This window comes from Sus scrofa, chromosome 3, assembly GCF_000003025.6.
Source record: "Sus scrofa isolate TJ Tabasco breed Duroc chromosome 3, Sscrofa11.1, whole genome shotgun sequence".
Lineage (NCBI taxonomy): Eukaryota > Metazoa > Chordata > Mammalia > Artiodactyla > Suidae > Sus > Sus scrofa.
This window is the reverse complement of record NC_010445.4, coordinates 103,249,491-103,826,206: the sequence shown is the minus strand read 5'-3', so window position 1 is coordinate 103,826,206 and position 576,716 is coordinate 103,249,491. Positions and strand designations below refer to the sequence as shown.

General features: G+C 41.4%; 4 protein-coding genes and 2 long non-coding RNA genes across 18 annotated transcripts; 2 read left to right on the top strand and 4 right to left on the bottom strand.

Annotated features, from left to right (window-relative positions):
* Positions 10,714 to 213,976, top strand: CRIM1 (cysteine rich transmembrane BMP regulator 1). Of its 4 annotated transcripts, XM_021087640.1 has the most exons (17): positions 10,714 to 11,162; positions 53,080 to 53,253; positions 98,729 to 98,971; positions 99,981 to 100,101; positions 121,767 to 121,888; positions 132,678 to 132,860; positions 135,710 to 135,907; positions 156,506 to 156,634; positions 166,824 to 166,980; positions 169,917 to 170,038; positions 171,121 to 171,330; positions 175,112 to 175,327; positions 181,114 to 181,335; positions 198,427 to 198,621; positions 205,766 to 205,888; positions 209,530 to 209,720; positions 211,086 to 213,550. In XM_021087640.1, exons 1-17 carry the CDS (start codon positions 10,850 to 10,852, stop codon positions 211,260 to 211,262), a joined length of 3,096 nt encoding a protein of 1,031 aa, XP_020943299.1. In that variant the 5' UTR covers positions 10,714 to 10,849; the 3' UTR covers positions 211,263 to 213,550. The 4 variants fall into 4 exon arrangements, with proteins under 4 accessions (XP_020943299.1, XP_020943297.1, XP_020943298.1 ...); XM_021087638.1 differs by lacking the exon at positions 135,710 to 135,907 and having other exon boundaries at positions 10,751 to 11,162; positions 211,086 to 213,976; XM_021087639.1 differs by lacking the exon at positions 175,112 to 175,327 and having other exon boundaries at positions 10,751 to 11,162; positions 211,086 to 213,976.
* On the bottom strand, positions 213,352 to 259,993 carry FEZ2 (fasciculation and elongation protein zeta 2). 5 transcript variants are annotated; one of them, XM_003125247.6, is made up of 9 exons: positions 259,696 to 259,987; positions 255,597 to 255,705; positions 247,702 to 247,818; positions 243,554 to 243,695; positions 241,909 to 242,177; positions 223,635 to 223,715; positions 221,317 to 221,392; positions 217,595 to 217,660; positions 213,962 to 214,898 (listed from the first exon to the last, which is right to left on the bottom strand). In XM_003125247.6, the coding sequence occupies exons 1-9, from the start codon at positions 259,947 to 259,949 to the stop codon at positions 214,882 to 214,884; spliced, it is 1,131 nt and encodes a 376-aa protein (XP_003125295.4). In that variant the 5' UTR covers positions 259,950 to 259,987; the 3' UTR covers positions 213,962 to 214,881. The 5 variants fall into 5 exon arrangements, 4 of the variants coding, with proteins under 4 accessions (XP_003481295.2, XP_003125295.4, XP_020943302.1 ...); XM_003481247.4 differs by lacking the exon at positions 223,635 to 223,715 and having other exon boundaries at positions 213,352 to 214,898; positions 259,696 to 259,993; XR_002342783.1 differs by lacking the exons at positions 213,962 to 214,898; positions 217,595 to 217,660; positions 221,317 to 221,392; positions 223,635 to 223,715 and adding exons at positions 235,387 to 235,528; positions 237,831 to 237,946; positions 238,150 to 238,208.
* Positions 260,066 to 263,238, bottom strand: LOC110260145. The gene is made up of 3 exons (XR_002342996.1): positions 262,401 to 263,238; positions 260,362 to 260,440; positions 260,066 to 260,234 (listed from the first exon to the last, which is right to left on the bottom strand). It is a non-coding gene; the product is annotated as an uncharacterized LOC110260145 (long non-coding RNA).
* On the bottom strand, positions 318,220 to 379,511 carry LOC110260034. Its single transcript, XR_002342782.1, has 3 exons — positions 379,091 to 379,511; positions 319,419 to 319,543; positions 318,220 to 318,383 (listed from the first exon to the last, which is right to left on the bottom strand). It is a non-coding gene; the product is annotated as an uncharacterized LOC110260034 (long non-coding RNA).
* Positions 333,218 to 447,080, top strand: VIT (vitrin). Of its 5 annotated transcripts, XM_021087634.1 has the most exons (15): positions 333,219 to 333,481; positions 339,145 to 339,203; positions 357,300 to 357,369; positions 364,018 to 364,083; positions 379,520 to 379,676; positions 386,389 to 386,522; positions 391,426 to 391,503; positions 399,745 to 399,936; positions 412,015 to 412,062; positions 413,531 to 413,593; positions 419,040 to 419,187; positions 433,151 to 433,254; positions 438,939 to 439,165; positions 441,605 to 442,118; positions 446,476 to 447,080. In XM_021087634.1, the coding sequence occupies exons 3-15, from the start codon at positions 357,318 to 357,320 to the stop codon at positions 446,652 to 446,654; spliced, it is 1,962 nt and encodes a 653-aa protein (XP_020943293.1). In that variant the 5' UTR covers positions 333,219 to 333,481; positions 339,145 to 339,203; positions 357,300 to 357,317; the 3' UTR covers positions 446,655 to 447,080. The 5 variants fall into 5 exon arrangements, with proteins under 5 accessions (XP_020943294.1, XP_020943293.1, XP_013851673.2 ...); XM_013996219.2 differs by lacking the exon at positions 339,145 to 339,203; XM_021087635.1 differs by lacking the exons at positions 339,145 to 339,203; positions 391,426 to 391,503 and having other exon boundaries at positions 333,218 to 333,481.
* On the bottom strand, positions 461,457 to 576,381 carry STRN (striatin). Of its 2 annotated transcripts, XM_013996218.2 has the most exons (19): positions 576,004 to 576,381; positions 537,658 to 537,761; positions 529,565 to 529,638; positions 523,258 to 523,336; positions 520,951 to 521,118; positions 519,084 to 519,219; positions 515,504 to 515,639; positions 510,885 to 510,995; positions 508,641 to 508,727; positions 508,052 to 508,195; positions 501,605 to 501,741; positions 495,134 to 495,309; positions 492,734 to 492,781; positions 491,820 to 491,941; positions 488,172 to 488,339; positions 485,853 to 485,993; positions 477,714 to 477,821; positions 476,581 to 476,667; positions 461,457 to 476,494 (listed from the first exon to the last, which is right to left on the bottom strand). In XM_013996218.2, the coding sequence occupies exons 1-19, from the start codon at positions 576,235 to 576,237 to the stop codon at positions 476,325 to 476,327; spliced, it is 2,430 nt and encodes an 809-aa protein (XP_013851672.1). In that variant the 5' UTR covers positions 576,238 to 576,381; the 3' UTR covers positions 461,457 to 476,324. The 2 variants fall into 2 exon arrangements, with proteins under 2 accessions (XP_013851672.1, XP_003125288.1); XM_003125240.6 differs by lacking the exon at positions 508,641 to 508,727.

Here is a 576,716-nt window from a genome sequence, read left to right as displayed (position 1 = left end):
ATTATTAAAAATACTAGAAGACTTATTAAGTCTTATATTCTCTGAATCCTGCAGGTGCTAATTTCCTAAGTGACTGATGAGAAACATGAAACTCTTACTAAATAACATATTCAAAGTCACACAGTAATGAATACAGAATTTGATCTCAGGTCAGTCTGATTCCCAAGATCATGTTCTTTACATTAGAGGACTTTATGGCACAATACCTCATCATCATTGAAGACATTCCTAATTTAGCTGATAATTTGTCAAGGAAAAAAAAATGGATAGTCTTCTTCTTCAAGCACCTGTGATTGGCATTGATGGGTAGCTCTTCTTCCTGGCAAATCTTATAGGAAACATGACAGAGTTTTTGGTAATTATCAATTGATGATGAAGATACTCATGGTCCCTCTTTCCTATATTTTCTTCCTGCATGGTTTCATGCTTTATGATCTTAATCTTCCTTTTTTTTTTTTTTTGCTAATCTCAGACCAGTAGTCACTTACACAGTCACAGCCAACTGGCAGCTAGCATTTGCTCAATGAACTTGGTTTGTTGTATGAACTTTAGTTTGAGCTTCAAAAATCTAGGGAAGAACAACCAATGTAAGATGATCAAGATATATTAAGCTATCAAAGATAATTCATGATAGAGAATCTGGACATGATAGCAAAACATCAATACATTCAAAATCAAATCAAAATATTAAGGAGTTCCCTGGAGGCCTAGCAGTTAAGGATCTGGCATTGTCACTGCTATGGCACAGGTTCAATCCCTGGCCTGGGAACTTTGGCATGCCAAGGGTGCAACCAAAAAAAAAAAGTCAATATATTAAAATATTCTCTGAGTTCAAATGAGAAATTGAAGAATGTGCCAATTTAAAGTGCATGATAAAGCTAGGGATGTTGATGCAATGAGGGTTATACTAATGGGGAAGCCTTCAAAGTGAAGCATACATGAGCAGCTTTGCAAAAGAAGCTTGGAAATGAAGTTATATGTTCTGAAAAACTTGGAAAAAAGGGAGGAGGAAATGAGGGTTTGAAGAGCTTCATTCTTTTTTGCCTTGTGTGAGACCTTGGTGACCTTCCATAAAGTCATGGGCAGAGATGATCTGAGACTGGGGAAGCTCAGGAAATAAAACTCACTGTTTAACATAATATAGATGACCACTCTTTCATTTGAGTAGGTGGAAAGTTTTGATATTACTTATTTTATTGCCGCTAATCAGTACTAACAAAATGCCAAGTTCTTCTTGGAATATTATAATATTGAAAATACTTTAGATGCCAAGATTGGTAACCTAATCATCATACATTCATTACATAGTCTGCAAACAAATGCAAGTTGGTTATAAGTGCATGTCAAAATTGCATCTTGTCTGAGAACATGTAATAATAGCTAAGGTCAGAATAAATGGTTAATGTTATTTCTGTTTAAGCTAAAATAGTATGTTAGGATAGGCTAACTGTTGCAACAAGTAAGCCCCAAATCTCAGTGACTTAATCACAGTAAAGATTCATTTCACACTGAAATCATGTTCCCCTGAGATTCCATGAAGTAGACGTATGTGAGTGTGCCTGTACATAGGAGGTCTGCTTCATGCAGTGATTTGGGGATCCAAGATCTATCTATGTAGTGGTTCCAAATTCTTCTAGGGTTTCAGAGTCCCCTGTATATGCTCTGCAGCCAGCCATCTGAGAGAGAACAAAAAATGCATAGAATTAGAGATGCCCATTACTTCCATCCATTATTCTGTGGCCCCATCTAACTGAAAGGAAGGTGGTAAGTTTTTTCTAGTTGTGTGTCGAGGATGAAAGAAGGAATATAGATACTGGTAAGCACTACCATTTCCCCTAGAAAATAGGTAATAAATTCTCATTTCAATGACAAAACAGCTGTATGAGATATAGGCTGTGATTATAAAAAATCAGTATTCTGATGAACATTATCACGTCAGAATTTACATTCAAATGAGTAATGTCTCTTTGTCAGCAGTTACTTGGAAAAGCTATATTCTTGTTCCATGAAAACCACTGATGCCTATCATTTTTTTCATTGAGATGCAATTGACATATAACATGATACTAGTTTCAGGTTTACAACATAATGATTCAATATTTGTATTTATTGTGAAATGATCACCATTTTTAAAGCTCTTCTTATTTTTTAATTTAATTTTATTTTTTGGATGCACCTGTGGTATGCAGAAGTTCCTGGGCCAGGGATAAAACTCACACCACAGTAATTTAAGAGGTCTTTTAAAGAATATATATATGTGTATATATATATATATATATATATATATATATGTGTGTGTGTGTGTGTATATATACACACACACACATGTGTATGTCTTTTTAGGGCCATACCCATGATATATGGAGGTTCCCAGGCTAGGGGTCTAATTTGAGCTGCAGCTGCCGGTCTATACCATAGCCACAGCAACATGGGATCTGAGCCAAATCTATGAACTATACCACAGCTCATGGCAATGCCAGATCCTCAACCCACTAAGCAAGGCCAGGGATTGATTCCGTGTCCCCATGGATACCAGTCAGATTCGTTATCACTGAGCCATCACAGGAACTCCCTATATATATATATAAATTCACAACAAGTCTGCATCCTTTGGGAATGGATTTGGTAGAGATGGTAAAAATAAGTCAGAACTAAGTCTGGTGAATGAAGAAGATAATCATTGAGTTATAATAAGTTGGGTTGGCTATGACGATTAAACAATGATCTCTATTTTCTCATAAGACTACACAGGCAATTTCAAAATAAATGTTTTAAGAATGGGAGTTCTCTTGTATCACAGTGGGTTAGGGATCCGGCATTGTCACAGTGGGTTAAGGATCCGGCAGCTTGGGTTGCTCCAGTGGTGGGGGTTCAATCCCTGGCCCAGGAACTTCCATATACAGCGGGTGCAGCCAAAAAAATAAATAAATAAAAGAAGAATGTATCATGGACTTGGAGAATAGACTTGTGGTTGCCAAGGGGGAGAGGGAGGGAGTATGAGCTTGGATGCCAACTATTGCCTTTGGAATGGATTAGCAATGAGATCCTGCTGTGTAGCACTGGGAACTATGTCTTGTCACTTATGATGGAGCTTGATAATGTGAGAAAAATGAATATGTACATGTATGTGTAACTGGGTCACCATGCTGTACAGAATAAAAAAATGTATTGGGGAAATAATTTAAAAAGAAAAAAAAAAAGAATGTATTGAATAATGACATCACTGTTAAAAAATGTAATTGTACTTCTTAACATAGATGCCATTTAGATTTGGGGGAAAGTGCAATTTGGCTCTGCGAATCTTCAGGCTATTGAAACCAGAGTAGAATAGGCAGCTGGGTAGACAGAGAAGATAGAGAGGTGGGTAGCACTGCAGTAGGTAGAAATCCCTCCTCCTCACTATGGTGCAGGTCTAGGTCCTCTCTTGATTTTCTTCTTCTTGTTTTTTACAGCTCTTGCAAATGCCCACAAGCACAGGATATCAATAAAAATATCCTCACCTTTTGGAGGGGTCTCAATCATTTAGTCCCTTTCACTAGTTCAGTTTTATAAAATCATTCCTTCCTTGGATGAACTTTTAAGGATAGAACACTTTCCCTTAAAATCACACTGTATACAATTACATGACTTGGTAATTTGTAAGGTTAAAATCATTGTTGATTCATAGTTAAAACCCCCGGATATTCAAATGTTGGTCATTTTAAAGGATCCAAAAAAAAATTAAAAAATAAAGGACCCAATAAAATAATGAATGCAAAAGACATCTTTTAAGTCAAACAAAAACAAAACAAAACAAAACAAAAAAAAGCTTTGCAGTGTCTTGTGCTTTCCAAGTAATAGGAAAAGGTTTCTAAACCAAGGCCCTGGATACTGGGGAGATGAGCACTCTCACTAAGTGTCAGAGGGAATGTGTGCTGATAAGAGTTTGTAGAAGGCAATCTAGCATTGCATGTGAAAAAAGAGCATATTTTTGAACCCATAATTAACAATTCCACTTTAGGAAATGACTAAAGAAAATCACTAAATAATTTGAAAATGTGGCTAAATGGGAATCCATTGCAGCTTTGTTTATAACAGTGAAAATATAAAATAAACAAAAACCCCGAAAAGTATATTAATATGTCATGATTAAATATAATATGGTTTACTTATTCAGTGAAATGATACTCAGTGGTAAAAAGAATGCAGTTGTTGATCTTAAAAATCAACATGCTGGAGTTCCCGTCGTGGCGCAGTGGTTAACGAATCCGACTAGGAACCATGAGGTTGCAGGTTCGGTCCCTGCCCTTGCTCAGTGGGTTAAGGATCCGGCGTTGCCGTGAGCTGTGGTGTAGGTTGCAGACACGGCTCGGATCCTGAGTTGCTGTGGCTTTGGCGTAGGCCAGCGGCTACAGCTCCGATTCGACCCCTAGCCTTGGAACCTCTTTGGAGCGGCCCAAAGAAATAGCAACAAGACCGAAAAAAAAAAAAAAAAATCAATATGCTGTGTATACAGATAAGTGAAAAACAATTTAGGATGAGTATCCCATCTTTTAGTTTATACTTTATAGGGGGAAAAAGCCTTCAAGAGGTATAAAAATATTATTAGAGTAATTAATATCTCAACAGTGGGTTATGGTGTTTCTTTTCCTTAAAAAAAAAAAAAACAAACAAAAAAAAGTGCTTAGGAGTTCCCATCGTGGCTCAGAGGTTAACAAGCCCAACTAGTATCCATGAGGATGTGGGTTGATCCTGTGTTGCTGTGGTTACGGTGTAGGCCAACAGCTACAGCTCCGATTCTACCCCTAGCCTGGGAACGTCCATATGCTGCGGGTGCGTCCCTAAAATGACAAAAAATAAAATGAAATAAAATAAAATAACGTGCTTATATTTTTCTCAACCTCTCCCACCCCCATCAATGATCAGGCATTTGTAAAGAATATATATTAGGAGCAGTACTGCATAATGTGGATTCTAGAGTCATATTGCCTGGTTTTGAATTCCAATTTTTCCTTTTAAATAAGTACAACATTGGGTATATTATTTAGTCTTTCTGCATCTCTGGTTCCTCATCTGCAAAATACAAGTAATTCTGTACCTACATCATCAGACTGGAGTGAGGATTAGAAGTTGTAATATACTCAGGGAATTAGTCAATATACACAAAGTAACACTACATAAATACTTGTTACTCAGTTATTAGGAAAACCATGGAGCTACTTCCATTTCGAGAAAAACACAATTTTAACTTTTCATATGTAAATTAAGAAGGCAAGATGCCATCATAGATATTAACAATTTTAAAGTAGGTCCACAAAAAACAATGAAATTGAAAAGGAAAGCAACTTACCCATCTCCAACTCACTGCAAATGGCAGTTAAATACACTGGGTTCCAATCTGGCAAGCCACCCAATAGCTCTGAGACCTTGCAAATCACACAACCTCCTGTGCCTCTGATTCTTCAACTAACACGTGGAGACAACATAAGGTGTTGGAGATACTACACAGCATTGCCTTATAGGCTATACTGTAGATTACTTAAAATAAGCCATGTGAAGGGCTTATTAGCAAGCGCTCTATAAAGGTTAGCTATTATTATCATCATTATTAATGACTGCTCTTGAAAATAAATCTTAGACTGGAATGGGTCCGAGAAAATATCACAAACACTACAACCCCAAGATTAGACAGCCTGCCAAAGTGGGACCAACTGAACAATCAGAAGAAGAAAAAAGGCAAATAGCTGGTCAGGCAGACGCAGAATAGAAATAGGTGCCAAGATATCACAGAGCAGGGATCCCAGCTTAAGCATAAAACCTGAGGCGGGCACTCAACGAGAAGAACTCAAAAACCTAACAGCAAAGAAAAGCCATTTCATCCGCACGATACCCTATGTGGCTGGTTCTCTGCATTCTGGCCTCCATTTTACAGAGGAGGAAGCAGATTCAGAAAAGGATGACCACTTTGTTCAAAAGCGTGTGTAAATAGCAAGGAGGGTGGTGGCAGGAGCCAGAATCTTAGGCCAAACCTTCAAGAGAATCTGTGTTCTGTGCACATCCGTGCCAGCACTGAACAGCTATACCTGGCATGTCAGATAAGACAGGAATGCCCCTTACTAAAAATGAGGCCAAGTACCAGATCCACAGCCCAAGATCAGATGTCTTAAACGCCCCCAAACTAAAGACCCCTCTCTGACACAGAGATGGCCTAAGCCTAGATAAGTGAGAACCTGTGTCGGTGATCCCAGATGAGGGGGAGCAGAGAGATGGGGGAAAGGGGTGAAAGGAGACAGATGTCTGGTCCTGATTTCTTCATAGATGTGTCTGGTATGTATGCAACATCTTTATAAAACAATGAGACTTTTTTTGCAACTCCATTCTAAGTCTGTATTTCTGACTCAAAAGGTAACTTCTCCATTCCTTATTTTCGTTTCAGGAAGAGAAAACGCGAAGAGCATGCACCCCCCAGAGTGAGTGTCTCTAGGGAGTGACTGTCTCTGATACTAGCAGTTCCTCTGCTGCCCTCTGTTTCCACTTTCTCCTAGGCCCCCAACTGGGCACTTTGATTTTCAGACATTTTCAACAATTTAGCAAACCCCTCCCATCCAAGGGCCCCATGGCCAATAGAGGGCAGACTGTCTCTTCTTCCAGAACTCCACCAGCTGGATATTCTGATTTCTTTTCCTTTCAGACCTGTCAGGTTTTGTTTTTGTTTTTTCCCAGTTTGGAAGACTTCCTCCTGCCCCAACCAGCCCTTTCTAGTGTGTTTTTTTTTTTCTTTTTTCTGGAGGCACTTACTAAAACAGGAATTTTCAATCTTTTTGTGTGTAATCTTCCATTCTTCCTTTTGTCAACTCCCTCCTCCATGCATGCATTCTTTTTGTTGTTTTTTTATTTTGATTTTTAGGCCACACCCGCTGCATATGGAAGTTCCCAGGCTAGGCGTCAAATTGGAGCTACAACAACTCAGGATCCACAGCTCACAGCAACACTGGATCCCTGACCCACTGAGCAAGGCTAAGGATTGAACCCTCATCCTCACGGAAACTAATTGGATTCGTTTCCACTGTGCCACAAGGGAACTCCCATGCATGCATTTTTATAAGTCCTGGCCCCTCCAATGAGCGGACAATCTAATGGGATCAATCTGAGCTATTTAAAAAAAGGTTTATAATACAACATATTTATTTATATATTTTATATATATATATATACATAACATTTGTAATATAACATAAATATAACATAAATAACATAACATAAATGCTATAAGCAGAGGTACTTACCAAATGCCATAGAATGGCTAAGGGAATAAGCTGGAGACACTTCTCAGAAGAGGAGGCATTAAATCATATTCCATGTATGACACTAAGTTTTACACTTGTATGTGCCTTTCAGGGTCTATGTAATCGCTCTCAGTCCCCTTTCTCCCTTAAACCCTAGTTGTCACCATGTGGGGTCCACCCAACCTCTTTTTTGTATCTTTAGCCTATGACTGAAGATGAGGAAATCCTTCTGTGTTTGAACCCCAATCTCATGGCCTTGGCTTCTGGCCACCTTATGGCACATCCTGGAGCAGAGAGAGTAAACAACTCTTTCATAAGTAACCTCCTACTTCACACACTGGTTTCAGATAAGCTGCCAGGCCCTTGGAGGTTTCTTATTTGCCACTAGTTATAGGCTTCAAGGAACTATTCTTGTTTTTTCTTTTGTTTCTCAGTTAATTCTATGGCAAAGAATCACATGTAGCTTGAATTTTCTCAGGTGTTACACTCAACCTAGGTCTAAGTTTGACTTGAATTCCCATGAGAAGTCAGACTTTATCACCTTGTGTCTATCTATCTTCTAGGAGGTTCTACCTCTGGAATCCCAGGAACATGGATTCTCCGCATTGACCCTTGATTATGTTCAATCTTTGGTTTTCCCTAATCTTTAATATATTGCCTTTAAAAATAAACAAAAAAGCAAGATCTTGGCAATGATTATTACTCTCTTTTCAACCTACAGTGGCTTTTTCACATCTGTATTTTTTTCTAGCACCTGACCTTGGCTTTTCCCCCTGAATCCTACAGTGTTATCTGCTACATTTTAATAATGTCTTTATACTTGCATTTGAACAGAAATATAGATAACCTCCTCTGCAAGAGTGGAAAGGGCCTTTTAACACAGCTCAATGATGACAGTTTGTTGGCAGACCCCACAGGGAAGTGCTGGTGCCTTGTTGGGGTGCAAGAAACAATTATGTGTAACGATGTTGTGTGTTTTATTTTTCTTGAATTTTGCTAATAGAATATCTAGCATATTTTAAATGATTTTACTACTTAATACTTATAGAACCTTAGGGTATGAGGTCCCTTGGATATCGTCTAACCTTACTTCCTACACAACCACAAGTATAGTGTCTACAACATTCCTAGAAACTAGTCATCTCAACAGCTCCTTAAATGCTTCCAGAATGAGTGCCCGTTGTGGCACAACGGAAACAAATATGACTAGTATCCATGAAGATGCAGGTTTGATCCCTGGCCTCACTCAGTGGACCAGGGATCTGGCGTTGCCTTAAGCTGTGGTATAGGTTGCAGATGCGTCTGGGATCCCCAGTTGCTATGGCTGTGGTGTGGGCCAGCAGCTGTAGCGCCAATTAGACCCCTGGCCTGGGAACGCTCATAAGCCACAGGAGTGGCCCCAAAAAGCAAAATGCCTCCAGAAAATGGGACCACTCACTCCCCCTTTCCACTGTTGATCGTTTTCTCCATCACCCTCTGATAATCAGCTATAATTAATGAGCCTCTTCCCCTCTACAAGACAAAGAAATATGACTGTAGAAATGTTGTTTAGTTTTCTGATGCCAGTGACTGGGGAATATTCCACTGGTAACTTTGGTTTTTCCGTTCAGGATTAGAGTGGTTAAACCAAAATATTTATAATAAGTATAAATTTGTTCCGCAAACAGAGGATTTCAAAGGCACCTTTGTTTCCTTTCTCCTTACACTGCCCTGCTATTAACTTTGGGTTCATTAGTCACGATTTTCAGATCCATTTGGCAGAGCCACCTTCCTGAAACCAGACCATCTTGGATCAAAAGGTCAGCTGGCCATTCCCATCTCACACCTGCCACAAGATCTGGTTTTATTTTTCACACTGACCCAAATCACTTTTTATTAATTCACTAATTTTATTGACCATGTAACACATCCTGTAATGGTGGGCCATTACAGAGCCAATCATTTTGAGAACCTTTTCTGACAGCTACATAAAAGAAACAAGGATGCATGACTTCAGCTGTTTCTTTACCTGGTTTAACACAAAGAATATTTACCCCAGATCTTCTTTATTAGTAGGTTCACAATAAATGAAAAATTGAAAACCCACCACATCTGTCCACGAGCTTGGGAAAGGGGCAATGTGAGATGACATTAATGATGCATAAAATACGCAGGTCCAATCATGTCAAGACTTGTCGTAATCCAGTGTTCAGCCTTACTCAAGGGAGAAAAATTCACCTCCACTTTCCACTCGCCCCCTCCGATAATGTAGTACCTCGGCACAGACGGCAGAGCGACGAAACAGACAAGATGTAGGCAGTTAAAATGCAACTCAAGCTACGGAGGCCCCCAACAGTCGTCCCCCCGCCCCGGAATATTTACCTAGACGATTTAAAGCACTTAATTAATTCACCAGCAGCTTCGCTGGAGGCGTCTCGAGCTTCCCGAGACTCCATTACATAAGATCTTTTACAAAGTCTATTCCCAGCTCCAGTGGAAGATGGATTCTCGTCCAGTTTTGCGGAGGTTCCATGCATTTGCTTCCCTTTCCCGGGGTTCGATCCGGCGGGTACTCCAGCCAAGGGCTGCAGCAATTCTCCCCCACCCCGCCCCGAGCTCCGGGGTCCCCAGCCATTCTCGGAACTCAAAGCCGGCACCGGAGGTGCAGCCGTCTCGCCCTCAGGACTCCCAGGCCAGCCACGGTGGACCTGGGGCCGGCGGGCGCTCGGGACGCCGCGACTCTGGTAGCTCGCCGGATGCGCCTCGCTCCCCGAGCCGCAGCGAGCGGGCGACGCCAGAACGGGCGAGGCGCGCGAAGACCCCGCTGCAGGGCCGGCTCGGTGCGCCGGGCTCCGGAGGCACAGGAGGAGCGTGGGGGGGGTGGGGGGAGGCGTGCGAGGGAGGAAGGGCCCGGCCGCCGGGTAGGGAGGGCGGAGGAGGGGGAGGGAGCCGGCCGGGCCGGGAGGGGTGGGGGGCAGCCAATGAGCGGCGCGCGGCGCGGGCTGGGGGATGAGGTAGGATGGGGGAGGGCGCAGCCGGAGCGGCAGAGGCTCGAGCCATAAACAAGCGCCCGGAGGAGCGGCGCAGGAGTGAGGCGAACCAGGCGCGCGGAGCGGACGCCGCGGACCTTCTGCTGCGCCACCGCGCCCACTCGGCTGCTCGGGAGGCGGGGACCGGCCCGGAGGCTGCGCCGCCACCGCAACCGCCACTGCCGCGGGGCCGGCCGACGCGGAGGAGGAGAGGGAGGAGGCGCCGCCAGCCGGAGCTGGAGCCGGGCGCAGCCGCTGCCGCCGCCGCCAGAAGTTTGGGTTGAACCGGAGCTGCCGGGAGGAAACTTTTTTTCTTTTTTCCCCCTCCCTCCCGGGAGGAGGAGGAAGAGGGGAGGCCCCCGCTGGCGCCAACGCTAGTGGGCTCGGGGTCGGCGCGGCCCGCAGAGGGGGCGGGGGCCTCGCCCCGCCAGGGGAGGCGCGCCCCGGGGGCCCCGAGGGGGGCGGCGAGGACCGCGGGCTGCGGGTGCGGCGGCGGCGGCGCGTGTGCCCCGCACAGGGGAGGGCGCCCGCCCCGCTCCCGGCCCGACTGCGAGGAGGAGGCGGCGGCGCAGGAGGATGTACTTGGTGGCGGGGGGCAGGGGGCTGGCCGGCTCGCTGCTGGGGCTCTTGCTGCTGCTGGCGCGCTCTGGCACCCGGGCGCTGGTCTGCCTGCCCTGCGACGAGTCCAAGTGCGAAGAGCCCAGGAGCTGCCCCGGGAGCATCGTGCAGGGCGTCTGCGGCTGCTGCTACATGTGCGCCCGCCAGAGGAACGAGAGCTGCGGCGGCGCCTACGGGCTCCACGGAGCCTGCGACCGGGGGCTGCGCTGTGTCATCCGCCCCCCGCTCAATGGCGACTCCATCACCGAGTACGAAGTGGGCGTCTGCGAAGGTACGGCCGCCCGCCGCGTGCCCCCTCCCACCTGGCCCGCGCCGCCCCCTCTGCGCTGGCTGCGCGGAACAAAGTTTGGCTGAGACTTTCCCGAGGAGAGAGGGCTCCGCGGGAGGAGGGATGCCCCCGCCCCCGGCAGAGAGCCCCGCGTCCCTGGGTTCCCGCTCGCTGTTCCCCCTGATGCCTGGCAGGCCGCGGTTGAGGTTGGATTTCGTGGGTGGAGGCTAGAGAGAGGGGAGTCGCCCCCGGCCGCGTACAGAAGCTCACACGTGTGGCCTATCGGGCTGCGGCTGGGTGGGGTGTCCCGGCTGTGCTCCCCGACGTGGGGGCGCCACGGGCAGGGGGCACTGCAGAGGCTGTCGCGAGCCCCTCGGGGAGTCCAGCCCCTGCCGCCCTCCCCGCACTAGCGCAGTGTGGAACCAAGTGCTTCACCGTGTCCGCAAAAGTCCATTTTCTGCTGGCGGAGACGTGTCTCCAGCTCACACTCCCTGTGTGACTCTTTTATTATTTTTTCCTTGCTCTTTTCCGTCACCCCCTTCCTCCTCCTGCGCATATAAATCAATTTCAGCTCCGGAATATGTCAGCCCAAGGGAAGTTACATACGGTGGTTACTCATTTATTTGCCTATTGAAAATGGTCAGAGGCTTTCTCTCCTGAATGAAGGGGCGGAGAGCGGGGGGCTTGGACCTAGGGGTGAAAAGTTGTTTCTATTAGAGGCTGCTTTTTAAGATCAGATATCCACGTGTTTCTAATCGTGTTGCCAGTTACTTCTATTTGTGTGTTTAATGGCGAGGATTGTTCTGCTGGTTTTTCCACTAAGTATTGTGCACCGCGGTGTCTGATGGAGGGAGAGTGATTAGATTCGTGGAGCCTTCCTCCGTGGGAGAAGCACTGTTGGGGGTGTAAACCTTAAGCCCTGGCCACCAGCCTCGGGGGGCCTGGTCCGATTTAGGGGTCTTAAGAGAAACACTGAGTTCTTTTTATTTGGTTACTGGGAGGACTCAAGGAGCATCAGTTAAAAGTGAGATCCCTCCTTGGGCTGACGTTGACGTTGATGCTGTTTGGAGGTATCCGGGTGTTTGAGCGGAGAGCTGCATCTGGAGGAACTGAGAGGAGGAGGGACAGGCGCCCTCTGCCCTGCCCCTTCCTTAATACTTAGAGCCAGCATGCATGAGACCAGAGAGGGATTTATTCGGAAGCATCCTTCTGTGTATGTGTTTATTTATTATGATGAGATACTGAGAAAGGAAGTGGCAGTCTTAAGGATAAATGGGTCTCATCCTGTGGTTTTCTTAATATATTTCATATTCATCGGTACCTGCAGTTTTTAAACTTGGGACAGTTCTGGAAAATTGAGAAGGCCTTTCTGGTTTGGAAGCTAGTGGGCAGTAATGAGTGAAGGGAACTCTCACAGGGAAGTGCTCTGCTGCACCCTTAGGACACTGGGTTAGAGGAGGAGTTTGTTTGCCTCAGGTTACAAAAACCTCTCACCTGGTATAAAGTCCCATTTTGTAGCATGTTTTCATTTGTCTCAAAAAGAAGAATGGCCAGGAGATTAACTTCTGAGACAATTTTATGTTTGGCTTTGGGAATTCTGAATGAGTTGGACCAAAAGATGCATCTTTGAACCCTGCCACTTGGAGTGTATAATTTACTTAAGCCAGCCTCCCATAAATCTAAAAAGAACAAGCAACCTGAAACAAGGTTAAATGTGGTGGAAACTGCTATGCTCTGAGAAGGATTTGGGAAGGTTCTAAAGACTCTAACCCTTGTTTTGTTTCTTTGTGATAGATTTCTGGTGAAGGAAATGTGGAGCTCAGGGAACATTCACGGTAATCAAGTGTTTTGGCAACATCATCCCGGTGTCATAATATGGAGTTATTTTGGCAGTTTGTTGGTGAGCCTTTCATTCCTCTGAAATGATGCGATCCCTCATAGCTTCCTTTCTTCTGGGTAACACCCCATGTGCTTGGTATTAGCCTTGAAAATGCTTGCAAGTATTTATTGCCGTATCTCATTTAGTGTTCTTTAGCAACACTTCCAGTCTATCCGGCCTGTTTTCAACTACCAAAGTTGTGTACTCAGGCGCACTTTTTATTTTATTTTGTTTTTTAGAACTCTAAAAGCAGCAGTTAAGTTGCATTCTAAATCCAGGAACTCAGAGTAAGAAGGGCAGTGTTACCTGGAATGATAAAATGGTTGGTTTTAGACAGATGTTTCAGTAGGGTATCTACAACTTAAAGCATTTCACTTTACCACAGATTTATGGAAAACAAAGGATAAGTGAGTAGCCTTCTTCCTTCTTTTTAAGAATTATAGGAGTCATTCCATAGCAGTAATTCTGTAGAAAGTACTGACTTCGCTCATTTTTGTTATGTGGCAAGAAATTTCTCAGTGACCAGTATTTCCCTCAATTCCCATTTTTATTCAGATATTCACATGTGATTATCATAAGAGGAATAGGAATCGATGTTATTCATGTTGAAATCTCTTTTGCTGCAATTTTTGCAGGAAAATGACCCCTACTGGTTGTATCTGTTAATGAAAACTCCTTTGAAAACTTCTTATTTGACTACCCTGAGAAAACGTATTGCGTAGTATAGAAATATTATCATGACTAATCTACCTCTTCAATGACATAATTTAATACAAATTACATTGCTGTTTGCCAACTTGCAGTAATTTTTATTTGTATCACCCGTATTGGCTTTGTGAGAAAATTATGTTTTTAACTGCAGTTCACAAAGTGAGTTAGATAAATCAAGGACTGAAATGGACCCCTTCCAAATTATGGCTCCCTGCCTTAGGTTTTTAAGGCACACTACTGGCTCCTAGTAGGCTCTCAATGAATGTGCATTTAATACATGGATGAACAGGCTTCTCTGTAGAAAGACCATTGAAGAAAAAATATTTTTTGAAAGGTTAAATGCTGTGAGAAGTTGGATCTTAGTGAATCATGTGACACACTTGGAATTATTTTCGGCATCATTTAGATTGTTATTAAGTGAATCCTGATTTAATTCCTTAAAAAATTATTTTTGCCTACATGCATTTAAAATTGAGCTAGTTGATTGAATTTTCTCTGCTCTGTCTACCGAGTGCTTTTAGGCCTCCAGGAGGATACAGGTCCCCTTCCCTGTGTCCAATGATGAGTCTTCCTGTTGCCTGTGGCAGCCTCCTAAGGGGCTGCTCTTTGACTAGGCCGCCTGCCTCTAGGTAAACCACCTAGAAGTCAGAGAAATAAGTTTGAATTCTGAACTTCTGAAGGAGACTGGATGGGAGACCTCTTGGGGAAATCAGAGTTTTGAAAAACCTGCTCAAGTGGGATTTTCTAGGAAGACTTTTTTGATTAGACAGGATTGTATTTGGAGACAAGGGCTGAGGACCTCTTTTCTGTCCTCTGTGGAATAGTACAGTAAGGGATGAGGGGGGTGGGGGTGGGGAGCATGACCAGCCCCCTCTAGGTAAACTCAGTCATTATGGCTTGAGTTTGACAGTTCATGAGCACAGAGTGATTTGGAACCTAGTGGACACTAGTGAGTGTTTTGCTCTGAGAACTTTGTTGAATTAGAGCCAGATAAGCACCAGCTTTTATTTTTTTCCCCTCTGGCGATGCTTCATGTTTACAGAACTGAACCGTCTGTGTTTTCACCACTGCCATCTGAAAATTCTCCCTTTCAAAACCCAATCCGCCTTTGATTTCCCCCAGGTGTTTCAACTTTTCCTCTCACCCGCTTTTCATAGGGCAGTAAGTAGAACCAAGGGTATGTGGTAGATGCTTAACAGCAAAGAACAGAATGTTGTTTTCTGAAACTGTCGGCTTTAGAAGGTTGTTGTTTCTCTTCTGATCACCAGAGGACGGTCAGTGGAGGGAATGATTCCTTGGAAGATTGTAGAGGATCTGAGGTGAGACCCCAGAGAGCAGGTCTAGGAGGCCAGGGAATGCGCCAAACCATTTGGTTGTGCACAGCCGCAGATGCCCCTTAGCTCGATGCAAGACAGGACTTGGAGTTAAGAGCCATGCATTTCCATTTTTACTAATTAAATAAAAGCAGATGGATTAATACTCCTGTACTGGCGTTAGAAAAATTAAAAATCCCAGGGATCCTTTAAAAAAATCTTTTTTATTAAAATATAGTTGACAATGTTATGCTCATTTCTGCTGTACAGCAAAGTGACTCAGCTATATATATACACATATATATATATTTCTTTTTTATATATTATCTTCCATCATGGTCTGTCCCAGGAGTTTGAATATGGCTCCCTAAGCTATACAGTAGGACCTCATTGCCTATCCATTCTAAATGTAATAGTTTGCTGGAATTCAAACTGCCCCATTGTGGTGCAGTGGAAACGAATCTGACTGGTGTCCATGAGGATTGGATTTGATCCCTGGCCTGGCTCAGTGGGTTCAGGATCCTCCATTGCTGTGAGCTGTAGCTCCGATTTGATTTCTGACCTGGGAACTTCCATATGCCTCAGGTGCAGCCCTTATAAAAAAAAAAAAAAAGCCACCCCCCCCAAAAAAAAACCTAAATGTAACAGTTTGCGTCTACTAAGCCCAAACTCCCAGTCCATCCCACTCCTACCCCTTCCCCCTTGACAACCACACGTCTGTTCTCCATGTCTCTTGAGTCCGTTTTGAAGATAGGTTCATTTGTGTGAGGGCTTCTTTTTTTCCGAGGAAGGTGTTTCATTTTCCATCTCTAAAGGCTTTAGGTGGAATGAGCTCTTAGATGCCAGAGACAGAAGCAAGCAGAGGGCCTATAAAATCACGTTAAAATAGCATGGGAAGAGGAACCAAAGTAAGTAAACAAGGAAATAATTAGTTCTTCCCCAAAGTAAATATTGACAAAACATGGAGAGACTATTCACTGCATATATACAAATGATGAGACTTCATGACCTTTACTTTGACTATCAAGTTTACAGAATCCTCACTGTCATTGAGGAGTCCAGTCACATAAAACACTTGAAAAGGGCAGATAAATCGTATAGCACCAGAAGGGCGAAAATAGCAAGGCTAGAAATTTTGCTGCCATTAACACATATTCAGCAGTGACCAGAGATTCTACAAGTAATATGTTGGCAGTATGGTGGTGAGCATACAGGTTAATTTATTGCCATAAATAATAGTATTTATTACTAACTTATGAAGAAAACCATCTGAATAATCCTTAGACTTTGGGCTTTACAGCCAGTGGTAGGAGGTATTAGTGATACGGTGCAGATTTCTGTGATTGTGGCTTGATTAAAATGTGATAATCTGGGTGTTCCTTTCATGGCTCAGCAGTTAACAAACCCACCTTCAGGATCCATGGTGATGCGGGTTTGATCCCTGGCCTCGCTCAGTGGGTTAAGGATCCGGTGTTGCTATGAGCTGTGGTGTAGGTAGCAGATACGGCTCGGATCCCGAGTTGCTGTGGCTGTGGTGTAGGCCAGCAGCTGTAGCTCCAATTGGACCCCTAGCCTGGGAACTTCCATATGCTGCAGGAGTGGCCCTAAAAACAACAACAACAAAAAAAAAACATAAAACAACAACAACAAAAATTTGATGATCTGCATGAACAAGGGAACAATTTGAAGATGCAAGGAACAGGAATTGTGAGGTTGGGGGAAATAAAAGAGATGAGCCTAAAAAGATAATGGAGTGGGAGGACTAAAGAATGACAAATGGGAGAAGAGAAAAATATTGAATTCATCTTAGGGCAACTATGTCATCCTTTGAAGAATAATCCAAAACACATTCCAGACATTAATTGTGAAATTCCTGAAAAATGTGGGTGTGTTTAACATCTTTCAGGCTATGGCACTGACATGAGAGACGGCAGTGCTGCTTGAGCGTGTAAATGCCTTTGAATAGGAGATGGCGAAATGAGTGTAAGAGAAATGCTTTTGGTGAAGCAGGCTCCTGTAACACCATGTTCCACATGGCACATGCAGTACCAGGGTTTTGGAGACACCCCAGTTAACTACTTGAGGAAGAAACAGCAGACTAGCCAAGCCTGCATGAATAACAAGCTGAAAGCCTAAAGCTTTCCTTCTCAGAGGTCGAATTCTCCAAAGCTGAATTTTTAAAGCTCTGACTTGTCTCTGCATAAAAATCAATCACTCATTTATTGATCATCTTCTCTGGACAAGGCCTTCTGCTGGGGCAGAGGAGGAGCTGGGAGGCCTGGAGACCTCCCAGACCTGTGCCCTACTCCAAACAGTCTTTTAATCAACATCAAGAATGAGGCAGCAAGACCTTCAGAAGTCTACACAATACTGTAAGTTCAAGCCAAGTAGAAGTGATTTCTCAGGTCTATGTATGATTAGTTAGCAAGTGGGATAATGTGGTTAAAATTTGTTCTAGGAATCATAGGATCTTAGATCATCTTTTCAGGCTCTGGTGGCAGAGCTAAGGAGAATTCAAATTCCAGCTAGGTTTAAAAGTCTGGGTAAGAGCTCCCTTTTGGTGGGGGGAAGGGATCCTACCCATCCTTAGTGTTGTGCGATGCATATCAGAGTGTTTCCCAACATCTAAGAATGAGCCTGCATTCTTAATGCTCTACCAGCTGTGGTTCAGAATGGCAAGTTTCCTTTGGAAAGTGATTTTCTCTTTGTTTGAGCTTGTTCTCCTCAAGGGGTGAGTGTGGGCAGTGCACTGAGAGGTGTCCCTTTATCAGCAGCTCCCGATTTCACCCACTCTCTGCTACTTGCCCTGGCCAGTTTGCCTGATCACATCAGGGAACACCTCTGTGTTTGGACAAGACCTCAGCAGTCTTAGGGACAGAGGAGTGGTTGAAAATGCTTAAGCTTAAGAATGCCCTCAAGGAGTTCCCACTGTAGCACAACAGGATTGGTGGTGTCTTGGGAGCATCGGGAGGCAGGTTCCATCCCTGAACTGCCACAGTGGGTTAAGGATCGGGCAGTGCCGTAGGTGTGGCTTAGGTCGAGACTTCAGCTCGAATCTGATCCCTGTATGCCCCGCAGCCAAAAAATGAATGAAGGATAAAAGAATGCCTTCAAGGGGAGTTCCCTGGTAGGGTAGTGGGTTAAGGATCGGCATTGTCACTGCTGTGATTTGGGTCACTGCTATGACTCAGGTTTGATCCCTGGCCTGGGAACTTCCACATGCATGGCCAAAAAGAAAAAAAAAAGAAAAGGAATGCCCTCAAGGTAAAGGCTGGTAAGTGTTCATTTGGGGCTTGCATGAGAAAAAAAATTCAAGATCTTTTTTTCTTCTGCAGTTCCTAACCGAAGAAGGTTCAATTCTTTACCTTCCTACCCCAGCCCCAGTTAATTCCCTTTGTGAAGTACTCATACCTGGACCCAAAAGTGTCAGTGGTTGAAATGGTTGGAAACTTGGTTTCTGGCGTCAGATCTGCACTCTGCTTCTGTGCATTTCAGTTTTCTCTTTTGTTTAGTGGGGTTAATATAGGGTTGGTACAAGGACTCAGAATGAATCCCCGTGAAGCACTTAGAAGAGTGACTAGCATGTGGTAAACACTTAACAACAAAGCTGCTAATCAGTATAAGTAAAACAACTTGATGTGGGTGCCTCCTCTTGTTCTGTTTAATCCTCATCCACCTGAGTAATTGATCTAGTAGTTAGGGAGCTTGGGCTCATAAAAGGGAGTGAATTATTACTGAGTTTAAGTCCCCTCCCTTCCTACCCCAGCACCATAAATGCATTGAGTTAAACAACTTATTTAAAGACCTTTAAAGCTGCTTGTTACCTTTCCTCTAGGTACCCATTTGTTATACTTGGTTCTACATAATTTCTACCAAACGTGTTTATCTTGGTAAAAGTAAAGAGGGAGAACTGAAGTTTTTTGCTTTAAGTTGTAGGAATTGTCAATGTAACCATTTATCCGGAGGCTAAATTTCATTTGGGGAAGGGGGAGCATCTAAACTCACGCTTAAAACCAGCAATGTTATGTTTTCCTTCACATTAATATTCTGGAAGAAGATTTTGCTCCTACTCCTGAAGTGTCCACACTGGTGGTCAGCACAGGGTTTAGCCTGGCTTGGGCTGAGGAAACAGCTTGTATTGCTGCAGCCCACTTGTGTCAGGACCCCAGTCTCACCTATCCTGGCCCTTGGTGCAAACCAGACAAAACCAGAGGTGAGACATTTGACCAGGCCTTTCCTCTATTCTTTCCAGCCCTGCCTGTTTCCCTGCCATCCTTCTCCCACGAGTATTTACTAAGCAGCTATTGTGGCTCTGGTCTTTGTCCTGTACTTTAGTCACCTTCTCTAGGCCTCAGTTTCCCTAGCTGTTAATTGCAATAGGGGCCACCTATGTTTGTTGCAAGGATGAATGAGATAAAACCGTGCTTTTGAAGTGTTAACGTGCATACAAATCACCTGCAGATTCTCATGCGGTAGGTGAGGTTGGAGCTTGAGATTCTGTACCTCTGGTCGACTCCCAGGTGATGCCGATGATGCTGCTGGTCCCAGGACCACACTTGCAGGAGCAAAAAGTTAGTGCACATAAAGCATGTAGCGTAAGTATGGGGTTTGGTAATGCTACTTGCTAGGCTAATAATTATTTTTCAAAGTAAGAAAGATGTGGGTCCTGCTTTCACAGAGGCCATGGTCTGAAGGTAGAAGTAAAAACTGGGACAATTCATTCTAGCCCAGAACAGTTCCTTTAAGCTGGTTAGCCCTGGGGTAGGAAGTGCTGGGCATCTCAGGAGCAGCTAAGAGGGGCCCTAACTCCGACTCTGATACCAGGAAGGATGTGGAACTGGTGAGAGGGGTGGCAGCAAGCCTGGCCTGGGGGTCTCTTTTCCTCCCTCCTTCCCACTGCTTTGTGCAGGATGTTGTAGGAAAGAGAAAATATGGCATTGGGACCAGACAAACCTATGTTCAAATCTCAGCTCTGTTGTTTTTCAGCTGTGAGTAACCAGTTTGTTTAATTGTTTTGGGCTTCAGTTTCCTTGTCTGCAAAAATACAAAGTAATAGCTTTAATCAAATATTTATAGTGAGGATTGGAGGGAATTATTAAATGTGTACATGATTACATGTATGTTTGTTATGTATGTGTGTATACATGTACATATGCACAAAAATATGTGTATATGGTTAGTAGAGTTACTGGTGCCAAATTGATTTTTTTTTTAATTTTGATTATTTATTTGTTTTTTGGCCTCGCCCACAGTAGGTGGAAGTTCCTAGGTCAGGGATCCAACCCCCGCCGCAGCAGTGACCCATGCCAGTGCAGTGACAACGCTGGATCCTTAACCTGCAGCTCCATAAGGGAACTCCACCACATAGATTTTTTTAAAAGCTAGTTAATATTCTAATTTTCATTCTTTTTCTGTCCTTTCTCATTTTTTTCTTTGTTAGCTTTCTGTTTATATTAAGTTTTTAAAAATCTCCTTTGTGGACCTACTCATGCCTTGACCACACTTAACTATATCTCTTCAACAGGGGATTCCAAAGATGTATATCAGAAAGAGACTGTGAGGGACTGAATACGTGAGTCCAGGGCCTCTGGACCAAAACTTCATTGGTTGGATCCAGTGTGACCGTAATTCCCAGTCTCAGTGTTTCAGGAGAATGTGGACATCTGCCCTATTTTGTGGTTTGAATCCTTGTTTCTAGAGAGCTGTATCAAATGAATAGTTTCTAGAAGGTGCCATATCTTAATAGGGATGGCATCTGGTTTCCTGAAAAATGCATTAAATTTCCTTTTATTGTAAAAATGTCTTCTGTGGGTTTCCAGACATGGCTGAAAACAGCAGAGACCCCTGAGCATCACCAGGCAACTTGGGATCACTGGGGTTCCAGAAGGAAGCAGCAGTGGACCTGCCAGATCTAAGACCAGGGTGGGCTTGGAGGGAACAGGAGATGGTGTGCCGCCCAGAGTACATCTGCATTGTGTTCCATCCATCTTTCACATGGACTAATACTGCAGCTTTACTGTGGATTTGCACTGTAGTTTCTCCGGAGATTCTGTGTGCTTCAGTGGAAAGCTAGAAAAGAAAGCCTAGAATTAAAACACCTGACTTCTTACCTCTTTGATTCCTAGTGTAGGTGTGGTCCCACCTTAGGAACACAGAACTCCCTTTCCTTCATGCCTGGTACTGCATATCATTTTCATCTAGTAAATATGGGCTCAGCACTCATAAGGCAAATGCCTTATATTGGCTATTATGGAAGTAGGGGAAAGAACATAGAGATGATACAGTCCTTAGAATCAGTAGTTGACAATTCTTTTTTAATGTTCTTCTTGACAATGAAGCCTTATTATCACATAGTAGAAATTGAATTCTTTTTTCGTTTTTTTTTCCCCCAGAAACTCTATTTAGTACTTATCATTGTAGTGTCTCTTTATCAAGAGTGCTGATATTCAAACATGTAAGCCACAGCAAGATGAGGTAAATTTCCAAATTTCAGGATTTCGTTCAAGTATATGTTTTTCAAATCCAAAAAGAATACCTTTATTTTGAAATATCCTAAAAACCTTTGTCTTGTGAACATTTAAAGAAAATTAAGTGTTCATTGTATTTCAAGGTGTTGTCATTTTACACCTCTAGTTCCTGAGGAGAATTTAGAGTCTCCTCTTTGGAAATTTTAACTAAGTCCTTAGCAACCAGGCACTCTGGCTATGGCAGTGGGGGGGGGGGGGGGAGGAAGTATAGGCTGTAACTAGAGACTGTGCCCGTCTTATTTAGCATTTCAAAACAAAAACCATAAACAAACATCTCAGATTCAAAACAGAAAGGAATTTCTGGCAGGGCACCATGAAACCTGAGCCTGCAAAGTCCTGGTCTACAAGAGGTAACTTATTTAGCATCTTATCCAAAGGCCACAAGCAAAACGGTTCACAGCTGTGATAAGACAAAAGGCATCTCAGTATTGGAGACTTGTGATACCTTTTTTTTTTTTTTTTTAAAGACTCCCAAAGACTTGCCAAATTAAGGCAAAACGGTCTTGAGAAGGAGTGGCCTGAACTGACTCTGATATTAAGAATTAGTTGGACTACTTCAGACCTACAAGGTATGAGGAATCATGCCTACAGGATGTGTGGGCTTGGGCCCCTTGGAGTGTGTGTTTATAATTCTGCAGAGGCAGAACATTCCATCATCTTGTCAAATGCAGATCTTGAAAAATCTTGCCTCACTTTCCGTCGTTGGGAGCTTTGCCTTTTTGAGGATATGGCCATTTACATTCTGAGGGAGGAAAAAGGGATAGATTTTAGACAGTTTTATCTCTGAAAGCCAAAGTCTTTGAAGGATTTTTAAATGGCTTAGAATGTGTGGGTATGCTGTGTGTTGTTCAGAACCACTGAGTTCTTAGGTTTCAAACAAATTCTAGGAAAATTTATTACTGCTGTCTGTGACATTAAAATGAAAGGCCAAATAAATTTCTATATTTTAGTCAAAAGAATGAATGGATTTGTGTAGATCCTCGCTCATTGCAGGAAGGATTTAAGGCTGCTCAGAAAAGTAAACTTGACAAAATTCTTGTACATGAGAATAGTATGATTAAGGAGGGGAAAAAAAAGTCTCACTTCCACACTTCATCCCTTAATAGCCTCAGTAACGGAAATAAAACCTCCTCAACCTCTCTGACCCGACTTTGCCATAATTTGGCAAAAGAACAGGGAAACTGAACCAGATGATATCTTAAGGCCCTTCTGGTCATAAGATCAATGTTTTTATGACCTAAAAGTGCTGGGCAGCAGTCAAATATTACCTTGTGTTTGCAAAGCCAGGGAAGGAAAAAATGGGAGTGAGTACATGACTCTGCCAAATGCCATAGACAGAAGGGCTTGGAGGAAAAGATCAAGAGTTCTCCCATAGTTATGTTTATTGTGAGGCAACAGAGTAGCAAAGCATAGTTATTGGGAAGTTAGTGAAATCTTTGCAATAATGGCAATGTTTAAGAAGTATTAACTGTGGCCTAGTCTGGATTCAAGGTAGAATTTATATTGCTCTTTTGTGTGTGTGCTTGCTTGCTGCCTTCATTCTTTCTCTGTTTTCTCATTTACTTCATTAATTATTAGGACTGTGGGGTAGGTAGGTGACAGATACTGCAAAAGGAGAAGCTTTGAGCAAAGACAGGCCAATACTTGCCTAAATTCACATGCTTATTTCTGCCTCTGACACTAGGAGAGAGTTGAGTAATTGCTGTTCTTCCTAATACTGCAGGCAGCAGCCAAATTCTCAGCATTCTTTTACCTTTGCTGCTGTTTTCACTTGCCAGGGAGTTTCCTCAAGGAGCAGACTGCATTTAAAGAAACATAGCAGTAACCGTGCATAAAAGGAGGGAGCGCTGGTCCACACTGGCACCTGGGTGCCTTCTTGAGGAGGATGAGATGAATCAGGCTCTGCAGAGAGACCTGCTTGGACCACAGCTCCCTCCCCTCTGTGTGTCCTTGATCCACAGGACCAGGAAGCTGTCTGTGTATATCTTCACTCTAAGTATGTTTCAAGTCCAGGCCAACTGTGAAGCTTGGAAAGTTGTCTCTTGAGGTCTAGAAACTTCACCCTTCCTTTGCATGCTGTCCAGCTGCAGAGTTAGGTGCTGTGGACCTGTGGCTCTGAGATTTGATGTAATATGTATGATTCTAAAGAATGCAATGTTCAGCCCAGCCCACAGTGTACACCAGCAATCAACTTGCTGTGCCTTGTGGATATTACTTTTTTGCCAAGAGCAGCCTTCCAGAATGAGGTGCTAGTTAATTCCAGTCGTGCACTTATTCATTAATAAGTCTGCTGAATGCTAAATACTCCATTTGGGAGTATTCGACAGGAGAAAACTCAGCAGCTAATTATTATGTAGATCTCTTCCATGATTCTCACTTTCAATTCAATTACCTAAGCCACCAGTCCCTAGCAATATGAACTAACTTAATTTTTAGTGTTCTATGATACTTTGCTCTCGAAGTTTTTTTTTTTTTTTTTTTTTGCTCCAATCTACAACACTTCTACAAGATTAGTAATAACTGGGTAGACGTTTTATATTGTTAATACTTCTAGTGGAGGACTGTGGCTTGGTCTGTCTTTCCTCCTCCTTTTCTTTCTTTTTTTCTTTTTTTTTTTTAGGGCTGTACCTGCAACCTATGGAAGTTCCCAGGCTAGGGGTCAAATTGGAGTTGCAGCTGCCAGCCTACACCACAGCCACAGCAATGCCAGATCCAAGCCATGTCTGGGACCTGCACCACAGCTCACAGCAGCGCCAGATCTTTGACCCACTGAGCAAGGCCAGGGATTGAACCTGATGGATACTAGTCAGGTTCGTTACTGCTGAGCCACAATGGGAACTCCTCTTTTTGATTTTAAAGATAATATCAAAAGTTAAATCCTTGTTCCCGATATTATCCTCTGTCTTCCCGGGTAGATTTCTGCATAGCTAGTGGTGGTAGTATCTGAAATAGCCATTGAGAGGTAGATGGTGTTCATTTACTAACCAGAGCTTTTGCCTAAAAAGGTTCTGCTTTACTCTTTGCTGTATCAATAGGTTTTTATTTGGTTTCCTTCCTGCTTGGTTGGTGCATATTAGCTTAAGAGCTTTTAAATTGTGGGGCAGTAAGGAAAGTCTGAATGCCAGGGCCCCAACACTGCTCTTCTGGAAGCAGCTAGAGGGTTCACTGTGCGTTTGCTGCCATGAGGGTCTTCTAGAATGTCCATTTGGTACCTCTCATGCCCACATCTTTGTACTGTGGTTTGGCCCCCTTTTTCTGGTGAATCCCTGCCATGACCGCTGAGGCTGGATCTCATGTGCCCTGAAAGCTGTTGGAAGGGCAGATGGAAGGGCATACCCTCATTGTCCTCCACATCCTCACCAGCATGGTTGCGTGCAGCCCTCTGGCTGTAGGTCACCCAACTATTTTTTTAAAAATTCTTTTTATTGAGGTATAGTTGATTTACATGTCTCAGGTGTACAGCCAGGGATTCAGTTATACATATATGTTTTATGTATATATATGTGTGTGTGTGTGTATTCTTTTTCAGATTCTTCTCTTTATGGGTTATTACAAATAATGAATATAGTTTCCTGTGCTATACAGTAGGTCCTTGTTTATTTTATTTTATATATATGTTAATACCCAATTCCAAATTTATCCCTCCCCTCCTTCCCCCTTTGGTAACCATAGATTCATCTTCTGTGTCCGTGAGTCTATTTCTGTTTTATAAATAAGTTCATGTGTATCATTTTTTGAGATTCCACATATAATTGGCATCATATGATATTTGTCTTTCTTCTGCCTGACTTGACTTAGTAGGATAATCTCTAGGTCTATCCATATTGCTGCAAATGGCATTATGGCATTATTGTATTCTTTTTTATGGCTGATTAGTATTTGATTCTGTGTATGTATATATATTTGTGTGTGTGTGTCTATATATATATGTATGTACGTATTTCATATATCCTTTATCCATTCATTTGTTATCCGTGGTCATTTAGATTGTTTCCATATCTTGGCTATTATATATAGTACTACTGTGAACATTAGAGTGCATATATCTTTTCAAGTTAGAGTTTCTCTGGATACGCCCAGGGGTGGGATAGCTGGATCATACTGGATCATATGATAGTTCTATTTTTCTTTTTTTAAAGGACCTCTATGCTGTTCTCTATCGTGGCTACACCAGTTTACATTCCCACCAACAGTGTAGGAGTGTTCTCTTTCTCCACACCCTCTCTAGCATTTATGACTTGTAAACTTTTTTGATGGCCTCTTTTTTTCTTTCTGTATTTCTTTTTTTTTTTTTTTTTTTGGCTTATAGGGCCACTCCTGTGGCATATGGAGGTTCCCGGGCTAGGGATTGAATTGGAGCTGCAGTTGCAGGCCTACATCACAGCAACAGCAATGTGGGATCCGAGCCGCATCCGTACATACACCACAGCTCATGGCAAAACCGGATCCTTAGCCCACTGAGCCAGGCCAGGGATTGAACTTGCATCCTCATGGATACCAGTTGGGATCGTAACCCGCCAAGCCACAGTGGGAGCTCTGATGATGGCCATTTTGACCTGTGTCATGATGTATACGTCATTGTAGTTTTCATTTGCTTTTCTCTAATAATTAGTGATGTTGGGTATCTTTTCATGTGGGCCATCTGACTTTATGTCTTCTTTGGAGAAACAGTCTGTTTAGGTCTTCTGCCCATTTTTTGTTTGTAACCCAGCTATTCAGGTGAGTTGGTGCCGAGCATCACATCCTCAGTGAGGACCCCTTCCAGTAATGGTGTCTGCATTACAGCTGGTAGAAGAGTTCCCTAGAAATGTCTGTAGGGGGTGTAGTGTCTGCAGTACATAAAACTCACTTGACTCTGCAGAATATGATAGTAAGATCCAAGGTGATAAAACTTCATAAGACAAGGCTCTTTACAAAGTTGTGGTGAACTTGCCCCCTAAAAAGTTGTGCCCAGGATAGTCAAATATGTCTGTAGCATCAGTAGCTGGCCCTTGCACAGTTACAGATGGGACTTTGAGAGACAGGAAGCTGTGGTAATTCCTTCTTTCAAGATGTAGGTAACTGTGCCTTTGGTTGTAGAGGGAGTGAAGGAGCGTGTGTATGCGCACACATGTGGTGTACGTATGAGAATACCTTGCATTGTATTAGGGATGTGTTAAGAACAAGTTGCATGCTTGAAGCAAATTACTCCCCACTCTGTAGATCAGCAAACTGAAAATGACTTCTTAATAAATAAAGATGGTGCATTGTTTCATTACATTTCAAAAAACAATTCTCACTAAAGTGCTTTAGCTTTTAAACTGCCTGGTTAATTGGGATAGCTATATGTGGCGCTCAGGAAAACAACTGACTGACTGAATTTCTTGGCGATTGGGACAAAAGTTTTACTGTCCTTAAGGCAATGTGGGAGTGATTTATAGTAGGATATCACTATACATAAGTTTTTGGCCTTACATGGGAATTTTAGATATGATAGCAGACAAGAAAAGCAGAAATTTAGGGTGAGAAGTGGAATACCTCTGTAAGGGGAAAGAGGTGAGATAATAGAAGCTAGACGTGTGTTTCCTTAGAAGGAGAGGAAGTTACTTTCAAAGACTATGTTGGGAAAAGGTGAGCCCTCAGCAACCAAGTTTTTTGACTCTATTCAGGAAATTGTATTTGATGCTCTGGAAAGAGAAAGGAAGAGGACGCTGCCGACAGAGTTCTGGAAAACTTGAGGGAGAGAAAGTATTTACATGCTTTAATAACATAAAACATGTCCAAAAGAAATATATAATTGCAGCTGCATTTGGCACTGAAAATAGTCCATGTATTATATTTTTTAAACTGTGTGTGAATATGTGAGCATGAGCACTTGCGTCAGAAATGCCCGGGTGATACTATTTCTTGAGAGAATGGAAAAGTAGAAGGTATCAGGAGCTGCCAAAAGAGAAAACACAAAGGATGACTACCAGGAAGGAAGGAACAGAGAGCCTTTTTTCTTGTCATATATATGATGGTCTCCACTTTTCTTTTTTAGTAATCTTAGTATAATCGTTTAACTGCCAGTAATGCCTTAGTAATTCACATGTTATTATTAAAAACCCACTGGTAAAGGAAAATTAGACTCCTAAACTCAGTACCTGACTAGTTTATTTCAAGTTTATCTTGAACAAAGACCCTTTCAGAACTCAGAAAAATGAGGAGGTAGAGTGGACAGATACTTCCTAACATCTGTGGCCACCAAAGGTGTGGGGGGCAAAGCCAGCCACTGGAAAATCAGTGTGGTGTCAGCTTTCAGATTCCCTAAAGTTATCTGAACATCCTTCAAAATGTGTTTTCATTCTCAGACGCTACCATTTTATGCTGCTTCCTTTTGTGAAGCCTTCTGCCCTGCCCAGGAAAAAATAATGCCAGCCTCTTCCCCCCGACCCCCTGCCCAGAGCCCATAAATAGCACTTTCTCCTTCCCTCGTTATAGCACTTTTCACACTGTGTTAGAGTTCACATTTCTGTCTCGGGGCCTCATTGTGATCCACTCGAGTGCCAGGATTGTGTGTTATTCTAGAGCTTGGCACACAGGAAGAACTCAATGAGCATTTGTTGACTAAATCTAGACTCAAGGTCATCCAAGATATTATACAAAAACTTTCCATCTGAAATGTTTGGTCTATATTGTGGAAACTGAAACAGATGACACCTGTAAAGAGAAGCCCAGGGAGAAGTCGTGTTATTGGCAGAAGGCAGCTCCGAACTATCCCAAGTCTTTTGCTTCCCTTCTTTCTCTGGAATCATTCTTAGAATTTATTTTTTAAAGTTTTCCTGCAATGGGTTAGTTTTAGCTGTTTTTGTTGTAGTAAATATTTGAAGGTTATTTTTATTTGTGGGGATTTTCTTCTTGCCAGTTTGTCATAAGGTGTTGTCTTTCATTTGCCAAGCCTTCATCTGCTTGTAAGAATTTTCCTCGTGGGTGGCTGCTTATAACCCCTTTATCACCAGGGATCTTGTGCATGGAATGGTTGAGATGATGTGGTGATCAGCTGCTTGGAAACAGCTGATAAACAACTGTGAATTACTTTATAGAGACACACTTCAGGTGACCATGTGAATAACTGATGATGATAAAACAGCCTTCTGGATTCTCAGGAAATCCAGGATTTGGGTCTTAAACATGAATGTTGATTAATGAGGAGGGAGTTAACTTTAACAAACATGTCTTGAACTCTTAGCCTGTGAGCACGACCGGTGAATGACACAGCCTGTTTACTGCTCCAGGTGATCTGCACATGTCCGCAGGAATTTAACTGTACAGCTTCTTCAGGGAAGGAAATCCTAAGCCAACAACATGAGGGTGGAAGTGTGTGACTGTGAATAATAAAAATGCCTCACAATGGTTTGCACAGGAAGTCCATAGGAATGCAGTATAAGGAATTTAAAAAAGCAAAATCCCATTTGGATTTACTCCAAACCCTATGACTTCAGGGACTGAGGAATTCTTGATGACTAATGGCTGGAGTCCCAACGTGTTATTCAGAAGAGTGGGGCTGTTTTCCCTTCAACGCTGGTCATGAACTCATTATTTGTTTGTTTATTTTTCTGAAGGCCTTAAAGTGGTTTGTAAATTCGGACAGAAGGATGGAGATACTTAAGGATACAACAGCAAATTACAACCTTTGGGTGATACATTGGGCACTAAGCTTTTCAACGGCGAAAGAAGAGAGGTTCGGCCAAGATAAAGCGTACAAGGTCCCAGACAACGTAGACAAAATTATCCTGGGTGTAAGCTCGGGCATCCAGACCCTTTTATCACTTTAGTGAATGCACCCAGAGAGCCCTGTTCTTTTAGGGCAGGTTTAATTTCCATGTCTCTGTGGCTCTGTGTCCCTTTCCCGCCTTTGAGATGCTCATCTCACAACCTGATGGTAATTGCTCATCCTGGGGGTGTCATGAATTGGTGCCTTTCCAGTAGCTCACTTTAGAGCCTTATTCTTTACACTGGCTGTTATACAAGTTTTGGGGAGGGGGAGGAGGGCAAGCTGGAACCAATTGCTCAGTAAGGTTATAATGCTTAGTTGGCAATGAAAAGTGAAGATTCTTGCAAGGTAATTATTTGATTTTTCTCTGACTCCTTACAACTATTATTGTTAACTTTCCTGTGGCTTCATTACTGCTGAAATTTAAAAGTCAGCTTCCAGACCCTGGGTGCAAGTATGTTATTCTTGAGTGTTGCTTTCTTTCTGACTTTATCAGCAGGGGAATATTTGACTTAATAGTAGACACAACTGAAATCAGAGATGTGTGCCCCTCAAAACCGTGGTTCCTTAGTAAATTCGAGGTGGTGGGTGAAGAACCTAGAGCTATTCTTGCTGCTGGAGTAGCACACTTACCCTCAGTCTTTAATAAGTGAATGAAAGCAGAGGACTGGGAAACACTCCTGAAAGAGGGGAGTGCCCCTCAGCTCATAAGCCAAGGTAAACAGTTCTTATAACTGAAAAGTAGACTTTCTGGAAGGCAAGAACCAGAGAAGAGGGTGTGAAGTGCAAGTAGTAAGTACCATTTTCAGCTGTATAGATAGCTGTGTTGCTCTGAGGCCTGGAAAGAACCTCACAGAGCTACTGGGGGAAAATCGGTTCTTGAACCAGACCCTCATGGGCTGTCATGCTTACACCTGGACCCAGAATTGGTACTTGGGGAGAAAAGGTCACATTTTGCTAGAGGAAGCGAGCAGATAGGGCTTTCTGAGGGATAGAGACCAAGTCATCAGTGATCTAGGGGAGCCTTGTGGGGGAGCCAGTGGACTGGCAGTGTGCAGTGGGCATGCTTTCTTGAGTCTGCAAGTAGGCATGTGTGTAATTTAGAGATGATTGAAACATAGACTCTGCCTTCAGTTACAGTGGAAAACTGTCCTTGCGGTGCACAGGTGTGCATGTTTGCCAAATGTATGTACATATACATCCATATACGTAAAGCCCCTAATGTCAAAAAGTTCCTCATGGAGTTGTTGGCATTCTTGTCCTAAGAGTCTGTCTCTTTATGTCCATTACTCTATGATGATAGCATTTTCTCTACTTGAAACTGTTAGGTTCTGTTAATGGCCTAAGTTTTTTTTCTGTTAAAATGACTTATTAATTTATGTAAATAAGTACACATAGATTGACTCCCAGGCAACTTGAGTAAAGCTATAAGGCGTCTCACTCCTGTGTCTTCTCTTCTTCAGTTGATAAGGTTCTCATCAGGTTTATAAGAGCTCATCTTCTGCCCTTGCCGTATGTCGTAAAGGGTTAGACCATCAAAAGGACTGATAGAGAAATTCTCTAGAATTTTTCATACTCAGAGATTCTTGGAGCTTAGTTATATGTGGGAAGAGGCCTTGCCTTGTAAAAGGGAACGCAGATCCCTTTGATGGTCACTCCGAGGTGTTACCTAAATTCCCTCTCTGTGGTTTTATTTCGTGAACATCTTATTTCCCATATCTAAGCTGTGTGTGTCTGGGGCCAAATATTAGGTCTTCTGCCTTCTTTTTTTAAGAAAACTGTTTACAAAGGTAACATAACTTTACTAGACATTTTGGGAAACAGAGAGGAGAAACAGTGAACCCCAGATGTGCTTGTTCCAAATACAAGAAGTCTTTTCTGGGTTTTTATATCTTCACTCTGTCTAGTCTTCCTCTCTCACTCCCTCTCTCTATTTTATATGTGTGTATATATAGATATACATAATACATATTTAATTACACGTCTTGTATCTTCTTTCCACTTAAAATTGTACCAAATGCATCTTCCTGTGTTATTCCGTAGTCTCTGTTATTACGATGTCAACCAACCGATTAATCCAAGTGTCCTGACTGTAGCATTCTATTTCATTTCCTACCGCCCTCCCCCCCTTTTTTCCAGGTCTCTATGAAAGGCAAGAAGGGGGAAAGATCATGCAAGGTAAATTTAAGAGAAAGTTCTTTGGGGTCTTAATTTGTTTTCATAAGTGCCTAGGCTCTCCAAGCAGATGTCTGTGGTTATCTCCTGTCCCTTTACTAAGCATCTGACCACTTGCTACCTGTGCACCTGGCCCTTTGTGCCTAAGACTTGTGGCATGAGGACCATGGCCCTTCTTTGTTCTGTCTTAGATCCTTGCTACCACCAGGACTGTGCTGACTCCAAGGACCCTGAAGCTCTGTAACGTTTAATAGCAACTTGTGGGTTTTGTGCAAATAGCCAGCCCACTGGGTAGAGACATTTTAATTCTGTTGGTTTTTTGGTAGTGCATTATTGGATTGCAAGTGTTTATTTAGTATGAAAAATGGATATAATTAAGTGTGTACTAAATAAGGACTAGATATTTACTCCAAGATGAATTCGCAACCTCTGCTCTACATGCTTGTGGCATATGCTCTTTAGCAGTGATTTTGTTTGAGGATTTAAAATAGTTTCCCACTTTCACCAGAGCCCTAGAAGTTATCTTAGCAAGGCACAAATGTAACATTTCAAAAAAACTTGGGTCTTTTTTGGAATTTAGTTTGTTGAAGTTTGGAAACAGACTGTTTTCCTTGTGTTATTGATGATATTAATAATTTTTACAGCTCAGATACTAGTTTCATATTCAAAGGTATAGATACTACTGTTTTAATATTTCTGATTCATTTCTATGATTTTTTAAATTTAAAAGTGTAAATTCTCAGGTGCAGTGTACAGAATCAATCACCAGGCTTCAGATAGATTTTTATATAAACTTAAAGTGCTTTTGGGATTATCAGAAGGAAGAAAGAAATTGTATCACCTCTTTAATGATTACAGTTTCTGAATTATTATAAATCATGCATGATTATACCAGTCAACATATTCAATCCAGAAAACCCTGGACATTTACTGACTGCCTCTGAGTTGGAGAGGGTACCTATTCAGTGCTCTTTCAGCCACAGCATATAGCAAAGCACTGCATGTGCACAACCAGAAGTACTTTTTTGGATAGGCATATTGATTTAAAATAAAAGAGTACCCTTTGTATTGAAAAAGTGATTTGAAAGTGAAATCACATCAAATTTAATAGTTTAACCATGAATATTTGTGTAATTTTAGTTATATCGTGGGAAAATAACATTAGCTCTTAAGTCAGCAATTTTTTGTAAAAAATTAAAGCACAGAGTTTAATAGATACTTACATACGATAGTCAAGTATTTTCTATCCCCCTACCATCACCAAAATATGTATGCTGAAGTCGTGTCTTCAGGATGGATATAAAAAGGTATGGGAAAGCCGACCATTCAGAAGTTTTGGGACAGGGGAGGGGGCCTGTAATTTTTTTGTAACCAGTTTGTGAAACTCGATTTAAAGGTGGCAATCGATAGATGGTTTCCAACACTAAACGGTTAATCGTTAATCAGTTGATCGTTATTATCAACCCAAACCGCTTGTGTTTTCTTTTCCTAGTAATGTGATTACAAATGTTGAAATCAGATGGGTAATGACATTGACTTGTGTGTTCCTTGTCCTGTGGGAGAGAGTAAGCCTCTGCGTCCAGAGGAATGTTCCAGCAGTGGGTGAGTGCTTGCACACTCCCTGGGCTCTGTCTCCTTGCTCACTGAGTCCTGGAGCTTGGCCAGCTGGGATGAGTGGGAGGAGGAAAGGTTTGGGTTTGAGTGCCCTGGGTTTATTTCTGGCTGGTGAGATGTGAGACTGTGGGAGCAGTCATAAATAGAGTTTGAGGGAGGTCGTAGACTCGGAGGTTCTCTGGGGGTAAACGCCGAATGGATTTGTTTGCAGATGGGTCTGTTTATAGCTGCTTCACGCCTTTACCTCTCAGAATCGCTGCTTCTAAGGGGAGAAGCTCAGTGTCTGGATCTCGTTGGGTGGGTTTCTCTCCAAAATTCCCCCAGTGCAGCAATTGTGGCCACTCTGTTCCCTTTCTTCCTGCATCTGTAGTGAAATAGCTAACTTCCTGACCTGTGTGAGAGTTGATTTTTTTTTTTTTAAAGTAATGAACCCTAAGTGTCTTGGGGAAAGACAGTTGTGTAAATAGTAGAAGCATATAGCATTAGGGGCAAGGGTTAAGAGATGTGGGGGTTTGTGGCTCTGTGAATCTCTGTGTATATATTGCCATCTCCAGTACCCCCAGAGAGCAAGGGCAGCAGCTGCCAGGCCCCCAGCTCCCGCTGAGTCTTGTCTCTTAGTGGACTGGTCCCTGACTGATTACTTCTGTGCAGCTTCTGAATCCTTTGCCCTTGCATCCACCCACGTGGGTTCAGGAAAGCTCACATCCAGCTGCTGCCCTGAGTCCATCCCCAGCCTCGCACGCAGGTGCTCTCTGCTGTCAGGAATATAGACACTGCCCAGCCAGCCGGGCTGACCACAGCCCTCTGCATCCTGGGGCAACTTTCCCGCCTTCATTGGTGGCACTGGCCTCCCTCATAGTGCTGGCCTTGCCTCCTCGGCCCTGTTACTTCCTCACCAGACCGTGAATCACCCTAGACTTGGGGCATTATACCTGCCTGAAGGGCTAGCAATGCATTACTCCTATATGCCAGCGAACTTTAGGGATGCTGTCTCAAAAACCACCTGGAGGAAATGACTTCCATAGGAGTAATTTAGATGACAAGTTCCTGAAGGAGAAACCACGTTTTATTAATGAGAGGCAATATTGTATACTAGAGAGAGCTCTGGCCCTGAGTTCAGCTCATTTTCCAGCCTAGAGACTTGCCTGCCACATTCCCCTGGCCAAGCTGCTTGACCTCTGTGTGCAGGTTCCACCTGTCAAATAGGACTTATGAGGAATCCATAGGGTTGTTAGGAGGAATGACGGAGTTGACTCCTTTGTGTAAAGCACTTGAAGAGTCGCTTGTGCATAGCAAGCAGGTACTAAATGTTAGTTGTCAATGTATCATCAGCATTGAACACTGTCATTTATATAAAAAAGATACTTATTAACTCCTTTGTTGAATAAGTGTAACATTCAGAAGGTGGAGGAATGATTGCCTCCTCTCTTAACATAAAATGGAAGTAGTGGTATTTTGTTGCAACAAAGGAGACATTTATCCTTTGGTTGGGGATGGGGTATTTGAATGTTCCAGATTCATTATCAATAACTGGGTGCCTACGAGTTGTTCATAAGACCTAACTATACTCAGTATGTCAAAAGTTTGATTCATGTTTACTGACTCCCAAGGTGATTTTGAAAGGATAGAACAGCTTAATCAGGTGGTTTATTTCCAGTAAGCATTCTTACTGGAACGTTTCAGACTCCAGCATATTGGATGGCTATATTAAAACAAGGCTCTGCCCTTTCTTTATGAGTTCACTCTGCGTTCTAACTTATGTTTGCTTTTAAGGTGGAGATGGGTAGCAAGGTGCTCTTTAATTGAAAAGGTTCTTCTTTGTAACCCACTCAGTGCCTACCATGGGGCCATGCAAGTGACACTTAATAAATAATGTTTTGAGTTAATAAGTAAATCAGGGGACATTTTTCTCCATATTACGTCACACCGATACCTGGAAGGTGCTTTTAAAGAGGTTTGGTTTATGATTTTCCCCCTAGGCAGTTGCCGCCTAATATGATTGTTTCTGTCTTGCTGTTGGGGTATTGAATTTAAGGGCTGCCCTCCGAGTCACTGCTCATCTACTATGAGAGGAACAAATGGTCCCCAAATGGTCTTGATGAGATGGTGGGGGAAAGGGCACTGCCACTCATCTTTGATTAGATGTCTGGGCCATACTCAGGATGAAGACCAAAGTTCTAACAGAAAAGAGGTGAGTTATTGTTTTTTAAGTTAAGAAAGTTGGTTTTAAAAGTTTATGCTGATAATGTTTCCTCTGTAGAGGACTAAAGAATATATATCCTTGTGTTCTTTTGGTAGGGACGGTGATCCCAAGTACAAGAGTTTTTGACCCAAGACCTGGAGATTACAGTTTGGAAAGGATGGTTTTAAAAAAAGTGGTCATATCCACAAAAGGTGACAAGAACATCCTTCTGAAGTCCTTTGTCAGTGGTTTGTAAGTGCTTCTTTTTGTTCTAAAAATATTTATTGATTCAAAAAAAATGACTTATATAAGAGGATTGCAACGATCCTTTTTCTTTATGGAGAAATTGGAAGAGCTTTAAACATACACATGTACTCATTCAAACCAGACAGCTTGCCCTCCCTTTTAAAATGTCATTTCTGTTGTCGTCATTTTGATAACATCCCCTGCCCCTTTTTTAATGTCTCATGTATTCCAGAATTTTTTTTAAAACTGTTAAACCCTTCCCTGTTACCCAACTTAAAAAAAAATAAATAAATGTATTTCAGTGCAAACATGAGCATTGTGGTTCTTGTGTGTTCAGTCATCTCACAGGGGGATAGATCATCTGGATTCATGGTTTTGTAAAAAGAATAGAGGAGTGTTAAGATTGCTTTCCTTCTTTCTCACCCACGTTGAAGTAGACTCATCTTTTTTTCTTCACAGCTGTACCTGCGGCAAACGAAGTTCCCAGGCCAGGAGTGGAATTGGCGCTGCAGCTGTCAACCTACACTACAGCCATGACAACACTGGAACCTTAACCCACTGAGTGAGCCCAGGGTCAAACCCACATCCTCACAAAGACGACATCGGGTCCTTAACCTGCTGAACCACGACAGGAACTCCTGAAGTGGCCCATCTAAAACTGGAGCTTCCTAAAAGGAGGAGCCATTCTGGGCATACTCCCTGGGCCGTCTGCATATGGCTGCTGCAGTTCTGCCCTGTGCTCCTGTGCAGGACAGGAGGGGGCAGTGACATGCAGATTGTACCGAGAAGAACTTGGAGCAATTTGTCTGTGAAAGGTAGTGTGTACATGGGGGAAAAAGTCCAAATTCTAGTTAGTTCCAAATGGTTGACTGCACAGAATGCATATTCTCTCACTGGTGTTCAGATCTTAGTGAATAGAGGGAGTGTTCTCTGCTGAATCCTGGCTTGATGAGAAGGAGGTGATCACTGATTAGGGGTTCTGCGTTTTTTCACCTGAAAGTGATGGCTCAGACTGAGATGACGCTACAGCAGGGTGCCTTTTCATAGAATGGTTTTTATCATTGTATCCACAGACTTAGTCTTTGCTGTCAGGCTTTACTCATAGGGATTTATTAGAAGCAATGGTTGGTTTCAAAAAAGGGGGAAAGATCAACTTTTAGTTCAAGTACAGTTGGTGGATTTTGACCACAAGGATGCATTTTTTTTTTTTTCCATAAAGCACATTATAGAGGCAGAACCTGGCTAACAAATGCTGTTTATGACTTTGTCTCTCACGTGAGTGGCAGCTCTAAGTGGGCTCCTCTTCATTTATTTCCCCTGCCCAATCTCCTCAGCACCATATCCTTTTTTTTGCTTCCCTCCTGAATTCAGTTCCATCAATCAGGTAGCTGATGAGTGGGCTGGTTCCTCTCCCAACAGGCCTAATGCCAGGCCTTCTCCCCCATTCTCAAAGACAGGAAGTCCCCCTGACTATCTTGGGAAGGAGTTAGGAGGTCAGATTGAAGTCAGTTTATTTCATCTGTTCATACAGTGGTTGCTTTGGGCTCCCACCTCCTCATTCCTCCACAGCTTCTGATAGAAGTGGACCAGGCCTTCTGTGTTTGAGGGACTCGGCTCAGGGCACCATGCCAGTGTCCCTCTTGGGTCATTGGTGGTGGGGGGCGGGGTCTGAGTTGTTGAGTCCCACCATGCTGTGGCCCTTAGATCCAGAGGGCAACCTTGACGGGATGCAAGCAGGGGGAGGTGGAGGCCTTTGTGTAGCCAGGACTTGAAGGTTTAAGGCCAGACTTTACAGAGTTAAAACCTGAAGGGACACAGCGATCACAGCAAAGACACCAATAACTTCTGGGAGACACGGAGTTGGAGGCAGGGGAATCCAATATTGCAAGAGGAGCGTTTTGCTTTGGGAAGTGGAAGAGGTTTGGCTGCCTTTGGAGTGAGAATGGCCTTCTCTTAGCCCAAATCTTGAAAATGTCTGAGGCCAGAGAAATACTGCTGTTCCAAGAATCAGAGAATTAGGGAGTTGGAAGGGCCCTTAAGTGTCTCTAAACCAGCCCCTCATTTTACCAATGAAGGAAGTGACGCCCATGATGCCATAACAGTTCTGTTCTCTTATGCTTTTTACAGTTTCAAATGCACCTGCAGTGACAGACTCTCCCTTCAAGACCCAAGGAGGTTGAGAGGCTTCCTGTTGCCCACTCTGGAGGGAGCTCTTGGTGTCAGAGTAGTGGCCACAGCAGCTGAGTTGGCCTCTGCTGAACTTCTCCCTCCCTGCCTGCCTCCCTGCCCCACCCCTACCCCCCATGCAGGAATCCAGAGCCCTCCCCATGGGGGTGTGAAGCCACTGGAATGTGGCACTCTGACCCCTGGCAGTTGAGTGTCCTGGATGGACCTGGCCTGGGAAACAGGAAGGACTCAGAGGAGGGGGAGGAATGTCCCTTGGCCCTGGGGTGGAACTGAGGGAAAGGAAGTGCCTCTCCAAGTAGGCCTGCCTGACTCCCACAGCATGACCCCCACAACAGGGGGCGCAAGACTGAATGGGCAGGTTTCCTCAGGCCAGGCCCACAGCTGAGGGACTCTGGCCATGCTGGGCCTTAGGGGATGTGCTGCCACAGCACTTGGGGTGAAGAGAAAAGGGTTTGAGGGGGAGAAGGGAGGAGCAGACCACAGTGCAGAGGAAACTGTTGTAGGTGATGAACATGAAGCTGGTGGATGGAGAGAAGAGTACCGGCCATGGTACAGATGGACACATTCTCACTTTGGAGACCAAGTATCTTAGAAGGTGGGAAAGACCCTCGTAGAGAAGCTTCCATCCCATTTGGAGACCCCAGAGCTTTTGAACATGCTCACTCTTCTTCAGACGGAGTTGGCGAAGTGGATGGTGTGAGGCCAATTAGCACTTAGCCGTCCCTCTGTTTTCAGGCAGTGACTGGTTCCTGAGCGCACGCTCTAGCCAGATAACTCCCTTGAAGAGATTTTCAGAAACTTAGGTCCAGCCTCAGGGTGAAGATTCCATACTAGCTCCTTGTCCCGCTCCAGGATAAGGGTACCTCGCTCCCCAGCTCTCCCCTGCCCCCCCACCCCCATTCAAAGCATTTTGCAGGATGCAGAGCAAGGGCTTGCAGCTGCCTCGTGCAGACCTTAGTACAGCCGTGAGCACCGCACTGTTGCCAAACTGCACGTGAGGTCTGCCAGGATGACAAACCAGCTTTCCGTGGGGGCGTTTGCAGTTAAATTCCATGCCGGTGGGAAAGGAGTAGAAACAATAGGCAGCAGAGTGTCTCAACCTGTTTTAAAGGAGAGACCTCCTAACTGCCGCCATACCTGAAGGGGTTGGGTTTCCTCTACAGCTGGAATCTTTCCTGGCTGAGTCACTTCATTCTTCCCAGGCCCTGGGCTGCCTTGAGTGTAATTAGTGTTCCGTGGTCATGCCACATCCTGTTGAAGTGAGGCCACTCTTCTTTTCTCCTCTGGCACCTGACGTTGTGCAGAGCCCTAAGAGTGCAGAGTGGAGACGTCTTGGTTATCAAACCAGGGTATGTGTCACCCATCCTCTACCTAATTGATACCCAAGATGACTGTGTGAGGCCATCATGGGGATTCTTGAGGCAGTGCAGCCAGTAAGCAGGCCAGTGTCTCAAGGTGTACATCTTAGGATGGCCCTCGGGACCTACCAGTCATCTGTGAACTTGGATGTTTAAAACAACAATTATTAAAGAACATGTTAAGTGCTTATATGTAAGTTAAAGCTATGTATCTGTATATCCTAATCCTTTCAAAGTTGGTGATCCTTGTTAGTTAAATAGGATGTGGATTTAAGCAGAACATCCTTTGGGAATGGTCTATAGTTGGTATTTCTTTTTATATCTTAAGAACCATTCATTCTTGAAACACATATTGAACCTAATAACCTTTCAGGAAGGAGTTAAGGTAGATGTATTTGCTCAAGTTGTTCAATTTATCATATGAACAATTTTCTAATGACTTTTTCGGTGCTATAAAGACCAACTATGCACAGAATAATATTGCAAAGTCACTGTCTTGCAAAATCCACCTGCCTCACTGCATGCGGAAATACATAGTGTTGTAGCATGTGGAAAAGGTCCAGGTGGGTCACATGGGTTTTATTTACGTTTCCTTTTGAAAGCAAATTAATTATTATCTATATATGTATGTTTCTGCATATATGCATTCCCGTTTGAAATATAGAAATGTGTCTTTTTTCTTTAACTTCAACACTGCAGTGTTTGAAAATACTCAAAAGTACTTGCTTCCTAAGCTCCTGGTAGGCATGAATTACTATAAAGTTTAATTTTTTGCAGAAAGATACCAGGTTGAGTATTAAAGAATATGGGCAAACCTAAATCTTAGATACCCACAGAATATCTTTAAAGCTGTTGCTTTTTTCCCTGCATAATATTATTAATAAATTAGTCCCCTAGTGTAGTTTACCATTCATTTTCCTTGTTCAACAAGTGGGGGTTGGGACCCTATTCAGTGTAACATGATATGGCTGTAGAAATGAGAAAGACAGAGTCCCCAAGCAGCTCAGAATTCAGCTGCAAACAAACAATGCAGTGCCTTGGGGTACGTAAAATGTTGTGGGTGGAGAAACCAAGTGACTTTGAGAAAACATTTAAACCTGGCGCCTTAAGATGGTAGTAGGTTTCAAGTCAGAAGAATCTCTTGCCTCACAGAGGAAATGGAATCAGTAAAGCACTTAGAGAATTGATTCCATAAATATTTACGGGGGACCTACTGTACGCTCAGCCTTTTTCTAGGTACAGCAGATAGAGCTGTGAACAAGACACACAAATGCCTATCAACCTGGAGCTTTCTGGTAGAGACAAAATGAGCTCAATGAGTAATAGAATGTGTACCACGTCAAAGAGATACACAGCCCGTGCAGAAGAATAAAGCAGAGAGAGGGACAGAGTTGTGCAGTGGTGTGTGGTTTGAGTGATCACGGAACGTCTTGCTGAGGTTGAGTTTGATCAGAGACCTGAAGGGTTGCGGCGGGGTGCTGGGGGGGGGGCGAGTGAATCGGCACAGGGTGGTGGAGGATGGTCTCCAGACCCTGAGGCTTCAGTGCTGGAGAGGAAGAAGAGGTGCTGGCTGTGTCATGGGGGTACCTGGGGGTTAGCTGGGGCTGAACACAGGCCTCATTTGTCCCTGTGAGGGGTTGGATTTGACTGGGGAGGCAGGTTGGAGCCATTGCGGATTATTGGGTAGTACTGATGTCGTTGCCCAGACCCCTTTACTGAGTATCTGGTGTTTCAGAGCTTGGCGTCCGTTAGATGTAGAGGCTCATTTACTACACAAAGGCAACTCCAGTGTTGAGGGTGATATGCAGATGTATTTTTTAAATATGTTCTTACATAGAGTTCCCAGGCCAGAGATCAGATCTGAGCCACAGCTGCAGAAACATGAGATCATTTAACCCACTGTGCCAGGCCAGGGATCGAACCTCCATCCTGGCCCTGCAGAGATGCCACCGATCCCATTGTGCCACAGAGGGAACTCCTCAAACATATTCTTAACATTACTTAATCTTGCTATGGTCTCGTATATTTGCACGTATGATCTGTTTCACGTGAATCTCAGGGATTAAATTTTTGCTGTGTAAGTCATAGTCCTCCCAAGGGATTAATACTCATTTCTCAATGTACCCTAAGGCAAGAGTGCTGCTTGTCTTGGTCCTCTCATTTGTTTCCAGGAGAAGAATTCCAGGATGAATTTCAAGGACTTGATGCCTTTAAAAATCAATGTATCAGACAGGCCCTGTGCTGCATAAGGTTACTTAACAGGCCACAGTTGTGTCTCTAATTCTCATTTCTAATTTATAACATTCCTTCCCACATAAACATAATGGCAATGTGTATTTTAATGTTGTTTTAAGAAAAAAAATAACAGGATGTATAAAACTTTCACTTACCGTGAAACGGGGCACATTAAAAAAAGAATTCAGTAGTAAGAAATATTGCCAGCAAATTGTGCTTTTTGCTGCTAGCAGATAGCAGGAGAGCCATGGAGTGTGTAGGAATAAATAAGATCACATACAGAGGTTTGCTTCATAGAAAAATGTAAAGGTGTGAAACTGGGACATGATATTTAGGGATGAACTTTCTTTGCAGAAGAGTCTTGGAGGTGGAGGTAAGATTCAGTTAGAAATATCGTTGGAATTAAACTTGGTCATTCTTCACTTCTTATCTCTTCTACTTGGTTTACTTTGAAGAATTCAAATAAATAACTAAGGTGAGGTTCAAAGCAGTGCCCAAATTGATTTGTAAAGACAGTGCTTTCAAAACAATTGCTAACTGATTTCACGAATTCATGATCCTGAGAAGATTCCTTCATGCTACTTACAGATCATTATACCTTTTAGAAATCATTACACTTGCCCCAGGAGTATTGCTTTATGTGGAGGCATTGTTGCTTTCACAAGGAAACCCTTATTTCCTGGATGATAGAGGAGTCGAGATCCCATTTATGTTGTTGGGTTTTCTGTTCCCTGGACGTTTCCCAAGGTGCTCCTATAGCTCCATCTGTCTTGGGTGAGAAGGTGTCAGAGAGAAGCTCTGCCTGCCCTGTGGTGATGACAGTCAGCCATGGGGATCTAGGCCATAGATGGGTCTTCTGCCTGAGATGAAGAAATAGCAGTGTTCCTTTCTCTTCTCCGGCGCTCAAGTTCTCTGGACTCACTTGAACTTGAAATTTTGGCCAACTGTTTGACCACCTCACTCCACTGTTTCTTCATTTTCTCCTGTTGTCTGCCTGGTAATATAGTCTGTGTAGAATTCAGACTTGTTGCTCAGCTTTCTCTTCAGCTCAATGTGTAAGTCTATGGAAAGCACCTAGTATTGTCCCTGGCTCAGGAAATGTTAACGGTTATCAGAGGATTCGACTGGGGTGTGTGCATGAAATGTGCTTCGTTATCCGTGCTAACTGTTCATGTAGTATAATGAAAGATTTATATCCTTCAAAGTGCTTATTTTCAGAATACCATGCTCATTTTGCTGTTCTTGTGGTTTGAAATTCTGGTCACATTTCTTCTTTGCCCTGTCATGGTTTACACTTTTGGATGAGTACAGTCAGGAAAAAAGGCATTCTCGTACCTAGTCTTCTGTTTGACTCTTGGTCACTTGACTAACAGATTTTAGGTTAGAGCATATGTTAATATTTATAACATGGTACTGTGCATTATTCGTATCCACAATACCTTTCTAGCAAGAAGCATTCGTTTGTGCCACATTATCTAATTGTGGTCATGCTAAGACAAAACGGTAGGAGGGGAGTTAATAGAGTTTATTGTTGAAGTTATTATTTATCCAGCATGGTTGAGGAATATTACATTTATTTGCTGGTTCAACACGTCATAAATATTTATTGCTCTATGGAAGTGTTGGTAAGGTTAAAAGAAAACTTGAGTTAGTAATAATATCTCACAAGTAGGAAGACCAAGATGGAAAGATATTTCTCAGTTGTTTCTGAATAATGACTTTCTTCCCCTACTACCAAATTTACTTTCCAGAGAGAGTTTGGCACTTAAAGATTCAGATTTCTTTGCTTAAAATCAAGTGCTCCTGTCCTCTAACTCCCTGCTCCTATTTATTCCTTCTTCAGATGCTTATTTTGCTCAGCTATAATTTGCAAGCCCTCTGATAGCCCAGTGATAAAAAGAATCCACTTTCTGGTAGAGATTAGATGAGCAATTTTGTTATCCTACCATAAGCAAAATAATTGTAATGGGTATATAATAAAAGTTCTACAAAGGAGATAATTCTTGATTCAGTTCCTATAGAGCAGATGAAACCTGGAGAAAGTATTAAAGACTAAATAGAAGCTTTCAAAACAGAGAAAGAGACGCAGCATTCTAGCCAGAGAGAACAGCTGGAGCGAAGCCAGGGAGTCATGAACAGTATGGGCCATTTAGGGAGCACATCTTTATGAAGTATTGCTGGCATAAGTGGGGAGGAGTGGAGGAGATGCGAATGAAGACGTGGACTGGGATCAAATCTAAACAGGCTTGTGTTCCGTGTCAGAGACTTGAATGGCCAGATGTTGAACTTTTTTTGAAGACTGTTGCTTCCCAACATCATATCCTTAGGGAGTTTGACAGGGCTGTTCTTCTTAACACCCTTCACTGGGTGGTAATTACACTAAAGCACCTCTGTAGGAGAATAAAACACTGTGAGGCAGTACCTAAAGGAGGGCCAGTCTCCTGGCTTCATTCAGGAATGGCTTTTAGAGGATCTAGATGAGGTACTTCTCCAAGATAATTTTTCCCTCAACTGAGATGTATTAAATTTTAAGTAGCAGTACATTTGATAACTGAAAACCAATATTTTTTGAAGCTGGTTAAACAAGGAGTTATGTTTTAATGGACATTCACGCTCAGGGAAAACTGTGCAGCTTAAAATGACATGTGCTTGCCTGGAAGGCCAGTCTAGCATGGCACAAACCTTGGTCAAGGGAGAAGGCCTGAGATTTTTCCTTTAAAAGTTTGGGAATTCATTCTCAAAGTAGAGGAAATGTAAGGGGCTTGAGTTCTATAACATTGGATTCAATCAAACTGTGAGTAGCCAGGGAAGAATTTCCATGAGCAATCAACTATCTTGTTTTGATTATTTAAAAAAAAAAGTCAGAAATGTAACCATTTAATGTCTGACTTTGCATAATTTCCTGGTCAAACCAAGAAAGAGAAACTGAAAACATATATTTATATGTCCAAGTACCTGGATGAGTTGCCATGCTGTATGAAACTGTTAATAATAAGCCATTTATGAGATGCATTAATAATCATTTTAAAGAATCAGTTTTTATTATGTTAATCACCTCTGTTGCCTTTATCTCTATTACATTGATTTTCTCCATACTATTTTTTATCTCCATCTTTCTTGTTTCTTTGGGCTTGCTTTGTTGGTCATTTTCTAATTTCAGTTGAATGCTTATTAGCTCATTTTTTTTTAATCTTTCTTATTTCCTGTGAAATTTCCCTTTAAACACTGCCTTAACTGTGTCTCATCAGTGGTGACATGTGACAGTTCTATTGTTTTCACTTTTAAGTATTTGGTTAATTTTCCTATAGTCTTCTCCCACTGGGAAAAAAAAAAAAAAAAAAAACTTTTTGTCATAGAAATGTCCAAATATATTCAGAAGTAGAGGCAATTGTGTAGTGACACAGTGCTTCAACAGTTACAAATTCATGGCCAATCCTGTTTTAATCTGTTGAGACCTCAGCCGTTAAGTCCTCTAGGATTGGAGGTGCTAGAAAGATCCTGCAAAGTGATATTTGTTACATAAAAAGCACCCTGGACTTGCCTTACTATGCACAGTGACTGTTTTCCAAACCTCAGACCAGCCTGATGAATGGGAAATTATTTTAAATGTAAATTATGACCATCCTAAGCATGTGATTCTCTGACCCTGTGCCCAGTAAATTGTTAACGTTATACAATTTCAGCAGAGATGCCAGAATCATGGAAACACGAGGATGAAGTCTAAAGGGACCTCATGAATTATCCTTTCCACCTCCATTTTAGCAGTGAAACAAATTGGAGCCAAGAGGACTAAATGCCTTGCTCAAGGTCGCTGTCATGACAAAGCTGAGGTGGTCTCCTGGGCGGAGCCTGTCTGTGAGGGGAACAGAGCTCTGGGCTGTCTGCTTTGCTGTGTGCAGTAGAGGATAGACAGTTCCTAATTTAGGCAGAATTGTGAAATAGCAGAGTTGTGCCCTGTAGTCCCATCTTTCCTCATCTTTCATGAGCTCCTTGCTTCTAGAGACACTGCTTGTCTTCTCTTAAACTCCTTTCTGTCCCCACCAGCTTCCTGTTATCAAAAAGGAAATCATCCTTCCCCTACTTAATCTTTTCTTCTGTTTCAGGATTCCTAGGAACATTTTATTCACAATTTGGTTTGATTTCAGTTAGAGTGGTGAGAAATTATACTGTAAACTCCTCTTTTCTAGTGTTCTAAGTCCTTAGCACCTTGCTCAGTTGTTGGTGTATAGTGGACGCCAATATCATCAATTTCAGAGTCTTCAAAAAAATTTTTATGCCTATTTCAGTGTTTCCTTTGTTTTAGATTCAGGCTTTGTCCACTCTGGTACATGTCTACCTATGCCTAATATCATTTCACAAAGTGAAATACCTATAAAATTTTTATAACATGAATCATTTCTATTGATAACCATAGCTTTTGCCCTTCCTGCTTTGCACTGATTATAGCACAAGGAAGAGAGGGAGAGGGAACATCCGCCTTAAGCTGGAAGCAGAGAGAATGAAAACTCACTGTATTAGTTTCCTCCTTGAGCAGAACTGAATGCCTGATAACAGCCAGCCAGGAGCTGGGGGAGTTAAGAGCAGCAGTTTTACATTACACCGGAGTTTCTAGGCTGGCATGGAAAAAGATGCCAGTATTAGCTATTTGCATCTTACTGTAGCCACAGGGATATGTGAACAGCTGGAGAATTAATTTGATATATATTCCCAGCAGCCTCTCTTCTGCCAACAGAATTCCATTACTGTGAGCTTCTGAGAGTGTACCATGAATTTGTGTCTTGCTTTTTAATATCTGCTGTAACATATTTCTGGTAAGTGGAATGCCACATAGTGGGGTACAGCCATGTCTTAGTTTGAAGTAAACTCTATTACCTTAAGCTGATACAAGGTAAGAAAGGCTCTGAGTCTACAAATGCCTTCTGCCTTCAGGAAGTTGGGCATCTCAGACGAATGCACAGTACTTTGTCCAATAAGTGCAGTCATACCTGAAACATTTTATTCTGTGTTAGTGGAATCAGACACCAGTAAGCAGATGGAAAGATATTTTGAGGAGTAGAGAGGTGGAATCTAAGACCACTTAGGCCCAGGCAGCCGGGGCTGGTTCCTCAAACTCCTGAGCACAGAGCAGGTGTAGCCTCCATAGCTGCTGCTTCCTAGATCTGGAGATGGATGTACCTCCCTGCATCTTCCAAGACTCCTCTCTTTTCACATCCTTTTCCCCCGAGGCCCCTCTCCTACCCTCAGAATCACAACTCCTTTCTCACTAGCCTTTGCACTTAGAATCTGTTACAGTAACTGTGGAAAGAAGGAATTTCAGGCATCATCAAGAATATTGGAAGGTAGTCTGTGAAGCAGAAAGATCAAGTCCAAAATAAGACTGAAGGTGGCGTTGGAAGTTCAGGTGTTTCAGGTGGTTTTGCTTTGGCACCACATGTGCATTCTTAAAAACATTCTGCAAAATCATTCACTACACTAAAAATAGGAGAGCTATTGGGAAAAACAGGGACGGAGCAGGTCACTCAAAACCAATGGAACTGTGAACACAGGATAAATATAAACAGTAGGAACCCAAATAAATTCTGACTAAGGTAATTTGCCCTTAACCTTTGCATCTACAGTGCAGGCAGCCCATCCTTTGCAGCCTCACAAACTGAGCTCAGGCTTCTTCCTTCAGGGCATGGCGCCTCGAAGACATTTACTCTGAACGCAGACTAGTTTCATCAGAATTAAGTATAAGATCCAGGGGTAGTTTCTTCATCATGATTTTTAAACATGGGAGAATATATCTCTTGCTTTTTATTTGTACATTCAACTTCCCCAGACAGTTACATGTAGTGGAGAGTTCAGCCACTAGAGCAGCCATTCCTTGCACTGAAGGAAGGAATTTAAGCAAGATTATAAGCCTTAAGGTATTCATGTAATTGCAAAGACTTTTTTTTTTTTTTTTTCATTGTGAGAAAACTTGCTCCTGATCTTTTTATAGTATCAGTGTGCTGGGAAAAATCACGTATTTTTGCACTATACTGACTTTATTTTAGGAAAAAAAAAAAAGTGATGTGTTTTTATGGTTCCATGGTGACTGTTAGGAGAAGAGGTACCCAATGCCCTTTTGTTACTTCTTAAACCTGGGCCCTGTGATGTCCTGGTCCAGGTATACCAGCAAGACATACCCTTTAGAATAGCAGGTGTCAAAGTGAGGACCACAGACCCCCGGGGGATCCCCAAGAGACCTTTTCAGGTAGTACATGAGGTCAAAGTTACTTTCACAGTAATATTAACATGTTATTTGCTTGGATTCTGTGGGTCTACATTTGCGCTAGGAGGTGCAAGAGCAGTGCTGATAAACTGTTGGTCTCTCAGCATGAGCAGGGACTGTGGCCCCAGACTGTGCTGTCCCTACACTCTACTTGGTGTAGAGTAAATACTAATAACCAATTCACAAACCACATGAAAAAGTCAGTTTCTCTTAAGAATGTCCTTTATGGAAGCAGTACAAGTTATCGGTTTGCTTAAATTTGAACCCTTGAATCTACATCTTAAGAAAATTCTGGAGTTCCCGTCGTGGCGCAGTGGTTAACGAATCTGACTAGGAACCATGAGGTTGCGGGTTCGGTCCCTGCCCTTGCTCAGTGGGTTAACGATCCGGCGTTGCCGTGAGCTGTGGTGTAGGTTGCAGACGCGGCTCGGATCCCGCGTTGCTGTGGCTCTGGCGTAGGCCGGTGGCTCCAGCTCCGATTCAACCCCTAGCCTGGGAACCTCCATATGCCGCGGGAGCGGCCCAAGAAATAGCAACAACAACAACAACAAAAGACAAAAAGACAAAAAAAAAAAAAAAAAAGAAAATTCTGTGGGATGAAATGGGGAGTAGGCTAAGCCCCCTGCCTACTGAAATCCCGCAGTTGTCTCAAGGTAAAGCATCACATTTCCAGATGTCTTCTAAACATCCAAGTGGAGGTGTCCAGTGAGCAGTTAGTTATAACTGACTATTCACCAGAGTACTTACATGTTTCACTGTCTTTGAACAGGCCTGTATTTCAGTTCATACTTGAAATTATTAAATTTCTCTCATTTTATATACTTAGAGAAAATAACATTCAGCTTTGGTATATTGCAGAAGTTACAACCTTACAAAGACATTTGCAGAGGAATCTCTTTTATCTTGACCTTTTCATCTTGTCACATGGAGAGCACCAGGGGAAAAAACTTGATATAAATAGTTAAAGGGCAGTACTCTTGTTTTTTAACTCCCCCTCTTTTTTTTTTTTTTTTTTAACTTTTTTGAACCCCCTGACCAGTCCAAAAGGAAATCAGGAGCCACATCAGAATCACAACTTGATCCTTAATGTTCTATATGTGGATTCACTTAGCGATTTGAAGCTGAATTTGCCTAGTGCTGTCAGCAGCACTTTTGGGCTCACATTTGATTTCTATATAATCAAACCTCACTAAATTTTTACTTTAAATCCCTATTGGTTGGCTGTTAAATTATTTTAAAGTGTAATGTTCTGTAATAGAGAGACATGAAAGCATTTGTTTCAGAAACATGTTGAACTTGATCCTATGAAGCAGTGGTTGCTAAGGGAACTGTTTGCCAAGAAGAAAAACAAGGTATTGATTAGGTTGGGGGCATAGAATTGAAAGGGTTTCTTCTCAGAAAAGAAAAGTATATAAGGTATCTTTGGCTTCAGAGTCAGATGCCTCCTGACTGGACACAGTGACTGTGACATTTGCTGGCGGTATGGTTAGGCTTACCTGTGTGTTGTCAGGTGCAGCCTGTTGCTGTTGCCAAGAGGCTTCTGCTGAGAACAGTAAGGAGCTGAGGGAGCATTCAGGGCAGTTGCCTTTTAATTCTGATTCCACAGTCAGGAAAAATGGTCTTCCTGTGGGAGGCCAAGAAAAGCATCTGGCAGTGAAAACAAATTGGCTCTGAGATGGACTCCTTAGAAGGGCTGTTGACGCCAGCCAGGTGATAAGAGGCTGAAGTCTAGAGCTGGGCTTGGAAAGAAAGTAATGACAGATGATGCTCGGAGGGAAAGGTGCCAAAGTATGTCTGAGAATTTCATCAGAAGGCGTGTCTCTTTTTTATTTTTTATTTAGTTTTTTTTTTTTTTTGGTCTTTTGAGGGCCACACCCGAGGCATATGGAATTCCCCGAGTAGGGGTCCAATGGGTGCTGAAGCCACCAGCCTAACCCACAGCCACAGCAACGCCAGATACAAGCCATGTCTGTGACCTACACCACAGCTCACAGCAATGTGGGATCCTTAACCCACTGAGCGAGGCCGGGGATTGAACCCGCATCCTCATGGATGCTAGTTAGGTTCACTAACGGCTGAGCCATGACAGGAACTCCAAAATGTGCGCCTCATTAATGCTTTACCTACACATGTTTGTGTAAACATGTTCATTATATTGGAATATACTTTTCCGTATGGTGTTTTACATGTATGTGTGTGTGTATAAATACACACACACACGCTTTCTGCCTTTTTTTTTTTCTTCTTCTTTTTTTGGGCTGCTCCCTCGGCATATGGAGATTCCCAGGCTAGGGGTCTAATTAGAGCTACACCTGCTGGCCATAACCACAGCCACACCAGATCCAAGCCTCGTCTGTGACCTACACCACAGCTCACAGCAACATGAGATCCTTAACCCACTGAGCCAGGCCAGGGATCGAACCGCAACCTCATGGTTCCTAGTTGGATCCGTTTCCCCTGCACCACAACGGGAACTCCACAAGACACTTTCTATAAAAAATAAAAAAATAAAAAATAACAGCATTGACTGTACCAGTGACATGAAAAAAATCAATATAGGTATTGAACACTCAGTCCTGGGTTAGGGAGGTTCAGAGTTGGGTAAGAGTTGGCTCCTGCCCTTGAGGACTCCCTGCCTAATGGGGAAATTTGACGTATGTGACTTAGATAAAACCATTACTAGAAAGGACTAGAGGTGTGTACAGGTGTTTGTAGGAGCATGGAGGGTAGAGAGCTCAGAGTTGGCGAACATTTTTCAAAGAGGTAGCACTTGACTTGGGTCTTGAGGGATGTATAAGAGTTATCAGAGAGGAGTTCCCGTCGTGGCGCAGTGGTTAACGAATCCGACTAAGAACCATGAGGTTGCGGGTTCGATCCCTGCCCTTGCTCAGTGGGTTAACGATCCGGCGTTGCCGTGAGCTGTGGTGTAGGTTGCAGACGCGGCTCGGATCCCGTGTTGCTGTGGCTCTGGCGTAGGCCGGGGGGCTATAGCTCCGATTCAACCCCTAGCCTGGGAACCTCCATATGCCGCGGGAGCGGCCCAAGAAATAGCAACAATAACAACAACAACAACAATAAAAAAAGACAAAAGACAAAAAAAAAAAAAAAAAAGTTATCAGAGAGAGGGAGAGAAGGAGCTGTTCTGGTCAGATGATGCTCTGGGAGCAAAGACCCAGGAGCATTTATTGAGTGTTTGTATTGAGCATCTCAGTGTGCTTATTGGAGGATTAGGATGTGTGAGGGATTGGTGCACAATGAGCCGTATCATGAAGGTCCTTATATGCTATAATAAGTTTGGGCTTTTTCTTATTGGCAAGAGAGAACCAATGAGCAGGTTTGTTTTTTGAGGAAGATGACTGACTGGGAAGTGGGGCAGTGTGAGGAGGCAGGTTATAGGATGCTGCAGTGGTTCAGGAATAATGGCTTCAGGGAGTTCCTGTTATAAAGAAGAGAAGGGGTGTTTATTATGGGAAAAAAATCTGCGTTAGAATCCACTCGGTTTGGTGTTACATTAACTGCACATATTAACGAAGATAGTGATAAAGACTCCTTGGAATATGGGATGGGAAAGAGGTTTTTCACTGGTTTAAATGTTACTGAGTTTCCTACTAGTTTTTAAGTTCCTAGGGTTGAGCTAACTTTGAATTACAAATTTGAATATACAGTCAAAAAATTCCTTCATGGCAGATTTCACTGAACTGGATTAGACTGATGGTACTAGTAGGATGTCAGCTCTTAAATACAGAGATGAGAAATTATTTACAAGCACTGCTTTGTCATGGGTTATAACGGAAGACTAAATTATCACTTACTTTACAGTGTTGAATTGTTTTGATGTATTTTCTCGTTTTCCTTTCAAAGTAATTTAGTAATTTCACCATCACCTTGCAGAGAGGAATGTCCCTTTATGTGTGTATGTGTTACTTCTAAAGACCAAATACAGGCTAAATAGGGAATCACATTTTAAAACAAATAACTTGTGTTTTTGCTTAAACTTCTAAAATCATTTTACTGAGAGCTACAGCTTTAATCAAATATGAGAGCCTGATCTTCTGAAATCAAAACACAGGAGGTTTTTTAGTCTCCCTTTTCAAAGAATCACCCTGAAGCTCTTTGATTTATAAGTGACATCCTCCTAAAGACCCCCTTGACAAGAAAATTATTTATTTCTGTGAGGAAGAACAGTCTTTCCTGACTTAGGCAGTAAGTCAGCGATGTCACCAGAAGGAAAAGTGAGCCTTATAAAAATCTAGCCATTTGTTTGCACAGCCTTCTGTGAAAATTCATTCTTAAGATGGCTTTATACTCACCTTACTTTGAGCAACAGGTTTAAGTGTCTTAAATTCAAGCACTTAAAAAAAATCTCTCCAGATATGGTTATCAGAAACATGTTTACTATTTAATAGTCAGTACCCAGTTAAGGTGTGATGAAGTATCTGTTAAAGATAATGTGAAGAGGGGAAAAAGCTCAGATAACATCCCAGAGACTTGGAGAAACTGTTTGGTTCCCTCCACAAGGTGTTTCAGCTACAAGGAATATTATTAGGGATTGAGTCTGCCTATGGTTTTGTCATGTTTGTTCCATTTTTCTGAACTGGGTCCTGCGAAAAGTTGACTTTAAAATCTATTTTTTCCTTACAGTCAATTCCATCCTATGACCCAGGACACTGCTTTGGTCTCAGCTTCATAATTGGACAATCTCAGTGTCTCCCTAGGCTGTAGCCCCTTAGTTTCTCTTTTTTTCTTTTTGTCTTTTTAGGGCTGCATCCCCAGCGTATGGAGGTCCCAGTCTCGGGGTCTAGTTGGAGCTGCAGCTGACGGCTTACACCACAGTAACATGAGTTCTGAGCCACATCTGTGACCTACATCACAGCTCATGGCAAGGCCAGATCCTTAACCCACTGAGCAAGGCTAGGGATCAAACCCCCGTCGTCATGGATACTAGCCAGGTTCATTAGGAACTGAGCCACGACAGGAACTTCCCATTCCTGATTCTCTGGGTGGTGTCTCTTTACACTGATCAGCACTACCTTGATGTTTGAAGTGATAGAGCTGTTTTAAACCTGAAGCTGGTCTCTACCAGATGGAGTAAAAAAAAAAAAAAAAAAAAAAGTGGATTTTTTTTGGATTAATTTTGTAGATTGGCAGATGCAACACCTCTAGTTTTATTGCACATGGGAAAATCCTGGAATCTGTTTAAAATGAAAAAAATTTTAAAGAATCTCAGTTGTTCCTATAATAACACATCAGGGGAGTAGTGGGTTTTGAGCACAAATGTTGCTTTGTAGAGCTATTTCATGTTGATGTGTATGGCCATTTTTCAGTCTCCTCATTGATTAGGAGGTTGGGTTTCATTCACTTGTAAAATTTCTGCCAAACTGCCTTTCCTGAATTGAGGTGTCAAAACTGGATGTTAATCTTGACGTCCTCACACCTTTTTGCTTTCAGACAGGCCTCGGAATGAAGCTACAAGCAAACATTATGTGGTTGTTAATTGTTTTACAGATGAGAACTGGGATGATGACCAACTGCTTGGTTTTGAACCATGCAATGAAAACCTTGTCTCTGGCTGCAATATAATCAATGGGAAATGTGAGTGTGACACCATTCGAACCTGTAACAATCCCTTTGAGTTTCCAAGGAAGGATATGTGCCTTTCAGCTTTAAAGAGGATTGAAGGTGAGTACTCATTTTCGGTCATCAGCCTTAGCATTGTATAACTCTGAGCAGTGATGGTATTTGAGCTTGAAAAGACAAAGAAAAGCTTATAGAGATGGGTAGCTTTGTTCATCCCAGGTAAGATGCAGAGAGCTGACCAGGAGCAGATGTGATGGTGTGTGCATGTGCATCTACACACGTGTGTGCTTCCTGAAAGCCGTGGAATGATAATGCTGCGGTGGTAAGTGGCAGGGTAGTTTGTGCCAGCTTGCCTAGGTCACCTTTGCATAATGGATGATTTCACACGTGGCGTGCTTGAGATCCGCATCTGCTGTCACCATGTCCATTCCGCTTGATTTACCATAGGATGGTGCTCCATGAGGAGCGCAGTAATTAGAAATGCAGCTCATCTGGCAAGAACGTGCATCTAGGAGAGGTGGGAGAGTCGTGCAGTGGTGATCAAAGGCGGAGGTTGGTTTTGCCGTGGGGCAAAATCTCACAGGTGTGGATGGGTCATTGGGCACTTTCCCTCTGGAATGAAGTCAGGAATCACATTAAAATAACAAGAAAATTAGATCAGTGTGGCCCATAACTATTGTACACTCATGCATAAAGCCTAGAAAAGAGACTGAGGACTTGAAAATATGCTTATTGACTACAGTAATCATGAGTGACAGACCCAGCCCTGGGTGCTGTGCCTAACACCCAGAATTCACAGAGGATGAGGCCTGGGCTGGGATCTCAGCCCTGCCCTTGATTAGCACTAAACTCTCTCTTAGCCCCAGGTTCTGCTCAGGGAGTGGGGGTGAATCGGGGAAAGAGGGGTAAATGAGACATTCTTTCTTATATATACCTTTTATCTCTGCAGTGATACTGTTCTAAGATGGAGGAGTTAGCGATACAGTTTGGGATACCCAGGATTTTCCAAGTCCGAAATCAAGCTTATAGGGGCAATAGAGCAGGACTTAACTTTTTGAATGGTATTAGGTTTCCAAGACATTGAATGGTAGTAAAGAATAAGAGGTGAGCAGTAGCTCCTAAAAGAGCATTTCTCTTGGCTTACCAGTGCTGAGAAAGCATTAAAAGAGTATGGTAGAAAACAGCAGAAATAAAAATTTTGAGTACAGAGTCTTAGGTCCTTGGGATTTGAAAATTGAAAAACCACGGTCCACATGGTGGATGACCCACAAGCCCAGTTCTAACCATGTAAAGTCTTTTTTGAAATCCCATCATGCCTTAGACAACACAGTTACTGAACTCATTTTTACTGTCTTGTGACAATTTGCTCATCCCTGTCCCCATCCCCACTGCCTGCAAAAAGTAGTATTTTTTCCATGTATGTATAGACTTCCAGAGATATAGGTGAAAGGGGTCACATGTCTGTTTAATTAATGTAATTATTCATATGTATTTTAGGTCAGTCATATAACACAGCCGTTTAGATGAGTACTTTATGCCTTTCTTACATTTCATGAAACTTTTATTCACATTTCAAATGCATCACCATCATTATCACTGCCTATGGGAGAGCTGCCTTCTGTGTCATTGGACACCCTTTCTGAGCACATCCTCTCCACTGCTATCTAAGAGGTTAGAGATGCAGCAGATTTTGAGTCCAAGTTATCACAAGAAGTTTTCTTCCAAAACATAGTGTTTCTTCACCTAAAACTAGAACGGTTGGATTTTTAAGTGGTGAGATGTGTATTTATGATCTGTACGATGTGGAGATTCATCGCATTGATTTTTAAAGTGTTTTTAAACAAGTGGCTTACGAGGTCCAGCATTCCCAATTTTGAGATCATTCCCTCAGGAATAATTAACTGTAGCTGATTCACTTCTTTACCCCTGCCCCTTTTTAACAGGTTCTGTCAGATGGCCTCTGTAGACTCCAAAAGTAAGATTGGTTGAGGGCACTTAAGGTTAATGTGTCTTCCACAAATAGTAGTTTGTTGTTGAAAATAAAGAACCCTGCAATATTTTCGGTCTTGGAAGAAGTCGGTATGGAGAATTTCCCTTTTCTGAGAAATAATTTTGAAGAAAATGCTCTCCTGATATTCAAATATGTATTGCAAATGAAAGCACTGGTGATGTTTTATCACTGTATGTAATTATATCATTACTAGCAGTAAAGACTTGGAATGCTGATAAGGTATCATGGAGGAGGTGGAGTCTGAACAATTGAGAATTTAGATGGCAATGGATTCCAGGAAGAAGAATGATGAGGACAAAAGAATAAGATGTGGAAGTGTGATTTGCATGACATATATATGTAAGGCACTTGGGAAATGATTCTAAAAGAGTAAGTTTTTGTGTTGATAGGTAACAGAAAATAAAGATGGGAGGCAAGATAGGACTAGATGATGAAATGTCTTCAGCATCATGCAGGGAGCTTGGGCCTGGTGATAGGAGCTTTCAGAAAGCATTGTAGGCTTATGAGCAGAGAGCAGCAGAACATGGCGAAGTCAGTGTTAGGCAGACTGGGGTTGTGGGGAGGGGGTGTCTGGAATGCATGAGCAGGGGGAGATTCTGCAGTCCAGAGGTTGGAGAGCTGTTTCTGTTATTTAGATGTGGTGCCGCAAGAGACCGCCTTGGGAGTGGCAGGGAAAAGGCAAAGGAACAGATGGATGCTCACCATTTTGATGAAGAACATGCAGTATCTTCTGACAGATAAGGGACGGATAAAAACACTTAAAGATGATTCTGTGGTTCCTAACCTGCAGTCGCAGAAGAATGATTCAAGTGGCAGAGGGAAAACTCTTTTGAGATGACCATAAGGTGGGACTGAGAAATGAGGTGGTTATTTTAAAGGGATCTAGGGTCAAGAGGGATTTTAAAAATATAGGAGCTATTAGAGCATGTTTGAACAATGACAAGAATGATCAAGTGAGGAGGGAGAAACCAATAATGTAAGAAAGGTGACGGTGGCAGGAGTGGAGTTTTGAGGAGGGACAGGAGCAAAGCTCTGATTTTGCAGAGGTGTAAAACAAGGTGGTCAGCTGGCATTGAGGTGGAAGGAAAGGGGCAAGAAAATGAGGAGGGAGAGAAAATGGAAAGTGGACCTCTCAGGGGGAAAGTGAAATAAGTAGGGAAATGTATAAGGGTTGCCTGCTAGTGCTGACAGCTTACTTGAGGTTAGTGGTTAGAAAATTGAAGGGAGGAGTTCCCGTCGTGGCTCAGTGGTAATGAACCCGACTGTATCCATGTGGGTTGGATCCCAGGCCTCACTCAGTGGGCTAAGGATCTGGTGTTGCCATGAGCTGTGGTGTGAGTCGCAGACACGGCTTGGATCTGGTGTTGCTATGGCTGTGGCCAGCCACTGCAGCTCCAGCTTGAACCCTAGCCTGGGAACTTCCGTATGCCGTGGGTGTGGGCTTAAAAAGACAAAAAAGAAAAAGAAAAAAAAAAGAAAGAAAGAAAAAGAAACAAACAAAAAGAAAAGAAATTTGAAGGGAAACCAGCCAGCATAACCAGGTGCTTTTCCCCAGCTCTGGTATAGACGCAGTGGAGGTGGAGCGGTGGACTTAACCAGGGTTAGGGTTTTTCCTGATGAGTCTGATAGAAAGAGAAGGGCACTGAGATTGAGGTTTGTGCAGGAGAGTACTTACGGTGATTGGCCATGCTATCTCTGCCAGAAAGGAAGCAGCAGCCACGAACAGGGAAGGAACAGAGGCAGAAGTTCTGTAGATAAATGCAGCACCTACATGTAACTGATGCATCATCTGATTGCATGTGCTTCATGCCAAAAAGATGTTATTTTTTTAAAGGGAAAAGGAAGAATGATCTGAAAGTGGCTGTGAGAACAAAGAGGACACTTCCCCCACCCCCAGGATTTAGGATGTGTGGGAGATGAAGCCATCCACTCAGGGGAAGGGAGCATTGAGGGAGTACCCAGATTTCTGTTAGAGCGCAGAGATGAAGGGGACATCTGGAGGGGAGAATGACAGCAAAGGGGATTTTGGTGATGATGGTCCAGGAGTTCTTGAAGACACAGTGGAAGGATCTGAGAGGAAGAGTTGTGCAGAACATGGGTGATTTTGCAGAGCCAGGTGAGCTCAAGTCTAGAGATGATGGATGCCTGGGTAGTTTTAGCCTTGGGTCTTGAAGTTTCTTAGGGGAGGGTGAAATAGGTAGTTACTAGTTAAAGCCTTCTTTTGAAGACTGTTCTCTGGGGTGTTTTATAACGTTAAGGTGTGTATGCAGTTGGGGATAGGGCAGGAGGAAGTGTTCTTGCCAGTGCATAATGAGAAAACATGGGTCCCCATTTCTATGTTTTGTGAGTGAGTTCTGAACATGAATTTTAAGCATAGTTACAACATAGTTAAAAAATGTGTGCGAGTTCCCATTGTGGCTCAGAGGAAATGAATCCGACTAGTATCCATGAGGATGTGGGTTCGATCTCTGGCCTCACTCAGTGAGCCGGGAATCTGGCATTGCCATGACCTGTGGTGTAGGTCACAGACATGGTTCGGATCCCTCGTTGCTGCGGCTGTTGTATAGGCGGGCAGCTCCAGCTCCAATTTGACCCCTAGCCTGGGAACTTCCATATACCACAGGTATGGCTATAAAAAGAAAAAAAAAAAAAAAAAAAAAAAAGGACAGAAGTCATTGCAGGGCATTTCATTATCGTATTTATAGATTTATGGGGAATAATGGCAATTCCAGGGGATTTTTAAAAAGTTCCTATGTATTACTTACATTTGTTTAAAAGGTAGGGCATTGGCCCTGGCTTTTTATGAACACATCCTTATAAAATAAGCTTGTCACAAATTTCGAGGAAATAGGATACTGGATAATAGCAGGCCATGCCTTCATATAGAATGGTTCACCAGGATCTTCTGTGTTTCTCTGAGGAAGAAGAGAAAGGCTGATAAAGGGAAAGATCTGCAAGTCATCTGACCTGAATCCTAGCAAAGCTTACAGTGTGATGCGGTGCTACCTATTTATCGTTGGTTTGGTATATGCTGTACCAAGCTTCACAAAAGTTAAATTGATACACCATCAGAAGAGGGGACCAAATGAACAAAATTAGTACCAGCCTCTGTGGCTGCTGCAAGGGTTTTCTGGAGGGGCCTCTCTGAGCTTGGTAATTGTAGTTAAATTTGATACAGAAGACTTGTGAATAGGTTACACTTTTAAATTTGCCTATGGCTCTAGGATGGGGAAGTAACTTTTATTTACTAAAAAAAATTACTGTAATTCAGAGTGGTTATAATACATTCAAGAAGTAATCAGAAATATGAAACCATGTCAAGGTCAGAGAAGGATGTAAAACAACCCTAGAAAACGTTCGTTTATCGATCCCGCCAGCAAATACTCATTGAGTACAAATATGTACAGTCACATTTTGAGTTGCTGCGGAGACAGCTCTTACAGAGCTTACCTTCAGAAGTGAAGGCTGAGGGTAAACAACACAAGTGAGCAAGACAGTATCCTGCAGTGTAATCAGAGCTGTGAAGTGTAATCATCAGGACAGTATGATGGAGAATTACTGGGCTGACTAGGGAAGTTGTTTTAGATAAGATGTCAGGGAGGTTTCCCATGAAGGAAGGGCATTTGACCTGAAATCTGACTGTGAGGAAGGGTCAAAGTTGTGATGATCTGAGAAGAGAAGGAGTCCATGCAGAGCACACTCCCTGCAAGTACAGAAGCTCTAAGTGAGAATGAACTTGGTGTGTTGAAAGAGTGTCAAGAAAATGCAAGGAGGTCCATATAGTAAGGCAGGGAAAGAGAGGAGAAAGGGCTAGATCATGCCCTGCCTTGTAGATGACGCTAAGATGTGTGGATTTTATGATGACTGTGTGGGAAAGCTGTCAGAGGATTGTGAACAAGGGTGTGATGTAATTTGATATGTATTCTAAAAAATGAATATAGTGGAGAAGAGACTTGTGAGTAAGCTGGAAAGATGCGAGAGTGGGAAAAAGTCCCCAGGTAGTAAGAGATAATGGGAATTTAAGCCTGAGTGCTGGAGATGGAGAGAGAGGTGGACTTGAGGTGATTTGGACTTGTTGATGTGGAGACATGAGCGGGTAGGAGAAAGAAGAATCAAGGAGAACTCTTAGATTTGGGGTTTAAGTAAATTGTAGTGCTCTTTACAGGAGCAAGAGCAGATTTAAGGAGGACTCAAGAGTTTTGTTTTGGATAAATTAAATTGGACACCAAAGTAGAGCTATTTGTCATTTAAGTAATTTTTGATGTCATTAACTCATTACATAGCATTCATACATGCATAGCTTCTTAGTATACTGAGGGCTGCAAAGACAAACAGACATCCTTGAGGAAAAGGCAGCCATCTCCACAAGAAAGTGTAACCTTTTGGGGAGATTGTAGAGGAAAATAAAATTAACCCAGTTTATACTAGTCTATCATCAGGCAGATAGCTCAACATAAGGGAAAGGAGAATTTAAGAACAGCCTTGGAGATAGAAAAGAGAGGATGGGAGTTCCCTTGTGGCACAGCAGGTTAAGGACGTGGCATTGTCACACTACGGCAGCTCTGTTCACTGCTACAGTGCAGGTTCCATCCCTGGCCCAGGAACTTCCACGTGCCTTGGATACAGCATGTGGGGGGAAAAAAAAGAGAGAGAGAGAGGAAATACAGAGGAGTTCACATGGGAGGGATAAAGGTGGCAATTCACTGGGCTTTAGTGACGGACTGACTTTGGAAGATGAGGAAGGTGAAGACTCCCAGATTTGAGGAAGAGGGGTGATTGTCAAGATAGATGCTTGGGGGTGGGGGGCGTGATGGTCAGGCTGCCCAGTGGTTATCATGTACTGAACGTGGAGTACAAGGAGTACAGCTTTATGGGAGTCAGGGTAAGGTGGGTTGTGAGTTTGTTTTGTTCAAGGTGTTCTATGGAGAGTCAAAGGAAAGATGGGACTTAGGAGCCTGGAACTCAGAGAGCTGGGCTGCAGCTAAGGATTTCTGAGTCATCCTCCAGGGGAGTATGGTGCTGTAAATGACCATGGAGTCCATCAGTGAGGATGTACATGTACAGAGAGGAGGAAGAAGAGTGACTGGCAGCATTGACACACCAAAAGCGAGCTGAAATGACCTGTGTAGGAATGGTAGTGCAAGAAGCATTGAACTTCCACTTCCTATAGTGGAAGAAAGCCCCCGGAGTGTTAGTGCCAGCTGACTGAAAGTTAGCCTAAAATGTCGCTGTTGGTACCCATGATAGTGGAATATATAAAACAACCTATGTCATTTTATTTAATTGATTTGACTTACCTGTACTCCCTGTTCAAAAAAAGCCTTTACATGTGTGTGAGTATAGGAGAGCTGGTCAGACCCACCTGAGGTGTGTGCCATTCAGGGCGGGAGCACAAACATTGAATAATTGAACAGGAAAGTAAAGAGGGAACATTACAGTTGTAGACTCTTTTGAGTCCAGAAGGATCCTCCCTCTGGCTTTCTCTACAAGTACCTTCCAACTTTCACTTTAGAGCTGCTTTGATTCTTTATGCATTCATTCGTTCACTCAGCACATGCTGTGTGTCGCTGTACCCAGATTCCACCAATTTTGACTTTGCTTTGCCTTTAACTGAGGGACCATCTTAAAAATGGCCTGAAAGGTAGTGCAGGTGCGTAAATTGACCCATGTTTTAGATCTACGATGGCAGTTGGCTTTTGATTTTTTTTGTAAGACAGTTTATGAATGTCTTAAATGATTTTAAGTATTTATCTTGTTTAGAAGCTTACACTGCATGATACACACACACACACATAGTTAGGCGGAAATCAAAGATGAGAAAATATATTTATATGGGCTTTCATATCTTTTTTTTTTCCAGCTATTTAAAACAAAAGTGATTTTTCCATTGTAAGGCCGTATTTTTTTGAAGCTAAACTAATTTTGACCCAGAGACAAATGGCTTCTGTTTAATAGACTTTTCTTTCAGTTTTAAAAAATCCAAATAGCAGTTACTTCAGAGCCTCAAGTTTTATTAATTATTCTCTGCTCTAAATTTACTGTTTCATTCCTACCTAAGGAAATGTTAATATATGAGCTTCTTAACTCCATTTTCAGTTTTCTACGTTGCACTTATTTTTTTTTCACACAGCTAAAGAGTCAGTGCTAAATGTTATTCTTGGTTGCTATCTTTCTCTTGGTCTGTAGCCTGCAGTACAACCTGTGCTGTGTGTGGCCTAATCAGATATTCTAGCTCTTGATGTCATCTGTAATGTTTGTCTGTAGACACACATTTAATTAGTATTTAGAAAGAATGATGGGAGTTCCCGTCGTGGCGCAGTGGTTAACGAATCCGACTAGGAACCATGAGGTTGCGGGTTCGGTCCCTGGGCTTGCTCAGTGGGTTAATGATCTGGCGTTGCCATGAGCTGTGGTGTAGGTTGCAGACGCAGCTCGGATCCCGCGTTGCTGTGGCTCTGGCGTAGGGCAGTGGCTACAGCTCTGATTCGACCCCTAGCCTGGGAACCTCCATATGCCACGGGAACGGCCCAAGAAATAGCAAAAAAAGACAAAAAAAAAAAAAAAAAAGAAAGAATGATGATACTATTTACTTTTATCCACAGAACTTTTTTACTCAAAAGTTTTTTGGTTTTGGGGGGGGTGGGGTGCTCAAAAAAGCACCCCAAGAAATGTGATCAGACAGAGCTGGGCATATAATTTAATATCCATCCCATCTTTGACATAGTGTAGCAGAATTCCCTCTGGACCCTCTTGCCATCAACCTGTGCTAGATGGAGACACTTTTATCTGTATCAGGAATCTGTTGTCATCCTTACGTACTGAGATGGCAGATGCCCCCAGCTGCCTGAGCCCAAGTTCTCACGCGGCACTGGAGGTCCATGGTGAGGCCTGGGTATCATGCACGGGAGATCTCATGGGTTTTATAAACTGGAGAGAGCTTGATGGTCACGCAGAGATTTTGATGTACCTGGACTGGACTAGGGCCAAGAGGATCTGCATTTCCAACCAACCCTCAGTTTGCCTCCCTGGGTTTGCTGTGCCAAGGTGAGCGAACATCTTAAGTGATCATTGGACTTTATTTATTTATTTATTTATTTATTTTTATTTATTTATTTATTTATTTTTTTTGGTCTTTTTGTCTTTGTTGTTGTTGTTGCTGTTGCTATTTCTTGGGCCGCTCCCTCGGCATATGGAGGTTCCCAGGCTAGGGGTCGAATCGGAGCTGTAGCCACTGGCCTACGCCAGAGCCACAGCAACGCGGGATCCGAGCCACGTCTGCAACCTACACCACAGCTCACGGCAACGCCGGATCCTTGACCCACTGAGCAAGGGCAGGGATTGAACCCGCAACCTCATGGTTCCTAGTCGGATTCGTTAACCACTGCGCCACAACAGGAACTCCCTATTTTTTAAAATTTTATTGAAGTATAGTTGATTTACAGTGTTGAGTTAGTTTCTGGTATAGAGCAAAGTGATGCAGTTATACATATATATATATTTTTTTTTTAGATTCTTTTTTCATTATAGGTTATTACAGGATATTGAATATAGTTCTCTGTGCTGTGCAGTAGGCCCTTGGGGTTTATCTGTTTTCTATATAGTAGTGTATATCTGCTAATCCCAAACTCCTATTTTAATCCCTCTCCTCCTTTCCCCTTTGGTCACCAGTAAGTTTATTTTCCATGTCTGTGAGTCTAATTCTGTTTTGTAAATAAGTTCATTGTATCATATTTTATATTCCACATGTAAGTGATATTGTATGATATTTGTCTTTCTCTGTCTCAGTTCACTCAGTATCATAATCTCTAGGTCCACCCACGTTGCTACAAATGGCATTATTTCATTCTTTTTTATGGCTGAACAATATTCCATTGGGTCTATGTACCACATCTTCTTTATCCATATGTCTGTTGATGGATGTTTAGGCTTCTTCCATGTCTTGTCTGTTGTAAATAGTGCTGCAGTGAACACAGGGGTACATGTATCTTTTCAAATTACAGTTTTCTCCAGGTATATACCAAGGAGTAGGGTTGCTGGATCATACAGTAACTCTATCTTTGGTTTTTTAAGGAATCTTCATACTGTTTTTCCATAGTGGCTGCCCCGATTTCATTGGACCTAGAAATTCTAATACTTAAAAAAAAAAAAAAAAAAAAGAAAGTCAGATCCTCTGTATAAATTGCCAGACTTCAAATATTAATATATAGTGATGGTTTCATTTTATAATTAAATGAATTATAACTATTTTGCAAGTAAATATGAAAAGAAATTAAAACCCCACTGAGGCATGTTATAGTGCATGTATAGGATCACATGGTGAGAAACAAATACCAAAACTTAGGTGCTGAGGAAATTGTTTTCAGTAGAGATGATCCTTTATATAACTTAACCATTTGATCTTCGCTAAACTTTAGAACTATATCTAAGACCTTATGTCTGTGGGTTTTTTTTACAGTTATGTTGATCTGCATGATATCAAATATCATTCCTGCCAAATCTTTCAGAGTAGAGTATTGACTATAGTAAAAATGACCCAGTATAATAATAAGGTCACAGACTCAGACATACTGAGAGTCAAATTCTATGTTCTCCTGAAATACAACAGTGTACTGTAAGATTATGAGTAGCAGCATTAAGTTTATAAGGTCCTTAACAACTTATCATAACTGTAACTTTTCTGTGGGAAGGAGGATAGAAATGGGGGTATTTATTATACATTTTATGAAGTTTATGAAGTTTAGAGAAGAAACATCTTTGAGAGGCACTTGGCCTTTTAAAACTGCTCTTCTATAACCCATGATAATAAAATACATGTACTGAACTACCAAAACAAAAAAACACCAAAAGAGAGAACCTCTTAAACTTTGGTTCTCAACTTATTCTGAAGCCATAGGGACTGTACTTTCTCTGTGTCCAGACCTTCCTGTGCACTAATTCACAATTTTTAAATGTACTTCATTAAAATTACTCATTACAGATCCTATTTCTCTTAGGCTAGGTACATCTGAAATCAGTATTATGCTTGTGAATATATTGTTTTAGCTCATCTACATTGTTTTAAAAAAATAAAATGCCTTTTCTAGGGCTACTCCCTCGGCATATGGAGGTTCCCAGGCTAGGGGTTGAATCGGAGCTGTAGCCACCAGCCTATGCCAGAGCCACAGCAACGCGGGATCCGAGCCGGGTCTGCGACCTACACCACAGCTCACGGGCAACACTGAATCCTTAACCCACTGAGCAAGCGCAGGGACCGAACCCGCAACCTCATGGTTCCTAGTCGGATTCGTTAACCACTGCGCCACAACGGACACTCCTAAAAATATATTTTTGAGGAATTTGGTAATACTGCTTACCGCATTTGGAGATAACGACTATTCCCTTGACCAAATTTAAAAAAAAAAGCACTTTTAACCTTACCTTCCAGGTGGATAAGGGACCTCATTACCATCAAGGTCTCAGCTTTTGATTTTTCCTTTAGCTGCCCAAGTGCCATTAAGTACATTTGTTTAATTAAGGCAGTAAGGCTTTTATGCAACTTTAAATGCTTTGCTATTGCCCTCTCTGTAACAACCATCACAAAATGATAATGTGATATATCACTCCTTTTTGATGCACATACATATAATGATTTTGAAATTTAAATAGACTTTTACTTTAAATTCCAACAATTTCTTGGGGAAAGGAAGAGTAGACAAAATTATTTATTTTCATAGTGGTAGACTTTTTATTTAGGTTGACAGCTAAATATTTTAGAATTTTGGGTACAATTGTTGTTTTGATGTCTTGATAACTAGTTTAAGGGGGAAAAAATGACTACGAAGAGGCGGAAACCAGTTTTGAATATCTGGGAAGTCAAAACAGGAAACTCAGGGAACTTGGCCTAAGACCAGTTGGAGAGGACAGTTGGTTGAATAATTATACCTGCATTTTAACCGTTGGAAGTCATACAGTGACCTTCTGGTTGTGGTTTCTTGTGCCCAGCAGAAAAAAAGAAAAGCCATGATTAAATATTTTGTATCCTTGTGCTAAGAAGGGAGTGTGTGTGTGTGTGTGTGTGTGTGTGTGTGTGTGTGTGTGTATAGAGGGGCATTTCATTCAGCCACATCGGGGCTACACTGAATGGTATAGAAATGTTTTTCAGTCTGAGCCTTAGCAGGATGCTTGCTGCACAGTCACAGGTAAATTAGTCCTAGTGCTTTGTACCATGTATTAATGTCCTTCCCCTTTGTTCTAGCTTTTCATCTGTACTTTCAACCTGTCTCTTCTGTACCAAGCCATCTGTCTGTCCTCTTCCTATGCTTTTTCCTAGGTTAGTGACAGGAGTACCAGAAGTTGTAGGTGAACAGTTTTTGCTGCAAGTGTATGCTTGTTTTGAAATTAAATACCATGTGCTTGGTGATCCTGTTTTTAAAAAGACACACTCAATATTAAAAGGACAAAAAATAACCTGACACCATCAGCCAGAGAAGGTATTCTTTGGAGGCCGGTCTGAAAACTGTATTTCCACCAACCAGGGATGCTTAAACGTGGGTCCAACACTGGCCTTGAGCAGGTTAACATTTTAGCTTCTGGGTAGCACTGAGCAACCCCTTGTAGATTTGTGGTTTCCGACTTGGCTGTAGGTGACCTCTCAGTTATTTCCAGGCTTGGCGTGTGCTCTATCGCACAGAGCTGCTGAGTTGCTGCTTTGCCCAGCTGTGTCCGTCTAAACGCTGGCCCCCACAACGGCTTTTCCTGACACCGGCAAAAGGCCTGGAATCCCGCCCCACGAGGCCATCTGAGCTGCCGCCTCTGTGGGAGCGGGTGGGGACCACTCCCCAGAGCAGGGACCTCCCTCTGCGAGGAGTTGGAGCTGCCCCTTCTGTGTCCTCCCGCCCCAAGCCAGCTGCCTCCCTCAGCCACGCCAAGGGTGTGGACCGTCAGGAGTTGTCATCCCCAAGCTCAAGCCATTACAACCTCATTAATTGGTGTAATCAGTATTCCCCAACCGTAATCTGGGGTTTTGGACACAACTCAGGCAGGCTTGGCGGTTTTGTATTTGTTCTGCTTATGGGGAGGGGAAAAGTCTGTGAAAAGGGAAGTTCAAGAAGCAGTTTGGGAGCATAATCACTTTAACAGGAATTTACATTCCATCAGAAAGGGATCATTTCAAATGCTCTTATAATTTTATCAATATGGTTAAGGATTCTCTGGTAGATAGTGTGTTCTTTCCATTTTCCAGCCTTGCTAGTATTTACCTAGTACCTTGATGAAGAGATCCTTCAGGAAAAACAATAACAGCAAAACCCTTTTTGAATAAAGAAGATTTTAGTTTTTTAAAGAGCAAGGAAATCTTTATTAGTGGAAAGAGACACCCATGAATGTATACAAGCGCACAGAAAGATACCCCTCTAGGAAAGCTCCAGTTTCTTGCACTTGTTGCTGAAGGTTAGCAGAGCTGCTGCGTAGGGGAACATGGTGAAGATGGCAAGTGTCTTTTTTCCCAGGGCCACCTCATCCTGTCCTGTGAGGTTTTTCCTCCCTCAAAAGCCCAGCATCCTCTTTCTCTTTACCAGCACCAGTAATCTAGGCAAAATCTTACATACTTAACCTCATAACACTCTAGAGTATTTCCTCATCCAGCAGCCACATGTTAATCCTTTCCAACGGTGACATTCCTATTAAAGGGGTTCAGCCCAGAAGGGGGCAACCTCTTTAGGATGGAACAAGGATCCCTGAAGTTAATCCCGCTCCTTCCTATGTCCTGCACACCTGGGGCCACCCCCACTGTTGAGTTGACACAGAAGGGGCATCACCTCCAGTGGGAGAGATGAGACGGCCACACGGGCAGCTGTGATAAGGGCAGAGTAGCCATTCCCAGCCTGAGTACTGTTGTGCATGGTGACATTCTAGAAGACACTGATAAAGAACAAATAAACCAAAGCTCATTTTAATCCGTTTACAGAGCTGTTTTGTGATGAATAGACAAGCTATGTTTACTTCTAGAGCTGGTGGTAATCTTTGTGAAATGTGTAACTTTCTCAAGAAAGGTATTTAAAAGCACTACATTTCAAAATTGGGGTTTTTTTTTTTTCTTTTTAACATAGAAATGCTCTAGTAAGGGTAAAACTTGACTCATTCTCTAGTTCGTAGTGGTCACTAAGATATTGTTCTGAGCATTGGAATATATTTTGAAACCTAGGCCTTTCTTCTAATGGTGCATAGTTTCTAAGATAGTGGATCCACATTGGTTATTGGAATATGTAAAGCTGGAGATATACCCTGTCAATAGGGTGCCTGCCTGCTTTTGATTTGCAGTCCCTGTTGCTAAGTGTTCTTTGCATCAGAAAGAAGTAACAGCTGTAAGTAGTGCCTGGAAAGGTGGAAGGGGGAAGGCGTTAATATGCGATGGATTAATATTTGTCTGAGTTTTTAAGAGCCTGGAATGTTCCTTTAAATTGTGGATGTGTTTTTCTTTTCTGGCTGACAACTTCCCGGTTTTCCTACACTTCATTATTCTTTTCTCTGTCGCTGGGATTTTTTTTTTTTTTTTTTTTTTAATTTCCCGAAAAGCAAGTAAAGTGCTCTCTCCTTATCAGTAGCTTTTCTTTTCCTGTTGTAATAACAAAAGAACAATACAAGAATTTAATAATGTTTAAAAATTGATACTCCTTTTTCTGAATATTCCATGTATTTGTAGATAAAATCAAAGTTTTATAGACCTAAAGAAAAGCTATGTGTCAGTAAACGAGCTCATATTTTATCGTGTACTTCTTAATTTTTTTTTTTCCTTTTACTTGGCTTGGAAAATGAAATAAGGGCTTTTGCTTCCTCCTCAAAATCTGTTCCTTTGGTCTGTTGTTAAGAGTCAAAAGTCCTGAAAACTAGAAAGCTAGGTAAGACCACTTGTCCCCTCAATAGAAGGACATTTCAAAGGTGGCTCGAATACATTCCAATCTTGCTTGTATAGCATATAAAAGATTGTTGTTTACTGTCCCTGATGCTTTGGCAAAAATAAAGTCCAATCTGTTTCACATAGCTTTTATAAATATCAGGGGTGTGTTTTTGCAACAGTGGGCATGAAAGGACCCTTGTTTCAGTGTTTTGATGCAGTTTGAGTCCATAGCAGAGGTGCATTTAAAGTGGCTTCCCCAAGTATCCTTGAAACCAGCTTGAGCAAGAGCACTGGTGACCTGTCCCACGGTTGTCCTGCTGTGGCCTCAGAACTCCTGGCTTGCTTACCTTCTAAGGAATGAAACAAAAATCTCATAATCTCAGTTGTGTCTGACTCAGATCTGGGCAATTAGTGAGGTTTTGAAACTTTCTGAATATTTTGCCTATAATGTTTAAAGTGATATTTGTCTCTATGGTGGTAAAAGGAAAATATCCCATGTGTATGTTCCTGGCACCCTTTGGCATTCAGATTGCTAATCACAGTGGAACCTTCTGAATGTTTTCTGATTGAGAGTCAACTTGTTTCTGTTCCCTCAGGAATTTTTCAGACAAATAGACTGTGGTGTCACACCTCATTGCGACCTGAAACTCCCAAAAATGTTACCTATGTGTTCTTTCATGCCTCCTGTCCTGACTTTGTGTTGCCTAAATTCAAGCCTTATTATTGTGTTCTCTTTGAAGGAGTTCTGGGTATATCAGTAACGAAGCAAACATCTTTCATCCAGAGCGTGTATCCCATGTGGACTCTGTAATAAAGTGTGCTCATGTGCATAGGAAACATGGTTTTTTTCTTAAAAAAGTATAGAGTCACACATTCATTTGTGTATTTTTCTGTGCAAGAAAATGTGATCAATACACATGTCCCATGTGTATGCACACATGTGTAGCTAGATGTATGTAAGCACACGTACAGACATGGTGACATAATGGTTAATACATGCAAGTAAATGCAATCAGAGGATTGTATTTTTACCTTACCTGATGTCTACATTTACCTATATGTTATTAAATATGACTATGCTGAAAAGGGTATTATATTCTCTCATTAAGACTTTTCTGAAAATTTTGCTCATCTTTGATGGTAGAAATTCATCATAGAAGCTAAGCCCCAGCTATACATTGCAACAGATGTTTTTAAGAAGGTATAATATTATGCACTTTGCGAATAGCTTTTGGAGGACAGGGTGAGACTCTTCAAATAAATATTATTCGAACTCCTTCCACTTTCATTTCCCTTATCACTATAACAACCACACCCAACTTTGCTATTAAACGGTGTTTTCTATCTGCTTCCCACACGCTAGTGAAGCTGACCCTTTGAGCAGCAAAGGAAATATGAGCGATAACATGGAAAACTGTCTTCCTTTTGTTGACATTTCTAGAGCAACAAGTCAGAAAGCTTGTCTCCCTCTGGGTAGACAAGAGGCTATGGGTCACGATTAGATGGTATGTCCATTAGTGACCATGATGACTCCCAACAGAAGTATTTAAAACATTCCAGTGAATAACTCAGAAATCTGGTAAACAAATGGGGAGTGGTTGTTAACTTGCAAACTATTTCAATTTTCTATATATGGGAGGGAAACTCCTAGGGAAGAAGGTAAGGAACAACTGAAAATAGAGGTCCTACACATTTCTGAGGTTAGGTCATTCTGAATTGCCCCAAGTGCAGTAGTGTTTTTCAGGAGCCTCCATATATGGCCATCCAGTGGGAGTTCTTTGCTGTGTTTCACTGCTCTGTTGTTGGATGTGAGATCTTTATGCCATCTTTGCCACATCTTATAGTCATATCATTGCTCAGTTCAGAGAGATTTTAATTAAATCACATACTGAGATAATGCTTCATGGTTTGGGGTCGTTCGTCTGTTCTTCAGTCATATTAACCTTTCCATCAAGATTTTTGTCAACTCTGGAAAGAATTCCTTTGTTTCAGATATGTTTTGGAGACTTTGAATAGAAGTCACATCACCAAATGGGATGGCTTCTTTGATATACGTTTTCTGAACATAATGAAACATGGTTGATTTTGTTACATTTCCCATGGCTGAGGTACTGTTTTATATTACCAGAAAACACATTTGAAGTCTTTATAAAATCTGATGTCAAGCACCTCCTAAGAAGAGAAATATAATGGTTATATCTCACATTTTTTACTCTTATCTGTAGCACCAAAAATAAATGAATGTCTCCAGAAAAAAAGGTTATGAAATTACAGCACATAGGAGGTAGTAAATGTGAAATGGGCTTGAGAATGACTTTATTCACTTACTGGCATTTTGGAAAAACTTGGGCTGTCAGGGAAGTGAACCAATCTGTATTAATATAAAGCATTAGAAATTTAAATAAATCCTGTTTGAAAGCAGTACCAGGATTTCCCTTGAATGCTGCTGAATAAATTCCGCTTGTTAAATGTCAGTTAAGTGTGTGTCACTGGCATGCAGAAGCTGAGAGAGCCACAAAAATATCCACTTCGGGCTTTAAAATATTGAAGTCTTTTAATGTTCTTTTGACCTTCAGTTAAAGGACATAGTCACATAGCAAAGGAAATGCCTCAAATTCTAGCATCTGGGTTTGTTTCTTTATACTTTTTTGGCACAGTTACAACAGTAGGGCTTTTCTTTCCTTCGATTTTTTTCACAGTACAGTCAACACAGACTTCTCACACAAGCGGGAAAGGACAGTTGTGAGGCCAAAAGCAATATGTTTCTGCTCTGCGCTCCGTGGCTGGGCCTAATTGAATGGCCTGTTGTTTCAGAAGGAGCCCAGAACCAAAAAACAAACAGAATCCCACACAAATACAAATTTAGCATAAAATTAGGTACCTACACATGTGCCTGTAAACATGCGTGTACTCAAAACAGTATTAGCAGGCAATGTCCTTTTTTGGGGTGGGGGGGAGTTCTTGAGTCTTTGCTGTCTATTCAGGTTATTTCATCTGTATAGGGTTTGGGGATCTTCATCTGGATTTTCAGCTGCTTGAAGCTGTTTCTTCAAAAGCTTCTTCTCTAGCCTGAGAGGAGAACCTAGTTTCGTGAAAGTGCTAGTGAAGTATAGCTGTTTTGACATGGCTACTTGATGTCAGTTCTGTTAGTTACTTCAACTGTGTTTGTCATTTAGCGCTAATGAAAAGTCACTTAAAACTTTAGGGAATGAAGCAGTGGCAGCTGATTTCCCATTAATTTATAAATACTCATATCAAACCAATAAACTGGGACATCTTCGTATTTTCGTGTTTTCTCAGCTTTATATCCAGTAAGTTTCTGTGTGTGTGAGCTTTTCTTGAGATCTTGAATAGTATGAAAATGGATCCCATAGGCGCTCTTTTTTCCCTAGGAGTTGAGTTTGGTAACGTATGTCTTTCTTCACAGTGGTCACCTTAGCCACTCGCCACTGAAGACCATTAGGTGTTGTGGGCCACTGGTGTAGTTCTGAGACGGAAAAGTTAGGAAGCAGTGCTGTTGTGCAGAGGTGTTAACAGACTTAAAATTTGTAGCCTTAAAAGTAGTTTTCCAAAGCCATCTGACTCACAAAAGCTTGTTTTGTTTGATGTTTATGTATTGAATGTATTTATCCTATAAACTTAAGCTAAATAAAGGAAATAGTCATCTGCCCTTAGCAGATGGCTCTGTAGCTTCCCCGAATTTATTCATTCGTGCATTCACTTTACAAGTATTTATGGAGCACTCGACCGCTCGCAGACACAGAGTGAACAAGACGGACAATGTCCCAGTCACCCAAGTTCCAGTCTTATGGGGGAAGTTAGTAAAAGCCATGTATAAAAAAGCATATTAAGCATGGTTAGATCACAGAACCCTGAGTCTGAGAGATGATGGCTTGAGAAAACCTCTGTAGGAAGAGATGGCGTTTCAGTGGTACTGAAAGTTAAGAAGGAAGTAACAGTGCAAGGATCCTGAGGGAGAACATCCTAGGCAGAGTGATCCCATGTTCAGCAACCCCAGTGAAGGGATAAGCTTTGTGAGCTGGGGCATAAAATGTTGAGGGGCTGCAGTGTGTAGCAAGTGAGGGGTGGGAAGGGGCAGCAGGAGAGGAAGTGGGAGAGGGACTGAATCACAAAGACTCAGGTAAGGAGTTTGGATTTTACTTTGAGTGTAATTGGAAGCCATTAAAGGGTTCTGAGCTTCAGGTGAAGATAATAGGCTGCCCTTTTTAAGATGATAGATTTGGCCACCCTGAGCAAAGTGTCTTATAGCAGGAGGTAGAGTGGAACCAGGAGACTGGAAAGTGTTGCGTGGCCAGGTGGGGAGTTGGCAGAAGAGCTGGAAAGAAGGGAGTGGATTCTGTGTGTCATTTGGAGGTAGGAGGTGGGCTCCAGACTGAGGCCACCCACACTGCTGGCTTGGACAGTTCCTGCTGTTTCCTGAGATGGGGAAGACTGAGCAACACCTGGGTAGAGGCAGAATCACCCTTGGAAGTGCAGCAAGTATACCAAGGTGGAGGTGGTCTTGGGTCCTTCTCTTCACTTAGCAATGATGTTTGGCAATTAAGTCATTAACGTCTGTCACTGTAACGCAAGAACAACAGTCTAGAAGACTCCGTCATGGTTACAGATCCTCAGCTTGGTCCTCCGCTGACTCTCTATTTCTCTGCTTCTTCCTCTGATCTTTTGGTGCGTCTGTTTCTTCCCTAGCGGTGTCAACAAAGCCCACACCCTGGTTTGCTTAGCTTCCCTTTAAAATTGTTCACAGATTCTTTCTGTAAGTTTCTGAAAACACACATTTCCTGTCTCAGGCATGATTTATCTCACACTAGAATCCCAGGGAGAACCAAGGCCCCTGAGAGAAATGGAGGTGCACCTCTGTCCCCTGTCATGCTCACTCCTGAATGGACAAGGAGGCCCCATGCTGTTTGTATCATTCTTCCAACCCCTAACTGGGGACCTGTGTTTGAATGTGTTTGAATTCTGAAGCTGTGTACTTATACCACATTTTGCTCTCCTATATGTCTCCCCATAACCCCTGAAGCCAGAGACACAGTGCTTGGCACCTAGGGTGTAATTAATTAATGTCTGATGATTTTGAAGAACTCATGGATTAAAACTAAATCATAAAGGATCATTTATGTACTTAAAAAACTTGGACTTTATCTTGTAACCATTGCGGGTCCATTGCAGGCTTACAAGGAGAGGGATTAAGACTAGAAAGTTAATAAAGAGATAGTATAGGGAGTTCCTGGTAGTTCAGTGGGTTAAGGATCTGGTGTTGTTACTGCTGTGGCACTGGTCACTGCTATGGCATAGGTTCACTCCCTGGCCCAGAAACTTCACATGCCATGGGTGTGGCCAAAAAACGAGAAGATAGTACAAAGAGATTGGTTGTCAGAAAGTATCCTCAAGTGTAAAACATATTCAGAATTTGGAAAAATTCTGGTCATGATCATGAATATTAACTATCTTTGACGTGGTAAGGAAAGAAGTGTGTAATTTTTGGAGATTTCCAGGTGATAGAAAACAGGAAACTGACTCATACTGTAACACTATTTGTCCTCTGAAAGGAAGAGACATGAGAGATTTAGTATTTTTTTTTTGACCTGTCACTTGATTTTACTTATGCTAAATTTCATTTAAGCTTACCCTTTTGGCCCCAGTCACATTTCTTTTTGGTATTATTGCTGCCAGTTTTTTCAAATAAAAAGGCAAAATCATAACTTGCTCTATGCAGTCGGAAGAAATCCTGGCACAGATCCTCCAGAAACCAAAGAGAGAAATTATTAGCAATATCCAGACCAGTAGCTGACTGGCTCAGATTCTTCCTCCCATGACCATTGCTGATTAATGGGAGAATCTGTTCTGTAGTTGAAAAGCCTCTTTCCTGAGCCCAGTCTGTCCTGGCTTCAGAGCATGGCCAGCTGCACAGCAAAAGCCATTGCCAGGGCTCTGTTTCTGATTCCATCCTCTGCATGTCAGACGTTGTGGCGGGCGGGGGAGCAAAGAGGTGGGACGAGCATCCAAACCAGTGTAGATGGCTCAGCTGATAACAAAGACACAGCGCCCTCTAAGCAGAATCCCTTCCCTCACGTTGGACACTGTGTCCCCTTCGGAAGTATGTCGTTCTCTCTCCATGTAAATGCTATAATTCTTCCTTTATTCCTTTGTTCTTGACTCCTGTCCAGACCACTTCGCTACTGTGTCTGCCGTGATTAATTTGCTCTGTAACTTTTCCTGACATCCTTTTCCTCACCCTCTTCTTTCTTCCCTCATCATCTCTTCCTTCACCTCTTCCAACTTGTTTCCCTTCCATCCTTCTCTGATACTACACTTCCCTTATGACACTGAAATAGCCTTGCATAGTGGCCTATTTCCAGCAATATCAACACTCCTCATTTTTCTCACCAACCTAAAATGTTTACCCATTTAACAAAATTGATGCAGTTTATGGCAGCATTGGTAGCCTGCAATAATAAAATTCTGTTAAAGCAGATCCTATATTTTGTTTACCCTTCTCTCTTGTTTTCCTTATTCTGAATTCCATCTATTTTCTTTCCGGGGCCTATTATTCGGGTGGTTGGAGTTTGGGATCCTTTTAGGTCTTCAAAGGTAAACAGTCTCCATTGTATCTTTGGTAAACAGTAATAGGAAGATCCAAAATAAATTTGTCACCATTAAATTCTTACCAAAAGGTTTTTATTGCAGTAAACATTAACCTATACAGCAATAAATCACACGTGGCCCTGGCTCAGGAAGCTTCCAGTTTTCTTGGGGAAGCAGGCATGAAAATAATTCACTAGGATAGCAAGTAGAATGAAGTAAGTCCTTTCATAATTTAGAGGGACAGAGAAAAAAAGTCTGCAAAGGTGCTGAGAAAAGAGTGATACTCTTACTGGGAAAGTCAGGAGTAATATTGCTTCTCGGAGAAGGTAGCATTTCATTTGCGCCTTGAAGGGTGGATGGGATTTCAGGAGATGAAGAAGGACCAAAGGCCCTCCCGACCTAGGAGGTGGGGTGGGGGTGAAGCACCCACTCGTGCAGGAGGAGTGCGAGTCTTCCCGTGGGCACACAGTGGCTGGCATACTGATGTTAAGTGAGTACAGACTCCACTTTCTAAAAGGTTGTGGTGGGAGGAAGAGGAGGAGGTTCCTCGCAGTAATAGATTTGTAGCCTCTCAGTAATAAAAGATCTAAAAGAAGAGTGTTTTTTACTTCCTAAATTTTAGAAATTTAAGCATGCTTATAAACAAAGAAAAGCACCACAGAGCGGGAGAAATTGAGGGCGCAAAACAAGAGTACAAGGCCCCAGATGGCATGGCAGACTCCCCCTTAAGTCCTGATTTTTAGACTTTCCGTGCCTAGGCCCTTTTTCCCCGTGTCAAGGTTCCCTTTACTTTGCAAAGGTAATGAAGCTGCTAAAGCAAGGAGTTAGCCCCCTAAACAAGGCAAATAGGACGTCACCTCTACACCTCTCTTTAGGTAGGTTGGCAGGATTCAGAGGTCTTAGGCATGGTTGTCTTGATTGACAGTTTTGTTTCTGTTGGGTCTCAGTCCTGAAGTCCTCATGGATTTGTGACCTAGAGTAAGTCATTTAACCTCTGGGAGCCTTCCTTGCCTTTATGTGTTAAAACAAGATAGTGATCCTGGACCTGTGTCCTAGGCCACCATGCCACCACTGTTGGAAGTTGAATACGGGACTTCCCATTGTGGCTCAGTGGTTAACGAACCCAAGTAGTATCCATGAGGATGTGGGTTGGAATCTGGCCTTGGGCCTTGTTCAGTGGGTTAAGGATACGGTGTTGCTATCAGCTGTGATGTAGGTTACAGATGTGGCTTGGATCCGATGTTACTGTGGCTGTGGCGTAGGCCAACACCTACAGCTCTGATTAGACCTCTAGCCTGGGAATCTCCATATGCCTTGGGTGCAGCCCTAAAAAAAAAAAAAAATAAAGTTGGATAGAAATCCAGGCTCTACCCTTTCTCTCTTGTCTCTCCTCCTCACTTCTCTTCCTCTCTCCTGCTGTAGTTATTAACCTGGCTTCATCTGACTTTGTCCCTGTGATAAGTATCAGTGGATATTGCTAATTCAGCACTAATGTATCTAAAGGAATTTTCTCTCAATTCAGTAAGGTGTTTTATAGGATTCCTATCTAATAAGGGATCCCTAAAGTTTGAAACTAAAGTTCTGGTCGTACATACAGCTCTTTATTATTAGGACGACACGGTAACTTTGTTGAGAGAGGACCTATTGACTCTTTGCAACATTAAAGCCTACATATCTTCTAGTTGGATTCATTAATTGCCTTGCCCTTTTGTTTTACCTCTAGTGCCTGTTTGGGAAGTTGAGATTGATGTTGGGATGACCACATGGTTCCGTAAAAACTACAGCTCCTTGAAGTACTTAGCTTAATATTAGAGTCCCCTACCTGCATTATTAACAAGATTGCATTTTATTGCCACTTGAAATAGCTTCATTGGTATCCCAAAAAAGATAGTTTTGATATTGGCAACTTGTCAAAGCTGCACCCAGGCCATTGACATTCCATGTTCTTTGTATTGCGTCAAGTTCTTGGACACATACCTTAATTATCGTGTGGAAGAGACTCAATGCACTGATGTTAAGAAGGAGGTCTCAGGCCAGGGGAACTAGCTATTTTAATATTACTTTTCTCATTCCTGAAGCTTAGGTTAGAATCTAAGCATAAGGTTTCATTTTATTTTCTCTGGAGCCAATTTATTTAAAGATGAGAAATGCATGGATAAATAAATCAAAAATGTTTTGGAAATGTTCTGACATGGATGCTCTGCGCAGCCCATCTGAAATACCTGGGATGTAGTCATACGCAGTGGTGGTGAGATTCAGAAATGATGGCAGCTCATAAATAATTTAAATTCATACCAAATTGATAGCGTTAAAGGCTAATGAGGTGATTGTTTTCTTTGTTCTGCTGACCCTGCCACTTTAAAAGCCTGTCCTATTCTCTGCTCGTTTTAAACATTCATCACTTATTTCTGATTCTTATTTCCGCTTAGTGTTATTGTTTCCTGTCTTTGTATTTAAGCCCTCAACTCAGACATATTTATTTCTCTCCCCAGCTCCCTGGCCTCTTTCTTCTTATAGCTCATCTTTCAGATCTACCATGCTTACTAGCAAACTGTATTAGTTTACATTCATTTGTTTAAAAATAAGTTTCTCATTTCAGAGAATGGAACTGTGACGTAATAAGAACCAACATTTCTGGCATGTTTACCAGGTACCAGATGTCACCAGGCACTTTGTATGGCTTGTTTTATTTAACACACGGGAGAAGCCCTTGAAATAAGTTAAAGGGGTGAAGTAACTTGCCCACTTCACACAGTCAGGTAGATGCAGATCTAAGATTAGAACCTAGTGGGATCATGCTGGATCCCGTGTTCTTGATCAGCTGTAACTTTGTTGTCTCACCTGTTGGATCAGTCCAAATCGAATGATCACCACTGATGTCGCTGCACCACGCTAGACTCACAGATGTCAGGACTGTAGTGAAGACCCCTTCCTCTTGCACTGCTGGGTCCTGAGTGTCCTTAGAGATGCAGGTGCGGGGACTTCCCATTGCACCTGTGCATGTCAGCATCTGACTCTTTTCCAAAATCAGGGAAGCCTTCACCTGGTGGAGCTGAAGTTTGGAGGATACGTAAGAGTTGCCAGCTCAGAAGGAAGCCATAAAGATGAGATATGAGAGAGTATGGGGGCAGTTGAGGAAGAAGTGCCTCTCATTATAAGTGGAACATGTCTGGGTCCTAGAAGAGTGGGGAAAAGGGGTGGCTGATGTCAGTGAGTCATGGGATTGGTCAGGCCTGATGCCTGGGGCTTTGAGTGCTATGGTAAAGGGCTTGGACTCCTCTTCAATTGCTGGGAAGCTGGTGTGCCCGTGCTGTGTTTCCCTTCTCACATCCCTCTTACCTGTGTTGCCTCATTCCATGGAAGCCTCTAGAAAGCCTGAGAGCTCTGCTGTGGTTAATGTCAGTAGCTAAGAGCACTGAGTGAAGAAGTTAGAGGAAATTTTATTGCCGTAGCATTGTAAAAATTAGTGTTTCATACAAGCTTTTGAGCTTCAGTCCTATGCAACTAGAAATTAAATTCAGAACTATCAATAGTTTAATTTCAGCACTTATTTTCTTATCTGGTAAGATTAATACAGAGATAGTTTCCAAAGAAGTTTTTATGGAAGCTTAAATGTATGGCTTTTATGCAATTGTGTTTTGTTTTTCCTAATTAAAAATTTTGGGGAGAAATTGCGCATTTAAGTGATGCTGTGAAGAAGCATTTGGATATTGTTGAAGAGCTGTAATCCATGCTGTTTAAAATGCTTATTTACTTCTGTTAAGTACTGTTTAAAATTAACCTTCATAAAGCAGACGACGTATTTCTTGATGGCTTATCTTTTTTTCAAAAGGCATTTTTCTTAGTCATTTTTCTGGTCTTAACAAGATGACCAGATACAGACCCAGTTGCTTTCTTTTTTTTTCCCCCCATTTTAAATCCCTTCTTTTCTGTCTACTTTTGGTTGGAAAACTAGTGAGACAGTATTAACATTTCAATCAGGGTTGCAAAAGTATTGCCTTAGCTTACTGGGAAAAGGGAATTATTACCCACTGGCAAAAAGAATAGAGTAAAATGTGGTAAAGTTTACCTTACATTAAGATTCTTAGATGGGGACTGAACCAAATTCCAAACATATTTTAAAATCTAGAAGATGTTCAGAGTCGTTACCTTAGAAGCCCATATGTTGTTTTCAGGAGACTGTCCTTGGACAAGGGTGAATGTTTCCTCCCTTCCTTTCTCTCTCCTTCCTTCCTTTTTTTGGGGGGGGGGGGTTAGTTGCCTTCCATGTTTGGAGCACTTTTCTTTTCTTTTGAATGCCTCTTGGTAATGAAAAACTTTCATTCTTTATAAGTTGAATTTTATTTGGGGAAATAGCCAAAAGGCCTATGGAGTCAAACCTGATTAATAAAAATAGGTGAGCACTTTGGGAAATTCTATTTTTGTTAAAATATGCAGTAGAACTATTAGGCAATGAGGCTGATTTTGTTGTAAATCTCAGGAATTGCCTTTAAAGAAAATGTCAAAAGGAACATTACAGAAAAAATATTGAGAAATGGCAGAATTGGAATAGCTATATGACTTCCTGAAGGTGACTTTGCAGAATAACATGATTTAAATGTGAAGTCCTTTTATTTGTTTCTTTTTTGGGTGGTGTCCCTTTTTTGCTGCCATATCTCATACATTAAATATAATTAATATATTTTAATTCAAAAATAACATTAATGGAGGTGTTCCCATCGTGCCTCAGCGGAAACAAATTTGACTAGCATCCGTGAGGACGCAGGTTCTATCCCTGGCCTCGCTCAGTGGGCTCAGGGTCTGGCGTTGCCGGGAGCTATGGTGTAGGTTGCAGACCCAGCTCGGATCCTGCATTGCTGTGATTGTGGTATAGGCTGGCAGCTACAGCTCCAACTTGACCTCTAGCCTGGGAGCCTCCATATGCCACATGTGCGGCCCTAAAAAGACAAATAATAATAATAACATTAGTTAGTATATCAGTGTATATGTGGGGATATACCTGTATCAGTTCATCAAAGTTCCAGCAGCTAGAACAACAGAATGTGGTAAGGCAAACCCTTTTTCCCTGGTGTAATTGGTTGTGCCATTTGAAATTCCAAATATTCAAAATATTGTTTCTGAGAATCTGAGAAGCTTTGTGCTCAGTAAGTGCCAGGGCTTACTCTGTATAAATTATTTCACTATTCATCCTCCCTCCCATTAACTGTTAATTTAGGTTGTAATTTCCCCACCCGGAAAGGGTAAGCTCTACACCTAAAGCTGTTATTATGATAGTAAAAGTTTGGTTGGTCAGTGACTATGACGTGAGACCTGTGGTAAAAATATGTTTTAAATAACGTGGTATAAGTCAGCTTCTTGATTTAAATTATGTTACCCTTCCCTTCTTACCCTCCCCCAATTTAATGATGCTGGTTTTATCCCTGTGATGCTCTCATTGCAACTCCCTAGATGTTCCATTTAATCCTTTAGAAATGCTTGTTCTCACCAGTCTGTCATCTTACTGCTGAGTCAGTGACGGGTCTGGGACTAAAGTTTGTTCTCTTGATTCATGTCCATTGTATCATTGTATCTCCTTGTCCTATTTCTCAGCTGTTTTAAGTATGTCAGACTCAAGGACCAGTTACAGAAATACCCCAATGCGGTATCCAGTCTAAGCCTTTTTTCTTCAAATGAGCTTTCAAGCATAAAATAAATAGCATATATAATAGAAGCAATATTTAGAGTGCTGGGTGAGAAAGGAATTGCTTCCTTGCTAGAGTAGTTTACAACTCTGACTGTGGAATCTCTTAATTGTCTAAATCAGAGATACTTCAGTACTTTAGAATTCATCTTAATGTACTATAGCCCTTTAAAAATTAAAAATTAAATTTAAAAATTAAAAACAAATTTAGGTAGTTTATTTTCAGAGCTGATTTTGAGAATTTCATTGTACTTCTTAGGGTAATTAGTGTCATACCAGGGGCCTAAGCCAGAGTCAGCCAGAACTCCTTGAATTGAAGGCCCATTTGAGGTTTTTGATAGAGCATATTTTTAACTCTTTAAAACAGTTATCGGGTTGTATCTAGAGACCTTTGAAAAGTCCATAAAGTTAATTATACCTTGAGACACACACTCTGCTCAATCGCTTAAGCGCTGTATCAATTTTACAGGGTTCCTTTGTTAACAAAATCAATGTAGCCGAAGTACAGTCTTTTAGGAATATGCAGTTCATTGTACGCAGACATTTCTGAAGGAAGATAATGGTAATAATTATGCAGTTATTCAAGAGTCTGGGCCTTTTGCTATTGTGTGGCTAAGATTGGGAGGCTTATGCTTTGGGGTGGTGCCTCTGACTGTTGTGCAGAATTACCTGTCCTTTACCTTTGCATCATTTGATGCTTTGACTCTATGTTGTTAATTTGGTTCTATGACTTGTAAAAGACCCCAGAACATTTTGTAACTGTTTTAAGGTCAACGGCTAATGATACTCAGAGCTAACAAAAGAGTGCTTACCTGGTGCCAGATATTAGTGTAAGCTCTTGTCATGTGTTACTTCAACCTCTCAACAAACCAATGAGGTAGAAACTTCTATTTTCCTTATTCTACAGATGAGGAAACCAAGGTTAAGAGAGGTTACCCAGGGTCATACACTACAAGTAAGTAGTAGAACTTGATAGGTCGGTAGGTAGGCAGGCAAGTAGATAGTTGGGAAGAAGAGACAATAGTGGTAGGCAGTATTAGTGAGACATGCAATAGTTAATTGGCTGCCTGCTATGGTCTAGGCATTATTTTGGGCAGTAGGGCAACAAAGAAGTACAAGACTCAAGTCCAGCCCTCATGGAAATCACATTTGGTCATAGAATGCCAGAGTATAAATATAAATAATTAATGATGCAATGAAACATTTTATAAAATTGATATATGTACAGAGTGAATATATGTGAAAAATAGAGGAAGGAATCAGACTTGTGGGGAAACAGAGAGAAAGGGATATTTCATAGAACCTGTGCTTGAAAATGACCAGGATGCTCTATGCTCTGAGACTAGGGACCATTATTTACAGCTCTGTGACTCCAGATCCCTAGCGATGTACCCAGGATGTAATGAGTACTCAGTAAATGTTGGGTGGGTAGGTGGCGGCAGTCTGGCTAGCCAGTGAATGTGGGGAAAGAGCCTTGCAGAGGTGCCCACCCCAAGTGAGAGCCCAGAGGCCAGCCTTGGCATGGGGCTCTTCAGCATTGGGGCTGTGGGTGTGTCATTGGGAAGGGGAGCAGAAGGAAGTGTGACTGGCCTGCTACATCGTACATCACTCTCCTTTCACCCAGATCACATCCCAGGCTAGCTGTGGTCCCTGTGCCCAGCCTCCCCATGACACCTGCCTTACATCGTATCCATATTTGAAGGCCTTGATAAAGATGACGCTTCCTCTGGGAAGCTTTCCCAGTAACTGCTGGAACAGCACTCTCTCTGGTCTCAAAAGTTGGAGTCCTTTTGTCTCTAGCATTCCTTTGACACTTAATGGCATACTGCCTTGGGTCACCTCTTTAATTACTGTTTTGAGTTTTTGCTTAATAGAGGATAGAGGATCATTCCTCCTCTAATGATAGAGGAGGAAAGGGGAAGCTCAGAGAGATGCAAAGAACTCTACAAGGTCCCATAAGCACTTAGTGACAGGCCAGAGCCCGATCTGTGCTCACTGGTGCTCTGTTCTTTTCCCCAAACCCCATCATGAGTTGTGGAGGTGAGGAACCATTTGTCACATTTACTCTGGATCACTTAGTTGCCCCAAAAATATTTGTAAGTGAATTAATGAGTACCACTTTGGTGCTCTGGTTAGTGGAAAATGGTGTGGTTCTCAGCTTAAAAAATGGCCGTCTAGGAGTTCTCATCATGGTTCAGTAGAAACAAGTCTGACTAGTATCCATGAGGACACAGGTTTGATCCCTGTCCTTGCTCATCCGGCACTTTCCTGAGCTGTGGTGTAGGTCGCAGACACTACTTGGATCGCATGTGGCTGTGGCTGTGGTGTAGACCGCAGCTGTAGCTCTGATTCGACCCCTAGCCTGGGAACCTCCATATGCCATGGGTGCAGCCCTAAGAGACCAAAAAAAAAAAAAAAAAAAGGCCACCTAAGGGATTAAACATACAGAGAATAAGAACGCAACCTAGGATATGTTCATGCAGCATTAGGTTCAGAAGAGCAACTACTGGGGGGGGGATCCTCTTAATTTCACCAGAAATATTGTTGAAAGTGGCTTTTGGATTCATGACTTAAAATTCACTTGAATGATTCAGTCAGCTTTATATGTTTCTGGCAGTTTAAACTTAGGTTGCTTATGTTTAAGTTGTGATTGTAAGTTATTTTCCAGTATTAAAAATAAAAGTCACTTTCTTAATTTCTTAATATTTGCTTCCTATTGACATAATTAAGGATGGCAATTAGACCTCACAGTGCCCTTGGAATTGCTAAGTGAGAAATTCTTCTCCAATTCAAAAGGAGGCTTATTGGCAACAAACTCCGTTGTCCCCAACATTTTCATTAGAGCCTCAGATGAAGAGGAGTCTTCTAAGTGAGTTCTTAAGGGGGCATTGAGGAGGAGGAAAGTGAGGTACAAGGTTATTCCTAAGTAGGAACAGCCATGACTTATGCAAGATTCATTACACAGGAAACAACACAGCAGACCCTTGCGATTCATTGATTTAACATTCACGAATTCAATTATTCATGAAACAATGACCCAGAAGATCCATGACATGTAGTAATTTGTAATTTGAATCAGGTGTGCTTGAAATACCTATGCCGGAGCAGATCACTTAGCTGGTGACAAGCCAACTGCCCAATGTTTTTAGCTCATTATCACATATGAAGGAAGCCATGAACTGGTGAAAATTTTTTTCTTTGTAAAAGAAAATCGGCTGCTAGGGCTAGTGATAAGGACAGATAAAGCATAAAGAGGCCCTAGAAGTAACAGTTTGATTTTTTTTTCCCCAAAAAGTGGATATTTGGGACAAATTTAAAAGCTAGCATGCTGTATTTGGCAATAGATTGAATCTCTGAAATGCATAGTTCAGAAACAAGAGCAATTCCTAGAAATAACTCAGTGTATACACTGGCCAATTTGTAAAACTGCATTTTCTGAGGCACCTGTAATCTGAGGCATCATGTACCAATTAGAGTGTTTGTGAAGATCTTGGGAATTCTCTAGTGGAAAACAAGTTCAATCCCTGGCCTCGCCCAGTGCGTTAAAAGATCTGGCATTGCCATGAGCTGTGGCTTAGGTCACAGACGTGGCTCAGATCTAATGTTGCTGTGGCTCTGGTGTAGGCTGGTGTATCAGGACTGAGACTGAATATCATGAGTTGTGCCTGTCAGTAGGATTTCACTGGGTGCAAATGTCCAGATAAGTCTGATTCACCAAGGAGCAGAACAAGAGCAGAGTAGCACTACTGAAAATGTAAGGAAGCCATGGCATCCTAAAGGGATTTTACAGACAGAAAAGCTTTCAGAGGTGGAAGCTATACCAAGCCAGGCCTTGGAAGCAGATGGCTAGCCTCCACGTGAGGCTTTCTACTATCTTTAATGCTGAAAGACCCTGTCTGATGTTGCCAGCTCCTATAGTCTTAGAGTTTTTTTTCTGGCTGGGCTTCATCTTCTGAAATGAGCTGGGGGAAACTGCCAGAGGTCTAAGTTTCCTGGGGAGTAGATTGTTACAGAGAGGTCCCTATGGTATGGAGCTTGGGTGTTCCTCATGGGAGCTACCTCCCCCCAGGCCCAGGCCCGAGGCCTTTATAGGACAGTAGCTGTGACAGGATGTAGGTCAGGCCTGCCACCCCTCTGATTCCTAGCATATTTGTCCTCCGTTTCTCAGAGGGTGAGGCTCTGCTTGTGTAGGAGTGAAACCTGTCAGCACCTGGGTGGTGGACAGCACCCCAGCCACCCTGAGACCAGAGGTTGCTCTTCTGACCTTTCTTAGCCATTCCACTTATATAGGGTTACTTTGGTTTGGCTTGATTTGTATATTTAGCTGACTTCATGATAAAGGTTTGTGATCAGATTTTTAAGCTAGACTCTAAGCAGTTTTAAGTATTATGGAAGAGATGAATACCAGACTGCAGACCAAAAGATGAGGAAATTAGGGTGATGACTGTGTGTCTTGATGGAGCTGGTATGGGATTCCCCAGGAGACCTGGCTTCTGACCCTGCCGGCCGAGAGACCTGGGCATGGCATTTGGCTCCTTTAGGCCTGTGTTTCTCTGCTTACACATAAGAATTTCAGATGAAGAAAACTTTTCTTCTCCTTTGGCAAGTACGTTCTATGGATAGAACCATCCTTATGCTTTTATGCAAGAGCATATTAATTCCTCTACTCTCTTGCAATTAAACCTTCAATCTCCAACCCATCTTTTTTTCATATCTTATTTGTAGAAAGGATTAGATCTATTTGTTTAAAATTCTGAGTTATAGAACATTTCAAAATAAGCTCAGGCTTTCTGCTTAAAGTTTGTGTGTATGGAAAATCTCTGCTCATTGATAGTTATTTATATCTCCTTGCTTGTATTAAAATATACAAGGTGTCTTGTTCATGATAGTTGATTATTAAATGTTTGTGGAGTTGCTGAATGAGTAAGAATCTTTCTGGTACTTTTAATACCTGGATGTGGATCTTTGGTAAGAGGCACGTGTATTGCATATTTGAGTGTTCCCCAAGTGATTTTTCATAATTTTTTTTTCACTTCATTCTTCAAAGGGCAAGATACTTCCCTTGTTTATACATTTTCCTTTCAAAGGAAACTTATTATAGAGGTTTCTCGTTGTCCTCATGTCCCTATGTCCATTCCCCCTGTTCTTCCATGGATACACAATTTTCACTGCAGATATGGCCACCCAGAATAAAGCCTACATTTCCCAACTCCCTTGCAAGTGGTCCTGGCCAAGCGACTAAGTCCTGGCCGGGTGAAGGGAGCAGAAGCAGCAGTGTAACTTGTCACTCTACGCCCTTGCGAGTTGTGCCTTCCTTCCACTCTTCTCTTTCCCTAGTGCTGGACAAGGGCCAGCACAGCAGGTATTGAAATAGAAGGAACTTAGGTCCTGAGCAACTTTGTGAAGCCCACGCCCATAATACATGTAAGGTTGTTTGCATGGCGATATTTCTTCTACTTAGTGGAGTGTGAACTTGGGAGGGTTGCTCCATCATGAACTGCCATGTTTCCTTTCATTCATTCTGCTTAGACTTATTTATGGGATCCCTGTGTCCTTTGTTGTATCTGAAAATATTTGAAAAGAAGCCATGCCCTTGAAATGTGGGAGCAGCCACAGCCCTCAGCACTATATGCACTTTGGCAGCAGCCCTAACTTCTCTTGCCATCCAGCATGCAGGCCCAGACGTTGTGCCTGCTCCTTCCATGAGCTGCTCTCTGAACTTGACCTCAGGCCTGAGATGGTAGCTCCATGCAGGTTGCCATTTAATAAGGAAGAGGGTGAGATGGTCTGGGACCTCTGTTCTTCAGATCCATCAAGTTCATTCAATAGTATCTCTATCCTCATGTACCTAGAGCCAGCTCTACCACATATCTATGTAGAGACAGAGACAAAGGTAGAGAAGCAGGTTTGCCTAGGGGTGGGGGAGAGGGCGGCTGAGCTTTCAGGAGACTAAAATTTCCAGATAGGTATGGGCTAACGCAGAGGTTCTCAAAGCTTGATCACCTGGACAGCAGTATCAGTAACCTGTGAAATTTGTTAGAAATGCACATTCTCAGGCCTCAACCCAGCTGAACTATGTCAGCAGCCCTGGGGGTGAGGTTCAGTGTTCATGCTCTAAAAAAGCCCTCTCGCATGGTCCAGTGGGAACCAGGTGTCTAAAGGGGGTTGAAAAGCTGAGAGGGGTGGTTACGATGGGCTGTATCCTGTTGAAAGTACTGGTCCAGAGGAAAAGGCCCAGGCGGGCCATGAGGTGAGGAAGCATTCTCTTCAGAGAGAGGAGTAAAAATAATGATGCTCCTGAGAAGAGTCAAAATACTGTAGCTCCTGAATTTGGTACCAGGAGCCCATATGGCCTCCTGCTTCTGGTTCAGGCATATTGTCAGCCAGATGTACAGAAGTGCCTTTGTCTCACCCCATGTACAAAACTCTGCTTCTTAAATCTCCGGTATTTTTGAAGTGAAAAAAGGTGCTGCAAACCCCTGCTGACTGTGATAAATAAGGAAGGCTCTCCAGCCACTTACCTCTCAAACAGGCAGGCTGGGCCCCACCTCACCCTGGAAGAAGGTTTTAAGCCAGGAGCCAAGCCCTTTAATGGTTATGAGGGGTAAAAAAAAAAAAAAAAAGGTAGAATTTCCATGTAAGGGCTACCAAGAATATAAGTGCCTATTTAATAAATTATTTTTTGAAATGCCTTTTCCATTTTGGTAATTGAAGTTTAAAAAATGTTTGGAGTACTATAATTATCATTTCTGGGAAAAAATACACATAGCAGTATTTTTGTTTTTGCTGCAGGTCAAGTTCTAGTTCAGGATGGAAAGTAAACACGTCCCTTTGCTCAGCTGCAGCTCACATATTTGTAGTCTCCGGGTGCCCTCCGGGCGGTCGCAGTGGACGAGGGTTTACGCTGTGGGTACACAAAGAATACAAAGACGGCATAGAAACGTGGGGCCCTTTCAGGGGCTCAGCCCAGAGAATATCTGATTAGAAAGTCGGTGCTGGAGCCGAAGGAATGGTCAGAAAGGCGGAGGAGCCTCCAGAGAAAGTCGTGGGAAGGGAGTGTGGCTGTTCTGAGAGGTGCTGACCACCGGGGTGGTCGGCAGGAAAGAGGCCCCTTCTGACCAGGGAGGGCCTGCAGGCACAGGGGAGGATGTCAGGAGGCCTTGGTTGGGGAGGTACTCACCTTGTCATTCTGGTCACTTTATGAGCAGGGCCCACGACACAACCTGAACACACAGCTAGCAGGGGAAAACTCTCCAGGTAAAACTACCTGCAAGGCAGCTTTCTTCCTTCTCTCCAGAACTAAGACCTGTCTCTCAAAATGTCTTTTTAAAGAAGGAATTCATGAAGGAATGGAGGCTGATGGAGAAACAGCACATGAGCACAGCTTTTAGCATAATAAGATGATGATATGTGTTGAGTCTGCTAAGATACATATGCATGGGGAGATTTATGTCGTATTTGTGTGTTTCCTTTTTTGTTTGTTTGTTTTGTTTTTTTAGGACTGTATCCATAGTACATAGAAGTTCCCAGGCTAGGGGTCCAGTCAGAGCTGCAGCTGCCGGCCTACACCACAGCCACAGCAATGCCAGATCCCCAACCCACTGAGTGAGGCCAGGGATCAAACCAGCACCCTCATGGATACCAGCCGAGTTCGCCACCACTGAGCCACAGCAGGAACTCTATGTTTGTGTGTGTTTCACAGTCATTTTTATTCTTGTCAATAATAACAAACATTTAATGATCACATCTGTGTTACTGTGCCCAGGCTTCATGTTTGACATTAGGTTCAAAGCAAATTGAGAGGGAAAGTGAGCTAATAAGAGTGCTTACGAGTGTCCTGTGTGTGTGTGTACACATACATGTGAGTTTGTGTATTGTATGTTTATACACATACATATAATATGAATTTTTACATTTATGTAATTTATATATAAAATGATATGTCTGTTCTTTTAGTTTACAGACAGTCATGTTGAATAAGGATTTTTATGCCCTGTTTATTAACACATGGGTATACTGAGTATTCTGAGGTCTGACCCCAAACCTAGGCTTTCTAATAATTAATGATATTGATGATAAGGATTGCTATCATTTGGGCATAGCATAGGGATACTTGCAATATTTATTATCTCCTTTGACGCTTGTACCAACCCTGAGGAAACTGACCCAGAGAGGTCAAAAAACTTGCCTGAGATCACACAGCTAGTTGTAGAAGAGCCAAGATTTGAGCATAATTGTTTCTGGCTCTCAGATCTTTGTGGTAAACCGGTAGCTGTACTAACTCCTGCAGAAGAAAGATAAAAAGTAACCTCTGTTAAATGACAAGTGCTTGGTACAAACAAGTAGTTTATCTTCAGTAAAACAGAAATTTAAAAGAAGAGAGGAAGGGGAAGAAAAAAATAAAAGGCCAAACTATTTTTTCAAAGATCTATTTCTGTGTTTTTAGCTGCATGGTTTTTTGTTTCCCCCAGAATGTGCAAACCCTCATGAGAACTACCAGTTGAACAGTAAGAGAGCCTGCTGTTCTTTCTTTGCTCTGCCGTCGTCAGCGGAGACCAGGCAGCCATGTCCTACAGTCCTCTACCTGTGCTTTATTCATCTGTTCTTTATTTTTGGCTGCACCTGCAGTATGGGGCAGTTCACAGGCCAGGGATTGAACCCACATCGCAGTTTGGGGCAGTGCCAAAGCCTTAACACACTGCTGTACTTCCTATCTGCTCTTTATTCTTGATGTGTCACTTTAAGGAACCTCTGAAGACATTAGGTCAGCACAAAATATTTGGAGTCCTTTTGAAGACTTTTGAAATCCATATACCCCTCTGGGACTCAGGAATCCTGTTATTGACAACATCACTGACAGAGCCCTTGGTTTACTGTCCTTGGCTTTTTAAAATCACATAAGGTCACTTTTCCTCCCAGACTGAAGGAAAAAGACAGGCCCCTCCTTTAATCCAACCATCATTTGTTGGTCTTCCTTAAACAAGCAGAGGCCAAGTGCCCGTGGAACCTGATTGCATAGGAAGAGCTAGCTCACTGGCTGGAGTGTGTTCCTAGGAGACACCGTCAGGACCAGATCAGGAACACCAGACCCTTCACTTCACCTCTCTAACATCTGACATGGAGTATATTGCCTCAAATCCCTGTCATGGTTCCACAGAGTAACAGCCAAGGAGCAGTATCCCTTCCTCTGTGGAGGAAGACTAGAAATAAGGAAATCGACCCCCCCCAAAGTCACAGAATCCTTCAGCACAATAGAGGCTTTGTTTGTATTCTATAATGGAAGTTCCCTTCTGTTGACACGCCACCCTGGGGAGTTCTTCGTTTCTAATGTTTATGCCTCTCTGACATTTTCAGGCTGTTATGAAGATTCCCCTTAAGATGTTGCTGAACTGACTGTACAAATTTAGTTCATTTGCATTTTCCTCCTTAGTCATTTTGTCCCATTCTTTAATAATTTTTATTCCTTTTTTGTGGGCTTGTGTTTATGGCAAAAGGGGGCCACAAGGGATTCAGAGAAAGCTATATTTATTAGGTAAAATTAATCTTTCCGAAACCAATCTTCAGTTCTTTGAGCATTTATCCAAACTGTCTTTAGGCCTTATTTTATTAGCAGATTAAAAAAAGTAAGTTCTTTGTTATATTGTGAAAACTTGTTACCAAGTATGAATATATACATGTAATTATTTGACTGGCAAATCCTTCTGGAAGTAAATTGAATATGTGTTCCTAGTGTGGATTAACAGATGATGAAATGTCTGTGGACTCAAAATTCTAATAAACTTTCATAAGCTCTGATTTAAAAACCCCAGAGGATGCTGGAGTTCCCATTGTGGCTCAGTGGCTTAAGAACTGAACAGCATGTCTGTGAGGATGCGGATTTGATCCCTGGCCAAGCTCAAGTGGGTTATGCATCTGGCATTTCTGCAAGCTATGGTGTAGGTTGCAGATGTGGCTTAGATCTGATGTTGCCATGGCTGTGGTGTAGGCCAGCAGCTGTAGCTCCGATTTGACCCCTAGCTGGGGAACTTCCATATGCCACAAGTACAGCCGTAAAAATAAGCTGAAATCCCAGAAGATGCGTAAAGCCATGTTTGGGGTAAGTCTTCCTGCTCCTTACTCCCTCTACCCCAGCACCCACCACTAGATCCTAGAAACCCCCCTCAGCTTTTTTCAGTCCTTCCAGGAAGCTCTGACCTCTTTCAAGAAGATTCTTACCTGGAGGGTTTGTTCAGACACAGACTACCAAGCCCCACCCCCAGAGTTTCTGATTCTGAAGGTCTGATGTGTGCCTTAGAATTGCATCTCTAGTAAGTTCCCAGGAAAAGCTGATATGCTTGATCCATGGACCACTGTTTGAGAACCACCACTCTCAGGCAGTTTGTCTCATCTGAGGAATCTTGCTAAAATGCCGATTCTGATTCAGTAGGCCTGGCCCGGGGGGTCAGTGCTTCTGCAGCTGTAACAGTCTCCCAGCTGACATGCTGATGCTGCTGGTCTAGGGGCCACACTTTGTGTAGCAAGACTAATCAAAAGCATCATTTTCACCCCAATTCAGTAACATCCTGCCTAGAAAATATGTGTGGTCTGGGAGATTCCTAGAGGTACTGTGGGTTCAGCATACCATTTGGACCACTTATGGCAGGCAGAGATCTGGAGGGCTTAATGCTCCTTTGGCGTTTGGCCAGTTGCCGTTTTACCAGGATGTTTGAACATGCCCTTGGTGAAGCTCTCTTGTCAACAGAAAACTTCATTGTAAAGATTCCCATTTTGCTTGGAGGAGTAACACAGTGGTTCTCAGCCCTAATCACACAATAGAATCACCCAGGGAGCTATGGAAACAAACATTAATTTCCAGTCTCCTCCCCCAGAAATTCTGTGGTAAATGATTTGAGGTGGGATCCAGACAGTGGCATTCCTAAAAGCTTTGTAAGTGATCCTAATGCACAGCCAGGATTGAGAACTACCAAGTTCAGAAATCGAAAGTTGCGGTCTTACAGATCATTTAATTATTTTTCTTTACATTGGGCTAATTTATATTCCACTCTGGTGGAAACTAAATTTATTAGGTATTTGAAAACAATTTAATACGGCATGTTTAACAAACCACCGAGGAAAGGCTCTATGTAAATTCCATCGCTGTTAAATCCTAAATTCAGAGTAAAAGAAAGTACTGGGAAAGTACAGCTGGTGTTTCCGAATGAGCTGAAATATGAAATATTTCTGGGACTGTATCAACAAGCCTAATTTTTTCCCCTCGGGGTTATGGTTGTGCGGAACAAGTCTTCATTGCAAAGCTTGCCAAAAAAGGGTATGATAAAATCATGGAATGTGAATGAAAAGAATTCACAGTGTAACTTTAAAGAAGTCAGTCTCTAAATTTAAAAACATAGGGATGACATGTGTCTTGTATTTGTTATAGAAGTCTTCGGAACAAAATAATGCTGGATATAAAAAAGCTCTTTTATGTCTGTACGTCCAAGGAGCAAATGAGATGGGGAGGATAGCCAACCAGAGAGTGACGAGGACACACCCGAAGACCCTGAACCTCTTTATCTTTGTAGATGACCTTTACCCTCTGTATTTGAGCAAAAATGTAGCCATTGACTACATATACAAATACCAGGAAAGCCAAAGTTTCTTTGCCTTCAGCATTGTGGACTAGTATGAAGATTGTGCGTTGGAGGCTCTGCTCTTCCTCTGTGACCTTGGCCAAGTTTCTTAGTTTCTCTGTGCCTACTTGTCTGCTAAGAAGTGTTGCCGATGTCTTTCACATGGGCACGTGAAAGGGTCTAAGCACAGGGTGAGGTATGCTTCTCACATGCAGAAGTTCCCCGGTTGCTTTTGCTGCTCTAGCGTGATCATGAGACGCACATCCTTAATAAGAAACATCATCCATCAAAATATTTTTCTTGTAAGTCTTTACTGGTATTTTCTACCTGCAAATTATGCTAATTCAGATTTCTTCTTAATAATCATGAGAAATATTTTCTACGTGGAGAGTAGGCTTGTTCTTGCCTTGGAACCTTTATTCTTGCTATTCCCTGCATATGGGGACACTCCCCATATGCCCTATGACCTGTCTGCCTTCCTCCTCCTTTCATTCAGGTTTCTACGCAGGTGCCACATCCTCAAGAAAGACCAGCCCTCACCCACCTGGCCCCTGCACTATACCCACAGTGCTGATTCTGCTTCAGAGAATTTATCACCACCTGGCATTACGCTGCCGAGTTCTTTGTTTATTGTGTAACTCCTCTGGAAATGGTAAATCCAGGAAAGCAAGCACGGGCTTTGTTTTATTCCCTGCTCTAAGCCCTGTGCCTTAGAACCCCTGGCATGTGGAAGTCATTCAGTAAATATTTGTTGAATGAATGGGTGAAAGAAGGATTCATGGATTGCATCTCAGCTGATACCATGAGGAGGTCTGTCCCCCAGTACCACGGAGTGGCCCCTGTGATACCCTAGGCTGATGCCATAGCTACCCTGGGACTTTGGATTATAAAGGAGGAAGCCTGTAAGGGGGGGAGATTATCAGAGTGAGGTGTGGGAAAAACAGTGACTGCAGATTCTTCCCTTCTTCATGTTCTGCCCACTAAATTCTGTGATATTAGGTCTAATCTAAATTTAGGGTCCCTTGAAATAGCTCCGTAGTTAGAACTACCACGGATTCTCTCGGAGTCTTGATGGGCTGCTTGTGCGTGTATGTTGTATACATGAGACTTAGGAGAGATTTCAGGAAAGTGCAAGAGTTTCAGCAGCATCGACTTTGTGGTTGCCTACCTAATTTTACTAGTCCACTTTATGCTGCCTCTTTTCCATTAATAAGTGTGCAGCGTACCTGCTGTTATTTTTAAGTGACCATTTTTAGAGATTTTGAAGGAGGAGGAAGGCTTCAGTGTCAGATGTATGAGACGCTACAAAAATTAAATAGATAGAATGAGAATCTGGCAATGTAATTTTTTCTTTCTTTTTTTTTTTCTTGTCCCATTTAGTAGTTTTTCATTTGGCTTTGGTTTTATTTAAATCTGAGTTTAAACAGAAAACCTTTGAATGCATTTGCTACTCACAGATCATGATTGTACTTTTCCTGTTGACATACAGATGTGGAGAAAGTCTGCAACTGGCCAAGATGCAGGTGCACAGGTTAAAGTGACTAAGACTGATACAGACTTGCTGTTGTTACTGTAAAGTCAGTTTAATACCGGGTGTCCCTGTCAATATTTTAAGGGCTGACCTCTTAAAGGGAGATTATTAATATGATGAAACCAGTGTATTTCCCTTAATTACCTCTGTTACACGTGATACTGTCCGTTTAGTCTTTCTATATCTGGGGCAGCTTTTTTTTTTTTTTTTTAAAGATGCCAGTTGCAAAGTGTTGCCAGGGCAACCAGACTGAAAAGCTTGTTAATTAAGTTAAATATGATATATAGATTTGTTAGACACCATAGGGAAAGTGTCAGGAGAGGCTTCTTGTCAAATAGATAAAATTTAAACTTCAGAGGTAATGTCAGAAAATCCTTCTAAATGATAGAAAATACATGGTCTGTAGTTTTCTCTTTATTTTCTCCATAGAAAAGAGAGTAGAAACATAGGTGAACAAATGAAATCTACTGCAAGAATTATTTAAAAACAGGCTGAGAAAGAAGGTATTAGAACAACAATTCCTGATGCTATGGTAACCATAGTTGGGTTTAAGTGACAGGCTGATGACTGGTTGGGGGAAGGGAAGGATGCTGGCTGGGTAAGGGTTCTAGATAATCTATTGAAAGGTGAATAGAGGGTAGAAAGATGAGAAGAATAAAGCTAAGAAGGTTAACAATTACTAAATAAAGATTTAGATCTTAGAAATATAAATTCTTTGAAAGCCTCATTTTACAGTTTGCCAAGTCAGTATAACAGGCTTGAATCTTATACCTGCTAGTCATGAAGTTAATGACACAGCCTTGAAAAATAAAGTTAAAAACTGTTAGAAATACAAGGAGATGTTACTGGTTCATAGTAGGAGACTTTTATATATCCTTCTTGGAAATCAGATAAAAGGTGTAAGGTGTGGGTGAGCTGAATGTCATAAATAAGAACCTTGATTTAATAGATTTGCAAGTTTGTATCCAATAAACAGAAAATACATTTTATTTTCAAATACCCATGTATTTTAAAGTTGGCCATAGGCTGCATATGCATACATGCATGCCAGCAAAACAAAACATAAATTCAAGAAATTAACAGAAGTAGAAAATTACACAGTCTACATTCTCTGGCAGCAAGGCAGGGAAACTATAAATTAAACACAAAAGCAGAGCCAAAAAAAAAAATTTACCTGTACAGAAATTTAGTAGCACTCTTCTAAAAAGTCTTTAGCTAAAGAGATCAAAATTGCATTAGAAATGAGTTACACTGAGAGCAGTACATATCAAAAATTGGGAGTGGGAGGGATCGGGAGCTTGGGCTTACCAGACACAACCTAGAATAGATTTATAAGGAGATCCTGCTGAATAGCATTGAGACCTATGTCTAGATACTCATGTCGCAACAGAAGAAAGGGTGGGGGAAAAAACTGTAACTGCAATGTATACATCTAAGGATGACCTGACCCCCTTGCTGTACAGTGGGAAAATAATAATAAAAAAAAAAAAAAGGGATTTCCCCCCACCCAAAAAAAAGAAAAAAAAATTAGAATATAACCACAGCAGTATTTTATTAAACTATTAAAATCATAAGTAAAATTTTTTGCATTTCTGAGAAATAGTGAAATCAGAGTGAACTAAGCGTTAATCTTAAAACACTAAAGAAAAGCTAGTTAAACAGGAGTTCCCGTTATGGCTCAGTGGTAACGAACGCAACAAGTATCCATGAGGATGCAGGTTCAATCCCTGGCCTTGCTCGGTGGGTTAAGGATCTGGCGTTGCCATGAGCTGTGGTGTAGTTCACAGATGTGGCTTGGATCCCGTGTTGCTGTGGCGTAGGCCGGCAGCTGCAATTTCAGTTTGACCCCTAGCCTGAGAACCTCCATATGCCACAGGTGCAGCCCTAAAAAAAAAGCCAGTTAAACAATCTGAAAGATAAAGAAGGAAGAAATTCAAAAACTTGCAAGAACCCATGAAAACGTAAACCACAAAAAAGAAGGTTTGATCCTTAAAGCCTGAAATGAATTTGAAAATCCAGATAAACTGATGTTTCTTAACTAATATATATTAGTACAGATAATTCTAAAAGAGTAGAATACCTGAATAATCCAGTAACCAAAGAGGAAATCTGTCCTGTTCTCCTTTTAAAAAAAACATACCAAGTTGAGGTAGTTTCATAAGTGGGTTGTATGAAAACATCAAAGAATAGGTAATTCTTGTGTTACTTTAACTGCGTTATAGCAGAGAAAGAGGTAGAATGATAAACAGCTCATTGAAAAAGTTAGTGTAACTCTAAAACTGCATGAGGCCAGCACACACATGCACAAAAAAAGAGAGCTACAGGCTAATATTACTCAAGCCTATCAATTTAATACTCTTAAAATGTTAGAAAGTCAAATCCAGCTGGATCTTTAGAAACAGGGTTTACTCTAAGGACACGAAAATGGTTTAAAAAGTACTAATTGATTATAATAGTAAATTGAAAAGCCAGTATGAATCTTCAGAAAAGCTGAAAAAAAACACTTAATAACGTCTAATCCTCATTTTTTTTTTTTGTCTTTTGTTGTTGTTATTGTTGTTGCTATTTCTTGGGCCGCTCCCGCGGCATATGGAGGTTCCCAGGCTAGGGGTGCAATCGGAGCTGTAGCCACTGGCCTACGCCAGAGCCACAGCAACACGGGATCCGAGCCGCGTCTGCAACCTACACCACAGCTCACGGCAACGCTGGATCGTTAACCCACTGAGCAAGGGCAGGGATCGAACCCGCAACCTCATGGTTCCTAGTCGGATTCGTTAACCACTGCGCCACGACGGGAACTCCTAATCCTCATTTTTAACATTTCTTAAATAACTTCAGACTATGGTTCACACAAAGTCTGGTAACCTATGTGTATTACTAATGCAAGCCTTAAGAAATAAATCTCTCAAGGCTTGAGCTGCAGAGTACACATCAGTAGGTCATAGTGTTGGGACTGTTAAAAGAAAATTGAAGGGCAGAATAACTAGGAAGATCTACTAAGTTAAGTTTGAATGAAAACATGTTTTATTGAAACATATATTTGAAAAGTATGACTACATATACCACGTATCTTGCAGAATAAGAATGTAATAGAATATGATAAAATAATTATAGTACATTAGCAAGAGTAGAAATTAAGTGCTATTTGAAATTAAAGTCATAACACTCTTATTATGAGACCATTTGTTTGTGTTTGCCAGTTAAGTCATCTCCTATGTCCCCATACAGCCAAGATTCACATTCTCCTCTTTGGATCTTTTGATTAGTTCTGCCCACATTGATGGGGATCCAGGAGTATAATTCCTCTTCACCTAAATTATGTTCTCTTCTTTTTTTTTTTTTTTTTTTTTTTTTTTTTTTTTTTTTGTCTTTTTGCCTTTTCTTGGGCCGCTCCAGTGGCATGTGGAGTTTCCCAGGCTAGGGGTCGAATCGGAGCTGTAGCCACTGGCCTACGCCAGAGCCACAGCAACACAGGATCCGAGCCGTGCCTGCAACCTACGCCACAGCTCATGGCAACGCCGTGAACTCCTATGTTCTCTTCTTGAAAGGCAGTTGCTTGGGGTTGTAATATGAAAATTGGGGGTGTGCATCCTCTGTACATCCTGCTGCAACCACACTGGCCTCTTGCTCTTCTTAGGACCCGTGCAGGAGTGCTGTTCCCTCTGCTGGGGTGCTCTTTCTCAGACATCTCCATGGCGCACCCCCACCCCTTCACATCTGTGCAGACGTCAGCTTCCCAGTGATGCCTGTTTCAACCAAATTGTAACTGCTCCCCCGCCCCCTTCTTCCATGCACTCTAATTCCCCCGGCTCTGTCCCCCCCCCACCACAGGACTTATTGCCCTCTCCTACTATATATAGTTTGCTTATTTATGATGTCTGTTGTTTATTTTATGTCCCCCTCCATTGCATTGTAAACTGTATGAGGGCAGGGATCTATGTTTTCCTTGTGGTATATTCAAAGCTGTTGGAACAGCGGGTGCTCAATAAATATTTTTGAATAGATTTACTTGAACTACAAGTATGAAGGCCCTTCTCTATCTTTTGATTAAATAAGAAATAGACAAAGAAGATGGGCAGTGAAGTGAAAGATAGAACAGTTAAGGTAGAAAATGACCCAGGTACACTTTGTTTTGGAAGTAGATCTTCTTTTGTGATATAAAAGAACTGGAAGTGAGAAGGTCTGGATTCTCACTTCAGTTTTACCACTGAGTTTAGATCACTTGAATTCTTGGGCTTCAGGTTCTTTATCTACAAAACAAATTAAAGTTTTTAGTTTAGAAGGCTAAAGTAGCAGACTGCTTACATCTAACCCTGCTTTGTGATTCTTTGTGGGTTTTTCTTTAGGAAAAAGCAGAGCTTACCCTAGTACGACATGACATTATTTTCACCCAACGCTTTCTGAACTCTTTCCTCCCCAGAAGGTCATAGGACGATGATGATGAGCTTTTGGTTTACTTCAGGCATTTCTTCAGGGGCCTGATGTTGCTGTAGGTTTCTTAAAAGCTTAAACCAAGAAACCGAGCTGTGGGCTGGGACTCCAAAAGCTAGGGCTTTGCTTGATTTATTTTGCTTATCTCGAAAACGGAAGTGCAGCAATAGGTCAGTGACATAATTTTGGAGAAAGGAGAATGAGGTACATTTGATGGATCTCTGCTAGGGATAGAAACACACCAGATGTCAGTTAGGGAAATCACATGAGGATTTGGCTTCTTATCCATCATGCTAAGCTTCCACATCATAGAATTAATATCATCTTAAGACATTCATCTCAAAATTCAGAGCTTGGAGGTCAAGGTCCTCCTTGTTGATTGTCATGCACCTGTCTCCAGTCTTCGAAGTAGCCGTTAGTTCTTGATGGATCTGTTTTGGTGTTACGCTGTTTTCAAAGAATAGTCCTTAGAACTCCTTTTAACCTTAAAGATCTTTCCATTGGTCAGTGACTCCGTTCCGTTTTCGGGTTCTCCACGTCACATAGGCATCTTCCCTTCGCCTTTCTTCATCGGTCCATGTACTGGACATGGACTGTTCAACACAGGCGAGGGGACGGGACGATGGAGGCAAAGGCAGTTTCCACCTCTTGTTCAGGCATCAGGACAGGTCTCTGGAGCAATTTCCAAGGGAGCCTCGGCTGAGTTTGCGGGTCTCGGCAGATTCCTCTCCTCTCCTCTCTCGTTGGTCAGTACTTCCTCAGGACCACCGAGCTTCTGAGGAAGCGGCCCCATGATGCCCCTGGGCCTGTGCTAAACTCTTTCTCTCCCATTTAGAAGAGAAGCCAGACTGCTCCAAGGCCCGCTGTGAAGTCCAGTTCTCTCCACGTTGTCCTGAAGACTCCGTTCTGATCGAGGGCTACGCTCCCCCCGGGGAGTGCTGCCCCCTCCCCAGCCGCTGCGTGTGTGACCCCGCGGGCTGTCTGCGGAAAGTCTGCCAGCCGGGATACCTGAACATACTTGTGTCCAAAGCCTCAGGGAAGCCGGGAGAGTGTTGTGACCTCTATGAGTGCAAACCAGGTATGCAGGGGCGTGGTCCCGGCAGCCTTGCTGCCCTGCATCAGAGGGTAGCTGCCCCCCCATCCCACCCCCACCATGTGGGCCACTGCAAGCCTTCTCCTTTGGGCTAATGGCAGCCTGACTTCTGCCTTCCAGTCAGAGTACCAGATAATCTGCTGGTACATAAACACCTTCAGACAGAGACCCTGTCTTCTCTTCTCTTCATCTTTTTTTCTTTCAAAGTATGTGTGATGGGGGACAGTAGGGTTAAAATTTATGGCACTGTGGCTGCCTGCGTCATCCCCTTAGAGAAGGCCATTGCCCTCGTTTGCAGATATATTTGTCACTTTAAAGTATTACATTTAAAAACAATCATCATACATAAAGCAGAAAGTTATTTTTAGAGAAATATATGCATCAAAATGCCAGACATTTAATAATGAAATAGCCTCAATCTTTCTCCTTATCAGCTCCCCACCATCCGTCCTTTGACTTTAGAGCATGTGCTAAGTCATCTTTGACTATTTGCCACATTTGTTTTTTTGTCATATCCCAGCTGTCTCTTGCTTTAGATTATTTCTAACATCCTTGTTCTTGTGACTGCATTTCTAATGTGGTCTGTGAGTAGGTCTGGACTATAGTGACTTCCTCTTTGAGAGTTTCTAAACATTGGTCAGATTTTTTTTTTTTAACTGCTACATGAACGCTCAAACCAAGCAGTCCCTTGTTCATTTCTTGAACTGTTCTATCAGAATTGCTTCTGGCTGACTGTCTCCATCTACAGAACCACCATCGGTTTAACTCTCTCTGCATCTTTATCATAACTCTTTGGTGTCTCGTACCTTGCTTTTCTTGCATAGAAGTTTTGGGTCATAAAGTTCTCTAATGTTGACTGAAATGAAAATGCTAGTGCTAAGACAGGGTTCCAGGAAGCAAGGAAAATGCAAGTATTTAAAAAGCCAGTGTTTCATTTGGGAACTCAAAGTGCAAGTAAATGTAACAGTGAGTGGTGCCTGTGTTTGCCCCTCAGTTTTCAGCGTGGACTGCAGCACTGTGGAGTGCCCCTCCGTTCAACAGGCCGTGTGCCCCCTGGATAGCTACGAAACTCAAGTCAGACTCACAGCGGATGGTTGCTGCACCCTGCCAACAAGGTCGGTCTATCATCTGTTGATTATCAAGTTTTCCTCCTCTGTCTTGTGTGTTAGCATCACCAAAGGCACAGTTGCAAGCAGGCAGTCTCTTTTCCCCACATGCCAGGGAACCCTCCCATCCTCCTCTTTCTGTGGAGGAATCACTGAGCTGTTGCTGTAACTTGATATTTCCATGTATCGTTCCTAGGGTCAGGGCCAGGTATCCTTCGGTTAGGGTGCCTGAGCACCTTTGCAGGCTGGCAACTAAACAGGCAGCTCGCCCCTGCCCCCCTCCCACCACATGTAGCCAGGGAGGCAGCAGGCAGTGAGGTATCGATCCCCAATGGGTATGTCATCTGCTCCTCCACAGTGAGTCTTACAGGTGCTTAACCATTGAGTCCGGTGGGGTGAAACACTGCCTGAGCCATGGCATTTTTTGTTGTTGTTGTCTTTTTAGGGCCACACCTGCGGCATATGGAGGTTCCCAGGCTAGGGGTCGAGTCGGAGCTGTAGCTGCTGGCCTGTGCCACAGCAACAAGGGATCTGAGCCACATCTTCGACCTACACCACTGAACGAGGTCAGGGATCGAACCTGTGTCCTCATGGATGCTAGTCAGATTCGTTTTCGCTGAGTCCACAACAGGAACTCCCTTGGTGTTTGCAATCACATATCTACCCAGACCTATCACTTGCCAAGGCAACAAGGAGTTTAAATTCCTGTATAGCTTTCTGGAGTAAGGAACACCTCTTTGGCTTGGTGGGGAGAAAGCTGCTGTCATTTTAGTCAGAGTAGCAGGACATCCCCTTAATCCTACAGGACCAGGCTTGCTCCCGCACTCAAGGGTCTCCAGGCCTTGTCCCAGATAGTCTTCAGAGCAGCACCACGGAGCTGGCACTTTGTGCTTTGCTTTGAGGAAAGCCCATGCTTGGACACACGGGGTTTACCTTGTTTCCCTGGCTGAGGTGCCCTCCCTCCTCCCTGTCAGGTCCTCTCCTCCATCTTTCCCAAGTCATGATTTTGACTAAGTCATCTCATTTCTTTCAACTTTTGCTACCCAGAGTTAACATGGTGCCTTGCTTAACTCCATACATATCTAACCTCCATCTCCCTCAGTACCAGTGCCCGGCATTGAGCATCTGTGTTTGTTGCATGAGTAATTGTGATCATAAAAATGATTTGCTAAGATAGGAATATAGATGGTCTGTAGTTAAGGTATCAGTTATTTATCCATTATTGGAGTAGACATCCAGAGTTTGTTCCAATAATTACTTTTTTCATCTTTCTTCTCTTAAAATACATTAATTCTGTGGCGTTTCCTGGCCTTTGTCCTGTCAGAAGCTGTCGGATTCTCTCAGACATATTTTGCATAACTTGCCCTGTCCTTTATGCTATATCATAAACAGATGTGAAGATTTTTGTGAAGGTAACATACAGTGGCGCAGCACTTTCTTATGACATTACGGTGTGATAATTTATGTAAAGATTCTTGCAAGGGTTGAAGTATTGTGCAAACATAAGGTATTTCTCATCAGTGAAGGGGGAAAATGGAGCATTACTAACAGTGACAGATGTCCCTTCAAGGCCTTCATGAAAAGGAAGGTGGCACATGATTTGAGAGTACCTAATTAATCAACACTAAACCAGTTGTCAATTCACAAGACCTTTAGAGAGGAAAAGGGGTAATTCTCAATTCACTGTTAAAAGTGTAATGCCCCGCCCTCTGCATGTAGGAGGCACCGTAGGCTATTTTTTCAGTCACTCTAGAGGACTGAAATGGATAGAAGCCACAGGAAGACATATTGAATGTCAGTTTAAGAGAAAAAAATCCTCACAACTAATGATGTTCAGTCTTGAACTGAGCTGTTTCCTAAGATAAACAGAGCTCCCTGGGGCTAGAGAGACTTCTTTCTGTCTGGATGGCCACCTTCCAGGAATGCTTAGAAGCATTGCCTTGGGAAGGAGGTTCAAGTAGATGCCTTCCGTTTTATCCCCAAACTTCTGTGAGTCTTGTAAACATAAACCTTAGGGTGGTTATTATGGCATTGACCTAATTTTGACTTTGACCTTCAGAACCAAGGAATGGTCAGTTAAGGGTTCCTCTAACAAACACGTTGGAAACATGGAGAAGCAAGCCATTCAGAATCCCATGGTAAATTATTTGCAGGGAAGGGATACGTTCTCACAGCTCTTTGGTTTCCTGTATTTTAAATAGTCAGTGACCCTTCCTCTCCTGCTGCCCCTTCTCCATATACATCCTGTGTTCCCACCTGAACTAGCCGCATACCCCCACCTCCCAAGCTCTCTCAGGCTTTGGGCCTTTGCATTTGTGGTGGGCCCTTCCCTTCTACTAGCTTCTCCTCTTTCAAGACGACATTTCCTTCTCTTTGAAGTGCTTTTCAGTCTTCAGCCTCTAAAGATGCCGTAGGTGTCTCTCTGCTCCCTTGTAATTTAATTCCCATGTATCACTTTATCATAGCACTTTTCACAATGCATTGGAATCATTGTGGTTTTTTTTTTGGGGGGGGGGCAATCTTCTCTACCCTGTGTGCTTCTCAAGGAAAGGAAGTATTTTATAGCCTCCAGTGCATTGAACTGAACTTGATGTAAAATGTCAACCTATGTGTATTGATGAATGAATGAACGAACAGGCCCACTATTGGCCATGATGTTGTATATGTTGAAGAAGAGAAAAATTATCTTCCTGCCATTGTGTGGTAATACTATTCCTTGTCTCACTATAAAACCCTTGCAATTTTCCCCTCAACCCCCTTCTCTTTGGCCAATTGCAGAAACCCTGCCCTCCAAGCATAGGTTCACCTCTCCAAGCATGAGATGCCTTTATCTCTCCATTCTACTTTCATTTTATAGTATTATTCATCCTGCAGTACCCCCAATTAAATTCCACTTTATCCACAAGGTCTTTGTTCTTCAACCAACACCCATCTCGCTCCCTAGGTACTTCCAATATATCCTGTCCATGTTGCCAACTAATCATATACTTCCTTGCATTGTTTTATAACTGTTAACGTGGGTAAAGTCTTGTCTCAACTAAAGGACGTTGCTACAGGTCAGGAATTGTGCCTTCTTTCTTTTCCTCTTGCTATGCATCAGTTCTGAATGCATCAGGAAATGCAGGATATATTCAGACTATGACTTAACCTAGTTGAGCATATGAAATGGGTTCCCACTTATTAAAGAGGATGACAGGTCATACTTTGACAAAAGAATAAAAACCCAGTCATGTGAAAGCCGAAATAAAACGAGACCCTAACATGTAGTAATAGTGGCAAAATGTTAAAAAGAAAAACTGTATAATTTTATCTCCTTGTGTGTGATCCATGTCAGAGGTTTTCTCTCTGAGACCATGATTGGGTATAAAGAAGAGCATTTTAGGATGTGCAGAACCCTGTTATGATTGCGTGTCCTTTTCTAGCATATTTATAAAGAGCAGTGTTAACTTAGAGCTATTTGAAATCAAAACTGATTATGTGGAGAATTCAGGGGGCAAAGGGTAAAGCATCAGAAACTTTAGAAGTAAAGGTTTACTTTAGGATTAGGTGGAGGTCACAGCCCCTTTCTTTGTAAGGATTTATTATACCTGCATAAACTAAAAAAGGAGTTTGTGGACATTTTGCCCTTCATCTTAAAGAATTAAATTCTTCCCTACTTGTTTCCATCCATTGGAATTGCCATTTGCAGCGAGACTGTGTCACCCATCGAGGCCCCTAACTGCCCTATTTCAGAGTGAGCACCTGCTCACTTTGTGAATTTTCTTTTGGGTTGCCTGTTTTCAGTCCATTTATTCATTCAGTTATTCATTCGTCGAACATGAGCTGAGCTCTTCCACGTGAGAGACACTTCCCTCTAGATGACCTTGTCATGCATGGGTCTTTCTTTCCACTTCCATCCACCCACCTCTGCCCTTTCCGAGTATAGATTGGTCCTTTGCTCCTCGCTGCATCTCTGCTTTTCCTTAATGGCCCATCCTTCATTGTCCCCTCTTTTCTCTTGAACTTCATCCTGTTTAGACAGCCTTCTTCTGTGTGATATAATTAACTTGTCACCATGTTTAATTCTTTCTTCCCTCAGCTTGCTTTAGGTTTCCAAGCACCCTGCCGTTTCTCTTCATCCTTTTCTCTTCTGTTGGTGCTAGACTATGCTGTGAGGTATATGGCAGCTCATCACACCTATCAGGAGGTAGTAAAAAGGAGTGAGACTTAGTAGCTCTGGGCTTTAAACTGGGGCTGCACCCTGCATGATGCCAAAAAGGAAAAATGGGACTCTCCATGGGGCTCAGGACACCTTATGGTCTTTGTAAGACCTTTCGTGAATGTGTGCATACCAGTGCCTCCATGCAAAAGGAAAGTAACCAAGAGAAAGTTATGTCCAATGCCTTGATCCCAATGATGTATTTGCAGGAAGGAAAACCAAAGTCTTTAAGTAACATGTAGGTGGCAGTAACAAAGACATTTTAACTTGTAATGTGCCTTGCTGTTTACAAAGCTTTTTTTTCACTTTGGCTGCTCTTATTTGTCATCTTTGTGACTCCAGGAGGAATTTATAGCTAAGAAAACAGGTAGAGAGTAAGTGACTTGTGCAGAATCACAAATGTTCTTTGGTACAAGAGACAGAGCAGGTCCAGGTCTTCCACCCAGGTTCTTTACTTCAAAGCCCTGTATGTTCCACTACATTTTTAAAGCAGTGTTTTATTGGTGTTTTTAATTCCAAGAAATAAATCAATGAATATGAATGTATATCTCACCATCACCTTTGTTTGTATCAGCATATTAACACAATATACGAATGTTTCAGTTACTCATTGCTGTGTATAAGCCACCCCCAAAAGTAGTTGCTTAAGACAACAAAGATGTATTATCTCTCATGCCTCAGCGTGTTAACCGGCTGATTCTTCACTTGTCTGCTGGCGGGTCCCCTGGGGCCAGATGGTCTAAGGTGGCATCACTCACATGTCTGGGAACTTGGCTGGAAGGGCCTGTTGCCCTCTGTGTGGTCCTTCACCTTGGCTGCTCCATAGTTGGTAGAAGCGAGGGAAGAAGCAGCAGAGCCTTCAAAGAGACCGAGAACTTGGAAGTCACACAGCATGACCTCCATCACGTTCTGTTGGTCAGAGCCATTCACAGTGGGGCCGGGGATTCCACCTCTTGCTGGGAGAAACTGCAGAGAGTCTTGTGAGCGTTTTTAATCCATCATAACATACATGTCACCAAAATAAGTGCCCTTAGGTTTCATTTCCTGAGTGTAGAAAGTTGGCGGAGTGCTTCAGCTCTGTGACCTTTTTTGCAAAGACTGATGTCCTTCTGGCCCTGGAGCTCTTTTCCTGCTTCTCCTTTTACTTGCCAGAGAGACATTCACCTGGGAGTGGATACATGATTTAGGAGCCTCTGAGCACCACCCCAGCCTTAAGCATCATTTAGTAGACCATTTTTTTTTAACTCCTTATGGAATGTTATGCCTACCTAGTTAAACTTGGCTTTTCTCTCATCACACAATAGGGAATGCTATTTTTGGATGCCACAAGATCTGCCTGCTAAAACCAGGTTAATTTAAAAAACAAAAACAAACAAACAAAAAAACTTTCAAAGATATGCATAATAATTCCCCTCTGGAGTTCCCACTGTGCTTAAAGTAGGTTAAGGATCAGGCATTGTCTCTGCAGTGGCATGGGTTTGATCCCTAGCCCGGTGCACTGGGTTAAGGATCCAGCATTGCAGCAGCTGTGGCCATAGGTTCACAGCTGTGGCTGGAATTCTTTCCCTGGCGCAGGAACTTCCATATGCCACAGGTGAGGACAGAAAAAGAGCATAATAATCATAATTTCTCTCTGTAATGGCTGGTCATGCTGTGGTCATCTGAGAGAAATGGAGCCACCAGACGTGGTCGGAGGGCAAATCCTGCCTCTGTGCATCCCAGCCCTGTGTTGGCCCCCTGGCTGTTTCTCAGGAAGAGAGTTCCCTGATGACACATGTTTTTTCTCTACACGCCTCACTCTCTGCTGTCCCCAATGTATGTGCCTCATTTTACAGTTTTCTCTTTGCTTCTGTAATGTTTCACCAGTCTTTTTATTTTTTAAAGTTTAAAATTTTTTTTCTGTTATAGTTGATTTACAGTGTTCTGTTGATTTCTACTCTACAGCAAATGACCCAGTCATACACACACACACACACACACACACACACACACACACACACACACACACACACACTTTTTCTCACATTATCACCAGTCTTTTTAGATACAAGTGTACAGGAGAGGGATTAACTAATGAAAATTCTAAAATGTAGTACCTCTACTGTATTCCCTTTCACTGTTAAGTCAAACAAGCTTTTCAGTACCCTTATGCCTTTTGATTTATTATGTAGCTATTCTTATATTTTTATTGAGAAGATGAACCGTTGCTCATTCTAAATTTATTTTTTAATGAGTTTTGTTCCAAACTTTTTGTTCTGAAACATTCTGATCGATTTCTGTCTCTAAATATGCATGTCTTAATAGTTACTGAGAAAAATCAAATGCAGTTATTTTGAGGTGGAAATAAATTAAGTCATTGTTTATAATGTTCAAAAACTTAAAATAGGGCTTCTCCTGGGTTGTGTGCAGTGTATCAAGCCAGGTTCCCAAGCTCCCTCCTGGCTCCAGCCTCACTCTGACTAAAGGGTCTGATTCTTTTCCAGAACCTATATCCGGAACATTTATATCTCTTGCTTTCTGAGACTCTTTACCAAAAATCCTCATTTATTTTTAAATCAAGGTTTGAAGCATTTTCAACTTTTTTTCTTCGTCCAAAGTAATTAAAAATTTTAGATTATCTGTTAGCTCAAATGTTGACTAATATATGGTTTTGGTTTTCACTAAAAGGTTTAGTAGAACGTCTTGAGCCAGTTAGATTCTGAGTAGAGTTCACTGAAAATGTGGCTGAGCCTGAATCCCAGCGCTCCCACCCGCAGGAGGCAGGTTGTGTGGCTCTCCCATTTCAGGAAGGGTCCTGCCTGCTGAGCGGCAGAGCCACTCCTTGTGAACACAGATCACCAGATAGCACCATCCTGTGGCCTGAGCTCACTCTCCACCGGCCCCTCTCCTGCCCCACCACGCAGGAGACCTAACATTCTACATCCTATACTTTTTGTGTTATAGTCTGTGAGCAAATGTGTATGTGTGAGTAGACCCTTCAGCCGCTAAAGAGTATTCCTCCACCCATCACCTGGTGCCATGCAGAGGGGGCTGGATGCTCAGTGCTAGCATCCAGGTCCACTTCCGCATGAATCTGGACAAGCCTCTCACATCAGCCAGGTCTGTTTTCTTACCTGTGAGAGAAGGAGGGGAGGAAGGATTTGATGATCTCAAAAGTAACTTCCGCCTTTAAATTCTGTGACTTTAAAAATTCCCAAACTCTTTGAAAGGGGAAAAATGCCCCAATCTGCTGGTGATTAAGAGACTCCTGGGAAAGAAAGAAGGAAATTTTTAGAAAATCCCAGGACTCAGAATAGGAGAGATATATATGGTTTACATCCTGATAGGAAGGGGATAAAGTCCAAAGAAAGTCACAAAAGAAGTACAAATACTCTCTTAAAAAAAAAAGGCAAAATGAAATGAATTTTTAGTCTAATAATTTTATTAGAGTAACAGTTTAAACCAGGATAATCAGAACTGGTTGAACTGTGAAAGCTGAGTGATAATCCAACAAAATAGATGCCTCTTGGTTAATGGCTAGTTGAATATTGCTCGTTCCTTTTTTTTCTTTTTTTTTTTTTAACATCTATAAATAGATAGTCCCTTATATAGCAGGAGCAGAGACTGTCTGGTCAAAGGCTGAATCCATAAGATAAGGATTTACTCTATTAAACTGCTTTCTAATAGGATGTGGCTATCTCTGCCTGTCAGCCTGCCTTGATGGGAGTGTCGTGGGGAGGGGTGATGCGTACCCCGGTACTCGCTGGCATGCACTCCATCGGCCTGTGCACGGCTGCCGGCTGGCTCCCACACCATACTTGTACCTCTTTGTCCTCAGTGACTGCTACCTTACTTTCCTTAAGGTGAAATCTTTGTCTTCCCCGTCACTCCTCTTTATCCAGCTTCTCCATATTTTTCTTTATTTCACACTAACTTGTATACACACACAGACACGAAGCATTATGTTTGTGGAAGACTTTTAGATTTTCTATTCCTTATTTTATGATTGGACGATTTCTTTCTAAGTTTCAAAAAAAAACCCGAAGTCTACTGAGTTCAATTCCTTTTCCCTTCTGTGAGCCTCAGTTTTATTTCTGTCGTGTAAGACATTGACCTTAGACGACAATTTGCCATGCATACCTTGTCATATCATAACAGCTCCCAAAACTGTAATTCTAGGAAGGGAAATAAGGTAAAAGTAAGGATGCCCGATCTTCGCTGTATCAGTAAGATGCATCGGATATGCAGCCCATGACCAGAACAACGGCCATGAATTCACTTTTCTTTTACCACAACACCTAGAGAGTCATACTCTGAGGTTGAAAACTCAGGATGCTTAGTTCTCATTCCTCCCGATTCCTTTGTGCTCTCAAGAAAATTTGTCTTGTTGGTATATGTTATATTGTGACAGTGGAGTCCTAGCCAAGTGCTCCACTAAATTCTTATGACTAAATGTAGATATTTTAAAAAGAAGCTCTCCAGGGTTTCAGAATTTACCGCCCTAAATTGACTCATCCTGGATGAAGCCAGCAGAATGGAATCTTTGGCAGGTTGTCCATTCCCTTCAAAAGCACTTGAGTTGAGTCAAAATTAATCTAACCACAAAGCTCCAGTGAGTGAAAGCAAGGTGCAGATTTGAAAATGCTCAGTTAAATAGCAAAGACTCATTGAGGACCTCGTGGAAGACAGCGAACGCTGGGCTTGGTGTGAGGTTTGGTGATGAAGAAGATAAGGCACCCAACACCTTACAGATGCCATTTCTGCCAGTCCCAGAAAACTTTCAGACCTTTGGAAGGTAATAAGGAAATACACACGCGCAGAGTAATCTGCCTTCCAGAAAGGAAGCGATTAATAGACTGGCTTTCTACCAAATAATGAAAACTGTGTTTAAGAAAAAGTGATGAAGTAACAGGCAAGCTTTAAATCCACACTGAGAAATCGAAGACCTCAAAAAGCACACACCCATATAGAATCACTGATGATCATTTTTCATATCCCTCCGTGTCTGCCTGTGGCTTCAAAGCGTGGTATCTGCAGGTCCCATCTTACAGAGAATTCCCATCTTACTCCTCTGCTCTGTTAATGTCTGCTTCTGAGTAGCAGTTTTGGAGGACAGTGTTGAGCCCTTTAACTGTCCCTTCGGTGTTACACTTCGATGTGGGTGGTTAAGCTTTCCAGAGTTCCCTGATCAAGTCTGGTGTCCAGAGCCTCTGCCTGTCGTTCTGCTGGTTGACGCCTTTAGGAGGGTGATAGGGGGCAGGAGTGGTAGGCTGGAGGATTGCACGAGAGTCAGGAACACGCAGGACAGAGCTGTCATCACAGGCACACCAGCACAGACAGACATGGAGGTCAAACCCCAGACTTCCTGCAGGTGGCTTGGAAATGGCAGGTTTCTTCTCAAAGCTCAGGGAGCCCTCTGTAGTTGTTCTTTGAGACAATGTTAAGTTCTTTACATCATCAAATAACATTTATTGTAGATCCTTATGCTTTTAAGACTGTGCTAGGTAATTAAGTTGCTTGTATCATGCTTACTCAACCAGTGAAAATTGTCCCTGAATAGTCATTTTCAAAAGGACTTTATCGAATTAAGAGCCTTGTAATTAATTATCATGTCCATCTGTTCCCAAGACATTGTCTTGAAGAAGATGGCACTTACTAACTAACAGTTTGGGTGTTTTTTAAAAAGATTAATCTATTAGTAAACAAATTTCTCTACTTCAGCTTACTCTTTGGTGGTTGCCTTTAATTTGAATAATTTATCCAGCTGTTTTCGGGGAATAAGTAAAATTAAGTTATACACTGTAAAATATGCATTAGCATAACACAGATTTAAAACATTCCTGACTCTTGACATGCTATCATGGTAGCATTCTCTTTGTTTTTAAACACATGCAGAAAAATTTGGAAATATATTTGAAGCCTGCCTTTCTCAACTAAGAAAAGAACTTCTATTCTGTTGCCCTCTGTCACAGTAATTTTTGGCCCAAAAGAGCAAGTCAACTCATAACTAAAAAAGCCAGAGTCTATATTAAACTCCAATGTTTTTAAAACAAAATAATTGTAGGAATTCCATGTTATTATTGGACTTATCCCCAGAATGAAGAAAATATGCTTTCCTAGAAGTAAAGCCCTTGCCCATTGGAGATGAACTATCTCCCTCGTAGAGTTTAATTTGTCAGTAATTCACTTCAGATGTGTAAGCCCTGCACTTCCTATACCAGGGCCTAATGCCTTTTGTGTTTCGCCATGCATTTGACCAGTGTCTAATCTTACTTTATATTTTTTTCCAGTCCTGAGCCAGAGCTCAGGGCTCTCGCTCAGAGGCTTTTCGTTTGATCTGAGTAGGCCTGGCCATCACCAGGCAATGGATACACGGCCCTCTGACTTCCATGGAAAGCCATAACTCAGCTGAATTCCATAAGACTTTCAATTGTGTCGGAAAGCAGAATCCACAGCCTTGATAACATGGAACCTCAGAGGGCTTTCCCCCCCAACCCTCACTTGATACCTCATCAGGACCCAGAAGAACAGCTCCAGGCAGTTCTGCAAAAACATTTTGTGAAGTTATTTATGTAACTAATAAGCAAACATAACATGTTAAAATCCTGCCTCTTGTGGAAATGCCAAAAGCAGCCCCAGATTTTGTGGACTCTTGTTTTACTCTTCATTTGCACCTTTACATTGGATGTAGGTGACATGACCCTTCATCACTGTGTAGACACAGTTCGCAGAGGGTTCAGGGTTATGTGTGCCCAGCAAACATTTAACGGCTTGACTACAGCCCGAAGACGGAGACACCTGGTTTCTCTTGGACTTCATGCGCAGTCTATTCTGAGTGTATCACACAGACAGGTGCATTTTAAATGACCTTTTCCTGATTTTTCTTTGCTTGTATGTCACAGCTGTAGTGATAGGATGGTAGAGTACTTCAGTCTCCACAGCTAGGTCATGGATTCTTGAAGACTCTTAGGACACTTCCTAAGACATTAGATTGTGTACTTCATAAGCCCCCATCTCATCAGTGCCAGGCACAGGTAAATATTCAGTGTATGCTTTTAGTTAAATATATAGATAATCTGGCAAGTCCTAACATAGAATCCCATAGTGGTTTTGGTTTGTTGAGAGGACAAATATTTGAGTGTTTATCACATGTTCAGTGTTATGCTAGCCTTGTAGAAATAAAACATACTTATGTCAAGGAGTTTACAGTCTAAAGGGAAAGCACACATGTAGATATCAGTGCAGTTTGAAGTGCTGTGTGCTTTAGACATAGAAGTGTGCAAAAAGCAGTGAGCCTTGCAGGGCAAAGAGATACTGATTGATTCCAAACTGTTGGATTTGACTTTTGAGCTGAGTCTTTAAGAATGAGTCAGAGTTCACCAGATGGAGAGAGAGGAAAGGGCATTCTAGGCTATTGCAGTGATTGATTTTTAAACTTTTAATGTCTTGCAACTTAAAACATGAGCACTAATCCCATCTATATAATCCAAGAAAAAAGATGGAATTCATGGCAATAGTGGGTTTTTGTCCTCAGATATAACCACCCCTTTGTAAGACTATGTCATTGGTTGAAGATATTTAGTACTTTCCTCTTGCTTTCAATAACAGATATTTATTGATATAGTACACAAGGCCTGTTAGCACTCAACCCCAGCCTATCTCACTAGCTGTTTTTCCTGCATGTCTACCTACAGTGTCCCCTAGTCCCCATCCCAACTCATAATATGCTCCTGGTGGCTGAACTGTTTTCTCCCACCTAAACACACTGTATTCTTTCTTGCCTCCATAAATGTTGAGTCAGTTCTTCCCACTTCCTGGAATGTCCTTCCCTCCACCCTCTCGTCCCATGTTTGGTGGACACATCACACATGTGCCCAGTCACACTCTCCTAGTCTAACACATACACACACACAGTATCAGCTCTTTGTGCCTCTAGTTGGAAGCATGACCCTTGGGGTTGAGTGGAGGTCTTGAGACACACGAGGGATCCAGTATTGAAGGTATAGAATAGCTACTGCCAGGAGTATGCTTCCCCCCACCCCCTCCACCCATCAATAGCTTGGGTATCATTGCTGCACACCTGAAACGAACAACACATGGTAAACCAACTATACTTAATAAATAAAGTGGAAACAAAATAGTTTGGGTATCAGCATTGAGGAAGTCATTGATTTGAATCACAATTTGCAGTTGCCAGCCTGGGGGCTAAATTTACCCCCAGACATGTTTTCTTTGATTTGCCTTTTTTTGGCCATCTTTAAATTGGCCATCAACATTTAGAAACTGGGACACTTCCCATTGAAAATCTGGCTTCTCTTGAGCACTTGGAAGGGATAGCAGCAAGAACTGTATGTTTCTGGGTAGAGCGAGTGGTAAAGACCCCTCAGAGAGCCCAGACCCTATTGAGTTGTCTGCACCATCTCTTTACCCTGTGAATGAAGAAGTCAACTTTGCCATCTCTGGGTTTAACTGATTTGGGGTTGAGGTTCAGAGACAAGGTATGGGTGGGTGGTAAAGGAGGGAGAATTTAAAAGTATCATGAAGATGGTGGCTCAGGTAAAACATCATGGGTGGGGGCTGTATCATTAAGTGGGTACTATCAGGATGTGGCCCAGGGTGAGAAAAGGCAAAGATTTAGGAGATGACTCAGGGAGGTTGAAGAGTCCGTGCAGTGGTAGCCTGGGCCTGAGAGACCTGGAAGGAGGGATGAATCCTTGTGCTCAGCGAGTAGAGTGTCTGACTTGAAATTTGAGCAAGCTGTGGCTGGTGGAGTAAGTGGCTGAAGTGGAAGGGGCAGCGAGGTTCCCTGGATTCCAAAAGATCAAGTGAGGTCAGGATGTTGAAAATGCTTCCTCCACGTAGACACGGAAGCCTTGCAGATTATAAAGATATAAAATGTCTAACAGGTGTTCAGTGCTTCTGTGTTCCAGGGACTATTCTGGGTACTTTTTAGTGTATCAGTTTATATAATCTACATAGCAGTCCTATGAGATGTGGATACTTAAATCATCCCATCCTACACGTGGTACAAATGAGGTTTAGAGAGACCAGGTGACACCCAAGGTCATAAAGCGCCTAACTCGAACCTAAGACTGCTGGGTGTCAGAGTATGTTCTCTGAAGCTCCATCCCTGTAGGAAATGGGCAGGAGACAACGCGACAGAGAGGGAGGGCTTGCGTGAGAGAGGAAAGCAGTGGCACGGGGCTAGCCTGTGGTCAGCTTGGAGAACATCAGCCTTCCTTCCAGCCCAGGTGAAGCGTCTGTGAGAGATTCATGGTTTCAGTGTAAGGAAATCGCATTTTCTGGAGAGCCAGGTAAGGGTTAGAACAGATCTGAGCAGCAACCCCTGGGATGATGAGCAGGCAGACGCTGGGCGCTGAGCGAGGAAAGGGTGGGCGTGGCAGGATGGGTCCCTGGGAAGCAGAGTGGTTCTCTGTGGGATGTGCATTCCTTTCAGGACAGGAGACCAGAGGGCCCTGCACTTTGCCCTGATGACCAGGATGAGAGGCCTGGGAGCTCACAGGGATCCAATAGATGCATGCTCACAGTCAGCTGTTTCAGCGCCCACTCGGGCCACAGGCGGCCTGCATGAGCATTAGGAGGATTTGTCCAGATTTTAAAATAGGTTCAGTCCTGATGTCGTTGGTGTTTGTTTTTCACGTACTCCCGGGAAGAGACAAAATAGCCTATGTCCCATTGTGTGCTGGCTTGTGATGGTATAAACCCGACACCTCCCTAAACTGTACTTCCTACACGGAGGGCCTGGACCCCTGTTACCCAGCCCCACCCAGCTGAGTACCTGCTGCACACACACACTCAGCAGAGGGTTATGGGATCACTGCCTGGGGACCACAGGCCAACGCCATGGTTCCAAAGCATCCTGAAATGTGTTGCTGGTATTGCTCTGTTAAAACATACTCTCCCCACCAGACCCTCTCCTCCTCCTTCCTGTGCCCAGTGCTGCTGCCCCCCACCCCGCCGCCCCCACTGCTGTCCTGCCTTTCCTGCCCAGTCTCCATGGGACACTCGCTCCTGTTCTCTACACCATCCTGCCCACCATGGAACAGGTGCCAGTGTCTTCCCCCCAGACCTGGGGAAGTGAAGGCACAGAGCTTCCTGTCCTGGGATGGGGTTGGTATCAGGTTAGGGCTCAATGAGAGCCTGTCGGATCCAGTTCTCCATTGACAGGGCAGGGCCCTGGGGTACCTTTCACCTATGTTCTGTGCCCTGGTTTCCCTGCTTCCAGGAGGGAGTCTTGGGGACATCACCAGCTCACTGCTCTAAGCAGCCGAGTGGGGGAGATACCCTGCATCAAGTGCCCTGGCCTCCTGACCTCACCTGCTCACTGTAGGGCATCCTTTGGAAGGTCATCTGTAGATCTTGTGGGAGCCCAGAGCTCCTCTGGTCCTGTGATTTACACCACCTTTCTCTCAAACTGTGCACCTAAAGATACGTTTCCTGAGCCACAGGCCAGCCTTGAGGCTCCAGCCGTAATCATCCGGCCCTTGAGAAAGCTGGGCGGAGCGGAGCAGTAAGGACTGCGTCATTAAGGGCTTACAGTGGCCTTTATGAGTTTTACTGATACCGAGTAGTCGAAAGGGCAGAGGAACCTTCTCCCTCCCCACCCTCTGTTGATTCTGTCCCTGTACTGAAGCGTATCCTTTAGCGGCTCCCCTCAAAAGGCAAAGCATGACCGCCACCAAAAACAAAGTGATTTTACTGTTGCCTCTGAAAAGAAAGTGGAAAAGTGCAAGTTTCTGGCTTTCTGGGTGAAAAGAGGTGTTGAGAGGCTTCTGGAAGGGTGCCTGTGATCCTCAGAGCTTGGCCGGGTGCTTGCTGCTGCAGCTAAGGTGTGTTTGACCACTGGGTGGTGGAAATGCAAGAGGTTATTGAATAGCGAGCTTGAGAAAGGTGAAGGATGGAAGGTTTGTATCTTGGTGAGTAGAAAATCTTAGGGCAAGGTGGGAAAAACATGGTCATCCTGAGAAGCTTCCATAGGCAGGAGAGCAGTTTTCCATCAGGATAGTTGGACCCTCAGGTGGGAAGCCATTTCTTTTTGGATGTTTTATTTGCAGTCTTTTTTATTTTTCCTCGAATGTATACATTCCTAGAAAGAGATCAGAAATTTAATCAGTAGAAAGATAGTACATCAGATTTAATTAAAATTGAAACTACTTTTTATAGAATAGAATATGTTTTATGTGTCATTATAACTTCCACTGCTGACAGTTATTTCATTATTACACTGTGGAACCCTAGTAGTACACATGCTTTGCCCTTTTAATTAGTTCCACATTTATTCCGGCTTCCCGTCTAGAGGGAGCACTCCCTCCCACCTCAGTCTAGTAGTTTTTGATTTACCGACAGTGATTCTCCCCTTTTGAAGGGCTCAGTGCTCAGGTTGGATGTGGAATAAATCCAGGGAGACATGTTTGCAGGGGCCTCACTGCATTGTTTTCCCTCCAAGTTAGGGCTGGGGATAAAGATCTGCCCGGGGAAGGTGAGGAGCCTGATATTTTGCTGCTTTGGTGCATCGTGGCGGGTGTGGCAAAGAGGGCTCCTCTCCCCGAGTGTATCTTCTGACACCCTATAATTTAGCATCCTTTATAGTTTCTCCGGTCGTTCTGGTGAAACAAACCATTGATTCTTCAACTTAGTTATGAAGATCTGCCTGGTGATATGGAGATGCTAGTGTTGGGTATATTATTTCTTCTACATTCACCTACAAAAGAAAAGGAGAGAGACAAGGCTCGCCTTGAGCTGGCCCTGAAGGTTGAGGTGCTTGGTGAGGAGGAGGCGAGTGTGGGAGGGCGGGGATGTGATGTGCTGTGAGGACAGGGTGCAGACGAAGAGCATCCTGAGGAAGGGCTGAGCTGGGATCAGACAGTTGCAGTGATGGGAATGGGGATGACAGTAATGGAATCATGGGGTTTTATAGATAGAAGAAAGCTCGTTAAGGCCCAACCATCTCATTTTATGGACCGGAAAACTGAGCATCCCAGCGTTTGTGGCTTGTTAGCAGTCATCCACGTTCTGGTGGGTGATGGTCTTGGATAGTAAGTAAAGTTATTATTTCTTCACTCCACCTGTCTCTCACTCATTGGCAGCTGTATTCAGACACGTGCTACTAATCAAAGTGTGTCACTAATTAAAATGACGAAACTAGTTGTACGTAGTTCTTTTCCAGTGGGAAGTGCAAATTAAACTATCATGACTGGGACTACACACTTGTAGGAGCCAGTTGTTCAGAAAGTGGGTCCCAGATTCCCTTCAGTGGAGTCTCTTGGAGAATTTGCTATTGTTATTATACAGGCAGATTCTGGGGCTGCGCCCCAGACTCCCAGAGAAACAGTCCTTGACTATGACACCCTGGAATCTGCCCTCTCAATAGATTCCATAGTCTACCTCTATAGGCTAATTTTGAAAAGCACCCACACTGATTAGCTCCAAGTCTAGAATTTGTTTAAAAAAAAAAAAAAAAAAAAAAACGAGACCAAAAAACCTATGAAAACAATGCATGGTCTGACCTCTAATAGCCATGAAAAAAAAAAAGTTTGTTCCAGATTGTTGTCTGGATGTCTGTGTATCATTCATTGTTTCACTCACAGGACAAATAAGACATGCCCTCCCCCCACCCCGCCCATGGGAGAATTCACAGGAAAAACACTAGGATTTTTTGCTTTCCTAGGGTGAGCAGGTCTGCTCCAAGAGTTTGATATTCCCGTGTACTATCCGAAAGTCAGGGGAGACAAAATGAATCCTGGTGGCTTTTTTGGTCAGAGGAGGCCTTGTAGGATGGATGGCCTTAAAGGGAGGCAGGGATTTGAGGTGGCTTGGACAGCCGAGCTGTGGCACTGATAGGGCTGGGGTAGGGAAGGGGGGTCAGGAATGGCAGATTGCCATTGTTATTCAGGTATGCAGAGCCTGTGGAGGACACAGTAGAACATGGAAGCTGAAAGATAAGAGGAGGCTAGACTTGGGAGCACCTTGTAAGCTGTGCTAGGACTCTGGCTGGCCTGGGACTGCCTGCATAGACCAGGAAGCAAAGGACAGGAAGGGAAAGCATGAGCACGCAACTGCCTTTCAGACCACAGAAGTAGCCAGCGTGCGCCTCCTAAGGAGGGGAGTGCCCTCTAGGGGCTTAGTTGATTTTTCTGACTGCTGTTCATCTTTGTACTCTGGTGCACGCATGCCCCCTAAGCTGAATCTGTTACCTACTGGAGAGAGAAGAAAGATGGCTTAACCAGCCTACCTGGCTGCAGCTGTGATTACATTATGCAAAAATTTATTAATGTGGTACCTTGATTGATCATTATCTTAATACTGAGGATAACATCAAAGGCCGGATTTTTTTTTTCCCCAGGCAGATTGCAAATACAAGTTGCTTCTTGTTTGAGGTTAAAAAGCCTTTGGCCCATGATACTCTTTATGTGAACTGACCAAAATAGGTAGACCCGTAGAGATAGAACATAGATTGCTGGCTACCAGAGGCTGAGGGAGGAAAAATGGGGAATACAGGCTTTCTTCTTGAGTGATGAAAATGTTCTAAAATTAGGTAATGGTGATGATGGCACAACCCTGTGATGATACAAGCCATTGAATTGTATGCTTTAAAAGGGTCAATTTCACAGTATAGGCATTGTATCTCGATAAAGCTGTTAATTTGTTTGTTTCCTTTAAAAAGCCCTTTGCACTTGGCTGCAGGTATCCTGAGAGAAGTATGGTATTTGGGGTTTCAAAGAAGAGCTCTAAGTGGAGGTTGGCCTGGAAAGACCGATGGTTATCTAGACAGACAGCTGGAGAGGAAGAGCAGATGAGGAATGTTCAGGAGGGAGCAGGGTGAGCAGCACAGAGGGAGGGCTTGTCTGGAGAATAGAGGCGATTGTCTCATTAGGAGAATGAAGAGAAATCCCGTGAGCTTGAATTCAGATGAAGCCGTATGGACTTGGGAGTGTTGAGTGCTAGGCTGAGAAAGTGGTCCTTTAAATGAGGAATAATTGGAGGGTTTTGACTACACAGTGCAGGAACTGAGCCATAGGATGGGTGTGGGCTGGATTGGGAGAAGGAGAGACAGGTGAGGGGAGACCAGGTTAGAACTGGGAAATGGGAGAAGAGAGGGGAAAGTGTGCACCTTAGTTGACTCATAGGTGAGTCTCTTTCCTCAGCCCCTCATCCACATGCTTTCTCCATTCCATTGCTTGCTCTTTACCCAGGCATTCAGGGTAAAAGGTAAGAGGAAGATTGGAAGGAGGGACCAAAACAAGAACAAGAATGAAGAGAAAAGGTGGCGAGGACAAGATTCAGTGTTCATGCTTACTTCGTTCTGTAATTCAGCATTTCCTCTTCATGACTCAGTACAAGAGACTCTTGTCCCTTCTAGGGGAAAATACAGGACAGGAAACCTTACTTGATTTCAACTCAGTTGATTAGTTATGCCTCACTCGTCCCATCCGTAAAAGGGAAGAATACTTGCCTCCAGTGCAGGCAAACCAAGAAACCTCGAATAATCTTATGAAAGAATTTTTTTTTTTTTGTCTTTTTGTCTTTTTTTAGGGCCGCAACTGCGGCATATGGAGGTACCCAGGCTAGGGGTCTAATCAGAGCTGTTGCTGCCAGCCTACGCCAGAGCCACAGCAACGCCAGATCCAAGCCACGTCTGTGACCTACACCACAGCTCATGGCAATGCCAGATCCTTAACCCACTGGGCGAGGCCAGGGATCAAACCTGCAACCTCATGGTTCCTAGTTGGATTCGTTTCTGCTGCGCCACAATGGGAACTCTTGAAAGAATTTTTCAAAGCTGCATTGGACCCAACATACTTTATAGACATAATAATGTTCCTCGGCAAATAAGGGTCCTAAGGAGGCCCTCTTTTGTTCCCTGAGAGAGGTGTAGACCTTTCTGTCGAAAGGTAACTCTCCAGAGTTGTATTATGTTGAGCTCTATGAAATAGCTATTTGACTGTTCTTGATCTGCGAAAAAAAATGGCAGTTTTGTAGTCTCCCTCTACTAGATACTTGCTGGGTAGCTATCGTATGTGAGCCCAGATGTTCACATTTTCTATTTCCTTAAGTTCCTTCTTTGTTGAGGTGTTCATGGTCTTTAACATCCTCTAGTCTCAGGTTCTGGGAAGTTGTGAGAAGTCAAAAGGCAGCAGTAAGAAGGAAGGGCTCGCCCAAGGGGTTGGTAGAGAAGGGTAAAGGGGCTGGGGCCCAACCCGGGGCGTCTGAATCTTCATATCTTTACTATGCAGTCTTTCTGGGTTTAGAAATAAAAATTCAACATAAAGGGTTTTCCTTTCCTAAGTGGGTCATTAGGTAGGTTTGTGCAATTTCAGATCTTCTGCAACATGCTGGAGACAACCTATACGGGGCTCTAGGGAAACAAGAGAGGTATTTAAATGTTGGGAAATAGATCAAACGTAAAAGAGGGGAAAAAGACTTAGGGCAAGCTTAGTTATGGTTTTCAGGTTGGCGTGATTTCTGACAGCCTAGCAGAAAGCCTGGCATGCAAGCGCACATACGTGTTCAGTAAAAGTCTCTGAAAGGTTGAAGGGCTTCAGATGAGGTAATTACGGGTTGATTATATGTTCCCTGGTGTTTAGAAGGAATTCCTAGAACACTTCAGTGGGAGAAAAGGTGAATCTCTAAAGATGTGAAAGAAAGATTAGCCAGCTCTTCTTGGAGGATGCCTTCATCGTAAATACATCCAGATACTGGAATCAGGACGGGGCCTCTCAATCTTCTACCCCCATTAATCTAGAAACCCTAAGGAGTTTACGTTGTACGGAGTATCAAGTGCAGTAACTGTAAGCGATGTATGGTCACTGCAGAGTCACTGGGATGTGATCCTCCGCCTTAAACCACAGCAGCCAGGCACATGAAAATGAAAGACTGTGGAGTACCCTTACCAGGCACTAAAAGCTCAGTTCACGTTTTCACTCAGCCGTAGAAGGTGGTTGCCCTGTAGGAATACAAATGAGGAATCAAGAGCCCCTAGCTTTGCTCACATAAAACAACCAAACCTTCGCCATTGCAGCAAAACCTTAATTACCTAACACCCTCTTCTCCGACTAATCTACATACGTAACTGTTTCCCCTCATGGAAGAAGCCTGAGAGGTGTCAGCCACACCTTTCCAGTGGCTTTAATGGTCTTTGGTGCAAATTTTAACTTAATGTGTTTCCTTTTTAGTTCTACCATTAACTATAAATGTAATTAAACCTCTAGGCCCAATTATTGAAGCACTTGTGGACTGCAGGCATATTTTAATTTATGAAAGATCCGAAGAACAATGGGAGAATAAAACAAATGAGAGGCTGGGGGTTGGGCGGGGGGAAGACCCTGATTTAATGGGTTACTAATTCTCCCCTGCTGGAAAGGTTACCCTCGCCTGGTCTTGACCCCTCAGGTACATAAATACCCACATAGTTCCGGCAAGGATGTCTCTTTTTAGGATCTCTTCCTTTCACTCCTGTCAACCTGGGAGCTCCCTGAGTCATCCTCTCTGCCCTCTGACCCACACTTCCATCCCCAGGGGAGTCCCAGGACAGAATCTGGCTGCTCCTTCCTTGTATTACATTTACATCCTGACACCCTGCTCCCCTGTGCTGCTCGTTTCCTGCCTCCTATTTCATTGTAACACATCAGCGTCAGGCAGTTGACAACATTTTTCCTCCTGTTATTTTCCCCTACCTCTTATTTTCCTGTGGTCAGGCAAGCTTTGCAGTGGAGTCGAAGTTAGAGCTAACTTGCACTCACACATGTAGAAAGAAATGCATATAAGCAGCTTAAAAGATCCCAAGCGTTAAGGCTTTCGGCTTCCAAATAGCTGTCACAAAGCCCACTTGCTAAAGCTTACGCCCTTTATGTTTAAGGAGCTCCTCGGTCTTCAGTCCATCCATTTCTTTTATCATACATAATTATAAGTTAATTAATGTAGCTCCAGAGGAGGATGCTACTAGACAATCACACTGATTTAAAAAAAAGATGAAAAACTAATAACCTGTTAGTTGAAAGAAGTCAGGAAAAGTGCTGAAAAATACCAAAAGATCAACGGCAACAAAGCAGCAACCTAGGATCCTTTCATGCAGGAGCAGCATTCTGTGTCAGCCTGTGCAAGCATCAGTGATGTCCAGAGAAACATGAGATAATGTACGCATGTAAAGATGGCCCCGAGTCATCAAGAAAATGTTTGTTATACTCAATACTGGTCTGGTTAAGTAAGAAATGAAGTAATGCATTTTAGGAATATTTCTGTCAAAATGGTTAACGTTAAAAGTCTGGGCGTACACTAAGGAGATGAGCCTTAGTTGTTTGGAATGCCAGTTATGTTAGAACCCGCTCCCCATCCCCCAGCAACACCAGATAAACAGGACAATCTCCAGATTGTCATGGAGAGAGGTTAGTAGTTTGCCACAGCCACTTTGTTTGTGGTCTCCCGACTTCTATGTTGTTGTTTATTCATGGGGTTTTCCTTCCCTTTTCTTTGGTTTCAGATGCGAGTGTCTCTCTGGCTTATGTGGTTTCCCCGTGTGTGAGGTGGGATCCACTCCCCGCATAGTCTCTCGTGGAGATGGGACACCTGGAAAGTGCTGTGATGTCTTTGAATGTGTTAATGGTACGTGGGGTTTCTCTTGTTCTCAGAGAGTGTACATTTGTGCAGGAGGAGGCGGAGGGAGGGTTCAATCTAGTCACTTCTGTCTTTAAAAAGGCAGAAAGTATACTCAGGGACTTGGTGAAACTCAGAATATTTGCCTAAGATCCCGCCATGCAGTAGAGAAAGTTAGGAAGGGGAATCATCATTCTATCCATTAGAAAGAGCATTTTGGAAATGTAATTGCAGACTGCATGTAGTCGTCATATTCTGCTGTGTTTCAGTAGGTGAGGAGTTTCAGGATTTCAAGAAAAGGATTGTAGAAGATGTAGCCCTAGTCCTCCTATGATCCAGGACCTCATCCCATTGCTGGCGGAGGTAATCAGTGTCACTCACGCCACCTCGGTTTGAAACAGAAAAGACACTGTTCCTTTAGTTAAGTGTTTTCCACCTTAGAACACTGCTTGTCAATGCTTGGTCAATAGTATTGGCCTGGCTGGAGCTAGAACCTTGTGGACCAGAAAAATGACTGATTCCTTCGGATAGAATCCATCTCTCTCCATTTCACCTTTCAGGAGAGAGTTTGGTTGTGCTGTTTATTAAATGTAAGTGCTAAAAAGGAGAAGAACCTAAAACATGTTCCTCCATCAGAATTTTCAGAAGAAAAGCAAAGAATAAACTAAGCACATGATATGTCAGTCATTTTAGAGAACTTTACTTAGTCAATACTTGGACACACAAAGAAAATTAATATGGATTTGGACAAAAACAACAAAATTACACCTATAGGAACGTTTGTCATAACTACTGCCTAGTAGAAGATTTTCTGTCCTCCTCCTAAGCTGCCCCTCCCCTACAAGAAAAGGTTATAGGAAACCCCAGTCCTGTGTCACTGAGTCCCACAGTTTTTAGTCCAGTGGCTCTATGTTTTGTTTTGTTCTGCTTTGAAGAAACACTTGCAGTATGACTTTGCGGTTAAGTGAGAACACAGACTAGAACAAAATGACTGCAATTTGACAATTGGTTCCTCCACTTGGTAGCTGTGTAACATTGGGCATCTCTTGTCTTCCTGGGCCTCCGTTGCCACATCTGTCAAATGGAGTAACAGTAAATGAAATGAGGTTTTGTATGTGAAGCATTTGAACTTGTGCCCCAAGAGCAAATCGTCTTTATAACTTTGTGTGCCTCCCTCCTGTTCACATCTAGAGACACTGTTCTGGACATTGCAGGGGGATAGAGAAGGCGAGGGGAGCTTTCTGACGTACAGACCTCTGCAAATACAGGCACGCAGGGCGAGGGGCAGGGAAGGTTCCATATGCATCACTCTTCTCAGTGCATCTCCCCACCCGTATTCCCATCCAGCCGGTAGAAATGTGTGTTAACACCTGCAAATGGCCAAGCAGATCTTTCCCCCCGGCACTGCTGTGGTTTAATTGATTGTAGGTGATAGTCTGTAAATATTTAACTTGGACCATTTGAGACAGAAAGAGTTGCTCCTTATCCCTGCATCTCGAGGTGCTTCCTTCCCATATCCATCCATCGCATGTCTGTCCCTCATGCCGGAATCTGAACTGCCAGAGAACAGGGCATCCATTCTTGCGTCTGTGATATTAGCAGTTGTCTGCCTTCCAGAGGGGAGGTGGGTTCTGATGGGGCACCGAGTAGGGGAGCGGATGATCTGAGTCCTATCATCTTAAGTTCCGTCTAGAGTGGCGCCTAATTATCAGCCCATGAGGGGTTACTGTGTAGGAATTCACCGTCTTTTACTGCCCCACCCTTTAATCCTAAATCTCTTGCTCCCTCTAGTCATACAAGTTGCCTTCCTCTGGGTGGAGGAAGAGGGGTGCCTTCTCGTTCATTGCTTCTTGCTTAGAGAAAGCCGGGAGTCATGACTTTCTCATCAGAACATGAACTTTACATCTCGCCCCAGGGCGATGCGCTTTGGACCGCTGGTAACTGCCCCCACCTCAGTGGCCTTGAATGAATCTCCAGGGCCTGCCCCCATTGATAGAGCCCTGACTTTAGCAACAGCCCTGCCATCTGCTGTGAGAAGATGTTGAGACGACAAATAAGTCACAGGATTTCTGGTGTTTGCCTCTTTCTTGCTACCATAAATTTGTTGGGTGATCTTTGCTTTATTTCTTGTCCTGCTATAGAGTCTCAATTACTGAATTAGTCCTTCAGTTGTAGATGAGACTAGAAAGTATAAGACTATAAAGATTCAAAATCCCACAGAATAGTATTTATGGGCATTCTGTCTCAAAGCCTTCATTTTACATCCTTGGGCATATAAGTACACACACACACACACACACACACTCTCTCTCTCTCTCATATTTTGTGTGTGTGTGTGTGTGTTTATTTGGCATCCAGTACTCTGGGAAAGTCTTACTGTTGTCGTAAGGTCACCATTAGAGGATATTACATGTCAAAGATTCATTGTCACAGAGGTCTGTTAAACACACACACAGCCTTGCTTATCGGCAAATAGTTTGAGACACTTTTACGTTGAGAACAAATATAATAACATAGTGGTAAAATATTAATGAGAAAAGAGAAATCGAACCATAGAGCTATATGTAAAAGTTGGAAATGAAAAGCAAGAAGAAAGTTCTCACAGGTGTGCAGGCCATGGCATTCATCTGTGTAATTGCTGGAGTTAAATGTCACATTAGGCCCCAGCGTCCTGGCCATCCAAGTGAAGAGGAAGATAGAATCAGACCCATGGTTCTTACTTTTAGAGATAAGAAGCCTGCGAGACAGGGCCACACTCTCCTCATCTGGAAACTTGAAAAGAGAGCCCTGGGTGACACAGTCGGTCATGTCCGCAGTTGCTTTAATCACTCAAATACAGAGACAGGTTTCCTCTGGCTGCTCTTCGCCATAAAAAGCAAAACCATCATATTGACATGCACCTCGGTGAAAGCAGTTCTCAGAGGTGAGTTTGCCACCCAGCTGGAACCTTGATGCCTGGAAGATTGTATCTCTATTTGGAGAACCTTTCAACATGTAGGAACACGTAGGACTAGATCCAGGAGCCCCAGTGCAGGAGATAGAAGGTTGCATGTTAACTGATAACCCCACAGGCAGATACGGAGGTTGCCTGCCCAGGCTCAGTCCCTAAGGTGCCATCCGGATGATCCATAGGCTTATTTATTTATTTTTTTTTAAGAAAAGCCTTACAGTGAAAACACAAGATTAATAAATATTCAGAGATGTCAAGCACTCCTAAGTTTTGAAAACATTACCCTAGATGAATAGATGGAAAGAACATTCTATATAAATATTCTCTTCTCTGTTGGGTTTAGTTTTTTGTTTGTTTGTTTGTTTGTTTGTTTGTTTGTTTTTGGTGGCGGGGGGAGGATGGGAGAGCCGCACACTAAATTGTGATGGTCAGGACTGAATTCTCTGAGGGCCCAAAGGAGGACTTATGAGGTATTGGTTGAGTGAGAATCCTGTTCAAACACCAAAGAAACAGGTGGTATGCTTGAGCTCCTTTTATGTAAACTTAGGAGGAGTAATATCATCACCTAAAAGTATGCCTTCCACAGAAGAGGTTGAATAATCCCTGATTACCTTTGAGAAACAGATTTGTGTCTCTCTGGCCATTAAATAAAAGGTTTGTCATTGGTCAGCTGGAGCTGAGTGATGGCCTCTACTTTTAGATGGACGCGTGTTCTCCATATTGTCACAGTATACCCCATTGCCTTACACTGGCCCAGCTTGCTCATTCCAAGAGGCATTTGGGTTTGAACGTGGAAGTCATCCATGCATAGAAAACAGAGGCGATTATTTGGTTGCTTAGACATAATCACCTTGTCCAACATACATGCACAAAAATCCAAACCAGAACGTCTTGGTTTGCGTGTCATAGTTCCTAACTAACTCTTCCAGCCTCACATGTTAACAAGTAAAAATCAGTCAATCACAGGAGAGCCACACCCAAAGTCAGCCTTCTTCTCATGTAAAATTTTCGCCTAATAAAGTGAGACCTGCCGTTTGTTAATAAGAAAATTGGCGCACAAACATCTACTGAGAACCCATTATCTATATAGCAGTAATGATCAGTAGTGTTTCTAGGGATATAGTGTCCGCTTCTACAGTAATGGAGAGAACATGGCACTTGGAAGGAAATGCTCCACTCAGTATGCATTTATTGAGCATCTGTTGTGTTCCTGGGGCCTTATCAAGCTAATTTTGCCTGTGTGACACACAGGACTTCTTTTGCAGTCCTGTTGTGTAAGTATTGTTCCCTATCCCTTATCTTGAAATAGTATCTGCTTGGTCTGTTCCAGCACACACACCCCACTTTCCCAAATGGAAAAGGGGTTTTTCCCCTTGAGGTATCTGGAAGCTCATGTGCTATCTGGAATCAGATCAGTTTGTTGTTAATTTATGGAGAAATGTTCAGACATTCCTCATCTGTCATACGGTTGTCTCTCTCTCTGTTGTTTTTTTGTTTTGTTTTGTTTTTGTTTTTGTTTTTGTTTTGCTTTTTAGGGCTGCACCAGCAGCATGTGGAAGTTCCCAGGCTAGGGGTCTAATCAGAGCTGTAGTCACCAGTCTCCACCTCAGACACAACAACTTGGCATCCGAGCTGCGTCTGCAACCTACACCACAGCTCACTGCATCGCCAGATCCCCAACCCACGGAGCGAAGCCAGGAATCGAACCCATATCCTCATGGACATTAGTCAGATTCGTTTCCGCTGTGCCACAACTGAAACTCCCCACTTGTCTCTCTTTTGACTTATTACATTTGAGTCTGCCCACTTGTTTTCTATACAAGAAAGAAAGGTCCCCAGTGAAAGGGGACCAGAGGTATGATAGTAGCCATTTCCTACTGCGATATTAAAGAGACAAAGCAACAGAAGTGTACCTATTTGGATTTTTTTCTCCATGTTCACATTTGATGTGAAGTTCTACATTTTAGCCCTTCCTTTTGCCAAAATAATACACCTATAACTATCTGCCAATCCATGTAATTTGGCAGGCAGTAGAGGTTATTAACAGTTTATACTATAAGGATCTTTTTCAAGAGTTCTGGAATATATTAAAAAGGGAAGGGAAGACTGTAGAACTTAGAAACATCAAGTTTAATTGGGCAGACACAAAAAACACACAGGGAAATCTACTAAATAGTCTGTAATAACTTATATGGGAAAAAAATAGAGTCTAATTGACATATATATATAAAGCTGATTTACTTTGCTGTATAACTGAAACTAATACAACATTGTAATAAGTCAGTTATCCTCCAGTAAATTTTTTTTTTAATTAAAAGAAACAAAATCCCTAAAAGGACACATTTATGCACTTTGATGGATGTGCACTTTGTGCATGGAGAAGTACAAATTACAGAGTAAGTTATTTTATTTGTAGCATTTTTTTTTCCCCACCCACTGAAAATGTCCTTTTTAGAGGTGGTGGTAAACACCATCCTGTGCTGAGATTCATGTCTGTCCCCAGCAGATGGAGAAGTCATTGGTCACTGCTCGTCAGAGACCACTGCCAGCCTATTTTACCATTCACTTTTCTGAAGCACTTCTATAAATTTGTCTCAGCATCAATCAGGGGGTTTCATTATGTCATGTGATTTTTTTTTTTTTTTTTTTGATCTTAAAGAATTGGTTGTGTTTTCAAGGCTGTGTTCTCCAGGACTCTCCATCTCTGTGAGTTACACTCCCTCACTCTCTGTGCCTTCGTTGGTGAACTGTCAATCCCATCCCCTCCTGCTTACGCTTCTGCACACCCCACCATAAAGCAGTGTCATCTGGAGCCACTTTATTCATAACCCCCGTCTTCCCTCCCCACTTCTTCAGATCTCGCACCAAGATTTGTGGCTTTACCCAGATGGTATAGCTGTGGTGGATTAACACAAATAAGTCATTAATATTGATTGGTTTCCTAAAAATTTTTTGTCTTCTGTTTGAATGGAAGCTCAGTGTTTTGTTAGAGTGCAGCGTTTTGCCTCCTTCCACAGCACGCAAATGTGAGTGGTAAAAGCGCTCTGTTTCCCACCCTTGGACCTTGGGGTCCACCTGCCCAGCTCCTTCCAATCCCGGCTCAGTATGTTAGCTCAGTATGTTAGAATTCTGTGTAGAAGAATTCTCGGCTGTAAGAAAGATGACTCTCTTTAACATAGCATGAGTTTTTCGTTTATTGCTTGTATAAACATGGACACACAGCTCATCTCACTAGTTATGTGGCTTTAGGCAAGTTAGCTAATCTCTTTAAATTTTATTTTCCTCATTGAAGAAGCAGATATTAATACTTGCTCTGTCGTCTTGACAGGATCGTTAGAAAAATGAAAATGTCCTTGTCCTTCATGGAGAACAGACTTGTGGTTGCCAAGGGGAGGGGGAGGTAGTGGGATGGACTGGGAGTTTGAGGTTAATAGATGCAAACTATTGCATTTAGAATAGACAATAAGGCCCTACTCTATAGCACAGGGACCTGGATCCAATTTTCTGGGGTAGACCCTGATGGAAAATTATATTTTAAAAAGAATGTATATATGTGTATGACTGAGTCACTTTGCTGTACAGCAGTAATTGTCACAACATTACAAATCAGCTATATTTTAATTTTAAAATTTTTAAAAAATTAAAAGAAAGTCATTGTCCTTAAGTACAAAACAAATGTAAATATACGCAAATTAAAATGCAGTGAAAGCCTCTTAGGTATTTCAGACTTGGAAGGTGACACATGGAGAAACGATGTTGAAACAAAGTGGCCCATGAATGTGTATCATTATCCAAGTTTTTCCCCCTTACTAAACAGGGTGCCTTTAGCTCGGAGAAATTTTTTTTAGCTTGGGAGTGCTTTTATTTTACCAGCTTTACAGAGACACATACCATGCAGTTCACCAAGTAAAGTTGCACAGGCCAGTGGTTTTTAATGTATTCGCAGTTGTGTGATCATTAGCACAGTCAGTCTTAGAACCCTTTCATCAGTCCCCCCAAAATTCTTGATTGTGGCTTTGATTTGTATTTCATTAACAGTCATTCCATCCAACCCCCACCCCAGAACCAGGCAACCACTCATCCACTTTCTATGTCTATAAATGTCCCTGTTGTGGGCATTTCATATGCATAGAATCATATACAATATGTGGTATATTACTCTTTGCTGCTTTTGCATAGCACAATGTTATCAAGGTTCACTCATGTCCGAGCATGTAATAGTACTTCATTGCTTTTTATGGCCAAGAAATATTTCATTACATGGATATACCACATTTTTAAAATTCATACATCAGTTGATAGATATTTAGCTTGTTTCCATTTTTTGGCAATTGTTAAAAACGTTGCTGTAAACATTTGTGTACAAAGTTTTTATGTGGGTATATGTTTTCTTTTCTCTTGGGTATATATCTAAGAATAGAATTGCTAGATCCTTTGTTAACTATGCTTAATATTTTAGGAAACTGCTAAACTCATTTCCAAAGCAGCTATACTTGGGAATTTCCGTTCTGGCTCAGCGGAAATGAACAGAACCAGTATCCATGAGGATGTGGGTTCAATCCCTGGCCTTGCTCAGTGGGTTAAGGTTCCGGTGTTGGCATGAGCTGTGGTATAGGTCGCAGATGCGGCTCAGATCTGGCATTGCTGTGCCTGTGGCATAGGCCAGCAGCTGCAGTTCCAATTCTATCCCTAGCCTGGGAACTTCCATGTGCAGCAGGTGCAGCCCAGAAAAGAAAAAAAAAAAAAAAGGCAGCTGCACTTTTACATTCTCACTGGCTATGTATGAGAGTTCCGATTTCTCCACATCCTCATCCACACTTGTTTTTCTCTATATCTTTTTCATTTTGTTCATCCTAGGGTATGATGTAGTGTCTCATTGTGGCTTTGGTTTGTATTTCCTTAACAAACAATGATGTTGAGTTTTTTTCATGTGCTTATTTGTCATTTGTATATCTTATTTGGAGAAATTTCTGTTCACATGTTTGCTCATCTTTCAGTTGGGTTTTTTTTTTTTTTTATTGTAGTTCTTTATATATTCTGGGTACAAGCCTTTTATCCAGATACATGATTTGCAAATACTGTTTCCCTGTGGGTTATCTTGTTCTTTCTTCGTGGAGTTCTTTGAGGCACAAAAGTAGATGAAATCTAGTTTAACTATTTTTTTCTTTTGTTGCTTGGTGTCATATCTAAGAAACCATTGCCTAGTCACTAAAGTCTCAAAGATTTATTCCTTTATCCTCCAAGAGCTCTTTAGTTGTAGGCATTTAGATCCCAGCTCTGTAATTTGCTTTGAGTTATTTTTTGTATCTGGTATGGTAGTGATCCATTCTTGTTCTTTTGCATTTGGATGTCCAGTTGCCCCAGCACTGTTTATTGAAAAGACCATTCTTTCCCTCAGTGAATTGTCCTGGCATCCTTTTTAAAAGTCCATAAATGTGAGAGTTTACTTCTGAATTCCCAGTCAGTTCCATTGAACTGTATATTTATCCTCATGCCAGTATTACATAGTCTTTATTACTGTAGCCTTGTAGTATGTCTTGTAATCAGAAAGTGGGAGTCCTCTAGCTTTGTTCTTTTCAAGATTATTTTGGCATTTCTGGGTTCCTTGCATTTCCACGAGTTTTGGGATTGGTTTGTCGGTTTTTACAAAAGACACAACTAGGACTGTGATAGCGATTCCAATGGATATATAGAACAATTTGGGGAATATTTTCCTCTCAACAGTATTACCTTTCAATCCATGAACACGGAATGTATTTTCATTTATTTAAGCATCGTTACTTTCTTTGAACAATGTTTTGTAGTTGTCAAAGGTCAAGTTTTTGGAGTTCCCTGGTGGCCTGGCCATTAAGGATTTGGTGTTGTCACTGCTGTGGCTCAGACTTGATCCCTGGCCCAGGAACTTTCACATGCCATGAGCACAGCCTAAAAAGGGGGGGGGCAGGAATCAAAGTACAAGTGTTATGCTTTGTTTATTGAATTCATTACTGGATATTTTATTCTTTTTGATGTGAGTGAAATTGTTTTCTTAGCTTCGTTTTCAGATTGTTCATTGCTAGTGTATAGATATGTCATCTGTTTGAGTTGCATTTGTATCCTAGGATCTTGGCAAACTTTTTGTTTTTATTTTTTTAAGTAGATCCTTTAGAATATTTTTATTTTTATTTTTTGTCTTTTTGCCATTTCTAGGGCCGCTCCCACGGCATATGGAGGTCCCCAGGCTAGGGGTTGAATCGGGGCTGTAGCCGCCAGCGTACGCCAGAGCCACAGCAATGCGGGATCCAAGCCACTTCTGCGACCTACACCACAGCTCATGGCAACACTGGATCCTTAATCCACTGAGCAAGGCCAGGGATCGAACCCGCACCCTCCTGGTTCCGAGTCAGATTCATTAACCACTGAGCCACGACGGGAACTTCCTAGAATGTTTTTAAATTCAAGATCATGTTGTCTGCAACTGGAGAGAGTTTTACTGCTTTCTTTCTAATCGGGGTGCTTTTTTGTATCTTTTCTTGCCTAATTGCTCTGACTAGAACCTCCTAAACAAGGTTGAATCGAAGTAGTAAGAGTGGACATCATTGTTTCATTCCTGATCTTCCCTTTAGGGAAGAGCATTCAGCCTTTCACTATTATGATGTTTGCTGTGGGTTTTTCATGGATGACATTCATCGAGTTGCTATTTAACAACTTCTGTTCCTAGATTATTGAGCATTTCTATCATGAAAAGTTGTTGGCTTCTATAATTTTTTCCTGTATCCAGATGATCCTGTGGTTTTTGTCCTTTATTCTATAGATATGCCACATTACATTAATTGATTTTTGCATATTAAACCACCCTTACATTCTTGGAATTAATCCTACTTTGTATATAATCTTTTTTATATGTTGCTGGGTTCCGTCTATTTTGTTTCGTTTTGTTTTTTTGAGGATTTTTATGCCTGTGTTTTTAAGAGATACTGATTTGTAGTTTTCATTTTCTTGCGCTATCTTTGGTGGGAGTTCTTTTAAGTCAACCAAAATTAGAGCTAAGGAGTAGATTTAGGAAGAATGTTTTAGAACAGAGAAAAAAATTTAAATCATTGGTATCATTATGAGAGTTAAAAGTGCAAGGCTTTGAGTCCTTAGCAGAACAGAGCCTTGACACATAGTGGAAAGAGTACAAGTTTTAGTTGAAGAGCTACTGGTTTTCCTTCTATCATTTGCTAAATGTGTGGCTTTGAGCAAATCACATGATGTTTCCTTACTTCTACCCTCAGGAGAAGTATATCTGCATGAGACCTTTGTTATTAGGATTATGTGAGGTTATGCATGTAGCAAGTGTTTTGTTAAAGGCTAAGCACTGGTAAAATTCTAGATTATTCAACAAGATGGAGAGAAAAAAGAACGTAGAAGAAAACACTGGAGGAACAGAAGAACATAACCTCCTAAAAGGCCTCAAAAAATTTTTCGAGGCAGAACAAAACGTAACGCGGAGGCAGGATCATTTACGCGAGGTAGAGGATGATTTAACAAAACAAAATCTCTTTCAGGCACATAGCAGAAATGTGAGTTTCATGGCACATGGTTGTTTTTACTAGGGGTAAAGGGAAGCTGGTATAGATTTTACAGGGGGGAATTTCAATTCCTTGGTATAATGAGGATAGTAATATGTTTGGTTTATTTTATTTTACTTTACTTTGCATTGCTTTATTGCTTCTGTTGTAAAAAATTATATGGCGTTTAGTAAATTTCCATCAAATTTGAACCTTCTGCTACCAGACAGAATTTTCTAGAGGCTGTTTGACAAACATAAAAGGACACCACTCAAAAATGACTTTGAATATGCCTTGTTTGTTCTGACTCCTTTAGAAACAAAGCCAGCCTGTGTGTTCAACAATGTGGAATACAGTGATGGAGATATGTTTCGAATGGACAACTGTCGGTTCTGTCGATGCCAAGGCGGTGTTTCCATCTGCTTCACTGCCCAGTGTGGTGAGCTGAACTGCGAGAGGTACTATGTGCCTGAAGGGGAGTGCTGCCCCGTGTGTGAAGGTAAGGAAAGGCGCTGGTTAAAGAGTAACAAGGATAGGTGTTCCTATTATGGCTTAGTGGGTTAAGAACCCAACATAGTGTCTGTGAGGATGCAGGTTCGATCCCTGGCCTGCCTCAGTGGGTTAAGGATCCAGTGTTGCCGCAGACTCTGATCCTGCATTGCCATGACTGTGGCTGTGGTGCAGGCCTGCAGCTGCAGCTACAAATCAACCCCTAGCCCCAGAACGTCCATATGCCACAGGTGTGGCCATAACAAGGAAAAAAAAAGATTAACAAGAATAGACATGGTTTAAAGTTTTACTATCAAAATTAACCTAATTCAGTCTCACTCCAAAATAGAGGAAGATTGAAGAAGTCCCCTTTCTTCTGTCATTGTGGTCTCCTTTTAGGACTTTGATAACACCGGGTGGAAATACTTCCCCCAGGGTAGTTAGACAGTGGTCACCTATTCCCACAGGTCAACATGAAATTTCCTGGAAGTGCTTTCTGTTCTTCCTCTGCAGTCCCAGCAGTTCCTCAGCAAATCCTGGGAACGTTCTTTTCACCCTGACATTAGAATTCCCACCCACCCTGCCCTCCTCAGGTTGCTCAGCAAGGACAGGACAGCCCTGGTCTCTGACAGCCTCAGCCAGTCTGCTCAGAGGGGAACTGAGCCTGCACCTTCCAATACTCATGCCCATCAGGGTGAGAGCAGGGCTCCCTGTCCTTTAAAATATGTGGTGGTCAGAGTGGGGTCATGGTATGGTGTGCTGGAGACACCAGACAGGTATCAGGGACGGCCTTGGGCAGAAGGCTCTCCAGGGCCAGCTTTCTTTTTCTCCCCCTTTCCCTTCTAAGAAATAATAACTCCATATTCCTCCAGTGGGCTTGATTCTCCTGTCTCTGATATTCAGAAATACTAAATACTTCAGAATGATAACAACATCTCATACTACAACCCACACATTTTAAGAATTAGGATAGTCAGAAAAGTAGTCACTTGTCTGTGTTTCCAGAAAAGCCAAGGAACAGTGAGTGCTTGGTCTAACTTTCTGCGCTCTTTCCCCAGGAAGAAGGTCGTGTGAGCATTCTTGTTCACAGGCCTTCAGCCTGGAGTCAGACATACCTGTCTCGTGTCTGCTGTCCACCCTGTCCTTACCTCCATGTGTGAGATGGGCAGGTGGAGTTCCTTACTGTATCCATGTCTTTTTCTATTTTCTAAAATCTGTTTCTTTTCAATATTTGAGCTTTATTTACCACATAATCCTGGAGATCTGAAATGGTTTAAGACAAATTACATTTGTAACATTGAACAAGCCCTCTCCCGTTAGAAATTCTTTTTGCAGAGTTCTCATTGTCACTCAGCGGGGTAAGGACTTGATGTTATCTCTGTGAGGATGCAGGTTGAATCCCTAGCCTCGCTCAGGGTTAAGGATCCGACTTTGCCACAAGCTGCAGCATAGGTCACAGATGCAACTCAGATCAGGTGTTGCCACTGCTGTGACGTAGGCCTCAGCTGCAGCTCCAATTCAGCCCCTTAGCCTGAATCCATATGCCACAGATGCAGCCATGAAAAGAAAAAAAAAATGCTTTTGCTAATGTGGGGGAAAAGTGGCTCACTTTTTAGATGTTGTCAGGAATTTAAGAAAATCGTCCAACTTTTAACCTTTCCAGTTGATTGGTTCCCGAGCTATGCACCGCCCCCCCAGCCCCCTGGTGGGTAATAGTCTCTGAAACTGTGTAGCAGGTGGTGGTGTAAAAACATAGATGTGAACCTCTGTGTAATAATCATAATGAGTTGTCTGGGCACAGATCCGGTTATGTCTCCCTTTTTGGAATTCAGATCCAGGCTCAATGTAAAAATGAAGTATGCAGTGTAGTATTTTTTTAAGAAGTTTTATAAAGTCTTATCTAATGCAAGTCTTCTTGGCTGCTTCCATCTCTGGCAGACTGCTTTCTGAAGCTGTGACTGCATGGCTTTCAGTTTTGGCCTTCTAACTCTCTTGTAACGTCCGACTACCTCTTTGAAACAAAGAGGACCAGACTCAAAACTGCCTGGACTTTGCTCCCAGCCCAGCAGCCCTTGCTTCTGGAGCCAGGTTTTATGTTTCTGAAAAAGAACATGAAGTGATTTATCTAGTTGCTTTCATTTATAAGGATGTTTGGGGATTTTTGTATTTATGGGCTTTCAGTAACCTCAGAAAACTTTTTTACAATAGCTTTGGCCACCTACATCCCACTCCACCTCAGTTGCTGCTTGACCGCTCAGCTTGGGGAGGAAAATAGCGAAGCTTCACAGCTTTCCCTCGAGGGTGCAGATGTGGCAGCCTTGTCATGAATAAGACCACCGTGGGGGCCTGCACATGCCTCACTGTTAACTCTTAGACCTCCAGGCACCCTGAGATAAACTTCAGTTAGTCCTGGAAGGAACAGGCTTACTCTGTGTTCGATGGGGGCATTATTCTTTCCATTCTGCAGAGGGTGAAATTGAGGTGTAACAAACATTTAAATTGACAACTCAGAAGGTGTTGTCAGAGCCTAAAATGGATCCGCTTTTTCTTATTGCCAACCCACAAATCCAGCCATGGTGTTTTTGCAACTTTATGGAATGCTAACACCTACACACCAGTTTTTATGCCGCAGATCCGCTGCCCTGTCTGCTGTGTCAGGATGGGTGGACATAAATTCAGTACGACAGCTGCTTTTGCATGTCCCCCTGGAGACACCTCATGCTGCCCTGAGCTTCTGCTGAGCACAGCTGGAAAAGAACTGCTGATGACGGGAACCTGGGAGAAAAATGTCTCTAGGCACAGGCAGAGATAAGATTTAGAATGCCCTCAGTCTTACTCTGAACTCACATTTTAATTTAGATCCCGTGTATCCTTTTAATAATCCCGCTGGCTGCTATGCCAATGGTCAGATCCGCGCCCACGGGGACCGGTGGCGGGAGGACGACTGCACGTTCTGCCAGTGCATCAACGGAGAGCCCCACTGCGTCGCCACGGCCTGTGGACAGAGCTGCATGAACCCTGTCAAGGTGCCTGGGGAGTGTTGCCCTGTGTGCGAAGGTAAACTGAGCAGATTCTAATGAGCCCCTGGCGAATATCTTGTGTTGGATGAGCTTCTACCAGTATGTGCTTGTGTGTTATTTCCTCAGGCACAGTGTCTGCTTCATGCCGTTACCAGTTGCAGATGAATGTGTTGTGCAGCCCAAACTAATCATTTGTGGGAAATGTTGCACATTTACAGTGAGAGGAGTGTGGTCTTTATTTTACCACTGCAGATATGCTTATCTGAATACTTTCAGAGCCAAAGAATATGTACATTTTTAACTCAGTTCCCTGCAAGCCTAATTAACAGCCAAAGGTCAACACAGTGAATAAAATTGAAATTAAGACCCATGACTCAAAGCTTAGCTTGTTCAACTTGAATGCTTCCATGGGCCTGAGTGTCCTGGCAGACAGAAGGAAAACCTGGAACCATCTAAGGCAATTTTCCCTGCCTCAACTCCTCACTGTGAGCATCCATTCTGCTTCTCATGTCACTGTGGCTGTGGCGTTGCAGTTCCTCTCAGGCTTTTACTTGGGTTTTGGTTGCCCGCCTTCACGACCCCTCCTCCTGTTTCATGGAGAGGAGCCTGAGATGACCTGGACTGGTCTTTCTGTCGCAACCCCTATGCCAGGTCATTTCCCCCATCCTGGGAAGATTCTTGCACATTTACTCAAGTCAGTGTTCATCCTTGGTCATGACTGTCAGTATAATCAAGAGATGGAATTTTTGTACTGATAGGTCCAATAGAAAGTATCCATCCTTAAGCAGCACCTTTGTGTAGTAAAATGCACTGATGTGGGTCGCAGATCAATCCACGTGGAAGGTGGATCCTTCTAGAGTTTTTTAAAAACAGCTGTTAAGTAACTGATGGGTCTTTTCAAAAACTCCGAGAAGTAGACTGGGTCTTCTGTCAGGTAGCCTTTTGCTTCTACCTAAATTTTAATCAACTCAGACTTCAGAGTTTGCCTGACCAGCTTCATTAACCTCTGAGGGGTTAGAATTTTTAAAGACCTTAAAAATCATAAAAATTTAAGCTAGAGGATTCTGGTTCTATTGACCTCACCAATTCCCTCACCATTACTGTACTCAGAATGCAGAGGCCACGCTCCAAAACTTTATAGCTTCCAGATGACCGATTTTGTGGAAATCAGCCACCTCTCTTGCAAGATACTCCTCCCATCCCCAAAAGGCAGCGTTGCTGGAGAAGGAGTCTGTGATAAGGTGTAGGATAGTGTGCGGTCGGCTTTCCAAGGAAGGACACCTTGCTGAAGCAGATAAAGATGTTGTCACTTCGAAATATTTAAGTATATGTATGTGCATGATGATGTAAGAAAAATTAAAAGCATAAATATGTAATCCAGTAAATGCTAATCCTTTACCTCCACGAGTCTTGAATCACAGTTTGAAAATAAGACTTAAAAAAAAAAAATTGTCGGAGTTCCCTTCTTGGCTCAGCAGAAATCAGTCTGACTAGCATCCTTGAGAACACTGGTTTGATCCCTGGCCTTGCTCAGTGGGTTAACCATCTGGCGTTGCTGTGAGCTGTGATGTAGGTCACAGGTGAGGCTAGGATGTGGCCTTGCTGTGGCTGTGGTATAGGTCGGCAGCTGTAGCTTTGATTTGACCCCTAGCCTGTGAATCTCCATATGCCATGGATGAGGCCATGAAAAGTCAAAAACAAATTGTTAAAAAATTGGGCCCATTTTCTAAAAGTCAAGAAGAGAAGGAAAATTCTTTTGCACTCATCTTTTGTCATCATTAGCATATCCATTATGGTGCGTAGAAGAGAAATATATGTGAAAAACGGATGTATTCTTATATCATACAGATATATAGATGTTAATTTGATCATGTGGAGTTTGATCTCTGGGTAAAGTTGTAACCTCATCTTCCACTGTTTGAGAAAAGAGTGACAGTTTGAATCAGCCATTAATTCCAAAAAATTGTATCAAGAATCTTCCGTAATCCAGATACCACATTGAACACAAAGATAAATAAGGGACAAGTCCTTGTTAAATCAAAGAAAGTATTTCGACTCTTCTGAATTAAACCAGGAGAAAAGGAATGTCTGTATTGAGGTGCCGTGGGAAAAATGCTTAATATTTGTACCTGATTTCCTTGAATTCCCGTGTTGACACTGTGCTAAAGGCCTTATTATCCCATTTTAGAGATGAAGAAATTAGAGTTTAGAGAGATTTAGGTAACTTCCTCCCAGGTTGGTTGCTGCCATGTGGCTGAGCTGGGATCCACTGCAGTCGGTCAGATTCAGCCGCATTTCTGTCTGCTTTCCCTGCTCCCAGATGCTGTCCCAGTTTTCTAGCTCCTTCCCACTCTGTCTTCATCTCTGGCTTTTGGCCCTGTGTTGGGAGACACAGGAGTCAGTGACCAGGGAGGAAATCACTTGCAGTCTGACAGTAACTCCAGGTGTCTTAATGTGCTCGCCCATCTGCCCTCTCCCTTGAATTCGAAGACCTCAGGGGAAGGATGTCCTTGAGATGCACCCCCAGGTTGTTTCTCAAGCCTCCTGTCCAGGTCCACTTCACCAGACTTGGCATCTTTATTCCACTGGCCTCAGTGCCTTCCTGTCTCTTCTGTGCTCTCACTGTTACTTCCCTTCCTCTGGCCCTTTCAGAAGATTCTACTATCTAGTTCTCAGAGAACTAATTTATCTTCTGTTTCTGTTTTTGTTTTTCATTCAGTTAAATAGTGAGTTTCATATAAGATTGTGTTTGCTCTCCAGTAACACTCTCATTTTAAGATGTGTTTAGAAGACTGAAGGATTCTTTTGGTATGGGATCAAAAAAACAGTGCCCAGCTTAGGATAATGATCGTAAAAGTTTATTATTATTTACTGCTAATAATAAACTTACAAGATAATGCATGGCAAATAAATCTTATTACTTGGTTTCAGGATCCAAGAAAGACTCTGGAGCTATTTGAAAGTATTTTTCTCAGCAGTTATTCAATAACATATTTAAATAGAATGTCAAGTGATTCTGGAAGAGCCAAAGGATCAGATGAAATAAGAAAAAAGAAGGTGGTGTTGTGTAATAAACAAAAAAATCACCCAGAATTATTTGGAGAAAAACAGAAACACTGGTATTAATGCAGTTTATAAACAATAAATTCCTCTGGGCACGATTGCATAACAAATTGTTGGCCCTCGCCCTTATTAGCTGCAGTGCCAAGGTGCATAGTCAGAGCCTGAAATTTGATGAAAGGACCCCCCACAAGGATTGTGGTTTTAGATTCTTCCTGAATAAATTACTACAGAACCAAATATGGTGTGTCGGGACCTGCAGGGAGGAAGAACCTTGTTGTGACTGCTGCTGTTATTAGAGATACATACCTTCCAAATGACAGCATCATGTGCTTGGTTGCTCCTAGAGGAATGGGGATGTGACCTGGGCCCTTAAAGACTGCGCTGTTACTTGACAGCTAACTTGATTCACAAGTACATAAGTGCTTTTTAAATTGGCACTTAAGTACTCTCCTGATTAAGTCCTAGCAAGGTATTGTCAACACCCAATTCAGGGATAAAGATAAGCCATCCCGGTCTGTAGGTTTGCAACTTTCTGTCTTCTTATGTTTTGTTCTGTTGGCTTATCTCTTTGTCTCCTCTTGTTCATCGGTAGCCTTATTTCTATTTTTCTGGCCCTTGTTAAAAAGCTGGAATGGAAATATATGGAATAGCTTATGTAGTTTACAGTTTGTGTCCATATGGAAGATATGTACTTATCTTTTTAAAAACTAAAAACAAAAAAGGGCAGCAGAGTTATCTTCCTCGGCATCTGGCACATTTTGCCTCATCGTATTTATAGCCCTTAAGGAGAGAAGCGATTGTTTCTTGTGCACTGACTGTGAGCCAGGCCTCAGGACTTTAAGAGCATCAGCTCATTGTGTCCTCACAACTTCCTTCTGGTGCAGGTACTCCCATCCCATGTGTGATCACAGAGCCCACAGTTCATAAGTCATGTAACTTGCCCAAGGTCCTACGGCTGGAAAGTGGCAGAGGTACTGACTCAGAGACTAAAGGGACTGCATCCTCTGTTGACCAGTAGCCTGAAAGAGGCTCTGTGCCCATGAACTAGGATTTTCCGTATGCTTTTGAATCCCTAAAACAGTACCTGTCATGTAAGTAGGTGCTCACAAATGATTGATGAATGAATGACGTGTGAGTGAGTGAATTGGGAAAGGCTGGAGTAGGAAAATCAAAACCTGTTGACATTTCCTTCTTAGCTGAGGAGGGCAGCAGACCCTGAGAGAGGGTTTCCCTAACTGTTAAAGGGGTCGCATGCTGGCCCTGGTAAGCTGAAGAAAGAATAACATTGGACAGCTTATATTTGAAAATGCGCGGTGAGAACAGAAAGCAGAGTGTTCTGTGCCGTTTGCTGGGCACACAGTGGGTCCACACGTCTACAGGATCAGTTAGCTTCAGATTGACTGCTCACCCTCTTCATGAGCACTCAGCTCTCCACTCCTTCCCAGGGGCAGCCTTCTAAGACTGGTTTGTAAACTCTGCTTGATTTTCCCTCAGTTCAGCCTCTGAAGTCCAGAATCACAGAGGTCAAGTGGGCCTTCTCCAGACCATCCAAGGCTAATGCTCACTGCCACTTTTAAGACCTGCTTTGAGAGTATATAGGTGCCACTACCTGGTTTTTAGCTAGATTTTTTTTAATATCACAATTAGGGACTGAGAATAATCTACGAGTTTATTTTCCAGTAATGCCAGGCATAAATGCTATCTAGGTTGATTCCTAATGTCAGAGAGACCCTAAGGACAGAGCGCCATTTTCTGTTTTTAAATATCTCTTTGTTTTATAATTAAAGGTAAAATGAGGTGCGGGGGAGGGATTTTTTGGCTGCAGGATGTAATGACACAACTGTGATGACACAGCGAGAAAAATGCAGGCTTTGTGGGCAAGTGTGAGGCCAGCTCGGCTGTGACACCCAGTGCAGAAGACAAGTCCACCATCCCTGATCACACTTGATGTCAAATCTGATCTGCTCTCTCATCTCGGGCCATGGCTGGACCCTGCTCAGGTGGACCTGAGTATTCTTTAGGCCAGTGTGTGCAGTCTCTCCAGCTGGGAGGATTGATGGTTTCAATGACCTTGGGGATGTCAGAGCCAACACCAGGAGTATCATTTTTCAAGAACTGGGAACAACATAGGTAATATTTTACAAGGTAGCATTCAGTATCAGGAGTTGAGTTTGCTAGTAAACAAATTCCGTACTTATGGTTGGGCAAATGGGTACTTTGCTTTATACTCTTTCTGTTTCTCTGAAACAAAAGCAAAATCCACTTCCCATTTCACACAGGAAATCACAGCCTTATTTGTAGATCATTACAGCTAAATACCAGGTATATTATTCTATCTACTTCAGTATTTTATTTTTAAATTTTTTTAGTTAAAATATAGTTGATTTACAATGTTGTGCTAATTTCTGTTCCTCAGCACAGTGGCCCAGTTGTACGTATGCATACATTCTTTTTTAACGTTCTCTACTTTAGTATTTTAAAGATTTTTCCATAATACAAACTTTGAGTGTTACCTACAGAGTTATTATCTGAAACTGAGCTGAGTTTCAGGCAGGCCTTATCATTCTGCTAACCTGGACTTAACCAGCTCTTGAAGTGAGAGAGTAAGAGATTGATTCGCTGCCTCTGGATCCTTAATAATTCTCTGGACCTTTGATGGAATGGGATTAAAGCAAACCATCAACTCTCTTTCTTCCTGCCACCTGGCTTTCTTGGATCCCTTACTTGGGGACTCCTGTCCCTGCTTGGGACAGTGTTGAAGAGAGGGTATTAGGCACATCTCGACCTCTGTGGATTTAGTAAGCCCCTTCAGCCTCAGCGCATTCACTAGATTGTGTGCTGTGGTCCTCTGAGGGCCTAGAGGTCTTTGAGCTGCCGAGGAGACTGTCCTTCTTCTTGTTCAGTACTCATGTTCTGGGAGCGCTCTGTTCTTCCCTGAAAATTCTGATGGTAGAGTTTGAATCCAGCTACCCTTCAAATGAGATTTCTACTGGGCTGCCGGAAAAGTCTGTACCAGGCACATATCTGGGTGGGAATTCCTTGAAATAAGAAAAATATGTTTCTAGCCCTGCCCATAATACTTCCTCACCAAACAGTATCTCAAATGATTAAGCTACTGCTTCTGTGGCAAGGAATCAAACATAGTTTGGCTGACCCAAGAGGCAGTGAAGTCAAAGATGCCACAGGGTCACATGATATTAGTGTTCTGGTACTTAAAAGGGATCAAAACTCAGTTTATGGGTGGTATTGCTTCAGTGCCATATACTATGCTATAATTAGTAGGCCAAGAATAATAAAATATTCATAATAGTTCAAAGACTGTTAGGCATGTTGTTTCATCCTTTAACTCTAAGTGTCCTGGAAACTAGTTCCATAAATGGAAATTAAAATATAGCCCAGTGTGGTTTTTTTCCTTGCTTGTCCAAATAAGGTCATATATGAGGTAACAAACGCATAGCCATGATCATGTGTCAGCCTGGGTAGGCCTTTAACCTAAGCATCTGAAATTGTTCATGAATGAATATCAGTATTTTTTATTTTCTCTGGGAATGTAAAGTATCTCTAGGTATTTCAAACATTAGAATGTTATAGTCCAGAGCTGATTCTGAAACACGCAATTAGAGAAACCTCTGCCTCTGATTTTCCAGCATTCAGCAAGCAGTTCTGGCTGTTAAGCAGTTCCCTGTTGAAGTAGCCTGCAAGGGGCAGGTTCCTCTTTATTTCCTCTGCTGTCCACTTCCCACACCTAAAAGGGCATTATTGCCAGGAGTCTCATAATTTTCCTACAAAGATAATAATCGAATCTAATACTTCAGACTTGGGCCTGCTAATTTTCATCTAATCAACAGAGGCAGGAAAACATAGTCTGGAATGCCAACTATGTGAATGAAAAATATTTAGTCATTCTTGAAATGATAGGAATGTTTTTCCAACAAGCTTAAATAAACACAATCCCTACTGAGACTGTGTTAGACTTTTTTGGATAAGAGACAACTCTTAGGCAACCAAACAGAAGTTAATGAAGGTTATTAAGAGGTATGCCCTTCGGAAAAGGCTTGTGGATGTTAAAAAGAAGGTTTCCATTTTCTTTATGGTACAACCATTGATCAGAAGCAGCAGAACTGATTTCCTTTTAGCTTTTGTCAATTTAATAGAATTTAACATTTTAACTGGTAATCACATTGTTTACCTTTCAAGGTATGTCCTGCTTTGCTAGCCGTGGCTTATTAGGCCATCTTAGTTTAAAATCCTCACCTGCATCTCCTTCCACTAATTGCCTCAATTCTAAGGAATGAATTGGTCTCAACAGACATGTATTTAAAGCACCTGACAGTACTTTTTATGTAAAGCTTTTCTATTTGTTCCCACCAAAACAAGGTTCAACTATAAAGTAATAAAATTATTTTAAACAATAAGAAATTAATTGTAACCGTACCAGGATGTACACATCCAAGTGGCATGCTTTTCCTTTCAAAATAGATGAAAAAAAAACTGTACAGCTATTGCAGGAATACAGCCATCCAGAATATTTTTGGTACTTCTCTGCTGAAACTGAGGTTAGCAAATCCTTTTGAATATCCTTAGCTTTGTAAACCCCTGACTTTAAAGGTTTATTAGACTCTAGGAAACAGTCAGAGTCATTCAAATCTAAGTCTGGTGGAAAGGCTGGGTGATCTAGCTGCATAAAACTATTCAGAGGAAGCAAAAAGTGACAGTAAAATAAAGACACTCTGTCTTCTCTGACATAGTAATTTCCTCTGAAAGCAACTCTGAAGAGAAGTTTCAAATAAAATTTTAACATGAACATCATTTTAGCACAGGCATATAGCCCCCACAAGTGAGTGCTTTTAGCAATAACACTTATTTGTAAGTATAACTCCTGGTGTGTTTATTAGGAAAAAAAAATCAATTTACTTACCATATAGTATTTGTATGACTTTGAGGAGCTAGAAGCATAACTTTAAATGGTCATCTGTTATATTACAACTTTTCATGGAATTGCTGGTGTTCCAGTCAAACTTATTTTCAAATAAATTAGACTAAAATAATCTCCCTGTAGAACTAATTCTTTTAAAAGAGGTGGTGGAGTTCCCGTCGTGGCGCAGTGGTTAACGAATCCGACTAGGAACCATGAGGTTGCGGGTTTGGTCCCTGCCCTTGCTCAGTGGGTTAACGATCCGGCGTTGCCATGAGCTGTGGTGTAGGTTGCAGACGCGGCTCGGATCCCTCGTTGCTGTGGCTCTGGCATAGGCCGGCAGCTACAGCTCTGATTAGACCCCTAGCCTGGAAACCTCCATATGCCGCGGAAGCGGCCCAAGAAATGGCAAAAAAAGACCAAAAAAAAAAAAAATATATATATATATATAGAGAGAGAGAGAGAGGTGGTGATTCCAATATAGTTTATTTCTTTTCTTTTTTTATTTTTAAATATTTTTTATTTTTTCCAGTGTAGTTGGTTTACAGTGTTCTGTCAATTTTCTACTGTACAGCAAAGTGACCCAGTCACACATACATATATACATTCTTTTTCTCACATTATCCTCTTTCATGCTCCATCATAAGTGACTAGATATAGGTCTCAGTGCTACAGAGCAGGATCTCATTGCTTATCCATTCCAAGGCAATAGTTTGCATCCATTAACCCCAGATTCCCACTCCATGTCTTTCCCTTCCCCTTCCCTTCACCCTTCCCCTTGGCAACCACAAGTCTGTTCTCCAAGTCCATGAGTTTCTTTTCTGTGGAAAGATTCATTTGTGCCGTATATTAGAGTCCAGATATAAGTGATATCATATGGTATTTGTCATTCTCTTTCAGACTTACCTCACTTAGTATGAGAGTCTCTAGTTCCATCCATGTTGCTATAAATGGCATTATTTTGTTCTTTTTTATGGCTGAGTAGTATTCCATTGTATATATATACACCACATCATCCTAATGCAGTCATCTTTTGATGGACATTTAGGTTGTTTCTATGTCTTGGCTATTGTGAATAGTGCTGCAGTGATCATATGGGTGCATGTGTCTTTTTCAAGGAAAATTTTGTCCAGATATATGCCCAAGAATGGGATTGCTGGGTCATATGGTAGTTCTATGTTAAGTTTTCTGAGGTACCGCCATAGTGTTTTCCAAAGAGGTTGTACCAATTTACATTCCCACCAACAGTGTAGGAGGGTTCCCTTTTCTCCACACCTTCTCCATCATTTGTTATTTGTGGACTTAATAATGATGGCCATTCTGACTGGTGTGAGGTGGTATCTCATAGTAGTTTTGATTTGCATTTCTCTAATAATCAGTGATGTTGAGCATTTTTTCATGTGCTTGTTGGCCAACTGTATATCTTCTTTGGAGAAATATTTATTCAGGCATATTTTGCCCATTTTTCCGTTGGGTTGTTGGTTTTTTTGCTGTTGAGTTGTATAAGTTGTTTGTATAATATAGAGATTAAGCCCTTGTCAGTTGCATCATTTGAAACTATTGTCTCCTATTCTGTAAGTTGTCTTTTTTTTTTTTAAGGTTTCCTTTGCAGTGCAAAAGCTTGTCATAATAATTTACTTCTAATATTTTAGTTCTCAAACTCTCCTGATTGTATCATTTTAAACAGTCTCATTGTATAGTCTTAAGTTGAAATGAACAAAATGATTCACATTGCATAACCCATGAGGGTTAGTATTAGACATGATGAGCAACCCAGAAAACTTTCTGGAGGCCCTGTTGAAGTATTTTCTGTGCTGTCTCTCAGATTGCTGTAAAATAAGAGGGCAGACTGAAGGGATGAAAATGTCCACTAATGACTATCTCTTGTCACTGATGGATCTCCTGTCACAGGTGGCTGCTGAGATGACAGGGAGCTGGATCATACCCACCTGTCAGCCCCTGCATTTGAGACTCCCAGAATACTCACTATCCATCTTCATGCAGATTGGGAAATCTGTTATCAAGTTCTTGGCAGTGCCAGATCTTGGGTCAAGGGTTATACCCTCTGTTTGAACTAAATTTGATAGGGGACAAGCAATAATGAACGTTTAGTACTTTTTGAAATTTAGCAGAAACACGAGAGGATGGTGATGTGTTGCGTTTCGTACAGTTTTCAATTTGAGTTGAATTAGTGGTTTGACCAAATTTTCCCTTTCCATGTATGTCTGCGGAATACCTGTTTACACATCAAATGAATTTTACCTTCATCTCTCTGAGATTAGCTAGATATATCACATTTGTTTGAAACAGAGCCCACTTGAGGGATCCAGACCCATTGGGCAGCACAGAATGTAATACTCACTGTCATTCGAAAATAAGATTTGGTTCAAATCTCTAGCTCTTATTTTGCAGCCTGATAAAACAAGGCTAAAAATCCCCAAAAGCATTTTAAGACAAGAAGTGCTTGGTCCCTGAGGACCCTCAGAGTTAGGTAGTGCTCTGGGTTTGATTTTTTGCCTTGGCTGCTGGAGCAAACTAAAGAGTTGGGTCGGTAAGCTTCCTCCTCGACCAAGCATGCATGCTGTGTGCTGACCTTATCCCTTTCTACTTAAAAGTTATGTTGGTCCTCATTCTCTCACTTTAAAAACATACATGTGTCTGATATGATTTGAGATTACCTTGGATCTGCCTTGGAATCCAGCGAAATACATTTAATGCTTGTGTGTATATTTGGTGCCCACCATTTGCCTACGCCCCTGCCTTGTACCATGGTCCTGCCACCCTTTGTTTGGGCAGCTGTAGGAAGAGGTGATGGTGTTCTTTTTCACCTTAACTGGTACGCTCTTGCCCTGCAAATCAGCTCACATTTTGAAGCAATTCCAGGAGTGTCTGTTTTGTTAGGGAAGCTAAAAAAATGTACAGAGATAATAAACTGTCTTTTTGGGCTGGCCTCAGGTCTTGCATATTGAGAGAGGGCAGCAAGCTTAGTTAGATCTTTTCAAAACCGTGGCTCTCTCATGCTTTCTGGGAACTACATTTAAAAAAGATTCATGGAGATTTCATGCCAGATGAAGTCAAGAGGAGTGCTCGACAGTCCTGTGACGGATGCACTGAGAACATTATTATTTGAAACACGACCGATATTATTGTCAAGAAGGAACTATCTCTTATTATTGACATAGTTTCATATCACTGACTTACTGAAACGAAGATTTTCTGGTCAAAGACATCTTTCAGAAATGGGTCTTTTGCATCCTCTTTCAATTTGAGAATGACAGAAGTGCTGGCAAAGCTACCAAATCAGTGAAAATGGTACTGTGATGATTTGCCCTCATCTCCCAAAGATTCAGCAAGGCCCCTATCATGAGGGAGGAAGCACAGGGCCAGCCAAGCACACAGAAGCATTGTTTCAGCTCACACCGGATAAACTGATTACTAAGAGATTTCTCTTCTCTTGGAGACACCGTGGACATGGTCAAAATGCGAAACAATGGTAATCAGACTGCCACTCAGCAAATGTGAAAGGCACCAGTGGCCGGTCACTAACACGCTCCAAAGCTTACCAGACCATGTGAAAGGACCTCATGGACCCACCCACATCCCAGATGCTTTTCATGTTATCAGTGGAGATAGAAATGATGCTTAAGTTACAATGGATGGAGTTCAGAATGCCAAGCCAGTTGTCAGACCATTTATCAGCTGCAAAAAGGGCTCATTATTCATTTTATTGAGCCATCGTCTGAGACCAGTTCTAGCTCTGAGCAGGCGGGATAATTATTTCAACAATAATTGTAGCAACAAGCAATATTCATGTAACCCCTAGAGTTTTTGAAAGAGCCCCCTCATTACAGCCTTATTTGAGTCTTAACGATGATCTTGCGAGGTAGGAATGTTGGGAATTCCCACTTTATAGAAGCCCAGAGAGGTTCTGGCATCAACATGTAAGGTAATGAGAGAACAAAGACTCAAGCTGAGTCTTCTGACGCCACATCCACGTCCTTGGCGTTGCCTCTCCCTAGGCCCCTGTCGTGGGAAGGGAGAGGGTGAGGAAAATAAGTGACCATGGGAGTACTTGAACATCACCGCTCAGATTCAAACAAAGCCTTTCTGGCTCCTGGCTCCGTTCTCATTGCTGAGACCCAGTTACTGTTATTTTCACCTCTTGTGACCTGGCCTTTGATCCAGGTTCTTTGCCTGAAGCTCTGCCTGGAATTTTGACCTTGCTGTTTGACCTCCTGGAAAGCCTGCTTCCCCTTGACCGTTCCTGCCTCACTTAATGTGGAACTGGCTCCACCCAGAGCCCTGAGCCGTCTTCCCGGATGTCTCTGTCCTCACATTTGCCTCGTGTGCAGTCTCATTCACACCCAGCCAGGCGGCAGGCCCTGGCCAGTGGTACTCAAGTCTCCACTGAGAAAAATAAATGGGCTTCTCCGCCCCCTCAGCGTTCCCGACCCCAAGATTCCATTGTTAGCATCTGTACCTTCTGCTCCAAACGCTTCCCATGTCTCCCTCTGATGCTGGCTGGCTGCTGAGTCAGGAGGCAGATTTGATGGGCATTCAGCACAAGTATCCACCCTTCATCCAGTGCAGGATGCTTTGCTTGGTTGAGTGAATGCCAACTATTTTAATAACACTTTATTCATTTGGCACCATCAAGGAATGAGGTCATCACAGAAGCAAACTCCCCAGACAGTTGAAATTTGGGGTGTCAGACTTTATGTTAGGAATTTGAAGGGAGGCCTTCTACAGTGCCCTGTGTCTTTTTACGCTATTTTAGGCCAAAGGTACAGATCATCATTCAACCCATTTTGTGGGCAACTGTCTTGTTCTGGACTATTTGGGTTTGGGAATTTGCACTTGGTCTCCACTGTTATTAGTGTGTTGGGATCACAGCAGCCTTGTGATCCAGCTTGCTACTTCAATGGAACTGTTTACTGAGTACCTACCATGTGCAGGGATCTGCCATGAGGAGGATCCTACAGAACTTAACTGGCCAATCCTCCAAAAGTTAGGAAACTAGAGAGTCAGCCTGTTAGGGACAGTGTTGAGTGGGACTCTTTTTTCTCTAAACATGTGTCCTAACTTTGAGTTCTCAGATGTCTCTTGCACTCTTTGTTCATTGACTAAGCACCTGCAGTAGGCCAAGTACTGTGCCAGATGCCAAAGTTGTAGATAATGCATAAACTGTTGCCCCTAATGTGAAAATTATTCCCTGATCCTCGGCCATTTCCCAAAGGATCAGGTTGAGATATCAGAATTCTGATCACCTGACCCCACCACCCAGCCTGAATATTGCTAGTAAATGCACATACACACATGTCCTTACAAATATGGCCCATTTTTTCCAGTTAAAGGTTACCAAGATATATTCTTCATAAAAATTAACAATAAAAATAATATAAAGATAAAATGTAAGACAAGTATGAAAGGTCCAGATTATTCTTGGAATCCAGTCATTTTGTAAGCCCTCTCAAGCTGAATTCCTGGAAAAAGATACCCCTTCTCTGTTAAAATTTTTTTTAATTTTTCTTTTGTGGTCTTTTAATAATCACATAATCACAGTACTGTCTTTTCCTATTAAATATGAGATTGGTAAAGGAAGAAAAATATGACCAACAGCCAAGATTCCTTGGAAAAAGCATACAAGGTTAATAAATAGGTCTAAAGTAAACATATAGTTGCTTCTCTATCTGCCCATAAAATAATACAAGTCTTGGGAACACTTTCACCCCATTCATTTTAAAATAAAGAACTGCTCTGAGATAAGTACTTTAGAAATTACAAAGACGTAGGTGTTGTTATGAGAAATATATACAAAGGAAAAAAAGGATAACTAAATGTGTAATGACTGAAAGAATTTGAAAACTCCACTGTAAGAAAGTTTTTTCCATGATTCAATGAGACTTTCTTAAATACACATTCATACTCCATGGAAATTCCCACTTCCAGATTTGGGGATTTTTTTTCTTATTTTCTACATTAATATAGTTTTCCCTCTAGCTGCATTTGGGAACATTTCATCTTTAGCTCTTCCCAGGCTGCAGTTATGTTAACAATTTGCTGATTTATTTGAATGGTTTTCTGACTAGTTATGGTCATATTTGAAAATCAACTTTGGTAACAGAATGACCCATGAAGACACAGTAAAACAGATAAGCCATCTCCTTTGGTTCTATCTTGGCCAACTTTATCTCCAGTTTTATGGCCCTGAACAGGCTACCGGTAATTGGTGGGCTGTAGGAGGCCTGATATATTTAGCCACTTAAACCAAGTGAGGCTTTGGAGTTTTGCCAGTTATTAGATATTCACATGGCATAAAGTCCAGCCTCACCCTCAGCCCTCTCCCAAAAAAAAAAAAAAAAAAAACTTAAGGAAGAGAATGCCTGGATTAGGTCTGGAAAGACAATATAATTATTCATCTTTGTCTCTCACAATCAAATAAGAAGGCTTGTGATTTTACACAGAAGAGCTACATGAAATATGCAAACCATTAATAAATCCCCAAAGGAGAAGTAGTAAGAGACAGATAGGAATTAGCTTCATTTATCTTATTACTTCTACTTGAAAAGTTTTTAACTTATAAAAGAAATATAAGGATTTATCTGCCATAAAAAAAAACTACTTTTTCTAGAAATTTGCCTATAGTGATGCTTTTCCAGGAAAGCTTTTCTTGGTATGGGTCTGTGTGTGCATACATGCACTTGTATGGATTCACAGAAATCGAAGGTGCTGATAGACAGCTGCACCCCACAGCCAGCCCCTCCAGACCTGCCACTCACCCAGAGCACAGCACAGGGAGGCAGCAGCCCTCCTAGACACAACTGAGATCTGGAACCAGAGCTAATTATTACCCTCCTCACAGAGTCAAGTGCCGCAGACAGGCCTGAGCACAGTGGCTCTGTATGCCTTCCACAAGTGTGCTTATCCAGAGTCACCCACCCATACTTAAGAGCTACTAATTGACTGTCAGCTTTCCCAGGGTTGCTAACAGAAAGAGTGCTTCACACATTTCTCAATGGGGATAATTAGTATTATTTGTAAGATAAATAGCTCATAGTAATCAAGTCATGAGAAGAACCTTGTATGCATTCATTCAAAACCAGGGGTTCAGTGGAGTAATACAGTTTAGACATTAAGTTATAAGATCCAGTAACATTTGCATTTAAGCTGTATCTCTCAGAACTATAAAAATCAGTGATTATATGCCTTGTTTCAGAAGCAAATTACCATTAATATTACACGTTTTTAAGTAACTGCTAGTCAAAATGAATTCTTTTTTTTTTTTTCTGTTCTTGCCCCATATGTATTAAACTATCCAGTATGAAGATAGGACTAATATTAAAACTTTTAAAGGTTGGATTTGAGTATCAACCTAACTTCTCTTTCCTCTTTTTGGGAAATTTTCCATAAAATAAAATAACAGAAAGCAAGAAAGTGTAGAGCTTAGATTTGCTGAAGACATTTATATCTCCTGAATAATGAAATGTATGTTACTTTATGGTCTACTGCTGTGGCCTTGGAGTTAAAATAATGATTATCTCAACTTTATACTCTTAACCAAATTGTGATCACAGTGCCTTAATATCCCTATTGAGCAGATAAAACTGCTCCTCAGAAATACTTTAAACATCAGTATAAAATATTGGTGGTGTTCTTCAGAAACTTAGTGTCTGAGGCTCTCTAAATCATGAAAAATATGAATGTTTCCCTGGAAATATTTTTACTGATAAGAGATTGGTGTTGGGCTTCCTAGGAGGTGAAAGGAATATCCATCCGTAAACTTTAAATAAATGTAAAAGAACCAGTATATGTTGTTTATGTTATTGCATGTTTATAATAGTTTCCTTCCAGAGTTTTGTCCTCTTAAGACTTGGGATAAGAATTGATGGCTGAACATCTGCACTCCTGACACAGTCCTAAGGGTTCTTGTAAAAATAGCTCTTCTGGAGAGAGTAAGGTACTTGGAAAGTCTTTAGAAGTCATTCAGGAAAAAGATAGCTTGAGAAGAGATTCCCACTCAGATGCAGGGTAGGAAACAGCAAATGGATAGAGACATAACAAACACCCATTTTTGTTCTTTATTGCTTCTAGGCTCAGAAAATATTTCTAGAATTCTTCTCCACAAAGAAGCGGTTCCAGGGTTCCCTTTAGAAATAGTTGTAGCCAAAGACAATGAATTCCTGCTGTTTCAAGCCTTCTTCCTTTGGAGGACATTAAGGTATTTCTTTAATTCCTCAGCTGATTCAATACAAGATGAGATGGAATTTCAGGGTGATCCCGTAAGCAGTATTGCATTGCATTTCCCCTTGCCAAATCCATCTTTGTGCTGGCATTTTCTCATTCTCCTAAATAAGGAGATCCAAGACCATTTTTCTCCTTTGAAAGAGGCCCACTAAGGCATCTCTGCCCAAAGAGTTTAAAGAGAGACCATTTTCTTTGCTTCAGGCAACAGACAGATGCATCAGTGTCTCCAAAAAGTCTTAGCAGGGCCTCTGTTCAACTGATAAAAGGACATGGCATTGCCATCATCCTTCCAGAAAGTCATGCATTCTCTGATATATCATGTCAGTACTGTACCCCCATGTAATCTAAAAGCACAGAAAGGTAGGGTTTAAACGAGGATCATCTGGTCTTCAAGCCAGGACCCACCAGGATATTTTCCCTATTCAGAGCACTGTTGCATAGACTAGAGAAAGTGTGGGATAACAACAGTGGCTAGTACACAAATTTCAGGACGTTCTAATAAGCACAGTGCACATCTCACAGATTTCATTGACACATCCTCAAGCTCTTCTGTTTACTTGGATTAGAAACAGTCACACTGTCACACCATGATTCTAGATTCTTTACTTTTTTTTTTTTTTGCTTTTTAGGGCCACACCCACAGCATATGGAGGTTCCTAGGCTAGGGGTTGAATCGGAGCAGCAGCCACTGGCCTATACCACAGCCACAGCAAGGCTGAATCCTTAACCCAAGCAAGGCCAGGGATTGAACCCACATCCTCGTGGATCCTAGTCGGGTTCTTTAACCACTGAGCCATGAAGGGAACTCCGATTCTAGATTCTTTAAATGTACCTCTTCCCCTGCCTAGAACTTCCTTGAATATAAACTGAGGAAAAAAAAAAAAAATCTAACCAACTCTTGGTTTTTCTCTAAGAACTATAAATGCAGTATTCATTTGAAATACTCTCATTCAGGATGGTATCAAGCATGTCTCACTTTGGAGTTCATTATTCACAATGAGAAACTGAATTTCAGTTGTCGCACAGCACTTTATTCTCAAAATATTGCCCTGATATTAGTAATAGGACCAGTTCTGAGATTATGTATTATTATACTGGACTAAAAGCAGGCTCTCAGATCCGTTTATGATAATGTCAGGATTTTTGCTGGACAATTTATGGTTGTGTATTTCTGTTGTAATATTATTCTTACAGAATTCTAAAATAGAGATGGCATCACATAGTAAGAAACTGAGCACTAAAATATTGAGAGACTGGCGAAAGGGAATAGAACATAATGTCTGACTTCAGATGAAATGTTAGGAGACAGCTCCTTGCCTGCATGTATGTTGATTACAGGTCAATAGTTAGCTCTTGTGACTTAAGACAACAATAGGAACCCCCAAAACATGCGCCACTACCCTCAGAAGGCTTTTAAAATTTGTTCCTGTTTATATTAAAAGGAAAAGAATATTTATTTGTTTAATGTAGTAAAATGAGATGACTAGTGTTAAAATGCTTTTTTAAAAAAGAATATAGGCTTCTATCTATGTTTATATCACAATGAGTTGTGTTCAGCCTAGTCTATTGAGGGGCAGTTGAATAGTTATAGAGTAAATGGGTTTTGTTAAATAAATGTGTTGAGTTTTTCTGTGTTTCAATAATAAACACTGAGGGAGTCGGAAATGTAGATACTTCCCAATTTCTTCCATCTAATGTACATCATCGTTGAATGGGGAAATATTCATTTTAAAGGCATAAAATAATGTTTTGCTTCTTACGTTGTCTGAGGCTTGGAAGATATCCAGTAGGACTTGTTTTACCTAAAATACTTACATAGCAGCATTGTAGAACCAACTGTCCTATGCATTTTTTTTTTTTTACACTGAGAAAAAGCTGTTATCCTGAACGTGACAGGGAAATACATTGACCGAATTTCCTCTGCTGGAGAAATGTGTGCCGATATACATGTGGAACTATATACCTAGTGGGTGCACCTGTTGAGATAAAGCGTGGACCTGTTTGAGTTAGTGTTGTGGTTCTGATCCTCAACCCAATTATTTTTTTCTTCTACTTTTTAGCCACAGATCACAATCCTAATCCCATCCGTTAATCATAATATGTACCCAAAATAGCATATCCATCACCAATGATTCTCTAACAAATCCCTAAAAGTCACTGACAGTAAAATCCTCATGATGATTGTGGTTTTTCAGCATCAGTGTAATCTGCCCAAATATATTTTTTTCCATCGTATACTTTCTGAAGGCAAAAGTTTCTCGTGAACCTAAATGTCCGTAAAGAATACAAGGTTTGTGTTTCTGTAGATGTGCCCACGATATTTCTTTACCCATAAGCCATTCGCCAAAGCACTGGACGTAGAGTTTAGAATCCAGCCCTGATCCTTACTCCAGTAACTCTCTGAAGTGTAGACCTAACTCCTCCTTCAATGGTATAGTTTACTTAAACACGCGCTTAGATTTGTGGTTAGAATAATTTCGACAAAACCTGGGCAGTCTTGTGGCTCAAGACTGAAATAGAATTATTATCTTGGGTGGATAACAAGAGTAGTAATCAAGGAAAGATGATAGATTTGAAGACCAAAGATATTTACAGTAAATTTTCAGGGAATGGGGAATAGCAGCACAACTGGATTTAATTCCGTGTATCTTAAAACCCGCCTAAAATTAAACTACTTTTTGATGTTTACAGGTATCTCTCAGAAAAGATACTTTAGTTGTTGAAGGAAATTAGGAATTTTATTTTTTATTGTTTTAAAATTCAATGCATTTTATTATATTTATAGTTGTAGAAAATTAGGGACTTTACAGCAATGGAAATTTTATATATAAGTTTCAGGGAGATGTTCTTCCAACTGTGGTAATAAAAATAGAGAATGTGCAACACCCCCTGCATACATGTTTTTACTGGGAGCATGCTGATCGAAGCGTCTCTTTAACAAGTCCTGGTTGCTCACTACCTGTGAGCAGTTGAATCACTGGCCTCTTTCAGCAGGTGGATAAAAATGTAGAACTCTTGATCTTAGTGGTGGCAGCTAAAACACTTATTTTTGGTCTCTCTTCCCTGGTAACAGGAGATGAAACTTGAGAAGAGAGTGTGGACTAATGGATAGAGTGTGAGACAGGGGGTCAGAACCTCTGTTCTGTTCTATTCCCAGCCTGCTACTGGGTTGCTATGTAAACTTAGATAAGCCACTTACCCTCTTTGCACCCCATATTTTCCATTTGTGAACACATAGGTAGAGACATTCTGTCCTTAGTGCATCACAAAGATAATTGTGAGAACCAGCTCACTCTGGAGACGTTCACCCTATGCTTTGGTTGAGGAGAGGCTACGGATATACGTCAGCATCCCTGTTCCCTTCGACAGCGGTCTTCCCACAATGTGACATTATATAAACTGCCCCTGGTCAGTCACTGCACGACAGACACCATTACAGCAGGCTTTGTCTTGAACTGAAGCTGAGAGTGTGACCCTACGGCCAGAAGGCCTGGCCTTTAAACTGGGGTCCACCACTTACTACCTCTGTGACCTCGGGCAAGACATTATACTCGCTGTCTCCATCCATAAAATAGAGATAATGACAGCACCCATCTCATTGGACTATGATAAAACTGTCGAAGGTGTTTATAAAGAGCACTTCAGACATTATGTAGGCATATGGTACGCTTTATGGCATGTGGTTAATGTTATTATCCAGATCAGTTCTTCATTATTAACATGGCAGGGAAGGTCAGGTTCATCCCTGGCCTTGGTTTTTTCTGTGTGTCTCGGCCCAGGATGGCTGCCCTGGTCTCCTCCTGCACTTGTGTCTCATGCTCCCATTCCCATAGGCCCTGGATCCTGAGTATTAGCTGCTTTAGATGATAGGCTCTGTCACACCCCTGTAATAATCGAAGGACTGTCACATAAAAGATCAAAGAAACCCAGATGTTTTGAACTAGTCTCCAAAACATCTTTACTACTTGAAAAAAAAAAATTCTAACAGATTGCATAAGTATTGCAAAACGTAGTGTGAGATAATTGACAGTTGGAAGCTGTATCCTGATTATTATAAAAACTAAACTCAGAAAATACCAGGAAGAAATAGAACAGTTAATGATTTGAATGGCATTTACCTAGCCTCGCGTATCTGCTTTCTCTGTCTTATCAGAGATATGTTGTGATTGAGTACTCAAAAATGCATAAATTGCTCAAATGTAAAGAAATAGAACGTCTGGATTTTCAAAAATCTAAACAAAAATATTTCTTTTTCAGGAGTTAAAGACATTATAAAAGTATAAAAGTTTAGGATTGGATGAAAATTACGGATTAGTTCTTTGGTAACTTACTGTGGTGTGGGATTTCGAAGATTGAATACCATCTAAGAGGTAATCATGTGTTTCATCGATTTTTTTCTCTCTTTATTATCAGAACCAACCTACATCACAATTGATCCACCTGCATGTGGGGAGTTATCAAACTGCACCCTGACAGAGAAGGACTGCATTTATGGTTTCAAACTTGATCACAATGGCTGTCGAACTTGTCAGTGCAAAAACCGTGAGTATACAAAGACTGTGTTTTTCCCCAGCCTAATGTGATATTGTCAAAGCCTTTAGGTGATTGAAGATCTTTTTCATTCCTGTTCATGACATTCCCTTAGCAACCTGAAAGGGAAAAAAAAAAATATATATATATATATATAGATATATATATATATAGAGATATATATATAGATATATATATATGTATATGTATTTAACATACTCAGGGTCATTTGGAGAAAAAGGGCTGCAACTTTATTCCTGTTTTTGCCTTCTTTCCATTCAAATATTTGTTGATGTCCAGCTGCCTTGTGTGTGCACCCTGGGGAGCTCTCGGGCACATGTTTCCAGACACCCGCAGAGCTCTCAGTACTAGCCTTGCAGGGGGTCATCCACTGACAAAGAGGTCACTCACACAGAGGTGTCACATTTGGCGTATGGCAGCCACAGTCTTGAGAATACACTCCACTTTGTTCATCCCAACTCTCCTCTGCATAGATTCCAGTCATGTTTCCAGGCCACCATCTCGGAAACACGATAGAGTATACTGCATTTCTTCCTGGAAAAAAAATTGCCCTTCATATTTAAAACGATTGTGAAGGCTTCTAATTCTTCTACCAGAATAAACTTCTTCGATCCTCTCAGCCATTCTCCAGGTGACATAGTTTCTAGAACTTTCTCGGTCCTTTCCATCTTTTGACACGCTTACAGTATGTCATGGTCCTTATGTAAATGTGTGGCCCACAAACAAATAAAATACTCCAGAATGTGGTCTGGTCAATATAGGGCTGTTATGTAGCCTAAGTGTGCATTTGCTCTTTGAATTATACACTGTTGACTAATACTGAGCGTGTAAGTAGCTAGAACCACTTGGTGCTTTTTACATCAGTGGCTGTTAGGTGGTTCTCATGTTCTGTATTTGAACATTATTTTTTCTTTCTTTCTTTTTTTTAATTATTTATTTATTTTTCTACTGTACAGCATGGTGACCCAGTTACACTTACATGTATATATTCTTTTTTCTCACATTATCATGGTCCATATAAGTGACTAGACAGAGTTCCCAGTGCTACACAGCAGGATCCCGTTGCTAATCCATCCCCAAAGGCAACATTCTGCATCTGTTTACCCCAAGCTCCCAGTCCCTCCCACTCCCTCCCCTTCCCCCTTGGCAACCACAAGTCTATTGTCCAAGTCCATGATTTTCTTTTCTGTGGAAAGTTTCCTTTGTGCAACATTTGATTGCTTTAATGATATAACCGTAGGGCCAAATTTAACAAGAAATTATCCCGAAAAATTCCAACCATTTACCAACTAGTTGAGATAGTTTTGAATCTTGATAATGTGATCTTATATTAAATAAGCTTAACTTCCACATCCTCATCAAAATTATTGCACTCAGGAGTTCCCGTTGTGGCTCTTTGGGTTAAGAACCCAATGTAGTGTTCATGAGGATATGGGTTCAGTCCCTGGCTTCGCTTAGTGGGCCAAGGATCCAGCAGTGCCACGAGCTACAGCATAGGTTGCAGGCATGGCTCGGATCTGGTGTTGCTGTGGCTATGGTGTAGGCTGGCAGCTGCAGCTCTGATTCAACCCCTAGCCCAGAAACTTCCATATGCTGCAGGTATGGCCATAAAAAATATATATGTATTTTATGTGTATCTGTATATACGTGTGTGTGTTGCACTAAATAAATTGTATAGAACCAAGGACAGAGCCTTTGCAAAGTGACTTTGAGCCATAATCCTCATCTCTTTCTGTGGGGTCATTCAGCTTACAACACATCAGCTCCATCTTCACAAGGAAATCTTGAAACTTTTGGCCTGTATCTTATCTGAAATCAAAATACATTCTATTTGCATCATTCCTTTGCTGAAAACCCTATTTGGAACATAAGATGAAGTTAGTAGGGCATGGGTTGTTTTTCATGAACCTATGCTGGCTCCTGGTAGTCATCGCTTTCTTTCCTAAATATCACAAATCCCATATTTAACAGGTCTTTCTGCAGAATTTCCACTCGTGAATGTCAAGCTTAGTACCCCTAGTCTTAGAATCCTTTGTCCCTTTTGAATTCACATTTGGCCTCTTTAGCTTTCCATTTTCTCTTTCTGTTCTCTCTGACGTCTTCAAGCATGGACAATGCTTCTATAATCCGCAGGTTCTCTGAGAGCATCTGGGTGTCATTGTTCTGGGCTCAGAGAGTTGGGATTACTTTATAATAGAGAGAGATGCTCACTTTCTGGTTCATCAGTTTTGTTGGGTTCCTTATTCCTCTTCACCTTTTAAGGGCATGCTCTCTTTTGAAAGAATATTTTTGATAAAGGCAGGTAGGAGTTAAGTAATTCACTTTTCTCAGTCATTTGTTACCATCTCGCTGTCTGCGGGATGGTGTTGATACTGAAGTGGAGGTTCTCAAACCCTTGTTTTGACGATGGTTTTTCCCATCTCTAAATTTCCCATAAGCTCCACCTGTCAGGCACTGCCTGCCTTCCTACACTTGTTTCTGTTCGGAGGTGGGCCAGGCCCCTATCCCACATCTATCTGCCTTTTTATGCCTCCCTTTGGGAGGTCAGTTATGAACTTGCAGTAACTCATGATAGAGAGTTGCCTTGGCTGCTATATTACACAGCCAGCTTTGTTTTAAATTGCCTTGGGGTTTTTTTGTTTGTTTGTTTTGTTTTTTTGTCTTTTTTTTTTTAGGGCCATACCTGTGGCATGTGGAAGTTCCCAGGCTAGGGTTGAATCAGAGCTGTAGCTGCCAGCCTACACCACAGCCACAGGAATGCAGAATCCACGCCATGTCTGCAACCTGCACCACAGCTCACGGCAATGCCAGTTCCTTAACCCACTGAGCAAGGCCAGGGATCAAACCCGCATCATGGATCCTAGTCAGGTTCCTTACTGCTGAGCCACAGCGAGAACTCCCAGCTTTGTTTTTGGGTTGGTTTGTTTGTTTGTTTTTTGTGACACCAAGGTAATTAGTGATTACATCATGAAAAGTTCATATTTTATTCCTCATATCGCTAGAGCATACCTCATTTTTCTTGAACTTTTTGAAGTCCAAAAATACAGATTTGAGTGTACCTGATCACCCTGCCTACCATCCTCACCTGGGCTTTGCTGTTATGAATTTTGGGGCCACAGGAGCACACAGGTATAAGACCCCTGCTGATTGACCACGAGCCCTTTGTAGTTAAGTCCAAAGAAGCAGTTTCCCTCAGTTGTCATTGAAACAAGTTAAAAACATGACTGCCTTTTTGCAAATTGAGCCTCTCAGGAAAATGCTGCTCTGCCTGTCTTTGTGTGAGCTTTGCTTCCTGGTTTTGTGAAAAGAACACGTGCGGATACTACATGCTTTGTGCCTCCATATCCTTAGCACATAGGAAGAAATATGTACTGGAGACCATTGCATTTTGTGTCAATGATTTTTTTTTTTTTTTTTTACGTATTAAATCTATTAGCCATCCATATTTTGCAAATTTTACTTATTTGTAAGGAGATCTAGTTTTTCTTTCTTCCCTCCTCCCTTTCTTTTTCCACCTACCTGCTGAGTTCTGGGTACTTGCACTAGGTGTTTAATGCCACAAAGATGAATACAGTGCAAGACCTGCCCTAAGAAAAAATTTTAGCCAACACACTAGTGAAATATCATTTTTGAGTTCCTGTGTGGCTCAGCAGGTTAAGGATCCAGAGCTGTCACCGCAGATGTTTGGGTCACTGCTGTGACACAGGTTCAGTGTCTGGCCCAGGAACTTCCAGATGCCATGGGTGCAGCCAGAAAAAAAGAAAGAAATATCATCATTTCAAACCAAATTCCATAACTTTGAAAAGTAAATCCTATTAAGAGGAAGCTTTGGTTCTATGGGACAACCCAGGCTCTGTTCATGCTAGAGGTAAGAAGTAACTGCCCAGGAGTTCCCGTTGTGGTGCAGTGGTTAACGAATCCGACTAGGAACCATGAGGTTGCGGGTTCGGTCCCTGCCCTTGCTCAGTGGGTTAACGAACCGGCGTTGCCGTGAGCTGTGGTGTAGGTTGCAGACGCGGCTCGGATCCCGCGTTGCTGTGGCTCTGGCGTAGGCCGGTGGCTACAGCTCCGATTCGACCCCTAGCCTGGGAACCTCCATATGCCACAGAAGCAGCCCAAAGAAATAGCAAAAAGACAAAAAAAAAAAAAAAAGTAACTGCCCCATCTCCTGGGGCCATGCTCCCTGTCCAGTAGATGTGGGCCAAGTGGATGAGCCAAGAATCAGCAGAATCAGGGCTGCCGATGGACAGCCCTGGTCTGAGATCCCTTCTGAGGTCTCACCATCTGGCCATGTATCCATTTCATCTCACTGAGACTCTGAACCTAGGTTAGTCTTGTCATCAAACTCACTGCTACCATGTACCTCAAACCTACTTAAACACCAAGTGGAACTTGTCATTTTGTCTGTATCATACAAAAAGAAGTACATGGAAGGTATGTGACAAAGCCATAGAGCATTCTTCTCTCAAACCCTCCCATCATAGTCCTGATTATTTGACACCTTTGGGTGATGAGTCAAATTAAACCAAACTGCTCCCCCAAAAAGGAGTTCCCACTGTGGCTCAGCGAGTTAACCCAAGTAATATCCATGTGGATGCTGCAGATTCTATCCCTGGCCTCACTCAGTGGGTTAAGGGATCCAGCGTTGCTATGAGCTGCAGCATAGGTCACGGATGTGGCTCAGATCTGGCATTGATGTGGCTTTGGCATAGGCTGGTGGCTATGGCTCCAATTCGACCCCTAGCCCAGGAATTCCCATATGCTGCAGGTGCACCCCTAAGGAAGAAAAAAAAAAAGACAGAAAATTAAACCAAACCGCCAAATCCTTGATTTTCAGAATCTTGTTATGTACTTACCCAGCTCTACTCCCAGGTCTTTGGAGTCAGACTGACTTGTATCCAGTTGATCAGGGCAAGTTGCTTTTATTTCTCAGGGCTCCTATGTCCTCATCTGTAAAGGACAGATAATAATACCAAACTAATGGGTTATTTTGGTTATTAATTATTCATTCAGTTAGTGAATGCAAAGCTAGCTTTACTAGGCAACATATGGTAATCGTTTACTCAACACCATAGCTGTTTTGTAACATGCATTTCTGAGTCAGCCCCCAGCTAGCTGGCATGGAAAGCCCCCAGCTTCCCCTCCTTTGTTCCAACACCCACCTGCCTCCGGTGCTTCCTGTCCTCTGAGGACACGCACACAAACAACTTTCCTTTTGCTTTTTCACTTTAACCCTCAAATATGTTTACTCTCTTTCACCTGGTTTTAGAAAAAAGAAAGTTCCTTATAGTAAAGGATGGCCTAAGTATGTTCTTTTTTCCCGTTGCAGCTGCATGATGAGTATTGACTTTGTCGAAATCTCTCCTTGATGTTATTTTTCTGCCTCCCACCAAAGCCTGTTTCACACGCAGTGGTCCTAACCATTTATACCCAAGTTTTCTCTTAGGGGTTAGACTTTATATATAGACCACTGGCATCAAAATTTCTTTCTTAAAATAAGACCAATGCCAAATAAATATTTTTCCCCTGAGGCTGATATGTTGTTTGCCCATTCATTCCTTCTTTCATTCATCTAGCATTCATTGATTGCCTACCATATGCCAAGCCTAGGGATACAAAAACATAAAATGGGCCTTATCCCTTACAATATTGGTCGTATGTTGGTAATATTTGTCATATGCTAATATGTTGTAATGCTCTTACAATATAATCAAACATATTAACAGACAGTCACTTGAAGATGGAAATCAAAAGCCAGTAGAGACATGTCCTTCAAAAGAACATGAAAGTTATATGACAAAAGATTATTTTACTTTTTTATTTTTATTTTTTTGCTTTTTAAGGCCAAAGCTGCGGCATATGGAGGTTCCCAGGCTAGGGGTTGAATCAGAGCTACAGCTTGTGGCCTATGCCACAGCTACAGCAACGCCAGATCCGAGCCATGTCTGCACCTACACCACAGCTCATGGCAATGCCAGATCCTTAACCCACTGAGAGAGGCCAGGTATTGAGCCCACAACCTCATGGTTCCTAGTCGGATTCGTTAACCGCTGTGCCACAACAGGAACTCCAAAAAGATTCTTTTATTTGAACATATTGTAGCTTTGCTATTTTAACCTGTAACATATACCATTATTATAACACTGCTAAGCAAAGTGATGCATCAAGGGCACACAGAGAATTTAAATTGTCCCTGACTCATTTTTTTTCAAAGACGTATTTAGAATAAAGAAAAGAAACATGTTGGGAAATGTTTAAGAAAGTACAACAACAGCTAAAACTAAAATCATTTAGGTAAGCTACTAATAATCTAGCACTTTATTGGTACAGGCAGTTAGTAGCGTTTTTAACAAAAAATGTTTGCTATCTAGGAGTTCCCATTATGGCTCAGAGGGTTAAGGACCTGATGTTGTCTCCCTGAGAATTCAGGTTTGATCACTGGCCTCACTCAGTGGGTTAAGGATCTGGCATTGCTGCATCCTGCAGTGTGGGCCACAGATGCGGCTCGGATCTGGTGTTGCTATAGCTGTGGCATAGGCCAGCAGGTGCATCTCCGATTCAGCCCTAGCCTGGGAGCTTCTAAATGCCGCAGGTGCAGCCATAAAAAGGGAAAAAAAAAAATGCTGTCAAACATACGTAGTACTTCTCAGCTTACTATAGTTACTAGTTGTAGTACATGACTTCCATATGAATTAATGAATTAATTGGTGTCAGTCTTTTGACATCATATCTGCTCCATTTTTAAAGCAAGTGGATTTTAATCAGATTATTTGTAACTTTCACATTTAACATTCTGTAAGTCTAGGGATAAATAACTGATGCACACATAGAAAATTAATGGTAGCAAGGAGGAAAAAAGCATTCATAATTTTCATGAAATATAATACCAACATCTAAATAAGGTTGCAGCATCAAATAGAAGGGGGCAGGCTCTTGTTTTCATTTCATCGTTACTCTGTGTGAACACTTCACCAAGGTCAAGATCGGGACCACCATATCCAGGGTTGCCCTTCTTTATTTATCCATGGTATCCCTGACTGATTGCAGGTTGGTGAGAATTGCCAGAACCCAAGAATGTGAAGTACTGCGGCAGGGAAGCACAGCACAGGTCTAGGGACACTGTGTCACACTGTGTTCTTTCTATGTGCAAGCTTCGTGGTATTTACTTAGAATAAAGTACAAATGATCCTGCAGACACTTGTGCCACATTTTGGCCCTGGGAGCAAACGTCTTTTTTCTTCCCGACTAAACAAAGTTTACTACATAGCTGCTATCGACCAGCCATGCTGCACGGGCTCTGTGCTTTACCATTATTTGTCACTCTCTCTTCAATGGTAATTTCCCCCTCTGGATTAGAAAGCATTTTTAGATCACAGCAAAGTCATAATGTTGAAAAATTGTGAACATAAAGCTACCATTCTTTCTGTGCTTGCCTCAAGTGATGTACTAAAGCTTTTCAGACAAACTTATAAACCCCCACCAGCTATGAATAAGATGTTTCTAAGCTGTCTCTTCTGCTCTTTATGTAAATGTTTGCCTTGATAATGTACTTCCCTGAAGGAAGGTCCATAACTGATACATGGATCTAGGACTGCCTTAAGATCTTTAATGTTCTCTCTTTCTGAGCTTGGAAGATGGTATCTGGAAATGTTTAGCAAATGACAGTATTTCGAAATTTCTTTCAATATTAGCAAAGTAAGTTTTTTTATCCTATTATTTTTCAGTTAATATGGCAGTCTTCTAGAGAGTGGAGGAGTAAATACCTGGAATATGGATTGGTTCATTCATTCAGCAAATACTTATTGAGTAACTTACTCCATGCCAAACACCATAATAGCACCTGGACCAGATAAATAAAGAAAATAGATCCCTGCCCTAGAGCTCCCTTGCACTGGGGAGGAGAAACGAGATAGCAGGCCGGTGAGCAGCCAAAAGTCAGGCCAGCATCAGCGGAGCAACCTGCCCAGGATATCACAGCCACTCTGAAATCTATGAATGACCCAAATTCTTGTTGAAACATAGCAGACTTTGCTTGAAATTCCCTTCTATTGCTAAGTGGAGAGATAAAGACAAATTCATATCCGATTTTTTTTTTTTAACTTAGTGATACAACAGCTTTTGTTAAGGGGGGAAGCCCATTCTAGATTAAGGTCTGTGGAAAACTCTTTTTTTTAACAGGACCAGAAAAATAAAGGCACAAAGGTGCTCAAACTCAATATTCCAAGGAATGTAATCCCCAGAGATTTTCTCGAGAGTGTTTTTAATTCCTCTCTTTCTACACATGATCTGCTTGGTGTCCAGACTTAAAAATTCTTGCGATAGAAAAATGGATTCATAACTTAGATCTTGGTGTCAGAGAAAGAAATGTGACTGTGAAGGTATTCTCCCTCCATCATCCCCTTAATAATGGGAAAGGGATGAAAAATGATGACCTTTCAAGTCATGTAATTACAAATTTTTAAATGAGCCATTTAGAATTTCGCTCTTAAGGATGCAAATTAGTAATCAGCTGTTTCACAGTGTGATACAGACCCACGAGGTTACATTAAATATGTGTAATGAAAGGTTTATGATAATGACAAACTAGAAAATTATACCGTAAATCACATTTTCCTTTTTAAAAGATAGCAAATTAAATATGTGGGTGTTGCCAGCTAAGACTCACAAAAGATGCTATCTTAAAATATTTATGTAAAACATGAACCCATTTCACCTATTAATTGTAGTAAAGGTTCAATTTTAGATTATGAGATTTGTGTGTGGAAGGGCCAAATGTGTTGTTTATCCTAGTAACTTAGGCATCATTTATAATATTTATGCTTAAAGCATGTCCACTGAAATAGAAATTCACTTCTTATTCCAACAAAAATAGTCTGTTTCCCATTGTATCAGTCTAGGCAGAACAATAATCAAACATTGCCATACCTTTGCCATCTTCATATCTGCTCCTTTAAACGCGATGATCTTTCAGATTCTGCATGTACTTCACACAAGTCTCACCTTGCTTTGGTTGTATCATCACGCATGCTTTTCTTATTTACCTTAACATTTTTATTCCCTGTATCACTCCATTAAGCCCTACATTGCACCTCTTTCAATTTCTCTAGAAGGTTTCTAATGAGCTAATCGAAGTTTCTTGTGCCAGCCACCATTTCTTCTTTCCTTTTTTTTTTCTTCTAAAATCATGTTCTGACTAACAGAGGACAGGTAAACATCACTGTAGATTCTGCTAACAGGAGAGTTTGAACATTTCAAATAGTGAATAAACATTAAGCAAGATATCTCTTGCACATACCTTTTTTAGTCAGTTAACTAAGTGTATCCAAATACCTGGATATTTGTCAGTGGTGAGGAAAAAAATACTTGGTTGAAACACTGGTTATTTCACTTTCTGTTGTGTTATTAGAGATGTACCTTTTAAAGAAAGGGTCAGCAATCCTTTTTGCAATACATGGTACCCAGTAGTATATGATAATACCTAAAACTTGTAAAACTAAAGGTGTGTGGAAGTTCCTGTCATGCTCAGTGGTAACGAACCTGACTAGTATCCATGAGGACACGAGTTCAATCCCTAGCCTCACTTAGTGGGTTAAAGATCCAGCGTTGCCATGAGCTGTGGTGTAGGTCGCAGACACGGCTTGGATCCCAGTTGCTGCGGCTGTGGTGTAGGCCGGCAGCTGCAGCTCTGATTCGACCCCTAGCCTGGGAAATTTCATAAGCCTTCGGGTACACTCCTTAAGGGGAGGGGGGGGCTTTTCATGGGCATGCAATAGGAAAAAAATACATAATAAAATTTGGGGTGTACGTTTCCAGTTCTCACATGTGAGTAATCAATGCTGATCAGTGGTTTAAAGTGACTGATAAGAATGCATTTCATGAGCAAATGCACTGTTTCATCTGCATCTCAAATAGCAGTTGCCATCCTGCTCTTCAGCCCCAGACGGGAGTACACGTCAGAAACCTATTTTTCAGAGTTGGACTTTGTTTTACGTATTAGTACAAAACCCAAAGTTATGTTCTGATAACCATGAAAGAGCACAATCTAGAATTTTGAACCATAGCTAATGCTGTGGTAGAGCTGAGACATTGACCTTTGTGGAAGAGTGGGAGGTTAGGGGAAGGCTGGAAGCGAAGATGTGTTTCATCTCTGAAGGAACCGTGCTGTCCTGTGTCTTCACAGGGGAGGAGCTTTGCACAGGCCTCAAGCGGGGCTGCACCCTGGACTGCCCCTTCGGCTTCCTGACCGACGCCCACAACTGTGAGATCTGTCAGTGCCGCCCACGCCCCAAGAAGTGCAGACCCATCATCTGTGACAAGTACTGTCCATTTGGATACCTGTACGTATTTCTTGAATTCACAAGATCTATTGTAATTATCTGTGACTTGGCAAAACATCTGTTACCCATTTTGGGTGGCTGTTCTGTGTGTTTGTGAATGAATCCATGACATACTGAGTCCAGAATACCTACGTTTTGTTTAGAGGAATCAGGAAGCAGGGAAGAGAGGTATCTCCAAAGATAAGAATCAGGTTTTACTCTTTCTTGAAGATGGACCAGAGCCTTGTGGTAACAGTGCCCTTTGTGCTTGTTAGGTAAGCTTCCCTTTAGGTGGGGCCTCTGGACAACCCCCATGGGAGGAGGTGGGGGACCATCATGAGGTCCCCGTGTTGTGCTTCAACTCTGCACACCTGTCCCAGTGTCTATTTTGTGATAACTTATTTAATCCATACTTTTAAGTTCAATCAGCAGCCACCGATTTGCAACCTGGAACGTCCTTACCTACCATGCCTCCCTGTCTTACCTTGATGCTTGTCTATAGTTTATACTGTTCTTTAACAGTAGATTTTATTAGTTTCCTTGGAGATAAGAACCGTGACTGTATTTTCAAATATTCTTTATTGAATCAAACCCATGAAAATCTGAAATATTCTAAGAGGAAAATAGACATTTCACATGTGTTACTCTAGTGTCTGTATTAGCATCTACTTCTGTCTTCAAGTTGATCCCTTAAAAATAACCTTTCAGAATCTTGCTTTATCATTCCTGCCTTGAGTCCTCTCCATTTTAGTCTCTCTGCCTTTCCAATGTGATATGTTTATATAATAGTGCTAGTTATTGTAAGGGACTTAAATCCATCCTCTCTGGCCCATCTTCTTAAAGTCATTGTTTTTATTCTTTCTCTTGGAAATTCTAGTTTAGCAGGGAGCACAGAAGTCTTTTTTTTTTTTTTTTTTTGCTATTTCTTGGGCCACTCCCGTGGCATACGGAGGTTCCCAGGTTAGAGGCTGAATGGGAGCTGCAGCCACCGGCCTACGCCAGAGCCACAGCAACGCGGGATCCGAGCCGCGTCTGCAACCTACACCACAGCTCACGGCAATGCCGGATCGCTAACCCACTGAGCAAGGGCAGGGACCGAACCCGCAACCTCATGGTTCCTAGTTGGATTCGTTAACCACTGCGCCACGACGGGAACTCCAGGAGTCTTATTTCAATTTTAATTGGATAATTAAGTTGGGAACATTATTTCTAAAGATTCTTCAGGTAAACATCATTGTTCCTAGGCCTAAAATATGAATATGATACTAGTAAATGTATAGTTATTTCTTAGCTTACCTACTAATGTGGAATAAAGTATTACTGTCATAATAGTACCTGCAACCATTTGCCACAGTGTTATGACACTTCAGAGCCAAGGCTGCATTTAAGTCCAACCTTTATCCTGAAGAGAAATCTCTTAGAGGATTGTAGACTCCACTTTGTATTCCTTTCAGAAAGCGCACACAGGGAGGACCGAGTTGACCGTCCTAGGCAAATGAATACTGCTTTGGCTAGAACATGTGTTTCAAGGACAGCCTCTGAAGGAGAAATCTTAGCCAGATACCACACAGGAGTATCAGGATAACACTAGTATACACCCACTGAGTGGATCATTGCTGAATTTGCACATCAGATGTTTACAGAAGGGCAGGGGGAGTGGGTGGGTGAATACATGAATGAACAACAGAATCTTTGAAAGCCTTGTTAGATCTTGAAAATGGCACAATATGTGACATGAGTACGAGCCATCCATTTAATTCATTGTTCTCATTATAGTGGCATAAATGCATAGAACCTGGTGTTCAGTTCTCATCTCACTCAGAGATTGTAGTTAGTCACGTGAGCAGATATGTCCAGCCACTTCACTTGAGCAAGCACATCGTTCCCACGTCTAGAGCCTCGTAATTTGTCCAGCGTGAGAAAGAACAGGGTGTATTTTTTTGTGAACACCACTGTGTTGCCAGTTAGGGCTACGTGGGATGAGACCTAAGTCCTCCTTCTCTGCGGCCCAGGAAGCCCACCCAGAGCAAAGCTTGTGGAGAGCAGCTGAGCCTAAGAGAAGACCCAGAATTGCGGAGAGTGGACAGAAGGCAGAGGCGGGTGGGCGAGCTCCTTTTGTAATAGACGGTGTCATTCTTCTTTTCAAGAATATAAGGAGTTGTTGCTAAGAATTTTTTGGTCCACTTAAACTAGGGAGATGGTTTAAGAAACATATTTATTTAATATCATCTTTCTGATCAACACTAAATTTAGGCATTCTGGCTTATTAAAGGGGAGAAGAAAGGCCATCCAGCCCTTTTCCTTTATCCTCCAGGCTTTGGTCATGGCCCATGGGTGAAGCATTTTTCAGTTGGTATTCTTTTCTGACTAAGGAAGTAATTATTGGATGTTGCCTGCAGGGCTTCTCACATGTTTATTCTTCATCAGCATTTGTGTAGTATTCCCAGGTCTGTGGGTCCTTGAGTTCTCCTTCTGTCTGCCATAAGGTTCCATGGGTATCTTAGTAGAAATTGTAATGTCTGAAAATTCTCAGGAGAACGTGGTCATGTGAGGAAGCCCGTGGCCCTGAGAAATGAAGGACACTTGCCACTAGGGCCGGCCTCCAACATTGACCAGCAATATATATCCTTCACCTTCCTGTTCACAGAGCTGCATGTTCATCTTTTTGTGCCATAGAACCATTTATTTCTAGTTAAATCAGCAGTCACGTCCTTGGGATTCTGATAGTCACAGCCCAGAAGGACCTACGTGCTTGGACAATTCTAAACCTTGGCATGGGGTGGGTGGTGGTCATGGCCACAGGGAGCTAATTACACTTCACTCTGGGGGCCTTTGAGAGCAGAAAGTCAAGTCCTCTGCTTAATGACAGTATCACTTTGGTGACCCTTGTTCTGAGCACTGGGCATCATTTGAAACTCTTGGATTTTCTGACCTCTGACAAAATTTTAATTACCCAGGAAGAATAAGCACGGCTGTGACATCTGTCGCTGTAAGAAGTGCCCAGAGCTCCCATGCAGTAAGATCTGCCCCTTGGGTTTCCAGCAGGACAGTCATGGCTGTCTTATCTGCAAGTGCAGAGGTGAGTGCCAGCGCGTGACCCTTCCCCACTCAGAGCAACCAGAGGCGCAGAAACAAAGAACAGAAGGGCGTCCTCTCAATGAAACCATTTCAGTGATGGCTCTGTATTCTGACACCACTGTCACTCTCTGGGGGACCTTTCCTTTCCTTTCATCTCAATGGAATAAGAGCTCAGAAATAGAATTTAAAGTTAACCGGCAAAACCTTGACCAAATTAATCACTTCTTTGTTCTTCAGTTTTACTTGTCTCTGGAACGTTAGCCTTAAAGCTCCTTTATCTTGACCTCCTTAGAGTCTCCCTCTGTCTAACATAGGATTGAGATGATTGATATAGCAAAGATCCTTTTCAAAGCCCTTGAGGGTGGGTGAAATTTCTTGATAACACGGTTTTCCATAAGAACTTAAGACTTGTGCTGCATCGGCATGTCCAAGCTGATGGTTATGTATGGGCCTGAGTCTTGGACAGACCTTTTGCCTGGAATTCCTGCTCCGGGGGTGTTCCTGAAGCTGCGCGAGCACAGCCATGACCACATCTGCCCTTAGCCCAGCTCCAGCCCACTGCCCACCCTGTATGAGCCACAGTGAAAAGTCCTGTGTGTTTTCAGAGTTGATGAGTTACCATCTTAACAGTGCTTTTAAGGGGTCAGAGTAAACAGAGATCAAGTCACTGTTTCACTGGTTCTGTTGAACAAAACTCTGCTAGTTGCTAGGATTTCCCTGTTGGGTGACTTCTAGAGTGACTATTCTACATATATTAAACGTGTAATATTTACAGTGAAATCACTCAGTGCTTATTTATTGTAAATATGAGAACATAGAGTGAAAGGAGTAAAAGCTATATCTAATCCTACCACAAGGAGAGAAAAATATTTGCAGGGTTTTTTTTTTCCTATCTATTTTTTTCTATATTTGAAATTTGGGACATGTTAACTTAAATTCTCTTCATCATCCTCTCCCATGTCACAAACTGTGCTGTGTAGATGGGGGTTTTGGTGGCTGCATAGCATCACCTGTAAGGATACTAAAGGTTGTTTCTCCTGTGTAGTAGCTGCTTCTTTACCAGGCTGCCTTCTGTCTATCCAGAGGTCCCTGCTTCAGCTGGGCCACCCATCCTGTCAGGCACATGTCTGTCCATGGATGGCCATCATCATAAAAATGAGGAAAGCTGGCATGACGGGTGCCGGGAATGCTACTGTCACAATGGACGGGAAATGTGTGCTCTGATCACCTGCCCAGTGCCTGCCTGTGGCAACCCCACCATTCATCCGGGACAGTGCTGCCCATCATGTTCAGGTAACAGCTGGCTGCCATCTCGTGTGCCCCCTAAGCAAACGACTTCTGCCTTGGAGGGTCTCATCCATCTGTAACTCTGAGGGGATGCAGGGGACGAGCCCTGAAACACATCTCCACTCTCTGGTTTTTGTCAGCAATAGCCGCGGTGTCCATCATGCACCATAAATGATTAGCCAGAGACCAGAGAGTATTCTAAAGCTCCGAAACCACCTTCCTTAGTTTTGCATGGTTTACTCAATGATATTGGTCTTTGAACAACATTTGTGTAAAGGTTTATGGACCTACATACTTAAAATTCCTAGTCTCCATTTTACGGATAGTGTGTTAAGGCTGAATGTCTTAGTTAATTGGAGGGGCTTGGTGCTACTTTTATTCCATGAAAACTTATTATTTATAAAGTAATATTCAAGAGGGAGAGAATTACCAAAGTCTGTGGCTATTGCTTTTTTTGTAAATTAATGGATATGTGGCAGTCTTGCCAGATGGAGAAATTTAAGAGTGACCACACATCCAAAACGTTTAAACTCCTAATAATGGTAATCAGGATAAGTTGGTAGAAAAACAGAACAGATTTATAATTCATAGGGGTTCAAATTATGGTCGTCAGTAACAGTAATTATTAGCATAATACCTCATCTAGTGCCTTTTATCCAAAGAGCTCAGAGCATTTTTATGTTTATTATTTCTTCCACTGAGTAGAGGCCACTGAATTAGGGGAAAACACACTTAGGCAGTTTTTCATTTGGAAAACAGACGCAGAGAGATTAATGCTCTTACCCAAAGTAAAATAGTGCTTCAGCTGGAAGGCCAGGGAGGCGAGAAATTCCTGAAACTTGCATCAGGTTTATTTTGAAGTTGAAATCTACCATCCAAGTTTGGAGTAGTGATTGTATTTCCCATCAGTCCTGGTTCTGTGTCACCACCTGTGCTGGGGGTGTAGCCAGAAATCTGAGGCTTGGGCCTTTGCCATAAGTCAGTCCTGGCCTGGGCAGGAAGGTGTACCACATGCTGGTACCTCAGTCTGCACCTGCTTTGCCTCCAGAGTGGGGGTGAGCAGAGGGCCGCTTGAAGTCCTTTTCGGACCTAAGCTTCTGTGCACCTCAGTAACTGAAGTATCAGAGTAACAGGCAGCCCCATGCCCCTGTGGAGGAGCAGATGACAGGGTTTGTTTTGTTTTTTCCCCCATAGTTAAGCCAGACGTGCTCTGCTCTGTACCAAAACCATTTCCTTTTTCAGGTTTTGCTCATTAAATATAAAAAAACACTAGTGTCCACTGAAACGGAAGATAAATGAACAATTTAATGAGACAGAAGAACTCTGTGTTGACCCTTTGGTGAAGGAAAAGTCATTTGTTCCAATGAAGACCTCATGCTTTAATTCTCAGCATCAGTGTATAGAGCGTGGCCTGCACCTGGGTCTTTGCTAAACCCTGTACTCAGGAAAGAACTCTGCGTCAGACTAGTGGAAGTGCAGAGGTATTACTAAGAACAGATGATTGGGAGTTCCCATCTTGGCACAGCAGAAAAGAATCCAACTCCTATCCATGACGTTGTGGGTTCCATCCCTGGCCTCCCTCGGTGGGTTAAGAATCTGACGTTGCCGTGAGCTGTGCTGTAGGTCACAGACCTGGCTCAGATCTGGCGTTGCTGTGACTGTGGTGTAGGCGGCAGCTGCAGCTCTGATTAGACCCCTAGCCTGGGAACTTCCATATACTGCAGGTGTGGCCCTGGAAAAAAAAAAAAAAAGAACATGATTGACTTCAGCACTGAAAGTCAGTGAAACCAAGTCTAGCTTGCTCTGTTACAGAGATACGGGAAGTTCTTACACAAACACACAGGATTATTGATGTATTATGGATGTGTGTGAATATCTAGATAGACACATACAAACACATGCATGTATTTTTGATATATATGGATGTGTAGGTATATTTTTTCCAAAAATCTTCAGTGAGTCACCACATATGGATCCTTCTGAACAGAGGGCCACCTCCCCTCCCCCAAGCACTCTTGCCTTCATGGACTCCTACTTTAAAGAATATTTTCTTCCACCTTCCATTCAAGGATCAGCTGTTTTTCTTTCTGGGATAAGTGAGCAGCTCCTGAAATCCTCTGATGGAAGATTCACCAAATGATACCGTTTCTCAGATTTTTTTCCCTTATCTTTCTCACCCTTTACCTTTCAGTTTTTCTATTGCCTCTATCTTTCTAGTCACTTTCATGTTTTGCCTTGAGGCACATAGTATACATAGCAAAGGAATTCACAGGGTGAGACACCTGCAAATACACATCGTTTTTCCTCTGACCACTTCCCTACATGTCAGAGTTTTAAAGAGTAGCAGCTGTCCATCCTTTCCAGGACCTTTCAAAAGGGAGCCTTTCTCCAGCATTAGAGTGCCCATGCCCTTTGCAACATTTTTTTCTTTTTCTGTAAATCATAAGAAATGCACTTTTGTCTCTCCCCAGCTCAGTTTGCACTCTAGTTATCGTCCTCTCTACTTTCCTCATAATCTGGAAAGTATGGCCCATTTGCATGTGAATTTAAGCATTGGCTATAGTCAGTTTTCTGTAATGTGTCCACTTGGTCAAAGTTCCAGTCTTTAATAGCTCCCTTGAGATAAAGCTATATTTAAAGTTAGCCTCTTTGCTAGAATGGGGCCGCCACTGTGCTATCTCATCATTGCTATTGACCACCACTCTGAAACCCACACCCTCTGAGCTCTTAGGGGGTTTCAGCTCTGAGACGGGGTGGTTCTTCTGGGGACCCACTTCCCACTGAGCTCCAAGCATGAACAAGCCATGGTGTCTCCAGACAGCTTCTCTGCAGGGTTCCATGCTTGTCATATTTGGATGACACGAATGTGGTTGATACCGTCATACTTTTCATTTCCCCAGCACAACTTAAGGGCAACGCCCAGGACCTCTCCAGACATTTTCAACATTAAATTCTATCTCTATCATTATCATCTCACCAAGAGCCCCGAATTGCCTCCCCTCTGGGAAAAGAGCTCAGAGTTGTCATCAGCCCCTGAGCATTTGCCTCTCTTGATCACATCGCCAAACAAATGTTTAGTCTCAGGTGAGGGTTCAGACTGTTGATTCTGAAGGCGCATTCCTGCTCAGTGTGCTAGCAGCTGGTCTGGATTGGGGTGTGTCCTGCTCAACAGCAGGACTTATTTCTAAGAAGTGCTCACAGTCCCAGAGATAATGAAGTGGATAGGGTCCAAACCAGTTGGAAGTTGTGTTTTGTCTGAAGGTGTATGCATAGACCTGGGTTCAGATCTCTTGTCTGCCCTTAATACTCAGTTCCTGCATATGTAAAATAGGATAATAGTACCTATTCACAAGGTTGGTGTAAGGAATAAATGAAGTAATACATGTAAAACACTTAGTATGGAAATCGGACCATAGCGAGCATTCAGTCAATGAGAAATCTTTATATTCTAGACAATCCTACACGTTCCCAGACATCCCCTAAGAGGCCCCTGTTGTCTTCGATGGTAGGAATCCCTGTAATTTAATTCTCTCATTGGATTCTCTTATTACTATTGACAAACTCAAAGCACATGAACCTCACTTCCCAGAGCTGGCTCTTCCACTCTTGCCTTATGTTTCTAGGCATGGAATGTGTTCTTCCCTATTCTCTTGGTAGGAACGGAGACAGCTGCCCTAGAGCCAGTTCATCTTCTCTGTCCCTTCAAGCCTACGGCACCAGGTTCTTCAAGAGCTGCTAAGACTGCAGATGCATAACTCTTGTGTTTGGATTTTGTGTCGTTCCCCAGATGACTTTGTGGTGCAGAAGCCAGAACTCAGCACCCCCTCCATTTGCCACGCCCCTGGGGGAGAGTACTTTGTAGAAGGAGAAACGTGGCACATCGACAGCTGTACTCAGTGTACCTGCCACAGTGGGCGGGTGCTGTGTGAAACAGAGGTGTGCCCACCACTGCTCTGCCAGAACCCCACGCGCACCCAGGACTCCTGCTGCCCACAGTGTCCAGGTAACCAGCGCTGCGCCTCGGGATGCGCTGGGCGGGGTGGGGCTGCAGCCCAGGCACTGTCATTCTGCAGAACGAGAAGCCTTGGCTGAGCCCTGCATGGGAGTGCGCCAAACCCAGTCACCGGTAGCCCAGGCAGGAACCCCTGGCAACCTGCTTCCTAGATTCATTCCTTTTTGTGGAAGGCACTGTTTATGCAGTCAGTATGCCTTGCAGCTGAGGTGACTTTGAATCAAAAAGAAAAAAAGGAGATTGCTTCTTTCTACCCTTTTTTCCTTAACCCTACATCTCAGACTAAAGAGACAGTCCTGCTGCACCAGAGTACTCCCAATGTGAAAAATTCCCCTTGTCTTCATGAAACGTAAAGAACAGTTATTGATAAATAATGTAAATAAAATTCTTTGAAATCGGTAAGAGTGGTGAAGATACTTTGAGACTGTAAAACAGAGGAATTGCTAAAATATACACACAGCCCACCTTCTCTAATCTGAGATGATTAAGAAGTGTTAAGTGACTAGCAGTGCATGTGTACAAAGAGTATTATTATTTTCTTTTTTAGTCCTCATAATCCGGCCCTAGGTAAATATATGGTCATGAAACAAATATAATGAAATTTTGTCAGACTTTCAAACATAAGGTGCTGATTTTGCAACTTTAAGAAGTAGCACTTCTAATTAATGCTAGAATATATGCCTTTTTTCCAAAAGATACTAATTTGTGTGTGTATGTGTGTGTGTATATGTATGTATGTATATATATATGTGTATATGTATGTATGTATATATATGTGTATATATATATATATATATGAAATTACCAAGTTGACAGCCCACTAGTTTTGTCTTGTTGTTGCTCAGTCTTTTTTCAACTTAATACTCATTTACCTTCGAAATACATATTCTTAGGAAATACTCATTTACCTTCGAAATATATATTCTTAGGACATTTCTTCTTAGTAAAACATAAACCATTGTATTTTATTATTTTTTACATTGGATTATCTAGTCAGCTGACCAGAATCTATTGTTCTGTCCTTATATAATATTATGCAGTATTCTGATATTATTATGTCATTATACATAGTCGGTGTCCAAAATTCTTCATGGGCTCACATTGACCCTATTTTTTAATTGCATCAGATGAAATTGTAGGGATAGCCACATTATTTGCTGTTGTCATCATGCCCTACTGCTCAGGTATCATCATCTTCATTCAGAATCTTTGATGTAATTTGCAGCCATGATAATCTGAAAAGCTTCATTAACGCACCATCTTTTCTAGTAGAAGAAATAGTTCAAACATATTATGTCGTTAGGATATAATCTAGTCTCTCCTGTATTTTTATCATCACTCTTTAACTTAGATGCAAACCCTGCTAATGTTTCTCTGTTAATATGTAACCAGGACTATTCCCATCCTCCTGGTGGAAACTACTTTGAGTAGTCACGTCATTGCTGTTCATGAATTTATGCTCATTTAGTATTCCTTTTACAAGCTCTTATGAAATGCCTGTACTGAGCCTTAGGGACCTGGGGTTAGTGAGAACAGACACAACTCCTGTCCCAGGAGCAGTGGAGCAATAATCCAAAGAGCTGAATAATCCAATACTCCTCCTTTAAGTAAATCGTAACAACCAGGTGAGAGGAGTACCTGGGAAGGAAAGAATCAAGAGCACATATAACCCAGGACGCTTTACCTAAAGTAACAAGTACCTCTGGTGCCACTTGTCCTCGAATCTGAGGACTAGTACAGGGACTGGTTTAGGGGAAGGGACTTCTCCACGATCAGTGCCCAAATTCATTGGCAGGACACCTGACTGGACCCAGAGGTTCAGCCCAGGCAAAGAACAAAATCTCCCTGAAAATGGGACTCCTGCATGTGCCAAGGAGTGGTTTCTTAGAGCTGGATTGCAAGGCAGGTATGCATCAGCAGAGCAGGGCAGAGTCCTCCCCTCTCAAAATGGAACAAGCCCATTTGTGCCTGGCTTTGCCTTGTCCTTTATAACTTATCCTGGGTGACTCTTCCGTTCTTTCTTTCTTTCTTTCTTTTTATTTATGTTTTTTTTTTTTTTGTCTTTGCTTGGCAGCATATGGAGGTTCCCAGGCTAGGGGTCGAATCAGAGCTGTGGCCGCCGGCCTACGCCAGAGCCACAGCAACGGGGGATCCGAGTCGCATCTGCAACCTATACCACAGCTCACAGCAACTCTGGATCCTTGACGCACTGAGTGAAGTCAGGGATTGAACCTTTGTCCTTATGGATACTAGTCGGGTTCATTAACCGCTGAGCCGTAACAGGAACTCTGACTCTTCCTTTCTTTATAGTTGCTTAAGAGATACTCATTATAGTCTTCATCTTAAACGTTGGGACTCTGTTTTCTAGATCAGTATTCCAAAGGTTACACTTATATCTATGAATAAGCATGTATCTGAAATTCACTTATATTTTAAAATCAGTCACCTACCCCATCATTGATTTTTCTGAACTTTACATTTATGGCTGTGTTGCAGTGATAGAAAGATAAAAAGTCCTAAAATTCAGAACATTGATTTCTTCACATCACAGTGTATTTCAACAGCAGTATTGATAACATTGTGTCCTTCACATCTAGAAAATCCCATCTCTAATCTTAGGATGCTTGTATCCTAAAGTTGGCCTCAGATGATACAGATGTACAACTAGAAGGGTTGCATCCCTTGTGGTGATTGAAGCTCCTAGGATGCCTTGTCATTCCCTCTGTCCTTAACTTTCCCTCTCCCCTGGCCTGATTTACAGTGAGGTCTCAAAATAGAAATGGGCTCAAAAAGAAAGATTGACCACATCACCCAGGGGAAAAGGGGAGAGAGAATAGAATAACACTTCCTTCCTTTTTCCACACTTGAAAAATTCTCTTTTGGGAGTTCGTGGAAGAGTTTACGTGCAGCAGAAATGAATCCGACTAGTATCTGTGGGGATTCGGGTTGACTCCTGGCCTCGCTCATTGGGTCGGGGTTCGGCATTGCCGTGAGCTGTGGTTACCGACATGGCTTAGATCCTGTGTTGCTGTGGCTGTGGTGTAGGCGGCAGCTGTAGCTCTGATTCGACCCCTAGACGGGGAACTTCCATATGCTGAGGCCCTAAAAAGAAAAAAAAAAAAAAAAATTCCCTTTCATTCTTGATTTTTTTAAAGTTGGAAAGAAGCATAACACAGAAGAGAAAGAAGGAACCTGAATAGAAGTAAAAAGAAGAGTTCCCATTGTGGCTCCATGGGTTCAAACCCAACTAGTATCCATGAGGATTCGGGTTTGATCCCCGGCTTCATTCAGTGGGTTAAGGATCTTTTGTTGCCGAGAGCTGTGGTGTAGGCCATCACTGCAGCTCTGATTCTACCCCTGTCCTGGGAACTTCTATATGCCACAGGTGTGGCCCTAAAAAGAAAAAAAGGAGTAAAAGGAATGAACACCAATGACAGAACTGGTGAAAACAAAATAAATGAGTTAATAGTTGGAATCAAAATTAAAGAAGGGTCTCTGGGACAGGAAAGAATGGAAAAAGACACACAAGGAAAGAAGGCACTGTGGCAAGATTCCCAAGTGACATCTTCAGTCAGGGTTCAGGTAGGAGGCTCCTGCCACAGAGGCTGAAGACCTTTGGACACTGCATCTCAGCTGTACCTCTCACCCAGGCACGTTCCTGGGTCCCCTGGGGTCTCTGCCACCCCTCATTCAGAGGCCTCCAGGCTCTAGGATGCTCATTTCAGCTGCTGTTTCATGGTTTCGTTGGTGCTGTCCCTGCTTCCTCCTCTAAATTTTCAGACACCAGATTGGGTGTTACTTGCAAGAGCTAAGCTATCATAACCCTCAGAAACCTTATGGCAATTTGCAGAGCCCGTGTAGACGAGAATCAGGTGCCCTGATTTCCAGCCAAATCAAAAGTTAACATCAGATAATTTAAAAATAAATTATCCCTAGACATGAGTATCCCAGAAGAGGTCCCTGAGAAAAGGTTTTTCCCATCTTACCACTTTTAACCCATGAGCACATGATCTAGGGAACTTTACCTAAAACTTGACCTGTAGCACACTTGGAGCTGGGCATTCACTTGCCGCTGCCTTCAGGACGACTCACAGGAGATACGGTCATGTGCCTCAGGCTCCGAGGGCCCAAAATAAAGCAATGGCCCTGCATCTCAAAGAGCTCCTCGTATCAGATCTGGTCGATCTTGTTAGCTGTAGGGTATAGTCATGAGGTTGATGGAGGGGAAATGTCACACTTAGAGCTGTGTCACTGTCGTAACCATGTGTTTATGAAAGAGCAGAACTCGTGATGTTGATTCTGAAGAACAGGAGATAATTCTTCTGACCCAGTATCCATTGAGAAGATGAGATCCGCTTACAGGTTTGCTGGGTGGGACCATCATGACTATTCAGGGTTAGAAGTGCTCTCTTATCGGTGCAGTTGTTTCTAAACTAGGAAGCTCACTAATTTGCACTTGCCTTTGTTATGTCCCAGTCAGCTCTCTGCTTGAGCTTAACAGTTTTCAACTCATTTCGGCAAATGCCAAGACCCAAAGAGAGATCTAGGTTTTTTTCTGGTGACATCCTTTTCAGTTTCAAGTTGTAACTGGATCAGGAGACCCTCTAATCCTCAGATAGAGGTAGTGAAAACACGGAAGACCTGCCGATGATTTCTCTCTAGCTGTGTCCTCAGGAATGACTTACGCCCCCCTGTCATTTTTCAGCCGTAACATGAATGCCTGAACCATGGGGTGTTCCATGTTCTGGGAGAGGTACAGTGAAACTGTTTGGGTGTTGATTGGTTAGGACTACACGTGGTTTTCTTCTGCTGCAAGGGGGAGAAACCCCAGCTACAGTTTTTAAACAGCTAGAGGTTTCTTTTATATACATTCTGAGAAGCTTGGAGACAGATGTTGATCACTTTGATTTAGTGCCTTAGTGATGTCAGGCCCTCTCTTACAGGTGTGATGAGGCTATTACAGCAGCAGGCTGACCCTGTCATGGTGGAAGCAGGGAGAACATGGAAAAATGGGAGTAGCTTCACATCTGCCCTTCTTTTAAGAAAGTTCAAGTTTTCCCAGAAGCCCCCTTATCAGCCAGTGCATCCCATTAGCCCCAGCAAGGTGACCCAGCCATCGCTAGTTGTGCAGGTGACTGCAAAGGGAGGAAGCAGGATTGTCCTGATCGACACGTTCCTCTTGGGTTTGTTTTCTTTTTATAGCTGCATGTGTGGCATATGGAAGTTCCCAGGCTAGAGGTCGAATCAGAGCTGCAGCTGCCAGCTAATGCCACAGCCACAGCAACACCAGATCTGAGCCACATCTGTGTCCTACACCACAGCTCACGGCAGTGCCAGATCCTTAACCCACTGAGCAAGGCCAGGGATCAAACCCACAACCTCATGCAGACTAGTCAGGTTCATAACCTTCTGAGTCACAACAGGAGCTCCAACATATTCCTCTTGTGATCCAAGTCCTCAACAACCCCACTCCCCACCCACCCCCACATCAGGACTTTATTGGACTAAGGAAGAGAGTAGAGTGGATGTTGTGCATGCAACTGACAGACTCTCTGCAGCAGATCTTTTGTAGTCTTTGTTGTTTTGCCTTCAGACTGCAGACCCTGCCCCAGTCAGACGTGCTGTTTCGTTCCTGGGTCAGTTTTTAGGAGGCACATACACAAAGCCGTGGGGATTGAGGGCACTTTTTCTGAGATGGAGAGGAACTTGCTTTGTTGTGCAGTGGGTGGCCTGCAGCATCTTCTTTTCCCTGCTGACCTTCTATTCCTTTTTTCCAGATGAACCTCTCCAGCCTTCCTCATCCCATAATGACAGCGTGCCTAGTTACTGCAAAAATGACGAAGGGGATATATTCCTGGCCGCTGAGTCCTGGAAGCCTGACGTGTGTACCAGCTGCGTGTGCCTGGATAGTGTGATTAGCTGCTTCTCTGAGTCTTGCCCTTCTGTATCCTGCGAAAGACCTGTTTTGAGAAAAGGCCAGTGTTGTCCCTACTGCATAGGTAAGACCAAGAAAAAAAGCCCTTCCTCTCTCCCATTGCCACGAAATCTGTGTTGACAGCCATTTGCCTAGATCAGTTAATAGTTTTAAAGTCTGTCTTTCTGGTTGACATGCCACACAGACCCAGTGTTGTCACGTCAGGCGGAGGAAAGATGTTGGAAGATGTGTTTCTGAGGTCAAACATGTTACGAATGCAGAAATGCTCTCTCAGGATGCCGTGATGTTAGAGCACTGTCAGGCTCTATCATGCTCCTTTGCTGTTTCAGGGTTTTCACTGTCGTAACTCTCTTCCTTCACTTTATTAGCAAAAGTGGTCTTTTTGTCCACATGGAAACACCATGTCCCATATTCACATTACACATAGAGCCTAAAGCTGGCCACTGCCTCAAGATCAGCTAAATACCAGATAGTAATTGAATCTCCCAGTTATTCCTCTGTCTGCTAACACTTAATTGATTCTATTTAAACGTGCAGTTGTCCAAGTTGGGGGCTTAGGGACAGAGTGAGGCCTGAGTAATTGACAGAGCCTTCTCCTTCGAGTGACACAGGGGTACATCTCGTAAGCTAAGGATGTGTATATTAACCACTGCCATCTATACAAAAACCAGTCCTATGGACACAGGCCAGATGTTGTTCTGGAGTCCAGAAGGCAAGGCTTAGACAGCTGGCAACTCTAACACAGTCCCTGCTCCCGAGGCTCTCACTGTGATTGCTTTTGTCTCAAGTAAAGCTCATAAAGTCAAGTGCAAGACAATGACATATCTCAGTCCAGGAGTGAACCTGTCATCAGAGTTAGCAGGTGCAGAATTAGGCGAGCTGTATTAGTGGCAGGCACCATGCATTTACTGTTGAAGATTTTTGCATGCTTTCTAGATGCAAATCAGTGCCTGTATTTGGGGTGCTGCCTCAGGAGGAGGAGAGATCCTCTGGCCACAGGGCTTTGTAGCAGATCTCATAGGTGAGTCTCTCAATGGCACCCGGGTGCATGTTGGCCACGACTCAAGCTTATCAGGGCAGCTCCCTGTCCTTGACAGTGACCTCCAACCACTGGACTTTGCCACTTCCTCTGAACCCTTATTCCACACATTGGTATACAAGAAATGAGAAGATATTTTTAAAACACAATTTCTGGTCTCAGGAGATTTACAGAGCTTGGTTTTCTCAGTGTAACAGTCAGAGAACGTTAGAAATTATGTGTGAAAGATGGATAGGATGACCTTCTTTTCAGAAGATGACCATCCATCCAATTTATTCTTTGAACCACACATTTGTGAGTGAAATGGGGGCTGTTAATAATTATGGAGGGACCATGGCTCTAGACCAGGAGTGTCCCAAGCAAATTGAGACACATGGTTGCCCCGCGTTTTAGTAACTGGGATGTTGGATGGGTGTGCTATCATACCTATAAGCTTTGTAGCTCCGAAATGGAGCCAAAACTGTATCAAGGTCTACATCCAGTTCGCTGCTGCATATCTTCTCAGAGAGCTGACAACATTTCTTTGGAAAATGGCACAGCTTTTGGTGAAATCTAAATGAAAGATGTGACCAGGTCACTGTTTCAGGCCGGAGGTTGGTGGCTAGAGGGGGAGATATACAGCCAGGACCACCATATTGAAATATCAAAACTTCAATCCTAAATGATTACATTTGGAAACCAGGGCCCGGGAGGCAGAAAATTCTGTTACCTTCAGAGGAGAAACCCAGCAGCGAATTTCTCGTGCATTGAAAATTCGTTTTTTTTTTTTTTTTTTTTTTTTAGATAAAAAGAAGTTCCTGTCATGTTTTGCTACTTAATTGGTAAATGTGTGCTTATTAGTACATTACCAACTAGTACGTTTGTTGCCATGTGATAATATAATAGTAAATCATGTCTCTTTCTCACAAGGCCAATTTAACAAATTCAAACTTATAGAAAGAAATTTGCATATCACAGTATTCTGTGATCTTTGTCTTCCCTTTTTTATCTTTTGCCTTCATATTTTCCTATTCCAGTTCTTGCATAATTTGGATATACTTCTTTAGTCGGGGGGAGAGCGGGGAATACCCATTTGACCACAGTTTATGGTTCGGGCTTCAAGTTAGATTGTAAGCACTTTAACTAAAATGTGGTTCATATACCCTCATAATGATAGAGTGGAATTTTTGTCTCTATTGCATCTCCTTCCACAACAGCCTCCCCCCAAGCAATGCAGGTATAAGTGTATCATAGAAACCTGTGATGTATCTTCTGGGGAACATATTGGGGAATCTTCATGTTGGATGAGCCATACTGTGCGCTGTTGTTCTCTTACTCATCTTAATGCTTCATGCGTGTTTTGTTACTGAAATTGTCTTTAGGATCCTCTTTATGCATCATTCTTCTTTGCAAGTAGCCTTGTCAGATTAGCCTCTATCCTTTCTCCCAGCTTAAGTCAAGCATATGAAGTCAGGTTCAGTTCATGACTGTGATGTGGGGATTTACGGACCCTCCAGTTTGCTCTCTTGGCCTCTCCAGACCTTCTCTTGTCACCTTCCGTCAGTGTGGTCCCTCTGTAAGGGCAGCGAGCCTGGGCAGCGTTAGGACGCCTGCAGATGATGACTAGCTGTGCCTCAGTGGCAGAGCCTGCATCCACATCCAGATCCCCCAGCAAAGGGAAAAGTGGGGAGGCCATCATTCTAGTAGAAAAGCTCCCGATGGCATCTCAGCAGCCACTGAGGACCAGTGGTTTCATCGTCTCAGTTTGAACCCAGCTCCTCTTTAACCCAGATGAACTGCTCCTGGGGTCACGTGAGTCTCCCACAGGCTATGGCACTGACCTCCCCATGGCTACAGGTCTCCTGCCTGGGTGGATGTTTTCCCTAATCAGCCAAATATAGATATCTAAATACCTCAGACCTGCCTTGAACCTGACTTCTTATTTAGTATAAAACCCTTAAATAGGAGTTCCCGTCGTGGCGCAGTGGTGAACGAATCCGACTAGGAACCATGAGGTTGCGGGTTCGGTCCCTGCCCTTGCTCAGTGGGTTAACGATCCGGCGTTGCCGTGAGCTGTGGTGTAGGTTGCAGACGCAGCTCGGATCCCGTGTTGCTATGTGGCTCTGGCGTAGGCCGGTGGCTACAGCTCCGATTCGACCCCTAGCCTGAGAACCTCCACATGCTGTGGGAGCGGCCCAAGAAATAGCAAAAAGACAAAAAAAAAAAAACAAAAAAAAAACCCTTAAATAAAAGCATGCTTGCTTTTACCTTGTAAAATAGATGTTTTTCTTACTGCAAGAGAATTGAAAAGGCTGATCCTACTAAAAGTAGCATAATTATGAGTATTTGTGTTCCTTTCAGATAAATTATCAAGTCACTAAAGTGCAGTGATAATGCTTCTCTTCTGATGTATGAAGGCCTTATATTATGTGTGCTAATTTAATAGAATGTGATACAGACATAATTAATAGGATTGATGATTAATTTTGAAAAGTGAACAGCTTTGTCTAATTACTTATAATACCCATCATTAGGGAATTCATCCTTGTATGAGAAAGAAACTAGGTAGTAATTACCCAATCATTTTAATGGAATATCTTCTGATTCCCTAATTTTTTTTAATATTCCGCTTCCTACACAAATACATACAAACTCAGATTTTATTTTCATAGGCTTTTTAACTGTAATGATGGCTTACAGAATGGGGAACAAGACTCAAAAGATGACTTGAGTATGAATCAGGAGGAGATAAAAGGCCTGGTGGGAATTCTGATGTGATGTCAGATTTGATATGAGGTTCCTTATAAACAGCAGATGCCTTTGCCATGACAAACCTCACCATCAAGATAGCATCTGTAGCCTTAGCACTGACTACATGATACATGCCTTTCTGGAACAAAAATTATTTCAGTCCCTCAAGGAGATCTTTATTCTATCACTCCTAAAGGACAGCAAACAGTGAAGCCTGCAAGCCTTATTCCCCAGGTACTTCCTGTGCCCTGAACCACATCACCCTTGCTCTGATGTTTGTGTGGGTGATGCTTCTGTCAAGGGCCAGTCTCTGGCAGCATCTGTCAGCATCCCAGCAGAATGTCACCAAGTCCAGGGGTTCAGTCTACTACCTGGGAAATTTATATACCTGGGGGTCCCGCCAATACAGTCAGTCTCATTGAATAGGGCTGTTCTGTGTTTTGTTTTGTTTTTAGCAGTAGTAGTTAATAACATTATAATTTTTCCTCCTTTTTAAAAATTGTAGTTGATTTACAATGTCGTGCCAATTTCTGCTGTACAGCAGAGTGACCCAGTTTATATTTACATTATACATTCTTTTTCTTATGTTGTCTTCCATCATGTTATATCCCAAGAGATCAGATATAGTTCCCTGTATATACAACAGGACCCCATTGCTCATCCATTCTGAATGGAATAGTTCACATCTACTAATCCCAAACTCCCAGCCCAGTCCCTTTCCCTGCCCCCTTGGCAATCACATGTCTTGAACAGGGCTGTTCTTGAGTAAGCGACTCTGTTTTGGCCAAGTCCTGAGGCTGACTCAGTACATAGAATATTGTTTTGAAACTTTTCATTTGGCAAGTATTTTTATTTATTTGTAATCATATGTTATTTTAAAAAATATTTGAGGTCAGATATTTAGAGTCATATTTGTTGGCTGGAAATCCCTGAGTCAGTGCATCTTTCTTCTCATTGAAGTTTTTGTCAAAGGTTAGTTATTTTTGGATGATGGTTCATGTTTTATGTGTGTATGTATATACACACACGCACATCTATTTATTTCATAATGAGGTGAACAAAGTTATACTCTGATTACATATCTTCAAGTCTTTTAAGTGTCTTTGAGTATCTTATATCTTTAAACATCTGTGAAATGATGTTTAAATGATCTTTAAACATCTGTGATGATTAAAAAAAATGGTTTTCTTGTAGGTCTGATTAGAGGTTAGCTATTTTTATGTATTTATATATATCCTTTATTAATATTTGAGGTGGAGCTTTCACATGGAGCCCAGCTGGCTTGGCACTCAGTTGTAATGATGTAATTATATTTCCTTTCCATCATGATCTTCAACTAGCAAATGATTAATAATATTTCTCTTTAGGAGGGGCAGTGCCTACACTTTATATCAAGTCAGTCTCTCCTGTAGCATTCATTTTTGCTTAGATTTATGTTTATTTGTTTAGCTATCTTCTCTTAGAGATAGATACAAATAGTATCTCTTTGGAACATCTGTGGATTATTGTGTATTCAATTCAGCTGAGGAATCAAACAGTAAATATTTAATTCAGCATCTCTAAAATATACCACTCACAGAACTAAATGTACATTTTTAAGCCATAATGTTATGATACTGGCATCTTCATTGGAACATTTTTCACAGCTGTTTCTCCAGTGTGTTTTCTTAACATTAAAATCTTCTGTGTATTGGAAAGAGAATGTACTTTGGAGCCAAGGCATGATGATCCCATCTCTGGCACGTTCTAGCTCTATGTCTTGGTATAGGATATAACTCTAGCTCTGTTTCCTCATCTGTAAGATGGGAATGATAATATTGTCCTGTGCTTCACTAAAGGGCCATGAAAATTAAGTGACAGGATATGCCTATGTGAAAGCACTTTATAAACATGGAAAAGGATAGGAATACATATTGGCTCATCCAGTTACAGGTCTCCTAACACGAGGTGCGCATGAGCTGAGGAGAAGGCATCAAATGGAATCTGGTGCCTCATTTTACATGCAGAACCTGCCTTTTTGCAAGAGAAGGGCCTGGATGTCACATCCCAGTGACAGGATTTTAAAGGATGAGAATATTTGAGAAAAGGCTTCAGTGGTGCACACTCTTGGCTTCTGGAACCCGTGACCACTTCAGTCACCTCAGTGTGACCCAGGTGAAAGCAGTGTGCAGTCTAAGGCTTTGTAGTGCTGCGGTGTTGGGGCAGTGCCTGGCCCCAGACCTCAGAGCTTCACTGTCCTCTCCTGCCTCTGGACAACGTTGCCATGGGAGAGAGAAGGCACGCTTTTATTTTTCTGTTTGCCGGAAGAGACGAGTCCCATCTGAGGAGTCTGTGTCTGCAGGATTCACCGTGATTCCTGGAAGCAGAGCATGTGGCGTGTGTAGTCAGATTGCCCCCGTCTGGAGGAGACAGCCTGTGCCTCCTGATCTTCAGAGCTCCCCGTTCCTGTGGCCCCTGCACTGCACTCCTGGGGCTCCCACTTCCTGCTGAGCGATTTCAGCGAAAGGGAAGGGAAGCAGGGAAGCGGGGTGCTTTTCTGTGTATTGTTTGGAGGGTGTAAGACGGAAAACATTCTGGTTGTCAGGCCCTGTGCTAACTTGGAACTGGTCTAAAGTTGTTGCAACAAAAATAAACAGGGTTTGATTTCAGTTTGTTTAGGTCTTGCCCTCCACCCTAGGAAGCATCTCATCCTGCTTATCCCATAAGCAGCTTTCTCTTCTCACTTCAGTATCCTCCCCAGGCCCCCGGCTGTGTAAACAGACATTCAAGTTGTTCTAGTTAAGTTGGGGGAAACCTCTGAATGGCATCGTCTTATCTAGGCTCCAGCCCCATGTTCTTAATTCACAGACGTCTGCTGCACAGAAGGGAGGCCAGCACCCGTGTTTCCAGAGAGATTAGTAGCAGGTGCCTCTCGCCTCTTATTTCTGTCCAGGAAGCCAACTCTGACTGTGTACCGTCTCATGAGGGAGAGGAGGACACCCCTCTAGGAGGATTACACTTTGTCCAGGAGATGCAATCAGACTAAAGTCAGTCCGCAGAGCCTGCAGGAGGCTGCTGGTGGAGTCTTCCTGGCAGCACTCGGGCTGCAACAGGGTGAACCACCTCTAGTAGGTGCAGAAACTCCTCTGGTGCAGAAACCAGCCACTCTGGGAAGCCCAGTGACTTCTACCTCACAGTTTTCTTAACAAGACTTTATATTCTGATTCTCACGTACATAGTTTCCTTTAAGTTCTGAAGGAAACTTTGTTTTCCTTCTTAGTCAGCCCTCCTTGACTGTCATGGTTCCTGCCTGCCTTTTAGACTACATTATCTATTTTCAGAATGATTTCTGTGTGTATCATCTCCATGTGCCTGTATGTGCATCTTGGATTGTAAAGCCATACAAGACGAGACCTTTTTTAAAGTTGACAGTAATATGTTTCCTTGAACTTCTATATGTGAAGTGCTTAATCAGCCCATAACAGATGCTTAATACAAGGATTAGCAAGTTCTGTTATTGAGAAACTCTGTCTCCTGGCATGCAGTAGGAGTCAGCCAGAAGTCACCATGTTTACTAGTTCAGTGAGAATTCAGGAACGTTTATACTTTCTCTGTTCACTAGGAACCCTGTGCCATCCATCACCTCTTCTTTCCCGTATGTTGAAGAAACCTGAAAGGCTCTCTTGGCCTTTATAAAGAGACCTCGACTCCCATCCCAAGAAACAGAATAAAATAAAGCAAGAAGGGGACGTCCAAGAAAAGTCTTAAAACTGGGGTCAGATCTGCCTTTGGTTAAATTAAGGCATTATGTGGAGGTAGGAGTCAGCCTACCTGGCAATATTTGCCTCAGGTTTTTCTTTTTATATAAGTGAATTAAGAGCATGTGCTTTATGTATTAGAAGCTAGATGTTACAAGATAAAGTACTCAAGGTTTGAGGTAAATCAATAAATACGTTTTGCATTTTTAGCCAAAAACCTTTCATCGTTTGCTGATGGAATTACTGTGTATTAGAACTCTGCCTCACCAAAAGCGTCTAGGCCACCTGTGTCTGTTTTTCATAAGACTTCAGTTGAGTTCCACTCTTATATTCTTTTAGTCTAGGAAGGTCCAGCAAGCCAGCATATTCAAAATCAGGGAGTTCCCTTCACGGCTCAGGGGGTTAAGGACCCGATGTTGTCTCTGTGAGGATATCAGCGTTGCTGTGACTGTGGTGTAGGCTGGCAGCTGCAGCTCTGACTCAACCCTTAGCTAAGGAAGGTCCATGGCTGTAAAAAGAAAAAAAAAAAAAAAAATCCGTCATCGTCTTCTTTGTCCGCAGATCTCTATCCATTTCTTAGTGACCTCATTTATTTGCTCAGAGTTCTTCTTCGTTGTGATTTCTCTTTGTCTCCACTTTATGTTTTAAAAAAATTTGTAAAGTAGAGCTGGTTTCTCAAACAGGAGGCACTCACATTCCATTGATTCTCTAGATGGGGCATTTGTGCCCAACATGTGCCCTGCTTGGGATCTAAAAATTCAAGGATCTCACAGGCCAGCGATTGCAATGTCTTGTCAGTTAAGAGAGAGTAAAATACGAGGTAATAGTAGTATCTCATTCCTTTGTTGGAGTTAGAGAAAGAGTATTTGTAATTCATTGTTATAGTCATAAGCCAGAATTTTAAAAAGTACTTCCTCTATACTTACCTGAGTCAGCTGTGTCAGTGGAAACACTTGGCTGCCTTTTCCACTCAGCGTTTTAAATTCTGCATGACCCATGGTGTACCTGGTACCTTTACCCACCTGCCTAAGCAATTGCACTGAAGTTTTCTTTAAATCCCTCGAGCCTCTAACGTAAGAAACCAATTTGAAGTGTAATGTTATTAGCAGGGCCTGCAGTTGGCACAGTTTTTTCACATCGTTTGGCACATCTTCTTGGACCTAGAATCACACAAAGCTGATGAGACCCTCTTCGAAGGCTGAGACCTCCCGTTGTTGCGCACTGCTGCACCCACAGCGTTTAGAATGTGCTCTCCATAGCGATGTGCAGGGGGAACGGGCACCCACTGCACGGCTCGTTGGTTTCTTTTGCAGTGGGACTTACTCTGAGAGTAAGAGCTGCGTTTAGTTTCCTGGCTGCTAGGATCCCAGAGTAAATTACTTTTCAGGTCTCGAAATAGTACGTTGGAGATTTGCAAGAACTGATGCAGTTTCTAAAGCTGCCTAACTTCCTCCCAGGAAGTTACTCCCACACCAGGACTCTAACTTCATGACCACCACAACCAGATTTAGAACCCGAACGATCTATACAGGGAAGTTGGCTCCTGGCAGAAATATAGGTTCTAGTGGATTTTAATTTCTATAAACTTTCACAGAGGAAAAGGGGGTGGGGAGTCTGGCAATGGTTTCTCTTTTTTTTTTTTTTTGCTATTTCTTGGGCCGCTCCTGTGGCATATGGAGGTTCCCAGGCTAGGGGTCTAATTGGAGCTGTGGCCGCCAGCCTACGCCAGAGCCACAGCAACGCAGGATCTGAGCCGCGTCTGCAACCTACACCACAGCTCACGGCAATGCCGGATCGTTAACCCACTGAGCAAGGCCAGGGACCGAACCGCAACCTCATGGTTCCTAGTCGGATTCGTTAACCACTGCGCCACGACGGGAACTCCATGGCAATGCTTTCTTTTCATCATGGTTAGAGTCAGAGCCAGCTCTGAGCTGCTACCTCAGTGACTCCTGAAATATTGAATTGGATCTTTATAGAGGAAGAAAATGACACAATTCTAGGCCCTAGGTTTTCCCCCAGCTGTTAATTAGCTTTATGGGAGTATTAGTAAAACAGCTCCAGAGCACAAGCAAAGTCCAACTTTAACAGCCTGTTAAGCTTTTTCTTATCTTAAAAAGAAGTAAGATAGTGAGGTTCAGACAGTTGGAGAGGTTACCCTGAAAGGGGTTAACATTTCAAGGCCCTGCCACATCTCCCTCCACCCTTTAATATATCCAGAATCGAAGGAAAGGGGGAAAAGAAAAAGAAAAATCGAGCTGAATTTTCCAAACTCTATGCTGAAAGAGATCCCATATTTTTATTGTAGCCAAACATGATGCAAGATAATATTGCATCTATTTGAGTCCAAAAAGATAAGACGTAGGTCTGAGAGCTCCCTGAGTTAGGTGGCTGGCAGCTGCAAGCACCAGTACTCCATGCTCCTGACACATGAGGCTGAAGATGCCACAGCCAATCTCCATCCTTCAGCAGGGAGGGACGGAGGCCAAAAGTCACTTCAGGCTGATCTGAAGGATAAGATAGAGGCCAGAGCTGAGGAAACCAAATACCAAAGCTTGATCTAAACCGAGGAGTGGCCATAAAAGAGTAACCGTCTTCCTTGCATGTTTCAAAATCTGGCTCTGGATATCATTCATTGCAAAAGGAAAATTCCAGAGCCAGATGAAGCAAGGGCAGTATCACTGGAGTATGTTTATAGCCCTCAACAGTGCCTACTTTGAAGGGGGGATCACATTAGTTTGGGTATAAAACTCCCGATGCATTTGTTGTTAAAATAAACCTTATTATATTAGTGTCATACCTCATGCTTTCCCTGGCACCTTCTTCTCTAGTCTTCCGAGAGGGAGAGAGAGAGGGGGGGCAGGGAGAGAGGCGTGGTAAAGAGAAGTTTGCCTGGGAAGAACCCCGAGTCCTCCATAACCACTTCGTTAATCTCCATTCCCTGATGGGATCGTCTCATGCAATCAATCGGCAAAAGGATAATCTGCCTTTGAAGGCAGAGACTGGAGCCACAACAAATGTAAAGCATAGGAAGTCCAAGTGTCCATTCTCCAGAGTCGGTGAGCTGTGACCCCTTCTGTTGGGGCGGCCCAGACACCTGCTCAGGAAGGTGACCCTCACTGAGGTTACCCCACTGGGGACCCAGCAGGCAGAGGGGGCGCAGAGACTGTGCAGGTGCGTGTGGTTCTCCACCTGGCCCTGCCCCTGGCTAGCCACGCATTTGGGACAAGTTGCCTTTGTCCCTGTGCCTTGGTTCTCTGTGAAATTGAAATAACACTCTGTCCCATTGGGCTGTGGAGAACTCGTGGAACTGGCCCATGAAAAATGCTTGACGAGCACCTCACCTGGTACGTAGCAGGCAGTCCGCAAGTGGAAGTTGTGATTAGTGTGAGGGATCGAAGAATAAGACCCATGGCATTGTGAGCAGAAGCAACCAGGTGGAGTGATAAGTACAGCCGTCGAAATTAAATGGCACAGCCCGCTCCATAACCAGGCATCAGCCTCTTGGATTACTTTGAGTTGGAGAGTTCTCGTGTCTCTGTCTGCTTTCCTCTTCGACTGAAAGCTGAAAGTGCTTTTATGTAGCCTCTCATCAGACTGTGCCATCCCCACCCCAAACTACAGTGACTTTATTATTCATAACTTCAAATTAAGTAGATTAACTGCCATGTCTCTCTGTAAACCAAGTTGTCTCTAGAACTTTCTGACAGAGCTTTCTCAGGTTGACTCAGGTTGGCCCTGGTGGGAAGTGGTACATCTGGGAAAAGAAATGAGCATGTAAGAAATACACGGGGCACCCGGATGCATCAGTCAGCCGAAATTCATCACGTATCTTCAGGCCTCGATTTAGATCTTTGACTTTTCCGTTGAAACTTAGTCAAAAGAAGTTTCCATAAAGCCTCATTAACTAAAATCTAATTAACTAAAATCTATTCTAACCCAGATCACATAGCAGCCACCCCAGAAAGAATTGGTCAAGGCTTTTTCAAAATCAGGAGTCCTCCGTTTATTTCATGTGGTGCCCAACCCATGTCCTAAATATGGCTTTGTTTTGTTTTTTTGTTTTGTTTTGTTTTTTGTGTGTGTGCGTTTTTTTTTTTTTTTTTTTGGTTTTTTTTTTGGTTTTTTTTTTTTTTTGGTTTGGTTTGGTTTTGTCTTTTTGCCTTTTTCTGGGGCAGCTCCCGCAGCACATGGAGGTTCCCAGGCTAGGGGTTGCTGCTGGCCTACACCAGAACCACAGCAACTCGGGATTCGAGCTGCATCTGCGACCTACACCACAGCTCACGGCAACACCGGATCCCCAACCCACTGAGTAAGGCCAGGGACCGAACCCGCAACCTCATGGTTCCTAGCAGATTTGTTAACCACTGAGCCACAACGGGAACTCCATGGCTTTGTTTTAAAACCTGTTTGAATAAACCAACTTCACTGTTATGAGGTATTTTGATATCATGGCTCAAACAGATCAGATGTGGAGATATCGTGGAAAGCAGCAGCAGGGGGACGCGTTCCTCTGTTGCCATCCCTGAAATGGGCTTGTCATGGATCGAAGTCCCTGTCCTCAAGCTGATGGCCCTGCATACTGGACCTAGCTCGGCCTCCACCTGAAAATGTTAGGTAGCCAAGACATTGTCCACTCTGCCAGAGAGGCCCAGGCACAGTTGAGCCCACGTGAGGAGGGCTCTGTGTGTTCCTAGGAGGGTAAGAAAGGGGGATGTTGGGCAGAACTCAGGGCAAAGAATGAGGGCTTTCCAGTCCGATGGAACCAGGAGTAGATCCCAGCTCCACTGCCTCTTGACTTGGTTACATCAGGTTACTTCCTCTTGCTGAACCTGAGTTTCCCCAAGAGTAAGATAGACAGCCCTACCTCAGAGAGGTGCCTAAGGCTGAGCTGGGCAGGGCTCTTGAGCACAGTGCCTGGGTACCAGGGATGTTCAGCAGATGCTAGTTCTCTGTAGTGCCTGGAACCTTGCTGCTTCGTTCAGAACCATCTCTCTTATATCTGCCACCTGCCTTCTCTGACCTGCAGATATGAGAGTGTTGGTCCTGAAGGTCGTAGCTCTTGCCCAGCTGAGCTCTGCACACGAGTCTAAAACTGGTTTTAAACTTCTATACAGACCCTGAGGGTCCTCATTCCTGCAGGCAGTTTCCTTTATAAGATCTTTGGGGCCACTGGTCCCTTTTTCACTCTCCGCCATCTCCAAGGAGAGCCTCACTCTTTCAGCCCATGGTTTCAACCAGCGATCAATCGGCATCTACCTCTGTGCTCTATCCACCCCTCCCCTATCCCCTTGTTTACAGCTAATAAGATAGTGTCCTGGTCCCAAGTCAGAGTTAAGTCCATTAAAAATGACCTGAAGAAGGTGAGATGTTTCCATGGTAATCTGATGAGCAGAGTTTGACTGGAATAGAGATAAATGAGTGGAAGCATAGAAATTAGGTCTGTGGTAGTCAGCCCCCTCCCTGAAGGGGGGGAGCTTCACAACGGCCCCCAGAACTTGTGTGGGTTCTCCTGATCAGTCACTGCCTCTGAGCAACTGTGCGCAGAGCCTGCTGAAGCACCTCTGGGGGTGGGGGGGGGCCTTCCAGTTTAATGGCTCTCATTCTGCTCCTTGTCATCATATTGCTACTTTGAATTCTTAATCTTCATTGAATTTAGAGAAAGATTTGTTTTTGTAACAAAATCAAATGAGAAACTTTGGTTTCATCTAATATGTAACAGAAAGTTCTTGATTCAACTCCTTGCCTCGAAGGCATCCAGAGTAGTTGCTCTCCTTACATGGTTTTATAAATACTCTTGTAGACAGTGATCTCATGCAGTTACTGAATGAGTAGTTACAGAAACACCGTGTTATGCTGTAGCTCAGCATTCAGCCTTTTGGCATGGCTTCCTCCATGGTTTAATTTTCTCGCAGTCTGTTGAAATTCTTCGAAGTGGGTCAGTGGCATTCACAAAGCACCACACCTTGCAACCAAGTTCTTTAGAGCCCAGCTCAGACCACCCTCTTCCCTTCAGTGTGTGTGTCTGTCTGTCTGTCTGTCTCTCTGTCTGATGGGGATGAGTTGGGGGAGGTTGGTAATGTCTGCCCACATCTGTTTGAGAGAATCATTTTCATATCTCTGCCTCATTATCAAGAGTAACTCATGTTTGGAGTTAAGTCATGGCACAGTGGAAACAAATTTGACTAGGAACCATGATGTTGCAGGTTCGATCCTTGGCCTCGCTCAGTGGATTAAGGATCTGGCGTTGTCGTGAGCTGTGGTGTAGATCACAGACAGGCTCAGATCCTGCGTTGCTGTGGCTGTGGTGTAGGTTGGCAGCTGTAGCTCCAATTCAGCCCCTAACCTGGGAACCTCCACATACCGAGGGTGCGGCGCTAAAAAGCAAAAAAAAGAAAAAGAGTAACTCATGGTGACTACAAAAAAAAATGTTAAAGATTCACCCTTGATTCTAACAGGTACTGTTAACACTCTCATTTCTTTCTAGACAGTTTTTAAATATTCCCCAAATCAGTTCTATCCCAGAGGCAGCTTTGTTTACATGGAAAGGCTAAGAGTTTGAAGGTCATCACTGTGGCTCTGATCGACCCACTGGAGTATCTGGTTTGATAAGGCTTGACTAGATCCTCGACAAGATCACCAGCTGTTTCTTAGAAGAGGAAAATGACTCACACTGGAATTACCTATGCCTTGCCTCCCATTACAGAAGCGGGGTCATCCTTCATGCTGTAGCTCCTTTAATAGCCATATCCTGACAGCTGTTTCTCAAACCTAGCCTTGCCTTCCCATCTTCCTCACCACTGCATTAGTCCAGGCCCATATCACATCCCAGTGACAGTATCCCCATCTTCCTAACCCATTTAGTCCTCCACATTGTCATATTGTCATAGTCCAGAGCTGATAGGGCGGTCCTTTCCACTGCAGGAAGGAATCTAAATCTGTCATCATTGTTCAAGGCCCTTTACAATCTGATCCCAACTTCATCTCCAGCCATCAGACAAGCAGCCCTGACACCTCTCACTGTCCTTCCAACATGACGAGCTGATGGACACAGTCCCTGGTGAAGCCTCTCCCAGTCCTCCCAGCAGACTGAGCGGCTTCAACCCTTGGTGTTGTGTTGTCCAGCGCCACGTTGAATGCACAGTGCGGTGGTTGCTGCAGGGCACCTGGCAAGGAGTTCCAGTCTGTACCCCGTCTCCTCCACTTCTGCTCAGTCCTCTGAGTCAAGGTTCAGGTAGTGCCCCTTTTTCCATTGAGGATAAAAGCTTGCAGAGCAAAAGAATGAATGTGTTTGTGACATTTAACACATACTTACTATTTTTAGTATCTTAATTTCATAGAGAACTTTAACCTCACAGACATTAGCATCAATTAAATATCTTAAGATATAATGAGTATTTTTGCCTCAATCTGAAGAAAATATAGACCAGTGCTTGGCTTGATCCAAATTTGTTATATTATGAAGTCCTCATCTTTTCTGGGCCTCTCCCTCATCCCCTTCTTCCCTTTGTCTAAGAAGGAACTGGCAACATGCCTGTAGGAGGAAAACACAAGAGAAAGTGCTGGACGAGATGGGATGAGAAGTGTAACTTGCACGGAAATACTTCACTCAGGCTTTATGCAGTGGTACTGGTCCATCGTGGGAACTGTGACAAGTTTATGTAATGTGTAATCAGTACTGCTGCTTTGTGAGGAAATGATTCCCTTCACAGAGAATCCTCTGCGTAATAGATTCTAGATTTGATGGCAGATCTAATGTCCTCAATGAAACGTTGGCCGGGGGTCAGTATATGACTTGAGTTTAAGTTCATTCAGTGATTCTGCTCAGCATTTGACTTGTACATTTTGGATATCTTAATTAAGTCTCTTCCTCTAAGGGTTTCAGATTAGCAGAATCGTCTGCCGTGCATTTGGTGTGAATGTCTCCAAATGAGTTTTTCATCTAAACAGTCAACACACCAGAACCCTTTCTCTGGAACCCTCACCAATACAGTGACCTACATTTTTAAATTGATATTGAAAAAGAATTCTGCTTACAACTAAAACTGTCTTGTGATTGCTCCATGTCCCTTGCTGAACCTCAGGCCACAGTCATGGGAGAAATAATGAAAAAACATTGGGAGACAGATTGTAGATTTTAACACTGGGCAGAGATTCCTTCCCATGCCTGCTTATAACTCCCCAGTGGGCCAAGACTTAACATCTTTGCAAACACAAAATGTCATAGGACGTTATTAGTGCCATTTAATGAGGGGCATATGCTTGAGTGGTTGGTAAGAAGAGAATGTGGATTCCAAAGACTTCTGCCTGTGACCCTCCTGAAAGCGCTCCAGACACCGCTTCTTTCTGAAGGAACGTCCCATCCAGATTCTTTTATAGTTATTCATTTATAGTGACCAGTGGTTAATGGAGCTTCCTATAGAATCTGAGCATAGAATTTCCCCAGATTAGGAGGACTCATCCAGGTATCGGCCCGTCCATTGCCCCACCCCCACCTCACTCCATTGATTGGCCCCATCTCTGCTTTGCTAATCACTCCCTCTGAGCCACCCTTCCTGAGCTCTAATGGGAATGCGATCGCTGGTAAGTTCAGATAAACCAGGAGAAGGTGTTGCATCAAACATAAAGGAATTTTCAAGGAAAGGGCTGAGGAAGGGAGGCTGTGAGGATGGAGGGAGAGTGGAGAGAAAAGGAGAACAATGTATTAAGCTGTAAGTTCTTAAACATACAAATAGTTCTTAAAAATATGTCATTCTTGCCATGGAGTTCCTGCCGTGGTGCAGTGAATTAAGAATCCACCTGCAGTGGCTCGGGTCTCAGGGTGGTGCAGGTTCAATCCCGGGCCCAGCTCAGTGTGGGAAAGGGCCTGGCATTGCTGCAGCTGTGGCTGGGATTCAGTCCCTGACCCAGGAACTTCCATGTGCGGTGGTTGCAGCCATTAAAGAAAAAAAAAAAAAAAGTTCTCAAAAACCATAGTTTGCTGGAAAAAATGGATTGAAATGAAATCATTGTTTCTGAGGTAGGACTGTCCCAGTTGATGACATCTAGCATCACTGAAAAATGAAGGGAATGATTATTTCAGTGCTAATTCCCCTCTGGGAGAGCCCAGGACACCTGCCAGTTCCTTGTGATAGCCCATTACCATTCCTTACCTTCCATGCATCGTTTACATACGGATTAACTAGAGATAGGAATTCCTGGAATTGTTTCCACAGGTCTCCTCAGCGGGACTTTTTATCTCTTCCATGGAAATGAAACCCCTGAGTGTGTCTCTCTGCCCATTTGTGTTTGAGTTGTGGTTCTTTAGTGTAGTATGTTCAGCAGCCCTATGATGATTACCCTTGTCTCTTGCGATGAGCGTCTAATGACTCTTAACCAGCGGGTACCCTTCCCAGCTGGTTGTCACGGATACTGCCCTGCGTCAGCCTCAGTGGCCCTTGATCAGGTTCAGGCCACAAGATGAGAGTTCCAAAGCATCCTCTGAGCAGAGGAAAATAACAGTCGAGGATTGGGGAAGCAGAAGTGTCACCTAGTAGAATCCTAGAGCATGTCATGATTGTGCGAAGCTGGTGCCCTCCATGTCTCGGGCATAGGAAAAATGGTGTCTGTCCCGTCGAGTGACTCCACCATGTACTGTTCTTTTCACTAGAAGACACAATCCCAAAGAAGGTGCTGTGCCACTTCAGTGGGAAGGCCTACGCCGATGAGGAGCGCTGGGACATTGACAGCTGCACACACTGCTACTGCCTGCAGGGCCAGACCCTCTGCTCAACTGTCAGCTGCCCCCCGCTGCCCTGCGTCGAGCCCATCAACGTGGAAGGAAGTTGCTGCCCGATGTGTCCAGGTATCTAAGCCACTGCCTTAGGTGCCATTTTTCTTTTATTTTTATTAGAATATAGTTGATTATAGTGTTGTGTCTATTTCGGCTATACGGCATAGGACCCAGTTATACATATATGTATACATTCCTTCTCTCACTAGTGTCCATCGTGTTCTTACCTCAAGAGAATGGATGTAGGGAGTTCCCATCATGGCTCAGCGGAAACAAATCTGACTAGTATCCATGAGGACTCAGGTTCCACCCCTGGCTTTGCTCAGTGGGTTAAGGATCCTGCATTGCTGTGAGCTGTAGTATAGGTCACAGACATGGCTCGTATCTGGCATTGCTGTGGCTGTGGCATAGACTGGTGGCTACAGCTCCAATTTGACCCCTAGCCTGGGAACCTCCATATGCCACATGTGCGGCCCTAAAAAGACAAAAATAGAGAGATTGGATATATTTCCCTATGCTGTACAGTTGTAGCTCATTGCTTTCAAGCTATAATATTGATTTAAGAGAAAACTAGAGCAGACTCAGAACCTCCTCCACCAATCTCTGCCCAAAGACATGGCAGATCACTTGAAAGACTGTGACCATCCAGGTGAGTGCCTGATAGTGGTTGCATGCCAGAATTGCTCTGGTTCTTCTGATTCATATCCTCTGAATATTAGTGACAGGCCTTATGGGTATAACAGACCTGGGATGACACCTGCCATATGTGAGTAGCAGTTTTAGGGTAATGTTGGATGAGCCCAGTTTGGAAAAGGTTCACAGTCAGACACAGCAGGGAATACATTCAACAGTTGTTATAAGGTGGCCGTATATCAGAACCAAGATAGAAGAGCTGCATTCAAAGAATGTGATCTTGGTTGGGTCTTTCTTCAGGCGGTCAGTTCCAGCAGGCCAGCCCATGCAGCCTTCTCCCCAGCCCTCCCATGAACTTTCCCTCTCTTCCCACCTAGACCAGAACCACGGAGGGCACCCCCAGCTGGCTGTTTGCAGAACCACATTCCTGCATATGTCGCCACATCATGTCAGCTCAGGAACCCACCTCCTTGTTTCAACCCTAAGGGCCCCCCCAGATCCTCCACAGGCTTTCTTCTGGTTTCCATGTCTGTGCCTCCTGCCAAAACAGCTCCTTTATCTTCTGCCTCTAGTCCCAACAGTGCAGACCTGAGCCCTCAGCAGGACAGCCTCTGGGCAGTGTTCCAGATCGAAGGCCCTAAACACACAGACAGAACAGACCATGGAGACTGAAGGGAGGGCTCACTGAGAGCCTGCAGAAGCTCTGAGCCAGTCGGGAGCCTCTCCATCTTCACCTCGATTCTGTGTTTTCTTGCAGCATTGTATTAGCTAATAGACTCTTGCTCCGTGCAGTACAGTTACACCAACTTAGAAGTGGTGTAAAAATGGAACCATTAAACCCAAAGAGTTTCAATGAACTCTGCACACCTTTGCCTTTTGTTGAGGAATTATGCAAACTAGTCCTAACTGGGCACTTCTAAAAATGGTCCTGAAAAAGGAGGAGCTGTTCTGCCAGGTCAGAAGGCGAGCCCTTTTCAGATCCCTTGGTTGGGTGCTTTTTGTAGTTTAGTCTCCTTGGCCTTGTTTAAGGTATAGATTGAGAATCAGAAGTTCACTTCCATGATGTTGAATCACATGGGGAAAAATGAAATCCTTAAATGTTTTCCATGAGATGAGGAAGAGCATGCATTTTCTCACTGAATTGGGATTGCTTTATCTAGTACATACATGGTGTCAGGGGTTTCATACCAGTTTTCCTGGTAATTTGCTTTTAATAATATAAATGGTGAAACTTGACCATATTTAGTCACCCAAGGTTGATTTTGTGCCTGCTCTGTGCAAGTACCGTTTGAGGCTCTGGGGAGGTAGCAGTGAATCCAGCCAGGTCCCTGTCCACGCAGAGCTGCTGTTTTCTTAGGGAGAAATAGGCAGCAAGCAAGTCAACAGTAATAGCATACAAGGTGAGGACAGCAGCCACAAAGAAATGCACAGTGAGACCAGGGAAGATGGAGGAGACTGGGCAGGAGAGGGAACAGGGTGTTTTCATGATCCAGGACAACCCACTAATCAGATGACATTTATACAGGAACCCAGAAGAATGGTAGGAATCAAGAGGTAGAGGCAGAATGTTGGGTAGAAGCAGGACAAAATCCTGGGTTGGGAACACTCCATGAACATTCCATGAGGGGGGAGGTGCTGTGTGGATGGGACCCCATGAGCAGGAAGAGTAACGAGAGGCAAGCAGAGAAGTAGTCATGGCCTAAACATGAGATCTCCTAGCGATTGTAGGATTTTATTGGGTGAGATAGAAACTCGGAGGGTTTTGAGCAGAGGAGCGATGAGATGTGACTTGCAAGAGTGGAAGCAGGGAGACCAGGGATCCAAGTGGGAGCCGAGCACAGCTTGGACCAGGGCAGAAGCTATGGAGGTGAGAGAAGTGGCTGGGTTCCCGTTTTAGGGAAAGGAAGAATCCATAGGATGTGGACGCAATGTGAGGAGTGAGTGGAAGAGAGACCCCAAGGATGACGACTAATGCTTTTGACTAAAACATGGGGTTGTGGCTCTGGGGCAGAATCAGTTTGGCCTGGGTCATTTTTAGTTTGACATCTCCATTGGACATCTAAGTGGAGATACTGAATAGGCAGTGAATATCTCTCTGGAGTTCAGGAGAAAGATTGGAGAAGGATTGATAAACTTGAACTTTGTCAGCCCTAGGTGGTTTTTAAGCCTTGAGACGGGATGAGGTCACCCAAGGAGTGAGTGGAGATAGAGTAGAAAAGGGAGCCAAGGACTGAGCCCAGTGATCACCCACCTGTGGGAATCCAGGCCGGTGAGGAGGGACCAGCACAGGCAACAGAAGAGGGGGCCCCTCCACACAGGATGAAACTGCAAGAGCTGTGCCCTGGGAGCCACATGGAGAAAGAAATGCCGATGGGTGATGTCAGATCTGCGCTTAGCATTGTCCTAGTCATCTTAACACGAGTTGTTTCCGTACAGCGACGGCAGCCAAGTCTTCTTGGTGTGGCTTCCGGAGAGAAGGGGAAGAAGTGATTGGAGATAGTGGTTACAGAACTCAGCCACAGACCATGACTGCTGAGTTCACAAATAGGATTGCCTGTGGAATGAGAGGTCTTAGAGGCTTTGAAGGACAGATGGGCTCCTTCATTGGAGAGAAGAGGGTAATCTGATCAAAGACCCAGAGACGGAAAGGTCAAGGCCAGGTGCCCCTGGACTAGAGAGTTCTAGGAGCAAGAGGTCAGGACAGAAAAGATGGCTTCGTCCAAGAGTTTTAGGGCCTTAAATGTCAGATGAAAAGGTGGACTTTATCCTTTGTGAGGAGGCGCATTTGTAAGCAGATGAAACACATCATGGAGGTGCTTCAGGGAGACTAATGGTGATCTGCAGGAGGGCCTGAAGCAGGCAGAGACCTGAGGCCGGGATACCTGTGACTTGCATTGTAGGTGTCCCAGGTGTGTGATGATAAGGACCTGATGAGGTGGTGGTGGTAGGAATGGAACTAAAGAGTCACTGTTCTCGGTTATGAGTTTAATAAGGGAAAGGGGGAGGAAAAAAAAAAAAAAAGAAATTCCCGTTGTGGCGCAGTGGAAACCAATCCGACTAGGAACCATGAGGTTGCAGGTTCAATCCCTGACCTCGCTCAGTGGGTTAAGGATCTGGTGTTGCCGTGAGCTGTGGTGTAGGTCACAGACGCAGCTCAGATCTGGGGTTGCTGTGGCTCTGGCGCAGGCCGGCAGCTGTAGCTCCAATTCGACCCCTGGCCTGGAAACCTCCACATGCTGTGGGTGTGGCCCTAAAAAGACAAAAGCAAAAAAAAAAAAGATTTATCCAGTGACTTCTCAGTCAGCCCTTACTGTTGCATTGAAGTTAATTTCTATTAACTCCTTTCTGTATCTGAGGTATTGTTGATGAATCATGTCTCCATCTTATTTCAGCAAATTTTGCAGTCAGTCGACCTCTGTCACCTTACATTTGACTAAGCACAGCCTATTGAGAAGCCTGGATCCCTGTCCCAGGATCTCTGTGTGATGTTGGTCAAGGCCCTTCACTGAAGCTTCACATTTCCACATCTCATCTTGATGGCTCAGGCTGCTTGGCTTAGTCCTCTACACACGTCAGCTAACATTCTGAATAGCCTCACCCCTGCAAAGCACTTCCCCCTCTGACATCTTTGGATATGTACACCTGACCTGTGAGCTGATTCGCTGGTTTGTGCTTGTCCCATTTTATAGAAAACTGAGTGTCAGAAAAGTTAATTATCCAAAGCCATGCAGCTAATTAGCAGAAGACTGGGAGTCCCAGTCCTAAGTTGGTGTATGGTTCCAACTCCCCAAAGATGGTGCTGTCACCTTGTAAGCATCCTGCCCCATATTCCAGAAAGGACATTTTAAAGAGAGTGGCTCTTACAATGTGCCAGGTGCCTCTGAATGTGAAACACATTCTCGGCAAGTTGTCTTAGGTTGCTCTGAAGTTCAGATTGAGTCTGACCCCAGGCGTAATTCTTAATTGTGACCAAATGGCCTTGATCTAGGCAGCCTGGCCAGATGAAGTTCTGCGTTACTCCCCTGGCCCTGTCATCCACAGTGTCAGCAGCTGTCAAGGCTCTGGCGGTAAATGCCAGAAGCGTTCTATTTTAGAGTTGGGGTGAATGCAGTGTCTGGCCATGGGAGGCATGGAAATGCAGCAGCACCCACACTTCTTTTTGTTTCTCTAAGCAGTTCTTTGCTGAAAGATTTATCCTTTTTTGGAAAAACTGCTCAAAGGTAGCTTCCCTCTCAAGTTCACATTAAAGGGAAAAAGACCCTCTCCCCTTAGACTTGCGGGCCCTGAACTAGAGCTTTTGAGTATTTGGTGATAAAGGAGGCAGCATTGGGTGGATTTTAATCAGAGCTGAACTGAATTGAGTGTCACAAACTGACCCAGAGGACAGGCTGTGAGCTGGCAGACAGTGAGAAGTTAACTCCTCCTGAGAGGCCCACGAGGGCAGGACTGGTCTTGCTCACAGCTCTATTCCCAGAACTCAGGCCAGTGCTTGCCACGTAGGAAGTACTTGGGAAATACTTACTGAACAATGGTGATTATCACGCAGGAAGATGTCCTCCTCTGTCCTGGGCAGATCCTTCCAACTTTTCCGCTTTTGTCCAGTAGAACCTTGCTACACATCTGTGGGAAGAGGACTCACACTGTCCAGTTTCTGTTGTCTGCGGGCTTTCGCGCTGCAAGCTGCCTGTAGGCTGGTTCGAGGCACAAAAATTTCACAGCCGCTTCTCCACAATTCTCACCCAGGAAAGACCCTGAGCTGAACTGAATTGATCCCAGCCTCAGGGGCCTCCTCGGAGGTCTTTGCTACTTAGCTGCTGACATTTACAGGTTTTTGGCACAGATCTCACATTCGCCTTTTCTCTCGAGGCCCCAGAAGGCAGTGGCCAGCCAGCCCCGGATGTGATAGGAGGGCTTATTAGTGCTGTGTGCTGGACCAGGCAAGGCAGGATTTCTGGGTACCGTGGTGCTGAAAGATGTACCAAAAACATCAAGGGGGGTTTTCTTCCCAAATTCACATACCGGGGTGTCTCAGTAAGCGAGCTAAACATCCCCCTACACTGTCATCAGAATCAGCCAGCCTGGACCTACCAAAGTCAGGACTGCGAGGGTCATCACATTTTTCTAAGCTCCTTGGGTGATTCAGATATGATGGATAAGTTTGGGGATCCCTGGTCTGTACTCATGGCCCTGCCTCAGTAAATGAAAATGTTTTTGGCAAATTCTCTTTTTAATTCTAAGAGTCCCAGGGGCCCATTGAACCTTTCAAAACTCTTAAGAGTGTATAGTGCTGTGTCTGTGGTCTCATAATTTACGTAAGAAAGTAAAAGCCAAAGTGACTTTATTCTCTGGGGGCAGCGGAAAGACCTGGGCTTTAGAAACACAGAACTGGATTTGAAGCCCAGCTCTCCTGGTTCCTAGATGCATCTTCTCGGGCAATTTGCTTCATTTTTCTGAGTTTATTTCCCCAGCAGGTACTCAGTTAACTCATAGTGGGAGCTTAGCATGTACTCTCTTCTCTATCATGCTTTTCTTCTCTCAGATTTATCTTAAGGTTCAGTTCCTAAAAAGGCTGGTTATTTGGGAAGGACAGTGATCACTCTAAACAGAGAGGATGATTTTATTTTAACTTAAATAACATATTTCATGTATTTTATTTTGGACTAAACGAGGCTGTTTGGCAATACTAAACACTCACTAATAAACAATGTTGGGAAACCTTATTATAAAAATCAGTAAATAATGTGGCAGGACCTGGCCAAGAAGAAGAACACAATTAGTGCAGACTGTTGTCATAGTTTGAAGGTGGAGGTTCTTAAGAATTATTTCTCTAACAATTGACTAGTTTTTGTTAGCTGGATGAAGTAAGGATAGACAATATGTAGGAGCCAAGGAAAGCTTTGGATTTTCTCACAGTCCCTTAAGAACTTAAAACACCAAAAAATCTTTGGTATTTGGGATTAAAGAGTATCATTCTTCTCAGTTTGGTTTCATGTTATAGTAGCTTATTGGCCACAGTGTCAATATGATCAAATTAGATAATCTAAATATATTTACTCAAGATCAATTTCCAGTCTGCATGGTTCCAGGAGTAACACAGCAGACATTTAAGACTTAAGCCAGGCAGCTCCTTACAAGGTCTGCCCACGTCCATCTCCATTGAGGAGAAAACGAATAAAGAATGGAAGATGCTTTAACTTTTTCACTTCCTGTCACATATTTCATATAAATGGATTAAAAAGCAAGTTATTAAAGTATAATATTTAACTGGTGGAAAGTAAAAGAAGTCTTCTGTTTCAACTTGCACAAACCTATAGTGCCAGCACCGTCTGTCATGAAAAGGCATGGAGGAGTAAACCTTTTTCCCCCTTTTAAATGATTAGAGGACATGTTTCCCACCCCTGCCAAGCTAGTGACTCTCTAGCATTAATGATGTCAATGCAGAAACTGGGTCTTTGATGTCCCAGAACATTTTGTATTGTGTTGGATTAAATTGAATGCACCATCCATTTGATTGAGGAAATGAATGTCAACACTGAGTGGCCCCTCCATTGTCTCTTATGAAAAAATAATCCTTTTCTTTCAGAAATGTATGTCCCAGAACCAACCAATATACCCATTGAGAAGACAAATCATCGTGGAGAGATTGACCTGGAAGTCCCCCTGTGGCCCACACCTAGTGAAAATGACATTATCCATCTCCCCAAAGGTAAGTGCCAAGTCAGTTGAGATCTGTCTAGTCTTGTGTATATAGTTTACCTTTTTTTTTTTTTTTTCCCCAGAACTTTTGGGCAATGTTATAAATCGCATGCCCAGGGAAGTTCAGATAACATAACTGCTTAGCTCTAACATATTTAACAACCTAGGATGATGAAATAACTCTGCAGGTAACTGGGTAAAATGCCTCCTTTCTGGCCCCACATGCTCAGACACTTAAGTGTTGATAGAAAGAAATATGTTCTTGGTCCTAAGAGCCTTGGTATCTGGAATTTCTAAGCCATCTCTCAGATGTTATGTAGGTGAATAAACTTTGGTAACAGAGGAATGATAAATTATTCACTTGTCCCCATGGATTCTGTACTAAACATGTATGCATTAGGTTACCCTCTATTTCCAGGTAGTTTTCACTCCATGGGAAGTTTAATTTTTTACTAATGTGTTGATTTTTCCACTCATCAGGTTTATTCCATGCTTTTTTCCCCTTGCTCTGTCCTTTTAGTTGTGTGTAATAGAGATGTTATTCTATCTCTCAGCAGCTAAATGGTAAAGCAAGGCCAAGTTCCTGTCAAGCCTGCCTTTTCTATAAAAGTAGGTCTCTTGATCAAAATAGTATAAGCACACTCTTAACCATGACTCAGTACTGCCTCCTGTCTACTCCAAGGACATTTTCAAAATCATTGCTATATAATTTTTATAGTTCTTTTGGAAGAAGCCATGTTCATTGCTTGAGAGATTAATGTTCTGTTACTCTAGATATTTTAAGTGCTTTGCTTGGATCAAGCCAGATGACCAAGAGCCAAATTCCTGGACCTGGTGTTTTGGCTCCTGATTTAATTGCTCTGACTGAATGGTGCTTTAGCATTGTGTTTACAGTCATTCAGTCAATAATTATTGCCACACAGTGTTCTGGATACTGAGCTTGATCATAAGAATAGCCCTATTTTATAATATGTTGAGGACTGTGCATACTTCTCTATTATGAAGATCCAAGAAGAAATTCCTCATGTGTCAGTAGCAAGTAAATACATGCTTCTCCTAAGCAACAGATTTATTTTCATCTTAAAGATCTTGTGAGTTTTATTGATGATGCTTGTTTCCTTTTTTGCTCTGGCTGGTAGGAAGCTCAAAGGTAAATTTTATGGCCTGCTTTTAGCATCAAAACAGAATTTAAGTACTCAGTTTTGTAAATAGGCCTCAGTTAAACTTCATTTTCCTTTCCTTTCCTCAAGATTTTCCTTCCCTTTTTTCAACTTTTTATGGCCTCACCTGTAGCATATGGAAAATCAGAGCTGCATCAGAGGCTAATGCCATAGCCTCAGCAATACCTGATCCAAGCTGCATCTGTGAGCTACGCCACAGCTTGTGGCCATGTCCGATCTTTAACCCACTGAGTGAGGCCGGGGATCAAACCTGCATCCTTATAGAGACAATGTTGGGTCTTTAATCTGCTGAGCCACAAATGAACTACTTTTTAATTTTCTTGATGACACATATTCCAATACTGCTTCCAATATTATTTGGAATGTGGGAAGGTAAAAATTCATTCTTGGAGTTCCCATCATGGCTCAGTGGGAACAAATCTGACTAGCATCCATGAGGATGCATGTTCAATCCCTGGCCTTGCTCAGTGGGTTAAGGATCCAGCATTGCTATGAGCTGTGGTGTAGGTCGCAGACATGGCTTGGATCTGGTGTTGCTGTGGCTGTGGTGTAGGCCAGCAGCTACAGCTCAAATTTGACCCCTAGCCTGGGAATCTCCATACACTGCGACTGCTGCCCTGAAAAGACAAAAAAAAAATTCATTCTTCATTCATTGTGTGTTTGAAACTTGAATTCATCGGTAAAATATTACTTTTACCTTTGGCTTTTTTCTTTTTCTTTTTTTTCCTTTTATAGTCACACCTGTGGTGTATGGAAGTTCCCAAGGTAGGGGTTGAATTGGAGCTGCCGCTGAGGTTACACCACAGCCACGGCAACACCAGAACCAAGCCTTCCTCTGTGACCTATGCTGCAGCTTGCACCAAAGCTGGATCCTTAACCCACTAAGCAGGGCCAGGGATCAAAGCAACATCCTCACAGAGACAACATCGGGTTCTTAATCTGCTGAGCCATGGTGGGAACTACTGGCATTTTTCTTGATGCTAACAAATACGTTCCTTTTTTTCCCCTTCCTATAGAGTATCATCATCTACACTGGCTAAAATGACTAGGAAGGTTCTCTTCTTCCAATCCCCCCACGTACACATAGAAACATATTAATAAAAATCTGAGTTTAAATTATAGATCAGTATTAATATCACAAAACTGTGCTACTTCATGAACTGAGTTTGCAGAACAATTTAAAAGCAAGTCCTGGAGTTCCCATTGTGGTTCAGCAGAAACAAATCTAATTAGTATCCATGAGGACACAGGTTCAATCCCTGGCCTGATTCAGTGGGTTAAGGATCTGGCGTTGCCATGAGTTGTGGTGTAGGTCACAGATGCAGCTCGCATCTGGCATTTCTGTGGCCTTGGCCAGCGGCAACCGCTCTGATTCGACCTCTGGCCTGGGAAACTCCATGTGCTGTGAGTGTGGCACTAAAAAGACCAAAAAAAAAAAGTTTTTGGTTTTTTTTTTTTTTTAATAAATAAATAAAAGCAAGTCCTTTGGAGTTCCCCAGTGGCCCAGAAGTTAAAGATCTGGTATTGTCACTGTTGTGGCATGCGTTTGATCCCTGGCCTAGAAAACTCCACATGCTGCAGGCATGGCCACAAAAAATTAAAATTTAAAAAAATTTTAAGAAAACCAAGTTCATCTGATATTGTGTGTCCTGCATCTTTTACTAACCTGGTCTTTGATGCATGTAGACATCCTGACTACAGTGGTTTACTTGAAACTAAATAAAAGAAAAATAACGACATTTCCAGAGAGTTCCCTTGATTGGTGTAAATTTAACTTTGTCATCTCTGTTTGCAGTGCTCATTGCAAGAATGATGATTTAAAGGAACAAAAAGACCTTCGTCTATAAGAGCAAAATTAAATGTCCCTTGTGCAGTATATTAACTCAGGCAGGGAAATGATCTAATAGGTCCAGTGAGTTATCAACAAGTTTATGAAAAGTAAACTATTTTTGCTTAAAGCATAGTGAACCAGAATATCAACCAAGAGACCAAGCTCTTGATTCTGGCTTGATTTTTTTACCAGGACACTACTACACCAGTAAGTAGAGGCATATACTTTGCCATAGTCTCCTGTTTGCTAGTAAGCAGGGAGCTAAGCCTCATGTTTCTGCTTCGAAATCTTATAAGAGCATATAGGTTAACATTAATCAAAATATTTTTAGCAGTCTAATTTTAGTTATTTTTTAAAGTCTAGGTAAGAATTTTCTTATTTTCTTGAGTAGCTAGAATTAGCATCATCCTGCCTAATTATTAACCTCACCCTAGTATTTCCTTTGCTTACATCCATCCCTAAGAGCTCTGCCTTCTCATAAGAGCTTTTTGAATCCACGTTAGACTTTAATCATGTTTTAGCCTTAAAGTATTGGGCAGCAATAAAAACAAGTTTCTGATCTCTATTTACAGTGTAAATTAAAATATCCTTTAAAATTCTGGTTTGGGTGATAAATGCTTATCATGTTTTGTTTCCTAGACATGGGTCACCTCCAGGTAGATTACAGAGACAACAACAGGCTGCATTCAGGTGAAGATTCTTCGCTGGACTCCATTGCCTCGGTTGTGGTTCCCATAATAATAGGCCTCTCTATTATAATAGCGTTCCTCTTCATCAATCAGAAGAAACAGTGGATACCACTGCTTTGCTGGTATCGAACACCAACTAAGGTATTGTCCTGACAAAGTTTCAACCTCTTGAATGATCAAACTTTCCTCAAGTTTTTGATCAAGACTTTCCAAAGTCTGCATGCTTCTGTTTCCTTAAATTGCTTGATATCTGCTCTATTAGCCAGTGAAATTTTCCTTTGCTCTTCATAGCCTCAAATGCACATTAAGCTGTGGTGATGAGCTATATACCATTTGCCCAGGGCTGGATCAGTCACTGGATGAATTCTCCATTTCCACTGGTTAATGAATCCTGACCTTTCACAGATCCAATTTCCTGGATTTACTTTAGAGTTTTCAAATAAGCAAACACCCCTGAGTCATTGTTGTTTATATTAGAGATTAAAACCTGATCACCTGGTATTTCTCAATTATCTATCCACTCAGAATTGGGAAAGGAAAAAAAAAAATCACAAGCGCAGGGAGGGAACACTCAGGAAAGGACAAGAGGAAAGGTAAAGATCATGAGTGTGTACCAAGTCCAGAGGACAGGGAGATGCATCACAGCCAAGCAGACAGGGCAAAGCTAGCAAAGGATGAAGAGATTGTGTGAAATAATTCCAGACAGGATGGAGAGAGGCAGATTTCATCTTGAGGGAAAAGAGTATGTATCTGTTGTCAATACAAACACAAAGCACTTCAATCTCCCTATTTATAAGGCAGGAAAGAATTCATTTTCATGAAGGGAAATCACAGATCTTGCCAAAACTGATGCTTTTTGCAGTCTGGTTTTTACTAAAGAAAAAGCCATACACCCTTAAGAACTATAAACAGCCAATTTATCATCCAGATAACCCTTTCACATAAAAGTCCTGGCAGATAGTTAACCTGCCTCTGATTTTCTTTTGACAAGTATGCACTGGGCATAACCTCTGGGCAGGGCACATGCTGGGTCAGGGTACAGAGCATGCAAGACATGGTTCCCCCCTGCAAAGCTGGGCTGGGGCTGCTCATAGTGTGTGTGGATGCCTGGATATGATGGGCTGGACCGACCTGGGATGCTCACTTTGCAGCCTGAGTGATTTACAAGTGTCTGTTTATCTTAACATCTACCTGTCTGGTACCTTCCACTCACCCATCGGCCCTCTTAAGCACTCTTCTGTACTTGAAAGATTTGAAAATAATGATGTCACTTCAATATTGTCTCAGTTCCTTCATCTCCTCCCTGTTTGACATTTCACTTTTAAACAGTGTGTCAGTATCCCTCATACGTATATAGTTGGCGCTCGAACAGGCTGTAAACCCCACATCGTCTGCCCGTCTGTGTGCTGTAAAGCTGTTAGCTCACCCGAATGAGGTCCTACATATGGGTTGATTTGAGTGCGTAAGGCTAATGCTTTGTGGATTTTCCCTCTTCCCATTAAACAGCCTTCTTCCTTAAATAATCACCTGGTATCCGTGGACTGCAAGAAAGGAGCCCGTGTCCAGGTGGACAGCTCCCAGAGGATGCTGAGAATCGCGGAACCGGATGCGAGGCTCAGTGGCTTCTACAGCATGCAAAGACAGAACCACCTACAGGCAGACAACTTCTACCAAACAGTGTGAAGCCAGGCAACTTGGATGAGGTTTTGAAAGACAGAAAAACGACTAAACCTGCTCTTAAAAGTAAACTAGAATTTGTGCACTTGCTTAGTGGATTGTGTTGGATTGTGACTTGATGTACAGCGCTGAGAACTTACTGGGATGGGCTCTGTCTACAGCAGTGTGCAGAACAAGCATTCCCACTCTTCCTCAAGATAACTGACCAAGTGTTTTCTTAGAACCAAAGGTTTTCGAGTTGCTAAGATGTATTTGCTTGTAATATAGCTGTAGAGATACTTGGGGGCGGGGACAGTGAGTTTGGTTGGGGAACATGGGTGGGAGGGAGGTGTTGGGAAGACAAACTGGTCAGCTTGGCTCGGAGAGAAATCCAGTCAAATAAAAGCAGTCCAGTGGCCCAGAGGGTATTTTTCCTGTTGCTTGGAAGACTGCACTGGTTGCTGCAAAGCTCAGGCCTGAGTGAGCAGGAAAACAAAAAAAAAAAAAAGCTGCCATAGCCACCTTAGACTACCAGATAAGTGCATCAGAACCTTTCGATAGCCATCCCAGGCCTAAAGCCACAAGCTTCTTTTCTATCCAGTCAGTAGCTGCAGTAGGCGGCGAGGAAGCCAGAGAAATGGGGTAGTGGCATTTCTCTAAAGCAGGTGATTAAGGATATATACAGTTATACTTTTTTGCTGCTTTCTTTTTCTTCCAAGCCAATCAGCCAGTTCCTAGCAAAGTCAGCAAATGAATGAGACCCGAGTCGTTTCTTGATGTGAGCACTGGAGCTTTTCTTACAGCAGCATGACAGGAAGGAGGAGAGGGTGAAGGATGCCAGGCATTTCCAGGGGCTATACCTCCTTGTTTGTTGTTGCTTCGTTCTGTTCTGTTGTTGGTTGTTCATAGTTTTTGTTGACGCTCTAGCTTAAGAAACTTAAAAAAAAAAAAAGACTGTTTGGGGATTTTATTTTTCCTTATATACTGATTCTACAAAATAGAAACTACTTCATTTTAATTGTATATTATTCAAGCACCTTTGTTGAAGCTCAAAAAAAAATTATGCCTCTTTAAACTTTAGCAATTATAGGAATATTTATGTAACTATGTTATGCTTCAGAAAAACAAAAGTATTTGTGTGCGTGTGTATATAATATATATATATACATATATATTTATACACATACAATTTATGTTTTCCTGTTGAATGTATTTTTATGAGATTTTAACCAGAACAAAAACAAACAGGCATTCCATATCAATGCTTTGGATCACTTACAAATTTTTGATTAACACAAAAAAATCTCATTCTACCTGCAGTTTAGTTGGAAAGAGATATGAGTATGTGTGTGTGTGTTTGTATGTGTGTGTGCACATGCCCTGAGCAGTCAGCATCACACCTGCTATGGAGAAGGTATTCCTTTACTAAAAATCTTCCTCATTTGGATTTGCTTCGTTTTTCAATTTGCTTACTGGCCAGAGACATTGACGGCAGTTTATCTGTATCACTAATCAGCTCCTGGATTTTATTTTTTTCAAACAACTGTTTGAAACAACTACTGGAATATTGTCCATAATAAGCTGGAAGTTTGTTGTAGTTTGCCTCAGATATAACTGACTGTATACTATAGTGTTAACTTTTCAAACAGCTCTTAGCACTTTTATACTAATTACCCATTTGTTGCATTGATTTTTCTTTTAAAAATGCTTGTTGTGAAAGACACAGATACCCAGTATGCTTAATGTGAAAAGAAAATGTGTTCTGTTTTGTAAAGGAACTTTCAAGTATTGTTGTAAATACTTGGACAGAGGTTGCTGAACTTTAAAAAAAAATTAATTTATTATTATAATGACCTAATTTATTAATCTGAAGATTAACCATTTCTTTTGTCTTAGAATATCAAAAAAAGGAAAAGAAAAAGGTGTTCTAGCTGTTTGCGTCAAAGAAAAAAGATTTATTATCAAGGGGCAATATTTTTATCTATTTCCAAAATAAATTTGTTAATGATATGTTACCAAAATAGATTTACATCAGCCTGATTAATATAAAATTTTTGTTGACAAATCCATTCCTGGCATAAAAAGTATCCAAAAAATTGTAAATGCTTGCTTTTTGTTTTTTTTTTTTTTTCCAATCATGGCCATATTATGAAAATACTAACAGGATATAGGACAAGGTGTAAATTTTTTTTATTATTATTTTAAAGATATGATTTATCCTGAGTGCTGTATCTATTACTCTTTTACTTTGGTTCCTGTTGTGCTCTGTAAAAGAAAAATATAATTTCCTGAAAAAATAAAATAGATATATGGCACTTGGAGTGCACCATAGTTGTACAGTTTGTTTTCTTCAAAAAACAAGGCTGTAAAAGAATTACCTGTACTTGTTTCTGGGCAGCCAGTAAACACTTCGAATCTACATTATACAGTGTCACTTTCAAAAAAAGATCCTGTGTCTGAGGGGAGGAAGATGAATTGTCCTTTTAAGATTGTCAGCTCCATGAGCCTCCAGCATCACAAGCAGCCCCAGTGCTTCTCTCAAAGATATGCCTCTCCCAAGGAATACATGTAAAAAAGGTGCACCCCACGTCCCCACCCCAGCCCCCAGGAGGCTAATCAAGATTTCACCAGCTCACACGCTGTAGTGATGGACTGTGTGTGGAATGGTAAGGGGACGAATCCGGCACTGTTAAGGGAGGTGAAAAAAAATCAAAAACTCAAAAATAAAGCTCTCAAGCGTGTATTACCTTTTTTTCCCCAACATTTATTAAATGGGGTTGACTTGATTGGAACTGGCAAAAGTGTTTCATGACTAGTGATGTATCCATGAATGGCTGTTTCTAGAATTAGCACTTTAGGAGAACACACAGGCATGAATAAAATACAACACAGTAAAAGGAAATGGGCTGCGACAGCATACAGTTTCTTAAGCACCTTATCCTTGTAAAGGACACTTCTTCGCAGACAGGTGAAATGAAACATTTAACCCTCTAAAATTAAACAAGATTCTGAATGGCATCCTAATGGTTAAAATTTGAACAATGGTGAAACACACAGCAGCCTCTAAAATCAGTCATCTCCAAGTGTTAGTTACTAAGTATTAAAATAATGCATATTCTGGTTTCCCTTCTTCCAAGAACAACCCAAGTTTCAGTCTCTCTGGACAATACTGGTAGGTAATATTTATACTGACAATTCTCTTATAAAAAAACCAGAGTTGGTTCTTGCCATCACCAAAGAATAGCTATAGTATAAATCTCTCAGTGCTTTAATCTAGTTCTCAAGTGAGTGCAGTTTAGATCTAGAAAGCCATAAAAACTCAGATCGGCGTACTGTCAGCTGATGTAAACTCTAACTGCACATGGACAATTAACATCACTCCCCCTCTATAAAGCTGGAGAAGAGTTCGCAATTGTTAGTATTTAACGAAAAACCATCTCTAGAATTCAAAATAGTGCCATATTTCTCTTCGTTGATAATATAAAGAATTAGGACATGATCTAGTAATACTGAATCACAAACCCAAGTTCAAGTGTCCTGAGTTTCCAATAGCAGGAAGGTAATGGTAGCCAGCTTTCAGAATAATGCTATAGGAAATATAGCTTGTAGTCCACGAAAGATAAAGTTGTTCCTGAAGGATGCTGTGCTATGTAGGACATAGAACTAGAGGAAGAAAAAAAAAATTTTTAAATAGCAATGTGTATTTTGTATACACTTACACAAGATGTATATATATTTTTATATGTATATAAAGACACCATTCCATAATGAGAACTAAACATTAATGCAAGAATCTATAGTAGCATTTTAAGGTTTTAAAAGCTATGTACCCACCAATGAAAAGTTTTCTCAAGACACATGTATTAGAATTGCCCAGAAATGAGATACCAAAAGGCCATGTCTCTTAGGGTACCACTTAGAGAGAAGCCCATAATGTTAGCCCTGTACCATGAGGCTTGTAACACAGCAAACGGCCCCCTGGTGAAGCCAAAGATGGGTCCAAGTGTCTGCACATGATTTTCTCCCTGTCTAGGACCAGCACGGCAGCAGCCAGAGCTACAGTGCAGCCTTGGGTACAGCTGTTGAGGGCCGGAATGGGAGCAGGCTGCGGTGGGGTAGCTAAGCAGGTATGAGAAAGGGAAGCCTAAGTAGCCCATACAGCACCCATCCCATCTTTCTCAGGCCAAATAAGGCCATTTTTCTACCTTCTTTCACTTCTCACCTTCACATTAAAATGAAGGTGGTATATTTAAGCAGCCAAACCATAGTCACTGGCATTGACAACAAGGACAAAGTCCCACCAAGAGAGTGGAAGGAGAGTTCTCCCCTGGGAAGCAATACCCCCACCCAAGCAAAATGTTCTACTGGTCACTGAGGAAGAGGAAACCCTAACTGGATGTGGATTTCCAGGATGGGTGGAAAACAGCATTTTAAGTCACATTCCGTCATCTCCTTCCCATGCAGGTGAACTCCTCTGAACGTTACACATCCCTCTTCATTTTCTCAGACTACAGAGTCACTCTTTAGTCTGAACCCCAGCTTATTTTCCACCCAGTCCTCATAAAACAAAGCCAAGACAAAACCACAACACATGCCCACAAGCAGCTCACCAGCAGCAGGTACTGTCTAGCTAGACCTGGGCTGGCAGAGGGAGCCAGGGGCCAAGCACAGGGAGCAGCATTGGAGGCATGCAGGGCAGCATCAGTTACAGTGCTGGGTTTTCAGGGGAAAAAGTAAATGTCACTTTCCCCTGGAGCCCTCTATTTTCTGGGTCATAAAATCCTCCCATGCAGTCCAATGACAGAATAAGCTTCCGAAGTATTCTCTAGCTATTTTATCTTTGGCCCTCCTGGTGGTGCCCTAGGGACCCACTAAAATTAGAAATCAAGACATGTTCTTTATGTGCATCTCATTCCTGATTCACATCTATAAAAAACAAACCTCAAACAATCCAGCTTTTCAAACCAATGCTAGCACAACACAAAAGCAAACAAAGATGTCAGGTTTACAAAAAAAAAAAAAAAAAATCAGAATGTAACAGGAAGAAAAAGCCCTCCATCAGAAAAGCAGAGCTTATTAAAAACCAAGCATGCCAATTTCACTTTTTCTACCCTCCTGTTAACCTACTAGTGGCTACCCGCATCAGGTCTCTTACAGGTAATACTTATGTATGCATGTTGTGCTCCCAGCTATCCTGAAGGCTCCCCCTTTGTGAAGCTATGACTGAATAAAAGTCCATCTGAGTTACCTAACATCTCAGAAATCAGCTAGTTGTTCAGCTAGCAACTCTTAATGGAGAAGAGCGAGAACCCAAAGAAGAAAAGTGTTACGAGAGGAGCACTGCTCTCAAAATTGGAGCCAACACTACAAAATGCATTTTATGATGCTTTGGAGATCTGCAACCTTAAAAATCTACTTTTTATAAAATAATGTCTCAGTTCCCATTGTGATGCAGCGGAAACGACTCCAACTAGGAACCATGAGGTTGCAGGTTCAATCCCTGGCTTGCTCAGTGGGTTAAGGATCCAGCATTGCCACGAGCTATGGTGTAGGTCACAGACGTGGCTCGGATCTGGCGTTGCTGTGGCTGTGGCATAGGCCAGTGGCTACAGATCCGATTGACCCCTAGCCTGGGAACCTCCATATGCCAAGGGTGCAGCCCTAAAAAGCAAAATAATAATAATTTCATTGAAAAGTCTTAGTTGTGTCTTTAATAAGTTCTTCAGGCCCTCTATCATCCAAATTTGGTTCTTTCCTTAGCAAAATAGGTAAGCTCAGACAAGTCTCAAATGATCTTCCTTTGCCTCATCCCTATGCCCATCCTGTACAAGCCTGATCTTGCTCCTAAGATTTACGGGCTCATTCTTCACTGCTCTGGCTCTATGAACATCTATTCTTTCCCTCTCTCTCTCCCCCTCCCCTCCCTGTCCCTTAGCCCAATGTCTTTCATATTCTCTTTGGGACTGTTAACTGATCTGACTGTTGCCTCTTTCACCCATCCTTATCCTTCTGTTGTCAAGATGGCAGGAGTCACCTTTTTCAAACCCCTCCTGGTGTCAATGCCTGCCACATAATTATGGCCATGTCTCCCTATTTCCTTCATTGCCTTCTTCAATGCCTATAATTTAGCTGTGGAAATTACTTTCAGCCCTGGACCGCAAATAAAAATTAAATTTTACACAACCATACTTTATAATGTGGAGAGCATAAGTCAGTCATGTAAATACCCTCATCCTGCAAAATAAGATTAATATAAGTTGTGCATTTGAAAGTTACTCTTTAAATCTATTAGCAAGACAGTGCATCTACTGACTAATCAAAACTTTCCAACTACTGCACATACACTATCTAAAACTCACCTTTCAGTATATAATCAGTTAACAAGCTCGGAACTTTTTCACTATCCTCTTTCATGGCACGAAGAACTACAAAATAAAGGAGAAAGAAAAGAAAAAGAATTTCAGATTCAGGTAATTTCCATCACTGTAGCCTTCATCTCAATTATACAGTATAACCAACCCATGTAAATTGATTATTTTCTGGATAAGAGAATACAAACACAAATGTTTAATATTTGTTATAGTTTAATAAGTCCTCATTCAGGTAAGAATATTCCAGCTATCTCAGAGCTGTGTCCCTGATTTAAAATTTCTAGACTGTGGAGGCAGAAAAGAGGAACTGGGTTATTTACGTAGAGCCTCAGGTTGTCACCATAAATGCCAGCAAGCGAGTTACTGTAATGTACATTTCTGCAAGCTCTGGGGAACAGAAACTTGGTGTTGTGGATCTCATTAGCTGAAGAACCTCTTAGGTTAATGAAGAGTTAGCTGTACTCTCCAAAGGGCTTATCTGTCAGCCTGCTTGGAAACTTTTAAAGAAGAAACCAAAATGAAGAATAGACTTCCATGAAGCACACACCCTGCCAAGCTGCCTGATCCTTGATACTACAGAGGAATCTGGGGGACTTAGCCTCATCCTAAAGAGAATCTTTGACCATCTGATCTCTAATCAAAGACAAAACAGAAAACACAGCGACTAGTCTAGTGTTTAAAAAAACATCTAGACCTGGAGTTCCCTTTGTGGCTCAGCAGCAACAAATCCAACTAGGATCCATGAGGATTTAGGGTTCGATACATGGCCTTGCTCAGTGGGTTAAGAATCTGGTGTTACTGTGAGCTGTGGTGTAGGTCACAAACACAGCTCAGATCCCACATTGCTGTAGCTGTGGTGTAGGCCAGCAGCTGCAGCCCTGATTGGACCCCTAGTCTGAGAACTTTCCCTGTGTCATGGGTGCAACCCTAAAAAGGAGAAAGAAAAAAAAAAAAGGTCTAGACCACTCAGGTTCAGATAAACCCACATGAATACCGTCCTTTCACCGCGACTGCCCACACAAACTCTCCAGAGCACCCCAGGGAAAGGCCTCACTATTCTCCCCCAGATGTACAAGACAACCCAGCGTAACTGTAATCAGCCTTCCTGGGTTAAACCCTGGCTCTGCCACTTCCTAGCAGTGGGACTCTGAGCAAGTTACTTAACCCCTCAGGGAACACACTTCCTCATCTGTAAAATGAGATTCATCATTAGATTTGTCACAAAGGGCTTGTTCTAATGTGAAGTTACGAATTCAGATGTAAAACCGTGCCTGGCACAAAATTTATGCTATGTCAGCATTACTATCATTATTAACACGACTAATATTCTAATTCTTATTACTATTTTTTTTTTTGGTCTTTTTGCCTTTTTTAGGGCCACTCCCGTGGCATATGGAGGTTCCCAGGCTAGGGGTCGAATCGGAGCTGTAGCCACCGGCCTCCGCCACAGCCACAGCAACGCAGGATCCGAGCCGCATCTGCGACCTCCACCACAGCTCACGGCAACACCGGATCCTTAACCCACTGAGCAAGGCCAGAGATGGAACCCGCAACCTCATGGTTCCTAGTCGGATTTGTTAACCACTGAGCCACGACGGGAATTCCATCTTATTACTATTATTATTGCACCTCCAACAGCTTTTACAAGGACGGCTACACATCTAAACACTATTCATGGGGCTTTCCCCGTGGTGGGGGTGGCAGGGGCTCAGATTCTCCCCAGTGTTTTCAGGAGATAATCACTTTTTCAAAACTTTCAGAGTCAAGGTCATCCTTCCATCTACCGTCTCACAATGATCCCATCCTCATAACTACATGAACTTGGACACTCGTTCACACGCCCTACACACGTTCCCTCACCCCCAAGCCCCAAATTGTTGTCAGTCTACAAAGACATTATCTAAAAATCAGCTAGGACATTCTGCCATGGGAATTATGATAACTTTGGTTTGGCCAAGTATATGTTTGTCCTGGATCTGAGAAGATGACGTCCCCTCAGCAATTCCCAGCTTCCAGGCAATACTTATGTTCCCTTGTTAGAGAAATATTTAAACTTGGTATTTCTGCTTCCATTCACATTCTAGATTTAGTTCTACATAAAATCACATATCAAAAGCCAATGTTATTAAAAAGTATGGTAGACTGGGAATTAGGAGATGCAGCCCTGTAATTAACCATGCTCCTGTATGATCGTGGACACTTGTTAACTTCCTAAGTTTTCTGGAAAAGTAGAGGGCTGGCCACCCTTTTAGTCTCTTAATTCTTTATTTTAGACAAGCTGGCATCACAGAAGTATAACATGTTTTGAAAAGTGATGGAGCATGATGATGTGAGAAAAAAGAATCTATATATGTATGAGTAACTGGGTCACCATGCTGTAGAGTAGAAAATTGACAGAACACTGTAAACCAGCTATAACGGAAAAAAAAAAAAACTATTATATGTTCGAGGGAAAAAAAAAAGTGTTTTGCAAAGTGCTCATCACCAAAGGAAAGAATAAAAGCTTCAGGTTAGCCGACTGGCAGCTTACACGTAAGATATTCTTTTCTTTTCCTGTGCTGCCCCCACCCATGCCTCTATATTCTCAATTTCCAAGGTCAGTATCATCAACATCCACTCACATGATGCTCTCTAATTAACAATCATCACAAATATTTACAGAGATCCTGTTGTGGCTCAGTGGTAACGAACCCAACTAGCGTCAATGAGGACGTGGCTTTGCTCAGTGGGTTAAGCATCTGGCGTTGCTGTGGCTGTGGTGTAGCCAGGGAACTTCCATATGCCACAGGTGCAGCCCTGAAAAGACAAAAACAGAAAACAACAAAAAACCACAAATATTTACAATCAGAAAGAACCTAATAGATCAGCAAATTCAATCCCTTCAAGAAAAACAAGGCTGAGTGATTGACTTAGGCCAAATCACACATATATTAATTCATTTACCATGAGGTAAGGAGAACAAATATTTTAATCCTCATTTTCCTCTGTGACCAAGAGAAGGTAAATGACTTCCAAGGATATCCCTGTGAATAACAGGGCTAGAACCCGAATTCAGTTCATTTATGGCTATCACAGACATTCGATATAATGTATATTACATCAAAAAATTAATTTAAAATGCAAGCCCCTTGATGGTGGAGTATTATTGTCTGCTTTGTTCACTGAAGTACCCCAAGTGCCCAGAACATGGCCTGGCAGAGTAGCCCCTCATTAAAATATTTGCTGAATGAGAGAATATTCTTAAAATATTACTATCGATTTATTCTACTTATAACTTCTTACCTTGGGTTCTACATTCCCAAGAAAGGAAAGTGTTTTAGGCCACAATTCTCCAGAATCTTTCCCATTGAGTTACTAACAGTCATACTAATAAAAGATCCACGAAGCAATAATTATTTATTAATGACTCTGCTCTTACATATACAAGATGTGACAGAAAATTATCTTTTTCCCCCCCAAAACTTCAGCTTGTAAATATTTTAAAAGGTAATAAAAACAGAAAAAAAAAATACAAATCAACTCTAGATTTAGTGTTGTGTTTGTCGTCACAGCCATTTATGGTTTCATTCTCGAAAGAATACACAGTGATATTCATCATTTACTATCCCAAATTGACAAAACAAAACAATAACAACAAAACCAGCCAATTAAAATCAGTATATATACAATCAGCAAATATAAACAAGGTAACAGATTTTGTCTTGGCTTACTTTTTGTTAGTACTTGAAGATCTTCAACGGATGGTGGTCCGTTCTTTTTCTCATAAGGAATAACTGTTGTCAAGTACTGCCAAGTTAAAAAAAAAAAAAAAAAGTCACTGAATCTGAATTACCTTCTTGCAAAAACTTGATGTAGTTACTAGCAGGTCTGTTTTATAACACGAAACAGAAGCCACTTTAGTAATGAACACATGTATCTTACTATCTCAGCCAGAGCTCATTGTTTTTGCCCACCTCTATTTCATACAAGCTCAATATTTACAGGAATATCTACTCTTCTGCCTTTCAGTTACTGAAAGTTTCACAGGAGTACATCTGTCCAATTTGTTCATTTTGAAAGGGAAGTCTTATCTAACCTTCCCCTTAGATTTCAACACATTTTTGAAATGATAACTTAAACTAAAAGCATAACCATTCTGCATAGCAAAATAGCTCCCAATAATCAATTCTGTTTCAGACCATTTTCTTCTAGTTGAACAAAGTAGTCACACGGATAACTTCTGACAACTTTAGGAACACATACCAGCTTTCTCTAGACGCTAACCAGGACACACATACCCAACGAATTTGAGGTGTTGTTACTATTATTACTTTCAATTATTGTGTAAGTAGTTATAAACGATCAAAGATATTAAAGGAAAAGAAAACTGAAAGGAGAGACAGGTCTAATAAATAGTGAAAATTCATGTCTGATGGAAACAAACTGCCTCGTTCATTATTGTGAAGGCTCACAGGTATCGGTTATATCCTCTATAACATGTCCCATGCAAGCAGAATCTAAAAATTACTATTCAGATTCTATTTTGACCACTCCACCAAAAAAAAAAAAAAAAAAAAAAATGGACAATGCACTACAGTTTGCATGCACCTGTCTAAGGTCATGGGTGTTTTTCCTTGGAATCTCTCTAGACCCACCCATTATTTGGCCTCTTCCCTGAATCTCAGTTCTGTTCCTAATCCTCTTTGAATGATATTATCCCACTCATAACCCAAAAACAAAACAGAACTGCTTAACAATGACTGGTTCCAATGAATTGTTCAATCTTTAAACAGCTTAATTTCTGCCATCTTTTTGGTGTAGGCATTCCCAAGGTGACACCCAGTTGTATAACCAATTATGTTTCTGTGTAGAGAATATACAAGGAGCCAGAAACATGCCCTCCTGGGGCCTCACTAATAGCATGCATGCTGGGCAACTTGGAGAAGTGTCAGGAAGCCAAATTCTGGCACACACACTATCTGGATACACTTTCTGCCCTTCCTGCCCTACACCCATGTTTTGGGTCAGTTGGAAGTTATCCTGCCATCTTGTGGGTTTGAGAGAGATGAGAGGCAACAGAATAAAAATTAAAAAAAAAAAAAAAAAAAAAAAAACCTCAACCATCCCTTCATGGAACCCACTTATGAGCTACAAATGTCAGCATGAAAGATTATTTTCATGTTGATTATTTCCCTTCTTGAGGAATTCACAACTAGCTGCAGGAAAAACATAGGTTCAAATGTCTTCCTCTGATAAAACTGCCTCTAAACTGCACTCTGCAGACTTTCTCAGCCTTCGCTTAAGAGCTGAATTGAAAAGTTTTCTTTTTGAAGGGAAGGTTTCAATTGTGCGTGAAGGTTTCAACTGAGAAAAGTAATTTTAAGCACACTCCATGTAGATGTGTTTCCCATGCTCATGACATTCCTTAAATCATTATATATTTAAAAAAAAAAAAGTTAACAAAAAGCAACTACTACACATTTGACTATATATTTATACCCATGTATGATTTTGGATCATGTCTTATGCCTCATTCAGCAGACAACTGAATTGGCTGACCACATGATACATCTTAAAAACAGATGAACTGCATTTAAAAGTAGATGGGATACACTCTACAGACATTTTGACCTAGAACTCTAGTCTAAAAGATGCCAACATCTGGCCTTCGATCCCCCCAAAATAAGATGTTGTTTTCTGGGCTTTTAGAATTAAAGCAGCATATTCTAGCTTAGTTATTTTCAGTTATATAGTTTACACATGCAATTCAGTAAGTCAGTACATTAATACCTACTTATTTAAAGGTAAGAATGAAAAATGGAGCTCTAAAACATATATTAAGAACGCATTTAGTCAATGGTCCAATTTGAAAAAGGCTTTTTCCTAAAGGGAAATGCTACGCCTTATCAAGGCTATAAATATAATGAACTTTTTATTTCTCTCTTTTAAGTAATAGTCTTAGTAAATTAGTAAAACCGCCAGCTTTCAGGACCTTCACTTACACAGAGAGTAAAAAGCAGAGAATGAGGAAAATAAGATAACCAAGCACCTGTTTCTCTCCACCTGAATTTCCAAACGTGTGGCGGAGGCCATTCTGAATGACATTTGAGATGCCTTCCATGCTGAAGCGCTAAAGGCAGCGATATACGGCCAGGAAGAAAAGGACAGAGAAAGAAGTTCAAAGACTATTAGTAAGAGTGTACACGATGACTTATGTGCCAAAGAGGCAAGCAGTTAGAAAATGCCACTACTCATTCAGATAAAGCAGACAAAATCATGCTGTTTTAAAATGCTTTTGCTTCCATTTCTTTGCAAGTCAAATGCAAAAGCAACTACTTTTATGCTACTGTATTCGTGCAGAGATTTCCTGACGTAGTTTACAAATAAATTTGCTCCAATATATAAACACTAAACTGTACACATATTTACTTTATGCAAAATTGACCACATAATTTTAAAGATACCTTTTGATATTGTTTACCTACATTTTTTCACAAGTCTGAAAACTTCACACTAACAGTATGCATATTTTCAGCCTAAGTTTGCATATTTCTACCCTAGGTTTGGAGAACATTAGCATAACATTTGGCAAATGAAAACACTGTTACTCAGAGAGCTGATTATTGCTTCCCACTCGCTCTTCAGGCCACCTGCCACCGCCTTGGTGCAGAAATGTGAACTGGAAGAGCACATACACTTCCTGGAGAGCAGAGTGGATCCCATAAGACTTCAGCAGACTTTTCCATTCTGTTTCTAGGAAACAATTCTCACTTCTTTCTCCCAGCAACCTTCAAGACTTCCTAGAATTCAGCAGTCTGAGAGGGGAATATTGTTTTCCTACACTGCTCATCTTGATTTGTAACCAGTCTACAATGTCAGCAGACAGTGAAGAGTCCAGTGGCACCTCTGTGGCTGCTGAGTCAAAGGCCTTGGATGGATCCTCTTACAGCATGACTAATTAAGGGGAAAGGCATTTTTGAGAAGGAAATTCAGTCTTGATTCACCGGATGGTTCCTTCCCCTGGAATTTTACAGGGGTGAGTTGAATCAGTAGATACATTTGAGGAGTCAACATAAAGAATACTTTCCCAGGCCCTAAGGAACAAAAAAAAGGAAACCAAGGCAATGGTCTCTTCCCTCAAGAAATGCAGTTTAGCCCAGTGATTCTCAGAATATGGTCCAGGGACCCCCCACACCCACTCCCACCCTGCTCCCAGGAAGTCTCTGAAACCCACTCTGGGGTCCACGAGCTCAAAATTACTTTCTTAGAAATACTTAGACACAGTTTGTCTTTTCCACTCTCATTCTCCCATGACTTGAGCTGCATTATTTCAGATGACAGACGGGACGCAGAAGCAGATTTGAGAATCGAGCTGTCTGTGATTAAGTCAGAAATTAATGAGATTGACAAAAGTGTCTAGCAATGCCATTTTCCACAATCTTTTACATAGTTATTTCTCATACAAACAATAAACTACTTATATAAGCATTAATGAATTTCTTATCGGTACTTTTAAATGGGTTAATATGTTAAAATTCATTTTAATTTCTAATACTGTAAAATATAATCCATATAAACAAAAGCTCTTTGGAGTCTTTGATAAATTTAAGAGTATTAAGAAGAACACAAAATAAAAAGCTGAGAAACATCAAAAGGTTTCATCTTTGAAGGAGTTAAATGCCTCTATCACTCACATACACAATGGTGTTACTGAAAATCCAAGTATCAAATTTTACCATTTTGTGGGAGCTTGGACAACTATACCAGTCCTCCTGAACCATCATTCTTCCCCTCCTGGGCCCTCCCAGATCTGCATTCCATTTCTTTCAGCAAGAATCAAATATCTGGTCAATATGCCCCCACTAAACATGCTATACTTTGCTGTAAGTAACTCTCACTTTTGATGAAACATGTTAGTTTTGTTTTGTTTTGGTAATGATTTTTATTGTTTCTATTATAGTTGATTTACAGTGCTCTGCAATTTTCTACTATATTGCCAGGTGACACAGTCACACATACATATAAACATCTTTTTTCTCACATTATCATGCTCCATCATAAGTGACTAGATATAGTTCCCAGGGCTATACAGAAGGATCTAAAGCAGGTTAGTTTTAAAAGAAAACTTACAGATAACCATGTTTGTAGATTTTTCACATGATATCATATAATGTGTTCATATAATGTGTTCACATTTTTAAATGGATTATCAAAAGAAATGACTTCTTAGGTTCTAGCATCTGCAATAAAACTTATGGGAAACTTTTCAAATAAACAAGTCAGCTCTTTTTAAAAGGAAATTATGTATATCAAATACACTTCCTTTCAAAAGCAACAAAGAGGAAAATAATTTTCTATATTAACTTCACTTATATACAGGCATGTTAAAGCTAGATATAAATTCAGAACATCTCAAGCAGATGAAACATTTTAGAATCCATGTGTTAGAAAACTATGGTAATACTTCATATTTGAATTGTATATTCTAAAAATATATTCTAAAAACCTTTACTTCCCATCCCTTGGGGAAGGGTAGGGGTAGTTTATGCAGATTTTTTAATTCTTAAGCTATATATATGTAATTAAATTTCTTTTTCTTTTTTGGCCACACCCATGGCATGCAGAAGTTCCAGGGCCAGGGATCAAATCAGAGCCACAACTGTGACAATGCCAGATCCTTAGCCTGCTGAGCCACCAGGGAATTCCTAAATTTCTTTATTAAATGTCCATTGTGGATATTTCTGAGCTATTTCAACTGCCAATAGCCTATGTGTAAAAGATGGCTTTCAGGCAACCAGGCTTAGTGGAAACAAATGATCACATAATCATGTGAAGCCACAGTTACTCAGGAAAATACAAAACTAAAAGTTTTTTTTTGTTTTTGTTTTTGTTTTTTTGTCTTTTTGCCATTTCTTGGGCCCTCCCGCAGCATATGGAGGTTCCCAGGCTAGGGGTTGAATCGGAGCCATAGCCACCAGCCTACGCCAGAGCCACAGCAACGTGGGATCCAAGCCGCGTCTGCGACTTACACCACAGCTCACAGCAATGCCGGATCCTTAACCCACTGAGAGAGGCCAGGGATCGAACTCGAAACCTCATGGTTCCTAGTCGGATTCTTTAACCACTGAGCCACGACAGGAACTCCAAAACTAAAAGTTGATCCTGGAGAAAGAATAAAAGGAACTCCCTGAAGAACCTTTGCCCTTGCGGCTGATGGTAACTGAGTCAGCAGCCAGGCCCAGCAAGCCCAACTGTGTCCTGATCAGGTAGGCAATGTGGCAGTCAGTAAGGTTCTACTGGGAAAACAACAGAACAAGAAAAAAATCAGAAGATTCATGGGAAATACAAAGAAACCAACTCTAAGATGTGGCTGAGCATTGCACCCCCAAGGCTCCAGTTGTCATCAACTCCAACCTCCCCAGGAATCACACAGTAACAATTTTCTCCCTTCACTCCAAGTTCAAAGTCTCCCTCTGCTGCTCTTTCCCACATTGTCAGTTTTAAATTCTCAAACCCTCAACCTATCTCTTTCTCCAGGTTTCCAGAAACAGCTCTTCCTACCACCGTTTCTTTGGTGCTGAGGTCTGCAGACACTTTTTGGCTCCCTCTGAGACATCCGGTAAGCTCTCCTCCTGGACCACCTCCCTGGATGCCTAGATGCCATGCTCTCCCAGAACCCCTGGCTCTTGACTGCTTCTCCTGAGAGGTGCCTCTTCCTTTATTCACCTCTTATATACTGGTGTTTCCCTGAGATTGTGTCCCTATTTTTTTTCTCATGTACACTCTGAATCTTCCCACTCCATCATTTCAACTTCTGCCTCTGTAGATCTCCAGCTCTACTTTACTAAGAGCAGCAAAATGCTATGAACAGAGCTCAGCAAAAAGGAAGGCTCAGGAAACATTAGCTACCTTTAGTATAATGTCCCTCGTGAGCTTCACTTGTATGTATAATGGCCTATTGAACATCTGTACTTAAAACTCATCATATCCAAACTGAATTCATCTTCCTCTCCCACACCAAAAAAAAATTTTTAATTAAAAGCCTGTTTCTCCTTCAACATTCTATACTTCTCTCCTTCATTTGCTCATTCTTTCAAAAAATATTCTAAGCCACGTATGATTCCAGGGATCAAGGATTCAAAGTGAATACATCAGCCAAGGCCCCTCCCCTCCTCGTGACCTTCCAGCCTAGAAGGAGCAGGAAAAGTAAAGCGAGTAAGGGAACTAGATAACTGCAGATAATGCATACCCTGCCCCTAGCCTCAACAATTAAAAACTGCATGCCTACTTTATACCAGGAGGTCAGAAAAAACTTCTCCTAGGAGGCGATAGATAACTGCAGATAATGCATACCCTGCCCCTAGCCTCAACAATTAAAAACTGCATGCCTACTTTATACCAGGAAGTCAGAAAAAACTTCTAGGAGGTGATATCTGAGCTGAAACATAGATTATACACCCACCAAGATGAGCTACAAAGGACAATAGACAAGAGATCCTCTCAGAGCAAAACCAAAAGCAGCCAAACTGGCCAACCAAGGATTTTACTCTATGGCCAGTGTGCAGGGGTTCTGCTTCTCTCCTCCAGAAGGATGTGAAACAGTAGCTACTGAGTATTTCCATTGTCCCCTCCTTCCAATAAGGGGTTTTACTGCAGCAGCCCTGTTCTCACTCCATCTTTGTGTGCAGGATGTGCCAGAATGGAAGCTAACCCTTTGTACCACAAGGGGCTCCATCATCCAGAGCTGATGGAAAGGACAGGCACCCCCTCAAAGATGCTGTCTGGATGCAGTTACTGTGGAAGAGACTTGCATATCTCCTTTGAGGAAGGGAGTACGTGGGTTCTACCTATGCTGGCTGGAGGCAGAAATCAGTGACCCAGCCCTGGCTCCTTCCTTCCCTAGGGCCCCAACCAATAGAGTCAATCCCCTTAATATCTCTGAAACTCAACCCTTTTCCCATAGCCATCACTCCTTTCGCTTTTTTTTTTTTCTTTTCACTTTTCTTTTTATGGTGCTATGGGTCCAATCAGAGCTGTAGCTTCCAGCCTACATCACAACCATGCGACATGGAATCTGAGCCACATCTATGACCTACACCGCAGCTTGCAGCAATGCCAGATCCTTAACCCACTGAGCCAGGTGAGGGACTGAACTGGCATCCTCAGAGACACTACGTCGGGTTCTTAACCTGCTGAGCCACATTGGCAAGTCCCTCTTGGCTCATTTCTTACCGATGACAGCAACAGCCTCCAAATCAACTCCTTATCTCTAGCTGTCTCCTTCCAATTAGTTCTCCTTGAAACACTGAAGCTTCCCTTCAAGAGACAAATCTGAACATGCAACAAGCCACTTAAAACCTCTCCTTGGCTTCCTACAGCCTTTCAAGACCAAATTCCACAGCACAGCACACAAAGCCCTCCATCCTCTGGCTTCACTTGGCTACTCCACACCCTCTTCTTCTTGACTTACTTCCTCCCTCAACTTCCAGCCATAATGAACAACCTCAAGTTCCTAAGATGTCCCTGTCACCATCAAGAGGGTGCCTACACTATGCACTCTGCTCCATCTGTCCCAGGATTCAATTCAGATGCCCTACCCAACCTAGGACTGACAGTAATGTACACACACCTCAACCACAGGACAGCACCAGGCATAGAAAACACTACAAGCATGGCAGCTGTCTTGAATACACCAATTCTCACCCTATCCCTAGGTTTCTCAACCCTGACTCTACCACCATGGGGGTCAGATATGCAGTTTTTGTTGTGGGGGCAGTCCTGTGAATTGTAGAATGCTGAACAGCATTCTGGGTCTCTGCTCAGCATGATGCTGGTGACACTGACCTCCACCCCTCCAATTTGTGACAATGACAAACTCTTCCGGACATTGCCTAATGTCTCCTCGGGGGCACACTGGCCCGGTTGAAAATCACTGCCTGCACACTGGATAGTTTGCCATAGATCCCCAGCCCACAGGCAGCATGCTCCTGGAGACTAGGCTTTACTCTGCATCCTTGACCCCCATGCTGGCTCATAATGAGAGATCAATATGTGCTTGCCTAAGAGTACCAAATGAAAAGATCCAAGTTTTTCAATTTGCCAATGATGCAAAGTGAAATAAATCAGAGAGAGAACAACAAATACTACATGATCTCACCTCTATGTGGCATCTTTAAAAAATAAAATAAAAACCTAAACTCAAAGAAAAAGAGATCAGACTTGTGGTTACCAGAAGTGGAGGGGGAACTGGAGGAAAGTAGTTAACAGGTATAAACCTACGAGATAAATAAGGTCTAACGATATAACGTAAAACATGGCAACGTACACTGACACATATAAGAATAAATCCTAGGGGTTCTCATCACAGGGAGAACTTTTTTTCCTCTTCTTTTTATTGTATTTACATGAGAAGATAATGTTTGCTGATCCTACTGTGATAATCATTTCACTGTTTATGTAAATCAAATCCTCATGCTGTACACCTTCAACTCACACAAGGATATAGCAATTATCTCTGAAATAAAACTGGAAGAAAAGATATTTTTCAAATGGAAGGCGGGTGGAGTAGAGGCCAAGACCTAAAGAAAAACAACACAGGAAGAAAAAACTTGGGTTGAGGTTAATTTTTCATAAATTCAACTCCATCTCAAAATCTTCAGGGAGAAAATTAAGGTCAGATGCCCGTTGTGTCTGCCCACAAAGCACAGCCTATCCTCAGCACGCAGGAGGCACCTGATTGACAGGCACTGGCTTCAACTGTAAAATTCTTCACCAATTTCTTCCCCTACCCGTGAAATACTTACAGATTTTTTTTTCATGGAGCCAGAAATGACGCTTTAGCCAAAAGCATTTGGAATCCAGAAAATTGTTCAAAAGTCAACTTACATAGAAAAACGTTGGACTAGAAGTCGGAAATGTGGGTTCTCTCCCAGCTGTACTACTAACTGTGTGACATGATAGCAGTCCCTAATCTCCCAGAGACCTGTTTCCTCACCTGTGAAACAGATGATTAAATGATGTCTTTTTTAAAGGTCTTATTTGTAAATTTTATGCATCTGTAAGTTAACTTGACCAAGAAGATCTGTTATTTTTGTAAGGCGGCAAATCGAAACCATACTTACATATGCACTCGTATGTGCACAAGCACACACACACACACACGTGTGTGTGCACATAGAATAGTATAGGACTAAAAGGTCACATAGGCTATGATGTTAAGTGTTCTAGAATAACTGAACTGCCCCGCCAAATGTTACATTCAGAGTTGTCTACTCCCATGGCTCCCTTATTTTTCTGTGGACAGGACTACATTTTGAAGAGACAGACTAGATCTTAGTCTCACCATCCCAGCGACCTGCACAGTGCCCGTGTCACGGCAGGCATTCATACACGTCTCCTAAGCTGACGCTGTAACACACCTAAGACCAGTCTTAGTGTCTGAGATAACCATATCAAGAGCCCTCTCAACTTCTTGCAGGAGAGAAACTTTTTTAAAAGAGCCAAAAGGCAAAAATGATCTGAGGATGAAGAGAAGAAAGATGACATGAAGAGATATAAGGTTATTTCAAAGGAGTAAATGGCAGAGTTCTGGAAGAGTCCACTGAAGAACCTAATCTGGGAAATCAAAATGAGATTTATTATCTTAGGGGAGTAAGCAAAAAGAGTAGCAAAAAGAAGATCAATGAATTAGAGAGGGATCACGGAACAGATAGACTACCAGCTAGACCAGGAAGGAACAGGAAAAGAGTTCTGCAGAGGACACAACAGATTCTGCTTCACAACTGCCCTGTAAATTCCAAAAACAATACCCCCTCTTGGGAGGCAAAATGAATTTGAAAAAGATAAAACCTCAGAGGCAGATTAAATTTACTTTTTAGTCAACGTCACCTCATTTAGAAACACTGCATTTAAATCCTTGAGAGCAGATGCAGTTGTTATGAGGTGCTTATGGTATCTAACTGGGCCAGAGGGAAGACTTTATGCTTAAATTTTGTAAGTAGGGAGAGAGAGCGTAGAGGGATGGAGAGGAGGGAAGGAGAAAGAGAAATGGAAAGAGGGAAGAAGAGAGGCATTTCTTTGTTGACCATTTCTCAAGGTGAAAGTGCCAGAGCCATGTGAAAGCACTGACAGAGGTTAAGTCTCGCGGTAACGAGTCCTCCATGAAATGAAGGACATTCCATAAAGGGCTGCTGCAGTTTAATTAAAACAAACAACTGCAAGACATATGTCACAAAGCCCAATCCTGCCTCCATGTAATGCATCATTTCTAGACTTGAAGGAAAGGATCCAAATGTTTGAATTCAGGGCCAAGAGCTCATGAAGATTCTGTGAGTCTAAAATTATTTGGTAATTTATCCACTGCATCTTTATGAAGCAGTTAACAGCTCCATAAAAAGCCGTTGTCAGAATAGCATTTTTGATGGAGCCCATTTATAAGCAGGAAAATGATTAAGCGTCTTAGTATTCATGTTATTGTTCCCCTCGCCACTGACAAAGTGCCAAAGTAACGTGCAAGGACGGGAGAAGGGGGTTACTGAGTTCAGGGCCTCGGTCCCGTGGTTCGTACTGAGAACACTCATGATCATTTCCTTCCCTGACGTGAGTAGGTATTACAGTCGCAAAATCGGTCACTTTCTGGAATCTTTTCCCAGACAAAACCAGGAGCAACAAAGTGTAAACAAGATATAGAAGATTAAAAGAAAATCTGTAAAAATCTGCAAGAGGCCAGAAATGAGCCAGGACCCCATGCCCATCCACGCACAACGTGGCTACACAGCTCAGAGATGGAGGACTCAGAGCCACGGGCTCCCTGTACCTGCTCTGGACAGCGCTGTACCTCTCCGCTCCAAGGCACACTGGCTCTGTGAACTGAGGCCTCCACTGAGCTTTTGTTTACCCATTAATGAAATGGCAGTAATAATAATATTGACTCTAATGGGGTTGTTGTGAGGATTAAAGGAAATATCCAAGGAAACACTTAGCAAAGTGTTCAGCAAATATACCTGTTCAAAAAAAGTCTGAGCTGTATTCCTTTCAAAAGGCTAGAACATTTGTGACATGACTCCCAAAGAGAAGTAACCATACTTTTCTATTTTTCTCCTGAAGAGTAAACAGTATTTCAAGTTTCCTCCTAGAAATAAAATGGCAACTGAGCAATAACCGCCTTGATTATAGGCTCTAGTTTAAAAGACTGAAGACAACACAAAGACAAGACACCACTGTCTGCCACTGAATGTAGAAATCAGCCAGAAGACTTGAATGGAAAACAAGTAACACTTTCAGGTAATTCAAGGTCTTTCTGAACAATGAAAAGCAAAGAGCTAAAGATACCATAAACTGAGAAGCAACACAAATCAGATACAGCAGTTGTTGGTTTGTTCATTCTTTTCCAAAGTCCTAATCATACCAACTCATTCTTTGCACAGTAGATTGACTAGATTAACTAATTTCACAGAAAGCAGAATCCAAGGCAGGGAAAAGCCAAAGTAACCCAGAGGTCAGGAAATTCAGAGTATTCTAGCCATCAACTTTTCTTAAGTGAAAGGCAGCTGAGGCCTCATCCACACCCAGTCACACAAATCTCTAACTAGCCAGAAAATCTTTTAAAATATCAAAGCTCAATATCAGAAAGAAAAAAGGTTGGGAAAAGCAATTAGGAAATGCTTTTCATCTACTTCTGACTCTTAGTCTAATCTATGCTCTCTGATTCCATTAATATTCTTTATAATCAAGAGGCCCAAAAGAAAGTGAAATTTAAACATATTGCTCTTTATAATTCACATCATTTCTAATAGTGTGACACTATTTTCCAATATTAATTTATAGAATAGTAGTTATAATTTTTAATTAAAACTCTAAAAGTAATCAAAATACAAAACATGAGAAAAGCACAGAACTGAAAGTAAATTACGTGTAAAAAAGAGTAAAAACATTCAAATTATTAAGCTTTTACTTAAGACTAAAAATTGATCTTGCTTATTTTGACACTTCTTTAAATCAATTAATTTTATAGTGAATTATAAGGCAGTTATAAATGCAAATTTGACCTGAAATATTTTTTAAAAATATCCAAGTCAGAAAATATGAGCTACAAAGATAAATATTTGACATGTATTAAATATTAAACTATTTTATAAGTTCACTCTCAGAGCAGAAAAATGTAATATGAAATTTTCAAAGTTAAGAGTTAAATGGAATAGCATCAGCTTAATTTTTTGTATCTGAAGACTTTTAAATTTTTAATCTTTTTTTTTTTTTTTTTTTTTTTTGTCTCCTTAAGGCCACAGTCTCAGCATATGGAGGTTCCCAGGCTAGAGGGTCAAACTGGAGTTGTAGCGGCTGGCCTACACCACAGCCACAGCAATGCCAGATCCGAGCCACATCTGCCACCTACACCACAGCTCACAGCAACTCCGGGTCCTTGACCCACTGAGCAAGGCCAGGGATCGAACTTGCATGCTCATGGATATTAGTCAGATTCATTTCCGCTGACCCAAGACATGAACTTCTAAATTTTAATCTTAATATGGTTATTAATTATTGGTAAAAATTTTCAAGGCTACTAAAACTACAGTGAAATAATTCACCCTGGCAATTTTACAAATTCTTTCCTGATACTTATGGATACTCTCAGTATATAAGATTACAATTTCCTGGCATATATGGCTTTATATGAATTTGTGTTATACTAACAAACAATTAACAAACCTCTTTAAGACATAAAGGAGTCAAGAATAGACTCCTGATTTTTACTATAATAACTGCTAAGGAGTTCCTGTTGTGGCTCAGTGGTCAATGAATCCGACTAGGAACCATGAGGTTGCAGGTTCGATCCCTGCCCTTGCTCAGTGGTCAAGGTTTCGGCGTTGCCGTGAGCTGTGGTTTAGGTTGCGGACATGGCTCGGATCCCGCATTGCTGTGGCTCTGGTGTAGGCTGGCAGCTACAGCTCCGATTCGACCCCTAGCCTGGGAACCTCCATATGCCGCAGGATCGGCCCAAGAAATGGCAAAAAGACAAAAAAAAAATAAAAAATAAAATAACTGCTAAGTCATGAACACTCACTATTACAGTCTAACACAAGAAACCAGTGCAGAAAACAAACAGTAGATAATGATAAAATATTAAAAACTGGTGATAACATATTTCTCTAGGCAATACTACCTTTCATAAAATAAATGTTCTACATCTAAAATAGTTCATAGGCATGATTTAACAATATATGACTAAGTTTCTCTCCACCCTACAATGACTTTCCATTTTAGGCCTAACACTAAGTTTTACGAATGCCTTTTGGAGGCCGGGGGGCTGCACCTGGAGCATATGGAAGTTCCCCTGCTAGGGGCTGAACTGGAGCTGCAGCTGCCAGCCTACACCACAGCCACACCAGATCCACGCTGCATCCGTGACTAAGCTCATGGCAACGCTGGATCCTTAACCCTCTGAACTGGGTTGGAGATGAAACCCATGTCCTCATGGATACTAGTGGGGTTCATTACACTGAACCACAACAGGAACTCCGAGGAATTCTCTTTATAATAAAGAAATACAGTCATACTATAAAATATCACCAACAAATTATTGCTGCAAATGTGTTAATATTTACATTTCAGTATGTGTTTAGGGCAGACTTTATATCCTCTCAACTACTACTACTTAGAAAAGGAGAGGAAGCAGCCCCTTTTCCTCTTCTCTACCTTCTTTAAACTACCTTTTATCAGTGTATATAATTACAGTGCAACAGGACTACTGACGTTTTCATTTTTTTTTCATTAGTCCCCCAATCTGGAGACAACTGGTCTACCTGCTGGCTCTCATCACTTAGCTACTGAGAATCTGACACACACAGCACAAAGGTCTGTCGGTAGGCAGGATGCCTGTGGCAAGTCGCTTGGAGATGGATGGCATCACCTTCTGCAGGTACAACTCAGGCTGCTGGTGGGGCCCTGAGGAAAGAAATAACTCAACACTCTTAGGAAAAAACAAGGGTATGTTTATAATAAATTGTAGTCACAATATAATGATCCTTTTATCTACAAAACTCATAATATAATGATCCTTTTATCTATAAAATTCACTTAAATGGGAGTTTATACCTTTTTTCTTCTAACTTTCAATTTTATCAAGTTTAGTCTACATTGGGGGTTGGCACTTTCCATAAAGGGCTAGAGAGTAAATATTTTAGGTTTGTGGGCCTCACAGTATCTGCCACAACTATTCAACTCTGTCCCAGTAAACTCTGTCCTATAACCAAAGCAGTTACAGACCACATGTAAATGAAATGACATGGATGTTCTAATAAAACCTTATTTATAAAACCAGCAGAGGGTTGATTAGGCCCTCAAGCAGTAATTTGCCTTGCCAATCCCTGGGCTAAATCAACTGAGCAAATATGAAATTTTAAAATTCCAAATTGAAAAGAAACAACAACAAGAAGCCAGGTCCATGTTATTTTATTTTATTTTATTTTATTTTTTTCTTTTTTTAGGGCCACACCTGCAAGCATATGAGGTTCCCAGGTTAGGGGTCGAATTGAAGCTACAACTGGCAGCCTATGCCAGAGCCATAGCAGTGTCAGATCCGAGCCACATCTGCGACCTACACCACAGCTCAAAGCAACGCTGGATCCTTAACCCACTGACTGAGGCCAGGGATCGAACCCGCAACCTCATGGTTCCTAGTCTGATTCGTTTCCACTGTGCCACGACAGGAACTCCAGTCCATGTTATTTTAAAAAGCACCAAATTCAAGTAGTTATGCCAGAACAATTCCTTCTAGGCTTACTGCTAGCATAAATTAGAACAACTTCAGGACAATCTAATAGTAGCTGTCTAAATAAAATACATTTCTCTTCCCTTACAGTCAGTTTTAGTCAAGATTAAATGAAAAACTACTACTGAGGCATTTTTGCATGTAAAAGGGAAAACAGTTGACTATTAGTCATAATATGAACTCAGTGAGTCATCAAGACAGATGAACCTATGCATCTGTCCAAGAAAAATATATACAAGAAAGACTATCTATTGTTCAAGCCCTAGCTGCCCCCAGTTCTTAAGCAGTTTCTCTCCAACCACTAAAAGCAAGAAATTAGTATAATATGACTCTCTTTAAAATGGAGTCACTGATTGCTAATATCCCAAACGTTTTCAGAATTAACCTCTTCAGGTTAGATTGAAGCAATTATACTTTTTGCTGGTGGTGACAGCAACACACTAGAACTCTCTCTTGAAAGTTCAGTGTAATACAGCCACCAGAAAAGATACTATAGATTCCCATCTTCTCAATCCTTAACTTCAAATAAGCAAGCTTCCTATATGACTTTTAATTTACAAACATTGGATTCTCAAGGAGGAAGTATGTCCATTTTCATTCTTACAAGCCTACTAACGTATCATATTAGTCAGGTAATTTAATTTAGTAATGGTCGTCATCTGGAGTTATCTGAGGTTGTAAAGACAACCACTACTACATTAAATTACCAATTTAAAGATAGCTGTTCTTGTATTCATGCGAACTGCCACTGAAATTCAATGGCCTGTCGATCTATCTGACATAAACAGAAGACTGCCCCCCCAAAAAAAATCCCTGATAGAACAATAATTCAAATACCACAAATCCAAATCCTCTGGGATTCCATCTCCTTTACAGTGAAGTTTCAATTCAATAAACATGCATTAAGTGAAAAATTAGGTGAGGTGCTGGGGAAACAACATGAATGAGCCTTTGGGAAGGCTGCACTCTTTCTAAGGAGTGACTTAAGCCAATGATTACAGTAGAGTATGGTACTAGGACATCAAAAGCATGTGCACCTTTATAAATAAATCTCAAATGTGACATAATAGGCAACTCAAAAAAGAATCCAAACAGTCAGTAGATGGAACCACTATTTGCCTATCAGATCAGTATTATGAGAAAGCTAATAACATCCATCATAAATTGGAGGTTTGGAGAAATGGCCACCCATTTATGCTGTTCCTGGGTTACACTTATGTAGGACAATTTGAAAAAAACGGTTGTTTAAAACTGCATATTCTTTGACCTAGAAACTGCACTGGTTTTGGTGAATGAGAGGATTAGTTTCACTAACCAAAAGAAATGTGTTAGAAACAAATTCATCTTTAAGAAAATGGTAACTTTAGCCTGATAAGATAAATTTCAGATACCCACAAGATATTCAGGGAGGAATGTCTAGTAAATAGTTAGGCATACAACTAGCCTTTGTTCAGGATAGATGCTAGTCTTACATACATTATTGTGTTTAATCCCTCAAAGGGTATGTAGCTGTGGCAGAATCAGGATTCAAACACAGATCTTAACCCAAAGTTCACCATCAATATGCTGTTCAGCTTCCCTGGGTTTGGCACCTGGCAGAAAGATCCAAAGTAAAAATACAGGTTTGTATATTTATTAGAAATTTATTGAGTACCTAATATGGGACCTAGAAGTACCATGAAAATAAAGTTACATTTTCTATCCTTAGGGAACCATTACAGAAACAGACATGAAAACAAAAATTTGCAATATGGTCTGAGTACTCACAGAAAAAATTAAGAGGAATAATACTAACCCCAGAAGAAGGAGAGAGTTGTCAATTCTGCACTGGAGGAAGAGTCATCGAGAAAAGTTCTAAGAAAGGAATATGATGCTTGATCATGATTTTGAAGAGTTCAAAAAAAAAAAAAAATCTCCCAAGTGGACAATGGAAATAGGAAAGGAAGGTCACCCCAGAAAGAGACAGTGGCATATACAGATGCACCAAGGCCCAAAACAGCACAATCAGTTCAAATAAATGCATACAGATCACCAATTAACAGACAGTGCCCTGCAACCATTCCAGTCTCTACTCCCCACCCCTCTGTTTCTCTAGATTTGAGTAGGGTAAAGGAGATGTCCATTGAGTCTCATTTCCCAAAAAGAAGATCAACTCTTCCAACCTCCCTTCCAAACAGAATTGGAGGGCAATCAGGAGGGGCAGTGGCAAAGTGACCACCCTACGGAAAGTAGCTCCCTACAGCATCACTATTGGTCACCTTAACCAGCCCTTCATTTTCTTGGTGGCATTTACTACTACTTGACATCACGCTGTCTATTCATTCTTTGGTTTAGTGCCTATCTGCCTTATTAGAGCATAAGCTCCAAGAGGCCACAGGCCTTGTCTGTTGTATTCCCCACTGTATCTGCAACAGTTTCCAGCATGAGAAAGACACTCTGCAAATATTATCCAAATGAATAGTTGTACCTTATCCAACATGGAACACATTACCTTAATAACTGAAACAAATCAAGATGACATTTCACTTTTTTAAGATACTCAGTATTTTAATATTTATAAGAAGCATCCCTAAGCCCACTAATTTTCTCTTCACTACAGCAAATGTTTGAAACAAAACATGTCCCCAAAATGAACACCTAACAGAGTTGAATTCTGCTCTATTCACACTCAAATATTTCATTATCGTATCTCTGGACCAAATAGAACAAGCTAGCAATTATGGATAAAGTGTTCTAACACATACCAATTGATGTTTTGTTTCAGTGAAGCATGCTTAAGGAAAAATGGAAGGAAGCTATTCCGTGCTTAAGGAAAAAGTCCAAGTCCTGCCAATAAAACAGATATCTAAAGTAGAAAGAAAAAAGTGACCAATGTTATTAGAAAACAAGTAATGCATGATATCTGTAAAAAGGGCACCAATTTTTAGAAATTGGTAGTACTGATGATAGCTAACTCTTTGAGATCAGGCTTTCCCAAAACCTCATGTTCTATAAAAGGTCTGGGGAAGGCAGAAACTTGGAATCTGTTTAGGCTAATGGTCATTTCAGTTTAAAGCTCTTTTGAGCTACTAACCACTATTTTCAGAATCATAGGTTTCAGGATCCTTATGTCACAAATGGGATGGTCTTTTGCCATCATTTTAGGCTTCAGAAAGATGGAGGGAACTAGTATCACAAGTCTAGTGATGCCCATTACCAGCCTGATTAAAGGTTTTGACCCAAATTGCAGATCAGGACTTAAGAAGCAACTTCATAAGTCCAAATATTATGAAAGAAAATTTACTGTTCCTATGAATCTATTTCAAGACTAACAAATGTTCAAATAAGACCTAAATGTTGCCTTCTCAAATCCATTTCTCAATATAAATGCCATGTAAAATTACACAATGAATCCACTCTAACCCTCTTTATACGGGAATTACAAAAAGAAGCCTTTCAATGCCTCCAGGGATGTATTTATTTTCCTCAGTGAGGTGTTAACATGAATAAATGGAGGATTTACATGTAATCCCTAAAAGCAGATAGGCAGAAATTACCAACCTTGCCATGACTTTTTAACTAAGCATTTTATTTAATCATACTTGCATAATAGGGCAATTTGAAGAGTGCAATTTTTAAAATATGAGATACAAAATACTGTCCCTAATATTTTATGTAATTTTTATTATTTATTTATTTTGTCTTTTTAGGGCCTCATCCACAGCATATGGAAGTTCCCAGGCTAGGGGTCAAATTGGAGCTACAGCTGCTGGCCTGTGCCACAGCCACAGCAATGCCAGATCCTTAACCCACTGAGCGGAGCCAGGGATCAAAGCCGCGTCCTCATGGATACTAGTCGGGTAATCGGGTTCGTTACAACTGAGCCACGATAGGAAGTCCATTTCCCTAATATTTTAAGGGAAACTTTCCAGGGTTGTATATTCATAAATGTTTTGATTTAGGGAATGTTTGGGTGGGGTATTTTTGTTTGGTGGGAGGTGTTTTTTTCAGGGCAGTCACTAGAAGCGACTCAACACTTTTCCATCAATACTACAATTTCTGAAAAAAATTTTGTTCCACATGTCTGGCAACTTTGGCAAAGTCACTTTATAAACTATATTCTTTCTATGTACAAATCACATTACACTAGGGAAACGTGCATTTACTCATAGGCCAAAAACAGTATAATGAACAGGCTACATGGTAAGATTCTTTTTGTTTGTATTAACTCTCACTGGTGGCTCAGCAACCCAGAACTGCATGCTCTTTCCTGGATTCCATCAGAGTCTGATTAATGAGATTTATGTGATAGGTATTCTTTAGAAAAAAAAAAAAAAAAAAATCAAGATTTAATCAAAGACAGTTTTTACAATTGCAAACCTTAACAGCCAACATGTAGTTATTTGAATTACCATGCTATGAATACCATGAGTTTAAAAGGTATGCTCCCTTTAGGAAAATGAATCCCTTTGTCCAACCATTAAATTATTATTATTATTTTTTTTTTTTAGGGCTGCATTTGTGGCATATGGAAGTTCCCAGGCTAGGGGTCGAATCAGAGCTGCAGCTGCCTGCCTACACCACACCCATGGCAACGCCAGATCCGAGCCACATCTGCAACCTACACCACATCTGCAACCTACACCACAACCTCATGGCAATGCTGGATCCTTAACCCTCTGAGCGAGGCCAGGGATCAAACCCACATCCTCATGGATACTAGTCGGGTTCGTTTCTGCTGCACCACAACGGGAACTCACAACCATTACATTCTAACCAATGCTTCCTCACATACAAACAAGATAAAGGTGAAAATATACAAGGTCTCAACTGATCAAAGAAACATGAAATGACCATAAGACCAATAAGGAAATGCATCTCATACACTTATCAGCTTGTGTTTGAAGTTTCATCAAGTGAACTTAAGAGGACCACTTCAGAAAAATAAGCAAAAAACAAAACACTCCATACCAAGAGTCAAATATTCAAATATCCTTAAATTGCTCTCACCAGCCAGTAATATTCTAGTCTTCCAAATACTAGGCCAAATGGCTGATGTCATGAAACTGCCTCTACCATCCTCATACTCCAACTTCACTGATAAATTAGGAGGAAAACGTTTTATTACAAGTCAACCTATGCTTTTAGGCTCAGTACAGTGGGGCTACCTCTAAAACCCCATTTTGACTATACAACTCACATGAGATAAGCAAAAATAAGAAAATATCATCCATATGCCCACCAGTTAAACATAAACAACCTCTACTAACATTTTGATGTACTGAAATTATCACTTAAAGATTTCTTTAAAACATCCTCTTTTAATGCTCCTGTTTCCACTTACTTCCCTTCTAAACATTTCAGTACCTCATTAGCTGGATAATCATTTATACCTTCACCAAGGAAACGCCTTTCTGAAGGAGCAGAGCACAATGCTGTCCTTGCACAGAAGCCCCTTGGCGCTCTGGTAAGAAGCCCCTGCTGCCCCGTCCTACACGTGTAGGCCCCACGGTGCTGGGATAACCACGGGGAAGACGGTTCCAGTGTGCGATGCTGCCTGCAAAACATCACTTACTGTGCCAGGCATGTGACTTCTCTCATTCTTGCCATTCTGAGAGCTGCCATTCTTGAGTTTCTTTTTCTTTTTGGCTGTTTCTTTGTGCTCTTTCTGTTTGTTCTGCACTTCAATGAGAACAGAAATAAAGCTGTTCTTCACTTCCTTTTCAAACTCCAGTTCATCTCTCAGGGCCAGCTGTTGCACCAGCTCTTCCGAGTACTCCTTGATGGCCGTCTCAACTTCTTCCAGCAGTTCATTTAATTCAGATACTGACAGCCTTTTCACTCCTATGACCAAAAAGCAAAGCACAGCAGACACTAAGACCAAAATGTGTCAAGGTAACGCAATGCCAAAGAGAAAAAAAAAAAAAAATTAAATTTTAAAAATCACATTCTAAATAATTAAATTGTTTATGATCTTCTCAGAATCTTCAAACTTCTGGTGGGCAGGTCTGAGTAGAGATAGGTAGACAGTTACTTCTCAAATGGCTGACAAGAAAAGTGTAACAAAATTTTTTACTTGTCTTAAAAAAAAAAAAAAAAAAAAATTCATTCCATTCCATTCCAATCTTTCAGCCAAGACTGAAAAAGCTTGTACAAAAAAAAAAAAAAAAAAAAAAAAAAAAAAAAAAAAAAAAAGGAACAAGGAGTTCCTGTTGTGGCTCAGCAGTAACATACCTGACTAGTAGCCATGAGGACATAGGTTTGATATCTGGCCCCACTCAGGGGGTTAAGAATCCAGTGTTGCCATAAGCTGCAGTGTAGGTCACAGACAGAGCTTGGATCTGGCACTGCTGTGGCTGTGGTGTAGGCCAGCAGCTGCAGCTCCAATTCGACCCCTAGACTGGGAACTCTCATATGCTACGGGTTCGGCCCTAAAGAGACCAAAAAAAAAAAAAAAAAAAAAAACCAACAACAACAACAACAGCAAAAAAAATGTAAAAGCAGAGGGAGAGTACAGAAACTACCTGCTGACAGGAAAACACAAGCAACCTAGCTGGGTTCTGGGACACTTCTGAAGAGAGAAGTCAATTTGAAAGAATTAAGCTAAGTACATATTTAAACACATATGCCCCAACGTGTGCATTTTACTGAGGATTGGGAAAATGAACAATATTCCCTGAAATCCCATTTCAGTTTTCCCTTAGCACTTCCCTTCATTTGAGAGAGAGGGTATCGTTGAATCCTAACCCCATATCTCAGAACATGACAGTATTTGGAGGTAGGGTCTTTAAAGAGATAGTTAATTTAAAATGAAGCCATTAGTGTTTCTGATGCCCTTAAAAATGAGAAGATTAGGATACAGATACACACAGGCAAGTCCATCGGAGGGCAGAGAGAAGAAGCTTCTGAAGAAATCACACCTGCTGACACTCTGATCTCAGACTTCTGGCTTCCAGAACTGTAAGGAATCAGCTTTCTGTGGTTTAAGCCTCCCAGCCTTTGGTACTTTGTTACAACAGCCCCAGTGTACAAATACAGGATTCAAGTGAGTATGCCATAGTCCCTGGGCAACAATCAATACACGCCCCAGGTGCTACTGGAAGGCAGGGGAATAGCATGTAACCTGACCTGTGAGAACCAAAGATTTCTGGACATGGTCACACCTCAGAGCTGAGGTTTACAAAGGCACAAAGAGCACCCACTGAAGGAAGGTTTCTTACTCTCTTCATAACTGCTTGTACTAGACCTCTTAAGAGTTTGAATTTCCTGGGAAAGCATTGACAGCCGATCTGACTGGGTGGGCGTTTCATCGTCTTCTGGGTCTGGTGACTCCTGCATCATTTCTTCGATTTCTTCAATCACCTTCCAAAATACACATATCACTGTTAATCAAGGACATCGAGGAAAAATGATCCATCTGTTACATGTCACTCGCCTGAAGCAACCAGAGTGGAAGCACTAAATTCTCCATTAACCAACAGTGTGCAGAAGTGGGTGTTCTGAATAATCTAAATTTTGACTGTAAGAGTATACATGGTTTATTCAATAAGAAAAACAAAAAAAAAGTACAATATACTCAGCACAAAATCAAATAGAATATGATCTAGTATGTCCATCACAATTTAGTATGCCCGATCAGATCTTGTCATGTCTGAGAAATGCTGCTACAAAAAAAACAGATATATTTCACTTCAGACTTGCCACAACCAAAAAAGTCATTGTTCAAAGAAAGCAGGTGACAGAAAATTTACCCCATACCACATTCAAGTGCTCAATCTAAAGCTATAGAATAAAACTGACATAAAATTCAGAAAATACAGAGTTCCCATCATGGCGCAGTGGTTAACGAATTTAACTAGGAACCATGAGGTTGCAGGTTTGATCCCTGGCCTTGCTCAGTGGGTTAGGGATCCGGTGTTGCCAGTGAGCTGTGGTGTAGGTCACAGACGCAGCTCGGATCCCACACTGCTGTGGCTCTGGTGTAGGCCGGTGGCTACAGCTCCAATTCGACCCCTAGCCTGGGAACCTCCATATGCCTCAGAAAGCGGCCCTATAAAAGGCAAAAAGAAAAAAGAAATAAAATAAAATTCAGAAAATACAACAGTGTAAAAAAAACATATATATATATAAAGTTTTATGTATATACACATATATATATTATATATACATATATGTATATATGTAAATTTTCTTACTTTACATATTTATATGTGCATGTATATTACATATACATACAAATATGTTACATATACATACATATATATTACTTATACGTGTGTGTGTATGTAAAACTTCTTACCTTACACACACACACACACAAGTAAAATAAGAAATTACCTCTATGGCAGCAAAATTTTCCTTTAACAGTAGGAAAAGAATTTCATACAGCAGAAAAAGAATTTCAATGGAAGACAAAGGGATATTTAAAAATTACTTTAAATGTAGAAGCTACAAAAAGCTCTAAGAAAGCAGGAAATTTTCAGAAACATATCTGCCTTTGAAACAATGATCTACTGTCATATGCTGTGCTGCTCAAGTCTTATAGCAGTTTCTTGTCCTGTTCCAGATTCTAAAAGTTAAGGATACAGAACTTGGCAAAAATTGAAGGAAAATTAGAAAAATTACTCAACAGTTTTAAAAAAATGGACCTGTCTCCCAAGGGCATAACAAAAGGGACCTAATGAAACTTGAAAGTTTTGCACAGCAAAGGAAACCATAAACAAAATGAAATGTTGTTTCTCTACAACTGGGAGAAAATATTTTGCAACCAATAAGGGCTTAATTTCCAAAATATACAAACAGCTCATACAACTAACTCAATAACAAAAAAACCCAACCCAACCAAAAACTTAGCATAAGATCTAAATAGACATTTCTCCAAAGAAGACATACAGACAGGCACATGGAAAGATGCTCAACATTGTTAATTATTAGAGAGATGCACATAAAAACTACAATGAGGTATTGCCTCAAGCCAGTAAGAATGGCCTTCATCAAAAAAGTCTGTAAATAATAAATGCTGGGAAGGTATGGAGAAAAGGGAACACTCCTGCACTGTTGGTAGGAATGCAACTTGGTGCAGCCACCATGGAAAATAGTATGCAATTTCCTTAAAAAACTAAAAATAGAGATACTGTATGTCCCACTCCTGGACATATATCCAGAAGACAAAAGCTCTAATCTGAAAAGATACATGCACTCCAATATTCATAGTGGCACTATTTAACCACAGCCAAGCCATGGAAACAACCTAAGTGTCTATCAACTGAAGAATGGATAACGAAGATGTGGCATATATACACCATGGAATATTACTCAGCTATAAAATATGAAATGCCATTTGCAGCAACATGAACAGACCCAGAGATTATCGCACTCCTGAAATAAGACAAAGATACATGATACTATTTATATGTGGAATCTAAAAAATAGTACAAATGAATTTACAAAACAGGCTCACAGACACAGAAAACAAACTTATAGTTACCAAATGGGAAGGAGAAGGATAAGTTAGGAGTAGTGGGACTAACAGGTGCACACTACCATATATAAAATAGATAAGCAAGGATTTACTGTATAGCATAGGAAACTGTATTCAATAACATAATCAATTATAATGGAAAAGAATTATATATATAATTATGTATATACACATATACACAACTGAATCATTTTGCCATACACCTAAAAAAAAATATTGTACATCAACTATAGTTCAGTAAAAATAAATTTTTTAAATGGACCTAAGAGTTTTAAAAAATTAGAAAAAAAGAATACAATATGAATCAGTAAGCTTAATGTGTAACACTTGTACGAAGGAGAAACAGAAGTAAAGCTGTAGTGGGGATTATGTTAATCAGTAAGAAAAATTTCCCAAACAGGCACTTTTTTTTTTTTTTTTGCTTTTTAGAGCCGCACCTGTGGCACATGGAAGTTACCAGGCTAGGGGTCAAATCAGAGCTGCAGTTGCCAGCCTAACCTCAGCCACAGCAATGCAGGATCTGAGCTGCCTTTGTGACCTACACCACAGCTCACAGCAACGCTGGGGCCGGATCCCTAACCCACTGAACAAGGCCAGGGTCTAACCTGCATCCTCATGGATATTAGTTGGGTTTGTTACCACTGAGCCACAACAGAATTCCCCACACAGGCACTTTAAACAGGAAAATGAGACACTGAAAGAGCCTACAGAATCTCTCTATCCATCTTGAAAGCAGTAATGGCTTATGGCTTTCAGGCAGAGACAGTAAGTTCTCAGGGTCACCGCTTTCCCTGGAATATCAAGCTCTACCTCCCTCAGCCCTCTGACTTACGATCTTGCTTTTTAAGCACCATGCTCTTTCTAAGCTTAGTACAATCCATCTGCAAATATGACTAAGGAGCACCAAAATGACGCATTTTAATGTACTCCTCCCAAACTTGCCATAATCTCTCTCGTTACTGAACTTTCCAGCCTAAAAATACAGTGTCGGAGTTCCCATTGTGGCTCAGCAGAAACTGCTCTGACTAGCATCCATGAAGACACGAGTTCAATCCCTGGCCTCGCTCAGAGGCTTAAGGATCTGGCATTGCTGTGAGCTGTGGTGTAGGTCACAGACTCTGCTCAGATCCCATGTTGCTGTGGCAGAGGTATAGGCCAGCAGCTGTAGCTCTCATGCAACCCCTAGCCTGGAACCTCCACATGCCACAAGTGCAGCCCTAAAAAGACATATTTAAGTAAAAAAAAAAAAAAAAAAAATATATATATATATATAGTGTTGTTGAACTCACAGTCCAGCAGCCGTGGAACACCTGAATTCAGGAAGTAGTTCTTGCACCACATTTTGACAATACACCAGAAGTGGAAAGAGTATTCAGAAAATAAGACAGCCGATTCAACTGGTTTTAAATGAATACAGGATTGACACGACTATGCATTCCACAGGAATAATGCTCCCTTCTTCCTGGATACACAATATGGACTTCTAATAAGTGCTAATGATTTTTATGTAGGTTTTAGAGAAACGAGCTAATTTTTGTACAGACATAGTTTGCCCATATCTGGCTAAATCTGAAGAAAGAAGAAAATTCACAATCTTTTTCCTGATTCCACTGTCAGTGATAACCCTCCTTGGCAACCCACTGTACTGTTTGAACAACGCTTGTCTTGGAAAATTGCTTATACTGAAAAAAATCTTCCCAACTGACATAAGCCATGTGCTTCAGATTACATACCCTTTCTTCCTTCCTTAGGAGCTGCTAGGCCTAGATTACCAGAAAATATAGGAAAAACAAGTAAATTCCAACAATCCATCACTTATGGCCATGATAATAAGTCATTTTTCAGCATCGGTTCCCTTCCCTTCGTTGAGAGGACTCTCCTTTGTACCTGGTCTGCAGTGAAGAGGGGCTCGTCATTGACGCAGGAGACGATGATCGAATGCATATCCAGCTGCTCTCTCAGCTCCTCATCATCTGAGGTATCAAAGAGCAGGCCATCACTCACCTGAAACCAAAAAGTAAATAAATACACACACCACTGTTAAGAGCTGGGCATTCTGCTCACAACAGAGTTGAAGTGTCCAGTAAAGGAGGCTGCAGAGGGAAGCATCTGCCAAGAGCTTCAAAAGGGAGACATTATCACAGTTGCTCTGTACTGGGCAGTGTGTGAGGTCCTTTGTTTATTCATCTCAAACAGAAATGAGAGGAATGTGGAATAAATGTGAAGTTGCTAAGGTGTCGCAACTTACCCAACTTTCCCCCACTGCCCAGTATGAAACGCACACTTGGCTGTTAGTTCCACGGGTTAGAGGGTCTAGTAAGTACCAAACTATACGGTATTCATTAGCAAGCTGCAGGAAATTGGGGGGAGGGGCGGACAGGGTTAGCAGCAAATGTTATTGAATTCATGATCTAATAGGAAGATTGGTATGTGTTAAAATTCCACAGAGAACATGAAGTCAGTTACTTGAAAACTAACTGCTACGGAGTAAAGATATGTAACCAACTCCCTGGCAGAAGGAAACTGCCCACCAGGGTCATTCTTAGCCCTTCCAGTTGAATATCTATCTCTTCCTCCAAAAAAGCCTATTTCTAGGTTCCAAAAATATGTTTAAACCTAACTATGCTAGAGATTTTCCCTTTGCTTCACTGACATTTTCCATCCTACCCTGTGCCCCAAGAGGCTGACTTTTATGGACTGCATCAAATAATGCCCTTGACTTCTGGCTTCCAGTTGGGTTACCACTGGTAGACACCAGCAGGAGATTGGAAGGTAGGAGGGTGAGACCTGGGCATTTATTCTGTTGTCTCCCTCCCTACCATATTTCCAAAGGCTACAGCTCCTGTCAAGCTGACTTTTCCCCCACAGCTACATTCACCAGGTTCTAGTAACTTCTTCTTCTCCTTACCTCTCATCATGCCCAGAGGTGCCAAAGGGCTGCTTGCTGTTGCCGCCACCCTCCCCCCACCTCCCCCAGGGTATCACACCATGTCTACCTCATGTAATGTCCTTTAGCCTGCCCACACCAAGCTAAAAGCCCCTGTAATAAAGATCTAGAGTTTACTGATTATATAAAGGCCTGACCTGTAACACTCAGATCAAAATGGACAAGGGATCATCTGTCCACCATCTCTCCATCATGACACAACCACTCAGATGATGAATAGAACTGAAATTCAAACTCTAGTCTTCAGAAGGAGTGGCCCACCAAGTTCCCAAAGAACAAAAGGGCAACAAGAAACTATGAACTAGAGACTCTCATACTAAGTGAAGTCAGAAAGAGAAAGAAAAATACCATATGATATCACTTATATGTGGAATCTAATATACAGCAGAAATGAACTTTTCCACAGAAAAGAAACTCATGGACTTGGAGAAAAGACTTGTGGTTGCCAAGGGCAGGGGGGAGAGGGAGTGGGATGGACTGGGAATCTGGGGTTAATAGATGCAAATTATTGCCTTTGGAATGGATAAGCAATGAGATTCTGCTGTATCTAGGGATTTGTATCTAGTCATTTGTGATGGAGCATGATGGAGAAAAAGAATGTATATATGTAGGTATGTATGTGTGACTGGGTCACTTTGCTATACAGTGGAAAATTGACAAAACACTGTAAACCAATTATAATGGAAAAAAATTAAAATCATTAAAAAGAAATAAAAAGCAACTCTAAGAGGCAACCATGAAATTCTAGCAGATCATATATAATTTAAAAAATAGTATTTTCCTTGGGAAAAATATTTACCAGTGCAGGGGATACATATAAAATTGAAGATATAATTGGATGGATGGAGGTCCCTACTGCCTCCCTAAGTCCTCACACGTCCCAAGTTTAATGATGAACACACCCCACAGAGTAAGAAATTTACAAGTGAGAGGTGCAAAGAAACCACTAGTATGCTGCCTTTCATAATGTTAGGTGGGGAAAAGAGGTACATCAGTTCTATCTACTACCATATACTGCAACGCCATGCTGCACCACAGTGATAAAACACACCTCCTCCTTCCACTCTTCACTGCATCATCAGGCTAGAAAAGGCCTAGACAGGGCCTGTGACATATCATTAAATTTCAGAACAGTGTGGAAAAAAAAAAAAAAAATTAAAGCTTCCAGAGAGAAAAAACCAATCATCATTAAAAGGATCAGAAATAAAAATGTCATTTAAATTCTCAACGGCAACAAAGAAAGCTAGAAAAATCAATGTAATTCCCATGTTTCAATAAATTTTTTCACCCTGGAATCCTATAACCAACTAAACCGACAATTTAGAATAAACACATCTTCAGACATTCACGTTCTCAAAGATCTTACCTCTCATACAACCCTTTCTCAGAAACCTACTGCAGAATATGCTCCATTGAAACCAGGAGGAGGAGTTCCTGTTGTAGATCAGCAGGTTAAGAACTCAACACAGTGTCCATGAGAATTCAGGTATGATCCCTGGCCTCAGTGGGTTAAGGATTCAGCATTGCCACAAGCTGCAGCATAGGTCACAGATGTGGCTCAGATCTGGCATTGTTGTGGCTGTGGTATAGGTCTCAGGTGCAGCTCCAATTTGACCCCTGGCCTGGGAACTTCCATATGCCACAGGTGTGGCCATAGGAAAAGAAAAAAAAAAAAAGGGGGAGGAAAACCAAAAAGGAAGCAGGATAACATCTAAAAAAGAAAGAGGTGAAGGAAATTCTCATAATGATAGTGAAGTAAAGACCCCAGAATGACAGCCGTGAAGCTAAACCAGAGAGTAACCAATTCAGACTAGAATTGTTACACAGGAGGAATTAAGAAAAGCATGAGAAAAAGAGACTGATCACCTAGTGTGTTCTGCTTAATGAAATGAGTTTTATGGCTCTGCTGAGGTTGAATTAGTGAGTTAATATTAATTTAAATCAACCACAAAAGGACAATTAGTATTACCCTAGGGGAAAAAAAAAAAACAAATAAAATTACAAGAGGAAATGTAACCATAAAATATACTCAAATGTGAACGTTTGAATAGTCTACATAAATGATGAAGATTAATTAAAGCCAATATTTTGACAAAATCATATTGGAAAGATGAGGGAAGTGAAAGTTTTTGTGAAGGTTATGGTGTGGAGGGTTGGAAGGAGGACTATGAGGGTGCTAAACCCTCATCCTCGGGGTAGAAAGTAAATGGATCCAGTCTAAAGTTGAAGAATAAAGTGAAACGAAATGATAGGAGAATGTTAGCTACTGGAAGCTGAAGTAGTTGAAAGTGGTTCCCCCTCTGGTAAGTGGCAATCAAAGATGATGGGGTAAGTGAGGCAGAGCTGCTTTCTCATGTAAAGTCTTATTTTTTAAACTAGACAGCTATCCTGTTACTAAGAGAGGAGAAAGGTTAAGAGGTTTGGCTTTTCTTTTCTTTTCTTTTTTTTTTTTTCCTTTTTTTCCTGGCCATGCTTGCGGCATGTGCAAGTTCCAAGGCCAGGGATAGAACCTATGCCATAACAGTGACAACACTGAACACTTAATCTGCTGAGCCTCAGAGGAACTCCAAGGTTTGGCTCTTGATGAGAAAAGATGTTTGATTTCAAGATTGTAGAAATGGGATTTCCCATTGTAACGCAGTGGAAAGGAATCCGACCAGGAACCATGAGGTTGCAGGTTCGATCCCTGGCCTTGCTCAGTGGGTTAAGGATCCTAAGGATCCGGCATTGCCATGAGCTGTAGTATAGGTCCCAGAAACGGTTCCGATCTGGCATTGCTGTGGCTGTGGCACAGGCCAGCAGCTGTAGCTCCAATTAGACCCCTAGCCTGGGAATTTCCATGTGCCAAGGGTACGGCCCTAAAAAAAAGAAAGAAAAAAAGATTGTTGGGAGTTCCCATCATGGCTCAGTGGTTAACAAATCCAACTAGGAACCATGAGGTTGCGGGTTCGGTCCCTGGCCTTGCTCAGTGGGTTAAGGATCCCGCATTGCCCTGAGCTGTGGTGTGGGTTGCAGATGTGGCTCGGATCCCGCATTGCTGTGGCTCTGGCGTAGGCCAGTGGCTACAGCTCCGATTCGACCCCTAGCCTGGGAACCTCCATATGCCGCAGGAGCGGCCCTATAAATGGCAAAAAGACAAAAAAGAAAAAAAAAAAAAAGATTGTAGAAATGGAGATGAAAAGTGCCACGATAGAATTTTAAGGTTTACTCTATGTCATTGTCCACTCTAACAATTCCATTCACTGACCTAAAATATTTCAACACTCCCAAATCACAATTCTGAGTTGCAACTTGAAGACCATAGTTTTGTCTTATTTGTGCCCTTATAGACAAGAGAAAGTTTTAATTTCAAAATTACTCCTAAGGAAGATGTTATTATCTCCTTCCTGTTTCTACTCTTGAAGATATAAAGGTACATGAAGCAGAGTCCCTGTCCCCAAAGAAATACTCATGGTAGTAGGAAGAATAGGACACAGGAGATGTCCCTAAAGAAAAATGATTTGGAAGCTTTCTATCAAACAAGCATGATCGAGAATGGCATTGGATTTAGAATAGGCTTATAGCCATTGCCGGAACACATGAGTGATACCAATAAACCATTAGAATAAATTTCCATGACAACAGAAATAATGATCCCAGATCATCTTTCTAGAGGGGAACCCAAGCTCATTCCCTACAGGGGTGGCATATGCTAAAGGCTGGAATCCCTTTTGGGCTTTGAAAACTAACCTTGGCTGTCATGGGTCTCATTATTCACACTCCCATTCGGCATCAACGTGCCTTCTCTTTGCCAAGCATTCCCATCACTCCTTCCAGTGCCAGGTTTAGATACAGAGCTGTGGTTCTGTTTCCCTCTACGAAACTCAAGCTGCCTCAAATGGAAAAAATGTGCCCATGTAAGAATTTGGAATGTACCAGTTGCCTTACTCTAGAAGAGACCCATCACATTTAGACATGCGCCATCTTAAACAGCAATTGAAAAAAAAAATTAAAAACTGAAATCTAGGGAACTGTGGTTTCCTCAATGTTTTCCTCATCCTAATGCAAAAGGAATTTCTTCTCCCTTTGCCAAGAAAAAAATTTCATTTAGATCCTGTTTTATAATTTGGAATAATCTAAAGAATGCTTCCAAAAGGTAAATTTTGCATAGTTCAGTAGTGAAAAAAGAATACAGCACTCAGTTGTTGGTAGATAACTTCCCTCAAGTGAGGCTGGATGGGGGTGAGGTGGTACCATATAGAATAATATGATTGCTTCTTACTTAGTTCCTTCTGTCCATTTGTTCTTCAGGAACTTAATGTGTGCTACTTATTCCTGAAGACTAGACTTCTCATCTCAGTTGTATTCATCACGTGCATAGTAAGGTCAAGATAGATGTTAGATGATCACTTGTTCACTTTACTTTGCTGAGTTTTCCAGGTAAGTCTTTTACAGTGAATACCAGTACTGAATTCCAAGTCATTACTAATCACCACCGTTGGCTAAACCACTGCTCTGGCATTGAAAACAGTCAAAACGGCAAAAAAGGGGAGTGATGTCCCAAGAGGCAATTGAAGAACAATATTCAGTGTAACTGGATTAGGGTGTCCCATTCATGCAATTAAAGGACTTCCCTTTGAAGCTTATGAAAGGATCTCTTCTCTACAATTTAATATGTCAAACAAAAAAATACTCATTGACTGGCTATTGTCAATTCAGCACTGTGTTAAATAATTTAGAAAACAGGAGTTCCCGTCGTGGCGCAGTGGTTAACGAATCCGACTAGGAACCATGAGGATGCGGGTTCCGTCCCTGCCCTTGCTCAGTGGGTTAACGATCCGGCGTTGCCGTGAACTGTGGTGTAGGTTGCAGACGCGGCTCGGATCCTGCGTTGCTGTGGCTCTGGCGTAGGCCGGTGGCTATAGCTCCGATTGGACCCCTAGCCTGGGAACCTCCATATGCCGAGGGAGCGGCCCAAGAAATAGCAAAAAGACAAAAATAATAATAATAATAATAATAATTTAGAAAACACCTCTCTACCATGGTCTCTGACTTTAGAGCCTCACTGATGAGCTATTATTGTTCACTCAACAAGCACTTGCCTTAGTACTATGTGCCAGGCACAGTGCAAGTGACTGAAGAGATGAACACGAAGACACTACTAGGAAGTCACCATCTAATGACAGACCCAGAAACATAATTAGTGAGGACACAATAATAATTCGAGACATGAACAAAGTGCTTTGAGAACCAGCACCCAGGGGACTAAGGGGCTAAATTCTGTGGGCAGATAAGTCCTTTAAGATTTCCATGCACAAGTGTAACTGATTCCACAGAGAGGAGTGCATTTTCCTTCCACGTGGGGATTTAGGCCATGGCTAAATGACCATCTGTCAGAGATGCTGTAGATGGGGATTCCCCCCAAGTGAGGCTGGATTAAGTGTCCTTTAAAGTCCCTTCCAATTCTAAAATTATATAATTCCATGAGATCAGCAAAGGCTAAACCAGTAATAGGAAGCTTCAGAGAGGAAGGGAAACTTGAACTAAGCCCAGAATGATAGCTATGATCTAAATAAACAGAAGACGGAGCCTAAGATACCTTGTTTTATTCCTTTCTCTCAATGTTTGTCAGGTCAGTCTGAAAAACAGCTTAAGGGGATTAATAATTGGAACAAACAACTGAATTCTATATCCACTATACTGAGAAATATAGTCAGAATCCTGGATTTTACTAGAACCTAGTATGGAGCAAGCTTTTCTAAATCACATACTTAAGAAAATCATTTCACAGAACATTAATACCATTTAAAATACTGACAGCCCCATTGCATTATACTCCCAGTAATTATACAAATATACTTAATGAAATACAGAGCATGCCACAAGACCTGGCATGAGTTCACATTGTTATTTGATGAAGAATTTACGTAGTCAGGCCCTGAAACTTCCACTTGGCTCCGTTTCTCAGCTTTAAACCACACTGTGATTTTCCACTTCAGTAATTCTCCTCCCGTTTCTGTCCCCATTGTTGTCCTGTCACCTGTACTAACACTTCTTCCTCAAGGTCTCCTAAGTGTACTTCACTCTAAAACATACACAGCCCCTCTTAACTGTTAGCCCAGGACACATTAAAAAGCCAAGAACTGAATGTCTTTTAAAAGGTCCCCCAGATTCACAGGAAAACAGTCTTCAGACAACATGTCATATCCAGCAGGTCATTAAATTCATTAAAAGTTAACTCGAGATATTGCAGCACCCTCCATATATTAAGTCAAAGGCAAGAGTTCTTTTGTTTGTTTTAGGACCGTACCCAAGGCATATGGAAGTTCCGGGCTAGGGTTCAAATCAGAGCTGTAGCCGCTGGCCTACACCACAGCCAGAGCAACACGGGACCTGAGCCGAATCTGCGACCTACATCATAGCTCACGGCAACACCAGATTTTTAACCTACTGAGCGAGGCCACAGATCAAACCCACAGCCTCATGGATACGATTTGGGTTTGTTAACTACTGAGCCACAGTGGGAACTCCAAGGTTAGGGTTCTTACTGAGTGTTCTCAGCACATCAAAATTATGTTGTTGAAGATGGAAAAAAAAGCTAATCGTTGCTATTCATACAGAGGTGATAAAAATTTACCTAAACATAAAAAAGGGAGTGTACACCAGGGAAGAATTAGGGGGAAGTGGTAGCAGTTGCCAGTAGCAGAGCCAAGATGGTAAAAGAGAGCCACTCCAAAGGCCATAAGCTTGGAAAGAAGAAGCAACTCAACGAACTGAGGTTAAACAGAAATGCTGCTTTTTCATTCCATTATCAGAGTCAGTTATACAGAAACTCTTGGTGCAATTCCTAACTTACCCCTTTTTCTGAGAGGTTCAGAGTAAGCAAATGCAAGGTCCTGGTGTGGGATGACTTCCAGTCAACAGGCATGACATTTCCGTAATTATCTGTCAGGGCATTCCAAATCCTTAAAAAGAAGAAAACTGCAATCAATGAAAGTTACCATTCTGTATGCCATTATTAAACAACTATCTACTAGAACAGTGAGAGAACAAAAAGAATCAAAGCAAAAAAAAAAAAAAAAAAAAAAAAAAAAGTCCTGTTGTCTCTCAGAAAAGCATCAAAGTAGAGCCTCCTGAACAAGAAGAAAGGAAAGTTCTAGCACTGGGCTGACAAGAAGTCCTGAGGGAAGAAATGAGGAATAGAAAACTCTCCCAAAGCCAAGAGCTAACAGTTCTGCTGTACTGTGTGCCAGTAAGCAATTTACATATATTCTAAGCCATTTATATACATTAACACATTTAATTCTCAACAACAGTCTTATGAAGAACCGTTATTACCCCTGTTTTACAGTTGAGGAAACTAAAGCACAGGGAGGTTAAAAAAGGTTTCCCAAGCCACTCAGGTAGTAAATATACTCTGCTTTACACTTTTTTTTTTTCCTGTAACTTTCAAACATACAGACTATTTCATAGAGTGGATAATCTCTCTCTAACCAAAGAGAAGTTTCTGGAGAAAAAAAATTCAGTCTCATGTGCCACTGGGATCTAACATCTAATTTACAATATAATAGGCTAGGACCAAAATAAATTGAAAAGGCAAGTGAAGTTCATGATAAAATGCACAGATTATAAAGGCAGTTACCCTTTCTTATTATCAAACAGCAGTTTGGGGAGGCAACAGGGTAAAATGAAAAGGGCACTTGACCAAATTCAGGAAACAGACTCTTGTCTCCATTCTTCCTCAAACAATGGGTCTCTGGCCATGTCCCTTAACTTCTGCAGATACTAGCTGGAATTTTTAAAATGAGAAGCCTGGACAAGAATAACAGATGTTTCTTCTAACTCTATTACGCTATGCATTAATTCAAATGAGTTGTATTGAGGAAAGTCCCAAACCCACACCAGAATAGGGAGAGCAGACTCCAATTTTATGACCAAAATTCAGTTTCAGATCCAAAGCCATAATTAGCATTAAAAAAAAAATGACATTGTATGAAAAAAATGAGTTCAGAAATATGAGATGAAATTTAATCAGGGTAAATAAACCCTAGACATACAAGTACTAATATTTATAACAGGTATCTAATTGTGACTAAAACAATACATAATTGGGTGGGGTTTTTTCTAAGCGTATAAGCCACCAGGACACAAAAACAAGACCACCAGGCGCATAACAATGAGAATGCAAGTTTTAATATAGAGAAACAACATGTTGATTTAATGAAGCGAGATTCGGTGCTAAAGAGAAGAAGCAATGGGACCACAACTGCCAAAAACATAAAATCCCAAAATGACGTTTGGCTTTGGAAAGCACATTAGGCTCAATGAGAATGTGAACCCAAGAAGCTCTAGAAAAGCGGCTTGTTTACCCAGCAAATCTCCCATATGCAAGGTTCATTCCTATTCTCCTCTCGGCTGGAATCATCATCTCCTCTCACACTGATGAGCTCGAATTGGAAACAACACTTCAAGACTGCTAACCCTGCAAGGTTTCTGGCCCACACCTTCCTGGGTGAAAGATTTTCAAATATTGAATAACTGACCATATAACCAAGGTCAGGAACTTGAAAAGGACATTCTAGAAGGTGAAGTCAGTGCAGAATTTTTGAGGTTTGTTTTGTCTGTTTGTTGGCTCCTTCTTAAACAAGGCTCCAATAAAAGGACAAGTGGAATGGAAGATTTCACGTAAAACCGACTGTGGGTGAATTTGATCTCCCAGGAAAGTGAAGGACAATTCACAGGCTTCTATCTCCACCAAGGACAAAACATTTGTGGTTAGAAGGACATAGGCCTGAGTTAAGCAAAAGATTTCTAGAATTCTCCAGTCAAGACATGAACTGCCTTCATCTTTATCATAAAGTATTACAGCCTGTCATAAACAAGAAGCAGGACCGCTCTTTTCCAAAGGAGGTCAAAGTCCTGGTAACACTGAGTCCCAGACCAGACCTTTCTAAAGTAAAACTACAGCAGATAGATAAGCACAATCTTTATTTAACCCAAACTAAAACTGGGACTCAGAAGTGAAATAAAGTACCCTAAGGCAAGGCACTGAGTGAAAAGCATTCTAAACTCTCTTTAGTGAAAGGAGCAGGAAAGGACTCTATCAACCAATGGAGAGCAGATTCAGCATCAGAAAGGGGACAATGAGGTGGTGACCAGCCCCTATCCAGAAAAAAGAGATTTCTTGTGCATTCCCACCATATACATTCTAATGCCATACTGCCAACATACCACCTACTAAAAAACATTACCAAGAGAAAACTTTAAGTTTTACATCAAGCTAAGATTTAAGCAAAGGCTAAAATACACTACTTTTTTAGACAGTACAGGTGAAGCAAAAACAGAAAATTTAATTTGTGTACAAACCACTAATCCACTTTGAGAAGTTACTCTTGATAAACCCAAATATATAATAAACACACTTTTAAAATCCAGAGTATGTCCCAAGTCTAGTGATTCTGAGTATATAGACCTATGGAATATGTTTAACACTATCTTCTCTTTGAGAATAGATTTTTTTTTCAATGTCCTCTTTTGCCATTGACTGCATGCATATCTGTGTATGTAATAACAACCACAAATTCTTCGCTCTATGCCTCCCTATCCAAAGATATGGTCTCCAAGCATAGCTGGGGGGAACCACTGCTAAGCCATGCTTACAGGTCCCCATTCCCAACCCCCTCTTTCCAGATAAGTCTTCTGATTCACAGGAAAAGAGACCATCAGGTGACAGGCCTCTTCCTATGCCCATGGATCTTTCTCTCCCAAGAATTCTTCCCTAACCTCTAATCTCTCCATTCCATCAATGCTCTGAAAACCCATCTCTGCCCACAACCTCAGTGTTAATTTCACCCTCTACCTCTCCCATGGCTCCTGTCCCCAGACATTATAATACTATCAAATTCCCACACTCTCCTTCCGGTATCTTTTAGAGTAAAACCATGGTATATAATTACAACCCTTATTTAACCAAATTATAACTAGGGTTCTAGAAGTTTAAATAAATTCTGTCCCTCCATCCCCCTAGCTTTCATAAATCCCTGTGAATTTTCTATCATTGTGCTTAGATGATTTCTGTAATAATTACCTGTTTATGCACTGGTCTCCCTGTGAGACTAGAAGATCCTTACGATTAACAACCAGAGCTTTCTGGTTTTGCCTCTGAGGGGACTTGCACACTACCTGGGCTCTCAGATGGAACCAATAAATTCCTGTGGCATAAATGCTGCTTCAATGTTGGTACCTTTGCATGTGCTATATCCCTGAGCTAGAATAGTAAACCTCTCTTCACCTGCCAGGCAAACTACCACTCATCCATCAGGATCCAGTTTTTCACTTTCTCTATAGTCTCTCTCTCTCTGTCTCTCTCTTTCACACTCACACTGGCCCTTTTAAATCCCCCATATTTTGCACATATATCCCCTAGAGCGTTTGTCACACCCGTACAAATGTTTGTTTACAAATCTAACTCCCACCCTAGGTTGCGCTCAGCTTGAGAGGGGTAACAGTCAGTCATCTTGGTATTCCCAGTGAGAAGCAGCTTCTGGCACTTAGCAGGCGCTTAATAAATTCGAGTTGAATGAATGAAAGGCTACACAAGTCCCCGAGAAGGTACTCTAGCTAACTACAGCGTTCTATATAAGGAGACTCCCCTCTAAACCGAATAGGTTTGATTTCTAGGAAGGAAGAGAGGTTAAGGGCTGAGGCAGACATGGGAGCAGGGGATTTAAATTGCCAGAGGCTCAGAGGCCGAAAGCCCCAAGGAAGAAGGTGGGAGAACAGGCAGGGGCGGGACTCCAGAGTAGACAGAGGCGGAAGAAGGGCGCTGGGAGGAGCCTTCGGCCGGAGTCCCGCCAAGGCTGCGGACCGAGGGCGGGCTAGGAGCGGGCAGGGCGAGGGGCTGGACGAGGGGCAGTGGGAGCTCCCGCCCGCTCCCGGCCGGCGCCCACACTCACTCGTCCCCCTGCAGGAGGCTGCACTCGGTGATGGGCCGCACCGCCGCCCTCGGGGGCTCGGCGCCAGGACCCAAGGGGCGGAAACACAGGCTCAGTTTCTCCTCCAAGCTGCAGGCCAGCGCCCGGAAGCCATCGCCTCCCCCGTCCGGCCCTGCCCCGGAGTCGGGGCTCGCGTTACAGTTTTCCTGGTCCTGGAGGCTCCGGGCCGGCTCCTGGAACTCATAGAAATCCTGCCAGTCCCCGTCAGCCGCCATCGCCGCCCGGTGCTGTCGCGCGCCCCGCCCCGGCCCCGGCCAGGCCCCTCCCCGCCGTCAGGCCCCGCCCCGGAGCACCGCCCCCACCCTATGCCCCGCCCCCACCCACCCGCCAGGGCTTGAACTTGTGCTGGGACTCCCAGGTTAGGGGTCTTGCCTTTTCCTGAGCCTTCTAAGTTGATCGAGGTCCCGGTAGAAATGGAAACCTTAACTGCGTTGAGTCATTTCCTATAGTCGATCATTCAAGAATAGCTGCTTCTTTGATTTCCTTAGTGGGAACCTGGCCTAAATGAGGCCGAAATAAAGGACTTCTTTAAACTTGCACCAGGTGTTGGACTATTCCCCAAATCATTCCCCCAGGGCAACCTGCTCCTTCCGGTAACTTTCCAACCAGAAGGTCAACCATAATTACTTGGAAATGCTTAAGTAGTAGCCAAATTCATTCCACAAATGTTTTATGTTTCTCACAGCCAAATCATGGGCTAGATCCTCTGTAACACACAAAGATGAATGATTATGAATAGTATTTGCAAAGCCCCTGGAACATTGCCTGACAGTAAGTACCAAATAAGGTTATATAATTAATACATGACTGCTCCCCACAAGGGGCTTACGATGTAGCTAGAGTGATAAAACTAGAAATCAATTCTGTATATCAAATAAAAAAGTATTATTGGAAGTAGAGAAGTACTATTTAGTGTCTATTGAGTTTGTTTTAGCAAGATGAAAGTTCTGGAAATGGGTGGTGCTCAAGATTATGAATGTACTAATACCACTGAACTGTACACTTAAATATGGTTAAGATGGTAATTTTATGTCCATTTTACCATTAAAAAAAATAAGGGAAAAGCTATGATTCTGAGGGAGTGGAATATGTAGAGGCAATAAATACCTAGAAGTTGACAGGAGCATTATCTTTGGACTGTAATAATCAAATATTTCATTTAGAAATTGGGACAGGAGTTCCTCCTGTGGCTCTTCTGCCTGGTGCCGTGAGTAAAAGGAGCCGGCACTGCCACAGCTGCAGGGTAGTACTGGCCTGAGAACTCCATATGCCCCCAGGGGGGCCAAAAAAAAAAAAAACAGGAAAAAAAAAGGAGGGGGAGGACATAATTGGGTCACAAAAGATGAATTACTATTTTGAAAAATAAATATGAAGTTAATATAGAACTAAGATTTTTCCCAGTTTGATTTATCCATGTCTTGACAACATGGAAACCTATCCTCAAGAATACATGTTAATATAAAAACTTCCTATTTACCTTTCCAATGAATTTTATCTCGTATTTCAATGATTTGTCCCATATTTAATAAGATACTTCTATGAATTGAACCCAAGAAACTGTTGATAATTACTTTAAAGGTAATATCTTTACCTTCTGCTTTCCCTTGAAACCATGAAGGGGCAGGTTGTTTCGTGCTACTTGGCCAAGAGCTAGAACTCATTACTCATTAATAGTTTTGGAGTTGATTAGAAAACATTCTAGCTTAGCTGGCAGTCACCTATCTGAACATTACTGGAAAGACATGTGGGAGTTTCTGTTGTGGCTCAGTGGAAACGAGTCTGACTAGTATCCATGAGGACGCAAGTTCAATCCCCGGCCTTGCTCGGTGGGTTGAGGACCCAGCGTTGCCGTGGGCTGTGGTGTAGGTTGCAGATCCCTAGTTGCTGTGGCTCTGGCGCAGGCCGGCGGCTACAGCTCCGATTTGACCCCTAGCCTGGGAACCTCCATATGCCATGGATGCAGCCCTAAAAAGACCAAAAAAAAAAAAAAAAAAAAAGTGATGTTCTAAAAGTATCAAAGATCTATTTTTCTCTAGGTATTAGGCTACACACACACACAGTTATGAGAAATTGTGGAATTCACTCAGGCTCTCCTAACTATGTACACAACTGAGGCAAAAAAAATTTTTTTCTTGACCTGCACCTCCATTTACCTGTGTGGCATGTGTATCTGTGTTAGTGGAAATTAAAATTCTCTTAGGACTCAAATATAACACCGTCAAATTTTTCATATGCTTGCAAATAAACTGCTATTGGGTTAGCTTTGGTGGTCTCAGAATTTTATTTTAGTCCAATTTTCCACATGGGAAGCTTTATACTTTGCAATGCAAACTACCTGGCATCACCCCCAGACACTCAGAATACCCCTTTGTAAAAACAAGATTTGAACCACTTAATCAGTTTATATTACCACATCTACAGTAATCTTGGCACTCAACACAATCTATAAAAGTGCTCCCCAAAGATGCGCCTAGGAGAAAACTGTGCTCCTTTATGGGGAAAGAGCAATAAAACAAGAAAGAAACTATAGTATGGAATAAAATGTTTTTCTGTAATAACTGTAAACATGAAAGTGTAACAATAGAAAACAGTTTAAATGGTAAGATGGTTTAGAGCCAGGTAAAATTATAAAGTAACAGTATTTCTCTATAGTGCCTTTCACACACCTCTCCTCCCGTGAGGTCTCTCTGGGCTGCAAGTTGCTCCACAGCTTCCAGAACTTCCAGCAGCAGTCTATTCCACCTGGTCATGGCCTCATTTCCTTATGCCTGCTCTTTTCTTGGGTTCCTTTGGTCATCAACTCAAACTCCTTTTTTTTTTTTAAAGAGAATTCAACTCCCCAGTTATGTTTGTTACAGAACCAGGCTCATTTTGCCTGAGGAGCAGCAAGTAAAAACACTGAGAGGTCGAGGTTTGCAGGAAACAGGGTTTTTCACAAGGCAGCCAGAGTGTAGACAGAACACCAGTCTCAAATCCACCCCTCAAAGGCAAGGGACTCTGGGTATTTATGAGATAAAGACTAAAAGAGCAAGACCGGTGAGAGGCATGGGAGCGTGATTGAAAAAAAATGTGGTGATTGAGCATGATTGAAAAAAACGTGGTGATTGTCAATCTGTACAGGTGTAACTAAGACACAAGGCCTCTGCATGTTATAAAATGAGGCACTTAGAACAACCTGAGGGTGGAGTTTTCAGCCCTCTCACATCAAAAGGTCACCCAACAGAGTCAGGTTTGCCTAGTTAGAGGGTGGGTGGTCCTATCCAGTCTCAACCAGCTCAGTTCAAACTAGACAGGCCTGACCCCAATTGCTGGAAAACAACTTGAGCAAACATCTTATTGTTTATACTACTTGCAGCTTAGAGGACCTGCAAGTCTTTTTAACAACTATTAAAATGACCTTGATTAGTGAAGGCAGATTAAGGGTATAAGGGATTTAACTAATGATTACCACAGTTGCACTTCAGCCTAAACCTATTCACTTAATAATTTCCTGACAGGCTGTAGTGTGGGTTTCCATCCCTGGCCCAGGCAACTCTGCAGGCCATGGCATAGCCATAAAATAAGGTAGAGTAGGATAAGAGAAGGTAAAATTCTGAATTTAGTTCCATTCACTACGTAGAGTTTTCAACACGAATATAAGATCAGAAATGAAAATATCATCATTTGACAATACAGTTATAAATATATATATATATGAAAAAAATTTCCTGACAATGACGCTAGTCCCCCTCCCAGGAATTCTTCTCCCATCAGCTAAATCCTAGCCCTCTAACATTGCCACAGATCTGGCAAAGCCCAGTCCTCCTGCCTGTCTCACCTGTTTAGATCACGCCGTCAACACCTCAACACTTCCAGTAAAGATGTTCCCTCACTTCATAGTACCTCACATGGCCTAATTTCTACTAAATTTGTCTACCTAAATCTACTTATTTCAGATTTTCATTTTCTAGAGAGCAGATAAAAATGAGCATGTGCAAACATGTTTACTCAGGCCATGTGTTAAGGAAAGTTAGCCTATAGAATTAATTTTCAGCACTTGATTAAAAATTAGATAATATAGGGGAGTTCCCGTCGTGGCGCAGTGGTTAACGAATCTGACTAGGAACCATGGGGTTGCGGATTCGGTCCCTGGCCTTGCTCAGTGGGTTAACGATCCGGCGTTGCCGTGAGCTGTGGTGTAGATTGCAGACGCGGCTCGGATCCCGCGTTGCTGTGGCTCTGGCGTAGGCCGGTGGCTACAGCTCCGATTAGACCCCTAGCCTGAGAACCTCCATATGCCGCGGGAGCGGCCCAAGAAATAGCAAAAGACAAAAAAAAAAAAAATTAGATAATATAAACTTTTAAGGAGAGCTTCATGGCATTTGGGTATTATGCTCAAATTAATCATTTAAAATGCAAAAAGTTCTGTTTGACAACGTACTTAAATTTTGTACATATACGGAGTATATCACAGTGAAATTTTAAGTAACAAAAAAGGAAAAGTTATTCCACATACAGACGACTGAAGAGTTTGATTAATCAGAAAAATGTAAGAACTGCAAAATAGGAGTTCCCATCCTGGCTCAGCAGAAAAGAATCTGACTAACATCCCTGCAGACATAGTTTCACTCAGTGGGCTAAGGATCCGGTGTTGCCGTGAGCTGGGGTTTAGGTCGCAAATGCAGCTCGGACTTAGTGTTGCTGTGGCTGTGATATAGGCCAGTGGCTACAGCTCTAGTTTGACCCCTAGCCTGGGAACCTGCATATGCGGCAGGGGTGGCCCTAAAAAGCAAAAAAAAAAAAACAAACAAACAAAAAAAACCTGCAAAAGAAAGAAACTAAAATATTTAATGAAGGACCGGAAAACATATGGTTGTTAAAATATCACATACAGCAAATGCTGAAGGCATTAGAAAGTAAGACAATGAGAATGTGTATAAATGAAAATTTCTTGAGAAAAGCTAATGGCTAAGTTTATTCAATAACAAGGTTAAAAAAAATCAGAGCTGATGAACAAAAGTAAAAAGAATTGAGAAATCCATAGGTTGACCAAGAATTTAAGTTTGCTTGCTTGCCAAAAAACGGAAAGGGTGGGTTCTTTCCATTTTGTCTCTATTAAAAGAAATTCAAGAAACTTTTAAGTAATCAAAAATCACAAGGTAGGCTTTATCAGTAAAGAACATTTAATTCTAATTATTCAATTTTGTTAGTAATGAACTTTCAATTTTAATGATCAGATCAAAGTCTTGATTAGGCAGAAACGAATCAAGGGTCTGTGGGAGCAGAGCTAGACCCCGGGAAAAAGAACCAAGCTGAGTGGCCATGGCCACACCTTTACAAGGTGTCAAAATAACTGAGTAGGAAAGATACCTGTTTGTACCTGATTGTGTTCAGGGTAATCAGATGCTGGTCTCAGAAAAATTAATGCAAAAAACTATTAGCAATGGTTATTTATCAAACATTATGAGTGCTCTAACATTTTAACCTTTAAGGGGTCCTGTTATGGAAAGCACCCAATGCACACACTAAACCACCTTAATTATCTTCTTTGAAATACTCTTAATTTTCTGTTTGAAATTTAGATGAAGAATCGAATAGCCCAGGTTTTATCTTTTGTTGTTGTTCTTGTTGTTTTTGTCTTTTTAACATCTGATCACCTTCAAATGGATTCAAATGAGATGTTGAAAATTAGTTCATATGCTGCATGGAGTAATTGATGAAGAGGTAACTTGTTACTTATCTCTTCCACTTTAATTTTTTGTTTCAAATTATATTTTACACTGCAACTGTATACACTGACTTCACTAGAAAGTAATGTAAGATGGATAAAATTGACCTTTGTTGTTTGAAGATAAGTTTGAGGGGCTAAGTCTGAGGAGAAGGAATTCAGATGGTAAATCTCTCTAGCCGAACACAGGAAAAAAAATAAAAGAGAAAATGCTGCCAACCTTCAAGAAAACAAAGTCCACCCCCTATTGAATAGGGGCGGGGAGGGGGAGTGTAAAAAGTAAAAATCAGAAAGCTCTACTGAGCACAATGACAGACTGTCAGAAGGTGACACTGGAAGACTGACAGCACATGCCACTGACCAGGTGGCATCAGTAGAGGCTCTGCCAAGTATACCGAAAGACACAGGTGCAGCCAATTCAGAGCAGTTTGCAATTGAAGAGGATCCAGGAGGCTTGGATCACATTTGGATGAGATAAATGGATTCTGTAGATGATTATACTTTTTGTCTGATCCAGGTCACACATTTTATGTTCATCATGAGCATTATGTTCTATTTTCTGGTATACTTATAAATTTCTTATGAGGGTATTTTCACAGTCTCAAGAGTGTTAGAATGGAGAACCACAGCATCCAGCAATATTCACCAAAAATCAGTTGGAGTCCTCCAAAATTTGACTTATGAAGGTATTATGAGTATTAAAACTGGAGTGTTCTATGCCTTTGGATTTCTATTTTCTCAGGTCTTTGTTTTGCATTTGTTTTTGTTTTTTTTTTTTTTTTCAAAATATTGTTTCCAGGGATATTGACGTTTCTTTTGCTATCTTTAGAGAAGGAAAATTTCATTGTAAGTGGGGTTGGGATGGGGTGAGACTAAAGGTGAGGCTATCTGTTCTATATGTAACATTATAATTTTTTTTAAGCTGTAAGTTTGTTTTTCTTCTCTTTCAAAGAGTATTCAAAAGGTCTTGACATCTAAGGAACTCCACCAATATTTCTGTGTCAAAATAGCCTTATCAAAATGTTATGGATATAAATAAATAAAACACTTAAGTCCAATAGGACTTGGATCTACAAAAGCAAACAGAAGTGGCCTATTAAGATAATTGTTTATGTAATTTAAGCAAACACACATGTAATTGCTCAGTTTTCTGGTTGATTTGACTATGGTAGACTCAGAAGTGAGCTAATTGTTTCTGACCTGGTATTAGAGGGTCAAGACCAGGTATCTTGGGAATTCCATTTCATTTCTTAAGAAAGAAAGTTTCTTTTTATTCCACGTTGTAGAGAGAGAGTAGCTTTGTAACTGTGAAGGATCAACTTGCCCTTTGGGAGATGGTGAGTGTCTACCCTAAATGGTCCTGAGTCTCACCAGAATAGGCATTCGAGGACTAGCTCAGTCATCCCTGCCCTATGGCCCGAGACTCCAGGCACTGCTGCCACTAAACTCAGCAGGTAAGTGGTGTTTGAAAGGACAGGCATGCTCAGGACTATATCCACCCAGAGGGGTCAGCTTACCCTAGCCTCAGCCTCCCCCTCCTGTCATGAAATGAATTGTGTCCCCCCCCCAATTCATATTGAAGTCTCAACTCCTAGTACCTCAGAATGTGACTGCACAGAGGGTCCCCAACTTACCATGTTTCAACTTATGACTTTTAGACGATGATACAAGAGCAATACGCATTCAGTTGAAACCATACTTTGAATTTTGATCTTTTCCCAGGCAGATGATATGTGGTCTGACTGTTTCTTGTGATGCTGGGCAGTGTAGTGAGCACGGCTCCCAGTCAGCCACATGGTTACAAAGGTAAACAACCAATATACTTAGAATCATTCTGTTTCACTTTCAGTACAGTATTCAATGAATTTAAACAAGATATTCAACACTTTATATTAAATAGGCTTTTTTCGGAGGACTTGGCCCAACCGTAGGCTAATGTTTAAGTGTTCTGAGCAGGTTGGTAGGTTAGATGAATTAAATGCATTTTTGAATTAGCATATTTTTTTTTTTTTTTTTTTTTTTGGCCAGACCTGCGGTATGCAAAAGTTCCCTGGCCAGGGATTGAACCCACACCATAGCTGTAACCAGAGCCACAGCAGTGACAATGCCGGATCCTTAACCCACTGAGCCAGAATAAAACTCTGAATAAAATACTTAAAACTTACACAATGATCTTATCAGAATATAACCCATTGTAAGTCAAGGAAGATCTATATTGGAGATAAGATATTTAAAGAGGAGTTAAGTTAAAATGAGGCCTCTAATCCAGTATGACTGTGTCCTTATGGGAAGAGGAAGAGACACCAGGGGGTACACATTAAAAAGCCCATGTGACGACACAGCCAAATCTGCAAGCCAAGGAGAGAGGGCTCAGAAGAAACCATCCTGCCAACACCTTGATCTTGGATTTCTAACCCCCAGAACTGTGAAGAAATAAATTTCTGTTAAGCCACCCAATCTTTGGTATTTTGTTATGGCAGCCCTAGCGAACAAATACACCTCCCCAAGTCATCCCAGAGTTTTCTGGGAGTCCCCGTGGAGTGTCCTACCTGAGCTCAGGACAGATATGATCTGTTTCTTTTGAGTACTGGTCTTTCCTAAAAACAAGAGTAACAGAAGGTTAAATGGGTGATTCACCAATAAAGAGCAGAGCCAGACCTTTCCCTGTATCCCATTACTCATCCATAGGGGAGGAGACTAGAAAGTATCAAGAGGAGGGTCCCTGAGATGCAGAGCTGCCAGCCATATTGCTACGGTTCTCCCCACTCAAGCCAAGGGGGAGGGTACCCAAGAACCAGAGAACAGGCAGAGCTTGTATCCCAAGAACCAGAGAACAGACAGGATAAACGGCATCTTTCTCTCCAGAAGGATGGTTACTGAGATGCAGGACCCAGACCCCTGTGCTCCCATAGGCCCAGAGTGGGGACCCCGGCATTCTTGGAGAGCCTGATGTATGTCCCCGGAATTTCCAGGCATATGTGAACTTACAAACTAGAGAGTCCTTTTGCCTGCATAATTCTGTATGTAGGAGGCTGGGGGAACTGCCCACAAGGACAGGGCCAAGAGAGGAGGCAGCAGAGGGAGCAGCCACACATACACTGTTTGTTGGGCAAGGGTTATGATTTTCCTCGTGTGCAAAGTGAACATCCCAGAAGGTAGCTAGATGCAAGTCACCTTGCAAGATCCCACAAAAAATATCAACAGGGTTAAGGAAACTCCAGCAGGAGACCTCACCTAGGAGGAAGAGGATGCAAAGCAAAAGGGAGGTGATGGAGACCCAGGGAAACAGCAAGCCAGGCTGCTGGTTCCCAGGTCAGTCCTAGGAGGGGAGGGGAGAAGTTTTAACATGAGTATAAGATGGAAGTGGTTGTTTACATTGTCAGATTTTTCTACCTGACAATGAGACTTCCAATTTAAGAAAGTGACTGGAAAGCCATAGAATCTGACCAAGATGCAAGCCAGCAATGGGGAGGAGAAATTAGAGCATGTTTGTTTGTTTGTTTGTTTGTTTGTTTATTTATTTATTTTGTCTTTTTGCTATTTCTTGGGCCGCTCCCGCGGCATATGGAGGTTCCCAGGCTAGGGGTTGAATCGGAGCTGTAGCCACTAGCCTACGCCAGAGCCACAGCAACGCAGGATCTGAGCCGCGTTTGTAGCCTACACCACAGCTCACAGCAACGCCAGATCGTTAACCCACTGAGCAAGGGCAGAGACCGAACCCGCAACCTCATGGTTCCTAGTCGGATTAGTTAACCACTATCCACGACAGGAACTCCTAGAGCATGTTTAAACTGGGCTGGGAAGGGAAAGAGAGACTTTTCCTTATTATACTCTACCAAATTCAACCCAGTCAGTATTTTATACCATGACACTCAACTTTAACTCTAACCACTTTTTTTTTTTTTTTTTTTTTTTTTGGTCTTTTGTCTTTTTAGGGCCACAGCCACAGCATATAGAAGTTCCCAGGCTAGGGGTCTACACTGGCCTACACCACAGCCACAGCAACGCCAGATCCTTCGCCCACTGAGCGAGGCCAGGAATCGAACCTGAGTTCTCATGGATGCTAATTGGATTCGTTAACTCCTGAGCCACGATGGGAAATCCCGCTCTAGCCACTTTGGACAGACATCATGCCAACCCCTCTATTCTTATCTCTTTGAGCTGGTTCCCACTCCCTGTAGCCCATGCACCAAGCCCTCCCATTTTCTTTCAAAAAACAGCCATGTCCCAGTAAGTATCAACTCATACAAATATAAATGCTGAAGGAGTTGCTATCCCAGTACAATTAAAGTCAACCTTGACTGCGATCACTTGGCATCTCTGTATCAGTCATTAATCTACATTTAAACCACCAAATAAAGACAATACCAAGTAAAAACAGGTCTAGAGGATGAAGTACAGGTGAGAACCACCTAAATGAAAAGCCCTCCAAAATTGCAGGCTGCAGTCAGGATGTGGAGCAGTGGCTTAAACGGGTCACAGATCAGGGGGAAATCTACCAAGTCTCTGGTCCCATCATAAAGAATGATAGATGGTAGAAAACTGACAGAACAGTGTAAACCAGCTATAATAGAAAAAAATAAAAATCATTAAAAATAATAATAAAAATTTTAAAAAAGAATGATGGATGGAAGGTATCAACTGGAAATCACAGGGGACCAAAGACACCAATCCTGTAAAACAAAGAAAGTGTGCGAGAAAGGGCAGTTTAGGGGAAAATGACAAGGTTACCTTTTGCGGTGAGATGTTATGATTTGGCTCAGCACATGCATCCATCATCCCCACCTCAAAGTTTAAGGCTTTGGTAGTTGACAAAATAAGGAAACTTTCTCCTTTGCTGAATACCTGGTTTGAGTCTAACATATCATTTTTATTTGTCAAAAATAGTTTTATTATTCATTTCTTCTCCTTGGCTATCTGAGTTTGCTTTGTCACAAGCCTCAAATTCCCAGCCCTTCAAATAGAGACGCTTGTATACACATTCATGGAAAATGTTGGTAGGAATGAAAAAATATATCAGAAGATTCTAAAGCCTCTTATACCCAATAAGATTTCATTAATTGGGTAGAGATAGTCAAAATTTAAGAAGCAGCAGAAACCTCTCCTTTGTCATTAGCACCTTAAAAAAAATGTTTTGGGTGACAGGAAATTGAAAATAGCTCTCCAATTATCCTAGTAAAATGCATAGAATAACAACAGCATATGGATTGTTTCTTGTATGCAAACAAGGAGACTATGACAAGCTACTATTATTATGGGCAGTGTCCTGGGTAGGAATTTTTTCTATGAATTGCTTGGAAGATTGATGTGTTTCTATGTTTGTCTTAAAACATCATTTAAAAGTGATATCAAAATAGTCTCCCAGAAGCAAAGGGTGACACAGCTAAAGACTTTGCTTTAATACTTCCTAAAGCAGGCATTGATTTTATGTGTTTAATAATAAATGTTAAATGGCCCAGGAAGCAGGGACACATTCCCAATGTCTAATAAAATAAACAATATTTAGTTATTTTAAAATAAATTATTTAATCAAAGTTCAGCTGTAAGGAAATATGGCACTTAACACCTTCCAAAAATGTCAGAAGAGCAAAGAAGGATGACCAAATTACTGTTTTGTCCTACATATTTTATTTGCAAATAATAGTAGTTATACATGCATCAAATTATGTTTGAAAAATGAACTTATTGGTTTCATAGAATCATAATATGTTCATCTATAGCCTTGGAATTTTTAATTAGGCTTTGAATTTTTTTGAATCACAGAAAGTCCTTTCTCATGGTTGGTAATTGTATTATCATATACTTTGTTTTGACAATTTGAAAATAATCTGGTTTTAAAATAAATAGTGGGGGAGTTCCCGTCGTGGCGCAATGGTTAGCGAATCCGACTAGGAACCATGAGGTTGCGGGTTCGGTCCCTGGCCTTGCTCAGTGGGTTAACGATCTGGCGTTGCCGTGAGCTGTGGTGTAGGTTGCAGACGCGGCTCGGATCCTGCGTTGCTGTGGCTCTGGCGTAGGCTGGCGGCCACAGCTCCGATTAGACCCCTAGCCTGGGAACCTCCATATGCCGCAGGAGCGGCCCAAGAAATAGCAAAAAGACAAAAAAAAATAAAATAAAATAAATAGTGGGTAAGACACACCACTAGATCCTGTTGTATGATTTTTAGATTTCTGGGAGTTTCTGCCGTGGCTCAGTGGAAACGAATCCAACTAGTATCCATGAGGATGCAGGTTCGATCCCAGGCCTCGCTCAGTGGGTTAAGGATCAAGCATTGCCATGAGCTGTGGTGTAGGCCTCAGACTCAGCTTGAATCTGCACTGCTGTGGCTGTGGTATAGCCAGAAGTTCTAGCTCTGATTTAATCCCTAGCCTGGCAACTTCCATATGCCGCAGGTACAGCCCTTAAAAAAAAAAAAAAAAAAAAAAAAGGCAAAAAAAACCTTTGCATTCACTCATCCAGCTCAAGTACAGACTTCAATTATTATTGCCTACACAACACCCTATAAACATACCTTATTCTGTCCCTCTTCCTTCAAATTTTTCTGTTCCATATGTCCCCTTCCTTATCTACAATTATTTTAAGTACTTTCTACTTTCCCTCTATTTCTCCATTCTTTCATTCTCTTATTTGCTCCTGATGTCTTACTGGGTCTCTGATTCACTGCTTGGAAGAAAACAAAATGTGAACATCCATTTTCGTCTTGAAGTTCATACATAAGTAAACTTTTTATTGTATAGCCACTGGGATTCAGGGGTTAATCTGTTATGGCAGCTAATAATATCTCAACGAATACTGGTTTTGTTAGTAGAAGAATAGTACTTTAAAAATTATGTTATACATAAATTTAATGAGATCCTATTTGTACATGAAATATGTATATTAATATACATATGTTTTATTGTATGAGCATATGTACATAAATACATCTACAGTCACATTTTCTCTTGTGGGTTCCCTTTTATATTACTAGTTAATAACAAACACTATATGCTTAGCATTTCTGAGATTTGGATATTTTCTAATAGACTTTAAAATCTCAAAGACATTAACCCATCCATCAATGTAATAGATGGTTAAGGATTGTGACTTTCCCTTCATCACCATGTTTAAGCAGAGAGGCTTTTCCAAGGATGCTAGAGAAAGGAGTCTTACATTGGGATGGAGGTTCCACTAGAGGACATCTACGCTGCTTCTCAACTCTGATTCTTTCTAGGTTCCACACTGTAAGTATAAAGCAAGGTTCCACCAGACTCTCTGGGTCCAATTACATGAATGCTAATAACCCACATTTTATTGCCCTTGCCCTAATGGCTCCTGCTTATCTTAAGCCCACACCATGTCTGCCTTCACCTTCAGCTAGGGCTTGCCTCACATGTGCTTAGAATCAAGTCCTTTCAGTTTCTGCTGCTTCTGGCTAACAAGGTTCTTTCTGAGGACTTCAGCTTCAGACATCGGTACCACATCTACAGGACACAGAGCCATGGCTGGGTACCACAGGGGCTGAATATTGCACAGGCTTCTGGACTCCTGCTTCTTGTATGTCCCCTCATACCTTCTGTGTGCTTTAAATATACCTCTGAGCTGTTGCCCATTCCAATAAGCAGCACCCCCTCTGCCAAACCCTTGCCACTTCCATCAAGAACCATGCCTTCCTGCTGAACACAGCCACTGGTGCATGGCAGTCCACAAACTTTTAAAAGGACAAAGTGGTCTGTGGGGAAATGGGGGAAAATGCCTTTAAGTCTTTTGTTCTATAATCTACTACACTCTGGTGTCTTAGAAAATTGCTAATACATACGTTTTTAAGTTTTCATTCTTTTTTTTTTTTTTCCCTAGTCCTTAGACATGCATCTATGGAGCTGTGTCAGGAACACTTTTGAATTACACCTACTTCACGGCTGTCAGAAATATGCCTTCCCTGTTACTCTGGGATTTACATTGCCAAGCTGGTCCTGGCTCCATCTACCCTTAGGATAGATACTCTTCAAAAAACATCTCAGAACATTATGCAGAGAGCCTCTTGGTGGGTGGTCCAAGTTGGCCCAGACATGGTGGAATTCCATGTTAGGCTCAAGCATGGTGAGCTTGAACCAGGTGCCTAAGTGATAAAATTGCTTTAAATATACCTAACCTTCCAAGAGAAGAGACACTTCAGTACCTTTTATGTTTCTCTAAACTTCCCTAATGACACGTTGGGGCAAGTGAAAGACTCTAACATAGTGGATATAAGAAAACTTTCAAAACATGAAATGTTCTCTCAACTGAGGATAAAGTCAATATTTATTTTACTCCATTACTACTATGGGCCATTGTTAAAACTGGGCTTTAGAAGAACAAAGGAAGGAAACGTGGAAGGAAGAGCACAAGTGTGGACAGAAGATGGAATGATCTATTCACTGATTTACTCTCTGAATTACTTAGAGGACTGCTGTATCCAGACGTAATCAGCGACTTCTAAGGCAAGGCCTCTGACCTACTGTATGATTGCTCTCCACTGCCCCACTAGACAAAATGGTACCGCAGTTAAGTAAGCACAGCAATACCCACAGACCTGAAAGACAGTGCACTTGACTCCCCATAGGAAGAGGAACAAGGCATAGATGACTCAGGTCAAAAACTGCCTCCCCTAACAGCAATAACTAACATCCAAAGGAAACAAACATGAGATTCAAACTGACTAGCATTCCCAACTTACACGAAAGTAATGAAAATAGAAGGTTCATTAATCATGCCCACCAGAATTCTGCAGCACTAGACTACAGCAGGCATCTCATCCACAGCTTTTTCCTTTTTTTGTAGTAAAGTTTTCTTGGAACACTCTCATTAGTTTATACATTGCCCATGACTGCTTCACCCTACAACGGCAGAACTGAGTAGATTTAACAGAGGTCCTAAGGCCCTCTATGCCTAGAAGATTGACTGTTGGCCTTTTACAGGAAAAGTCTGCCAACCCCCAAGCAAGGCAAATAGAGCTGTGAGGCTATTACTATACCAAGGAAGTGGCAGTATTTGCTGCCAGGAAGTATAAAACAGACACCCTTTCAAGGATCCCCTTTTCTTGTTGGGCCCATAGAACAGTCTCCAGGAGAGAAATGAAGTGAAACAGACTATTGGAAATGTATGCTTTTCAAAAAGAAAAAAAAAAAAAAAGGCTTCAGAAGAGGGAAAGGAGACAAATATGTTTATTTTTGTGTGTATTAGCTCCTGCTGTTTGCTACAAGATTTTTCTACGCCCCAGCCACTGTTTACTGCTCAGAGTAAAAGTTGTTATCTCCAAGCCAACAGAAAAGATATATCAATAGTTTTCTGATGCTGGAATGGAAAAGTCATTTCTAAACATAAAAGTAAAGAAAAACCAATAGAGTAGAAAAATGACTTATCCTCCAGGGAAAGAGTAAATAGAAAATTTTTTTTTTTTTTGGCTTTTTGCTATTTCTTGGGCCGCCCCCATGGCATATGGAGGTTCCCAGGCTAGGGGTCGAATCAGAGCTGTAGCCACCGGCCAACACCAGAGCCACAGCAACGCAGGATCCGAGCCACGTCTGCAACCTACACCACAGCTCACGGCAACGCCGGATCGTTAACCCACTGAGCAAGGGCAGGGACCGAACCCGCAACCTCATGGTTCCTAGTCGGATTGTTAACCACTGCGCCACGACGGGAACTCCTAGAAATTATTTATATATAAAATTTTATGAATTATAGATACATGTTCATCCAACACATAATTTCATCTCTTTAACTCCCTGAAAGAACAGCAGAGCAAGGCATTAGCTAAAAATGTGGAGCATAATTTAGGGTGGGAGGAGTGCCTGGAGAAGGTCTCTGTATACTGACTAGAAGCCACTTTTTCAGACTGGGGCCCAGAATAGAGATGAAAGTGCTGGCTGCACCGACCCAGAGGAAGATCAGACTGCCTGCTCTGGAGGTCTGACCTTCTGGCCATTACTTCTCATGCCACAACAATACCTACAGGAGAGCAGTTCCATTGGACCACCCACTGGAATTGTGGGTAGGCTCACTGGCCAGCGAGAGTAGAGCTGCTGTGATTCTGTGAAGTGGCTCTGTACCATCATCCTCTTTGCCCTTTGTACATCCCTTTCTTATCCAGATAAGATGAAGTGTAAAGAAGGAGAAATAATACAACCATCTTAAGAAGCCAAAAATCTCTAATTATGTTATCTGTTAGACCCTAACAAATAATTGGTTGAAACTTTATTTTAGGAAAGAAATTTTAAAAACCTTAATTAAGCTTTAAAACCCAATTGCAAGGCAGAAACCATACAGTAAATAATTAGCAGAACTGACTTAATTTTTTAAAAAGCAATTTCCTATGTTATTAAATACTATAAACAGAACTAAAAAGCAAATGACAAACTGAGATAATATTTGCAACATAAATAAGAGACAGTGAAAATCCTTAACACATATAGAGTTTTTACAAATCAGTTAAAAACAGAGATAGCTATAAAACAGGTAAAGATCATGAATGATCAATTTGTGAAAGAACAATTGGTTAATAAATTAAAAGTTCAGTCTCAATAGTAAACAAATAACAAATTAAAGTGAGATTATTAGTGCATATAATTGGAAAGTAATTTTTATGTGATAATATAAAATGTATTCCATATGGTGAAAGTTAAAGAGGTAATTTCAACAACTTTGGGATAGTATAAATTGGTACAAACTTTCTAGTAGACAACTTGGCATATATACTATAGCAGTCATTGTCCAGTCAGATATCTAAACACAGGAAATTTAATACAGGGGTTGATGAGATAATAGAAGAGTCAGAGAAACCAAAGGGGAAGAAGATGCTACCTGGAGGTCATTAACTCCAGGAAGCTACCTCTACATCTTGGCCTGGCGAAGCAAAAGGGAAAAGGTGGTATTACCCGGGGTCCCCAGCACCACCACAAGGCCTGAGCAGACCTATTGGTGTTTCTGGACTTGCTGCAGCTGGAGCCTATAATCACCTGTAGCTGGCTCCCAAGGCTGCAGATGGAGCAAGAAGCAGGAAAAAGATGGTGGCTACCTAGCAGGCAAAGGAGCCTGGGAAATGTAGTTTGCAGACTCCCAGTCCCCTGAACAGAGGGCAGTATTAAAGGGCAAGCATAGGTATGGGTCTGAGAGCCAAAATTTAAAACTCCAGTGCAGGCATCAATTACGATAAAGATGTTTATATTGTCAATTACAACAATCTTCCCCTAAAAGTATTTAAGGAAATAAGTAGCAAAATACAAAAAGATTTATGTACAAGGACATTTGTAGTGATGTCATGCTCAGTAAGATTTGCCACATCTGGTTGTTTCTCCCTTCCTGGACCCCTCGTGGTTGCAACTAGATCTGACCCATGAGTTCAGAAGTGGCATGTTTCACTTCAGGATGCATTTAATCACCCCTGTGAATCTCTCCAGAGTTATCTTTTCCCTCTGGCACAGTGACCAAGGCCATTCGAGATGGTGCTGCTGTTAGACTAGGTCCCTACGTGACTATGATGTGCAGAGTTCTCTTGCTAACCCCATACATGAGTGAAAAATAAATCTCTGTTATTTTAAGCAGCTGAGATTTGAGGGTTGTTTGTTACAACAACATAGACTAGACAAATTTGACTCGGGTACACGGTATGATTTTTGTGAGCAGAGAATTACAACCAATGTGTTCAATAATACGGGAAAGTGAAATAAATTACTGTATATCCACATCATGGAATATGTTGTTGCCAGTGAAAAGTGCTTCTGGAGAATATTGAATGAGACAGGGAATAGAATAAATGGAAAAAATAGAATATAAAACAATATATATTCAATAAAAGTCATACACGAGATTATATATAAAATGCTTTCTGTGGTGAGTGCTCAATGGTAAGTTATTATTGTATAATCCGAAACATGTAAATGACACAGCACTGGGCTCAGTGGATGGGCCACCCCAGAGTCAGACACATGCTTTACATTCTGGCTGAGGTGGCTCATGTTCCTGTGGGTGTGACGTAAGGCCATGCCACCATCCGTCAAGACATTTGCAGGCATGCAGCCAGCGTCTTACCTGGACTTCCCTCTTGATGCTGGCGCATGAGACTCTGTGGGCTTTGGAATAAATGATGACATGGAACACACCGAGCTCCCGACCCAGGTCTTCGAGGTTGTACATTGTAGGCAGGGATGTGGGACATGCCACTGACACAGGCCTACACTCTGGCTTGGCTTGAGGACTGTAGAAAACAGTGCCATCTTGGATCCAGTCACACCAACAGACAGCCGGCAGAGGGACAAGGTGGCGCAACCTGAAAGTGTGGGGGAGTAAAGCCCTCCAGAGCCAACTCTGATCCGTGGACATGGAAGCGGAGGATAATTCTTCCTCCTTACACCCCCAGAACAGACCTGCAACAGCTTCATGCCAGCGTTCTGAAGATATCTTGCAAGAACGAGCAATCGACAGTGCGTGTCACCCAGCTGTGGCCAGCTTCATCACCCACTCTCCCTCCTCCTTTACTGGGATTGGGCTCCCCAGGAAACTGTTTTAAGGTTTAGCCTCAGGCACTGTTTTCTAGGGACCAGCCCCAGGTATTTACTTATATTTCCCTACATATTTCACAGTTCCAAGTATAAGAGCAATGCTTCCAAAACAGCTAATATGGTCCTGTCCCCATCTGCCTCATAGCAGCACACAGCAATGTCTCCTGCCAACATCACCTTCCAATCTCTTTGAGGAAGAAACAGAGGTGAGGATGAGACGTAAGACATATGATGGAGGCTTTAGTGCCATAATTGCTTGAACCTTACCAAAGCTCGATGAATTTCAGATATTTAATCATTTTAGAAATGCAAAGAAAAGAACACAGCAACATTTCATTTCCCAAGGGACAACAGCAGCTGTGAGGCTTGCTAATATGAGCACATATAGCTTTTCCAATGCTCATAGCATGTTGCAACTATCACAGAAAGTTTACTTCTTCTTTCCTCCTATATTTCACCTAACTTTTTGCTGCCTCATTCACTTATTTGTACCTGGAAGACGTAGACAAAGCTCTTACGTGATTGGCTTCTGACCCACACCAACCTGGAAGCACTCAGAGAGGGCTGTCAGCCAAATCTCTTTGGCTTGGAGGTATACTCTGGTCCCCTTGGGTCCCTGGCTGGCCATCTTCACTTCACGACTTCAGAGCATGCCTTGGCCTGCGCCTTTCTGCGCTTGTGGAGCCAGGCTCCTGGCTTCCTCTGACTCCCAACATTTGGGTGTCCTGTTACCTGTGAGTCATCTTGCTCCTTGATTATTCCTGGCCTGCTTTCACTTCCTGACATAGGAGCTTGTGCTGGTACTGCTCACCTTTCAAGCACTGACCCTTGGCATATGGCAGATGCTCCTGGCCCCAACTTTTTGCTTGACTAGTAATCCCTCACCTCCCAAATCATGTAGCATAAAATGTGATCACTTATTTTTAACTACAACTGTCTCTTGTTCACACTAAATAGTAATAAGTACTTACCAACGGTCTCACTTGATGAAAGAAGAAGCCCAAAGTAGTTATTTAAACATGATCATGAAAGCTAAGAGAGAACTCTTTTATGAAAACAAATTCTTTCTCAAAATGTCAGTAATACTTTGCTGAGCACCTACTAGGTGCCAGGTACTAATGTAGGAGCTTTACAACTTTTAGCTCATCAAATCATCACAACAGCCCTGTGAGGTAAGTACTCTTATTGCCATTTTATAAAAAGTGAAGAGTAACTCTTCCATTTCATTACCTCTGCACATTGTACAATAGTTGACCAGTACCTTGAAATCTCTCAGTATTGTTTCTCTCATAACAAAAATAATGACTTCATAATAGATATTAATTTTAATGTGGCCTCAATATCTCAAATTTCTGTTATTCTCTTATTGGTCGTCTTCCAAGCCAAGCATAATAGCCCCATAGTATAATTTAGCATTAGGTACCAAAATCGAAAATAGCACTTCTTTTCGAACTTTTACTTCTAAAAAAACCATAATAAATTCTCCTGGTAGATAAATAAATGTAAAAGAGTGTTTACCACAGTGCAGTTTATAGTATCAGACTGAGAACAAATTGACTATTCATCAGGAAGAGCTTCATTAACTCAATTAAGGCACATTCATACAATGGCCTGCTATATACTATCAATGCATTGAAAAGAAGATGGTAGATCTATATGAACTAACATGGAAACACATCCAAAATATGATATTAAATGAAAAAAGATAAGATTACTAAGATTACAGGGAGTTGCCTTTGTGGCTCAGCGGTTAACAAACCTGACTAGGATCCATGAGGATGCAGGTTCGATCCCCAGCCTTGCTCAGTAGGTTAATGATCCGGTGTCGCCATGAGCTGTGATGTAGGTCACAGACGCAGCTCGGATCCTGTGTTGCTATGGCTGTGGCATAGGCCAGCAGCTGTAGCTCCAATTTGTTGTTGTTGTTGTTGTTGTTGTTGTTGTTGCTATTTCTTGGGCCGCTCCCGCAGCATATGGAGGTTCCCAGGCTAGGGGTTGAATCGGAGCTGTAGCCACCGGCCTACACCAGAGCCACAGCAACACGTGATCCGAGCCGCATCTGCAACCTACATCACAGCTCATGGCAACGCCGGATCGTTAACCCACTGAGCAAGGGCAGGGACCAAACCCGCAACCTCATGGTTCCTAGTCGGATTCGTTAACCACTGCGCCACGACGGGAACTCCTGTAGCTCCAATTTGACCCCTAGCCTGAGAACTTCCATCTTCTGTGGGTGCAGCCCTAAAAAGCAAAAAAAAAAAAAACAAAAAAAAAAAAAAAAAAACCTGTGGAAAAAAATATTATAATTTATAATATAAAAATATTTATATAATGTCTGAAACACTAAGTTATTAGATTTCACCATGGCATGAAAGCATTTATGGGGGTAGCAGCGGGGACTTTCATTTTCCATTTTATATGCAATTATATTTTTTACATTTTTGAGGCATTGTATGACTTTTATAAGAAGAAACATTATGGAATTCCTGTCATGACTCAGCAGAAACAAATCTGACTAGTATCCATGAGACACAGTTTTATCCTTGGCCTCACTCAGTGGGTTAAGGATCCAGCATTGCTATGAGCTGTGGTGTAGGTGGCAGATGTGTCTAGGATCTGGCGCTGCTGTTGCTGTGTCTGTGGCATATGCCTGTGGCTGCAGGTCCAATTCAACCCCTAGCCTGGGAACCTCCATATGCAAGTGTGGCCCTAAAAAGACCAGGGGGAAAAAAAAAGGAAGAAGAAGAAGATACATTAAATACATCAATTTTTTTTTTTTAAATGAAAATTTCCATGGAAGGGGGAGTTCCCGTCATGGTGCAGCAGAAACAAATCTGACTAGGAACCTTGAGGTTGTGGGTTCTATTCCTGGCCTTGCTCAGTTGGGTTAAGCTCATGAGCTGTGTTGTAGGTCGCAGATGTGGCTAGGATCCTGTGTTGCTGTGGCTGTCTGTGGTATAGGCCAGCAGCTGTAGCTCCAATTAGACCCCTAGCCTGTAAACTTTATACGTTGCAGGTGCACCCTAAAAAGCAAAAAATAAATAAAAAAAGAAAAAAAAATTTTAAAAATAAAATAAAATTCCGTGGAAGGTAAAAATTCCACTTAGTTATTTTTTACCTCAGTGAACAGACTGACTGTCTTCATGAAAACTTTAGGTCTTGTTCTCATGTGAAAGGTACAAAAATCCCCTATTCTTATTCTTTGCTCATCAATTGCCAATGAGGTAGTAGATAATAATAATCTTTTTTACACAAGTCAATATTTAAGAATTCCAGCAGATTGTAAGTTGTATGTTTCTATTTTTACTTCTTTCTGATTTATTATATAATTTTATTTTTAAATTAACTTAACTATTTATTTATTTACTTTTGGGCTGCACCCATGGCATGCAAAAGTTCCCTGGGCCAGGGATGGAACTCCAGCCACAGCAGTGACAACACTGGATTCTTTAACCAATAGGCCATCAGGGAACGTCTATAATTTTATTTTTAGACCAGAGTGATATGTGTTTGGAAATCACATTGAGATATTCATATGACATAGAGAAGCATATTGAATTCCATGGATTATCTCACGCTAACCTAGTTAGATCAGATGCTAGTGTCTGTGCTTGCCAGGGATTCTTGAAAATCTTTAATGTATTTTGGGGTAATGGATTCCTCATTCCTTATATACTTCTAATGGACTTGATAAATAAGAAAGGATCAAATGTAGAAAGATTTAAGTGGAGGGGAAATATGCATACCCCATGAATTCAGCTGTGTTATCCAACTTGTAATTACTCAAAGGTTTCCCAAGAATTAGTCATTGAAATTGAATTCATGTCTGGGTCCCAAGTTTATATAAGAAACTAAATTATTTAGGGAGTTTTCATCATGGCTCACTGGAAATGAATCTGACTGGTATCCATGAGGACTCATGTTCAATCCCTGGCCTCACTCAGTGGGTTAAGGATCCAGCGGTGCCATAAGCTGTGGTGTAGGTCTCAGACGAGGCTCAGATCTGGCTTTGCTGTGGCTGTGGTGTAGGCTGGTGGCCACAGCTCCAATTCAACCTCTAGCCTGGGAACCTCCATATGCCATGGTTTTGGCCCTAAAAAGCAAAAAAGAAAGAAAAGAAACTAAATTATTTAAACTTTGGGTTATTGACTTAATAAATAACTTATTTATTAAATTATCCCCCGTGTTTCTGGCCTTAGAATTCTAGGCTTTTTTTAGAGAAACCCACTCTACCTTCTTAGATATAAACTTCTCACTATAAAAACAGTAGTGAGTGGTGGTATTATTATTGCACATATCTTCATAGTACTTTAGACTTATCATGTGCTTTCACACGTATTCACAAATTCAAAACTTGCAGAAACCCAGTTTTATAAAGGAGAAGTCCAGTATGACCATCAGTGCCAAAAACCCCACAGGCAGCCCTTTGAATGGACCTGAAGACATTATGAAGGTAAGATGGTGATATGTACATCTTCAGAAAACATTCTCAAATAAATGGACCCCTCTCCCGGTTTCCTTATAACTGAAATCTCTTTGGAGAAATAATAAATAGTAGACTATAAATAATATTTAAAACAATAATCAAAGCAAAAATGTATAAACCAAAGACGTCTTATCAATCTCAACTGTGCCTCAAGTACTGAGGCTGGGAGTCAGAGAATATTGTATATGTGCCCCCTTCACTAGGTACCTGCTAGCAGACAAGCTTCACCTGACCAGGGGATAACTAGGAAGTACTAGCAAAGGAGCCGGTGGTGAGCATAAACACATTTAGAAATGGGACTAAAACAAATTCAGAAATGAGTGGAAAAGAATATGCAAACATTATATGCTCTTATATTGTAGAATTAGCACATCTAACAAGATAAGTGAGGAAAAGAGGAGAAAATGGATCATAGAACAAAATGTAAAAGCTAAAATATAAAGCATTAAGAAAATGTCCTAGTGATTTGGGGGCAGGCAAAATCTTCTTAGTCGCTGGAAGCAATAACTATAAATTCTAAAAATCATCAAATGTCATCAAACTAAAAATGTCTGCTTATCAAAAGACACTGTTATAAAAACAAATAAGCAAGCCACAGACAAAGAATAAAATATTCTTAAAGTGTACATCTGGCAAATAACTCGTATCCAATATATGAGAAAAAATAAACAAACCTACAACTCAATATAAAGAGACAAACAACCTAATTTTAATATGGGCCAAAAAGCTTCAATACACATTTTAGAAAATAAAATAAGCAAATAGCAGTAAACAAATGAAGAGTGCTCAACATTGTTAGTCATCAGGAAAATGAAAATTAAAACCATTAAGATACTACTACAAGGAGTTCCCTTATGGATTAGCAGGTTAAGGGTCCAGCATTGTCTCTGCTATGGCTTGGGTTCCATCCCTGGCCTGGGAACTTCCACATGCCACAGGTGTGGCCAAAAAAAAAAAAAAAGAAAAGAAAAGAAAAAAAGATACCACTACACATCCACTACAATGGATACAATTTTCAAAGGTTGAGAACACAAAGTTGGTTAGGAATGTGGACAAACCAGCACATTTAGGCATGTGAGTGTAGCTATAAAATGGTACAAACAGTTGGGAAAGGGTCTCAAAGTTTCTTATAAATTAAATATACACCTATGTCATACCCTATGATCCAGTAATTCTACTCTGCTAGGTACTGACCAAAGAGAAATTTCAAAATCTCGCAAAAACTGCTGTGCAAAATGTTCACAGAAGTTTTATTCATAACAGCCCCAAACTAGAAACGGTGTGTATTAATAAGAGAATATATAACACATTGCCATACATTCTTACAACAAAATACTGCTGAGCAATAAACAGGACTACATCACTGATACAAGCAATTGGACAAATCTCAAGACATTACGAATGTCTTTGTGTCTGAATGAAATGAAAGTCTGAGTGAAAGAACTCTTACCCAGTGAGAACATACTGTATGGTTCTACTTCTGTGAACCAATGAAGCTAATTTATGATGGAAAAAAATCAGAAATTTGCCTGTGGGAGGTAAGTGGGGATTGACTGGGAGGGAGCATGAGGGAAATTTTCAGGGGTAATTGTAACCTTTTATATCTTGCTAGGGGTTGGGTTACACAGGGGCATGCAATTTTCAAAACTAGCAAAAGTATGCTTAAGATTTGGGGAGTTCCCATCGTGGCTCAATGGAACCAGGAGGACACAGGTTCGATTCCTGGCCTTGCTCAGTGGGTTAAGGACCCAGCGTTGCTGTGAGCCGTGGTGTAGGTCACAGACACAACTCAGATCTGGCACTGCAGTGAGCTGTTGTACATGTCACAGACATGGCTGGGATCCCACGTTGCTGTGGCTGTAGTGTTGGCGGGTGCTACAGCTCCAATTCAACCCCCAGCCAAGAAACCTCCATACATATGCTGCAGGTGCAGCCCTAAAAAGGCGACCAAAAAAAAAAAAAAAAAAAAAAAGATTTGGGTGCTTTGCAGCATACAAATTTTATACCAAAAGAAAAATACTTTAAATAAATATTCAACTTTAGTTAATGTTATGTATGCTGAGATATTTAAGAGTAAATATACTAGTGTCTGAAATTTACTCTGAAGTGCATCAAAAAATGAGGCAGAATGACAGATGGATAAACTGACACATACTGACAAAGCAAATATAGTAACATGTTAAGTATAGCATCTGGGTATTAGGCACATGGGGATTCACTGCAATAACCTTTCAATTTCACTGTGAGTTTGGAAAGTTTCATAACAAAATTTTGGGGGGAAAGGAAAGAGAGAATAGGCAAAGAAGAAGATAATTCTAAATAATAGAATTAATTGCATCATGAGTAGTAAGAGTGGGGTCATAGAATATCATTTGATGCTGACATAGAGAATCGTAGATATCTAGGAGTACAAAGATAAACACTAAGAAAGATAAAATTATTGACTAAAATTGGAAAGCAAATGAGAGAGGAGAGAGGAGGCAAGCTAATTTTATTTTGCTCAGAGTGTGAAACCAGTACATATTAACTATGGAGAGGGAGAACTGTATTTATAATATGGATTTTAAATGAAAAAAATGAGATCAAACAGAGGTTATATCAATAGAGCTCACTTACCTAGAATAAAAGCAGAATTCAACTCTGCTCTAAACAAGCCTAAAACAAAAGTGCCTAAAACAAAAGTGATCCAGAAAGGTTAGAAATAAATGGTTATACAAAGTTGTGCCAGTCAAATGCAGAGAGAAAGAAAGCAGGAGTCAAGGCTTTGATCACACAAGGCAGAATTCCAGCCAAAAATGTATTAAGCAAGACAGCAAAGATACTATATACCCATGTTGTCCAATTCAGAAGCCCTGAGCCAACACGTAGATATTGGAAATGTGGGTAATGTGACTGAGAAACTAAATCTTAAATTTTAGTTCATTAATTAATTTATATGGTGGAGAAACTATTTCCTTCATCACAGAAAATTCTAATGGTTAGTGCTGCTTCATAATGCTAAAGACTCCAAGTTACAATGAAGATATGACAGTTATAAACACCTGCATACCAAAAACCATAGTGTCTACTTTCATAAAGCAGAAATGATGGAAAGATACAAACCCCCATAAGAAAAGACTTTAATATAAGATTTCTCCATTCAAGACAAAACTAGTGAAAATATCCAGAGTTTAAGTATTGAAATTGAACTATGCACATTGTAGGAAGACTTAATGAGGTGATCACTCTTTAAGTTCTCAGAATATCTCTAAATACTCTCCTTTCCCAGCAAGAGGTTTGCATTTGCAGCCCTTGAAAATATTTGGTGATTACTCAATAAATTTTCAGGGTTTCTAATGAATATGCGTGGCTATAAAAGGAATTATGGGCACACATATAACTGCCCTAAAATCATATTTGCATCATAAGTGTACTCACCTCCAGAGTTGTGGTAAGAACACAATTAGTGGGAATTTTTGAAGTGTTCTAAATTTGTAGGAAGAAAGTCATTGCATAAGCATTTCTGTTTTGGTCTTTTAACTGAGTACATGGGTCCCCAAGGAAAAACCATCTTTGTCCAGCTTCAACTATTCACCCCAATTAAATCCTTCGATACCCGAGTCCATTTGAGGAACAATGCTCCTGACTCAGCTGACATTTCCTCTGATAATAAGCTATTGCAAAACATTTCTTGACTTCCTTTCTTAGGCCTACAGCTTGAGGCCCTGTAGAATAATCTAAACCTTTGACATTTTTATTTTATTTTATTTATTTTTTCTTTTTAGGGCCACACTCGCAGCATATGGAGGTTCCCGGGCTAGGGGTCGAATCAGAGCTGCAGCTGCTGACCTATGCCACAGCCACACCAGATCCGAGCCGTGTCTGTGACCTACACCACAGCTCATGGCAATGCCAGATCCTCGCTACTGAGCAAGGCCAGGGATCAAACCCTCATCCTCACATACCCTAGTTGGGTTTGTTAACTACTGAGCCACGAAGGGAACTCTAAAACTTTTGAAACTTTAGTGGAAGCCAGGCAGAAGAAGGAACAGTCATATTGGTCTTGTCTTTAAATTAAAAACCCATCAGTGGCCTATGCATTTCAGCTTTCCGACAAACACAGGGCAGAATGGTTCACCAGAGAAACAGGCATAGAACTGAATGGAATCATACCAAAGCTACAAAAACCACCTCTGCTTTCTTCTCTGATGATGACCATGTTCTTCACAAATATTGACCCAACACTCTAAGCCACTGACCAGTTTTCTTCCATCAATAGGTATTATGGTAACATAGGATTGTCTATACTTATTACAATGGCTTTTAGGGCTGCACAGGGTCAAGGATTACTTATAGGAGAACCCTTCTCCCATCCTTATAACTTTTCTAGGGGTCATAAATTAAGATACTTGGTCTGCCAAAGTGGAATTATGGGTTACCCACATAGCAACAAGTAGAGTTTGGTCATCAGAAGACCTGGTCAAGTATGTGCATGGAGTAGCCTGTGTTGTAGATGCTATTTGTTTCTCATTTCAATTACTTATCATAATTTTTTCTTCTAATGCCTGTATCTTATTGTTGATCACATGACAGCATAAAGATAGGAACAATTAGGGCTGAAGCAGAAGGCATTGAAAAAGTCCCCATGGGGAGTTCCCATCGTGGCACAGCGGAAATGAATCCAACTAGTATCCATGAAGATGTGGGTTTGATCCTTGGCCTCGCTCAGTGGGTCAAGGGATCTGGTGTTGCTGTGAGCTGTGTTGTAGGTCACAGATGCCGCTCGGATCTGGTATTGCTGTGGCTGTGGCATAAGCCAGCAGCTGTAGCTCCAATTCAACCCCTAGCCTGGGACCTCCATGTGTCATGAGTGTGGCCCTAAAAAGCAAAAGAAAAAGCAAAAAGAAAAAAAGTCCCCATGGCTTTCAATGTCCAGAGGACATTGAAAAAGTACCCCCTGTGTGTGACCAATGTGGACGGTGTCAGCTTGCAGATGGTCAGTTTTCTGATCTTGACCAGCCCATTGCTACAGCTGGTGATGACAAGGTAGCTCTTGCTGGATGAGAAATAAAAATGCAACATCCACTCAGATGCTTCATCATAAACAATGCCGACATCTAAGGGACCTTATAACTTGATCCTCTTCCTGTGGCATATATCAGAGGAGACAGTGACACTTAGCCTATCACCGGCCTGTCCCTGCAAGTGGTAGGAAATATCAGAAGTGATGGGTGTTGGGGGCCTGGGAGGGCAAACATACTAGGTGGGAAGGTGACTGCACAAGTGGAGTCAGTGTGAACTCACAGGCCCACTCCTGTGAGTTCTATAAAACCCTACAGACAACATCTGGCAGTCGGAGATGGCAGTTCTGTTTAAGGCAGCCTTTGGGAAGGCTTTCTGTTCAAAGCATAGGCTACTGACTGAAGGTCTGCTTCACCAGGAAGGCTGAAACTGTTTTGCTTAAAGAAATGAAGCAAAAGCCTAGGGATGTTTCGTTATCCAACTCTTTGCGGCAGCAATGATGAAGTGGTCTGTTTATGCTGGTGAGGTAAGCTTCAGATGAACATCAAGGACAAGTTCAGCCTAAAGGAAACAACACACATTGAGTGTGAAGTGAGTTAACCTCAATAACGGTGGATTGGATGAACCCACTGGAGCGAGGCCGTGCTTGGAGTCACCGTATTTATATAAATGGGCATTTGGGTCTATTCTTTCTCCCAAAGGAGCTACTGCATGGACCTCATTCATGAAGCATCAATAGATTTCTCACAATACAATACACAGGGTTTGGAGGCTTCCTATTTATATTTCTGAAATACAGAAGTCCAATATTTTAGAGTCTTATCACTTTCTTGTCAGTCTTAGGCAGAACAAAGACTGTGCTTAGCAGGTTGTATCCTGGAATGCAGGGTGCAGTCCAAAGCTAGGCTCCTTCTACCCAAGATTGCAGAGCCCGACACCAGCCAACATCTAGTAGAGGTCTCAAAATCAGAGCCCATGAGTTCCCAGCAGGTTAAGAACCTGACATGGTGACTGTGATGATGCAAGTTCAAACCCTGGCCTTGTTCAGTGGGTTAAGGATCCAGTGTTGCCACAAGCTGCAGCATAGGTTGCAGATGTGGCTCAGATTGGCATGGCTGTGGTATAGGCCCCAGCTGCAGCTCCAACTCGACCCCTAGCCTAGGAACTTCCATCACAAAAAAAAAAAAAAAAAAAAAAAAATTAAAATCAGAGCCCAGATACATTCGCTAGTCCAAATGACTAGATGGAGCAATCCAAAGAATCAATTTTTTTTTGTTCATTCATTTAACAAGTAGCCATTGATAGTCAAATAAATGCCAAGCACTTGTTCAAGAAGTAAGGGATTTGTTTATGAACAGCAGCAAAAATACATATACTCCTCCTTTAGGCATCTTACATTTAGCAGAGAGAGGACATGATGAAGGAACACTGAGGTGTCCTGGGACCAGGGACGGTTCCGGCAGCAGGCTGACATACCAGCCTGCATGGGCATGAGGGGTGTATTTATGGAGCCTGAAGCTGGGCAATGAAGCCAGTCAACCAAGAGCCTCTCTTCATTCCTACTTTTTCCCATTTGTAAAACTGAGATAATGATGCTTTGAATTCTAGGTGTGAAAAATGATTCTTGATGTGAATGCAAAGTTATTCTTACTCCAGCATGAAAGTTCTCTGGGCTTTTCAATCTTGTCATATTCTGAAAGCTGTGTGCTCTATAGAATGGTCTCTGGGTTCCAACCAGGGCCCCTGTGTTGCAGTCCAGCTCTGCCATCAGGAAATGTGTAACCGAAGGCAAGGTGCTTAATCTCTTAGAATCCCAGTCTCTTCACCTGTAAAATGACTGTGTTGGGCCAAGTGATTTGTAAGCTCAAAACTTTTCTGATCTCTGATACACTACAAAGAAACGTAATCTCCTCAACCAGCCTTACCAGCACAAATACTGCTCATGATGGGAAAATTCCCTTGTTGTGGCTTATGGCCTGAACTAATTTTTGTTCATTTAATGTAACAATCTTATCCTTGTTGCTTCATTGACTCAAATTATATATTTTCCTACTTTTTTCTTCTTTCCAAAGTATTTAATTTGCAAAGTTTCAAGTTCCCTTCCAATAGTTCTATTACCATCTTTAGCTTTTTGGTTGCTTTAGGAGTTTTTCCTTTTTTTTCTTACGTTAACTGTTTTTGTTGTTACTTACACAACCCTAGCATATTAGTAATATATAGTAGCTAACATTTATCAAGTACTTACTACAGGTCAGGCACAAAACATCTCACGAGATCATCACAGCCACGCTGAGAGATATACTTTTATCTTTGCTTTATAAGAGGAGAAACAATGCATTGAAGGGGTAAGAGGTTTCCCAGAGTCACACAGCTAGTGAGAGCCCAGCTGGGATTGTCTGATTCTAGAGTTCCAGCTCTAGACATGGAATCATTGGTAGCTAAAGAGAGGGGGAAAGAAAAGAAAGATGAAAGAGAGAAAGAGAGAGAAAGAGAGAAAGAAGGAAAGAAAGAAAGAAAGAAAGAAAGACAGACAGACAGAAAAGGAAAAGAAAGAAAAACAAAAAATATTAAATTCAGTGAAACTAATTTAAAATGCTTACACTATTTTTTCATTCTAAATAAAAATAGTATTTAGTTGCATGGAAAATTATAATATTACAGTTCCGATTATCTGCTGTATTGAAAACTAGAGCACCCATGAGAAAAATAAGCCTTCTTATTTTAGCCATTATGGTGTGTTATCTGGGTCTATTTAGGAGGCAGCAAAATGGAGGCAGCATTCCAGTCCTTGACACTGAAATTAGATCCTGGAGCCTACGGCAAGGGTAGGGCAGGCAGCATGTGGCCCAAGGTCAAAGACTGCCCAAGACTAACCCAAAAGTTCATGCCCGGATAGTGGTAAAAATGAATTCACAAATTCCATAGCAGTAAATAGTGACTCTTCTGAGCATCTGAATAACCCATTCTATTTTCACCCAAGGTCAACTTAGGAAGCTGAGGTTAGAACAACTAAGGGCCAATAATATCCTTGGCTGGAAAGCCTGCCCTTCATCAACAATTGCGTGCCTGCAATGCCCTCTGGCTTATCTACATTCATGACTGTTTGGGGAAAGGTGTGATCTCGATAAAGCCTCGGCTTTGCTCCTAAAGTTCTGGTTGCAAGCAGCGATTCCCACCCACAGGATAGCATTATGTTCTGCGGGGCAGGGCCTTTAGCCCCAGCACAGCTGTTGTCAAGAGGTCCTTACACTCCATCACATCTACTGACACCTACAACCAGCTAGGTCATGGACTTAATGCTCCACTACAGTTATTTATGAGTCACTGTAACTTCAGAGGTTTTTGTTTCATGCAAAGACCAGAAATACAAAAATAGATTCATTTAATCAGAGAGCTAGAGAGCTAGTGTCTTGTACTTATAAATTCTTAATCTCTATAAACCAGCAATCACTCCTCACTGCCTTTTCAAAATTATATATATAATTTTATTCAATTTCAAGGATCTTATTTTCCCTCAAACCAAAGTAACAAAGGAGCAGAGAAGCCTATGTGAGCAAATACATTTACGTTCTACAAAAGCTTATAAAACATGTAAATCTAATAAAGATCAATTCACTTTGTATTTCCTTAAGCCATGTTTGCCTGAAACCAGAGAGGAATATTTTTCAATCAAAGCTATAATGTTTTTTTAAAAAATAGTATCTTTTTTTTTTACCATCTTAACCATTTTAAATGTATGGTGCAGTAGTGTAAACTAAATGCACATTGTTTTGCAAATTAGTCGTATTGCAAAACTGAGACCCTATATCCATTCGAGAACAATTTGACTTCCCCCACCCCCAACTCCCACCCCTGTCAGCCTCTGCCAACCACCATTCTACTTTCTGTCTCTGTGATTTTGACTATGTCTAAGTACCTCATGTAAAGTAGAAGCATGCTTTGTCCTTTTGTGACTGATTTATTTCATTTAGCATAATGTCCTCCAGGTTGTAGCTTTTGACAGGATGTCCTTTTTTAGGGCTGAATAATATTTCATCATATGTATACACAACATTTTCTTGATTCATTGTATCTGTTCAAGAACATTTTTGGTTGCTTTCACCTCTTGGCTATTATAAATAATGCTGCAATTAACATGAGTATGTAAATATCTCTTTGAAATCATACTTTCAGTACTTTAGGGTATATGTCCAGAAGTGGGATTGCTGGATCATATGGTAGTCCCATTTTTAATTTTTGGAAGAATCTACACAGTGTTTTCTATGGAAGTTACACCATTTTACATTCCTACCAGCAGTACACAAAGGTTCCAACTTCTCCACATCCTTGCCAATACTTGTTACTTTCTGGGTTTTTTGATAGTGGCCATCCTAACAGGTCTAAAGCGATATTTCACTGTGGTTCCTCACTGTCTTTTATAAAAAGAAAAATAAAAACCAAACAATTCCAAGTAGCTCAATTAAATATTCTATCAAATTCTTTGCATATGATCTTCAAATGCTATTATCTCTCTGGCCACTAATCTGTTCTGTATCCAGTAATAAAAAGCACTGTCTGGTGCAAAAAGTAGTCAGCATACAGAGACCCTCTGATTCAGTGTTCCACCCCTAGATACAGAGTCAACTTAAGCGAGTACGCATGTCCACTATCAGAGAAGTATAAGAATGTTCATAGCAGCATTATTCATAATAGCTCAAAGACAGAGATGGCCAAAGTCCATCAATAGTACAATGGAAAAATAAACTGTGGTATAGTGACATAATGGCATAACAGCAATTAAAAAAAAAAAAAAAAAGGAACTTCTGCCACATGTGACACCTTGGATATATTTCACATATATAATATTGAGTAAAAGAAACCAGATTCAAAAGAGTCCTATATGATTTCATTTGTATGAAGTTCAAAAAAAGGCAAAACATAGAGCTAGAAGGCAAAATACCATTTTTCACTGGTGGATTACTGACTAGCAGGGTACATTGGAGTTATTTGGGATTTTGTAAATATGCTATATCTAAATTTGGGTCGTAGTTATATGAGTGTATACATATATGAACATTTGTTAAGCTGTATAGTTTATTTAAACCTGTATGCTTTCCTTCATATAAGCTTTAACTGACAAAAAAACTAAAAGAAGGAAGATGAACTTTAGCAAGAGGACCAGTTGGCCATGATAAGATAATCCCCTTTTGTGATTTTTTTTTTTAAAGAAGCTATTACTCAAAAATCATCTAGTAAACAAGTTGGGTGATGCTGGAAAGGAAAAAAATGCCAAACTTAGCATTAACGTGAACTTGGAGAAATGAAAGACAGAGATGAAATAATAAGCCTCATTCACTTTGCACCTAAGCCATTCCCTGGCAGTAAATTAGAAAAAATAAATTAATTTAGAGGGTATTCATGGTCCTCTAATTTATGATAGTGTCCTCAGCACTTGAATGTGTTGATTTTTAAAGGCTAAAATCCATCACTCAGTTGCCATTCACAACTAATTGAGAATCCACTGTGAGCTTAACTTTGTTTATATGCAGTTGTTGCCTTGCATTGTTAGGCATAGAGTTACATTTGTTTGTGTTCATTCTGTATTGCAACAAAGCAACCCAATGATGGAAATAGAGGGTTGAAAATCAAGCCATCTCTGAAAGCTTAGTGCTCTACATAACTCAGCTCTAAATAGAGTTCCATCAACTCTTCAATATTAAAGGAAGCACTGCCTCATGAAGTCATCCTAATTTATAGCTAGTACTCTTTATTAGTAATAATAGCATGGCAACATCTAAATTTTGAGATATAAAAGTAAACCATATAATAAATCCTTGTTTAATTAGTCTGTGTTTTCCATTGAAAGAGGCCTTGGCTAGCAACCTCTATTCGGGGACAATTTCGTGGTACTGAATCCCTCCAGGATTAGAAATATATATAATTCAAGACAAACTTACTCCTCGTGTGCTGAGCCATAAGAAAACAGCTATAGTTCCTACCACCAGCCAGGGCAACCACTGTCATGCCTCATCTGCACAATTATAACAGCATCCTACCCAGAGCCCCTGCTTCTACTCTGCCCTCGGTCTCTTTTCTATACAGAAACTGGAGTGGTCCTTTCAAAACCCAAGTCAGATTGAACCCCTAGTTTGCTCAAAATCCTCCAAAGAGGACAGGCTTGTGGCTGCCAAGGGGGAGGGGGAGGGAGGGGGATGGACTGAGAGTCTGGGGTTAGCAGATGCAAACTATTACATTTAGAACAGATAAACTATGAAGTTCCCGTTGTGGCAGCAGTGGAAACGAATCCGACTGGTAGTATCTATGAGGCCTTGCTCAGTGGGTTAAGGATCTGGTGTTGCCATGCCCTGTGGTGTAGGTTGCAGATGTGATTCAGATCCCGTGTTGCGGTGGCTGTGGTGTAGGGCAGCAGATGTAGCTTCAGTTCAACCCCTAGCCTGGGAACTTCCATATACTGCGGGTGTGGCCCTAAAAAGCAAAAAAAAAAAAGAATGGATAAACAACAAAGTCCTACTATATAGCACAGGGAGCTATATCCAGTATCTTGTGATAGAACGCGATGGAAGATAATATGAGGAAAAGAATCCATATACATGTATGACTAGGTCACTTTGTTGTACAACAGAAGATGATACAACATTGTAAATCAACTATACTTTAATTAAAAAAAATTTTTTTTTAACTCTCTAAAGGCTTCCCAATCTACTCAAAATAAAATCCAAGGTCCTCACAATGAATTACATGCTTCTACACCATCTGGCTTCTTTAGCGCTCTGACCTCTTTACAACACCCTCCCCTTTCATTCTCTGCACTGCAGCCAGCTAGCCCTTTCCTGACCATGACTGCTCCTGACCGAAAGCCTTCGCATTTGTTTCCTAGATCCCTGCAGAACTTGCTCTCTGGTTGCTTTCTCGACTTAGGTCTACTCTCACCTCATTTTAGTGATTCCTGACCACTCTAGGATAGCTCCTTCAAACAATATCTATCTCCTTACTCTGTTTTATTTTTCTACATAGTACTTGTCAGCACCATGTGTTTTCACTGTATGGGCTTGTGTTTATTGCCGGGGCCTCTCCTCTAGAATGTGAGCTCCCCCTGCTGGAGAGTTTGTTCACTGTTAAGTTCCTGGAATCTAGCACACTGCCTGGTATATGATAGGTGTTCAATAAATACCTGCTGATTAATTGTAAAATGAATGATTTAATGCATATTCAGAGAGAATTAAATCTATAGGTATTTTAAAATTAGGAAGTAGAAAACCATTTTTAGCTATATATTGTCTAAGTTATTAGGGCACATCGCCATTCTTCTAGCAAAGGTTGTTTATAACATTTAAAAAGGCACTGATATATATGACAGATTGCACCTTTCATCCTGATGACATGATACAAATAGAGCACAAAGCATTATGATACTGACTAGATCATAATTTTTGGCCATCAGACTCAGAGTTACAGAAAGCAAGATGTTCCTTGTAGTTCCTTGATATACACCATCTGGGGCAGGAATACTGTAATTTCACTCCCTCATTGGTCAAGAGAAATCCACAGGCATGCATTACCACTCATCGCTCTACAACAGGAGTAAGCCAGCTGTAGCATGTGTACCAAATGCAGTCCAGCATGTATAGTCTGAAAGCTAACAATAATTTTTACATGTTAAAGACCGCTGTTTAAAAAAATACGCAACAGAGAACTTATGTGGCCAACGAAGCCTAAAATATTTACATCCTGGCCCTTTATAAGTAAAGTTCACTGACCCAATGTCTGCAAAATCAGGTTATTAGACACAATTTGGGGAGAGGAAAAATGGTCTTGAAAACAAATACCTGAAATATAGATGGTGCTAAAACATCTGGTTTGGCTTATTGAACCAGTCCTTGTTACAAAGGCAATGCATTTTCTAACCAGAAAGGAGTGAATAAATTTTTGCAAAGACAGGGAAAGTGACACTGGCAAGAAAAGCGTAAACCTCCCTGTGAACTTTGAATCCTGAGTTTCAGAAAATCCTGAACTTTCAGATAAAACTGAATTTACTAAGATAAAGCAAAACATGAGGAAAAAGAAACAATAAGCTCAGTGGCAATGGGGCCAAGTTCCTCTTTGGACTCCAAGATGTCTAGCAATAATCATTCTCCTCTCTTTTATTAAGGGAACTTCTAAATTTTTTTTTCTTTTCAGGGCCACCCTTGTGGCACATGGAGGTTCCCAGGCTAGGGGCTGAATCAGACCTATAGCCACTGGCCTACACCACAGCCACAGCAACTCAGAATCCGAGCTGCGTCTGCGACCTACACCACAGCTCACGGCAATGCCACATCCTTAACCACTGAGCAAGGCCAGGGATCAAACCTGCATCCTCATGGATGCTAGTCAGATTCATTTCCACTGATCCATGAAGGGAACTCTGGGAACCTCTAAAATTGAGCTTGGAGGAAGTCTGTCCAACTAAAAACTGTATTTCCCAGCCTCCCTTGCAGATAGGCATGGCCATGTTCTGGTGTGTGGAACACAAGCAAAACAGATGCATGCCATGTCCTTGTGACTAGCTTCAAGGTCTTCCACAGAATGAAATGACCTGTGTTTTCCTTTATTCTTCCTCCTTCCCATTGGCTGGGAGACGGAAGATGCAGGTTGAAGTTGCAGAGTCACTCCACCAACCTTAAACTCCTTAGCTAGGTCAAGTTTTTTTAAGAGTTAAAATCTCCCTATTTTGTTTAAGCCTTTGCCTTTGGCATGGTCTGTTACAGCAGCTTGCATAGAAAGATAGGGGACAATGATGTTGCTAATAGCATTAGGTTTTTACATACACCGATGGAAAAAAAAATATTTCAACATAAGATAGAGCAATTTTAGGTTTTAACATAAGATGGAAGCAATTTTGCCAAGATCTTATAGAATCATATTCATGTGTTAGCTCACAAAATATCTAAAAACATTCACTTGTGGAGTTCCCACTGTGGCTCAACAGGTTATGAACCCAACTAATAGCCGTAAGGATACAGGTTCAATCCCTGGCCTCACTCAGTGGGTTAAGGATCTGGCATTGCTGTGAGCTGTGGCTTAGGTCGCAGATGCAGCTGGAATCTTGCATTGCTGTGGCTTTAGTGTAGGCCAGTAGCTACAGCTCCAATTTGACCCCTAGCCTGGGAACTTCCAGATGCCACAGGTGTGGCCCTAAAAAGCAAACAAAACAAAACAACTTATTTGTATTTTCTTTACAAAACTTTATGGTTTTGCAATTTAAATTTTTTAACCATCTTTTTTTTTTTTTCTTTTTGCCATTTCTTGGGCCACTCCTGCGGCATATGGAGGTTCCCAGGCTAGGGGTTGAATCAGAGCTGTAGCCACCGGCCTACGCCAGAGCCACAGCAACACGGGATCCGAGCCGCATCTGCGCCTACACCACAGCTCACGGCAATGCTGGATCGTTAACCCACTGAGCAAGGCAGGATCGAACCCGCAACCTCATGGTTCCTAGTCGGATTCGTTAACCACTGCGCCACAACAGGAACTCCTTTTAACCATCTTTTTAACTGAAGTATAGTTGACTTACAATGTTGTGTTAGTTTCAGGTGTGCAGCAGAGCAATTTGGTTATATAGATTTTTTTACTTTTTCAGATTATTTTCCCTTATATACAATTTAAATTTAAAACTTTGACCAACCTTAGATGTATTTTTGCATAAGATAAAGCGTTAATGCTATTTTTCATTGTTCTAAAGAGTTATCCTTTTGTCCCAACATTATTTCAATAACTCCACTGAGCTAAAAGTCTAGGTGTACTATTTATGTATATATGCATGCCTTCTTTCACTCAGCAGACATCAGTTGAATGCTTTCAGGGCAGCCTCCTCTTACAGACTGTTTGAAGGAAGTCCCAGTGAATTTAAGCTGGAGCTCAAAGCACAGATTGAGCCAGGCTCACAAAGAGCCAGGGGACAAGCACACCATGCAGAGGGAGCAGTGCACGCCAGGGCTCCAAGGAAAAAGAATTCAGTTCTTTGGCAGAAAAAACAATCAGCCAGTATGGCTGAGACATGCTGTGAGATTAGCTTAGCAGGACTAGTGGATCCAGGTATTCAGGTAGGAATATGGATTTCATTTCAATTGCATGGAAAAGCATCAGAAGTTTTTAGTCAGAGGTTTATGTAACTCCATTATGTTTTTAGGTGATAACTCTGGATGTTTTGAGGAGAAAGGCTGCAAAGAGGCCTATAAAAGAAGATTGGGAAATGATTGCAGTAAGTTTGGGGGAAAAAAAAAATCCCTGTAACTTGGGGTCTATTTCAGATCTTAATTCTGTTCCATTAAATCCCACACCAGCAGCACATTGCAAACATTTCAATATCTTCATAAATTATATTATATGATATAAATATAGTGGTAGAGCAAGTTTTCTCATCCTTTCCAACTCAGAATTTCTTAAATTTTCCAGTGTGTTTATTCTTCCATTTGGTCTTGGAGATCATACTATCAAATTTCATAACTAATCATGATGGGATTTTTAGTAGGACTGCATGAACTTTACAAATTAATTTAGGGAGAATTAACATCTTTGTAATATTGTCTGCCTGCCATCCAATAGCAATGCATGAGTCTACATTCATTCTTTTTTGTCTGACCCTCAGTAGTTATTTGTAGAATAATTTTCTTTATGTTAGTTAGTCCTGTGTCTTTCTTTGAAGTTAATTTCTTTTTTTTTTTTAATAATTTTTTTTTATTTTCCCACTGTACAGCAAGGGGGTCAGGTTATCCTTACATGTATACATTACAATTACATTTTTTCCCCCACCCTTTCTTCTGTTGCAACATGAGTATCTAGACAAAGTTCTCAATGCTATTCAGCAGGATCTCCTTGTAAATCTATTCTAGTTGTGTCTGATAAGCCCAAGCTCCCATCCCTCCCACTCCCTCCCCCTTCCATCAGGCAGCCACAAGTCTCTTCTCCAAGTCCATGATTTTCTTTTCTGAGGAGTGAAGTTAATTTCTTGAAAATTTTTTGTTATTGTTGCTGATATCACTGGGATCTTTCTTTCATTATCGTTCCCAACACAACTTTTGTCATATGTCCTCATATTTATAGCAGAGAAAGGAAAAGATACTGGGGAGGGTTGAGGTGATCACTTATTTTTTCCCTGATCCCTCAGTCTCATACCTGGATTATAGTTTGTGAAATTAAAAGTTTAGAATTTACAGCCTTTGTTATCTGGTTCCATCATGACAGCCTCCCATGAAGCAAAGTAGCTCCTGTCTCCTGAACTATCTGGGGAAAGGCAACAAGAGTAAAAAGAAGTATAGGGAAAAATGAATCAATTAATACTTCAAAATATCATCCTAATATAGTATATGTATATTATATATATTTATATGAAAATAGAATATTATATGGGTTATGTGGCTTCATATTCTGCAAGCCCTATAGACAGAGACAATGGAGAAGCATATTCTCAGGACTTACACATGCACACATACACACACATGCAAAACAGAATCCTCTGAGGGATGCAAATACAATTTTTTTTTTTGTCAGAACTCATGTATTTTCCAAATACTTGCTAATGAGCCAATTTTACTTTTATAATGGAAAAAAGTTGTTTGGAACCTAAGAAGATTTCAAGTAAGTCAGAGAAAAGAGAGGGAAGATTCAATGCTTAGGTATTCTCCAAGAGTATGTGGCTTGAAAGTAATTTGCATCTAAAAACTGAAATTTGACCATGAGATCCTCAGTAATTTCAAAAGGACTGGTGGACAGAAGTGAGGGAAGAGAGAAAAGCAGACAAAACGAGAAGAAACAGAAAAACTCTGAGACCTCTGAGAGCTGGGAAAGGGAGGTCTATCAAGCTGTGTGTGGTTGCTTATTATTCAGGTAAGCAAATTCTTTTTCGTAATGGAAAACACGCCCTCAACAGGCAGAAGGAGGTAATGCGCCAAATGAATTGCTCTCAGGCGCAAATGACCAGAATGCAGAAGAAATCCATCAAAGTCACAGCAAAGTCACTTCAGCTAAGTGCTACGAGATCACAGACATTGGGAGGAATGTTTCAGACCACAAAGAGACAGCCTGAACTTCAAAGAGGAGAACAAAAGGTTGTACAGAAGCAACAGTCAGATGAACTTTATAGTAATTCCAGAAAAAGTCTAGATTCTTATTTTCTTTTGGATTATTAAAAATTGGTCCTAATCTTTTAAAAGTGCTAATACTTCAGCTTTTAAACCCCTGAAAGAAAGAACACTGGCTCTCTTTCTACTCATTAAATTAGCTCTATTTGGTACATGCATGCGATGGTCTTTAAGGACCAGCTCCACTTTGATCGGGTGAGAGTAGTGACATAGCAATGATGGAGAGGCTGGAATCAGAAGCCATTCCAGTCCCCAGATATCTTAATGCAGCAACCAACATTTCTTCAATAGGTATTATTTTCCAGACATCGTGCTGGAGATAAGATAATGACTAAAGCACATTCCTGTCTTCCAGGCAGTCACATTTTGGAGGAGAGATAGATAGTGAGTGCTATGGCGGCCATGATGGCACTCAGAGATCCACCTGAATATCTGAAACAACATAAAAATGACATATAACTTTTTGAGGCCAAAAGGACAAGACCATTGAGACTTTGCTGTTTGAAGTAGTTGCCTTGACAGGCAAAGAATTGTCTTTCCCGGTGTGGAGGCAAGCAGGAGGCAAATAGTTTTCCTTCTGGGATACTTTAGGTCCCCTGGCTGCAAGTATGAATTGAATGTCCTCTGAAACACTTCATGTCTCTAAATACCGTACTTCTGTAAGTTCAGTAAGGACTGGAGGAAAACATGTTTTGCATAACACTTTCACTTTTCTCCTTTCTTTTCAAAATTGCTCTTTTATGCAAGAGCTCTTTCTTCCAAAAGGAAACAAAAACATCATTAAGAAAAATACACACCTGAATATATTCATTAATAATGACAAAAGCACAATTTTAAAAGAAGATAGAACCCAAAATGAATCATTCAATCTACTTACACAGTGCCGGACAATCAGTTTGCTCTCTTCACCAAATTACCTGAACCCAATGAATGTGTATATCACATTATCTCAACATAAAATTGATACACAGCCTTCTATTTGGAAAGACTCAAATATGATGAGGTTCTAGGGCCTTTGGAATACTCAAAAATAATCTAATAACTGAAATAATTCACAAAGCAAAGCCTAGAAGATTTTTTTTTTCCTCTAGCGCATCACTTGCATGTTTTTATGGCTACACCTGCAGCATATGGAAGTTCCCAGGCCAGGGATCGAACCTGAGACACAGCAGTGACTCGACGAGCCATAGGAGTGACAAGGCCAGATCCTTAACCCACTGCACCACAGAAGAACTTCATCAGACCACTTGCTTTCTGTAAACTTGTTCACATCTCCAAAGAATTCTGGCCCAATTGATACCATTTAACAGAAGACTGGCACTTTTGAAGTGAGGTTATACAAATATATACTCAGCTCTTTGATGAGGACTTGTTATAGCCACTTAAGAAAAATACATAATACATAATTCATTTATAAGAAACCAAAGCATCACCATTTAGGTGATCCTTAATATCAAGGTTCTTGTTCTGCCCCTGAAAGGGCAACTTGCAAAACTCAATAGTGCCCCATTGTGGAACTATGGGACAACTGACATCTGATCAGACTTTTGCTCTTTTCCTTTCTGCTTTGTTTTGCTTTCTTATAAGGATTTCTCATTCCAAGAGAAACTTTCTCTAGTTTAGAAACTGGATTTCTTAGCAGTTGACAAAAGCAAAGAACTCATCATATCTGTGTGTACTAATATATATATTATAAATGAATTTATGTTTCCTAGGAACAAAATATCCTGTTTTCTAATTTATATACTTCAATGTCTAATCCAGAGAGTAAAGAGAAAATAAAAGCCACTTATTCAAAGTATTGTCTTATTTTTCTACACACAAAGTCCCAAAGGGAAGGACATTTAAGCCATAAAAAGAACCTTAGAAACGGCATAGAAAATCTTCTTTGCCTAAAGGTAAGAGACAAAAGTGGACATAAAATATAATGACACCCTATTTCCAAGCTTTATCTCACAATTAAATCAATTAAATTTTAAGAGAATGGTGTATATAATTCACCCACTTATTTTTTTCTTCCTATTGTGGAATGTATATCATGCAGATCTAAAAAAAGAGCAAGGTTTTGGTCTGTGCTTGAAGACGGAGACTGATCCTTCAAACTCCACTGACAAAAGCACCTCATCTGCAATGATGCATCTGATCATGAAATGGTTCTGATGAACACTTTTGTTGTGGTTTGTTTTATTTTAATCCCACAACTGCAGCATATAGAAGTTCCCAGGCTAGGGGTCTAATTGGAGCTACAGCTGCCAGCCTACACCACAGCCATAGCAACATCAGATCTGAGCTGCGTCTGGGACCTACACTACAGCTCATGGCAACGCCGGATCCTTAACCCACTGAGCAAGGCCAGGGATCGAACCCGCAACCTCATGGTTCCTATTCAGATTCATTAACCACTGCGCCATGACGGGAACTCCAATGCTGGATACTTTAACCCACTGAGCAAGGCCAGGGATCAAACCCACATCCTCATGGATACTAGTCGAGTTCTTAACCTGTTGAGCCATAACGGGATTGATGAACATTTTCTTCTGCATATTACAGCTAGGACTTCTTCCTTGATTATTCTCCCTCTCCCTTATCCAGATATTTGGGTACAGTCTTCCCGGCTTTCCCGCCTTCTCAGGTTTTCAGATGGACCATCTCCAGGACATAAACACTCTCTCAAAAGACATCATCTCCCAGCTTCTCTCTCCCCTCGTTGCCGTCTGGGGGACCACTATTGTAGAGGACATCGCCTCCAAACTTGAACTGCAACTTAAAAGTAAAATAGCCAAAAGAAAAACAGCAAGACTATCCAGCCAGTTTCTAAAGCAATGAATAAGTCTTCCAAAAAAACTGAGTTTCTGTTAAAATGTTACACTGTCTTGAAGAAGCACAAGTCAGCAGAAACCTAGAGCAGACAATTACCAAAATAGTGGTAGTCTTATCACGACAGTAATAACAAAAATGCATTTTTCACAAGTCAGGAATGAAATGTACTAACCCCTTTTTTAAAAATAAATAATGATGGTTAAAGCAGGATGTGCTATGATACCTGAAGAAGGTGCATTTGGAAACACTAAAGAGAAATGGAAAGCATAGACAGAACTGGTAAAAAGTTAGGCTGCAAAGAATTCCAGATAAACTGATGGGCGATTACAAACCCAAACTGCCAGCAATTAATCAAATAAATGACGACAGTTCAAAGAAGCTGACAAAAAAATAGGAGGACCTTACAACACAGGGAATATAGCCAATACTTTATAATAACTATAAACGGAGTATAACCTTTAAAAATTGTGAATCACTATATTGTTCACCTGTAACCTATATGATATCAACCATATTTCAATTAAAAAAAAAGTAGGAGGACTTACAGCCACAAATAATGGGGTAAACACAAAATGCCAACCATGAAGACAACATAGGAAGCAAAATTTAGAAAACAAAACAAAAATGTTCCCTAATCTGAAGGATTATTTTGACAGTGTTATTATTTGGCAAATGAAAGGAGTCCCTTAATTCCACTCAGAAATCCTCAGTGACATATACTTGTCGTGATTTTACATGTTAACCAAGGCAAGAGTTCCCGGCTGCCAGAAACAGGAAGAAACATTTAACGATGAAAGTGATAAGCATAAATTTAGATCTACTTTTCTGATTTTGGAGAAATGAAGAAGCTTGTAGAAAAACATCTGTGGAAGTGGAAGAAATGACCTTTAATTGTGGTTCATGTGCTGCTCTTCCTTGAACTTGATCTGTTGGTGACCTGTGCCCTCTGCATTGGAGGCATGTGTTCCCAGGGCAGACTTCGATTTTCTTCTGAACCTAAGGACACAGCGTAAGGCTTTTGAAAAACATTTCCTACCCTGGCCTCCTTTTGAACTCAAATAGTATAATTTGGGACACAAACCCACAAGAGTTACAGGTCCATGATTATAAATTTTCAAAATAAACTTATTTTTTCTACCCAAAACTATCTAAAATGACATTGTCCCATGTCGCTTCTGCTGCAGAGTAGGATTTTGCCTGAATCCACTTCCTGCTTGAGGCTATAGTCCTTCAAGGCATCTGGCTTTATGCTGGGCAGTCAGGTACCCTTAGTAGACCCTAGCCCTTTTTTCCTGCCCTATATGAATGTTAAAACCTAAATCCCTAGATTACTACAACCAACAGTCCCTCCCTGATTCTTTCTTCTGTCCTGCTACAGTACCAGCTCACCTGTTTACACTCTGGTTTTCACTGCCCCTTTTCCTGGCCCCTAGAGATTTCTCATACTTTCTTCATGAATTATATACATATATTAAGATAAATACATTTGTAAATCATTTTCAATAAATGTATAATTATTATATGGATGTATGGTCATTTATTTACCTACTTATTGAACTGTTTGCTTTTTCCCTATTAGAAATAACACTTGGGTACACACCCATGCACCTAAACTTTTGTGGAGATTATGTAGTTATTTCCCCAGCATAGATTTCTAGTAGTGGATTGCTGAGTCAAACAGGAAACCCGCTCTGAAGGTTTTTTCTTCTCCTATAAATAGCTCTTTAGTACTTGTCTTATGATATTTACTTAATTTTTCCTTATTTTATACTTATTGATGGACTTGTTTTCTCTATAAGATATCAAGCCTGATGGTCAGTAAGTCCACTGGTTTGAACATAAATACCTTGAAAGCACTTACTCAAAGTCTATTAGCTTGAATTAAATTAAAACTAGTAATTTTGGAGTTCCCGTCGTGGCGCAGTGGTTAACGAATCCGACTAGGAACCATGAGGTTGCGGGTTCGATCCTGGCCCTTGCTCAGTGGGTTAGCGATCCGGCATTGCCGTGAGCTGTGGTGTAGGTTGCAGACGCGGCTCGGATCCCGCGTTGCTGTGGCTCTGGCGTAGGCCAGTGGCTACAGCTCCGATTCAACCCCTAGCCCGGGAACCTCCATATGCCGCGGGAGCGGCCCAAGAAATAGCAACAACAACAACAAAAGACAAAAAAAAAAAAAAAAAACTAGTAATTTTAATGGTTCAGAATCAATAGTAATGAATTTGTCCTTAGCTTTCCTTGAAAGACAACTTCAACACAGAACATGGCTTCTCAATGTGGGTCCTGCTTAGCCAGGTTTTATGCTAGATTTTCAGAGAGGAGAGAATGGAAGTTTGGGGAATAATGAATGAATGTGTGATGGCAAGAGAGACAGGAAAAATGGCTAACAGGTACATGAGAAGATGCTCAACTTCATTAGTCATTACAGAAATGTCAGTCAAAATGACAATGAGGCATTACTTAATACCCAATAGGGCGGCCGTAATCAAAAAACAGACAATGACAAGAGTTAATGAGGATGCAGGAGAAACTGGAACTCTTATGCCTCGCTGGTGGCAGTGTAAAATAGCACAATCACATTGGAAAATAGTTTGACAGTTCCTCAAAATCTTAAGCAGAGAGTAACCATGTGACCTAGCAATTTCATTCCTGGGCATCTATCTGGAAGAAATGAAAAAGTTTGTCCACACAAAAATTTGTGCATAAATGTTCATAGTAGCATGATTCAAACCCATAATAGCCCCGAAGTGAAAACAGCCCAAATGTCCGTCAACTGATAACAGGATAAATAAGATGTGGTATATCCATAAAATGGAATATTATTTAGCCATAAAAGGAATGAAGCACTGATACATGCTACAATATGAGTGACCCTTGTAAATATTATGCCTGGTGAAAGAAGTCAGCCATAAAAGACCAAAAAAGTACATGATTTCATTTGCAGGAACTGCCTAGAACATGCAGATACATAGAGAGCAAAAGAAGATGCATTGTTGCCAGGAGCTGAGGGAAGGAGAGAATGGGAGCGACCACTAATCAGTACTGAGGTTTCTTTGGGGGATGATAAAAATGTTCTAAAATTAGATTATGGTGATGGTTGCACAACTCCATAAAAATTGTTGAATTGTACACTTTAAATGAGTATGTTATATGGTATGTAAATTACATCTTAATAAAGCTGTGTAAAAAAGAGAAGCATGAAAGGAAAAGAGATCTGGACTCCAACTTACTTGCCTCACCCTTTTATAAAAGACTCTGTGTTCTAGTGATCACCATAAGCACAGCCATTTTTCTCTTTGCCTCAGTAACGCCTGACATCTTCCCTCAAAGGACCAGAGCTTTTAAAGAGTGTTCAGTGCACCCTAACTTTCCTCCCCACTTTTTTCTTTTTTTTTTACCCCCCCCCCCACTGCTATTGACTTCAGTGTTGATTTACCCATTCTAGATCTTATTCATTACCCTATTTTCTGGTCATAGATTATTTGCTCTGCAGAGGAATTTATTACCTGTGTCCTTTAGACTTCCATCATTTAATGACTTCTTTCTTTATGCCACCTGCCTCTTTGAAAAAGTCTTTGAGAGCAAGGAGAGGGAGGTTTTTATGCTTATATAATGTATTGATGTGCCTTTGCATAGAGCTCAAAGATTACAACCTCACAGATCGTGGCTGCAACATACAAAACTTGAATGATAAATTGATGTGATCGGTTGTTTCCGAGACAATGAAACATCCTCGCCTTCCCGTGTTTACCCTAAACCCTCCTCTTCAATTGGGAAATAGGCATAATGGAGACATTTTCCAGAATATGGCATAAAAACCAGAGTTTGTTTTTTTTTTTTTTTTTTTGTCTTTTTTGTCTTTTTTTGTTGTTGTTGTTGTTGTTGCTATTTCTTGGGCCGCTCCCGCGGCATATGGAGGTTCCCAGGCTAGGGGTCCAATCGGAGCTGTAGCCACCGGCCTACAGCCAGAGCCACAGCAACGCGGGATCCGAGCCGCGTCTGCAACCTACACCACAGCTCACGGCAACGCCGGATCGTTAACCCACTGAGCAAGGGCAGGGACCGAACCCACAACCTCATGGTTCCTAGTTGGATTCGTTAACCACTGCGCCATGACGGGAACTCCAAAACCAGAGTTTTTAAAAAGGTATGTCAGCTCCTTCCCTGTTTCTCCTCCCATAACCTTCTAGTATCCGCAGTGATTCATAATTATAGCTCTTTTAAACTTTGTAGCTTCTGTGTACAGGCACTGCAGGAATTTCCAGAGTATTATCTGGACATTTGGGCAGATGTGGTGAAGGACGGGGAGAATATTTCCTTTGCTCGGGGGGACAGAGTGGCAGCTGTAAGCAGTGAATGAAGGGAGATTTGCTAAAGAAATAAGTCCTCTAGACAAGAGGACTGAAGTAAGGGTTAGACCAATTGTCCAAAGACAAAAACTGTCATTAGCAACCTGAATTCTGCAGAGACTGGAAAGCTTGATGGAGAAAGCCCATTTTTTAGTTCTTACTGATTTATTCTTAGAGATGCTAAAAATTCATCTTGGCATGAGAACTAAATAGACCAGTTTACTTTTTTTTTTTTTTTTAGTAAGTTCTCACACAGCCCTCTCTTCTATTTTTATGATTTTATGCATATGCTTTTATATTTTTCTACTTCTTTTTTCCATTTTTCTCTCAAGAACACAAAGTGTAACGACAGGAAACATACATTCATTCAAGATAGCATAAGAAGTGGTTTACATTTTTCCTTCCCTTTGCCCAAAGGAGAGTTATTTTTCCTTTTAAGGTGTTCCCAGCTATAAAATTAGGGAAAGAAGGAGGGCAGGCCACACACAGAGAATCTGCACCCTGGTTGACTTGAGCTCACTTTTAAATTTAGAGCCAGGAAGCTTGAAACTAAAACAAACTGCAATGCATTTGGCTATGTGTGGTAGGAAATGAGCTTCCTTATGCTGAAATCATAAAATAATTTACCAAAAGAAATGTTTTTTTAATGATACATAGTAATCGTCTCAAATCATAAATGTTTTTTGTCTCAAGTCAGATCTTAATTTGCTAACCAGGCAGAATAGCTGTTGTTGTGGCTGGCAAATCTACCAGCCTCTCTGACACCGGCATCTGAAGTCCAGTGCTTGGGGGTTAAAGACCCTTATGTGCATAGGGTGAAAGGTTATTAGCATATGGGTGATGGGAGAGGCATGGGCATCAATGGGTCACCTAGGAGGAGAGTAAAATAGAAGAAAGGGTCCAGGCCTGAGCCCTGGGGACACCAACAAATAGAGGGGAAGCAAAGGAGGACATGCCAGCCAAGGAGGTGGAGAAGGACTAGTCAGTGAGGTGGGAGAAAACCAGAGGGGGTGCTGTCATGCCATCTAGGTGGCCACAAGAAGAGAGAGCGTCAAGAAAGAGGACATGCCAAATGCACTGAAAAGTCAAGAAAGAGGTGAAGAGAAAAGTGGGTGTTGCATTTGACTTTGTGCATTTGACTTTAAGGGTGACCCAGGCAGGAGCAGATTCAGAGGAGAATTGAGGACCAAATCCCATTAGAAAAGGTGAGGGAGAGAATAAGAAAGTGGGAATACAAACAACTTTCAAGGAGTCTGTGTGTGAAGGGAAGTGAAAATTTGAGGCAATACCTAGACGGGAATATGTAGTCATGGGAAAAAGATTTTTTTTTTTTGGTCTGTTTTTCAATATGGGAGATTTAGAGCATGTTAGAATGTTCTAGAAGAGACGGAGAAATTGCTATTGCAAGGCAAAGAAGGTATAGTTCCAAGAATGGAGTGAGCAGGGGATGGTACGGGGCTAGATAAAATATCTGAAACAGAAAGGGTGAGGCTAGACCTGCAGATATTTTGTAGATTTGGTTGTGGAAAGATTATAGAGTATTGCTGCTGGATGGGTTCTTTTTTTCTATGGAAAGTATGAAGAAATATCAAGAGGTGTTAGTGGAAGATGTGGGGGATGGATTGACATCAATGATTAGAAGACAGAGGGACAGGTGTTGAGATTATCTTCTTTTTTTTTTTTTTTTTCATAGCAGCACTATTTATCATAGCCAAAAAGTGAAAACAACCCAAAGTCCATTAACTAATGAATGGGTAAATAAAATAAGATACACCCATACAATGGGATACTATTCAATCACAAAAATTAGAATGTAGAACTGCTACATGCTACTCCAAGGATGAAAAATTATGAAAATACTGTAAGTCAAGCCAGTCACAAACAACATATTATATGATTCCTATTATAGGAATGTCCAGAATATGCAACTCTACAGAGACAGAAAGTAAATTAGTTGTTACTGAGGGCTGGGAGGGTTGCGAGTAAAGAGGGAGGGAAGACCATGGAGTTTCTTCTGAAGGTGGTGAAAATGTCCTAAAGTTGATTATGGTGATAGCTGTACCACTCTGTGAATATTCCAAATACCGAGGTAGGTTGGATGCATGTAAACTATACCTCAATGAATATTATTCATTGCTATTAAAATAATAAGGCACCCAGAGTCCCCCGGTGACTCGGCAGGTTAAGGATCCAGTGTTGTCACTGCTGTGGCACAGGTTCAATCCCTGGCCTGGGAAACTTGCGCATGCCGCAGGTGTGGCCAAAAATAAATAAATGAACAAAAATAAACATTTAGACAAAAAGATCTTAAATAAAGTCGCAAGAGGGAAAGAGTAAACACAAGAGGGCAGAATGAAGCAGCAGGTGGTGTTGACTGCCTCTGAGATCTCATGAGACACAGGTCAGAATGTTATATGTTCTTCTCAGGCAGCCTTCGGCAGGTCAGGTGCAGGTGAGGATGGGGTGGGTTGGATTTAGCCATGGCTGGAATTCAGCCAGATGACTTATGAGGGGAGGAAGAATTGAGTTTAGGATGTATGACCCTAGAACCCATTTTGGGTAAGGATAGAAATGCAAACATGAGGGTGGTGGGAAATGAAAAAAAGCTAGGGTCATTGAGATTGGAAACCTCAGTCATTCTTTAAAAATTGTTGGAGCAGAAAGCAAGATGGAAGGATAGGAAAAGTAATCAGAGAATGAAATTGAAGTTGATACTCTGGAAATCGTACCGAGTATGGTGAGATTAAGTTCAAGAATGAGCTTAGAAATGGATCTCTGAGGTTTGCTTGATTTTGCCCCAAATTGCTCCCCTTCCCTGTCTTACCTTAGGGCCGCTGTACCTGATTTCTTCTGGCCATTCAGATCTCAGTTCAAGGACTAAATTAGCCCCCCAATCCCCACGGAGCCTGCCACTGTCCACCACATCACCTTTTTTTACTTTCATTCCTCCTCTTATTATCCACCTTACAGTATTTGTTTCCTGTCTACGCCTCTGATGAAAATACAAACTCAACAAGGAGAGAAATATGCTTTTCTACTTTGCCATGGTATTCAGCAACTAGGACAGTGTCTGGTACATAGCAGATCCTCAATACATTTTTGCTGTGTGACTGAATAAAAGAGTCAAGTGAGAATTCAGCAGAAAATGTGCCATATCTCCAACACTAATTCCTGAAAATCATGGTTCAAATGTCATCCCTTCAGATCAGAGCTTCTGTCTCTGTTAAAATGCAACTGCCATGTGATACCCGAAAAGGGACACAATGTCATCTATACATGCAGTGCTCTAGCTGAGAGTGAATAACCCAAATCTAGTCAGAAGGCAAAATCAGGCAGACATAAAATGAGGAATTTTCTATTAAAATAAAAGTGGACTGTATTCTTCAAAAATGTCAATGTCATAAAAGACAATGACCTAGCAATGTTCCAAATTAAAGAAGGCTAAAGAGACAGGATAATTAAATGCAGCATCTGACCCTAGACGGAATCCTGCATGGAAGGGGAGTAAAATGCTTTAAAGGACATTATATATGGAGAGTAGACTAGATTAAAAAACTGTATCAATGTAAACTTATGAAGTTGATAACTGTAATGTGGTTATGTAAGAACATATCCCTATTCCTAGGAAGCACATACTAAAGTATGTAAGAATAAAGGACCATGACGTGTATATAACCTACCCTCAAACAGCACAGAAAAAAATCCATGTAAATAAATATAGTTATAGCTATATATAGATGACAAAAATAACAAAGCAAAAGGTACATTTAGATAAAAGGAGGGTAAGTGGGTGCTTGTGCTACATTTATTTCTACAATTTTTTGTAGGTTTGGTATTACTTTCAAATAAAAAGTTAATCAAAAATTAGGACATCTGGGAATGGCTTAATCGCATAATTACAGTCTTTGAGAACAGAAGGGTCTTTACAGATCAAATAATCTGAATCCTTCCTTTAACAGATAAGAAGACTGAGGCCAGAAAAGTGTCATGGGTTTTAAGCGGGAAATCAGATTAGGAATCAATTACAGTTTGTGATAGTAGACATACACCTACCCTGTGACCTAGCAGTTCCACTCTTGGATATTTACAAATACAAATTAAAAACCCTACATCCAGGAGTTCCCGTCGTGGCGCAGTGGTTAACGAATCCGACTAGGAACCATGAGGTTGCGGGTTCGGTCCCTGCCCTTGCTCAGTGGGTTAACGATCCAGCGTCTGAGGGAGCAGCCCAAGAAATAGCCAAAAAAAAAAAAACCCCTACATCCAGAGTTTCTGTTGTGGCGCAGTGGAAACAAATCCAACTAGGAATCATGAGGTTGTGGGTTCGATCCCTGCCCTTGCTCAGTGGGGTAAGGATCTGGTGTTGCTGTGAGCTGTGGTGTAGGTGCAGACACGGCTCGGATCCCGAGTTGCTGTGGCTATGGTGTAGGCCGGTGGCTACAGCTCCGATTAGACCCTTAGCCTGGGAACCTCCATATGCTGCGGGTGTGGCCCTAAAAAGGACAAAAGACAAAAAAAAAAAAAAGAAAGAAAGAAAAGAAAACCCTACGTCCACACAACACTTGTGTAAGAATGGTCATAGTAGCTTTAAATCATTGTAAATCGGAGTTCCCATGGTGGCGCAGTGGTTAACGAATCTGACTGGGAACCATGAGGTTGCGGGTTCGGTCCCTGCCCTTGCTCAGTGGGTTAACGATCCGGCATTGCCGTGAGCTGTGGTGTAGGTTGCAGACGCGGCTCGGATCCAGCGTTGCTGTGGCTCTGGCATAGGCCAGTGGCTACAGCTCCGATTCAACCCCTAGCCTGGGAACCTCCATATGCCGTGGGAGCGGCCCAATAAATAGCAAAAAGACAAAAAAAAAAAAAAAAAAGTAGCAAGGCAATATCTATTACAATAAATACTGTAGTTGTTCTCCACAAATACCAAAATCTACCAAAGCACAGGTCCCTTCTAAAAAATGGCAGGAGTTCCCATCGTGGCACAGTGGTTAGTGAATCTGACTAGGAACCATAAGGTTGCGGGTTCGATCCCTGGCCTTGCTCAGTGGGTTAAGGATCTGGCGTTGCTGTGAGCTGTGGTGTAGCTCGCAGACGCGGCTCAGATCCCGCGTTGCTGTGGCTCTGGAGTAGGCTGGCGGCTACAGCTCCAGTTGGACCCCTGGCCTGGGAACCTCCATATGTCGAGGGAAGCAGCCCTAGGAAAAGGCAAAAAGTCAAAAAATAAAAAAAATTAAAAAAAAATCATTGTAAATCATGGAATGATAAAGACTGAAGTACGAGTATACATCACAACATAGATGGATCTCCAAAACACTGGGGAGGGATCCCTCTTTCTCTAAGTGTATAAGTTTGTGTAATATCGGTATCATTTCTTTCTTGAAGGTTTTATAGAATTCACCAGTAAAAACATCTGTGCCTGGGAGTTTACTTTATGAAAAGGATTTTTTATTGTAGTCTGAACACTGCTGATGATACATTTTGGAAACTCTGGATTCTGCTATCTTCCTTTAAAGGCATTACTTTTTGTTCTAGTGGTTAAATTAGGAATGGATCACCTATCTGTTGAAGGCCTAGTTTAAGGTTTGTTTAGGTCATCCATGCGGGGTTTTTTTTAATTTATTTATTTTTTATTGTACGATCTTTATTTTTTCATTATAGCTGATTTACAGTGTTCTGTCAATGTCTACTGTACAGCAAAGTGACCCAGTCATAGGTAATTTTCTCACATTATCCTCCATCATGTTCTATCACCAGTGACTGGATATAGTTCCCAGTGCTATACAGCAGGATCTCATTGCTTATCCACTCCAGATGCAATAGTTTGCATCTATTAATCCCAGACTCCTAGTCCATCCCACTCCCTCCCCTTTCCCCTTGGCAACCACAAGTCTGATCTCCAAGTCCATGAGTTTCTTTTCTATGGAAAGGTTTATTTGTGCTGTACATTAGATCCCAGATATAAGTGATATCATAAGTATTTGTCTTTCTCTTTCTGACTGACTTTACTTAGTGTGAGAGCCTCTAGTTCCATCCATGTTGCTGTAAATGGCATTATTTTGTTCTTTTTTATGGCTGAGTAGTATTCCATTGTGTATATACCATACAGGTTTTGCCATTAATCTTAGGGTGGGTTTCTTAATCCTTGGATGTGGTCTTTACTCCCAAGGCAGAACCCTTCTACGATTCAATGGATAGCTTGAGGTATTTACCAAGCCCAACTAACTCAGCAGGACAGGAACTCCAAATTCCTGTCTCCCATCTGTGGGCATCTGCAGAAGTGTCTAGTCATTTTTTCAGCCCTTTTTGAATGATGGTTTTTCCCCAGGATTTCTTGAAAGTCTCATCATGCATGCACAGTTCCATACTTGCCAAGAATTTGAGGGGTATTTTCATTTTTTTTTTTTTTTTCTTTTTAGAGCTGTACCCATGGCACATGGAAGTTCCCAGCTAGGGGTCAAATCAGAGCTACAGCTGCCAGCCACAGCCACAGCAACACAGAATCCAAGCTGCATCGGCGACCTATACCACAGCTTGCAGCAATGCCAGATCCCCGACCCACCAAGCAAAGCCAGGGATCGAACACGCATCCTCATGTATACTAGTCAGATTTGTTCCCACTGCGCCATGATGGGAACTCCCTCTTACTCTTTTATACCATTTCCCTTTTCAATACCAGCTGCTCTGGCATTCACAGACTCCACCTCTGACTTCTTAGGTCCATGAGACAGCCACCTCCAGTCTGAGTTCTGTCCCTCCAGGGTTGCACAGGCCAGAGAGTGCTCTCAGGGCAAAAGCCAGATAAGTATGGCTCTCATACAGTGTAGTTTTCTTTCAAAGGACATATCCTTCCACTGTCTCCCATCTCTGGGTCACTCTCCAGTGCCTTCAAAGAGTAAATTAAAAAAAAAAAAAAAAGACTTTAATATTTAGAGCAATTTTAGGTTATAAGCAAAATGGAACAGAAAGTACAAAGCTGGAGTTCCCGTTGTGGTGCAGTGGTTAACAAATCCGACTGGGAACCATGAGGTTGCGGGTTCGATCCCTGGCCTTGCTCAGTGGATTAAGGACCCAGCGTTGCCATGAGCTGTAGTGAAGGTTGCAGATGCGGCTCGGATCCTGCGTTGCTGTGGCTCTGGCGTAGGCTGGTGGCTACAGCTCTGATTCGACCCCTAGCCTGGGAACCTCCATATGCCGTGGAAGCGGCCCTAGAAAAGGCAAAAAGACAAAAAAAAAAAAAAGTACAAAGCACCCGCATGTACTTCCACCCCTACATATGCACAGCTCTCTCACTATGCACATCCCACACCAGAGTGGCACAGTTACTACAACTGATGAGTCCACCTGATGCACATCACCACCATAGTTTTTTGTTTGTTTTATGGCTGCACCTGTAGCATATGGAAGTTCCCAAGCTAGAGGCTGAAGCGGAGCTGCAGCTGCTGGCCTACGCCACAGCCACATTAACAGCAACATGGGATCTAAGCCACATCTGCAACCTACACCTCAGCTTGCAGCCACACCAGATCCTTAACACAATGAGGGAAGCCAGGGATCAAATCGCATCCTCATGAAGACCGTGTCAGGTTATTAACCTGCTGAAACTCAACAGGAACTCCAGCCACAACAGGAACTCCTATCACCATTTATATTAGGGTTCACTCTTGGTATTCAATGGGTTTTAACAAATATACATGTATCCACTATTATAGTATTATCCAGAATAGTTTCACTGTTTTAAAAATCCCGCTATGTTCTGCCTGTTCATCCACCTTACCCTCTAAATCCTGGAAACTACTGATCTTTTTACTGTCTCCATAGCTCTGCCTTTTCTAGCATGTCATATGGTTGAAACCATACAGCATGTATCTGTTTCTGATTAGTTTTTTTTCACTTAATAATATGCATTTAAGTTTCCTCCATATCTTTTCCTGGCTTGATAGCTCACTTTATTTAGAGCTGGATAATATTCCATTGTCTGAATGTATCACATTTTATTTATCCATTCACCTACCATAGGACACCTTGGTTGCTTCCCAGTCTTGGCAGTTATGAATCAGGCTTCTATAAACATATGTGTGGATACTTTTATGTGGATATATGTTTTCAACTAGGTTGGGTAAATACCAAAGAGTATGATTACTGAATCATATGGTAAGACTATATTTAATTTTGTAGGAAACTGTCAAACTGTCTTCTAAAGTGGCTGTACTGCATCCAGTCTCTTGGGATAGACCATGATGGAAGATAATATATGACAGGGTCATTTTGTGTTATAGCAGAAATTGGCACAGCACTGTAAATCAACTATACTTTAAAAAATTTAAAAACTAAAAAGAAATAAACTGGCTATACCATTTTTCATTCCCACCAGCACTGCATGAGAGTTCTTGTTCTAAATCCTCACCAGCATCTGTTGTCAGTGTTCTGGATTTTAGCCATTTTAACAGGTGTGTAGGATTCTCTCATTGTTGTTTTAATGTGCAATTCCCTTATGACATGATATGGAACATCTTTTCATATGTTTACTTCATGTCTATATATCCTACTCAGTGAAGTTTCTGTTCAGGTCTTTCACTTATTCTTCCATTAGGTTGTTTATTTCCTTATTGCTAAGTTTTAAGTATTCTTCGTATATCTTGCATAACAGCCTTTATCAGGTATTTCTTTTGCAAATATTTTCCCCCAGGTTGTGCCTTCTCTTCTCATTTTCTGAGAGTGTCTTTTAAGGCAGGAATTTTTAATTTTTTTTTTCCTAGGGCCACATCTGTGGCATATGGAAGTTCCCAGCTAGGGGTCAAATCAAAGCTTCAGCTACCGACCTGCACCACAGCCACAGCAACACGAGGTCTGAGCCATATCTGCAATCTATACCACAGCTCTCGGCAAAACCAGATCCTTAACCCACTGAGCAAGGCCAGGGATCAAACCCACATCCTCCTGGATACTAGTCAAGTTTGTAACTGCTGAGCCACGATAGGAACTCCCAGGAATTTTTCATTTTAATGAAGTTCCGTGTATCAATTATTTTTTCATGTGTTGTTCCTTAGTGTTGTATTTTAAAAGTCATTGCCATGCCCCAGATCATCTAAAATTTCTTTTATGTTATCTTCCAGGAGTTTATTAGGTTTCATTTTACATTTAGGTCTATGATCACTTTTAATTTTTTTTTTAATTTTGTAAAGTCTGTCTGGATTCATTTTTTGCATGTGGATGTCGAATTGTTCCAGCACCATTTGTTGAAAAGACTCTCTTTTCTCCATTGTATTTCTGCTGCTCCTTTTTTAAAGATCTGTCGACTATCCTTATGTGAGTCTGACTCAGGGCTCCCTACTCTGTTCCATTGATCTATTTACCTCTTTTTTTTTTTTTTGCCAACACTGCCCTGTCTTGATGACTGTAGCTTACTAGCAAGTCCTGCACTCAGACAGGGTCAGTCCTCTGACCCTGTTTTTCTCCTTTAATGCTGTGACAGCTCCTCTGGATCTTTTGCCTCCCCAGATAAATTTTAGAATCAGCTTGTCAATAGCTACAAAATAACTTGCTGGGATTTTGATTGGGACAAAGAGTAATTTCTGAGAGTTTATCATTGTGATCAGTAGGAATGCTCGTCCAAAACGAGTATTAAAGGCTTTCCTAGCACTGACTGAGTTTGCTAGACTGCTAGAAAATGAAAAGTCTAAATACCCAGGCCCTGCTTCCAGTATTCTTAAAATCCAGTTGGAAAGAGAAGATTACCATGGGAAACAACTAGAGAACAAAAAGACTTCAAAAAGTAATGATGTCGAAAACATAGGCCAAACACTCTCTGACATAAACGACAGCAACATCTTCTCAGATCCACCTCTTAGAGTATTGACAATAAAAACAAAAATAAACAAATGGGACCTAATCAAACTGAAAAGTTTCTGCACAGCAAAGGAAACCCTAAACGACATGAAAAGACAACCCACAGAATGGGAGAAAATCTTTGCAAGTGAATGAACTGACAAGGGATTCATCTCCAAAATTTACAAACAACTTCTGCAGCTCCACACCAAAAAAACAAACAACCTCATTAAAAAATGGGCAGAAGATCTAAACAGACAACTCTCCAAAGAAGACATACGGATGGCTGAGAAACACATGAAAAGATATTCAACATCACTCATTATTAGAGAGATGCAAATCAAAACCACTCTGAGGTACTACCTAACACCAGCCAGAATGGCCATCATCCAAAAGTCTACAAACAGTAAGTGCTGGAGAGGGTGTGGAGAAAAAGGAACCCTAGTACACTGTTGGTGGGATTGTCAATTGGTGCAACCACTGTGGAAAGCAGTGTGGAGATTCCTCAGAAAACTAAAAATAGAACTACCATTTGATCCAGCAATCCCACTCCTGGGCATCTACCCAGAGAAAACCACGACTCGCAAAGACATATGTACTCTGATGTCCACTGCAGCACTATTTACAATAGCCAAGACATGGAAACAACCTAAATGTCCATCAACAGAGGAGTGGATCAAGAAGAAGTGTTACATATACACAATGGAATATTACTCAGTCATTAAAAAGAATGAAATACCGGCATTCTTAGCCACATGGATGGACCTAGAAACTATCATGCTAAGTGAAGTCAGCCATACAATGAGATGCCAACATCAAATGCTTTCACTGACATGTGGAATCTGAAAAAAGGACAGACTGAACTTCTTTGCAGAACAGATGCTGACTCACAGACATTGAAAAACTTATGGTCTTCGGAGGAGACAGTTTGGGGGGTGGGGAGATGTGCTTGGGCTGTGGGATGGAAATCCTGTGAGATCAGATTGTTATGATCATTATACAACTAAAAAAAAAAAAAGTAATGATGTCATGTTACCTGGGTAATAAAATCAATCAACGCATTAAGAGTTCAGAGAAGAAAAAATTCATTCAAATATATTTTACCCCCCTACCCACCAAGTGGAGTTCTCCTGTGTTACAGTGGGTTAAGGATCTGGCATTGTCACCGTGGCCTCTTGGGTCACTACTATTCTATCCCTGGCCACAGAACTTCCACCTGCCAAGGGTGTGGCCAACATTTTTTTTTAATATGCAAATATCCAGATTCTCTGCATCACCAAACTTTCCCTGAAAATTCTGTTTGGCGTAGAGTATGTGCAAGGCCACATTTTTCAGAATTTGAGTGTCACTGCTATTTCTCAGGTGCCAGAGGTCTAGGATTTTGAGATGGCCTAATGGTACCTTGTCATTAGCCAGGACACTGGAAACAAAGTTCTTTATAGAAATTCATTATCCTTCTTTCCGCTTATGAGCATTCAATTTCCACAGATTCTCCCTGGATTGTCCTGGGGAGTGGGGCTGACAAACATTTGCTGTGCTTTACTAATCAGAATTTGAATTCTAAGAGTCCAGCTCACTAATACAAGTGATTTTTCAACAAGAAAAGGAGAAAGGCAGAAAGGATAAGAGAAAAAAAATATTTGATTTTCACTAAGCCTTGATGTTTGAGAATGAGGCTTCACTTAGACTTCCTCTGTGCCATGGCACATAAAGGCTGTACTCTGCCTTTGAATATTACTTACCTTGTGAACCCGTTTGCCAAGTCAATTAACTTTTACAATTCCATCTCCAGTTGAAAATTGCAAAAGGACTTTCTCATACCATTGCTATGAATTAAAGAGAGCAAGAACTCATCAAAACTGAAATCTTTTTAAAATCCTCAAAATTATCAAACACAGGGAGTTCCCATCATGGCTCAGTGGTTAACAAACCTGACTATTATCCATGACGATGCAGGTTTGATCCCTGGCCTTGTTCATTGGGTTAAGGATCTGGTGTTGCTGCAAGCTGTGGTGTAGGTCTCAGATTTAGCTCGGATCCCGTGTTGCTGTGGCTGTGGTGGAGGCTGGAGGCTATAACTTCCATTCAACCCCTAGCCTGGGAACCTCCACATGCTGAGAGTGTGGCCCTAAAAATACAAAAAACAAACAAACAACAACAACAAATATATATATATATTTATCAAACACAAACCATGGAATTAACTTCAATATCAAAACAACACACAGACTGCAGATCAATGCAGTGAGAGCCAACTACGTACTTCCTAACAAGAGGGAACTCTGGTTGGCCTCTCGGATTTGGTGTGTGGCAACAGAGCCCTTTGACACCTCCATGTATTGATCATGCCTTCAGTTACTACAAGAATTTCATGATCAGAATTCACTGCATACAAGCGAAAGGCACTTTGCACACTGAAATACAAAAGCGGATTCTTTCTACAAACCAGCTATTTACCGAGATCCTGGAGCTGTTGAGTCACGATGAAACAGTGTGGTCATCAATTGTCTAGTGAATTTTTGATAAATAAATGAAGCTGTTCCCAGGCAATAAAATGTCTACTCTTTTTAGTAGTAGCTTTGCTTCTTTTTTTTTTCCTAGAATAGTCTGATATTTAGTAACCCCAGTTATTCCCAATGTGCTCAAAAATATTCACACTGCTTATGAGTTTGTAAGCTACTAATAGGAATATTTACAATATGCTCTATCTCCAAGCATGTATTTATTTAACAATCATTCATCAATTTCAGTCTCAATTCCAGACTCTGAACCAGGCCCTGAGGAAAAAGAGAGAAGCAAAACGTAGCTCCTGGATTGAAGTTCACAGATATTCACATATAATCCTAGCAAGTGATACATACCTTAACAGAGTTGCCACCAAGGGCCTATGGAAACTCAAGGATACAACATATAGGTCGAGAAGGATGATCAGGCATGTGCTTAGCAGAGTCTGGCAGGAGGGACATTCTTGGCAGAGGAGCTGCACCTGCAAAGACCAGAAAGGGTCACTCACACAGAGCAGAAGTAGGTGGTCCCCTCTGGCCATGCCTAGGGTATAGGAGGAGAAGAATGGAAAAGAAGCTGGGTAGTTAGTGCCATGCTCAGGAGTTTAGACTTCCTCCTGAAAGAAGCTAGGAGCCACCAAAAGATTTTAAGTGGGTTGTAATCAGTCTTGTGCTTACAGATTCCTCTGGAAACAGCACAGAGACTGGACTGGAGGGGATAAGACTGGAAGCAAAGAAACAAGAACTTACACAACTGCCCATTCAAGAAACAGTGAGCACTGTGGAATATTATTTAGCCATAAAAAATAAAGTGCTAGCATATGCTTCAACATGGATGAACCTCAAAACATGCTACATGACAGGAGCTAATCACAAAACACTATATATTACAGATTTCCAGACATATGAACTATCCAGCCTTGGGAAATCTATAGAGGAATAAAGGAGATTAGGTCACCAAAGGCTGAGAGGAGGAGGGAGGGATTGGGAGAATGGCTAAGGGGTGCTCTCTGTGGAGTGATACAAATGTCCTAGAATTGATTGTGCTAATAGATGCACAACTCTGTGACTTACTAAATACCACTGAATTGTACACTCCAAAATGGTAAATTTTGGAATTCTCTGGTGGCTTAGTAGTTAAGGATTTGGTGTCACTGCTGTGGCTCAGGTTCAATCCCTGGTCTGAGAACTTCCAAATGCTGTGGGCAGAGCCCCCCAGAAAAGGGCATTTTATGACATATGAATTACATATCAATAAAAAAAATTTTTTTAACAGAAAAACAATGAGGTGGGAACCAGAGCAGTGACAATTCTCTGATTCCGACTGGCTAAATTGGGTGGATGGGGTACCACAAATCAGGACAGGGGATTTAGAAGGATGACAAGCTCCTTTATGACATTTTGGTTTGAAGTGTCTGTGAAGTTTTAAGGTGGTGATGAATAATGGCCAGAGGAACTTATGAGAGAGTGTCCAGGAGGAAAGATTTGAAATAATTCAGCACATGCTTTTTCTATGGAAGTGAATACAACAAACTCAGGAGGGCACGTGGGGTGAAAAGAGGCCAGGGCAAGACCACTAAGGAATGTCATATTTAAGGAACAGACAGAAGAGTTTCCTTCAAAAGAGAGGAAGAAGAAGTTATTGACGTGCAGAGGTAAGTAAATACCCTCACATGTCACTAACTCAGGGTTTCAAAATACTTGGAGCATCTCCAAATATGATTTGGTTTCCTCAGGGATTCTGGTGGTCAAGGGCGTCCATCCCAGACTCCATAGGACTGACATTGCCGGTGATCAGACCACTAGCTGGACACCAACCACCAGATTTCTGTGCTGTGGTGAAACCTAGCATACCTACCTGCTTTTGCTCATCTGTCACGTGGTTGGGAACATCCTGCCGTTTTCATTTCCCCTGTTCTGCTAATGAAGTGGTTATGTTCAGCTTTCATCATAATTAGCATTCGTTTAGTTCAAGTGCTTTGTAATTATGCTAATTAATTTTTATACATTAACACATGGCAAAACGTTGCAAAAGCAAAACATTTTTTTTTTATATTTTATTTTATTTTCCCATGGTACAGCAAGGGGATCAAGTTATCCTTACATGTATACATTACAATTACATTTTTTTCCCCCACCCTTTGTTCTGTTGCAACATGAGTATCTAGACAAAGTCCTCAATGCTACTCAGCAGGATCTCCTTGTAAATCTATTCAAAGTTGTGTCTGATAAGCCCAAGCTCCCCATCCCTCCCACTCCCTCCTGGCAAAACATTTTTCTTACTTGCAAAGTAAATGAAGCCTCCTTGGCCTGAAAGCCTACCTAAAAGCAGGGTAAAAGGAAATGGAACTCCCAAACGGAGGAAAACCTCCATTTGCTGAAAAACTATGAAAAAATGCGCTGAAAAAATTTTGCCTTCAGAAAATTAGAAAAATAAGTTCACCCAAAACATACCTCTTCCATTTTTCTCAGCCAGTCATCCCTTCTCAATGAGCTCAAGGTTTAAAAAAACAACAACAGGAGTTCCCATTGTGGAGCAGCAGAAACAAATCTGACTAGGAACCGTGAGGTTGTGGGTTCGATCCCTGGCCTTGCTCCGTGGGTTAAGGATCCAGCGTTGCCATGAGCTGTGGTAGGTTGCAGACGGGGCTCAGATCTCACATTGCTGTGGCTGTGGCGTAGGCCAGCAGCAACAGCTCCAATTAGACCCCTAGCCTGGGAACCTCATATGCCATGGGTGCAGCCCTAAAAGACAAAAACAAAAAACAAACAACAACAACAACAGATTTTTCAATACTTGTTTTTATTCTTTATTTAAATTTTAAATATGGAATTATCAGCCAATGCTGCCAAGATAGGTGCTTCAGATTACATTCTTTATTATTACCTTCCAAGCAATAAGTAGGCTTTACTTGTGTAAGCCCTGCATTATGATTTTGAACAATCTCCTTCACATATTTTTTTGTCTTGACCCTCACAGCAGCCTGGGGTGGAGACGGCAAGGTCAGGAGAGGCTGCCAACTCCGTTTCCCTATCCATGTGGCCCTAGGCGTGTCACTCTCTGTCTCGTTTTCTCATTTCTAAAATGAGTGCTACTCATTGCGGTTGCCTGAAGATTAAATGAGTTCATATATACAAAGTGCTTAGGACTGTGCCTGACATAGAATAAATGAGCAATAAATATTACAGGTGACACTTGAACAGTGTGGGGGTGGGGGCAGTTTAGGGACAACAATAACCCTTCCACTCCTGCAGTCAGAAATCTGCAAGGAACTTCTGATCTTAAAAAACTTACGGGAATGTGTGTGTGTGTGTGTGTATGACTGTCACTTTGCTATACAGCAGAAATTGGCCCAACACTGTTAATCAATTATACCTTAATTTTAAAAAAGAAAGTAAAAAAAAAAATCTTCCTAAATAGCTCATTGTTGAGCAGAAGCCTTCCAATAATATAAACAGTTAATATACACATTTTGCCTGCTATATATATTTCTACATATATTTTATGCACTTATAACTTTTGCTTAGCTTTTTCAATATTTCTAGGGTACAAATTTCATCTGCAAGTTTTTTCAAATTATCACAAATCTCAAAAAAAGGTTTAAACTATTTATTAAAAAAAAATCTGCTTATAAGTGGACCCATGCAGTTCCCACTTGTGCTGTTCAAGAGTCAACTGCATTAATATCATAGTTCCCTTCCTTACCAATGTTTCCTGAGATCAGAGGAATAGAAAGACAAAGCTATTCAAATAACAGCAGAGCTCCCGTTCATATCTACAAGTTCAGATGCTTTTTCCTCAGCCACTGGACCAATAAAAATTGGGGCTTTGGGGCACAGCCCAGTACCTTAGGGAACACCCCAAGACGATGCTGGGTGATCCTGAACCTAGCAGGCCCTGGGGATCAGAGTGTTGGAAAGGCCCACCCACCCACCTACCACGCCCTGGGCTGGGTAACCTCCAGCTCAGGGTTGCAGCATAGACTATGCTGAATATTGGTCTTGCATCTACATGCAACCCAACGCATCTCTGGCATTCCCTTTAGGATAGATTCCTTGGAGAGGAATTACTGGGTCAAAGGTGATTATTTATTTATTTATTTATTTATTTATTTATTTTTGTCTCATGGTACAGCTTACCAAATTGTTTTCCGAAATCAGTACAACAAATTTGGTTGTACCAACTTCTACCACTTGCTGTGGGCAGGACATTAAAACGCTGGTCTTGGAAGTTCCCGTTGTGGCTCCGCAGTAACAAGCCTGACTAGTATCCATGAGGATGAGGGTTTGATCCCTAGCCTTGCTCAGTAGGTTAAGGATCCAGATTTCCGTGAGCTGTGGTGTAGGCCATACCTGCAGCTCTTATTCTACCCCTAGCCAGGGAACTTCCACATGCCCCAGGTTCAGCCCTAGAAAGCAAAACAAAAAACAAACAAACAAACAAACCACTGGTCTTCACCTTTACTAATGCTGAATATTTTAAGAAACCTGTGTCAAATTGACAGGCTGTAAATAGTGTTTCAGTGTCAGTTTAGTTTGTGTTTATTGAAGGTACAGATAGGTTAAATGTCCTTTTCCACATGTTTATTCCCTCTTTACTGTGGGGGGGCAGTAAGTGTGTATTATTTATGTCACTGGTCTGCTTTTTCCATTTGGTGGGTTCTTTTGAGGTTTTCCTACTAATTTTAAGTATTTTTCTACTTTGTGAATATTAACTGTTTGTCATGTTTATTGCAGATATGTTCCCCCATATGGTCTTCTTATTTTAATTCCTTCATATTGTATGTGTGGCTTTTTAAAAAACTGTGTAGTTGTTTTACTGGCAAGGCTGTTAAACCTGTTGATTTCTTCCTTGTGATTTCTTCCATGGCTTTTATGCCATTTTCAGTCCCATCCTGTCTCAGACTGGGCCCTTTCAAATAGAAGCTCTACTCATTGTACAGCTGATGGAAACTCTCAGACCCACCTTCCCAGAGCAAAACTGCCACCTCTCCAGCCACCTCCATCCAGATGGGGGTCATCTATACACACATTTCTGAATGGTGATCTGCCATTTTTTCTTACATTAAGACCCAAACATCATGACAAACACGTTTATCTGTGTGACCAGGGCTTTGTGCACACATTCTTGAGGTCTCTTCCACAAGGAAATCCAGGTCCTTCAACCATATCTTTTAAAGGGTTCTCTGAGCCCTTCCTTTATGCATATGGCAGGATTTGGGTTTATCTGCAGATACATCACCTTGCCTTTCTCCTCATCAAGGCCTGGCTTCCATTTGCTTCCATTCTCAGGGATTTAAAAGCCAACACAGTACGGTGCCATAGGAAAACATCAAAATTTGCTCTATATATCTCCATAGCCACTCTCAATATTAAGAAAAGGACCTGATTCCTGAATAATCTTATCTGGAACATATAATAATTATCATTAATAACAATTTGTACAGCAATTTATAGATTACAGTCAACTTTACCTCAGTTGATACCAAAATGATCAGGAAAATTATTTTCCTCATTTTACAAATAAAGAATCTGAATGTTCAAGTGCCTTATTTGAGATTAAAGAGCCAAAAGACATGAATATGTTTTCCTGATACAAACTTGATGTTATTGCTACTAAAACCTGTTACCTCTTTCTAGGTATGAATGATATTCTCGGTATAAATTTTCCATCTGTTATGTCATCTTTTTTCCTTTTTTTAAATCAGTTTTTATAATGAAATAATTTCAGACTTACAAAAATGTTGTAAAAATAGTACAATGAATTTACATATATGGTCAGCCCTCTGTATCCATGGGTTCTGCATCCACAAATCCAACCAACTGCAGATAGAAAATATTTGAGAAAAAAATTCCAGATAGAAAGTTCCAAAAAGCAAAACTTGAAATTGCCAAGCGCCAGCAACTATTTATATAGCATTTACATTGTATTAGATACTATGAGTAATCTGGAGATGTTTTAAAGTATACAAGAGGATGTGCATAGGTTATATGCAAATACTACACCATTGTATATAAAGGATTTGAGCATTCTTGGATTTTGGTACGAGTAGGGTTTCCAGATATTGAGGGATGATGATACTCTTCACCCAGTTTCCCCAAATACAAACATTTCACAGAACTATAACACAATCATCAAAATCATGAAATTAGCATTGTTATAACATCATTATCTAAAATTTAGACTTCATTTAAATTTCACACATTTTCTCATTAACATCCTATTTATAGTCCAATATATAATCTAAGATCATACGTTGCATCAATTGTCATATCTCCTTAATCTTTTATAATCTCTAACAGTTCCCCAGGCTTTGTCTCTCATGACTTTGGAAAAGTACTAGCCAGTTCATTTGTAGATTTTCTTCTACTTGGGTGGGGGTGATATGTCCTCATAATTAAAGTCTGCTGTGCATTTTTGGAAAAAATGCCATAGAAGTGATGTTGTATTCTTAGTACATCATATTAGGAGGCACATGAAGTCAATTAGTCTAATTAATGATAATGTAAATTGTGCACAAGGTTAAGTGGCGTCTTCTAGGTTTCTCCAATGTAAGGATATTTCCACCTATTTAATTAATAAATACCTCCTGGGGAGATATTTTGAGATGACATAAGTATCCTGTTTCTTGTCATCTTTTCACCCACTACTGTGTTATTTGCTGAATGGTAATTTTCTATTTTCATCATTCTTTCTTCATTTATTAGTTGGAATTCTTTTCTAAAGAAAAGCTGTTCCTCTTTCCCACTTATTTATGTACAAACCCAAATATTATTCCTTTATTGTATGTGTTTTAATTCATTAATATCATTATTTGATTTGTTGTTCAATTTGCTCAGATTCAGCCATTGAGAGCTCCTTCAAGTTGGCTCCTTATTCTTTTGACACATCACCATAATTTTTCTCACTAGCTCTAAAATATTCCACATACATCTTGAATTTTCCCATTCCCAGTCCTAAAATCAGGTATTTTCTAAGGATATCTGATTTTATTTATTGAAGAATGACATTTAGAAACCAAACTTTTTTTCTACAGATACTCATTAGTCATGGGCCTTCATTGCTTTTAGGCATTCTCAGTAAGCAGAGCTAAGAGATATATCAAACACCCCCATATCTATATCAATTTCCATATTAGTAAATAGAGATAGTGTTACTCTGTCTTCTTATAATAGATTTTTTCTTGTTGAATTGCATTGGCTAATATCTCTAGTACAATACTGAATAGTAGTAGAGATAGTAGCTATCCTTGCTGAGTTTTTGATCTTAGTGGAAATCCCTCTAGAGTTTCCCTTTTAAGTAAGATGGTGGATTTTAGATAGATAGATGGATAGATAGATTGATAGATAAAAGTTCCTATAAATTACTTATTTTCTTGAATATTTTTATCAGCAAGAAAAAGAAATCTGAATCTAGACAGAGGTATGAGATGAAAGACATAATGGCAAACATGGACACCCATAAAATATGCCGTTGTATTAACAATAAAAAATTTCAGTCTTCATTCACACCATTGTCATGGCCTATTCATAGGCAGTCTCATTCCCTGCCCCTGGACTTTGGGATTAGTCATGAACTTGTTTTGGTCAACGGCATAGCCAAAAAAAAATGAAAGTCTGCCAGTTCTAATACTAAATCTTAAGAGGCCACACATATTTCCTCTTGCCCACTTATGATTTTGCCATTGCCATGAGAAGATGCTCTTCCCTTGTATAGCTGATGCCTTGCAGAATGGACACCAAAATAAATATACATAGAACAGAAGTTCCCTAGCCAACCACAAACCTATACTGAGAAGCAGAGCTGTATAGCACAGTACAATACCACTTAGATCAGCACAGCCCCAGCTGAGAGTGTTCAGTGAACCAATCCTTTATTTTAGATTCCATTTGCTTACTTGGCATAAAAGGGATATATAAGGCCTATAATCTCTTGCCAACCATTTTGAGCCCTTGTTTTGAATAAGGTACTTTTGTATTTTGCTAATCTGCCAGAACAGCAGCCTTTTTTAATGCTAGGATCTACGTTATAGCCTCTAATTCCCAATATCATTCTTTAGGTCTTTGACTCTCTCTCATGCTATTGCACTCACAGTGATTTATTTGCATTATTTTTTTGTCAGTTTGGCCTAGAATATTGTGGGTGTGTATTTGATACAGCGGTTCCAGCTCATTTCTTTCAGGGAAGCATTTGGGGGTAGTAATCTTCCTAACATCCTTTTTTTTAATAGCCTGAAGAAGAAGAAGAATTCTATTGGTCCACTGTCACAATTGCACCACTAAGTTAAAGTTCTGAATCACAATCAATAACTCCTACCTAATCTCTAATCAATTTTCCTTCTAATATATTAAGAACTCTTCGCTCTGGCTTTTAAGGCTCTTTCACCTTCCTTAGGAAAATCTCTTTTGACTACTTATAGCCCACCATTTGCAAGTTATTTATGCTCCCATTTGGCTCGAATTTTCCTTGTAATAACCTCTTCACTTCTGACAGACAGTAATAACATAAATTTAACAAAAGTTAATCATGTTAGCCAATGTTCCATTCACATTAACAGTACACAAAATATATATACTAAACAGTAATATTCAACAATGTCCAGGCAACTGAAAGAACACCTGGTCATTGCAGTAAGCTTCTACCAAAATATAGGGAGAAAAAGTCTCCAAATTGCTGTAAAGGAGTTCAAGGCAAATCATATTTCTATGAAAAATTGATGTACCATCAAACATGATATAGACTTAGACATTTCAGTGAGCTCATGTTATGAAAGGTGTAACTCTTGTGTTTTATACCTACACACAGTAAAAGTATCAGAAGTGTCTGAAAAGGCTGTCTCATTACGTAGACCCTTAAATTGCCATCCTGCATTTTTAAAACTCACATAAAAGAATGGATTTGTGATATGAAGAGTACATTGATTTCTCTGAGTTCTATCTCTGGAGTGAAAAAAAATTGAGGCAGTAGTTTAAAGAGCCTTCAAGTTCAATGTTCGTGCCAATAATAAAAACTTTCAACAGAGAATGTTCAAAAAGAAATTTGAGTTTTTATACTTAGATACAGTATAAGACTGGGATACTAAGTTTATATAGTGACAAATAGTTATTTAGAAAGAACTGATGCTTTCAAGCAACCACAGGTGGTCTACAAGCAAAACAGAATCTCAAGTACTAATGAAGGAAAAACTGACCACCACAATTTCTGCTGTCAACTAGAAATAATCTAGAAATTCAGTTTACACCAAGCAGCAAGCTCAAGGCCACTTACAAAGAAACTATGATCTTTCAAAGAAGCTCAAAGATTTCACTGAAGTATCAACTTGACTATTTTGTAACTATTGTGTTGCCACCAGCCTTGAGCACAGAGGGTTGAGTTAATTCTCAGCAGTAGCATCACAGTCCATACAAGGATCCACGACTTTTGCTTTAATGTCTTTTTTATTCCATTCCATCCCAGTTACTCTTCACTCTCATTCCCTTTCTTCATAGGCAAGCATTCTCAAATATTTGTAATCATTCATTTAGTTAACACTTTTTATATGAATCCCTATTATGTGTCAGTTCAAAGGGCTAGGAATACATCAATGGAAAAACACAATAAAAAAAAAAATACCCACAATAGAAAAAACAAAAAACAAAAAACAAAAAAAAATACTGCCTTCTGGGAGGCTACATTCTAGTAAGGGATGCATAATGCAAAGTTAAGTAGTAAATATTATTAAAGAGTGATAAGTACTATGGGAAAATAAAGAAGAGGAAGAGGAAATGCTGGGGCCTAGGGCTATTATAAACAAGGTAGCCAGTGGATGTTCCCTTGTGGCACAGGTCACAACTGCAGCAAGGTTTCGATCCCTGGCCTGGGGAACTTCCACATGCCATGAGCACAGCCAAACAAAACAAAACAAAACAAAAGGTGGCCAAGTAAGGTCTGACTTAGGAGGTGACATCTGAACAAAGACATGAAGAAGATGAGCATGTAAGCCATGCAGATATCCCAGGAAAGCCCTTAGGAACAGCAAGTACAAGGCTCTGAAGTACGATGGGTCTGGTATACATTCATGCATATATATTCTTGCAAAATGTACATTGTTGTTTTATGTGTTTATATGTCAATTTTCACAATTCTATTTGCAATAATCTGGGTTCTCCGGAGAAATAGAAGCAATAGGAGGTATACATAGAGAATTAAAAAATAGAGCTAATAGAGAGTTAAAACTAGATATAGATAGGGACATGGATATAGATACACTGTAAGAAACTGGCTAACGGAGTTCCTGTTGTGGCTCAGTGGTTAACAAATCCAACTAGGAACCACGAGGTTGTAGGTTTGATCTCTGCCTCGCTCAGTGGGTTAAGGATCCAGCATTGCTGTGAGCTGTGGTGTAGCCTGGTCCCACGTTGCTCTAGCTCTGGTGTAGGCCAGAGTCTATAGCTCCGATTAGACCCCTGGCCTGGGAACCTCCATATGCCACGGGTGCGGCCCTAGAAAAGACAAAAAAAAAAAAAAAAAAAAAAAAAAAGAGAGAGAGAGATAGAGAGATTGGCTAACATGGTTATGAAGGCTGAGAAGTCCAAGATCTGCAGTCAGCAACCTGGATCCTGGAGAGCTGATGGTATAGTCTACTCCAAGTTCAAGTCCAAAGGCAAAAGAAAACCAATGTCCCAACTTGAAGACAGAGAGGCAAAGAAAGAATTCTTTCTTACTCAGGCTTTTATTCTATTCAGTCCTTTAATAGACTGGAAGAGGGCCACCCATGGGTGGTGGTGGTGGGGTAATCTGGTTTACTAGGAAAGTCTCCTGATTCAGATGCTAATCTCATCCAGAAGCATCCTTATAGACACACCCAGAAATAATGTTTAACGTAATATCTGGGCACCTGGTGGACCCATCAAGTTGACACATAAAATTAACCATCCCAGTATTGTATTATGCTTCTCATTCTGTTTCTCACTTTCCCTCAGTACAATGTTTTGAAGATCAATAGTAGAGGCAGATAGAATTCTGAGATGGCCTCCATGATCTCTGCCCTGGGGCATGATGTTGTCATGTTATGTGGCAAAGCAATATTGCAGATATAATTACAGTGACTAATCAGTTGACATTAAGACAAGACGATCAGCAGAAACGAATCTGACTAGGATTCATGAGGATGTGGGTACAATCCCTGGCCTCCCTCAGTAGGTTAAGGATCCAGCATTGCCATGAACTGTGGTATAGGTTGCAGATGCAGCTCAGATCTAGTGTGGCTGTGGCTGTGCTGTAGGTCAGGGTTTTAGCTGCAATTTGACCCCTAGCCTGAGAAGCTCCATATGCCTCAGGTGCAGCCCTACAAAGACAAAAAAGGAAAAAAAAAAAAAAAAAAGACAAGATGAGGATCCCAGTGGGCCTAATCTAATCACATGAGCCCTTTAAAAGCAGTTTTCCCTGGCTTCTTACAAAAGAGAAAGTCAGAGAGATCTCAAGCATGAAAACCATCCCACACATCATGACTGGTTTAAAGAGGACGGAGCCATGCAATGAGGAGTCAGGTGACCCCTACTAGTTAAGAGCAGCCCCCTGGATGACAGCCAGCAAGAAAACAGGAACCTCAGTTCTAGGACTCACAAGGAACTGAATTCTGCCAACAACCTGATTTAGTGGATTCTTTCCCAAAGCATCTAGATAAGAACCCAGTCCTGGTGACACTTTGATTTCAGCCCTGTGAGACCCTGAGCAGAGAACCCAGTCACACCAGGCCTGAACTTCTCAACTACAGAAATGCAAGATAATAAATGGTGCTGTTTTAAGAAACCAAATTCGTGGTAATTTGTTACATAGCAATAGAATCAATACAGGAGTGTTGATGTACATTTTATTTGTTTAAAAAAACACACATAAGAGTTCTGCTGTGGTGCAGTAGGTTAAGAATCTGACTGAAGCAGCTCAGGTTGCTGCAGAAGTGTGGGTTCTATTCCCGGCCTGGCGAAGTGGGTTAAAAGGATCCAGCATTGCCACAGCTGTGATATAAGTCAAAGCTGTGGCTTAGATTCAATCCCTGGCCCAGGAACTTCCATATGCCAAGGGTGCAGCCATAAAATTAAAACAAACAAACAAAAAAGCCTCACCTAGTGGTCACTTCACACAAAGGAAGATTCCAAGAACTTTACAGGTATGAATTCCTTTCATTGTCATAACTAGGAGATATAGGTTTTACTATTTTTTCCAGATTTTACAGATGAAGAAACTAAGAAAGAGAGAAATTAGGTTACTTGCCAAATGGCAGGTGCCAAAACCAACAGTCAAACCTCGGTGATCTGGTGTGGGGATGGATGTTCAAACCCCACATCTGGTTCTTTGCTTCCAGCTGCATGGTATTTCTTCCTGTGCATCTGCCACACTTTACTCTTAATTCTCTAGGGATGGATTTCTCGTGGCCCTTGCAAGAAGCTTATCAAAGAATATCCTACGAGGCCCTTCACTGGCTCTAGGGTACACATAGAGTGTGACTGAATACTTCTGGAGGGCTCTAGAATAACCGCATCTGTTCACACCACCAGCAGCCCATCAGGGCCACCATATGTCCACCGTGGGCATCTTCCAGCTTTCCAATTCTGGCCAATCTTATGAAAAGTGATATTTCACTGTTTATTTTAAAGGAGAATGTCTCTCTCTTTCTCTTTTTTTTCTTTTTTTTAATACTATTTTTAAAAATTGTGAACATGTATAACAAGAATTTTGCCATTTTAACCATTTTAAAGTTAATTCATTAGCATTAATTACATCCATAATGGGGTGCAATCATAATTATGTATTTCCAAAATCTTTCATCACCGCAAACATCGCTGCTTTTCAATCTGCACTTCACTTTAAGTATCTCTTCACAAGCTTTCAGTACATTTACATTTGACTCTGCCCTATTTACCATTAGAAGACAAGTTAAACTAATGAATCAAAAGAAGCTCTACATCCTAACAGCACATTTTGTCAGAGTCAGACAGCCTTGATTGAATTTGAGGCTTATATCTAGCATGGAAGTAATAGTACTGACCCCTCTAGGTCCTTCTAAGTGTTAAATGAGTTGATAGATGTGGAGGGGCTTATCACCATTTCTAGCGTAAGTATCACAAAAATGGCAATTAGTGTTGTTATTATTGACCTTAATAGTACTATTATTAATTATGCTTGGGCTAGCATTTCATTCAAACCTCCCCTGACTCAAAGGGTGGGACAGGCCATCCTCCCTATGGCAGCACCACCCTGACCACTAATGGATCTCGGCTCAGGATTTTGTGGAGAAAAAAACCAGGACTGAGAAATAATTTAAATGCAGAACCAAATGGAAGGGGGAAAAGATTCAAACATAATCTTAAGTAAGGAGCAGTCCCCAGGCTGCTTGCTAGTGGGGAAGCTTCTCTTCCTTGGGTGGGGCTGGGTGAGCCCAGAGCCCACAGGCAGAGGATGGGCCCTGTGCTCCCCCCAGCCCTGCTGGAAGGAAGCAGCTCTGTCATACCGATAAACATCTGAATCTCAAGGACTGCCAGATGTACTTTTTTATGGTCTGTTTTTAAGATGCTGTGATACGCTAATGTATGTTTTAGGTCTGAATCCCTTCAATTTAATTGATGACACTAATATGTAAATCACTAAATCCAGCAGATTTCACTTATAATGTGAGCTATCCATCATTAGTGTTTTGAAACAGGAGCCAGGTTTTGCTTCCCACTGTTATTATCTTGTGTCCTGTTCCCGGCAGCATAGTCGAGAGTCATTCCATTCTTGCCAAAATGCAGAAAGGACCGAAGTGAACTAAACCCAAAAAATAGCTTTACTGTGGAGGAAAAGTATTTTTACTCCAAAAGTGAGAGTCCAGTAGAATCAGCTCGGTAGTGTTTACACAGTTTTCTTTCTTTATGCAGTTTAATCCAGCTGTCTGCTAGCATTTGAAAAAGAAAGAGAAAATTTAACTACTCTGCTTAGGGCAATTTTAAAGTGTATTTTTAATCTTCCATATTATCTATGTGCTTCTTTATTACGTTTAAGAATTCCTAATTGTAGAATTTGCTTACTGAAATTGTGTACTTTGGGCTAGAAAAGAATATTTAGAAATCCTTAAAAAAAAAAAAAAAAAAAGGCAAGTGGGAGTGGAAATTTGAAAGAGGACCGCCTAATTCAGCACTAAAAACCAGTGTGAGAAGCAGTGTGTGTGAGTGTGTGTGTGTGTGTGCGTGTGCGTGGTGTAAATGTGCTTTTCAAAGTGCTGAGAGGTTGATGGGAATGTTTGATTAGCTTCTCTCAGAAGAGAAAAGGTGCTTGGACTTCTTGTTTCTTCTTTAGAATAATTTGGATGGGATTTGTGATGCAGAACAGCTTAAGGAAAAAAGAATATCCATTCAGTGTGGTGGAAAATTTTTGAAAAAAAAATTTGCTGTCTTCAAACAAGGTATGTCTAATGAATTACTAACCTATATAGTTTGCTTTCCGCTCCTTGTTATGAATACATGAAAATGTATTTATCATTTAGAAACTAGAATACATCCCTTGACCAAGTAATGAGTCTGTACAAAATTTTGGTCTCAGGAGAATTGAGATCAGATTGGGTGGTAATTGACATCCTTGAAAACTAATATATATCTATATATATATATCAACTATAAATAAATAGTGCTGAGACAAGATTAGAACAAGATTTTTGCTGTAGCTTTAAAGCAACTTAAATGTGGTTAAATAAGCTGAAAGGTATTACATTTGTGCAGAACTTTAAAGTACATTTAAGTCTATTACCTTGTTCTTGTTTATCACTTACTTCCTACATGGAATGCAACAGCAACATAACAAACTGTTTATTGCAATGTATGAAAAGCAGAAATGGGCACTTGTATGTGAAATTAAAACAGAAATGATTTAGTATAGATCTATACTTCTCTCTATTCAGACAGATCTCAGAGGAATGTGGCTAGATGTGCATTTCTGTATCTTGTTTACACTGGAAGTGTTTTCTTAGTCTGAATGCTTCTTTAACTGATAAGCCCAAGTAAGGGCTGGCATTGTTAAGTCTACTATTGTAGCCCAAATTTGCACAGGGAAACAGGATACCAAATCTCTTTTAATCATGATTTGTGTTAAACCAGTATAAACATGAAATAAATGCCTTGAGCTCAGGTTAAACAGAGAGGATAAAATTGAATAATTAGACTCAATGATTTGCTCCTAACAACCCACGGCATCTTTGCCATCCCCAAATCGAGAGTGGAATTCAAGATTTTCTTTGGATTTATTGTAAATATAAAACCAGGCATTCTTGGCCATGGTGGTTATTCCAAAATGGGAGCACTAAGAAAATAGCATTTTGCCATTACGTTGTGTTGCAATAAATTTGGAAGTTTCGGTGGTAAAGTTCTGAGGTGGTTTTTCCCTCCGTCTCTTGAAAGATGAAAACAGCCTGCAGCAAGGCAAGATCAAATACTATTTGTTTGTGTATTTTCTCTGTTGTATGTGTGAGCTTCAAGCAGCAGCTACTCCGCCCATAGGAAAGCTGGAAGTGTCTGTCTTTTATTTATTGAATTAAAATACCCTCTTTTGTAAAAGGGCTTTCGACAAAGAATTGCAAGACGACAAGGGCTGCATTTTTAATTGCAATATGCTAGTTTCCCAGAGTAAGCTTCATTTAAATATATCTTACACCTCCCCACTGAAAGGAAATACGTTAGGAACTTTGGAAATGCTTAATATCTATCCTGACATAGCGTTTACTTTATGAATAGCGTTTAGAAGATCTAATTATCTTTTTTGCCAAGTTGCTGATCACATGAAGAATAGTTTCTTTCAGAGAAAATACACTGGGTTTGAGAATGGTTTATGAATAGCATCAAGAGAACAAAAATGCTTGTGCTGTTCTACTCTATAATTCCTCTAAGACATACTGTATATGGGAAAGCAGTGCCGTCCAGGCTCAGGTCCCAAGCCAAGAGTCCTAAATTGCAGTAACAGCTCAGCCCACTACCTAGCCATGCTACCTCAGAAAAGGTGTGTAACAGCTTTTGACTTGTGTTTCCTCATCTGAAAAACAGAAAGAGCAATGCCTGTGTACACCCCTTCCCAGGATGGTCTTGAGGTTCAATAGTGATTCTCGGTTTTAAAAGGGTTTTGAAATGTAAAAAATTCTAAAGAAATAGAATCATTTTTCCCACATATTCCTAAAAAAACAAAGATGCATGGGAAGGAATGACTGGTTGTAAAATAAATGTTTCGTGGCCTCCAGGATGTCCCCATTATCCATGCCCATGTGTGTCACTTCTCTTCTCTTTGCTAAATTGGAGGCATGAGCCAGGTATCAAGAGCAGTGGGTACACGACAGAGCACACAGGCCAATCTGTCAGTGGAAGGGCTTTCTAGCTGTGTGACCTTGGGGAGGTTACTCAACATCTCTGTTTCTCCATTTCTTCACAAATGAAATGAAGAAGTTGGATAAGAGAGTTTCTAAGTTTTCCCTCTAATCTTATGATTCTATGCTCTCAACAGACCAATGTCACTGGTAAGACTCTCCATAAACTACAAAATCAAAACAGGGTCATGGAACCTATGATATGCTTAAAATGTTTATGTGTACCTAAGACTGTAAATATGTACAAAATTGAAAAGTAACAATTTTTACATTAACGTAAAAATAGTTGTGTGTATATACATATATATGTGTGTATGCATATTTATACATATCTATCATATCTATTTATATATATTTTATATATTTATATATTTTTATATATCTATATATCTATATATATATTTATACATATATATATATACATATCTATTTATACGTATTTATCCATAGTATACTGAGAACAGTGTGATTCAAGTGGTAAGACAGACTTCCTTCAGTTCTATGGTATATCTCTATGCCTCTATAACCTCAAGTGGAGATAATGTCAAATATCCAAATTTAAGGCAAGGCCAAGGCTAAGTAGCCTTCCTAGGCCATGGATCCTGTAGGCAGGCAGGAGGCTCTGCCACTTTTTAAATGTGTTAACTTTGGCAGTTTTGTAAACCCTCTGGGCCTCAGGTTTCTCATCTGTAAAAAGGGTCTTTCATTAGTGGTTACCTCACAGAGTTGTGGCAAAAAGCTTCAAGTGGTGCCTGGTACAACTGTCAGTACCCAAATGTTAGCAAGTAATTTTTTATCGTATGGGACTGGAATGAAGGAATCAGGTCAGCTGTGAAACATTATTTGCAATCCTCTTCAAACTTTTAAACATTAATATGTTGGATGTAGGAAACAAATACATATGTGGAACTATGGGATATGAATGTAATTATTAGAAATTCATTGCCATCTCTTTATCCAGAGAATCTGAGCTAATCAATCCATCAGTGAGAGAGCAACTTCTGTGATGTTTGTATTTTGAGACACCCCAAATGTCCCCCTCTGGCTGCCTAAACACGTGTCTGCCCGTGGTTTGCAGAAGGCGGTAAAATTCCTGGCCCTGAACACACATATGGTGAGAGAGAGAAGTGCAAAGGGAACTTGCTGGCTTTTATGGGCATGAAATTCTCTCGTGCAAGTGGCAGTGAGCAGCTTCAGCTCCTGCAGAGAATGGAGTAAGAAGGGAGTGATAGACCAGAGTGATAGAGCAGGGCAAATCTAGGCTACCCATCAGAAATGTCTTTTTGATAGCGCCTGTTCTTACATTTGAATTAAGGCACAGGAATGCACACAGACAGCCAGAGCCCTGACTCCTACACTGGCCTACACTGCCAGGCTCCCTTGCAATTAGCCCTCCAGCTGTGCACCTGCACCCCGCCAACCCAACTCCCACTGCCAGACTCTACTGCTGTGTGCAACCTGTGGTGAGACCCTGCAGCCACAGGAGTGCATGCTGACAGCCAGGGGCCCCACAGCTGCTAGGGCACCCAAAGTTAGTCCCAGCCCTTAATGCTGACCCTGGCGCTCACCCCTACATGTATGTCTGCAACTGGTCCCACAGTGGAACGGTTACCGCCAGCTCCAGTCACCACTTCTACCTGACCTGAAGGCACCACTGAGGACCCCAACAGCCTTTGCAGCTACTGTGGATCTGACACAGTTCTCTCCAGGGACCACAATGTTGACACTGTGACTTAAGCTGTCAAACTATCACACCTCTTTGGACCTGAAGCTAACACAAGCCACCATCCTTGACCCTACAGCACTTGACCTGGGTCACAGCACGTTCCAGTGTGCCCCCTCCCGCTGGGGAAGATCTTTCCTCACAGACGTCAGTCCCTGATGTCTGAGAGAGGTGATTGCTTCTTCAAACGAGTATGCATCACACAAAGCTATGTAGCATCAGAGAAACAGGATGCCACCAAGAAAAATACAGTAAAACTTCAGTAACTGACCCCAAAGAAATGGAGACACATGAACGGCTTGACAAAGAATTCAAAATAATTCTAAAGATGTTCAGAGCGCCACAAGAGAACACAGGTAAATATCCTAACCAAGTCAGGAGAAGAAAAATCAGTCCAACGAAGAGATTAAAAAAAAAAAAAAAGGAAACATTAAAAAGAACCAATTGGAAGTTTCAATTAAAGAAAGATACACACACACAAACAAATTTAAGTCAGTCTAAGATCATCTAGGTGAATTCCTGTTTATAGACCAGGAGGTAAAGGGCCAACATCGTCTTCACAGTAGGGCAAAGACAACTTAAGCTTTGTTGATCACATTTTCCTATGGTTACCTCATCCCCAAAACAGTTGTGGATACTGGGTTCAGAATTTGTTTTTAATCAACTCGAAAACGTTTCCGCTTCAACAGACGGCAAACCTTAAAGAAACCCTGAGAGACTGCCCCTCGGAAGGAAAGGCTCTCGCTGCCTGGGAAGAGCACAGAGCAGGCCCCAGGCAGGCGACGCTTTGAGGTGAGGCCCATAAAGGCTGCACATCGTGCTGCAACCTGCAAAAGGCAAATCCTGCCCAGGGCAGATGTTGTGACTGGGCTGGAATCCAGGTCTCATTCCTCCAGTGCTTACACCCTGCGGGAGAAGGGTGAACTGGGATGACAGATGCCAAAATCCTTCCTCAGTCAAATCCACAAGCCAGGGTCTTGAAACAACCGCCCCCCACCCCCCCAAAAAAATGCATTTGGTTTACATTCAAGGTGTTTGATTCTGGTCTTAGCATTTTAAATAATATTTAAGCTTACTTCTGCTTCATTATCACTTCGTGAGATCCTTTTTTCAATTCTTAAGAATGCTAGGTATCATTCCTTAGCCATTCGATGGGGCCAGTGGTCCTGCAGTCGTCTAGGAAGTTTTCATGAGAATGGGCTAATGATCCCTACAAATCTCTGAGCAAAGAAGGAACAAAACTACAGAACTGTTCCCCTTCAGGGGCCATAGAAAAATTTAGCCCAAGGCTAGTCATAAAGTCATGGTTCCTTCACCAAGAACCCTAAAATCAAGTTATGGCTAATCCTAGCATAATCTTACTGAGAGAGATTTAACTGGTTGCTTCACCGCTATTAAAGTCCTAAAGTCTTAATGGGTCATGTTTTGCAAGAGGATGGTTATAAGAATGATGATGATGATATTGTTATCATGATAAATCACCACTCCAACAATAATAATAATAATTATTGCCAACACTTACAAAGTTAGTTTTAGGTACCAGGCACTGTTCTAAGCCCTTTTCATATATTAACTCATTTAATCCTAAGAGCTACTACAGCAGATGAGTTGTTATGATTCCCATTACACAGATAAGAAAACTGAGACACAGAGAAGGAAGTTGTCCAGGCTCACCCAGCCACTAAATGATGGAGCTCAACTTCAAACCCAAGCAGGATATTTTCAGAGATGACGTTCTTAACCCACCAGGCAACAATTACACATGCTCCTGGTTTTTCTATCACTGCACAAAATCAACCTTTGCCATCCCTGAAAATATCATTTTCAAGCCCAGTCATATTTCTAAAAAAAAAATCACTCCTCCTTGAGGTATAGCCTCCCCAGGAATACCGATGGAAGGGAGTAGAGACAAGGAAGTCACAGGAGAAGGCTGTCAGGAAGGGAGGTTTTTATTTCTGTCATTCTTGAATAATTGCCTGACTTAAGAATCACTTTTCAGGTGTGTTGCGAAGACCTGACTCTGAGGGGGAAGGCCAAGGAGCTGACCTCATTATCAAGGTCTGTGAGTAGCCAACCCCCGAAAGGCGTTCTTTAACTTCCCGCTAGGGTTAGGTTGGCAGCGAGTCACAGAAAGACTCGTACTGCCTTAAGCTTCAGACTACTTCAGAAAATCACTTTCCTTGATAAGGGTCTCCACATGGACAAGACTCTAGTAAAAATTTCTCAAATTCTTTCCCTTAGCAAGAAAAAAGCTAAAGTTTTGTGTGGACATGTGGGGAAAATTCATAAAAATCACCCTTAAGGCTATAGAGAGAAGGAATTCTGAGCCTGCATTCTTTCTTCTCAGAAACAAAAAGAAAAGAAAATCGATTCCTTTGGGGGAACCCAATGGATCGTTTCCAAGGGATCAGGTCAATGGCATCTCAATGCAAAGGGCATTCCTTCCTCTGGGCTCCTTTGTACCCCAGACAGAAAACATGCTTTGGACATAAAGGTACAAGCTAGCTTGCCAGGGCTGGATTCACTTTTATTATACTGTGAGTAGATCCGAACGGTTAAAGGAATCTGGGAAAGCAGAGATACTCAATGACAGCAAAGCAAGTATGCATTGGGCCACCGCCCCATGCCACCCACCATTCTATGTGCTTGGGAAGAATCATGAACAGAATAGTCTCCATTCTCCTAGAGGTGCTAGTTTGGGACCACACAACCAACAAACACACATATGAGATCTGGCGGTGAAATGGGCTGCGAAAAACTTAAGTAGGATAAGGGGGCTGGACAGAGCAGTGATAGTTTGCATTGGGTGAGTAAACAAATGTCTGAGTAAGGGACATTTAAATGGGGGGAGAGATGACGGAAGCCAGGGAGCAATCCGTGTGGATACCTGGGGGAAGAGCGAATGCAAAGGCCCTGAGGTAGGACCATGCCTGGGAGGCCGAGTGAGGAAGAAAAGAGGTGAGATCTGGGGTATGCTTTGGAAAGCAGAGACAGAGGGCACCATCCTAACACTCCTCTGGATTTCCCCTAGACGCCCCCAGTGTTCACTCACACGCTATCTGTGGACAGTTTCAGCCTCTGCCAGGGACGAAATCTTGAGTAGGTCCTTTAATATTGCAGACCACACTCAGAGTTCCCTGGTAGCACAGAGGGTTAAGGACCTGGCATGGTCACTACTGTGGCTCTGGTTACAGCTATGGCGCGGGTTTGATCCCTAGCCCAGGAACTCCCAAATGCTAGGGCTGTAGCCAAAAACAAAAAGAGCATGCTCACGTTACACCCCCAAATAAGCTCAGTTTAGTCACTAATATGGAGGTAAGACCCAGGTAATACTTAAAAACTTAAAAAGAGCATCCACAGTTTCACTGCCCACCCCAGGCTTGCTTTCTGCCATGGGGAAGGGGCATGACTGTATTCTCTCCTTCTCTGCTTTGAACCTTTACCTCTCTTCCCCTTGGCTGCTAATGGTAGTCTCTTCCTACCCAGAACTGAAGAGGACACAGAGAGGAAAGAAAAAGGTAACTGGTTGTTACTGTTCCCTTGGGCTTGGCAGGTGTGTACAGGGGTTTCTTGTCCCCATGGAAGCATTGCCAAGGGTTCTTCAGAGATGCCCCCCACTTTGCTGGGGACCCCTCACCTGCAGTTCCCAGGTGTCATTACATATGAGTCTGCTCTGGCTGGGGATTTACAGTTCCTCCCTCAGCCTCTGAGCAACTGGTGGCTGACCTCCAGCTACTGAGCCCTCCCGGTACCAGGCTTGGGCAGGACCTAAAGCAACCACGGGCTGACTCTCACTCAGGGAGTCTTATTTCCACGAGCTATTCACTGTCCTATCTTAATCAGGAGTCAAACATCAGTCCTCTGTGCCCTCAAGCCTGAGGCACAGAACCAATCAGTCATTTTAACCGGGGTCACAGGGCATCCAAGCTGGACTTCTCAAGGAAATAACCAAGAACCGGGACCTCCAGCTGTTTGCCTCCCTCCAGACAACGCAAGTGGTTGTAGAAACTGAGCAAGTCGTTGGAGGAAAAGTTGTTGGCATTCTCCCCCCTCCTCTCCCTCCCCAGATGCAGAAGGGGAGTTGGTGCTGTCCCCACTCCCACCCACGTCAGGCAATGGTGAGAGAAGCCTCAAGAACTTCGAGCACGGAAGGAGTTGGCACTTCATTCAGCTGAAACTAAGACAAAGGATCATCCTATTTTAACATCCCGTTACACAGCCAATTACAATACTCTCAAATGTTTATTTAGATGGGTGTGTTATGCCTGGTTAAACTTAAAAATATGCCTGGTGCATCACTTTACCCTAAATAACATTTGGGAGAGAGGAAGCTGCGTACGAGTTCAAGCCCAAGTATGACTCAAAAAAAAAAAAACTTTAAAAAAACTAAGACAATTTTATCACACAATTGTATGTATTTCACAGTGTGCATCTTAACTATTATCAACAGAGCTTTTCCAAAGAGCTTTGGATAGACTGTCAAGACAAAAAGGAAGGTAAAACCATCTTACAGAGTGGTAAAACGGGAGAGTGGTAAAAACGTTGGAGGCCTGGAATGGAATTCTGGTTCTGCTACATATTCTCTCTATGACTTATAGCTTACTAGAGTTGGACCGCTTACTCAAGTTCTGAGCCTCAATTTCCTACCCTGGAAAATGGGCACGAAAATACTTACATGATAGGATCACCACTTTAAATAAAACCACACGAGTGCCGTGTGTAGCAGTTGAGCTTTCAACAAATGATAGCTGTTACTGTTGGAAGGGACTCTAAACTTCGAAGACTTTCCTTGAAGAGGAACAAAGGGCCAATCCCACCTCATGCAATAGGCCACTAGACAGCTCAGCTGCAACGAGCAGGAGGGACTTGGAGGGGTTCGAAGGCTTCACCCAAGCTGAGAGCTGCCCGAGAGGCCTCTAGAGCCCGAGGCTACACGGCTCCCTTTGGAGAGCTGGGTCTTCTGCTTCTAAAGGACTCCCTTTCTGCTGGCCCCCGCCAATTTCTGGGGCTTAATCCTCCACAGCCCTGGACAGCTGGGCCGCAGTCACCGCCCTCCTCCACGCCCTCGTCTTCCCTGGCCTGCGGTTGCTGGGATTGAGGAATGCACTCTGACCCGCAGCCCACGCCAGCCTCTCCACCTCGGGGGGAGAGCTGAGATGAACCCCCTCTTTACCGAGAGGCCGATGGGCAGACCCTGTGGGTCTTGCAGACACACCCTCATCTTCCTTCCTACCTCAGCGGGAAGGCTGTGCCAGACTCAAAAATGTTTTTCTGGGCCTCAGAATTGAAGGCAGCCCAAAAAGCACAGAGCGTCCAGGCCAGCTGAGGCTCTGGGGATCACAGCTGGACTGAACCAAGTACCCAGCTCCAGACTCACAGTGGCCGGCCCCTTGGCAACCACAAACTTCAGAGCCCGAGTCCCTGGGAGGAGGCAGGGCTGATCCACGGTGTCAAACACATTAGGTAAAGAGGCTTCTGATGAGAGAAACGCATCTCCCAAAGCTTCCAGGAGAATCTTTTAAACCAAGAACAGTTTCCAGAGTAACTAAGAGGGGCAGTCAGGGTCCACCTGGTTTTGAGATCCTCTCCCCTCCCCCAGACTTACGGCCCCTCACCCTCCCTTCCATTACGGAGGATAAATAACTCTTGGAAGGAGTTCTTTAGAGCTCATTTGGGGGCAGGCCTGCAAACTAGTATTTTTTGCCACTGGCAATATAAGATCTAAACTACCACTTCAGAAACGTAATTACTGTTTGCAGTCTCACTAGAAATCACTATTGGTCGAAGCCTTTGTGGATGTGGTAAGCATTACCATATGTCAGGTTCTTAATGAGGTACAAAAGAAGGGTCTGAAACACACGCCCCAGAAAGGCTTTCTCTCCTGGCTTTTGTGACATGTCGGAACAGGCCACATGGATCAATGAACCTAATGGCACAGGCGTATATCCCTCATCAAACACATGCACCAGCTCTTTTTAATCTACTCCCCTGCCCAGCAATGACTAGCTTTGCCTAAGGATTTGCCCTGACTGATGTCATGATCAACAGTCATCCTGGAGAAAGGGATCCTGAGTAGTTCACCCTTGAGTCCTCCAAAAAAATTACCTATAACATCTATGGAAAAGTTCCTAGACTGGAACATCAATAAGCATAAGATGCTGATACATACACTGAAAAATAGATATTCTTATAAATCAGAGTTTCTCAACCTTGACACTATCAGGATGTCGGGCCAGATAATTCTTTGTTGTGGGGACTGTCCCGTGTGCACAGAAGGTTCAGCAGCATCCCTGGCCTCTACCCACTAGATGTCATAGTATCTCCCATCCCAAGTTATAACAACCAAAAATGTTTTCAAACATCGATGAGTCCTTCCTGGGGGGGGAGGGGGAGCAAAATCACCTTGGCTTGTGAACCATGGTCCTAAGTACATGCGGAACTCCACAGGGACATTCTGACGGCGGCAGGACCGAAAGTTCTCCCTCTCCCATTTTGTCCTGCCAGCGCATCCCAGGCACACAGGCTGGTTTCCCTTTCTCAGGGGCTGGCCCAGGTCATGGGATTCTTTGCCATGTTTCTTCCCAGAGCCTGGCTCTAGAGTTGGATAAGCCTTCTCTAGAGTTGCCTGCTTCAAGGCTACTACAAGGCAAGCACAGGCGGCCTTTTCATTTTACCTGTCATTTCCCTCCCAATCATTCCAGGGAAACAGGACACAACTAAACAATAAGCATGAAAAACATTTTGATCAAAGACTCAGGGACAGAAACCAGCTCAAACTGGCTGGAATAAAAGGACCCAGAAACATCTATGTCTTGTACCTAAGGCCAGGCCTAGCTGGGCCTCCTTCAGCCTGGAAATGGGACCTGGGAAGTGGCCAGGAGCTAAAGCATCTGCCCACCCCGGTTCTCCCATGGCCACACAATTTCTTTCCTCCATCTCTTCCTTGCCTTCAGCTTAGCTCCCAGTTTTCAAGGACCTGATTTCCAAAGTCCCAAGAAAGATCTTGATTGGCATTTTTTTTTAATTTATTTATTTTGCTTTTTAGGGCCACACCCATGGCATATGGAAATTCCTGGGCTAGGAATCAAATCAGAGCTGCAGCTGCCAGGCTACACCATAGCCACGGCAACGTGAGATACGAGCCGTGAGATCTGCAACATATATCACAGCTCACGGCAATTCCAGATCCTTAAGCCACTGAGCGAGGCCAGGGATCAAACACTCATCCTCATGGGTACTAGTCAGATTCATTTCCACTGCACTATAATGGGAACTCCTAAGTTTTTTTGTTTGTTTGTTTTTGCCAGATCATAAGCTTCTGACTATGGGTCCCTTACTTTTAGCAAGTGTTAGCATCTGAGCCACTTACTTCAAGGGTTTTGTGAAATTATAGATGTAACCAGTCTTTTAAAAGTGAAAGACATATATAAATGAGTAAAATAATGTTATAATAATAATTATATTAATAATTTTATAATATTATATAATAAATTATAGAATAGCTTGGAATTTATAGAAACAGTCACATGAGGAACTTGATATAGTAAAAAGAGCACAAGACTAAAATAGAGCAGATCTGAGCTGTGTGCCCTTAGGCAAGTCACTTCACTGCTCTGAATTATGGGAATAACAATGTCCATCTACTGCCTCAAGAGGTTCTTAGGTGGTTTGGATGAGAGAATTATTGAGAAAACATGCTGCAGATTCTGATGTAAGCCTATATAATTACAGACTACCCTAGTTGAATCCACTGTATGGACAGGCACTGTGAGTTAGAAAGCAGTCAGGAATAATCTTTCAGGGGCAAGCCCAAATGAAAGGGAGTTTATTTTCTCACATAATAGGTGGTCCATAGGAGGGCCCAGCCTTAAGCACAAGACAGAGCTCCAGCTCCATTTCTCCATGATTCACTCCTTTTTGTGCTGGCTTTTTCCTCACACTAACTTGCCTCATGGTCACAACATGGCTGCCAGCATATCTGAAACATCCTGCTCTCTTGTTCATTTCCTCCAAAAGAGGCAACCTTGCTCTGAAAAACATAAGATTAAATGTTTCCTTTTCTGTCTATCCTCAGGACACAGCCCTATATACCTATATACCTTAGAACACAGCCCACCCTCGACCACATGATCCATCGGAGAGGGCCCTATGTGGACAGGGTCAAGGCTGTGGTCCCAAAGTGGTCACAAGTAACGTGAAATAAATATATATATGTTCTTGGTATAGACTTGGAACCAGGAGCTAGGGATAGACCAGCTTCCTCTGAGCCCCCGGCTATATTTATTCCCTTCGCCAACTTGGGTTGTGTTATGAAGGAGGAAGTGGGGAAGTGGGTGCTCTGCTTAGGCAACCAACAGTCCAGAGAGCTTGGCTCAGGACACATCTTCAAGGAGCCTGGTGCATCCTTAGGAGCCAGCATATCAATAAAAGGCAAAAATTCCCTTGCCTTCCTAGCCTATTTGGCCTGCACTTTTCTTTTGCAATTTCTTATAGATAAAAGAAGGGAAGAATTGGAAAGAGAAGAAAAAAAGAGAAACCACAGTCCTCTCCAGCTCACTCTCTCTCTCCTTCTCAGAATCCCGGGGATTATCATAGTTACCACTGGTGTCATGGCAACAGGAAATGCAGTGTCATGGGCCTAGCCCAGAGGAATAGGATCTGTAGAAAGTTTTATATGCAGGTTGGGGCCACCTCCACGTTGTAAAGGCCCCTCTTAGTGACAGCCTTCCTTTTTCCATCTTCACCAGATCAACCCACAGCCACTGACAAATGGCCAAGGCTTTATATCAGGCAGAGATGAAGAAAGTAAGGCTGCAGATGTGGCCTCTCCCCATTCAGAGATGTCTGTCCTCAAGGGATTTCTGGCATTTTAAAAACACAGCACAAGCCTCTCATAAGTATTAAATGTTCCCAAATGAACACTGGCTCTTCCTGCCTTGTGAACAAAGTGTATGTTAGATGCTCCCCCATGTAGCATGGTGGATCAGACAAACACTGGCATTACATAAATCCTACACATCAGCTAGGGCAGATTTGCTCCAACTGAGTGGCTCATGTAAGCCTCTGGGGGGCTTATTAAAAATGATGAATGCAAAAATAATTTTTAAGTCTTCCATGTCTCCCTATTGCCTAAAGAATCAGTTCCACATTCTTTAGGCATGACACGCAAGGCTGACATGGCCTCTTCTTTCCTCTCTAATAGTCTGATTCCTCACCCAGCCTGGCCCAGCAGTCCCCAGTTCCTGAAGCTCCTCTGTCCCCATGAGGATGACTGAGTGGACTGTGAAGAAGTCCACTGTCCTTCCCTCACCATTCATTGTTTTCCAACTTGCCAGTTAAACGAATTTAAGCCCCTTCCAATCCTCATGCCCTAGGCCTACTTAATCATCTACCCCTTCGCCACTGCCATATCCTTGACAGCAGAGATTCTCGATTCTGGCTGCACGGGGAGTATTTTAAACCTGGGGAGCTTTAAAATAATATTGATTCCAACTCAGACCAAGTAAATCATGACGCAGATGAGAGAAGTGCACTTGCTTATTAGGAAACATCTATGGTAAGTAGTGATGTGAAATGCAAGGAGGCCTCTGCATTCAGAATGCCTGGTTTGAATTCCAGCTCCTCTTCTTTCCTGCCTTGTGACCTTTGGGTGAAGTGCTTAACCTCTGTGTGCCTCCAATTCCTTACCTTTCAAATGAAGGCAGAAATAGCCCCTACTTCTTTGGGTTCTTGTGAAGATTAAATGCGTTAATATATTACTGACACTTACTATGTGCTTGATGTTAGTTATGATAAGTATGCATTGGTTTCTTTCTAGAAGATCAAAGCAACTTGATGATAGGACCTGCACCTTCTTCCTCTCTGCCTAGCACAGGGTTCACACCCAAAATTTTTTTGCATGATTAAATGCATGCATGAATGAAGATGAACTTTGACCTTAGGAAATCAGGGAGAGTTAACATAGAATTGGCCCACGAGCGAACCTTAAGATGGAAACGTTTGTAAGAGGCAGATGAGGGGTGGTAACATATTCTAAATAAAACATTAGTAAGATCATGAGCCAAGGCACTGACATCCAGGGTGCAAAGGAAAGACCAAAAGTCTAGGGTCAAAGGAGAGGATTATAGAAAAGAATTGTAGTGAGATGGTTTAAAAGGTAAATTGGGCCATTTCAGACCTAATATTGTTAAGATATCAATACTATCTTAAGTAATCTATAGATTAAATGCAACATCAAAACATCAATGACATTTTTTTTCAGCAGAAACAGAAAAAAACATAAAACATTTATATGGAATCTCAACACGCTTAAGGAATTTGGGCTTTACTCTTCACAGAATGAGTGGACTATGAAGAAGAATTCTAAGAGAGTGAATGCAAAGACCTATGCTTTAGGAAGCTGGTCCTTTCCAACCAGAGCGAACAGTGACCTGGACCAAGAAAAGCAAGTACCAGGACTTCTGGCTGTGGTGCAGTGGGTTAAGAATCCGACTGCAGCAGCTCAGGTGCCTGTGGAGGTGTGGGTTCAATCCCTGGCCCACTTCAGTGGGTTAAAGGATACTGTGACTCAGACTCAATTCCCAGCCCAGCAACTTCCATATGCTGCAGGTGTGGCCATTAGAAAAAAGAGAGAGAAGCAAGGAGCAAGTAGAGGGTTAGGAGATTGCTATAGCTTCTCATTGTTATCAGCACTATCTGTATATGTTGTCTTCTCAACAGATCATTTTATTAATTTCTGATTTACTAATATACACACACAGAGTAAATATTTAAATAGAACAAAACTGCATAACTCACTCCCAGCTCTGATGACCACTCACCCAGTTCTCTTTTCCCAGAGCAACCGCTGTTGTTGAAATAAAAAAATTAAAAGAGAGTACTATGAATAATTGTACACCAAAAAAATTGGACAATCTAGATGAAATGGACAAAGTCTTAGAAACATAAAACCTACCAAGATTAAATTATGAAGGAATAGAAAATCTGAATAGACCAATAACTAGTAAGGAGAATGAATCAGTAATCAAAAATCTTGCAACAAGAAAAAGCCCTGGACCTGATGACTTCACTGGTGAATTCTATTAAACATTTAAAAAAAAAAAAAAAAAAACCTAACACCAATCCTTCTCAAACTTTTCCTAGGAATTGAAAATGAGAGGGACGGAGTTCTCGTCGTGGCGCAGTGGTTAACGAATCCGACTAGGAACCATGAGGTTGCGGGTTCGGTCCCTGCCCTTGCTCAGTGGGTTAACGATCTGGCGTTGCCGTGAGCTGTGGTGTAGGTTGCAGACGCGGCTTGGATCCCGCGTTGCTGTGGCTCTGGCGTAGGCCAGTGGCTACAGCTCCGATTTGACCCCTAGCCTGGGAACCTCCATATGCCGCAGGAGGGGCCCAAGAAATAGCAACAACAACAACAACAACAACAAAAAGACAAAAGACAAAAAAATAAAAAAAGAAAAAAAAAGAAAACGAGAGGGACACTTGTTAGGTTATTCTATGAGGCCAGCATTATCCGGATACCAAACTAAAAACACTATAAGAAAAGAAAACAAGTTTCCCATATCAGTACAATATCCCTTATGAACATTGACGCAAAAAATCCTCAACAAAATATTAGCAAAATGAATTCACCAGCATATTAAGACAATTAAATACCATGACCAAGTGGGATTTATTCCTATAATGTAAGTAAGGATGGTCAAACACACAAAAATCAATTAATGTAATATGCCATGTGATCAGAATGAAGGGGGAAAAATCACGATTATTTCAATTGATGCCGAAAAAGTAACTGATAAAATTCAACACCATTTCATGGTGAAAAAAAAGAAAACTCAACAGGAAGTTCCCATGTGGAACAGTGGGTTAAGGATCTGGCATTGCCACATCTGTGGTGCAGGCTGCAACTGTGGTGCAGGTTCAATCCCTGGCCTGGGAATGTTCACATGACATTGTTGTGGCCAAAAAAGAAAAAAGAAAAAAAAAAAACCCAGAAACTCAACTAAGAGTAGAAGAAAACTACCTCAGAGTAATAGAAGCCACATATAAAAAATTCACAGTAAATCTCATACTCAATGGTAAAAGACTGAAAGCTTTTCCTCTACGATCAGGAAAAGGCAAGGACACCTGCTTTAATCACTTCAATTCAACATAGTACTGGATGCTCAAGTCAGAGCAGTTAGACAAGAAAAAGAAATAAAAGATATCCAAACTAGAAAGGAAGAAATAAAATGACCTCTGTTTTCAGACAACATGACCTTATATAGAGAGAATTCTAAAGATTCCACAACAAAATTGTTAGAACTAGTAAATGAATTCAGCAAAGTAGCAGGATACAAAGTCATACACAAAGTCAGTTGCATTTATATACTAACAATGAGCAAGCTGAAAAAGAAGAAAACATTTCCATTTACAGCAGCATTGAAAAGAATAAAATACTTAGGAATGAACTTAGCCAAGGAGGTGAAAGACTTGTACAATGAAAACTAAAAAATATTACTGAAATGGAGTTCCCATTGTGGCTCAGTGGTTAACGAATCCGACTAGGAACCACGAGGTTGCAGGTTCGATCCCTGGCCTCGCTCAGTGGGTTACGGATCTGGCGTTGCCGTGAGCTGTGGTGTGGGTCGCAGAGGCGGCTCAGATCCCACATTGCTGTGGCTCTGGCCTAGGCCGGCAGCTACAGCTCCGATTAGACTGGGAACCTCCACATGCCGCAGGAGTGGCCCTAGAAATGGCAAAAAGACAAAAAAAAAAAAAAAAAAAAAAAAATTACTGAAAGAAACTAAAGGCAGCACAAATAAGTAGAAACAGGAATTCTCTTGTGGTGCAGTGGGTTAAGGATCTGGTGCTGTCTCTGTAGCAGCTTGGGTCACTGCTATGACACAGGTTTGACCCCCTGGCCCGGGAACTTCCACATGCTGTAGGCACAGCCAAAAAATAATAATAATAAATTACATAAATAAATAAGTAGAAACATACCCCAGATTCGTGGATTAGATGACCTAATACTGTTAAGATATCAATCTACAGATTCAATACAATATTAAAATCCCAATGACATTTTTTGCAGAAATAGAAAATAAAAATAAAAATTTTATATGGAATCTCAAAAGACCCCAAATAGCCAAAATAATCTTGAAAAAAAGAGAGAGAGAGAGAGAAAGAGCTGGAGGACTCAGTTTCTGATCTAAAAAACTTATTAAGCTATATGGTAATCAAAACAGTGTGATACTAGCATAGATAAAAACATACTTACCAATGGAGCATAATAGAGGACCTAAAAATTAATCCTACATATATAGCCAAATGATTTTTTTCTAAGACCATTCAAAAGGCAGTCTCTTTAACAAACAGCACCAGGAAAAATTGATATCCACATGTAAAAGAAAGAAGTTGGATCCTTACCTAACACCACACACAAAAATTAACTCAAATGTATCAAAAATCTAAATGTAAGACCTAAAACTATAAAACTCTTAGAAGAAAACATAGTACAAAAGCTTTACAACATTGGATTTGGCAGCAGTTTCTTGGATATGACACCCAAAGGTATAAACAACAAAAGAAAAAATAGACAGACAAATGGGATTTCAGGAAAACTTAAAAATTTTGTACACCAGGAGTTCCCGTTGTGGTTCAGTGGTAACAAACCCAACTAGTATCCATGAGGATGCAGGTTCAATCCCTGGCCCCACTCAGTGGGTTAAGGATCCACCCTTGCCCGGAGCTGTGGTGTAGGTCATAGATGTGGCTCGGATCCCATGTTGCTATGACTGTGGTGTGGGCCGGCAGCTTCAGCTCCAATTTGACCCCTAGCCCGGGAAATTCCATATGCTGTGGGTATGGCCATAAAAATTAATTAATTAATTAATTAAAATTTTGTGCACCAAAAGATACTATGAACAGAGTAAAAAGGCAATGCATAAAATGGGAGAAAATATTTGCAAATTATATATCTGATAAGGGATTAATATCTAGAATACATAATAATCTAATATTCAACAACAATTTTTTAAAACTGATTAAAAATTGGACAAAGGACTCAAATAGGAAATTTCTTCATCTTTAGAAATATACAAAGGGCCAAGAAGCATTTGAAAAGATGCTCAATATCACTATGCATTAGGGAAATGCAAATCAAAACTACAATGAGATGCCATCTCATACCCATTAGGATGACTCATCGGAAAATAACAACTGTTAGGGAGGATATAGAAACGTGCAATTAAGCTAGTAAGGATGTAAAACGGTACAGCCACTCAAAAACAGCATGGCGCTTCTTCAAGACAAATTAAGAATAGAATTACCATATAATCTAGCAATTACGTTTCCAGATACACACACAAAAGAATTGAAAGTAGGGTCTCAAATATTTGTACACCCATGTACATAGCAGCATTATTCACAAAAACTAAGACACAAAAGCAACCCATGTGTCCATGAGCAGATAAATAGATGAGGAAAATGTGGCATATACATACAATGGAATATTATTCAGCCTAAAAAAGGAACAATTCTGACATATGCTACAATCTGAAAGAACCTTAAGAACATTATGCTATTTGAAATCCGCCAAGCACAAAAAGAAAATGCTGTATGATTCCATTTATATGAGGTACATAGAGGAGTCAAAGTCATAGAGACAGAAGGTGAATGGTGGTTGCCAAGGGCCAGGGAAAGGGGAGAATGCAGAGGTGTCGTTTAATGGGCAAAGAGCTTCAATTTTACAAGACAGAGTTCTCAAGATGGATATTGGTGATGATAGCATATAATAAATATATTGAATCCTGCTGAATTGTACACTTAAAAATGGTTAAGAGCTAATTTTATGTTTCTGGGTTTTACCGTAATTTTTTAAGTTGGAGGAAAAAACACTGTGAAGAATCACAAATATATGTGGTGGTATTATTATTTATTATTATCAATAAATAATCGGCTTCTTTTCTAACTCTAGGCAACAAGACATCTAATTAAATTGCCTGGCAACTCCACTAATAATTATATATATTTTTATTTCACAATCAGCCTTCATCTGCTTCACCAGAACTTCATATTCAGGACTCTTTATATTACATCTCAGAGCACAATCCATACATTTATGAATCAGTAATACAGTTTTGGAAATCCCTATTGTTCAATTTTTGTTAGAACCCTGGTGAGAACATGAGATATTAAGGTTCCAACATTACTAGGAACCCACAGCTCCTTGACATTGAACTGCCTGTAGAAACTAACAGTGCTAGTGGTCAGCCTCATGCCCAGTTTCTGGAATGACAGAGAGGGTTTGAATTTTTTTTTTTCACACACTTCAAAAGGCCCATTTACATTTTAAATGTAGTAAGTAAATGAACCAAGCAAGGAAAGAAACTGAAGTGGTTTAAAAGAAAAAAAGAAAAAAAAAAAAAAAAAAGCCTCAAAATACTCTGATTCCAAGAGACCAGTGATTCTGGTTGAGTTCCATTACTGATGAGTCAGCACTTAGTCAATATTTCCTCTGGGGTTAGAATATTTCCTGGAATCCTTTCTTTCTTTTTTTTTTTAATCCATCCCTGTGTGTAAAGGTCAGGTCTGTTGCGTCTTCTAAATTTGTAGGACAGGTTTGCGAATGCTTCTCTCTGCAATTCCATCCTCTCTTTTGGTTTCTTGGTTAACTATTAACAATGCTTATTGAAATGTAATCCATCTACCATAAACTACACCTTTGAGAGTGTACAATTCAGTAGTTTTTAAGTATTCGCAGGTTGTCTTCCTTTTGTGTTGTTTCCTTTATTTCCTAGAGAAAGGAAAGAACCCTAACTACTCACTTGTTGATTCAATATATATTCAATTATCAAGCACATAAAATCACATAAATGTCCCTGCCCTCACGAAGCTTGCACTCCAGTGGAGAACACAAACAATAAACAAATACAATAAACAACATATAGAGTATGTCAGATAAGTGACTGGGGGAAAAAATTGTAGGGAAAGCACAGGGCGTTCGAATTGATGGTGGAAGGGAGGGGATTATAATTTTAAATTGGGTGATTGGGGAAACTCTCAAGAGAGGATAGCATTTAAGCAAAGACTTGAAAGAAACAAGGGAGTAAATCATGTTCTGCTCTGGGAGAAGGGCAAGAAGGTAGAGTTAAGAATAAGTGCAGGAGTTCCCGTCATGGCGCAGTGGTTAACGAATTCGACTAGGAACCATGAGGTCGCGGGTTCGGTCCCTGCCCTTGCTCAGTGGGTTAATGATCCAGCGTTGCCGTGAGCTGTGGTGTAGGTCGCAGACACGGCTCGGATCCCACGTTGCTGTGGCTCTGGCGTAGGCCGGTGGCTACACTCCGATTCAACCCCTAGCCTGGGAACCTCCATATGCCGCAGAAACAGCCCAAAGAAATACATCTTAATGCAATTAGACTCCTAACTAGGCTTTTTCCTTCCCCCGCAAGGAAGGGGGAAGGAAAAAAAAGGAATAAGTGCAGAGAAAAAAAAAAAAAAGGAATAAGTGCAGAGGCAGAGAAAACCATGACTCAAAAAGATACATGTACTCCAATGTTCATTGCAGCACTATATACAATAGCCAAGACATGGACATAACCTAAATGTCCATTGACAGAGGAGTGGATAAAGAACATGCGGTACATATACACAATGGAATAATACTCAGCCATTAAAAGGAATGAAATACCGGCATTTGCAGCAACATGGATGGACACAGAAATTGTCATGCTAAGTGAAGTCAGTCTGACAGTGAGACACCAACATCAAATGCTATCACTGACATTTGAAATCTAAAAAAAGGACACAATGAACTTCTTTGCAGAACAGATACTGACTCAGACTTTGAAAAACTTAATGGTTTCCAGATGAGACTGGTTGGGGGTGGGGGGGTGCACTGGGGGTTTGGGATGGAAATGCTATAAAATTTGGTTGTAATGATCCTTGTATAACTATAAATGTAAAAAAATTCATTGAGTAATAAAAAAAAAAGAGTAAGTGCAGAGGTGTGTTCTAGAAACAGCCTCAAAGCTGGTTGTGCCTGGAGCTTAGTAAGTGAGGAGGAGACTAGAAGGAAATGAGGTTAGAGGGGCCGACGGTGGCCAAATCTCGAGGGGTCCTGAGCCACATGCCAAGATTCTGCCTCTTATTCTAAATAAAGTAGAGAACCACGGAAGTTCTGATCTGAGGAATGCCATGAACCAACTTATTGTGACCAAGATCACGCTGGATGCTGCATGGCCTTCGGATTGCGGGGGAAGGAAAAAGCCTAGTTAGGAGTCTAATTGCATTAAGCCAGGTGAAAGATGGCACAGCCTGGACCAAATGGCAATGGTTAAGGTGACGAGAAGTGGTCAGAGTCGGGATATATTATGAATGCAGTTCCAACAGGCTTGACTGACGGAAGAGGTGTGGAGTATGAGAGAAAGAGGAATCTAGAATGACTCCTGGACAAAATGTCCAATGCTGGATGGTAACAGCCAATTGGTGGAGCTAGATAGATGGGTCCGGGAGGGTAGCTTGATATACTGTATCTATCCCAATAAGAGAGTTAACTTTTTAGGCCTAAAAACATGTGAGTTGATCTGCAGCTTCTCAAATTAATAAAAGACCAAAAAATGACTCGTCATCACACTATTTACAAAATATGACCTAGTTATTTAAATAACAAAGTGCTGATCATGTAAATGACTATTTCTGTTTTGAAGATAAAGACCATTATTTGTCTATTACTTAGCCAGTGGTCAACTACTTTAATTGGGGGAAAAAAAAAAATTTTTTTAAAGGACACTCCCATGGCATATGGAAGTTCCCGGGCCAGGGACTGAATCCAGGCCACAGCTGTGACCTACACGGTAGCTACAGCAATGTGGGATTCTTTAACCCACTGCACCAGGCCGAGGATCAAACCCCACCTCCACTGCGACCTGAGCCAATGCAGTTGGATTCTTAACCCACTGTGCCACAGTGGGAACTCTTTAATTGGGAAATTTAACACATTACAATTGTTGCTAGAATTGAGCAAAGGGATGAGTTCTGTCTAGGGTTACTTTTGCTGACTAATTTAATCGTTTGCAATAAAGTCTTTCATTTACCAATTTTATTTACGTTAATTGCATCAAGTTCTTGTAATACTATCCCAACAATAATCTAATGACTGCTTTTTGTTAATAAGTTCTGTGAATCTAGATTTTTTTTTTTTTGTCTTTTTTTGTTGTTGTTGTTATTGTTGTTGTTGTTGTTGTTGCTATTTCTTGGGCCGCTCCCGCGGCATATGGAGGTTCCCAGGCTAGGGGTTGAATCGGAGCTGTAGCCACTGGCCTACGCCAGAGCCACAGCAACGCGGGATCCGAGCCGCGTCTGCAACCTACACCACAGCTCACGGCAACGCCAGATCGTTAACCCACTGAGCAAGGGCAGGGACCGAACCCGCAACCTCATGGTTCCTAGTCGGATTCGTCAACCACTGCGCCACGACGGGAACTCCTGAATCTAGATATTAAATATAAGTTTGCTAGGCCTAGCTAGTACCAGATTGTGTTCATCTCTTTCCAAATCTCCATGCAATGACATTACATTGGTGGCTTCAAAATCAGCCATGGTAGGAGGATTTATGCCACAGAAATTAACAGACACTCTCTAAATCAGGGCTCTTTTTTAAGACAACAGGTTTCTCAGCACACCACTGGGCACAGCAGAGGATAGGTTTACAAATGCTTGCTAAAACCTAAAGGCCGCACAGCAGTGGCACTGGGGGGAAGGGATGTTGTGGGAGCCATCTGCCCCAAAGAGGAGTGCTTTATCATCGACGGTGCTTACAATTGCTAGTTTATAAGGATAATTTAGAGCAGACCAACTTTGAACCTTGATGTTTTCTACAACGTTCTTCCTTATGGCCTAAGCTCAGAGCAGATTCGTCTACCTACTCCTACCTCCATGCGAATCCTATGCACTGCCTGGTCACCAGGGGTACAACACTTTACCTTTCTAAGCCTATTTTCCTCGTCTGCTCAGTAGGAATCATAACCTGCCATGATGCTTACTGTGCAGATTCTAGACCATATGGAGTGCAAGTGTATGTTCAACTAATGGTGCTATGAGGAAACCTTCTAGGGTCTCCTTGTAGCTTTAAGAGAAGGGGAAACCCCTTATAGACCAACTGCACCTTCGTATCCACTGTGATTTTCAACCTCTGAGCCTCTGTTGATGCTGTTCCCCCCAACTCCAACCCACTGCATCTCCTATTTTCGTCAGAGTTAACCCAATTGCTGCCCCCTCTATAAGCTTTTCTCTCCTTTCTCTAAAATTCCCTGACCTCTGGGAGATGCTCTGGCACTATCCCAGACTTACTGGACTAGAATCTGCAGATTAACACGATCCCCAGGTAATTCATATGCACGTTAAGATATTGGAAGACTTGCTCCAAACCACTAGTTCTCAAATTTGGCTGCACCTTGGAATTCCCTGGGGAGTTTTGAAAAAGTTGAATGCTGAGACCACACGCCCAAGAGACCCTGATTCAACTGGTCTGAGATGCGGCCTGGGCTTCAGGGCCTTTCAAAACCCCAGTTGGTATTAATATGCCACAGAGTTTGAGACCCACCAGTCCATAGAATCCCCTTATTGTCTGTTACGGGACCTGCACCCTTCCTAATGTTATAGTTATTTGTGTCCATGTATGTTTTCTCATGAGTACTATGAGCCTTTTAAGAGCAAGAACTGTTTTTCATTCAATTTTTATACTCATTCCTAGACGTAGAAGTTTAATAAATATTTATTGACTAAAGAGTGAATGGATTGTTTTTGTAGTCTAAAACAATTTGTAATCTAAAAATGTTCTCTAAATACTGCAAGTGCGGCTTTTGTCCTAATTTGAAGATTGGCTGAACATAGTCTGGAAATTGTGGAATTTCTTCCTCTTCAATTCTAAGACCAAGTCTCTGAAGAACAGGAGGCTGGTGGCTAGAACAAGTTTTCTAACAGAGTAGCCTCTCCGGGCACCTGCATAGCTGGCCACCGCCCTCTCCCCAAGCTGTTTATGGAAAGCTGCAGTTGGAAATCCTAAGGCTCCAGAGGGCAATGCAAAATGAAGCAGCCCCTCCCTACACTCTGTGCGTCTAATTCAGAACTGTTGGCTGAAATATGATGATGTTCATGTTTCTTCCTCTCTAGGGTGCTGTTTTGATATTCATGGGGATTGTTGTCCTCACTATGAAGGCATCTGTTATTGAAATGTTCCTTGGTAAGTACTTTTATATGTGTATCTGGATACGCTTTTAACGTTCTCCTAATGGCCAAAGAATCGCTTGCCAAGAAAAGGTTTAAACCAAGACAGAACATATAAACAGTTCAGTGTGTCTTTTTATGATAAACATTTTGGAGAGATGTTTAACTGAGAATGTTAAGTGTAGATCAAATTCAGAATGTGTGTCTATATATTTTTTATATAAAGCAAATATATGTATTACATATGTATGTCTCTACAGATCACATATTATGCACATGTATATACACACGTATTTGTGTGTGTGTTATTCAGCAACTAGCAGATATTTCAGATAAAGCATATTTACAGATTCTGAATTTAGGGACCTTCTTATTTCTTAATTTCTCAGCAACAAAAAAATTCTTATCATTGACACGGCCTTACTTGCACCACTCGCAACTCATACTTTTAGAGATGAAACCCTTTAAATGTATCCATTATCACCAGAAAACACAATTTGGGGTAGACCCTTAAGGAGCAGCAGGTCAACCAGAAGAAAGAAAAGTGATGATGGGTTTAGCTGGATAAAGAGACACTCAGGACAAGTAGCAAAGGAGCAAAGGAGCTTCTATCCCATGGAATTTGGGCAAAGGAGCAAGGAGCAAAGGAGCTTCTATCCCATGGAATTTGGGCCTGATGAAATGGCACGTAGAAGAGCTCTGGTTCTTCAACCTGGAAGCTCTTTGAACCCCTCCTTTTGGGTTTTTATGGATGCTTCATTACATAGGCATGATTGATTAGCTCACTGGCCACTGGTGATTGATTCAACCTCCAGCCCCTCTTTCCTCCTGGGAAATCAGGAAATGGGACTGAAAAGTCCAATCCTCTGTTCAGGGTTGGTTCCCTGGCAACCAGCTCCCTCATATTTAGGGGATGCCCAAAAGCTACCTTATTACCATAAACTGAGTTGTGATTGAAAGAGGCTTATTATGAATAACTAGACACCAATTTCACCTTTATGGCTCTGACTTCAGGAACTGAGGACAAGAGACCAAGCATTATAACAAAAGATATTCCCATTGCTCTTATCACTCAGGATTTTCCAAGGGTTTGGGGGACTGTTAGCCAGGAACTGTGGCCAGAAGACCAAAATATATACTTATCATAAATCACAATATCACACGGAACTATCCAATGATCCTCCAAAAGCCCTCTAAATTAATGTTAAGTGTTTCGTTAATATAAATCAGAGCTAGCGTGTTTGCTCTAGAGATGTAGAAATTTATGATGTAGCAGAGTTTTACATTGCCCACTGTCACTGTGGCACCACATATAATCAACGACTGCACTTGGGAGAGAAAGTAGCATAAAGAGCTAAGGCTGCACTAGCAAACCTGACCCTGGTTCCAATGCCTGCACCCCCTCTCCCAAAACTGCAGTTTTAGCCAAAGTGTCAACTTTGACCTTGGTTTCTTTTCTATAAAATAAGGAGATGCCCTCCAAAACTCCTCCCAGCTTTAATATTCTATGATCTGAAGCATAATTTTGTGATTTATGTGATTATAGAGACTACATGGTCCTGTCTCTGCTATGAAGCTCTGATATACGTGATGTTAGATGTTTCATTGAGTATGTAACTCCAAATCAAAGCATAAAGGCAATCTGAGGTGATTTAAAATGATCTGCTTTATAAATCAGTTTTCAAGAAGACACTATGGACACTGTTAAGGAGAACCGGAGCTGGATAGTATTTAAGTCAGTAAAAACAGATTTTAATCAAGAACCGTTGCAATAGAGGAAAAAAGACTTCAGTATTATACTGAGCTCAGTTTCAAATACAACAGGAAAAGGGGGGATTTAGAGCCAAGCAGCACGTTGCAGGGGTCGGGGGATGGAAATTACTAAGAAGAAATATCAAGGGAATAGGGGGATTCTTGCTGAACCAACGGGACAGAATTCTTGCTAAAGGCAGACCTGGGTGATTGGATATCAAGAGCAGAGCCTTTTCTCCAAACAAGATTCTTGCTAAAAACTGAGTGATATTGGCCCAAAAGGACAGACACAGAAGCCCAAGGTCAAAGCCTCGTTGGGAAGAGGGCTGAGAGGAGTCTGACTAAAGTTTGTTCGAGGAGAGTCCTCCTCAATACCTGAGCTAGTACCTGCAAGGCACTAAGAATCAAGCAAGAAGTTTCTGGGCTGGAAGGAGGCACTCCTAGACAAGTTCTAGACACATAATGAGTATTTAGTAAGCACTTACTGATCTGATTATTGGTTAGATGTTCATGTCTTTTCTTGAAAGTACATGGATTCTGATTAGAATTTATTACTGACAGGACTACTGGAACACAAGTGCCTATTAACCATGCCAATTATTGCAGAAAGCACTTTTCATTATTATAAGCCTATACAATTTCAAAAGGACCAAATTAAAAAAACAATTGTCTTTTTCTAATTAGAAGAGAAACATCCTGCGTAAAATATAGACTATACATAAGAAGTATCCTAGGAAATGAGAAAAATACAGAAAGTATAAAATAGGAATTAGACTTCCACCATTATTAACATTTTGATATATTTACTCCAGGTATTTCTCTCTGTGTATATGCTAACATTGTCAGAATTATTCTTATTTATTTATTTATTTATTCTTTTTGCCTTTTCTAGGGCCACTCCCGCAGCATATGGAGTTCCCAGGCTAGGGGTCCAATCGGAGCTGTAGCCACTGGCCTACACCAGAGCCACAGCAACACTGGATCCGAGCCGCATCTGCAGCCTGCACCACAGCTCACAGCAACGCCGGATCCTTAACCCGCTGAGCAAGGCCAGGGATCAAACCTGCAACCTCATGGTTCCTAGTCGGATTCGTTAACCACTGCACCATGACGGGAACTCCCAGAATTATTCTTAAGGTTAGAGCTGAGCACTTCCCAGGTCATTTAATGTTCTGCTACGCATCATTTGTAATAAGTGCTTAGGATTCCCCTATTGTTGGGACATTTCCAACATTTCGTTATTTCCAGATTGCTTTAGAAATAAAGCTGTAATGAATATCTTTTATCAAAAACTATCTCTCTGATTATAACGTGGGATATATTACTAGGTACATATTTTCTCGGACAAAGAATATAAATGTTTTTAAGGCTATTGAAATATATTACTAAGTGGCTTTCCAGAATGATTCCACCTTCTCAGAATTTACCAGCAGTGTTCTGGACTGCCCTAATCCCAAATCCATGCCAGGACTGAGTATAATCTTGTGTTCAAAATTCAATTACTCTATGGAAAAATATCCTGTCATTTGTTTTAGTTTTTTTTTTTTTATCATTAGTGAGATTGAACATTGTTTCCAACTAATCCATATGTATTTTCTTTATAAATTATCTGGATGATAATTGATTTAAATGGAATTTCAAAACAACTGCCCTTCAAGTATCGTAACTGTACTGACGGCCACACCAGAGAGGAAGGGAAAGAAAAGCAGGGGGGCAATTTTTTATTTGAAAAAAGAACTTCAGTATTTAATTTGTTTGAAATTTCAAGCATGCCTAGCTTGAATTTGAAAGGTGAGAACTTTTCATGTTATTCAAAACTGAAACAGTGACTCTTTAAGGACTGAGAAGTATTGCTGCAGTTGGTAACTCATGAATACCTTGGAACTTTGGACTGTGGACTTGATTTCATCAAGGCTTCTGGACTCTAATGGCCTCAGTGGTCAGATAACTAACTACTCCCATGGAAAGAGGTGACTTTCAGACACATGTTCTGCTTTGCACTTTGAAGTGAGTGTCTGTCATCCCTCTCAGGGCTCTGCCTGGCTTCCTAAGGAGAGAAACACAAGGCCGATTTTTTTCTCTCACCCACATTCTGCAGGCAATTCACCATTTCCAAGGTAGCCAGAGAGGTCTTGCTGATGAGGAATGAAGCCTTGCTTTGGGGCGCATGTGCCGCCTTACTGACCAGCCCTCCCCTTAAGGAGTGGTTTCTGGGGAGCTTTAATTAATAAGCATCAAAGCCAATGGGAGGGCCTCTGTGTACCATTGAAAATAATAACTTTATTAACCACTGCTGCAAAACTGAACCCAGCTCTGCATGTTTTCAGCCTGGAGGGTCTTGGGTGAGCAAAAGCAAGTGATGGGGTGATCTTACTGAAATATTTATAGTCCTCGTGATACCAAGACTTATAAACCACTTGCCACAGACACACAGCCCCAGAAAGACAGTATTTGGTTTTCCACCAAGAATTGATACCTAAATGAATTACTATTCCACTTACTCCCTCTACATAACTTGCATAATTTTTTCTATATATTTATGCCATATTTATTTTTTAAAAATAGTCTAGGATTCTAGTTGTTTATTTTTGTGTATAAAATGAAGATGCGGTCTTTGGACAGAGTCAACTGACACAGAGACTACTATAAAAAATCAGACCTCCAGGACACTCACACCCACCCAAACCCCAGAAGTAAATAACACCTAAAAAATGTCTGCCTTCATTCTACTTGGCCAGACTTTTGGTTCTTGCTCTGTTCTCTTTCATGGTCCTGTTCTCGCACAACACCGTGTGTCAACTGTCCAGGCCTCAGCTAACGTTAACCGTCGAAGTGGGGGATGATTCGGGAGCCACCTCACTGGCAAGGTTTAGCTAGATAATCATAAAATAAACAAAACATTTTCTTAACCAACACTTGGTGACATGGCCACTTTTCCCTTCAAAGACAGTGGCCAATTCAAGAATTCCTAAGTCCTGATTTATGCCTTAATTGAGCATCTGTGTTCTGTCAAAAAAAAATGCATAAAAACTAAGAAGTAAAATGCCTCTTTTGATTATTCTACTGCCTCACGTTCACCTCTAGAATTCCAACTCCACCCAGAAAGTGGGTTTCTCCAAAAAGCGGCCAGAATGGAAGTGAGTTAGAGCAGTACCATCTTTGGGTGGGTAAGATAGAAGAGTGCCTGGAGGAAAAGGAAGACTAGAGATTGACCAGCCTTTTCAAAGGAAAAACATGCTCTTCTGACTACAGGTACAATTAGTGTAGGTACAGAGAAGTTAATCTTTTTCTTTTTTTTTTTTTTTTTTCTGTTCTATTTTTTGCCCCATAGGTGGCATGAGGAAGTTCCTGGGCCAGCGACCAAACTTGTGCCACAGCAGTGACAACGCCAGATCCTTAACCTGCTAGGCTACCAGGGTACCCCATTTTCAGACATTACTAATAAAAAATTGCTATGAAAAAATTTCACAATATATATAAAAATTTTAAGTGGGGGGTGTCTTTCAGATAAGAAATTGTATTCAGAATTTTATTTTAGGAAACAGGGTAGAGATGTTAAATCGGGAGTTGGCTAAATTATGATACACCCATACATTGCAATATTTTGCGGGCAGTTAAAGCTATTATGAGAGAAACATTAAATGACAAGAAAAAATGATTCTATGTATCCTTCAGTAGAAATAAGTTCATAACACATTGTAAACAGTATAAGCATTATCACATTTGTTTAAAAGTACCCATATGAGTACATACAAACATACAGAAACAACTTGAAAATATTGTACTTTTCTGTCCATCCATATTTCCTATAGTACTGTTTTTGTGTGTTTTTTACATTGTCTACAAGGAACATGTATTATTTTGGCAATAAGAAAAAAATCAGTGTTATATCTTAAAAACACAAAGATTTAAACTGGTCATGTGGTTTTAAATTTAAAAGGATAAAGAGTTCCCCTTTCTTCCCCTATTGTTCTGCTTCCTGAAGGAGAGCAGTATCCCGATGCTGTTTGAGTTTCTGCTCCTGTTTCTGAGAAGGAAACTCATCCACCTGCAGCTGGCTTCTGGGGGGTACCACAGCACCAGGTGCTGCTGGAGGGACCACCAGGGGACAGTCAGGTCGCACCACACCTTATGAGAGGTCTCTCTCTTCTCCCCAGCCCCCGCCTCCTTGTCTTCCAATTCCTTGTCCCCTCCTCTGAGGTCTTTTACAGATCCCATCCACCCCGCCCTCTCTATGTCACAGTCACATGCACAAGCGCACACACACACTCAGTTCTCTGGCCATTTGGGAATTTGCCCTTTGAAAACTCAGTGTGGAACAGAAGAAAGAGCATAGGAAGGGCCTGGGTGCTCATTCTACCTCTATCATTTATTCCTGGGACCAAGCAAGTCAGTGGACTTCTCCAGACCCATGTTCCCACTTTTGGAAAGTGGAGATGGCAGAGTTGGCATGGTGAAATTTAAAGACAGCAAAACAAGGGACAGGTATCTAAGAGGTATTTTTGGAAGACCCCCTTGGCAGAGGCTAAGAAAACCACAAAGCATTTATCGCATTTCCCCAACCATAGAATGAGGGAAAATTAGTTCAACTAATGAGAACTCTTTAACATACGATTAAAGCAAATATAAAAGTCAAAAGAGGAGTTCCTACGTGGCTCAGTGGGGTTAAGAATCCTACTGCAGCAGCTTGGGTCTCTGCGGAGGTGCAACCCAGCCTGGTGCAGTGGGTTAAAGGATCCAGCGTTGCTGTAGCTGTGGCTCGGATTCAGTCCCTGGCCCAGGAACTTCCATGTACCACAGGTGTGGCCATTAAATAAATAAATAAGTAGACAGATAAATAAATGTAAGTATTTAGGTGAAATAATATTGATCAGGTTTTTTTTTGTTTGTTTTTTGCATTTTCTTTATGTAGTTTTGCTGGTGACTGGAATACAGTCAAATAAAGAAATGACAAAGAAGATTAAAAGGCCCAAATTCAGTAAGTAAAATTGCAATTCCTCATGGTATAAGGCTTGTGTCTTCCATGTGGAGGACTGTTACAATTGCTTCAGATAATTTGGAAGGTTTCGGGTTTTTTTATTTTTTGTTTCGTCTTATCTCAATTACTTTGCACTCAGACTAGTTAGTAACAATTCTTATTTGTCATTTACTTCATTCCAAAAAGCATTTGAAATAGGAGTTCTGATTTAAGGTAAAAACATATGGTTCCACTATATTAGAAAAATTCAAATGCACATACAGAGACCAGGCAACACCATGGCTAAGTTGGAATAGGTATGTTTCTGCCATTGAAATGTTGTCTCAATTCCCCATGCCAGAAAATTCAGTCTGGCTAATTTTGGCTTGCACAAGTCTGGCAAGCCTGACTACCTTCCAGCATATGCCCTTGCATCAGTATCTCACAGAAAAGTTTCACACCCAGTCAGTGGAAAGAGGAATAATTAATTTCATTTTTGGACGATGTGTTAAGATTAGATGACAGAAAATCCAAAATAACTGTCACTTAAATACAACTGAAGTTTCTTTCTCTCTCTTATAAACATAGTCTGGCTTTTTATGGAAGCTTCACAATATTTAGGGACCCAGGTTCCTTCTATATTTTCATTCTGCTTTTCTCAACATGGCTCTCAATTCATTGTTCAAAGTGGCTGTCCCAGCTCCATCCATCATGTCCACATTCCAGTCAGTAGGAAGGGATGAAGAAGGGCACATACTCACTCCCTTTAAAGACAAGCCCAGGAAGTCAAATACACTACTTCTATTTAAATATCATTGACCAGCATGCAAGGAAAATGGGAAATGCCTTGATTTCAAGTATCTACATGCCTACCTAAAAGTAAGGAGTTCTATTACCAGGAAAGAAGAGAGAATGGACATTGGGAAATAACTAGCAAAACAGAACACAAGTGGAAACTCACACCCAGACTTCCTGTCGTGGCTCAGTGGTTAACGAATCTGATTAGCATCTATGAGGATGCAGGTTCGATTCCTGGCCTTGCTCAATGGGTTGAGGATCCAGTGTTACTGTGAGCTGTGGTATAGGTGGCAGTCACAGCTCAGATCCTGCATTGCTGTGGCTGCAGGTAAGCCAGCAGCTACAGCTCCAATTTGACCCCTAGCCTGGGAACCTCCATATGCCACAGGTACAGCCCTAAAAAGCAGAAAGAAAAAGGAAGGAAGGAAGGGAAGGAGGGAGGGAGGGAGGAAGGAAGAAAGGAAGAAAGAAAGAAAGAGAAAGGAAGAAAGAAAGAGAAACTTCCACACTGAGCTATCTGGATGTAAATTTGTAGACTTGATAGAGGCTTGAATTAGGGTATATTTATGAGGGATCATTGAAAAAAGGCTTTAGACCTACTGAATGCTCTGTGCTCTCCACAGCAGAAACTTCTGTATAGGTATTAGATTTAGGTGCCTCAAAATCAGCAACATTAATAATTTGAAATAAAAGAAGAGATGTGTTTCATGCAGCTTTTTTTTTCTCCTGCTCCTTTAAACCTTTTGTGCGGGATTTCCTGTTGAATTGAGACCAAAAGGGCAGCCATCCACAGCCTCCTAGCCTGAAATACTAAAAAGGAATCAGTTGTTTATTTATTCCTGTCAGGAACCAAGAGCCAAGAGAACAGGCCCAGGGCCAGATGTGTGTTCAAAACAGTGACTGGGTTAATATGGAGACAAATGCACACCCAAGTATAAATTCCTTTGGGCTGTTTCCAGTGTCTTCATTAACTCATACACAAAAATCATGCAAGGTTCCATGATTACCATGACAACAGTTTTCAGTGACTATAAAAGTCTGCACTAAATGACCCAAGGGCAAGCCTCTTTGAGAGATCTCAAATGGATTGAATTTCTGGTATGCTAAATTCTAACCTTACTCTCAAAATCTCCCTAGTGATACAGCATGCTTGAATCAATAAAAGCATGAGGCCTTTTCTCTAATTAGAAACTCTATCACCATCATTCAATAAGGGGAGGGGGGAAGAGATAGATACAATGAAGGTAATAGGATATTCCCAAACCATGGCAATATCTGATTCTTTATCTCAGGAGTACTTCCAAATTGTAGTCTATAGCTTAAGGCCAAAGTAATTTTCATTTTTTCTGTTCAACGTTGTCAGTCTGCCACTAGGGCAGGTAACTGACAGCAGCAAGGCACATCATTCATTCATTTGACAAGGATTTATTGTGTGCTAGCCAAGTGACAGGTACTGCTAGATACCCAGATTCAACAGTGACTAAGACTCAGTCTTTGCCCTCACAGAGCTCAAAATCCAGACAGGAAGAAAGACAAGTTACCAGTATGCTGTGCTGTACTCCAAGAACATGGTGGGAAAAAAAATCGATGTACTTGGGAGGACTTCCTGGAGGAAGTGACACATATCTAAAGGCCAAATAGGGACTGACCAGGCAAAGATGAGAGAAGAGTGTTACAAGCAGAAAGAAAAAAGCATGCCCAAGGCCTGAAGAGCAGAAAGAGCTAAAAAGTAATTCAATATGAAGGAGATATAGAGTAGGAGGCAAATGTGTGAAGATAAGAGATGGAGGGTAACAGGGGCCGGATGGTGAAAAGCCTTGTTTCTGGGTCCAGGGATCTGAACTTCATCTTGAGGGCAATGGGGAGCAGCTCAGGGCAAGTTATTTATGTGCAATTAGTAGAAATTCCTGGCCAATTTGTTCAAGCAGAAAGGAGGTTTTGGCAGGACCTGAGGTAGCTCACGGAACATGAGGTGGCTTGTAGAACCCAAGGAGGGGAGGGCAGACAGAACTCACTGGGACTGTACCACCTCGTGGAAAGACCTCAAGAACTGGTGCCTCAGCTTCTCTGTGCCTGTCTGCCTCGCTGTCCACCCCCGCCCCACTGATGTAGACCATGTCTCTGTCCTAATCCCAAATTCTTGGAAGAGAAACTCTAATGGCATCAGCCTAAGCTGGGAGAGGGGTTTTCAGAAAAGAGTAGAGTGACTAGGATTGTGTTAGGGAAATAAAACAATCCCGCCAACAACGATGGAAAAATAAATAAATAAATAAAAGTCCCTTCGTAGTAACATATGAAAAGAGAGAACACAATAAATTATTGAATAAGTGTAGGCTGACACACATGTACAGGTAGGATGGACATAAATACCAAGTCTGGGCAGAATCTCACCCAGACTTATGCAGTAAAGTGGAAGACACAGCGGTAACAGTTTCTCTTCGCTCCTGGAAAGATAAATGCACACATCTCTTGAGTGCCTTTTGTACACCTGGAGAGCCCTGAGCGCCTCCTGGGGCTAAGTATTTACAGAGCTAAGGGTCGGGAGTCTGGAGACCTCGCACACTCCAGCTGTTTCCAACTTTTGGTAAAATCTGAGAACCGGGGACTAGAGCTACCCAAGATCAGAGCTGTGTAGACATTTGAATATGAAATCATGGGTTCTCTTCAGTGCCCTCTGACCTCTCTCCTAGCCAGCCCTCAGCTCACACCAGTGTTTGTTCAGAACCGAGAGTCTTCATCACAGGTGAAATAGCAAGGACGAGGTCATTGGAGAGTTTTCTCAGTGGACAGTTTACTGACACCTACTACACGTGTAGGACTACTTTTGGCTCTTGAGGATCTAGTGCCCAAGACATGGCGCCACGAGCTGACAAAGCCAGACTGGGAACTCGGGGCTCTGTGGGACTTGACCGCAGTTGCTTTCCCCATGCCTTGCCCCACACTAGCTAGGATTAGCTAGGATTTACAAATAAAGTACCTGTTGCCCAGAGGTAGCTGAGGTGTTAAGATGATCAAGTTGACGAGTAGGAAATAAAGTAGAAGAGATGAGGGGGGGGGGGAAATAGGAAGAGGAATAAACAGCATGAGATCTCTCTTCCGTTGGCTTGACCTGAGACCATATGCCACAGCAGAGCGTCTATTCTGTCTACACAAAGGGTGACTGTTACCTGTCACTTTCTCTCTTCCCTACTTCCCCTTCTTTTTCATTTCTGTTTCTTCTCCTTTCCTTTTCCTTCTTTCCATTTCTTCCATGGCCCCCAAGAATCCTTAAGGACACCACTCAGTTCCCCTGGAGGCCCTTTGACCAAGAAGGTGGTACATGTTGAAAATATTCTGGCATGGGGTTTTTACAAAAAGGAAAGCAAAGATGAAAAAAAAAAGAGAGAGAGAGAGATGGGACTCGTTCTTATGGCTCTATTCCTCCTACCCATACATGACCATTCATTCCAAGCCAATATTTTTCTCTCACATACACAGTTGAATTGGGGACAATTTTATTCTGCCTCCTGCCTTATTCCATCATCTTATTTTCTAAATCGAATCAAGCCTGGCTCCAAACTGCCAGTTGCCAAGGGCTGAGAAATTAAAATTCCATCATTACAGGGGCTTCCTCCCTTCCTACCCCTGGCCTTGGAAGCCACGTGTAGTCTACAATACTCAGGGAGAGCCTCTGCCCTTCTCAACGTCCAAGCCTATGTAACTCCTGGGAGTGGAGCAGCTCCACTGTTTCCTGAGTGGTGGGATTCTAGCAATGGTGGGGAAACCCCACGCCTGAGATTCCACCCGGAGGATCACCACTCCAGGTACTGCTCCAGAGTGATGCTCATCAAGGCACTTGCTAGAGTACAGGGTTGTTTCCCTTACTGGGACCCACCCACTCACTCTCACGTCCCCAGTCCTGGAACATCATTTTCTCTCCTCGGGCTGACCAACCCCAACCCCCTCAAACACGGAAGATGCACAGACTAATTCCCAAAGCCTTGAGGGAGAGTTGCCAGGCAACTCTCTCGCAACCTTGAACTCCAAAGACAGGAGAATACAAAAGTCTGACTACTTTCTTAGAAGAGTAAGGCGGAAAATACAATGAGAATAAGCGTAAGTAAATGTCTTAGTAAATGAACCTGCTGTATGGTGGAGCATAAAAGTTTACCATAATGGGGAGTTCCCGTCGTGGTGCAGTGGTTAACGAATCCGACTAGAAACCGTGAGGTTGCGGGTTCGGTCCCTGCCCTTGCTCAGTGGATTAACGATCCGGCGTTGCCGTGAGCTGTGGTGTAGGTTGCAGATGCGGCTCGGATCCCGCGTTGCTGTGGCTCTGGCGTAGGCTGGTGGCTACAGCTCCGATTAGACCCCTAGCCTGGGAACCTCCATATGCCGCGAGAGCGGCCCAAGAAATAGCAACAACAAGAAGACAAAAGACAAAAGACAAAAAAAAAAAAAAAAAAAAAAGTTTACCATAATGGACAAAATGAGAGTTTTACCAAGTTTATTTACAGAGGTGACTTTTTCCAGGCTCTCATTTTCCTACGATGTTGTAGAGCCATAGACCCAACCTTACCTACAGGCACCTCATTGGTCTATTTAGTTAGCATAAACCTACTCAAGCAGTTTCTAACAAATGACCAAGATATGGCTGCATTTTTGTTGATTGTTGAAGGCTACAAATAACAGTTGAAGGGTTTAGGTGTATTCATAAAACTCTTCTCCTATGGCAGGCAAGATACTTTATGAATTTTAGAGATTAGTTTGGTTTTGGGTTTTTTTTTTTTTTTGTCTTTTAGTCTTTTTAGGGCCACACCCTATGCATATGGAGGTTCCAGGCTAGGGGTTGAATCAGAGCTGTACCTGCTGGCCTATGCCACAGCAACACTGGATCCTTAACCCACTGAGAGAGGCCAGGGATCAAATCCGCATCCTCAGGGATGCTCGTCGGGTTCGTTAATCACTGAACCATGACGGGAGCCACCCAGTTACCTTTCTTCACATGTAGATTTCACATTCACACAAGGCCTACTCTTCAACTCTAGAAACTATCAGTCTATATTGCAATAAACACATCATACGTTTTCCCATAAATTATGTCCACCAACAACTCTAGAACTATCCTTGCCTGGCAGAGGATGCTAGAGACAGAAAAGCTTTTAAGATGTAAAATCTCAATAGCTTTTCTTCATGTAAAGACGTCCCAGAAGAGCCCCAGAAGCAACGGGCTTAGTCTAAAGTGGGGGAGTGTTGCACAGAGGAGATAGTGTTACAGAGATGAGAGCCATCATGGTTAACTCTGACACATTATCGGCTGTCCATCCTGCAAGGTTGACTTCAGTGAGCACCTGATCTCATATATGATAAAGTTATGCAAAGGAAAGCCTTCCTGGACCCAACTCCCATTGCCAATACACAAAGAACTAGTGAAGACGGCTCCTGTGTACATTACACTTCCTCTGCTATGGATGTACTTACTGCACATTATTATGAGGGGTCTTTTTTCTTTTTTTTCTTTTCTTTTTTTTTTTTTTTTTTTTTTTTTTGGTCTTTTTGTCTTTTTTAGGGCCGAATCCACAGCATATGGAGGTTCCAAGTCTAGGGGTCTAATCAGAGCTATAACCGCTAGTCTACACCACAGCCACAGCAATGCAGGATCTGAGCCACATCTGCAACCTACACCAAGCTCAAGGCAATGCCAGATCCTTAACCCACTGAGTGAGGCCAGGCATCGAACCCAAAACCTCATGGTTATTAGTCAGGTTCTTTAACCACTGAGCCACGATGGGAACTCCCATTATGAGTGTTTTATACAGTCTGTCTTCTCAACTAGACCACAATATCATGAAGACATAATTAGTGTTCTTTAGGTATTTGTTGGATGGATGGACAGACTAATGAACACCAACAATAAAAATTTGATAAAAATTCTGCTTAAGAATAGCGGGACAAAAGACAAAAAATAAATAAATAAATAAAAATTTTAAAAAGGAGTTCCCGTCATGGCGCAGCAGAAACGAATCCAACTGGGAACCATGAGGCTGAGGGTTCGATCCCTGGCCTCACTCCGTGGGTTAAGGATCTGGTGGTGCCATGAGCTGTGGTGTAGGTCACAGATGCAGCTTGGATCTGATGTTGCTGTGGCTCTGGTGTAGGCCAGTGGCTACAGCTCCAATTTGACTCCTAGCCTGGAAACCTCCATATGCTGTAGATGCAGTCCTAAAAAAAAAAAAGACCAAAAAAAAAAAAAAAAAAAAAAGAGTAACAAGGGGTAATCCTAAAATAGGATTCCTACTAGTTTTCTGAAAGAGTATTCATGGTAGGGCATGAACAATAAGTAGAATTTTACAGGCAGAGGTAGGTGGGAGGCTTTCTAGGTGGACTTAGCCCAAATAACACAGGGAAGGTGGGGTCGGGAAACAGTGAGCGGTGTGATGGGGTTTAAGTCTTGGGGAGTCATGGGAGAAGCAGCTGGAAGATGGGTTAGGACGAAGCAGTGCCAGTCTGAGAAGCTTTGTTCTTTGCTTTTCTTTAGAGGGTGGGGACCGCTAAGAGTTTACTGAGCAGGAAATCTACATGATGAAGACAACAATCAGCAAGATTATACAACAGTAAGATATTCCCCACAGGCAGTGAAGCCACATCCTGAAATATTTTCATTACCGTGGAGTCTGTTGGAATAGTCTTAACTTGGGGTGAAATATACAACCTTTAATTCACATAGTTCTCTCAAATAAGTTAACCTTAATACCTCATAAGGCATGGAAAGATTTTTGCAATCAACCTTGAAAGGGTGGATAATTCCCAGAAGTACTGGCTCAGCATGAAGAGGTAATTGTTCTGGGACTTGCTTAGTTAGTGCATTGGACACTGATGAAGATATATGGCTCTGTGACTGTGAGGTTTGGGTATAATACACACACAGCGTCCTCAGTGGGCTCACACATGGTTAGGTGTAGCGGCTTGTAAGTAACCCCCATTGTTTGCATGCTCCGTAGACACTTCATACCAACACTTGGTTCTGCACACAGACTGGTGTGGGTGCCCTTTCTCAGACCACGAAAAAGGAAGAAGATTAACCTTCTAGACCTCCTTCTGGTGTGTGGGTCAGAAGGGAGGCAGACTCTATACTCCAGACTTTCAGTTGAATAAACTCTACCATGGCAATTCTCAGAAACAATAGGCAAACGATGCAAGGAAGATTCTGCTAGAAAAGTTGTCTTGCTGGTGTTTGGGATAAAGGCACGGGTGTGTACAGACACCGCACACAAACATACCCAGACACACAACCTACTGCAAGACATAGCCTTTTTATTTGGGGGCAGGGGGGCAAGACAGCTACCCACTGGTAGTTGTCAGTGATCTTCAAGTTCAGAAGAGCCTGGCAGAATTAGAGTACGGAGACAGCAATTTAATTCCTCTTCAGTAATGGAAGAAGCAACCAGGCAGAGCTTGCAAAGCTTTGAGTCTAGAGACAATTCAGTTCCCAGCTCTGCCACTGACTTGGTACCAAAGCTCGAACAAGGAAACTTATCTCTCTGGAAAATGAGGATAATATGACTCTTAGGGGTTTGTAAGAGTCAAGTGAAAAGGCGTGTATTAGAATCCTTTGTAAATTTAAAGTAGGTTATTTTTAAATACGCGAACTTCTACAGCTGCCAAAAGTTGTGTTGCCACAGGTATATTAATCCCTGTTACCCAACCATACTTCCACTGTGTATGGATAAGGGTGGCAAAAAGCTTTATAAGCTTTTCGATGTGCTTAGAGCTGGAGCTTGAAGCTATCTGTTGAGGCAAATGTCCTTTACTAGATTTGCCTTTATAAACTTTTCATCACATGCCCTAGGTTTCCCTCACTTGTTGCTAGATATAGTCTTCCTGAGAAATCTTTTAGGACCAAGGGAAATTATTTTTTATCTTTAAGTTGTTTTCTTAATTTATTTGGGAAAGTATTGCGATATTTCTTCAACCCCCAATATTGCACATCTTTTTTGCAAAACTGGGCTCAGGGGAGAATGTGGCATCGTGTTGAAATCAGACATACCTGTGTGCAAATTCAGCCCCACCACTGACTACAGCTACAGTTTCATCATCTAGAGTGATGTCATACAAGTGTTAGCTTGGTCACCATGGCTCCACAGATGTCATACTAAACCTGTGTAAATACCAATTCTACAAGCTTTTCAAAGGTCTGGAGCTCTCCTTGCGATTTCTGGAGAGCCTATCTCGTGCTTCCTCATGATTTTCTCCACCCATCCACTCCCGTGTTCCCAGAGCCTTCCTGTCCCACTCTGCATTTTGACTCAGCTCCTTTACTAGGTCTTCCCAGAAACTTCCTTGCATCTGATATTTTATTAGATTTCAGAAATTTTACTGCAGATTTTCAAGGATCAACAGGAGAGGTCACCTTGTGCAGCACACGATCTTCTTCCACCAGCACCTCCTTCCACCTTCACCCTCACTCCCCTACTGTGTCATGCCCCATCCTCACTCTTCCAGATCACAAGCCCTATATACAGGTAGATGCTGCCTCTCTGAACATTTCAGCCCATACACAGCCCTTGGAAGCTCAGCCTCCATCCTAAGTAGGCTTGTCAAGAGATTTCTTCTACTTTTACAGGTGGAAGGAGACAGGACAAGGAAATTGTTCTAACAAAGAGCAGATTGTTTTAGGCAAGGCCACCTTTGAGGGCTGGCAGTGGTCTCTCAGGTGGATTACCTCACCAGGGCTGACCAGGAAATTCCAGATGGATTTAAGATTACATTCCCGGGACAAGTTTAAACTGCTGTTAGGTTAGGTATTGTCTCAGTTTGATGACATGAGCTTGGCACAAGTGACTCCATGTAGGGCTCTCTCTCTTTTTTTTTGGCCAAGCCCATGGCAATGAGGAAGTTCCAGGGCCAGGGATCCAACCCACACCACAGCTGTAACCAGAGCCCCAGCAATGACAATACCAAGTCCTTAACCCACTGAGCCATGAGGGAACACCCTGTTGTCTCTCTTTTGACACCACTAACGGGGTTTCTTTGTGAGGTGATGAAAATATTGTGGAATTAGATGATCATGGTTGCACAAACTTGTGAATATACCATAAATCACTGATTGTACACTTAAAAGGGCCAATTTTACGGTATCTGAATGGTACTCCAATTTTTTTGCCTTTTTTTTAGGGCCACACCGGCGGTAGCATATGAAGGTTCCCAGGCTAGGGGTCCAGTCAGAGCTGTATCCACCAGCCTACAGAAGAGCCACAGCAATGCAGGATCAATTTTTAAAAACGAAATTTTCCAAAGAGAAGTTTCTTCTGCAAATAATATTGTGTAGTCCTGAAAAGAGTTCTAGCAAAAACAATTGTTGACACCTTGGTCACAGTGGGACTATTAATTCACTTAGTCCCCGTGTGATGTGACTCATGCCGACTTCCCACACCTCATCGTGGCCCTTCCTCTACCTCACTCACTGTGCTTACACACCTTGGCCTTCTGTATGTTCTTCAGGCTGCCAGGCCATTCCCACATCAAGGTTTTTGCCCTGGTTCTTCTTTCTGCCTAGAAGCTCCTTCTAGACCTTTGCTGGCTGGCACCTTCTCATCATTCAAGTAGCACAGGGAACTAGATCCAATCACTTGTGATAGAACATGATGGAAGATAATATGAGAAAAGGGTGTGTGTATATATATGGCTGGGTCACTTTGCTGTACAGCAGAAATAGACAGAACACTGTAAATCAACTATAATGATAGTATTTAAAAAGCAGCAGTGGTAGGAGAGTAAATGGAGAGGAATACAGGAATCAGATCATTTTGGGCCTCATGGACCATCTTCAGGCGATTGGACATTTGGGCAGTAGGAAGCCAATGAGGGGTTTTAAGCAGGAGAATGCTGAAATGTGATTAGATCCTTAAAGTATCCCATTGGCTGTCCAATGGAGAAAGGATTGAGGCAAAAGTGTGGGCAACACGGAAGGAAGATGACAAGACAGGAGACCACTGTGTTAATAGTTCAGACACGAGTCAGTGAACTGGTCCAAGGTGGAAGGAGAGAGAAATTGCAGACTTGGAAATAAAACTAACAGGAATTGCTAATGGATGGGTTCCACTTAACCTTTCATTCATTCAGCAACATTCTATTGATCAGCAGTGAACAAAACAGATGAAAATTCCTCCCTCCTGGAGTTTATCATCTAGGAGATGAAAGAAGATGTAACAGAGTTCTCTTGTGGCACAGTGGGTTGAAGTATCCAGTGCTGTCACTGCTGTGGCTCGGGTCACTGCTGTGACACAAGTTCAATCCTGGGACCAGGAAATTCCACATGCCACTGGCATGGCCAAAGAAAGAAAGATGTAACAAACTGGGACCTTGAAAAAGTAGTAGCATTTAAACCAATGAAAGGAAAAAGGATTCCAGGTATGAGAAATGATACAAGCCAAGTTTACAAGATAACATGCACTTGAAATACCAGGGACAGTACTAGCAAGCCCAAAAATTCCTGTGGAAAGGTCTTAAGATTTTGCAATTTTTCCTCATGGCAGCAGGAAGGTATTGATAGCTTTTGACCAAAGATCCATTGTGGTCAAAGATTGTTTAGGAAAAATGGAAAGGAATGCTTTGCAAAAGAATTCACAAGGGGAGCATTAATACGATCTAATCACAGTGTTGGGATCAAGGAGAAAGTAGCATTCGTCTTTAAATTTTATTTAATGGCCATTATGTTTCATTAAATTAACACTTTGGCTTAATTTTCTTAAAAATAGGATTTCGCTCCAGTTGAATATCATAGTCCAACAAAATTAAGTGTTATATCACAACTGTTTATGCATAAGTGCTTTTATGTTATAATAATGCTTTCTCATTAACAGTCAGGAGGCAAGCCTGGTTTAATTGATGAGGAAATTTGTTTTCCTGATGCACTGTGGTCAGCCTGGGATCACTGAAAAGATGAACGGAAAATAAGAAGCAGAGTATGTAGATTGATTTGGCCTGCTTCATCATTGGCTTATTGTATGTGACATCCCCAATAATCACTCTGTTATTAGATTAAGCAGGAGACCCAACAAGAGCAGAAACATTTGTGGTTCTGCCTCTAAGAGTCCAATGTTGCAAGAAAACAGTGGCTTCGGCAGTACTAGTTTTGCCCAGGAACCCTCTGAGATCAGCACAACAGACACATCACCTCAGGGAGTAGCATCTAAAGGTTATCCTTTAGTTCTAACTCGCCGGGTTGCAAATTGTTCTCTTTGCCCTGTGGCTGGTGCCAAGGGCCTCTGGGAAGGAATTCTTGGCAGATTCTGTGACGCCCTAATGTGAGCTCTGTCAAGAAAATGATAATGGCCAAGAGAAGGCAAAGTAACTTTAAGGAATTATATGGGGGGAAGCAGAGCAGATGGTCAAGGAACTGGTCTCTGTGCAAAGTGTCTACTCAAGCACTTCTGGGCTGTCCCAGGCTCTCTGTGACTTTAGCCCAGGGTTGCCTCACTTCCACCAACAAAGGTCCACTTAGGAAGGAATGGAAAAGTCTCTCTTTTTGCTTTCTCCAGATGTTCCTGGGAGTAAACCTTTTTATGACTTCTAAATTACAAGTTCTCCCCGAGATTAGCAGGGGGGATGCCCCGTTCCCATCCCCCAACTCTCTGTTTTTAGCATTTGCCAAATAGATGTCTTCCTGTTCCCTTCAGACCTGAAATTGACACTCCTTGAACTGTCTTAATTTTGACTTGTTCTCTTAAGGAAGTCTGATTTCTGCACTTTTGAGATGAAACCCAGAGAGATATGAAAATGAACCTAAACATCAGAACAGAAAGAAAGAGAAAAGAAAACGTAAGCTGGAAGCTGGAACAGTCAAAAGCGTTCAGAGGAAATGCAAAGATAAATTATTTCATTTGGGCTTTAAGTAGATGGATGGAAGATTGCTGGAAGGCTTCAAGAAAGCACACTACTTCACAAACAACTGGGAAAATACTGTAAAGAAAGAAACCCTGGTTTCCATATATTCAAAGGCGAGCAGCCGAAAAGATGCAAATGGCTGCTTCTTGCCAGCTGGATTTAGGCTTTACACTTTCCAATGATTTGGGCAATTATTCTGAAATTTTAATTAGCTCACTCTCTCCAGCTTACTTTTCTGTACAAATTGAACAAATATTTGACCTTTAGCCACACTTTGTCATTGCACCCAGTTCCTCTAAAGTTACATGAGCATATGTACCTGATTTCATTTTACCCCCCCTGTGGGAGAAGATTCACCAATTTTTTCTAATCCAATTGGGTGCAGACAAAGCAGCAGATCTTATTTAAGGGACTGCCTAGGCCTTTGAAAAATATGACAAAACAAACAGACAACAAAAAACAAATGACCACTAAAAGAAAGGAAGGGTGATTGGTTAGCAGGAGGCAAAATCTTCCCATGTGACATTTTCCCTTGGTCTTTTTAAACCAACAATTTCCTGGGACATGCTACTGCGTGTGCACCTGTCTTACAATAGGTTCCATCACTGTATGATACTCATGCAACAAATAAGCTTCTAGATTGAGCTCCATTTACAGCTCCAAAAGAGTGGGGTTGACCTACCAGCAGATCCAACTGCTCAGAGTGCCAAAGTCACATCCAAATTGAACCGCAGGTCACAGAGCTTGTCACTTCCTATGTCATATAACTAAGAGCTGAGAAGGAATGCTTTCATTTTCTTTACATCTGCAGGAAGAGATGCACTCGGGAGCAGGGCAGTGGCCCGTGGAAGGGAGGAGAGCTGAACACAATCAGTTACACCCAGTAATCCAACGGTTCACTAATTTCAGGAAAGACTATGGCATCTTCAGGCCCAGAATTGCCTTTTTAATGCATAACTCTTAAGACTCAAAGTAGTCAATGCAGCCTTGAGTGTCAGGGTTTAAAAGAATGAAAGATAAAAAGAAAATAACTTTGGAGAGGAAGTAGCCTGTGGTGGGGAGAATGAAACCACACAACTGTTTTAAGCACAGCGCTCCCCTTCCTAATGCAGACCGCAAATTGTTTTCGCCTGTGATCACGCTGGGCCCCCAGGCTCCCAGGAGAAGGAAGGACTTCCATTCTGGCCCAGCCCTCGTGGCCAAGATTGTCTGGGAGGGGCGTTTAGGGAAAAAGCAGGCGTTTTAACGTCAGTTCTCTCTCCAGACTGAATGAAACGCACCTCTGCTCCATTCAGATACACAAGAGTTAAAAAAAAAAAAACCACGAGGCGAGGATGCGTTTCTGGATACAGCTGGAAACCATTAACAACTGAGACCATCTCAGTAACCCAGTCAGAGAATGGGTGGCCTGGCAGAGATCCTGAACCCGTGTTTGCAATCACAGACTCTTACCACCGGGCGGGGCTTTCCTTCTACTTCCCACCGGGTGGAGAAATCCCCTCTTCAGCGGTTCAGTCCCTGCTTACACACTTCCAGCTCCTTCCTTCAAGGGCAACTTCAATTACTAGAAAATTCTTCTTGGCAAAACTTGCTTCCCTTTCATTCTAGCGCAGTCCTCTGATGTCACAGCACGCACGGTCCTACTTTTGAAGACAGCTACCCCTCACCTCCAAATTCTCACCTTCTTATGGCCAAACACCCCATTTCTGCCAGGCAGCCGTCTTGTCTGGTGGTTTCCAGACCCCTCCTGAACCTGCTTACTCTTTGAATGGTGCTCATGTTTCAGAGTCCCTTCTAAAGAATACTTTCCTAGCTCCCAAGCACCAGTATAGGATTGTCTAGGAGAACTTTTCCTTCAGGAGTTTTTGAGCGAAAGAGCAGCCGCAGCCCTCTTTAAATACTGCCACTAGGGTGTCTACACCTTCTCATCCCTAAGCAAGCTTTGGGCTCCACAGCCTGGCCTACTGGATGGTGCCAGCCTGGCAATGGCACCACAAAGCCAAAGGAGGATGGAGGACAGACGGAATGAAAGAGCTTCCCCTGGATGCTCAGCAGGGCAGGTCCCAGCTTTCCACCGGGTGTTGGGGCAGATGAGACAAGATTACTCCCATCTTGACCCTGGATCTAGAACCCAGCCTCTAGGAGTGAGACTAAAGATGGCTTTCACTGTTTGTCTCCCCTGTCCCCAAACCTCCCATCGAGTCCGGCCTCCTGCACAGAACACAAGCACCCACGCCTCCTTCACCTGGCCCCGCCCTTCGCAGACTGTGCTGCCAGCCAGCTGCAGGGGGAGGGGGGGCCCACCTATACCCAGCCAGTCCCCACCCCAAGGCCCATGTTCTCTCATTTGCCCTCCCCAGAATACCTTTCCCTTCTCCGGTAAGGTTTTCTGAGAGTTTCTTCTTTTCCTGGGCCAGCTCCAGAGCATCTGAAACACAAGTATTCTCTAGTCATAGATTCAGGCTGACATTTCTGGCCACTGGAGGTGGATCCTCTCCCAGCATTCGCGTCTTTTCCCAGCATTCTCTTCTTCAATTAATTAATTGTTTGAATCAGCACATGAATCGGCCTCTTCTTGCTCTCAGCAGGTTAAAGGCGGTGGATGGTGATTGTTCTTTTGGTCTGAGGAATGCCCTAATTACCTCTTTGCTTTCATTATACGGAGGGGATCCAGGGTCAGCCCAGTCTCTGGCTTTTAGAAATTAAGTCAATGAACAGTTGTGACCTAACAGAATCACCCCATACATAAGCCGATACCACAAGGTCTAAGTTTGACCTCACTTTGCATTCCCAGCTGTGCCTCAGATCAACTGCGATGTGAAAGCTGGAAAGATAATGAATCCTGAGTTCTTGGTGAAGTGCCCAGCAGGATGCCAGGACCCTAGGTACCATGTCTATGGCACTGATGTCTATGCATCCTACTCCAGCGTGTGCGGTGCTGCAGTTCACAGGTGGGTAGCACTGAGCTGCTTAAGAACAAGCCATCAGGGTGCGGGCAGAGAGCCCCCAGCGCAGGGTTGCCTGATTAGCAAGCAAAATCAACAAATTTAACTGAGCATCCTATTCCACGGGATAGCCCAGATCCAGATCCATGTGGTCCTGGATCTCCTTTCAGAACTCTCTGGAAAAGAAGACTAACTTCTCTTTACACCTTAATGAGAGGGCAGAAGAATCTGATTCTTTTGTATTCCTGACAAGGGAGCCAAAGTTCTTGATGATTTAAAGCATTTTAGGAAAAAAATGAATCAACACCTGTCTTTCCTGAGCAGGGAAATAATAGCAAGGTGATTAAGGAAGGCCCAGAAGTTTAGAGGAAAAATGTCACAGCTCTGGCTGATGGTCTGGAGACAGATGGGGATGGGAAAAGTAAGAGGGTGACAGGTGGTCCTGCCTGGTCAGCCGTTGGTTTGGGATCCAGAAAGAAGGACAAGAAGCATGACATGGTTGGACTATGTCACTGCCTAAATGAGGAGAGGCAAGAATGGCCTTCCCAGAATCCTCACACCTCTTTTGCTTTAGGCAAACAATGGGGAAATGCAGGTTTACTTAATATCTTCAATAATAAGGCTAGTGGGTATGTGTCAAGCAGTTCACCAGTGCTATCTAGTTCAGCCTCACAGTTCCCCCATGAGGTATCTACCACCATTATGCACCTTTAAAGGTAAAAAGAGGTTGAACAGCCTTTCTAAAGCCACGCCATTAAAAAGTGTCAGAGTGGGGATGTGAACCCAAGTCCAGACCCACCCACTGCTTTGAGGGGTATCTCAAAGCCAATGCTTGGCTGCCAGATACTGGATGAAGTTTCTCAATTATTCGGGCTTCTGGTGTCTTTCTCCCTTTCTCTACTTGGCATGCTGGCTACTCAATTGTTCACCTGTATCTCTGCCAAAGGAAAGGAAGATGTAAAATTCATTCCCTGTCAAGGTGTCTGGTCAGTAGCATCTCTGAAATTTGGGGAAGCAGTTTAAAAAAAAATCTATGCCTAGGAATTCCTACTGTGATGCAGTGGGTTAAGAATCCAATTACAGTGGCTCCTGTTGCTGCAGAGGTTTGGGTTTAATCCCCAGTCTTGCACAGTTCAATCCCCAGCTGTAACATAGATTGCAGCTGTGACTCTGAGTCAATCACCCAGCCGGCAGGTGTGGCCATTTAAAAAAAAAAAAAAAAAAAAAAAAAACTCTGCCTAAAATAAGATGTAAGACTTACTAATAAATTTTGTTGGCCATACTATTTTCTCCATCAGCACAGAGAGATGATGAGCTACCTGGTTTTCAATAGGAATGAGAATATGAAGGCTCTACTAAGGATAAATAGAAGAACATTAAAGGAAAAAAAACCCACCAAACTCTGTTTCTTTCTCTTTTTTTGGCCACACCCACAGCATGTGGAAATTCCTGGGCCAGGATTGAACCCGTGCCACAGCAGTGACCTGAATCACAGCAGTGACAATGCCAGGCCCTCAATCCACTGAGCCACCAGGGACCTCCCAAATGCTGTTTCTTTTCTTTTCTTCTTCTTATTATTTTTTTTAAGGGCCGCATTTGTGGCATATGGAAATTCCCAGGCTAGGGGTCAAATCAAATCAGAGCTGCAGTTGCCAGCCTACGCCACAGCCAGCCACTCCAGATCTAAGTCATGTCTGTGACCTACACCATAGCCCATGGCCAAGCCGGATACTTAACCCACCGAGCAAGACCAGGGATCGAACCTGTGTCCTCATGGATATTAGTTGGATTCTTAACCCGCTGGGCCACAACAGGAACTCCCCCAAAAGCTGTTTCTTTTTTTTTTTTTTTTTTTGTCGTTTTGTCTTTTGTTGTTGTTGTTGTTGCTATTTCTTGGGCCGCTCCCGCGGCATATGGAGGTTCCCAGGCTAGGCGTTGAATCGGAGCTGTAGCCACCAGCCTACGCCAGAGCCACAGCAACGCAGGATCCGAGCCGCGTCTGCAACCTACACCACATTTTTTTTTTTTTTTGTCTCCAAAAGCTGTTTCTTAATTCTAGATCATGGAATAAAAATACTTTGCTTTCACTATGAAATCAATTTTGTGCAACAAGGTGACATCCAAATCTACACATGAACATGTGCACAAAAATGTGCACAAACATGAGCATGCTCCCACATAATCACTTGCATGCACTGCACGCCTCCCGCATATGCTTGAATACACACATGCATGCTCACATACATCCTGACACACAAGTGTGTGTGTCCACCAACACCATTAGCACACTCTGTCCATGTAGACACTGACCTGTGCTGCAGCGGTGGAGCCCATCTTAAGGCTGCCTGTATTTTTCCAACTATGATCCAAGATGGTTGAGATGGTTGGCACTTGCTCCCTCTGGCATTGGCTGGCTCTCTCTTGCCTTTCCGTGTTCTTACACAGTACAAAGCCGCATGAGTTGATGTGATCTCACCAAGATGTCATCTTAATGACAGCAATCCCTTGCACTGAGACCTCCTTCTAGAATCATCTTAGCCCTGTGAGGCTGCTGTTAGTATCCTCACTAATTAGAAGAGAGATGGAGGCATAGGGAAGTTAATTAAATTGCTAGTTAGTGGCACAGCCAGGATTAGAGCTAGTGTCCTCTGACGTCCAGCCCAGGGTCCAGGTGATTCCCTTTACGTAAGAGCTAAGGGGTCCCAGCTCCACTTAATGTACCACGTGAGGACATGGGGAGGGGTTGTAGACTTTGGAGCGGTCAGAGTTGGGAAAGGCTTTATGATGGATGGATGTACCTCTAGGGAGAAAATAAGAAGGGCACTGACAAGGACCAGGACTCAGCAATCCCAGCCTCTGAGTTGGAGCATAGCCGCTTGCTATAAAGAATATAGATGAGGGTGGAAGGACAGAGGAGAAGACTGACTGTTTCAATAAACTAAATTTGGGGTTCCCGCTGTGGTTAAGAACCATAGTGTCAGTGAAAGTGTAGGTTCAATCCCTGGCCTTGCTCAGTGGGTTAAGGATCCAGTGTTGCTTCAAGCTGCAGCATGGGTTGCAGATGCAGCTTGGATCTGGGACTGCTCTGGCTGTAGTGGAGGCCGGCAGCTGCAGCTTTGATTCAATCCCTGGCCTGGGAACATCCATATGCCACAGGTGCAGCCGTAAAAAGAAAAAAAAAAATGCTGCTGGAGCATCTGAAAGCCTTGTAGCTTCCTGGACCAGTTACCAATATAGTAGGAAACGGGAAATAAGGAAGCACTATCCATGAAGAGGATGTATGAGGTCTTAAGGGGAAACGGAGAGGAATTTCGGATAATACCAGTTACAAACGAGTCTGTTTTCAGCAGGCAGGATTTAAGAGAAAATATGAGTATGCTAGGGATCTCCCATCACTGTCCTGCCAGGTCCCTCACAGTCAGAAACTGGAGAGAGCATACTTTGGTTCATTTAGAAATTCAGATTTAGCTTAAAGGATTTGTTTTCATACAATGTATGATCACCAGATGCCTTATTATGAGTGATCTCCTTGATTCTTTCAAACCAAAGGGATAATGAACATATTTGAGGCACTGTATTTTGGCTGTCTTGTCCTGAATTAACTTCTGCATTTTAAGTGGGAGGAGGCCTGGGGAGAGGAGGGAGTTCTCTGAGATGAGGCAGCAAAGCGGCCATCTCCATGCAGAGGCAGAGCACTCTTCACACTGACCAGATGCCCCCTCGAGAGTGGCAGCCACTTTCCTCTGTGCCTCAAAGCTGACCCTGAGCTTTTCCCAGTGCCCTGGTACCAGGGTCAGGCCATGTTCAGCATCTCGAAGGGTATCTGAGGAAGGTAAGGAAGTGGAATTGGTTTTGCTCTTTCAAAGAATACACGGGAGTTACGGTTGTGGCACAGTGAAATAATCCGACTAGTATCCACGAGGACATGGTTTGATCCCTGGCCTTGCTCAGTGGGTCGGGGATCCGGCATTGCCAAGAGCTATGGTGTAGGTCACAGATGTGGCTCAGATCTGGGGTGGCTGTGGCTGTGGCATAGGCAGGGAGCTGGATTGGACCCCTAGCCTGGGAACTTCCATGTGCCGAAGGTGGGGCCCTAAAAAGCAAAAAAAAAAAAAAAAAAAAAGAGAGAGAGAGAGAGAATATATAGGAAGTGCAAGTGCCTCGACCTGAATGAGAATAGACATGAGGTCACATTAACATAAATTCTCCAAACTACCATGGCTCTGAGCCCCCCTCTGCTTCATCAGTTCAACTACATCTTTCAGGCTCTCTCCTTCCTCCGGTATCTATGGCAGTCAAGTGTTCCTCCTCTGGGACTGCTGTCACATCCTGGAGCTGAAAGACCACAGAGCTCCTGGGCTTCTCCTCCAGGAGGGTGTCTGGGAATGTGCTTGTCCTCAGTGAAGTCCACTCACAAGACGAGCGGCCACTCTCCTAGGCAACGGCAAAATCTCACAAGAAGAGCTCGGTAACCAGATCTTTCCCCCAGTCTGGGTTTTTGGTCTTATATAATCATCACAAGGGATCTCGGCCTCCTCTCTAGCCTCCTAGTCTAGCCTCCTAGTCTAGTCTGGGCGACCCCTCCTCCCTTTAAACAGCCAAAGGAAGCTCAGTTCAGCCCCACTTCCTCACGCTGAGTGACAGCTGCAGCGCTTCTGACTCTTAAGAATGAGTGCGTTTCCTCAGTACAGTGGAATATAAATCCAGGGGCAAAATAATTTCTCTGGGGGGAAATTGAAAAGTAAGAGCTATGTCTATTTCCTCCTCTGATTATAAGTAAGGGACCATGGGATAACTGGAATAATTTTTTTTAAATAATTTAAATTGCCAGCCTACACCAGTGGTGTGGTGGTAAATGTTTAACAACCAATCTTCCGAAGAGGATGTGGGGGGTGCTGAGTTATCAACATCTGAGGTGTTAATGTCCACCCTCCCACCCTCCCCCACTGCCCCCCCCCGCCGCCCCGTAGCTGATTTCAAGCTCCCACTGTAAAAAGAGCCAGCACAATCCTAAAGCTTCACAAGTGGCTTTCACAAGCCTGCAACACCGACAGGCCTTCTAATGCAGAAGCATAAAACATCGTCCCTTCCATAAGAAAACTTCCAATCTAATTGGGAGACAAAGTTAAATCAAGGAATTTCTAGGAAATAGCCCCAAACCAAATAAAATCAGAGTCTCTGTGGCAAGACAAGGCATTGTTAGGAAGGGCTGTAGCAAAGCCTCGGCAGAACGTCTGTAGAGCAGCTGGTGGGGAGGCCGCACGGGCCTTGTCAGCCAAAGCAGGAACCAGGTTATCCAGAGCGAAATAGCAACATGAACAGAGACGTGGGTGTGGGCATCGTGTGCTCCATCAAGGGAGCTGGGACCGGCCTGGCTGCAGCTGGGAGAGGTCAGGGACCCTGACTGAGAGCTCCCTGGAGAAGGACGGGCAGGAGGCAAAGACGGGAGGGAGGGGCAAGGACTTGGGGTTGGGAGATGCCCGTGGCGTTTGACCCCTGAGACTGTGACCAAGAGCGGGGCAGGGGCGGGCGCAAAACCCACAATTCCAGGTCACTTAGACCTGGGTTCAAATCCCTACCTTGCAATTTTGAAGTTATGAAACCTGGCGTGAGGCACTTGACCTGTCTCAGCCTGTCCCTGTGAAGTGGGAAGAATAGCATTCCCTCCGCCACACCGTAGGTTTGCTGGGAGAACCCAGTGAGATACCGTCAGTGGGAATGACTTTAAGGTGATCAGGTGCCGTACATGTCAAGTCTTACTATCACTTTCTTCCCTTCTGAGTTGTTAGGAAATTGAGTGTTGAAAGTTGTTGATGCAACATGAAGGCGGGAGGGCAGGAAATGGCAACTGTCACTCCAGTAGAGAAGGAAGGGTGTTGATGGGAACAAATCTGAGGACGTTTTTAGCTCCCTCATGCTCTAAATTACAGGCACCCAAGGAGCCAGCTGTTAGGCTCTGAGGCAAGGAAGGGACCGACTGGAGCCCCTGCTTCAATAGAAGCAAAGAGGGAGATATGTCAGTGACTGGCACATCAGGATCTAAACCCTTCAAGTCCTAGAAACTAAGGACACGATTTCCAGCCTTTGAGGACTCTCTGAAATGAGTTTAATTTAGTTACACACCTTCCTTCCCTGGACCAAAACAAAAGGAATAATTTGCTTTTAAAAATGTCATAGCACCCTTCGAAAAAACTGGAGTCATTCTGTGATGGCACAAAACCAAATTGGACATTGTCAGGAAAGAGGCTTTACTTCAGAGAACTAGTGGGAATGAAGAAACAGAAAGAAAGAAGAAAGGAGAGAGAGAGGAAGAAAGAGAAAAGGAAAGAAAAGTAATTTGAGGCATGATCAGGTCCTATAATACAAAAGAGGAGGACAGGTGACTTGGGAGGTCAGATGCCAGGCCAGGGATGGAGGTACCATTCTTAGGGATTGGGCTGCAGGCCAAGGTGAAGGTTTTGTTACTCCTGCTATTTTGCTATTTCTAAATAAAGCTGATGGTTGGTTTCATAGACTATTGATATGTCAAACAATATTTTTCTGTTCTTGTTTCCCAAATTTTTTTTCTCTTGGAGTTCTTGCTGTAGTGCATCAGGTTATTTAAAGATATGGTGTTATCTCTGCAGCAGCTTGGGTTCAGTCCCTGGCCTGGGAACTTCCATATGCCAGAGGTGCAGCCAAAAAAACAAAAAAAAATTTTTTTTTCTTCTCTTCACAGTGGTGTGCTTGATAACTCAGGAGGGAAAATACTTGTTCGGAAAGTTGCTGGACAGTCTGGCTACCACGGGAGTTATTCCAATGGAGTCTGGTCATTATCCCTTCCACGATGGAGAGAATCATTTGTGGTCTCAGGTACGCCCACGCCCTGGAGAAATGCTGCCCTACAACTTGCACTTGGGTTAAGTGACCTCGCGGGACGAAATGTGCTCGTTTCTGTGTGCCGTTGGCTTTGGTTTATGGCCTGCCTCATTTCATAAAAATCAGAAGCATTAGTTCTTCTGATAATTGGGATGATGAAACAATGAATTATAATTACAGTGATAAATCACTACAAAGCCCAGAAATGTTAAAAGGCTCCATTTGTTCATTTTAAACACACGGCAGTTATCAGTAAGTCCAATTAAACTTTTAATTAAGTGAATTACATCTAATAACTCGGGTTTTTGAACTACTCCTTTAGTGATGTCAAATGCGCCTCATATCTGGAGGCTTATTCCTTGAGAATTCTGGTAGATGAATAGGTAGGGACAGGCTGTTAGAGAACTGAGCGACAATTTCATTTGAGATTCCTTTTTTTCAATTAATTGTTTCACTGCTCAGTCAGTTCTCACTATTTGGCTCCAAGGATTTTAGAGATGATCTTTCTCACTTTTTTTTTTTTTTTTTTTTTTTTTTGTCCTCTTCCAAAGAGGGTAATGTCAGTGAGCTCATGACCAGTGTGATTCACAGCAGAAAGGTAACCAAGCCTCTTCGCACTATCGTGACCTGCCTGCTCCCCTCTTTTTATTTTTGTGAATTTCCCCAGCCTAACCCTTTCTTTTGAAAACTTTTAAATTTATAGAAAAATGCAAAGAACAGTACAAGGGATATCCATACTCGCTTCCCCCAGATTCACCAGCTGTTAATACGTTCCTACATTTGCCTTATCTACCTATTTATCTATTTTTCATCTGAATTGTGTGAAAAAAAAGCCATGGGCATGACGACACTTTATTCCTCAATACCTCAGTCAACATCTGGTAAGAATAAAAACATTTTCCTAAATAACCACAGTACCGATACCACACCTTAAAAATGAACACTGATACAATAATATTAATAAAGAGTAATAACTAAGAAATATTCTTATTCAATTCTATCCAGCTATCCCTCAAATATTCTTCGCAGTCATTTCTTCTCTTTGGAGGAGAGGTGGGGAATCTACAATCCCATCAAAGTCCACCCACTGCAGTTTTTAAAAAATTTTTATTGAAAAGCAAAGTGACTCAGTCATATATATATATACACACACACATTCCCATCATGGTCTATCGCAAGAGACTGGATATAGCTCCCTGGGCTGTACAGCAGGACCTCATTGCTTATGTGTGGCGTTTAGCTGTCCTGCCTATCTAGTCTCCTTTCATCTAGAACTGTCTGCCACCACATTTCCCTTTTTTGGTCATGAATAGCGATGACATTTTTGAAGTCCCAGTCAGTTGTCTAGTACTATGGCCCACAATCTGGACCACAAACAGGTCCAGCTATTTCCTCTTGGTTGGATTCAGGTGAAATATTTTGACAAAGATATTACCAAGGTAGTATCATAGCATATCCACTGTGTAGTATCACAAATGGCCATATCAGGAGACACATAATGTCATTCTGTCCATTTGCTGTTGATGCTAAGTTTGATTAATGGATGTGCCACAGCCACAGCAACATAGGATCCGAGCTGCATCTTCGACCCACATCACAGCTCACGGCAACGCTGGATCCTTAACCCACTGAGCAAGACCAGGGATCGAACCCGCATCCTCATGGATATTATTCATGTTCAGTACCACTGAGCCACATCGGGCACTCTTGATTACTTGGATACTGTAATAATATCTCTCCATGGTAAAGATACTTTGTAATTAATAGCAATCTGTAGGGTGATAACCACAATACAGCATGAGTAGCTTGTTCCCTCAAACGGTCACCCAGTGCTTTTAACAACCATTGATGATCCTTGTTATATCAAGAATTATGTCAGAAATTGAAAAATCATCATTGTTCTAATTCTGTCATTTCCTCCACATTTATTAGTGTTCTTATATAAAGAAGAGGGCTCTCCCCCGCCTCCACATCTACTTTTTCAAGTGCCACATGGACTTATGGATTTTTTTTAATGCAATATGTTATAGTCTATTATTGTCATTATTCTTTTTTGGTGCTCAAATTTTCCAAGTTTGGCCAGTGGGAGCCCTTCAAGCTTTTGACACACCCCCTTAAGTGTTTGAGCACAACAGTGTTCCGCCCTCAGCTTAAGCTTACTCTACACTGGACCTTGAATCTCCCATTTTTTCCCAAGAGACTCCATAGGCTTTAAAAGTACATTCTAGCAAACCTTTCTGGCACCCCCACCAAATCAAGAGCCATGTGACTCTCCTGAGAAGGAACCACCAATGGAAACCCAGCTATAAACCAAGGAAGGCAGAGTTGTCTCATAACATAGCAGGCCTTCCAGTCTGAGTGGGTGTTTTGCACGTTTAGACACCCCATACCCCAACCTCAACTATCCATTGATCAGAGTTTTAACAGGACTACAATCAGATCTTTTAAGTTTCTTTTCAACCTGAGCACTCCCTGTTTCCTTTCACCTGTGGAATTCCTCACATCCAGCCTTCATATTACACTGGTTTCTATGTCAGCTAGGGGGAGGTTATCAACCACAGCACTGTGAAGTTTGCCTTGGAACAAAAGCATTCAAAATAGGGGCCATATTTTCATGCTATTGTCTAGAGTACAAATGTGCCAGTCATAGAAATATAATCTCTACCTGGGCATTTACCAGGTAGCTCCTGGCTAAATAAGAGGGTTTCAAGCTTCAATGCTTAGCCTGCAATCCAACAGAGGTTTAAAAGAAAAATTAATTCCAGGAAACCAGAGAGGGTTTGGATTTTTTAAATGAAAATCAATCTGCTGTGATTATTCCCTATAAATCTCAACTTCCATGTCCTCTCATTCCACCTGGTGACATTTAACCAGAAACACTTTTTGCCAACGACAGTAAACACACGCACTTCTGCAGTGGCCAGGAGTCCCAGTGGATGAGTGAGGAGAGCTCAGGGCCGCGTTAAGGTCTCAGCTGACCACGGCCAGGGTGCACCCTCCATGCTCCAGAGGCTCACGGTTAACAAGTTTCGCTGGACCATGTCAGAGTCTTCCTCTGAAGGTTTAGATGCCCCCATGACCTTGCTCTAGGCTTGTATTCCCAGTTTTCATCTGTTGATATGTGTCTTTAATTATGCCCTCTGGCGAGCTGGGAGGGGGCGGGGGAGAGGATGCACATTTCTGGTCAGCACCTTCTGTCCACAGTTCAGCGATGGGAAGGTCAGAGAGTGACCTCCTAATGCTGCCTGCTTGCTCTCAGATCCACATTTCAGAAAACTGAGCTCAGGCTCCTTTTCCTTCTGAATAGAAACAGAAAGAACCAGAGGATTTTAGGGTTGGGAAGAATAGGAAATGGAGGGAGCTGATGTCTGTGCAGCGCTCTCTGTGGATAAAGTGAGGCTTGAGACCAAGGTGGCCTCCTTGGGTCTGAAATAACCCCAATCACTGTCCTTCTGGAGCAGGTCCTCACCAGGACAGAGGACCTAGGGGTGCAGAGCCCGGCTCCCAGGTGGCTTTCACGAGATGAAGTAACTCACCTAAACCCAAACATCTGCCACCTCCCCACCCTGAGTGACATTTATAGGTAATACCAGAATGACTCCTTTGCATCTCTAAGGCTGTGTGTGGTTCCAAAGCATCTTAACTGGTTTTTTTCCCCTTTAGATCCCCGCAACTTTGTATAGTAAGTTGGTCTGTATCATATTTTCTGAATTTAAAGAAAAAAACCCAATAATCTCAGAGATTGAGGCAGTTAATGATAAAATCGAAACAGAAACCTAGGTTTTCTTGCTCCCAAGCCCAGCTCCCTTGCTCAGGGCCTTCCTGAAACTGCTTCAGGACTCCACAGTGCCTTGTTGCAACAGGACCTTTGGCTGTTCTGCTCCCCAGCTCTGCATGTGACACGATGCACCATCTCCTCCCCAGGCCTGTCCTATAAAAATATTCCCCAGGCTGAGAGATAAAAATGCTTTCATGATCAGCTTGTAAATATCAGATAACAGGCGAGACCCTTCCCAAGGGTATTTAAATTTTAACAAAGATCTAAGCGCCAAGATAATTCCTCAGTTACACTTGTCGGGCATCTACTACATGCCAGACACCGCTCCAGGCCCTGGGGACTCAACAGCCACCAAGTGAGACAAATTACTGCCTCAAGGCTTCTACACCACAGTGACACTTCCCATTTCACCACGCTCCCTGGTGGAATTTCAAGCTGCACTTCCCAGCAGAGGAAGATGTGTTCAGGCCCATCAGGCTTGGGACTTGCCTGCCCAGCCTGGATCATTTTTCTTCTTTATGCCTCCATCATTTCCCTGATACACATTGTATTCTTCTCCTCCTCGCCTGGCATCTAAACTTCCTCTCCCTGGGTGGGCAACAAATGGGCATTTTCAAGGCCAATTTCTATTTACCTCCTTTCAAGTTTCTCTAGTGCCATGGAATTCAAATGGGTCCCCCAGGGCTCATGCACAGCCAGCTGGAGTGCAGAGCTCTCAGCGTCCAAGGGGAGCCTGTGGGGAAGCGTTTCCATTTGTCTACTGCCCTCATTCAATGTTCACAAAGTCTCGTGTATGAAACCTTCGCTTCCATGTCACATCTTCATGGGCAAAATAAGGGTGGCTAATGCTAACTCTGAGTCATAGGGAGTTTATTGCTTCCTTTCTCATATTAATAAAACACAGACAACTCCAGAAAACAATATGCCACTTGACTTTCTTATTGTAATCAACAATTCAGCCAGGGAGGGGGTGGTGGAGACTGACGGATTTCACTGAACTCAAAAGAAACAAATCGGAAGGAGGGAATTGACTTAATAGAATGCATCTAAAACCTCTAGCTCTAGAAAGAAATCATTTTTTTTCCTTTCTCTCTCTTTTTTTTTTTTTTTTTTTTGCAGAAGGTAAACCCCAAAAGGGTGTAACCTACCCATCGGCTCTTACATATTCATCATCTAAAAGCCCAGCTGCCAAAGCAGGCAAGTGTCCACATGTGATTTCATCTAAATCTTCTGGTTTTGTAAACAGGCAGTATTGTGTTTTAGGAGATAGTGCAGAAATTAGCATCTTCACCCAGTCAAGCCCCACTGACTCCAGTAATATTTTAACAGATGCCAGGAACATGGGCACAGAAATCAATGGGCTGCAGAGTGAGGTTTTATTTTTTGTTTTTGAAGCACTGAGATTATCTACGTTTGTGTCTTTTTCATTCAAAATGACTGTTGCCTTGAATTTTATTGTATTGTTACTTTAGAAGATGACATGACAGTCCATGGGGAAATGTTCCCTGGCAGCCAAAAGGGAAAAGACTGTTTCTACTTAGATATGAAATGGAAGGACGCAAAGAGGATGATGTGGTTTATGTGATAACAGCAAGGAGCTCACCTCCACAGCCCAGGCCAAAAATACACTGTCTGAGGTTGTGCCGACCCAGGATCCTAGGAATCACTGGGGCGGGGGGTGGCGGGGGGGGCACATAGAACTCAGGCCAGGAAAATACCTTTTCTAGGTTTCTGTGTGAACGCAAGAACTGTGCAGTGCCTTCTTGTCTTTGGGGAGGGAAGGCGTACTTTGATTTCTCATGCAAAGAGAAGCTGTGAGTTGTTTTATGATGAGCTTTAACCTTGCTTCCAGAAACCGGATGGCCTAGCTGATTTTATTCATGCAGTTAAGTTGAACACAGCTTAGGAGTTCCCATTGTGGCGCAGCGGAAACGAATACAACTAGGAACCCTGAGGTTGCAGGTTCGATCCCTGGCCTCGCTCAGTGGGTTAAGGATCTGACATTGTCATGAGTTGTGGTGTGGGTCCCAGACGCGGCTAGGATCCCACATTGCTGTGGCTCTGGCGTAGGCCGGCAGCTGTAGCTCCGATTTGACCCCTAGCCTGGGAACCTCCATATGCTGCAGGTGCAGCCCTAAAAAGACAAACAAACAAAAAAACAAAAGTTGAATGCGGTTTAAGAATACACAATAAAGGCTGGCATTTATTAAGCTTGTCCTGTGTGCCAGGCACTATACCAAGAGATTTACTCGATTATTATAGTTAAGCACCCCACACCACCATGGATATGTACTATTTTTAGCCCTAATTTACCATGTGAGGAAAAGGCAGCCCCAGAGAAGTTTAGTAGCTTGCCCTTTGCCACACAGCAAGTAAGTAGCAGAGCTAAGCATCAAATCCAGAGGGTGTGACAGTCTGGCTCCAGAAACCCCTCTCTATACCACTGTCCTATAGGTCCATATGCTAAGTAGACTATATATAAAGAATCTTGATTTGAGGCACCTTAGCATTCGAACAGGGAATATTTTTCACACACACACCCCCCCCCCCCCGGCCCAGGTACTGCTCCAACTGTGTTTTAATGACTTCTTAATTATTCCAGTGATCTAGACCAGGTTTTGTTTGTTTTATTGCAAGGAATCCACTGTTCCTTAACTCCTCTCACAAACTGGCAGATCGTGGTGCCTCAGGGACCATTTCTGAGATGTCACCTGTCCTCTTCTGTGGTAGGCCCAGGGAAGGGGCCTAGGAGACAGAGGTCTCCTTCCGTGGCAGGCCTGTCAGTGGAGGGAGCATGTCCCTGACCTGTCATCCCACCCAGAAGCTCAGTGATTTCCACAGAGGTTCTATGTGCGGCCATCTGGGGCTGGGGGCAGCTTTCTCCTGGCCCCATCCCTTGCTCTGAGCTAGGTGCCCCAGCCCTTGGCAGCAGCCCCCTGGGCAGCCCCTTGGCACAGAGTCCTGGGAACAGCAAGGGTTCTCCTCTTGGCTTCTGGGGCTTGAGGAGAACTAGGGTGGGAGGAGGTCACCTTTCTTGTCCCATCTCACCTCATCTTCGGCCTCCTGAGCTCCTCTTCGGACACAGACCCTCTGTTCTAGGAAGCCCTCCAACTTCAGGGACCACCTGTCAAGCACACCCTATTTTTTTTTCCTTTTTTTTTTTTTTAATTTTTCCCCACTGTACAGCATGGGGATCAAGTTAGTCTTACATGTATACATTTTCCCCCCACCCTTTGTTCTGTTGCAATATGAGTATCTAGACATAGTTCTCAATGCTACTCAGCAAGATCTCCTTGTAAATCTATTCTAAATTGCATCTGATAACCCCAAGCTCCTGATCCCTCCCACTCCCTCCCTCTCTTGTCCTTGGGCAGCCACACCCTATTTTTATCTTGAAAGGGAGAGTACTTCTGACTCCCAGGATACACCCTGCGGCTGCAAGAACTGCAGGAAATGAGGGCCCCTCCCTGAAGCCCTGTGGTTCTCTTGAAGCCCCTCGATCTGGCCTGGGAGGATGAAGCGGGAAGGAACCCTGAACACGGCTCTCCCCCAGAGCCGACCTCGGACCCCTCCCCTCTTCTGGTCCTGTCCTTCTGCTGATGGGCCCCAGTCAGGTGGAGCGGCTGACTGTGCCGCTTCTGTGGGGACAGCCCTACCTGAGGGACATTCCGTGGTACTTCCCCTCATTCAGAAAGTGGGGACTGGGGCCTTCTGACTTCAGTGTTGGGCTGAAGCCAGGATCTGGACAACAGGACAAGTCCCACACCACCGCCTATGACTATAGCCATCAATTATCAAGCACCTTCCCTGTGCCAGACACCTGTCCTGCACAATGACCCTGAGGCAAGCACCGGGTCGCCCCCACTTCAGACAAGGGAGCTGAGCCTGGGGGAGGTCAGCCCCTGGCCCAAGGGCACTGCCCCGACTGGCCCTATAGCACTCAAACTCCCACAAAGCAGGTCAAGTGGAGGGTGAGAGGTGGAGGGGAGAGAAAGCAACCACAGCCAAGAGACGACTGCGATTAGAAAACTCATTGGTTTCTCCGTCCTCTGCAGCAGAGATCATTTCCAAAACTTCTATCCACCCAGGCACTGTGGCCCCCCTTAGCTCCTCAGGCCCTTGACTCCCTGACGGCCAGGAGGAGTGTGCAAGCCGGGCACCTTCTCAAGCGTTGCTGCTGCATAAATTTAAAATAAACAAAAGCCGAAGTTAGACCCTCTGCCAAACCATCTCCACCATCAGCAGGTGTCACCCTTAACCTCCCCGCACAAGTTCATTGTTGTGTCAGCGTCTGAAAAACTAAGTTCATTCATTCATTCACTCATTCGTTCAACAACTATGTACAGAGCACCTTCTGCAGCAGACTGAGCTCAGCTACAAGGGTTCCAACATAGAAAGGGATCCCTGGGGTCTCCTCCAGCCTCAAGAGAGAGGAGCCTCTCTTGCCAGTGACAGTCCCGCCATGGGGTGATTTCCCCAATTTGGGCGGCCCCTCTGTTGCTCCTCTTCCTTCGGTGATAAAAGTCCTTTGGAAATGGAAGGAAGCTGAAGAAACAGCGATGTGCGGGCCAGCAGCTCAGGTCCCAGCTCGCCCCCACCCGGCGCTTTTCCTCATCTCTCCAGGAATGTGAGTGAGCAGGTAAATCAGGTCAGGACAGCCCCCAGCACAGCATCCCTCTTGCATGGGAAATTATCTCACTCACAAACTGGAAAGCCTCTGGTCTGCCTGCCGCGTGCAGCTCCTGCTGCGGACACACATTCCTGAGGTTTAAACGCTGTTCCCCAGGCAGTTTGCAACCATTAAACAGGCAGCTGGTATTTGGCGGGAGCCTCAAGCTGCTCGGAGCTAAAGAGAAATAGGCAGTGTCAGCTTGTAGGCGTCCCCTCAGCGCGAGGAAGGCACATCACTGGCGCCACAGCAAGAGAAGGGAAAGTAAATCTTCACTCTTGCTGAGCAGAGTGTCAGGAACCCCCTCACCTCCCAACTCCCCAGAAGTCAGGGGGCCTTCCTTTGCCCCAGAAGAAAACTGAGCCCAAGTTTACTGTAATAAGCTTGTTCAGGTTCCTTCTGCCTTCACTGCCTCCCCCCCTGAGGCCGCCCCTCACCCTGTCTTGGGGGTGAGACTGTTTCCACCAGAGCTCTGGAGACCTTCCTCTGAGGGGAAGTGAATCTGAGGGAATCTTGAAGTGACTCGTGGCTTAGCTTCTGCTTTGTTCCGCTCTTGCGGAGAAAAGTATGGGATTTGGAATCACACACTAATCCTGCCTCTGTTACCTAAGGTCTGTGCAACTTAAGACATACAGACCTCTTGGAGAATCTGTCCCTTATCTTTTTTTTTTTTTTTTAATGTTCCCAATATATTAACATTTTAGTTGAATTTTTAACTATGGTGTGCCAATTTTTGCTGTACAGCAAAGTGACCCAGTCATACACACACACGCACACACACACACACACACACACACATATATGTACCTTCCCTTTCTTATATTATTTTCCATCGTGGTCTATCCCAAGAGGCTGGATATAGTTCCCAGTGCTGTACAGCAGGACCCCATTGCGTATCCATTCTAAATGGAATAGTTTGCATCTACCAACCCCAAACTCCCAGTCCATCCCACTCCCTCCCCTTCCCGTTCCTTATCTTTGAAACAGGAATTCAGGAATTCAGGGGAGTTCCCATGGCTCAGCGGAAATGAATCTGACTAGCATCTGTGAGGATACAGGTTCACTCCCTGACCTTACTCAGTGGGTTAAGGATCCAGCGTTACCGTGAGCTGTGGTGCAGGTCACAGGTGTGGCTCAGATCTAGTGTGGCTGTGGCTATGGTATAGGTTGGCAGCTATAGCTCCAATTCAACCCCTAGTCTGGGAACCTCCATATGCCACGGGTGTTGCCCCAAAAAGACAAAAATAATAATAAAGTGGGAATTCAGGATTGAGATTAACATCCCATGGGAATGCATAGGTAAACAAGGCACTTGGTAGATACTCAGCGAACGTCAGGTTTCCTGCACTCATAGAGAACCCTGAGGCTGGTTATGCAAAGTCAAATCCTTCCCTGTCGCTCTGACCCCCAGGCCTTGCTGCTAGACTGGCTTCAGTCTCCTTTAGTCACCTCACATCTGACATCTGCTGAAAGCACTGTTTTTCACGGGTTGGGGGAGAGGGAGGCATGTCATGGGGATAAATGTCAGTGACTGTCATTTACAGAAGGCCTGCCATGTGCCAAGCACCTTGCAGCCCCCCCCTTACAGACATGATCTCCGACTGTGACAACAGCCCCCTCCAGTAGGTATGACTGTCCTCATTTATAGCCAAGGGGGCCAGGCTCGGAAAGCAGAAGAAAGCCTAGTAGCCAGGCTGCTGAGGGCTGGAGTCAAGAGTCCAGGCTGGTGCTGCCTGGGCTTCTCACATCAGATTCCTAAGGCTCACCCCAGACACAGTGCGTGAGAATTCGGTGAATAGGGCCCTGGAACGTGCAGGTGATTACACCTCCACTGTGATCTGCATGATGTAGGTGCCAGGAGCTAGGAGCTTGCTGCCTTTGATAAGGTGGTTCTGGAGCTGTTCATGACCTTGCTCAAGGAGGAATATGCTAGGAGTCTAAGGCAAGTTTTGAAATGTTTTCCCATTAAAATCTCTGAAAAAAGACCAAACTTCCATGTATCAGAGGCGGTACAAAGAAACTATTTTACTGGTTCTATTTCAAAGTGCTTAAAAGGAACCTGGTTGCGTGAAGAATTCACTTTGGATGACATCTGGCATTATGTTCAGTAAGGAACTGGAAGCATGTGGGGTCGAGTGTTTTCCATTTTAAAGACCGTTCGATTCCGTGAAGGAGAGCAGGCAAAAGCGACTAGGTCTTCTGCGGAAGGTCATGGGAGGCTGTGGGAGATGGTGGTGTTGGTTGAATTTATGACATGCTTGAGAATATCTGTGTGCTGAACAAGTAACTGCCCTCAGGATATTTAATCTGCCCTCTAGAAAATCAGTATCAGCAAAGGCAGACTAGGGTGTTCAGAAACTTCAGAATTAGCCAATAGCATGAGGAAAAAATACTTCAGATCTCCAATATCCAATCAATTTTAAGTGGCAAAAATAGTCACTATTTCCAAGTAGAAGTTGTATTTTCAATTTAATTAATTGAGGTTTAATTGATAATTTGTGAGTAAAATGTATGGTCAGTTTATTTATTTATGTCTCTCCAAACTGGTAATTACATCCTATTTCATAAAATATCCCAGTGATTCTATTGCATGGCTTTTCCCTGTAGGAAGCCGGGTCTGTGTCTCCCTAAAGAGGCATTAATGCCTGGTAGCATTTACCGGAGGGTATAACAGAAGAGCACTTCAGAGAAATTAGAAACTTCCCTAGGACTTGTTATGAAAGCTCAATCCCTTTAGAGTAATGGAAACATCATAAATCACGCAGGTTTAGTTTTGCCCAAGGATGGCGTGAAGACTGGCTGAGCCCCCGAGGCAGCTTCCAGCTCTTTAGCAGTGTATCTGGCACGGTCTCCAGGTGGATTTAAAGGCGACCTATTGTTAGTGAGAATCACGGTAAAGGAGGGATCTGCTTCCTGCCTAGATGGGCGAATGCCTTCAAGAGCACACAGGATGGCTGAACTCCAACTCAATTCCAGGGTGCCAGGTGCTGACTTGCTCTCCCAGCTCGATGCTGTGACTCCCACAGGAGGTGACAGTGTCTAGGTGGGGACAAGCAGGTGCCAGTGCTGGGCAGAGGGTCTGAACACCCTACCCCATCTCACGTTTGTCTGCACGGCTGCACACGGCTGTGGTCTGACACTGCCCAGCATGCTGTACACTGTCAAAGAGGAGATGGGACGGCTCCCACAAAGAGAGCAGCTCCATCCATCTCGGGTGTCCCCCCCCCCCATGGGCCTGCTGCTCTGTGCACAAAGATGCATCACTCCTAAGTAGAGTTAAGGCTAGAGCTGGGATGCTGTCCCTGGAACCTGTGTTTTCTTACTTGGCAAAAAAAAAAAAAAGAGAGAGAGAGAGGGTGGGGAGTTGTGGTGGAGGAAGCAGAGAGGCTTTGCTGAGGGGATTAAGGATCTTTAGATGGGGAAGCTGAATCCCATCACATGTAGCCTTATAAGAGGAGGCAGAGGGAGGCTGGACCCACACAGAGAGGGCCACACAAAGATGAAGCAGGGGGAGAACTGAGGGTGCTGGCCTTGAAGACTGGAAGGGTGTGGCCGCAAGCCAAGGAATGCCAGCAGCTGCCAGAAAACGGAAGAGGCAGGAAGCAGCAGATTCCACATTAGAGCCTCTGGGGGGAACCCAGCCCAGTGATACTGACTCCCAGCTCCTGTCCTCTAGAACTGGGAGAGGATAAGTTTCTGTTGTTTGAAGCCACTGAGTTTGTGGTTATTTGTTACAGCATCCATTGGTAACTAATACTTACCATGGGATCCAGCAGGCGCAGGGGACAGTGGCTATTGTTCCCTCCCAGGACTAGGGCCCTGCTCACTTTGGGGATCATTTTGTTTCGCCTTCTGTCACAGACTCATGGTCCTCAACACAACCCCCAAGACCCAGCGAGTAGCCACTTGCCCCTGTGCCCTCAACCTAGCAAGCTGAGATTCATTTAAAATTACGGAAATAATCTAAATCCTTATGTGTGGATAAAGAACATAATTTAGAGGCAGAATCTGAATGATCCTAACCATCCAATGAATTCTGTGACCCCGTTTTACAGACGACAATGCTGAGGCCCAGAGGAGTTAGTTGGCTAGTCATGAACCTACCTAAACTCAAACATCTAAGACACTCTCTCTAGGAGTTCCTGTCATGGCTCAGCGGTAACAAATCTGACTAGGATTCATAAGGATGTGGGTTTGATCCCTGGCCTCGCTCAGTGGGTTAAGGACCCAGCGTTGCCGTGAACTGTGGTATAGGTCACAGATGCCACTCGGATCTTGCATTGCTGTGCCTGTGGCTGTAGCTCCAATTTGACCTCTAACTTGGGAGCTTCCATATGCTATGAGTGTGGCCCTAAAAAGCAAAAAAAATAATAAAATAAAATAAAATAAAATATTAAAAATAAATAAGTAAATAAAATGAACTCTCTAAAAACAGCAAAAAGCCCTAGGCCAACAGAACCAGCAAGATATACATTCACAAACCATTGCTTCTAGTGTGAGGCAGATTAATCTGACAGTTGATCATGTTTGGCCTTGTCTGTGCTGCTGTCATTTTGAGTTGCCTTTCAACTATTTCATTGTTATGTAATCTTTGGTTCATTTACTGGCTTATTCCTCCATCCAGATTGTATAGTCCTTTAGGGCAGGTGGATTTCATCCTCCACAGGACTTTGCTCATAGCTGGTGTTCAATAAACATTTATTTTATGTCTGTCCCAAAGAGCCTACTGGCTCTTTTGTGTGCCCCGGTGTAATTCCATTTTCTTACAGGTGAGACCACAAAAGCCTATCAGAGCCCATCAGTTCCAGGGACAACCGCACAGCCAGTCACCCTGATGCAGGTACCGGGGACCACTGCAGTCGAAGCCACCCACACTGCCTTGTCAAAGCCATCCCCATCTGCAGGCTTTACCACCAGCAGCCTCAGACTACAGCCTGTGGGCCAGAGAAGCCGGGAGCTGGGTCAGTAGGTAGACTCTGTGTTGCCATGTGCTGGCAAAGAGGGGGGGATGGGTTTTTGGAGTGAGCAGCTCTGTCTGGGTGCCTCTGTATAGAGCCCATTTCAAGCTGGATGAGGGGAGAGCTCCAGAGCCCTGGGTCAGAGGTATGCGTCATGTCCTCCCAGATTCAGGGGGTCCACTCGAGCCAACTAATCATTCAGGACCAAATGAAAAGCTAAGCAAACTGTGAGGAGCGGGCTTAATAGAGGTTTGAAAATAGGACTGCTGCTAATCACACTTTGGAAGGTAGGATATTATGCGAAATTTTCTCCCTGCAAATTTTCTCAAAAAGCTGGGTGAGAGGGATAATAGATTGCTATGTAAACATAGAAATTTGTTTTGTTTTAAAGGACACATTGGATGCTCCTGGAAGTCTTCAAACACTAGAACCAAACCAAACAAAAAGAATCTCTTTAGGAAAAGCCAGATAACTAAAGTTTTTATTCCCTTTCTGATTGCTTTTTGTCTTACCCCATGTACTCGTTTCTTAGATCATATTTTAGGTTTCACCAAAGCCCGGTTTATGGAATTGATCTGGAATTTGATCAGTTTTACATTTAGGAGCCCATGTGATAATCCAAACACTGGTTTTACACAGGCTTCTATGTCAGGCATCCTGGACAGGGAGCACCCATCTCATCTCCAAAGATCTTCTGGAAAAGGGGTGGGAAATTCTGCAGCTGGGGTGTTGCTGTTGGCTCTGCCCTTTTTTCTAAGTATTTCCCCCCTGGAGCCACTCTTCCTTCTAAGAGGAAGTGCCCAGGACCCTTTCAGCCTCACCTCCAGCTTCCAAACATCACTGCCACGTTGCCTGGCCCTTGCCTCCTTCCCTGTCAGAGCCCAGCTCTCTCGTCATCTTTTTAGTCAACAAATCCAAACACTTTCGATGTGCTAGACTGTCCTCTAAGCCCCTGACAAGTGTTAGCCGATGACGTGCTCAGAACAACCCTATACAGTGGATGCATGACTTCTCATTGGACTAATTCCTTGTATGGAGAGGAAACCAAGGAGCAGGTCGGTGAGGAAACCGGCCCCCAGTCACACAGCTGGGAAGGAACCACCTTCCCAGGATGCAAGCCCAGCAGCCTGTTCTCCAGTGACTCCCCTTTAGGGCAGGAGGCATCCCTGGCGAAAACAAACATCTCAGAGACCTTGACAGGGATGGGGCAGTGAGATTAGAGGGTCTGAGGCACAGCCAAGCCCTGTTGTGATTGGGAATAAATAATAACAGGACACACAGCCCATTCTCTGTGTCGGGCACCCTGCCTGCATTATTTTATTTCACCTTCCCAACAACGCTATGAAATAGGAAGTATTACTAATCCACCCAAAGAATGGCTCATGGAAGAGGCTATAATATAAAGCCCCCAAATAAGAATGCCATAAAAATAATTTCTGAAATACATTAGACATTATCTAGATTCTTTCAAAGACATCTGAGTAGCTGAATGAGTTGTTTGCTCCCCATGTCTCCTTAGAGGACGTCAATTTTACATAACACATCTAATTAAGCCTGGGGCAGATGGTTTTGGCTGTACTGGGAGCTTGGAAATCCTGTTTCAAGTTGGGCCTGTGCTTATGGAAAACCGCAAGCAACTTGAAGCGGTGGCTCCCAGCCTGGCCAAGCTTCCTTGCTCCTGGCCTGGGGACAGGAGCTCTGGGCAGCCGCCTTGCAGCCCATCAGTGTGGGCTCTTCATCCTGGGCCAGCACCCTCGTCCATGCTGCCCCACAGACAGCTAGACAAATATTCAGAGCCCTTTGCTCTGTGCAGCCAGTGCCGTAATTGCTAAGAAAGGAGCCAAACTGAGGAAGGCGGGAGGAGGAGAGGACTTTTGAAAATGTGTATGGCCTACTCAAAGGATTTTCTGTAGCAAAGAGGCGGAGTGCAGATTGATGCCTGAATGCCCAGGTCTTTTTTTTTTTTTTTTTTTTTTTTAATAACAGGCTTATTGAGATACTTTTCACCTACTGCACAATTCAGCCACTTAAAGTGTACAGTTCAGTGGTTTTCAGGGTACTCAGAATTGTGCGACCATCACCACAGTCAGTTCTAGAACATTTTCATCACCCCCCGAAAAAACCCACACCCACTAACTGTCATCCACCACATCCCCCTAACTCCCTCGCCTCCAGCCCTGGATAAGCACCAGTCTGCTTTCATGAATGTCTATCTTAATACATGGCTGTAGATATTTGCGGTGATATTTCAGCCCAACTACATTAAATAATGCCTAATATATAGAGAACTTATTTCTTAAAATAGTTGAAAATATTCTGTTAATTATAAGAGAGCAACTCTCCTCCTGCTGATGGACAAGTTGCTGTTGTTGCATTTATTTTTTTTTTTCTTTCATATATATGACTGTAGTCAAAAGATTCTAGAAGTGGTTCTAGATGAGGTGTTCAAGCAAAACCAAAATCACTTATTCCTTCAAAAACACCTCTTAGACTTCCTGCAGTGGCACTGCAGGATCAGTGGCATCTCTGGATCACTGGGACGGAGGTTTGATCCCTTGCGGGTACAGTGGGTTAAGTATTCAGTGTTGCTACACTGTGGCAGAGGGTGCAGATGTGGCTCAAGTCTGATCCCTGGCCTGGGAAAACAAAAACAAACAAAGACATTTCTTGAGCGCCCACTGCGTGTCAGGCCAGCAAGACCCCTGAGAAGCATGAGCCAGAACAGGAGCAGCCTGCATTTGAGGGTCCACGAGTCAACTTTGAGGTAAAGAGCTGCCTTTCAGCCAGGACACAGGAAATTGGAAGAGTCTAGGAGAGAGGAGAACCTTTGTAGCAGGAAAAGATGGGGGCTCTCCCAGCCCATGAGGAGGAGCTGATGCAGGTGGCAGGAGTCCAAGGAAGATGGGGCCAGACACCAAGGCCACATCATGGCCCCTTAACTGACCCACGATTGTGCAAACCTCACAAGACGAGAGGAGCAAGGCTAGGGCTCAGGGAGCCAGGAGCCTACCCAAGGCGCAGGAGAAAAGCTGTTCTTCACAGCCAAGAAAGACGTTGGCATCCAATGGAGCCACGTGGTCACTGTGCTGCATCTTAGGGCCAGAGGAGGCAGCCTGGAGGACCAAAGGCATAGATGGGCTGAGGAAAGAGCTCTGGAAAAGATGGAGAATGCCTCAGGCCCAGCTGCAGGGCCAGCTGAATCTACCACAGGTTTGGAAGGTGGAGTGTGGCTTCATGCAGCATTGTTTGCCTGGTCAGGTTCATCTCAAGACAGCACCATGGTTGCCTCAGCAGATCTCATCTATCTTCCAGTATATCCACAACAAAGGGTAAACTAGCGAGGGGAGCAGAGCACCACCTGGTGGCAGGGCATGGTGATGCACCTTTTGCTCCCCTCCATCCTCTACATAAGGGTGGCTGAGGAGCAAAGGGTGCTACCTGGGACAGGAAGGAACCGGCATCTGTAACTAACTGCCCATCCCTACCTGCCACATGCAACCTCCCTTCTCACCAACATGCATCTCATCTCTGAAATTTATCTTCCTTAAGGTGTCAGGAGAAGGCTTTTCTTAAAATCCAGTCTTAAAAAATAGTAAGACAAATATTCCAAAAGAAAAATGGGTGAAGGCCATGAGCAAGCAGGCCACAGAGGAAAAACTATAAACAGCCAGTAAATACAACAAAAGGTGTCTGACTTCACTAGGAACCAAATAAATGCACGGTAAACAATAAGATGTCATTTTTCTACCAATTCATATCAGAAAGGGATAAAACTCAGGTTTGGCAAGATATGGAGAAATGCACTTAACAGAAATATACCCCTAGGTAATTACCAGCCACAATCAAAAGAGGCCTGGATAGCAATGTTGTTCGTGATAGAAAAATAGAGAAGGTCTAATTGTCTGTTGTCAGAGCAGTTAAAGAAGTTACTATCCAGCTATTCAAATACGTGCAGTTAACTGACAGAGGATCGGTCTGTGACAGGTTAAGTCAAAGAAGCAGGCTACAAAACAGCATGGGTGCTGATCTCGTTTTTTGTAATTTGTTTGTACAGGAGAACATGTGTGTAGAAAAAGGGATCCAATGCTATATACCCAAACTGTAAATCAGTCACTGCTGGATATGGGGATTACAGCTGACTCCTAACTATCCATAGCATATATCGTGACAGTGAGCATGTGTTCACGTTATAGAATTAGAGAGAAAACAAAGCTGTTTTTTGAGGTTGTGTCCAAATAATTGGAACAAGGACCAAGAAAGACAATGAAACGTTACGGTGGATAGATTTGGTCCTAAGAAAAACTGATATTTTCCCATGACCGCTCGTCGCTTCCTTTCCATGAAACTTGGGTCTTTCCCTGGGCTGGTTTTTTCCTGGCCCTCCTGCCACCCAAACGGCTTTGCATCGCTCTTTACAGATTCTCCCTCCTCCCTTTTAAAGCCTTGCTTCAGAAAAATTGCCCAATGCATAATGAATGCTGAAGTGTATTTGATTCTCCCACAGAGTAATTAAGGATAACCCATTGTGTGCCCTTAAAAATGACTGAACGCTAATGCTATTTGCATCAATACCATGTTAATGCAGTTTAAGCAAACTGCTAAATGTTAAGTGACATTGCTATTGAGGAATTACTTTAACCCCCTCTGGAGTGGCACAGTTGAAGAGAATTATTGGAAGAATAATGAAGTACAGAGAAATATGGCATGTTAGTACAAGACACTTTCTTTGACAATTGTGAAGTACGAAGGTTACTGTTACTTGGAATTTTCAGTCAGTGTTTTGAGTTAAAGCCCCTTCCCCCCCCCCTTTTTTCCATTTCAATCCCTCCTCCAGGGCAGGTTCAGACCACCCCAGGACAGAGCTCTACCTTGGTTCTGACCTCGGTAATGTCATCTTAGGATGGATGCTGGAAAGAATGAGAACAGTTAGGCTAAAATTCATGCTCTGACCAGTCAAATGTTATTGCAGATCTCTGGTGCACCACCACCTACACTAACAGCCAAAATAGCCCCCAAGCTAATCCAGGTGAGAACCTGAACTCACCTTTCCAGCTACTGACGACAGTTAAGCTTGTTTACATGGGGTTTGTCTTCCCAAATCTTTGTCATTTGACTCAGATTTGGGCAGAAAAGCTTTAAACCAGATATACCCACAAAAGATACTGCTCAAGGGCCCAACTTGTAAGGAAAGTAAGGGAGCCATTCAATAAGCAAAGCTTTTACAATGGTCATTCCCTCGAGGCAATTTTGTGGAGGTTGTGATAGAAATTCCTAAAGATTCAGTAACTAAGCTCTTAGAAACCTGAAAAGAGATACTCTCTGGGGTGTATACTTGAGGAACTAGGGTAAAAGAAAGAGAAATTTTTATCATTTCCGGGGAAAAGGCAGAGCCAGTTTTTCTGTGACACGGGGAAGAGAAATAATTCTCTCTCCTCCAGTTCTCCCACGGATTGCGGCGCTCCCTGGCTTCCCTTCCTTCACTTGGGGGTTAGTGTATCCCTTTGGGGTTTGGCCCAGGAACTGGGAATGCAGAGATGAAACAAGTTCTCCAGGACGCTGTGGAGGCCTACGGGGATGAGAAAGGAAAACCTAGCACAGTGAGATGCTTTCTGCAAACTGCTCAGGCTACAAACTGACATGTGGGAGAGACAATTTCCTTTGCAGCCTCGGGGTGCTAGAAAGGAGAAAAGCTCAGGTCCTTCTACCTGTCTGTCCTCCACATGGTACAGGATCCCTAGAGGCTGCAGCTTCTGTTTTGCTTTGATGCCAGATGGGCCCATGGGGTCCCCTGGGCTAAGAGTCTCTGTGGCTTCACAACTGCACCATTGCCACACACACTCAGTGGTTCAGGACAAAGGGCTTAAGAATCAGATCGCTGGGCCAAAGATGCAAGGCTGTTTGGGGCCTTGACAGGCCTGTGGGACCGTTCAGGCAGCCAAGTGCAAGGCACTCCTTCCTCTGGGGCCCTTGGCCAGGATCTGAGCCTCCTTGGCAAGCCCCCAAAGTAGAGCCAACCACAGAGAGCTCGGCCAACTTCCAAGGAAAATCTGAGCTGGGGGCACTTTCATCAGGGGACAAGATAAGAGAAGAAAGCAGATTGCTGGTTGTTACTCAGCTGACCTTGTGTAATCCCCCAGGGTACCAAAGGCCGGATTCTCTGGAGCTGCTTTCCAGGACCCTGGCTTCCTCCCCTCTGCTTAGTGGCCCTGCTCTGCTGCACCTGCAGGCACCTTCTCCCCACACACTGCAGGCCTCTGCCGCTCAACTCCGGGCGTGCCAAGTTGTTTTAACCTCTAGTGAATGTCTCTTCACTCTGTTCTCAGTGTGTCAGAGAATGCTTCTGCCCATCCAGACAGCAAAAGGCTCTCAGGGGTTTGGGTCTGCGGGAGAGTCCCCCCGACCCCTTGTGTATCCTAGGCCAGGGCCACCTTGCCATCCCAGGACCGCCTCTGGGATAAAAGCGCAAATACCCAGACACACCACTTGGGGGGGCGATGGCAGCAAGGCACTGGCCAGACCTCCAGCTCCTGTTTTTTCCTGCCCAACAACCCAGGGCTGTTCTTAGCATCTGATCCCACTGCCTTTCTATAACCTTTTGTAGCCTTACTGCCTCAGGTCTCTAGCTGAGTCTCCCTTTCTTCTCCACTGTCTTCTCACTGCCAGTAATTAAAGCTCTATCTGGATGACCATACAGTTGCTCCCAGCTCCCTTCTCACCCTCCAATCTTACCCCTTTCTGTTTTTCCTCCCCCTCTGCCAGCACCCCTGCAGCTTTGCACTGAGCACCTCAGACCCCCCACCCATGGACCCTGGAGTGCTTCCACCTGGGAGCCTCTCCGTCCCCAGGCAAAGCCCCAAGAGTCTCACTCAAGTGAGACAGCTCTCACTTAGACCAGCTCTTACTTCCAACATAATCATGCCTATCAGACAAGTCACCCAGTTCCTCGGCTAGAAAATCATCCAATCACAGAATTAGAAGGAATTATATAAAATGCATCTGGTGTGATTCCCTACCAAAAAAAGTGAATCCTTTATGGTGTCCCGGACAGGGGCCTCTGGCCCATACAGAATAACTTCATGAGTGGTCCAGAGTTTCCCAGCCCCTTTGTTAGAAATACTATATCTAGAACGTAAGCCAGTTGCTCTAATTTGTCTCAACCAGGACTTCTCAAAGTGTGTTCAAGGACCCTGCTTTCAGAGATTCTGTGAGGTCCTCCCTACTCTGCCTACGTAACCGTGTGAGGCCAGATTTTCTTCACACACATCAACCAAAACAACATTTCACCACAGACTGACTGAAGGGACAGCCATCAGATCTGAGCTGTCTTCTATGACATCAGACACTGAAGAAATTTGCCACTCTCCTCATTGAATCCTTTTGTTTTAGAAAAGTTATTTTTCATCCAAAAAAAAAAAAAAGTTAAAATAGAACAGGCCTCTTGCTATTTTTAAGCCAATGAAGAGTGAAACAGATCACATGGTGAACAGAATATGTTCTGTTCCAGGTAAGAGGATGCACAGTTTTAATTTCTAATACGGGAAAACTCAGAAGATACAACCAACATAAACAAAGGCTCTTTGGGGTCCTTAGTATTTGCTACGAGCAGAAATTGGAGAGCCTTTCAAATACATGAAGGTAGCCTTCAGGTCCTCTTTTATGTCTCATCTTTTCTGGGATAAATTTGTCTGAGTCCTTCAACAGGTACATGACCAGACAGTACACCCTCTAGCAATGCCCCAGTCTGCTGGTGTCTCAGAACAGGGCACTGAGAGCAGAACAGCACCTCGAGGTTCATGCCAGGGAATTGTCTCTCTCGCCCTAGACACTCTGGTTCCATGAGAACATCCCAAGTTCCATTTGGGGGAGGCTCTGTCTCCCCATCAGCTCATCTCCAGCTGAACTGGAAATCACTCAGGTTCCCAGGGATTTTCCTCAGGTATTTCTTTTTTTGCAGGGGGTGGGGGGCTGCACCCACGGCATAGGAAATTCCCAGCTAGGGGTCCGATCGAAGCTACAGCTGCCAGCCTACACCAACAGTCACAGCAACGTCAGATCTGAGCTGCATCTGCGACCTCATGGCAATGCCAGATCCTTAACCCACTGAGCAAGGCCAGGGATCAAACCCACAACCTCATGGTTCCTCGTCAGATTCATTTCCATGGCACCATGATGGGAACTCCATCCTCAGCTATTTCTGCAGAAGCAGGTCACCCCAATCCTGCCCTGGTACAACTGTGGATTTGAACCCAACTTAGAACGTCACACTTACCTCCATGAAATCCTCCCTTAGTCCACTGCAGTCTTCCTGAATCTTAACTCTGTCATTGATTGTGTTAACTATCCTTCCGATGTCTCTGTCATCCACTAAATTGATTAACATACCACCTGTCTCCTTTCCAGTCACTGATAAAATCATGCCACATGGGACAGACTCTCATGAGCCCCACTAGATAACCCATCTGTGTTTAGGGCAGCCCATCAGCAGAGACAAGCTGCTATGTACGGACTACAGATGCTGCTGTTGGCCTCCACACTTCACCCTCTCCTCCACAGGACACTGAAATTTGATCCACGAGTGATTCCTGCTTCCTCCACCCACTATGCCTTCTGCCCATGGATATAACTTGACAGCTCCCCAATTTAAGCCACCATCTTCACGGCAGGGGCACTGCTCTTTAAGCAAAAAAAAAAAAAAAAAAGATTACTGAACATACTATACATCGGAAATTGTGCTATGTGTTAGAACCAGAGAGATGACTCCGATATTTTCAGATTCTAGGATTTTGCTGCTGATACTACTGCCTTCGTGGGTACCACGTTTTCCGCTTCCAGAATGATCAGCGATGCCCCTGCCTTGTCTGGCACCCCTGGCCAGACCCCTGCCCCTGCTACCAGGACCCTCTGGGTCAGGACAGGGGCAACTCATGCTGGCCTGGTCTCTCCTGCTGTGTCCCGGGGGAGGGAGGGTGCTAGGCTCCAGGTGATTTAGGTTAGAACTCGGTGACTTTTCCACAAAACCATCATTTTGCTGCCTGGCTTCAGGGTACCATGAGCTCTGATCAAATCAGCTTCGCTGGCCTGGAAACCTCACCATGGCGTTCCTGTAGTTTCCATGGGAAGAGGCGGCCAGGACCCAAACAAAAGCCCAAAACGGAGCTTTGGAGGGTAAACCGTCTGTGAACCCCAGAGTGCCCATGCTCCACTGGCGTGACAGCCCGTGCCCAGGACCTCTGACTGTCCTCAGCTCCCCTAACAGCCCTCTGAGTGCCCGTCTCACTGCAGAGAGAGAGAACATTCTCCAAGGGAAATGTGCAGCCCTCAGGGCATGCAGCCAGGCCCCGGGAAGGGTGGTGGGCACAGCGCCCCTGCTCCAGGGGCTGCTGCCTCTTGGATGGATACTTCCTTCTAAAAACCACACTGGAGTCCCTGGGGAGAAGCCAGGGGCTGAAGGGCCACCTGTGCTGCCCCATGGAACTGGAGAGCACGTGTCACGGCTCCTGCATGGGCCCTGGGCTGGCAACTTCTGGCTGTGCAGAGAGAGAAGGCGCTGTAACTAGGGCAGAGGTGGGGCGGGGCTTAGTACAGTGATGGGCTGGGTCCCACACTTAGTATGCGCTGCGGGGAATGTTCCAGGCCTGGCTGTTCCATGGCCTCACCTGAGATGCTGAAGCGACAACGCCACCTCCCATGTGATGATGGGGTGGTGGCTGTGTGCAGGCTCTGGAGCCTGGCTGCTTAGACCTGACATTCTGCCCTGCGCTCCATGAGCCTCGTTATCCTCACCTGCCACGTGGGCTCATATCACAAAAATAATTAGCTGGGTTTTATGGCGTCTTTTATATTTTTTAGAGTGATTTTCAACATATTTACCTTCATGTGAGGCAAGGCAGGACAAGTCCTTATGACCTCAGGTTTATACAGGAGAAAACTAGAAATCAAAGGAGGCAGACAAGCCCCCCACCCCTAGGCCTACAGCTAGTGTTTGGTTAGACTCTGGAGGGGTCTTCTTTCTTCTTTTTCCCCACATCACGCCTCTCTCCTCGACACCAGAATACAAATGTTTCCGCAAATCTACTTCCCATTACCACCAAACCTCAAAACACCAAGTCCGAGCTGTCCAAATATTTTTCAGCCTTTGGCTTTTGAATGAAAGTCATTTGGTTCAAACTTGTGCCAAATAAATAAAAGTGGCAGGAACAGAAGGACAGGCCTCCAGGACAGAAGTGAGGCTTGGAAATCCCTCATATCAGAGAACTTGTGTCCTACTAAACAAGTTTAGTAGTTTAGAGTTTAGTAGTATCCAAACTCGTGTCAGAGAACTAGTGTCCTACTAAACTAGTGTCCTACTAAAGCAATAGAGCACCCAGCATTCTAATCCTTCTTCACACTCTAGGGCCCTGAAAGCCTTGGGCAAAAACTGAGATGTCACCAGCATGGTTTTTTTGTGTGTTTGTTTGTTTGTTTGTGTGTTTGTTTGTTTTAGGAAAAAGGGCACAGTGCACATTTTTACCAGTAGGTGGAGACAGAGTTACGAGGCTGAAGAAGCTGAATGTTTAAATACATAAATCGTAAATATTCTGAACTTAGAGACCATCGCCACCCAAACTGCTGATGTTACTCAAAAAGAAATTAGGATTCAAGGAGAGCACGTGACTTGCTCAAGGTCCTGCCCCTGGTTAATGGCTGAGCCAAACTGAACTCAGTTCTCACCGTTAAACTAGAAAGTGCAAGAGCACAGACTGCATTTTGAAATAGCCTGTTATCTTTTCATCATGCAAAGAAAAATATCACTTTTGAGTGTGTTAATCATTGAAGCATGCAGGAAAGCTGCTGGCCTTGAAGAAATGCAAACAGTTGGTTATGCTCTTGGCCTTGTGAGGTAAAGGCGAAGGGGCGGGGGAGAAAAACAGCCACTTTGGTGTCTTTATGAGGCTCCCTAACATGTCTGTGCTGCCTCTGAGCCCCTCCAGACAGAATCCCCCCAAGGAGATCAGGGACTATTGATAAGAATTTCCCCTTTCCACCACTCCCTCTATTTCACCAGCGCCATTTGGGGTAGGGGGCATTAAATAAATAGGATGCCAGGTGCCACCCTATTCTAGCCTGCTTGAGACACACAGTGAGAAGCAGAGCCTCAGGAAACAAGTGGACTGTCTGCTCCCTCTGAAGAGGTCAGATTTGTTCTATGTGCTTTCTAAGGAAAGAAACACAAACAGATGGGTGAAATAAATGTACCCAGAATGATACTGGGCATATTCTGGGCACTTATTTTTGTTTCATTTTGTTTTTGTCTTTTTAGAGCCACATCCTTGGCATATGAAGTTCCCAGGCTAGGGGCTGAATCAGAGCTGCAGCTGCTGGCCTACATCACAGCCACAGCAACACAGGATCCAAGCTGTGTCTGTGACCTACACCACAGCCCACGGCAATGCTGGATCCTTAACCCACTGAGTGAGGCCAGGGATCATACCTGCATCCTCATGGATACTGGTTATATTCGTTTCGCTGACCCACGATGGGAACTCCCTGGGTGCTTATGAAGTGTGATGGATGGATGGAAGGAAGGAAGAAGGAAGGGAAGCAGGGAGGAAGGAAGGTTGGATGGATAAAGATTCAGATCAATACAGTGAAAAGTTTTCTCACAGTCTAAACAGTCCAAGAATAAATGCACTGTTTTTGTTGGGAATGTAGGAGGTGTAGTGAGTCCCTTGGCTCTGGAGGTATTCAAGTACTAGCCAGCCACTCACTTGTAGGACTCTTATAGAAACAAGCTAGGCTGTTGGTTCAGATTGCATGAGGTTTCAATTCCCCTTAAATATTAGGATTCCCATTATCCCATCATTCTCAGGGCATAATGAAGGGAAGAAAAAAGTTAAAGATGTTTTGTCTTCAGTTTTAAGAAATTTGAATGAGAAAATCCCAAAGATTTCAGGTTGTTTCATCCCAAAGTCTGGTCTCATGCTCCTTTACTGAACTGTCAGCCACAATTAGAACACCCTTATCATCCTAGCAGTTCACATGAGAGCTTCTGCTGGTTTCATCGAAGTAACGAGTTTATTTCTTTTTAATTTTGAAAATCAGGGGAGGAACCTGACTTATGGAAACCTGGATCAGTCCTTCTAGATGCAGGTAATTATGCAGCCCAACTTCCTGGCCGTGGCTAGATCAAGATTCACAGGATTTCAGCTAGTGGCATAGAGCCCAAGCTCGGCTAGAGAAGCCTTTCCAACAGGGTCACCTGGGACGTTAGGGTCTGGTGACCACGCGAAGGGCCCACTGAAACGCCCGCGGTGAGGCCTGAGGTAAGGGACAATGATGGCTCACAAAGGAGGAAGGAAGTGTGAAGATAGAAAGGTGGAAGGGAGTGAGTTCCAGGTCCTCAAAGTGGGTTAGACCCTCACTCCATCTGGAGCACACTTGACTTCCTTCTCTTTCTTCTTCCTTCTTTGCAAATAGGACTCAGGTTTTCCCTTCATGGAAACCAGTGTTCCCTGTTTGCTGCATTGAGTGTTTTTTAAACTCCAACAGCAAGTGCGGCCTTCCAACTCTTGGTCCGAGGGCAGATTTTGCTGGTGGGTGGGTGGGGGGAGGTAGAGGAGAGGCCTTGCGCATGTACTTCTTCCCCTCCCGGGGTTCCTGGCTGAGAAATGCCATGAGCGAATCTTTTAAATGATGTGAGGAAGTGGGAGGAGCAAAGTGACCTTTAATGGGAAGATGAAATCATGTGCTTTGCAAATCGGAAAAACTAACAAGCTAGGAAAAAGCCCATGGACCGCAGCCAGAAAGGACCAGAGCCCCCAGCACCTTCCTCCACTGGGGGAGACTCTCGGGGCGCTGCCCAGCATCCCGGAAACGGGGTGGGGCGGGGACTCACTTGCAGTGCTGCAAGTTTCACTCATTGGCTTTACCTAGAAAGACTCCTATTGTCTTTGCTTCCTATGTGATTTATCTGTGTACTTGGCTCCCAGGTAAACAGTTCTAAAGAAAACCCCTGAGGCTGAAATTCAACTCACACACACACAGCCTCTTGAAAGCCTTTGGCATCTGTACTCTGCTCTCAGACCACTAGAGGCCAAGGGCTGGATTTTAGACCCTCTGGTGTGTGACGTGCTTGTATCTCATCTCATCCCCTCCAGTCTACTCCCAGCCCCCATCAGACGGTCCCCACTCTCACTCATCTTGATCCATCAACTCAGTCACTGAATGTTGACTGAGGACTCCCATGTGGGGACAAGAAACGTTTATGTGATGAGACACATGCCCTGCCCTGAGATTCTCAGAATTTTACAGAGGGATAATTTACACTTGCAAAGTGCTTAATGCTCTCAGATAAGGAAACTAGGCTCAGATAAAACAAGTGAATGGGCATGAGGGGACAGATCTCAAGCCTGACTTCACAGGACTGTAAGCACCCGCTGTCTGCAAATATTCATTCATTTTTATCTCTTAAGCGGGGGCGGAGTGGAGAGGAGCACAGCGAGCAGGAAGCCAAGCCCCCTAAGCTGAGTGTGAATATTCATTTTTGTCCCCATCCCTGGGGTGAGGCCAGATGCTTCCTGTTCTTGTAAGTCACCAAAAGTTTTACTGCTCTTTCCAGGATTTGTTCCAAAAGAAGAATTAAGCACACAGTCTTTGGAGCCAGTATCCCAGGGAGATCCAAGTAAGTTAACTGACAAGAGAAATCCAGAGTGATGGCTTTGACATCTGATCTGCTCTCTCTCCCTCTACCCACTCACGCCCACCCGACCCCATCTCTCTCCTACCCTGGATCTATTTATCTCCTCTCTTCTGTCACTTTGTTCTAAGGGGGAAAGGGAAGCTTTTGAAGGATTTAAACTCTCCATGTGCAAGAGGGGGAGAGGATCAGATGGTTAAAACGTCACTATGGCAACAGGGTAGGGTGGAGTTGGGGAAAAGAGAAGCAGGGAAAGGAGGAGACTGGCTGGACAGCAAGAACGGTGGACAGTGGACATGATGGTAGACAGAGCTCAGAGTAGGAAGCATAAATGGGGAGAGAAAAGCACATTCAAGGGCTAGAAAGGAAGAATCTAGAGGGGTAGAGGTGGAGGTGCAGGAGAGGGAGCAGTTTGGAGTTCCCATCATGGTGCCGCAGAAATGAATCCAACTAGGAACCATGAGGTTGCGGGTTCAATCTCTGGCCTCGCTCAGTGGGTTAAGGATCTGGCATTGCCGTGAGCTGTGGTGTAGGTCACAGACACGGCTTGGATCCCACGTTGCTTGCTGTGGTGTAGGTCAGCAGCTACAGCCCCGATTCGACCCCTACCTGGAAACCTCCATGTGCCATCGGTGTGGCCCTAAAAAAAAAAAAAGAGAGAGAGAGAGAGAGGAAGCAGTTTGAGATGGTTTGAACAACTAGGGTAAATGCTGCTGGATGAAGACCCCTGGAAAGAGCAGCTTGGAGCCGAGAGAGTGGGGAAGACGTCCGGTCTAGCAGAGAGTTGACTGCCCAGGTCTGACATTCAGAAGGAACAGCCAAGCCAGAAATTTAGAATTGGAAGGTGATGAGCTGAAGTTCAGAACCAAGGCTATGAAAACAGGAAATGTGACCTAAGGAGACAGGCTAGAGTAGGAAGAAACAGAGGACTTAATGCCTGAAGAACTTTGAGACTAACTGGGTGGAAGAGAGGCCACCCGAAGATAGCAGAAAGAAGGGACCAGAGAAAAGAGGAAAACCAGGAGGGAGCTGTGTGTTTTGAGCCAACGAGAGCATCTGCAAATTCCCCCAGAAAGTTGTGACAAGTGACCAACAAGCTGAGTCTCAATTTACGTGTGAGAATCACCTGAAGACATTTTTTTCCTTTTTAGGGCCGTACCCATAGCATATGTAAGTTCCCAAGCTAGGGGTCAAATCGGAGCTGTAGCTGAGGCCTACAGGGCAGCCATGGCAACGTCAGACCCGAGCCGCATCTGCAACTTATGCCATAGCTGGCGGCAAGGCTGAATCCTAACCCACTGAGCAAGGCCGGGGATCGAACCCTCATCCTCACAGACACTATGCCAGGTTCTTAAGCCACTGAGCCACAGTGGGAAGTCCAACTGCAGACATTTTTTAAAATGAAACTTGCCAATCCCTGCCTCATAACTACTGACTCAGACCCTCCCCCCATCTTGCCACACGAAGTGTGGTCTGAGGACCAGCAGCAGTGGCATCACCTGGGAGCTTGTTAGAAAGGCAGCCTGTCAGGCTCCACCCCAGACCTACTCAATTAGGTGATTCCTCTGCCTACTAACCCTCGAGAAGCACCACCTGGAATGATTCCCTGGCATCTTTATTTGTTGAAGCTTCATAAGCAATCCTGATACTTATCCAGGGTTAAGAAACACTGGCCTAATATATTGGCCAACACAAGGCATTAATCAATAAATTGTACCACGTTGAAGAAAACTAAAGCAATTAATAAAATTGGGGAGTTCCCATTATGGCGCAGTGGTTAACGAATCCAACTAGGAACCATGAAGTTGAGGGTTCGGGTCCCTGGCTTTGCTCAGTGGGTTGAGGATCCGGCATTGCCGTGAGCTGCGGAGTAAGTCGCAGACGTGGCTCGGATCCCGCGTTGCTGTGGCTCTGGCATAGGCCGGTGGCTACAGCTCTGATTGACCCCTGGCCTGGGAACCTCCACATGCCGCAGAAGTGGCCCTAGAAAAGGCAAAAAGACAAAAATAAATAAATAAATAATAAAATAAAATAAATAAAATTGGTAGATTGATTCCTATAGATACTCTGTCTTTTCTTTCTCCTCCTCCAGCCTCAGTGACCATAACAAATTGCTCACTCTGAACATGTCCTAAGCCAGTTCTGTCCTTTTGTATTGATGCTGTCATCGTCACATCAGCATGTTTTCATCTCAATGTGAGAAAGCCACTGGAGTCTCAGTGAGCTCATACCCTGAGCCAGAGCCACTGTCATTAAAACCTTATTGGGAAGAAGGAGCAAAGACGGCCCAAACATCAGCCATCAAGCTAATGAGTGAAGAGAAGGAAGCAAATAAAGAGACACCTCACCATCTTAAAACCTATGAAATGACCAGTCAATCCTGAACACATTTTAAGATACAAGAATAAAAAGAAAAAATGGTCTAGGAAGAACCAAAATAGATGCTACAAAATCCATGTTAAAATTAATTTAAAAAGAAAATTCTCTAAGGCCCTCACTCTAATTAACAGTTATTCCCCCCCCCCCAAAAAAAGTTTTCACATTAAAAGGCATAGTCAATGCATCTGCTGACATCTGGAAGGGAAACCACTCTTCAAGAATGCTTCCTAAACCGTCATGTGAGTACAAATCCCCTGGGAGTCTTGCTAAACCGCAGCTCTGATTTCAGTAGGTCAGGTGGAGCCTGGGAATCGTCATTTCCAGCAAACTGTAAGTGCCAGTAGTCTGCAAGCGCTGAAGAGCACCACTGCCACCTGCTGGCAGAAACTCACATCGCAAGCCTAGATATAGGAAAGACTGGTTTGCCCTGTTAAGGGAACATGCCGAGCCATAGAGCAGTTCTTTGGCTTTTTTTCTTTTTTCTTTTTTTTCTTGCCTTCTTAGGGCTGTACTTGCAGCATATGGCAGTTCCCAGACTAGGGGTCAATTCGGAGCTGTAGCTGCCAGCCTACCCCACAGCCACAGCAACTCAGGATCCAACCCACATCTGCTCACGGCAATGCTGGATCCCTAACCCCTGATGAGTCCAGGGATCGAACTAGCATCCTCATGGATGCTAGTCAGATTCATTTCTGCTGAGCCATGACACGAACTCCAGTTCTTTCACTTTATCCTGGGCTAGTGTCATCTTTAAACTCCACTTTTGATTTTTTTGCTTTTTCCAATCTTCATCTCAAAGATCATGCTTGGGCATAGGCAGTTTGGGGGCAGCAAACGACAGGGGAAGCCAGCAGAAAAGGAAGAGGTGACAGGCCCTGAAGCTCCAGGCAGACAAGGAATGACTAAAAGCTTGCGAGGTAGTGAGCCAAGACATGGATTCCAGATAGAGCAGCGTCATCCAGGCCCAGAGAGGTCTCTGCCATCGCCTACTTCTCTGGTTTGGATTGCGATGTGTCACAAGAGAATAAAGCACCTTCTCAGATAGAACTTTTCCCCTTAATCTGCCAGTTCTGAGAATCACCCTTTGCTAGGTGTTTTTCATCAGTTCTGCTTAAAACTGTGTCAACTCATGTCTACTTCTTGCTTTCATTTTTTTTAAATATCCACCCCTGGAGTTCCCGTTGTGGCTCAGTGGGTTAAGGACCCAATGTTGTCTCTGTGAGGATACGGGTTGGATCCCTGGCCTCGCTCACTGGATTAAAGATCCAGTGTTACCTCAAGCTGCAGCATAGGTCACAGATGTGGCTCAGATCTGGTGTGGCTGTGGCTGTGCCCAACAGCTGCAGCTCCAATTCACCCCTAGCCTAACTTTTTTTTTTTTTGTCTTTTTTCTTTTCACGGCCACACGCATGGCACATGGAAGTTCCCAGGCTAGGGGTCTAATCGGAGCTACAGCTACTGGCCTACGCCACAGCCACAGCAACACCACATCCAAGCCGAGTCTGTGATCTACGCCACAGCTCACAGCAACGCCAGATCCTCAATCCACTGAGCAAGGCCAGGGATCGAACCCACAACCTCACGGTTCCCAGTTGGACTCGTCTCCACTGCACCATGATGGGAACTCCCTGGGAACTACTATATTTGGCCATTAAAGGAAAAAAATATATATCAATCCCTGTCGTGGACCTTCTGAGGAATGGAAGCAATAGGCAATAGAGAACAGAAGCTGAGAGCAGAGCAGCCTCATGGGCTATCTTCCGGCAGTTTAGAGAGATCCAGGCTGGTCTGGACAGCTGTACCCTCTCCCATAGAGGGGCACTGGCCCCCGTGCCCTCCTGGATACTCCAGCCCAGAAGTTTCTAACTTTACTGTCTCTCATCTTTCCCCCTATGGAACTCTGTTCTTGTTTGTTTTTAGGGCCGCACCCGTGGCATATGGAGGTTCCCGGGCTAGGGGTCCAATTGGAGCTGCAGCTGCCAGCCTACACCACAGCCACAGCCACGTCAGATCTAAGCTGCATCTGCGACCTCATGGCAACGCCAGATCCTTAACCCAGTGAGAGAGGCCAGGGATCGAACCCACAACCTCATGGTTCCTAGTCAGATTCATTTCTGCTGCACCACAATGGGAACTCCTGGAACTCTGCTTTGAAATGTTTTGTCTCCCAAATTGCAGTTGTTAGAGAATTCACTCCTCATGTTTTATTAATTAATGGGATATACCCCTCCCAATAAGAACTTGTGATCAGCCTTGAATAATCAGTGTTGTCAGGCTGAAATGATATAATTTCAGTCCAGAGCAAAGAAGACACTAACTTCTATTCACTTATGTCATAAAGGAATCTGAAAGGTTGGAATCACTTGCAGCTCCACCATCCCCCTATCTCCATCATAACCTTCCTCTATTTCCAGCGTCCCCCAGATCCTAACCAGAACTGTCCTAGTCTCCATCACAACTAAAAGAAAGGGACAAAAGTCTCAGACAGCTACAAAGAAGTGCGGAGATCTGTTGACACGGGGGAATAATTTCTAGGTTGCCCTGCCTAGGCACGTGAAGGATAGGCTTGGTATCAACAATTGTTCATTCTGCAGTTCCTGCCCTGCCCTGGGCACAGGCCCTGCAGAGCCTTTCCCAATTTATAAAGAGCCAGAGTTCAAGACCACAGCCCCAGAGGCTGAGAGAATGCCCACCTCTGGGGCGGGGTGGGGGTGGGATCTGCACAAACACGGTCTGAGTCTAGGAGAGGCCCTTCTTGCACTTGACCGGGAGCCCAGAGCTTCTAAAGCCTCCAAGGATGGCTAATAAGAGCATCCCAAAACTGTCATGGAAATACGTACCAGCCCAAGTGTCTAGGACCTTGGTGCGGGGTGAAAATCTGTTATGGAATAAATAAACGACTATACCTTCCGTCTTGCTGCTCTGCTTTTTAACTTCTTTTCGGTGGACTCTCGGGGGGGGGGGGGGGGGGGCTCTGGTATGGGAAGAGGGGAGTGAGTGGTGCATGCAGCGGGAGAGAAGCGGAGTAACAGAGGCCTTTTCCCTGCCTCAGGCTGCAAAGTCGACCTGTCGTTTTTGATCGATGGGAGCTCAAGCATCGGCAAACGGCGATTCCGAATCCAGAAGCAGTTCCTGGCCGACGTTGCCCAAGCTCTCGACATCGGCCCTGCTGGTCCACTGATGGGCGTTGTTCAGTACGGGTAAGGGCCCTGCTGAATGCAGAACCGAGGGAGGTCCTATGCTTAATTTTGTGCCAGAAAAAATACCCACACATCCTGGAGCAGACTCATTCTCTGCCCCGATACAAACGTAAATGAAAGCAACGGAAGCCATTCAGATGCCAAGTAAGAAATCTGAGCCTTCCAGAAGCCAGGGGCAGGTTCATCCGTATCTGTACCTTAATGGTATTTGCAATCCTGTTTGGTAGGGAGAATATTTGGGAGTGAAGAGAGCAGGGTTCAAGTTTACACTCAGCCACTAACCAGCTGCATGGCCTTGGGCGGGGCCTTCACCTCTGTCACCCGCAGTCTCCTCATCTATAGAACGAGGAAGTGACCCCCCCCCCCCCCCCCGTTCAGCTCCAACTAGTAGAGTATTTGTTTGAGGTGCCCCAGTGCTGCATCTGTAAGTGAGATGCCCAGAAAATATGCTTGCTCTAGGTTGAACTTTCTGGATAAACTGAGGCCTCTGCACTGGTACAGGAAAGGCCCACCCAGTAATGGGGAGGACTGAGCCGGGAGAGGACTGGCCTCATCAGTTGGCCAGGCACCCACGTGACCGTCCCCAGTCTATTTTACTATCCTACGTAGGGTAGAAATTGAGAGTTCCTACTGGCTTCCCATCTCAACCTCTTATCTTGCTGCAGATAAAATAAGTCAATCTTATTTCAGTTATAAATAGACTTTTCTCTAAGACAGATCTGCAGATATTGGCAGAAAATAAACAATCAAAAGAGTGAGCAAGCAAGCATGAGTCTCAAATAATAGGTAGACCTTTGATCAAGAACCATGAAGGGCAGAATAACTGTCTCACTTTCCACAGAGGGTCTCAGACACAACCCTCCTTCCCCAGGTCTGGGCAGCCTCGGGCTGTGGCTCTGCTGTGTGACCTTCAGCTAATGTAGGCCTAGGTGACTCTCGCCCAGAAGCCACCGTCACAGCTGCTTTGTCCTCCTGGAAAGTCAAAAACACACACCTGACAATATCTAGGGTATCTCTGGACCCTTCGGACATCTCCCAGGAACCTCCTAGAGCAGCATTTTAACCAAGGTTGTTACGTAAAGATACAAGAATATCGAGTTTTGAGCTCACCAAAGAAATAAACAAAAATGCTTTCTTTTCATGGAAGCTATGATGTTTACATTTTTATAATTAAATTCAATGCCCTATTTAGCACTATCTTCTATTCCTGTGAAGAAAAATGAATAGCTGAGTGGCCCTTGTATACAGTCAGACTTGAATATGTGAAAATGCTCATTCTCAATGTCAACTGTTCTGGAGGATTTTAACTTGAAATAGGAAAAGATGTGCTTTTGGTCATTGTCTTCTTATTTTCAACACATCAACCTATTTTCATTCCTGTGTTACTTTTTAAAGATAGCAAATGATAGCAAGCTTCTCTAGGGAGGAAATGTAATCGTTTTAGTGCCAGATGTCCCCAGTCAGTTTTATTGGGGGGTTCAAAGCTTGGTGTGTCATCTTGCATTAAAAATAGCTGCTTTAAAAGCTATGTATACCAAGGTTTATAGGATAATATGAAAATAAGGTGATAAATATGTCAAGGAAAAGAAAAATAGCAGGAGACTAGTGTTGTGTGCCGATGGGAATGTGGATTAGAGAACAAATGTAGCAGGAAAGGAAAAACAATTGGGTAGAGACTCCTTTCCCTCCAAAAAAAAAAAAACCATTTTCTCTCATGTTTCCCTAATGTGATCATCATTTGCAAGGAAGAGTTTACCTTCATACTTTCCAGGGTCAAGTTTCTCAAAATGCCTTTGCTATTTGTTTTTCCATCCAGGGTTCTTATTAATTTAAAGCCCTCAAGGCAAATGTGTCCGTTTTCCTTCCCTTTATGCTCAAATCAATCATCCTCACCCTCCTCAGCCTCAGGGCAGAGAGGGGAGCTCAATGAACTGGTGACGTGACATCTTGAATTCTGGCCTTCGCTCTGCTGTGTGACCTTAAGCAAGTCACTTAACCTCTGCATGTAAGGGCTGCCATCTGGAAAGCACACAACAAGCGGACCAGATGATTTATTAGGGCTCTGCCAGCCCTGACGTTCTGTAACCCAGGGACTGGCTCTGTGCTTGGAACACATCCAGTCAGTGAATGCTGGGCTGACACACTGGGTGAGCCTCCTCTCCCTTCCAGCCTCGGGTTCCGATTACGTGGGGTGAAGGGTCAGCAATGAAATGATGGCTGCACAGAGCTTATACCTCTGCCAGTGGAAGGAGGGGAGCAAAGGCAACTGGAGAGAGGCATTAGGAGGGTGCAATGAGGCTGGAGGGGGAACCCACGCAGCCACCTAGGCGGCTCCTGCCCATCCTTTCTTTAGCACAAGGTCTTAGTGCCTAGAGAGGGAGGGGATGGGGCAGGAAAGGCTAAGGGGCTGAGGTGGATGCAGATATGGGGCCAGTAGTTATGGAAAAGGGCTTTCCAGTGCTTGCCTGGCTTGGAGACTGATTCCTCTAGTGATGTTTTGGGTTCTCACTGGATTCCAGTGCCGGATACATGCTCACAGGGAATCAGCCCTGCTCTCTTGGAATCTCAGAGCAACGGGGCCTTAGAAAGCTCCTGGTTCTGCCTCCTCATGTTGCAGTGAGGACACAGGCTCTAAAAGGAATGACGGCCCCTGCAAGAACCATCACTCCAAGTGGCCAAAGCAGGAGGACGCCTGAGCTCAGAACTCCTCCTTCTCCCAGGCCTCTCACTTCCATCACTGCTGCCACTGGTCCATATGGAAGATCCCCCCAGAAAATTCCTTCCCTCAGTTTTCCTTAGGAGAACTGAGGCAGAACTCAGGCTTTTAAATTCAGAATTCAAATGACTTATATTAACTATTACTGGGAAACAAAAGACAAATAAGAAACAAAAGGTAAGTAAGAAATTAGGAGTTTCTGTTGCGGCTCAGCAGGTTAAGAACCCAACGTTGTCTCTGTGAGGATGCGGGTTTGACTCCTGGCCTCTCTCAGTGGGTTAAGGAGCTGGCATTACTGTGGCTGTGGCATAGGCCTCAGCTGCAGCTCCCTAGCCTGGGAGCTTCCATATGCTGCACATGTGGCTGTAAAAAGAAAAAAAAAAAAAACTGTAAACCAGCTATAATGGAAAAAAATACAAATCATTACACTCAAAAAAGAAATTATGCAGTAGAGAAAGTATAAAAAATGGTGTGATATGCAAAATTCAGCACTCACTGTACTTATCTTTTGGGTACAAGAGATAGAAACCCAACCCAGACAGGCAGGGGAAGGGAGCTTGAAACCGCAGGACTGGCAAGTGGGTGGTCATTCCCTCCCTCCTCTCCCTGCATCTCCTCGTCTCTCTGCTTGTCCACTCTGTTCTCCCTCAGCTGACCAGAGTCATCCCCTGCCTGCCTAGGGTTCCTACTTCTGGTCCAGACAGGGGTGGGAGGGGGCGAGGGGGGAGCACCATGGCTGCAACGGTATCAGCAAGCTCCTCTCCAATATCCCCTCTCTGCACATGCAGAGGCCAGGAACCCAGCGTTCCTTCCACAGTCATCCCGTACCTCCAGTAAGAGAGGCGGCGTTAGATACAGACTCAGAGAGGTTGATTGACTTTCCTAAGAACACACAGCTACATGCATGAGCACTGGGGAGAGGACAGATATTCAATCTTAGGTTGTTAATCCCTAAAATGTCAAACAAAATTGACTTCAAAGCAAAGATTTTGCTTCTCTGCCAAGAAAGCTCCTGATAATTGAAGCTTTCCGCCAAACTGAAGACTGAGACACTGTAGCAGAAAAGGCCAAAGATCAAGGCCTCTCTTGCACACATGTTCTATTTTAGAATTGAACCGCCAGCAGCCTCATGATTGCAGGAACACTGAGAGGCCAGGTGAAAGAACAGCCAGAGCATCGCTAGTAGGTGAACTCTAACGAACAGAATAATGAAGCCAAGCAGCTTGCGTGTTAGCTGCCGCCTGGATCCACAGGTGCTAAGTGCCCTTGGACCTTCCATATGGATTTGTTTTGGTCCCCAATTCAGCAAAAATGGAACAGAATTGCACATGTTCTTTTGAACTTTGTAATCAACCCTAGGATACCAACAGGTACAGAATAAAGCCAAATGTTGGTTTTTCTTTGCTTCAAAATGAAATACACTTTCCTTTGCTCTCGGTTCTCTGACAGGTGCCTCGTGTTTTAGCTCTGAGCTGGGCTGCATCTCCTTACTCTTTTACTTCTCAGCCCGCCCACCTCAGCCCCACACTGAACACTCCCAGGTCACACTCAGAAGCCTCCCTTCCTGCATCCAAAGCTTCACAATGAGCCAATGAGTGTGAGGCAAACAGAGTAGGGGGAGTGGGGAGAGAAGGGAGGTGTCAGGTCAGGTGTGATGGGCAGAATGATGGCCTCCATGCTGCCCCTGTCTGAATCCCTGGAACCTGAGGGCTGTCACCTCACCCAGCAGGAGGGGCTCTGTCCCTGTGATAAAGTTAAGGACCCTGAGATGGGGAGCTTGTCCTGGGTTATCTGATGCCCCAGTCTAATGACTTGAGTACTTAAAAGCAGGGAACTTTTCCCAGCTATTATTAGTTGGAGGGAGATGTGACTGAAGAGTGGCTAGAAGGATGTCACAGCTGGCCGTGAAGTTGAGGAGGGGGCCCTGAGCATGAAATGCAGGCTGGAAAAGACAAAGCCATGACTCTGAGAGCTTTGGAAATCAGCAAGCCCCTGCCGTAGAGACCCACGTCAGACTTCTGACCTCCAGAACTGTAAGCTAACGAGATGCTATTAAGCCACCAAGTTTACCACAGAAATAGGTGATGGATACACCTGGCAAGGAGGACATCCTGTCGAATTTTCTTGAGTCCACAGCATGGGGAAGAATAGGAGGGGCTGGCACACAAGCCCCAGCGGAAGGGGGCCCAGAGATGGGAGACTCAGCACCACAGGACCCTAGAGCAGAGGGGGACTGCCTGGGCCCTGACTCGCCTTGTGATCACCAGGGGAGCTTTGAGAAATGCTGATGCCTGGGTCCCAACCGAGACCAGTTAAACCAGAATCTGGCAAATACCCCGAAGCTGGAATTTTAATCTGTGATTCAGTCTGTAGCCCAGGTTGAAAATCACCAGTTCCTAAGAGAGGAAGGGGCAGCTTGGCCTCCCAGGGGAGAGTGGCCGCACCTGGCGAGCACAGGTCTCTCCAGCTGCTGCCTCATCCCTTCTCCTGCCCTCTGTCTACACTGCCTTTACAGAAAGGAGCAGGATCCCTCAACAGCTGCCCATCTGCCTGGGAGGCCTCTCTGGGGCCTAATGGCATTTGAAAAGACACCCCCACCCCTGAACACTTCTCTCCTGAGAGACAGGCAGGGGAACCCCCGAGCCACAAGCCTCAGGGACACGGTCTCTAGGCAGAGAGCGCTGGGAATTCAGGTCACACAAGAATCTTACTCTTGGAGTTCCCGTCGTGGCTCAGTGGCTCACGAATCCGACTAGGAACCATGAGGTTGCGGGTTCAATCCCTGGTCTTGCTCAGTGGGTTAAGGATCCGGCATTGCCGTGAGCTGTGGTGTAGGTTGCAGATCTGGTGTTGCTGTGGCTATGGTGCAGGCCGGCAGCTATAACTCCAATTAGACCTCTCGCCTGGGAACCTCCACATGCCTCGGGTGCAGACCTAAAAATACAAAAAAAAAAAAAAAGAATCTTACTCTTTTCCTGCTCTCTACCCCGTGGTTCTCCTGGAGGGACAAAGGAAAGGAGGACTGGACCACTTCTACTCCACGGTTCCCCTTGATCTCCCATCGCATGTTGACTGGGCTTATCCCAGGCACCCGCCCCGAGATCAGGCTCCCAAGATCCCTGCATCATTCTGCTAGAGAAGCAGACGGCCACCCCATGCACACTAGAAATACTTGGGGAGCTTTTGGAAATCCCATGTCCAGACCAGACCTCAGAGTGATTAAATCAGAATTTCTGAGTATAAGAGCCAAGTGCCATTCATTTTTTTAGAGTTCCCAGGTGATTCTGTTGCGCAACTAGAGAGAGAAGACACAAATATTCTCGTGGGGCTGTGCTGCCATCTGTGTCCCCGGCCCCTTTCTCTCTCCCAGGTTGCCAGCCCAGGCCTGCAAGAGCTCCATCCTCCTCCCTCTTCTCAGCCCCTCTGGCATCTTCTCGAACCTTCTTACTTATCCTCCTCACTTCCCCTCATCACTGGCAGCCCTGCCCCTGCTTTTCTTGATTCTTATAGCATCCTCTAAGATGTTGCCACTCAAATATGATCCACAGCATCATCTGGGAGGTTGTTAGAAAGGCAGAACCTGGGGAGTTCCCTTCGTGGCTCAGTGGTTAATGAATCTGACTAGGAACCATGAGGTTGCAGGTTCGATCCCTGGCCTTGCTCAGTGGGTTAAGGATCCAGCATTGCAGTGAGCTGTGGTGTAGGTCACAGATGCAGCTTGGATCCCGCATTGCTGTGGCTGTGGCATAGGCTGGCCGCTACAGCTCCGATTAGATCCCTAGCCAGGGAACCTCCATATGCCATGGGAGCGGCCCTAGAAAAGGCGAAAAGACAAAAAAAAAGAGAGAGAGAGAGAAAGGCAGAACCTGGGACCTCACACCCAACCTGCAGAATTAAGATCTACATTTTAACAAAATCTCAGGTGACCAGATACATGGCTGAGTTTGCGAAGCAGCAGACACTGCGTCTGTTCCAAGACGTCCCATGTCCCTGCACTTACCAAGCCCTGTGACGTTTTGCTAACAGACAGCAGGCCTGAGAGCCCCTGGCCTCAGAGTGATTCTCAGATCAGCAGGTTACAGTCCACCTTCCCTTCAGCAGGAAGAGGTTTGCAGGTTCATTTTCTATTTGTTGGTGGAGGGGTAGAACTATTGTTGCTAAAAATAGTAAAAACTATTGCGCCCAAAAAAACCAAAATAACCCCCCTCCCAAACACAAAACACTCCTCTAAAAACAAAATTTAGAATGTATATATGTCTGTGTGACTGGGTCACCCTGCTGTATAGTATAAAATTGGCAGAACACTGTAAACTAGCTATAGTGGAAAAAAGCTAAAAGTCATTAAAAACAAAATTTGATTGTATAAGACTCCGCTCCCCACCTCTGATCCTAGGAAATGTGAGAAAGGTCAGGGTCCTTTCAGAAGATGCTAGTTCTGCTGAGTCCCTGAGCAGACTGGCGCAGGCCACCGGGTTGGCCACAGATGCTCAGTCCTTCGAGGGACTGGGGGCAGAACCATTTTCATTCTGAGCCAGGTAATGCCCTCCAGGGACACAGCTGCCACCCAACCTGCTGCCACCAGCATGTCCTTAGACATCAGGGTCCCCTTCTACATCTTCCTGAGGTCACAGCATGGTTCGTCTCAATGACTAAGTCTGTAAATCATCACATTTTAGCCTTAAGAAAATTGGAAGTGTAAGTATGGTCAGGCTATTTGATTGCAGCCTTACGGAGATTCCTTATTGGAGGAAACAGTGTGGGAAGGGTCCTGCTTTAGGGATTAGGATTAATGTATCTTGACTGACATAAAAATTCATCTGAGAGGTTCACTCCGTGTGACTGAAAGTGTTATGGGGTGAACCAACAGCCTCTGGGACTTCAACCAAATGGGAGCCTTGAGACCGAAAGTACCTCAGAAGTCCTTTAAAATCCAGGGCTTCCCAAACTTTCCTTTGGATGAAATTCACCTGGATCCTTGTTGAAAAAAAAAATCTCCATCCCCAGCTCAGACCTACAGAACTGGGTTCCTTCTGGGAGGAGACCTGGCAACCTGTGCCATTGGACAGGGCACCTCAGATGGGTCTTGTCACTGGAGAGGTCTGGTGACACTATTGTGTGTCCAGGTCCCTGCCCCCAGGTCCCCAGCTTCCTAGGAATCACCCACACCCATCTCTGACAGGTGTTCTTTCCTCTCACACACTTGCAGGAAAGCTCCTTCCTACTGCATAAATTATCCCTTTCTATGCATAGTCAAATGCTGGCTCCCTGTAATTTCTCTTCATTAGTCTTAGCTCTCTTCCAAACCTTGACTAATTTGATATTTTCTCCTTGAGCTCGAAACCTCTTTGTTTATTTTCTTCTCTTAGTTTCCAAGGCAATCTTTGATGTCACTGAGGGAAATATATTTTCCTTTAATGAGATCTTCTAATAACATTACAAATTAAAAAGCTGCTTACATAAAAATATAGTAGCATATCTCTTCGAACTTTTCGAATAATCTTCACCTCTGAAAAAGGAGACAGGCTAGGGTGTCAAGCCACCAGCCCATATATCCAAAAAATATACATATAGTGGCATACTTCTTTGAATTTTTTTTGGCTGCACCCACGATGTGAAAGTTCCCAGGCCAGGGATCAAACCTGCACCCAGAGCAGCAACAAGGAGCCATAGTAGCACCACCACCAGATCCTTAACCTGCTGAGCCATGAGGGAGTACCTCTTTGAACTTTTAATAATCTTTCTCTCTGAAAAAGGAACCAGGTTAGGCTGTCAGGCCACCAGCCCATATATCCTAAAAAAAGGACACAGACACCCATGTACTCTGGTACTAAGAGCTGCCACACTCTGCAGGGTAAACATTCATCGTTCATTCCTATAATTTAATTACATTACATTTTAATAAAGATTTATTGAGTGTTTACCATGCTCTGCGCACTGTGCCATTTGCAGGGGATACGAATGTAAAATTCATCCAAGTGGTTTGACTCCGTTTGCCTGTTCAGTCCCTTGGTGGATGAGCTCCTTGGCTTTGGCCCTAATGGTAATTGTAGCAATTGGAAAGCGCTTCAGAGATCCTCTGATCCAACCTTTCAATTCATTAAAAATAAATAAATAACTGTGATAGAGATTCTGTTCTTTAGGCCTTCGCCAGCTGGTGAGGAGGCAATATTTTTAAAAGAAATAACATTAAATAAAATTAAAAGCATCTATTCATTGGGCGTATGAATAGCTCATCTGTCTGCTTCTGCAGATGGATTCATCTACCTCTATGATGTCACGATGAGTGCCGAGCTCAGAGGGGAGTGTTGGCTCCAGTGGGGATGATACAAGCGAGGAAGGGACATCTGACCTCCCTCCCTTCCTGCCATGATTCTCTATGACCCCCTGTATACTAAGCATGAAGGATAGGAAATACTGGGACGTAGCGCCTGTTCTCAAGTAGCTTACAGTCAACCTTCAGGATTTGAGGATTCCATATTTGCAAATTCACCCGTTCACTAAAATGTCCTTGTAACTCCAAAGTCACTGCTCACGGCACTTGCACGTGACACGTACAGAGAGGGAAAGAGACACATTTCCTGCTGAGGTCAAACAAGGCCACGCTCTGCCTCCTTATTTCAGCTCCTACTACAAACAAGTGTCCTTCTCAGTCTATTTAGCACCACGTGTTTCACATTTTTCTGCTTTTCACTGATTTCTCCATTTTTAATGACTCCAAGTGTTGCGCTGAAGTGCTGTCTGGTGTTCTAAGCACATGAAGGCAGCAACATGCTTAATGGAGAAACTGGAAGTGTTAGATAAATTTTCTTCAGGCAACTTATCGTGCTGTTGGTCATGAGTTCAATGTTAATGAAGTGATGATTTGGTACATTTAGGGAAAAAAAAGGAAATTCATTGATCTGTGAGTCTGCTCCAGAAAGTATTACAGTAATTAATATCTATAATGCATGATGAAGTTCTGGAAGACAGAAAGTGGCTGAACTTAGGAATTCATGAAATGACAGATTTTTTTTTTTTTTTTTAAGCATAGTAGATAGCATTGTGAGGCAGAAAGCCAAAAGAAAATTTACAGTAGCCTTCCCCAGGGTCAGGAAAATGTCAAAAACCCTTCTCAGCTCATGTTTCATTATACAGAAAGTTTGCATTTAATTATTTGTAAGACACTTATATATTAAGTAGGGTGTCTTGAAAAAGAAACATACATAAAACAAGTTTCTATATTGATCTATTGATGAAAATCTTGTACCCAGAGGAACCTAACCCAGTATTTTCTCCAGGAGCAATGGCTTAGAATCTGCTAATCTGCTCTTTGCAACAACTTCATAGAACATAACTACTGTGAAGAACAAGGCTTGACAACACATATAATATGGGAAAGAGGTGATCAATCTTTCTTACCGCAAAGTGATCAACAATAAGACAGGAATGCTATAGATATGAGTAGGTGACTAGGTTCCACATTCAAATATTTTGTTCCTGTAAAAACTTTTGAAAGAAAATTTTATAATTTTGCTTTTGAAATTACATGTCTATGAGAAACACAATTTGTGATCAGCTAGGATTTCTTCACAACTGTCAGACACACTCAGGAAATCTTGCAAAGTGAGAAAATCTAGCCCACAAATCATTTTCAAGGGTAACTAAGGTTTTAGGAGTTAAAAATTTTACAGTTAATGAAGCGTACGTAGCATTAGGTTTGGTAGACAATCCCTTGTTTGTTGTCGTCAATCTCCACTGTGCAATTTTCTATTTTGTAGCTAATAATATTTTTGTTGTTTCAACTCATTCTTTTCAGGCCCCAAAAAGTTTATATTCCTTTGTCACCAAGGGTTGATCCAGACTTTGGGAACCCTTTTAAGACAAAGAACACAAAACGACAAAAAATAAAATAAGGTCCCTTGAAAGAGGTCCCATTAGCGCCCAGGTTAATCCACCTCTGAGAGGCACTCGGCGCCTACTGGATGAATCACCCTCTGCAGAGGTCACCGTGGTACATGAAGACCAGGTAGGAAGCTGTAGCAATAGGTCAGAAAAGAAAACTTGAGGATGGAAAGGATGAGAGACACAAGATGTATTCAAGAGGCTGGGCTGACAAGACATAGCCTTTGATGAGGACGGCGTCAGAGGGTGGCAGGAATGCATACTGCTGGGCTGCCTCAATGCATCAGCAGAGGAACTGAGGAAGGAATGGGTGGTTGAGTGGAGCAGGTATGGAAGATAAAGGACTTCAGTTTTGGAGATATCTGACCTAAGGAGCCTATGGACCACACCTGCGTACCATAGGGCATATTCCAGATGGAGATGTATGGAAGCCTTTTTATCTATTCTGAGGTCCAAGAGAAAGGACCATTCAGTGTACACTGGAAAGCTGTTGGCATGCGAATGGTCAGTGAACCCTGGTGGATGAAGCTGATGAGACTTTCCCAGGGATGTGAGTCACGTGAGAAGGGATGCATGAGGGAGACTTCACCTCGGGGAACACCAGCATTTAGAGGTTGAGATGCACAGAAGAAGAAAGAAGAAATATATATCTCTTTAATACTGTTAATTGAGTTCCTGAAGGTGCCACATACTGCGTGAGGTGTCATGGGTTAGAGGAAGCTGAGTCAGGCTCAGTGATGGTCAGCTGAGGCCGGGGGCCAGGGAGACAGGTAGCTGGACTTGGAGGGTGGGCATGGTTAGGGTCTCCCTGATGAGGAAATTGATGAGCAAAGGCCCAGAGCTAGAAAACCAGGAAACAGCGAGTAACTCATTCCACATAGAATATAGGTGAGCGTGAGAACGGTATGAGCCTGGTAGGTTGCAATGAATTCTGGATGGACTTTGAAAGCCAAAATAGGAAGCTTAACAATGAGAGCCTCTGATGATTTTTGAGCAGAGGAATTTTGCAGTCAGCTGAACATGGAAAGAGTTCTCTGGTAGAAAGACATATTAACCAGTATTACAAAGGCTGACACAGTGATACATAAGAACCAGCCAGACGTTAAGGGGGTCTGACCTCAGATCTGCACAGAAACACAGAGGTAGGGATAAAAGTAAGACTGATGGGTCCAGGTTTCGGGCCTAGATGGCCAGTAGGGGGCAGTATTTCATGAAATTGATCTGTAAGAATAGAAACCCGCAAGCCCTGGAGCTCCGAGGTTAGATGACTAAGCTGATAGCACTCTACTCCCTTCCCGAGGACCTGCCTTTGGGGTGTGTCAAGCAGCCTCGGTCCACAGGCTTCACACCGTGGGTAGATAGTGAGGTCCAGCTCAGCCAGAACACCCACATTTCTCCATTCTGTGGTTTGCTTTATTGCTGTTGTCTGTTGGTGTTTAATCCTAAACTAGCACCTGGCTTTCATCTGGTGGCTTTTCCTCTGGTTGGATTTTTCCCCCAACAGCCACTTTGGTTGAGCTTATCTCAAACATTTCCTTGTCTTCCCAGGCTCACATCACCAATCCTTCACCAATCCTTTCTTTTCCTTTCTTTTCCTTTTTGGCCACACCTGTGGCATTCGAAAATTCCAGGGCCAGGGATTGAACTCTCACCACAGCACTGACAACACCCGATCCTTGACCTAACTCCAACATCACCTCCCTTTAGAGAAGCAGCCTCTGGGCAGTTTGCTTTGGTTTTGTCTAAAAACCAGCCGATGTCCCTTGTTCACTACGAGATGGAGGACAGAGGGGCATCCTTCCAACCATTTTCCAAACTCTCCTCCAACATGGATGGCAAAGAGGATCGGAAAATAGGGTCGGAGCAAGGAGGGCACCAGGGGATGCCTCCCCTCAGGTGCTGGGGAACTGGCTTCCTGGAATTTCCGGGTTCCCCAGAGGACTGCCTGAGAAGCCACCTCAGGGCCTCAGAATTCCACCCCAAACTGCTGAAACCTGCTTCTTCCTGGATCTATTCCAGGTGTTTGTGGAAAGACTGCTTTTAAAAGTCTCCTTCTCCCTCTCCTTGAAGGCTGAGTAATCTGCAGTCAGGACAATTCGCATGGACCCATTTTCCACAATTATTAGCAATTTCAAGACAGCAGCGTCAAAGCACTGAAGCAAGTGCAGGCTCTTCTGGAGTTCGGGGTGCCAGGTGACCTTGGAGGGAACTGGCGTGAAGCTCTGCCTGTGGCTGAGTGTCAGTGCTTCACGAGATGTGGTTCCACCACAACCCACTTCATCCTGGCTGTGACCACACACATCCACCCCAGAGCCCTCATCCCTCCCGACACACCTCCCTCGTGTCATGAAAGGTCATGGAAGGCGTACCACACCCCCGCTCAGCTGCTCCCCAGCCTGTTACCCAAGGAGACTCCCCTCTAGAGAAGGCGTCTCATCCTGTTTCTCCACTGAAGTTGCTCCAAATCCTCTCCAGCTAACCTTCTTCAGGCTTCAATAAAATAGACACTGGCCTTCCAGTAAGACTTGAGTATTCTCACCTAGTCACAGGAGCCACAGAATGGAAAAGAGGAAGGGATTCTTTGTGACACCACTGTTAAGATGCAGTCCCAGGGCTGGGGTAACCCGGCAGTGGGGCGGGGGTGGCTATCAGCTGAGACTCCCTTCCTGGAGAGGAGGGTCTGGGGACATCTTGACATTTGCAAAATCCCGCTTGACAACAGTCCTGCTTTTTAGCAATATGAATGTCATGTTCTTTACTTTTATCTGGATGAGGAAATAGGCCCAGAGAAGTTAGATGACTTCTCAAGGTCACACAGCTAGGAAATAGCACAGTCAAAACCAGAACCCACACCTGAGTCCTGAAACAGCCTTATTTTCTCTACACACACTGCTGAGGACCCAGTCCTCCCATCTCACTCTTCATTCTGCACCCCGTGGGGCGGTGGGGGGAGGCATTTTATAAATACCAGCTTAAAGCTTCGAAGCAACTTCCATTCCATTCATATATAAAACAATCAACTCTGGCTTTTTTTTCTTTTTCTTTTTTCTTTTTTAAGGCTGTACCTTTGGCATATGGAAGCTCCCAGGCTAGGGATTGAATTGGAGCTACAGCTGCCGGCCTACACCACAGCCACAGCAACGCACGATCTGAACCGCATCTGTGACCTACAGCAGAGCTCACAGCAATGCTGAATCCTTCACCCACTGAGAGAGGCCAAGGATCAAACCTGCATCCTCATGGATACTAGTCCAGGTTCCTAACCCGCTGAGCCACGACGGGAACTCCAATCAACTCTGATTTCTGCTTTCCTCCAAAGTGTAATAACTGTCCAGCTAATTTTTATTTCTTGTTCTGAATCTTCAGAGACAACCCTGCTACCCAATTTAATCTCAAGACTCACATGAATTCCCGGGATCTGAAGACGGCCATAGAAAAAATCACCCAGAGAGGAGGGCTTTCTAATGTAGGTATGTGATCCCGAGTCAGACCATCCTGCTACCACGGCGCTCTTTCTATGTGGTTGCCGGCTAACATTCTAGGCAGGAAGAGGAGGAAATCAAAATAATCCATCAAGAAATGACTCACCTAGTATCTGTATCTTTTCTAAAGTATTAGCATAGGTTCAGGGGGCAAAAACCATTATCAAACACAGGCTGGAGAGTATTGGCGTGCCTGTTTCCTCAGGATGGCAGCTTTCCCCAGGACAAGCAGGATTATGACTCTTCTCTGACTGGTCTGTAAGTCAACTATTTTTCTCTACATATTGTTAAAAATAATTTAATAATAAATAAAGTTCGTAAGCAGTTCCATTCAGGAAGCTCTGCAGTGCCCTTGGGAATCTTCTTCCAATGAGATTCCTGCTATAGTGATAATTGTGCCATGAGAGACATGGTCTTTGTTTCAAGTAGAGTCTCCTCTGATGCCTGAGCCTGGGTGGTGGTGACATGGGGGAGGTACCAGAATTCCAAGGTCAAGGTCTAGTCCTCAGTGGCACAGGTCCAGAAGCTCCATTTTATCAGTTGCCCAGAGGTGACCAGGTATTAGGAAGTGGTTTCACACTAACCAAGCTCAAAGGCTGCCAATGAACCCATGCCAATATGCCAATTTATAAATGGTATTCTGGCTTTGGGGCCCTGAGAGGGCTGTCCACTTCTCAGGGAACCTGTCACAATCCAGGTAAATGGAGAAACGAGCCACTATTCCTTGGCGAGGAGTTCACATAGGGAATAGATCCATCTTTGCAGGAGCATCTTTGGAATTACAGTAAATCTGATTATTTCCCTCCCCTGCCGTATATCTCTGTATATTAGCATCTAGCAAATGAAGATCCTTTGATCTCTGAACAATTCTAAGTAAACACTGGCCAAGTCACTGCTATCCAGGACACCAAATCAGTATTACCTCATCACAAACCAGATAGGATTGAAGTGAGATTTGTTTTCAGTTTAATACTTAGATCAGTGAAATTCCAGTAAAACTTTAGGAGGAAAACTTCAGAAGACATTCCATTTCCTTGATGGGATTAGAGAGGTATCTTAATAAAATCAGCGGACTTTTTTACAGTGGACGCCATGTCTTATCTCTGCCCTGTACTGATCAGAGTTTGGGTTTAGAAAACAGAATCCATTCCAGAAGTTCCCATTGTGACTCAGTGATAATGAATCCAACTAGCATCCATGAAGATGCAGGTTTGATCCCTGGCCCTGCTCAGTGGGTTAAGGATTCGGGGTTGCTGTGAGCTGTGGTGTAGGTCGCAGATGCAGCTCATATCACACAATGCTGTGGCTGTGGTGTAGGACAGCAGCTGTAGCTCTGATTAGACCCCTAGCCTTGGAACTTCCATACACCACAGATGCAGCCCTAAGAAAAGCACACACACACACACACAATCCATTCCAGCTGGTTTAGGCAGAAAGAGATTTATCTCAGGATATTAAATGGCTTTGAGAATTACTGAAGAATTGGACTCTAGGCTGAGCTTTCAGAGATAACTTCCCAAGGCTTTCTGCAGAACTAGGACCTCCAAAGAGCTATGCCTCTTCCAAGATCAGGAAATTGCATTCTCTGTTCTGCCACCACATCCTCTTCAGGAATCTGCTTCAGACAAGAAGGCACCATGACCATGAAGCTTCTGCCAGCTCCCAAACCAGACCTTGCCTGCTCCATGCACAGCCACAGAGTGAATGCTACCTCCTCAACATCAAGATAGCTCATGGAGTTCCCACTGTGGTGCAGCAGAAACAAATCCAACTAGGAATCATGAGGTTGCAGGTTCGATCCCTGGCCTTGCTCAGTGGGTTAGGGATCCGGCAGCTGTGGTATAGGTGCAGACACAGCTTGAATCTGGCATTTCTGTGGCTCTGGCGTAGGCCAGCGGCAATAGCTCTGATTAGACCCCTCATCTGGGAACCTCCATATGCCTAAGGGGTGGCCCTGAAACGACAAAAGATGACCAAAAAAAAAAAAAGAGAGAGATAGCTCATGACCAGGAGTTCCTGCTGTGGATGAGTATATCTACCCACAGCAGGATGGATGTACTCCCATGAGGATATGGGTTCAATCCCTGGCTTTGCTCAGTGGGTCAGGGATCTGGCATTGCCGTGAACTGTGGCATAGGTTGCAGACATGGCTCGAATCCCAAGTTGCTGTGGCTGTGGTATAGGCCAGCAGCCATAGCTCTGATTTGACCCCTAGCCTGGAAATTTCCATATGCTGCGGGTATGGCCTTAAATGCAAAAAAAAAAAAAAAAAAGATAGCTCATGACCAAATATAGACACCTCTGCTACCACCACCCCCAGAGAAGTCAAACACTCTACAGACTTGTCAGCAGAAATAGCAGAATTAAAGCACAGTCTCTGCCTCACTTTTAGTTTCTAAATATCATGTGTATATATCATTTTATGAAACTAAAACAAATCCAGAACTATAGCTGCAAGGGAGTCTCAACAACATAGTTTCCAGATTTCCAGCTTCTGCTTTCAAGACATGCTGGAAGGTGGATGGAATATATGTTGAACCTGAATGAACCATGGCCTCCAAATTGAAAACTGGGGGAAGTCAAGTGACCTTCTGATATTTCCCTGTGCTCCGTCTACAGGCAGCTAACATTAAACACAAGGGACTGCTGAATGCCTCTAGCCTTGAGGTGAATTAGCCTTTAGCTATGCAAGCAGTTCTCAGCAGTCGGCATTTCCCTTAGCAACTATGATCTATGCAACTTAACATGGGTTCCCCAAGACATTTCCCCAGCAACTAAATATGTAACCATTTGATCCTTTCATGTAACAGATAAGATTATACCAGCCAATGGAGCCAGAATGCTGGCCAAAACCAGAGAAGCATCAAGTATAATGACATTAACGCTAACGTCTTTAGAAGGTAGCTCTTAACTTTCATTTAGGTTGAGGACCTCTTTGAAAGCTTTGGCTCTCGTGCCCAAATAAGTACTTATACGCACAAAGTACTATGTATAAATTCAGGGGATTTGTGGGTACTCACCCCCAGTGCCCCAGGAATCCACAGTGCCTAGGTTAAGAGCCCTGCTTTTCTGTACACGGCTATGCTGACTCCAGGATGACCAGTCATCCCAATTTGCCCAGGGCCACATGCAGATTTCAGTGCTAAAACTGGGACAGTTGGTCACCCTCCTTGATTTCAAAAATTTCCTGAGGCCCCAGGCAGAGTGAAGTGTGTGCTTAAGAAAGGCATGTTGGGAGACTATGTTATCCCTCACAAGTGTTGCTCTCAGCTGAGGCAGGCTGTTTTCAGGGAGACCTAGGCCCAGAGGCTTTGAGTGATGTAGCAAAGTCCACATGGCCAGGTAGGCAGCACAGCCAGGCTAGAACAGATCTCCAAGTTCTTAGTGTGGGCAGTGCCTCCTGGGCCAGCCAGACTATGCCCCTGGTGGAACTGGACACAGATTCCACTGAACCCAGAAAAGAGCCTTCCATACCCAGCAGCTCGTGGAGCACCAAGCACACCCCAAGTTGCCAGATCCCAGGGAGAGGCTTCCGTTACTTCAGGTCAACTCAACCTACCCCACACTTTCAGAAACAGCATGGGGTTGGCTTACAGGCTTAGGTGGGTTCCAGCACCCAGGCAGAGAATGGACACTTTTGTTCCCATGAAAGTTTCTCACCTGCTTGCTGGTCCCTAAAAGTTTTATTATTATTATTATTTTTTTTTTGTCTTTTTGTCTTTTCTACGGCCGCACCCACAGCATATGGAGGTTCCCAGGCCAGGGGTCCAATCAGAGCCATAGCTGCCAGTCTATGCCAGAGCCACAGCAACGCGGGATCCAAGCCACATCTGTGACCCACACCACAGCCCAATGCCGGATTCTCAACCCACGGAGCAAAGCCAGGGATCAAACCCGCAAGCCCATGGTTCCCAGTGGGATTCGCTAGCCACTGAGCCACGAAGGAACTCCAAAAAAGTTTTATTATTTAAAAAAATTTTTTTTGTCTTTTTAGGGCCACACCCTCACTATATGGAGGCTCCCAAGTTAGGGGTCGAATCAGAGCCATATCTGCCAGCCTATACCACAGCCACAGCAACGCCAGATCCGAGCCACATCCGTGACCTACACTGCAGCTGGTGGCAACACTGGCTCCTTTAACACACTGAGCAAGGCCAGCAATCAAATCTGCATCCTCATGGCTGCTAGCCAGGTTCTTAACCTGCTAAGCCACAATGGAAACACATATTTTTTTTATTTTTAAAATTGATATATAGTTGATTTATAACATTGTGTTAATTTCAGGTGTGAATTTCAGTAAAGTGATTTAGTTATAGATATTTTTCCAATTATTTTCCATTATGGGTTATTACAAGATACTGAATATTTCCCTGTGTTTTAAAGTAAATCCTTGTTATCTATTTTATGTCTAGTAGTTTGCATCTGTTAATCCCATACTCCTAATTTATCCCTCCCTTCCCCTTTGGTAACCATAAGTTTGTTTTCTGTCTGTAAATCTGTTTATTTTGTACATAGATTTAATTTGTATTATTTTTTAGATTCCATAAAAAGGTGACATCATACAGTATTTGTCCTTCTCTGACTTACTTCACTTAGTATGGTACCTTCTAGGTCCATTCATATTGCTGCAAATGGTATAAAACATTTTTTTTAAGGAAGAGAGATTTCCATGATTTAAAAAATTAATGAAACTCTCAGCAAATTAGAAAGAGAAGGCATTTCTCAATGTGATAAAGAACATTTATGAAAAACCTATAGCAAACATCATAGTAAGAAGTCAGCCATCTGCAAGCCAAGAAGCTAGCTAGCCCTCATCAGAACTTGAATCCTGGGGGGTGGGGGGATGTGCTTGGGCTGTGGGATGGAAACCCTGTGAAATCAGATTGTTATGATCATTATACAAGTACAGATGTGATAAGTTCATTTGAGTAATAAAAAAAAATTTTTTTAATTAAAAAAAAAAAGAACTTGAATCCTGCTGGACCTTGATCTTGGACTTCCAGCCTCCAGAAGTGGAAGAAAATAAATTTCTATTGTTTAAGCCACATAGTTCGTAGTACTGTTAGGGAAGTCTGAGCAGACTAAGACAAACTCTGAGGAAAGACTAGCCTTTACAACAAATGCTGCCCAAGCAACCTATATCTGTGTAGCAAAAAAAAGGAACCATGACCCTTACCTTACACCGTGCAAAACATTCAACAAACTAATGTAAAATCTAAAACAACAAAACCTCTAGAAGAAAATACAAGAGAAAATTCTTTAAGGTCTTGAGTTAGACAATAAAATGGAAGACTAATCCAGTGGGAAACTGAATAGAAAAATAAAAGGAGTTCAATGACCTCAGGGAGCAAAGCAGTCCTGTCAATACTGGACTCACAGTGGAGAGAGAGAGAAAATTTATGTTTAAGCCACCAAAAAAAAAGAGAGAAAAAAAATGAAAAGTTAAAGGTGTAAAATGAAACTGGGAGCGGGGTGGGAAATGGCTAGCGGTGATGGTTCCACAATACTGAGAATGTACTTACTATCATTGAATGGTACATCCAAAACTAGTTAATGTGATTTAAAAAGGAAACAAGCCAGCAAGGGAGGGAATGAGCTTTTTTCTGTACCTCTTTATGCTGCTGTGATCTGTTCCCTGATCACGCCAAGCATGAGCATTCTTTTTCTTCCAGGCCGGGCCATCTCCTTTGTGACCAAGAACTTCTTTTCCAAATCCAATGGAAACAGAGGCGGTGCTCCCAACGTGGCCGTGGTGATGGTGGACGGCTGGCCTACGGACAAGGTGGAGGAGGCATCAAGGCTTGCAAGAGAGTCAGGAATCAATATTTTCTTCATCACCATTGAAGGTGCGGTGGAAAATGAGAAGCAATATGTGCTGGAGCCCAACTTTGCAAACAAGGTATGTGAGTGCCTGGAGACTCACCCAACATAAGAATTCCCTGCACCTTGCAGAGCTGTAACGGCCATCTAGGCCATGTCGTTTGTTCCTTCAAGTGAGGTTAAGCTCACTTCTAGGAAGAGGGCCTCCAGTGAGACTAGTAAGTCTGGAACCTGGAATCACCCTCTCAAACTCCTCCTTCCCCACATGCACCTGGTGAACTGAGACCAGCCTCAGCCCCCTGCGGGGAGCAGGGTGCCCAAGGCCTCACATAAAGGCTCCTCCAGGCTCCTCCCACAGCCCAAAGGGACCTCGACTGGACAGACCAGCGTCACTGGAGCACATACATAGGTACACATGTGCACGTAAGTACTGCAAATTAGCCACTCTGATAAACAAGAAAAAGTCAGAGAGGTAAGTTTTCAAACTCAGCTGGCCCTGGTTCTGACCCAGGGCCCAATGGGTCAGAACCCAAGGATAGTTTGTACCTAATGCCCCAAAGCAGTTGTTTTTGTATATTTTGTACAGTGGACCCCCTGGAAACCTTCCTCCAAAGACAGGACCCCAGGTTTAAAGAGGAAAGGAGAGCAGGGGGCTGTTCTCCAGCTTTAGTGTTCTCCATCTCCAGATCTTGTGGGCTCAGCCCACTGCAAAAATCCTGTCCTTTGTCTTCCTTGAAAGTCCCGTTTCCCTTAATCTCTAGGACTGAGCATGGCTCTCACTTCATCTGCTCTCTCCTCTTTTCCGTCTTGTATCCTAAATGTAGACTTCCTCAGGGCTCAGTTCGTGGCCCTCTTCTCTGCTCCCACTAGGTTTTCTCCCTCCAGAATCTCTTCCAGGGCCACAGCTTCAGCATCCCTCACAAGCAATGATACCCTCACATGTCTCCCCTCCTGGTCTGCCTAGAGCTCAACAGCCATCTGTTTCCAGCTAATTGACTATTCACCTGATGTCCTTAAATCTCACATGTAAAATTCCAAGAGCATCATCTTTCCCACCCAAATTCCTCCTTCCTCTGGGCTGTGCACGAATGGCCCCACAGCTGTCCCAGACTCCCAGATTTACCCCAGGACACCTCGTCAGCTCCCATGTCACATGTTTCATATCTGTCCACTCTCCCCCATGCCCAATGCCAACTCCTTAGTTCAAGCTAGTACTTAACATCTATTCTTTCTCCATCCTGGGTCTCCCCAGTTTAGTTTTCACAATGAACCTCACCTTTATGAAGCGCTTTTTCATCCTATGGGGTCCTTGCTCCAAATCTTTCCTTATTCACTATTACTCGGAGGTCTTCTGGATCACTGTCCTCACCCACTTCCTAGGCCATCTCCTGTGACACACGGGCCCTGTGCCCCAGCCCTCGGGCTTCCGCCCACACCCAGTGCCATGCTCTCTCCTGTCGTGACCTATTCAGACTGCCTGGTGGGAATCCTCTTCTCCATCCATTTGCTAGGATTCAGCTCAGCCTCAGCACTCCTCTTGCATGCCACCTAGTCCATGGAAAGTTTCGTGAACCCCATTTAGGTGTTTACAGACCCATTAAAAATATTTCCAGGGATATTTTAAAGTCAGTTCTGGTTTTAAAATAATTATACACTTTTATCCATAGCCATCAGGTCTATGACTTTCTCTGTGACCCTGAGGGAGGCCACAGCAAGGGGGAAACGGTCACTTCCAGGAGCACACCAACCAGGTTGCTCAATGTTTATTTGCAGGCGCTTTGAGTTTTTTCTGGAATAAGCCTGGGCACAAGTAAATAAATACTCATTTGCCTGGAGGCAGGGTTGTCCAGAGGACAGATCTTAGGTTCTGAAGGCAGACAGATTTGCTTTCCATCCTCAAGGACTCAGGGATGTCACTTCACAGCTGTCCCTCAGCTCATTCCTTCATGATAAGGGGGTTTGTTTTAACTCCACCCTGTAGGGTTAATTTGGGGGGTCAGTGAGATGATCTAAGACCTCTAGTGAGGGGCCTGACACATGTGTGGGAACCCTTCTTGCAAATGGATGCAGCACTTCTCCGGAAGCCATTCTTGAGCTATTTCTCCTGTGTGCTTTTTGTTTTCCCAATCAGAACCCGTTTTCTTGAATCCTCTCAAGGGCTGGTGCCCATCAATGCCAATCTTATGGCTGCCGATGCAATGAACCTAGGGGTCTGAAGAGGCAAAACTAGGAAGCTGAAATCAGGGATTCCCTTCTCCCTGTGGGTTGACTGATGCCTCTCCAGGAAAGCGGAGAGCTTGCTGAGGAATGGGAGTACATCCAGAGAGAACCACAGGGGCCTCTGCCCGGTGAGCACCGACCTGGTGAACCAGATTGAGAGAGCAGGTCAGGAGGCCTGATGCAGAAAACAAGTCCCGGAGCTCCCTCCCCCGACCTTGGGGAGGAGGGGGCGGGGGTGATGGAGGCAGGTTGGAGGATGAGACCCCTGACCTGGCGAGCCCCTCCCTCTGTCTTCCAGGCTGTGTGCAGAACCAACGGCTTCTACTCACTCAATGTGCAGAACTGGTACGGCCTCCACAAGAGCGTGCAGCCCCTGGTGAAGCGGGTCTGTGACACCGACCGGCTGGCCTGCAGCAAGACCTGCCTGAACTCAGCCGACATCGGCTTCGTCATCGACGGCTCCAGCAGCGTGGGGACAGGCAACTTCCGCACTGTCCTCCAGTTTGTGGCCAACCTCAGCAAGGAGTTTGACATTTCTGACACGGACACGCGGGTCGGGGCCGTGCAATACACCTACGAGCAGCGGCTAGAGTTTGGATTTGACCAGTATACCACCAAGCCCGACGTCCTCAACGCCATCAAGAGGGTGGGGTATTGGAGCGGTGGGACCAGCACCGGGGCTGCCATCAACTATGCCCTAGAACAGCTCTTCAAGAAGTCCAAGCCCAACAAGAGGAAGTTAATGATTCTCATCACGGACGGGAGGTCCTACGACGACGTCCGGATACCGGCCATGGTTGCGCATCACAAGGGTGAGTGGGCGGGTCCTGCTGCGCAGCCTGGCGCCGGGCGTCTGCCTGGGGTTTGGTGGGGGCTTGGACCACTGCATAAAGTGTTCAGATCCCTAGGGAAGGCATTAGGGGTGTAAACACTGCAGGCACCACTGGGCAGTGGAGAAGGGTCAGGCAGGGAGCCCCAAGGTGGTTCCCACAGTGTCACAGCAAACCCCGATCCTGCGGGAGACTGGGGGCACTAACCCTCTCCTTTAGGTCCCATGCTCTGAGACGTTCCTCACGAACATGTGAGATATTAAAAAGGAATCTAACTCCTTACTTTAATCTCCATTGAAGACCACCAAATTGTGTAGGGAATTTAAAGAAAATGGATGTTTTGAAAGAGAAGTACTATCTTTTTGTTGTTGTTGTTTGTTTTTTAGGGCTGCACCTGTGCCATATGTAAGTTCCCAGGCTAGGAGTCGAATTTGAGCTATAGCTGCCCCTACACCACAGCCACAGCAACTCTAAATCTGAGCCATGTTTGCGACCTACACCACATCTCATGGCAAGGCAGGATCCTTAACCCACTGAGGGAGGCATGGGATGGAACTCAAATCCTCATGGATCCTAGTTGGCTTCCTTACTGCTGAGCCACCACCGGAACTCCTGAGAAGTACTGTCTTTGTAATCACTGGCTAACCAGATACTGGAGGTTTGGGGGGAGACCTCAAATTTGCATTTGAATTTTTTTTTTTTTTTTTGACTGTGTCTGCAGTATGTGGAAGTTCCTGGGCTGGGGATTGAACCTATGTGACAGCATCAGCGCTAGATCCTTAACTCACTGCATCATAGGGAAATTCCTCAAAGTATTTAAAGAGATACGTCCCTAGGAAAATTTGGAAGATGGCAACAGAAGTTTAAAACCATGAAAAAAATGATAAAAATATCTTTTTTTGTAGATGTTTAGAAAACCAATCCTTTTTAAAGCCTTTTTCACAGACTCTATGGGTAATCACTGCTTTGAAAAGTGCCATAAAATACCTGGAAAATGCAAACAACCTGGTGAAAACCCCAAGTGATAGTAATAATAGTAATGATAAAAGTAAATCAAGCAGTCAGTGAACACCAAAAACCTGTAGGTAAGTACTAGAGAACAAGGCTCACTCATCGTGGGGGCAGTTTTCTTCTTTGCCTACATTTAATTTGGGTTCTTTTTTTTTTTTTTTTTTTCCTCTTTTTAGGACTGCACCCGCAGCATATGGAGGTTCCCAGACTAGGGATTGAGTCAGGGCTACAGCTGCTGGCCTACATCACAGCCACAGCAACGCCAGAGTGGAGCCCCATCTGTGACCAATGCCACAGCTTATGGCAACACCAGATCCTTAACCCACTGAGCAAGGTCAGGGATTGAACCTGTGTCCTCATGGATACTAGCCAGATTTGTTTCCACTGAGCCATGATGGGAACTCCTAATTTGGGTTCTTTTGCGGGAGTTTCCCTATTCTTTTTTTTTTTTTTTTTTTTTTTTTTTTGGCTCTCTAGGACCACACCCTCGGCATATGGAGGTTCCCAGGCTAGGGGTCAAATTAGAGCTGTAGCCGCTGGCCTACACCACAGCCACAGCAACGTGGGATCTGAGCCACATCTGCAACCTATACCACAGCTCATGGCAACGCCAGATCCTTAACCCACTGAGCAAGGCCAGGGATCGAATCCACAACCTCATGGTTCCTAGTCAGATTCATTTCCACTGCGCCACAACGAGAACTCCATTTTCCATATTCTTTAAAGCTGCTTTTAATCATTCTCGAAACAATGGTATAAAATAAACAAGCTGTTAGGAATGAGCAGTCCTGGCTTCTGGAAACCCAAAACCAGACACCAGGTTCAAACAGTCGTCCCAGTGATTTACCCTCTGGAGCCCATGGGGGGTACTCCTGATGGCAGGACAGCAGAAGGCCAGGGCACCAGCAGTCACCAGGCCTCTTGGACTCATATCAGCAGAGAGAAAATGGTCTAAGGTTTAAAAGCAACTTGCCCAATGTTCCAAAGTGAGCAGGAGAAGCCAGGTGGGGCAGCTTTTGAAAAACCCAGGGCTCTCTTGCTTTCTCCAAACATCTGTCCCCAGCTCCGTTCAGCTCCACACTTATTTTTCTAGATGGCCATCCTTTGGGCCTCATCCAGAGGGTATCCTTGGCCTACTCATCACAAGAAGTGAAGATCAAGGGAGATGGTCTGAGCAGCTTTAAAGAATGAGGACCAATAGATGCAAAGGACATGGAGGCCATGAGTACTGTGTCCCTGGGAGTGTCCAAGTCAAGGCTGGGTGACTGTCAGAATCACCAGTAGAGAGTTCTCTATGACAGGAGTGGACTCAAGGATCTGAAAAGCCAGATCGCTAATACTGTTATCTTAATGGGGGGCACCCCTTCCATCCTTGAGCAGAAACACTTGGCAACATTTTAAGCCAAGCCAAAGCTTGGCAGCGCTGGCTTTTCCCAGTGTAGACCAATGTTCAGAGAAAAGACACTGGAGAGGTCAGAGAAGGAACTGGCAGCCTAAATGAGTTTAAATGCAGCTGAATGAGCCACAGTAGAAGAGCAGCTTAGACCAGAACCGTGGGAGGTACGGATGGCTCTCCAGTCAGCAGGACAGGGCACCAGGGAGGTGCTGGAGATACTGACATGGGTGGCTGGCTGGGCCCAAGGAGCCTGGGCAGAAGCCCCACGCAGGCTCTGCCCTCCGTCTCACAGCCGTCTTGCTCACCCCACTCTGGCCAGCCTGGAGGGGGCCGGGCATGGGTCACGGACCTGCTCACCATCTGTACCCCATCAAGAACCACATGCCAGGCATCCTGTTTTCCCACTGAGAACAGAGGCCTGGTCTCTGAATTCCTCTCCCCGCTGAGGCATCCTGCTCCCTGTTACAGTCGGAGCCCTTTAATCCTACTATCTACTCTTTCCCATTTGCCTCTAGACTAGCTCTAGTCCCTCACTTCCTAAAAAGAGAGACAATTCTCTCTGACCGCAGGTTCTGCTGGAGTCACCACCTGCCTCTTCCAGCCACACTGAAAAGATCAGCTCTACATGCTGCCCCACATCTTCATTTCTTTTTCTCGCTCAACCCACAGCAATTCACTTAGTTTCTTTGGCATCTCCTCTCCTGAAACGTCTCTCTCCAAGCGACCAGCTTTTTCGTTTTCGCTTTCATCTTCCACAACCTCCTTGCATCAGTCAACACTGTCAGCCACTTCCTTACCTCTAAACACTTCTCTGCGGTGATGAGCAGATGCTGGGTCACCAGCTCTCTGTGTCTTTTGCAACGGTTCGTTCCTGCGCCAGGATTGAGGTTGGATTCTACAGCTCATAAAGTCATCCTCAAGCCTAAAGTGATTCAATTCCACCACTCACACAGAAGTTCACAGCAGAGTTTATTTGCAAAGCAGACAAGAGAACCCCTCTCAAAACCTCCTCCCCAGAGGCAAGGGGCTCAAGGGTATTTATAAGGTAACAAATAAAGGAGTCGGGCAGTCTGAGGCGGGGGGGGGGGGGGGGGCAGAGAGCGTGATTAGAAAAGGCGCAGGAATCATCCTTCTGCGCAGGCGTAACTAAGCACAGGCCTCTGCACGCCCTAAAGGTCACCAAGCGGGCACCGGCGCATGCCCAGTTGGAGGGTCAGTGGTCCCAGCCTGTCTTAACCAGCTCAGCTGAAGTGACGCTCAGCTCCCAGCTGACTCCAAGTTTCTGGAGAACAATTCAGGCAAACATCTTGTTTAGGCTACGTGCCACTTGGAGGACATGCAGGTCTTAAAATGACCTTGATGAGTGAAGGCAGGTGAAATGGATTTGACTACCGTTTCATTTTCGCTTAAAAGATCTTGGGAGTTCTCTGGTGCCTCAGAAGGTTCAGGGTCCAGTGGCTCTGGTGACAGCTGTGGCACTAGTTGGATCTCTGGATCCTTCACACACCATGTGTGTGGCAAAAAATAAAAAAATAAAAAGATTTTGAACTGGATTTTGGTGCGAGATTCTGAATTGTGTGTGGCTCTAAACACAGAGCAAGTGTGTGTCATGTGGTACAATTTGCACGGCACCACAGTTTCTTTTGTCCCCAAATGTCATCCCCTTGCTGCTCTTGGGCATGGAATTCTTACCATGCATTGACTCCATTTTTCTGGGTTTTTTTCCTCCAAAATATTGTAAACTCCTAGGAGATAGCAGCTATATCAATTTTACTGCTGCTGGCATGCAGCAGACGTTAATGCCTTGGGCACCTCTGTGATTGTGGATTTGGTTGTGTTCAAACACAACAGCCAACAGCAGCAGGAAGGTAAGGATTCATTTCAGTCCCTTTCCTTGGGGACATCTGCTTCATCAACGCTTTGTCCCCACAGGTGTGATCACCTACGCAATAGGCGTGGCATGGGCTGCACAGGAGGAGCTGGAAATCATCGCCACTCACCCTGCCAGGGACCATGCCTTCTTTGTGGACGAGTTTGACAACCTCTACAAATCCGTGCCCAAGATCATCCAGAACATTTGTACAGAGTTCAACTCACAGCCTCGGAACTGAATTCAGAGCAGGCAAAGCACCAGCAAGAGCTGCTTTCCCAACCAGCTCTGGGACAACCCCCAACGCTTTATGGGACGCACGTGGGGCAGCAAGGCACGCAGGGCTTGGAAGGATGTCTTGTTATTATTCTTTGCCAGTGTGGTTTTTCAGACTTCAAGACTTGGAGTTAGAAAGATGATCATAAATGTGTAGAATGAGCCAAAATGATAGGTCATTTTGGGAGTGCTGGGGATTTTAATTTTGAGAATTGTTTTTAAAGTAAGTATTGAGACTAGAATGCAGCACTTATGACAGGCTTAAGTAGAGTTTTTGTGAGATTTTTCACATTTTTATTTCCCCTTGGAATTCTGTAACTCTCCACAAGTTCATTTTTGTCATGACAGTAGAGAAGTCGATTAATTAAATGTTTGAAAGGATTTTGTGCAATTGCTCTGACCATGTCATGGGTAGTGTGACCAGGGTTTGTGGCTGGGCCACCCCCTCTGCTCTCCTGCCCCAGTGACAGCACACCTGAAGGGGTGCAGGCAGCAGCACGGCCCTCTTCTCCGTTATCTAAATCACTGTGTTTCTGTACCATCGCGGGCTGCTAGGGAGCAGCCCAGGAGGACCACACAGATCTAGCCTTAACAGTGGTGCATCGGGCGGGTGCAGACACTTTCAACCTAAGTTGCATGTTAGAGTTACTTGAGAGTGAAATGGTCATTCCCAGACCCCATCCCAATCCCCAGGACTGCTTAGTCTCCTCCAGGAAGGGAGCCTGAACATTGGCAGGTTTGGAGAGCCCTCTGGTGGTATCGATGATAGGTTGCCAGGATTGAGAACCACAGAGCTGCTTCTGAGGGGTCAATGCTACTGCTGTTTCCTGGGAGAATCCCTGTTTATACCTGTTGTTCTGAGTCCCATTTAGTTTAGCATTTATCTTGGATTTTCTGTTTGTTAACTAGATATTATTACTAATAGTTGCATTAGCATAAGCCAGGATGGGTTGGTGGAACTCCACTTTTTACTTCTGGCTTCTACCAAGGACTCATCTATTAGGACGTTAAGTTATATACACCACAGGGAAACACTCAATAGAGTCCTAATAGAGATGACTTACCTGACAAGTTATGCTCTGTAAAAATGTGTATTGGAGAATGCTACTCCAAGTGGAGGCCAAAAGATAGTTCCTCTGTCAGTATTTTAGGACTTTTTTTTTTAGGGCTGCACCCACAGCATATGGAAGTTCCCAGGCTAGGGGTCAGATCTAAGCTATAGCTGCTGGCCTACACCACAGCCACAGCAACGCCAGATTCGAGCTGAGTCTGCGACCTATGGCCACAGCTCAAGGCAATGCCAGATCCTTAACCCACGGAGTGAGGCTGGGGATCAAACCCACATCCTCATGGATGCTAGTCAGGTTTGTTACTGCTGAGCCACAATGGTAAATCCCTAGGGCAGAATATTTACATACGAAATTTTGAAAATAAATAAAAATAATTAAAAAAAAAGAAACTTTGAGTTAAAAATTGCATGAACTTAGCAGACTTTGCATAGAGCTTACCAAATCTCTAATACCTGAGGAGTTATCATCAATTAAAAATGTCATGGTCTACAGAGAAAGTGTCAGCAATTTCAAGTTTAATAACCGTAAATTTTACTTCGAGAGCAATTGCAAACAGATTTGTTTGGAAACTTCAAAATACTAAAACTAGCTTCAAGGAAATTCTTTGTAAACATACCAGTGACACATTACTAGTGACAGAATTAGCTGAGAAACTAAAGAACTCAAGTACTAGGAACAACTCTTCTTCTTATGATTTTGAATGTGCAGATAATTGATATAAAGGAGTTTTTTTTCCCAGTGTCACTTCAATGTACACATGAGTTAATTTTTTGAAGAAAAAATTTTATTTTGGAAAATAGTTTTGGAATATACTTATTGTACTAGGGCCCTAATATAAAAACCAATTTGTTATCAATAAGTATTTCCAAAAATAATATAATTGAAATGATTTTGGTGTTCTTCATTCACACTTTGGAAAATAATCACTCTAGTTATAGGCATTTTAATTTTGAAGATAAATGAAACCTCTTCAAATGTACCCATTGTTGACGTGCTGTCAACACATATTTGAGGGTATGCTGTGTTAGAAAGGACCATCAGAAGTGTTTAGGCCCCAGAGGTGTCATCAGATTGTCCATGTGCATGTTCAAGTTGCCAGAGATGATGATGGGAGTCAGGATGGAGAGAGAAACAGTGAGCCAAGTTCATGTATGCTCAGCAAATGACAGAGGGTGACTGGGAGGTTGGGAGAGGACAGCAGTGACAGAGATGGGGGTCTGAGGCCAGATCTTCAAGGGAGCTGGGAGCAGACCTGTCCCGTTTCCAGGCCTGCAGGGTGTGACAGCACAAACAGCCTCCATGCAGGAGGTGGAGGAAGACTGCCAGGCCTCAGGTAAAAGCAGCAAGGAGAGGGTGAGGCCTCTGGGGGCTTGGAGGTGGCGGTGGCGGTGGCGGCAGCAGCAGAGAGGAGTGGGAAGCCTGCAGTGGGAGTGGGGCCGGGTCAGGTCAGGGTCTGCACAGAGCAGGGTGGAGACAAGGGCCCTGGGGGTAATGGGTGCCATGAGAGACTTGTGTATAAATGCCACATTGCTCAACCTAAATTGTGCCCCACATTGCTGGGCAGGCACTGAAATCTTAACACCAGAGACAGAACTTCAGAGCAATCTACTTCAAATTCTCCAACGGCAGAAAAAGAACCCCAGGCCTTAAGAAGGTTGTGCAGATGTGAAGGGACAGAACTAGAATTCAGATCTCCTGTCTTCCAATCTCCCGACTCATCTGACTGCCTTCTTAGAGGGTCAGAACCCCCCATCCCCATCCCCACACACACACCTGCTTCTGTGCCCTCAAGGGCTCTGGTTCAGCCTTTGCGGAGCTCTCTGGGTCCTGCAGTCTCGAACCCAATCTCCTAAGGAAATTCCATCTTTCATTCCATGGACTCAGCCGAAAACCTCCTCTGTGCTCTTTCTCATCCAAGTCAACCAAAATGAACAGACGAGGAACATCAGGCCAGCTTCTCTGGATGCAGGTGATGTCTCAACTCTACTCTAGTGCCCCACCTCTTAGGAGTAAAGAACCTTTCAAAGAGCTTTCTTGGCTATAAGTTTTGCAGCTAAAGCTCTGCTAAAAAATTCCAGCCGAAATGACAGGGTTCAGATATTTCTTGTTTCTCTGGGCTCTTTAAACTCTTTAAACAGGACAAAACCTCCACGAAGCAAGTTTTCCGGCGGCAGTCTCAGGGGGCCGGCATGGTTTTATAAAGAAGACAATGCTTCCATTACCAAGGATTTTCCAGCCTCAAAGAGGAGTTTCCAAATAATAATGTTATTTTCCAGTCATGATCCTAAGAAAAGTTCTCCCCTTGGGTTACCAATATATAAATGTAGTAAGTAGGAAATGGAGTAAGCTTGAATGCATGAATTCAATTACTTTGGAAAGAGATATGTATTTAACTAATGGCTTTGAGGAATTCACAGTCCAGTGAGAAACCAGACATAAATGAACAATTAAAATTGTATAATTAATATCATGGGAGTACGCTCAGAGTGCATGCCTGGCGACTGCAAGCAACTTCATGAGAAAAGTAACTGTGAAGTGCCTGATAATTAGTGTTTGCTGCATGCTGGGCACTGTCCTAAGGGCTTCACACGTATTAACTCACTTATCTTATTCCTATGATTTGCTGCGAGAGGTACTACTATTATTCCCACTTTATAGATGATGCAACCGAGGCATGAAGATATCAAATAACTTGCCCAAAGTCAGGGGGCTAGTAGAGGCAGATCTTGGAATTAAGCCCAAGCAATCTGACTCTAGGGTCTGTTTATTTAGCCCTTTGCTTCTTATGATAGTCGCTACAAAATAACCAAAGTGGCTGCATAGGGGGTTCTCTAGTAAGCTTGATGATTTAAAATATATGTATAATTCTGCTAAATGTATGCCCAGGGTCTATTAAATGTGCAAAGTGAGAAGTCTGTTAAACATCCAATGCAAATTGCACTTCACCCCATCCCTCCGCCAGCTTCTCTTGACAGCCTCCTGCCCTCACTTAACATGGGTGATTTTAATCTGCAGCCCATAGTCCCTGAAGCTCCCTAAACACACTGGGCTTCCCATCCTCTTGTTAAACTCCTAATCATCCTTCAAGTCTCAGTCCAAATGCCACCTCCTCTTCAGAGCCTTCTCTGATTTGCTCAGATAGACTTAGGCTCTCTGGATACAGAATCCCGACCCACCTATTTTCCAGCATCTCCTTTGACCCTTCTCATTAGGGAACACAATCCACACACATGGTCAAGGACATGGAATACAGGGAATGAGAATTCTGAAATCTAAGTCACCTGACAGTTCTGACTCCTAATAATGGCCCTTTTTAGAATGGGAGGCAGAGATATTTCAGGAAGACAGAAATAGGAAATGACGGCAAGAAAGAAACAATCTACTTCCATGCAGACTGCACCACTCTTTTGAACACTTCTCAGGTTCATTACTGTTATAATCACTATTTTCCTAGGGCCAGAATCTCTTCAGGTATCTATCCACAGGGAAACTCTGTTCCTTACCTTCCGCTCTCACTTTTCCTGCAGAAATGAAAATCCTATTTTCTGTTTACCTCCCTTAGTTTCACTCAACAAACATGTTTTAAGCATCTGTTATGCACCAGGCACTGTGACAGGCAGTGAGGTAGGAAGATAAATAATACCTGGTCCCTGCCCAAGGAGCTTAGGGAGGCAAGGAGGCTTGAAACAGTGTGACACACATAGAGTGGCAGGTGAAACTTGAGCTTGAGGCTCAGGAAAAGAAGCTGAGGAAAGAGGCAGGAGCCAGGCCATGGAAGGTTGTGTTGGTTAAAGTTAGTTTTCTCAGTTGCAAGTAACAGAATCTCAACTCACAGTGGCTCATGCAAAGGGGAAATTTTTGGAAGGAAACTGGAGGAGAGCACGAACCCCAAGGTGAGGGAGACAGCAGTGTCTCGGAAAGGAGAAGAGCAGGACAGGAGAACTGGGAAGCCCTCTCACTCTCTTCTCCTCCAGAATGAGCTCCATCTGCACATAGTTGAACAACCCTACAGAGAGGGAACAGAGTGAAACTTCCCACCCATTTAGGATTGACCTCCCAGTGCAGCCTGCTTCAGGAGGGCCACCCAGCAAACCAAGGTGATGCAGAATGTTGGGGACTAGCACTCACATTGTTCTATCAGATCACTGTGCAATTAATAACCTTTTGAGGTTCCTTGAGGCATCACATTGTCTTAAATGCCAACAAATACATGTCCACATGTTTCCAAGTTTGGAAAGCCAAGTGCAGGCTGAATGATAGTCTTCCAGCTCTGCAGGCTCCCTCTGTTTTCCTTAGAGGCTTTACCAAGAAAACCAATGACTGTCAAAGACTCCCTTTACTTCTCTTGGCCTGAATGGCTACATGATATTACTTGTTTATAGTCCATTAGCCGTTGAAAACTGCTCAGAACGTCAGGGGGGCAGAAGAGCTGCCTCCGGGATCCATCTCTGCTTTTAGTAGGAAGGCCTAATTGGAGAGAAAAGTACTATTTAAATAACCATCTCCATGGAAAACAAATAAGGTTGAAAGACCACGATTTCAGTGTAGGCTTTGCTTTTTTCTTTTCTTTCTTCTTTTTTAAATGTCCTATAATTGAAAAATACCAAGCTTAACTTTATCCCTGCCATCCCTCTTACACAAACTGGGCCCGCAGGCAATAAGCTGCCCAAGTAAGCAAATACTATACTTAGTTTGGCAGCTGAGATTTTCTTATAAAAAAAAAATACAATTCCAGCTGAATAGCTCCTTTCTGTGACTCCTCTAGTTTCACACTTGGTTGAGGTGAACAGGGTGTATTCAGGTTAATGGCAAATTGGAATCTGGGTTCTCAACAAAGAGCCTTTACATGACTGCCCAGGGCACAGAAACTGTGAGGCTCTGGAAGCCATGGAAACTGTGCAAACACCAAAACAAGACCCAAAATCAATTGAATTGTTGTTGGTCTGACATCCCCAAGGAATCTATAAACCTGTATCCTGATATTATGATATTGATTTTTTTTCAATTATCCTAATACTCTACAAGTTCTCCTTGAAATCAAAGTGAAAGGGAATTTCTTTCCAACCTCAGTAAGGATATTGTGTGATTATTTTCAAGCCAAAAAGGGAATAGGGACAAGTTGAAGGTTACAAACTGCTGTAGTAGACTGTCTAAGATAGGCACCAAGCAAAATAAATAAGCAGACGAAGTCTTCTAAATGGCAAAGTGGAGGGGTCATTTGGTTTTCTCCTAAGAGAATACCCTCATTGAACCTGGGGATAACAGCAGTGTGGAAACTCCAGGGGATCTTTCCAGCTCCTCTGACCTAAATGCAAGGCCTGGAACACCCACATGCCTGCTTCTCCTGAGGTGGAAAACCAACTCTTTCATCCCAGAGTCACTCTAATCCTGGGCAGTTAGCAAAGATCGCTGGAAACAAAGTATCAGTGGAGCTGAGGCAGTGTACCAGTGAGGACCAGCCAACACCATTGAGTAATCATCATTCATATGACTTTGTTTACACCCAGGCTGGGGGGAGGCCTAGGGAAACTCTGGTGATGAGGGTAAAACCAATCTTAGACATCAGTTATAAAATCCTAGTGTTCCATGAACGATGCTAGCAGCTTGATATTTACCATGTCATTGAAAACACACAAAACTCTGTCTTCTACTCTACAGCATCAAATCCAAAATCTTTGGAGGCTGACCTGTTACTTGAAGTTCCAAGTTGCCTTTTGCCTTCCATGTCCCTTTTCTTATTTCCCTGATCATTAGGTAGGAGTTACTACCAGCTCAGACAATGTAAATCTGTTTGCCGACAGGCTCTTAAACATAGAATAGTGGCAGATGTTACGTGTGTCATGGGCAGCCTGAGGAGTGAGAAGGAAGGAGTCTCTGTGTAGAATCTCCCTCAACCTCTTTATTTTAAAGAGAAGGTATTTGGTTGATGAACTGTTTTGACTTTCAAGAGACCCTGGACATTTATAAAAACTAAGCATTTTAGAAACAAGTGGCTCTAAGAAATTCTCTCTAAGCAAACTCTAGTTATATCTGGGGATAATTTTCTTAGGTGAAAGCCAGTTCGGGATTGTCAGGCACATCCTCCAATGCCAGACTCCATGGTAAAACCCTGTCTCATATCCACTTCATTCCAGGGAACATAACAGAGTGGCCACAGTAGGGAAATGGCTCTGGCATGGTACCCTGGCAACTCTGCACACCTTGAGGCCACACGGGCAAGGCTACCTGTGCCTTGTTGGAATGCCTTGAGATCATCCCAAGAACATGGCAAGGTGGGCAGTTTGTGAGAAGCTGTCACAGACCACTTTGTCCACCTTCCCATCTCATAGCAAGTGTTCGCGAAACATTTTTTTCAGCCTCGGACTTTCTACCTGGCCCCTCCTTGGGGGATAGCTACAGCCTATAAAGTGAATTCACTGCCCTCTAGAATTGATGCCCCACCACTGATGTTGACTGTCCCTCAGCTCCTTTTGCTTTGGTGTTGTCCTTGGGACAAGGGAGCTGACTGGAAAGTAAACTGTCCTAGTCCACTGGAGTCTTTACTTGCCAACACTATGGCAGAGTGGCAGCTCACCTGGCCAGGCAGTGACCCCTGTTGCACAGGGCCAGTCTGACCAGTTGACAGTAGCCGCTTTTCTTTTTCCCGGATGCCCTAGAAAGCCCTCTCTACCCCAATACTGTCCCCCGAGAGGTTTCTGGATACCCCTGACCCTGCATGTCCACAGTAATGATGAGCTCCACCCCAGTCACCTGCTCCGGCGGCAAATGATCTATGTGCCAGTGATTGGGGCACTTTTTCTCACCAAGGAGCAAAGTGCAGAACAAATTCCCTCTTTAGGTCTATGAATGTTTGCTGTTACACCCCACCTTCACCACACCTGAGTGGTGCCCTGGCAGCCTTTGGGCACAGATGATGCAGAGGTGTTGCCGGGGCAGGTCAGGTAGGAGTGACACGTGCAGAGAGATTCTGAGGCCAAGGCCCCTAAAATTGATTCGTGATGTGTGTGGTGGGAGACGGATGAGGTGGTGTCAACTCTCACAGCTGGTATTCACCCCTCTCCATGGTTTAAGGAGCAAGGCTGCATCTTGACAAAGCATGCCTGGGGAATTAAAAGGGAGCTTTCTTAGCTTTTCCTCCTGAATCTGGCACTGCCTATAAATTCTCTTAAATAAATCTATTTTCTGGAAAAAATTAGGAATGGAGAAAATTAGGTTTACTTTAGTTTGACTCCTTTTCTAAGGAGGTTTCTAAATAAATCACCTGGAAACATTCAGATTATGAAGGTTTCTACAACAAGAGGTCTTTGTAATGTGTTGCTTTTGGTTACCAGGTCCAGAATTCTCCACAGCGAAGTTTCTCTCTGCATGCCAGGCACTATTAACAGCTGCCCGAGGTTTGCAGGGGTGGCAATGAGGAGAAAGGGGAGAAACTGGCCTTCTGAGGGGCTTCCATGTGCCTGGCACTATCTCTGAGGGACTTAATTGGGATAAGAGATCTGAAAGCATCACCTTTAGAGGGAAAAACAGAGGCTCCGAGTTGCTATTTGTCCCAGAGTTACACATCTGATAAATGGCACATTCAAACCCAAGTTTTTCTCAGAAGAAAAAAAATTTAAGTAAACACAATATAATTTTAGTAAATACAGTAAGGTTATGCAGCAATATTTTGGAGAAAACAGCAATCATTTAAGGTTTGCTCTTCAATGAAGGAAAGAGAAAGCCAAGAAGTTAAAAAGCCATGGAACAAATTAAACTGAAGCCATAAAGAAGGTTCAAATTTATAAATTCTGAATAACAGGCGGTGAAGATGAAAGAAGGATGTCCAAAGTGCAAAGCTGGAAGGACAGAATTATTTAAAGAAATACTGTTTTAGAATTTTCAAGTCCAGTATATATGGAAACTTCTCAAATGACTAGGTAAGAACAACTTTCTGGAAGAACAAAGAAATCCTGTGCTTTTTCCTCACGGAAGAACACACTGGGTTTTCCTTAATTTTGAAAACTGGTCATCAGCATGTGGGAAAATAGGTATTTCTTGATACCCAGAGACTGCTCTTGTGATTTTCCCTCCTTGATCTGTTTGGGCAGGAGTTTGTCTGAAGAACCTGCCAGAACAGCTTTCCTTTTATTCATCGTCTCAAAAAGATAAACCTCTGTTTTCACTGGTTTTTCTCTCTTGTTTTTCTGTCTTACATTTTATTGATTCCTGCTCTTATTTTTATCATTCCCTTTGTTCTCTTTGCTTTGGGTTTACTTTGTCCTGCTTTGTCTGGTGTCCCAGTGTGAAGGTTGAGATCAAGTTGAGAGCTTTCTTCTTTTCCCGTATGAGAGTTTAGTGCTACATACATTTCCCTCTAAGCACTCTTTAGGTGCCTCTCATAAATTTTGGTATGTTTTCATTTTCATTCGGTTCAAGATACTTCTTTTCCCCAATATTTTATTTTATTTATTTATTTATTTTTGTCTTTTTGCCATTTCTAGGGCCGATCCCTTGGCATGTGGAGGTTCCCAGGCTAGGGGTCGAATTGGAGCTGTAGCCACCAGCCTACGCCAGAGCCACAGCAACGCGGGATCCAAGCCGCGTCTGCAACCTACAGCACAGCTCACAGCAACGCGGATCCTTAACCCACTGAGCAAGGGCAGGGATTGAACCCACAACCTCATGGCTCCTAGTTGGATTCGTTAACCACTGAGCCACGATGGGAACTCCCCCCCAATATTTTAAAATAAACTTTTTTAAGAACATAACAAAGTTGAACAGATTCATAACAAAGCTGAACAGAAAGTATAGAGATGTTCACTATACCTGAGGTCCGCCCCACCCTGACACAGCCTCCCTTCTCCTTCGATCTCCCCCACCAGAGTGGTACACTTATTATAATGGATGAGTCCACACTGACACATCACTATTACCCAAAGCTCATGGTTTACATTAGGGTTCACCCTTGGCATTGTACATTCTGTGGGTTTTGACAAATGTATAATGATGCATATCCACCATTATGGTATCACACCAATAGTTTCTCTGCCCTAAAAATCCTCTGTGCTTTACCTCCCTCCACTACAATCCCTGGAAACCACTGGTCTTTTTCCCGTCTCTATAGTTTTCAGAATGTCACAGTTGGAATTACACAGTATATAGCCTTTTCAGATTGGTTTCTTTCACTTAGTAATATGAATTTGTTTCCACCTTGTCTTTTCATCACTTGATAGCTCATTTCTTTTTTTGCTGAATAATATTCCATTGTTTGGATGTGCCACAGTTTACTTATCCATTTACCTACTGAAAGACATCTTGGTTGCTTGCAAGTTTTGGCAATTATGAATAAAGCTTCTATAAACATCCTTGTGCAGGTTTTGTGTGATTATAAGCTTTCAACTCAGTTGGGTTAATACCAAGGAGCATGATTGCTGGATCATTTGCTTAAATTATATTCAGTTTTATAAGAAATTGCCAAACTGTCTTCCAAAGTGGCTGTCCCATTCACATTCCCACCAGCAATGAATGAATGTTCCTGTTGCTCTACATCCTTGCCAGTCTAAATACTTTTTAGTTTTCCCTTGACCCTTTGGTTTTTTAGAAGTGTGTTATCTAGTGGCCAAATATTTGGGGATTTTCCAGGCATCTTTCTTTTATTAGATTCTAATTTAATTTCATCATAGTCCACGAACATACTTTGTATTATTTGAATCATTTAAAATTTATTGAGACGTGTTCGATGGTCCAAAATATGGTCTATCCCTGTGTAACCCTGTGTAACATTAGATTATTCCGCCTCTATCTTTTGGGTGACTCCTCAGCTTCTGATAATTTCTCACATGCTTATACTTACCAATCCTCAGCTGGAGACTTGGACAGGGCCCAGGTGAGATCTCCAGAGCTCTCCTGTACTATTCTGCCTTGGACATGCCAAACTCTCAACTCTCTTTTCATTTCATAGAAATTAGGCTCTGCCTGGGTTGCCCCTCTCTATATTGAGTCATGGACACTCTATAGGCAGTAAACTGGGGCAATAATTCGTTGTCCTCATTCTTAGGGATAACTGTCTTGTGCTGTTGTTCAATATCTGGAAACTGCTGTTGCTGCCATTGTTGGTTTCTCTATTTTTAAAAGTTGAGTAAACATAGCCTCTGACACTTCTTCTTGATCAAAAGCATAATTTGGTCTACTTTTTATATCATAAGTTTTTAACATTTGGGGACTTTTCTTAATTGATTGGCTCAAAGTACATATGCCTAGAGATGTTTATGTTTTTCAGTATCTTCTGGAAGTCAAACCAACCTCTTCTGAGGCGTAAAAGATAAATTTCTTGGGATAGAAAGAATGCAAGAAGAATCACAGTCAAATATAACAATTTAGGAACAAACTCAAGGCTCTAGCTGATAGATTTCTTCAGGATTAGCTGAAAAAAGCCTTACTAGGCTTTGATGTTTGATCATTCTTCAGAGAGTAAGTGAATTCAAAGCAGGGAATGGACAAACAAGATTACAATGATTGTGTAACACCCTATGGAGGAAGCAAATATTTCATTTGGGAGGTGATGTTTTCAAGAGTCAGGATTTTAGGACTTGGTGTCTACAAATTACATGTATTACCTTTCATAATCAGAGTGAGAGAGGAGAGATAAGGGAAATGCAAAATAGAAATGAGTGACTAGAGATTCTCTTCTAATGGGGTAGTTGTGGCAGAAAGGGTTTGTAGTCTAACTCAACAGCCATTTGAAAGTGACTTCTCACTTGCCACCTCTTGACTATGACAGCTGAGAAAGTGAGATACTCACTCAACATGTATTGGCCAGAGCAATGTCCTGGCCAATGAGATATGTGGTGAAGTCTGCTGGAGGGAGGGCCTTTGAGAAGGTTTCCTTTACGGTCAAAAGGAGAGAAGTCCTACTGCCTCTCCTCCTTTTTACCTTCTTCTTGCCTTGAACTTGGATAACATGACTGGTATTGCAGAAGCCATCTTGAAGCCAAGCAACAGATGAGAATCCAAAACTCTAAGAATGGCAGAAAAGAAATAAAAAGAGCCTGGGTCTGTCTTGACATTTCGAACAGGTGGAACAAATGCCAATACCTTCCTTACTCTGGACTTATTACTGGAGAATAACCCCTAGTTTTAGGGCATTCTTTGGTCTTCTCAAAAATAAGGGCTACTTGCTGAAACAGAGTGTAAATTGGCAGGGTTGCACTTTGCCTGAACCAAAAACAAATAGTCTAATTATAATGACCAAAACATTCAGATTAAGATAGGCAAGGTGGGTAATATCCATGACTCATTTCAGATTATTCTTTGCCATCTGTTTTACATGTTTGTACCTAAGAAGAGTTTTCAAATTCTTGGGAAATTTTCTTGGGAACTTTTCTTGGGAACTTGTCTACTGACTCTATTATCATGAACCAAACTACTTTGCAAATTCTTCCAAATGACATGGAAACAAGAAAGGTCTGTGTAAAGCAATGAGATTCGAGCAGAAGGAAGAAAAGAATCGGTATCCTTATTTTTCAAAGGCAAGGCAAATGGAGAAACAGATTAACACACCTCCTCAATTACTGATCCAGGAATCTTCAGATGAGACTCTGAGCAAATTCTTGATATATCTTAATTTTCTTTTCCTTGCCCTTCAACTTGCCATGGGGAATTGGGTATGAAAAATGAATACTTCTTTTGAACTGTTCACCATTTATAATCATAGAGCCCAAGAGCGAGCAGGCTATCATCTTTGCTGTAACTTTTGCTTGATTCAACACTGAGCCTTTCACATATTGTAGTGCATCTTCACCATGTGTAATTCACATGACAAGAAATATTGGCCAGCTTGGGCGTAACTAATCATCTTAACTTCCAAGGAACTGCGAAGAAGCTAAGATATGAGCTGAGTTCTCTATCAATCTCTGAGGCAAGAAGAGTTATGGGGAGACTTAAGACACATAGAGCCTTCCTCCCACAGCTTTCCTAGTACACTGACACCCACCTGCTTCCAAACAACCAGTCCTCAGAGCAGAGAGAGAATGCCATCTTCCACCACTTTTGGAACACGCCATAGTTCCTAGCAACTGGGCCCTATGAACAAAAACAATAACACAAACAAGAAGCCAAATTATCAGCGAGGAGGGGGAAACCAGCAGAACAATCAGAAAAAGATTTCAGTGAAATAGGGTTGTGGATGAGATGCACAATTTGAAAAGGTAATTAGGTCCATGCAAATAGATTCAATTACAGTAAACATACATAAAGATTTCCTGAAACTTAAAATAACAAAAGGAAAGGAGAAAGGTCATGTGTGAGATGTGAATTAGTGGGAAAACATCTCAAATCATAGATAAAAATGAATTCCTTAACCAGAGAATTTTTTAAAAATTACTTCCAGGTGAAAAGAGCAAATGACATACGAAACAAAAAGATTCTGGCTAGCATCAAACATCTCAACACTAAGAAGCTAGAATATGATTTTTAGGCCACTGGACAGACAGAGCTATAATCCCCTAATACTACAGCCAACCAAGATATCACTTACCTATTAGGATGAAAAAAGCATTTTGGCTTATCAGAGATTCAGAGATTATATTACCCCACCTGGGAAAATACTAAGAACCAAACAAAATATTAATTAGAACAGAGACTTCAATCTAGTGGAAAATAAAAAGCAGAGGGAAACAAGGGTGAGCAATAACCTCTCTCTATATATATATACATATATACGTAATTCCCAAGAACTAGGGAGGCAAGTTAAAATGCATGAGAGAGTCCTACACTATAAAGAAGGCCTCAGGACCAAAAGATTTCTCAGCCAAGTTCCATCTGATTTTTAGCAGGTAATTTCAGTTATCTCTTATTTTAAAAAAGATGAAAAACTCCCCAATTCATTTTATGGGACGTGTGATTCTAAAAACATTTTATTGAAGTATATATGTATATGTAGAAAAGTGTACATGTAAGTATGTAAGTTATATGAATTTTCTTCAAACAATCCAACATGAACAGGCATCCAGACAAAGAAATAAATGACCAGGACTCCAAAGTCTCCCTCAGACTTCTTTTCAAATGCTGTCTCCTCCCCTACCTACCTCCCAATGAAGATAACCACTTTCCTGACTTCCAACAGTATAGATTAGTATTGCCTGTTTTTTACACTTTATATGAAGGAAAGTATTCTTTTGTTTCTGGCTTTTTAAGCTGATTGTAATGCTTCTGAGATTCACCCATATGTTGCACATAGTTATACACTGTTCATTCTTGTTGTATAATGTCCCATTATATGAATACACAAAATGTATTTATCCATTCTATACTTGATGAACTTTAAGGTATTCTCAAGTTTGAGGCTATTACTAATAGTGTTGCTATAAACATTCTAAAACATATCTTTTGGTGAACATACGTATGCATTTTATTGGGTATATGCCTAGAAGCAGCATTACTAGATTCCATAATATGAATATTTTTACTTTAGTAGGTTCTGCCAAATGGTTTTCCAATAAAGTGGAAATTGCATTTGAATAAATTTGCATTCTCACCGGCAGGGGTAAGCCTTCTGATTATTCCCATATTTTGCCAACCTGCATAATTTTTTTACAACTAATAAAATAACCCACTAAAGAAATCTATAGTCTACTAATCTCACTTATGAATATTCATGTTAAAGTTCTAAGTAAAAGATTAGCAACTGGAATACTGATTTATAAGAAAAGAATAACACATTATGACCAAGCAGGCTTTATTGCAAGGAGACAAGAGTGGTTTAAGGTCAGCAACTCTACTAGCATAATCCAGCTAGTCAACAGAGTAAAAGAAAGTAACACATAACCACTTCAAAAAATGCTACATTTGATAAAATCAGCAGCTATACCTAATAAAATCTCTGGGTAAAACAGGAAAGAAAAGTATTAAATAAGATAATTTACCAATTAGCAACAAATATTCTAAATAGTTATATACTCAAACTATCTCAACTAAAATCAATAACAGAGATGCCTGCTATCACCATTAACACAAACAGTATGATGGAGTTTCTAGAAAATAAAGATTCTAGAAAAGAATCTGCCAAACATTGCAAAAAACAAATTGAATTATTTTTGTGTGTGTCAATTATATTTCTAAAAATCCCAAGAGACTCTGGTGAAAAATGCTGAAATTAATGAGAAAATTTAGTAAGTATATATAATAATTTGCTGTATACAAGATAAGTACACAGAAAAAAACAGGCTTTTTCTTTATTTATAATAAGCCTTTAGAAATGGAAACAAAACTCATTCAAAGTAATGACCAAAAGGCTAAGAAACAAGAACACTTTGAATAAAAAAGATGCAAAACTTATTTGAAGAAAATTCTCAAATCTTACTACAGATAGAGACAAGATCTCTGCAAACTGAAAGTATAACTTTCTTAGTTCTTAGAAGACAATATCATATGTCAAATTTCCTAAAATTAATCTATAAAATTAATGCAATATCAACTCCTAATTACATAAAATGATCACAAACTTCAAATGGCCAAGAAAAGTAGTAAAAAGAACAGCCGGCAGGATGTAGGGTGGGAAAATGCTCTGCCTGATCATTTTATAACATCACTGTTCACATATATAATAGAAAGCCACTGTAATTGAATCCATATGATATTGCCATATGTAAAGAGAACTAGAAGTAAAACAGAAGAGCAGGAGTTCCCACATGGCTCAGTGGGTTAAGGATCCAGTGTTGTCACTGCAGTGGCTTAGGCTGCTGCTGTGGTATGGGTTTGATCCCTGGCTGGGGAACTTCCACATGCCACGGGCGCAGCCAGAAACACACACACACACACACGTACACGCACACGTGCAGGCATGTGCACACGTGCGCACGCACACAAGACAGAATAGCATATTGAGAAATAAATCCTATCATATATGAAAATGTAATATGTGACAAAGTTAATGTATCAATTCATTAGGAAAAGACAGTTTATTTAATAAAGGGTGCTAGAAAAATTGGCAACTCACTCAGAAAGAAAGTAAGGTTCTATTGCTTGCATTCTATACAAAAACAAATTCCAAGTGGAATAAAGACAGATGTAAAAAAAACCACTAACAACAAAAACCAAAAATATAATGCAGAAGCCATTCCAGGAGACTATACATGCCACCCAGGGGTGAAGACCTTAAACAATACAGAAAATATATATATTGGATATATACTAATAGAGTGATTTTTAGTGGGAAAAGGTATAAATATGGTCAAGAGACAAATCATAGATCTGGATAAAATTTACAAATAATGAGTTTATATAATACACAAAGAGCACTTACAATTTTTTTTTTTTGTCTTTTGTCTTTTTAGGGCCACACCTGCAGCATATGGAGGTTCCCAGGCTAGGGGTCTAATCGGAGCTGTAGCTGCCAGCCTACACCACAGCCACAGCAACGCCAGAGTGGAGCCTCCTCTGCAATCTACACTGCAGCTCACAGCAACGCCGAATACTTAACCCACTGAGCAAGGCCAGGGATCGAACCCGCAACCTCAGGGTTCCTAGTCGGATTTGTTTCTGCTGCGCCATGATGGGAACTCCTTACAATTTTTTAAAGTGCAATATAGGCAAAATGTTAATAAAAATGAAAAAGTGAAAATAAAAATGAGTATTTTGAATGTGAATTAAAAATGCAAATATGCAATTAACCTTAAGCGTGAAATCCATATGGCTAAGTTTTCTATGGATAAAGTGCTTATTAATGTGGTTAACAGATAGCTAATAAGAGAAAAAAAATGTTTGCAACCAAGAGTAGTAAGGCCTAATATGAAATATAAGAAGCTCCTACAAACCAGTTAAATAAAAAGGCAAAATAGAAACATAAGCAAAAAATATGAATAAAATTAAAATGAATATAAAAGTATAAATTAAAATAGGAATATTTATGGTAGGCAGAATTCTAAGATGGCCCCCATGATTTCTGCCCCCAGTGTTACCCCTATGATAATGCTACATTTATTGAGTGAAGGATTTTGCAGATATAACTAAAGATGCTAACCAGCTGACTTTAACAAATGGAAATGATCTGGGTGGACCAGACCTTGTCACAGGAGCCCTTTAAAAGCAGTCTTCTGCAGCTGGTAGCAGAAAAGAGTCAAAGCATGAGAAGATTTGATGAAGCCTTCCTAGCTTTGAGGGTGAAGGGGACCCCGTGCAAAGACTGGAGGGCAGCGTCTAGGAGCTGAGAACAATCCCTGGCTAACAGCCAGCAAGGGAGCAGGACCCTCCGTGCTATAACTACCCTACAATTCCAAGGAATCAAACTCCACCAACATGAATGAGTTTGAAAGTGAACTTCTTCCCCAGAGCCTTCAGTTAAGAGCCCAGGCTAGCACACACCTTCATTTCAGCCTTACTGAACAGTAAACAGAGAGCCCTATCAAAGCCTGCTTGAAGTTCTAACCGACAGAACTGTGAGATAACCAGTGGGTGCTGTTTCAAGCTGCTGAGTTTGTGGTAATTTGTTATGCAGCAATAGAAAACTAATACAATAGGTAATTAAAATATGAGTGAAATCCAAATGACCAAAGAACAAAAGAAAGATTGTCCAGATTTACAGTAGTAATGAAAATGCAAATAAAATAATGCCAAGAAATCACTATACCCACCACCAGGTTCTTTTTTTTTTTTTTTTTAAACACTATAATTTTTGCTAGTAAGTATAAAGGGTAAGAGTATTTTGGTACATTTTCTGATGGAAATGTAAATTATCCCAATCTTTTTGGGACACAATCTATCAACACCTACTAAAGTTTTTTCAATCTGTATATTCCTCACCCCAGCAATCCTAATCCAGGGAATCTATTCCATAGAAGTAAAACTATCATGGTCGTGATATGTGCACAGGCACAATTACCATAACAGTAAAAATCTGCTAACGAAATGAACGCCCATCACATTAACTTTGTCATCATACAGTATACCCAGCATTAAAAAGAATGAAATAAGAGCTATAAGATAGACGTGGAGGGATTCATATGTTGTTGATTGAGAAAAATGCAGAGGATGTATATAATCCCATGTAAAGCAAACCGACCCATCAAAAAATTATTTTATGTAAAATTGTGCATAAAAATTAAGAAATTTAAAAGATATATACATATATATGTATATATATACTTGTAAGGTGCTCACAATACACATTACATTTTAGAAATTTCAGAATAACTACAGAAAAAGACAAAACCCTGTATGTAATATCTGTGTACTCATATTTGTGTGAATAAGAATATAGAAAGAGATATCAGGCTGCTACAACGGAGTTGGGAGTGAAATGGTATGGTGAGATATTAGTTTTGCCATTACACATCTTTATTTCATTTATTGCTCTTTTGTATTGTTCTTTTAATTAACTTATTAAACGGAAGTAGTATTAATTTGCATCACTCCTTTTTTTTGCTTTTTAAGGCCGCACTTGTGGCATATGGTGGTTCCCAGGCTACAGGTCAAATCGGAGCTATAGCCTCTGCCCTACACCAGAGCCACAGCAACGCCAGATCTGAGCCGCATCTGCGACCTACACCACAGCTCACGGGAATGCTGGATCCTTAACCCACTGAATGAGGCCAGGGATCGAACCTGCAACCTCATGGTTTCTAGTCGGATTCGTTTCCGGTGAGTCACAAGAGGAAATCCCTGTCACTCTTTTAATCTGAGAAACATCAAATCGCCTCCCCTCTTTTTGTTTTTCCTTATACCTATCACTAATATTCCATGTATTTTACTTGTATTATTTGTTGTTTCCCCCAGCTGTAATGTCAGCTGTATCAGGTAAAGGATTTTGTCTGCTACAGCACTTAACACCAGCACTTAGAATAGTCTAGCACATAGCAGGCACTCAATTATTGAGGAAAGTAATATTTTATGTATAACTTCTTTAGGGCTTCTCCTGATGTTCATTTTAACCTTATTTCTCCTAAAAATCTGATATTCCAGAAGCTCTCAGGAGGGTGACAGAATTTCATGATAAGAAGACTGAATTCAGGAAGTGAATAGTTATTTCTTGAATGCTTACTACCACCCGAGATTTAGAGTGTTTTATATCTACTCTCTCAAGTCAATCTAAGTGAGTAGATCTATAGTACCCATTTCATAGATGAGAAACCAATTCAGATTAGCTTGTTTAAAGTCTCACAGACAACAAACGCTCTGTGCCCAGGCCATAATCCTGTTCTTTCCTCTGTGCTATACTGAGTGTACAGAAATTGTATTTTAATAATTAAAAAAGAGAGACAATAGTTCTTACAGAATATATAGGTTTAATATTATTTTGAGATTTTTTAGTTGAATATTTTGTAGTCACGTAATTCACTACTCTGTTGATGAGTCTCTTAATGATTTAACAGTCCTTTGATTGTTCGATATAAACACCCTGTCTCTAACTAGTTGACTATTTTACTCCTGAAGCAATTAAGCTGTTCAGCTCAAGCCTCAAGCCTCCTGGGCCCTCCTGGAGTGGTAGCAGCAAACCAAGATAACGCAGAACTATCCCTAGGAGAGGTAATAAGCATTTAGATAATTACCATCAGATCTTCAAGACAAAACTTCCCTAAGAACAAAAACAGCTCTAAGAACTTGGTCCAAGCAAGCTCTTTAACTCCAAAGCAAGCTCCCCAGAGGAATGCCTTTCTCAACAAGCTTCTACTGGGACAATCTTCCTTCCTCTTTGAAGAAGAAAAGCCATTCCGGAGAAGCAGACCATTTGAGGATCATAAGGAAAAAGAGTGGTGGACCTGGTCTGGGCCCAAGATAGTCAAGGCAGGGTTTAGTTTCAGGTTAGAGAGTTCCCTGTCAAGGGATCAGAGGTCAGTAAGTTGGTGTTCAGGAGGCTGGGAGGGCAGAGAGACATCACAACAAGGCTTAGAGACACCACCTAGTCCCCCACATGCTTTGCTCAGTTTCAAAGCGGACAAAATGTAATTGTTTAGAAAAGGATGAGGCATTCTATTGTCACCTTCCAGGTGAGCCTAAATTCCTCCCCAAGTAGGGTGTACACCTCATTCTTAGCATCAGATCCACAAACCTAAACACATTTGAGAGCATCTAAGGACTGGCATGGATGCCTCCCCACCCCCTTGTCTTTGATGATTTGGATAGTTTTAAAATGTGTTCTCTGATCATTCAACCAGTAAGTATTTATTGAGTACTTTCCATATGGTAAGGCATCAGGAGAGGTGTTAATGGGAATATATGAAAAACAAACATGGTTCCTGCCTCAAGGAGCTTATAGAGACAGAAGCAAACAAATAACAATTAACTCATTTTTTTTTAGGCTACAAGTGAGCAATACCTAATATGCAAAGTTTGGGTTGAAGATAGGGTTAGAATCAAGGCATTCATAATAAAACTCATCACTACCTGCTGCCCATGCTTCAAAAAAATCCACAAGATTTTGAAATATATCATATGTAAATTAAACTTATTATTATCTTCTTTACCAATCTTTGTACTTCCAAAATAATTTCTAAAGACCACACAAAATAAAATGCGTCTATCTGCAGAAGCAAGCTGTATTAACTTGCATTCATCAAAGGCACAAAACTGCCAGGATCCACAGCCTTCAAGTTCAAAAGTAAAATTATTTCTGCCTCGAGAAAGCAATGATGTTTCTAAAGAGAAAAAGGTCTGCTTGCAAGCTTCATTTTTTAAAAACTGTATCATTAGATGTATATTCCTAAGTATCCTACAACAATGAGAAATAAGGAGCTTGTTGTCTTGCTTGTTTAAAAGATTGGCCAAAGGAATAAAAGTAAGTCTGAATGTTTCAGAGTTGGGAGAAAGCCTCATTTCTTTCTTTTTTTTTTTTTTTTTTTTTGTCTTTTTGCCATTTCTTGGGCCGCTCCCTCAGCATATGGAGATTCCCAGGCTAGGGGTCGAATCGGAGCTGTAGCCACCGGCCTACGCCAGAGCCACAGCAACGTGGGATCCGAGCCACGTCTGGGACCTACACTACAGCTCATGGCAACGCCGGATCATTAACCCACTGAGCAAGGGCAGGGACCGAACCCGCGACCTCATGGTTCCTAGTTGGATTCGTTAACCACTGCGCCACGACGGGAACTCTGAAAGCCTCATTTCTTTTGACCCTGACCTATACAAGGAAATTGAACAGGTACTACTTTATTGAAAAACAAAGTTTCTCCTTAAATGAACTGTCAAATGGTATTTTGGCTAAACATGCACACTTCCAAAATCTGTGAATGACAATTGGCAGAATCTACCCTTAATAGCTTTAAAGGGATACTACTAACATTATTTACATAATACACATACTCTATTTTAATGTTCCATTCATATTTACATGTATCAAAGAGCACAAGGCTCCATGGTTTACCTACAAGCTATGTATAAAAATACTGCTTTTCCAGTTAGCAATATACTGAAATATTTACCACATTTGAAAGAACTCTTCCATGGCATGTGAGTATTTGTGGGGAGCAAGAGTCAGGAGTGTTATCCATAAATGACTGTCAAAAGATGAGACCATGGAGTTCTTCTTTTTCTATAATATACACTGAGTCAATAATCCCATCAATAGGATATTCTGAAATATGTGATCTCCAAATCTATAGAAAAAGATGTAAATATTTCTTAAATGCTTCTAAAAACATAGTCGAAATCATTCAAAACAGAACTCATCCCATAAAAATGATTCTCTGGTTTCACTGGTGGCCTAGCGGTTAAGGATTCAGAGATGTCACTGCTATGGCTGGGGTTTGATCCCTGGCCTGGGAACTTTTGTATGTTGCGGGTGTGGCCAAAAAAAAAAGGTTCTATCTTTTCATGAGGTCACCAGTTGGCCACATTTCTTACATGTCTGGTCTTTGTTCCAACATATGTAGATGTCACAGCACACTTGGCCCTGTCTTAATACAGCCTGCTACAATATAATAAAAAGCTGTATTGTATGGTACTTTTTAATCAGGGGACTCTAGGATAGTTTTATTTCTTAAAAATCTTTTAGATTACAGGGATAATTACAAAACAAGCCAGAACTGGAACCATTTACTTTTACAGAGGAAAAGGATCTCAGAGGTCACCTTTCCAGGCCATTTAAAGAGAAAGGAAGACCATGTGTGATGGATCCAGATCAAAGGCTAACTCCTTTTTCCTTTTTAGTGTGGTACATTTTTCCCCACACCCTCACCTAAGTTATCCAATATCCAATGTAAACTTTCTGATGAATTTCTTTTGCTCTAAAGAAAATTAATCTTATTGATAAAAAATTATTTGTCCCATTTCCATAAGGAGTAGTTGAATGTCAGTATACATTAATATTTCAACATATATAAACCACAAGCTGCTGATTTTTACAACGCATGCTTAACATAAAATTTTGCTTTTCATGCATGCAGGTTTTTTTTATTACAGTTTTTTGGTTTGGGAATTCTCATTTGAATGATGGGTTTCCCTACCATTACCCTTAATTTGATGATGCTATTATATGAGGTAATTCAAAAATATCTTTGGTTTGAGGTTATATATAGACAGAGAACCTGATACATACCCTGGATCTTATGAGGGCATGAAAAACTTTGGCACGTGAATTAATAATACTAACTCTAGTACTCCAAGTGCTATTTAACAGATGTTTTACTGTGGGTTCTCCTTCACATCACTGGATTAATTATCTCTTTAAAGAGACACACAGGAAAAGTCAACGTGGAGTTAGCATCTGGACCAGCCTTCATGCAAGGTGAATGGCTAAGTAACCAAGGACAAGAGAATTTTCTATGAAATAGACCCTTCCTATTAGCATGATATTAAAGATTTTATTCTCCCAAACAGTCAGATCCTTCTTCAAGTCTGACTGAAACCACCATCACAACCAGGAATAAGAAAGGGCTTAGGGTTTTGTAAGATCTAAGTGAAGCTCAAGGTGAATAATTTTGTTAGGCAGATTTAGGATTCTGCTTGATTTTGAAAGTATACAAAATACACTAAATTAAAATTTGTGTTTCACAAAATAATGGAATTCAATTTTCAAAAGTGCATGTCAGTGTTTCTCCACAGAACATGTCCCCATCATTGTAAGTGACAGGTGTAATTTAGAAGCAACAAGTGGAGGGATGGTTATGGTACAGTGTTTGGGTTAAAAGGTGCTATCAGGCTTCTACGTGCTCCTGGGAAATACTCTAAGTGCCAAGACAACCTAGGACCCCTTGAAGCCTCAGTGGTACTCTTAGGAAAACCCCAAACAGGCTGGAATACCATTCTGAACCTGGGCTGACCCCAGAGGGACCATCAATGCATGAAAACGTTTTGGAGTCCTCTTGACCTTCTGAGCTAGATTACTCTAAAATAACCCCAGCAAATCATATTTCAGTTCTCATTACAAGGGACAAAGGGACATTTTTGACACTACTGAAAAATGTGTATACACCAAAGAATAGAACATGCATTACTGCAGTGGCATCCTATAACAGTGGATAGTTTCAAGGACACCAAAAGAGGTGCCTTTCAGATTCCATAGAGTATTGTGACTCCAGATTAGAACAAAAGAGATTGTAAATTCTGGGCAGAGGAAGCCCTTAAAAAATAATGTTGATTTCAAGGAGCAAGGGGTAAAAGGCTTATGCTTGTTTGTTAAAGTGGCCAAAGAAAAAATAAAAACACATTAAATTTATCTATAGATGTGTATAATTTTTTTAATTATATAACTAAACACTTAAGAAAAGATACATATGTGTTCCTGAAAGTATCATGATCCAATCATATGGGATATTTTAGTTTTACTGGCTTTCCAAAGATCCAAACCCTCTATCATAATAAACTTCTCCACTTTCCTACAATTGATAATTAAGGTTGGTTCATTACTTTGGATTCACATCTACTTTGTCTAATACACTTTTATTTCTATGCACCCCTCTATTACCTCCCACACAAAAAATAAAATCAGGTTATATTCAAGTATCTTAACTGCAAATTCACTAGATTCCAAATCTGACAAATATTTCAATTCATGAGACACCTATAGCATGTTATCTATATTTGTACACTTTATTTAAAAACAAATAATACACTTAGAGCCACCAAAAAAGGATATCTTAATTAGCTTATCCATACCCTGAATTTACAAAAGAAACTTCTTGCACCACAAAAATTAGCATCTGGATTAATTTACATTAGTTGATATTATACCTAAATTTTAAAATACCTGAAGATCGAACAATCTGGCCCAGGGCTCACCAGCTGGAGGGGTGGAGGGGTGTGGAGAAAAGGAGTTATTTAGGAATCTGAACTGATGATGCCCTGAGGCCAGTTCTAGTAAACTGAAGTTGAGAAGACATAACATAACCAGTAGATTATAGGATTACAAACAAGTGGTTCCTCCTAAAAACAGTATTAGATCATATCGTTGGGATGGGTGTAAGGGAATACCTTTTACTTTGGACTGGAAAAAAGCTATGTGAAAAGGGGGTGGCATTTGTCTCTCACAAGAGGCAAACTTCAGCCAAACAATGAGAAGAAAGTAGGGAGGGTGGTATGTGGTAGACTGAAGACTTTCTGATTGCCGATAATACCAAATTTAGCAGCTCTCTACAAATCAATTGAAATACCATTCTCTGAGACATTTTCAAAGAGGAGCTAACACACAACCAGGGAAAAATCATTCTACGTTAACAAGGCACTCACTGGTTCACAGCCTGTTAAAAACCCAGGCAGACATTAGAGTTAATCTAAATCAAAATGAACTTTCTAATTTACATCAGAGGGATGACAGGCATGTGGTCCCAGTTAAATCAAATCTAAAGCTTGACTAGCAAAGATCCAAAAAATTCTGACCCTTAAGCACCACTTTAGGAATACTGCTAGAATAAATAAATGAGATTTAGGGAATCCCTGTTTGGCTTTATATTTGCTTTTGGGGGGATTTAAAAAAATGATGCAGTCTGTTTAATACTTTGTGAGCCTGGCATCCCTTCCAATAAATAACATGGAGATCCAAGTGGATGATGGATATAGCCAATTAAAAAGCTTCCAGTGGCAAAAGTAAAACAATTCAAATCATTTACCAAGGACCTGACCTGTCCCTTGCTTTTAAATACAAACATGTTTGTTTTCTGGACCATCGTCTAAAGTGAACTTACTAAGGAATTGATACGTTTCAGAAAAATATACATATAATTTCTGTCAGCTACTGCTTTTGTACAACCTGAATCCCAGTGTTAAACAAAATACTGCAATTACATAAATAACTAAACAAGTAACACAGTAACACAGAGGCAACTTCTGAGTAAAAGAAATCAATCATGATGTACTTTATAGCCTTGAAATAGCTTTCAAAGAATAAGATGAAGAAAATTATACTTAGAGCTCTCTTCCCATGTAAATTCAATAACTGTTTGGCTCATGGTTGAAAATATCACACAGACATATATACTAACCAGAAGCTAACTATCTCCACTATCAACATTGATAAATTTTAAGCAGTTTTTTCAAAAGAAAATCAAAGTAATTCTAAGCCTTTCAATCTGATTTGTGACATCTTTGTTCAATACAACTTAAATGACAAAGCCTGAGAAAAGCACCAACACAGATTTTTAAATTGCATCCAACCATTATTTTAGATGTCATAAAGATTTGCTTGAGTCAAAATGGCAGCAATGACAAAGAGGTAGATATGAAAGATGCCATTTAAATACTATTCTTAGGTGGAATTTTAACTAGTTCAGGTGTTTAATCTAAAAATAACTTTTACTAGTTTAACCTTCACATAAGAATTTCATGACATGCTCTTGTGTAAAGGGGAAATATATGAAGCACTAAAAAAGTGAGCCTTTAAAAATTACATTTACTTAGCCAACATTAATGAGATCCCATAATTTTGGTAAATCAGTAACTTTTCCTTTTACCTGAACTTGAATTATAATGAAAGAATAGTTATTTTCTTCTCTATTGAAATTTCTAGGAATTCACATTCAAAATTCTTGGAAAGTATTTATGGTGCTCAGAAGAGCACGAAGACAGCGCATGAAATGTCCCCTGAAGTCCTAGAAGTTGAACAGATACATTAAAAAGACACTGATGGTCACAAATCAGGACCTTTGTGGACTGGCAAGCATACACACAACACACATACACTCACACTCTCTCACACCCCTTCACCCAGAAAAAAACTCAATCCTCATCCTCACTGTAAGGCTGCATTTGCATTTTTTTTAAAGGCACCTCTCTTTCTCTAGCTATTGCCTTCTTGATGATATCTGTTTTGTCAAAAATCCTGAATGTTCAATGGAAATACTTCAGTACTGAGAATGGAATATTTTTCAATTCACATTTGAATAGCCAAGTTTTCTTACATTCAGATTTTAATAAACTAGAATGACAGTCTTTAAAACAAGCATGCTAGCCTATAATGAATATAGTATATACAGTAATTTAAACATTTAGAACTATATATTATACTGCAAAAGCAAACAGCACAATACTCATCATCATACTCATCATTACCTGCTGTGTACACTACCTCCAAAAATGAAAATACAAAACAGTAAAATGCACCTATGGTTTGTTTTATATATATATATATATATATATATATAGTCTATATATATTATATATATTCCTATAATATATATAATATATATTTATAAAATATACATACATTTTAGACATTTTCAAATAAATCTTCATCATTATCTCCAAAAGAAATTTATAGTAAGAATACTGAAGGAATGAAAGTCAGATAAACAAAAAATTTCTCACAAAGTTCATCATCAGTGATGCAGCTCAATTTCCCCCCTTTTAGTCATAACTAAATGATTATAAAAGCTAAATACTCTGCATAACTAATCATCTGTTTAATGGCAAAAGTTGCTAAACTTGTTCAATAGAAAAATACTGAAGGTCATTATATCACTTATGTTAAATATTTGTCTATTGTTTGAGTAGCAAATGAGCCCCATATGACAGCTGAGTTTTGAGAAGGGTGCTGCAAGCTCCCAGAGATGTATCCACAGCATATGAAAATGAGGCAGGGACCCACATCTCCTGCTGATTTTCATATTACTCCAATACATTTCATCCAAAATATTTACAAATAAAGCACTATGAAAGCATTTCAGTGAGTGTTTGAATGTGGAATTTGTTCATTTTGCCAATTTTCATTGAATCTTTGATAGGCTGGGGGAAAAATCAGCACATGTATATGCTTCTCTCCGGCTGGAAGACAGCTTTGGCTCATTTCTAGGCTGAGATCCAAGCTGTGCTAGTGGAGAAGAATCTGTTTCTGGGTACAATCTCCAAGAGCACAGCACTGGCTTTCTAAGGAACTTTCAACAGTTCCATCATTTGCACTAGTCTACGTATCTCATGGTTATTTTCCACTCATTAACAGAAAAACTTCAACCATGAGGCATAAAACTCAGGCGAAGAGAGTGTCTTGGTTTTGAGACTTCCAGTGACATAAGTAAAGCAGGCACTGAAGACCTTGGAAGATAATTAAAGCAATAACTGGTAGAACAATAGCTTGTAGTCATCCATCATAAACATGCCAATTAAGGGCACCTGATTGGGATTTTCCAGTAACCTACAAATGTTTATGTCAGTGACATCTTTTATTTACTTTGCGAAGAATCAAAAGAGGACTTCACCAAACACAATGTGGAAATCTAAACCTGTGTGGGAATAAAATATTACCTGGTAGCTCACATCCAGGTCAATTCATTTGAATATACAAAGGCAACCCTTGAGCCCGCTGTTAACCAAAGCACAAATGAAATGACAAAGGTAGCTGTGTCAAAATATTAACCCAGGCAAATTTAACATAGGTCTTCAAAGAAAATTTGCCTGTATGCTGCAGAATTCTAGCGGCAGATAAGCAGATATTTGAAAGAAAAACTGTCAATTAATATCCACACCATCACTGGAATACTTCTTCATGGAGTAGATGTAGATATCATTGGAAGTGCCACTGTTATGATAACGGGATATGTGGGCATAGGAATGTAGGAATTATATTAAAAGGTTAAAGTACTTATGGATATGGGTTTTTTTTTTTTAAGTCTGAGAGCCTATTAAAGATATACTGTGCTGGAAATTTGGGCATCACTTATTTCTAATTTCCAGATTGGTCTCTGACATTTGGGCAAACAAGAGGAGAATGTGAAGAGAGGTGAGACAGCTATAGGAATGAGGTCTACATACCAGGTCCAGAGAGGGGGGTCATGGAAATCCCAAGAGCTGACCATATGCAGACCATAAATAAGGTGAGCTCAGGGAACCTTGGTCCTTTAAGACATGGTTTTCCCCAGAAACAATATTGATTCACTGCCCATTAAAACATGTTGTGTATTCCAATTAAATGCTGGAGGTGGGTTAGAGAAGGGGAAAGAGAGAAATCTTTAACCAATATTATACACCAAACTATTCCATCCAGACTTCCAAGAGGTTCTTCTTGGAGATACGAATAGGGGAACTTCTAGGGTACAAAACATTTGCTTTATTTAGTACTTCTGCAAAAGCAGCTGCCTGAGGTTAACCATACCCTTTGGACTATTAAACCATAATAATTACAAACTATTTTTGGTAAGTGTCAGATAATTTGAATACAAGAGACAAAGAAGGAGTAGAGATCATGAGGCATGGTTATATAGGTTTTGACAGATGAGTACTCGTAAATAACTTTCAGCTTTTCAACCACTGAAAGGTAAGATTTCATTGATATGAAATAATCACTCTGGCACTATAAATATCACATGAATAGAGTGAATTTTAAAATTAATAGAAATTATTATAAAGATATGCCCTGCTTGCCCTTAAAAATAAACAGAATCTTAAACTTGAATAAGTTAAATCCTTTAGTAAAAGCAGACTCTATCAACTATTCTTCATAACAGTGAGTGTTTCTGATGCTAAACTTTAGAATGGTACCAAATCTATTTTCAAAAATGTAATACAATATAGAAATCTGCTTACAAACTAAATATTTGTTTAGCATTTCTGAGTAATAATATATTTAACATATTATTGCATTTCCCTTTTTCCTTCTAATAGGTAAAATGTTTTTTCAGGTGCTTTATATGAACAATTGAAAGGAGAGCTAAATTAAAAACTCATTTTAACACTGCCTGGTCATTATATACATGGGGGTTACTACAGCAGGTATGATAAAGACTATTGTTTTGACTACCTAATGTAACAAGATTTCTCAGGGGTGAACTAGGTCTAAGTTTCCATTCTTCCTCCACTCATTCCCAGCCATCAAGCTTTTTAATTATCCCTTATAATGTGCCCTATTTACTCAACAGGGACAAGCTAAATCTAGGTTCTTCGCTCAGGCCTGCCTAGCGAATTAGAACCACCTCAGAAATAAAAGCTCCTATTTTGGGAAAAATGTTAAAGTTTTCAGGCTTACAGATTCAGCTGAGCTTGCAGCAACCTGAACAAACCTTAGTTTTAGAAAACAGTAAACGAATTGCAAAACTATACTTTAACAAATGTTCTATGTGCTCCTTCAGCAGAACAAAAGGGCTGGATGGGTTAATTCTTGCCCTGGTCTTCTGTATCTCTTTTGTGCAGTTGATTATTTATAAAGAGCTAGAAGGTGAAGACGATGCATTGTGTCATACAAAGACTTTAGCCAGTGCATCAGCCCCAGCACTGGCTATATAGCATTTGGATGGGTGGAAAGCTACATCATGAATTGACTCTTCAAACTTCTTCCGATGCGCTGTAAACTCTTGGATACACGTCTTACTTTCTAGGTTCCATAAACGTATTGAACAGTCATGACCTATATCAAAAGAAAAGAAATTAAAAGAAAAATCACATTAATATGAAAATGATAAGGATAAATAAATAATCCATAGTTGTACTTACTGCCAGACATCAAGTACAGGCCATTAGGATCAACTGCTAAACTTGTTACGGCTTCTAGGTGGGCTACCATCGAGTGGATCAGTTTGCCTTTGGAAAAAGAGATTGTTACTTTTTATTAATTGCTTTCCTCATCCTGAATACTAATGAGTTACCACATTGCACTGGCTTCTCTGGTAACCCCTCTCAGTCTAGTCTCTGCAGGAACAGCTTTTCTAACTGCCAGAACAACACAGGGCTCCCTCCCTGCTCTAGTCATGGCGATGATGAGAAACAAAAGCTCAAATTTCAGATATTTTTGTCTTTCAAATCACAATATAGAAGTCAGTAATTTGTTTTCCATTAGCTAGAACTCAGACATTGCATCCTTTAGCTATAGGCAAATTTCATGGGTTATAAAAACAGAGGAAATGACTGAGACAAAGTGAAAGGAACAGATAGAAAACCTGGCCACAATTCTGGTATATACAGAAAAAGATTAAAAATAATAAATTATTCAGCAGTCACAGCGAAGGAAAGTTAGCAAAAGTCAACACATTTACAAAACCAATAGTAAATATGGTTGCTAATACAGGGAGTTTTTCTCCCAACCAGCTCTTCACACATTTCCTTTAAACTAGCAAAATATAATCTAATAAAAATTGGAAAGTTCAAATCAATCAGTACCAAACAGTATTATAATACAGAAAAAATTAGCCCATAGAAAGAAAAATAAATCCAATGACTCAGGTTTTTCAATCTGCAACACTAAGGCTCTTCAAAAAATCAAACAATTTTGAACAAAATATACTGATCATGTGCCTCTACTCCCAACATGTTTCTACTTTTCCCCCAATATATATGCAGCAAGAGATCGTTTTATTACTTTCTGAATAAATTTTTCACCGTGTTCCCGGTAAAAAGCTTGGCTCTATGGCCAAAATATAGCACCTATTTACCATTAAATAAACCAAGAAGATTCTACATGCCATCATGAAGACTAGTTTTTAGCAGATTTATTTGGAATAAAAAGAAACTGATGCAGGAGAGGAACTGTGTTTCAGTGCCTATTCCCTGACTATAAAACCACTGACAGACACCAAAACTATAGTGGGGATTTTTTTTTTAAATAATAATTAATTTCAATGAATTCTTACCTGTATTGTTATCATAAAATTTGATGTGCCTGTCTTCATGAGCAGTGATACTGATGGGAAGAGTGGGATGACTGATGACTCTATTTATTTGGCAGGAAGAGTTGGTTGCTAAAAAGTAAAAATTAAAGAGCAACACAAATTTGTCAAAGCTTACTATTTCTTCACACAAAAGAGAACTGAATATTCACCTAAGAGACTGGAAAAGTAAATGATGTGACTTTGTCTTTAGCTCATTTATTCCACAATCGTGTCCATAACCACAATGCTTATAAATGAGAATCACCTGAGCAAACACTTACTGATAAATCTAGAAAAACCTAGGAATTAGAATTTCCTTTTCCACCATCCACTATCTATGGATGCGACCTAGGGCTTAGCCCAGGGCCACTGACATTTCTCATCCTACAGTGTTCTGTGATATTTCTGCTATTTTAATAAAATTCCATCATTACTTTCATGTAGATCATTCTCAGGTTTAAATCTCAGTTCTTTCTAGATATACAGCGCTTTATCACATGGTTATCATCTAAAGATAAACATGACAAAGACAGCTTCCTAACTCTTTAATCTTCTCTTTCTCATAATAGAAATGGTTATCATTAATAGTCTACCAATTGGAATCTGAAAACAGCATCCTGACAGTTTTTTCTGTACACTTTTAAACAGTTTTGAAAGAGATCTTAACTACATGCACAATGAGATAGGCATGTCATTAGGCCCATAACACAGTGAATGAACCGAGGTCCAGAAAACAGTTGTGACTTCCCCAAAATTATGGTGACAAAGCCAATACCCATTCTGATTTCTACCTCTCTTCCAACCAGATGACTCATGCCCATCAGATCACTGCCAAAACTGGTATCCCAAACAATCACAAGTTCCTCCTGGAAGCCTTTTATCAAACGGAAATCAATTATTAAGAACTTAAGTTTAAATAATGATATGTGTTAAGATACTTTTAAGGAAAAAAATCTACATAGAGATAACACCAATTTAAGATATGTCAAAGTTAAATAATTGTTATATCTTGGTCTAGGGAGAAGGAATGTCCTCATAAAGTACATTACTGGGACAACAGGCAAATCTGAGTAAAGAGTAACTCATACAGCAGCATTGATTCAATGCTAAATTTTCTGATTCTGATTATGTAATGTGCTGTCAGAGAACGTTCTTGTTCTTCAGAATTATGTGCTAAAGGATTTAGGGTGTATAGATATATGTCTCTTAAGTGGCTCCGAATTATATTTTATTTTATTTTATGTAGTTATTTTTGCCTTTTTAGGGCCATACCTGTGGCATATGGAAGTTCCCAGGCTTTAGGGGTCAAAACAGAGCTACAGCTGCTGGCCTATGCCACCAGCCACAGCAACGCAGGATTAGAGCAACGTCTTCGACCTATACCACAGCCCACAGCAACGCCAGATCCTTAACCCACTAAGCAAGGCCAGGGATGGAACCCACATCCTCATGGATCTTAGTTGGGTTCATTACCACTGAGCCATGATGGGAACTCCCGAATTTTAAATTATACCCATGTACAGAGAATGATAAAGTAAATGTGATGAATGTAGCAAAATGTTACAAACTGGTGATTCTGGGTGAAGGGCAGCCAGGAGTTCTTGTACTATTTTTGAAACTTTAATTTTAAAAATAGTTCAAAAATATAGATTTTTAAAAAATTTTAGATCTTAGAATAGGTATTATGAATTTATACTCATAAAACAGAAAATATAGCTATGCATAGCTAAAAATAACTCTAATATTAGTCTACTCTATCGGCTTTTCATGTGGTACCTAGAATTATGACATCTTAAAAGCTGAAGAAGAGGCTTTTTCCAATCTCACTGCAGGTGGCTCCCTAGCCTGTTATCTAAGCGCACAACAAAAAGTGACTTTACCAAGCAGAGTAAGCTCTGGGTCAGTTATATTCAATTTAAATAGTTCTCAGCAAAGAGTTTAGATTCAAAATTCAGCCTATGGATATTTTTCCTCCAGAGATAACACACCATTGAACAATATTCTCTATAAGATCTAGCAGGAGAATAACAGTAAAAAGGAAGACTTCAAGTAAAACATCCCATATATCATGAGAGACAAGTTTCTGAGAACAGCTTCAATTACTCTGAGATCTAGAAATAAGTATGAAAGAAATCAAATAATGGAAGAGGGCAAAAGAAAGTTCCTATTTAGTGGTACTTTTAAAGGACATTTCTCTACTTGGTGGTAAATACACAGGTAAGCAAAATGCAAAGAACACTAGCAATAAACTGAAAACCTATCTGCCAATCCTCCAAGTATTTATATTCAGCTTGCAACCCAGAAATGGTTTACTTTTTCACTCTTTTCACAAGTATGCAATTCCTTGCTTCAACTACCTTTGATTTAATGACAGTCAAACTGCCACTGACAGCAATGAGAAGAAAGATAATTTATTCTGATTCTGACAACAAACATCTTTTATCCTCTTAAACTATATGAAATACACTTTTACCTTAAAACATGTCTGGTCTGAACTTTAATTTAGAAAAACACCTTCTAAACTCCAGAATGCAGTAACACAGTCAAATATAAACAGCTAAGGGGTTGTCACAGTAGAAAGGAATAAAAGACTAATTTGTTTTATATAATTCTAAAGTAATCAAACTGGTAATTTAAGAAATGTCAGGACATATAACAAAAAAGAACTGGCATTTATTCCAATGGCAGTCTTCTTCAGAAAATGCTTCTAGAATGAGGCAAAAAGTCATATGACTTTACAGTCATACAGCTCGGGAGGAAAAATGGAATTGCCTAGTTCCATTTTTCTATCTCACCCACTAGACTTGAGATCTTATTAATTTGTAGCAGTCATTAAAAAAAATCAACATTTATGCTAAGGACACTCAAAGATGTGGCCTTAATCTCTGAAGCTAATTTCAAAAATGTTCACATCCTTCTTAACTTCACATTGGTTTTTCATTTTACTACTGTACCTTTAGGTCATATATTTCAGTATGATTTTAAATGTACTAAGAGTCTATACATGTACTTTTTGGAACAAAAAAAAATTTCATTTTCCTATTTCATAATCTCAATTTTGACTTTTTTGTCTCTCTCTTTTAGATCCAAATAGTTCAAAGCTCCATTCAAACCTACCTCCCCAAATAACTCTCACAGGACACCAGAAGAAAACAAAAGACAAACAGATTAAGAAGAGAAAGTGAAGAAAGCCAAAAAGGAATAAAGGAATTTTTTGAGAGAAAAAGAGAAAAGGGAGAGGAGAAAGAACCACACACATTCAGACACATGTGCACACACACCACAGCAATTATTTTTAAAGCTAGTTTTCAGCTTAAAATAGTTTATGTGTATGTAGTTTTCTTTATCAATTGTAGTCTAAACTGTTATTGTTTGTTTTAAGCCTAAAGATAGAGAATAACAGTTACCAAAAAAAAAGCCCTCCCCCCAAAAAGATTCTATATCTTCTTTATAATCTGAGAAATTACTTATTTTCTGACTTCTTACACCCAATAAGAACCTTCAGATGTGGGATTCTGAGAGGCACAACTTGATCTATTTTCTAATCAGTACTGAGCTATGTCAAACATAAACTTAAGCTGATTTTTTTTTTTTTTTTTTTTTTTTTTTTTTTTTTTGCTTTTTAAGGCCACACCCAAGGCATATGGAAGTTCCTAGGCTAAGGGTCGAATCAGAGCTACAACTGCCAACCTACACCACAGCCACAGCAACGCCAGATCCAAGCCGAGTCTGCGACCTGCACCACAGCTTATAGCCGAATCCTTAACCCACTAACCAAGGCCAGGGATTGAACCCACATCCTCATGTATCCTAGTAGGGTTCGTTAACTGCTGAGCTACAAAGTTGATTTTTAAAATAAAATTATGAAGGAGGAGGGTCAAAAGAGAGGTGGAGGAGTAAAAGGTACAAACTATTAGGTATAAAACAAGCTATAAGGATATATTGTACAACATGGAGAATATAGCCAATATTTTATAGTAACTATAAATGAAGTATAACCTTTAAAAATTGTGAATCATTACACTGCACACACTTGTAACTTATATATTGTACAACTATAAATTAAAAAATAAGATAAAGTTACAAGAAATGAAAAATAGATTTACTTTGTAGAGGCATATCTAGTTTTATTGTGCTTCACAGACATTGGATTTTTTTTTTGATTAGACATGCACATAATTTCTTTTTACATGTTTCCAATGCATGTGTAATAGATATTCATCATTTATCATAGAATTATGAATTCACTAAGTTTTTGATATACTGATAAGAGCATAAAATAATTCAAGTGTACAGACTGTTGAGTGAAGTAATAAGAAGTAAGGGTAGGAAAGAAAACTTAATACTAAAACCTCATTATTTGAAATGATCAGATGTGTACGGGAGTTCCCATTGTGGCTCAGCAAGTTACGAACCTGGCTAGTATTCACAAGGATAGGGGTTTGATCACTGGCCTTGCTCAGTGGGTTGGTAATCCTGCATTACCATGAGCTGTGGTGCAGCGTGCAGATGTGCCTTGGATCTGGCGTTGCTGCAGCGGATTTTTTTTTTTCTTTTTGTAAACAGATTGAAGGTTTGTGGCAACTCTGCATTTTAGCAAGTCTACTGGCGCCACTTTTCCAACAGAATCTGTTCACTTCATGTTTATGTCACATTTTGGTAATTCTTGCAACATTTCAAACTTTTCCATTATTATTATATTTGTTATGGTGATCTGTGATCCCTCTTCTACAATGTTACTAATGTAATTTTTTGGGAGTCCCATGAAGTGCACCCATATAAGATGGTTAACTTGATAAATGCTGTGTGTTCTAACTACTCTACCAACCATCTGTTCCCCCAGCTTTCTCCCTTTCCTTGGGCTGCCTTAGTTTCTGAGACACACAATACTGAAATTAGGCCAAGCAATAAACTTACAATGGACAAGTGTTCAAATGAAAGGAAGAGTTGTACATCTCTGACTTTAAATCAAAAGCCAGAAATGATTAAGCTTAGTGCGGAAGGCATGTCAAAAGGAAAGGCTGAAAACTAGGCCACTTGTTCTGAACAGTTAGCCAAGTTGTGAATGAAAAGGAGAAGATCTCTGAATGCTACTCCAGTGAATGCACAAATGATAAGAAAGTGAAACAGTTTGGAGAACATTTTAGTGGTCTTGATTGAAGATCAAACCGGCCACGACATTCCCTTAAGCCAAAACCTAATCCAGGGCAAAGCCCTAACTCTCTTCAATTCTACGAAGGCTGGGAGAGATGAGAAAGCTGCAGAAGAAAAGTGTGAAGCTAGCAGAGACTGGTTCATGAGATTTAAGAAAAGAAGCCCTCTCCATAACATCAAAGTGCAAGGAGAAGCAGCTAGTGTTTATATAGAAGCTGTACCAAGTTATCTAGAAATCTAGCTAAGATAACGGATAGAGGTGGCTACATTGAACAACAGATTTTCAATGTTTATGAAACAGCCTTCTATTGGAAAAAGGTGCCATCTAGGACTTTCATAACTAGAGGAAAGTCAATGCTTGGCTTCAAAGTCTCAGAGGACAGGCTGATTATCTTGTTAGGTCTAATGCAGCTGGTGACTTTAAGCTTAAGCCAATGTTCATTTAGCATTCTGAAAATCCTAGGGCCCTTAAGAATTAGGCTAAATCTACTTTGTCTATACTCTGTAAAAGGAACAACAAAGCCTGGATGACAGCATATCTGTTTATAACATAGTTTACCACATACTATGCCCACTCTTGAGAAGTACTGCTCAGAAAAAAAGATTCCTTTCAAAATATTACTGTTTGTTGACAATGTACCTTGTAACCCAAGAGCTCTGATGGGGATGTATGAGATTCATGTTTTCATGCCTGCTAACACAACCTCCATTCAGCAGCCCATGGATCAAGGAGTAATTTCGACTTTCAAGTTTTATTATTTAAGAAAAGCATTTCATAAGGCTACAGCTGCAGCTGCCATAGATAGTGACTCTTCCAATGGATCTGAGCAAAGTCAACTGAAAACCTTCTGGAAAGGATTCACCCTTCTAGATGCCATTAAGAACATTTGTGGATGGAGTTCCTGTCGTGGCTCAGTGGTTAACGAATCTGACGAGGAACCATGAGGTTGCAGGTTCGATCCCTGGCCTTGCTCAGTGGGTTAAGGATCCGGTGTTGCCATGAGTATGGTGTGAGTTGCAGACATGGCTTGGTTCCCACGTTGCTGTGGCTGTGGCGTAGGCTGGTGGCTACAGCTCCGATTAGACCCCTAGCCTGGGAGCCTCCATATGCCGCAGGAGCGGCCCAAGAAATGGTAAAAAGAAAAAAAAAAAGAATATTTGTGGTTCACGGGAAGAGGTCAAAATGCCAACATGAACAAGAGTTTGGAATACGCTAGTTCTAGCCCTCATGATGATCTTGAGGTGTTCAAGATTTCAGTGAAGGAATAACTGCATTACGGTGAAATACCAAGAGAACTGGAATTAGAAGTAGAGCTTGCTTTAGAAAAAGAAGAAGGAGAGAGCCTGAAGATGTGACTGACTTGCTGTAATCCCATGATAAAACTTGAACAGATAAGGAATTGCTTCTTATGGATGAGCAAAGAAAGTGGTTCTTTGAGATGGAACCTACTCCTGGTGAGGATGCTGTGAAGATTGAAGTGACAATAATAAAAGATTATTACATAATTACATAAGTCTTGTTGATCAAGCAGTGTCAGGGTTTGAGAAGAACGACTCACAGTTTGAAACACGATCTACTGTGGGTAAAATGCTATCAAACTTCAATGCATACCACAGAGAAGTTGTTTGTGAAAGGAAAAGTCAATTGATGTGGCAAACTTTACTTGTCTTAAGAAATTGACACTGTCACCCCAACCTTCAGCAACTACTACTCTGATCAGTCAGCAGCCATCAGCATCAAGTCAAGACCCTCAGCCAGAAAAGATTACAACTTGCAGAAGGCTTGGATAATAGTTAGTATTTTTTAGCAGTAAAGTGTTTTTCTGTTGTTGTTGTCTTTTTTTTTTTTTTTTTTTTGCCATTTCTTGGGCTGCTCCCGCAGCATATGGAGGTTCCCAAGCTAGGGGTCGAATTGGAGCTATAACCACCGGACTACACCAGAGGCACAGTAATGCGGGATCCGAGCTGCATCTGCGACCTACACCACAGCTCATGGCAACGCTGGATCCTTAACCCACTGAGCAAGGCCAGGAACCAAACCCGCAACCTTATGGTTCCTAGTTGGATTCATTAACCACTGAGCCACAATGGGAACTCCTGTTTTGTTTTTTTTTTTTTTTTTTTTATGTCTGCACACACTGCATATGGAAGTTCCCAGGCTGGGGGTCGAATCAGAGCTACAGCTGCCAGCCTATGCCACAGCTATAGCAATGAGGGATCCAAGCCACGTCTGCAACTTACACCACAGTTCACTGCAATGCTAGATTCCCAACCAACTGAGCAAGGTCAGGGATCGAACTTGCATCCTCAAGGATACTAGTGAGATGTGTTTCCATTGTGCCAGAACGGGAACTCCCGGCAATGCAGTATTTTTAAATTAAAGTGTATATACATTTTTTTAGACATAATGCTGCTACATCCTTAATAGTCTATAGCATAATGTAAACAAAACTTTTATATGCACTGGGAAACCAAAACTTTGTGTTACTCACTTCATCACAATATTCACTTTATTGTGGCGAACTGTTTGTTTTCTGGCTGCTCCTGCAGCATGTAGAAGTTCCTGAGTTGGGGATCGAACCCCCATAACAGCAGCAACCCAAGCCACTGCAGTGACAATGCCAGACCCTTAACCCGCTGTGCCACAAGCGAATTCCTACTGCAGTGGTCTAAAACCAAACCCACAATAACTCCAAGATATGCCTGTATTCAGAATATTATTTTCTTCAAATAGAATTGAAAACTAAATATCTGGTATAAAATTAAACATAAGTGTGAATTAATTTAACCTAAAGTCTTAAAATCAACTGTGAATCACATTTACTTCTAAGGAACTGTACTATATGATTTTAAGGCAGAACATTTTATACTGATAAGCATTTTTCACAGTTGACTCTAGTAGTTATAATTTTGATCAAGTTTAAAAAATTGATCCAAACACAGACTAGTTAAAATTGGTATACGTACTCGAATCCAGGTTGGATTCTAAGGTAAGAATACGTTGTTGTGTTTCCATGTTAAAGATGCTTGTGTATCCTTTGCTGAATGATGCTACCATATGGCTCGGGTCACTGCTCACTAGATCCACCGAGGCAGGGATTCCCAATTCTAAGAGTCAGAGTATTCAAAGAGAAAGGCAGTTAGAGTATCTACTTGACAATGTGCTTAAAATATAGCTAAGCTGTAGTATGATTCCCTTAAAAAATAAATAAGGCTTGATATTAGAATAAGAATGAGCTCACAGCCACTCAATAGACATTGTTTCTTTTGTTACTTTTAGTCCTAGTCTATTTTATTATCCTTACTTGTTTATCACATCTTCTAACAGTCACCTAGCTATTGTATTCATTGAATCCATGACTTTATTCAAAAATAAATGGAAAGCATGTATGGACATAAGTTTTTCTGTTTCCACCTCAAATCAACCTAAAGTTTAGAGTGGCATCACCAGAATTCTTCATTTTTAAAAGCCCATCTCTTACTAGGAATTCAAAATCATTAAAAATGTAGACTATAAAAGGTAGATTTTAAATTTTTACTGGTAGAGTCATGCAAATATCATACAGGCAACTCATCAAAAGCTAGACACGTTATGGTAGCTCAAGAATAAAGAAAGTATTTCTATTTATCATCTAGAATAAGGTAAAACTCGGTGAAAACTGGAATTTATTTATAAACATAAAAAATTATATATAGATGAGAATATGATCTGATTTTTCCATCTGATTCAAAATCTAAGTAAAGCAAGCTAACAGTGCAAAAGTATATATATTCCCAAAAAAAAATACATTAAATGGCCAATGAACACACAAAAAGGTGTCAAAATAATAAGCCACCAAAGAAATACAAATTAAAATCACAATGAAATACTGCTACAAACCTACCAAAATGGCTAAAATTAAATACACTCTAAACACTAAAATGTTTATAATTAAGAACTTAGAACAACTAGAATTCTCATACATTGCTGTCAGTGGTATAACATGGCATAACCACTTTTGAGAAAAGTTTGGCAATTTCACATAAAGTTATGCATACAATTCTACTTCTAAAGCCCAGTGATTCTAATTCCAGGTCTTTACCTACCTGCGATTAAAAAAAAAAAAAAGATATGAACATTCATAGCTGTTCATAACAGTAAAAAACTGGAAACAACCCAAATATCCATCAAGAGGTAAATGATAAACAATGGTTTAAAGAAATACTTATTATTAAACAATAAAAATATATTACTGGAGCTCCTGTGGTGGCTCAGCAGTAACAAACCTGACTAGTATCCATGAGATGTGGGTTCAATCCTGGCCTCACTCAGTGGATTTCCATGAGCTGTGGTATAGGTCACAGACACAGGTTGGATCCTGCGTTGCTGTAGTTGTGACAAAAGCCAGCAGCTGCATCTCTAATTCAATCCCTAGCCTGGGAACTACCATATGCCATGGGTGCAGCCATAAAAAAACAATAAATAAGAACACAGGAGTTCTCGCTGTGGCTCAGTGGTTAACAAATCTGATTAGGAACCATGAGGTTGCGGGTTCGGTCCCTGGCCTTGCTCAGTGGGTTAAGGATCCGGTGTTGCCATGGGCTGTGGTGTAGGTTGCAAACGCTGCTTGGATCCCGAGTTGCTGTGGCTCTGGTGTAGGCCGGCGGCTACAGCTCCGATTAGACCCCTAGCCTGGGAACCTCCATATGCTGCGAGAGTAGCCCAAGAAATGGCAAAAAGACAAAAAAAAACCCATAAATAAGTAACATTGTTACAATATGGATGAAGCACAACAATGTTATAGTGAGAGTGAAAGAAACATCAGATACAAAAATAGTTGCACTGTATGATTTCATTTATGTGAGGTTTTAGAATAGACAAAACTCTTTTATAATGAAAGAAGTCACAACAGTGGGTACTTCTAGTTGGGAATGAGGAAAAGGGATTGATTGGGAAGAACACAAGGAAACACTGGGGTGGTGAAGGAAATATTCAATATTTTGAAAAAAGCAAGACTTTTATGCATTTGTCAAACTCATTAAAATGTATGCTTAAAATATTTTTTTACTGTATATAAATTACATCTCAATTTTTTAAATTTTTAAAAAAGCTGTCTCATCAAACAATATACTTTTTAAACCTATACATACTAAGTTGGAAATTCAAACAAATATATTTGCATTGCTTAAAAAAAAAACCCTTCACTTTAAATTTAAATAGCAAGAATTTACAAATCATTTATTTGTTTCTTTTTAGAATAAGACGTTTATAAAAGACTCAGTAAAATAATGGGAAAAAGTATGTACCTTGATTATCATTAAATACACTCAGGGCTGGAGCAACCTCAGTTGTATTCCATAAACGGAGAGTGCCATCTGCTGAACAGGACAACAAACGCTGGTGTGCTGCGCTGTAAGCCAAACCCCAGACTGCATCGGTGTGGCCTAGGAGAGGGCCTCTTAAAACAGAAGGATCTATACACAAGAGCAAGAATGCAGGAGAAAAAAGCACAAATCATAAAGGTACTTACATTCCAAAGAAAAGTAAAACATACAAACATTCTTCTGAAATGCAGCAGAATCAGGCTTGGAAACATGCAAATGTTGGGTTTAAAATTTAGAAGTATCCATTTGTCTTCTTTTAAAAAGTAGGTTATTTCCTTCTCCCTCCTTTTTTTCTTTCCATTTGTCTAGATTTTTTAAAAAGCATGTTAACACAAACCGTTTGAACTTAATCTACCCTCAGAGAATCCACAACTCCTATTCCCTGAGGAAGTGGACAGAAACCCTTTCCCTCCTCTGAGCCCTTCCACACTTTGCTACACTCCTTCTGACCACTTGTGCTGTGAATGGCAGTCATTCCTGGCAGCAACAGGCCTCTGACATTCACAATGGACATGAACTGAGATCCACAGGAATCCCCAAATTCTCAAACAGCAAGAGGTGACACATAAATAATGTGCATATAGTGGGGGGGGGGTCAGCAAAGGGGGATTGCTTATGGCTGTTTCATGATAAAAGCCAATCTACAACTTTAATTTTTAATCCTCACAGTGACTCCATGAAGTGGTACTTTCAAGACGGCTCACAGATGTCAAGTTTAAAATGTTGGTGGTGTTCTCTGTCCTACATCCTCTCTCAGTCATACCATCAAATATTTATTAGAGATACACTGTGTATCAGGCTAGATGCAGGGGCCATGTAGATAATTAATACACAATACCACCTTTGTCCATGTTAAATACAACAGTGACAGATGACAGCTCCCATGAAGAGTGATTGGGAGGAACGAAAGCTTCTTGGAGAGAATGATGCCTAGAGCATACAGGTGTTGGTCAAAGAAAAGGAAAGACTCCTGACAAAGCGGGCAGCACGTACAAAATCACAGAAAGAAAAATAATATGCTATTTGAGGAAATTTATAAGAAACTCAGTATTACCAGACTGTGAAATTCGAGGTAGGGAGCAGATGAGATGAAAGTGGCCAGTTTATGGTGGGATTTCTATGACATACTAAGGTACTTGGAAATTATCTTGAAAGCAGCAGGGAACTACTGAAGGAGCAGCAGGTTGATGTAAGTATTTAATAAGATAATTTTGATTGTAGTGTAGAAGACAAAGACTCATGATGAAGGCAAGGGGACTGTTTCAGAAGAAAGGGAGACTGAAAGAAGATCCAGGTGAGGACAGTGGTAAAAGGGCAGAGCAGGAGTAAACTGGAGAAATACAGAAATATTTCAGGGGTGATACCCGAACGTCTAGGTAATCAGCAAGGTATAGAGAATACAACAGTATAAGGAATCAAGGATAACTCTTAGGTTTCTAGTTTGGGTGGTGCCACCACTAATGAAGAATATATGGGAGAAGAAACAGAGCTTGTAGGGATTTATGGACAATGAGACAGCCACTTTGAAATGTTCTGTAGGTAGTCTGGAGTTTGAAGAGATTTATGAGTCAACAGCATATAAAACTACAAAGTGGATCCAATCTACCAAAGAGTACATACACAATGCAAAGAACAGATTAGGATCGGGCCTTGATAAATGCCAACACTTAAGGTGAGAAAAATAAAGGGAGTTTATGAAGGATAGGGAACAGAAACTGTCAAAGAGTTAATAAATAGCAAAAAAGCCCGTAGCGAACTAATTTCAAAACGGATAGAGTGCTCCAGTTTCAGACAGCCCAATTCATCTAGTAAAAGAAGGACTATAAAATACCTGTTGGATCAGCCAATTAGGTAGTTACTGACAATCTTATTATAATTTCATAGTATAACCAGAAGACAGAAGGCAGAGGAATGATACACAAAGACAGGATATGGAATTAGTGACTAGTAATTCTGTTTCCAGACATCACCAAAAAGATACAGGAATGAATGAAATGAAGGAAAGAGAGACTATATAAAAACTAGAGAGGGAAATGGAATTAAGAAAAGGTTTCTCACCATTCCCTTTCGGCTCAGTGGGTTAAGAATCCAGCATTGTCATTGCTATGGTTCTGGTTACAGCTATGGTGAGGGTTCAGTCCCTGGCCCAGGAACTTATGTATGCCGTGGGCAAGGCCAAAAAAGAAAAAAAAAAAAGAAAGAAAGAAAGAAAGAAAAGCCGTCTCCTTGCCAAGAAAGGGAGATACATGGATTTACCTATATGCTGTGGGGATGGGAAGAGGACAAAGAAGGTAAGATTTCAGATGGGAGCAAGAGAGCAAGAGAGAGGGAGAGAGCCAGAGGCAAAGAAAAAGAAAGATATTAGAGTGAAATCTCCAAAGAAACGAGAATGCGGTCAAGAGCAAAAGGCGAAGGTAGCTTGGAACAGAATGAGGTCAGCCAAGCCTCTGATTGAGGGATAAAGGAAGTAAGGAAAAGTATGAAACAGATAAATCTGTAAAAGAAGTGGGGAGGGATGGGTGGGTATTACCCTTCACAAAATGCTTATTAAATAAACATTGGGATAAATTTTTATTTATTCAATTTCTTATTTTAAGTTTGATAGTAAAACTAATCTAAAATGTTAACAAAAATAAAATACGGATTTATGACAAACATAATATTTTGTATCATCCTAGAACTTAAGGAGAATTTTAAGAGGAAACCAAAACAGTTCCTAAATAGTTTTTGCAAGGGAATTTATGATAATATCTAGTGATAGATTATAATATGGATTTTTGATTCATGGTGCTGTTTCCAAGTCTGAAGGGCACTTCTTAATTTTTAAGGCCTTTTCAATATTTTGGTTGTACACACTTTAAAAATCATTACCCTCAGAGTTCCCATGGTGGCTCAGTGGCAACAAACCCAACGAAACCAACAAGTGATCCATGGCCTCACTTAGTGGGTTAAGAATCAATCCCTGGCCTCACTCAGTAGGCTGCCATGAGCTGTGATGTAGGTCACAGACATAGCTCAGATCCCGCGTTGCTATGGCTGTGGCACAGGCCGGAAGCTACAGTTCTGATTTGACCTCTAGCCTGGGAAATTCCAATATGGCGCAGAAGCAGCAGTTTAAAAAAAAATCATTAGCCTCTACGCCCTTTAATAACTGATCAAGAAGAAGATGCCAACATTCATTTTCCTTCAAAGCTGTTTGTCAAGAATAGTGATGAAATATGGTTATAGATTTGTAATAATGTGTCAAAACTGTACAGGTGTCTAAAATGAAGAAAACAACTGTCAATCAAGCCAGCATTTCCAATCAACATGACTTTTAGGGGTGGAAACCGTTTTCTCAGAAAAGAATACATTATTTTTTTCTTCTTTTTAGCATTTCATATATATGTAAAATTGATCAACTATATCCAATTGATTCCCAAATACAGGAGTCCTTTTTAACAAAATAAAGATAGGGTTCTCTTTTACCAATTTATTTTCAAAAATATCTCACTTTATCCTCATATACACTATGTAAAATATGTAAAAAGAAAACATCTTATTCTTTCATATCTCCAGGGAGTCACATACCATAAGAGTCATAGGGATCGATGTTGGGGTTGGTAGTGTTCCAGCCCTGGATCAGCCCATCAGTACCACCACTGTAGCACTGTTCACCATTGCTGCTCATTACCACACAAAGCACTGGACCTCTGGAAGAGAAAAATCAATTTCTATTATCAAAAATCAATCCAATAATAGGACTTGTTAAAAATAAGAATACTTAGTCATTCAAATGGCTCTCTCATTTTCTGCCTTGTATAACGAATAAAAAAAAAACCATCAAAGCAATATTTATTTTTCTTCCTGTGCTTAAACCAGAGGTTGGTGAACTATAGCTTGTGGACCAAACCTAGGCAGTGGACTGTTTTTGTACAGTCCTCACGTTTTTACATTCTTTAAAGGGCTGTAACACAAAACTAAAGTAAAAACAAGAACATACAACATAAAAATATGTAGCCAGAAAAGCCTAAAAAAAGTTTACTATCTGTCCCTTTATATGTAAAAAGTATGCCAACCTGTGCTATATCAAGTGAATATGTACACTCCTTAAACTTAAAATGGAAACAGGAAAACTACGCAAAATATGATCATAATTTAAAAAGTCTCAGATACTTTTATTTAGGATACTTTTAAGAAAAAAAAACAGGATTTCTAATAGTTAAACTTAATTTCCTCAACTTTATTTTAAGATAATATATATATATATATATATAATCTAAATATCATGCGAATAAAATCTAATTTCAGTAAGGATCTCTGGTAGTGATAAACCGGTCTCTAACATCATATTATCTGCCAGTTTCTTTTACATTTATTTTTTAAAAAGCTACTAAATACAAATGATAAATAACACAAATATGTAAATTAAAGAAAAGAAAATATTTTAATCATGCTGATTTACCATGATATTGATTTAACACAAAGAAAAAGCACATACTTACTTATGAGCCCTGAATGTATAGATAGGCTCCACATCCAGGGACGTACTCCTAAAACACAGAGAAAGAGGAGTTTTATAATTCTAAGTTTCAGTAGTAAAGAGTATGAATGAATATATGTCATAAAATTATCTTTAGAAATACTAACACTATGGTAATATATCATTATCATTTCCAGGACACAAGAAAGATTACCTAACACCAATCATATATTTCTGTGACTTCAAGAAACAAAATCATTGTCTAGTAATGACACCTTGTTACTTTAGCTTTCAGCATTGTCCTAATCTATTTGACTAAAGAGAGAGAGAGCTTCACTCAGGGGAAATAATATCATGGACTTTGAAGAGAGAAATTTCTGGATTCAATTTCCGTTTCTATCACTAAGTGTCTAACTTTAGGTAACATATTTAATCTTTCAGCACTTGAGATTCCTCTGTGTTTAAAATAAGACAGAAAACTAGGGATAACACCAATTATTTACCAGATTAAAAGAAATTCCATAAGTAAAACAGTCTGGGAAAGAACCACACACGTAGTAGGATTTCAATAAATGGTATTTTAATTCCTTGCATTTCCACGAAGGTTAACAGGTCTGCCCTTAATAACTGCACAAACTATCCAAATCATCAACAGATTCATCACTCAGAACACTGAGTGGGGAGTTCCCGGAGTGGCTCAGTGGTTAATGAATCCGACTAGGAACCATGAGGTTGTGGGTTTGATGCCTGGCCTTGTTCAGTGGGTTAAGGATCCGGCATTGCTGTGAGCTGTGATGTAGGTTGCAGATGCGGCTCAGATTCTGCCTTGCTGTGGCTAAGGCTGTAGCCAGCGGCTACAGCTCCGATTAGACCCCACCCTGGGAACCTCCATATGCTGCAGGAGTGGCGCTACAAATGACAAAAAGACAAAAAAAAAAAGAAGAACACCAAGTGTATGTGTACTCCCTTAGTACCTAATACTTGCCATGACTGATAATAGAAACTGGATTTAAAGTCAAGTACTTACCATTTTCCAAACTGTATTACAGTTTTTTATTGGCATATATGATATCCCACCTCATTTCCAAAGTGTTAAATTCAAAGGTAAACAGGCTACTGATACCTGCATGTGAAGGTGTTGTTCCTAAGCTAACACCAGCAAAAAGTTTATTTCACATTTTTCTAAATTTTAGTTGAAAATATATGATGAGAGTTCCTGCTGTGACACAACAGGATGGGCAGCGTCAATGGAGTGCTGGGATGAGGGTTCAATCTCTGGCCTGGTACAGTGGGTTAAGGACCTGGCATTGCTATAACTGCGGCATATTTCACAATTGCAGCATGGATCTGATCCCTGGCCCAGGAACTCCATATGCCATGGGGTGGACAAAAAAGGAAAAGAAGAGAGAATATATAATAAGAGTCACATTCTCTGGTCTAATATGATGCGCGCTGTGACTAAAGACCTTCAAAGACAAAGAGCACAATTTACAAACAGAAAATACTTTTTCTCTGCTGACCACATCTAATCTACAGGAGGAATTACTTGGTTTTAGCAGGAGCTGGTTGAGTTATCTGATGATTTAATTATTTTATCTAGTCAATGTAATGACTCAGAGCAGGAACGTCATTGATCTCTTTTAAACTGGGCAATAGATACCCTCTACTAGGAGTAAAACTTTCATGATCTCCATTTGATGTTCATTTCTAATCCTTCATAAGAGAGGTTCTAACACTGTAGAAGGGCTCTTGCTGGCAGATGCTGGGTTCTGAGCCACGTGACCCAAGGAAGAAAGCAGAAGAGTTCCAAGTGGGATCAGGACAGTAACTGCTATAAGGAGTTTATACCAATTCATGTCTAACCAGGCTTAGAGAGGACACAAGGGGCCAAGGCAAGCACTAGCAGTTAAATGAGAGTAACAATAGTGCTTTTCAGTCTAAACATATGGTCCAGGCCAAAACACAAGACCAAAGAGAGGTCTCTCACCTACCCCCCTTCCAATCAATCTTCCCTTCCTTCTACTCCATAAGTCTAACCAAGTAATAAACATGGCACAGGGCTGGGGAGGGATTTGATGATTTTAAATGTGCCCGTATCTGTTTACAACAGCAAAAACCTTCAGTACAGATAATGGGCTCTCCAAATAGTATAGTTATTTAAAACACCACATAAAGACTGCAATCAGCATTCACAAACCCTGGGAAACCATCAAATACCATTTTCTCCCTAAGGGTCAGTTTTCCAACCTAAATTAGCTTGTGAGTATGAATGGGAAAATACTCTAAGTTATGTGACATGGTAAAGAAGAAAGAATTAGAAGAGATATTTGGGGAATTTAATAGCAAATAATAAAGTAAGCATTTTTCTGCCGAAAACTGTTAATTAAAATAGTCAAATACAGTTAAAGTAGAATATTCTCACTTTTTGGCTGGGGCTGTTTTCTGCAAATTCCACATTTTTAATGTGTGATCCTCTGATGCTGTTATCAAAACAGGCTCTATGGGGTGGAAAGCAAGAGCTCGAATGCCATCAAAGTGACTTCTTAATGTAAACTTAGGGTTCCATGTCTTCCTCAATGCATCTTTATTGTTTGCTATCTATTAAAGAAACAAAAGGAAGATACCAATACATTTAGTTCAAAACAGGAAAAAAAAAAAAAAAACTGTATTTCAACGTTAATTCTTACTGATTTGTCATTAAACCATCACATTTTGCAACTTTCCAAACAATACAGTTTCTAAATGTAAATAACCAAATCAATGGGCAAAATTGGTCAGTAATGGTTTTCACTGAAGAAATATAAATGCTGTAACAAGAAAACAGGTAACATTTCAATATAGAAAGAGGATCAAATAACTTAGGGATATAAAACAGATCTTCACTAGGATTTTTTTTTTTTTTTAAAGACAAGTAATTTCGACCCAAATCATAGTGTAGAAACTAATTTTTGGGTAAGAGTTGAAAAACTAAGTTATCCTTAATTAAACCTGCTAACTAACAGAATATGATGATACTGTTATCATATCATTATGTTGCTTCTCCCCAAAGAATCTCCATCTCAATAACTAAAAATGCACTGCTTCTTCATTCCAACTAATAGGAAAGCTAAAGAGGTTGGTGTTTCGCTTCACACAAGCACATGTACAGACTCCTCACACTCCAAGGCTAACAATCCTGCTGGGTTTAAGCAAGAGTGGCGCAAGTACTCGTAACACACTGGAGAGATATTACCATACTTAAACCGACAAAAATCACCAATGATACTAACAACAGCTGCTATCTTGAGCATTTATTCATTATCCTGTATACTACTCAAAAGACTTAACATGCACTAATTCACCTAATCCTCTTATCAACTCCAAGAAGTAGGAATTAACATTATCCCCACTTTACAGATTAGACATTTAAGGAAAAGAGAAGTTACTCTGCCCTCTAGTAAATGGGGGAGTCAGGATTCAAAACCAAGCACTCTGGCTTCAGAGGCTTTACTATTAACATAAACTATAATTTAGAACCCTGAAGTTTACAAACCTGAAGAAAATTCTGGATAGGAAATGTCACAGGTGGGACATAACACACCATGCAAGAAACTACTCCAAGAATTGGGGCTGGTTATCTTTGGGGAGGGCAGGGCTGGCGGGGTGGAAAGGACAAGGACCCCTGAGTTGACTCCTGTCTGCTCTTGTTAAAGAGCTGAAAGGTTTTCATATGTAAGAACACTTAGATTCCTTTTGAATATCTTTTTTTTGTCTTTTGTCTTTTGTCCTTTTAGGGCCACATCCACGGCATATGGAGGTTCCCAGGCTAGGGGTCTAATCGGAGCTACAGCTGCCGGCCTATGGCAGAGCCACAGCAACGCAGGATCTGAGCCCAGTCTGTGACCTACACCACACCTCACAGCAACACCGGATCCTTAACCCACTGAGCGAGGCCAGGGATCGAACCCGCAAGCTCATGGTTCCTAGTCAGATTCGGTTCTGCTGTGCCACAATGGGAACTCCCCTTTTGAATATCTTAATGTGGTAAAAATCAGCCACTAGGACAGCTCCCAATCAGCCCCACCTCCTTTATTTTTACCTTTGTGTAGTCTCCTTCCATATATAGGTTTGCTCTGTATGATCAACAGCATACAGCAAAAGTTGTAAAACTTACTCTAAAAATTAGGTTATAAAACCTTCCCTCTTGAGTGTTCCTGCTTTCTCTATTTTCAAGGGCATTCACACTGAGAGAAGCCAAATAGCAGGTGTTCCGCTACGGAGCCCATGGAGAGGTCCATGTGGTGAGGAACTAGTCTCCAGCCAACAGCCAGTAAGAAAACAAGGCCTTCTAACACCTGCATAAGTGAGCTTGGAAGTAGATCCTTCCCAAGGGCAAGTCTATGTAAGACTGTGGCCCTTGCCAAAGCCTTGACTCCAACTACCTGGATGACCAGAGCCACACAGTTAAGCTGCCCCCAGCTGCTGCCCCATAAAAACTATGAGATAGAACTGTTTGCTGTTTTGAGCTGTTAAGAATGGTGCAATTTGTTACATAGCAATAGACAGCTAATATGCTTAATAAAACCAGGAACTACTTTTAGAAACAAATTAACACTAACTTTTCTAACAATAAAGAGCTATGAAAAAAGAACAAACTTTCTCTAGAAAAAGGAGTAAGTTCCATAACATATTAGATACATTCTTTGTGGGGTTGGTATAGAGAGAACAAAATTATCTAATGGAACTTCTGCTACTAGCCCTGATAGACTAGATCATTAGGACCAACTGTATACTGAGAACAAGGAGAAGAGCAAAGCCAAAAATAAAAACAGAGAACCAACCAAATATTGGGAGGGGGACTCAAAACAGAATCAAGTGGAAGACAGAGGCCAAAGAAGTGAGCTTTACATCTGACAGTGTTTTCCCCAGAGGGTACTTACTGATTCCAGAGATGGCTGAGAGGTTAAGCTAAGCTTTAACAACTTTCAAATGCAGGGGGATATCAATTGGTGTACAGGGCCTGCCAACAAAGTGGGGTTTAGGAGACCACCTTGCTTTAGGTTGTGGTCTCAAAGGGCTGTATCCTACACCGAGGTGTGAACTGGAAGAACACAAGTCCTTACAAAGACTAGATCAGCTTTAGATCATCTTAAAATCTGAAAATGGACAGAGGTGATCCAGATATCTAGTGCCTGCAGACATCTGAGAGAAGAAAATTAAAATATACTCTGGGAGTTCCTATCATAGAGCAGCAGAAACAAATCCGACTAGTACCCATGAGGATGAGGGTTCGATCCCCAGCCTTGCTCAGTGGGCTGGGGATCTGGCATTGCCGTGAGCTGTGGTGTAGGTCACAGATGCGGTTCAGATCCCGAGTTGTTGTGGCTGTGGCGCAGGCCGGCAGCTGTAGGTAGCTCTGAGTTTACCCTAGCTGGGAACTTCCATATGCTGCACCTGCAGCCCTAAGAAAGCAAGAAAATAAAATTTAAAAAAAATATATATTCTCTGGGGGAAAATATAATCCTAGGCCTGAAGTTATTTCTACAGATAATTTTTCAAATAGAGGTATTTGGACATAATAAAAAAATAACCATGCTCATAGAAGATAATACAACTTTAGTGAAAAGAATGCAGAAACAACACATAATAGTAAGAGAACTACTGAGTCTCTGATTCCAACTTAAAATAACCATGCTTACTATGTTCAAGAAGATAAAGGACAAGACTGAAAATTTTGGAAGAACTCTGTAAACAATAAAAAAAAGTAATTTTAAAAGCAGGAAGTATGAGACCTCAATAGGGATGGGTTTAATTACAGACTGAAGAGAGAATTAGAAAACCAGAAGACGACTCGTTAAAAAAATCTAGACCGAAGTACAAAAAAAAAAAAAATGGAAAATACAGAAGGGAATAGGAGAAAGAGAATGCAGAAAGAGATCTAACAATATAACTAGAGTCCTACAAGTAAAAGAAGAGAGGAGGAGAAGGGAGAGAGGTGTAAAAGCAGTATATGAAGAGAAACCGCTGAGAACTTTACACAACTAATGGAAACATATGAAACCAAGAAGGTCTAAGAATTTCAAGAAGATAAATAGAAAACTAAATCTTAGCTGACAATTAAAACAGAGAGGAATACCAGCTACAAAAAAAAAAAAAAACAAGCTACCCTGAATGACCAACAATAGAAATGACAGTTGACTTTAGCAGAAAAACAACAAAAAATACAATGAAACAATATATTTAGAGCACTTTAAAAAACTTTGTCAATTCAGTATCAGCAGTAACAGTTAACTTCCTCAGGCAAAAAAAGACAACTGAAAACAATTTAAGAAAATCAAAAACTAAGAGAAATGGGCACCGCGTATACCTTTGCTAAAGAGAAATGTTAAGCGTTTCTAGAGTAAAAGGAGAGCGATCCCAGATACACCATCAGATATGCAGGGGAGAGTGGAAAAAAGTAAAATGGATAATTCTACCTATTAAGTGTACAAAACAGAAGCCTGTAGGAGATAATCATACAGAAATAAAATATGTAACAAGTGTGACATAGATGTAGGGCAAGGATGTTTTTTAAAGATTTAAAAGTTAAAAAAAGGGTAAAATTATTATAAAGATGCCTAGAATAACAATTTAAAAAGTGATAATAACCTCTAGTTGCATCAATTTTGCTGCAAATGGCACAAGGAACTATATCCAATCTCTTGGGACAGACCATGATAGAAGACAATATAAGAAAAATATATATATGTATATAAGACTGGATCACTTTGCTGTAAAACAGAAATTGGCACAACACTGTAAATCAACTATATTTTAATTTTAAAAAATGTAAGACAAACAAACAACCCCCCTCCCTGCAAAAAAGGAGTTCCTGTCATGGCTCAGCGGTAACAAACCCAACTAGTAATCGTGAAGACTGGGGGTTGATCCCTGGCCTTGCTCAGTGGGTTAAGGATCCAGTGTTGCCGTGAGCTAATTGCGCAGACTGCAGATGAGGCTCAGATCCTGTGTTGCTGTGGCTGTGGTGCAGGCTGACAGCTGCAGCTCCAATTTGACCCCTAGCCTGGGAACTTCCATATGCCACAGGTGTGGTCCTAAAAAGACCAAAAAGAAGAAAAAGTAATGATAAGTTCCCTTGTAGCGCGGTAGGTTAAGGATCCAGTTTTGTTTCAGCTATGGTGCAGGCCACAACTGCAAGTGCGCATAAACTCCAAATAATGGCAATTTGGATTGCCTAAATTGGCAATCCCAATTTAGGCAAAAATAGGAGAAAAAACAAACACAGAACCAGTGGCATAAACAGATAGTGGGATTAAATCCAAATATATCAGTAATTATTTTAAAAAGAAATGGACTAGATAGTTCCTGTTGTGGCTCATGGGGGTTAAGAACCCAACTAGCATCCATGAAGATACAGGTTCAATCCCTAGCCTTGCTCAGGGGGTTAAGGATCTTGTGTTGCTGAAAAGCTGCAGTGTAGGTCACAGATGAGGCTTGGATCTTGCATTGCTGTGGCTGTGACATTAGGCCCGAGGGTGCAGCTCTGATTAGACTGCTAGTCTGAGCCAACTAAATGGTGTTTTAAAAGGACACATAAGGATGGACCTAGAGATTATCATGCTGAATGAAGAACTAAGTCAGAGAAAGACAAATATCATATCACTTATACATGGAATCTAATAAGAAATCATACCAAATAACTTATTTAGAAAATAGAAACAAACTCACACATTTCAAAATCAAATCTTACGATTACCACAGGTGAAACCATTGTGGGGAGGGTGGGAATAATATATACACACTACAGTATAAAATAGATGATTAACGAGAACCTACTATATAACTAGCACAGGAAAATCAACTCAACCGTTTGTAATAACTTATATGGGAAAAAAGAATGGATATATTTGTATGTATGACTAATTCACTTTGCTATACACCAAAACTGATTTTTTTAAAAATCTGTATCATATATATGGAGAATGGAGTGCAAGGAGCCCATTTAGATTAGGTTATTATAGCTTCAGGTAAAGAAAAATGGGCAAAGAGGAGAGGTAAAAAGGAGTACCATACGGACTTCAGTTGTTTTGGAGGTAGAACCCAAGACTTACTAAAGGACTTGGCACAGAGGGAGAGAGTTTTGATTTGCAAGAAGAGGAGTTAGGAGTGAGGGTTCTTCTTTGGAAACTTCCTAAGCTGGCTTAGGCATCCATCATACATATCCCATGTGGCAGAAGCCACACTGTGTTCCCCAACAAAGATAATGAAGTATCAAAGTGAAAGGATTTTAATAAAGAGATACAACAGGCTATATATACTTTATGAAATAAACAACTTTTTCTGACAAATGAATACGACGAACAATTATAAATGCATTTCTGAAACAACTGTATCTGGGATTTAGTAAACACATGTGTGCTTTAAGGTATAAAGATTTCAATTTTGGTCCAAATCATTGATGGGTCAGCCTTAACATCTGGAAAGCATCCTATACACATCCCAAACAACAGCTAAAATTACTTCTCAGCAGGATATTGATGATGTACTAAAGAAGCAAGGCAAATGTTGCTGTTAGGCAGGCACGAATTTCAACCAATCACTGGCACTCCAAAACATAAAACAAAACCCAAACTCAGTAATAGAAAAGGGAATTCTTTCCTTTACCTAAAATCAATGAACAAGCTATACTGATTTATGGATTTACGTAACACCCATAATTTTAATCTCAGCATGATGTGAAAAGTAACACTCTTTATTTTTATTTATAATATATTCATATTTTCAAAGTTTGTGACTAAAACTGAACTGAATTCTGTACTTGTGAAGAAGTTTTACCATTACCATCTTTTTCTATAAAATTAACTTTTTAACTTTCAAAAAATAAATAAAAAAGCAAAGATAAAACTATACTCACATCATAAGTTAATGAATCTGCTTCATTGGCCACTGTAAGGCCTGCCAATTCTCCAAGTCCCAGTTCACTTTCAAGGGCTTCATCTGCTCCCATGATGAAGGACTTCCCAGAAGAAGGAGGAAACGTCAATGCTTCCACTGAAGGGGGAAGACAAAATAAATATTTTTTAAAAACCTCTAAATACCAACAATTAGTCTCATAAAGGCATGTCTACATTTGATAATTTTTAAAAACTTTTAAACAAAAAAACTCAGTGAGCAGAAAATCCTGAAGAATTGCTTGCTTTTTTCCATATCTTAACTATAGCTAAAGGTATCATCTAATTAGAAAAGTACGTGAAACAAATCCAATTCTTCACTGCCCTTTCTTTTTCACTATACAGAAAAATGTGACTCAAAGAAAGGTCTTCCTCATTTGCTATTTCATGCTAATTACCCAAATTATTTCTATCAATTATTAAAACATGTGTAACACGTGATTCAGAACACTGTTGGCTGTATCCAAAGTAAAAATGGTTAATTCTGTAACCTGGAGAAATACGGAAAATTTCAAATGAAAATGGTTAGAGTTATAAAATGTGCCTATAAGAGGCAAAATTAATACATGGTGTTAGAACTCAAGGTTACCTCTGGAGAAGAGGGAAGGGGCAGTGTTTGAAGGCAGCAGGATCAGGACTTGAGGCCCTGGTAATGCTTTGCTTCTTGACCTAAGCAGTGGTTAACATGGTTGGTTTTGCTTTGAGAAAATGCATTGAGCTACTTATGATTTCAGTGGTTTTCTGCAGGTATGTTACATTTCATCTAAAAATATCTCTTCCAAAGAAGCTTTTAAAAAATGTTCAAACACTTTTATTAGCTGCCAACTGTGCTTTAAGATGTCAGATTTGCTTCGTGAGAAATTTAAATGCCTTCATTTTATAACTGTGAACATACTGATTCAATTCCTTCAGTCGCCATCATACAAGAACCAGTTAAAACCAAAACATCAAATTAGAATAGAGATTTTAGTTAATTTGGTTAATACTAAAATGTATTTAGTATTACTAAAATTTTTAATATTACAAATTTTTATCAGTGTAAATTCTGACAAGCCAACAGAGATAGTCTTTAAGTAGTTTTCTAGATGTGGTCACTTTACTGATGACAAACATTTATGAGTTAATTAGATGAATTTAGTAATCTAAACTTTGACTGCTAGAGAAGTTAGCCTTTTTTTTTTTTTCAAGAAATAAGTCAAATGTATTAACCAGTATATGTAGAAAGTAAATTTATAAGATGTTTTTTAGCTTTACAGTCAATCATATAATTTTAAATTTAGTTATAAATATTTGTTGAATAAATGAAAGAATAGTTATATGATTTTAAAAACAGCAATGGCAGGAACAGTACTTAAAATTCTTTTTTTTTTTTTTTTTTTTTTTTTGGTTTTTAGGGCTGCACCTGTGGCATATAGAGATTCCTAGACTAGGGGTCAAATCGGAGCTGTAGCTCCTGGCCTATACCACAGCTCACTGCAACACCACATCCTTAACCCACTGAGCAAGGCCAAGGATTTGAACCTGTGTCCTCATGGATACTAGTCAGATTCATTTCCACTGAGCCACAATGGGAACTCCCTTAAAATTCTTTTAATATCAAAGTAGAGTATAAATTAAGTATGACATTTTCAAGCCATCATATAGTAAAATTGTAATAATAAAAATGGTTTTATGCAAACATACCACATATTGTCTGAGGGGTTCAAACAATTCTAAACATTACTAATAAAGAGTGGGGATTGCTTAATTTAGAACAGCAATGTTCATGCCAAAATTTCAACCAAATAATTCATATGAGACTAGGTCTTCAAGAGGCTAGGTCTTCAGCCAGGGTTTCTGTTTGTTTTGTTTCTATTTTTAATATTTCCAGATAACCTCGTTCAGGTAGGAAATAAAAATGGCTTATCCAAAAAACCCTATGATTTGTGGGATTTAGCCGCTTACATTGTTTGGGCCAATTTAATGTTCTAGGAATGGCCAAACAAAACATGAAAACAAAGGAAAATGACAACTGCTTCCACACACATCCATGGCTAAGCTGGCAGACCTGAGGGCCAAAGAGAGAGCGATCACTGAGCACATCTGTCACTGATTGCTCTCTAAGGGTCTTTGGAACTCTAGGTCACATTTCTATCTGGTAACAAAACATTGCTGACTCTTATTACCTTTTACAAAATTACTTAACCTGGAGTTCCCGTCGTGGCTCAGCAGAAACGAATCTGACTAGCATCCATATGGATGCAGGTTCAATCTCTGGCCTCACTCAGTGGGTTAAGGATCTGGCGTTGCCATGAGCTATGGTGTAGGTGGAAGATGTGGCTTGGATCTAATGTTGCTGTGGCTCTGGTGTAGGCCTGCGGCTACAGCTCCAATTCAACCCCTAGCCTGGAACCTCCATATGCTGTGGGTGCAGCCCTAAAAAGACAAAAAAAAAAAAAAAAAAAAAAAGACTACTTAACTATATCTCTAAAGTGTGGCACTGCCTTCTGAGTTACTACAATAAAAATAAAGTAATTACCTTATATAGCACACACAAGATATGGAAGCTTTTTCTGAAACTGAACTGGAGACCAAGAAGCATCAGTCACAGGCAATTAAATATAAAACATATTTCTTAAGTGCCTTTTCTATTTCTGAAAACCATGTACCAAGTGGGAAAGGCTTAGGACCAATACCACAAATCATAAGTTAAACAGTAAACGCTTCATTTTTCAGGTTCTTAAAATTTTTCTTTTTTTCTATCAAGGCACTCTTGTGGTTTAAATAATCCCTTTTAGTACATCTGTTACTTAGTACAGATTTTGCCTCTATTATTGGAATTCTCCAAGATGAAATTTCTGATAAAATTTTTTGGAGTTATTAGCATAAGAGAAAACTAACTTTTCTTCTTATCTAGAACTCATCTTAGAATAAATGAAACTGATGAAAATTCTCATATAGTGTCAACCGAATGAATCTCCTAGTGAATAAAAAACATACCTACTGAAGAACACGACATCTTAATTCAAAAGACACATGTCTACATCAAATAAATTGTTCATCTAGAATGTAAAGGTGTAATGTGTGGTTCTTCAGTATTTAATGTATGGAAAACGAATCCCCACTATACTATTATTAACTAACAAATAACTAACCATACAATGGTCAAACAATTTGCTTAAGAAATATTCCAAAGGTGAAAATAGCTCCATCAGGGTCCTATCAGCTTATGTCTAAAACATAACTAAGTTTAGGAGTTCCTGTCATGGTGCAGCAACAACAAATCCAACTAGGAACCACGTGGTTGTGAGTTCACTCAGTGGGTTAAGGATCCGGCATTGCCGTGAGCTGTGGTGTATGTTGCAGATGTGGCTTGGATCCCGTGTTGCTATGGCTGTGGCACAGGCTGGCAGCTGTAGCTCTGATTAGACCCCTAGCCTGGGAACCTCCATATGCTATAGTTGCAGACCTAAAAACCAAAAGCAAAAAAAAAAGTAACTAAGTTTAAAATTAAGAGGGAATAAGAGACAAAAGACCTGTACTCTGGAAACTATAAGACACTGATGAAAGAAATCAAAGATGACACAAATAGATGGAAAGATATACCATGCTCGTGGATTGGGAGAGTAATATTATCAAAATGACTATACTACCTAAGGCAATCTACAGATTCAATGCAATCCCTATCAAATTACCAAGGACATTTTTCACAGAACTCTAACAAAATCTTTTAAAGTTTGTTTGGAAGCACAAAAGACCCACAATAGCCAAAGACATCCTGAAAAAGAAAAATGGAGCTGGAGGCATCAGGCTCCTGGACTTCAGACTATATACAAAGCAACAATCATCAAAACCATATGGTACTGGCACAAAGACAGAAATACAGATCAGTGGAACAGGATAGAAAGCCCAGAATTAAACCCATGCACCTACAGCCAACTACTCTAGGACAAAGAAGGCAAGGATATACAATGGAGAAAGGACAGCTTGTTCAATAAGTGGTGCTGGGAAAACTGGACAGCCACAGGGAAAAGAATGAAATTGGAACATTCCCTAACACCATACACAAAAATCAACTCCAAATGGATTAAAGACCTACATATAAGACCAGACACTATCAAACTCTTAGAGGAAAACATAGGCCAAACACTCTCTGACATAAATGACAGCAACATCTTCTCAGATCCACCTATCAGAGTATTGACAACAAAAAGAAAAATAAACAAATGGGACCTAATCAAACTGAAAAGTTTCTGCACAGCAAAGGAAACCCTAAACGACACGAAAAGACAACCCACAGAATGGGAGAAAATCTTTGCAAGTGAATCGACGGACAAGGGATTCATCTCCAAAATTTATAAGCGCCTTCTGCAGCTCCATACCCAAAAAACATCAAACCCATCCAAAAATGGGCAGAAGATCTAAACAGACAACTCTCCAAAGAAGACATATGGATGGCTGAGAAACACATGAAAAGATGTTCAACATCACTCATTCTTAGAGAAATGCAAATCAAAACCACTCTGAGGTACCACCTTACACCAGCCAGAATGGCCATCATTCAAAAGTCTACAAACAATAAGTGCTGGAGAGGGTGTGGAGAAAAAGGAACCCTAGTACACTGTTGGTGGGATTGTAAATTGGTGCAACCACTGTGGAAAACAGTATGGAGAGTCCTCAGAAAACTAAAAATAGAACTACCATTTGATCCAGCAATCCCACTCCTGGGCATCCATCCAGAGAAAACCATGACTCGAAAAGACACATGTACTCCCATGTTCACTGCAGCACTATTTGCAATAGCCAAGACACGGAAACAACCTAAATGTCCATCGATGGAGGAGTGGATCCAGAAGATGTGGTACGTATACACAATGGAATATTACTCAGCCATTAAAAAGAACGAAATACCGGCATTCTTAGCAACATGGATGGACCTAGAAACTATCATGTAAGTGAAGTCAGCCATACAATGAGACGCCAACATCAAATGCTTTCACTGACATGTGGAATCTGAAAAAAGGACAGACTGAACTTCTTTGCAGAACAGATGCTGACTCATAGACATTGAAAAACTTATGGTCTCTGGAGGAGACAGTTTAGCGGGTGGGGGGATGTGCTTGGGCTGTGGGATGGAAATCCTGTGAAATTGGATTGTTATGATCATTATACAACTACAGATATGATAAATTCATTTGAGTAATAAAAAAATAAATAAATAAATAAATAAAATTAAGAGGGAATAAAACATATGATTTTCTGTGGCTTTTGAGGAGGCATATCCACTGCAAATAATTACAATATTTAAATTCAAGGCAATTAAAAAAATTTCAAAGAAATACTCATTAATCATTAAGATTATTTTTATGTTACTCTGGATTTTCAGCTACCATGAATATATATTTTAAAATCAACTTCCACATATAAGCATTTTATACATTTATAAATAAAAAATCAGATCTTGGGTCTAAAAGACAGAACTGTATTTATATACCACAAGATTATACTGTAAAAAGTAGCAACAACCTAAATATCCCAAGGGGAATAGTTAAGCACAAAGTCTAAAATAGAACACATAGGAGTTATCTGTTGCGGCTCATCAGTAACGAACCCGACTAGCATCCCTGAGGATGCAGGTTCCATCGATGGCCTCACTCAGTAGGTTAAGGATCCAGAGTTGCTGTGAGCTGCAGTGTATGCTGCAGATGCAGCTCAGACTATGTGTTGCTGCAGCTATGGTGTAGGCCAGCAGTTGCAGCTCCAAATGGACCCTTAGCCTGGGAACTTCCATATGCTGTGGGTGTGGCCCTAAAAAGTAAAACAAACAAAAAAAAGAGAGACAATAATTTAAAAATTGCAATTATGAAGATTATTTTTATGATTTTATATTAAGTAAATAAAACAATTATTCTACATGTGACTCTAACTCTGTAAAAAGTGTATGCACATAGACAAGGACAGAAAGAGAGCAAGGAAAAACAGAAAGCAGAATATGTGACTACACTTTTAGGTGCCTTTTTTCCTTTTTTCATTTATCAATATATTGCTTAAATATTTGAAAATATTTATGTGAGTTTCAAAGTAAACATTTACTACCTATTTATTGTAGTACTGACTTAATTTTCTCACTGTTGGAATGGTATAATTAGAACTACCAATATATCACCAAATAAATGGTTTATGTGGAGCTAGGGGTATTCTAAACTATATTTAGAGCTGGTTTTTAAGTTTATGCATCCTTTTTCAAGTATTAAAGATTACTGTTGGAATCAAACTGCCTTGAATATAAGAAAGCCAACATATGGGAAATACTGCACAGTTCAAATGTATGTGAAATAAAATTCTTCTCTTAGAAGAGTTCCTTCTAATAACTGAATTTAGATAAGTACGTTCAAGTGTTTTTTGTGCTCTGGAGTGTCTAAAATACTTGCCTTCATCTGCCCTATTTATTTCATGTTCAGGAAGCCTGGAGCTGCTAGGTCTGGAAGGTGAACCCACAGATGGCTGCAATGAGGGAAGTTCATCAACATCTCTCAAATTAGCAAGCATGTCTTGTAGTTTTGACCTATTGGGCCCTAGCACCAAAAAAGGGAGGGAGAGAAGAAAAAAGAGGAAATAGAATTATTCAACTGCATCAAAATGTGCCATAAAGCTTATTCATATCTGCCAACATTCACCTTTAATAGTACCCTACTATATTAAAAAGTTTCTAAGTTCTTAAATTATTTTAAAAACGTATTATGTCTTGAAAAGGATTATGTTTTACATATATTTTAAAAATTAAGCTAATGGAATAACATCACAATTTGCATAAAAAATTTTCATGTGTAATTTGGATCCCTAAATATTACTCTATAATCCTTGTATACTGCTCCAAACACAGATAGATACCACAGACTGTGAAGCTACTATGTACTGAAATAAACAATCACCTCCCTTTTTGTTTAAGTTGCATTCATTCCCTTACATCCTGAAGCTATGGTACCCGAGGTGAAGTCTCATGCCCTGCTGATTACTTACCTATACTTTGATGCTTCATTCTCCCACATCCCTGTTTTGACTGTTTTAGATAGGATAGAGGGTGAAACAGATCTTCGGTAGTTTTTCCTGTTACAAGTTTAATTAAGAATGGGAAAATCTTACCCATGGTCCATTATGGTTTTTTTTCCTATACCAGCATAGAATACAACTATTTTTAAGCAATTTAAACTAATACCTAGAAATATATTTCAAGACGGTATGATGTAGAACATAATCTGAGTGGAAATATTTCTAGTAAACGATATTAAAAAGACTCAACCTCTTCCAATAAGTAACAGTTCAACTTTAAAAATATCTATGGTGGTTTAAAAATTAATGCCTCATGTATCATTTCAAAGCTTTGCTTCAGTTCTATTTTCATTTTAAGTCTTCCAGTTCTGTTCCTATCTTGTCTTCACTTGTTCCCAGACTCCCATTTTATCAAGATAACCTGAAGTCATGATGATAAACAAAATGTGTTGAACCTCAGTCTAGTCTCTCTCGCTTCAGTGAAAGACATTAAAATTTCTCCCCCTAAAGAATCATTTTTCTTCATCATAATAAGAAACTAGGTACCATATGCCTAAATAGTGATCATAATTCCCAGATCAAGGAAACCCAGTAGCTTCTGTTAGCAGGAATACTGTTCCAGTCAAATGGTACAGTTTTAGACTTTAATTGCTAAATTCCAACTATAGCAATCCCTTGATGTTTGACAAGAACTGAATAATCAATATAATAGTAGATGGATTCTATGTGTCTGGATACCTTTCCAAGTGAAAGATTTTTTACATATTAAGATATTCATTATTGTAACACAATGGCTTAAAGAAATACATCAACTTTAGGTCAGACAATTGAAATATTCTCCTTGTTTCTCAGGTATGACAAATATTCCTCAAAATTTCACTTTAACTGGTTTTATCATGGTTCTGAAAAGTCATAACAAACCATGTCTCACTATTGTTTTTTAAGATTAAATTTTTATCAGTATTTTTTAATAAAAAGTACATAATGTTCTTATGTTTTAATACTAATTTTTCTGTGATTTAATTAATATTGAGAAAGCATTAAATAACATTCCCTCTCAGTTACATAATGGCTGGCACAATAGTAACATCAATAATGACCACTGATTTTTTTATCCATTCATGCTAAATACTTGCAAACTCTAAGATATTTTAAATAAACACTTAAATGTTTATTAGCAACTATCAGGTTCTAAAAGAATGACTGGTCTTTGATAAGTTTACGCATCACTATAAAAAGAGAAGAAAAAGCATATCCTTCTAGTCTTTTGCAATTTTAAATACATGTTTTAAATACATGTCTTACTAAGTTGGCTTTTAATCTCACTTTACACTACTTTAATATCTCAAAGGATGAAATTCCTACTGTCATAAAAGGGAGACCCATGTGCATACTGCGAATGAGTGGTAGCACAAGGAGAGTTTAGCCTTGCTCTCCCAAAAAGGTGTTTAAGATAATCTTCAGGGATGTTTGAAAGCTTTCATATTTCCAGTTTTTATACTTAACTAGATCTACTGCTCAATTTCATTAATATCTTGAATGAGTTATACATATATGATCCACAAGGCTAGAAATTTCATTTTAGCTTCCATTTTTGATGAAGCCTATGTTTTATTGAAAAGAAAAAAACTGAATTGGTAATACTATAAATTAAATTGGCCAAAAATCCAAATTAGAAAAATAAATACTTTTAAAAGTTGCATATTTGACTCTGTGTCCTGTATAGCATATAATGATAAGGGCAAATGAATTGTGTGTTATGAACATATAGAACATCCAGGGTAGAAATTAACTTTCCTTCTGTCTCAAAGATCTAAAATTATAAGCAATAATTTTGGTGGACTGCCAGAGGGTCACACTAGATGAGACTGGGAACTATCAATAGTGAAAAATCATTGCTGTAATTAAGCACATATAACTTTAAAAATCAAACTATCATTATGTTTGAATAAATAGTCCCACACTCCCATGACACTCCGGATTTATTACTAGGATATATTATGATTCCACAATTTTATGCACAGCTTTTTTTTTTTAAGTTCATAATCAAACAGCTAATCATTTAATTTCAACCCCTGAGAGCAAGTGAAAGGAAAGAGATCAGGAGTAGAAAAGAAACAGAGTAAGTAGTTATAGGAAAACATTGGAAAAAAAAATTGGGGGATATGAAAGAGGCAAGATTTACTGTTAACAGATACAATGTTTTCCACTTACTCTTCACTCCCTTTTTCCCCTTTCTCTCCTTTTTGTATTGTTCCTTGAGTTTGGTAATTACTCCCTGGTCCACATTCCAAGCTTCAGGCATCAGACACTGGTCTTCTTTTTCTAAACAGAGTGAAACAAATGAAACAGCCTTTTTCAATAAAATATTGGACACTTCAAATCAATTCACTGCTACGTCAATGACAACTTAACCATTCTCTTCAGAGTATCACTAACTTTAAAAGTTACTGCTTATTTGTTAGATACATGTCACACAAAATATAGCACCTAAGAAACAGTTTTCAATCCAATTTCCTAGGTAATAATATTAAATTTCTCTTGAAAGAGACATAGAAAAAAGCTCCTGCAAGATGTGATTCTTAGTAAGTTAATCCCCCAAACTCCATAATCGAGAACCCCTCATTTTCATCCCATTTTCTGAATTTGATTATGATTGACTCACAAAAAAATTTCTTACTTATGTAATGAGAGAAGATTATTAAGAGATGGTACAAGTCTTCCGTGATCTTTTCATTTCAAAAGTTTTATATTTTTGGCATGGTTTATTAATAGATGACCATTTTTATTTTACAGGCTTTATAAATAGCGCTTTGTAAACTTATTCATCAACCTGGCATTCAAAATATAAAACAATTTAAGTGACCTGCTAATTTATAAGTTCTTAAAGCAGGAAACTAAGCTTCTAGTAGAAAAGAAGTTTAATCATTAACTTTTGCTATTTTCGGAGTAGAAATTTTAAAGAAAGTTACTGTTTTATACTTACTATAAAATAATTTACTACATACATACAATGTCATATAAGTGTTAGCTCAGAACTCTCACTTGGGAGTTCCCGTCGTGGTGCAGCAGAACCATGAGGTTTCGGGTTCGATCCCTGGCCTCACTCAGTGGACTGAGGATCTGGCGTTGCTGTGAGCTGTGATATAGGCCGGCAGCTGTAGCTCTAATTTGACCCCTAGCCTGGGAGCAAAAAAAAGAAAAAAGAAAAAAGAACTCTCACTTGAACTTAAGACTCATATATCCAATTACTCACTCTACATTTCCATTAGGAAGTTAGTATATATCTCAAACTAAACATTCAAAACCAAACTCCCAATCTTCCCCATCCAATCTATTCCCCTACAGGGTTCCCTATCTTATCTGAAGGCAAATGCCCCCTTTGGTTTGAGCAAAGGGGGCATTTGCTCAAACCAAAAATGCCCCCTTCTTCCCACATCACATCAAATATTTCAGGAAATACTGTTTACCTTTAAAACACATCTAGAATCTGACCACTTCTTAGTACATCTACTACTTCTCAAACCACTCTGTTTCTTGCTAGAATTACTGCAATAATTTCCCCTCTCTTCTCCAAAACTACTGCCAACAATGATTGCCCTGGGTAGTCTATTCTCAACATAGCAGCCAGTGATGCTTTAAAATAAAAGTTCAATCATGTCACCCTCTGGCTCATATCCTTCCCATGGTTCCCCATCTCACCAGCGGTCTACATAGAAGTGCTACCCTCTTTGGTTATTTCTTACTACCTCAGAATCCCTCTGATTGAGCCACTTTAGCTTCCTTGAATCCCTCAAGCATACCAGGGCTACACCTATCTTACAGCATTTGCTCTGGTTTTCTTCTCCTGAGCTCTTCTTCCCCAGATACCAGGTGGCTAAATCCCTCACCAATGTCATATGTTGTCCAACTGTTAAGCTTTCAATGGGGCTTGCCATGGCCAATCTAGTTTACATTGTAACCTGTCCCCTCCACCCCACCCCAACCCTAGCACCCTCTATTCCCCTTACTCTGTTTTATTTTTTCCTACTTCCTATAGGATTTATCACATTTTGATGTACTACATTATTTATCATGTTTACGGCTTACTGCCTATATCTTCTTAGTAGAATGTAGGACTAAAGGGGTAGGGATCTTCACCTATAAGACTTGGCACACAGAAGGCATGTGATCACTATTTGCTGAAAGATGAATAAATCAAAATTAACCAGAATAAATAGAAGTCTGTATTACCAAGTTTCAATTCACAGTTTAAAAAAAAAACAGATTAACTGGGAGTTCCCATCATGACTCAGAGGAAAGGAATCTGACTAGGAACCATGAGGTTGCAGGTTCAATCCCTGGTCTTGCTCAGTGGGTTAAGGATCCGGTGTTGCCATGAGCTGTGGTGTAGGTCGAAGACACGGCTTGGATATGATGTTGCTGTGGCTGTCTGTGGCTGGCAGCTGTAGCTCTGATTCAGCCCCTAGCCTGGGAACTTCCCATATGCCATGGGTGTGACCCTAAAAAACAAACAAACAAACAAACAAAATCCACCAGATAACTAGACCTCTGGACATACTAAATACAGTTTGTAAAACTCAATGTTTTTACAGATCTATCAATATTCAACTATCAATAGAAGAAACAGTTTCTATGTTTTCCAGAAAAATCTAACAATCAAAAATGTTAATTTTCACCATTCATATCTTAATAATAAATTAAACTGAGTTGGTTGGCTTTTGCATCCAGAATGTCTTCAGCCTTTTTTCCCTTCTTTTTGGCCACATCTGTAGCACACGGAAGTTCCCAGGCCAGGGACTGAAACTGAGCCACCACAGAGACGAAAACAGATCCCTGACTTGCTGTACCACAGTGGGAACTCCTGTTTCAGTTTTTTAAAGTAAAAATTCATCCTTATGATACCCTTTTTTTTTTTTTTCTTGTCTTTTGTCTTTTTAGGGCCATACCCGCAGCATATGGAGATTCCCAGGCTAGGGGTGGAATCAGAGCTGTGGTCGATGGCCTACACCACAGCCACAGCTACGCCTGATCCAAGCCTCGTTTGCAACCTACACCACAGCTCATGGCAATGCCGGATCCTTGACCCACTGAGCGAGGCCGGGGATCAAACCCACATCCTCATGGGTACTAGTCGGGTTCATTAACCACTGAGCCACAAGGGGAACTCCTTGCCTTATCATACTCTTAGCTAGACCCATAACAACAATAGTAATGGAAGATGATAGAAGAAGTGTGGTAAAATCTGTTTGCTTGCCAGAAACTAAGGAGATTCTTAACATCAGCACAGTAACTCTTTTTTTAGGGATGTGGCGACGGGACAAAGTAAGCCCTTAAAGAGATTTACATGTCCACTCAACTAAATGGGATCTGCAATCCAGTTTTACTAATTGCTTAAAAGTGAAATGCCTTGAATTTGAAATATAAAATCCTTATCACAAGTAAGACCAAACTCCTGGTAAAGAAATCTTCAATCAACTAGATTCCGTTCACTCACACTAATAAACATAAACATCCAGGACACCACTAAAAAGTAAGACAGCTCAGATATGAGGACAGTCACTCATTTTCACCAGGAACTTAGGTAGCAGGTTACATACCAGCCATGTCTCCTTCTTTCTCTCCCTCTTGCTCTTTCTCTTACTGACACTCATATAAACACACCTGGTAGAAATGATCGCTTTTGAAGAATTTATTACAATCCTACTTTATTTCCAAACTCACAGAATGATTTATATGCTGTAGAAGCTTTCTCCAAAATATTGGTTTTAATTCTTGTTAAATATTTAAAGTATCAAATTCGTTCAGAACAACCTGTGCAAAAAAAATTCTATGCCTTGTACGAAATGATGACATTTGACTAAAATGAATGAATAACTACAACCTTTTAAACTTATACTTCTTTTTGCATAGTAGATGCCAGAGATTACATCTCTAAAATCCTCCATTACATTCTCACACTCAATTTCCACAAAATCTAGATTTGCAAGTTCTACTGTCTAGGCAGAAAACAGAAAACATTCAAATTCAAATTATTTTCATACTGTATTGCTTACATTAAAAAAAAGATGGAGGAGTTCCCGTCCTGGCGCAGTGGTTAACGAATACGACTAGGAACCATGAGGTCGCAGGTTCGGTCCCTGCGCTTGCTCAGTGGGTTAACGATCCGGCATTGCCGCGAGCTGTGGTGTAGGTTACAGACGCGGCTCGGATCCCACGTTGCTGTGGCTCTGGCGTAGGCTGGTGGCTACAGCTCCGATTCAACCCCTAGCCTGGGAACCTCTATATGCTGCGGGAGCGGCCCAAGAAATAGCAAAAAGACAAAAAAAAAAAAAAAAAAAAAAAAGATGGAGTTCCTGTCATGGCGCAGTGACTAGGAACCATGAGGTTGCGGGTTCCATCCCTGGTCTCTCTCAGTGGGTTAAGGATCCAGTAATCCAGTATTGCCATGAGCTGTGGTGTAGGTCACAGACACAGCTCAGATCCAGCATTGCTGTGGCTGGGGTGTAGGCTGGCAGCTGTAGCTCCGATTGGACCCCTAGCCTGAGAAACTCCATGTGCCGCATGTTAGGCCCAAAAAAGCACACACACACACACACACACACACACACACACACACACACAAAGATGAGGTAACCAACTGTATGACCATCTTTAAAAACACACACAGTCATACCCTGGAAAAAAGGTGACAATAGTAAAAAGTTCAGAGAATCCAACATTTCAACATTACAAGATACTTAAAGTATTCTTCAAGATGCTGCCCTCCTGATAAAAGATTAGTTTTGTTTATTTACACAACATTTCTGTTTGGAGCCAGGATGCTTCCTTACCCCAGTCTGTCCCATCACCGGCACTTCTAGATTCACTGTCTCCTTCCTCTGATGCAACCAAGAAGTCAAACTCTTTTAGAGCTTCTTTTGTATCACGATCTTCACTGGTATCGGGCAATACTTTTTTCCTAACAATCTAATGAAAAAAAAAAAAAACAAGCCCAATTAAAATATTGGCATATATTATGGAATTAATTTAAATAAAGGAGACAATATCCTTTTACCACTGAATTAGAAAACCCAATTATTATTTTCAGAAAATGCATCTTTGTTGTGTTAAATAACAATAATATCTATCTAGTTCAGCAGAAAAACACAGATGTCATTTTAAAAAGATATATATTATACATTTAAAAGTGGTAATTTTAAACTTTGTTGGGTTGTTGGTTTTAAATAAACTAATGGAATCATATATTGAAAACACTGGCTGTAAGACATGCACTTTAATTAGAAAAATGTCCTTGACATACTGTATTACGAGAACCACAACCAAATCTTACATTTCTTGGATACGGTCTATGCAGCACGCAGATATTCTAATCTAGCCAAAGAAAGAAACACTTTACAAAACATCGCAAGAGTTTTTCAGGATATAACCATGAAAAATAACCCTAACCCTAGCTCTGCTACATTATTCCCTTACAAAACCTAAAATGACAAAAACTATAGACTCAGAAATGCATGCCACAAGACTTAGAAGGTACTTGCTGGGGGAGAGGGAATGTTCCCATTTTTATTTCTACTGTCCTAATTTTGCATAAATTTTCTCTAATACCTATATATATTCAAACTTTTCCTAAAATACTGATCTTTCAGAGGCTTAACTTAGATTTAATAGCAAATTTGACAACGGCCATTATGTCTCATAAGGCCCTATGTTTCTGTATTTTTGCCTTTTTTTTTTTTTTTTTTTTTTTTAGGGCTGCACATGTGGCATATGGAGGTTCCCAGGCTAGGGGCCGAATTGGATCTGTGCCGCCAGCCTACACCATAGCCAGAGCAACATCAGATCCGAGCCGCGTCTTCCACCTACACCACAGGTCACGGCAACGCCAGATCCTTAACCCACTGAGCAAGGCCAGGGATTGAACCTGCGGCCTCATGGATGCTAGTCAGATTCGTTAACCACTGAGCCATGACGGGAACTCCATGCTTCTGTATTTCCTTACTTTAATCTATTAAATGAGTCTGATTAAAGAAATAAAATAACAATTTAAAAACTTGTTTGTTCCACTAAATATTTTAATAGGATAATTTTCGGCCATTCTCTCTAAATATGACATTGCAATAAATCTTCTAAGTCCTACTTATACATTGCAACATACAGTTAGATTTTTATTTTATTTTATTTTTGCTTTTTAGGGCCACATCCATGGCATATGGAGGTTCCCAGGCTAGGGGTCAAATCGAAGCTACAGCTGCTGACCTACATCACAGCCAGAGCAACGCAGGATCCAAGCGGCGTCTGTGACCTACACCACAGCTCACGGCAACACCGGATACTTAACCCACTGAGCAGGGCCAGGGATGGAACCTGCAACCTCATGGTTCCTAGTTGGATTTGCTTCCACTGCACCACAATGGGAACTCCTACAGTTATATCTTTAAAGTCTTCTGGCATGTAGCTATTATACTACAGTTGTGAAAATTAATGTAATATATCATAAAAATTAGCAAAACTGTCATAAGGAAACCAACTGTTTAGAAATATTTTCCTAAAAGAAAAACTAGAAGAATTTTTGGATGCTATATTTGAATGGGGTTACATATATTTACATTAGCTATGTCTTCATTGCTTATTCACAGAACTGCTATGATCTGCACTAAATGGAAGTCAGGATATTTATGAGTTTGATATTAAAAAAGAAACAGTTTACAGTTAGGACTTTCTAGTAAGACCATACTTGATACTTGTAATAATAAGCTTATAGATTTTTCTAACATTTAAACTGATATAATGACTATCAATGAAACAAAGCATCATAATTAGTTATTATTTAACCACTTAGCAATGAATAAGTTATTTTGATGGGAAAATAAAACATCTCAGTGCAATCGTCCCATAGAAATCACAAATCACACAAAATTTCCAAATGATTATTAGGACAGAGAAAAGTTATCATACAAGTTAAGGTATTTTCTTCCACTACAGCAAATTAAAACACATGCTATTATTACTCTTTTGAATCGTAAAAAATGGGAGAAACTACTTGAAGTTCAAATAATATCCATGGTGGGGCTTTGTGAGCACAAGACTACTCAATAATGATCCAGGGAAATACCACCCGGGAAGCAGTTAAGTTGAGAGTCTCTGATGGAAGCAAAGGACATAAAGAACAAAGAAGTTACGCTTAAAAAGCAATTTAGAGTTAAACACATCATTTTCATATACGATGTCACATTTATTCCAAACAAAAATTCACTGGAGATTACATGGATACTTATGATAATGCCTACTTCAAAAAATAAAAAACTAATAAGCCTAACATATTAAGAAGCCCATATAATTAGTGAGAGACCTGGGGGACTTTAGCCCAAGGCTTTTGACTTTAGGTACAGTCTACCTTTTTTTTTTGGGTCTTTTTGCCTTTTCTAGGGCTGCTCCTGTGGCATATGGAGGTTCCCAGGCTAGGGGTCAAATCGGAGCTGTTGCTGTCGGCCTACACCACAGCCATAGCAATGCCAGATCCTTAACCCACTGAGCAAGGCCAGTGATCGAACCCGCAACTTCTTGGTTCCTAGTCGGATTTGTTAACCACTGAGCCACGACAGGAACTCCCAGTCTACTTTATTGATACTCCCTCATGTTCCTCCCCGCTCTTCTTAAATAAACACGAAGGAGGAAATATGAACACTCTCCTAAACAAAGCAAAGCATGCCCTCATTTCTTACTTTAAAAAAGGAGGAGGAGGAAGGAAGAGAGAGAGAAGCAAGGAGAAGAAGAAGAGGGAAAAAGAAGAGAGAAAGAGGGGAGAGGTTAAAAAAGAAGAGCAGGAGGGGCTAGAATAAAGAAGGGAAGGGAAGGAAGAAGCAATAAGAGCAATTAGAGACACCTCTTACTCCAGGAAATTACCATGGGAAAGTCAATAAACTTATAAAAATCTAAACAAAACCAGAGAGGAACCCTAAACAAGTTCGGAGAAATCTAATAGTAGCGTTCTGAAAATTTGTGGAACCTTCCTACCTAAGCAACCCTGATGAGAGAAACAGAAACTGCACCCGTTAGAGTCGATGCCAGTCACCATCAGACACCATAATGGGTCTGTCAGTTCTATTGTCTTACAGCACCAATAACAATGCATTGTTTTAACACACAACATTTACCATATTTACTAACCCCCTAAAAGTGCTACATGTTTAATGAATTAACAAAAGGTCAAAGAATGAGGTCCTTTAAGAGAAAGACACTATACTAAAAATATTCTTGAATTTGAAATCAATACAAAAACTCTTTTATATTAAATTTCCCCAAATTTATGAAAAAAAAAGTTAAGGATTTAAGTTTGAAAGACATGGACTACTTTTTAAAGCCTTCATAATGGTCCCTAAAAATAAGTATATCTGAGGTAATTCAACTCACTGTTGAAGTATCAATGATGCTTTTCTCTCTTCCATCAACGTCATCATCCTCATCTTCATCACTGAAATCTGCAGCTGCACTTTCAAGGAATTTGAAATTATCCAGCACGGAGGCAGAATCTGTTAACTCAGATTTTCTGGTTGAAAACATGTACATCTTGCTCAGTTAATTTTTTAAACTCAACATAAGAATTAACCCATCACATACTGCACTAACTTCTGTTTATATTGCAACTATGACCCCCTCCCCAAAATCATATTATGATCTACATTGATTCTTATCTATTGCATTACCATGGATTTTAACTGGAAAGGCAATATAGGAAGGCACTGGTTACTCTTTTAAAAGTACTTTGCAATCATAACTCCTTTTTAGATCAATAGTAATCTAATATAAAGAACTCCCCCTCCTGATTTGGTATTATTTTGATTCTTAGGCCAAGACACATGTATTTCTTTTTAAAATATTTTTCTTATCATCTGTCTTTCTCTATTATTTTCCTCTCTGCGACTCTTCTTCTGACACTAAAGCTTCCATAACTAAGAAAATAACTTGTACATACTTCATTTTTTGCTGACACAATCTTATATTTCCGAACAGCTAAAGAGCTAAAAAAAAGCAAATGTGTACATGAAGATACTAAAATTAGTATTACCACAAAACTTGATCCTATTGGTGAATAAATCCTTAACCTGTTGGAAATGACAGACTTTTCAAATACATAAGATTTTAATTTAATTCCCTCTAAATAAATTTAACAACTTCCTAATGGCCCCAATAGAATGATTTCTCTCCAGTTCATTAGAAAATGTTTTAGATAACAAGATATTTTCCTGAAAAAGTTTAGCCACAACTATGGACAAAATTCTCACAACAGAAAAATCTCAAATTTCATATATACTGAGACCTATGCTTTTGGGTTCCAAACTACTCTCCATCCCTATCTATAGTCGTCAGATTCAGAATACCTTTATCAGGTTCCAAATGACAAGTCAAAGCCAAAACACAAGATGGTCAGACTAGTCTTTCTGAGGGTCTTTATAATAATTTGTTAATTCATTAGGTAAAAATACAACCAGGATTAATGTCTACACTGTCTACATCTACAAAGAGAAACAATCTATACCTTATATTTATTAAAACAAGTTAATGCAGTCTTAACCATTAATGAATACATTTAAGAAGGCGCCAATGACATTTGTTTATAAAAGTTAATTTTAAATTTTTACCTAAATCCCATAATTTTAGCTTTTGTTCTAAATAACAGAAACTAAGTTCTCACTAGAAAATCTATAGAGCTAAATTAAACCATTCTTCCAGCCTAAACATGAGTTAAAATAAATTTATATCGTATTTAGCATTTCACAGAATCTTTGGCTTTTTAAGAATCACATCAATTTTTTAATAAAGAAGAAATATCCTGATTTAACTGTTCAAGTTCATTTTAAGCAGCTTTACATAATTGTATGATACATACCCAAAAAGCAAAATGAAATATTTCTGCTACTGAATTTTTCACTTATTCTATCAATTTAAAATAAATACTGAAGTTTCATTCTTACAGATTTGAACTGAATTTCCAAATAAGATATTGTATGCAGTTCTAATAATAAGTGACAGAGCTTCAAAATATTAAAATCTATATTAAATCTATAAATTTCAATTAAAAATCTTTAAAATATTCTTAAAATAATCATAAATAACTCTAGTCCTTATGTGCTACCTTCTACCAAATAAAATTTTAAATATTTATTAAACTTTAAATTACCTCTGTAGCAGAATCTAAAGTGCAAGTATCACTCATAAGCCAAAAATATTTATAAGAACCAAAACTACAGCTAAACCACTTTCTAGACAAAATACTTACCCAATCATTGCTGTCTCTTTAACTTCAGCCTCCGTGCCATTTATAACTGAGTCTTGATTTTTGTCATCTTCCCTGTCAGTGACATCACTGGAAAAGCCCAACAAAGCTCGCACTCGTTTGGATTTCACATCTAGAATGGTATCTGTGTAACCCACCTCCTGCAGGTACCTGTGTGTGAAGAGGATCTTTAAAATTCAGTCTTATTGGAATCAGTATTCTACTACTGAATATCTTAATTTAAAAAATTCATTGCCTGCATAAGACTAAACAGAACAGTACTATGCTAGTAAGACTTGCTAATAAATAATCTTCCAGCTGCAGACAGAGCTGTCTCTTGCAGTACCAGCCTCTACGGTCACTGAGAAAAATCAAAGAACTATACAATCAATACACCATTCATTTATCATAAGAAGAAGCTATTCCTTAATATACCTAATAACACATTCTTTCTTCTGGGCAGAGCTGGAGTAAACTCACTCTCAGATTCTGAATTACTATTTCATAATAGTAATTACTATAACCAGTAGTCCTTTTATACTTCCGATGTTAAAGTATCACTGGATCAACTGAGATCTGAGAATTTCTAACACACATAGTTTCCTCCATAACATACAAAACATATTCCAAAGAGTCACTTCTACAGAAGGGCAGCTTCTATCCTGAGACAATTCTAAAATAAAAATAGACCACAATTCAATAGTGGGATGTGGGCTGAGTGGGTGCACAGGGGTGTGTGTGCTGCAGAAAGGCAGCAGCACAGAAGACAGAGAATATAGAGAGTCAGACCAAGGTTTAAAGCCCATTTTTTTCCACTTTCCTCCTATGTAACTTTAATTCTTTCTCATAAAAGAGACAAACCTAGTACAGTGCCTGGCACATAGAAGGCACTCGGTATTAATTAACAATAAAGATGTCCAAAAAAGACCAAAAGGGGTAGTGGCGAGAATATGAAAAAGACAAATGTCACTAATAATGTCATTAATAAACATGATAGATAAATGTCAGGCATTAACTTATAAGTAAGCATCACATCTATGAGATGAAAAGGAAAACAAAGATCAAAAAAATAACCAGTCTAAGGGTCAGTTTATTCTAAGATCTGGTATTAACAGTTGTTATAGCTCAAAGAGATACCTCCCAAAGACATGTGACCAAAATGGAGTAAGTGTATCCTACCAAATGAAGGTACTCATTTTTCAATCCTATTCAATATCTATAAAGGCTTTGATTAAAATTTGGGTAATAAATTTTCTAATGTTCCTGAATTTAATTAGTTGGTTCTTTCAAAGTTATTACGCTTTTCTATTTTTTAACAAATAATATTTGATACACAACTCACTTTGGTAACAAAATCACATTACAGATTACTGTTTCAAAAACTGTTCTTTCCTAAGGTCTTACTAAATAATACTTCCTCATTCATTAATAAAATGTCACCTTTGAGAAGCAGGTTACCAATCTTTTAAAAATACTTCTTAGATTGCTCACTATGATAACTACTTGACATTAAAAAAAAAAAAAGATCAGCACTTTAAAGACACTTATTTATAAAAGGAAAATGCACAATCATATTTAAGACCAAAATTAAAACCTACTAGTTAAATAGTAATGAAGTCTCATTTTCTTCTAGCTTTGATTAGATAAAAAAACAGATGTAAGAAGTTATTTTAATATTCTTTTCCCATTATCAAAAGGTATGGCTGGCATACCATCCACTTTGGAAATCATAAGCTTAGACTATCCACAAACAACCCAAAAGTCCAAACCAGACAGCAAATTTCATTTTACTGAGGTACAAATCAAAATAACATTTTCAAATGTGCTACGCAAGGGTCAAGCATTAAGCAGATAAGTGGGTCTAGCCCACTTCCCAATATCCGTACCTCAGCCTAGCCTTGCTCCTACTTTATACCCTCAAATTCACGTTTTATAGGAGGGAGTATACGTTAGCACAGTATTTGTAAATCTGGGAAATCCAGAAGTTCTTCCATCTACTTAAAAGTTTAAAAACATAACACAAAAATTACATGTTTAGACTTATATTAAAACCTGTATATTTATGTATAAAAGGTACAAAGAGTAACTTTAAGGACAAAAAATTCTTTAAAATATAAATTTAAGCAAAAAATATAATTTAGAACCTTTAAGTTGTGTTCTTTTTGATAAAGTTAAAATTATGGAAAGTGAATTTCTTAACTCTTATTAAAATTTAATAATAAATTCTACTATAGTGGAAAAAGTGCTTATGAAAAAAGAACATAATTTAATGAAGCTTTTTCACAGCAGATACTTTCAGGACATACTTACTGTCTGAGTAGCTGTCGACCTTGCTTCCACATTAACTGACTGTTTTGTTGTGGTTGCACCTCTGTTTCATTACCTTCATCTGGAAAACATTAAATAATAAAACTGGTGTTAAACACACTAGAGGACATCTAAATTCATTTAAAAAAAAAAGGTCCAATAAAAATCTATAAGATTAAGAGTTCCCTGTTGGTGTAGTGGCTAAGGATTTGGTATTTTCACTGCTATGGTTCAGGTTCCATCCCAAACCCAGGAATTCCCACATGCCACAGGCAAGCCAACAACAAAAAAATTATAAGATTAAAAACACTGTACTGTAAGGTACATTTTAGGACAATGTAAACATGTTTTTAAGTTTAATTTCTGTAACAAAACTCTAACATAAATTCATTACTGCTCTAAAATAAAGACTTTTTTCCTATTTTTAGTAATCTGAGAATTTTCCTCCAGGACTAACTGAGTCACACAAGAGTCAAATAAATGTACTATGAAGCACTACATCAGAATTAGAACAAAATACCTAGGAATGATGGCTTTAAAAAAAAAAAAAAGCCAGTCTGGTAAAAGAGTAGATAAGAAATAACCCCAATCCAAATGAATTTCCTTCACTAGTTATTAAATGAAAACACCAAGCATTATTTTTTAAGACATTCTTTAAATGAAAACCTCCCAGGCCCTGTAAAGCTTAAATTTAAAACACTCGGGAGAAGCCAAATCCTTCAAAAATACGTAAAATAAAAAGAGAGTCTTCTTTCGGTAAGTCTGGACTTAAGAATTTCCATACTAGAGCATGCCTCGACTTTAAAAACATAAAAGAAGTTCACACTTTCCATCAGCCCATGATGGAAACTGTGGTCTTTATAGGGTTTTTATTCCAGTGGAAATATGAGAAACTGGGAAATTCTGTTTTATGATATTTTATATTAAATATTTAATGCATTCTAGATGCTGTGTTAAAAACACATAATTGGGAGTTCCCGTTGTGGCACAGCAGTGACAAACCCGAATAGTATCCATGAGGATGGGGGTTTGATCTCTGGCCTCCCTCAGTGGGTTAAGTATCCGGTGTTGCTGTGAGTTGTGGTGTCGGTCACAGACGCAGCTCAAATCCCACATTGCTGTGACTGTGGTATATTCGCTTAGACCCCTGGCCTGTAAATTTGTGGGCCCGAAAAGCAAAAAAAAAAAACAAAAAACAAAAAACAAAAGAATAAACTAAAAATAAACAAAAACATAATAATTATTCTTTCAATCTTCACAACCTTAAAAGATGGGTGTCATCACTATCCCCATTTTAAAAATGATAAAGATGAGTTTTACTAGTTCATGATAAGGTTTCTAAGTGAGAAATACAGTTACAAGTGCTCAAATCATGTCTTTTTGATCCCTATTTTCCTCCACATGCCATCATTACAATGATAAGAGGTTAGACAAATACGTAAATAAAAATAAGAATTAATCTTGCATTTTCATTATTCTCTTAAAATAACAGACCAAGTACTGTGATATTACCAAAGGGGGGGAAGAGGGACAGGAAAGTAGGGGAGAGGTGTGAGGGCAATTAATTTAACTTAATCTTTGCCTTCACTTCCTTTACTCTCTAGTATTAGTTCAGGGTCTATCAATTCAACCATTCTTCTGAGAGTGTCTTCAATTTTATTGTCCCCTTGTGAGCTGTTTTCATTCTATTTTACCTAGGCTGCCCCAATTATGCAGACCTGCATGAAAACTCATGATCACACAAATTCAATCAGACCTTTTTTTGAAGATAAAGCTATTATATTAAATACTCACCACCAGACCAAAACCCAAACCTAACTTCTACATTTTCTCATGGTAACAATAAAAGACACATTTGTTCCCCCTGCCATTCTCCAGCAATGATCAGAATCCAATCCCTGTCACTTCTTTGGAAACCTTCCTATTTTAAATAATTCTACTCTCTCCCTTATATATGATCCTCCTCTAAGAAACACTTCTGTGCACGCGCGCGTGCACACACACACACACACACACAGTCTTCTTTAATCCCATGTGTCCTTTCAGCTATCTCCCTCTAAACCCTCTCCTTTACCTCCACAACCTAGGCTTCCTAAAAGTTTACTACACTTAGTCTTCATTTTTAACCAATAGTCTTTGTTTCTGCCCTCAACATTCTTCTAAAAGTGCTGACAATAAAGTTCTCAATGACCTGTGTGTCATTAAATCCTCTCAGCCCCTTGAGCATTAACCAACCAGTAGTGCTGAAGGATTCTTCCTTCTGGAAACCCTCTCTTCTCTTGGTCTCCACTCTCCTGGTTTTCCTCCTACTGTTAAAATAATCCTCATCAAAAAGAAATAAAAAAAGAAAAAGAAGGAGTTCCCGTTGTGGCACAGTGGTTAACGAATCCGACTAGGAACCATGAGGTTGCGGATTCGGTCCCTGCCCTTGCTCAGTGGGTTAAGGATCCGGCGTTGCCATGAGCTGTGGTGTAGGCTGCAGACGCGGCTCGGATCCCGCGTTGCTGTGTCTCTGGTGTAGGCCGGTGGCTACGGCTCCGATTAGACCCCTAGCCTGGGAACCTCCATATGCTGCGGGTGCGGCCCAAGAAATAGCAACAACAACAACAAAAAGACAAAAAAATAAATAAATAAATAAAATAATCCTCATCAGTTTCCTTTTCAGATTTCTATTCTTCTTCCAGTTTTGTGAATGCTGCCATTTCTCAGGGCTCCATTTTAGGTCCTCTTATTCTGCATAAGGTCCCTAGGAGAGCTCTTCCACCCCAATGGCATTAAGCATCAGGAGTACTGGATGCTGTATGCTCTCAAATCTACACAGCAAACCCACATCTCTGGCTTGAGCTCTGGACCCACATGCCCAATTGTCTATGAGCCATTTTCACTTCATGCCTCAAAAATCAATCAAAAAATGAACCCACCATCTTCCAAATGTATTCTAGTCTAGTTTTTTGGTTTTTTGAAAATTTACCTAAATACAGTTGATTTACAATGTTGTGATCATTTCTGCTGCACAAAGGAGTGATTCAGTTATACATATACACATGTACATTCTTTTTCAGACTCTTTTCCCATATAGGTTATTAAAGAATATTGAAGAGAGCTCCCTGTGCTATGCAGCAGGTGCCCGTTGATCATCCATTCCATCTATAAATGTGCATATGCCAATCCCAAATCCCCTATTCATCCCTCCCCCTACATCTGGTCTAGTTTTTTAAACCCAAAGCGTGAGAGTCATCTTTAATTCTCCCTTTTTTAAATCCCCTACATCTAAACAAGAACTAATTTCCTACAGATTTTGCTTCCTAAATATTTCCTGAACACACACACTTCTCTTCAACTCCTTTGTTATACCCGTGTCAAGATAACCTTCTTCACTTACCCATGTATCTGTAAAATCCTCTAACCAATCTCCCCACTCCAATTTTGCTCCTCACTAACCCATCACCCCACTACTGTCAGCAAGATACAACAGCAAATCTGGTCACAAGCATCCTAAGTAAGATCCTTCAAAAGCCTTCTCATTACTCTTACTTAAGTATGAACTCAACATATTTTACAAGATCCTTGTAATGTAATAATCTGCTCTCCTGGTTAACTCTCTAGCTGTATCTTGAAACACTCCTTCCCTCTCTCCCTCCACTATTTTAGTTATTTTGTTTCTCAAATGTGCCAAATTCTTACTTCAGAAACTTTACTGCTAATACACTGCTTTTCTTCAAGCTCTCATTCAACAAATATTAGTCAGTACACTTTCCCTGTTTAATTCTTACTTATCCTTCAGATGTCAACTTCAAATATCACTTCCTGCAAGGCAGCTTCCTTAATAACTTACAGTAAAATTTGGTTCTCTTGCTACTGTGCTCTCTAACACCTATTATTTCTCCATTATGATTTCATTGTAATCACTTTTTTATTTTCCCTTTAAAAAATCAATAGTGGGAGTTCCCGTCGTGGCGCAGTGGTTAACGAATCCGACTAGGAACCATGAGGTTGCGGATTCGGTCCCTGCCCTTGCTCAGTGGGTTGACAATCTGGCATTGCCGTGAGCTGTGATGTAGGTTGCAGATGCGGCTCGGATCCCACGTTGCTGTGGCTCTGGCATAGGCCAGTGGCTACAGCTCCAATGCAACCCCAGGCCTGGAAACCTCCATATGCCGTGGGAGCGGCTCAAGAAATAGCAAAAAGACAAAAAAAAAAAAAAAAAAAATCAATTGTGTACTGTTTTCTTTTTCACAGAATTTGATGCTGGCTCCGACACAAGCATTACATACTTTATATGTGTAAAATGAATGCATAGTTTGAAAGACTGACAGGTGGAATAATACTAGTTATTATATACTAAGAAAATAAACCTGGAAGTTAGGAATTATTTCCAGAATTTACTCCAGTTTACAGATAAGGAATGGAACAACATCAGAGAAACTATGTAACATCACAGGTATTTCAAGTGTCAGGAGACAGTCAAACTTATAAGCATCTAATTTCAAAGCCCTAATTTTTTTCTACAGAGCCATACTGTTTACTTATAAACATTCTGTATATACTGCAACTAGGTCTTTATGATCCAAAATCAATATCTAAAATTTAGGAAACAGGAGTTCCCGCTGTGGCTCAGTGGGTTAAGAACTATATCCATGAGGATGCGGGTTCAGGTCCTGGCCTCACTCAGTGGATGAATGATCCAGCATTACTACAAGCTTAGGCATAGGTCACAGATGTGACTCAAATCTGGTGTTGCTGCGGCTGTAGTGTAGGCTAGCAGCTGCAGTTCTGATTCAACCCCTACCCTGGGAATTTCCACATGCTATAGATGCAACCCTAAAAAGAAAATAATAATAATAATAAAATAAAAGTTAGGAAACAAATTTTTAATGTAACTGTACTGATTAAAATCACTTTGATTCAGACGATATATTTTTAGGATAGCCTTTAACAAACGGCCTAGATTTTTAAAAAATTTTAATCTAAGTGCATTTCAAGTTAAGAGACATCAAAGTAAAAGACAGAACAATTAAATAACAAAAGAAAAAATACATTGGGAGTGCAGCAAGTTAAGGATCCAGTGTTGTCAGTGCGCAGCTTGGGTCACTGCTATGGCGCAGGTTCGAACCTTGGCCCAGGAACTTCCGCAGGCTACAGGAGTAGCCAAAAAAAAAAAAAATTTTTTTTTTTAAATGGAAAAAAACATGTGAGTGATCAGCTGGTATTGCTCTAAATCTTGATTCAATATTCAGCTATGGAAATGTGTTTAATAACATTACTACAATGAACTGAACCATAAAATTGGCAGTACATTCAAAACTTATTTTGTAAAGTTCTTTCATACATTGTCAAATATAGAAGCAATGTGGTACAACAGGTGAGAATATGAATTTTGGAGTCAGTAGACCTGGGTTCAGATCCATATTCCCATTACTTAACAGTTGTGTGACCTTGGACAAGTTTCTCCACTTGTCTGAGTTTAAATTTCAGATAGGCAAAATGAAAATAATATTATTTGTATTGAATAACTATATTAAGAATTAAAATTAATATACATAAGGCCCATAGTACATGGAAGGTATTTCAATACGTAATAGTTATATCAGATATTTTGATCCAGGAATTTAACTTGACATTATGTCAAAAACACACTCATCTGAAACATGGTGATAACTTTTCAACAATTTTTCTTACTTTTCCCTTACACCTACTAAGTCAATTATATTTCTTACTGTCTTTACAAGTACTATTTTTGTATTGTTTGATGGGGTGATGAGGAAGACAGGAGAAGGAAAAAGAAGAAATAACAAAAAAAATTTCAGCTATTAAAAGATGTTCTGGTTACAGAACCTCCTAAGGGTAAGAAAGTCCAAATAATTCTGCAGCTGAGGGATTACACTTAAAGGATGAGTAATTCTTTCATATTTAAAGAAGAAATCTCTTACCTCCGGAGTTCCTACCCTTTCTCTCAGGATTTCAAGGGCATGATGTAATCTGTACTGCACATCTCAAAGTTCCCATTAATACTGGGGGACCCAGCAAGACAGTTATGTTGATGCATGTTACCCATGAATTCTGATCCTTCCAGTAAGTGTAGAACATAAGCAGAAAATGGGGAACTAAAAGAAAGTGGAAGAGGGAAAAGGAAGGAAGGTGGTGGAAAATGATCTAAATGACACTAAGTGACTAGTGCCAAAGTAGGTCAGAAAAAATGACTAATATGCACATAATTAGAAATTAACTTGCAGTTATCAATACTGTTGCTACAAAATACTAGATATTAACTTCTCTTTAATCACTTAACCTTTCTTTAAGATTAGCTTACCAGAATCATAGCTTGGAGGCTTCATATCACCCTGATTCAATTCTGTCCCATATTTCAACTTGTGGTATTTGGCTCTAACAAAGAAATGAGAAAATACAAACCATCTTAAAACATATTTAAATGAACTTTAAGATATGTAATATGTAGTAGTAGTCCTAATCAGTATGCAGTAATCCTAACTTTCAAAGTCTCAAAGCTTTCCACAATGTCAAAGTTCTAATACAAAAGTACATGCCATTACTATTTTGTTATACCAATAAGTTGTTATAACAAATAAAGGAATAACACTGAGAATCATAAATCTTGTTTTTATAACTACAAATGAACCATATAACATTATTTTTTCTGTAGTACTCAAATTTTTTTGATGTCAAATTTTTTTGATGACTACTGGAATAAAATTCTATCAAAAGCAGTAGATGGGAGTTCCCGTCGTGGCGCAGTGGTTAACGAATCCGACTAGGAACCATGAGGTTGCGGATTCGGTCCCTGCCCTTGCTCAGTGGGTTAACGATCCGGCGTTGCCAGATCTGGCGTTGCCGTGAGCTGTGGTGTAGGTTGCAGACGCGGCTCGGATCCCGCGTTGCTGTGGCTCTGGCGTAGGCCGGAGGCTACAGCTCCGATTAGACCCCTAGCCTGGGAACCTCCATGTGCAGAGGGAGCGGCCCAAGAAATAGCAAAAAGACCAAAAAAAAAAAAAAAAAAAGAGAGAGAAAAGAAAAAAAGAAAGAAAAGTTATCCATGATACTCTGCATTGTCAGGCAATTATGCTTTGCCAAGTATGCATTAGAGTGAACAAAGGAGGGAAGGGGAACCAGCCCAAATTTATCAATGTGGAATGAGATATTCTAGTAGGAATAAATATATATTTTTTAATAGTCAAAGTATCCTTTGCTGTTTTAGGAAGAACTCATGAAGAACTGTGAACAGGAATATCTTCTTTAAAAAGCTAACTAAATGTTATTATTTCTGGTTAATCTAATTTAACCATCTCAGATTTAACATCTGAGACCAGGAAAATAATACAGATAAAGTAAAAAAAAATTAAGGTTAACTAAAAATGGCCATACTTAACATATCTGAATATTTTGACTTGTTTGCTTTCCTCATATATTCAAACTATTACAATAAATATTCAATGTAATGAGACTGGGATAACAATAATAATTTGGAAAACCAAAGTAACAAACCAGTAAAGAAGGAATAAAAATGTAACCAAATAGCCAAATCTGAAAGCTATTTTTTCTTTATAAAAGACTAACTGAGCACTTACTTTAAAGTTTTTATATTTCACGAAAGGTATAAAGAAAATGAAAATTATTTGGCCAAGTATGTAAAACACTGGGATTCTTTATATTATTTTGCCATAATTATTTTGCACTTACAACAGAAAAAACCAACACTTTCTATAGAGGAAAATCTTAAGAAAACCTCTGAAAATTAAGGAGAATAATGTTCTATTTCTTAAGGTAAGTGGTGGATTCATGAGTATTTTCATATTAGTCTTTATATGTTTTGCATATATATGAAATGTTTTATAATAATACGTACCCATTAAAAAGAAAAAAGAATCTTTGTGTGAAAATATGGGATCGATCCTTACACGCAAGTAAAAAAAAAAGATACTAAATACTCTCTGTATCTGTGCATGCACATGCATGTGTGTACATCTCTATGTATTTTACATATAAGTGTGTTATGGTTTTTAATGTAATTGTCAATATTCAGATTTTTGAAAAACACACTTTATCTACCATAAGAGAAAGTAACAATACCTTTTATAAGCCAAAATAGCAATTGAAAGTAACTGGCTTAAGGAATAAAAGTAGCAATAAAGTTTAACGGAGTTTATGTATTTTATTTAAAACAATTTATTTGTAATATTTATATGTAAATATGTACATACACACATATACACTTAGATATATAAGAAAAACATTTTAAAACACAAAATACTACACTATAGTGCATTCTAGTGGTCTTAGGAAAAACTACAACAGAGCTTACATAAAGGGGAATAGAAAATAATCTACACAATGTAAGTAATAAAAATAACAACACACTATGAACTAACATTTCATTAAAAATTACATAAAGACAAAAAAGATTGAAAAGATATTTTAAAAAGTAAAGAACTTCTGTGTTTACTACAATCTCTGTTCCCTTAAATCAGGGTCTCCCTATTGAACTGTTATATCCACTGAAAAATAATTTACTCACAGAACTCTCAACTTTCTAACATTTCTTTTGAAGGCAATATGCTAAAATTCCTTCCCACTCATATGGTTTTCAACTGTTTCGACACTTAATCTCATTGTGTTAGCAATTTTCTTGTTCTCTAATCTTTTTCTGTCTAAATCTGACCGCAAATTAAACAGCAGGTCTTATGCCTATGAATTCTACATTTGATACATAGCTAGGCCTCCCAATTGGTCTTTACTGGATAAAACAGCACAAAAATTATATTATGATATATTAACAAAGTTCCACTTTGTTTCAAAGTCTATTTTATATATAACATACTTGGAATGTAAAAGCATTCCAATCACATTTTAAATGTAGACGCTTAAAAATAATTTCATTAAACCCAATGAACTGTTACTGAATTCTTATGACATGTTAGCCATTGTACTGGCTGCTGGGAATAATTTGCAGATTGTAGTCCCTTAAGGATATAGGCAAGAAGATGAATAAGAGACAGAACAGTAAATAAATAACTATAATACAAAGTGGATAAGAGCTGTTAGTTATATCAAATGTTATACAAATTCAGATAAGGGATTATCTAATCTGTCAAAGGTCCTGACATTAGTCAAGGAGAGCTACCAAAAAGAAGGTAACACGTGGGATTTTAGATAAACCTCAAAACCTGTAGTTTCGCAATCAGACACATGGATTATCAAGAAGCTATTTTGGTCAGAGGGAACGTCTTAAAAGTGGAAAAAAAGAATACACAGTGGGGTGGGCATGTGCGTTGTACAGGACTAAAAATGGGCCTGGATGTAAAATATTTTACTCAGAAGACCTCTGAAATTAGATTTTTTTTTTCAGGGCTGCGCCTGTGGCATATGGAAGTTCACAGGCTAGGGGTCAAATTGGAGCTGCAGCTGCCAACCCACACCACAGCTACAGCAACGCAGGATCAGAGCCACGTTTGTGACCTGCACCACAGCTTACAGCAATGCCAGATCCTTAACCCTCTGAGTGAGGCCAGGGATCAAATCCGCATCCTCATGGACACTATGTTGGGCTCTTAAACTTGTGGGCCACAAAAGGAACTCCTGAAATTAGTAGATACTTTAAAGCAGGGATATAACATCTGTGTTTTAGAAAATGAATCCCATGGACATGAAGATTAATCAGAATAAGAAAATTCAGTAGAGGCCAGAAGGACAGTTGGGTTTTTACAGTAGTGCAGATACAAGAGAGATATGGAGCAAATGGAAGAAATGTTTCAGAATTCTATTTTATACAGTATTTGAGATTCTTCGGTATAGGACTTCCTGAATAAAACTCAGATTATACCTTGTGTGTTCTTGGAAAATTATATGCAAATTTTCTCATTTTGTAACCTTTATCTCACTTTAAAGAACACTGATAAACCCACTGCTAGGTGAGTAAATCTACTGTAATGCTACAGATTCAGTTTTACCTAATTTTGGATATTTTAAAGTGGGACTTAGAAATCTATAATACAGCAATTCAGAACCATGATCCTTACTTAGGTTTTTAAAAGTTAAATGACAAGATGTCTGGAATATGCTCTAAAATAGATCAAGATGATGCAAGACTGACAAAAATGTTAACCATTGAGGCTTGGAGGTGTATATAAAAGATATTAGTCTACGTCTATGTTTCAAAGTTCCTTTTTTATAATTGATTTAAGGCATTGGGAAAAATAATTTCAGAATCAAAAGAACTGAAACATTCTAATGCTCCCAATTTTTAAAAAATTCCTGGCGTTAGGCATTAGAAAAATAATTTCAGAGTGAAAAGAAATGAAATGTTTAAAAGTTCTAATCCACAGACTTTTTTGTTGTTTTTCCTTAATTTATTACACTACAGTGGTGCCATTACATCAGGGATAATCTCAAATCATTCCACGAACATCAAAAGATGTAAAATCTGGGACACTCTTTTCCAAGAGAATCCCCTTAAGTTAAAAACAAAAACAAAAAACAATCTTCTCTAGACCCAGCCACCAGCTCTTTATCTCTTCTGTTCTCCAAAGTCAAACTGCTTGAAAAAATAAACTCTACCTCCATTTTATCTATTCTTCTCACACACATACACCCCCCCACCCCACCCCTGCTCCCCATAATCTGGTTTACGTTCCTGCCACTTCACTGAAGCTGTTCTGGGAAGGATACCAGCAAGCACCTAACTGGTAAATCCAGGACTATTTTCAGTACACAACTTATTTGGTCTGTTTGGCATCTGCAGTTGTCAAACCCCCACCTTCTTTAGCTTGCTTCCAGTATACTGGCTCTCCTTCCTGCTCCACCATTCTTTTGTTGATTCTTCTTCCTGTCTTTTCCTCAAACATTTCCACTTTCAATGGCTCTTGCTAGTAATCTCTTCTCTTCCCACCATACTTGTTCTGTTTGTTTCAAAGTTCTTATAATCACCCACAATATTGGTGATTCCCAAGTACACATCTCTAACCCTGAGTCCCCCTCTCATACCTGCTTTTCAACCCTAATTCTCTATCTGCAATTCACTTGATAATTTTCAAACTTCTCAATCAAGCCAGAAACCTTGGGAATCATTCTTGAATTCTCTTTCTTTCTCATTCCCCTACACCAAATCATCTCCAAATTTTATGGATTCTATCTAAAATGTTTCACAGTTGATGTCACCTCTATTCCAAAAGCTATTATGTTTTCATTTCACATCCTGGACTATTATAATCTTCCTGTCTTTATTAATAGATTTTTCTAATCCTTCCCTCATATTGAAGTCAGATAGATCTTTCTAAAATCTGTTTCATATTATTGCATCTTACATTTTTTAACTGCATGACAATGAAATGCAATATGTCATCCTAGACTAGATCCTGGACCAGGAAAAAATACCACAAAGATCATTACTGGGGAGTTCCCATCGTGGCTCAATGGTTAACGAATCTGACTAGGAACCATGATGTTGCAGGTTCGATCCCTGGCCTCTCTCAGTGGATTAAGGATCCGGCATTGCCATGAGCTATGGTGCAGATGCGGCTCGGATCCCGAAGTGCTGTGGCTATGGCGTAGGCTGGTGCTACAGCTCCGATTGGACCCCTAATCTGGGAAGCTCCATGTGCCACAGGAGCAGCCCTAGAAAGGGCAAGAAAAAAAAAAATCATTACTGGGACATTTGGTAGAAAAAAAACGATATAAAAATTACCATTGGAACATATAAGTACAAGCTACATTAGTAACAGAACTATATCAACATTAAATTTCCTCAATTTGATAATGAGCTATAATAATTTAAGGGCACCTGACCCCCTTGCTGTACAGTGGGAAAAAAAAAAAATCATTCCACCATTCCAAAACCCAAAAAAAAAAAATAATAATAATAATTTAAGGGCATGTCCTTGCTCTTAGAAGATATTGCCTTAAGTATTTAGGAGCGAAGGGGTATAAGTCTGCAAATAAGTACCAAATGATTCAGGGAAAAAAAAAATGAGTAAACAGAGAGAGCATAATAAAAGTAAATATAGCAAAATATTTTTTAAAAAACTTTCAATATAAGACAAAAGTATGAACTCCTAAGTTAGGCTCTTGGAGGAGTTCCCATTGTGGCTCAGTGAACAAATCCAACCAGTAACCAGGAGAATGCAGGTTTGATCTCTGCCCTCGCTCAGTGGGTTAAAGAATCTGGCACTGCCGGGAGTTCCCCTTGTGGCTCAGTGGTTAACAAATCTGACTAGGAACCATGAGGTTGCAGTTCGATCCTGGCCTTGCTCAGTGGGTTAGGGATCTGGCGTTGCCATGAGCTGTGGTGTAGGTTGAAGACGCAGCTCGGATCCCGAGTTGCTGCGGCTGTGGCGTAGGCCAGCGGCTACAGCTCCGATTAGACCCCTTGCCTGGGACCCTTCATATTGCTGTGGGTATGGCCCTAGAAAAGGCAAAAAGACAAAAAAAAAAAAAAAAAAAAAAAAAAGAATCTGGCATTGCCATGAGCTGTGGTATAGGTCACGGACTCAGCTTGGATCCCACATTACTGTGGCTGTGGTGTAGGCCAGCAGCTGCAGCTCTGATTTGATCCTTAGCCTGGGAACTTCCATATGCCGCGGGTGTGGCCCTAAAAAGCAAAAAAAAAAAAAAAAAAGAATCTCCATGATCTGGCTCTATCATTATCACTTATCAAATTACAATTAACAACCTACCCTTTATACATCGTAATCATAGATTTGTGCACACACCAAACTGCTTTGTTTGATTTCAAATATATCCTTTCTACTCCTGAACCTTGCCCATTTGGCAAATACCTTATTTTTTATGATGCTGTTCAAGTCTCACCTCCTCTAATTAAACCCTCCTTACTATATCCGCTGCCTCCAGAGCCAAATAACCACTCCCTTCTCTGTGACCCAACTATAACCTGGGCAGAGTTCTCCAATAGCACCTATCATACTGCACTGCACTTTGCGGTTTACAAGTCTGTTTCCCCCACCTCAAGCCGTGAAGGACAAGGGTTGTAACTTATGTTTCTTCTCAATTTCTGCACAGAACTTAAACTCTATGGTTAGATTAACAAATATTCTAACAAGAAGGGATGGGGACACACACACACACACCCTTGGTTAGTTTAGTTTTGAATATTTTAATTCTTCTGACTTACAAGACAGTATAATGTACTGGTAAAGAGCACGGGCTTTGGAACTGGACAGACCATGAGGGACTGGAATCAGAGCTCTACTGCAACTCTGCAACTCTATGCAAGTTACTTAGTTCTAAAGCCCCTAGGCCTGGTACATGGTAGGTAAAAGAGTTGCTGTTACCAATGTTATTATATTCCCACTTTGATTATGCTTATAGTTTAGATTGCTTAAAATGTCAAATATTCCCAAATTACACACTTTTAAAGATGCTTTTTGTTCCCCTTCATTTCCCCAACACAGCTTTCAATTAACATCTCAAAGAATGAAAAGAACCACCAATTTTTCACTAAGAGGTCAATGTGTTTTCAGGCTCTTGTGCCATTTACAGATCCCACATGAAGGAGAACACAACTTCTAATAAAGTTTTATCTATTGCTTGATATTCATAAATATCATCTGCTAAATGTTATTTTATGGTACATATTTTGTGGTGGTTTTTCATCAACTTCAAAAAAATGAAAAGGACATGTGATTAAAAATGTGAAGCAAAATAGAGAATTTCAACATCACCTATCAAGCACTCAGTAATCTAAAACAAAGAACTATCTCATACTGCTAACCAAAAAAAAAAAAAAAAAAAAAATCCAAATACCAGCCAATAAAGCAAAGAAACTTAATCCATATAAAAACATCCAAAACTCTCATCCATGACTTACTGTTCTCTACCTGTGACCCAAGTTTAATGACTTGAGTATCTTAGACACTAGCAGAATAGAAAAGTAAGATTCACAGATTCACTTCTGGAGAGATATGAATAGGTGACAGCAAAGGATCAAAACACTAAAAATGTCTACAAAAGGATTTTCAATATAATCTGCCAGAACAGGTTTTTTTTTTTTCCCCAAGAAAATATATCAAACTGAATAATACTAGAGGGTTGGAAAAGAGCGTATTACAGAGATTTCCTTAACAACTCATAGACTATTTCAATTCCATGAAGAAATGGATAGTGACAGTTCAGAAAGTACAACAATTTCTTAAGAAAGGACAGAGTAGGGGGGAAAATGCTGCTAAAATTTAAAAAATCATATAAATCAGTTTTTTGGTCATTATTACTGAACATTCATTAATAAGATAACATATTACAACAATTTCTAAATGTTTACTGCAGGTACTATTTCCTGAATCAAAAGTATAGCATACTAAAATTTGGATTTGTTTTAGGAATGACAGAAAAATTATGCCAATATTTAAGAGAACACGATCTTCCATTTTACTGAATTACCTTTCCTGTTTGAGAGCATACTCCAGCATTTTGATCCGCCTCACAAGATCCTTCTTCAAATTTTCTTGACCTTTCCTTTCCCCCTGAAGGAAGGCAATCTGAGCCTGAGTAAGGAAAATAAAGAAAAAATTCAGTTTAGAACAAACAGAACTTTTTAAAAAAGTTATTAAAGAAAGAAACTTTGGAAGATAAAACAATTAGATGTAAAACATTTCTTTTTACATATATGTCACAAAATATACAGAAAGGCATTGACTACAAGGATGGAGGAGCTTAATTTATTTTTTTTAAAAAGGATATCTATATGCATTTTATTTCAGACTAAACAATGTTACAACTCAGAGTCCAGATCCTCCAATAGTCCAGTTCAAAACAACCAATACAAATGTGGATATATGCAAAATACAGTATTGCTTGCTCGGGTGTTTGTCTTTCAACGCAAAGTGGGGGGTTCTCCTTTATAAAGAGTGACAGACAGAGAACTACCATATGACCCACTATTTATTTCTAGGTATTTATCTGATGAACACATAGCATTATTTATAACAGCCAAGATATGGATACTAAGTGTCCATCAATGAATAGGTGAATGGATAATGAAGATATGGGAAATATACACAACTGAATACTACTCTGCCATAAAAAAAAAAAAAAAGAATGAAATCTTGTCGTTCACAACAATGCAGATGGACCTCAAAGGTATTATGTTAAGTGAAGTCAGATGGAAAAACACAAATACTGTATGATTTCACTCATATGTGGAATCCTAAAAAAATAAAGATGAACAAGGAAAACAAAAACAAATTCACAGATATATAAAGAAGAGATTAGTGGTTACCAGAGGGGGAAAAAGGGTTGGAGTGTAGGCAAAATGGGTGGAAGGGGTCAACTATACGATGATGGATGGTAGCTAGACTTTCGGGGGGGGGGGTGATCATTTTGGAGTGTATACAGATACTGAACTATAATGCTGTACACCTGAAACCTATACAATTTTTTTTTTTAAAAAAAGAGTGAAGATGGGAAAATCATGAGTTTTTATAATACACTTGTAAGTAAGAGTTCTCAGAACTTCACCATATACTTAAATTTTATGGTGGATTCCTTGTGTTGAGAGACTTTATACAAGACCTCCCCTACAAACAATAAATAGCTTCCTTTTCTCAATCCCCACCTTTCACCCGACCCAAATTTAGATTTGGACATGCATGGAAAAAGAAAGTGAAAACTGGGAAAGGGAAAATCAGAGACAATCAATGGTCCTCCATGGGTTCCCCGCCCCTCTCAAGAAATACTAAAGAGGAGTTCCCATTGTGGCTCAGTGGTTAACGAATCTGACTAGGAACCATGAGGTTTCAGGTTCGATCCCTGGCCTTGCTCAGTGGGTTAAGGTTCCGGCGTTGCCGTGAGCTATGGTGTAGGTCGCAGACGAGGCTTGGATCCCACATTGCTGTGGCTCTGGTGTAGGTCGGCAGCTACAGCTCAGACTAGACCCCTAGCTTGGGAACCTCCATATGCTGGGGGAGCGGCCCTAAAAATGGCCAAAAAAAAAAAAAACCTAAAGAGAAAAGAAAAAACCCTACATTTTAACATGAAACAAACTGTAAAACTCTTGTCTTCAGTAAGACAGAAGGGATAGGAAAAGGCTGCTCTCCAGAATAATTAAAAAGACATTTAGAACTGAAATAATACCTTCTACTTAAGGAATTAAAACTGTTGCAAATACTAACTTGTTCAAGTTAACTCATACCACCACTAGGAATAGGGCAGGGAGTCTACTTAAGGGCCCTAAAAGAAGAGCTACCAATTTCACTATTCTCACATTCTTTCACCTCTCATTTCTTATACATTAACTCAGATCATGGTATTTATATTTCCACACTGCTTTCCACTTAAATAAGCAAGAATTTACATTTAATGATGACACTTAACACACCCTTAAGGAATTGTGGATTATTCAACTAAGATTTAGAAAATGAACAATTGAATTTACTTCTACTTAGTTTAAGTGATACTCAGTTTTCTTTTTCCAGTACCATAATAAACATAAAATCCAACTCAGAATAAGTTCAGAACGTAGGTACTGTTATATTTGCATTCTCATTTCAAGGAGCTTTTAAAATTTACACTGTAGGGAGTTTCCATCATGGCTCAGTGGTTAGCAAATCTGACTAGGAACCATGAGGTTGCGGTTCAATCCCTGGCCTTGCTCAGTGGGTTAAGGATCCGAGTTGCCCGTGAGCTGTGCTGTAGGTCACAGACTTGGCTTGGATCCCGAGCTGCTGTGGCTCTGGTATAGGCCAGTGGCTACAGCTCAAATTCGATTCCTAGCCTGGGAACCTCCATATGCCTCGAGAGTGGCCCTAGAAATGACCCAAAAAATTAAAAAATAAATTAATTAAATAAAACTTACATTGCAATTATAAAGAAGGATTATTTTTATCCTGTTGACATAATTTAAAATAGGCTAAAGATGATTCAATTGTATATTCAACGAAAAGCCATCGAGATGATTAAAACCCTTTGAAATCATATGTTCTACAATAAGACCAAAATAAGCAGAATAATACATGCATTTAAAGTTGACAAAAATACTCTCCGACATAAATGGCAGCAACATCTTCTCAGATCCACCTCTTAAGAGTAATGACAGTAAAAACGAAAATAAACAAATGGGACTTAATTAAACTTAAAAGTTTCTGCACAGAAAAGGAAACCCTAAACAAAACGAAAAGATAACCCACAGAATGGGAGAAAATCCTTGCAAATGAATCGACTGACAAAGGATTAAGGAGTTCCCGTCATGGTGCAGTGGTTAACGATTCCGACTAGGAACCATGAGGTTGCGGGTTCAGTCCCTTGCCTTGCTCAGTGGGTTAGGGATCCAGCGTTGCCAGGAGCTGTGGTGTAGGTTGCAGACGCGGCTCGGATCCCGGCTCAGATCCCGCATTGCTGCGGCTGTGGTGTAGGCGGGCGGCTACAGCTCTGATTAGATCCCTAACCTGGGAACCTCCATGTGCCATGAGAGCGGCCCTAGAAAAGGCAAAAAAAAAAAAAAAAAAAAAAAGAGAGATTAACCTCCAAAATTTATAAACACCTCCTGCAGCTCAATACCCAAAAAACAAACAAACCCATCCAAAAATGGGCAGAAGATCTAAACAGACAACTCTCCAAAGAAGACATATGGATGGCTGAGAAACACATGAAAAGATGTTCAACATCACTCATTCTTAGAGAAATGCAAATCAAAACCACTCTGAGGTACCACCTTACACCAGCCAGAATGGCCATCATCCAAAAGTCTACAAACAATAAGTGCTGGAGAGGGTGTGGAGAAAAAGGAACCCTAGTACACTGTTGGTGGGATTGTAAATTGGTGCAACCACTGTGGAAAACAGTATGGAGAGTCCTCAGAAAACTAAAAATAGAACTACCATTTGATCCAGCAATCCCACTCCTGGGCATCCATCCAGAGAAAACCATGACTCGAAAAGACACATGTACTCCCATGTTCATTGCAGCACTATTTGCAATAGCCAAGACATGGAAACAACCTAAATGTCCATCGACAGAGGAGTGCATCAAGAAGATGTGGTACATATACACAATGGAATATTACTCAGCTGTTTAAAGGAATGAAATAATGGCATTTTTAGCAACATGGATAGACCTAGAAACTATCATGCTAAGTGAAGTCAGCCATACAGTGAGACACCAACATCAAATGCTTTCACTGACATGTGGAATCTGAAAAAAGGACAGACTGAACTTCTTTGCAGAACAGATACTGACTCACAGACTTTGAAAAACTTATGGTTTCCAAAGGAAACAGTTAGCGGGGTGGGAGGATGCACTGTGGGTGTGGGATGGAAATCCTATAAATTGGATTGTGATGATCATTGTAAAATCATAAATGTAATAAATTCATTGAGGAATTAAAAAAAAGGAAAAAATTAAAATTAAAAAAATTAAGTTGACAAAATAAATGTCCTATAAAAAGGATATGACAGTCCAACTTGTTTGGTCAAACAATGCTTTAGCCTAGAATACAGTCTTCAAAGTGGCTTTAATAAAAACAATAATCTAATCTGTATAATCATGTAACCAAAGCATAATAAAATTATCAGTTTCTTCCTTTCTATAACCTTTGGCTAGTTTTTTTATTTCTGCCACTATCATTGGTCCTGGGTGATTCGAACACTTCAGCCTATAATACTCGAAAGTCTTTTCCGTCACTCATTCCCCAATCAACTCCTTATTTCCAGGACACATGCTTCCCCATCCTCTTATCAATTCACATACTGGACTAGCTAAATGCTTAATAAAAATAAAAGTCCCAGAATTGTTGAAGAGAAAGATTACAAAGATAGAAGTGCCTGAAAAAGGCAAATAATAAGGCAAACAGAAAAATCTGTGATATTCTTTGGTAATCAAAGAATGTCTCTGTGACATTTCCACCCACAGATGTATAAACTGAAATCAATCATATGGAAACATCAGGCAAACTCATATTGAAGGACGTTTTATATTAACCTTCTTACAGTTTTCAAAAGCACCAGTTCATAAAAGTTAATGAAAGACTGCTTCAGAGTGAAGGAGATTAAGAAGACATAAAAACCAAATATGATGCATGATTCTGGACTAGATCTGGCTGTAAAAGGACATTATTGGGACAAGTCGCAAAACACGGATGGGGTCTGTGGATGAGATAACCGTAATATGTCAGTATTAACTTCCTGACTTTTTTTCTGTTGCTTTTTTTAGGGCCGCACTCCAGCATATGGAAGTTCCCAGGCTAGGGGTCTAATCGGAGCTACAACTGCCGGCTTACACCATAGCCACAGTAACGCCAGATCCAAGCCACATCTGCAACCTACACCATAGCTCATGGCAACTCCAGATCTTTAATCCACTGAGGGAGGTCAGGGATCGAAACCGCAACCTCATGGTTCCTAGTCAGATTCTTTTCTGCTGTGCCACGACAGGAACTCCTTAACTTCCTGATTCTGACAGCTATATGTGGCTACATAGGATAGAATATGTCAACAGGAAACAATAAAGTATTTGGTGGGTGGCAATGGGCCCTCAGGTTGCCTGGCACCTTGCCCTCAAATGTTTCAGAATAAGAAAATTCTTTGTGTTGCCCTTGCAACTTTTCTATCAATATAAGATTTTGTTTTTGAAACAAATACGACGTCAATTGTGGTTGCACCAATTTACAATCCCACCAACAGTGTACTAGGGTTCCTTTTTCTCCACACCCTCTCCAGCACTTATTGTTTGTAGACTTTTGGATGATGGCCATTCTGGCTGGTGTAAGGTGGTACCTCAGAGTGGTTTTGATTTGCATTTCTCTAAGAATGAGTGATGTTGAACATCTTTTCATGTGTTTCTCAGCCATCCATATGTCTTCTTTGGAGAGTTGTCTGTTTAGATCTTCTGCCCATTTTTGGATGGGTTTGTTTGTTTTTTGGGTATGGAGCTGCAGAAGGCGCTTATAAATTTTGGAGATGAATCCCTTGTCCGTCGATTCACTTGCAAAGATTTTCTCCCATTCTGTGGGTTGTCTTTTCGTGTCGTTTAGGGTTTCCTTTGCTGTGCAGAAACTTCTAAGTTTGATTAGGTCCCATTTGTTTATTTTTCTTTTTGTTGTCAATACTCTGATAGGTGGATCTGAGAAGATGTTGCTGTCATTTATGTCAGAGAGTGTTTGGCCTATGTTTTCCTCTAAGAGTTTGATAGTGTCTGGTCTTATATCTAGGTCTTTAATCCATTCGGAGTTGATTTTTGTGTATGGTGTTAGGGAGTGTTCCAATTTCATTCTTTTCCCTGTGGCTGTCCAGTTTTCCCAGCACCACTTATTGAACAAGCTGTCCTTTCTCCATTGTATATCCTTGCCTCCTTTGTCACAGATTAGTTGTAAATTGGTGCAACCACTGTGGAAAGCAGTATGAGATTCCTCAGAAAACTAAACATAGAACTACCATTTGATCCAGCATCCCACTCCTGGGCATCTACCCAGAGAAAACCACGACTCACAAAGACACATGCACTCCAATGTTCACTGTAGCACTATTTACAATAGCCAAGACATGGAAACAACCTAAATGTCCATCGACAGAGGAGTGGATCCAGAAAATGTGGTACGTATACACAATGGAATATTACTCAGCCATTAAAAGGAATGAAATACCAGCATTTTTAGCAACATGGATGGACCTAGAAACTATCATGCTAAGTGAAGTCCGCCATACAGTGAGACACCAACATCAAATGCTTTCACTGACATGTGGAGTCTGAAAAAAGGACAGACTGAACTTCTCTGCAGAACAGATACTGACTCACAGGCATTGAAAAACTTATGGTCTCCAGAGGAGACAGTTTGGGGGGTGGGGGATGTGCTTGGGCTGTGGGATGGAAATCCAGTGAAATCAGATTGTTATGATCATTATACAACTACAGATATGATAAATTCATTTGAATAATTTAAAATAAATAAATTAATTTTAAAAAATACTATGCCAACTTTCTTAATATGATATGACACAAACAATTCAACTCAAAGCCAGCATCATGTATAACAGAGAAACCTGAGAAGTAATGACAATCACGAACAAAACAAAGATGTCCATTTTTCACCACAATGTGTGTGTGTGTGTGTGTGTGTGTGTGTGTGTCTTTTGTCTTTTTAGGGCCACACTCACGGCATATGGAGGTTCCCAGGCTAGGGGTCGACTCAGAGCTACAGGTGCCAGCCTATGCCACAACCACAGCAATGCAAGATCCAACCTGTGTCTGTGACCTATACCACAGCTCTCAGCAACACCAGATCCTTAACCCACTGAACGAGGCCAGAGATTGAACCCATGTTCTCATGGATGCTAGTTGGGTTCGTTAACCACTGAGCCACGACAGGAATTCCATTTTTCACCACAAATATTTAACACTGGTCTGGAAGTGGTGGCCAATATCGGTAGGCAAGAAAGAAATGTCTGGAAAAAAACAAAAACACTAACTTAGAAAGACGTCTACACCCCAATATTCATAGCAGCACTGTTCACAACAGCCATGCCATGGAGAGAACCCAAGTGGCCATCAACAGACAAATGGACACAGACAGACAGACAGACAGACAGACAGACAGACAGACACACACACACACACACACCACACACACAGAAGGTTAAAAACCCAACACAGTGTCCATGAGGATGTGAGTTCAATCCTTGGCCTTGCTCAGTGGGTTAAGGATCTGGCATTGCCACAAACTGTGGTATAGGTTGCAAATGTGACTCAGATCTGATATTGCTGTGGCTGTTGCTCTGATTCAACCCCTAGCCCAGGAACTTCCAATGCCATAGGTATGGTTGTAAAAATTAAAAAAAAAAAAAAAAAAAAAAAAAAGTTTAAAAATAGGAAAGAATAAATAAAATCAGATTATTTGCAAATGATATGAATGGATATCTAAAAAAATCCAAGAAAATACAGACTATAAATTATTACAGGGAGTTCTTGTCATGGCTCAACAGTAATGAACCCAAGTAGTATCCATGAGGATGCAGGTTTGATCCCTGGCCTTGCTCAGTGGGTTAAGATCTGACATTGCCATGAGCTGTGGTGTAGGTCACAGATGCAGCTCAGATCCCATGTTGCTGTGGCTGTAGGCCAACAGCTACAGCTCTGATTAGACTCCTAACCTGGGAATTTTCATAAGCTGTGGGTGCAGCCCTAAAAAGACAAAAAAATTTTAAAATTAAAAATTAAATATTGGAGTTCCCGTCGTGGCGCAGTGGTTAACGAATCCGACTAGGAACCATGAGGTTGAGGGTTCGGTCCCTGCCCTTGCTCAGTGGGTTAACGATCCGGCGTTGCCGTGAGCTGTGGTGTAGGTTGCAGACGCGGCTCGGATCCCTCGTTGCTGGGGCTCTGGCGTAGGCCGGTGGCTGCAGCTCCGATTGGACCCCTAGCCTGGGAACCTCCATATGCCGTGGGAGCGGCCCAAGAAATAGCAACAACAACAACAACAACAAAAAGACAAAAAAAAAAAAAAAAAAAAAAAATTAAATATTAAATAAAACAAATTATTACAAAACAGAAATTTTAGTAAAGTAATCTGATATAAAAATAATAAATTGCAAAGTTCCCTGGTGGCTCACTGGGTTAAGGATCCAGCATTATCACTGCTGTGGCTCGGGTTGCTGCTGTGGCATGGGTGTAGGCATGGCCAAATAAATAAATAAATAAATAGAAACCCATGGGCTTCTATAAAAACAACCAATTAGATGACATAATGAAAGAAAACAATTCCATTTATAATAACAAAATTAAGATAATTAGAATAAATCTGGAGTTCCCATCATGGCTCAGAGGAAATGAATCCGACTAGGAACCATGAGATTGCGAGTTTGATCCCTGGCCTCGCTCAGTGGGTTAAGGATCTGGTGATGCCGTGAGCTGTGGTGTAGGTCACAGATGTATTGCTGTGGCTGTGGTGTAGTCCGGTGGCTACAGCTCCGATTGGAGCCCTAGCCTGGGAGCCTCCATATGCTGCGGGTGCAGCCCTCAAATAAAAAAAAAGACAAAAGACAAAAAAAAAAAAAAAAAATAGAGTAAAGAGAGAAAAATAAGAGCTACATAAAGAGTATTTTATTTTATTTTTCATAAAGAGTATTTTAAATGCTACTAAAGAAAACAAAAGATGACTTGGACAAAACAGAAGCAAAACATGTTCTTTAGATTCTGCACTTTAATGATTTTATTTCTCCCTAAATTAATCTTTTAAAATTACACAAGCTCAAATAAAATACCAATATAGTGTTTTTAAAAAGGATTATACATAATGAGTCTGAAGTACATATGGAAAAATAAACTCACAAAAATAAATTATTTTAAAGCTCTAAAATATTTTAAAACATATTATAATTCCTTAGTCACTAAAAAAAAAGTGGTACTGATGCACAGTCATATATACAGGAAGACAATCCAAAAGCGAACCCAAGTACATACAAGAATTCAGTATACTAAAGGTGGCACTGCACATCACCAGGGAAATGTAGATTACTCAATAAATGTTGATGGGCAGCTATCTGTAAATTACCTCTCAAATAAAAACAAATGCCAAAAGGATCAAAAAATGTAAGGAACACCCAAAGTATTAGAAGAAAAGGTATAGTTTGGTTTTGTTTTCATAATCTCAGGGTTAGGAATGTCTTTCTAAAAATAAGACAAAACCCAAGTCATAAAAAAAACTAACACATTTTATCTCTAAAAATAGAATATATATGTAATAAAGTTGCTGAAAAACTCTCATGAGAAATACCAATTCTTTTTTTGACAAATACCAAAACAAAATCAGAATAGTAGTCATATCACAAATCATAAGAGATTTGCTTTTCTTGATATATCAAGAGTACCTGCAAATTAATAAGAAAATGACCCCAAGAACTCAACAGAAAAACACACAAAGAACATGTTAATCAAAACGAAATGCAGGAGTTCCCAGTGTGGCTTGCAGTAGTGAACCAGACTAGTATCCACAAAGACAGGGGTTTGATCCCTGGCCTTGCTCAGTGGGTTAAGGATCTGGAGGTGCCGTGAGCTGTGTGTATGTGGGTCACAGAGACGCAGCTTGGATCTGGAATGGCTGTGGCGTAGCCAGCAGTTACAGCTCCAATTCAGCCTCTAGCCTGGGAACTTCCATATGCCATGGGTATGGCCCTGAAAAGCAAAAAAAAAAAAAAAGCAAAAGGCTCAAACATATTAAAAATATGTTCAGCCTCACAAGTAAGACAAATGCCAATTAAAACTGTATTCACTTTCCCCCTTTCCATCAGATTAATAAAATTTCAGTAATTTGATAATAATATATTGGGGGAAATGCATCTGTATGCTGGCTGTGTAAATCAGGTTCACCATTACTGTGGACAATTCGGCAGTAGCTATTAACTTTGTAAATGCACATACTCTTTACCCAGCAATTCTAATCTATATTGTTATCCTTCAAATATATTTGTACATATGTGAAATGATATACTGAAAAAATTCAAACAAGAATATATCTAAAATCCAAATGTCCACTACAGAGAATTAGTAAAATAAAATACAAATACAATTAGACGAAAGTAAGGTCCTAAACTGAGACCTACAAGAACAGTGGAAGAAAAAGTCTTCTTAAAAATTTTCCCTCTGTAAACTATTCAGAAAGTTAGAAACAAATGGTCTTAAAACACATGTTCTTACAGAAGGAAGCTAATTCCTTCTGTAAAAACAACCTGAGTCTAAAAAATAGTTAAGTGGTATATAAATCCTTCCCTTTGAAAATAAAGATTAAATCCCAGGTAAAGATTCCCCTAATATGGCAGGATACTGTTGTCTGAATTGGACCGTTTAATTGCAAAGGCAGGGAGAGGACAGGAGACAGAAGGGAAGAAAATACTTAAAGGAAGAATGGAAGGCTAGGAAGAAAGAAGAACAGTAATAAAAGAAGAAAAATAGAAGGAAAGTGGGCTACATCTATACAAAAGAAAACTATGCATTTGTTACAAGATCGCTCTAAATATCTAAGATATCTAAAATAGATTAAATGGAAAAAAGCAAGACAAACAACTTAAACAACAATTTGAGTTGATTTTGAGAAAAAAGGTAAACATATCATTACGCTTCTGTGCATAGGTAATAACTCTGGAATGATTCACAAGTGTGTAGTAAGTGTGAATGTCTCCAAAGATGCATCTACGGGAGCTCCCTGGTGGCCTAGTGGTTAAGGGTCTAGCATTGCCATTGCAATGGCCCAGGTCACTGCTGTGCCATGGGTTTGATCTTTGGCCTGGAACTTCCGCATGCTGGGGGCATGGCCAAACAAAAAAAAGCAACTAGGTGGCTGAGAGGGAGAAGAACAGGAGTTAAACCTATCTTTAAATGTACATGCCCCCTTTATACCTTCTGAATGCTATACCATAGGCATGTTACTATGCATAAAAGTTTGCTAATTGAAAATTTTAAAGACTTAGAGCTAAAACAAAACTTGTTCTGTAGCACCACCAGCCACTAGTTTGTAGGCTCTGTCCTGGATGTTTCAATCCAAATTCATATTTTTACAAAGGGGAAAAAAGAAGCTCCAAGAGATTAAATGGCATATCCCTAAAGGGTACAGCATTCTCACAAAGGAACCAAGATGACAATGCCAGACCATGAATAATCACCACTTAGAAATGCAAGGCATATATAACCAATACACGGGGGTAGTAGCAACAAGGACATGACATAAAATACATGACCCAAAAGGCTCCTTAAAAGCTCTACCTGCACATCATTACAACAAAATTCATTCTGAAATAAGAGAGATGGTTTCAAGTTAGCAAATATATTCCTGCCTTCCAAAACAGTCAAGTAACATATCCAAAATGTAAATCTGCTATGTCTAAGCAGGTTTACCTGCATACATGGGAATATCTAATAAACAATTAAATTATTTTAAAGGTATAATTTAATTTTTGTCTTTTTAGGGCCGCACCTGACACATATGTAAGTTCCCAGGCTAGGGGTCAAACTGCAGCTGCAGCTGCCAACCTACACCACAGCTCACGGCAACACTGGATCCTTAACCCACTGAGCGAGGCCAGGGATCAAAGTTGAGTCCTCATGGATATTAGTCAAGTTCACTACTGGTGAGCCACAGCGGGAACTCCAGTATCATTTAATTTTTTGAAACAATTTAAATTACCACATACTCTAAAATGTTAAAGAGTTAAAATTTAAAACCAAAATCACTGAAAAATATAGACAAAAGGAAAGTACACAAAATACTAGTTTGGATTGGATATTTTTCAGTTGTTTTTCTGTCATCTGCTATGGGAGGGAAAGAGCACTCACTCTTACAAAAATCTAAAATACAGTGACAGAAAATTACTAATTTAGGGCTCTGTCAATTGAACACAAATTCACAAGTAACAACAGAAATACATGAAAAGTAAAAGTTAATACAGTTTACATAAGCTAAGGAAGAACAGTGAAGTTTCAATAACCTGCTTTATATCTTAATGTCTTCTGTAAACTATACGTATTTCCTTGGAAAGGCTTTGGATTATATTATTCTCTTGCAACTGGGCTGCTCGTTGTTTTTCTCTGGCACACAACATTGCCTCTGGTTAGACATCATCACGTGGCAGCATCAAACTTAAGCATCAGAATCACCTAGAGCACTTGTTGAAACATAGATTCCTTGGGTCGGCCCTATCCTCATTTCTGATTCAACAGGTCTGGAGTGGGGCCTAAGAATATGCATTGTTAACAAGTACCAGGTGATACTGATGCTGCTATTCTGGGACTACACTTAGAGAACCACTGACCTACACCATCTGTGACATAGTTAGGAGGCCCAAAATAAAGCAAGTAGGCCGTTAAAAAGCAAGTTAAGTGAACTGTCCCAGAACCCCAGCTCTTACTCCACAGAATGAAGTCTTATATATGCCCTCTAGCTGACAAACGAGCACACACTAGCTTTCTTGATTCTCTTTCAAATTCCTTACGTCTGACTGTATTTTCAGCAGTCTCCTCATAAGAAACTAAAATCAACTATTTTCAATCAGTTTCAATAACATCCTTGGAAAATACCTAATACCTACCACCATCCAAATTGCTATGAAGGAGAATACAGGAAAGATAAATAAACCAAGTTGCTATTTACAATGCACTTCCAATCTAGTTAAGGAACATATACAGAAGAAATTTATGACTCTCAAAGGAAATATGATTCAGAGGAAGCAAGGATCCTACACGAAGATCTCCGAATATTAAAAATCGAGAATTTGCAAAAGTTTCAGTAAGTATCTCTTGCAAGGAACAAGTCTTCACTGTAAAATTTTCTTTGTGGTTAGAAAACTGCAAAGAACTTCTAAACATGTTATAAAACAATCAAATTATCTTTTGATAGGTATATAATCTTTAAAGATGCAATCTCCAAGGGATAACATCTCATATTTAAAGCATTCATTCGATACGTATTAAGTGTGAACCATAATCTAAGGTGCTATGTACACAAAGCCCAAATGCTTCCCAATGGAATTTAAGGCTATCCACATTTCCCAGCTTACCTTTCTAGCTCTGCCTTCCACAATCCCTTCTCATATATCCGACTAAAACGGATGATTTGTTAATCTTTAAACATGAACTGAACTCCCCCAGGTCCACGCCTTGGCTTATGCTCTTCTCCTATCTCCCCAAAATGCCCTTCATTTGCAAATTTTACTCATGTCCAAGTTTTAAACCTACTCAGTTCACAGTAATTCCTTCCTTCACTGAAGCCCAAGAGTACTTATTATTTTCTACTAAAAGAAAGAAAAAAAAAAAAAAAAACCAAAAACCTCAAAAAAGAAAAAAAGGGAAAAAAAAACTTCTACATGTAAAATATCACTTTTACCACTTACGGCACTTACATTAATGTTTGGCTAGAAGGCAAGCAAATAAGCACTTTGGAGTACTTAATATGTACCAAGCACTTTGCTAAAATAAACACAGTATGTTCATAATAATGACAACAATAATAAATAAATACTAACACAATATACACATTTAAATTAAGGGCAGAAAAAAATACACTTAAAGAAGTTATAAAACTCTATAACTGTGCTGCCCAACTGAATTTTCTGCAATGATAGAAATTTATCTATCTGTACCATCTAATACAAAAAGGTTCTAAAGGATTAATAAAGGAAGGCACTACTAATGCTCCTGACTGAAGAATTTATTTAACAAAGATAGCACTAATATCTAAGTAAATGTATAGATTTAAAGATATAGTAAATATTAAAAATCCCTTTGTGATAATTTATAGAACTTGACAGATGTATGTAAAATTCTTAGGAGAATGTGAAAAGAAGAATAAAAGAAATAAAAAAGAAAAGAAAAAAAATCCATGAGGGCAAATACACATTGTTTTGAAACATATGGCAAAATAGCTCTCCATGAAGTATTAGATAATTTCTTTTTTGGCTTCTTTTTTTTAGGGCTGCACCTGTGGCATATGAAAGTTTCCAGGCTAGGGATCAAATGTGAGCTGCAGCTGCCGGCCTATACCACAGCCATTAGAGTGTGGGATCCAAGCCAAGCCTGCAACCTACATTGCAGCTCATGGCAATGCTGGATCCCCGACCCACTGAGTGAGGCCAGGGATCAAATCTGCTTACTCATGGATACTAGTCGGACTCATTTCCACTGTGCCATGACAGCAGAACTCCCTTAAATGCATTTTCAACATGGTATGTTCAACTTACCATTGGGTTAATTGGGACATAACCCCATTGTCAAGGAAGATCCATATCTATCTTTAACTGTGTGCATGTATTACTTTGACAGAAAATCAAAATTTAAAAATGTACTTTAAAATGTATCACTACCAGGAGTTCCCGTGTGGCGCAGTGGTTAACGAATCCGACTAGGAACCATGAGGTTGCGGGTTCGGTCCCTGCCCTTGCTCAGTGGGTTAACGATCCGGCGTTGCCGTGAGCTGTGGTGTAGGTTGCAGACGCGGCTCGGATCCCGAGTTGCTGTGGCTCTGGCGTAGGCCGGTGGCTACAGCTCCGATTCAACCCCTAGCCTGGGAACCTCCATATGTCGCAGGAGCGGCCCAAGAAATAGCAACAATAACAACAAAGACAAAAAAAAAAGACAAAAAAAGAGACAAAAAAAAAAAAAATGTATCACTACCAATATAATCTGTTACTGAGGGATTCCATTTGAAGTAATCAATAATCTAAGAACTCCTTTAAAATATAAACTGCGTCTAGGGATCCCTAGTGCCTAGCAAAGTTTCTAGCAAGAAATCATTATTTAGGAGTTCCAGTTGTGGTACAGTGGAAATGAATCCAACTAGTATCCATGAAGATGCGGGTTTGATCCCTGGCCTCACCTAGTGGGTTGGGGATCCAGGGTTGCCGTGAGCAGTGGTGTAGATCACAGATGTGGCTCAGATCCCGAGTTGCTGTGACTGAGTTATAGTCTGGCAGTGGTAGCTCCAATTCAACCCCTAGCCTGAGAACTTCCATGTGACGCAGGCACAGCCCTAAAAAGTCAAAAAAAAAAAAAAACAAAAAAAAAAAAAAAAACAAAAAACACCACTATTCAGTGAGAATTTGATGCACAGACTAAATGTGAACAGAAAAGAGATTTCAAAAAGAGATTCAAACTATTCTATCAAAAATATCTTAACCCAGAAGTAATACTAGGGAAAGATCAAGAATTAGTACTTATTAGTATAAACAAAGCATCATTTTGAAAAGAAGTAACTTGAGGGAGTTCCCACTGCAGCGCAGCGGAAATGAATCCAATTAGTATCCATGAGGATGCGGGTTCCATCCCTGGCCTCACTCAGTGGGTTAATGATCCAGCATTGCTGTGAGCTGTGGTATAGGTCAGCAGCTGCAGCTCCAATTCAACCCTTAGCCTGGGAACTTCCATATACTGCAGAGTGGCCCTAAAAAGCAAAAATTTAAAAAGAAATAAAGAAGTAAATTGAAGTCATTCATACTGTAATCAATATACTACTATAAAATCCGCCCACTCATTTACTGACTGTGTACCATGTGCTTAGTGCTGGGGGAACAGCCTTACCAGAAAAAGACACATCCATTTTTTCATACAGTTTATAATCTACATAAAATACTGTTTTTTTAAAAGGAGTATTTTTTTTTCCATTCTTATAGAAACAGCATAAGCTTTTCTGACTTCTGAATAAGATTCATGCAGTAAATGTATTCAACTGCAGGACACTTTACATAATTATATGACATATATGATAAGATACGATTAAAAACTATAAAAAGATATACTCCAAAAGAAAAATAGAAGAAAATATAAATGAAAGAAATAATTTAAAAACTTACCTTTAAAAAAGTCAATATTAATCAATACAATAACCAAATTCTATTAAAAAACAAATAAATGAAAGACTGATGAAGAGCCATGAGACTATACAGATTACAAATCATTACATGGAAAACTGCAAGTCTAACTAGTAATAAAAAATAAAAATTATCACATTTTTATATACCAATAATTGGTAAATTGAGTGAAGACTTCTATGTACTCTTCTTGGAACTTTGCTCTAAGTTTAACAAATTTTTTAAGTTTAAAAAGTCAGGGGAGTTCCCGTCGTGGCGCAGTGGTTAACGAATCTGACTAGGAACCATGAGGTTACAGGTTCGGTCCCTGCCCTTGCTCAGAGGGTTAACGATCCGGCATTGCCGTGAGCTGTGGTGTAGGTTGCAGACTCGGCTCGGATCCCGAGTTGCTGTGGCTCTGGCATAGGCGGTGGCTACAGCTCCGATTCGACCCCTAGCCTGGGAACCTCCATATGCCGCAGGAGCGGCCCAAGAAATAGCAACAACAACAACAACAACAAAAAAGACAAAAAGACAAAAAAAAAAAAAAAAAAAAGTCAGGGAGTTCCCGTCGTGATGCAGCGGAAATGAATCCATCTAGGAACTATGAGGTTGCAGGTTCGATCCCTGGCCTTGCTCAGTGGATTAAGGATCTGGCATTGCCATGAGCTGTGGTGTAGGTCGCAGACGCAGCTTGGATCTGGCATTGCTGTGGCTATGTTCTCCGATTTGAATGCTAGCCTGGGAACCTCCATAAGCCTTGGGTGCAGCCCTAAAAAGAAAAAAAAAAAAAAAAAATTTAAAAAGGCAGCTCTGATATATCTCATATATCTGTTAAATGAAAAAGGTAAATTAAATGATAAAACCCAATGGTCACAAGCCGTTGAATTACATGACTGGTAATTAGTTATTTCTTTTGCAAAAGGGGGCTTATAAAGCTACATACATGCTCAATGATTTGGCTTTTAGAAATACAAACCAGCAGGGAGTTCCCGTTGTGGCTCAGTGGGTTATGAACCCAACTAGGATCCATAAGGATATAGGTTCAATCCCTGGCCTCAGTGAATTAAGGACCTGGTGTTGCCGTGAGCTGATATAGGTCACAGTCACGGCTTGAATCCTGTGTTGCTGTGGCTGTGGCTATGGCATGGGCCAGCAGCTACAGCTCTGACTCGACCCCTAGCCTGGGAACTTTCATATGCCATAGGTGTGGCCCTAAAAAGCAAAAAAAAAAAATAATTTAAAAAAAGAAAGAAATACAAACCAATAGACGCCAGCCCTTTCCTCCACACTATCCTAAAAAATAAGCAAAGCTATTCAGATACACTGTATTTTTGCTTTTATTTTTATCATTTGAGTTATTTCCTTCTAATTTCCCTTTCAATTTATTTCTCTACATAGAATCGCGGTGCAAAATTTTGCAGCTTACATTTTGCCACGAAAACATTTTCTACCTACCGTTTAACTTCCCACTGTACAACCTGGGAAGCCAAATGCTTGCTTTCTTAGAATCTGTTATAGTCACATACAGCCAAGTAACCAATGAGATATCTGCTGGGGATGGAAAGAAGATACTTCTGAGGAAAGTTTATCATTCACTGATAAAGGAGACTTCCTCCAAAAAAAAAAAATTAAAACAAAACCTCAAACAAATCTTTCTGTTGCTTTCACTGTGGTCTCTAACTAGAGCAATCTTGTCATCATAATATAACAAGAAGAAAGACAGTAAGCCAGCCCACTGGAGGTGAAAGATGGCAGAGGAGACTAGAAAAAGTTCCTTTATGTCATCACTGAGCAACTATACCAGCTTATATCAGAGAAAAAGACTACCCACCACCTGACTTGCAAGAAATTTGATCTTTGTTTTATTTATTTATTTATTTATTTATTTATTTTTTAAAGTTTATTTATTTATTTTATTTTACTTTTTTTGGTCTTTTTTTGCTATTTCTTGGGTCGCTCCCGCAGCATATGGAGGTTCCCAGGCTAGGGGTCTAAACGGAGTTGTAGCCACCGGCCTACGCCAGAGCCACAGCAACTCGGGATCCGAGCCGCGTCTGCAACCTACACCACAGCTCACGGCAACGCCGGATCGTTAACCCACGAGCAAGGCAGGGACCGAACCTGCAACCTCATGGTTCCTAGTCAGATTCGTTAACCACTGCGCCACGACAGGAACTCCCTGTTTTATTTATTTATTTTTATTTTTTGTCTTTTTGCCTTTTCTAGGGCTACTCCTGCGACATATGGAGGTTCCTGGGCTATGGGTCGAATCGGAGCTGTAGCTGCCAGCCTACGCCAGAGCCACAGCAATGCGGGATCCGAGCCGTGTCTGCAACCTACACCACAGCTCACAGCAACGCCGGATCCTTAACCACTGAGCAAGTCCAGGGATCAAACCCACAACCTCATGGTTCCTAGTCGGATTCGTTAACCACTGAGCCACGACGGGAACTCCATGATCTTTATTTGTTACATCACTGTCAACAGGGTTTACTTGCAGCCAAGTGGATTCCTAAATAAGAGTTTCACTATGGTTTGACATTTAAAATTTTTCACTATTATAAAATAAACTGTCAATAACAATCTTCAATGATACACACTTTTAAGGCAATTTTTTGTTTATTTCTCTGGGATAGACTGACAAGCAGGGTTACTAGGTCAAAGTATATTTCCTTTTAGATAATGAACAACTGACAATACAAACAACAATGTGTGAGAGCAAACTTTAATACATCTTCCCTAGCACTGAGTGTTAATCACTGATTTTAAAAATTCATAAACGGGAGTTCCCATTGTGGCTCAGTGGAAATGACCCCGACTAGTATCATTGAGGATGTAGGTTCAATCCCTGGCCTCAAGCAGTGGGTTGAGGATCCAGGGTTGCTGCAAGCTATGGTTTAGGTCAAAGACATGGCTTGGATCCTGTGCTGCTGTGGCTGACGTGTAGGCTGGCAGCTGTAGCTCCAATTTGACCACTAGCTTGGGAATTTCCATATGCCACAGGCGCAGCTCTTAAAAAAAAAAGAAAAAATTCATAGACAAAAAAGAGTACCTCAATGCTTTAATGTACATTTCTTTGATGATAATTATTAACATTGAGTATTTTGCCATACGTTGACTTTTGTCCATTAACAAAACCATCCAAATGCTCATAAAGAGAACAGTTCAATAAGCTATATTTTGGTTGCTTTTTAAAAAAAGTTCTTCTTCCTCTTTAAAAATACTGTAAAATAGGAGAAAAAAAAACTTTACATGAAAATTTAAAGAAATAACCAACAGATCCACTCCTTTACCCCCATCCAATTACCCAGATATAACCAATGAGAAGAGTTTGTCAAATTCCCTCCTGAACTTTCCTTTATGCAGCAAAAGACAGAGAGAAATCAAAAATTACACCTGCTCTGGCGACATAACTATTAAAAATAATGTAAGGACTATAACTATACGCATATGAAAATATTTATGAGCTCTTCCTATGTTATATTGTTCTCAGTATTTTATTATCTAATTTTACTGACACACATACAAAAAGAAAAATCAAAACAGTTAAAATTATTATGTACAAAGCCATCATATTTAAAACATAAACTTGTACACTAAGAGAGATGTGAAGAAAACAGATGTTAGAGTTAAGTTTTTATTGAGATATTCTGCCATATATGTAAACACATAAAGCCAATAAGGATATAATGAAAAAACCTTGTAAGGAAGGAGGGTAAGACTGAAGTATAGGTTTATATGTTACTGATTTTACTATTAAGATGGGTATTCCATGTAGGCAGTAGTTAATACAAGGCTAGAGTTTCCAGACTAGAAATATATTTGGTAATCTTGGTTTTCATAGACACACAAAACTTTAACATTTCCCAAAATAATAAAAGTAGCTACAAGGGAGAGCTTGTGTACATATATATTCTTTTATTAATTTTTAAAAATAAGATTCAGAAAATATGCCATTTAAAAAATTAAATCCATTACATAAAACAATGCGTTATTTTAAGTGATGTTCCTAACATAAATACCAATCCAATGACTTCATCTTAACCTACTTTCCAAGTATTAGATTTATTTACATTAATAAATAAAACGATCACTCTGTTTCCTATTAAAACTGTAACGCTAACATGAAAAATTATGAAAAATATATATTACAGGAAAAAAGAAAACTAATCCAACTGGTGAATACAGACAGAAGATAAGCTAGATAAATGAAGAGACATATATTCAGTGCTTTTACAAAGAATTTAAACAAGGAATTTGGAGAAGAAACCCAAAGGCTAACATATTTAGGAAAAGATACTCAGTCTCAGTGATAACCAGAAAAATACAAATTAATATAAGTAGGAGATATAACTTCACACTTATAAGCCTAGCAGGAATTAGAACTCTAGATAATGCCAAGTGTTAACAGCAATGTGGAGACATGCACTTCTAGTAGGAATGCCTACAAGGGCAATCACTCTGGAAACCAATCAACAAATTACTTAAGTTTACACCTACCCAACAAACCAGCAATTCGACAACCCATTAATGTGTCAAAGAAATTCTCAGTTAAAAGTAAGCAGCTTTAATGTCCACAAAATATCAGAGATTAATCTTATTAGGAAGTAAGAGAAAGTCATACAATTTGATTTTTATAAATAAAAAAATATGTGCACAAGGAAAACAATATTTTACAAATACATATAAAGGAAAATAGAAGGAGAATATGAGAGGAATACAGATAAAAATGGATAATTGAAGAGAGGGGAGTTCCTATGGTGGCTCGGAAGAAATGAATCTGACTAGTATTCATGAGGACGCCAGTTTGATCCCTGGCTCTGCTTGTGGATTAAGGATCCGGCGTTGCCGTGAGCCTGTGGCGTAGGTCGCAGACATGTCTCAGATCCTGAGTTGCTATGGCATAGGCCAGTGCTTACAGCTCTGATTCGACCCCTAGCCTGGGAAACTCCATATGCCACGGGTGTGGCCCTAAAAGGACAAAAAAAAACCTGAAATGTAATGGGAAAAAAGTCCACTCACAAAAGTAATAAAACCTACTCAAGTTTATTTCTAGGTATTTTAAGTGCAGAATGTCTCTACTTAAAAAACAAAAGAAATCTTAGTTGGAAAAATTTGAACTGTAAAGATGTAATTATTGCCAAGGCAAATGTAAGTTCAATAAAGAACCCTAGTGTGTTGTGTGTGTTTATATGTGTATATACATAAAATTCTGGAGGAATACACACTAAATTGTTAGTAGGATTTATGTCTAAACAGATTTATGACAAGGACTGGAGAAGGGAAGGGGTACTTTCTACTTTTTATCTTTCTGTACATCTTGTGTTTTGTATAAACAGCTGTTCTTATTTTAAATAAATCACTTCTGACAAAGATTCTTTGACAAAACTTTAGTCAGGCTCCTCTGAGTTCTCTATTAGACCCAGTCTTTAGATTTCCATGTCCAACTTTACATCACCAATTTTAGCAAGAATCTTACTTAGGTCAGTTTTGCAAGAATCCCCCACCTTCAATATCTAATCACCCTCAACATCAGTCAAATTCCTCATCAGCACCATACTGCAAGTGATATCTGACCACCCTGACCTGCCTTCAGCAAAAATCCTGTCACGTCAATATCTTGCTTATCCCTGATGTTTCTTCTTAGTAATTTCAATCCACCAATACTATCCCCCCAACCCTCCCTAAATACTCTCCTCATTGGCTATATCTTCCCACCTTTCCTTGTTGAATTTGGAATTGAGTCCAATCCCATATTAAGGTCTCTTTCTCTCTAGTGCAATGGTTCCTGGTTAAAATCTGTTTTTACCATTTTAACCCTGTCCAGCTCTGGTTTTCTTTAAAAACTTCTAAATGTAAAATTTAGACAATTTCTAAAAATAAAATCTGAATTTAACTCCAAATTCTAAATAAGGATTAAAACTATTTCCTTTTTGCAGAAAAACTGGTGGTTTCTAGCCAGTGATTCATGCTCTAAATCTCTTTTCTAATTCACAAATTAGAGCAAATTTACAAAAACATCATTAAAGAATCAATATAAATAGATTCCTTAACTAGAGAAGCTGTTTTATTAAAACGAGCTTTTATATGGAGTTCCTTTGTGGTGCACTGGGTTAAGGATCCAGTGTTATCACTGTAGCAGCTCAGGCTGCTGTTACAGCATGTGTTCAGTCCCTGATCAAAGAACTTTCACATGCCATGGGTGTGGCCATAAGTTAGGTAAGTAAATAAATAATAAAATAAGCTTTTTATTAATAACTACCTGACTTTCAATTATCATTAACACTCACTCATTGATTTGAGAAAACTAATATAAAAATTAGGTCAAAATGTAGAAAGTAATAATTCTTACTCAAATTGTGTGAAAACAAAAGAGAACACAAAGTAGAGAAAACAGTTAAGACTCGTAAGACATATAGAAATATTGGATATGTTAAATCATTTAAGCTTTGAAGTATTTGGAATTAAAAGATTAATAAATTCCCACTTTTATATATCAAAAAAGCCAGTGAACACAACTTAATTTTTCTTAATAACTCAGGACCACAACTATATATAGCAATTATTGAACTGTAATTATACAAAAATTTAATGATCTTGTGATTTGAGAAATTCCAATTACTGGTTCTCTCACTAATCTGTGTGACCTTATTACTTAATTTCTCTGAGCCTCAGTTCTGTCAACTATGAAAGAGTTTAACATTCTATGATTCTATGGAACCAAAGATGATGTGTTTGAAAAACGGAAATGAACAGGTACTGATCCCAAGACAATGAATATCTTTTTTAAAAAGATTTCTATTTGCCTGCATTCTTCTTATTTGCATCCTTTTCATGAGAGAGTAATAGTATACTGTTCAGTTAATATCTTTCAAGGCAATATTACTTTGGCTAATTTTTTTAAAATTTCATTATTGAATCCAAGACAACAGTCATCTTCCAAAATTTATCCTCATCCTACAGACTCATCATCCTTGAAGTTCCCATTATTGTGCAGCAGAAACGAATCCAACTAGGAACCATGAGATTATGAGTTGGATCCCTGGCCTCACTCAGGGGGTTAAGGATCCAGCGTTGCCATGAGCTGTGATGTAGGTCGTAGATGTGGCTCAGAGCTGGCACTGCTGTGGCTGTGGTACAGGCCAGCAGCTGTAGTTCCGATTTGATCCCTAGCCTGGGAACCTCCATATGCTGTGGGTGCAGCCCTGAAAAGACAAAAAAAAAAAAAAAAAAAGAAAGTTCTTTAACAAATAGGAAATATAAACAGCCTATGGAGAGATTTGAAATATACTACAGATTTTTACTTCAAAAATAAAAAATAAAAAAGAACGTCTGGGACAAGTCAATATTTTTAGAGCTTGAGAGTCAATACTATGTAGAATACCTTGGCCAAAAGAGAGACCAGAGGTAAAAAATTGGGAAGGCCCCTACTGCAGTCACCCAGATATGAGGTGATGAGGGTTTGAACCAGGATAACAATAGTATTAGGAATTTAATGATTAAAAATGGGTTTAAAACATTATGCAGTTTATAAAATCAGATGCATGGCTGGGAAAGTGAGGATAAGAGAGTGAAAATGTTCAGTGAAAGCTGAATCCAGGTTTTGAGACAAGATAAATGAGAGGCTAGGTAGGGAGAGGAAGGTCAGCTTGACATGGGAGAATTTTGGAAAGGATTATTGAGTTTCAAGTGCTAGGTCATCCAGGTGAAGATATTAGCAAGAAATTAGATATGTAGAATTGTAAACTATGGAAAAGTATCAGGACTAACTAAAGATATCATTTTATAAGGCATCTAAACAAAAGAAATCAACCGAAGTGGGAGGACGTAAATCAAAGAGTAGTGCTGAAAAAAAAAAAAGGTAAAATCTGGTGAGCAATTATCTGAATGAAGAACTGGAAGATCACAAGGGGCTGAGAAATGAATAACCCAAAAAAAGAGAAAGAAAACAAAGAAGTGGAGAGAAAGCGAAAGATGAGATTAGTAAAGAAGTGAAGGGAGTAAATGTGGTCTATACAGAGAAATGAAAGACAATAAGGGATAGGATACAGCACTAATGGATAAGAGCTGAGAAAGGGGTCTCTTTTGTTGTGACTACTGGTTGGTTGGTTTCTAAATGGGAAAAACTAAAATGACATTGACAAAATGGATATTACCAAAGCACAACGAACTGAGGTCTACCTGAGGTTAAGAACTGTTCTGGATTATAAGCTCCATGCGAGCTAGAACCGTATCTGCTTGTTCTCCACTGTATCTCCAGTGCCTAGGAGGAAAGCCAGGTATTCAATAAGTGCCTAGGGTTCCAACCAAAAGCTCTGCAAGCAAAGCATAATTTTCTTTTAATCCACAACAAATTTTCTGCAGTTTTGGCAACTTTGGAACTTTCTTATTTTAGTCTTTTTGCGCTCATTCTCACTTAATTGGCTAGCTATAAAAATCCAAAAAGCTAAACTTTAATCTTTGATGTAAAGAGGTAGGCTTCATGGTAAGAAAATCAGAACTTTTCATTCTAAATTCTGGACAACTGAAGCATTTCTGTTTTATTATCTAAAAAGCAGAGTTCAAAAACATTTGAAATCATAACCTACTGGTAATGCCACTATAAACAAAATCAGATAAGCAGAATGCAAAGTAATAATAAATATTTTATTTAAAATAAGATTTATCTTCACAGAAAATCATTAAATTTGTTATCTATTTAGAAGGAATAAACGTGTATAAAATTTTAAGGTATAGGCTTTAGAAAAGAAAAAAAAACATTATCACATGACTTTGCTGATTGTAACATCTTAGGACCTGATGCCAAAGACGCTTCCTGGCAGTAAGTGTTTAGTACATCAGGCTGCTATCATGAAGCCAATGGCATTCCTGAAACGAGCTCTGTCAAAACCATGTGGCAGGGCTCAGGCAATGCTCTACACAAGAATACAGACACTACTTGCTCTAAAAAGCTCCTTCCAGTGAAGTCATAGATAGCAGCAAAAGATCGACAGATACACTGTTCCTCTCTACATACCAACATAAAGATGTGGAATCAGTGGATACAAAGGGCTGACTGTACTATGCCATTTTATATGATGGACCTGAGCATCTATGGATGCTGGTATCTATGGGGGTGGAGGTGTCCTGGAACCAATACTCTGTGGACAACAAGGGACAACTGTATTGTACATTACAATGACAAACACTATAAATATCAAAGAAGTGTAGGACACAAGACTTGCCCTTACAAACACGATTTAGGTGGGAGATAAAATATACATATACAGAGTTCCCATCATGGCTCAGCAGAAACAAATCTGACTAGTATCTACAAGGATGCAGGTTCAATCCCTAGCCTCACTCAGTGGGTTAAGGATATGGCGTTGCCATGAGCTGTGGTATAGGTCACAGATGCGGCTCTGATCCTGTGTTGCTGTGGCTTTGGTGTAGGCTGTCAGCAGTAGCTTCTATTTGACCCCTAGCCTGGGAACCTCCATATGCCAAGGGTGCAGCCCTAAAAAAGACCAAAAAATATATATTTACATATAAAGACACAGATATTTAATACTTACTCAATAACAATGTAACCTGATACATGATTCATTCACTCAAGAACCATTTAGTAAGCAGTTGCTATGTGCCAGTCATTCTTCCGGACATTAAGAAAATAAGAACACCCTTAAGTGACTCACAATCTAATGAGGAAATAAATATGCAAAGTATGAGATAGGTGGTATAATCAAGATACAGTAGAAGTTCTCATCACTAATCCTCTCTTAACCAACCCTGCAGATTAACCAATATTTTCTAGCCCCTTTGTAAAACACTGCCCAAAGCTCAAGGTACATTAAACTTTCAAAGCTAGAGTATGGTATTCTTTATATTTTACTCATACATGTCAGTTCACTAGGTGTGAACTGGATTTCCTCCCAAATCTGTTTATGTCAGCTGCACTTGTTATTTTGATTAAATAAATTAAATATTACATAAACCAACAAACTATAGATATAAAGAGAAAGATGAAGTTTTATGCTTTCGGAAAACAACAAAGTAAAGGAGACCTATTAAAAATTACTATCAAATTAGACGTGGGTGCAACAACTGTAAAAGACTGGGGAGAAGCTATTATATATCTATGATTTTGTATTCAATGTGCTTTACTCAAGGAAAACCAAAACCAGAAATCATAAACAATGCACTATAATTACAGCTTATTTAAGAATGACAGAAGTACCCATCGTGGCGCAGTCGTCGTTAACGAATCTGACTAGGAACCATGAGGTTTCGGGTTCGATCCCTGCCCTTGCTCAGTGGGTTAACTATCCGGCGTTGCCATGAGCTGTGGTGTAGGTCGCAGACGCGGCTCGGATCCCATGTTGCTGTGGCTCTGGCGTAGGCTGGCAGCTACAGCTCCAATTAGACCCCTAGCCTGGGAACCTCCATATGCCGTGGGAGCGGCCCAAGAAATGGCAAAAAACAGACCAAAAAAAAAAAAAAAAAAGAATGACAATACAGAACTCCAGTCAACATTCTACAAAACAGTGAAGAGTCAGAGGCTTGGAGTTCCCATCGTGGCTCAGCAGTTAAGGAACCGAACTAGCACCCATGAGGACGCACATTCGACCCCTGGCCTCGCTCGGTGGGTTAAGGATCTGGCATTGCCGTGAGCTGTGGTGTAGGTCACAGATGCGGCTATGATCCCAAATTGCTGTGGCTGTGGCACAGGCCAGCAGCTACAGCTCTGATTCGACCCCTAGCCTGGGAACCTCCATATGGAGCGGGTGTGGCCCTAAAAAAGAGACCAAAAAAAAAAAAAAAAGTCAGTAGAATTGGTCTTACACTGGCAAATGAGTATGTGCTTATACACTTTTAACTTAAATTTCACTTCAAGTACCATTTTAATCATTTTTTCTAATTTACTGCCCAACCACCAGACTGGATGGTACTGGATAACAAAGCTTCTGTCTTATGCACACAAGTTATTAGCAGAGCATTAAGCTTCTCTGTGTCCAGGGTCATAGAGGTTTCCCAAAGAAAGTCAACTTAATGTTGGAAGATGATTAGAAATCCACCAGACAGACAAGGAAGAGGAAAACACCCCAGACCTGTATGTTGACTCAGAAGCAAGAGAGAACAAGAAAAATGTCAAAATATTTCCTTCTACTTGCTATGCCCAGGTCTGTCACTCAAACTTTTCTCATGGCAAATTATTTAACCTCTCTTCTCATCTATGACTTAGGGAATGATTATTAATCCTACCACATATAGTTTTGCAAAGATTAAAGTACTTAGCCCTGTATCTGGCACATGGCAAGTGCTCCATAAATGAAACCATTCTTATTTTTGGAGGATAAAGAGAGGAAGTAACAAAGTACTGGAATCTGTTCCTGGGACCACAGCACCATCTTCCCTGACTGACTACTTTTTCAAGTTCATTAAGTGTGCTGACCCAGATCCTTAGGCCCCTCCTTGTTTCCTCCTTTTAGCTAGATTCGAATCCACATTCCGCAGGAGCAGGTTTTAGTTGTGCCTATAATTTAGGCTCCTTTGCTCACGGCTTAACCTTCTCATTTAAGAAGTATAAACAAAAAGGTTAAGAACAAGTCCCAGACTGAGCTGTAATTTTCCATCAGGTGAAAATGGTATCACCCCCGTGGAATCTGACATTGTGTTTATTTCTCCTAACTAGACATGCTGGTATTGGATCCAACTTCTGTCACATGTAAACGAATGCTAATAAAACCTGTGTGTACGGTAATGAAACCCTCCCCCTGGCCCTTTCCTTGGCGCTCTAATAGTGCAGTTATGCCAAGAACCTATTCACCACACCCAAAACACCTATTCCACCCCACCTTATTCAATATTTCCCAACGCTCATCTGGATTCCAGGGCTTCTAATCCCTTATTTTTCTCGGTATCTTATCTCTAAAGCAAAATACCTACCCATTTTTCTTTGTGCCATGCTGCATCTAGCCAACTCTATGATAAATTTTTCCTCCTACATATCAGTATTTTCTAATATTCCATCATCTTGTTCAGATAGGGTATTTTTATAATAAAGGTTAAATGACATTAAAGTCTGCCAAAGAAAGTGATTTTTTTATTTCCTCAAATACCTTACTGGATAAGAGCAAATACATGATTGGCATATTATTCTGTTCAGATATAGCATATGTAAAACAGGTGAGCCAAGAATAACCTAATAACTAAAGTACTAAACAAAATTTCATACATGATCAATAAACACAAACTATATTAATAAATATACACAGAACTTAATTTGGCTATTCTCAGAACAAGTTGAAAAAGACACAAATGTAGAGACATTTTTTTCAAAAAAGAATAAACATTTTATTTGAGTATTTACTACACAAAAATAAATAAAAGTATTAAAAGAAACTAGAGTGATATTGTTAACACATTTTAAGAACACAAACTGTTAAACTTTACTGAGCCCCTTACAATGTAATTGTTTCACTAAACTATTCCACCTGAAGAAAAACCTTAAATAAGTGATAAGAATTTTCTTTAAATTGTGACAGCTATTCAAAACAAACTTAATAGTGTGAATTTAGTTTTGTTTTGTCTTTTTTAGGGCCGAGGCATGTGGAAGTTCCCAGGCTAGGGGTCCAACAGGAGCCATAGCTGCTGGCCTACACCACTGCCACAACTACGCAGGATCCTTAATCCACTGAGCGAGGCCAGGGATGGAAACTGCAACCTCATGGTTTAGTCAGATTTGTTTCCGCTGCACCATGAGGGAACTCTAATTGTGTAAATATTTTAATTTACTTGCCTACTTCAGATAAGAAGCAGTTACTAAGGGCAAGGGGTCAATAAAAGGAGACAATGTGGTGTGGAGAACAATGGCCTGGCCACAGGACTCGATCTTCTGAGTTCTAAACTAAATCTACACCAAATGACAGAGTGATCTAAGACAATTCACTTCCTCTCACTAGTTCTAAAGATAAAACAAAGAATGAGACTACTTAGGTTCTAAGGTCCCTCAGGAGGTAAAATATTCTTAGTGTCTACCCCAGTCAGCCTTAAAACTACAATAGTAAGTGCTAAAATGAAGACTAAAGATAATACATCCATTAGGAATTAAGAACAGGTTAACGAGCACAGTGCAGTTTCTGCCTCCTGTCTGCCTCTGCTCCCTGAAACCCTCTGCTCCTTTCTCTAGCCTTTTCTTCTACCCCTTTCTCCAACTTCTCTTTCTCGTTTCAAGTTTCTCTCTCTAGCTACAATTTTCCTCTATTATTCTCCAGTCCGCAATGCCAACAAGCTATTACCACCTACTACTACCATCTCCGGCCTGCTCCCTACTTCCATTACTGTTAGTTTATTGTCCTTAAATCACTACTAACAGGGTAAAGAGAATGTAATAGCTACTATGCCAAATGGATCACTTAAACTAGTTCTTAGCTTCTAAAACATGATCTAAATAAATAATACAATCAAATGCATTCTGTCTAGAGGAATTTCAACCAAGAAGGGCAAACCACTTACTGGATGCCTATTATGGGTCATATACTTTACATATCTTATATTTTTAAAACCTTAGAACTACTCTGTTTGATGGGTGTATTATCAATTTACAAATAAAAATAAGGTCCAGAAAAATTACAAATCAGAAGTTATGGAACTATCTGACTTGAAGGTCCAAACAGTCAACAGACTTGTTTTGTCAAAATAGTGACCAAAGCAAGAAACTCCCAAAATCCCAAGGGCAATTATATTTCTAATGGCCCAGAATTAACACCTAGATATCACTAATAATTTTCGTAAGTCAAAAAGTACAGGTGCTATCAAAAATACACAGTAGGCTGACAAAGGGAAACCAGTCCCAATTATTTGGACTTTCAGACACCTTTCAAAGACTGATTAAAGGGTTTGTTTTAAATTCTGCTTAAATTGCCAAGATTTTGGAGAAAAATTGTAGGTATCCTTCCACTAATACAAAGAAAAGTAGATGTAGATAGTAAATAACATTTAGGGCTAAATACACACATCTTTTGATAAATAAGTGCTATTGGTGATATTTATCCACAGATAATTATAAGGGCCATTCTTTTTTTTTGGGGGGGGGAGCATTCTTATTCATCAGTTTTTGTAAGTAATATAAGAGAATTTAGTTTCCTGTAAGGGTGCTGTGAAATAATTTCCCTAGTGAAAAGAGCTAAAAATTCTGGATAAAATACTCCTACAATCATCTTTTAAAAAGCAAAGCTAATAACAGAATAAGGAATTATTTAACCAGAACTGAAGGGAAAACAGAGATCCAATGAAGTACAAGAACAAAAGCCACTTTTGCCCTTTGGGTGCTGACCAATCAGAACAAACTTAAGCTTTACCTTGGACAGCTTTGCAGGACCCAAAAGGCAAAATACAAAATACAACCAGAACCATTGAGATTACAGAGTCCAACAGGAGATACACCTCACATTTAGCTGTGATCCTAAAGGGCTTATACACTCAAGGCAAAGGTGAAGTAGAAGTACAAATACAGGCCCTCAAAAGTATTCACAAACAAAATCAGCATCAACTATTTAGGTGGTCCAAAACTTCAAGCAATAGATTTGCTTTAAAGTGGTCCAGTCCAGGTAATGCCTCCAGAAACCCACCAGAAGAAAAGGCAAAAACTTTCTGAAGAAGCTACCTTTATTTGGTTAGTCATACTTTTTCAAGGACAGTGAGCAGAACATAAAACAAAAAAAATAAATAAATAAAAGACAGCTACGCATACAAAAAAACAAGTCATCATGAGCAGGATCCAGCAAAAACAACAGACTACAGAAGGGACATCCAACACCTCCTATTTGGAAGAAGAGAGATACTAACTTTGAAATAACAATACTTACTAGTTTTAAAGAATAAAAGACAACCCTGAAAATATATGCAGTGAACAGGAAACTATTAAGAAAAGACTCAGTAGATTTTAATGGAACCAAAACTGATCTTCAACAATAACCAAAATTACAAAGTAATTGAATGACTTCAAAAGACTAAACTTGGAGTTCCCATCGTGGCTCAGAGGTTAACGAATATGACTAGGAACCATGAGGTTGCGGGTTCGATCCCTGGCCTCACTCAGTGGGTTAAGGATCCGGCGTTGCCATGAGCTGTGGTGTAGGTCACGGATGGGGCTAGGATCCCGGGATGCCTTCCTGTGGCGCAGGCCAGCAGCTATAGCTCCAATTAGACCCCTAGCTGGGAACTTCCATATACCGTGGGTGTGGCCCTAGAAAAGATTAAAAAAAAAAAGACTAAACTCAGCGAACGAGAAAATTAATGGACTGGATGAGAGATCAGATTATCCATAATAAAGTATGCAGTGATAAAAAGATGGGAAATACAGAACAGATAAAAGAAGGCCTAAGATACATGTAATCCAAAAGGAAAAGAGAATAATACTTAGATATAATGATTGAGAAGTTTCCAAAACATCTCAAAGATGTTAATCTACAAATTCAAGCCTAACAAAGTTCTAAATAAAATAATCTGTACCCTGATATGTCATTTAAAAAACTACAGAACACCAAAGTCAAGACGAAATTTTAAATACAGCCAGTAAGTTAGAAAACAGTAGAACACAGTAAAATCTTCTTGTCTGTTGTTTTAAAATAAAAACGTTGTCAAAAAACAAAGAAACAAAAAAACAAACGCTGTCCTATTAGTGAGATTATCAATCTCAGAAGGGTGTAATGATCAAGCAAGGTAATGTATTTGAAAAGATTTTTAAAATCATAAAGGTTGGCATTCTCATCATGGCTCAGCGGCAACAAATCTGACTAGCATCCATGAGGATGCAGATTCAATCCCTGGCCTTGATCATGGGTTAAGGATCTGGTGTTGCCATGAGCCGTGGTGTAGGTTGCAGACGCGGCTCGGATCCTGTGTTGCTGTGGCTCTGGTGTAGGCCGGTGGCTACAGCTCCGATTCAACCCCTAGCCTGGGAACCTCCATATGCTGTGGGAGCGGCCCAAGAAATAGCAACAACAACAACAACAAAAGACAAAAAGACAAAAGACAAAAAAATAAAAAAATTAAAAAAAAAAAAAGTTGGAGCACACGCTGTCATGCAGAGTGTTAAGGATCCTGCAATATTTTTGTGGAGGTGTGGGTTCCTTATCCCGGCACAGTTAAGGGTTAAGGATCAATCATTGCCATAGCTGTAGTGGAGGTCACAGCTGTGGCTCATATTCAATCCATATGCCACAGGTGTGGCCCAAAACAAACAAACAAACGAAACTATAAAGGTATCTGAAGACTCAAATGATAGAGCTTCTACAAAATCTATTTCCTTTTTCGTCATTTAACCTCTCTCTGGACCTAATTTTACCTGTAAAGGAAGGTTATAGCTGATTACTTTCAAAGTTCATTCCAGCTCCAAGATTACTTTATCATTGTACCTGTCAGAGAAAAGCCATTCAAATTTTGATATTCTACTGCCTAAAAATAAGATGCTAGCTATCATCAGAAAGAATAATAGGGGAGTTCCCGTCATGGCGCAGTGGTTAACGATCCGACTAGGAACCATGAGGTTGCGGGTTCAGTCCCTGCCCTTGCTCAGTGGGTTAACAATCCGGCGTTGCCGTGAGCCGTGGCGTAAATTGCAGACGTGGGTCGGATCCCGCGTTGCTGTGGCTCTGGCGTGGGCCGGTGGCTACAGCTCCGATTCAACCCTAGCCTGGGAACCTCCATATGCCGCGGGAGCGGCCCAAAGAAATAGCAAAAAGACAAAAAAAAAAAAAAAAAAAAAAAAAAGAAAGAAAGAATAATAGGAACATAACCGAAATTATATCCCAAATTCTATAAAAAGCCATTCATATCTGGAACACCAACACAAGTGTTGAAATCACCAAACTATGCGCGTAAAAACAGAAAAAGACAACTAATGCAGTGGTTCTCAATCCTTGCTGTGTATTAGGACTACTGAGAAACGCAAAAGAATACTAATACCAGGGACCCTAACTCTTAAGATTCTGATTTAAATGGTCTGGGGTACAGATCAAGAAATTTTTTAAAGTTTCCCAGATTATTCTAAGATTACAGCTAAAGCTGAAAAACACTGAACTAAAGTGACAAATAGGGTATGTTTTAAAAGTGTAAAACCTCTATAATTTTTCCAAAATACAGTTAATGGTTATAAAATTATCATGTATATGAAAGAATGAAAAACAAACTTGTTTACAAAATTATACCATACCACAATGGGGTTCACCTGTTCCAAATTTAAAGGACATGGTTTAAAGGGCCAAATAAACATAAAAATTAGTTTTTACAAAGTGGTTGGTAAATGTATACAATCTGTTATCCAATAAGTTATGCAACATTAAGAGAAACATATTCAAAAATTTATATAAATTTCTAAACAACTGACACATGGTGAATTATTAAGAAAAGCAAGTACATTTGAAATATACAGTCAATATTTTGAGGCTGACACGGAAGACAGTAATTCACTCCTCCATAAACGTCGCTAAGCACCACCATCGGACCCAGAGTATAAGACTGCATCGTCCCAGGATGGCACTTTAAATGCTCAAGCCTTAGAAGAGTTACAACTGAAGATCTGCTTTTCTCTGGGAACAAGGAGATAAATAAAAGCACGAATTTTTATTTATTTATTTTGCTTTTTAGGGCCGCACCCCGTGGCAACATGGAAGTTCCCAGGCTAGGGGTCTAATCAGACATACAGCTGCTGGCCTATGCCACAGCCACAGCGACTTGGGATCTGAGCCGTGTCTGCAACCTACACCACAGCTCACGCTAACACTGGACTCTTAACCCACTGAGCAAGGCTAGGGACTGAACCCACAACCTCACGGATCCTAGTCAGGTTGTTAACTGCTGAGCCACAAAGGGAGCTCCCGAGAGTAGAAATTTAACATCACGCACTTGCTACCATTTATTTATTGATTATGTTATGTACCCGACCTCTGCTAGATATTTTTAAATATCTCATTTAATTCTTACAAGGTAGTTTATCAACCTCACCTTACACATGAAGATATTTAAGTTCTAAAAGGTCAGAATTATGGCAAATGTATTTTTCACATGATATAAAATAGTAAGTTTTAAAGCAAAGATTTAAATCCAGATCTCTGCCATGTTGCCTTTCTCTATAATTGTAAATGATGGTTATAATAATAACAAAAAATAAACTGTCATTTTAAGTGCTTACTTTGTCCATTTAAATGCTCAGTAAATCTTCTCAATAGTCCTATGAAGTGGCTCAGTCAAAAAAATTGAGTCATACCTGACTCTCCCCCACTTTTTAAAATTTTTTAAATTGTTTTGTCTTCTAAGGGCTGCAGGGTGGCACATGGAAGTTCCAAGCTAGGGGTCAAATCGTAGCTGTAGCTGCCAGCTTATGCCACAGCCATAGCAACACCAGATCTGAGCCACATCTGCAATCCACACCGCAGCTCATAGCAACTCCAGATCCTTAACCCACTGAGCAGGGCCAGGGACTGAACCCACAACCTCATGGATACTAATCAGGTTCGTTACCGCTGAGCCACAATGGAACTCTGATTCCCCTTTTTCTCACGTCCTACCATTCAGCACATCTCACTAGTTCTACCTTCAAAAATGTATTTAGAATCCATTATATTTTGAATATATATGACATGTGAACATATATTCACATATATTCTTGTCACTACCCTCTGGCTTGGATTATTAAAACATCTTCCTACCCAGACTCTCTGATTTATCTTCCTTTGTCTCCCCTCCAAGTGTATTCTAGATCCTTACAAAGAGTTCCATTTAAAGATGATGTCACTCTTATGCTCTAAACAGTTCAACAGTTGCCCATCTTGCTGAGGTAAAAATTAAGTCCTAAGGATCAATGAACAAGACCCAGGATCTCTGATATCATTTTCTCCATTTTCCTCCTCTATTCCAGCCACACTTGCCCAATTACTCCTCAAACATTCTGAACATATTTCCCCTTCCCCCTCCTCTGTTCTCTCTGCCCAGAACACTCTTTCCTCAGATTTTACCTTTCCAGGTCTTTGCTCAAATGGCACCTTATCGGTAAAGCCTGCCTTCTCCACTCCACTTTCTCAAGCACTCCATTAACTCCTTCCCCTACTTTATCATGGCACTTAGTACCACCAAACATTTTATGAATGTATTCATTTATTACTGCCTGTCTTCCCCAGTGATTTAAGCATCATGCAGGTAGAATCTGTTTTAATCGTTATTGCTTCTCCACTGCCTTAGAACAGAACTTGGCATGAAGTAGGTACTTGAAAACTTTGTTGAAGGAAAATATGAATCAATAATGCCAAAACCCAGATTTGTAAACATTCCAGTACACAGCCACCATACCACAGGCCCTCATAATTATATCACCTTTTTCATGCAACTAAGCATTTCCAAGTAGACAAAAGAGCCCCCCTTACCACAAACAAACATCAAAAGCTAGGAACAATAATTTCTTTTTTTTTTTTTTTTTTTCCTTACAGGCTTCTTTCCCATTAGCCAGTAATTTTCAAATACTGAGCCTCAGGTTCTCATTACCTCATAAGGTCTTTTTTTTTTTTTTTTGTCTTTTCTAGGGCCGCACCCAAGACATATGGCTGTTCCCAGACTAGGGGTCTAATCGGAGCTGTAGTCACCGGCCTACACCAGAGCCACAACAATACCAGATCTGACAATACCAGATCGGAGCCGTGTCTGCAACCTACACAACTCACGGCAACGCCGGATCTTAACCCACTGAGCAAGGCCAGGATCAAACCCGCAATCTCATGGTTCCTAGTCGGATTCGATAACCACTGCGCCACGACGGGAACTGCAGCTTCATAAGGTCTTTTTCCCTTCTACCCTCCCAATTCACCACTAGCTCTCCTTTCTTACACTCTTTACAGAAAATTTAAGCCCCCAAAATGATAAAAATTGATTCCTATGCAATTTGTTTGTTCTATTACTCCAACTAGACAGCATGTTTGAGAGCATTTAGCACAATGTCTCCTACACTAAAAAATCTTTAAAATATTATGATTTATATTCTATCTTCAATTTCTTTCACAAATATAAAGCTCAGGAATAATCTTGACCATTTTTTTCCCATAAATTACCTACTCTCATTTGAATGGTGCTGGGAAGGTGGGAGAGAGATTGCCAAAAATAAAAAGAGAGTTTTATGTTAACAAAGATGGACAAGGGGGCAAGAAATGACGAATAAGTTTTTGGCATAATGTGGCCAGTTCCTTACTCCCAAGATCTGAAGGACGGAGGATATGGTGTAAGCAAGCCAGGGAGATGAGAGCTTGGGTTGCCTTTCACAACTCTGCCCAGGCAACTTGAAAGAGCAGGACTGACAGGTTCCTGAAGAGAAAAATCAGACCTAATCTTAAAAGTATTTTTGTTGACTCTGGTATTGACTTAAGAAGAGATTTAAAAATTAAAAAGATGATACCAACTGTTCCAAATTTCATTACCATTCATTCAATTCTTATTTCCTACTAGAAAGATTCTGATGGAAAAAAGAAGGGATATGGTCGAATTTAATGATGTTGATATAAAGAAATTATTTTTAAAATATATATTCAATTATACTAATAAGGAGGTCAAAAACCACAGATTCCTGGAAACTCCCTCCTCCCAAAATGCCTATTTGCTCTGTTTAAAAACTATGCAGGAATTCCTGTCATGGCGCATCGGAACGAATCCGACTAGGAACCACGAGGTTGTGAGTTCGATCCCTGGCCTCGCTCAGTGGGTTAAGGATCCGGTGTTGCCATGACCTGTGGTATAGGTCATAGACATGGCTTGGATCTGGTGTGGCTGTGGCTCTGGCATGGGCCAAAAGTTACGGCTCTAATTAGACCCCTAGCCTGGGAACCTCCATATGCCGCAGGTGTGGCCCTCAAAAGACAAAAGACCAAAAAAAAAAAACCAAAAAACAAAAAACTATGGCACATTTTCTAAGTTTCTCCATGGATGCTTAATTGAACTGGAGCACAAACCAAGATACTGTAAAAATGTAGTGCCCTTAGTATAAGCACCAATGGGAAACCTACTTGAAGTTTAACATTTGCCATAAATAACCCAGTAAGTAGTGTGTGTGTATATATTGGGGCAGGGAGGGGGTAAGGTAGAGAGGGCAAAACTGAGGAGTAACTACAGTTACTCAATAAATACGCATTCAATAAATACGCTGAATAAATAAATGATGAAACTGAAGTTCAGAAAAGTTAAAGGATTTCCTCAAGGTCAAAGAGCAGGCAGCAAGCACAGCTTATACTGTAACCCCTTCTGCTTGCTCTTTCCACAACCACTTGCACTACACCAAAGCAGCCTGTTACAGCACATGATTCTATTTAACATGATTGTTTCTTCTTTCCTCTTAAGTGCCAAAGAAAATACATGGTACCAAAAAAAGTGACACAGTGGGTAGCACTTTAACTTCAAGTGTTTCACCAACCAAAACTATACTCAGATTTCACAAGCATACAGGATTAGCCAGAAAGACAGAAAGGCAGAGCCACTCGTAGTTCTTTAAATTCCTTGTGAAATTAGTGTATGCCTTGGAAGTTTTAAAAACAGCCACTGAAACCTACTTACCAGTTCAGAATGGCCTGCAAAGTATCAGCCTCACTTTCATTCTTCCAAGATCCCACAATAGCTCCTCCCTGGATATACTTTATCTTGTAGATTATGCAAGGAAATGTAACCAACTTTGAAGCTCCTTTTAGTTCCTTTTAAAGTACAAGTCAGTCTCACAAAACCCTGAACATAAAATTAACCCTTGGGAAGTTTTAGATTCTGAGAACAAGAAACCATCTCTGAACCATTATCTGACTGTGATTATCTATCTAGATTCTTCATTCAAAATCCACGAGTCTGAAATATCTAAAAGAAACGCGGGATGGGATGAGGAAGAAGTAAAAGAAGAAACATTTACATATATAAAAAGGGAGCAGATATTCCTAGTAACACTTTGACCCAACGGCAGCTTCTTGCCTTAAAGTCAAGGCCTCACGGATACAACTTCTGTTGTCTTCTCTGATCGCCTTCCTCACAGAGAGGCGCCAACTGTCAATACCTTTTCCAGGCATCTTCTCTAGACCTAGGAGGGCCACTCACTAGGATAGGGGATGATTTGCTCATCTCTCAAAACTACTGTCAGCCCAATTAGTAAACTGAAAGGGAAGACCTAAAATGTGGAATGGCGAGAGAGTTCAAACAAGCCTGAGAGTTAAGAGTGGGAAGGAGCAGACGAAAAGGTGCGGGGAGGGTAAACAACGCATGGGGGGGGGAGCTGGGAGTGGGAACCCGGGTCGAGGAAGTGGGGTCACCTAAAGGCAAAGGTGAAGGGAGGAAGGGGATGAGGTTCTGGGTGGGATGGGCTGGAGCAAAGGGGGAGGGGACGAGCGAGCGGAGCGGGGGAGGGGGAAGGGTCCGGGGCGGGGCGGAAGAGAGCGGAGAGGCGGGATGAAGACGGCCAGGCCGGGAGGGTCTTTACCTGCAGCTCCGCCCGCTCTACTTCCCACTGGGCTCTCTCCACTTCGAAGCGGGCCCACTCGTGCTGAAGGAAGTGCAGGATTCCCGGGAGGCTGTACTGGGCTCGCGCCGCCCCCGCCGCAGCCGCCCCGTCGCCGGCCGCGGCAGCCTCCGCCAGAGGCCCGAGACCCTTGGCACCGCTGGCGCCCGGGTGGTTGTTGCTGAAGAAGACGCCGGGACCCGCCTGCTCGTCCATGGCGGCCGCAGGAACCCGGGGAGCTGCCCAGGCGCCCAGCAGCTGAGGCAACGGCGGCGGCCAGCAGCGTCTCCTCCTCCCTCCGCCGCTCCCCGCCCACACCCCAGTCAGCAGGGAGCAGCCGCCTGGGCGCGGGGGCCGGCCGAGCTCGGGACGGGCCGGGAAATGGGTCAACTGCGGTGCGCGGGCGGCGCGGGGCTTGCTGGGAAATGTAGTCGCGGGGCGTGGTGCCGGCGAGCACCGCCCGGGCTGCCTGAGGGGTTGCGACCGGCTGCGGCTCCACCGCGGCCCCGCCCCCGGGCCCGCCCCAGCCCATGGCGGAGAAGGGGCGGCCCCCGGCGGGGAGCGCGGGTTTCCTCTTGGTTAAGCAGGGGCTGGCTGGCGGTCCTCCAGCCTCCCTAGCACGCGGAAGTTCTTGGGCGGCGCTCACTGTGGCGCGCATACACACACACACACAAGGCGCTCACTGTTGCAGACAC

What these genes read in the sequence shown, in the direction of transcription:
- FEZ2 (XM_003125247.6), bottom strand. Translation starts at nt 259,949, where the DNA reads ATGGCGGCTGACGGGGACTGGCAGGATTTCTATGAGTTCCAGGAGCCG. An exon ending in GAAGTCACATGCCTGGCACA is followed by an intron (nt 223,716 to 241,908) that starts GTAAGTGATGTT and finishes CGCTGCCTTTAG; the next exon opens with CGCTTCAGCATGGAAGGCAT. An exon ending in TCTTCAAGTACTAACAAAAA is followed by an intron (nt 217,661 to 221,316) that starts GTAAGCCAAGAC and finishes TTTATTTTGTAG; the next exon opens with TTCTTCGTGCCATGAAAGAG.
- CRIM1 (XM_021087640.1), top strand. Translation starts at nt 10,850, where the DNA reads ATGTACTTGGTGGCGGGGGGCAGGGGGCTGGCCGGCTCGCTGCTGGGG. An exon ending in TGCTGCACCCTGCCAACAAG is followed by an intron (nt 100,102 to 121,766) that starts GTCGGTCTATCA and finishes CTTTGGTTTCAG; the next exon opens with ATGCGAGTGTCTCTCTGGCT. An exon ending in TACTGTCCATTTGGATACCT is followed by an intron (nt 166,981 to 169,916) that starts GTACGTATTTCT and finishes TTAATTACCCAG; the next exon opens with GAAGAATAAGCACGGCTGTG.
- VIT (XM_013996219.2), top strand. Translation starts at nt 357,318, where the DNA reads ATGGGGATTGTTGTCCTCACTATGAAGGCATCTGTTATTGAAATGTTC. An exon ending in ATCAGTCCTTCTAGATGCAG is followed by an intron (nt 412,063 to 413,530) that starts GTAATTATGCAG and finishes TGCTCTTTCCAG; the next exon opens with GATTTGTTCCAAAAGAAGAA. An exon ending in CATGGTTGCGCATCACAAGG is followed by an intron (nt 442,119 to 446,475) that starts GTGAGTGGGCGG and finishes TTGTCCCCACAG; the next exon opens with GTGTGATCACCTACGCAATA.
- STRN (XM_013996218.2), bottom strand. Translation starts at nt 576,237, where the DNA reads ATGGACGAGCAGGCGGGTCCCGGCGTCTTCTTCAGCAACAACCACCCG. An exon ending in GCCTCCAAGCTATGATTCTG is followed by an intron (nt 523,337 to 529,564) that starts GTAAGCTAATCT and finishes AATGTTTTCCAG; the next exon opens with ATGAAGGTAATGAAACAGAG. An exon ending in TGTATTTAATGATAATCAAG is followed by an intron (nt 485,994 to 488,171) that starts GTACATACTTTT and finishes TCTGACTCTTAG; the next exon opens with AATTGGGAATCCCTGCCTCG.